This window comes from Polypterus senegalus, chromosome 12, assembly GCF_016835505.1.
Source record: "Polypterus senegalus isolate Bchr_013 chromosome 12, ASM1683550v1, whole genome shotgun sequence".
NCBI lineage: Eukaryota > Metazoa > Chordata > Cladistia > Polypteriformes > Polypteridae > Polypterus > Polypterus senegalus.
The window spans coordinates 2,627,655-3,204,370 of NC_053165.1; the positions used below are offsets into that span (position 1 = coordinate 2,627,655).

At 48.4% G+C, this 576,716-nt stretch overlaps 3 protein-coding genes across 9 annotated transcripts; 2 read left to right on the top strand and 1 right to left on the bottom strand.

Moving 5' to 3' along the window:
* The first annotated feature begins 9,801 nt into the window (after positions 1 to 9,801).
* On the top strand, positions 9,802 to 22,814 carry thumpd3 (THUMP domain containing 3). Of its 2 annotated transcripts, none has more exons than XM_039772944.1 (10): positions 9,802 to 9,908; positions 10,690 to 10,962; positions 12,200 to 12,277; positions 13,407 to 13,913; positions 15,018 to 15,148; positions 17,643 to 17,712; positions 19,444 to 19,559; positions 20,935 to 21,042; positions 21,253 to 21,376; positions 22,189 to 22,814. In XM_039772944.1, the coding sequence occupies exons 2-10, from the start codon at positions 10,741 to 10,743 to the stop codon at positions 22,399 to 22,401; spliced, it is 1,569 nt and encodes a 522-aa protein (XP_039628878.1). In that variant the 5' UTR covers positions 9,802 to 9,908; positions 10,690 to 10,740; the 3' UTR covers positions 22,402 to 22,814. The 2 variants fall into 2 exon arrangements, with proteins under 2 accessions (XP_039628878.1, XP_039628877.1); XM_039772943.1 differs by lacking the exon at positions 9,802 to 9,908 and adding an exon at positions 10,375 to 10,539.
* Positions 22,815 to 23,297: 483 nt separating this feature from the next.
* On the top strand, positions 23,298 to 46,162 carry LOC120541379 (interleukin-5 receptor subunit alpha-like). 4 transcript variants are annotated; one of them, XM_039772946.1, is made up of 10 exons: positions 23,298 to 28,154; positions 31,110 to 31,224; positions 37,159 to 37,239; positions 38,192 to 38,312; positions 41,289 to 41,461; positions 42,343 to 42,482; positions 44,162 to 44,315; positions 44,577 to 44,673; positions 45,172 to 45,262; positions 45,400 to 46,162. In XM_039772946.1, exons 3-10 carry the CDS (start codon positions 37,167 to 37,169, stop codon positions 45,454 to 45,456), a joined length of 906 nt encoding a protein of 301 aa, XP_039628880.1. In that variant the 5' UTR covers positions 23,298 to 28,154; positions 31,110 to 31,224; positions 37,159 to 37,166; the 3' UTR covers positions 45,457 to 46,162. The 4 variants fall into 4 exon arrangements, with proteins under 4 accessions (XP_039628880.1, XP_039628879.1, XP_039628881.1 ...); XM_039772947.1 differs by lacking the exons at positions 23,298 to 28,154; positions 31,110 to 31,224 and adding exons at positions 32,624 to 33,337; positions 35,537 to 35,541; XM_039772945.1 differs by lacking the exon at positions 31,110 to 31,224.
* A 2,038-nt stretch (positions 46,163 to 48,200) lies between these two features.
* On the bottom strand, positions 48,201 to 477,937 carry LOC120541719 (contactin-4-like). Of its 3 annotated transcripts, none has more exons than XM_039773606.1 (23): positions 477,191 to 477,661; positions 349,036 to 349,162; positions 245,982 to 246,105; positions 220,239 to 220,414; positions 171,490 to 171,585; positions 141,093 to 141,296; positions 135,455 to 135,557; positions 127,127 to 127,311; positions 117,502 to 117,641; positions 112,547 to 112,676; positions 110,876 to 111,026; positions 86,559 to 86,686; positions 73,294 to 73,469; positions 69,456 to 69,576; positions 67,795 to 67,953; positions 67,501 to 67,650; positions 64,084 to 64,154; positions 61,725 to 61,959; positions 60,536 to 60,651; positions 57,857 to 58,043; positions 53,195 to 53,307; positions 49,968 to 50,136; positions 48,201 to 48,468 (listed from the first exon to the last, which is right to left on the bottom strand). In XM_039773606.1, exons 2-23 carry the CDS (start codon positions 349,088 to 349,090, stop codon positions 48,377 to 48,379), a joined length of 3,081 nt encoding a protein of 1,026 aa, XP_039629540.1. In that variant the 5' UTR covers positions 349,091 to 349,162; positions 477,191 to 477,661; the 3' UTR covers positions 48,201 to 48,376. The 3 variants fall into 3 exon arrangements, with proteins under 3 accessions (XP_039629540.1, XP_039629541.1, XP_039629539.1); XM_039773607.1 differs by having other exon boundaries at positions 69,456 to 69,573; positions 477,191 to 477,660; XM_039773605.1 differs by lacking the exon at positions 477,191 to 477,661 and adding an exon at positions 477,681 to 477,937 and having other exon boundaries at positions 48,377 to 48,468.
* Positions 477,938 to 576,716: the final 98,779 nt, after the last annotated feature.

A 576,716-nucleotide genomic window follows, 5' to 3' on the forward strand; every position in this document is an offset into this window, starting at 1 on the left:
TTTGAGACGGGGCCCCCAGAGAACATGCAGACCCCCCACCTCAGCTGCACTTTGTATTTTGCTCTTCATTTGACCCGATTAAAACTTCAAATCAGCAGCCAATGACCGCCTCACTCAAGGAAAAGCACTAAAGAGACGTACAGGAAGTGCCCAGTTAGATGCCCGGTAACAAGAATCAATTAAAAGATTTACTTGTGTGCCCCTAAAGCCCCCACCAATCAATTAATAGGCACTTAATGTGCAGCATTTCTCAGTGTGGACCACCAGAAAGTGCAGAAGTGAATGTCTGCGCTCAGCTGCTGGCGTGGCATCTACAAGACCTGGCCGTCCATCCCATCTGTTGTATAAGTGGTGACAGTTATGGAGATGCCATTGTGAACAACAGACAGGGGTTACTGTCCATAAAATGCTGCCAGCGGGCACACCTGTGCGTCAACGTCATGTTGTATGTCCATGAAGGGCTCATAATAACCTTGACCACTTATGCGGGAAGATACCATCTGGGCACGGTACCTGGAGCCAGCGATCTACTTACTCCTCAGGCATAAAAAAAAGGAAGGAGAATGGAGGCTGCGGGAGCCCATCGGGGGTCATCCGGCCCACCACTAACTCTGCCTTAGACATTTGTTCTGAGGACTGTCCTGCGATGACACAGACACATGTCCACCTCGGCGGACCCTTCACTGGCCAGTCCAGTGTGCAGAGCCGGTTAGTCCATCAGGCCACCTAGGGCGTCGTCGTCTGAGGGGCACGTGCTCCTTAAAGTCCGTGGCATAAACAAAAAGGGAAGGGCCACCATTTTGTGCTACCGAGGGGGACACCACTGGTCGGTAAGTCTAATAATACCGACTACCCACTATGGACGAGAGGCGACGTCTGTCCACCCGCCTAGGGCTCCAAATGGGCTTCGACTGGCACTGCCAGCTTAACAGCCAAGTAAAATGAAAGGGGCAGCAGCGTTCCAGACGTGGTGATGAGTGCAGTGGCATAGGCTGCTCTCGGGCTCTCCCTGTACTCCTCCTCACTGCACCTCCCAGGATTCTTTAGCTGGTGGAAAAAAAACACCTGCGGGTGCAGTCCTGACCCTAGGATTAAATGGTAAGGGGGCCGTCTGAAATACCATGGGGGGCCTTGGCGGGATGGGCCTGCCTGGAGGTGACTAGAAGGTCAGGGGATTGGGATGGCCGGCCACAAAAATCTGAATTTTGGTCTTCGTTTTAGGCTCGGGGGTGCTCTGCTCTGTGGGTTCAAGGGACTGTGTGAGCAGTAGGCACGGCGGGGTCATAGCGGTGGTCCGAGCTGCGTGTGCTCGCTGTTCAGCCGACGGTGACTTGCTGTTATTGTGGATTGCGTTCACCATGGTGACGGACTCGTGACGCACTGCACTCGCACCGGTCCCACCAAACCGTAGGTGACGTGTGCAGCGGGGGGCAGAATGTAATTGGCACGACTGTGTGCCCCCCCCACCACTATACAATGCCGGTCACCTTACACAAAGAAGGCATAGGGTCAGTGCTAATAAGCTCACGACTTGATGAAGACCCCCAGACGTTAGTGCAGCTTGTGGGCAAAGCCAAGCCCCTCAGACTTTTTAGGATGAACTCCGTGTGTGTGGTGGCAGCTGCGTCTTTATGTCGAGTGACTCATTAGGACAATGTGGCATGAAGAGGGACAGCAGCAGCACCAGGGGCCGCAGCAAACGACACAGACGAGGGGCTAAATAAGTAAAGAAAAGAAATGAAAGTAAAGAAATGTCCCTGCCGGGCCGGTAAGTTCTCATGTCCGCAATCAAAGCAACCCTTGTAGGAATCTCATCGAGACGCGTGACGCGAGGCAATGAAAGGAGGTGCTGAAGAGGAACGGATTGATAGACAAAGCCGGCCAGCCACGGCCTTCATTCCGACAGCTGTTTATGACTCGCGGGCTTTTAATGACAAGCGTTTGGGACAACAAAAACACAACACGCGGCATGGCCAGAAGCTGGGGGGCCGTCACACCTACAGCAGCTCGCTGGACGTCCATCTTCTTAAGCTGTTTATGTGGGGCAGCTGGAGCCTATCCCAGCAATCAAAGGGTGCAAGGTGGGAATGGACCTGTGCGTCCCATTCCAAAATCAGGGGCATCAATAGGGAGTTGGACCCCCACAGCAACCTCCACACCTCGTTCCACAAGATTTCAGAGTGGATCTTTGGGAACGTGTGCCCACTTGTGAAGTCGGGCTCTGGTGGTGGATGAGAAGACCTGGCCCACGATTGGCATTCCGACTCATCGCTTCATCTCAAAGGCGTCAGTGGGGTTGAGCTCCGTGCTCCGTGCAGCCCCCTCGGGTTCCTCCACGTCGTTATGGGGCACAGGGGCCCAGTCAGGCTGGAACTCAAAAGGACCCTCCACAAAACGGAAGATTGTAATTGTGTAAAATGTCGTGGTCTTGTGTAGCATTAACAGGACCCCTCCCTGGCACCAAGGGCTGAGCCCAAACCCTGCCATCATCCATCCTCCACCACACTTTACAGTAGGTGCTGTGCAGTTTAGAGGGCAGTGCCGCCTGCCAGCTAGTAAAGCCTGATTCATCACTCCATGGCCTAATGGTGCCCTGCGTTATGCCACTCTAGCTGATACTTGGCATTGGAAATCCATTTTATGGCGATCCTGCTGCCCAGGTCTTGTACTGATGTGGCCACCAGAGGCAGTTTGGAACTCGATAGTGAGTGACAGTGCAGAGGACAGGCCACTTGTGAGTGTGAGTGTGTGTGTGTGTGTGGCCGGGCTGCTGTTGATCCTCAGCGTTTGCACTTCACCATTACAGCACTTCCAGGTGACCGGGGCACACATGTGGCGGAGGGGACATCCTGTGACCGTGCCACCTGTAAAGTCACTGAGCTCTTGTGGATGGCCCAATGTCTGTCACTGGAGGCCACGTGGCTGTGTGTTTGATTTGATGGACCTCCGTCATTTGGACTTAGTCAAATAGAGCATCGTGAATGATGAGGTAAGTACGTATTAAAAGATCTCTCGGTCATATAGTGCCTTTCATGGCCGTCCATGTGTCTGCTAACTGGTGGTCCTTTCACAGCACGCACCCGTTGGGCTCTTGGGATGTCGGCTCAGGTTTGCACCTCATGCACAGTATTGAGATTAGCCAAAGGAAGCCCCTCACTCGGACCCTGACTGGGGTGGGGTTTCTTCCTGACAGGCTTCTTCCATTTTGAAGCCCTGCTTCATGCCTATTATATAGTGCCTTTCACATCCATATATCTGTTAGAGTGCCCTGCTCTCCACCTGAGGTTGAGCCGTGATGGCCATGTGAGGACATGAAGGAGGAGTCTGAAGGCGCTGGTACAGCTGACCCTCCAACTCGTCTCGTACCCCATTGCTGACGGACCCCACGAGGCTGTGCTTTGTGCCAGTCTCTCCGAGAGCTTCAAGCTGACATCTTTGTGGTCCAGATGAGCTCCTCTCTTCTTACTTTTGGGCTTTCTGATTGCACTGCAGCCCACCTTTAGCCGCTGCCAGGTTGCCAGCCTGAGTCCAGATGCCATCAAAGACACTTTGGGACGCTTTTTTTTTTCTTTTCCCTCTCTCTTTGTAGACGACAAAGAGACACGGCGGCCCTCCTCCCGCTTCCTTCATTGCCAGGCATCTCAGGCAAAGAAAAGCCTGGGAAACGATGACTTCACTCTCGTGGAGACACAAAGCTCCATTGTGCGGACCCTCGGTAACTCATTCTTAAAGTCTCAGTGTGCGGCATTGCTGACTTCTCCCAAAGAGACGCCCCGTGTGAAGAATGGCAAAGCCCGCCGCCAGGGCAACCGAGCCGAGCAGAAAGGAGGACCATCGAGAACAGCCAGGCTGAAATACTGGCTTGGGGGCAATGTGGGAGGGCAGTGCTGTCGGCGCTTCAAGAACCTGATATAGAAGAAGGAGAGAAAAGAAAAAGACCCCGGACAGTGCCGGACCCCCAGGACTGAGTCAAGCGGGTCTGGACACTTGAAGGAAGGGTGAAAAAATATGAAAAGAAAGAAACAAATGAATAAGAAGAAAGTGAATCAGAGCAGCAGAATGGGGCCAAGCTGTCAGTTTTATTAAGAAATAGGAAATTAATAATAATAATAATAATAATAATAGAACAGAAGCCATCACAGTTAAAAATGAAATCATGAGACTTCAACAGAAAGAGTGCAACAAAAATACCAAATAACGAGAACTGCTGAGACAGGAAAACGGGATCTGTCCGGCTGGGATATAGCGCCTTGCACAGGTCTCGCTCTATTATTGACTGCCGCTTCTAATGAGTATATTGGGAACTTTGTATTAAATACTTTTAGGTCCATAAAGTTTGGTTCTGTCCATCACCACAATGAATTTGAAATGAAACAACTCAGATGACGTTGAAGTGCGGACTTTCAGCTTTAATTCAGTGGTTGAACAAAACGATTACATAAAAATGTGAGGCCACTAAAGTATTTCTTGAACACAATCCCTTCATTTCAGGGCTCAAAAGTAATTGGACAAATTAAAGAACTGGAAATCAAATGTTCATTTCTAATACTTGGTTGAAAACCAATGCCAGCCTGAAGTCTTGAACTCGTGGACATCACCAGACGCTGCGTCTCCTCCTTTTAATGCTCTGCCAGGCCTTAACTTTGAGTTGCTGTTTGTTTGTCGGCCTTTCTGTTCCACGTTTAGTCTTCAACAAGTGAAATGGACGCTCAGTTGGGTGAAGATCAGCTGACTGACTTGGCCGTTTCTTTGCTTTAATAAACTCCTGGGTTCCTTTGGCTGTATGTTTTGGGTCATTGTCCATCTGTATCATGAAACGCCCGCCGCCCAATCAATTTGAGCAGACGGGACGTCTCTGAACACCTCAGAATTCATTCGGCTGCTTCTGTCCTGTGTCACATCACCAGTAAACACTCGTGTCCCAGTGCCACTGGCAGCCATCACACTGCCTGTCTCCACCGTGTTTTACAGATGATGTGCTGTGCTTTGGATGATCAGCTGCTCCACGCCTTCCTTCTCCATCCTTTTTTCTTGCCTTTGTCATTCTGGTGGAGGTTCATCTTGGTCTCATCTGTCCACAGAATGTTTTTCCAGAACTCTGCTGGCTTTTCTAGATGTTCTTTAGCAAAGTCCAATCCAGCCTTTCTATTCTTGAGGCTTCTGAGTGGCTGGCACCTTGCAGTGCACCCTCTGTGTTTCCGGTCATGCAGTCTTCTCTTTATGGTAGACGTGGATATCGATACGCCTGCCAAGCCCGGAGAGTGTTCTTCACTTGGGGTTTCTCTTCACCATGGAAATGATTCTGCGATCGTCCACCGCTGTTGTCTTCCGTGGACGTCCAGGTCTTTTGGCGTTGCTGAGTTCACCAGTGCTTGCTTTCTTTCTCACGATGTACCACACTGGAGATTTTGCCACTCGTAATATTGTAGCCATTTCTCAGATGTTTTTTTCTGTGTTCGCAGCTTAAGGATGGCTTCTGTCACCTGCATGGAGATCTCCTCTGACCGCATGTTGTCTGTTCACAGCAGAATCTTCAACGTGTAAGCACCACACCTCAGATCAACTCCAGGCCTTTTATCTGCTTAACTGATAAGACATCACGACGGACTTGAACACACCTGCCATGAAGTAGCCTTTGAGTCAATTGGCCAATTACTTTTGAGCCCTGAAATGAAGGGATTGTGTTCAAAAAATACTTTAGTGGCCTCACATTTTTATGTAATCGTTTTGTTCAACCACTGAATTAAAGCTGAAAGTCCGCACTTCAACGTCATCTGAGTTGTTTCATTTCAAATTCATTGTGGTGATTAATGTACAGAACCAGAATGAGATAAAAGGTGTCTCTGTCCAAACATTTATGGGCCGCACTGTAACTGGCAGACCGATGTGAAAGGCGCTGTATAACTGGCAGGCAGGCAGGCCGGTCATTGTGTTTTATTTGTCCTAAGATGGACATGTAGCTTTTTGTTTTTTGCAGACGCTCAAGATATGATATTAACAAACAAAACATGCGCTTTGGCCAAGAGAGAGAGCAGTCACCGTGAGGCGCTATAAAGACGTGTTGCTGTAGGTGTGGAGGAGCCCCACCGGCGTTTCGGTCCTCCATGCTGTTGTGTCACACAGAGGATGTGCCCCTTTGTGCTCGATGGCCGTCAGTCAGCTTTGTCTCCATTCTCTCCTCCACTGCTGTGCCCGCCTGAGTCAGACAGCCTTCTTAATTGTCTTGTTGATCCGGTGGGCCTCTCTTCATGTTGCTGGCCCAGCACACCACCCTGGCCACCCCCGAGTTCTGGGACATGTAAAGTGACATCATTGCTGCCCACATTGAAGGAGTACAGTCTCCTCAGATAAAAGGGTCCGCTCTCCAGCCCAACCTAGCCTGTCACCAAGGTGGACCCCCCTGTAGCAGTGGCCTGTTCCTCGGTCCCTTGTCACTCGTATCGGACACGTTTTTCTTTTTTTCCTTTTCATGACAATTCTTAGGCTGTTGTCTGTGCTTTTGATTTTTTACAAAGTTTTATGTAACAACCCAGGATGCAGTGGGGCAGGTGCGATAGGGCGCCAGCAGCAGTGAATGGTCCGTGGAGGGGTCCTGTTGGCGCTATGGGCACCCATCAGTTCAACCTATCAAGGCTCCTCTTCTGAGGCTCCGCCTCCTGTTGGCGCTCACCTGCCCGTCTCCTCCCAGGTCCATTGACTTGACGGCAGTGACAGTCCCGCGCTCAGTCCCCCTTTTAGTTGTGTTCATAATGTGTGTTTTATCTATTGTTCAGTGTGTCTACGAATAAATAAAATGTCTTATTATTACCATTGTGACCTTTTTTAAATGACCAAAGTGCTCCTCTGTCCAGCATTCCGGTCAGATGCCGAGTCCTCTTTGTCCCAGCTTTTAGAATATGGTGATGAAGGGGCTCGGGGGTCCGTGCTAACACGAGGTTCACCGCACATACCGAACAGCTGATGCATTAAATGCAAATTGGGGTCACGTTTGTTTACCGGTGCTTAACGTACAGGAGTTCAAGTTGGTCCTTCGCGATATCAAAACCCGCCATCGGAGAATAAACGCGCTTGGTACACGGGAATAAAGGACCACCAATGGGGGCAGCGTAAGAAGTTAACGTGGCGTCCACCACCACTTGAAACGCCGTATGTGCGGCACACATCCACAGGACCCTCGCATCAAGTCCCCTCTGAGGTCGGCCCTGCCACACTCGTGCCCCGTGAACACTGCCAGTCCTTGATGGAGACATCGGTGGCGCTGCTACACACTCGTCCTGTCACTTAGGCGGGTCTCTGACACGATGCAAGTTGTTTGACGAGGATTTACGATCATCATGTCGGTCATATTGGATTAGCGCTCTGCTCTGAAACTCGACTCCCCACTTAATGGTTCTGGGAAAGGAGAACGAAAATCGATAAAGACGCAGATGGCGGCGGAGGAAAGAGCACGGAGAGCTGAGTGCCATCTATTTTAAGATCGCTGTAGCCTGGTAAGACTACGAGAAATGGAGCCTCCTACCCTGACAGGATTGGGGGGGGAGGGGGTCCAAATAAGAGAAGTGAGCAGCAGGTCAAACAACGGGGGTCCCTCAACTGTCCAAACGCAGGCTTCCCAAATCAGCCAGCTCGAGTTTAAAGTGCCAGTCCATCACAGGGCACACTCTCCCGTGCCAGGCTGGTATGGAGCTGCCAGCTAATTAGCCAAATGAAGCACTGACATTGGGCAGAGCACTGCTTGAATCCGGGACACTAAGCCCGAGTCTCACCACTGCCTCAGCAGGCGGCCTCAGGTTCAAGGTAGTTTATATAGCGCCTCTCACAGGGTGTACCATAACAAGGGCAAACTTGTAAGATGGCAAGAAAACGTCAAAGCGACTCTCCACCATTAGTTATGGATCTGGAAGTCACTTTGGATGACTGTATGCTCCGTCAACTAATGGACATGCCCAGCTATTATTAATGTCCACCTGCAGAACCTCGGCCCACCTCACCAGTAAAGCCCACCTCACACTTGATGACTTTTCCATTGTAGTCTTCATCTGACTGAGGACTGAGACTAACTAGTCTGTGATTGGCTGGGACAGAATGACATGGGTGCGGTTTTCTGGTTAGTCAGAGGGGTGGGCTGTTTGTGTGAGGGAGCTGAGAGCCAATGAGCAGTCAGCCGGCAGTACAAGGACCTCACATACAGCAGAGACTCTCCTCTGTCTGTCTGTCTGTCTGTCTGACTGACTGATATCTCTTGCTTTATGTACTAAAGAAAGAAAATGGCGACTGAACACCCCACATCCGTTAACCCTTCACGTACCACCAGCTCCGTCAGGCAGCACCCTATTGGCTGTCAGAGAAAGGGGAGGGTGGTAAATGTGACATGGGCTACGAGTTTCAGTCATGTCATTTGATATGCAAATCTGACATACCCCATGACAAAAAGTCACCTAATGTGACATTGGTTTAACCAGGCCAGGACTGGCACTCAGCACCACACTAACCACAGGGCCACCCTGGCATTGTTATGATGATGATGTTGGGTGATGACATTAAATGATGAGTTATATATGTGAAGGAATATTTCAGACAAAATAAACAACTTAAAACACATATGTATTGTGAAATGTGACAGTTATCTATAAAGAGAAAATTGTCTGTCTTCCAAAGAACTCTTTATCACGCCCCTTCATTGACAATTCACCAATCAAAACACAGACCTCACTTGAGCCCGCCCTCTCAGCTGTGACGGGTGGTAATGACAGGCGGAGTTCATCTTGTGTGCGAAAGAAACGAGTCAAGAAATAATGCAAGAAAGCAAAAGGCCCCTAATGTGGGCGCTTAATGGAAATGTCGTGATATGTGTTTATTGTCACCCATCACAATGTCTTTATAGTATTTATTTATTCCACATTGTAGGGCACATAGTGCTGCCCCCTACTGGTTCAGGCGTTGGATTGCAGGCACAGGGCCAACCGTTCCATCCTCCCCTGAAGGAGTCGCTTCAGCCGCTGGTGCTCCATTTATAAAACCATTTGAGCCCCGCACTTGAAAGGCGCTTCATGAAAGGCCATGAGGCAGACACAGTGACCGAACAAGTAAACCCTCTGCTTTAATATGGTGCCTGATAGGTGAATGCCACCAGATCAGACTTTCAAGTGTAAAGTTCTGGCAGTGCTGCGACTCTCTCAGGGTGGCACATGGAGCCAATCCCGGGCACTGAAGCCACTGGCTTCAGGCTATAAGATGAGTAGCAGTGCCCCCTGCAGGTGAGTAAAGTGTATGGGCAGACACCTCGGACTGGAGCCTGTTAGGCTTTGGTTGATATTCTAGAGAGACGACGAATGCTACAACGCCAATTCATCGAAATGCTCAGCAGCCATGAAGTGACCATTGTGACCGATCTGAGAAGCAGCGCCAAATCGGTAAGGGAAGGGGCAGGGGCATTGAAATGGCACATCTCTTGAAACGCTGCCTTCCTGTTGGCACCCAGATGGCTGTATGAGGTTACGCGTTGACTTCATCAGAGGGGATGGCACGTCTGTCACTTTTGTCCCTTTTTGTTTTTGTCAGCTGTACTTTCATTAAAACCATAAATGACTTTTTGATCGAGGGCGCCCTCCGGTGCCCATTTGTAGTAATAACGCCAAAATGATTCACGTCCTTTTCGGTGGGATTCACGGCGGGGCTTTGGTCCGCTTTGATCACCTGGTGCTCACCTGGTCGCTGTTGAGCGGGTTTTTATCTTCAGGGAGTTCGGTTCGCTTAAGACACCAACAGAATTTCATGTCGTTCCGCGTTTTATGACCACCCGCCCCGCCTTATGTTTGTGCGCCTTTTAAAGACGAAATCTTAACAAACACCCCCAGAGGCTTCTGCCGTCGCCACGACTCTACAATCTTGTTCGGACCAGAAACGAAGTGAGTGTTTTATTGTCCTCATGTCGACCTCTAACGATACCTTTCTGTCCAGACACAACTGCGTGCACAATGATAACCGTAAGGCGCCCCGCTATGATTAGCGAGTGTGTGTGCGTGCATGTCGCGGTGACCGGGGGTCCACTTTGGTGTTGGTTGAACTTCACTGGAACCGACATGCTAGAAAAGAAATGGATGGACAGCTGTGTGGACGACCCCATAACTGACCAATCGGATTTAGCCTAAAGAGCCGTGCTTGGATAGATGTACTGTACGTTACACTGCGCCTTTCACATCGCACTCTCTCACTAAACCAGTGCAGTCCCGCTCGGTTTCCGAGTCCCACTGGCTTTGGCGTCTCACTGACTCACAGAGTAGCCCCTTCGTTCGGTTTCAGTGAGCGAGTAAGCGCGCATGTGCCCCACTCCGGAAGTACTCCCATCGTCAAGGAAACGGCGTCATGGCGAGGTCAGAGCACGTGCTTCACTTTCGCTTTGAGCACACAGCAAGCCCGCCTTGGCATTCGCGCTCACCGCTGTGACCTTTGGTTGCTCGAAAGGCGCTTTAGCTGCGGTTTTCTAACGAAGGGCCTACGCGTAAAACCCCGAGGACTGGCCTTGCGTGCAGGACACAGGTATGTCATCGCGGGGGCGGCCGGTGTTCTAACGAAACTTCCTACCCACATAACACCGGGGCTAATAAAGCAGAAGGGAGGCACCGGCACGGCACGGCACCCCGCCCCGCCTCTGTCGTGTCTTTACGGTATGTTGTTGTCATCCTGCAGGGTACGCCGCCGTCTCTCTCCAGACTGAATGCTCGCTTGCCCGCCCGGACGATGTCAGAAGGTCGCCACGAGGCTCCCGTGAAGAGGGACGGCGCCCTTGCTGACGAGACGCCGTCCCCCGACTCCTTCAGCGTGGTGATTGGGGCTACGGTGCCCACGGGCTTCGAGTACACGGCGGCGGACGAAGTTCGAGAGAAGCTGGGCGCCGAAAGCAGGATCAGCAAGGACCGGGGGCGGATCTACTTCGAGGTCCGGGCCGACAGCCTCCCTCAGGTACGGCCGCCGCGACGAGGGGGCTTGGGTCTGGTGGCGTCCTCTGCATAGTTGATAGGCCCCGTTATTATCAGAGTAAAAGCCGTGGGCTGCTCTTCAGCTGGTGGCGTGTCATTTTTGGATATGCTGCAGCAGGCTCCATGTCCCGAAGTGCGAGTGTGGGCCTAATGGTCGCCCGTGAGGCGGCTTTTAAATTGGAATGCGGGAAGGAGTGGAGTGGCGTGGCCCAGGTGTTGCCGCCCGTCAGCCACCTCAAGTATATTGTAGTGGCCACCCGCTCTCCCGCTTATGTCAAAAGTAATGGAAACCACAGATGAGCACATGAGGATTTCAGTGGACTTTAAAAGCATACTTCTGACCGATGGGCCCACAGTGGGCTTGAGGCCACTAAAACTGACCATACAAAACAAAGTGCACAGCAGCCATTGGGCACCACACTGGCCCTCCCCGAGGTCTGAGAGCAACTGCAGGTGACCAAACGTGAAAGGAGAAAGAAGGCCAGAGGAAAGTACCAATGTGTGCCAACGGCAATTCAAATGCCACATTACAAGTGCGAATTGAAAAACAAAGGGTCAGGAAGCAGAAGAAATAAAGGTAACGTGTGCCACCCAGAGCAGTAGGGTACCATGACACAGCAGGGACATCCACAAATGGCACCACACAGTGACAGACAAAATGGCATCAGTGTAACCTTAAAAGAATAAAAGACACCAAAGGGTGAGGGTTAACTTGAATCCTACATCGTTAGTAATCCGGGTAGAAAATGAGCAGGACTTCAAACAGAAAGTTCAGAAAGAATGAACGAAGCAGGCTGCGTGTTTAATATCCTGAAAATGAAAGCCTCTGCCGTCTTACTACTTTAACATGTTTTTGTTTAATGCTTGTTTTCCACGGGTTGTTGTATGTATTGTACTGCACTGATATTTTGTATGTATATAATAATAATAATTTTCTTACATTTAAACTGGTGGGCCGCTCAGGGTGGCACTGTGACCTTTGACTAGTCGTCTGATGTACCGGTGAGAGTGGCCTTGTGCTGGGTGACAGTACTTGAACCTCCTGAGCCAGAGGGGGCGCCGCTAGTTGTCCTGCTGACCGCACTGCTGTGATGAAGTGGTCCTTTGAACCCTGTTTTGTCATCCCGTGCGCTGCTGACCTGTGCTGGCACCCACTGGCCTCCTTGATTGCCATTTTATTTTAGGAGGTAACCCTGACTTGTTTTGCTCTTTTCTGGCAGGTTCATCAGCTGAAGTCGGTGGACAACTTATTTGTTGTGGTTAAGGAATTTCCTGACTACCACTTTAAAGACACAAAGGTAGGCCCTTCCACGTTCTTGTGTGTCTCCTTTGGTGGTGATGTGGTCCGACCTTTTGGCCTCAATAAAAACAGTCGGCTGCCCAGTTATTGTTTGGAATTGTCACATAACTGGAGGGGAGACCCCCAGCTGCTGTGCCCAAGTCCTCTGAGGGTACGTCGGACGAAAGTCACGTTGATGAGTGGGCCGACTAATCTGCAGCTCTGGGGCCCTGCAGATGAACCCTTGACCCCGCGCCGTCGTTTAGCCCCCTACAAGCAGAGTCCAGTTTGTGAGTATCGGTCAGTTGAGATGAGCAAGTCTGAATTCAGCCATTTAAAGCTCTGCTTGTAGGCTGGGGCTTTTGAATTCGGCCTCTGTAAGGACTCCAGGGCAGGCGGTCTTGTCCTAGTGAGGGGCTTGCCAGCCGCGTTTTGAATGATCTGAACAGCCAGTGAAGGGCACATTGCAGCAGTCAGTCTCGGTAGAAATACAGTACATGCAGGAGTTCATTCGTTCATTCACTGATCTCTTTAGAAACCAGCTTCACTTTTCTGTGTTTTTAAGGTTTGAAAATGGCTGTTAATAGGTTTGGTGTTCGAGCCGCTGGTTGCACGCGTGTTTGGCTCGATGCTCCACGTGCTGTACGGCCCCCTTCGGCTGGCATTGTCTTCCTTTTTATTTGATAGTCAGCTGTATGGACGAACCCAGAGAGAGCGTCAGGGTGATGGGGCGCCAAGTTGACACACAGTTACAGTAAGAGAGGCTGTGTGGTGGTCTTTAAACGACCCAGTCTGTCCTGTGTGGCATCGGGGTCCAGAGGGAACGCCGACTTCCAGCAGCTTTGAGGGTTAGAAGTGACGTCCTTGTTCACCCAAAAAGGCTTCTTCTACTCTAGGGGAAATGACACAGAGGCAGGTAGTGCGTCTTCATCGGCTCAAAGCCGGAGAGCCGCTCCCGTGACGTGTGTGTATGTGTGTGACACGCAGGGTACGGCGACTCGCAGCACAGTCACTTTTAGGTTTGGGTCCACCAGCTTCCATCTGCTCACACGAGTTATCCTGACGTTGTCTTTGGGATGAAGCCTGAGCCCCGGTCCATATCTCGACAGTATCGTCGCTATCTCTGACACGCTTACTTTTTATTGCAGGAGGAAACCTTAGAAGAGTTTGAGGAGCTCGCTTCCAAACTTCCTTGGCTTTTACCCCTTGAGGTGTGGAAACTGAACAACACGTTAAAGAAAAGACGGTCCAGGAGGAAAGGGGTCCTGCGAGCTGCGTGTCCAGGAGAAATTTCAAGCGATGGTCGTAAAGGGGGGGCTAAGCCAGAGCCGCAGCGAGACCCGGAGTCAGCGGACAGTGTCATTGAGTCAAACACCGCATCGGAACGTGGGGCGGCCAGCGGGACTGGGAAAGGAAGCAGCGCTGCTGCTAAGGAGGAGAGCCAACATGGAGACGTGGACTCGGAAGAGGAAACCGGTGACAGCTGCGAATCTCAAGATGAAGGCAAGAAATCGGAGCTTCTCAAATTTCGTGTGACGTGCAGCCGGGCAGGCGAGAAGCACAACTTCACCTCCAACGAGGCAGCGCGTGATTTTGGGGGAGCCGTTCAAGATTTCTTCCTGTGGAAGCCAGACATGACAAAGTTTGATATTGAGGTACGTCCGTCTCTTTCAGAAGGGCTGTTTGCAGACGTGCAGAGGGTGGTGCGGGATTATTGGGGGGTTCAGACGTTGGCTGGGCTTGGTGGAGATGTGAGAGGCAACCAAAGTGCCCAGTTGGACATCCATGGGGAGAGTCTGCTGACTGCCACACCAGCCCAGCCATCCATTTGTCCATCATCCGGAGTCATTAGTCTGCTTTTAGGGTGGTCGTCCCAGCAGGACGGCCTCGGAGGGCACACTCGCTTTAGGCCTTCTCATGTTCTGACCTCTTGCTGTGTTACTGACATCTCAATTGATTTCTCTCAAAGTGACTGATTGCAATGAGCTGAAGGATTTGCTAAAAAGTCAAAACCCCATGACTTCTGAATATGAAATCATGAGTTCAAGATGATGATGATGATGTAAACTGATTGTGGTCAGAAGTGAGCCAATCAAAGGCAGACATTCGATTGTCAAGTTTCTATACGATACAATACAGTTTATTTTTGTGTAGCCCAAAATCGCACAGGAAGTGCCGCAATGGGCTTTAACAGGCCCTGCCTCTTGACAGGACTCTCTAAGAAGACAAGAAAAAACTCCCAAAAAAAACCTTGTAGGGAAAAATGGAAGAAACCTCAGGAAAGTCAGGTCGGAGAGAGACCCCTTTCCAGGTAGGTTGGGTGTCACAGTTTCTATGTGTGGTCAGAAACGGGGGTGGCGTGTGTCCGTTAAGAGTCAGGTCACCAAGGGTCTCTCAAGTGTTTGCACCTTCCACCCACCGTATGAAGGGAATTGAAATCCAGGGAAAGAAGAGCAGCCCTAGCCCCGCCCCTAGCCCCACCTCTAAAGGGCTTAGCTCCTGCGAAGTGACATCATCAGCTGCCACTTGAAGTCTGGACAGCAATGTGGACCCTTTGACTGGCGGTAGGCTGCTGACCAGGGTGGCCGCCTGGTGCCTCAGCCCTTTAGGTGGTTGGTCTCGCGTTGATAAGACTGTGTAGTCGGGACCCTCTGGGCAGCCTGCCTGTCCCGCGTGACTTGACGTCCACTTTTAGACTACAGAAGTTTGTTTCGACTCTCCTTTCCAGATCCTTCACTTTTTTCCCCATCCATATGCAGGTTTTGCTGAACATCCACAACGAAGAGGTGGTGGTGGGGATTTCCCTGACAGAGGAGAGTCTGCATCGAAGAAATATCACCCACTTTGGGCCTACCACCCTGCGCTCCACCCTGGCTTATGGGATGCTGAGGTGAGTGTCCTCGTAGCCAACTTTGATTTCTTCTGGTTAACTGACCAGACCCATTTTATTTTTCCCAGTAGCCCATGTTAATACTCACATACTTGTTGTAAGGTTCATGGGGCTCTCCTGTGCCACTCCAGTCAGATGTTTTATCTCATCCATGCACATGGTCATCTGTGGCTGACTTGCCATCTTTATTGTTGGCACGGCTCATGCCATGGAGGTAGCCCTTCAGACTGCCCAGCATTTGGTAGCCCCCCCCCGGGTCACATGTTGAGAACAGGAGGGCTGGTGACCTCCTCACCATCACAAACGGTACACACGATCTTGCTGGCTCTGGCTTGGACCTTGAGTCACGTTGATCTCCATGCTTGTGTTGCTTTGATTGTTGTCTGGACTTGTGGTCAAGTGACGCTTCAGTTCTGAATGTAATGTCTTTGTTTTTGAGGGTCACCACTGCTGACCCTACTGGGGGTATTTCAGCAGCACACTGCCCATTCCTGTCCTCGGTCCCCATTTCATCTCACCTGTTTATTCAGAAACATCCCACAGAACTCTTCCCAAACCCCCCACCAATCCTCTTGTCACTCCAACGTCTCTCCTCTGCCAGTGGCACCCAGAACTGCTCCACAGGTTGGGCATCAGTGCCAATGGGGCAGAGGGTCCAGGCAAAAAAAGAAAACGCCTGGGGATGAGCTTAGGGTTTGCACCATCAGTCTATGAAGTGAAGAGGAAGCCTGTCACTTGACTTGTCTTTGAAGCGGACCTGTTCTGCTGTTCTGCTACGTGTGGACTGGGCCTGAACGCACCTCTGAAGGAAATTCAGGGATGGCAGGTGGGCCAAGAAATGCACACAGTAAGCCACAAGTGCTGGACCCTCAGAACATTGGAGCTGATCTTGGGTGGCACTGTAGTGTAGGCCTTTAGGGTCTGACTCAAATCTGGTAATTGAGCCCCCTCAGTTAAACGAGGCCTCCATCTTGTCTTCCTTCCTGCCGAGGTCATTTATATACTATATATTTATATATATTTATATATATCTATCCAACGTCTGTCTTGTTTGCCTTCCACGAGAGGACTACAGTAGATGGGGGTTTGTTTCTGTAATTTGCTAGAACATTCCGGTTGATTTGCTGGTTTTCTCTCATCACAGTAAGTATCGCAGCTCACTTGAGGTACCCATTCATTTGTGTGAAGGGGCCGAGGGGATGGGGAGGCGGGGCCTCAGGAGTAGGGAGGTGGGTGGGGCCATCCTCATTTTGAATCGCTCTGCCTGTCGCCATGTGTTGGAGCGCATCTTGCCTCTCTGCTTAGCTAGCGATGTCTGTCTGTTTGTTCAGCAGATGTTAAGGAGTAACGTTTGACCTTTTTGAGAGAGATTAGGGCTATGTGTATTTCAGAGTAGGGGTCGCCAGCTCCAGTCCTGGAGGACCACCGTGGCTGCAGGTTTTCATTCTGACCCTTTACTTAATGACTGACCCGTTTCTGCTGCTAATGAACTTCTTGTGAATTCATTTTAATTGGATTGCTTGTTTAAGATTTGCTCTCCTGAATTTCTTCACCGGTCCTCTGAATTTGCTTCATTTCTTTCCTTAAATGGAACCCAAACAGAAATGAAATGTGAAGTGAGTGAGCCAGCAGAAGACCACCGAAGTCAGGCCCTCCAACTCCAACCAGCTGCTTAATGAGGTGCCGAGTCTTGTCGTTAATTAAACCCGCTCTTTCTAAAAGCACCGTTAACATTTTTTGGGACGTGAGCAGATTGACATTCCTGAGACCTTCGTCTTTCTTTATTTTTAGATGTTGTATGATGGACAGCAGTTATTTTAGTTCATTTTGTATCTCATTATCGTTTGGCTGCTAATTAAGGAGAAAAAAAAAAAAAAAACAATTCCAGGGTCTGAGTCTTCAAGAGTAAGTCAGTTAAAATGAATTCACAAGAAGTTCATTAGCAGCAGAAACGGGTCAGTCCTTAAGTAAAGGGTCAGAATGAAAACCTGCAGCCACGGTGGTCCTCCAGGACCGGACTTGGTGACCCCTGGTTTAGTGGGTAGCTGCTCATTGGCAGAGAGTTCACGGCCACGCGAGGACGCTCTCCCGTCAGAGCTGAACATGATCAGATACAGTGCCAGCCTTTGACTGTGGAGTGTGCCCACCTTTTACTTGGCCAGAATTACGTTTTCGTTTTTAAGTTTGTCCTGTTTCACTGCCACGTGGGCGGAGCCGCAGGGGTCAGCGAGTGTAGGAAATGAAGAGGTAAAAAAGGTGGATCCATCCCGACATGGACCTTCTTTAAAGTTGTAGTGCCTCTGTAGGTTATTAAAGGCTGTGTGTGTGTGTGTGTGTGTGAGAGAGAGAGAGGCCTGATGGGTAATCTCTTCACATCCTGTCTGTGGAGTCCTTCAGTGCTCAAGACTGCCGGGTCTGAGCCCAGTTCCTGTTCCCACCACCACGTTCAGAATCGGCTCGGCCGCTTACGCTTTTGTCTTCTTTTCTGCCTCAGGTTATGCGACCCTCTGCCATCTGATGTTATAATTGACCCGATGTGTGGAAGTGGAGCCATACCCTTGGAGGTAAGCCTCCCGCCTGCTCATATGTTTTCAAGGTCAGTCCTGCAGGACCCCCAAGGCGGCAGGTTTTTACTCCCATTCACTCATCTCGACTCCCAACATTGCTGAGAAATTTCTGAATATGTCAGTTGGTTTTTTAGTGGACCCCACCCCCGTGTGCAGTTGGTGTTGCCATGCTGTGCCATGGGGCCCTCTGAAATGGGCATGGGCGCCCATCTGTCCCTGGCTGTGTCTTTTGACCATTGCCACCTCAAAGTACCGCCAAAGCCCTCGACCATCAATTGTTTCCGATGCCACTGTGCTTGTGTATTAATTAATATCACTCACTGGCAGCATTAAAGGGCACTACCACAGATTGGCACACCCAGCCAGTCAAACATATTTTGATTACAGTTTAAACACAGTAGGTGGCACACACAAGTCAAAAGAATGACAGTGTAATAAGAAATGGTCAAAATGACAGACTTAGAGAGTGGGCCTGACAAGCCGCCCAGAAAGGTCACTCCAGCACTGCTGTTGGTGTGCCCCCAAAGGAGCTGCCCTCGCTTGACCGCCTTTTAATCTATTTGACCACAAATCCGCCCCTGGGTTTAGCTCAGGTGATTGTGTAGGCCACGCCGTCCTCCTCCTCCAAGCTTGGGTGTATGCTGGGGGTCATTCTGCTCTGGCACAAAGGGCTGCCCAGTATGGCTTACGTGACAGGGTGCCGTGTGCCACTGGAGGATACCGTACTGATGCTGTCACTTCTGTGCAGGTCATCCTCTCTACTGTCATCCAAAGCCGGAATGTGGCCTCCATCGTGCCAATCGCTCTCACCTGATGGATGTAGACTCAGACTTGGGTTCATGTGCCCACAATGCCATTTGGTAGCAGTCCAGTGAACGCTGCTTTAATAAAGGCCCTTCAGTTCTGGACTGTTGAAGTGGGCACTTCGTTCTGGCTGGCCTTCTGACTAAGGGTTAGTGTTAGTCTTCAGTCTTCTGGCTGTTTCTCTTCTCTGTAGCACAGCCTTTAATTCTTTCGAGTGACGGCAGCTTCTGTAATTTGAGTTTATAAATTTCTGATGGGCACACTGATTGAAGTTTACCAAATGTGCTGAAATAACACGTCACTGTGTGTGTGTGTGTTTATAAGAATATGTAGAGTAAGTGCTGCGTATACACACACACACACACACACACACACACACACACACCGAATAATGGACCAATATCTCTTACATCAATGAAGCAGAGAAAAATAATCTGACTGACACTCAGAGCACCTGGCTGGCTGCGGGTTATCCACCACCTCGCTGACCTCATATCAGCTCTCCTCACCTTCATTCTTCCTCCCTGTCTTTCCAACTCCTACTTGTCATATACAGGTGCTGGTCATAAAAAAAGTTGTCAGTTATAATCCTCAAAATTAAAAGAAATAAACATTTGAAATCCATCAGTCTGTGTGTAATGAATGAATCTGATATACAAGTTTCATTTTTTGAATGGAATTACTGAAATAAATCAAGTTTGTATGTCATGATATTCTAATTTTATGACCGTTATGACCTGTATTTCTAAGTGCTTGGTCACAGCTAAGCATCAGGGCGCTGGATTTGCCATCCCTGACTTGGTGGTATGTGATGACGCTCAGCTCTGGACAGGTGAGCCGTCATCTCAGTGCGGCCCCCCACTTGAGTTACGAGATGCCTGGCCTTCGGTGGAGTTTAAGGGGCTGTCAATTTTATATTTGCAGGGCTCCATTGAATGGCCGCATTCCTTCTTTATTTCTGGGGACAACAACACCTTGGCTACCAACCGGACCGTCAATAACATCAATTACATCCACAAAAAGCGACAGAATAAAGGAAGGTAACTCACGAAATGTCTGACGTGTGCGTACAAGTTTGCTGCTTAGGCGGATTGCCTTATTTAAACACTAAGTCACTTGGTGACACTCTTGATGATTGCCTTATTTAAACACTAAGTCACTTGGTGACACTCTTGATGATTGCCTTATTTAAACACTAAGTCACTTGGTGACACTCTTGTTCTTGCCCAGAATGGTGCTAGGTTCTCTGTGACCACTCTGTTAATTCAACACTAAAACACACAATGCGTCTCTGAGTGGACACATGATGCTAGAACAGTATGACCACATCAGAAAGCGGTACCCGATGTCCCAGCCTCATGTCCGCCTGGCAGTGTGTCCTCCCGTTTCACTGCACCCCTCTTTCTCTGACCACTCACACGGGCTTCTCTTCAGTCTCCTCTTGTGGTCATTCTGCAGCCTTGTTGGCTATAAGGACCACAGGACGGGTCTAGTGGCCACTGCTGTCACTTTAAGTTGACAAGCCCTTTGACTGTTGGATGACCCCAGCAGTGTATGGGTGACTTGCTTTACAACACCACTATACCATTAAACGCCTATAATTGACTCTTCTGGGAGGAGCTCCTGAGATCCTGCTCTGCTGCCCCCTGGTGGTTCTTGGCTTCCTAAGCAGAAGTGCTGTCGCTGCCTCTATGCTTCTGTACCCCACTCTCAGATGGCAGCTGGCATCTCTCTGTGCCACTATGTCCTCCATACTGAGAGTGGCGTGAATTCTAAGAGACAGGTTGGTTGGGTGACATTCCACATCCCAAGTGTCAGTTTGTCGGTCTGGGTTCCAGTCAGTCCACTATACTGATCTGTAGGGGCTCTCGATTTACCGGTCGATGTACGTCCCACCCCTCGCCCACGGTCACATGACTGCATGGGGTGGCTGGGCTGTCCCTAGAGAGGGCGAGTAGCACCGACCATCCTGGAGAGGCTTGGAGCAGAACTGCTGACCCTCTGTATTAAGGGGGCTTGGGCCTCTGAGGGGGACGCCCCCCTGCGGAGCTTTTATAATAATGCATTACATTTATATAGCGCTTTTCTCCGTACTCGAAGCGCGATCCACACGGGGAGTCTCCTTACTGCAAAGCTGCAGCACTACCACTGCGCCACCTGTGAGGATACTATGGGCCTGACCAGCTGGGAGGAGGCCCCTGGCAAGACTCCAAGATGGCCTGAGGAGAGGGATGTGTGGGCATGTTGCCCCCCCCATGAGGTGGTCTTGGAGAGTGAATGAGTTTGGCTGAGTTTTTGCTCTTCTTTCTTTGATTTGTTTTGTCCCACCGTTTGTATTTTTAAGGCGGCTGATTTCTGTCTGCTGTTGTCCCTGCCGTGTGTAGTAATTGTGGTCTCCTCCCTCCCACCTTTTAGCAGTCATTGGGGTCTCCGTATCGACACCCTCCAGTGGGACATCTGTCGTCTTCCCATCAGGACGGGTTCTGTGGACACCATTGTGACGGACATGCCATTTGGAAAAAGGTAAAGTTGGAGATTCGCCAATGGCCCGAGTCGCCCAGTTGTGCTGCGCCGCTCGGCCCCTCCAGTGTTTCTGTTTTAATGAGGGGTGACGGTCGCCAAACGTAACCCCTGCGGATAACGAGAATGGACCAAACAAACTAAAAGGGATATGTTGGCGTGGCCGACATTCTCGCTTGCTCTTCAAAAAGTTTGTTTTTTTGCCACCTTTAGGATGGGCTCTCGAAAGAAGAACTGGGACCTGTACCCGTCCTGCCTGAAGGAAATGGGGCGCATTTGTAGGCCGGAAACGGGAAAGGCCGTCCTGCTGACTCAAGACAAGAAATGCTTTGCTAAGGTAGGCCGTGGTCTTGCTGTAATTGGGGCAAATGTACAAAGGCCGTCTGTGCCCCCTCAGCCCCTCTTTGTCTTGCCGTTTGTGTAATTTGTACATTGGTCACCCCAGCACTCGGTGAATGGCGCTATACAAAGGTAGGTTGTCATCGGCAGAGTCCCTGGGGGGTCCGTAGGTCAGTGATTCCCACGTTGAGTCCAGCGCCTCACAGGTCCAAGCGAGGTGCTCCAGTGTGTTTTGTACCCATGTCTGCACTGCTGGTCAGGGCCGGTCAGAATAAGATGGAAGTAAGGGAGCAAACTCCATTTTAAAAAGGGAATAGAGAGAGAATGCGAGAAAAGGTACGGCAACAGCACCCACGTCGGAGTCACCCACACTGGCGCGTGAATGCCATGCTGGCACATTTTCTGAATGTAAAAGCCACTGGGACGCTGGTCTATAGTGGGGCTCCTCAAGTTCTCGCCAGTTTCCTCTTTAATTAGGTGGTCTTTGAAGTGCCGTCATGTCAGACTTCCATTCATTTTGGGATTTTGCTGTAGTTTTAAGTTCTTTGCCTTCTTTTGCCATTTTCCAGAAATGATGGCCCTGAGTTGGTGTTTGCTGGCATTGCCAGCCTCTTCTCTACTCGATCATTCAGAATTGAGAGTTTGAACCCGGGAGCCGCTTGTGACAGTCGAGTCCTCCATAACCACCGGAGCTGTGTGTTCAATGCCACTGAAGGATCTGAGCCCCCCATGTAGCGGACATCGCCGTAAGACAACGAGGACGTCGACATGACGAGGAAAGGCTAAAACCTGATTTCTCTCTCGTTGCAGGCTGTGTCCAGAATGGGCCACCTATGGCGCAGGTCTCACACGGTGTGGGTGAACGTGGGGGGGCTCCACGCCGCCGTCTACCTGCTGAAGCGGACAGCGCTTGCCTTCGAGAAGGCTGAAGCCAGAGCCAACCTGAAAACGAAGAGCACAGAGGAGGATGAGGAGGAGCGCAGGGGGCCCGAGGTGTCAGACGCTGCACCAGGGGACACTTGACCTTCATCTGAGCGCACAGTTGTTGCCTTTCGCTTAGCTACGTTGTTTGTGACGTTCTGCTCAGGGCGGCGTGTTGAGTGGTCACTCCTGCTGATTTCTTTAGCTTTTTGTTGATGATGTTCTGAGATTTTGTTTGAATGGGGGTCCGGGTCTGGGGCGGGACCTCGGATGGGTGCCGCTCTCATGTGTGACCGGGGCCCGCTCCTCACACACCCGCCTGCTGTGCTGCGCTTTGGTGGTGGCAGCCTGCTGACCTGTCAGTCGTTTCTGAAACTTTTATTTATTTCTGCATTAGGTGGGGGTTGGTTGGTTGGTTTGTTTTTGTTTGTTTGTTTGTTTTCTCTCCTGTCATTGGCTGATTGGCCACAAGTTGGGCCAATAACGTGTAATAAAAATGGACATATTGAAGGGCCGCTCATCTTTGTTTACTTCGATAATAAGGCAACTCTTTATCTTCAGGTGTGTCACTCGGGGATTGCCTGCCAGGTGGGCTACTTGTTGAAGGTAAGATGATCTTTTTATTTATTTATTTAATGTTCACTCCCATTGATGTCCCCACTTGGTCAATAAATAAAGCAGATACTGCTGAGGTAGGTCACTTGAGTGGCACATGAATGCTTTACTGGGTGGCACAAGGGGTCGCATTACAGCATTGGCAGCCCCAAACCCCCCAAAGACGTTCAAGTGAGCCTACCCGTGTGCGTGTGCGAGATTGGGCCTTGTGTGCAGTGGCACCCCATCCACAGTTGGTTCTTGCCATGCTGCCAGGGTGGGGCTTAAGGTTTCTTTATTTAGTCACCTTTACACAAGAAAACATGAAATTTGCCTTCTCAGTTGCATCCAATAACAGACAGAATGAAATAAAGCAGACAAATAGAAACAAGAAAGGTTAGGGTAAGGCAGTTAGATAATTTATATTTACACGGGGGAAAAAAAAAAAGAAAAGGTACAGGCTATCAAAACCATCTGCGATATTTCTTATTGAAAAGTCGTACGGCACTGGGAAGAAAGGAGTTTGTGGAGCGATTTGTGTGGGTTTTCAAAGCGACTCTCCTTCCTAGGGTCCAGGCCCCTCACAGCCCCGGTGGGCTAAACGCAGAGTGAGACTGTCGGCTATGGCACACCTCAGGGCAGCTCTTCATGTAGGCCGTGTCCAGGGGCATTGCCAATGTGTGGTCTGGAGACGTCACTTGAAGATCACCGAAGGAGATTTTCACAGTACACAGCATGGGCTCGTGTCAGTACCCCTCCTGTGCCACTAGAGGGCAGCAGTGACCCACCACTGGAGCTTCTTCCCTGCAGCTGGCAGCCGCGTGCCCTCCTTGCAGCTGTGCCAATCAGTCCTTTCTTTAAATTAGAATCTGGTTGATGGCGACTCAGTGTCTGCTGGAGAGAATCGCGTTATTGGGGGCTTCAATCAGTAACATTGATAGCAGGTGCTCTGGAGTGAGATGGACCCTGGGGGTTTATATGCATAGCGTGACTCGGACCGGCTGAGGCTCGGCCCCTTTCGAAGACCAGGTGCCCCCCAACACAGGACTTAAAGTTAAGGAACACAGAGGGGAGATCGGAGCACCAAAACACAAGTGGTCTGGCACACCAGCTTCTAGCAGTGTCTTATATAGCGCCTTGCTGGGCGGTGGTCCGGGCTGCTCCTCTGTTTCAGAGACCCTTGGAATGCTGCATTGTGTACGGTGACCTTGGCTGTCATGATTTTCTGTTCCAGCATGGCCTCGGGGGTTGCGCAGTGCGCCAGCCAAGTGTCCAGGAGGCCATTTTCTCGGCAGATTGATGGCGGGTGTAATTGAGGCACCCAACTGTGAGCATCAAGGTGAGCTGAGGGGAGAACGGCTTTATGGGGGGAGGTCGGTAAAGCGCCTTGAGCTGCACTTGCAGGGGCCGACGGTCCACGTCGTTAGCGTTGGTCTCTCTGGTCCGACCTGAAGATGGACCCTGAAAGACTGATGCCATGGAGTGAAGTGTGGCGTCCGACCCGGCCGGGTGGCACTGTTGATGCCGCCTTTCTGAAGTTGGGGTGCCTTCTCCACTGCTGCATTGACCTGCTTGATTTGAGGTTGGTGTCTTGCTGTGTGGGCCTGCCAGCTGCCCATGTCTTGTGCCTACTTGCCTGCCCTCAGGTGTCCTTGGATAGCATTATGTGTTTCTGCCACTCACTCTTCACTCCCACTGGCACTCCTTATTTGTCTCCTGGGGCACCCTGCCCCGTAGTGGCCTGTGAGCAAGACCTGCTGAGCTGGCAACTTGCTGTGTAGCTCTCGAAGCTGGTTTGTGGCATCTTGTCTGACTCTTCATCCGCCTGGTAGTGCCCATGTCTATCGGGCATCGCTTCCCAGCACCTATGATTGTTAGGAAAAGGAGCTGATTGAGAACGTGGAGGATTTGAATTGTGATGAGGTGTGGAGGGCGAAGATAAAATCACCAACAATGGTGCTGGCACAGTAGCGACTGGTGTTTATCATCACGTTAACCTTCGAATTGCCGCTGTGTAATATAGTGCCTTTCAGACGCGAGTCCTGTAACATTTCAAAGCTATTGCTCTCTTTTATAGTGCCTTTCATCTCTGTTTATCTTTGAGCCCACAAGGACTTAAGTGGCATTGAAAAGGTGGCCAGAAACATCCCTTGGTAGTGATGCCAATCCATCAGTGGGCACACTCACTTGTCCATCTGGGCAGGGGGCTCAAGCCCAGAACAGTACCCAGTCTTACTAAATTATTTATAAAATATGCGCCACGCTAATTAAAATGTTCTTCATGAAGCCCCCTTTGCCTAACGGGCTCTGCTCTGTGCCCCCACTCTTACAGCCTCTACTGACGTTTGCCCCCTTGGGTTCACCTCCACCACTTCCATTGTTTTTGGGGGTCTTCAGACAGGGCAGCTGGTGCCACCTCTGGTCACCTTGGTCCTTTTAGGGGGTCACCGGAGCTTGCTTTAAAAGGCCGAGTGTGTGTTGATACACAGTGGTGACTGGCATGGTGGCACAGTGAGGGGCGGGTTCTGCGTGTTTGACGTTTTTCAGGCCCCAAAGTCCAGCGGGCGTAAATCTCAAAGCCCCTGCCATTGACGTGTGTGCTGCTGTGCTTCCTCATATTGTCAGGCCCCCACATCACCTCTCCTCCAAAGTGTCTGCATATACGGAGCCCCCCAATCCTTCACCCATTCACTAAATGTGTTAATCTGACTGGCCAGCGGCGACCCTGCTCGACATCGACAGCAGGAATGAAGACCTCTGCGGTGAGGAGGAGGAAAGCCGAAGTCGGACGGCGTGCTGCACATAATTAAAACGTCCAGAAATTGAGCGGTGGGCTCGGCCAACGGCGCCCGCTTCACCTGGACTGGCCAGGCCTTCCTCATTCACGCAGGCCCTAAACGTGCCAACGCGCCGTTAAGGCTGAAGCCCTAATCCATCTTAATCCTGCAGTGTTTAGCGCTTGATGAGTTGGCATTGATTTCCTCGAGCGCCGAGAAGATCGATGCGTCCTCTGCTTGATTTTCCTTGGTCACATTTTACTAAGCGTGTGAGGAGGCTACGCTAATGGATGAGGGGACAACGGGCGGCACTGATGCTGGCGCTGAGGGGCTCCTGGTGGCCACAGAAACCAGTGAATTGGCATTTTACATGCCGATGGTAAAGTTCGAGTTGGACGAGGGGCTCTGACGGCTACAGGGTCTGCATTTTGGAACAAACGGGGTGGCGGGCCAGGGGTCTTCAGATCACAACACCACAGTCTGTCTTCACCTATCACAGGTGACGTCTGCGTTGGCACCTTGAAGGGAAGGACTGAGGTGGCACGCGGTGATGTGATGGGTGAGGAGTTGGTAAGAGAAGAACGGCCGCCATGGAGACGTCCGATGTCACAGCTGGATAGTCGCTGGCTGGGGGGGGTTGGCATGGTCCTCCTTTGTCTGCTCACTGCCACCTTAGAAGAGCACAGGAGGAGGTGTGGGTCCGTAGCGGGGACCCTTGCGTTAGAGCAGATAAGTCAGAGCGGCGTGGTGGTGCAGATGCACTGCGGACCCCTAAAAGGCCCACTGGCAAGGTCATGCCCCCTTGTAAACCTGCATGTGGCGTCCTTCCTTATCAGGGCGTATCCCCTTAGGCTTGGCTGTGTATTTCAGGTGCAGTGACGTGGTCGTCTTACCTCTGGGGGGCTCCACATGGACCCTCACTGCCGATCCTTGTGCCTCTCTGTGATTCTGCCTGGAATGTCCTGGCCACGGGTTCAAGTCCATCCTGTGGCTGCTGTTTACAAGGAGCTCGGCACCCACATCTGCCAGTGGTCTGTGGTTCCTAACAAAATTGAAAGCTCCAGAGTGACATCGTCCATCATCGAGATGAAACGCAGAAGGCCGGGCACCGTGGCCAGAAAGGCGCCGGTCAAAGAATCGTCATGTGGGTCAATCTGTGAGTCGGAGCCAACAGCGGGCACTCTGCATCACGCCAGTTACTTCAGGTTGGCTCATCCTGCCTTCCTCAGTAATAGCATTAGGCACTAATTAAAAAGCTGTTCAGCAAATTAGATTTAAATGAACTTTTGAAATTAACATGCAAATGTATTCATGTATATTTAGGTGGATGATTTCTCCTAATAAACCCACTCTGTGAAGTAATCCCCCCGGAATCAATGGCTGTGACTGGGTCTCGAGCTCCAGCCTGGTCGGACTGGTGGCTGAGAAGTGTGTGTGTGTGTGTGTGTTGCGTCCCCAACTGGAGTGGTTATCGTGAGCTTGAGGGGCCCTTCCGTGTGGGCACAGCTGAGCAGAAGAGTGACATGAGACTGGCCGGTAACTGAGGTGACCACACCAGCTGCTGAAGTGCTGGGAATGGTGGGATCTGCTGCTGTCTTCCTCTTTTGATTTCGATTTCTTTTTTTCCGTTTCTGTATTTCTTTGTTTTGGCTTCAGGGCTCCAAGTCGCTGACACGCCTGCTTTTCCAAAGTCTGTGAGTTTGACAGGCGATGTCCACTCCGCCCGGTGGTCTCCTCTTCTTTTGTGGCTGCCACGTGCCAAGGTTTTTGTGCAGCATTGACGTCACATGGCAGGTGTTTCGGTGGTCCTGGTGGGGGGCTTTTCTAGGTGTACTGACCGGTGCCCCCCATCTGCTGTGATGAATTTCTATGTTGATTTCATTTTATTTTTCACCCCTCATCTTCTGTTCCTTTTGACGGGCGCTGCCATGTTTGCGGTGCCAGGCTGAGTGCGATCATGTCACTTGTCGGGCTAGGCATGACGTCACTAGAGTTTCAGATGTCATCACGTTGTCCTAGTTTTGGGGTATTCATTCAAACACAACTGTCCTTGTATTTTTAAATGTCGGAAGCCATTTCCTGGCGCTGGCGTCTGTTTCGGGTTGTTGGGGTCTCCTGCCTGCCAGCCTCCGTCGTCTGTGTTCTCATTTCCTTTCAAGTCTCATTTTGTTGTTGTGTCCTCCTTAGTTGTGTGTGCTTTGTGGGTGGAGCTCCGAGAGGCGGGGTCACCCTGATGTCACGGGTGAAGCCACGCCCCTCGGCCTCTTGTGTGGACTGAGCTCTCGGTTTGTGTTTGCTGGACCACCAGTGAGAGTGGGGGGGTGTGTGTCTTGACATTTTGGGTGTGTTTATTTTATTTATTTATTTTTGTATTCATTTCAGGGTCCTGGATGGACTGAAGACCCCTAATGGTGAGGTCGGCCCCCCGTCAGCTCCTGTATGAGATGCCAGCGGTCCCAGAGTGACGAGGCCCGGCCTTAGCAGGTCAGCTGTTGCTCGTTTCCGCCTGTGTGTTTGCCACCTTGTGACAGACTGGGGGGACGAGGCCGTTGCTTGGAGGGTTTCGCCGAGTGGCGTCTCGATTGTTTCTCGCCTCATTTATCTGTTTGTTTGTCTCGTTTTTATGGCCGTGTTTTGACTGGCCTCTCCCGTAATAAGCCGCTGTTTGTCTGGCGTGCTGCTCCTTTCTCGTTTATCGTCCAGGGCCGGCCCACCACCTTTGTAATGCAGATGGGCAGACGAGGGTCACCATATAATAGAGAGACGTTCAGTAAATAAAGACACACGCAGACCTCAGAATGAGTCCGGAGTTGTGTGGCAGACGTCACCAGGGGGGTTGATTCCTTTTCCTTACTCCTGTTTTTCGATTGGCATGCACTGGGCGCAGGTTGGCGTTGACCCGCCTTACGTTGCCTTTTTGAGGCGCTCCCTTTGGCCTCGCTTTTTGTCTTTTGAATATTTGAATCAATTCTTTGTACCGCTTAGCTTGGTCTTCTCAAGCCAGAGGTTTTATGGCTGCCGCTCCCTTGAGTGGTAACTTGCCATTTGGGGACTTTTAAATGCCCTTTTCAAGCCAGTGCCCCATTTTGAGCCTGAAAGCCTGCCTTGTGATTGCGGGGTCCGGCTGCCTGTGGTGGGGTCTCTTTCTGAGGCTCAGACCCTGAATTAAAGAATTTGGGAGTTTGTCCCGACACCTGGGTGCAGACTATACCGCACATGATGCCACATGTGATGCCAGGTTGACCACGCTCCATAGGGACTGTCACAGCAACTATGTGTGTCTAGAAACAATCGCAGTAAGGGGACAAGGTGAGGGACACCAAGAGTCTCGCCAGGGACACGTGAATTGAAAGCGAATGAGTGGCTGAGGGAACGTGGATTCTGCCAGCCCAGGGTACAATGGCACATTGCGGCCCCTCAGGGCACCTCCCAGTATGTCTGTATCTACACAGCAGGGGCGTCGAGGCAGGAGGACATGGAGTGATGTGGGGCGAGCCTCAGTAGTGCCACTTCGGCCTGAAGATGGGAGTCGCTTTGCATGTACGCCAGTGTGTGTGTGGCACATTGGCAGGCAGGGCACCATGTAGGGAAGATGAAATATGTATCACGCCAGGCTCTCGGGTGACTTTCCATCAACACGTCGTGACATTCAGGCAGACACACTGCAGGACAGGACGTTAGATGACCTCGCCGGCCTCAAGGCCACCCGACTGAACTGCGCAGGGCCAGCCGGGTGTCACAAATTTTTAAATACGGGAGAAGGTGGGTGAAAGGACGCCTTTTATTGGCTAACTAAATGGACTGCAAATGCAAGGCATCGAGGCAGCTCGGCCCCCTTCGTCAGGCGAGGTGTAACAAAGAAATGGATCGCTCTGGTAATCTGTTCAGTTAGCCGTCCTCTCGGCCTACGTTCTCCTCTACCAATCTACGGCTAACGTGGCACAACACCCCACTGCACAGTTTAAAGTGGCAGCCACGAGCCCCAGAGAGACTCCATCTGCACTTCAGTCAAGAGCTCCGGGGCCATATTGTGCTGCTGGCCAGTCTTCTGTCCCCTCACAGTGTGAAGGTGCCAGGCCTGTGGTGGCTAAGTGGGCATCAGTGACACAAGTCTTAGAAGGCCTTGCAGTGGAGTCTGTAAATATCGAGCATTGTCACATGAGGGGACGCGCCCATCCCAGCCTTGCTGGGTAAAGTGGTTTTTGGTCGACTTTCCATTTAGCTGTCATTCACGATGCCCGTCCACATGACTCGCCTTGGAGCTCCAGATTGCAAACCACCTGGCAGTTGAGAGGGTTTTAATAAAAGTGGCGTCCCTGTGCTGCCTGTGGACGTGCGTCAATTCAGAAGTCTACACGTCCAGCCGAGGGCGCGTGGAACTCTTACAGTGACGACCGGGCACAAGTCCCAGAGTCCCCAAACGGTGTGCACGCTGCCTGTGGGCCTGGACAATGAAAGTCTCACTTGGCGGGGGGCACACGGTCTTACCTTACCTGCCAAGCGCTGTCTGTTCCTCACATTCCGGCAGGTGGCTCTGTTAATACACTGCACACGGGCTATGAAAGAATGGCGGGTGCCAAGGCGCTTACAGTGGTGGAGCTGCTGAGGAGTCACCAGCCCAGCTTACCTCCCAGCCATTCATCTGTCCATCTCAGAGTTGGCATTGGCACACAGATGTATGGTGCCAGGCCATTCACCTGAGGAAGTGGGGCAGGTCCGCAAAAACCCAAGTAGGTCGTCACACCTGCCTCTCAGAACAATTTATGGTCCCCTGGATTAAGAGAAGAAACGCATGTGAGCTGCGATTAACGGGACAGGAAGCCAGCAATCGGCCTGCTGCTCAGCACTGGCATTCTCATCTCTTGTGACTTGAACCTGAGGCCACCCAGAGAGTGCCAACCCTAGTGACCCTGACCTGGTCTGATCGAAAGGGGCCAAAGCCCCCATGATGTCACTGAGTGTCTAGTAAGAAGTTAAGAACACAAATGAACGCCGTCTAATGGGACCCTCGGGTGGGCTCGTCTGGCGATGGCTGCTGGCCGCCTCTCCTCATGTGGCTTTGTGTTTGCTTTGGCGTTTTTTTTTTTTTTCCTCTCTCTCTCTGTCTCTCATCTGAAGCGGTAAATGACGCAGTTACTCGCTGGTGGGCACCCCCTGCCCCGCCCCTCGCTTTCCAAAGTACCGACTCCCCATAGGGGGGGGCAGATCCGCAGGTCCTAACAGGGTGGTAGGTGGGCGCCTCTCCGCTCTGACAAGTTGCCGCAGGGCCCGATGTAACGTGAAGCGAAGCTCATTTTACTGCGATTTATGCAAATGTCTGCCGAGGTCTGAATCATCGTGAGCTCCTTGGCGTTGAGACCTGCTGGGGGGCACCACCGCCGCTGGGGATTTACGTGACTTCAAGTCCCTCAGAAACTTCACATCTTTCATTTGTCATAGGCACACAAGTGACCTGACGGCAGAGCGAAGCACAGGTCTTAGGACAAGGTGACAAACACAGGGGGCTCTGGCAGCATCAGAAATGTGCCAAGGAGGCAGGAAACGAAGTAAAAAGGTACAAATAATGACCGGGAGGGAGGAGCACAGGGATGAACTCAAAGTTCAAATAGATAAAGCCACAGGGCTGGAGGGGTCCTGAACAAGGCAAACCCATTGGGCACAGTGACGTCACATTTGTGCTCACTGCATTCTGTTGTATCGTCTGTGGGGGGCTTTGGTGGCCAAACTGGATGTATCGCCGCACCCCTTAAGAAAACACAGAAGAGCTGAACAAACGGGCCACCCGAGGCCAGCAGCACTGGATGGGCATCTGCCTGTCCTTCCTCTGGTGCATCGCAGACATTCACAAAGGGTCAGAAGAGCACCACCAGGCCCAAGCGATCCTCCATGACACATGTGCCTGGCACCAGTTGGGCTCTGCACTGAACGTAACCTCCACGCTGGTCTCAAGCACCAGCCTTACTGACCTTTGAGTAAATCGCCGTTGTCGTCAACAGTGTTGGACCCCCTGAACGAAGTGCCAGCAGACTCGACTGACAGCAAATGACCCAAAGTGACCCAACCCAAAGTGACCCAGCCTGCGGCCACCTACGGCACTCCAGGTGAGCAAATAACGGAGGTGCTGACGTCTGCCCTGAACTGGACCAGGCAGACTGGACATCTCCACCAAATGTGAGTATGGAGGACGGCTCCTCGGGGACACCTGTGACGCTCTACACTGGCCGGTGGGCAGACATCATGGTACAATACGTGGCTCTGGTGCTGTTTGAACTGCTCCACTCTTGCATTGCTGGTGCCCTCCGTCTTTGTTCCTTTGTCATTCTCAGATATGACGCCTTCCACACGAGACCCCCCTGTCAAAAATACAACAGGAGGCTTCAAAAGTGTTAAAGGTGCCCACCCCAAGGTTAGCTTCCCAGGGCATCCACACTGGCCCACCAGGCGGCCCCTTCACTGGGTCACGTGTTGGGGACGTTGCAGTCTTGTGCTCCAATCGTTTCTGTTCATTTTGTTTTCTCGTCAAGCATCATGTCACAGATATCGGGGACATTGGGGACTGGGAGATGCGTCCACTCCAAGGGAAAGCCAAATGGAGTAAAGCTTCATGAAGAGCTGGTCCAATCGAACCTCCAGGAGACCTGAACATGGCCGTCCACGAGAACATCAGTCAAGCTTTGGTGTGCCAAGTCTGTCGCAGCGGACACACGACGACTTCGACCTCGCAGGGTTTACATGTGCCCACATTTCTAAACGGCTGGCAAAGTGAGTGCTGCTTGATGAGGGGACCTCGCATTCAGAAGTGAGCCCCCCATAACCTAGGGATCAGAATTTGAAAAGCCCCTTCACAGAAGGAGGCGAGTAGGACACGCACGGGTGCAAAGGGGGCATTTCTGGGGGCGTCACCCAGGACGTTTATCTGGCTGTTCACATTCACAAGGGCTCTGTGTGCCCAGAGCAAACATGGAAGCGGCGGCACTGATAACCGTGAGGGGGCCTCGAAGTGGGCGACGCCGCTCATGCCGACATAACGCGAAGTGCACGCCGAGCGCCGCCGCCGCGCTAAGTGACAACACGGCCGGGCTAATGGGCCGACAAATGCCGTGTGGCACATTAAGCCAATCATCGGCCACCGCCTGGCACCTGCGACTTTGACCAGCCGTTTGCGTAGGCAAATCAAGTGTCGGGCCGGCAGGTAAACGCGGCCAAAGGTCAAAGACGAGTAAACGGCGGCGGCGCCGCCTCCGTCCGGGAAACGAGCCACACCTGGGGGTCCAAGGCCCACTCATCCGCGGGAATTAAAGAGAGAGAGAGAGAGACCCCATTCAACCGTTCTTGGCGTCTGCAAAAGTGAAACAATCGGCGCTGCTCGGAAGGCGACAGAAAAGAAGAAGAAGTAAAAATAAAAAAGGTGTCAGCCGAGGCGGGCGGGCACATCGTAGCCGAGGAGACCCGCCTGGTGAATCACCCGAGCAGCGAGCAGCGAGCTGTCCTGACACACGAAAAACAAGAAGAAGCAACGAGAAAAAGGAAATCGGAGCGCAGAGGTCCACCCCCTCGACCCCCTAACCCGGGCCCCAAAAGCATCGCGCAAACGCAATTGGGCACAGAGTCCTGCTGCTCCTCTCCGCACCTCCGAACGAAGACAACAAAAGAAAAGAAAAGAAAAGGTAAGTGCGGCACCGGGACATCGCGGTGGGTCGCCGTCCACGAACCTGATGAAAACGGCTCGGGGCAGCGCTCGGGCACTTGGCAGGTGAGGTGGCACAGATTGGGCACACGAGCCTGAAGAAGACGTGTCATTTATTATCTGAGAGCATCTCTGCTCGCCTGCCCCCGTTCTGTTATATAGCGCCTTTCCCAGCTACCGCTGTATCATCCGGTGTGTTTCCGGTCTGGCTCTCTCTTTTCTCTGATATCTTTCTATAATATAGTGCCTTTCACATCCGTTTGCCTGTTATATAGCGCCTGTCTTGAGGCGATGATCATTTGACTTGTCTTTGCCCGCTGGTGTCTTTCTGGTCTGTCAGTCTCTTATATAGCGCCTTTCACAGCTACCTATTAGGTCGGGCGTCAGAGCGGAGCACACCCCTGGTGACCCTGAGGAGTCCTATACAGGTAGTGCCCGCGCACCACCTCCAGGTGATTTAGTCGTTTATTTCCATGATGCTGACATCTTGTGCTTTTTGGTTTTTTGTTTTATTTGTTGTGCCTAAAGTCCACCTTGAGGGACTTGCCAGCCCGCGGGTCAATTGTTTGCTTATTTTCTACAAAGAGGAGCCTGGTAGCTGGAGTGACTCATCCGTGCCAGCAGTTTGAGTTTCTTCTGATACCAACTGTTAAAGGTGTGTTTTTGTTTATATAATGTGAAGTCCGGGCAGTGCCACGCAGTCACATGGACTGGACTGGTGATGCTCTGCTATTGTATTCCAGTACCTAGTGTGCATACTGGCATGGGGGGCACAAGGAGTCAGTGGTGCAGCTGGAACTGGCAAAAGAGCCATTTTTAGGATGTCTACCTGAGGTGGGCATTTGGATGTTGTAGCCATCCAGTGCTGCCGGGCACAGGGTGAGGGCTGACTGGGGGCCTCAGCATGTCTTTGTAACCCAAATGCCACAGGTTGGCGACTGGCAGTTCCACAGGTGACTGTCGGACTGTGCCAGTTATGGGGACTCTGCAGCTGTGAGGCAGCATCACAGACTGCTGTGCTAATCCCTGTTTTGTATTCAAGACAAGTGCCAATCACCACCCACTTTCTGGGGTCCCTTCTGTGCCACTGTACTTTTTATTTGCTCCGAGGACCTCGGTGACCACCAGCGGTTAGCACAACAGCACTGTTCAGTTTCCTTCACTTCGTTTGGCATGCAATGCCCTCATTGCTGGGAGGGGGCAGTTGGTCTCTAAGGGTCATTCCCATCCAAAACCGCCATCTCTTCCCCGGCCTCCTCTGCCCATTTATTCTGGCAGTGATCCCTCCAAGCCATTGCCAGCTGCTACACACATGGGGCTATGGGGTTTAGAAGAGAAGAGGCGGCGCTGTGGTGTCTGCAGGTCCAGTGGTACCTGAATCCATGGTGCCAGGCTTTGGCCTGTGGAGAGCAAAGTGGCAGAGGAGCTGAAAACGCGCATGCCAATGGTGTGAACGTGGCTTGTGGCGGAGCTCCTCTTGTGGTGTTTTGCTTTGTCCGCCAGCGCCAGTTGCTTGGCTGACCACACGCCAACACCTGATGTTGGGTGCCACCTGCTGTCTGCTACAAAGCCCGGCTTTCCTTTTCTTTATTGTCTTTGTGTGTTTGGGGTGTGTGGGCTGAGGCTCGTCTGGTGAACGGGTGGCACTCGAGGACCTTAAGGGGTGACAGTGGCTTGTGCTTGTCTGTTTGTCGTCGTTGTCGTCTTTTCCTGTTGATTCTGAACTTTGACTTTCACGTATCAAGTGCCGCGCAGGCTTTGGTGTTTAACATTTCAGTTCGTATCCCGAGTTTTTATTGCCATCTCTGCTTTAATTCCTGTTGTGCTCCTTTGAATTGAGTGAAGTGGGGCAAGGCGCTATATAAAGAGAGTGCGTTGTTATTATCATTTGAATGCCATCTGGTTGTCACTGTGCCCTCAGATGTGACGTCCTCGCTGTTTGTAGCCTTGAACTGAACATTGTGGTGCCTTTCGGGGGGCTTGTACTTTTTCACAGCCCTGCGGCTCCTTTGCTTGCGCGGCTCTTCCTCTTCCTCCTCCTCCTCCTCCTCCCCCACGCCCGGCCAGCGGAGCTGATCTGTAACCGCAGAGGGGCCGGCTGGGTGGGCTGACAACTCCCTGGCCTGCCGCTGGATGTTGCAACATTGTCTTAGTCACCTGTGCAGGCGTCAAGAACAAGAAACGGTGAACGGCCATCTCGTCATTACGGCGGGCAGAAGTCGTGAGGTCCGGTTAGAAAGCCAAGAAAGAAAACCAAACTTTGAACCCACGACTCTCCATACTGGCCGACTGCTCTCCTTGTAGACGGTGCTTTGGCCCGCTGGATTGGCATGTGGTGCCAGTGTGCCTGCCTCCTTTGTCTTTTAGTGCCCGCACCGCCAGTCACATGAGCAGAGCCACTGGGACCGTCCTGAAATGGCTGACTTGGGGTGGCCTTGCTGTTGCATGCTTCCTGGGTTCTTTGCCCGTGTCTTGGTGCCCCCCAGCCCATTCACCCCGTGTGTGGAGTGTGCAGATGGTTCTTTTTTTTTTTGGGGGTGCTCCAGTTTCTTTCCAGTATGAGTACCAACAGACGAGGTGGGCTTGTGATGTCAATGGGGGGATTTAAATGGGACCTTATGATTTTATGTGGTGCCCTTCATATGCTCATCATGCAACAGCTGTTTACGTACCTCCACAGCGGGAGTGGGCATGAAGGACTGGGGCCTCACTCGGGGTCACATGTGTCACCATGTGGTCACAGTGTCCTCCAGCGCCACAGGACGCTGATGAAGGTTTGAGCTTCCAGGAGTAGTGCATGGGTGACACTAAACTGGCACAAGGGCCATGAGGAGGCAGAGAATGTGTCAGCATGCCCTGCACTGGCCTGGCAGCCCATGCCCACCCACTGTCTTGCTGATGTAGTGATAGACTCTGTGAAAGAAAGAGTAGGGATGAGCACAGGGAGCGCATAAAGGGTGACCTCGTTGTTAAAGCAGTGCGCCGGGCGGAGGGTCTGGTCTGGTGGGAACTCCTGGGCGGCCACCCTGGATGTGCTGGTTTGTCGGGGCCTTTCCCAGTCCCACTTGGACTGCACCCGTTGGTCGGGGTTTTGGTTTTCTTTATTGGTGGATTTGGACTTTTGTGCTTCTTGCCCTGCCATCTGGTGGTCTAAGCCCCTTGTGGTGACCCTCTATACAGCACTGGGTGAAGTTATGTGGCCGTGTGCCAGTTTGGGTAGCCTGGTGAAGTCATCAGTGCCCCTGTTGTTTGTGTTTGTGACCACCGCTGTGCTCTCTGAGTGGGCTCCCCTCGTCGAGGTTGGCAGGCACTCTCTTAGGGTGTGCTAGAAGTCCCCGGAGCCCACTGCACTGTCACCATGAGACTCCCGGTGCTTCAGGCAGGTGACTGGCCCCCGGACCACCTGCTCTTCCTCCATCCGCTTGTCGCACGTATCCTGGTGACGCCGTGGCACCGTTACAGGTGGCCGGTCCTGCCATGGCCTTCCTCAGACTTGGCTGCATGTTGGTGACCTTGGACCCCCAGCCAGACCCCCTCCAGTGACTGGGGCATCGTCCTGTGCTGCTGATTTGTTTTACCAAAGAGCTCTGACCTCCGTGGTCTCCTCCATCATACCCTCTGACCCCCACGTTGCTCCAAATCCTTTCTCACCTGACTTTCTGCGGATTTTTCTTCACCTGTCCACATTGGCACATCAGTGGTGCCCCGTGAGCCTCTGCCCGGGTGTTAATCAGTCAGTAAATATGGAGGATAGAATTCTGAGCCCTCAATTTCTTCTTCTTTGTATTCTTCTGTTTGCAGGGACCCCCATGATGGCCAGGATTGTTCTCCTTGTGGCTGTTTTGTGGCTGTCGACGCTCCGGGCTTGCAGTGCCCACCAAGGTAAGCCTGCCCGCCCATGTGACACCAGTCCCGTCCTTATGGGTCGCATAGAGCCGAAGAGCCAAGCATGGCTACCGTGCTGCTGGAATTCAACCCAATCATGACGGTAAACTGGGGGGCTTTCAGCAGTTCCAGGGGGGCTTATTGTGTCTGTCTTGAAAGTGATTTACCAGTGGAAGTTCACCCTTTAACCTGAGCAGTGCCCTTATCAGACCACCCATGATGGCAACTGGGTGGCTGGCACTCGGGCGGGGGAACACCTGCTGCCAGCCTGCCATTCAGTCTTTTTTGTCCGCTCTGCCCATGTCACAATAAATGCAAATGGAAGCCTTTGTTTCCTCGGCAACATGTGAGATGCCACCTGATTGAATAAGTCGAGTGTCTGGAAGTGTAAATTCACAGTGCCATCCTGGCACCTACGGCCCTTGGTGGACACGAACGTTGAGGGCAGCCCTTCAGGACTCCGACAAGGTAAGCAGGTCCAGTGCACACCAAGAGGGGGCGCCGTTGAAAACTCCTTCCTTTTGCTCTGCTGTCTTCATCAGGAATGCGACTGATGTCACTTCCTCCACCCCTCGTGAAGCTCCGCCCCTCCCACGTTGTCTGCTCCACCACACGGCCAGAGATCAGAAGCGGCCGTTCACTTTTTGAGGGGTGCGGACCTCGTGCTCGTTCACTCTTTAAGGGGGCTTCGCCGAGGAGGAGCCGCCCCAACTCTTTATTCTTCCACCGATTAGGTCGCCATATTGTGTTCACGTATAGAATTTCACTGGATCTGAACCTGGGACGCGTCTCCCAAAGGACCCTCTGGACCCTTAAAGCTGTGGGGAGACGCCAGGCATGTGGGTGCTGAATGCCAGTGTCGCCCTCTGCTGCCAGCTTGTGCCTCCTGGTGTTTGGTGCCAGCGCCGTGCCCTGCTCTTCCATTCTCTTTGTTTGTCTTCTCTTCCAGGACGCGACCAGATTACAATCCGGAACCTCGGGTGCCTCGTCTACGCTTTGACGTCTATGAACTGCTCCTGGACGACGGACAGAAATGTATCTGGAGCCACCAACTTCACGGTGCAGCTAAGGTGGGCCGAGTCTTTGTATGTGCTAGGCGGGCCATGAAGGGAGGGAACAGAGTGGTCCGGGCCTGGAGATGAAGTCAAGTCAGGGGGCAGGAAACGACGAGATAAACGAGGAAGGAAGGAGTGCAGAAAATGACCCGGGAAAGGCTTTGGAAATGTCGGCAAACTTGGGCCAGCGAGGGACGCGGTGTGAAGAGTGTCACTGACGTCACAGGCCATGCCAACGGAGGTCTGACAAGAGTCAGTAAGAAAGGGGGTCCCTGTCTGGAGGGCTGCAGTGCGTGTGTGTGACACGTGGGCTCCATCAGGCCTCCACACGCAGCTCTGTGTCTGTTCGTTGACTGGGTTAGTCTGATCTGCCAGCGGACCACCTGGTGCCCCCTGGTGTCGGGCCTTTTCAGATCCACAGCATTTGTATTGGCACAGATTTTTTTGTTTTCTCTCCATACGTATGATGTGTGGCCTGTGGGGTGGCAACCTTGCAGTCCCCAAACCCAAAATATGCCCAAGAAACTGAAAATAGAAGGAGGTGCCAATGTTTATTATAACTAAAGGTGGCAGAGGCACAGACGCCACACAGAGGTACTAAATAAAAAGACCCCTTGTGCCCCCCGCCTAAACCCTCAATGTCTTCTCGTCATACTCCTCTCACCTTCATCTTCATCCTCCTGCCAGCTGAGCTCTCAGTTCACTGGGTCAGTGGCCACCGGACCCCTGGAGTACTGCTGGGGTCTCGGCCATTCTCCTCTGAGGGTCGTCTGCCCAGAGCACACTCTGGTGGTCTCAGCTACTGTTAGCCTCTCCGGCTGCAGTGGTCTTGTGCCAGCCCTGCTGTCCTTCCATTAAAGGGGGGCGCTGGCACAGGTCCCGGCCCCTCTCGGTGTTAAGCAGGGGATTCTTTCTTTTTCAGGACGCCATTTTGAATTTGGCTTTTAATCGCAGTTGCCGCCACTTTGGGGGTTTGTCTGCAGCCATGTTGTTGGCAGGGGTGGTCGCCACACACTCTCCAGGGGTCTTGGCGGTGCCCGCTGTTTCTTGTCAGCTTGGCTGTTGCCTTTCCTTGACCTTCTCTTGCAGGTTTTGCTCCTCTGGTTGTTCAGCTTCAGGTGCTTTTGACCTTCTCTTTCTTGCTCGTTCCTCGTTTCTCTCTTCTTTTACCTGAACGTTACGTTTTATTACACGGCTTTCAAGACGGTGACCGGGGTCCTAGGCGCTCCGTGATGTCACTGTGTCCCTGGTGTCCACTTTAGACCACTGAATGATCTCTTTGCCCCTAAACGCCCGGGCACAGACCCCCGCTAGTCTCGTCTGCCATGTCTGCTGCTCACTCCTCGGCCTCCCACCTTCCTTCTGACCTTCACGTCAGCTTGTTGGGCTTTGGTGGTCTCCCCAGCTTTTGACCCCTAAGCCGTCTCTCATCACCTGGTCCAAGCTGAGTGTGTGCTGGCGGCACACGAGGGGTTTGTGTTTGGGTGGCTCTTCGCTGGAGAGGCTGCTGGCCGATTTTTGGTTTTCATCTCCTGTTTTGTCAAATGGCCACATGTCAACGAGGCACGCAGAGCTGTGCAATTCTAGACAGCAACAGGGCAATCGCTGCCACGCCACGTGTTTCCAGTGGCATCTCTGCAGTACAGGATGGTGGGGCGCTGCCTGCTTCTCCCAGCAGATGGCACTCTTCAGCAAAGGTGAACATCAGTCTTGTTTAGAGCACTTAGCCACCGTAGTCCCGTTTGTCCCTCTGCCCCTAATGTTTCAGATAACATTCAAGTATTTCTTTTGGAGTCTGCGAGCTTTCCTGCTGGGCTGGCACTGCTGGCCTGTTTAATGTTCTCTCCGTACCTTTGCTTGTCAGTCCTGCCTTGGGACGTGCAGCCCGAGTCCTCCAAGTCACTCATTGCTTGAGGGTAAATGAGCGTGGATGTCATCACTGTGATCATGTGGCACTAACCGTCTTTATTCTTTTGAGTTTCTCCTTCTGCCATATTCATGCCAGCGGCTACGCTGCACACACAGTGCCAAGTCCATCAGCTCCGCCCCTACTCAGTGTCTGTCTCTCAGGCCCCGCCCCATTGACTGAGTGTCTGTCTCTCAGGCCCCGCCCCATTGACTGAGTGTGTGTCTATTTGTCTCAGAGGCTCCGCCCTTACTCACAGTGGCTGTCTCTCAGGCTCCGCCCTTATTTAGTGTCTCTTTCTCTCAGACTCCGCCCCTTTAAGTGTGTGTCTCGCTCTTTCTCTTAGGCTCCGCCCCTTTACAGTGTGTCTCGCTCTTTCTCTCAGGCTCCGCCCCATTTACAGTGTGTGTCTCGCTCTTTCTCTTAGGCTCCACCCCTTTACAGTGTGTGTCTCGCTCTTTCTCTCAGACTCCGCCCCCATTTACAGTGTGTCTCGCTCTTTCTCTCAGACTCCACCCCTACTCCGTGTCTCTCTCTCTCTTTCTCTCTCTTGTTGCACCATCTCAAATTTTCTTTCCATAAATGTCACTTGATGTCACTTGATGTCACTTTCTTCAACAAACAGGAGTATTTCCGTGTCACATTTCATTTCTTCTGTGCTGGGTTGGCGCCCTGCCCGGCGTTTGTTTCCTGCCTTTCGCCCTGTGTTGGCTCCGGCAGACCCCTGTGACCCTGTAGTTAGGATATAGCGGGCAGGTGGATGGATTTCATTTCTTTGGAGGGCTGACATTTGCTGTTGTGAAGCAGAAGACCAATAACAAGGCCTTGCTGTTGAGTCTAAGCCCCCTTGCCCAGGACTGCATGCCCTCCGGACCCTTACGCGCCATGCAGTTTGAAGTCCTCGGCCTCAGTGGGGGTTTCACCAAGTCTGACCCTCAAGTAAGGTGCTATGTAAGAGTAAAGTGACTTGAGCTGAATTGAATGTAAGCAGTGAGACCCCAAACACGTGTGCAGCCCACCAGGCTCTGGGCCCCCCCGAGCGTCTTATTTGCTCACGTGGTGTGTTTTTATTTGTTTTTTTGTAGGACGGGCAACTCCGATTTTTGCTGCGTACAAGTCAAGAGAGCTGAAGATTCGTTTTTCTGCCACTTTCCTCGGGTGACATTTCAGGGGCGCGACGTACAAGTGAACGTCGGCGGCTCGAGTGACTCGTTCACCATTAAAGAAGAGAGAACCGCTTACGAGGTGCTGGCTATCTGTAAGGACCACCTCAGGCTAACGGGGCTTGGAGAAAAGGAGGGCATCTGACCTTTGAGGGGGCAAAGGGTTTAGCATTTCATGTTTGTGGGTGGTCTGACAGTTTGGGTAGCGTGATTTGGCCTGGCACCACCGCCATGGCACACAGTCACAGACCCTAACTGGAAATAGATTTTGTGGTTTCATTTTAGTTTCCATGTGCTCACAACCCAGTCAGGTGGGCAAACACCCCCCAAACACGCGGAAGTCTGCACCCCTCACGATCCCCTCTGAGCAGCTGGCAGTTTGTATGCTGAAGGGTGGGCTAGCGGCCGTCACCTGCCATGTAGTGAGCCCCCTGAGCAGAGCAGGGACGCGGCCCAAGGGGGTCCAGCTCATGAGTCACAATGGTCTTCGCTGAAAGGACTGAATGGCGGCGGCGGCTGCTGCTGCCACACACACACACTTGGCAGTCGGCTTCTTCTAGTTGTGGCTCTTAATGTCCATGCCATGCCTGGCAGGCCATAGTCTGCAGTAGCCTGGCACCTCATCCAGCCCTGGTGCCTGCCTTGTGCCCACTGCTGCTGGGATAGATGGAGGTGGCCTTTGGTGTGTGGCATTAGGATGAGCACACCATCCCACCACCTTTATGACGCAGCGCCAGTCAACCCTGCTGAGCATTTCAGGGTTGGCACAAGAAGGCTGGTGAGCATCAGGACAAAGCTGCAACCCCATTAGCCTGACCACTGAGCCCGTGTTGTGCCCAGCTCACTGGCGTCCTTCACGGCTGCTCTTGGTTACCATCTTGAAGTGCGCTGAGCTGCCGTTGCTCTCGGTGACTCTTGTCAGTTGGCATCCACCCGAGTGTGTGGTGCACTTCACAGTTCTTCTTTGCTTTTCTAGTGAAGCCAAGTCCTCCATGCCACGTCCAAGCAGTGAAACGCAAGAAGAACATCGAGATAACGTGGCAGGAACCCCTGGTTGAATACGGCATCCAGCAGTTCATGGATTATGAAATCTGGAGCTCGTACGGCTACTTGACGGTAAGGGGGCACTAGCCATCGTCCTTGGCACCGGGCACTGCACTCATTTCATTTCCATTTTACGGTCTGTGTGTTGAAAGTGGCACATTTGTGAAGTTTTGGGGGTTCATTTGTTTAACGCGCCCGTCAGAAGTTGTAGCGGTTGCCATGGCCCCACGTGCCATTGGGTGGCCTTACATGTGCCGAGCTTTGAGTGTCGGTGACAACTTTGCTCAGTTTGTGACCGTCAATTACAAAGAAACCCGCCTGTCTTTCTCTGAAGGCAGTTACAATGCTGCATGTGCCCAGTGATAGACGGGCATCTCCTCTGAAGTTGACTCCTGCTGGAGGGGTCTTTGCCCCCGGTGACACAGCAAGTGCATATTGTGATGCCCTGCTCCAAACCTTTGACCTTCAGATTCTTGTGGCACACCCTGGCACTCTTCTTGCTTGGCTGCCGTTACATTTTTCTGCATATGGACCCCCCCAGTTCAAATAAGGGTACACCCGTGCCGCTCTGTGGTTGAAGCCTGGCATGCAGTCCCAGTTGCAGATCATCTGCCTTGTCGGTGTTGGATGGCCACCCAGGTGCCCCTTGGGCAGGCGCCGTGGCAGAAGGGCACGGGTTCATCCGGATGGCTGACTGACGTTTGCAGATGCCACCGTCGGTGTGATTGCCTCAGAGTGTGGCCTGGCGCCATGGGAGGTTGCACAGTGGCTTATGAGTGTCATTATCTGCGTATTTTGCTGGCGGCTTGCGTAAGTGGTGCCCTATCGACGCCATGTGCTGGGAGGTTTAACAGATAAGAGGATGACATCTGCAAAAGTAGAGAAAGGGCAGAAAAAGAGAGAAGGGCCAGAGCCTCCATCTTGTTGTTTACTGCGAGTCGCCCATGTCGGTGGCACTCACGTCTGCCCATCTCAGGTGTCTTGTGTGGCGCTCACTGGCCTCTGAAGACGTTTGACTGGCAAAGCCTGAATGGCTTATTAATATTTTGGGTATTCACCATACCCCCCCCATATCACAATCTGTGCAAAAAACCAAAAGACAATGAGGGGGGGGCATCCAGTCGAGGACACGAGAAACGGGCAGCAGACCTCGGCGACCCACCTGGTCTAATGGGGCTGTTGTTGTCAGTAGGGGGCACACCAGAGCTGCTGCCAAGGAGGGGACCACGCGATACCAGGGATGAGCACAGGACGAGTCAACGTGCAAACACCCGAGGTGGTCCCCAGATGGGACATAGGCAAGTGCCATCAAAGACCCTCCATGGACCTCCTCGTGTAAAGGTGCTGGCTTATTTAGGGGGCCTCGCACCCCACCACCTTGTCTGGTCAAAATGGTGATGTGCCCCTCAAGCAAAGGTGGCATCATGGCACAAACAAAACTGACACCAAATCAAAAACCAAAGTAGCAAACGGGATAAAACCAAACGAGGAGCCCAGGGAAAGGACGACGGCCACAGTGGGGGTCCGAACGGGATGAGCCTGGCCTGGTGAGGGTCCAGCAGTAGGTGGACAAGTGACCAGCGAGGGGACGGGACTCGCGCACCTGGGTGGCCTTCGCCGTTTCCTTTTCTTCCCCTTGGTCTGTGGCCACCTTGCTGTGTTTTTGGGGACTCTGGGTGGGATGGCCCGAGGGTCCTGTGCTCTCTGTTTGCTGACGCTGCCCGCCCGCCTGTCATCTTTTTTCTTTGCAGACAGTTTCTTCTCCCAAAAATTTGAGTCTCGTCATTCCAGTGGAGGACCTCAAACTGCCAGTGGCATTTCGGCTGCTCACTCGAGGAAATGAGGAGTACCCATCCAGCGGGCACCCCAGTGAGTGGAGCCAATGGACTGCGATGATTTACTCGGGTAAAGAAAGCTTTGTCACCTTTGGGGTCACACATAGTGTCACAGGGCCACCCTCTTACCTGGTTGGCAGTTTTGCTGTCATCTCTGCATGGCACAGGAGCACAAGGGGACAACTGCCCGTATTCGGTGACCCAGTACAAGAGGCCCATTTGTTGATTGGTCTGCCCGCGCCAGTCACGTCACGTGGCAGGGGGTGCTGTATGAGCTACTTGGGTGAGGGCAGGAGACCCCTAACCGCATTTCTGTGTTCTTTTATTCCAGAGGAGGCCGAATCAGAGAAGTGGAAGCTGTGGGGCATCGGCGTGGGCCTGACGCTGGCTCTGGTGGTCTGCCTGACTGTCATCGTGTTGTGCGTCAGGTAAGCTGCTGGCCTTTAGCTTCTTGTTTGTGGTTGGCCATCTTCTGGAGTCCCACGCCGCGTCACTCGAGACCCCTATGGCAGCTCCGCCCGTGCCCACCAATGCTGCCCCTTGTAAACCTGCACCATTCTGGCTTTGTGCCACCCACAGGCTCTCGGTTTCCTCCTTTTGTGACACTTTGGGGGCTCCATGGCTGCTTTGCTACGGTGGCTGTGAAAGGACATTCATTATAGAGGAGCTCCTTGGCAGGCACGACGAGGGTCCAGAGGCTTGGTGCCCAGGGGTTTGATTTTAATAACAGGGTGCATTTGTGAACTGGCGGTCGAGGGTGACACCAAGGATATTGTGGGTGGGCACACGTAGCACCCTGCGCCCCCTCCACATGAGGGTCCCCCAAGGATTTACGACACACTTAGCGGTGGGCAGCACGTTCTGCACGAGGGTTTGTTTGATTCTTTTGTTCTTTTCTTTTGTTCTTTTCTCCCCCCCCTTAATAGATTTGCAGTGATGGACAAAATGTTTCCCCCCATCCCCGATCCCAAAGACAAGCTGAAGGCTTTGCTGGAGACCCCCAATGACCCATCCAGCGTAAGTCTGTCACCTGTGTCTGTCTCACTGTGTGGGCACTGCCCGGGGGTCCACGATGTTTGCAGTTAGATGCTTGTGCGGTGGGCCGGCCGGCCGGTCGAGACGTGACATCTTCTAACGCGTCTTGTTTTCGGCAGGCTTGGCTTATGAGCGTCGCCAATGAAGCGGAGGCCAAAGTCGTGGTGGTCCAGTAAGTGTGCAAAGCGTCGACCAGGGGGTCCTCAGAGAGGCAGCACGGGATTGAGCCCCCCCTGTTTGGGCAGCTATGTGCTTGGCTTTGCACCGCAGGTTCATCGGCGCCCCCTACTTGGTACCTTCGCCCCCTCCATGTCACTGGCTAATGGATGGAATGACGGCCCTGAAGAACAGACAGGAAAGGTGCCACGCTACACCATGCCAGAGGGCAGAAAGCGCCCGGTGAGGCTGCACATCCCCATCTCGGCAGGGTGGTCCCACACCTGGCTACTGAGGGGCCGTCGTCTTCAGGTCCATTTACCTGCGACTGATTGCGGCCACTGGGAGCGCTTTAGGTGGCACACCGGTGACATTCTCAAAGTGCACCAGCTGAAGAGTCCAACATGCCCATGGCTTTCACATTCAGGGGGTCTTGCCAGTGTCTCGGTGGGCCTTCAACGCTTTGCTGTGGCGCCTTTCTTGTCTTTTTATGGCTTGGCTGCTCTCCTGACTTTGTTAGCCCGATGCTGGTGTGTGGCATTTCAGCCCGCTGCATGCCCAGACTGCCGCTGACTTGGCCCTTCATTGTGTTTGTGTGTTCACTGGGGCAGCGCCCAATGTTGCACATGGCATGACTTCTCTCTGTGACTTTTTTTTTTGTATAAATGTGAACGCTGCAGCTCAATAAATGGATGGCACAGCCTGAATTGCTGTCGTCCGCAGTTATGCCAGGGTCGGCCAGCTCTCCTAATTGATCTTGTTGCAGCGATGCCCAGCGGACGGCCGTGGCAGGGGGACTAAAGCAGTTGTGACATCTGAGTGTGGCTTTGACACATCCAGTCTTGGGAGGGGGTGCTCATCTTGTAATTAAAAGCCAACGAAGGATGCCAACTGCTGGATGCCTCTGGGCACTTTGTCATGCCACCTGTCCCACTCTGCCCATTTCTCTGATGCCCATTTTTGAACTGATCTGATTCTTGTTTGGTTGCCTCCAGGGCCGGGCAGCAGAACACCAGTGAAGTCCTAACGGGTCCTCTTGTGGACTACAGGAGAGTCAGGGTGCCCATGTCCCCCGCTGGCACTGCCCACCTTGCCTGCCTTGTCCTACTTCTTTTCAGATCAATTTTTTTTATTCCTCCACTGGGACAGTGTGACCGCAGTGTGACCTTGTATGAGCGACTCTGTCATCGTCATCGACAGCGGCCACCCGGGGAGCCACGCCACTTCTGGGGGGCTCCAGCACAACTCAACAAGCTCGGCTTTTTCACCTTGACGTCGCTCGAGGGTCTCTGCTGGCGGCCTCTCTTATGGGGCTCGGTGCCATCTCTGGCTCCCGCGACGGCGTTTTGAAATAAGGAGGGCGCAGCCAGGTGTTGGGCACCAATAAAACGAGCATGACCAAGTAGCCAATGAGCTGAAGCGAGCGAGCGAGCAAGCGAGCGAGGGTTTCTAGAACACTCCCAGTGCCCTGATCCCCTTGGTGCCAGGCTCAGCCGTTTGTCACGTTGTGCTGCTGCGGGTTGGTCGTGACGAGTGACATCCCACCTAAGGACTCCTCTCCAGTTCTCGTCCCCGTTGTGCTCCTTGCGGGTGAAGATCTGATGTCTGAGTGGTGGTCCGCCAGGGTGGGCTCCGTTGCTAGCGGAGACAGCCAGTTGAGGGGTCTTGTGGCCGGTGCCAGGCCATGTGCCCAGGAAGGTACGGCTCAGGTCCTCGTCCCCCTTCCCCGTCCCTTTGGCCCCTTCGGTGCCGTCGCCTTACAAGAAACGAGACGCTGAAGTACAAAGTCCTCCTATTTATTCAGTTCTCGATCATAAAAAGGCTTTACATTAAGAAGACGTCTCGTTATCAGAAAAAGTCAAAGTCACTCGCTACAGAGTGGCGACTGCTGCTGAACCCGAGGCCGGCCCTCGCCACCGTCACCCAAGGCAAAGGCCTGGCGAAGGACCAAGTCGAGTTCCATGCGCAGAAAGCTTCAGCTACAGAATGCGCCTCTCTTGAGACGTTTATGGGACCCCCAAAACCAGGGGGAGGGGAGGATCCAAAGAAACCTACGGGACCACCAGGAGCCTCGGCCGAACTCTCGGAATCTCTGCATAGGTAGGGGCGGCAAAGCCAGCGTTCTCGAGGGGGGCACGAGAGGACAAGCTGGCACTCCGCCGTCACGTCGCCAGGCCACACCAGTTCAGGCTCCCGAGGGTCTCGCAGAAGCACATCGAATGCAAAATGCCAGCGGCGAACTCCGAAGCTCGACGCCAACACCGGGAGGGCGGCCATCTTTGAGAACGTCAAGCGCGCCATTGGGGCACGGGGGGAGGGTTACACAATTTCTGAATGCCACCCCTGCCTAGAGCTGCTCTGCCCGGCCCCCCGTGTTTCTGTTATTCGAGTCTCTTCTTTTTACGTTTTAATAAGGCATTCCCTGTCTTGAGCGGACCGCCATTGAAACGTTACACAAAACGAGAGCACTGGTGGCACCGCGCGAGTCTAAAACGAGCCCTGGACTGCAGCTCGGCCGCCCCTCTCGTTTGTACCACGGGGGGCCGCGTGCTGCCGTCAGTCACACAAACCCAAACAGATGAAAAGTGCCAACGCGCCTCGGGGGCAGACGTGGAGGAATCTATAAAAAGCTAAACATGTCGTACAAAATCTGCATATAAGAACATTTAGGAAAGCCGCTTTGGTAACAACAGCCGGAGACGCGGCGGGGCATCTCGGGGGTCCGCCAGGAAACTGGAGACGAGCCTCTGCAGGGTTTGGGTTTCGCTTTTCTTCTTGGAGAGGATTGGTTGGTTGGTTGGTTGGTTGTGTTGTGTTTCGTTTCTCTTTATGTCTTCTAAATCCTAAACATCATATCTATGAATAACTGGCACCGGCCGGCGTCCCACTCAGTGCTGGCATCCCGAGGAGTCCAGCGGAAAGTCCGAGCCGCGCTCTTCGTCATAACGTCGACCTGGCTGTGAAGGACAGCACGATTGTACTGAGGGCCGACAGGGTGGACACCTTAGACGCTGAGGCGACGGCATCTGAGCCTGGGGGGGAGAGGAAGACAAAGAGAGAAGAAGAAGAAGAAGGTCAGACGGTGGGCCAATGACGACGATGACAAGGACGGTGGGCCCTCTGCTATGACAAACACACCCAGAATGACCTAAAAGAGAGACCCCCGCTGTGCCCCGACCCACTTCTGCTGGCTCAAAGGAATTAATAACAAGAAGATGAAGACGAGATGCCACCCAAGTGTGTTGTCATCACCTTCTCCTCCACCAGCAGGACCAGTTGGCGTCCCCTAACCCTCTTGTTTGGTGAAGCTAAGACCCCCCGTACAGCAATTCTGGGGCACCTAAAGGACGTGTCACTTTGTGTCACTGACCTCGTTGTGCTCGTCATCCTTCCATGTGAGCTGCCCAGCCATTTCAGCTCATGCCCAGTCACGTGACATCTACTGGGTGGTGACGACTGGCAGTCCCAAATAGGGGACAATCGTAAAGCCAGCCTGATTCTTTACTTGGTTGATATTCAACTAACTAACAAGAAAAATGGCGGAGAGGGAGGGGCCTAAAGAGCTGGCCACTAATATGGGAGGACCACCCAGCTGAGCCCCACTGCGCTCCGTCACCAGCCTGGTGTCCTGTCATGTGATCCACGGTGGGTCACCCTGCTGCTGTGGACCCTCAGAGCTCTCTCTCCCACGACGGTGCCAATCCTGCCGACTACGCCACAAGGTGATTTGTCGTGGAATCGGCTCACTGGACCCGCTGCAATGAGATGAAGCTCCGCTCAGGTGAGACCCCCGCTGCTGTGAATGTGTCGGCCACAGGGCTCTGGTGGTCTCAGTGTGTGCCCCCTGCCACCGCACCCGCGCTGTTATTCAGCAGTTTTAATTATACCCACCATTAGGACGGTTCCCTCACCATCCCACTTGTGTCCTTGGTGGCTTCACAAACATGTGGCTGACACTCAGCAGATGTCTCCTCCACATTTCAGCAGCTGCCGTGGCCGTTCTCAGCTTCATCAACTGACCTCTCCAACTGTATGGGGGCTGCTGAGACTTCCCACTTAGGGGGGTCATTAGGCCCCCTCAACTGGACTGTTGGCACAGTGGGAGTGCCCATCCTGCCCTGGCACAGAACCCTTTGACCCTAGTGTGGTCACTGAAGGACACAGTGTGGCTGTCTGAAGTGTCTGCCCCCTGGCGCCATCTTGTGCCTTGACCCTTTCATTTAACCCCCCCTTCTTTATCTGTGTGAATGAATCCCCCCTTCACCCTCATGCTTCTGTGGCCCGGTGGTCTCGATGATTTGTGAACCCCAAGTAACGACTCACATCTCACCTCACAAACCCCTCTTCAATTTCAGAACCTGCTCGATCTACCTGGGGGGCACCGTGCCAGCCCCTAGTCTCGGTGGGAGACCACCTTGTGGTATATGGCCCGACGTCTACACAAAGACCACTGGGTGGTGACCTTTCACCGCTAACCCCTCAAGCCCACCGTCCTGTCCTGGGTGGACCTTCAAAGAAGATGGCAGGGTACCTGAAGAGCCCGGGATTGTGATCTGCTTACTGCTGCTGCCATCGCCGCCGTCGCTCAGGGGTTTGATCTGAATGACGTACTCATCGTCACTGGGCAGGGACAACTCCACCGATGTCGTGTTGGTCTCGATGACGCTGGTGCTGCTCTGCTTGTTTCTTTTATATAAAACCTGAAACCGAAAGGAAAACGTTTACAACACGCAACCCAATGGGCACTGGGGGCCCGACTTAAAATCGGGGCTCCGCCCGCGTCTACCGTTTCCCGGCCTGATGTGCCCGGTGCCAAAGAAGAACAAACAAGGTGGGCACGTTTACTTAGGGGTCAGCTGGTGTGATTTTAGATTTGTTACGAGGGGACTTAAAAACAGTACCCAGAATGCTGAACTCGGGGGGGCCGCAGGAAACGTCCAGAAGACAAAATACCGCAGGTTTAGGCCAACCCCAGCTGTCTGTGGCAGCAGTCACTGTTACACTCTTCTTCTTCTTCATCATCATCATCATCATCATCACCGACATGGTGCCCCCCACAGTGAACTGTTTCCTAACAAAGTCTCTGCCCACCCACTCGAACCCGTTGGGGTTAAACGATGGGACCCTGCCACAAAGGCGCCACAACCAGCCCATGCCCAGGGGGGCTGCCCCTCAACCACCTGGCCCCGCCCAGTTTGCACCACTTAAAGAACCAGCGGTGGGGGAGGGACCAGCAGCAGGGTGGCCCCGCCCACAAAAATGGCAGAACGTTTTTAGAGATGGCACACAACAACCAAAGCTGACAGAATAATAAGCGTAATAACAAAGCAAAAGCGGCTCTGCAAGACAACGGCGGCAGGTGCCCTTTAAGGTGCCCAGCGTGGTCCCCGTGACCTCCCGGTGACTGCGACGTTCTGTCCAAACGCTTTCCATGTTCCTTAGCCCTGGATGTGCCGCCTCACACTCTTAATGAGTGAAAACGGAGCCCACCTGGCGAGCCCGCTTGCCACCAGCGCCTTGGCACTCACTGATCCACTTGATGAACAACACAACTAATAACAAGGACGCCACTTCACAAGATGTGACCTTTGGTTCGGGGAGCCGCTGCCACCGCGCCACGCCGACATGACAGCTTTGGCTTTTTTGTCCCTTAATGATGTCCTGCGTGGGCTGCCTGCCTGGCACATTAATTAAGGGCTCCGCGGTAATCAGGCCTCCAGATAATTAATCAGCGCCGGGGCTCCTGGCGGACACTTTTTGTTTTTCTACTTTTTAAATTGCCTTTGAAAGTGCGGCATACGCGCCATTAGCAGACGGTGGGCTTGAATGTCACAGCAGGAACCTGCTGCCCTCCGAAAGGTGAAGCAGACGACCACTGGAATCCTCACAGCATGAGTGATGAATGGCAAAAACAAAATCACAAATAGTCTGGGGTGGTCCATGGCACACCACACTCTCCTTGGCACCTGGCAGCACCCGCAGGTGACTAGGGGATCAGCAGGACGAGGTGGGGGTGCAAACAGCAGGAGGTCAGAGGGCACAGGCAAGCGCATCACAGTATGTGGCCACCAGAGGGCAAAACAGTGAGGGGGGCACAGGAAAGCCAGAAGCAGAATGGCACCCCATACCCCAAACGGGTATTGAACCCCGTGTTTTACAAACTGAAGAGCCGCAGCAGTTTGTCACCTCCTGTCACCATCAGCAGTGTGACAAACATGCGTGAAAGCTGGCACCCGTCTCCATCTTGATGTCTGCTCCTCTTGGCATGCCGGCTCTCCGACTTTGTGCCCCCGGTGGATTCTTTCCATTTCCTTCCCTCCTGACCAAAGCGGCCATTTTTAATGCGTCTCGGCTTCAGTGCCCGTGTCACCCAGATAAAGGGCACAGGTCTCGTGTGACTGGCATGAAGCATTTCCGAGAGGCCAACAAACAGGAGTGCCAGGGCTCTGCGAGGTGGGCAAGTCTGGCTTCTTAAGGACGTCAAGTACGATTTTCGCTCTTTGATTGTTAAACTGATTCTCCTGAATGACTTATGTCCTTGTTAAGTTTGGTCATTTCATGAAAGCCCCCCGCTACTTTAACATGAGGGTATGTGTTGATAAGGGCAGCAGACTAATGGAGCGTGGGGGTCCGTCTGCCAGTAGCTCGCAAACACGGACGGGGTACTTGAGTTGCCTTCATGGCACCGCGGTGACCGCCATCCCCCTCATCCTTAAAGGGCTCCATGAGTTCACCACGACAAAGTTCATCAGGGGCAGGAGGGCACCACCGACTCCACAGTTCAAAATATGTGAGGAGAGTGGGCAAAGTGAGTTCACGAAGGCAGAGGTGCCATCAAACAAAGGGGCATTTCAGTGTCCTTCTAAACTCAGCCGCTTGCCATGCGCCGTTACACCTGAAGGGGGCAGCAGCCGCCCAGCTTTCGGGATTTGCGCGATCGCGTCGCGAGTACGCGCTGGTTTATCCCGTGGACGCGCAAAACGGGCCCTACGACTGGAAGGGCAGTTGGCATCGCGAAGAGGTGCCCTGAATCTGGCGGTGTGTCAGTGCGGGGGCGCCTTAGGGACTCATGGAGGCACATCGTGGAGAGGGGCAACGGCTCGAGCACCGCCGTGAACACCACAGAATGTCCTGCGTCTTACAGTTGGGTGGGCTTGAAGGGGCGCATGCGCAGAAGCTCAGTGAGGTCTGTCGCTGTAGTGGCTCGAGCCCCCACTTGAGAGCAGCACCTGAGCCCCCACAGGACAAAGCACAACGCTAAAAACAATTGAGAACAAAACGTTAAATGGTATCATCCATCCATCCCACTATATCCTAACTACAGGGTCACGGGGGTCTGCTGGTGCCAACTGAAATACGAAGTCGCGCAATGTCGCCGTAGCAGAAATGAAAAAAAAAATCATTAATGACGTCAGGAACGATAGCAGGTGCAACGTCACAAAAACGAGTGCCATTTTTGCCGTTTGGTGGCTTTGGAGGGGCTCTGCCAGGCACATGCGCAGACAGTCAGCTCGGGAGAAGGCGCTATTGTGCTGGAGGTCCCTTTTGCCCCCCGCCCACGTTCTACCCCCCCATCTACCGGGTATGTGCGGTGGCTTTGCTGCTTCTTCAATCGCAACTCGGAACGGGGTTAGGGTGGGCTGTTGCGATGTGGGGCGAGCCAGCATCTGACCTCGTGATCTCCGCCGCCGGGTCAGCGTGGCACCCATGTCGCCCATCCCTGAATCGGCCCACGAGAGGAAGCGTGAAGTGTCGTACCTTGTAGCCGGTCACCTCCGATTCGTTCTCCAGGGCCTTCACCTGGTCCCAGTTCAGGATGATCTTGGAGTCCGACGTGTTCCACACGATCTTCAAGGGGGGCTGACTTGGGGCTGCAAAAGAACACACAACGTGCTGCATGAGCGCCTCGTATCTAAAAGTCCAGCATGATGACAGTCACCTGGGCAGGTGCACCTGTGCGACCCCCGACACCCCCGTTTCTATGCCTTGACATTTTCTGCGCCGATACTGATCACCGCCACATGGGGGCGCTGTGCCACCTGCAATAGCACCCGATCAATGCCGTGGAAGATCGAAAGGTTTTATCGGAGGACTTCGAGCTGCCCTTTAAATTTAAGAAACATCCGTCCGCAGCACCCGCGACTCCCACCTCATCAAAAAGACATCTGGCCGGGCAGCCGAAAAACCTGCGGCTGGTGCAGCGAAGTGTGCTGGGAATGGCGCTATACAAATCCGCTGACTAGTGCGACGTGGCGCAGGGCTCAAGGCGCCGCACCCCGAGGGTACCAGTTCAGGGGGTCTGTCTGCGGCCTTGTGTGACTACCCGGGTTTGGATTGCCTGTGTGTGTCCTCCCTGAAAACAGTGGGGTGGACCCTTAGACTGCGTTAAAGTGCACGACTGCGATGGCCGCACGGTGGCGCAGTGCTTGCCTCGCAGTCAGGCGTCCCGGGTGCTCGCTGTGTGGACTTTGCAAGTTCTCCCCGTGTCCTCCTACAGTCCAAAGTCCTGCACATTAGGTGGACTGGCCCGTGTGTGTGTATGTTGGCATCCTCTCCAGCTGTTGAAGCTGCCAAGTGCCTGATGTTGCCTGGCAAGGCTCCAGCTGCCCCCTAAGCCTGCTCAGGAATAAGCAGGGTTAAAAATGGTGGGACGCGCTCGCCGGGCATCCTGAATTGGCTTAGCAGTTGGGGACGCACCGCTAACACAGCAGCTGGTCTTCAGACTGGAATGGCGGGGCCGCCGAGGAAATCCTTCAGGGGTACGCGAGGTGTGCAGCGCTGGAGCCCCCCGGGCCCTGGACTGGACTTTCCTCCGGCCGTACTTTGATGGCTGGGCCACAATGCGCTGACATTTGTGACGCGGTGACTCATAAAAGGCCACGTGTAAAAATCGATCGATCGATCAATCGCCACGCAGCACACCCTCATATCTCAAATGCTTTCAGTGCGAATCCTCTCTTTCATATCTGAGTAGTTTTCATTTCAAAAATGTCATCAACACAAAACGAAACTAAAAAAAACAGCAGCAGCAGCCCCTCCTGCCAACCTCACCGACCACTGGAGACGCGAAGCCCAAAACTCGTGATCGGCGGGCCAGTCCGCATTCCAGCACAGGCGACGGGTTTAGTAAGAGAAAAAAAAGACCAACATTCGGCAAAGTGGTGATGACAAGCTGCCCCGTTACGACACGAGTGCCCGGCCACCCCCAGAGCCTCCATCACCAGGGTGCCAGTGACGTCAGTGGTCCTCGGGGCCCACTCAGTCTCGTCCGGTGGAAAGGCGAAGTCCAGCGAGCAGATGGCGTGGCGTGCCGTGCCGTGCCAGTTGGCGCTTCTCCTTCACGAGTCTGCCACTTACCGTATCTGGGCTCCTGTAGAGCGCGACGCGTGGCGCAGCAGTTCGCTTTTCCTCGTTTCCCTCCCAAGCGCAGGCTTAGCAGCTGCCGTGTTGTGCTGAGAAACGCACGCGACCACCAAAGCCCCAAACCGCACGTGCCGATCTGGGCACTCAGGCGGGGAACAAATCCGCACGTTAATGTCGGGGGTCACCGGCCGGCGACTCGTTTCAATGTTTACTGCACGGGGCGACTTTCACAAAACGTCTCAATCAAAGTTCCTTATCTTCACCTCTCCATCTAGCCGTCCATTTACTTAACCTGCTCGCCCACCTAATTAAGACCCCCATGGAGTGATGCTACGGTCAGCACTGACTGATAATGGTGGTGATGATAAGGAGGGCACTGTCGCACCTCACTGAAGTTCCAGCTGTTCCCCTCCTGCCCGCCCGCCCCAGCTCTTTAGACTCACTTAGGGTGGGGGGCCATCTGTGACCGCAGACCCCTCCCTTCAAAGGCACGCCGTGTCCTGGCCCGGTTTTCCTGCTCCCCCACTTTCCGCAGGCGCCTTTATCCTTCGCTCCGTCCTTGACTTGACTTTGCTGCCTGGACTCCCTTCTGTTCTCGTTCTGCTTCGGTGGTCTCGAGGGCTGCCTGCCTGTCCGCCTGCTCTTGTTTCTCTTCTTCTCTCCTCGGTGACCTGATCTTTGGCTTTACTGCTTCACTGAGTCCGCAGGATCACTGACTGGCAATCAAGAAGTGCCCATATGGGTGAGGTGCGCCATGGCACCAGCAGGAGGCGCTGTGCACAGCTCGTGGCAGGAGTCTGGGGTATCGCTGTTAATGGAGGGGTAAACACAGAGACCCCCCCCTGTCCGTTGACGGCTGTGATTTGTGGCGCCTTTACTTTTATAATCTCTCTTCACCCATTTTGACTAATTTTGTATTTTCATTTTTTCTAATAAACGTCATCCATTTCTTACTGCTTAAGAATGTACGTGCCCACGTTTACCACCAAGGTGTGTCATGGCGCCACCTTAGGTGACAACACACAGAACACCAAAAGACACTGAGAGTAGGAAGTGACCAATGGAGCAGGCAACCAAAGACGCATCCGCTCCGCCACAGCCAGCAGCCCCGTGACTCCGCCCACAGCCCTTCCTTCAAGGTTTACGTTCGCTGTGGCCCCGCCTAAAGCACCCCCTTTAAGGTTTCATTCTGGTTGTTGCCCCACCCCTGGACATTCAGCGCCTCCTCCAGCAGCTTAGCCACTCCCCTCTCATCAATTCCGCCCGCCCTCAGACAGTGTAGTTTTAACTGAGGCTCCACCTTCAGATTTGAATTGTGGCTCCGCCTCCAGCCCCGCCAGTCACAGTCCTATGTGAATATATAATTTGTGAAAGAGGGTCTTTGTTGTTGTTTGGGTGGTCCTTCCATTAGGGGGGCATTTAATGAAAGAGTCTGGAGCTGAGATGGCGCCTGTCTGTGCCCTTTGGCCCCAATGTGGCCCTGCCCACCTGCTCACCACTCTGTAGACTGACAAGAAGGTGACATCGCTCTGTCACAGCACCATTTCTTAAGCGTCACCGCTGACACCCTGAATACCCACGTCCTCAGGTGCTCTTCTGGCTGCCCATTTGTTTTAATGTCACCATCACGTGGTCTAAAAATGTCACAGAACAAGGGGGCAGCGGGCCGGAGTTCCATCCCGGTGGCCATCTGTCCTTTGTATAAGCCACTTTGACATGTCAGGGTCACCGTGCGCTGGTAACAGGAGGAAGCCCTGACCTCATCACAGTGGGTGACGTGGGCAGTGCCCGGTCCGGCTTTCGGGGTGCCCTACTAAGCGCTCTGCCAGCCTGCTTTGACAACGGAACGTTCAAACGCTTCTTCAGCGTGACCTCCACGAGCCGCCACGCCAGAAGCCCGCTCTCCTACAGTTCGATGCTCAGTCCCAAAGGGTTCAAGCTTCCCAGCATGCACTTGGGCCCGGCGAGCGAGCCAGGGAGCCAGCGAGCAATTCCGCAGATAGAGATCTGTGCAGCTGTGCCATGGCGGCTAATAAACGCCCCCTTTATTAATTCCGCCGGCCCGTCTGCAGCTGTGTCGCGGTTTATTATTTTAGCAAATGGCGCAATTATCTGCTCGGGTAAATATGCGCTGGCGAGATAAGGGCGAGGGCAGCGGATTTGACTCCTCTGATTTCGGTCACAGGCGCGATATCATCAGCCACTAAACAACCCTGCGCTCCTCTGATAGCGGAAATCAATGGCGTCTGAAGGGCGCTATATGACGTGGAGAGGGAACGGCGGAGCGACACGGGGGTCCTTACATGTCACGGCGACGCAGCACATTTAAGAAAGATGACGGGGTCTGGACACGAAAGGCGCTATATGGGGGCGTTTGTCTCATAGTTGGGCCAGGCCTTGCGTTTTGAGGGTGGAGCCCCATGACATCACTGCTGAAGGACCGCCCACAGCCTTAACATGGGGGCCGCTGGAGTTTCCTTTAAACCTCGCAGGTGCTTTGAGTTTTCTGGCTCACTTTTTGAGTAAAGCGCCCCCACGCCCCCCAACCCACTGTGTTCCCCGTTGTGCACACGCCATTAGTTGTTCTGGCCGTTTCAAGGAGATGAAGACGATGAAAAGCAACATGAAGACCCAACAAGTGGTCTCTGTGTGACTGGCACCATCCAATGAAACAAAGCCAAGCCAGTGCCAACGCTTCCAGACTGGCCCCCAAACACAGACATGGGGGGTTGGCTTGTTACTTTGACCCCATCGCAGATCAATCAAACAGCGGCCCCCGACACGCCCTGTCCTTCCATCTCGCTGGTGGCATTGGGTATGATGCCCAAGTGATTATGTCTGCACTGCGTCACCTTGCTGAGCTTGGCACATTGCCCACGTTTGCCCTTTTTATTCGCTCCCCTACATGTAACAGATATTCTGGAGATGCAGACCACCATTTTATTCCATTCATGCCACACTTGCTCCCTTTGCCCGTATTAACATAACAACAGCGAGGGTCTCTGCTCATGAAGCTCCCCTCTGCCGTGCCCTGCCACCCAAGCTCGGACCACTTACGGGGCTTCTTGGTGGTGGCGTTGACCGTCACGCTGGGTGGCCCCACGCCGGCGCTGTTGTATGCCCGCACCGTGATGTGGTACAGCATGCTGCCCTTCAGCCCCTTGATGACGGCCAGCGTTTTGTTTCCCACGGTTCTTCCGATGCTTGCCATCTCTTCTTTTCCATCCTGACTCCAGTATCTCAGCTGGGAAAGAAGAAGAAGAAGAAGAAAGAAAATCAGGAAAAGGGGTGAAGTTGGCAAAATCTCCTGGAAAAACACAAGGCTCACCTCCGGCGTCTTATCGAAGACCTCTGGGACCCCAGATATCAGGACGCCGAGTTACTCCTTGAGGGCCAGCATTGGAGCTTCACTTGGATTGTATGAAGTGACCTGTTGAAGTGTAGGACAAGTGGGCACTGCCCAATCTGCCAGGCACTTAGTGGCACACAAGGCCCATTAAGACAGCAGATTTAACAGGAACGTCCCAACCTGCAGCTGATCGGGGGCTCCACCGATGGCGGCTCAGACAAAGGGGCATCCAGAGGGGCATTCACTGCAGGCTGGTAGGCTCAAACTGAACGGCGTCTGCATGCTCAGGGGCTGGGGGGGGCAGCAATGTGGTGCCAACCGGGGGCCTGGCAGCTGGGCTCAGGCAACAGTGAAAGGTAATCGTCGTCAGGGCCCATGCCAGCTGTCTTGATCTGCATCTGCTCAGTGGCCATAAGGGGGACAGAGACCAGGGGGCCTGCCAGGGCACTGCCCACCCTGATGGGTTGTCTGGTCCTTTAGGGCCCGCCCACCATGACTTCACTCCTGCCTGGTGAGCTCAAGATGAGCCAATGGCCTTTGGGCCAGAAGCCCTTTACAGGAGACTGGAGGGGGCGTCAGGTGGACTCCTGGGATTGTCGGACCACCACAGCCCCGTGGGCACCGGGTGAGTTGGGAGGAGTGGAGATGGAGGCAAGATCAAAGGACCAAGCAGCAGGTATGGAAAAGGAGGCCAGCGGGCCAAAAAACAGGCGGGCAGGCAGAGAGGGCGACTCCCTTCAGGGCGGGCACAGAGGGCAGCGGCTTTGCCGTTTTCCCCTCATGGTCTGTGCTTTGCTGCCCCTCTGTTTTCCATCATTTTGGGCCAGGGGTCTGCACAGGAGGGTCCCCGATTATGGCGGCCGTAACAGAAGTTTGTCAAAAGAGGGCACTTCTGGCATCACAGGCCAAGTGTGCCCCCTGTTGGCCCACCCAAACACAGAGGTACCAGCTGTCTCTGTCGACCCCCTGGGTCAGATAGGTGACCCCAGAAGAGCCACACAGGCGTTCAGTCAGAGTCGAGTAAATGCACACAACAATTTGCCCTCCATTCTTACCACACAATGAGTGGGCACTTAATAGAAGCTTCTGGAAGTTGGCAGCAGCCTCCAAAGGTCACTCTCACTACCTCCTGGTATAAAAGGTGGTCGGGCACAGAAGCAGCCCATTAGTAACATTTCACCCTGCCTAGAAATTGAGGGCACTGACCTTGGCGCGGCGAGTTAAACTTAATGAGATTCACATCATTAAAAAATTTAAGACCACCGGACGGGCACACAAGTAACACGGGGAGGAAGTGCCAGCCAAGACACAAGCCCACCAGCAAACTACAGGGGGCGAGGACGAGGGGGGGCTGCGCGCTGTCTGTCAGCAGGTGGGGTCAGGAAGTCACTTCGTGCCATTTTGCAGTGCCCCCACCCGACAAGTTCAATGCCAGTGTGCCCATGTGTGTGCGTGTAGGGAGCCTTCATGTCCACAAGCTTCTCAACAAACATAACACCATGGGGGGCCAGAGCCCATCACGGCAGGGGCGGTGGTCCCATAAACGCACACACAGGGCCTCTGAGGACTTTCAGGCACCCGATGGTCTTGGGGGTAAAACTGGCACATGTCTGGACCCCGGGAGAACAAGCAGGCATGGAATGTGAGCAGCCAACTGGAGGTCTGCATGCCACCCTGCACCCGAGCACCTCAGCTGAGCCTCAGTCGACCCACAAGCCAGGTACCCGTTCTGCCACCACTGGCATGGCCGTGAAATGACTAAAGGACCAGGACATGGCACAGTGCTGGTGAAGCCAGAAGGGCACACAGTTGGGCACTGAAACCAAATGAGAATCGAAAACCAAACTGGCAAAGCAGAAGCCGTATTTGTCCAAGGCGCACCTTACCGCTCGCAGATGTCGAGTTCCCAGCAATGGCGCCTGGCATGTTGTGCCACCGTAGGAGGTTGAGCAGAGACAGCAATGGATCAGAGGACCAAGGCCAAGTGGCGGGTCCAAGTAGGCATGTCAAACAAGTCAGCAGATGGTGGGCATGGCACAGCAACTGGGGGCATTTGGGTTTGAGAAAGTAATTTATGGATGATGGGGGCACCCGTGTTGTTTACTGTGCTATGGGGTGGCTGGCAGTGAACGTCTCCCCCCCCCACGCAGTTTTACTGTCACTCGTCCGCAGTGAGGGTCACATTCTGGGGGGGTGGGGGAGGAGAGATTGAAGTTTCATCACAATCGTCACAAGCCACGCCCCCTCTGGCCTCAACGTGCCCCTCGACTGAAAGTCGCATCACTTGTTGGACCCACGGAGCCCTCAAGCATCACGACTTACACGTTAATACGAACGTCACCAAAGTTATCAACTCAGGCCATCAAAGGGGGTGTCCTGCCGCTCACCTCATAGCCTAAGACCCTCCTCTTGCTGGTGTTCCCGGAGACCGGACGCCAGGAGACTTCGATTTCTGAGGCAGAAAGACTCCGAGCTCGGATTTTAGTTGGCGCTCTGGTGGGTTCTGGAAAAGAAGAATAAAAAACCAACACCCAAAGTTTGACGAGAAGCCCCTCATTTACATTCATAACCTAAATCAGAACTGGGAATACGAGGGGCACATTAAAAGCAGACCCTCCACTCGGGGCTTCTCACCATCTTGGGCTCCGCCATTAAACACGCAGGGTGGCACTGGGCACGCCACAGACTTGGCCACTGACAGGACCAGCAGAGCACCAGGGGCACATGCCAGCCTCGCACAGCGCAGCTGGGCACAGAATCTGAACTCGAGTTCCTCAAGTGCTAAGCAGTGGGTTGCCATGCCAGCCTAATTCAAAGGCACTGCACACCGTTTAATGCCCGATAATTTAACAGCTCAGCCCCATTCTGGGGGTTTTGACACCAAACTCCATACGTCACCTTGTATGAGGGACACTACCCTCACTCCAGGCCCGTGTCACAGAGTAAAGAGGGCATCGCAGTGGCACAGTGGTTGGTGTTGCCAACTCCAGGGTTCCAGGCTTCAGCCCTTCATCGAGATGTTGTCTGCAGGTCTTCATGGTTTCCAGCCATTCCAACCCACCCCTGACTCTGGCACAGAATGCCACACCAGCCTGCAGCACAGAGCTCATATAACACCAAGTGTAGTATGCAGGTGTCTTGGGCACACGGCCCCCTTGTGTAGGAGAAAGTGGCACAGAGACTCAGGAGGCTGCCTGCTTGGCGACCTGTTTAGTCCCACATAGGGGGGCAGCATGGGGTGGTCTCCAGGAGGCACCTGAAAGGGAGCAAGTCTTCATTTGGAGTTTCCATGGCATGTTGGTCACCGATGTCCTGACGTGGCCCACCTGCTCCTCATGCTACATCTCCCTAATGGTCTGGCCAATCAAGCCGGACCCTCAGAAGGTCTCTTACTGCCTAGAGCCCTGACCAATAAGCTGGTGTCCACCCCAGAGGGTTAGGCAGACACACTAGCAGGAACTTCACTGGCCCGTGTGACGACACGATGACACAATGAGGTGCAGGACGGACCATTCCAGAGACCACCTCGGCCCCCGCCAAGTGTGCCCACTACAAGAGCTCTTAAGAAGCACTCACCCTCCTCCGCCGAGTAGATGGTGACCGAGGGGCCGAAGTGGCCTTCGCCCTTATTGTTGTACACCCCGACCTTCACCTCGTACGGGGAGAACGGCGGGATGCTCTCGTTCTTGTAGACGTATCTGGAGGCGTCCGCCGACGTCACCGCGGCCTGCATCCAGCTGGTGGAGCCCAGGGGGCGAAAGGCCACCACGTAGCCGAATCCCGGCCCGGCCTGCAGCTCTTCGGGAACAGGCTGCCAAAAAAAAAAACAAAGAAACCAAGCGTGACCCAGAGTCCCACACCAGGCGGGCACGACCTCCATTACGGCCGAGCACTCAGCGCCCTAAATATTTATAAAGCTAACGATGGCTTTCATTACACCTGAGCGGCATAAAAGGGTCATTCGCCCCTTGACAGGAGGACAACAAGTAGGTCTGCAATGGCCACTACAGAACACAACTCAACAGCCCCGGGTGACCCGCAGAGTCCAACGCAGGGTCACCCATCCTGGCAGCATCAAGGAAAGGCAGGAAAGAACTCTGGGTGGGGTGCCAGTCCAGCACCTGTGCACAGAGCCACTCGCTGCCAGGCAAGTGAAGATCCAGGGAGTACATGCCAGCTTCACCCAGACAACGACAGAATGGTGGCACTGGGGGATCCGAGGGACTCCACTAAGATCAAAGTGCACCACAGTTATGGAAAAGAAGGAGAAGAGCAGTCAGCACTAATATGGTGGAATCCCAGGAGGAAACAACAAAGGCGGACCACCAGGGAGGTGAACTTTCAGACAGATTTCCATAAGGTCCCACATGAGGGAGAACAAGAGGGCACAGTGTGTAGAGGGGCACACAACGCCAACAGAAAGGGGGCACAGAGAGGGGAGGGGCTTCAGAATGAGGTGAAGCATCAAGTGGCGTCCATCAGCTCCAGTGGTGGGCCATTGCTCTTTTTAAAACACAAGGAATGTCAGGGTCCTCAAGCGGGTCAAGTCTGAGCAGCCCACTACACCAGGAGGGAGGGCAGACAATTGTCAGAGGGGCACCTGGAGAACACACCGGCTTGGGCAAACCGACGCCTAGAAAGCACAAATGGGCAGTGAGAGAACTTCATCTCCCAGCAAGCTTTACAGGGCTGGGGGGTGGGCCCTTAACAGTGATGGACAGGTGGCTCCGCCTCTTGGGATCCACCCACAAAACATGAGGAAGAGGGCAGGAACACAATCACTGGCATGGAAAGTGGGGAAAAAAAGCAAAAATCAAACAAAATGAAACAAAATGAAAATACCACCAGGACACAGGCAGCCTCCTGTGGTGTAACATGGGCACATGTCCGAGGGGCTGAGGGATCGTGTGCTCACATTGTGACACGTATTTAAAATGGCCGCCTTGTCTGTCCGTGCGTTGGGTCGCCTGTCAGGTCTGAAGGCTTTTGTGTCGTCTGTGCGGGATGGCACCGGTGATGGAGACAACAATGGGCACAATGTCCATTCTCCATGAGTGGACGACTTGCACAGCTGATTTGTGTGTCACTTATCTGCTCTGTTACGGTGCCAGTGTCAGTGACGGGTGACACTGTGCAGGTTCTTCTAATCTGATGTGTGTGTGTGTGCGCCTCCCAGTGCCAGTTCTTCGCGACTGCTATCTATGGTGCCAGTGCATGGCAGCCATCTGGTCAGGAGCTCAGCCTGTTGTGATGCATTGGGTGGTGTCTTGTCCCTTGTGGCCGTATGCGGATGTCCTGTCCAGATTTTCGTGTTCATCGCTTAATGCCCTTCTGTCTCAACGCCCATCGCCAGGGCTTACATATACAGTCCTCGATGGGCCACCTAAGGGTCCCAAGGACCCTAACCCTAACCCCTTAGTGCCTCCAGAGTGGCATCCCAATTTCAGGGCTATTCAAGCGCCTGGCAGACTGACCAGCCTCTGAATGCCCCCTTGACATGTCAGCAGGTGGGCCCCCTACCCAGGTAATTTGAGTCAAACTATTAATGGAGGAGGCTCTTTGCCATCATGCTGGAGGTCACATGCCATTGTCACCACCTCGCCAGCTCTGAGGCGGTGCCCACAAGTCTTATCCCAGGGTTCAGATGAGGCCTGTGCTGAGTTGGGGAGGGGGGCCGCAGGTTTAATCGAACCCTCCAATTAGCTGACGGCGTTCTGCTGATTCACAAGGGACTTCACTGAAATTAAAACTTGAGGTGCCACTCTGAAGGCTCTTCATCTCTGGGCCAACGGGACTCAACTAATGAAGCGGAGGCGAGAACAAGAACTGAACGAAATGGCCAGCGGGAGTGACTGGGAAAAAGAGGAGGAGGACAGCAAGAAGAAGAGGAAGAAGACTAGTGGCACTGGTGGCAGCGCCAGCGTGGTCAGCCTACCTCCCAGGTGATTACCAGCTCAGACCGGCTCCCTCCGCCTCCGCTCACGTTGGATGGCGTCACCTTTGGAACTGGAAGAAGAAAACAAAAGGCATTTTTAGTGATTGAGGCGGCCAGTCAAATGGGCATGCAGGATGGCACAAGGATGGGCATGACGACTAGCGAGTGGCCTTACAATGTGCCCATCATCACACTTATTTGGGGACTGGGAGGCACGCTGTGAATGTTAGGATGGGGGGGGGAATTGCACTTTGAAAAGAGATCTGCTCCGGGGCAACATACTAATGCAACAGCAGGGGGCGCCCTCCTGGCATCTCGCCACATCGTGTGCCACTGCTACAGCACTGGGAGTTCAAATCAGGGACATCATCCAGCTGCTTCTTTGGGCAGGCATTTAAACCCCCGTCTGTCTGGTAGGGTGGCTCTCCCTTTGTCTTTCGCCCACCAGTGAGCCCCCCGACCCCCGGGGCCAAACCCCAAAATTACCCCCAGGTTCAGCTGGGGCCTTCCTTTTGGCTACAGACACCTGCCCCCTAGTGGCACCAGGAGTCACTGCTCCTTCAGTACCCATAAGAGGGGCACAATGCAATGCGAGCCCCCTACTCCCTGCCTCAATAAAAAGGGTACCCAGCCTGGCACTGTGGGATGTCTTATTGTTATTATTATTGTGTGCCCACTCTTGGATGCCAGATGGCATTCTGCCGCTTCTCATGCCATTTGTGGCCCCACTCATCCGTCCAGGATTAGACAGGCTTAGCTGCCCCCTAGTGTTCCTACAGAATATCAGCATCTTCAGCTCTGCATGCCTACCCTCCTGTCACCTTGGGGACATGTGACACTGCCCCCCTGCTGGTGCACTTCTTCTCACAGTGGCATACAGGCTGGCAAAGTGGGCTTTTCTCTTTTTCCCCACTCCATCCCATCCCTAACTATTATCTCCCCGGTGCCAGCTTTGCAGTCCTGGATGAAAGGTGTTGGCCCACCACAGTAAGCTGCTTTTGTCCACCTCATTTACAGGACACCCAGGATGGTGGGCATTCCACTCCCTTAAAGGGTCCAATCTGCTTGGGCTAAAAGCGGGCAGCAGTTTGTCAACAGGGGACACAAATTCAAATTCTACAAAAGGAAACAGGGCAAGGGGATGTAGAGTAGGCCACAACAACGGGCAACCCTTGGCGCAAGACTTCAAGGATTTCAATGACAGACGTGAGGACAGTGGTGCAAATGAGCTGCATAAGGCTGGCATCAGGTCCGCCGTGGCGTCGACATAATTAAACTGAAGTCAGGATGCCACACAAATGACCTGCATTGGCAGGGGCTGAGAGCACAGCGATGCCCCGTGGGCCCTTAACAATCACCAAGACTGGATTAAGTGGATTTGAGGGTGGCATCTTAGTGATGTGCAGGCCATGCTGGTTATTCTTAATCAAACGCTCGTTCTTACCCACATTATATTCAAATTAACAATTTAAGGCCACAAGTGAGACGCCCGCCCTGCACAAGGTGCCAGTCCATCTGCCCGCTCCTCTTCTGGTGCTCTGCATGGTGCTGACACAGCCAGTTCAAATGTAAGCCAAGTCATCTGAGACCCTTTAGACAGCCACACGGGCCCAGGGGGTGGCAGAGCCAGTCAGCCAGTCACCCGTTCAGGTCACCCTGGACACAGGGGGGTTGCCACCAGTGGATGGAACATTCAGCCATGAAGGCCACGGAGGTCCGAGGGGGAATGAATGCCATCAAGTGTGCCAATGTCAGGAAAGGTGAGCTCTGATCAAAAAGTCATTGACCACCTGAGGGGCCGTCACCTGTGATATAGCGCCTTTCATGTGTGTCTGTCAATCTGGGGGTACAGCAGATGTGCTTGGAGGTGTCATCACAGAGGGGCCCAGGACTGTGGAGAGCTGAGGGAAAAGACTGGGGGGCAAGCAGCTAGCCTGGGTCACCATGATGACGATGACGATGAAGACGAGTGCCTGTCTGTTTGTAGTGTCTTTACTATGTGGCCATCTCTCATATAGCGCCTTTCATGGCTGTCTGTCGGTGACATGTTGTTGTTTGTGTCATATAGCACCTTTCATGGCTGTCTGTCGGTGACATGTTGTTGTTTGTGTCATATAGCGCCTTTCATGGCTGTCTGTCGGTGACATGTTGTTGTTTGTGTCATATAGCGCCTGCCTTTCTATTTATTTTTTAGTCACATACTTTCCTGTATTATTTCAGTGCGGATTGACGCCTTCATTCCAAATCGGACGCTCATTTTAATTTACTGTCTTTGGAAGTTTATGCTTTGTATAAATAGATGTTGCTGATGGCGCCTTTCAGCTGGCAGACAAACTGGTGACCAACTGGAACTCATGTGTTGGAGTGACCACTGGCCCACCTTCACTGGGAGAGCAAAAATCCAGGGCCCCTCAGGGGGCTTAAAGTTGTCAATCAGAGGAAATGAGGTGACAACACAAATGAAGGAAACCAAAACGACCAAAGTGACAGCGAGGAGGACTGGAGGAACACGAAAGGACAACAGCGACTGGAAAACTCAACACAGTAAAGTGTCCAGAGACTGTCAAAAAAAAAAAAGGTACGAAAACACGAGGGTGGTTAGGATGATGGAGGTGACATGTGACGTGTGACAGAGTGAGCCGGGGACAGCAGGAACATCTGGAGAGACACAGGAAGGGGGGGAAGAAAGGAAAGGCAAGGCACCATATACTACAAAGAGAGACAGCTGGCAGACAGGACAGGAGATAGGGGACGAGGGACAGGCACTATATAATAGGGACATAGGGAAGGCATAGCTTGATACTCAGACAGAGAGAAAGAAAAGGGTTAAATAGCAGAGGGACAGCAATGAAAGGCGCTATATAATAAAGAGGGAGAGTGAAAGGCACTATATGACAGCAGAGAGTAAGAGGCACTATATAATAGAGAATGAAGGGCACTATATAATAGAGAGTGAAAGGTGCTATATAATAGAGAGAGCAGTGAAAGGCACTATATGACAGATTGACAGAGTGAAAGGCACTATATAATAGAGAATGAAAGGCACTATATGACAGAGAGGGAGAGTGAAAGGCGCTGTATAATAGAGAGAGAGCAGCAAAAGGCACTATATAACAGAGAGGGAGAGTGAAAGGCACTATATGACAGACTGACAGAGTGAAAGGCACTATATAATAGAGAATGAAAGGCGCTATATAATAGAGAATGAGAGTGAAAGGCACTATATAACAGAGAGGCAGAGTGAAAGGCACTATATGACAGACTGACAGAGTGAATATCCCACATGCAGACTGCCTCCTCCTTCTCCTCCCTTGCCCCCCGCCCTTGTGCCCCTCTGTCGCCCCTCTGTCACCCCCCTTTCGAGGACTCACTGTCACGCCAGGCCCCCCACAGGACACGGCGCTGGCCGATACTCACTGGCTTCCTCGGTCCTTGCTTGTTTGGACGGCACGCTCGACTCCCCGATGCCAATGGCGTTGTTCGCCACGACCCGGAACTCGTACTCCACCCAGGGGCTGAGCTCGACCACCGTGGCTGTCAGCTGTCGGCCGTCAATGAGCTCTGGAACTAGGGAGCCATTTTGGGAGAAGAATAAAAACACAAAAGACAAGAAGAAGAAGAAGAAGCGCAGGGTGAGTAGGCCGTCGTGGTGCCCCCACCCCACGATTCACAGCCGCAGTGCCACTCGTTGCCTGCTGTCCCCGCGCCTACCTGTGGTCACGGCCTGCCAGCCCACAGAGAAGGGGGTCCTGGCCTGAATGGTGTAGGAGGTGATGGGGCTGTGGTTATCGGGGGCCGGCCTCCAGGACAGCAGCGCCGTGGTGTCGCTTATTTCCTCTACTTCTACGTGCTCAGGTGGGCCCGGCGGACCTTGAAACACAAAACGAGAGCCGTGAGAAGACAGCTGGACGACGGGGGGCGCGAGCCGCTGTGTCGCCATGAAAGACAAGTGGAGGAGCGCTGAGCATGATGCCAGAGCCCATCGTGGCACAGGCAGACCACCCATTCTGCACTTGAGTTGACTTTCTCGCAGAGTTCCACTTCTGGAGATGCTGCTGTAAGAGGACCCCCATTGTGGCCGCCCCGATCTCAAGTAAACTGATGGCACTGGACCACTAAAGCCAAGGTGGGTGCTCTGTCTGCTTGCCAACCCTCCTTCCTAAATAGCCCAAACCCCACCCCCCCCTCACCCCCCAAGTGGCACAGTGGGCTTTTCTTCTCTGCCCGTCCAGCACAACATCAGCTCGAGTTTCACAGCCCCCCAGTCCACCAAGTGTGTGTGAAATGACCGGCACTAAACGTTACTAATTACCCTCATGACTTTAAACCCCCTGGTCAGGTCACCTCTTCCCCCTCCTTCAGGCGGCCCCCCACTGCTCTCCTCTGGACTTTCTCCAGCAGTGCAGTGGAGACCCAAACTGCGGCCGGGGCCTCACAGAACTCGAGCACATTGGCGCCAGGCGCTCGCTCTGGTTGTGGATGTTGACCAGACCACTGCGACTCCCTCGCCATTCTAGGTGGCAGTGAAGACCACCGGCATTGCTTGGAACTCCTAAATGGCTGCCCTTAAGTAACGCCCTTGTTATATTGCTACATATTCTCATCATCATCATCATCATCATCGTTGCATTGTGTACAGTTTCAACACCCGAGGCAGGATGACAGCCACATGGGCAGCACTGTGCGTCGCGCTGTGCGTCACACTGTGGCCAGCGGGGGGCGCCCTGGAGGTGTCACAGAAGAAGAGACACCAAAACTATTAAAGAAAGTCCAAAAGGGATTAATAGTGAAGACAGAAAGCAAACCCCCCCGGTAGCCCCCTGGCCTCCCCGACACATCAGCCCTGAAGCTCCTCCTGCCGTTGCTCTTTCTGGATTCATTAGAGATTTCTCGTTGGCAGCGGTCAGTCGTTATCACCTGGCCAGGGGTTTTTGTGGTTTTCCTCTCTTTCTGACCTTTGCGACTTTAAAAGCCTTTAATTACGTTTTGTGGCCTCTTGACTTTGGAGTCGGGCTGACTGTGCAGGTGAGGACCTGTGGAGCTCACGGGGGGCCTGGCTTTGGACTTCTGGCCGTCGCGTGACGGGACCCCAACTCTGCATATTATGAACTCTAAGACTTTGGTGTCTGCTTCCTAAAACAATTCTTTGCTGCTTTGACAATCAACTTACAGCCCCTCATGGTCATCTAGTGGTCCTTTCACGTGGACCACTGACCTTCCCATCTGCTGGAGTTCTGCACGGCCCCTTCCTTGTCTCCCTTCCCAACTGTGCCCACCCTGACGGACTCAAGCCAAGCAAATGGCTGCCTGAACATCTGCTAAAATTCTAAAGCACATCACACCACGCGGCCCCCCAAATAAAGGCAGCGTACCTCTGACAACGAGGTCCGCTTCGGCAGACACGGCGTCCACGCTGGTCTCCACCACGCAGGAGTAGCGCCCGGCATGTTTGAGCTGCACACTTCGGATCATCATGTCCCCTGCGGAATGCTGCTGGTGGGACAAGACAAAGAGCGAGAGACAAGTGAGGAAGGAATCATATAGCGCCTTTCACACCAATTATCTGTCAGTCCATCTCCCCTTATATGGCGCCTTTCACACCCGCCTGCCGCCGGCATGATACTGTCGTGCCCGTCGCCTCACATTTCCATTATTTTAGATGCCGTGCCCAGTCTTTGAAGCCCCAGACAGACGGCCCTTCTTTCTCATTTTAGTTCACAGCTTCCCAAAGCCAGAGATCCAAGGACAGGACACTGGGAGACATCTGAAATGACAGTGGCCCTCTGGTGACATGGCAGCGCTGCTGCTAACAACAAGAACACCACACTAAAATGGCATAAGTACAACTAATGGCACTTTTAATAAAGAAAAGTGACATTCGGGGTCCCGGAATCACCTATTTAACTCTGGACCCCCGTGAAGCCTGAAAATCAAAATTGTGGAGGATACTTGAAAATGAATTTTAAACCCATCACACGCTCTGCGGCCATCGCTGTCCCCACCCACAGACAAATGCTACACTGGTGGGACGGGGCTAGAGGACTGAGTGACCGCAGCATGGGAGGGGCTAGATGACTGGGCAGGAGCAGGCGGGGCAGGGTGAGACACTGGCACATTAACGGCCCTCCCCCCCCAGTTACCAGTGGGTATTTCGTCAGAAGTCATGTGGTGTGACATCATGCGTGTGACATTTTAAAGGCTGAAGGCACTTTCTTGACAAGACTTCTGGACAACATGGCATGTCCAGGAGAAAACACTGGAAGAACACGGTGTGCGCGTGCACACTCACACACACACACACACTCTCACACACACACACTCACACACACACACACACACACACACACTCACACACACACACACACACACACACACACACACTCACACACACACACACTCTTACACCACACACTCTCACTCACACACACACACCACTCTCACTCACACACACACACACTCTCACTCACACACACTCACACACACACACTCACTCACACACACTCTCTTACACACACACTCACACACACACACACACACTCACACACACACCTCACACACACACTCACACACACACTCTCTACACACACACACTCACACTCACACACACACACACTCTCTCACACACTCTCACCAGAGTGTTACAGAAGACAAACAGCCACGCGTGCAGAACGACTCAGAAGACCCCTTGGAGTTGTCACCCTGCAGACCGGTGACCCAGGACGGCACAACTCGGAGAAGCCGAACGTGGAATTCCAAGCTGGCCACAGCGCGTCTCCGGGGTTTAGGGGACGCGATAAGAGACAATCGATGGCTGGAGGGGCGGCAGGCGGGTGGGCGGATGCCCTCCGGGGGCTGCAGCTCAATCATGACTTTACATTCAGCCCCAACAGAAATTGTTAGACTCTCAATTCAATTTTTCCAATCCATAAATAATCAAGAAAAGACAAATGGCTCAAATTAGTTGGCTGAGGAAGGCCCATTGATTTTTGGAAATGCTTATTAGATTGAGGCCTGGTGAGGCTGCCAAGGCGTCTGTCCGGTCGGGAACAGGCAGAGTGGCGCCAAGCATCTGGAAACGGGCATCAGGGTAGCTAAACACCAGCGACACCAAGGAACAGACCACCTGCACAGTGGGACACACGAGAGATGTGACCGTCTCACCACTTCATTGGAAGGAGGAGTCACTGTATGGGGGTCTTCCTGGGCATTTTTCAGGGTCTGAATATCAGGGGGCGGTTCAGTGTCCTCCTTTGGCCTTTTCCACGTCTCCAAGTTCTTCTGATGTTCTCCTCTTCTCATGCTTGTAGATTCTGGTTTATCGCGACGCCATTTTGAGGTTCCGGTTGCTAGAGGGTGCGGTCCCAGAAGTCACGTGACACGACGTCACCAGCCTGACGCCAAGGGTCCAATGACGTGCCAATCAATCGTGGGTTCCCTTCAGACTGGGAGGCTGATCGTGATTCGCACATTTAGACCTCACGCTTAACTTCACCTTCCACATTTCTAGCCGCTCGGCCAGCAGTACGGTGACGATGGAGTTACCACAGAAAACCGCTCAGCTGGTCCACTGATGTCGACGACAAACACCTCGTGACTCAAACGAGTGCTCAAGTGACGCGCTCCTTGGGCCTCCTCCACATTCTGAAAGGGACACTGCGACCGTCACTCAGCGCTGGCCTTGCTGGGCTCTGCGCCTTCCGTTACGCCCCCATCCCTTCATTCATGTGGTATGCCATCAGACAATGGTGCCCGTGACAGTAAAGACCCATTTAGGCCGGGCCCTCCTGTTGTGATTTGAGCCTCTTTGATGTTCTCCACTGGCGCCCCCCGCCCCCCCGTCTTCGGAGGTGACATCTCGCCGTTGCTCCTCCTTTCTTTTTTGTTCTTTTTCATAATAAACTTCCCAAATAGACTTGAGAAACAAAAGAGACACAAGTGGGGGCTGCCGGCCTTCATGTTTGATTGTGTCTTCTGGTGGATTTGAAGACGTTTACATATGGGTGGAGCCCCAGGAGGAGGGGCCACAGTGACCGCCCTGCTGCTGGCCCCGCCCCCGACGGCTCAGTGGAGTTTACGGCGCTCGTCGCCAACTCGGACTTTTCCTGTTCGACTTGCTGGCTCCTTCGTGCTTTTGGTGAAATGCCAGAGTTGTAACAGTTTCTCTCCCTTGAGAGGCGTCTAAGATATTTTAGGACTTTTTGAACCCTTTTTAGGCCGCAGCCAGCTAGGGGGCTTTGGGGTCTGGCTGCCTGGTGTGAGGTCTGTTCTGGCTTTTTGAGGCCATTGAAGGCCACGTCGGGGACACAAAGCCATCCACTTCTTCTGTGCAGTGTGGCGTTGTGACCTGCGAAACACACAACGGCTCACCGGGTGCACCTTCAGCCAGGTAGATCAGCGTCTGGTCAGGCCATTCCACCTCGTCCTGATGCCACAAGAGGCAATGAGGAGGACCACCGACACGCTGCAGGCTGGCATTGCCAAACAGTATGGATTACACTGCTCTACAAAGCCACGACTGTGTCAGACCACCAGGGCAGATGGTTGCCCCAGAGTTGGACTGCCACGTCAGTCTGGTTATTTCAGATGGTGGCCTGTCGAAGGTCCTGACCATAACCCTCTAAAGCCCCTTTGGGATGCCCAGTTGGAGATGTGCCCCTCCGCTTTGCTCAGGTCCTGCTGCAGGACTCAAATGTCGAGGCTCATCAGCTCGGAGACGGCCACTCGAGACACGACTGCTGCTCTCCAGTTTGTTTTATTGTCACTTGTTCCTCGTTACTGCAGGTCACCAACAGGCGGCGGGTGGCTTGCTCGATTTCCTGTTGTACGTTTGTGTAAAAATGCTGCTAAGCACAATTTACACACAAACCGTGTGACGCGCCGGTGACAAATGAGGCCCATGCAATCAATCGATTTTCATTTCTTAGGGGCTTTAATGATTTAATGAATCCGACGGACGAGGGCCGTTCAGCGGAAGGTGACTTGGGGTGAGAGACGTGCGGATGTCGACAGACTCGCGTGATGGGCGCTCCGACGTTTTATTAAAGTCTGCCCAGGCGCCTTTCAGTGCCAGTCTCTGGCATCTCGAGGAGACAAGCAAAGCCAAACAAAGAAACAGTCAGGGCCTTCAAGAGCAACACCAGAGAGAGGAAGCACAGACTCAGCGGAGATGCCACGAGGGCACTGCCATCTCCGACAATTCGCACCACTTACCCCTCCGACCTTCTCAAAGTAGTCGCCATCCCTTCTGAAGTCGATGGGCTCTCCGTTGTAGGACCAGGTGAACGTTGGGTCCAGGGAGATGTCATGTGACACCTGGCACGGCAGGACTATGCTTTCACCCACAGTCACGTCCATGTCGGACGGGGGGCCCGTGATGACAGTTGCATCTGCAAAGAGAAATGCAGTTCAGAAAGCAGACCCCCGTGAAGAAGCCAAATGCTTCCCTAGACCCCCTCACATCACCTGCCTGACTGTCTTTTAACTGGGAGGAAACCCACACAAACATGGGGGGGGGTAGGGGGGGTGTGGGGTATGCCAACTCAACCCAGGGAAGGCATTCCAAGCCAGCAGTGCCATCATGGTGCCAGCATTGCGCCCACCTCTTAATCCCCCTTCGCTCTCCATGGTGCTGAAGTTGGCCTGCGCCGCTCTTACCAAACCTGCACTCCGGACCCCCAGGTGACTTTCACATCAGGGGGCCACAATGACCACCAGCCTGTCAGTGGCTCCCACCACACGAGGCGCTAATTCATGTCTGAAAACGCTCGCTCGGGAGAGTCACACTCTGCGTCTGGGGGGCCCGAGTCTGCTCACCTCTTAATCCCCCCAATTTCCGTCGGCCTCTCCTCCTCCTCCGTTGCACCTGGTGGTCCCGAGGTGGTCGCCGTTCTGCTTGGGACTTTCCCAGACGAGGCCTCGCTACGGCAGGGCACAGCTTAAGGATAATCTGTCAGAGACGTTGAGGGCGCTGTATCAGCCAGCACGCTTTCCTCCACTCTCTGGGTGGGTGTAGGCACCGCCCGGTCCACGGCGACTCGCAGGGCGCGCCATCAGGTGTGACACCTTCCCACCGCTCGCTCAAGTGACATGTAACCCCCTTATCTGCCACTCCTCCTAGTCGGGGGTCCTCATCAGACCTGACCGGCTCGCTTCTTACGTTCTTATCAGAGCATTTCAGAATGCGAGGAGGACCCCCGATGGACTCCACATGTGACATCACTCCGGTCTGAGGAGGTTCACAGCCAGCTTTGCTCCTTCTACTCCCTCCATTAGAAACCTTCAGAAATGGCAGATCAGTAATTATGGGCCTCCCTCCCTCCCTCGCGCTCAATGTGCCCTGCCATTGTAGGCATCTTGTGGCTTAGCAGGTGGCACAGAGTTAGGGGGCAGTGAAGAGTGTGTGGCCGCTGTGTTTAATGCTGGTTATTGACACCATATGCCATGCTGGGTGTGACCTCTCAGAGACGCCAGTTCCGTCCCACACCACGACACTCACCAACACAGCACCCGGCAGACCCACTTAACCCCACGGCGCCCGCTGAGCTGAAGTCTCTTGTCAGTCGGTGAGATTCCAGCCGCCCCCTCCTGTCTCCCACTCCGGCGTCTCGAGTCAGGAGGGCCGCTCACCTCCAAGCAGCAATTGGATAAACAGATTTAAATTATGCATAAGCCGCGCATTCCTAAAATTCAATAAATGTCAGCGCGGGCCGCGCTTATAAAAAATTCATTGTGAAGTGCAGTAAACGCTGCGGAGAAACATTCGGCTTACAGGTTCACAACAATCATCAGGCTGAGCCGAGGGGTCCGACTGGAGCTTTGCACTCTTTCTGATATTGCGCAGCCCGATTTGGGGATATCCTTTAGTCTGATGCCAACCTGGCAGTGCCCTTCATCTGCGTGCACCTCCAGCTAGCCCTCGACATATCCCATGAATTCATGCTCTGCCTCAGCCCTCCTCAAATCCCCACCCTGAACTCACTGAGCAGCGGGCACCGTGAAGGGGCCGTGTGTTGTGAACTTCTCCGTTGGTGTCTCATGGCACCATTTCTAGGATGATAAGGACAACACTCAGGTGCCCCCGAGTGAAGCCCAGGACTACCATTTGCCATCACTGAGGTGCCCACCAGCGCAGCTCGCTCACAAGACCAGCCTTGTCCACAAACAGTTAAGTCTTCACCAGCCTGCCCGCTTATTGCTGCCATTTCCTCCACTCTGCCCTCCTTGGCATGCCTGAATTCTCCTTTCTGGGCTCATCTGACAGATGTTCTCTGTTCACCCTTGGAAATCTCATGCCAGCTCTCAACTGGCATTGAAATGGCACAAACAAATAGCAAAAAAAAAAAACATGGAGGAAAGTGCTAAGGACTGGGAGCCAGCAGGTCCAATTATATAAAATGGAGGAACTAGTGGCCACTGAGCTTAGTGTGCATCTCGGGGAAACAAAGAGAAGGGAAGACTCGGCACTCGGATAAGAAGAGGCGAGCAGGGGGTCTGCACAGGGAGGTGGGCTGTTTAACCGCCTGCAGGAAGCGTAAGAGCAGCCAGAGCGGTGACGGTGACGTCACTGGCCTGGACATTCACAAGGCTGCGGCGATGAGAGCAGACCGAGTGAGACGTGGCGGAACAGATGGCTATGGAGAGGGGGGCTCGAGCACAATCGGGGAGACCACTGCCTCCTTACCTTCTGTGAAATAAGAGAAGATGGGCAGAGAAGGGCAGAATGGGCTCAGTCAGCACCACGGAGAGCGGCAGAGGCACAAAGAGTCGGGAGGTGAACCTCAGCGGTTAGGAAGGAGGGTCCGACGTGTGACTACTTATTAATGGCTGTGCTGGAGCGGCACGTCTCACTGGTGAGGCCTCCTCTGGAGATCTGTCTGCCATTTGGGTTTACCAGCAGCTGACGGAGCGCGGACTGGCGACAGCAACCGAGGGTTCAGCACCACGGAGAGCAACCGAGGAGGAGGAGGAGCGGCTGAAGAAGAGGACCAAACAGAAATGAAGATGCGACAAGACAGGAAATTAGGACGGGCCACTAAAATGAGTTCATGAAGAACACGTGGATGAGACGGGCACAACTTCAGAACCATGGGCAGTCACCGACGCGGGCCACAACTAGACTGATGAAGGACCACGGAGAGCAGCTGAGAGAGCTGTTAAAATAATGACGGACATTAAAATGACTCCCGCAAGCACTTGGGGACATGAGGGACACCACTCAAGAGGAAACTCTGCACTAACATGAGAAAGTGAAGTGGCATGGTGGGCAGCTGGACTTTAAGGTCCTCCAAAAGTTGACTTGATGTTACTTTGGAGGTGCCATCGTTTCGCATGTTTGACGACTCACATGGCAGCCATGCCAGGCGCTTGAGGTGGGCGACAGCCTCGACTCATTCTGCGTGAGATGCACTGAGTGGACTGTGTGGTGCCCTCTAGTGGGCCACACTGCCACATGAATGTTCCTGGGTGACCCGTCCCCTGTGTTTTTTTTAAGTGACAGGCTGCCCTTTCACAAGTTTTGTTCTTTTGTTTTTCATTGTTACCTTCATTATGCCAGACCGTCACCGACTGAAGCAGGAGAGAAATTAATTGAAATAAAAATCTAGAATTGCGCAAAAGCGGAAAAGCTGCAAACATCTTTGGAAAAATGGCAGACGAAAAATCAAACAGAGGACGGGCCCAGCAGACAAGAGGCGTCATTACTGTAACGCACTCCTCTCAGGACCACCCAAAAAAAGACATAAATCACTTGCAACGAGTGCAGAATGCAGCTGCTAGAATCCTGACTAGGAAAAGAAAATCCGAACACATTTCTCCAGTTTTGATGTCACTACACTGGTCACCTGTGTCATTCAGGATTGACTTTAAAATTCTGCTTATGGTTTATAAAGCCTTAAATAATCTGCGCCATCTTATATATCAGAGTGTCTGACACGTTATATTCCAAATCGTAACCTCAGATCTTCAAATGAGTGTCTCCTTAGAATTTCAAGAACAAAACTTAAAAGAAGTGGTGAGGCGGGCAGGCGGCCTTCTGCTGTTATGCACCTAAAATCTGGAATAGCCTGCCGATAGGAATTCACCAGGCTGATACAGTGGAGCAGTTTAAAACACTGCTGAGAACACATTACTGTAACATGGCCTTTTTATAACTTCACTTTAACTTAATCCTGATACTCTGTATGTTCAATTCTTCACAATAACTATTCATGGTGGCTCTAAAATCCATACTGACCCCAACTCTCTCTTCTGTTTCTTTTGCCTGCGCCACCACCACCTACTGAAAGCATCCTGATGCACCAACATTGATGGACTGAAAGCCAGAAGTCTACGTGACCATCATCATCATCAAGTCCTTCTGTGAGAACCCTAACTACAAAGAGGACTGTTTGACTTATGTGAGGTAGAATGTCCAGAGGGGACTGGTCAGGTGGTCTCGTCGTCTGGAACCCCCGCAGATTTTATTTTTTTCTCCAGCCTTTGGAGTTTTTTTTTGTTTTTTCTGTCCACCCTGGCCATCGGACCACCTTACTCTTATTCTATGTTAATTAATGTTGACTTGTGTTTATTTTTTATTGTGTCTTCTATTTTTCTATTCATTTTGTAAAGCACTTTGAGCGACATTTTTTTTGTATGAATATGTGCTATATAAATAAATGTTGATTGATTGATTGATTGATTGATTGATCAGTGAGGTCACTCGTGGTAAGCTGGCATCACATCCACATTCCTTTTCCCTGGTGACCTTCAATGATGTTTTACTTTTACTCCACGCTGGACCCCCTGGACTGATGAGGTTCCAAAGAAGTGCCCTGACCTGCCCCCATGTCACCCAGAATGCCCAACAACTGCATGGCATGTGCTGCTGAGTGGACAGAGGGTACAATGGAGCAGTGCTTTATGTGGTTGGGGGGCTCAACAGCACCAGAGACACACAATGCCACCTGGGAAGTTACAGGGCAGACAGTCCAGCAGAAGTGGCAGAGTGTTTGGCACTGTAAATCTACACGGTACACTGGGTGGCACTGGGTATCAAACAAATACTATTTATGAAAATGCCAGCCAAGACAGCTGGACAAAACCATGCAATAAAATGTAAGGGTACAGCTGCCTGGCATGTCTCTTTGGGGGTCAGTGGGCACGTCATGTTATATAGCGCCTTTCCTTAATGGCACAGGTCCTGTGCAGATGTCCCCTACTTCTTCATTGTGAGTCGTCTGCGATCACGTGGGTTACACTTATATAGCGCCTTTCCATATTGGCTCTCGGCAGGGCATTGCTGTCCTGTGCACGCGCTCAGTCCAGTCTACGACAACGGAGGGTCACTCAGCTCTCAGGCGCCTCTCCATGGCCCACACGGACACCGTCACTATTGGGGTGTTGGCACAGGCTGCCCAGTTCCCATGGTAACCCCAGGTTGGGGCAGCGCCCACAGTGGCTCACTGTCTCCTTGGTGTACTCGCTCGCTCGGTGCCCAAGAGTATCATTTGTGATATCACACTTCATCATCGCTCGTGTCAGATGGCACAGATAAGTCGAGTGCGCCGAAGTTGTAAGTCGCTCGTAGCTCCGAGGAAGCCTGGCTGATAGCCATCTTGTCAGATCTCCTGTTATCAACTGTCTTGAGACGCAGAAAAAATGACGAGACCCTCGTCGGGGGGTCAATCAGATACAAGGAGGGCACGGCGGCTGGCCAGTGAGTGACACGATGCCAGTCTGCAAGGAGCCCTCTTGGATGGGAACGGCGTGCTGATCTGGTGCCGGCTTTGACTGCTGACCGATGGACACACACACACACTCTCACACACAGACACAGACAGACACACACACACAGATGGACACACACGAACACACACACACTTTTACACACACACACACTCACACACAGATGGACACACACGGACACACAGACACACACACACACTTTTACACACACAAACTCTCTCACACTTTCTCACACACACGCCAGTCACTCCGCTGGTGTCGCTCAGCTGCCCTTCACCTTCCTGTCTACCTTAAAACAGAAGTCAGCAGTTTAAACGAATTCAAGAATAACGAGTGGGCACTGAGAAGTCAGTGGGCACACGTGAGAGGGCATGAGGGTGTGTGCATTAGTTAGCGCACCCCAAACCAAACTGACTGTTGTGAGGGATGCCCTCGATTGGATTCCGTGGGTGCCACCATGGGGTCCTGTGGGGACTGGGGACTCCAACTTCATGGGCCTCAGCCTCACCCGGTGGGGCTCCTGGGCCGAGCCTTGGCAACATCTGAAGAGCTTCTGAGCTGCCTGCCTCAACTCCAGGGGGCACAGAGTCGGGGGAGGAGCAGAGGGAGCACAGAGAGAGACAAGAAGATGACGATGACGATGACAAAGCACTGCTGCCTGCCATCCGTACTGCACTTGCTCGTGGTGTGGAAGACGGTGACTTCCCACAATAAAAAGCCTTTGTGTGCTTTGTGTTGGGTGTTTGGGGAGGCAGAGACCCCCGGTGGCCACAGCATGCTCAGGTAACAGTAGGTGCCCCTTTGTGGGTCTGCTCCTCGCGGCCCTGTATACAGCAGACTGGCAGCTTTGACTTGATCATGCCATGACAGACTGGCACCTGGTCCTGGTTTGGCTCCAGCACCGTCCGTCATGTTCTTTGTGTGCTGCCCTGGCAGGACTTTGTAGCTCCTGGGAGTGACGCGTCCGTCCCTCAGCTATGCCCTGTACTGAGTCTCTGGCCAGCAGGGAGGCCGCGTTGCCCATCCGTGTCTCCGGATCATTTTAGCTCCTCAGTGCTCATAATTCCCCTGACTTCGGGATGGAAAGAACTCAGGCGAGGTGCCCAAAGTGCATTTGCCTCCAATGAGGAAGGGTCTCAAGGGCACACGGGGGGAGTGACGCCATTGTGAAGACCACAGGTAGGCAGAGTGGATGAAGACCTTCAGGGCCATCAGACTCGTGTGTTCAGCTAAGATGCCCCCCGCCAGATGACCTCCCGACTGTCTAACTTGATGTCCATTGCCATCTTTCAGCCCCCCTTGTGTTTTACTCGATGGTATTAGCCGAGTTAATGGAGGAGAACATGAGGGATGCCAGCCAGGTCTTTCACTGCCCCACCTTTGCCTTTTCTTCATTCAAATGCAGCGCTTTCGAGTCTGGACCCTCGCGGCAGCAGGCCTGAAACATTCGGATAAGGAACGTCCACCCAGCTCGACTGCCTTTGTTCCGCTTCATTTGTACTTCTTACACACAGCGACGGCGGCCCCCTTTGACAAAGCCGCTTCTCGTCCTTTTTAGCACATAACCAGCACGCCGAATCCAATTAATCAGCCTTTGTAATTCAAAGTAAGATAAAGTCGTCTGTGAATTTGTGATGGAAGTCAGTCAGTGAGGCCCTCGCCCGCCGTGTGCGCCACAAACGGACAAAAACCAAACCGAGATGGAAAAAAGACCAAACGTGAATTGGGTCTGAAGAGAAAGGAGACGAAAACAAAAATCGGGGGACGGACGTCACTCGTCTGATTAAAAGGAGGACAAAAAAAGGCGTAACACATCATGGGAGATGGGCATGGCGCTATACACGACTAAGAAACGAAAACCAACACAACAGGACTTCATCATCAGCCAAGGCAAGAAGCAAACTCGCCAATCCCGTCCTCCTCACTTCTCCAAAAAGACTTCGCGTTTTCAACGTCCCTCCTGCCCATCACGCTGCTTGGTCTCTCATTCTCTGCCCTAACAGATGGTCCTCGGTGTCCCTGTGGTCTCGCTCCTCCTCAAGTGTGGACCAGCCCCTCACTGCCCTCTGGACTTTCACCAGCATCGCTTTGTAAGAAGGGCAGGCGGGAGGAGTCGGCACACTCCCCTCATGACCACTGGGCACACACTCTTCACGATCACTGGGCTCACTGGGCACACGGTCTTCACGATTACTGGGCACACTCCCCTCATGATCACTGGGCACACTGTGTTCATGATTACTGGGCACACTCCCCTCATGATCACTGGGCTCACTGGGCACACGGTCTTCACGATTACTGGGCACACTCCCCTCATGATCACTGGGCACACTCCCGTCATGATCACTGGGCACACTCTCTTCACGATTACTGGGCACACTCCCCTCATGACCACTGAGCTCACTGGGCACACTCCCCTCATGACCACTGGGCTCACTGGGCTCACTCCCCCCTCATGACCACCTGCCCTGCCCCCTGTGAACTGCTGTCCAAGTCTCCGCTCCTGCACGTTCTCCTCCGTCGCTGTCCGTGGTGCTGAATCCGCCCAGCTGCTGTCCTTCGGCTGCTCTCCGTGGTCCTGAACCCGCGGCTCTTCTCTGGACCTCCTCCTGTGCTGCTCTCTGTCTTTGCTCAGGTGAGTCCACACCTGTCGTATGTATGCCCTCTCACCAAGTGCAGCTTATCTTATTATTTATTGTGGCCCGTCTTTGCCCAGACTTTTCTAATAATACAAAAGCAACACCTGGCATTTCCATGTTCTCTCGGGCTCTAAGTGGGTTTCTCTTGGTGCTCTTCAGCTGCTGATCGCATCCCCAAGATGGGCAAATTCAAATTGTGCCAGTGTGTGCAGGCAGGTGAACTGCAGTCTCCTGCCTTGTGCCCAGCAGTGCCAGGGCGGGCTCATAAAGGTGTGCTGGAGAGACAGTAGGTGGGCAGTGGATGGATTAACAGGACGATGCGTCTCAAATTTATGTTAAGAATATTTAAGGTGCTCACTTTGATCCGCTGCCCGTACGACCAGCTGATGATTTTGTGTGGTCCATGAGGCTCAGCCACGGGCACTGACCTGCCATTTATCGTTTTACTTGCATCAGGCCCAGTGCATTTGCAGGAATGTCTGTCTCGACTGGGTGATCCCAAGGGGCGGCTGCAATGATGGCGTCACACTGGGCACCTGGATGTCTTCGACCACAGAGAGTTTTCTACCAGGGGATTTCCTCTTCTCCTCTCTTCCTTGCCAGATGGGCTCAATTCACCATCTGCTATCCGGCTGATGTCCCTTTTGGTGCTCAGCTGATCCCGAAGTGCTCACGTCTCCTCTGGGCTTTATGCCGAGTGGCAATCAGGGATGCTGGGGATGTCCAGCATGTGAAACTCAAATGGGGGTCCTGGGAGTGATCATCCTGTGTACCCCTCTGGGCTTCAATAAGACAGATGAGGGTCCTGGATGTGTCCATCTTGTGTATCCACACAAGTTTCAAAATGACAGACAGGAGTCCCAGGACGCGTCCTTTTGATATCCCCTTTAGTGTGGGACCATCCACTGTACCCCTCAAGACAACTGGGACTTATGTAACCTTGTGGAAGTCAACAAGTCTCAATGAGACACATGGGGGTCCCGGGACACATCCATCCTATGCATTCCTCCGGCCTTTGAAAAGACAGATGGGGTGCTGGGAGGAGACAGGGTGCCAGGAGTGTCTGTCCCAAAAGGTGCCTGTTAGAAAGAGCAGTGGTGCCCCTTCGAGTGGGAGTCTCCAAGCTGCTAACAAACGTTCAATGCTCTCCTGCCACACTTGTCTCACTCCAAGTTAAAAAGGTGCTTCATAACGCGCAGACCGTCACTGGCCGCTCGCTCCTGCCAGCCCCACTGTATGCCACCTCTCCCAGTGCCAGTCTGATATGAAGACTCAAAGCCCATTCCTGCTGATCAGCCACCTTCCTTCTTGGGGTTCAAGTGCCAGGCCCAGTAGCTGTGTGGAGTTTGCATTTTCTCGACATGCGGGTAAGTGTGTCCTCGGATGGGCCGGTGCCCGGTTTTCACCCAATGCCTGAACTGGATCGATCTAATGGATGGCTGAGCTTTTCAAGTCAGTTCATTTCATTTATTTGGACACACAGCATTAATTCAGAGATGCTGGCACTGCCACCTTTGTGTACTTCAAGCACCGTCACAGATCAAAAAGGTGGCCTTTAGAGGACTCAGGGCCCTGGACTGGCATGCAAGTGGCACCCCAAATTGTTGGGTGGACAAGGTGCCACCCACTGGTGAACTAAGGGGCACACATAAGGCTATGCCCTCATCTCTTGCCTGATGACCGGTCTCAAAGGCTCCATGTCTGTCCTCAGGTCAAGCCATGGTGCCTACACTCAACCAAGCTGGCATTGCACTGGCATCTCTATAATGATGTAAAGAGACACATGAAAAATAAAGATTAGAGCAAAGCTATTAGTTCATGCCCTGTGGCAGGCTGGCATTCCACCCAATGCAGGCACCATCCCCACAGAGCTTTTAAAAATGAGCTCTTTAAAATAAGAACTCAATCTGCTGGGCACTTAAAAGGACATCGGAAAATGAAAACGTTTTAATGATCAAGTGCACCGAAATCAATAGGAAAGTCAATTCAAGTAACAACGAGCTCCGAAACGCATGGTGACCCACGGGAGACGGGTGCCAGGCGTGTGATCTCGACTGGCGCAGCAAACGTTAACACAAGAATATCGTCACCAGCCAGCGGAGTAATTAGATTTGTTACAATCCGAGACGAGTTATGGCCAAAAACAGCCATGCATCAACATTAGGGCAAAAATCAGCGCGCTAAACGGCTCGAGACACACGGGCACCGCGCCGCCGCTTAATGGCCCATGAAATCGGCCAAATGTCAGCGGCGGCCGCACACCCTTCTGTCACTCGCTTAACGGGGGATTAAAAAGGGAGGGCGACATTTACACAAGGGCATCAACCGGGACGACGGGCACCTCCACGCATCTGTCACGAGACCCGGGCACTGCCTGAAGTGCAAAGCCCAAACCCAGCAAAGGTGACCCGCACCTCGAAACTGCCACTTGCTGGCCTGGCGCTGGCCTTCTGGTCGCCCCTGTGACCGGCCACATGGTACTGTCACCTGTAAGCCAGGTGAGCCCGTCACCCCCTGGTGCCAGCTGTCTCCTTCAGCAGTGAGCCACCCACGGTGTGTTATCACAGGGCGTCCTGTTCATGTCTGTGTATCTATGCACGATACAATATAGCGCCTTTCACATCACACGCCATCACGTCTGCCATATAGTGCCCTTCATGTGCGTCTGTCATGTACCCGTACCTCTCTGTCATCTCAAGCTCTCCATCGCACACCTCGTCATCTCTATGGATCCATTAACGCACCTGTCTGTCACATAACACCCTTAAACAGGCATCGTCTATTATATAGTGCCTTTCACATCCAGCTCTCTACCCATCCTGTGATGCCAGTCTGTTAAAGGCATGCCCCCCCCCCACCTCGTCATATCTGCATGTGTACTAATCTACCTGTCTGTCACATAGCGCTGCCTTCTGATGTGTATAGCGCCTTACCGGCCTGTCTGTCTATCAATCGATCGATCATATAGCGCCTTACAGGCCCACAGTGGCTCATGGGCGCGTTTAAGAAAGGAAAGGCGCACAGCGATTAGTCGGAATCTTCAAACTGGCATAATGAGGGTCCAGCTATTGCCAGGAGGTGGCCCCACTGGCTTGGCCACGTATCTGAGGTGGCACCAGCGTGATGTCATCGCAAGCCAGCGCCGCACACTCGGTGACGTCTCCCATTGCCGCGAGTCCCTTTACAAATTCTTGAATGGCTGCCACTTTTCACTTCCTGGTCTTCTGCTTTTCTTGGGGCTTCCTTTCACAGCCAGGAAGTTGGGGCCTAAAACTCTGCCCACTCTTTGGTCCGGGTACGCGTGGGCGCAGGGCTGGTTATGGATACCAACAATGGAGGAGCCCCTGATGCGGGTGGTGGAACCCATGATGTGCCGCGGTGGGCTGTGGAGTGGCACTGAGAGGGCAGTCATAACCCGTCACATATTTGTGAGAAGTGACAGTCGAGGGACACATGGCCACTGGTCCTATCAAGCCGAGGTGACCGCGGGGTTAGAATGCCACTTGTGTCCCTCGGGGCCAAAAACACGGCAGGAAATAAAGGGGGTGAAGGCGGGGAGCTCAGAGGGGGCCCACCACACCTCAAACCCGGCACTTCCATCGGAATCGAATCCGACATGAATGTCACAGCTCACTTTCACCAGGGGACCTGGGGGGGGGCCTTACTACCCCTGGCTCGAAGACTGGCACAGCATTTTACACTCACAGTGCGCCACAGGCCTTTCCTCCTGCCCTCACATCTCATTTCTCTGCGGGTTTAAGCCTTTAATGTGCCACCAGCTGCCATCAGGTTGGGGGCTCCTTTGGTTCATCTTTAAAATTCTCTCTCCGATGGGAGGTGGGCTCCCCAAAATTGTCCATTTCAAGGTCGGCTGGCCGGGGCGACAAACCCATTGTGACCGCAGCCTTGGGGACACGACACGCAGTGGCCAGGGGCTTGTGATGCCACCAGACAGCCTCCCCACACCACAAGTGAGGACGGAGACCCCTCAGACGGGCCCACCATGCAGCACACGAAACACCAGGACAAGACTGAAGGAAACAATCGAAAACGACAAAACACGCGGAGTCGGAGCGGAGCCTTCACTGGCCGGCTCTCACTGCTGCTCGTCTTCCTCACGTGACCTCCTCGCTGTTCACGTCCTCGTCTGGTTTTCAATTCTCACCCTGATTCTTGTCCCCCAGGCTGTCCTTTATTTCTGTCATTTGCTTCTCTTCACCTTCTGCTTTGTTTCTGACGGCCACACAGCGACAGGCCGGGGGTTCAGAATCGCGGGCACGCCGTCGTGAAGGTGACATCGTCTGCCCGCCCGTCCTGTGTTACGCTGCGGACGTCTCGCCTTCCCACCTCACGTGGACACGCAGATGTCCTAAAATGAACCAAACAAGGAGGCAGGCGAGCTCATTCAAGGCAAGTCGCCCCCAAAACAGCGAAAGGTCACAACCCGGAGAGTTTGGGGAGCCCCCAAGTGGAACTTCCGAATGCGGCAGACCACCGTCAATCCAATCCAAGTGCCAAGACCCCAAACGATAAGCGAATCGAGTGCACCGCCGCGGCTCACCACTTCACCTCTACGGGGGGAGACAAAGACCCCACAGGACTCCGACAGATGGCACGTAAACGAGATTGGAAATCCAAGTGACGCTAGAAGACCCCTGTTAGCCATCAAAGTCACTCAACTGAAGAAGGAAACCAAAAGCAAATGAAAACAGTCAAATGGAGAGGCTGAGCGGTGGTCCGCGGGGTCCCCATAAAGACACTAAAACAAACCAAGAGCTGAAAGATTCACACAGCGGAGTGGCTCATGCCCGCCAATACCAGAGGAACGGGCCGAGGTCCGCGAGGGTCTTAAATGGTCCCCCTCAGGTGACTGCGGTGCCGTACAGTGGCACTGAGACTTCAGGTGACACATGGCGTTAATCACCTGACCAGGCAAGCTGGCACCCTCGGGTCACTCTGGTGGGCCCAGCTGGCACCCTCGGGTCACGTCCTCCTCCCTGGACGGCCCCCACATTCTGTGCATAGCACCAAAGGCTGGAGCCTCCTCAGCCAGCCTGCAGAGCGCTGCGGGCGGTGCCAACCTTTGACTTGCTCTGCCATTTGTCACTCGCTTACCCTTCACCACGAGGATGCCACTGCTGCTCGCTTCCCCAAACTGGTTTCTTGCCACACACGTGTAGCTCCCATCATCGGCCTTGGTGACATTGGCGATTCGAAGGCTTCCATCTTCCAGAACGCTTATCCTACAGGAGACACAAATAAGACCACCGCTTAGTCAAACCCAGATAGACCGTAAATGAACGCTGTGCCCCACACTGGCACCAGTCAAAGCCTTCACTGGACTCGCACCCGAATGGCGGCCACCGCAGTGACGATGCCCTTTTCTATATGAATGTCGTCATTGTCGTGGCCTCAGGGGAGATTCCTGGGATTCAATAAGCAGGAGCACAGCAGACACACAACAGAGAGATGGCAGACTTGAACCCGAGACAAGCAGCCAGCTTGCAGGATTACCAAGTGGAGCCTGGCATGGCTACCCAGCACAGTGTAAGGGCAGCCATCATTCTTGGGGGGGCGCACCACCAATGACATTTGGTCATCCATGCCCATCTGTCAGTAACTGATGGCACTGCCCTCTTGGGCATCTTCACGTGTGGCGCACTCATTACACATCTGCAGTAGCGGTTGCCACTCGTTTCTTTGCTAATCCGTCATAAAGCACCACTGGCGCTGGACGAGGCGGCCTGAAGTGGGCAGCAGGGTGGTTTGAGAAGTAAAAGGCGACTCACAGAGAAACAGCAAGAGAAGAAAACGAGGCATGGCACGGCGGGCAGCGGGCACCTGCTTAAAGTGCCAAAGATGCCACGTTTGCCGAAACTGCCAGCTGCTAAATATTTCAGAGTAATGACAAATGCCCTCATGTGCTGACCGACCCCACATCCACATGCAGCAGAATGAGCGGGTACACTGGGCACAGTCCCCCAGCTGGGCAGGCCAGCACCTCATTCGCTGCTGCTCCTTCTGCTCGACTCTGTGTTAAGAGATGAGGGCCAAGGAAAGGCGAGGAAGAGTGAGAGCATCTGCTATATAGCGCCTTTCACACCTCCATCCCTGCCACATAGCGCCTTTCACACCTCCATCCCTGCCATATAGCGCCTGTCCTGGTCAGACTGTTACCAGCTCCAGTTGCCCCTGACTGGTGGGCTCTCATTAGAGCAGCAGGCAGCGAGGCCTCCGACACATGGAGGTGACACGTCTACTTTAAATGAGCAGCAAATGACAAAGTCGGCTGGGGGACACCTCTGGGGTGAGTGGAAAGGAGAAGCCAAAATGAGTGCAACGTGAATGACCCGTGTGTGTGTGTGTGTGCCCATGTGCCAGCCTGTGCCACTATAGAGACGTCCCTGTGCTCAGAGACACCAGTCAGGGTTAGGCATGAATGTGACCACCTGTCACCTTGAAATGTCACCAGGTAAGCCACGTTCAAGCAGCATATCTGGAAATGGTGACAGAGGGGCATTGGCCCTGTGACCCTGGGGTGACCAGTGGCTGAAGAGGGGCTCCGTGAGACGCCGCAATGCGTCCAGTGATTTACAGTACCCGCTGATTACAATGAGTCATTGTTCTGCTGACGCCATCTGCAAGGTGCTCTTTGTCACCACCCGGGCCACCCTGACATGTCACCATAGGGTTTGTTTTTCATCAAATTTCGCTGCTACGGGTGTCGACATAAGTGACGCGTCCCGTGACAATTGAAATCGAAGTCCAGGAGAGACGAGCACAAGGGTGCCGTGCCAATCGTAGATGCCGAGGGCTTCCTCCAAAAGGCACCTGCGAGGAGCTCGTGACTGCACTACGACGTCCGGATCTCCAAACACTGGACGAGAGACCCGGCGACAGTCACTTCAATGCCGACGGTGAAACACGCAAGGCAGGATCAGGTACCCGCTGCTGGGATGCCAGAGGAGGCGCAGCAAAGCCCAAGCGTCTGAACGAAATGACAACCGACGGCAGGTAACAGGTATCGAATGCTGGGCTGAGAAGATGCCACCGACTCATACCAGTCTGTCACAAAGAGTGCGCACAGAGTGTTAAAAGAGCCCTTTGAAAATGTGCCATCTTGAAATACCCTTCGACGTAACAGAAGTACGGAACTGAAATGAAATCAAACAAAGACGCTGCACTTGGAAAGAACTGCGTTGGCACAATTCAAGGGCAGTCCACCGGAGCTCTGAAGCCCGAGTGTGAACTGCTGAGCCGCTGTGTAGCCGATGGGATGTGCAGTTTAAACAGCTGACCTGCAGTCAGCAGTGCCAATCCCAAAGATTCATCTCGAGTTGTGCCATGCCGGCTTGGCATTGCCTCACTCAACGCTGTGATTGCTGGGCAGGCTGAAGGTGGCACGTCTTTGTAGCCAGAATGCTTTTCAATATCGCACTTCCTGCATAACGACTGCACTGCTCAGGATCGTCGGCCCAAAGTTTCATTTCCTTGGCTGCGCCCAATGCCAGCAGAAGGACAGGAAATGAAGTGGCAGAGTCAGAAGGTAATGAAAGGCCCTGAAGTCCAAGTGACAGGAGGAGGAGGACACGAGTGTCACTTTCAATGGAGTGCGGACACGGACGGGCAGCAGGAGCAGCAGCTTTATAATTATGACAGGACATCGTCCATCCCTCCAACCCCCTCATCCTATGCCAGCGGCACCGGGCCCACTCAAGGCCATCACAAACCCTCAGACCCTGGCGCGGCTGCATTCTCTGTTGTTAGCCAATTACGACTGCTAACGGAGCAGATTATAGCGCCTTGACTGAACCGACTTCACTGTCCTTCAAGCAGCAGAAGATGCAAAGCGAGCCAATCAGGGAGCCCCCTGACTCCATCGCAGGATGAGGGCACCACTGTGCCAGTCAGCGCATTAAATACAAATGGTGAACGGCGTGCCTGGCCTGAACACGGGGGCCTTTGGTGAAGCCTTTTGAGAGACGCACTGGTTAATTGTTACTGTGAGACAACTGTAAATGGTGTGCTATTTAGTCGTCATCGTCATCATCATCATCATCATCGTCATCGTGAAGGACAACACGATTCTAGAAATGTCTGACTCGGTGCGAGTATTTGGGGTTGAGGCCTCTCAGGGGGTCCAGCTGCAGGTCTTCCTCTCTTGTCACTTTCTTCATCAGTGACCCGCTGCTGCTGCCAATTAACTTCCTCACCCTTCATTCTACCTGCCATATTTGTAAGACTCAGTCCAGGGTCGCCAGGTCCTTAAAAAAAAGGGCAGCCCGACCAAGACAAAGCGACACACTTGAGTGCGGGGGGTGGCATCGAGAGTGATGGCCCACGGAGATGTGAACAAAGGTGCAAAGGGTGGGGGAGAGGGGGTCCCACTGCTTGAAAAAGACAGAGAAGGGAGCCAAAAAAAATCGGTTATTGCTTTAAAAATCAGCCCACCCATGAAAGCCCATTTCTCCTAACCCCCAGATGCTGGTGGCACCGACTGCAAACCAAAAGGCTGGGCAGCCCAGTCGAGGACTCCAACTCTTAGTAGTTTCACTCCAACCAGTTTCTTAATTAGAATTTGATTCTTCTTCTTAATTAAACCCATTATTGAATTCCACAGCTCGTTGGTGCTCTCATTGTGGCACAGCAGGCATTTCATTTTCCTTTCTTCTCAGGGCACCGTTAAAATGTAGAACAACCTTATTTTCAGTTCTTCTATGATAGACACCGCTTAGCTGGTCATTTATTGGCTCCTTTTCTAACCCTGTATTGTTGGACCGCTAATTAAGGAAAAAGAAATAATGAAGGGGTCTGAGTCTTAAATAGCATGTCAATTACAATGATGGCAAATGAGGTTAATTAGCAGCAGAAATTGGACTAGTTAAGCAATTTAGAAAATGGTTTGAGTGAAAACCTGCAGCCACTGCCGCCCACCAGGATGAGAACTGGAGACCCCCCGAGTATGCCCTGCCGTGTCTACGGTCCGACTGTCTGGTGGCTCAACACCTGATGACTTTCGATCTCTGGTTGTGCTCCTCGTCTCCGACTCTGCAGTGCTGATATCGTGAGACATGCTGCGGTAGCCAATGAGGGAGCTGACACTGGGCGGGACTGACCAATGAGTGAGGAGGGAGGCGGGTCTTCATGTGAAAAGCGCCAGCTCACTTGTGCCCACGTCCTTGACGTTTGTGGAAACTCTTCACTTGACAAGAGTTTACCAACAATGCGCATACTTGGGACGCTGCGGGCGTGGGAGGGGCCAGCTGACGCGACTCCGGTGGTCTGACCTTTTTCAGTGGGGGTCTCAAGTCTCCATTCAGGCTCTTTATATCACGGACTTTGACATCTCGGCCATCACTATAAACTCGAGGGTGTAAAGCTATTTGGACAGACGATTCCCACAAAGTTAAAGCCACACGACAGCATTTTCATTTTTAACCCTAACCCTGGCATTTCCACGTCATTTAAAGAAGCATCTCAAGCCGCACTAAAACGGGCAAAAACACAAACGGCATAGACTTTTGGCTACACTGGGCATGGACGGAAACAGGAAGAGGGTGCGTCCTCCATGCCAGCTCATGTATACACACAGAGAACAGCAGCAGCGAATATGAGAAACAAAAGGACGGGCGAGGAGGCGGGACAGTTGGTGATTTTAACGGGCACAGCTGGCGGTAAACAAAGCTGCCCTTCCATCATGCGTGCTGCTGCCCCTCAGACTGGTCAAATCGGCATTTAGTGCAACAGAGAGCAGCGTCAGTGCGTCCCATTTGGTGACTCGCTTCACAAACTTTGGACCGTCCATCTGTGCCATCCGCTGCCCCCTGATCTGTTCTGAGAAACGGAAGGAAACGATTTACTAACACAGAAGAAAGCAAGAGAGGAGACAGAAGCCGCTCTTCATAAGGCGTATTCAAAAGAGGCTGAGGGCACAAAGACCCGCGATTTCTGGGCTCAATGGGCGACGCCTGGCACAGCGGGTGACTCACGTGGCTCTGACTGAACTCATCGCAGTATCTCCAAGGTCGAAGGAGCAGCACATTGAAATTAGGAATAAGAGACCAACAGAGAGCCGCGGACAGAAAACGAAATCAGAAGACTCTGCCCTCGCTGGCAGCGTGGTGCCCAAAACAAAGGCAACCACAGCCACGCTTCCTGCCACTGCCACCCCTCCGGTCATTTGTGTTTGTGTCACGCGCTCCTCTGGCATTTGTTTACTCCGCTGCCCTCTGAAAGTCCGGCTCCTCTTTGGGGCCTCGTCCGGTGCCAGGCTACCCGCTGGAGGTCCCGTCATGTCAAGTCTTCACTTCACATTGCTGGTTTGGTTCTTCTTCGTCTTCTTTGTTCCCCGCTGATTTCTCGAGTGCCCGATTAATACTGACCACGACTGAGGTGCCCTCGGTCTTCTCACTTCTCCTGCCTGTAATTAGTAAGACGCACTTAACAGACGAGAAACAGAGGCCCGACTAAATGCGGCAGAGGGGGCACCACAGCAAAGTGGGCAGACGAGCCGCACAAGTTAAGAAAATGTCCAGTTAGGATCCAGTAGAGTGGCGATGCCCCCCCCCCTTGTGCCAACCCTGGAGGTCACTTCAACACGGCCACTTCCGAGCACAGCAGCCTTCATCCGATGAGACAATGAAATGCCAAGCAACGGCAGACGAGTGCCAAAGCTGCAGACGGCACCGTGCCCGGCGTGCATGCCAGCTCTTTTCAAAGCCCGTCACCGTGGAGCGGATCAGCGCTAAGCCGCATCATTTCGTTCAGAATTGAAACCGGTGGGCTTGGATTTGCAGTTGTGGCACTTAATCTGCGCAGAGAGTTTTGTCACCTGGGCTCAGCACAACGAGCGCGACGCGCCACACAGAGGCTCGAAATGAAGAAACAGAAGGAGGAAGTCATCTGTGTGCCAAGCTGTGCGTCTTATCGCCGAGTTAGGAGCCATTCTGGGCCAAGCTGTGCCACCACGCCAAGGAGGGTGTCCAGTGCCCACCGCCCTTGACTTAGAATCCAGTTAGCTGCCCTCCTCATTGCTCCTGGCAGGGTGGGCAGAGTGGATGGGCATTTGAACTGGGGGGCCAGCCAGAGATGCCTGAAGCTGAAGAGTGCCCCCTGCTGTTGTGCTACCTACCAAACCCGACTTGGGGTCCTGGGGCCTGCTGGCAAAGGCAGCAAAAGACATCCTGGCAGGGGCATCAGTGCATGCCAAGGCCCACATAAAAACCCTGGGGTGGAGGCCATGCAGGCGAACGATGGACACGATGAGAACCCATGTGGACAGCTGGAGTGTCGTCTTCATGTCATGCCACGTCAGCGGTCAACTGTTAGTCGGCTCTGTGGCCGGTCTGTCAAACGAGGCCATCGAGTCCCCGTGCTGCTCGCGTTCCTACGAAGTTCTGCTTGAACTTCAGGACTCTCTTGGATTCCCAGCACTCTTTGCCTAAACGCTGTCCCTCTAGTCACCTCCATGACTGGCCGCGCTTCATCAGATCCTTTGAGATTTCGAAGACCACCATGAGGTCTGGGGAGGCCCTTTAGTCCCCAAGCACAGGGTCATCGCTGTCACATGCAGAGTCACGTGTCGCTCTGTCATTGTCGCAGTGCGGTGACCTGAACTCTATCCCGTCTCACCAGCGCCACCTACAGTCTGAGCGGAGCATCCCTTCACTTTTATTCCACAGCGTGTTCTAGAAGTTTCTTGGCATTTTCATGGCTTCAGCCGATTGGCCGGACCGGGGGGTTTCAAGTTCAGCTCTGGGGACCCCAGTGGCCGAGATTTGTCGTTTTAAGCGAGTGAGTCCTTTATTTAAGTACTTTTACCTTCTTCTGCATTCTAACAAGTGCCTTCGAGTGCGACTTCCATTTATTACAAATGCCCTTTTCGTGCCACACCTCGAGTGCCTGACCTCTGCTGCGTCACCTGCTTGTACCTGGAATCGGGTGACGTGGACACGGGTGCAAATGACTGCTAAAGGGTCTTCAGCGCAAACCCCCGGGCATCAAAGAGCAGATGACGGCTTTGGACCTCAACCTCCGAGGCTGCGGCTGGTGACACCACAGCGGGACCCTCCGAGCAGCCCACTGGACCTCAGATGTTGTCATGCAGGCAGACACAGGGGGCTTTAGTGAGGTCGGGGTCACATACATCGACTGACAGACAGAAATCTGACCTCGCTCAGGCCGAGACCCCCGATCCTTCGTCCGTCCTCCACTCCCACCCCGTGCAGGTGGGCTCTCGACCTGGCTGTGCAGTGCAGGCAGAGGTTTGTTTAAAGGGGGTCTCACCCAGAGCGCCGCCCAATTTGACCACCAAAGGAGGCACGTGGCGGTCCCCTCAAAGGGCGCTTGTGTGCGCCGAGTGGCCAGGAGGACTAACTGCCGGGCTCTCAGATTTCTTCCCGTTTCAAGGCCAATTTCTGGGGTCTCCGCGGCCTCCCATCTGCCCGTCACTTAATGCGCCGCATTCTGCTGAGCCAATGGAGATGGCGAGTTGCTATTCGGCCTCCCCGGGTGACCAAATGTGACACAGGCAGATAAGGCGAGCCGAGTGTTTCCTGCTCACTCCTTCGCCTTGTTAAGGTGGGCTCAGCTGACCTACCTGTGGGTGGGCTTCTTAATCACTGATGCTATCGGGATGTCGAAGGAAAATAAAACAGCCATGATGAAAAATATGAAATGGCCGAGATGCTTTATCTTCCTAAGTAAGCCTGGGTTATCTCGTCCTCAAAGGCGGCGCGGGGCTGTGACAAACGGGAGCCGCCGGTGTCGCCTGCCAGCTGGAGATTTCAAACCCCGCCGAGACAGAAGGAAATGTCTGCAGCCGCGAGATAAATTGAATCCCCCTTTTAAAATGTATCCCACCGATCTCATTGCAGGAAGTTAGTGACCTTGTCCTTCTCATGAATCACAAATCGAGAGAATTCTGACATGCCAGGCGACGGGCGACACATCCTGGAGGCGGAGCTTAAGGTGCCCGGGTCGCCGTTAACCTGCACGACACCAAACACGGCGAAGACGAGTTTCAAGATGTCAGATTAGCTAAGGCTCTTCATACGTGCGTAAGGCGTGGCAGGCCGAGGGGACACGGGCACCGCAGAACAGGCCGGCAAGACCCCGAGAAAGCGGTGCTGGCATGGCAGTGCAGGGAGGCCACCACCAGGGGGCAATACAATGTCTAAATATGCCAAAGCAAGAATAGCCACCAGCAGGACCAAAGTGCTACACCGTGTGCCAGCGGCGCTTCTGGAGCCCCTTGAAGTCCCTGCCCGAGATGACACTAGGGGTCTGCGCCATCAGGTGCTAAAAGCGGAGGTGGCAGGGCAGAAACAGATCAAAGAGCGGCGGTCTGCCAGGCCAGCAGAAGACCAGCACCCACAGCAGCCTGCGCTGGCACTTTATTTACTGTTTTAATTCTCCGTCTGGTCCAGTTTGGCCCCCACCTGTGGAGCTCCAGTGTGGCGCCGCATACCCCCAAGCCCCCCACACACACACACACTTGATCAAAGCGTGGAGGTCTTGTGAGAAGTGTGTGCCCTGCGTGACACTGGCCAGACCTTTGAGGGGCACAGACTGTAGCTCTCGGGCTGGGATGGGTGCTCACTGCTGGCACAGATGTCCATGTTCAGGGAGCACTAAGCGGACCCCCGATTGGAGCAGTGCCGGTGTCACCCCCTGAATTCCAACATTACAGCAGACCGTGGGATGAGCGCCTGGCACTCGAAATACAAGTGTGAGTGAGCAAGAATGGCAGGAGGCCGATGGCAGCACGGTGACAGGCCGAGCGGCGGTGACATCTCCGGCTGACAGGGGTCCACGCCCTCTGCGGTTATTAAAACGTCAAATGGGAGCGTCATGCGAGCCCCCCCGATGACAGCCAACCTGTCACCCGGGCGTCAGGCCGATGCGTATCCGGTCAGCACGGCGAGTTTATCAGCTGCCGGCACAGAAGGCCGCCGGGTGGATCGCCGCGGGTTTCCTTTAATCACAAATTGCGCTCTCACTTTATTTCTTCAGCTGATATTCATCTTCGAGTCCCGCGCTGAGGTATCCTTCAAGGAACAAAGAGCAGACACGTGTTCAAGAGACACCGGCGCAGCGAGCAAGATGGATTACCCGCGCCGCGCTGGCGGACCCTTACTTTGAAAAATGATATCGGCCGCCGTCTCGCAGATAAAAATAATCCCAACGAGCGGAACACATGGAGTCCTAATCTTAACAGACATCGGCAAATTCACTTTCGTTTAGGGTTAAGATTTATTCTCGTTAAGGCGCAGCCTCCTCCTTTACCCTCTCGGCTTGGCATTCTGGGGATTCGCAGGGACACCAAACTCTGCCGTGCGCAGGACGGGCACGCCAGACTCGACTGCACTCGGTAATTCAGTTGGCACAGGCCCGGCATTTCACCCATCAGACGCGGGCAGCGTGCACTTGCCAGGCCCGTCTACCAGTCCTAATAAAGGGTGGGCAGAGGGCAACTTTGGGTGGTCCCTCTGCTCACATTGTAAGAAGCGATCAGGAGATGAGCGGGCAGCAGAGAGCTGGGCACACCCTCATCCCAAAACGAGCCCAGCCAAAGTGCTGCAGCGCCACCTTCTGTCTGCTGTGGTTAGGAGGTCACCCATAACAAGGTCCGAGTCACAGAATCACAGACAGCCAATCACGCCACCACCAAGATGGCCGCCAAAGTGCAAAGTGACCTCACCAAAATGGCGGCCGAAACTGGAAAACAAACACAAATAAAATAAAAGCCAAATGTTAAGATTCCAATGACAGACACCAACATGACGCTTGACCACCATGGCAGCACCATGGCAGCCCACACTCAGCCCCTGCTCTCGTCATAACTGCCCTTTGGCAGGCTCTGGGTACGTGGCGAGGGTCCCGTTACTGATCTTACTCTGGGCTTCACATCATGCTGAGGGACTCGGGACCCTGCCTGTTATTTTGACTCCCACTTTGGGTAACATGTTTGTCTTGCCTTTGTGTTTCTTGGTATGTTTTTGGTTTTCTGGCTTGGACTCCATGATAGTTTTGGACCAGAATTTCTTCTGTCATTCCTACTAATTCGGCCCGAACACCTACTGCCATGCAGCCCTGCCCACCCCGCTGCCCCTCAAGTGCCTTATTCACATAACTCCAACCACCCTACTGCCAATCAGACAGAGAGCTCCCCCCTCCCTTTTGTCCCTCAAGGGTCACGATGGGAGGAGTTGTGTGTGTGAGTGGCACTCCTACATGCCCTACTAAGGCTTATAATGCCCCGCCCTTTATTCTGCCAGTCAAACACATAGCCCCACTCACTCATGCAGCTAGCCTTATTCCTCAAGTGCCAGGCCCTGTCTGTGTTGCTGCCACTCGGGCACATATGCCCACCCACCACTTTGTCACTCAGTGATGTGGCTCCTCCCACACGGCCACCATATGTTCTACCTGGACAGGGAGGATCACGAGATGTGACGTCATCAACAGAAGTGCGAAACTAAAAAGTCAATCCGATCGTCAGAGATGTCAGAAAGCTGAGGGAGATGAAAAGGCACAGAGCAAGTCCTCCACTCGTCCTTCCCGGACATCTAAACGGCACATCCGGTAAGGAATATGGCCATTTATGGGGTCTCTCTGAAGACCTCACGTGATTCGCAGGAATTCTCAAGATGCCGTCACTTGATGAATTTTTATTACAAAGCTCTTCACTTGTTCAAACACAATCCCTAAACTGATGGTACTCGATTAGGCTGGAAGTCGCTTTGGATAAAAGCATCTGCTGCAACAAATGTCCAGATCGTGACTTCACTGCCAAGAAGTTCCAGAAACTCCCTAGAAAAGCCACAAACACACAATACAGTTCACCAATCACCACGCCACACAGGTATACAGCCCCGCCCATGATGCTGCCAGTCAAGCACATAGTCCCGCCCAGCCTGTTGTCACTCATGCATCCAGACCACACCCACGCTGCCGCACTGTGTCTTTGTCTGCCCCTCCCCTGTTCTACAGCCACTCAGGAGTATAGCTCCGCCCATCACACGGCTACACGAACACAGAGCCCCACCCACTCCAGCATGTGGCTCCGCCCAGTCTGCGGTCTCCTACAATCCTTCCAAATGGCCGCTGACTGGTGGGCTTAGGCTGCGCCTTTTTATTTCAGGGGCTGCTTTATTGTGCAGAAAGCGGCACTTGAGGTGGTCTGCTTTGTCACAAAGTGCCGATGTCTTCCGAACACGTCAGGGACCCCTCACAATTGTGATTTTCAGGGGGTGGGTCCAACCCCATCTCCCCCCGTTTCTGGCTTATTGGGGTCTTGCAGTGGATGCCTGCTGCCCCCCCGGTCACTGCTTGCCTTTTTTTTGGGTCTTTTTGTAGTTTTTCTATTTTTTTTTTCCCCCATCCGTGTAAATTAAAGTGCGGAAACTCAGAAAGCAAATGAGACGGAGTGCGATGTGCGATGTGCTAAGCGCTCATCAGGAGAGCCCCAAGTGAAGGCATCTCCCGTTTTATTAATTACGTCCCGTTTCATTTCTGCCGTGCAGAGTGCGATGGCTGCCCCGGGAGCCGTCGGCACGTCTCGAGTGATGAATCTGGAATCCGAGTCGTGATCCTGACTCCAGGGAGGCCATTTTTAATTCGCTCGCACGCTTACATATTGCATGCAAATCTGACGCTCAGCCCTTCACTCACCCGTTTCCCCAAATGCCATCCAGAGCGCGACATGTCTGATGGGCCAGCCGGCACCGACAGGACCCGTTCACGTGACATTGGCATGCCGGACTCGTTCAGCTGCCCGCTCAGCAGCACGTGAAGCCCACCGCGCGAAGATCTGACTCAAGCTCCGGGATCCTTTGAGGGGAGTCCACAGTTGAGCCCGAGGTGTCACGGGGACCACCAGGACAGCCAAGATGGCCGTTAAAGGGAGTGGACAGTGGAAGTGGCTGAAGATGAAACGGCAGGAGGAGACGAGCCAAAGCAGGCGTCCCACCCGCACCACCACCTCTGTAAACGGGAGCCGCCATCTGACATAGGTGGAGTGTGCCATGTCATCTCCATGTCACATGGCTGGCAATGGGCACAGCGCCTTTATGTGGTCCCATTTGACTCTCCTGGCGCTGCAGTCGCTCTGAACGGCCAAACAAAGACCCACAGAAATAAAAAAAAAAAAAAAAGGAAAACTACAAAGAGACGAGTCGAGAATGAGAGCCCACCAACCAAAAAGAGGAGGCAGAGGAGCGGCCCCCGGGCGTGGTCACAGCGACACACGGCCATGGTGACACACACCTACAGTGACACACGGTGACACACACCTACAGCGACACACGGTGACACAAACTTACAGCGACACACGGCGACACACGGTGACACACACCTACAGTGACACGCGGTGACACACATCTACAGCGACACGTGGCCATGGTGACACACGGTGACACACACCTACAGCGACACACGGTGACACACACTTACAGCGACACACGGCCACAGTGACACTTGGTGACACACACCTACAGCGACACACTCGTCACCCTCTCCCCCAAAGGCCTGATTTCAGGGACCCCCAAACTTGTGACAGACGGCTTCATCGCAACTTGTGCTCTTCTAACTGTGGGAATAAAAGAACTCTGGGAGATAATTAGATTTGGAGTTTTAAATTACATATTAAAAAGAAAAGTTCAATTAACATAAAATGTAATAATCCCGTGTAGAGAATTAAAAGTGACATTTCGAGGCGAGCCGCTGATGGCAGCTTAATGAGCACAACAGCGCGGCGCCCGCTCACGCAGATTAAACTCCGCTGCATGTCACGTGTCCGACGTTCCCCATAAATCAGTCGACTCGCGGCGAGAAGGCTGCCATCTTATCGAAGGCCACTTCTATTACTGTCCCCAACCCTAATAATAGTATCACGTGTATATAGCGCCTTTCTCACGCTCAGAGCACCATAACAGGAAGACACAAAGAAAGGACCCACATGACGGGGTTACAAATAAAGAAGAAGAGAAACAAACACCACAGCCCATCGGGAACAAAGCACACGGCTTGTAGCCCCCCAAGGCCGGCGGGGTGCCCAGCACAATTCCCACTCCTCTAAATCTCCAAAGCCCCTCCAGCTCGAGTGCCACCGCCACACACAGGGGGATAAAGAGGACTGTATTGAATGGGGGTCCATAAGAGCCTCTCTCATCATGCGGTGCCCGCTGACATGGCAGACTAAAGTAAAGTGGTCCGTCTTCACTTGCAATCCCACTTCACATCCCCTGGGCACACGTCCATTTGAGCCTTTGTCACCCAGCCATCTGTTTAGTGACCAGACGGAGCAGCACCTTTGAGGTCCATAGCTCAGTGGGGGGATTCCAGTGAGTATGCCCCTGGGTGTTCATAATTGCCACCCCTCAGATGATGGTGCCCACCATGTCACCCAACAGATTGAGCGACTCTGCCTTACGTACTTTTGATCGCTCGACATGAAGTTTCCAGGTGATGCCAGCTTTCAGGTTTCTGCACACAGTCGTCCCTTTACTTCTCCTTCTTCAAGCTGAAGTCTGAAGACAGCAGCAGGACACGCCACTGTGCCAATGGGTTGAGAACGCCAGGACCCTTCACGTGCCACAGCCTACGACCACACCCACATGTGCGCCAACACCAGCAGGAGGTGCCACCGTGGGCAGCTCAGGATGACAATGCCAGGATGTGAAGTGACAGGCAGCCGAGGACGGTGACACATCTGGCTGTCAGCAGCACACTCGCTCGTGTCACACATTGATCAGCCGTTGACACCAAGCGCTTTCCTGGCCATCAATGAGATTTGTCCTCAAATATTAAATTGCGTCCTCGGCTTATTTGTTCCAGCCGATGCCCCATAACGTGGCGCCCCAGGGCTCGTTCCCTGTAAGACAAGACGTCTCAGGCTGGTGTCTGCAAACGTCCCGGCGATGAAGATGGATGACACGTGGGCTGACATGACCGGGCCCCCCGGCTCCAGATTTAACACAAGCGAGATTTATCGGACCGCGCCCAGCGCTTTCTTCATTTCCGTCGCTCTGCCGCGTCCCCAGTGAGAAGCTTTAATGGAGATCCTTCTGACACTGGGAGCGAATCCGTTAAAAACCCTGAGCTGCCTTTAAATCAGTCACCTTCGGAAGTGTTGATTATATCGAGAAATTAAAGAGTAATTCGGGGCGGACGCCGCCGAGAGCTTCATTTTGATTAATGACCCGAGGATCCGCCGCGTCCGCCCGCGACTTAAGTTTGCTTTTCTCCTCCTCCCTACTAATGGCTACCGAGATGAGAGGAGGCAGGATGGCGACGCGATGGAAGGAGCCGCTGCCGGGCGATGATGATGAGGAGGAGGAGGAGGAGGAGGAAGCAGCACCCTGTCAGGCACCGGGAGTAGAGATCAAACAGCTCCTCGTCACACGCAGTCGTCTGTCACCAGTCTGAAGCCCTCCGGCCCCTTAGAGGGAGACCACCTGAGAAAGGGCACAGCAGGCTGGTGACGTCCTCGACACGTCTGACATCATCAAGGGAGGGCCACCAAATCGACAAGGGGCCTGAGGTAGGGGACGCCCCCCGGTGGAGCAGAGAATGAAGAACAAGATGAGCAGACCACCATGAGCATCACCTCGGTAACACATCACCAATGAGAGCTGGGGGGGCTTCTCCACCCAGTGACAATCTGCTTTTATAGTGCCTCACTGGGACCGCTCTGCTGGCATTAGCCAAGTCACAAGGGTCTCTAGAGCAGGCGGTGTTGCTGTTGTTTGCTACATCAATCGGTCATATAGCGCCTTTCACTCTGTCTGTCTGTCTAATGTGCTTCAGATACTTGAGGGTCCCTATCAGTGACAGGCCGGGCACGTCTTGTAACAGAGAAGAATGACAGAAGACAGGACAGAGCAGACTGCGCTCCTTCAGCGAGGGTAGCGACGTCCTTTACATGTCCCAGAACTCTGCGATGGCCAATGGCATCAAGAGAGGGCCACCAAATCAACAAGCGGATCAAGATGGCAGACTTGGGCGCATCAAGCATCCCTCTCTTTGGGATGAATTATTTCAAGTAATAACCTACTTGTGAAAAGCGTGGCCCACTTGGCATAACTCATGGTGGGTGTACGTACAGCACATACTGGTTTAATTCAGCAATCCCAGTGGTTCAAGGCAGGGGTCTGCAAAGGTAGTCCAGTCCAGGGTAGCCAGGGCCACAGAAGACGCTTACGTGTAAAGCCGATGACCTGCCAGGCGTCACTCGGGTTCAAACTGTGGACACACCAGAGCTCAGCACTCGCTGCCGCTTTACATATTCATGAAGCAGCAGCCAATCAAGAGAGGGACATTACTATTCATGAGCCGGGCGACAGATGGCTTTAGGATTTTCAGCAATTATCTCTGAATATTTTACATATCACTGTACATCTCTGATTTAGAGAAAACACTCGTTTATTTGATTGGATTGCAAATTGCTGCCCACTGCTAGATAAGAGGAATGCGAGGTGACCTGCCAGTAGTCCAAGCCGAGCTTATTTATTGGCTTTTTAACCTATCTAGGCTATATAGCGCCTTTCACACACTCTCTCTATCTAGGCTATATAGCGCCTTTCACACACACACTCTATCTAGGCTATACAGTATAGCGCCTTTCACACCAGCTAAGCTATATAGCGCCTTTCACATCTGCCTGTGTATGTGAATTGGCACATCACGTTAGAGCGATGCAAGGCGCTATACAGATAATAAGACGCCCCCCCTCCATGTTCTCAGCTCCTTGTCCATTTCTTTTACGGCCCCCACAAACACCACAGTGCTTGCTGGGACCACCGCAGTCACTAAGATGTCATCCCGGTCACTAAAGGTGTGAGCTGCTGTGGCTGACGTGCCATTTTTTGCGCCCGTCCCCATTTTTCCTTTAAGATGCCCGCCCGCCCGCCCGCCTGCCTGCTTTGGCGCTGCAGCTGTCAGCTGCTTTTTATAGCCAAGCAACTATTTAGCTGAACAGAAAAGCAATTTTTTTTTCCTGCCTCTTTTCGAAAGGTCGACGTGAACTTTTAATTAGTTGTCTTCACCAAACTATGCAAATGTTAAGTCAATATGTTCGAGGGAAAATTAACATAAAAGAGCAAATAAATAAATAAGATGGAAATGAAAGGCTGCCATCGTCAGGCGCCCGATCACGCGGCTCCGCACTCGACGCTCCCCCCTGGTGAAAGCTGCAGCTGTCACTTGTGCCTTTGTCATTTGAACCCGTGCTCGATGCCATGTCCACTCACCCACAGACTGCGATGCCCAGACTGGGGGATGAAGGGTCAGCTCGGGGGCCAAAACGGCTGAAGTGGGGGGTCCCAAGTCCTCATTCACTTCAGACCTTAAAACGTGTGTCACCTCAGATCTCTTAAACTTCATCAGGGTGACGACTTGGTGACATCACAGGAGAGCAACGGGAAAACCACAAGAGAAAACGAAATGCAGAAAACGAGAAAACACGTAAGAAAAGGCGTCCCGCCCCGTCATGGGGGCTCCTGTCACGTCTGCCGATAATAGGGGGTCAACGGCAGAGTAGTGTGGTGGGCTGAATGGCCCTTTCTTACCAAATGTTTTTTCCACGGCACTGGTCAGGGGTCACCCATGGGTGTCTGAGATAAGAGGGGGTGCCAACGCTAACAATGGCATCTCTTTTCTCCTCTGGAGGCACCTAAGCCATGTCCACGGTCACTGAAACCCCACCTCCACCGGGTGGGACAATGACACCTCCCAGAAGATGGCATATCAGTCCGGTGTGACTGACAAACTCGGATCTGCGCGAGAGCGGAATTATCAGAGAAGCTGCAGAGGGTACCCGTTACGCCCGATTTCCGCTGCTCGGACTACAGCAGTAAATGAGGTGGCCCGGTTGGCGCCCCAACATTTGTCTGGGTCTCCTTGGTCTCACACATCTCAACATTGGAAATTAAAGACCTCCTAAAGCTATAAGGGAGGCTGGCACCAGGAATGGCATCCAGCCTGGGCAGACCCAGAAGTTGCCTGTTGAAGGCACAGAGGCAGAAGGAGAGAAGGTCCACGTTGGCACTCGTCTGATTGGCAGCTGAGCACTCGCATTACTGTATTATGGCGCCACACAACCCGTTGGCTCCTTGAGGGCAGAGGGTGGCACAGCAGATCAGAACGGTCTGTCCATCACGGCAGACGCTCTTCCTTGACAGATAATTGCCAGCTAATCAATGCCCACTCACTCCTCTCATTTGTCTCTTCATTCGTTTTGTTCCCGGGTGTGTGGAGACTCGACGGAGGTGTCGTCCCGAGGCACGCGCTGTGTCCTGTCACTGATGTGACTGTCACTGACGTGACCGTCACAGTTGAGGCTGACGGGTGACAGCGCTCGTGAAGTTTGTGCAGTTTGGAGCCTCAAAGAGGAGACTGGCACAAGCTGGCGGCAAAGGGACACAACGACGAGGCGTCCTACAGGCTTAACCCGGGTGGTCTCTTAATAGGGTCCTTACTGTCCGGTGTGCAGAGCCCAGTGAACTTCTTACCCGCATGTGCGGCTCTCTGGTGTCACCATTAGCAAGTGATGAAAATCGTCCAAACTTAAACAAGCGTCCAGTTATTACGAGGAGAAGAGCGACGAGTCAGCAATGCAATGCGTCATCTGTTAAAATAAAAACCGCAATGCATTTCATTACTGCCTGCACTATAAGAACATTCCAACAGGTGGCACATCACTGAAATCGCCCACCAGAGTGAGACGCCGAGACAGAAGGCAGTTGGCTGATGTTAAGCAGGCAGCAATAAACCGTGAGGCCTGCAGGTGGCAGCTGGAGACTGGTGGCCTTGGGGTGAGGCAAATTCTGGGGTGTTCTGAGGGTCTTTTGGAGACCCCGTAACCCTTTTCTTCTTGCTTGACGACACCGTGGGAGTTTTGGACTCGGGTGCATGCAGGGTTACAGGACCCTCTTATTTATTTGCGCTGAATGTTCTGGGGACTCCGGTGACGACATTTCTTATTCTAGTTCAGGTTTTCTTTGTGAGGTCAGCTGTGCACTGCGTGCTACTGGATGCTCAACAGCAGTACTCTGGTTTGTGATGCACCATCTGTTGGAATGAAAAATAAACTGCATCTTGTTATGACATGCATTACGGAATACTTTTCAACAGGTGGCACTTGACAAATGGCATTGCTGAATACTCCCAATGGAGTGAAACTCAGCTTGGATGACAAAGATGCTGATGGCATCAATAAGCTGAAAATTAAAAAGAATATCCAAAAGCAAAGAGAAGAACGTCTTAGGCCCCTGACTGGCATCAGCCCTTCACCAAACCCACACAAGCAGCTTGTCATCGTCACCGTATGGCATGGAAATAAAAAGGGAAATGAAGAAATGGCAGCAGGGTTAAGTGACTGCCCTGGAGTGTGGCAGCCTATCCATTAGCACAGGCAAGGAATACTTTATACCTAACAATAAGGCAGCTTGGGATATAGCGCCTTTCACACCCCAGTCTACCTGTAATATAGCGCCTTTCCCACCTCCCTGTCTACCTGTAATATAGCGCCTTTCACACCTCCCTGTCTACCTGTAATATAGCGCCTTTCACACCTCCCAGTTTCTACCTGTAATATAGTGCCTTTCACACCTCCCTGTCTACCTGTAATATAGCGCCTTTCACATCTGTCTGTAATATAGTGCCTTTCCCACCTTCCTGTCTACCTGTAATTTAGCGCCCCTTCACATCTATCTTTCACCAGTGCTGATGTCCTGCCCCCGATGCCACCCATCTGCACTGACTTTTTTATATGACAGAATGCCCAGCGGGTCTCCCCCCCTTGGTATAATCATGCCATTGATTGTTGTTTTTTATTTGTTTCCACCCACTGCCATTTGTAAAAGATCTTGAATTAACTTTGCACTGCAAGGCGCTATATAAGTAAGTGTTGTTATAACGTTTGCAGCAGAGAGTGACGAGGTGGTGATTATCACACACAATTAGGACTGTGCACGTGACAATAAGAACCTTATAAATGCATTATATAGTGCCTTTCACACTTCCCTAGCTATCGATCATATAGCGCCTTTCAAGTGCCGCATGTTGCTCACAGGACACTAAGGCCTGAGGCAGGAGGCCACTACAACATGGTGACATGAAGAGGACCCCCGAGGACGAGCTCACCACGTCCATTCATCTGCTGTGGGAAGACCCCTCAAGTCCAACTCTCTGCCAGTTAAAACAAGGCAGCCACAAGGGGGCACCAGTGCTGAACTCTAGAGCCACCGAGTAGAACACGGCGCATACCCAGCATGTGGCAGTAGTGCCACACACACACACACACACTGTGCCACTGAGTGCATTTGTTAAAATTGTGTGAAATTGTCGGCCCCCTGCTTGAAATTTGCCCGATTTGGTGAAATAAGAACGAACGTGAAGCCCACTTTACCGATTGAGCTCGACGAGCCTCCCGCAGAAACTGGGAAAGTAGGTCACGGCGCATGGAGAAGCGGCGCGCCTCGGAATGTGTGACACGCGTTACTTGAATGCTGCAGCAGCGCGAGTGACACGAAAGCTAGCCGGTGTGCGTTTAATATTGAAATGACGGAGACAAACATAGCGAATACGCTGTCAGCCATCTGCAGGACTGATTGAACGCGGTTTGAAATGGGATGAAAACTCATCCATTAAAGCTAATTGAGGGGAACACAGAAGCCATTATTGTTTAAACAAAGCGTAATCGGTAGCTGACAAATGAGTCAATTCCTCCTTTTACACGCGCCGTAATGACAAAAGATATTAAAGGGGCCACTGGACGACACTGGAGAGGCGAGCCGAGGGTCCCTCGCTCCTGGGCCGAGACGTCTGTGGCAGGAGGTGGTCAGCTCCGACCCTGTGGGCGCTATACATTGCCAGCAGCTGGCCACTCATGCCTGGGGGAAGAGATGCCAGTCTGCCAGCCCTCAAGCCCACATCCACACCCAGCCAGCCAATTAGAAAGCAGCGCAGAGCCTGTGGTGTGCCAGCGGCACGTGGCATCACCAGGGGCCTGTTCTGGAGTTCTCCTTTTGGACAAGTCCTGCTAGTGACGAGGGGGGCGACACCCTGAGTGAATACCCACACAAAGGGGAAGTGACAGTGAGGGGATCGGCCATAGGGCCAGGAAACTCAGTGCCACCTAACCTGAGTTCTGCCATCCCGTTACTGGGTGCCCTCAAATCACGGTAAATAAATAATCGTGAAAGAGGACAATAAAGGACTCATGACAAAGGACAACGAATCAGACGGGTGACAAAACCTTCAGAGGTTGACTTGACTCTTCTTCATTTGCGGATTTCAAATGTGCCCGCATGCAACATGAGGTACGCCACTAAAGTTGTTGCCATCTGTTGGAATGAAAAGAAAAAAAAAAAACCAAACAGTGCAGTTTATGAGGACACATGACAGGTGCCTCGTCACTAGTGAAGTTGTGGGTCCAACTACACCTCGCTCTGGGACATGAGATAAAAGGGGTGGGACTGATCGGCCCATGATGGGGTCTTCTAGACCATGCAAATGATGACAGTGCCTCGTGGGCGGGGTCTGTCATCCCAACCCCTCCTCCTCGATGTCTTTCCACGTCCCACAGCAGGTACATTTTGTGTGGCTATGGTGGACTGCAGTTACAATCTGATGAACTGCACGGTGATGACCACTAAACAACGGTCCACGATCCTCCTCACCACCTTCTCTGACCTTGGCACTAATGGCACTGCCCTCAGCTGGTTTGAGTCCCAGCATGCAGAGATGCCAAGGGTGCACCAGGTAAACATGGTGGGAATCCCAAGGACTGGTGAAGGTCCACTGCTCTTCTCTCCACGCACCTCCTCACAGGGACAAATCAACGTAAATGGCGGCGATTAATCGGGGATCAGGCCATCCGTCTGGAGAGCGCAGTCTGATTTCTGTCCTTCTGGCTGTCTGACATATTCAAGTTTGCAATGGTGCCATGAAATAATAATAATAATAATAATGGCACACTGCAGTTTTCATTCCAACAGATGGCGCTTCACAAACATTAGCACTACTGCTAAAAAGCCACCAGCAAACGTAGCACAACTGAGGCAAGAAGCTGGAAAATGACATTTGAGGACCTCCGACTGCGTGGACTCTCCTGCCTTTGGTGGTGGGTGTTGGACTGCGATTAAGGCAGACTGAGACCCCCACGGGCGCTGACCTGCTAACAATTCACTGAGCGCCCGGGTCATTTCATGCAGCGTGGTTTTGATATCAGCATGAGACTCGACTGGTTCATCGAGCCGGGGGTCCCACAGATACTCGATCATCTCATCAAGCCATCACGAGTATCGGGGGGCACACCGACACCAGCCCCTACTTGCAGTGATTACCTTGAAAAATGAATGCCACTGATTTGAAAGGGCACGTCAGGCAGCTGGCATTCCCACCTTTTTATTTTCCCTTCTCACTTCCTGAGCTGCTCCTCTGGTGAACATCAAAGAAGACCATCGAGAGCACAAAAAGGGCCCGTCGGGCCCCCCGAAGAGCTCCCACTTGTCACAGAGTGGTAAGTAGTGATGGCAGCGGGCACACCAGGCCGAGGGCGCATGCGCCACGGGGGCTGTCGTCGATCTGTCTGCTCTGCTCGCCACGCAGCTGCTTCTTCTCAGCCCACCCTGCACTCAGTGGGCTCGGCTATTTTTGTCCCCCCTCATCCATAATTCATACCGCGTGCCAAATGGAGGTCATGTGCTCTTTTCTTTTATATTTATAAATAGAAGGCGTTCACTAAAATAGACATCTGCCCGTTCTAGTGCCCACTGTACCCATTAGAGGCGACAGAACAGGATGCACGGGCACCTCGAGAAGTGGCATTTGGGCACCTGTGTGTTGGTAACATCTGTGTGGAGGTCCACCTGGGTGTGGTGCAGACAGAATGTGAGAAACAAGACCAGGAGAATCAGATGGCACCATGCCCTTCTTGTGCCACTCCTCAGAGGATCGCCACCTCCGCTCTGCAGCACGCGAGGTGGCCATCTGTCCGTCCCACCCTTTTGTGTCACCAGCTCCCCAAATCCTCCCACCTGATTTCTTCAGAATAACCTCAAGTCAAGTCCTGATGGTCCCCCCAAGTCCATCTGCCCACCACACAACTTTCTCCATGTGCCCCTTACATGAGAAGGTAAGCCCTCCTCATCCTCGCTGACGCCCCTCTTTAAACCCGGGTGGCAGACATATGTGTTGACAAGTCAAAGCGCCCTAAACAGAGTGACTAACTGAAGAGTCCCGATGACACCACCGATGACAGTGACACCACCGTGACTCAGCACGAGTTCCACTAGTCACTCCCATCGAGGACTTTGTCTGCTGAGGAATGACGAGGTGGGCCTGAAGGTCTCTGCCTGGCCATCACGATGATGAGAAGGGAGGAAGGCCACGAGCTTGGCGTTGGTGCCCGGCTACACGCCCGTGTGGCATGCAGAGTGTCACAGCCAAACGGTTTAAATGACACACCATGGGCTCACCACTAGTGGGCGCTGGAATTCAAGGAGTCCAAGAATCTGCCAGCTGTGGTCGGCACCCAGTGACAGGCTGGCACAGTACGGTAAGGTGTACAGAGCTTGAAGGCGGCACTACAATTACATGCAAACCCCCCACCCCCCCATGACACCCGCCATGAAGATTTTGTCAAAGGGGCACGTAAAGAAAACGGACAAACAGAGAGGACGAAAAGGGGTGCGGGGGGTGAGACAAAGACCCCAAGATGGCACTGAAGCTATCTGATGATTATATAGTGCCTTTCACGTATAGTTACCTACCTGTCTCTCTAATATATAGCGCCTTTCACATCTATCCATCACATGGCATTCATTTTTGTGAAATTCTTTTAGCAGTAAACAGTTCAGAGGAGAAACACACCAAAGCCCAGCCCTTACACTGGCACTGCCAGGGGGCGACATGCATTATCACTCAGAACAGCAACAAACAGGCCAATGGGGCACCAGAGATGAGAAGGCCGGAGGGGTCCATGCTGCTCATGCCACACATATACGAGGGTCCTCAAAGCATCCCAACAGTTGGCACACTATGTAGATGCCATCAAGGGCACTTAGGGCAACAGGGAGTGGGCCACACCCGACTTAATGAAGTGGCACCAATGGGTGGTGGCTGAACTATTGTAGCTAATTCAGTGCAGCAGAGGACACCATGTGACATGACGTGACAAGTGGCAGCCCTCGGTGGGACTCGTGTTTATTGGAGGACTGCGGTACCTTCGTCATCATCATCATCACCACTGTTTCATAGGTTCAGCTATGGTGGCAAGTTGACCCCCACTGTCTGTGGACCCTTCACACATACACCCTCTGAGACCACCTGCAGGCCTCCCTCATGAAAGGCGCTATATAACAGAAGGAAACTGCACTGCCCAGGCAGCTAAAAGTGGCACTGTGTGCCAAACTGGAGTGCTGTGCCAGGTTTGGTTTCCTTCAGTAGACTCGGGTGATGCCATGGTGTCACTGGGCACAGGTAGGTGTTACAAACACACACACACTCCTTCCAAGTCAGGTGACTTTCTTGTGGTGCTGTGGCACTGCAGAGACACAGAGCAGATGGAGTGAAGTGACAGTACGATGGCACGCTGAGGTGACAGATGACTGGCCCGGCTGGGTCTTTGCTCCTGAGCCTGCAGATGGCCCCCTGATGTGCAGTTCTGCTCTGGCTCCCTGGCTTAGGGGGTCCGTTGCTTGTTCCTCTTAGACCCCCAATGGTGCTTGACAGCCTCTCGGGGTCCCCACAGCCCCCCGTGACCACGCCCCGCATGTGGAGCTTCTCTTTCATTTTCCAAGTCAGTTTTTATCCCAACCCCATATATGATAGAGAGAGAGAGTGTGATGGATGTGAAAGGCGCTATATAATAGACAGATAGAGAGAGCTGGATGTGAAAGGCGCTATATAATAGACAGATAGAGAGAGAGAGATGGATGTGAAAGGCGCTATATAATAGACAGATAGAGAGAGAGCTGGATGTGAAAGGCGCTATATAATGGAGAGCTCAATACATTCCATGCTGTCCTGACAGCAGCACACATTTCCCAGGCAGGTCCCTTTCATGTCCTCCGTACCCAGTTGGCCTTTTCTGTTCTTTTTCGTCTGTCAGGTCAGTTTTTATCTCAACCCCATCCCACCCTGGACGTGCCGAAGTGTGTGTGTGTGATTGTCCCGCTTTTTGCTGAGTGACAAAGCCCTCCGGAGCGAGGGTCCCAATGATCTGCGACCAAATCCGATCCACCAGCTCAAGTCTATGATCAGACGTCTGACAAGAACGACAAAAGAAAAACGGATTTTCTGCTCTGCGGCTTTATGCCACCTTGGCTGACGGAATGAAGTCCCCATAATTAGGACACTCCTGTCACACGCCTAAGCCTTTGGTGACTTTGACCATCAGGCTAGGGGCGGCACTGGCGCTCAATTACCTCTCGTTTTCTCGCAGGGCTTCATTCCCTTTGCTCCAGGAGAAGATTCCTCTGGGAGACATCCGGGGCTTGCAGTGAATGACAACTTCACCGCCCACCTTCACCATCGAGAGCCTCTTCAAGCGATTCTCCGAGAAGTCGGGGGCCACAGCTGCAAAACAGTCATGGAGAAGAAGTGAAATGAAACAACATTCACTACTCAGAGCCCGCATCCTGGGCTTCAGGGTCACCGGCATAAACTCAAAAGGGTTAACAGGGGGCGCCAAGCTCGAAAATCACAAACGAACCGACTTTACAGCACACCCCCCAAAGGGGCAGCTGGGACACGAGGGGGGGAACCTCTGCCCTGGGCAGCTGTCACACCTGAGCACAAAGTGAAGAAGAGCGTTGCCTCGTTCGGCTTGTGACGCCTTGGGCATATGGGTGGCACCTGGGCCGAGGGGCACCAAAGGTCAGCCTCTGGCATTAAGATGGCTGGAGTGAAAATCTCAATAAGCAAAAGCCAGTTGTGAACCTGGAACAGAAAAGCAGAGTGAGATGTGGACAGCTAGGAAAGGCGCTATATAATAGACAGAGAGAGAGAGAAAGAGAAACAGAGTGATGGATGTGAAAGGCACTATATGATAGAGAGAGATAAATAGATGGATGTGAAAGGCGCTATATGATAGAGAGAGATAAATAGATGGATGTGAAAGGCGCTATATGATAGATAAAGAGAGAGAGAGAGAGAGAGAGAGAGAGAGTGAGAGATGTGAAAGGCGCTATATGATAGAAAGGCGCTATATGATAAATAGATGGATGTGAAAGGCGCTATATGATAGAGAGAGAGAGAGAGAGAGAGTGATGGATGTGAAAGGCGCTATATGATAGAGAGATAAATAGATGGATGTGAAAGGCGCTATATGATAGATAGAGAGAGAGAGAGAGAGTGATGGATGTGAAAGGCGCTATATAATGGAGAGCTCAATACAGTCCATGCTGTCCTGACAGCAGCACACATTTCCCAGGCAGGTCCCTTTCATGTCCCCCGTCCCCAGTTGGCCTTTTCTGTTCTTTTCCTTCCATCCCGTCTGAGCCCCCGTGTTCTTAATCAGTGTTTCTCCCTTGATGCCCACCCTGGCCTGTCACGCCCTTTTCCATTTCCCCCCCCCAACACTGATGTTCTTCTCCGAGCGAGGTTTGCTGTACCCCACTTTTGAGTACCACCACGTAAGTGACAGTTAGGTGACTGACACGCCCGCCTGATCGTCTTTTGACCCCCATGCCGACTGTGTATCACAAGGGGCCGAGGAGCCCCTCAGCCACAGTCCCCACTCCATCTCCACCCCTGGCGTTTTTATGGCGGCCCCAATGAAAGTAAAAGTTGAGCTGTCTGCGCGATGGTGACGAATGTCCTGCGGCGGCGGCGCTAATAAACTCGGCGCGGGCGAAATGAAATGAAGGCGATAAGCGCTCTGGCGATGACGCCAAGTGATGGATCTCATCATGTCGTCACATTGTTGTTTAATCCGGTGACACGACAATAAAATGCGAAGCTCCGAAAACGGAGAGTAATGGAGGACATTAGAGTCTGACAGGCTGCAAAACAGAGCGACACGGAGGGGGAGGCGCGGGGCTCGAGTGGGGACTTCGGCACCACAGGAACGACAGCGAGACGGCGACGAGACCCACCTATGACTCGCAGCTCGGCCGTGGAGTAGATCTCGCCGTACTTGTTTTCAGCCACACACTGGTACATCCCTGAGTCCATGAGGTTCAAGGCGGAGATGGTGAGGACGCCGTTGGTCACCTGAATTCTTTCCTTGGGGAAAAGAAAAACGAAAAGTCACTTCTGTGAGCAGATCAACAGGGGGAGCCACTGAGAGGGGGCTCATGAAGAAACACACACCCCCCCTGAAGGGCTCCATCTGAGGTGACAGCAGAGACCAGAGGGACTGCCCAATGAGGGCAGCTGACTCCGCCCCTTCTGCCCACCACCGGCCGCAGCTCCTACCCACCGAGCCTTGAAGCCACCCACTGCCCCACCTGGCGCCACCGCTTTCGTTTTAGCGCCTCTTTATTTGCAGGACTCATCGCTTATTAAAAGATGGCGACCCGGCTGGCACCACCCCATTTCTTTGGTGGACTTCGGCCAAGGACGCACACACCTGCACACATACACTCACACACTCGCGCCCACGGCTGGCCTGCCCGTTTGTCACACGGCGGGTTTCCTGTCACTTCTCCCGTGCCAGGCCGCTCCTCAGCCACACTCCTCCTCCTCTCCTCTCCTCCTTTTCTTCTCCTCTGCCGGCTGCTCGGCAGAAGTGGGCGTGCTGCCAAGTGCCTGGTACTGCCAATTTGCTGATCTATTTTATTCCTGTCCTGGGGGAACAGCTTCTGCTTGGGGAACAGACACCATTACAGCCTCCATGCATTTTCACGTCCTATCATTTATAATAAATTCTGTAATTTCTGTCAGCTGGCGCGCTGCACTTGTTAGAAAGAACAGCACAGCGCAGCTCTGAGGCCCTACAATCAATTAAAGCGCCCGCCGCCGTTCTCAAACGAACACTTTGTACAGCAGTGGGCAGCGCGCCTCACCAGCTGGCTGGCTAATACAAGATGTGTATATAGCGCCTTACAGCATGAGCCCAGGGGGCGCACATTACAGGACTCCCTCGGGGAGGCACTGCTGACACGTCACCTGGCAGCGCAGGGACTGGAGGGGGCGCTCTCCTTAAAGAAAGGCAAAGTGGCGTTAAACATGGACAGCGTCCATAGGCCCTCAGTCAGCAGAGGGTGCCACCTACCGGACATACGTCCTTGAAACCCCAAGACAACTGACCTTCTGAGTTGGCACCAGCTGGCATTTGTGGTCCCAAGCGGCCCTGCACCCTTAAGCACGTTTGGGCCAAAGGCGGCTCCCCAACGTCCTGCATGGTCTGCCCGGTGGCACAGTACTCAAATCCCACCACTGGGTGACGCCGATCACGTCACTACCCCGCCTGTGATCCACTGGGGGAAGAATCACAAAAGAAATGGACTCAGCGGTACCCTTCAATTGAATAAAGGCATCAGCCACATGCCCTACCAATCAAATGGTGCCAGTTCCTCCAAGATCGGTCCACCATACCATCATGGCACTGCCACAAACTTACATTAATGCCACTACAGAGACAGCCCCTGTAACTGTAAGGGTTAAGCGGGTGACACACTGGCATGGGCTACTGCCTCACTGACCTCAGGATCTCCCTGAATGTCCCCAAAGACCTGCAGATCAGGATATCCTCAAGCTGTGCCCAGTGCCAGTGAGGGTCCACCTGATGCCGCGTTCATGATAGGCTCGGGGCTAAGCACATCGATGAGCTGGACTTAGCCGGTTTGAGGACGTAGAAACCGTATGAATGTATGATGTCCACGGAGGGGCTGATGCCATCCTATCACTGGGCTCCCTGGTGGAGCTGCCACCTATCACCACTGGCATCACTTTGGGCACTGAGAGAAAGCCAACCCAACAAGACAGAGGCCCAGGACGGCAGTGGCCCTAAGCACCATAAGGGCACGCCACCCAGCGCTCCAGGACATCCATCGAGCACACTTCTTTGACGTGGCAGACACGTGAGCGCCAGCGGCGCAGGGCAGTTTCCGGAGCCCCATTTGTCTTCATTGCTGCCGGTGCCGCCATACGTACGCTTAACTGATCAGGCGGAATCCGTCAAGACGACGCGTCGCTTTTCGTTCTCCCATAGCGTGACATCTGTAATTCACTGCCACGACGGGGGACGCCTGAACGGCTGTGGCTTCGCCGAGACGGATGGGAAGTCGGACGAAGACGGCGTCTTAATGAAATTAAAATCCCCCCGACACGAGTCAAAGCTCCGACCCAACGGGAAGCATGGATGAGCGGCGGGGTTCGCCAGGAGGTCGTGGGTCCGTCCAGGGTACGTTTACCTGGCGCCGAGCGGGGCACACATCTCCGTGGCGGGCACACAATGCCTCGCGTCATTCAGAAGTCGTTTTCTCACGCCGTCCCTAAAATGTGTCCCACAAAGGCTTCACAGAGCGTGTAGTTACGGCTGTCGGGCGCCGCCGTGGGTTCACGAGGGGCGCGTCAGTCCTCGCGGTTGGGCGTTCTACGTGGACGATTTATTACAATGAAGAAGATGGCATGCCCGCTTGGCACCGTTTTCGTGACCTTTTCTTATCTAATTGATTAAAAGCCGCGGTGCTTCTGCGTGACATTTGGGAAGTTTGATGAATTCGTCGACAGGTCTGTAAGGGGGTCCGCTCTTAACAGCTGCAGCCTGAATGTATCTCCATTAACATAAAATGCGGATTCACACGCCACTCGCTAATTCAGAGGTAGATCAAACGAATCGGAGAAACGAAGGACAAGTCGGGGGCACAGTTACGTGGGTCCGCCGGCAGATGGCGCCAATTAGGTCATCAGTTTTAACTCAAGCCTCCCACCGTGATTAGACAGCCACTGGTCACACGTCCGTGGGCGCCGCCAGTGACACCACCGGCTACCGCACCTTGGAGTCCACTCGGTCATCCAGGACCAGCCTTGGGCCCCATGGCAGCAGACTGGCACTGAAGGGCCCATAAGTAGTGACGCAGAAGAGTCCCCTCAGCGGGTGACGAATGCTCTGACCGTCTTATTCAGCCTCTGGTAACTTACTGAGGACCCTTGTCCTGCTGTTGGGGGGCATAAGATGCCAGGCCACCACACTTAGCTATTTTCTCTTGTGGTGCCAGGGAGTGGGGTGGCATGGTGAATGTTGTCAACTTCTACCACTACTCTCACGCCCACTTTTATTGGCACATGTGCACTTCTGTATGTCTTTGTCATTAGCTTACTTGCCTCCTTGGCACCACAACGAGGGGGTCCACAATGCTATCATCTCCACAGCCCCTTAAAGCTTCACTAGGACTGCTGACCTTTGATGTAGCGCCCATCCAGTCCTCGAAATGCCACTTCTTCCTGCCCTCCACTCTCCACTGGTCTTGTCTCACAGAAGCATCAGTTGAGCGATTACCAAATGGACTTTGATGACTTCAAGTGATGCCCCCTTGCCAGCTCTCTACACTCGGCTGGGCTTCACTGCATTGCCATCTTTGGGGCCTTTCACGTGTTTGTTCTGATTCAGCGTCTTTCTTAATCACGGACACACCAGCTAAGATGGCAGAAGTGCCAGAACCGTGAAGGGAAACAAGGGAGCCAAGTCCAGTCTCCCAGGAAAGAGAGAAAGACCTGCAACTGGCAACAAAAGGACAAGTCAGCATGCCAGTCGATGAGCGTCACAGCCTCTGGAGGGCACCAAGACCTGCTCCTGGTGCTCTGCAAAGGCCAGGGGTGAGGGTGCCAGTATAGGGGAGAGAGAGAGAGAGAGAGATAGAGTGTAATGGCAAACAGAGTGTGCCACCCAGTCTACCCACACAGAGTGTGAGACTGGCACAAGGCCTCCTGGCTGCTGGTGCCAGATGGTAAGCTTAAGGGACAACTGTCAGAATGGGGTGCTGGCCCCGCCCCTAGCCCCACCCACACACCAGGGATGGGCTGGGGCTCCTCCCATCTTTCTAAGGATGGCGGTGTGGGGACGGCGCTTGGCTTGACAATTGTGCCTTACTAAGACCTCAGCTGCGGACCCCCTTTGCTGGGGGACCTTTGGCTCTCTTCTCATTTGGATTCCTGTTAACGGCGAGAAGCTAAGAGAGGGGCAGGCAGGACCGAAGCCGTCCACCAGGGCGCAGCGTTGAGGTTCGTCTCTGCTGCCGGAGTACCCCAGAGGTGCAGGGTCCCCCCGGAGTAAGCAGCGCTTTAGTTAAGAGGCTGTGCGTCCTCGTTCTGGCCCGAAGGGACCCCCCGCTCAAACACTCTTTGAAAAGCGAGCTGTGAGCACCGAGAAGGCGGACTTGGAGACGGGCGGCAGCTGGCATCTCTCAGAGGCACGTCGCGACAAAGGAACGCAGCAAGGGCCGCTGTGCCAGTGCTGCCTTGGGTGAAACTGGCAGCACTGGCACAGAGTCAATACGCAATGGGTTCTCCCGCTGGTTCTCCATCCGGTGTCGTTTCCAGGATTGATTCGGTTCCGTTAGACGAGTGACACTGAAATGTCCCCAAATCTGACAATCAATGCACGGCCTACACACAACAGGTAAACACAAATAATCAATAAGAAAGAAGAAAGGGAGCGACCCACTGCCACCCACACACTGGCACAGGCCTCCATGTGACCCACCCCCCATGTCTTTAGGCTGTGACAGGGAAACTGCAGGAGAGCCCACAAGCACACGGGGAGAACACAGCAGTGAGTGGACCAGGGGTCCGACTCAGGACCGGTGTGGCAGCTAAGGCCCTGGACCCCTGTCTCGAGCTGTCACCTGTGTCACACACAGACACCAAATGTGTCACGATAGTCAAACAGGAGTGCCATCGCCAGGCGTCCTTCACTGTGTTTGTTGGCAACCTCCTATTATTAAGTCCACGGCGGGGACTGAACCGTCAATGCCACCCTGCAGTGGCACCGTAAAGCTGCCCAAAGACCCTCTACGCGGCGATAAGAATGAAAACGGCACAAATAGCGGCAGGACCCCGACGGCAGCACTGGCCCCCAGTACCCGAGTGGGCGCGGCTCTCTTACCTCGACCGTCTCGAGGGGCTCCCCGTTCTTTAACCACTTGTAGGATGGCTTTGGCTTCCCGCTGGCCCTGCACTCCCAGGACAGGCCGTCATCGATGGACATGTGGGCATCACTTATTCTCTGGACCCAGTGAGGCTGAGCTGCAAAGAGAAAGAGTAACACAACAAATAAGAGCCGTGGCGAGGGAGATGGGCAAGGACAGCCATCTCCTCTGCCCGCTTTCTAATCCGGCCGTGCTCTTCAAATGCCTCTACACGGCGAGGGCTGGCACCTCGGCTGGCAGCTGTTTAATGCAAGGCTCTTCTCCGGGGGGTCGAGCTGTGCTTCAATAAGTGACGGGCCATCTTTGATTAACCTTGGCGATTTAACCATGTTAATGTCTAATCATAAAATGTCCGACATATTGTACTTCAAAGAAGCTGCGGAGGCTTTGAGTGCTCGTGCCAGGCTGCCAGGAATCAATCCTCAGGGTGGGTGGCCATAGAGATGAAACCCTTCATTTTTCCTCTAATCTTTTTACATCCATAAAGCTGTCAGAGTTCGGAAGTGAAGCTCCTGCCTCTTCACAGAGGGTCACGTCAAACCCAAAGGAGCGCGTGGCACAGCCGATCAGGCTGCCCATTCGACGCCTCAGCTTACCGTTTTATTACTCAGGCATGAAATGTGGCCTTGTGGTTAAAGAAGTGCACTTTAAAACCATCTTGGGCACTGCGATGCCAGGAGACCCCTTCACCTGCCTGGGGAACACCAAGGTTACACAAACGGGCACAGAAAGGCACTCTAGAAAATAGAGGCTGAATGGGCACTTCACTGCTACAGGAGCATTAAGGGTGGCACAGCGGCCTGGAAACACAAGGCTGCCCGTTGGCTCCTCACCCCTGTGTGGCTCAGTCCACCATTACGGCGCTAAACTAAAATAAGTGACAATGTGATGTAAAGTAATAGGACATTATTAAGGCTGCCCGTCACCCCGGTGTGCCCCTTCAACAGCCTGTGCGCCACTTACAGAAGGGCTGAGAGTCAGCTTTACTGCACACACACACTCTTGAAATGAGCCAGCTGGCGAGTATCTGATTGAGGTCAGAGACTGCCTGTATTGTAGGCCTGGGCTTATATAGCGCCTTGACATGATGACCGCTATTTTGGAGGTCACACATAATTGGGCCCGATTTGCAGATCGCAGTGAAGTGCCAGTTCCATATTTGGACTTCTCGGTGTGATGGCACTGTCCTCCATGTTGACAGATCGCTGCCTGCAGTGCGCCACCTAGTGGGCTCCTCCTGAAAGTGCCTACCTGGCAGAGTCCTGGCGCTCCCACCCACCCCACTCGCTAACTTCACATCTCTTTTAGATCTTCTGGGTGCATTCAGGATGGCACCTCCGACCCCAAGCTCGCAGCGCCTGTCTCTTCTTCATCAGACCTCCTTTACTTTGGGGGCCGAGAGGAGCAACGCATAAAGAATCAAAAATTCAAGAAATCAAAACGAAAGGTGCCGACTGGCACAGACTCATCAGTGATGCCCGCCCGTGTGAACCGGCACAAACCGCCTCGGCCCTCCGCGTCACGGGCAGCTTCTAACAGAGACATGCAGGTTCAGAATGAAACGCTGATTAAAGAAGTAATTCCCCTGCAATTTTATGGATTTTATTTTCTCCTAAATTGTCCTTGGAAGATGATGCAGAAAAAATAAATAAATAAATAAATAAATAAAATAAGTCAGACGTTTACAGGTTTCAAGACAATAAATCCTGGCGAACGTGCGCCGCTTTCCTTATTTGCTTTTATTATCTTGGAAATCGTGCCAATAAGAATACAGCATTGCCCCTCTTTATATTGGCAGACCACGGTGATGGCCACTCGGGTGGTACTGCATTGACCTGTGAGCCACGGCTACCAGGCACTCAACACTTGGGGGGCTTGAATGACCTCGACTTCAAGGCTGAGGGTCCAATGACGTGTTGGGCATACTGCCCAGAGTGCCAGAATGCCAAGGATGATAGAAAAGTTAACTGTCGACTTAAAACTCACAAGTCGTCATTAAAGGATGGGCCTGTCAGTGTGGCGGGGTGGGCATGGACCCCTGAGGCTCCCCTGCATTAATGGCTTCACTACTATATAGTGCCTTACACATCTAGGTAACCAGCTTCTCCCCTCGCCCCTCTCTCTGTGCCCACTCTCACTGTCTGACATTTGGGAATTGTCATTTTGTGAGGGACAGAGGGTGGCTTTGAGTGTCCCCTCTACTGCACTGGTATCTACCCCAACCCCACGGCTGCAGGGGCACACTTTGCCACCCAGAGACCCCCTTAGCAGACAGCTGAACAGAGTCTGAGAACAGATACCCTCAAGCACAGACAAGGTGTCATGGCAGCAGTGCCACTCCGGTACACTCGCCCATGTGTGCCAGCAGTGCCACCCATAAACATCATCAACGTGCTTCACATAAGCGCGCCAACATGACAAGCAAAATCTGAGGATGACGAGTGAAGTGAGAGGCCAAAGCGACGAGTCGAGGGTCCGTCACGCCAACCTCAAAACAAGCCGCAGACGGCCAATAAAAACGGAGGGAAGTGCGCCTTTGAGGGGAAGAAACGCTAAATGAGCCTGGGGGCCTCGTCAGCAGGGGCGGGCGGGCGGACAGGCAGGCAGACACGGGTGTGTGGGTGGGTGTGCGTGTGCCCCCTTTGGGTCGCTGCTCCTCTCCTGAGGAGACACACAAGTCGGCCGCTCCGATGCGATTACGATGAGGCCATGAAGCCAGCGCTCGGCCCACCACGAGCTCCTAGTTAGGAGGAGGAGGTCCGCACTTCAAGCAGCAAACTCTCCTGCCGTTCCACATTTAGCAGGAGCCGGTGGTCTCGGAGTGGAGCCCCCCAAACGACAAGCTCGGCTTGAGGCGCAGCTCATCAAATGAATTTACGGTTTAATTATCGGGGGCCCGAGGTGCTGAGGACTGCAGGATTCAAATGAGTGCCCCTCTTAAATGCTGATTGAGCTGGCCGCCCGAGTCATCTGGTGGGCTCTGGGTTGAGGACCCTCCACGTGATGCTGGGCAAATTGCTTTTTGCTTCTTGTGCCCACCCAGGGCCAGTGAATGTGGGAGCCCAAATGGGGTTTCGGGTTGCATGCCCCTTTAGCTACCAAAATGGTGCCCCTCGGTGTCGACAATGTGCCCTTTCAGTATTATTAGACTCTGAGGACCACCAGACTGTCCTTAGTGTGTACCCCATAGTATGTCACATCAGGTCCCTGCCACTCTTCCACAAAAGCCCTGTGCCATGGAGACTGCTGAGCCCTGGATGCCCGCTCCAGTTGGCACCTTTACTTTAAGGGGCTTGACGCATCTTGATGTTTGATTTCATTTTTTCCCCCCAGCTGTGTTACTTTAAAGCAAATCATTCTTATGAAATTCCGTCCATCTCCCCTTTTATACTCACAACGGAGTAACAAATGGCAGTGCCAACCGGCTGGCGACACCACGTGTAAGTACAGCTCCCAGCGTTGAGTGGTCTCATGTGGGCGCATGCTCACACGACAATGGCAGCCGGACCGAGTCGCAGGGACCAAACTGGAGGGGGTGATGCCCGGGAGCGACTCGATTTCTGTGCCACCCTTAATGCAAACTGACAGAACAGAATAGCAAATCCCAGGAGCCAAATTGAACCTGTGACTGCGGAGCAGAAAGTCGAATGTGAAATCCGCACCTCCAGCTGTTTGAGAAATGTGCTGGTCCTTTATCAGTCAGAAGATCAGCAGCTCGTCACCTTGGAGTCGACTTCCTATAGCGGGCACCCTCCAAGCAGAGAAACGGCGGGCAGAGTGGCACAGGCCCAGGCCCACTTAACGAAACAAACGTGGAAACGAGACGCACATTACAAGGGCGTGGAAAGCCCCCAACGCGGTTTCATTCCTTACCTTTTTAAATGAGTATTAAGAGTAGCGGCGTGGCGCTGGAGTGGCACGGCGCGGCGCGGCGCTGAGAAACCCGCCAGGTTGCAGGTAACAATTCCATTTATCTTTTTTCCTCTACTTACAAAATGAATGGCTAAGCTAAATACACAGCCAGCAATAGCCAAATAAAATATGGCCGCAATCCACTTTTCATTAGGGGGACTTTTTCCATCTATTCCCCCTTTTATATGATCATAAATTTCTTCCCAGAATTTCTGTTTCCACACAAGCCAAAAGCAAATTGAATTTCAAGTAAAAGCCGTCTCTGCAAGAGTAGCCAAGTGCGAGCGTGAAGGGAACAAAACTATTAATATTTTCAATAATATTAGCACTAAATCCTGTTCAATATCGGAGAAAAACGAGCCGATTGGAGGAGTCGCCCGCCGCCGGCCTACCAGGCGAGGGGAGGTGCCAGCGCGGCCCGGCTAGACTGGCACAGGCCCGTCAACCTAACTTGTGATGGGGGATAAGAAGCAGAGGAGTGAGAAGACGCAGGGAGAACACGAAGACGGCACACACGCGGAGCGAGGAACGCGACTTTCAGGCTCTGACACGGGGGGCACAGCGTCACTTCCAGGGTCCACCATCCCTGCTCGCTCCACTCAGTCCAGTCAAAAGCGGCCACATTGGTGACGCCAGGCACAAAGCAGGCAGCCAGCACTCCTGGGCGGGTCGCTAAACTGCAGGGACAGCACCAAGCGCCACCCCACCCGCCTCTCACCGCTTAGCCCCCCGTATCCCCTCATTCCAACTATGAAAACACGGTAGGAATGGGAGGCAAAGCCTGAAAGAACCAATCAGGAAAGGCGTTTCGTTTTGAACACGGAGACGGGCGTGGAAGTGGTGGGAAACCAAACGGCTCTCCTCAGAGGACGAGTGTGGACTCCAACGACTGGAATGTGCTGAAAGTTAAAGATGAGCGGAGCAGACTTGGGGGTAAAGGACACGAAGGGACAGGTGACGTCCAACGAGGACGCGAAGGGACAGGTGACTCTTGGCCTCCGCGTCTCTACGCCACTTCAGAAATCAGGAGGTGAACTGAAACCAACTGCGGGGACAGCAACGCGAAAAAAGCCAAAGAACACGCGAGTGCCCAGAGCCAACCCCAAAACTCGCCAACTGGAAATAAGGAATTGATCTCCAGTCTGGGACCCTCCCATGAACCCCCCGCCCTCTTTGAAGAACGAGTGAGCGGTGTCGCAACAGGTACTGAGATGGGACTTCGCTGTGCCAACCTATCTGTTGGCTGGGTGGCACAGCGTTTCACTTCTTCATTCCTAGGCTTTGTACCACAACTGGTCCAACTGCTGCCACCTGCTCCAGACTTCAGTGGTTTCCACCATTTCAGATCTGCGTCTTTCTACCAGGACTGTCCAGGACTCCAGCTGTGAGATGTGGAAGGACCGGAGGGCTCCGGGCACCGCAGGGCGGTAAACTGTGTGTGTGTGAGAGAGAGAGAGAGAGACCACCATGCCCAGCTCAACATCTCAGCATAGCGACGTTTAAGGCATAAGAGATATGAACAGTCGGAGGCGCGAGCAATTCATCTCCCGACGTTCACATTTGTGTGGATTTAATTCCAAATCAAGCAAATTTATCAAGAACTTTTAAAGGGGAAAAATATTGAGATTAATTACGGCAAGCGATCATTAATATCAGGTCAAGGATTATAAACGAGCAAATTAGAGCCCAAAATGTGACCTCACGCTCGCCAAAACGCATAAATGTCTAGCTGGGGGATATCATTTAATGGGCCACACATCTCCGAGTCGGGAAGAAGAAATAAATAAGCGGATGGAATCGTGACGCGCAGAGTGAGTTATGGCATCCCGTGCCCCGCAGACGATAAGTTAGAGCAGGGAGACGGGAGACGGAGATTTAGGACGCCACAGTAGCGGAGGAGAGAAAGATGGAAGGGGGGCTTCAGGTCAAGTCAGCCAGACTTCACAGTGGCCTCCGTGGGCCCTTCAGGTCCGTCATGTCGCTAATCCTGTCCTCCCACATCCGGAGCTGGGGGTCTGCCGCAGTAGTCCCTGGGGGCTCATCTGCCCCGTGTGTACCAGTTCTCTGGCTAAGCTGGGTCGCCCCCGGACAGTCAGCTGGTTTCCGCGGTGGGCCCGTCTGGAGGTGGTCTTGGGACTAACAAACACAGACGTCTCGTTCTTTGACTCTCTGGTGGCTGTAGAAGACGGACAATTCGGATCTCCGGCTCCACCACTTTGTGTCCTTGGCCTTCAACCTGCTGACACGAATGACGCTGCAGAGGTGACGGCAAGTGCTGTACGGGTCAAAGGTCGCCACTCGATAAGCGCAAAGGACGCCGAATGGAGAATAGAAAGCCACAATATTGGCAGAAAGGAAATCTGCGCCCCACAGGCGACATCAATGTGGCCGAACACGAGATTACGAGATCAATAAAGTGTTAGAGCCTCGCAAGATTTCATTACCGCCGAGTAACGAAACGCACAGCAAAGACGGAAACAGAAAACACGCCAGCGACGCACATCCTCAGTGAGGGCATCTGAGATGCTGCAGGGCAACCCAGGGGGCTGTCATCCATCGCTGCGCGGGACCACCTGCACCGGGACACGCCACCCTCGAGAGGATCTGCTGGTGGGACGGGACCCGCGGTCGGTCATTGGCCTTTGTGTCTTTCCTGTTGCTCGTCTGCCACCATTTGGGGACCCCAGACGTCAGGGCAGCGATCTGTGTTGTTAGAGGCGTGTCCTCAGAGGTCGTGACCCTAAAGTGATGATGTCACCCGTCCCGTTGCGAGACGCTCAATTTAAAAAGCTCTGTCGCTTTCGACTTGTTAGGGTTAGAGTCCTCCATTTTGGGCTCCTGCTCTCGACCCTTTCCCTGTCCAACATGTCCGCCTCTCCGGTGTTTCCTTTACTTAAAACGCATCTTCGAGTGTGACGAAGGTCCGTGACTTCTGTCCTTTGGCCTTTCATCTGATAGCAATGAGTCCGACGGTGGTCAGATGAAGGAGCAGAACCACAATGAGGGGCAGCGAAAGTCGAGTTAATCCGCAGTGCGTGGCGAGGACATTGAGCAGCATGCCACCTCCGATACGGGAAGACACGACGCCAACGGCTCAAAGCGTGGACAAAAGCTGAGAACCGAGACGACGTCACGCCGCCCTGTCAGTTCATCACCCCCTGATGAAGAGCAGGCAGAATGGATACAACCACCATGACGTGTGGCAACGGCGGGTACATCGGGCCACTCATGTGTGGCACAGTGCAGACGCCCTCTCCTTCCGCTCCCACCCAGGCAGGCGTACCTGAAAGGCCAAGAAGCCCCCAAACAGCTCGTTTACTTCTGTATAGCGCCCTGCACCGAGCACAGCCCCAAAGATACGTGACCGGGGTCGTGTCCCCTTGACTCGCACACACACACACACCAGCTAACCCAACCTACGTGGGCGGAGGACCCAGAGGGGCACCGGGAGGACCCTCTTGACCCACACAAACGCACAGCAAAACGGAGTCAACGTCTGACTGATCAGCGCACGGCCGTCACCGCGGGCCACTCTGAGTGACGAGGCCCGTGACAGAGCGCTATATAAGAGCAAAGCGAAGTCGGCTCCCGCGGCGCTTTACAGCGTGCTGCGCAGCCAGGCCAGGTGGCACTCGGCGTCGCTTAGCAACAGCCGCCACTATGACCATCACGCCAGGCTCACCTGACAATGGCTGTCAAGATCAAGAGACGCAGGCGAGGAGAAGATGAAACTCAACGGAGGCTCCCAAGGCCTCCTTCAAGTGAAGAACTCGCTGCACTCGGGTGATGAATGCGATGCAAATTATCGGCCCCTCGCAGACGAGCCCTTTGAAGACGACACATTGTGCTCAGGAGTGGGGGGGGGCGCGGGACGGGCAGCGATAAGGCGCGCCATTCATTAATCTTGGAGGACGCCGTCACCCGGGGAGAGCACAGCGAGGCGAGGAAGTGAATTTCAGAGCATCGTACGGGCTCGGGACTGTCCGGCATGTGCCAGCGGCATGTGCCAGCGGCGTGTGCTGCGGAAGAAATGGCAGGGGTGGCACGTGGCATGCTTTAAGCAGAACCTGCCACCTCATTGGACGTCTGCACAAGGCCACTGCTCATTGGCTGTCTAGTCGGCCCTCGGTCTGGTGGCACACGCAGACATTTAGGACAGAGGTGACACAGAGCTAAGCACCGTCAGGGTGGGACACACGTACTCGGACACGTCTTGGGACCACTTCACACTCGGCTCAGGCCTCCAGAAATACTCCCTGCAGCGAGGTGGCCCCCTGCTGGTTCATCTTCTCGGAACGGAGAACGGAAACCGCCCATAGGGGGTGCGACGATAGCGAGGGGCTTCCCGAGTAGGGAGTAACGGGAGTGCCAGGGCACATCCCATAATAACACTGAGTGGAGAAGGGGAGGAGATGGAAACGTGCGGACCACCACTCCGAGCACTCATCATGCAGGCACCACCAGCAGACACAAAACAACCGAGGACAGCGAGAGGACAGGCGGCCATTCCTGGGAATGCCCTGTTTGAGCCCACCTGACCCTGGCATGTTGTCACATGAGAAGACCCCCTGAAGTCTGGCTTGGGCCACCTCTGTAGTGTGTCCCCATTGTACAAACGTCACTCCACACATACGGGGCCATGTGAAGAGAGAAGCCAAAACCAGGCAGAAGTGAAGACGACACCAAGAAAGTGGAATCAGCCGGACAGACGAGAGGCGCGGGGCCCACGAGAGCAATGGCCGCCATTTGTAATTAGGTGGGCTCATTGACAGGGGACCCCTTAACGTGTCTTTCCATGGGAGGCCTTTGCTAATCGTGTATTCTGATTGGTTTGACAGAACAATCAAGGTGCTATAAGACCCAGACCGATGTAAAAGGCGCTATATAACCGCAGACAGACGTACAGCTGTGAAAGGCACTAGAAACTCGATAAGACAGATCAACAGATAAAGAGTGAAGACCCCGTGTGAGAGACGGACCCTCGCCTTCGTGTGCTCAGTCGGTCTCTGGTGTACTGCGGACACTGCGTTGGAAAGGCGCCATATAAGTAGACATGTGAGGCACGCATGCCCCCATTAGTCAGACAGACAGACCCTCACCTCGGCCCCCCGTCTCGCCTTCGATGCGCCCATTAAGCTGGTGAGCCTCATCTGCCCTCCAATTCGTTGAACAGCTGAATTCTGGTTTTCATGACATACAAGACAACAAAAAACCGGAAGCCAAAGTCCAAACGTGCAGGCAGGTCGGCCCACCCGGTAAGTAGGAAGTCCGCACTGACGAGCGCTAATTAACTGGTAACGGGGCTTAATTGAGTGTTAAAGTAGCGCTGATTGCCCGCTAAGCAGGGCGCCTGTAGTGAGGAGCTGGCCGCGCTCTCCTGCCGAGTCTCTTCCTGGCACTCACGGCGTGTTAAAGTTTTCTGGTGCCCACATTCCTCACATCAGACATCGTCTTTGGTCTCTCGGTCATTGCAGGTCCTGACAGGAGATTTGAGGAGTCCACGAGGGCACAGGGCAGGAGTGACCCCTGGACGTGATGCCAGTCTGGCACCCTCACTCAGAGGACTCGGATGGGGTGCGATTTGAAGTGGGATGCCAGGCTGAGTGCCAGCCTGGTGAAAGATGACGTCAGGAGACCCTTTCTTTTGAATTATTAAAATCAGGGACTTACCATAAAAAGTCAACTTCCCTCTCGCGACGTTCTTTCCTTTGGAATTTTCTGCGATGCACTCATATAAACCCGCGTCATCCTGCTGGAAAAACGGGATCTCCAACACCCCGCTCTTCTTGGCCGAGTCCACCTTTCTAGGAAAAGGAATTCCGTCGGCTCTCCTCCAGGTGATGGCGGGCACTGGGCTGTGGGGGGCAACAGAGAAGAGGAGAGAGAGCGCGTCATTCTGGGAAAACAGCCATGGAGTTTGTGAAAGTGCGAGACGCGCCACCACTCAACAGTGGATATATAGCGCCTTACACATCATCCACAAAAAAATTCAAAACAGGAGATAAAGGAACACGAGCCACCGCCAACGGGACAGGGCAGAACTGGCACACCTGGGCCGGAAAATTAGGATGAGGAGACCCCCCCCCAAGTGGAGTATGTGGGATCAGGAAATGCGGAGGGATGGACAGACAGATAAACAGAAGGAGAGACTGAAGAGATGAGCAAACGGACAGATGGACGAAGGGAAAGATGGGCAGCAGGACAGATGGGGCGGTCACTAGAGAGAGATATGGTCAGGTGGGCACACAAATATGGAAGGACATGAAAGGACGGACGGATAGGCAGACAGATACACGGATGAACAGGGCACAAATAAGAGGAAGGACAGAAAGAGGGATGAACGGGCAGACAGGTGGGCGATACGGCACCCAATAAAGGGACGCACACCCCACACTCTCAGTATTTCCCGCCGTGTCTGTCCGTCCCTTTCATTTTCCGAGCGTTACAGGGGGCCGCCGTCACCTTTAGGCCCGCGGCACTGCAGAAGCCTTCATTAAAATTCCATTGCACTTTTAATAATTCGAGTTTGGGGAGGGCGAGTGAATGCAGAAAAATAAATAAATCAGGGAAGAATTTACGGCGTCCAGATTGTCTGACTGCAGTCGGGATACATAAAAATCATTAGGCGGCAGGCCAAACAGGGCGCTGATTGAGGATGATTAAATGGCTGTAACCTTGGAGAAAAAGATGTGAAGATGGAGATCCTGGGCCGAGAGCGGAATACGAGAGTGAGTGCGGCGCCGGCGGCGGGGGCACATTTGCATCTGAGCGGCCACATAATGGCCTACGTGGGCACAAACTCCTCGGCTCGGCGCTGGCCGCGCATTCGGTGTCAATCAGGGAGGGCCTCTCAGATTTACACAGCGTGTCGCGGCTGTGACCCCTCGGCTCGCCGTCCTTTGGATTAATGGCCTCGTGTGGGGACTTTAGTGCTCTGAGGCGGGGGTCCCCACCTCTCTCAAGCCATCCGAGATGGACAGGCAGAGCGGCAGGCGGGCACCCAAGCAAGAAAATTAGTTGTAAGGTAAAGCCACAGCAGGGGCACAGAGAACTGAAGTGGCCATAAAACCCCAGGGCAGCAGCACGGGCAGGTGGCGCACAACAAACCACCTGCAGAGGCCCCTGGGAGTCTCCTGGGTTAGGCAGGAGTTGGGGTGTCCAGAAAGGATGCCCAATGGGCTGCAGGGGGCCCCAGAATGAGCCTCCCGGCCTCCTTGGCATGAAGCTTTAACCCTCAGGAAAACAAAAACTTTATTACGTGTCAGGCAGAGAAACACGAAGGCAAACACGGCTAGGGTGGTCCGTCGAGTGTCTACCGCTGTACTGATGGAGAGCCCCACCTCACAAGCGCAACGGCAGCGCCTGACCCCCCCATCGACGTGCCCCTCATGCTCTTGTGGGCTCCCACAGTGCCAATCGTTGCCACTTGCACATTTGCCCCCTCGCTGAATTCTGAACAGAGCTTAGGGGGCAGACGTCTTCCTTGTCCTTCCACTTGATCGTTGTGCCACGCTGAAGTGCCATGTGACGGAGCTGGCCAGGCACATCTCGGCGGTCCGGGCGTCCACTGCCGTATCTGTCAGTTTCGTGGTCCGATGCCCAATCCGCGCTGTCATCGCGCTCGCCTCATTCAGTCGATGGTCCTGGCGCAGTTTGTTCTAAAATGAGGTCCCGCCCCGCTTATGAATATTCACGACTGTGGAGCTTGGAGGCGGAGGCTGTGTTGGAGCTGAGCAGGGAGTGACTCGTTGGGGATGTCACACTACGTGACCTGACCGGGCGTGACAGGCCACGACTCGCTAGACTGGAGCGGATGAAGGCTATGGGGGCTCCGGTCGTCATCCTCGTTCCTCTTCAAGCTCCGCACCCGGCCCTGTGCATCAGTGTTGAAGCCGACTGAAGGCGCCAGCCTGTGCCAGGCCCACGCGGACAGGATGCCAGCCTGGGGTGTGCGATCACAGGAAGCGTGTGCCCCTCAGAGTCGCTTGCTATTTTCAAAGTGGCACAAATGCGCTTCCTGTTTTGCGCCCGCCCTCTAAACAGATTATCTTAATTGCAAGGCTGCTCATTTAATCGGCCCCCCGCTCAAATTAGACGCGAAGCTGAGTGTTACATAACGGGAAGGCGCCAGCGAGAAGGAGTTGTCAGAAGATCCAACTGCAAATATCAACGGGCCTATTTATATCATTAGCAGGGGTGGACGCTGCCAGCGTATTTTTAGCGCCTCTCCTGCTGGCACCTCGCCGTTTCTTGGAAGACGTAAGCGGGAGTCACTTAGGATCTGCCAAGTGCCCGAGGGGCTGCAGGGACAGCTGGGGTCACTCGGTGGACTCCGCACTGGGAGGTCCCGGCATTCCCAAAGAAGTTGTGCCAGGATGATGAAGTCGTGATAACAAGGGGGTCTCTCCCGACAGTAAAGTGAGACGATTCCCTCATTATTCTGTGACAGCACAGTGCCCCCGTTTTGGGTCACGGTCACTTCCATCGTGCTATCATGTGATCTGGCTTGTCACCACGGTGCTGCTTCTTAAGAGGGTCCGAGTTTCAAAAGGCCGCTTAGCTCATCCCAGCCTCACCTGGGAGGTTCACGTGTTTTTCGGCCCCCCTACTTGTGTTAAGGTTCCACCAGGCCGCTGTCCCGTGACGCGATGTCTTCTCTTCTGATGTATTAATGTCACTGCACTGCACTGCCTATGTATTTCATATTCATTATTTCATATTCATTCACTGGCTGAGACGAATTCTTCTGTTCGTTGTGTTCTTTATGTGGAGCCTAGGGGGGGCGGGGCCACCGGGCACTGCAGCTGCAGGCTCCGCCCCCAGGGCCATTTAATGCCCACTTCAGCCCAGATGTTTCTGTTCTTTGCCTTTGATTTCGCTCTCATGTTTTGGATTCCTGGGTTTGTGGACTCGTAGCTTCCGTTTAAAGCTCTGGATCTGGGATTGGATTGGTTCACGTTCACCCGTTTAGTTCTCCTTCTGCCTTTACTTTCTTTCGGACTAACCCTTTAAATATCAGTGGAGTTTCTTCTTCTTCTTCTCCCCCACTATTGGGCCTGGCAGGCCGTAAGCCTGCCTCTTGAGTTTGGCCTCAGGTGGCACTTTGGCAAAAACACCAAAAAACTTCCCTTAACATTCAAAGATCTGCTCAGAATTTTAAAAAATCACACAAAGGAAAACACGGGCAGGACAAAAGGGAAGAGGAAGCAAACAAATCCAATCCAGAAGTCCACAAATGGCACTGAAAGCCAAAGCTTCAGGTCCGGTGGCCCGACCCCCCGGGGTGCCACACTAAGGGTACAAGGAGCAGACTGTAAAGAATGAGCAGGCATATGAGAACCGCAGCAAAAGGATGGCAAATAAATGAGCAAAACAATATTCAAAAGAGCAAAGAAATAAAAAAGAGAGGCCTGCCAAGTGGCGGGGGCACACCAAAAGTGCCCAGCAGGAAACGGCACGTCAAGCGAGCACCACAGCGGCCCCACATACGCCGTTAATAAATGTCAGCAAAAAGAGCCAGGACAGCAGCCACAGAAAGGCAAACTAAGCAAACTGTCCTGAGAGGTTCGCCCATTTCAAGTGGCAGCGGTCCAAAAGAGCTGGCGCCAGGGTCACTACATGTGCCCGCTCAGGCTCTGCTTTTGTTTTAAACAGACGGGTTCAATCACCTCGGCCCATCCAGTGGGGTTGGCCCAATTAACCTCCAGCGCCCTCAAGTGGCCTACCTGCTGCCACGCGGCCCTCGCCTTCTAACAGCCCCATTAAGTAGGCGGGCATCCCTCTTTGATGATGGCCACCTCAGCAGGCGAGCCACTCTCGGCATTCTTTGCGTCTTCTTACTTCCTTTTCCAAATGTCACAGTGGTCATTTGAGGAAGCCCACCCCAGCTTCTGAGCTCGTTTGCTGAGCAGCCCTAATGGCCACATGCCCACGTGGTGCCAGCTCCTGCCATTCCCTAATAGCTTTGTTATGCTGCCCTGTCACATAATTATGATTTCTTGCCTTTCTTAGACAGCAATAATAAAACTGCATTGAGATGCGCTTTGGGGGTCTGCCGCAAGGAGGGGCTTACTTTGCCACACTCAATTCAGTTAAATTTCCAGGGCTGAAATCCTAAAGATGCCCGCCAGAGTTAGCGCCAGGTACTGAAAAGGGCAGCGGCTCACCGGGCTCCTTCATTTTCAGCAGCGGCGTCCTGACATCTCGTTTTAATGAACGCCAAGTCGCCGCTCCATCAGTCGACGGCCATTTCAGTCGTCTAATAACAACGACGTGGCGGGCTTGACGACTAAAAGACCACAAGTGAGCCATCATGAGACACTCCTGCTCTCTGCCAGCTGTAGTCTGTAGTGGGCACTCCTGTGCCATAGCAGTAAGATGACTACTAATGAGTACAAAACAGAAATGGAGGTTATTATAAGGAGAATACGACAGGGAAGGGAAAACGTCACAGACGTCACTGTAGCGATACACAAAGACCCCCGCCCAATATGTGCCCACTTCATCGTGTTGTAGATTTCATTTGAAATTCATCCATTTACCATTATTGCCCATCAGTCTACACTCAATAACCTGTACTGATAAAGTGAATACCCGTTTTCAAATTTATTAAAAGTCATAAACTGAACATTTAGACCAGACCCTTAAATGACTACTTTGTCAAAGTCCCTTTGGCAGCAATTCCAGCTTTGAGTGGTCTTGGCTCAGGCTCTACGAGGTCTGCACTCCTGAAATTGGGTAGTTGTGTGCCCTCAGACGCCTGTCCCAAAGCCACTCCGGGTGACTGACTCATCGCCCCCGGCCTGAGGTGGCCTCCTCATTCAGCTGTCACTCAACTCTGACCCCCATAGCATGACACTGCCACCACCGTGCTTCACCACAGGGATGCATGTCACTTAGCAGGCGACGAGCAGTGCCCGCTCTCCATTGGACGTACATGGTGACTGCAGTTCTGTGCCCTCCTGCTCTCAGGGTCCAAGCAGGCCACTCTGCTACAAAGGCCGTCCTTCAGACAGGATCTCCCCTCTCAGCAGAGGACTTCTGACCCCTTCTAAGGTACAGAGGTGGCCCTGTCAAAGGTGACGACTGTGGGAGCACAGTGCCAACCTCGGAGCGTTTTGTAAAGGAGGGCAGCTCACGATTGGAGGGGCTTGCGGCCCCTGCTAAGGTACTGAAGCTGCCAGTCAGCCTGGTGTGTGCGATGAGGATGAGTGACGAGTGAAGGGGGCGCAGGTAAGTCTGACGGGGTCCGCGTGTCTGTAAATCGCCGTTACTGCAAGGGGCTTTTGTGAACAGACCATCCTTAATGGATGCCTTCATCCCCGTGGAATACGAGGTGGGTGTGAATCTTCACCCCCGAGCCCCCCAGGCCCAGCTCTTTCATAATGTGTAAATGCTCACCTCAGCTCATTAGGCACAGCTTGTGCCATCCAAGGGTCCGGCTTTAAATCACAAAGTGTGAGATGGAGAGCAAACAAACACGCCATAATAGGAACAAATAGAAAAAGCGGCCCCCCGGCGTCACTGGGTGGTCAAGCATATCCGTCACGTTTAAAAGGAGATTACGATTTTCACTTGCGATTAGGCCCGATATCGGGAGTGCACGGAGCAGAATATGAATAGGCATGAAGCCTCACACCGGCCCACCAGCGGGGAGAGCAGCACGGACCACCGTGAAGTTAAGACATCCAGCCTCACCCTTAAACCACTAAATGGGCCAACCTCTGAGGTGGCAGTCCTGTGTGTGGGTGTCCTCAGGAGATCCAGTCACCTGTGACGATCACTGCCTGGCACGGCCTCTTCTGCCCCGCTCTCACCCGCCAGCCCCTGGTGATAGGACCCATTCTTCAAGGCCTTCACGTAACCCATTTTAATGGACTGACCCTGGCAGCAGGGGGCACAAGGCCATCACAGGGCATCGATTTTAATGCACAGAATCTTCAGAATTTGAAAAGTGCTGGCACTTGGGGGCTGATGTTCCACTGAGGTCCATCTCATCCACCTGGGAATATTAAAAATCTCCGCCGTCTCCACACCACTTGCGCCCCCCGCCCGCCTGCCCGCCGTATCTTTGTCTCGCTTCCAGCTGTTTTACACAGCATGTCCTCCTACAGATAGAACAAGTGCGCCAAAGCGATTATTTCCATAAAGAGATCGGATGAATCGCCGGCTAATGAACTGCTCCACGCCGAAAGGGTGAAATGGAAATGGCGTTCCTCCTCCTCCTCCTCCTCTTTCTTCTTCATTTTGTCCTTAAATTACCACATTCAGTGACAGGTGTCAGTTAGTACGGGCGATAATTCAGAGGGCTGCTCGGACAGATTAGCCTTTGATTAATCCCTGGATGAAAGGCTGGGCACCAGCACTGGCGCTGCTGGTCAACTCTAACTGCCACGTGACTCCGGCTCTTTCCTTCAATCACTTTAAAGGTTTCAGGTGACACTACATGCCAACTGGCACAGACAGTCTGTGTGGTGAGGGCACTGAGCTTGAGGGCAAACCGCACATACGGGGGGCCGCTGTCACTGGTGGTCTGCAAAACAGAGAAATTAGAATAAAATCTGCCAGAACCACCGCCAAGGGCTGAACAAGTCCAGCGGCAAAACCATGATGGCCAGGGTCCAAATGGTGGTGTCACCCGCATGTTATCCTAAGTGTGGCAATGGATATGCGGGGAGGGCAACACATGCCAGTGTCAGCTACTTCTTCACCTTTACTGAGTTTTCAATGGGTGACCACTACCCGCACCACGCTGTCCTAAAGTGAAGCCCCTGTCCCTGCCGTCACGTCACACAGGTGACATGTCTGGATTCCAAGGAGAAGATGACACAAGGACACCAAGGCCAGGGTTAGGGTTAGACGAGACCTTACTGGCATGTGCTCATCCAAATGCCACTGCTAGTGACCGACAGGGCAGGCAGGCACACGGGTACGGCCAGCGCTTCACAGGGTCCTGCTGGAATACTACAGGGACGGCAACAAGTGTGACACCGCCACTAACCTCACTTCCGTCTCTTCCCATAGAATGGAGGAGTGGAAGCCACCGTAAGACCAATGAGGTCACTTCCTGCTCTGCCAAAGCCACACCCCCCTCTGACCTCAAGCGTATTTAACCTTCAGGGTCAGCCTCTGAGGAGCACCGAGCTCCACACCTTCTTGTGACTCCAAAAATGACCACTAGAGGGGGAAACCCTGGCAAAAACCCCGGCGAGTCACAACGGGCTACGCAGAATCTTTAGAAATAAAGAGATAAAAATCCAAAAAGCGAAGTCCATGGAGCACAAAACAAGGCAAAGAGGAGCCGCCGAAACTCAAAGCAATCCACGCAAATGAACTCACCAGGAACTGCCAGGAACTATGGGAAACGCTCGGCTTTATGGGGCTGACGGGCAGACAGGGGTCTCAAACAAAGCGCAATGCAAACAGCAAAGCCAAGCGAAGGCAACACAAACAAAAGAATCCGAAATGAAGACAAAAGACGGCGGCACAAGGGCCCTGGCAGAAACGTGACCCCTTATTCTTCTGTGCCACCGCGCCAGTGCTTGTTGAAGCACCACACAGGTGTCGTCCTTTTAACCCTACAGACATCAAATGAAAAGGGGCTCAGTCTGGGACCCCAACCCTCAGTCCTGCTTCAGTTTTCTCATTTCACGATGTGAAAGGCGCTATATAAGAGAGGAGACAGGCTTCCTGGCCCCTTGTGCTACACGCCGACTGGGGATCGGCTGATATGAAAGGCGCTATACAATACGAGAGGCAGGTGTTTTCTAGCAGACCGTACCGTACAGGTTTAGGGGGTCCTATGCCCTTCTTCCCTTTCTGAGGGTCTCAAAAGTCCTCCTCCTGATGGCACAGCCAGCAAGTCTGAAAGTTTGAGCAGACATTCCCCCCCCGCCCCCATGTCATGGCTGCTCGCTGACAGAGTAGTGACATTAAATTAACATCAGGGTCTAAAACCCGCATGTGCCACTCATGCCAACGACTACGCCCGCTACTTACTTTCCCAGTGCAAAGCATTCCATCTTGACGGTGGACCCTTTGGCCACAGGCACGGACTCCGGAAACTGCACTTCGATCTTGGGCTCGTATTCCCCCATCACTCCTGCAAAGAAAGAAAGGAGGCGAGGTGAAGACAGCAAGAGGGGTCTGCTGTGAGGGCACGACAGGACCACCTTCAAATCCACAGAGCCCCGCCCCCGGCCACACCCCTTACAGCACAGCAAGATTAAAGGGTCAAAGTGGCTGTCATTTGTAGGAGCCCCCTTAAGTGACTTGGGACCCCAACACCTTGTCCCTTTTGTGACTGCAGCTCCGCCTTGAGGGGCATCTTTAAGGACTTGCCATCATGAGAGGGTGCCAGTCATGCACAGCTGCTTACAGCTACAAGGTCTCGACATGCGGGCGGCGCTACGAGGTCAGTCTGAGCCCCTGCGGACTTTTTGTCAATGGTGGCGTCAAAGTCTCATCCTTGTCGGGACGCTTTCTGACATATCCACAGCCCGACAGTCCAAATCAGGGTCTTGGGGGGCTCTTTTACTTATGGCACCTCCCACAGAGCTCACATCACCAAAGCTTTGTAAAGCAAACAAGAGCTGAATGCCAGGGGTGCCAGTCCACCACATGGCAGAGGCAAATTAGAGACTCTGGGGTATGACGGGCACAGAAGGGTCCTGGAGCAGAAGACATGCCCAAAGCCTAGACCCGGGCGCCCTTCAAAACGCCCCAGACTTCTTTGTCAGATTTCACTCGGCCGGCCCCCCGTGCCCCGGTGAAACGTGTCATCTATCAAACTCCACAGTTCACCTTCCTTCATAAATAAATGCAAAGATAAAACACAAGCCCTGCGCTGGCACAGCCAGTCCGTCCAAGACCCCATCTTCTACGATTTACAATGCAATTTTTCTTTTATGCTAATTCTCAATAAAATATGAAAATTTAATTATCTTCAATTGCATTTCCTGCCTCTGTTTGTTTGCTCCAGTAAGTGCGTCTATGAATCTTTAATGGCCGCTGAAGCTGCCCGAGTTGGCACGTGCGCCTGGCTCTGCTATGGCTCACCGCCAATATGCAGGTTCAACTTTTCTTCTTTGGTAGTAAATGGCTGCCCACCCCTGTGCCCACCTTACATGAAGCAACTGAAGTGGCAGCCACTAGTGGGCTCCACTGACCAGATCTCATCTCACTGTGGGCAGGCAGGTTGGCGCAGCGGCTGAGGTGCTGGGCTTCCTGGGGCCCCCACAGGAGCCATTAAGGGTCCCGGGGCTTTTATCCCAAACTAACACAGTGGCAAGGGCGCGTGTTAAAACTGGCTGACTGGCGCAATGGCCTCCTGAGATATGCCCACCCATGCGGCCCCCCTTCGTCATGCTTTTCATCGTCAAGGTAACGTCCACATCAAGGTTTCCCATCAGGGTGTTGTCCAGAGCGTCACACTGCCTCTGCCAGCTTACCTTCTTCCCCTGCTGCCATCTCCTACCCTGGTAAAGGACACACACCCACCCAGCCGTCCACAAGCGCTAAAAGAGCAGGCCACCTTCTCCCGTTGCTCCACGGTCCAGTTCTGGCTCATTGTGGGCACCCTCGATGGTGGACGGGGGGTCTGCGGCTACGTGGCCAGCTGAGATGCACTGTGTGTCCCGACGCCTTCCTCTCATTGCCAGCCTCAGCAGTTTGTGCTCCAGCAGCTCTTCTGTGGGACTGGACAAGATGGGCACCAGTGAGCCTTAGGTGCCCATGGCCCTGTCGCTGGCTCACCGGTTGCGTATCCATCGATGACTTTCGGTGGTCCTGCCGTTTTGGAGACCTGGTCATTCTGCCATCACAATCGGCCCGTTGTCAAGTCGCTCAGATCACCCAACACGTCACCTCCAAGCACAGTTTGTTTACCTGCTGCCCAATTAGTGTCACCCCTTGATTGTGACGAGCTGTCTGTCTTCATCACAGCGGCGGTACAGAAGTGACGGAAGCGTCAGATCTTCCGTCCCATTTCTGACTTCTGCTCTTGGCAGTTTGATCGTCTCCCACTCCTGCACCCGCCAAGTGAGCCCCCCTTCCAGTTCCACGTTTTGACCTTCTTTGCAGGACTCGCCCATCTACTGTATGTCGGTGTCTTCCTCTTCTCCTCATTGAGAGGGAACATCGGCCTTCACTGGGTCACCGTCTCCATTTCTGGCCACTCATCTCACCCTTTCATAAAAACAGCGGTGGTCCGCTCACCCTACATGAGGACATAAACCGCGTTTGCTGCGGCGCGACAGAAGGGTCCTCCATGCTTGGTAAATTTAAAGCCGGTCTGTTTCATTAACTTAGCAGCAGTCGCAGTGAGTTTGTACAAAGCTGACAATTCAACAGATGGAGACAGCCTGAAATTCTCAGGGTCTTCAGTCGAGGGGATCTCCGGCTCTTTAAAATGCCTGCTTGGGGGCGCCGATAATCAGGGAGCAGCAGCAGACGCCAAAGCCCCCACAACAAGGAGGAGACATTAGGAGGTAACGGCCGTGGCCGACGAGATGAGGCGACTCGTTCCAGTTCTCGACTTCGCTTTTCACGGCTGTGCGTCGTTTTCTTCTGCCTTCCTGTTGTGAATCTGAGTCTTCTTTTCTTTATGACTTCTCTTATTTCCTTCCATCTATCGCTTCATTTTGGGCAGCCCGGGGAGGCGGGGCCTCCTAATCCTGCAGGCCTGTCAGTCACCCGTCTCCAGGCTCCGCCCCCCAGTTTCCAGTTGGTTTGTTGTCCGTGTTCTTTGATGGGCGGAGCTGACCTGTGAGCCACCTGCCTGGGGGTCCTCTGAGAAATTTCTGGAGTTTTCTATTTTTACTTTCACTTTTTGGGTTACAAAGCCATGTTTGTTGTGTTTTTATTTAATTTCTTGTGTTTTGCCTTTTGAATTCCTCCGACAATACCCCTAAACTTGGGATGCCCATCGGAGCTCAGCCTGAAGGACAAGATGTTCTCCTAAACTCACCACGGTGGCATGGAGACTCCTGCTTGGTGCCCATCTCCAGTTCCGGATTTTTACACCAGCATCTCACAGGTGTGGGTGGCACAGTAACCAACGTGACAGGTAATGTGTTGAGATGTAAGTGATGGCCCTGCAGAGTGGTGACGTGTGGCATGTTGATTGGCAGGACGGGGCACTGAACATGTGACTTTATAAGCCAATGCAGCCTCCTCAATCCCAGCCGACGCCCACACAGGCTTCAAGTCCCACCCAAGCCACCGCCACTCAGGTGTCTAGCCAAACGCTGCCAGCTGCCACTCAAACCCCTTGCCCTGCCCAGGCAGATGCCATTCAAGCCTACAGCTCTGAGGCAGGTGGACGCTGGAGCTGGTGGAGTATGCCGTCAGACCTATAGGGGGGTGTCCATGGCGCTCCTCTGCCTCGCCCTTCCTCTCCTTCATTATTCGTGGGCTAAAAGCGATGGATGGATTAACGTAATTACTGGCGGCTATTATTGAATGCTAAATTACTGCTGTGATTGCTTGATTATTATCATCTTCATGACTATTGACCTGCTGCTGCTTTCCAAATTAACACGCCAATCAATAAGGCAAAATGAAATCAGCAGATCGAAGGAGCACAATCTCTACATTTGATCCCAGGCTCGAGCTGGCGGGCAGCGGGGGCCGAACCAGCTGAAGGAGGTCAGTGCCATGGCTCCGGCGCTCGCCAGTTAGATCTTTAGTATTTAAACAGGTTCACCACGAGAACACACAAAGAGGGGCTGCCCGCTCGCCAGAGAACAGCAATGGCACTGCCCCCCATGGTCTGCTGGCTGTCTCTGGCTACCCACGATCCTCTGGGAACAGAAGACGTGTACCACGTGGTGTGGCGTGGTGCCACATTGAGCTTCGGATTGCGGTTCTCGTATTTTCCTCCCCACGTCGGACTAACAGTAGAAATTTGATTAAGAAGGGCCAGGAGAAGAAGAGTCGTGACATTCAAGTCGGGTTCGGGTTGTCACCACCACTCACAGTGACCAGTCGACACGCAGATACGTCACAGACCTTCACACCACAAATCAGGTGCACAAGTCCCGTTGTTGAGGTCGCTGGCCACGCACTGCCAGGTGCTCATGGGTGGCAACCAGTGACTCCAAACAAAGAGAGAAACCCTAAAAAACAAACACGATGGCCTCCACACAACCATCTCGCTAGCCGAGTGGCACCCTGAACGTCCCACGAGATGGGTGGCACCTCCACAAGCCCACCTCCTGACAGAGCCCTGGAGCGTGGGCCATCAGGTGGGCAGCTGTCTCATCAGCACCCCCCACAAAAGACACAGAAAGATAAACACCAATCGTCACAAACAGGACGGGCACAGCAGGGCCAAACTGGGCACACAGGACCCTTTGGTCTGCAGCATGTCCATTCAGCCTGCGTCTGTGTGCATATCCCTTGGGCCGACTGGCATCCCACCCAGGGCTCGCTCCTTCCTTGTGCCCAATGCTAAGCCCCTGAAGTTAGTCTAAGGGGGTCTGAGGATGTTTATACGGTATGGCCACTAGGTGGCGTAGCAGACCCCAGACCCGGTGGGTGTATTTACAGAGACAGCAGGTCGTGATTCTCTCCTTCGTTCCTTTCTTTCTTTCCAGCCCACCACGGTGACCTTCGTCCTTCCTCCCCAGTTGATGTCAGGTGAAAGCCCCCTAAAGTAGAGATGCCTGTTCTCAGCATCGCCCTCTGGTGGCACACCCTGCAGGGCTCGTCCAACGAGTTGCTCCATAGGTGTGCATGTGGATGATGGCGGGGTACACAGCCTAGATAGGTGGTCTCCCCCCATCCCTAATTTACACGGGCCTTCGGGCCAGGCGGGGGTCCAGTCCACCCTGTCCTCTTGCACTTACCGGATATAGCGCCTTTCCGACAAACACTTAAACGGACACCAATGGAAGGAAAGAGCAAAAGATGAAACAATCAAAAGAAACAGAAACGCCCATCAGAGGCCAATAAACGAAAAACGAAACAGGAGACCACCTGGGGTACAAGAAATCCAAAGTGCCAGGGTGGCCAGCTGAATACAAATGACATCTAAAGGTTAATAAGCCTGTGGGCCCTCAGAAATTCCAAGTGTTGGTGGGGCGTCCAATCAATCGCCGTTCAAAACAAAGGTCAGCGGTGGTCTAATTACACGCGGCCCACTGACACACATTAAGGTGCGGCCATGTCACACGTGTCACCTGCCACCAGAGCTGAAAAACGCCGCCTGCTGTAACGGCTCCAAAAATAAGAGAGTTGTGCCGTCACAATCAAATGCTAACATTGGCGCAATTCTCACGGAAACAACTGACCCCAAGCCCCCTGCCTCAGAGACTCCCCCCAAACCCGCTGCCTTGTCTTGCCCGAGGACCCATGCAGTGAATGGGCATCCCCCCCAGAATGGACTGCACCATGAAATGTAAGGTCGGGGACCGTCTATTAGGGCTGTACGGCACCAGGCCATCAAAATGCCCACACCCACAGTCATTGGCAGTTTAGGGCTACCAGTTAATGTCTGTGGGGGTCACAGGAGCCCTTGGAGAACACACCACGTCTGTACAGACCACCAGCAGCATGAGGAGTTGTCACGGTGGGGCTGCTGTGCCAGAGCAGTGGCCATTAACTGGACCCTCTTCCAAGGCGGCCACATACGTACCGTCAGTGCGCAGGACCAGCGGCGTCGGGGGGCCCTGCACTCGGCTCTGGGTCACCGTATTGGTCACCACGCAGGTGTAGTTCCCCACATCTGAAGGCTCCACTTTGGCGATGTACAAGTTTCCCGTTTCCTGGGACACAAAGCGCCGGTTGTCCTGCTGCACGAATGACGGGTACTCGTTGAAGATCCAGGAGTACGTGAGCTCTGTGGGGAGAAGAAACGAAAGAAAACAACATCAGCAGATCAGAGGGGTCTCTGCGGCACTGCCACCTGACCACCTCTGCTGTATAGTGCCTTTCACACTCAGATTGGCGCTCCCTGCAGGTGCCATGCTGCATGTGTTGCCCGCGTGCGCGCTCAGGAGGGGGCGGCATTCCACTAAACGAAGTGCTGTGACGGAGCTAATTAAGTCACACTTGTAAAACTGGGCTCATTAAAGAACTTTATTAAATGGCCACGTGAGGATTTCAGATCTGTAAATAGGCCGACGGTGCGCTGCGCAGAGCGAATCAGCAAACTACACATCTCAGCGTTTATGGAGAAGAAAAGGAAAGGAAAGGCAAGGAGAGCAAAGCACAAGGCCGACTCCCCTCAACCCTGGTGGGCCACCTGTGAGCCCCTGCACCTGCTCATCTGTCACCTACCTGTGTGTGTGGAGTCTGAGTCACGGGTTCAACTCACCCACCCGGCCAGTCAGGGTACAGATGTGGAGTTTGCACGTCTCCGAAACGTGCAGATGACGTGGTGAGGAGAAGGCCCGGCCACAGGGAGGTGGTCACCCAAGAGGCTCATCTGCTCAAAAACAAGTCCTCCGGGTCCTCTCCCTCCGTTCTCAGACGGCCACTTCAGCCTGGCACCTCAGAAATGCCACTGCTAAGAGGAGCTCCTAAAGGGTGTGACCCCCTCTATTCCCGTGTGAGTGCATACAGTATAGACAGACAGAGCCTGGGCATATTATCCATTGTTTATAGTGTCTTTACTGCCTATCTGCAGATAATATAGCGCCTTTCTTATCTATCTTTCAGGTGCTCTCTTGCTTTCTATTGCCGCTACCATCTGTTTGTCCAGGCCCAGGAGAGTGGCGGCTCTGAGGCTAGGGATCTGCACTGGCACTTGGAAGGTTGGCGGTTCGAATCCTGTAAATGCCAATAGGGACTCGGCTCTGTTGGGCCTTTAACCTTCAATTGCTGAGCGCTTTGAGTAGTGAGTAAGGCGCTATAGAAATGCAAAGAATTATTATTATTATTGTTTGGTTCAGCTCAGATAAACTTGATCATTTTGGTCTGGAGAGTTGGCAGAAACCTGAAATATACTGCTTTTCATATCTATCTATCTAATCCTGCCTACGACACTACATATTATTAAGTATCTAATCCTGCCTACTACACTACATATTATTATCTATCTAATCCTGCCTACTACACTACATATAATTATCTATCTACCTATCTCAGTTATATAGTGCCTTTGACATTATCTAAGTATCTAATCCTGCCTACTACACTACATATTATTAAGTATCTAATCCTGCCTACGACACTACGTATTATTATCTATCTAATCCTGCCTACTACACTACATATAATTATCTATCTACCTATCTCAATTATATAGTGCCTTTGACGTTATCTATCTATCATATAGCGCTTTTCATTTCTGTCCATCTATCATTCACTGTTTGGGATAACGACACACGTCAGTCAGGCACACAGATGTCCTCCTCCTCCTCCTCCTCCTCATGTACTGTACTACAATAGCTGAACCTTTTAGTCGGCCATCATTGCCCTGAAGTGTTCGCTGCCATCCCACCTCCATCTCACTCCCCACCTTTCGTGCCTGAACACGAGTCCCCCCTGCAGGTCAGATGCCACATGCCGACTATGGTGGAGTATCTTCTCTAAGAATACTCCACGTGTCACCTGTCACATGAGATGGAGGTGTCCTTTGCATTCAAATGGCAAACAAGTGCACTGGCTGCTGGTGGGCACCATGTGTGAAATGCCCAAGTGTGCCATGGCAGCCTGCCAGGCATTGTTAAGCCACGCCCCGGTGCCCATGAATAAATGACGTCACTTGTCCAGCATGTCCTCCATAGCCCCCAGCTTTGTGCTCTATGGTGACACGCAGGCGTCCCTTGCCCGTCTCCCTCCTGGCGCTGCCACGTTTCATTTTGCATGGCACCGTTCCTTTTGACGATCCCACCAAAGAGCTCCTGCTATGTAACAACTTGAGAAGAAAATAAGGCCAGTCTCATTTATACATCATCCGTATTTATCCGAGGCTGCAGTGTAAAATCCCACAATTCCCTCAAATTACGTTATAAATTGCAGCTGTCAAATAAAACGACGCGATTATCGAGATGCGCCCAACGCAGAGAGAGAACACGGAGATGCCATGTGGAAGGTGATGAGAGGAAGAGTGCTAAGTGATGCTGGCATGTGAAAGGTTGCTGAGAAGGAGGCTTGAGCCGGGTGTGAGCGCAGCCTGGCATCAGTGGCAGAGGAGCCCACAGGACTCTAAACTGGGACGGGGGCACCAGGTCTGCAGAAAGACAGCAGGAGATGTCACCGCCCCGACAGGCCCTCGGGGTCACACCGGGTGCAACACGTGCTGAAAGATGGCTCACCGTGTGGAAGTCAGGATTGGGGGCCATCAGGGTCCTAAAGGGTCAACGTCATGTCGGACCTTTTATGTGGTGAAAGATTTGAGCTTCAATGTGTAGGTCTGGAAGGAGAAATCTCAACAGCAAGGGTGCCACGCAAGAAATGGCCATGGATGGGGTGCTAGTTGGCAGCAGGGCCCACTTGTGCCCACATCTGGTGCCTAGCGTGATGCCCACCTAGAAGCAAGCTGTGCCCTCCTGACCAGTCATCCCCATGCAGGGAGCACCTCAATCTCTGAGAGCCAGAAGATGCTGGTCAGCCTGGTGGTCTTTGGAGCGCCACGCAATGTGGCCCCTCCATTACTGAATAATCAGTGCTGGCAGACGGTGGGGGGTCCGCATCAGGACAACTCGGCCATGCAGTCAGCTCTCACATTCTGCTCAGATGACTCTGCTGCCACATTGCCACCTCGCTGTGCCAGTTGGCGCTATCAGTTAAAGTGCTAATTAAACGGAGCACAACGGGATCAACGGGCAGGACCGACTTTATCAGCACAGTGCCATGACGCCTCAGTGAGCCCGTGCCAGCGGGAGGGCATTTATAATTCAGAGTTTGCACCAATTTACAGGGTCTGCCGCAACTAGGTCACCCAGCGCAGAAGAGACGATGGCAGTTTAGAATGACGATGACAACGACGAACGTCAGGGCGATGGCTGCGGAGGGGACGGCTGGGGGTCGCCAAGGTCAGGGGCTCAGTTTGATAGGCAAACAACTCAGGGGCTTGGCGACGTTACATTCTGGAGGGTGCCAACGCCTCTGATGTTCCCCGACCCTCATTGTTTTGTGCTCGTGATGAAGACCCCCGTGTCACTGTCTGTCCTTTGTGTCACCGCTCAGCCTCAGCCCTCCTGTTGCGAGGCCCCTTTGTATCCCACTTACTGGGAAGGTGGCCGTCCTCTCCTTTGGTCCCAGTTCCAGATCTGGGTTATCCTGCAGCATTTCTCACTGGTGGGCAGCTGAGATGCTGCCAATCAAACTGTCAGTAGACGGGTAACTCAGCAAAGACCAAGTAAAAAAATTCAATTCGGTGAAGCAAGCCCCCATCGATCAGATCCAGACGTGCAGCCCACGGACACCAGGGTGCGCTCTCCATGCCTCCCGGCAAAGCGGCACATGCCAGCGTCGGGTCAGTTTTAAGTTCACTGAAATTTGGACCAACATGTGCTAATTCACATGCAGTGCCCGACTGCTAAACTGGGTGTCTGGTGGTGACGAACATCGCCCTCTAGTGACTGAACTGTCACCGATGAAGACTAACATCGCCCTCTAGTGTCTGAACTCTGTCACTGATGAAGACTAACATCGCCCTCTAGTGTCTGAACTCTGTCACCAATAGTGACTAACATCGCCCTCTAGTGACTGAACTCTGTCACCAATAGTGACTAACATCGCCCTCTAGTGACTGAACTCTGTCACCAATAGTGACTAACATCGCCCTCTAGTGACTGAACTCTCTCACTGATGACTGAACTCTCTCACTAACATCGCCTCTAGTGACTGAACTCTGTCACTGATGAAGACTAACATCGCCCTCTAGTGACTGAACTCTGTCACCAATAGTGACTAACATCGCCCTCTAGTGACTGAACTCTGTCACCAATAGTGACTAACATCGCCCTCTAGTGTCTGAACTCTGTCACAAATAGTGACTAACATCGCCCTCTAGTGACTGAACTCTGTCACTGATGAAGACTAACATCGCCCTCTAGTGTCTGAACTCTGTCACTGATGAAGACTAACATCGCCTCTAGTGACTGAACTCTGTCACCAATAGTGACTAACATGTCACCAATAGCCCTCTAGTGACTGAACTCTGTCACCAATAGTGACTAACATCGCCCTCTAGTGACTGAACTCTGTCACTGATGAAGACTAACATCGCCCTCTAGTGACTGAACTCTGTCACTGATGAAGACTAACATCGCCCTCTAGTGACTGAACTCTGTCACTGATGAAGACTAACATCGCCCTCTAGTGACTGAACTCTGTCACCAATAGTGACTAACATCGCCCTCTAGTGACTGAACTCTCTCACTGATGAAGACTAACATCGCCCTCTAGTGACTGAACTCTGTCACCAATAGTGACTAACATCGCCCTCTAGTGTCTGAACTCTGTCACTGATGAAGACTAACATCGCCCTCTAGTGTCTGAACTCTGTCACCAATAGTGACTAACATCGCCCTCTAGTGACTGAACTCTGTCACCAATAGTGACTAACATCGCCCTCTAGTGACTGAACTCTCTCACTGATGAAGACTAACATCGCCCTCTAGTGTCTGAACTCTGTCACTGATGAAGACTAACATCGCCCTCTAGTGACTGAACTCTGTCACCAATAGTGACTAACATCGCCCTCTAGTGTCTGAACTCTGTCACTGAAGGTTTCTGTCACTGAAGGTTTACGCGCTCAGAAGGCCTGGACTGTCCAAAGTACAGAGTCGAGTCCAAAGTCAGTCAACATGCCACACGTCAGTGACCTCCAATCTCATGTGGTGCTGCTGCAGATCCATCAGTAAATGGCAGCGCCCGCGTCATGAAGCATCTTCAACACAACATAGAATGGTACAAAACGGCCGACTGGTAGGTGAAGCCGGTTTACGGTTCAGTGACAGATGACAAAGGCCCGCTGCCCCCCCTCGAGTCACAGATGGACCCACCCTGATGATGTGAGAAATCCACTCAAGTCAAGACGAGGCCACGTGGGCCGAGATGGAGGAGCCACCGCAGCAGCGTCTGGTGAAGTGACAGTGTGAGGACACAAAGCTGAAGGTGGCTCAGGATTTAGTGCCAGCAGCCATCATATTTAAGGTCTGAGCACACATGTAGGTGGCACTCCTGAAGAAGTCAACATGAATAAAAAACCCAAAGGCCCTGCTAACAAGACGAGTGCTGCCTGCCCCGTGATGCTGATGGCCTTCCACGCCCACAGCCCGAAGGAGCAAACGTCCTCGACTGACCATTAACATCTTTACAAGTGTGCCACCGACATGCACATTCAGGGTCTTCCATAAATCTGCTGAAACGTCTCAACTCTGGATTTCACATTGTTAATTTTAGCACAAAGCTGAAAAATAAAATGTCTGAAAGGTGAAGGGTCTCAAGATTGTGTAAAGGCGGCCCCCCAAAAGCCCACCTGTGTGTCGCCTTACATCCAGTATGGCTTTGATTTTTATATTCAGATTGAAAGCGTCTCCCACTTGCTGAGTGGATGTGGACATGGGCAGCAGGCAGACATTGGCAGTCAGCTGAAGACCCCCAGTGCGTTCAGGTGGGCATTCAAGATTTGAGTTTAATGCCTGTAGTGACGGAACTCAGCCAGTGATGTACTTGAAGACGGACCACCGAGCTTCAGTCCGCCATGACCAAGGGGGGTGTTGGATGACTGATGGGTGAAGAAGGCGTACCCCCTTGTTGTGTGGGCCCCCGAATATAATGCATTCTGTTAAATTTGTGACACGCTGTCAGCTTTTTTTCCAGCTCAGGCACAAAATCCAAAGGCAACCTGGGAATTCTGTAAGGAAAAAAAAAACAAAGTTCCCCTCAAATGACAATAAAAGGCGAAGTGGCAAATTCTCCAGAAGAAGCAGAAAGTGGCGGGCGGTGGCTGTGGTGGCAGTGGTGGCTCGTCCTGCTGTCCTGTCAGTCACGCTCCGGGCCTCGCTACCACATGATGGATTCTTGTCGTGTTTGACACGAGAGCAGATTGCGGTGGGCGGCCGTCCCCCTGTCCCATAAGTAATTTGCACCAGTTGGAAAAATAAACGTGTAAAAGATGATGGCGCACTGCCGGGGAAAACCGAGTCTGTGCATTACTCGGACCACCTGAGCGTGTGAGCCTGCGAGTCACACGTTTAAAGACGGCGACCTTGGGAGAGCCGCGCCATTCGCCAGGGACTCGGCAAAAATAACACACAAGAGCAACGATAAGGGGGCCGCCATTTACACCTCCTGCTGTTGACACACGTGATGTCCCATCAGAGTCCCACCTCACGCCAGCCGCGTTTAACGAGCGACGACACTCACCGATAGGCTAGTGCTCAACTGGGGCGGGGCCACAAGTGGGCACCACATCCGCCCATCCAATGAAAAATCAGTTCAACTCAAGTTACAGCTACAAACCCAAATGCCCACCTCTCAGTTAGTTGATAAGACCCCCAGCTCGATGGCCTGAAATAAAGTGCAGCATGGATTCAGACGTGTGGGTGGGCCGCACTAATGTCACTGGGGGGGCGGGCTGCACTCTGATTGGCTGGTTCTTTCCTTGTGCCCAGTGTGCTGGCATCCTGTGACCCTTAATTGGGCTGGGCGGGCTTGAGAATACCAGGCTACATTGAAGCACCATAAAAGTGGCTTTGTGGCTTTAATTGGAAGGGCTGATGCTGTGGAGTTTGGTGCTGGAGCGGGCTGACAAGTGGCACGACCACGGGGCAATACGACAACTGCTACTATTGGTTGTAGAGCACCTCAGCTTCTATTATATAGCGCCTTTCACGTCTGTCTTTGAAAAAGCAAAGATAAGTTCATCGGGGCATCAGAGGGTGGGGACACGTTTAGTATGCAAAGCAAAAGGAGCAGAATGGCTGCAACTTCAACTACGACTACCTACCTAGCAAGCTATCTACCTCATTATATAGCACATTTTAAACCAATCAATTATATAGCGCCTTTCAGGTCCATCTGTCTATTATGTAGCGCCTTTCAGGTCTTTGTATCTTAATTATATAGCATCTTTCAGGTCTATCTCTCTCATTATATAGCGCCTTTCAGGTATGTCTATCCATTATATAGCGCCTTCATATACTTTTCTAGACCAATATAATAACTGGACTATTAAGAAGTAACCAAACGCCAGCTTCTGGAGGATTTTCTGCCCGAGTGCCCGCTGTGCTCCTCCTTCTGCTCCCTTCCTGCCTTTCAGTTTCCACGTCCTTTCTGCTGAGGCAGCCAAGATGGCCGAGGCCTGGTACGACCACAGCTGAGACGTGAGTGGGGTGGTCCGGCTTGTCCAGGGTGGGTGAAAGGGTGCTGGGCCACCACCGAAGGCCTTTACACGACTCTTCACTCTGCAGATGCCCGCCGATTTATTTCATTGCGGACGCACGCGGCCCCCAACAATAAAAGTGAGGCTCGCCAATAAATGTGGTCAGAATGCTAATAAACGCCGCCCTTTAACAGTTTAATGTGCCTGCAAAAGCTGACTATTTGTCTGGCATCACAACAACGCAGTTTACAGCCTCGGCGGACATCAGGACTTTGCGTTTCGTGCTGCATTTCCAGCATCACATAAAGAGAACGTTGTGCCATCTTGAGGACTGGTAACGATAAACGCTGTCATGAGGCGGCCCCCTGAACACCAAAGGGTGAGTGACTGGGGAACAAAAGAAAGGAGTGCCAGTCCTGCCTGCTGGCACATCTACGTGGAATGAGGCACTTCCCAGTACAACGGGAGCAGAGGCACAAGTCACCCCCATTGATGCCCTTCCTCTTGGTGGCATGTGTCTTATTCACGGTTGTGCCCCTTCCAGAGTCGCGCAGACTGGCACAGGGCACATCACAGTGGGCCTGTGATTCATAAGCGATCTCCAGTCATAAGGGCCGCTCCTGCCTGCCCACATCTTGTCACACTGATGACATCACAAGACCCCTGAATGCCCCCATTCGAGTAACAACACCACAAGACAACGAAATGGAAGTCGCAACCAAGACCCTCCGACAAAGTCAAACAGGCTCGGTGACGGCACATCGAGAGCGCCCTCTGTTGGGCGCTGTTCTGAACTGCCCAGATGGCCTTCACAGTGAAGTCACCGCCCCCTGCCCACTGTGTAGATGCCAGGAGAACTATGCCTGGCATGTTGCTGTCGACGATTCTCTTTGATATTCTTCAGGCCTGCCCAGGGGCCACAGTGAGCCCGTCTGTCTGACCAGCCGCAAGTGGACTCTGAAAGCTCAGTTCTGAGGGACCCCTGGGGCTGCAGCTTTTTGTCTCAGTCAATTTCTTTTTAAATCGGACCCCTGCCTTCATGAGCCAACTGGTCGTTTGACAGTAGGACATCTGTGTTTGGTGCCAACACTGAAATACCAAAGCTGGCAGGCCGTTGCCCGTTTCTATGAAGTCACAGGGACTGGGACAGGACGGAGCTGGAGAAGATAAGGGACTGAGCCTTCTGGGTAATTTGTGCACTGTGTTAAATGGATGTGTTTGGACATCGTGTGTCTGTAGCCGGGGTGGTCTTCTACGACGCTTAAAGACAGACAAGAATTTGTGAAATGTCACCTGTCAGAATACAACAAGAAAGAAAAGCGAGTGCTGTGAAAGGGAGCAGTGGCAGTGGCGGGCACCGAGAGTGCAGTTAGGCGTGCCCACCAGAGGGAGGCGCTGTCACTTCGCTGGTCCTGCAGCGGTGGATTATTGCTGCCTTGTCTAACAGAAGTGCGTCTCACCTCCCTTCATTTTTAATAAGCCCTCGCTTATCTGGCACTCCTCACCCTGATAACTGCGCAAAATGAGAAGTCGGCCCGTTCTGACAGAAGGACAGAAACCTGGAGACGTTACTCAAGCTGGACGGGGGATAGCAAAGTGTGGATTAAATAAAAATAGCAACTGCCACAGTGCGGCAGGATTCATAATCCTGATCCGCAAGCGGGCTCGTGCCTACTGATCGCGGCTTGGGCACCTGCACTCCGTCAAGTGGAAGGAGGAACAGAAAGAAGAAAAGCAGAATGGAGGGGGCACTGATGAAGGCTCTGACTCACGGCCATTACGGCATCACTAAGAGGAAGGAGGGCAGAGGGGCTCTGAAGGGATAAGCAATTGGCACCCACATTTAGAAACGACATTCCAGATCATCATCTAGCGCTGCGGTGTTGTTACCAGCGCTTGAGAAAGTCCGGAGGAGAAGAGCGACTGGGCCGATTCAGCACCACGGACAGCAGGCGAGGAGGCCCACTTGAAGGATGGCAGCAGCACCCGAAATATAATAAAAGTATGTCTGACGCCAACAGAGCTGCCCTGTGTGATTTATAGGGGCGCGGACCCCTACAGTAAATAAGGGGAGTCGACTTTCAGAGAGTTCTGTCCTACTCTGATGCTGATGAACTCCGGGGCACAAATTACCCCCCCACCTCTACCATGTTCTGTACAGATTCTGTTAGCGGATTTTCAAACCCATCACTGGCCATTGCCTGAATCGACGCTGCAAATCAAAAATGTTCTTCACGCAGGGCACCTGCTGATTTTAAGCAATTTAAGGAGCCCCTTGGAATATCGGGGTGTCCTAAGCACTAAAGAAGTCCAAGGCATGCAGTCCCAAAGCCTCCCAATAAACGAGGGGGATCTCCACATCAGACCCTGGCACCAACGCTTTCTGTTTTATTAAGTTTATCCTCCTCCATCACACCGAGGCTCTGCCCCTCAACACAAAGGCGATCCAAAGCAATCAGGGTCCCACTACAGCAATGCAGTCGGGCAGAGAGCATGAAGGTCAACATTCCCAAAATATCCCAAAGACGCACACACAGCAAAAACACTCCAAAGCACCCTCACCGCGGAAGACCCTCCGGATTGACAGGATGGGGGGCGGTTCCAGGAGGCGATTGGCAGAAGTTTGGCTGGGCAAGGGGTTGCCACTCTGACGGTTAGACACGGGTGCCAGACAGGCCTCAGGAGGAAGGGGGCTTAGCGTTTCTCCTTTTGTGTGTTCTCCCACCCTCGCTCATTGGATTTCGGATCATTTTGTCACCTCTTTTGGTTTGATGACAGCTCAAGAGCACCTCCTAGTGTTGAATTGATGAGGCCCGAGCTCATCCCTGCAGCACTGAGAGTGGCAGGACATTCCTGGATGGCATCCAGTTCTTTTTTTTTGGGGCCCTTGGGATTGGACTGGGATTTGAATCCTGTCACACATTCTTGGGGGCTGAAGCCTGCCCTGGCAGCACTGGGCACAACACAGGAGCCAACCCTGGACAGGACAGCAGCCTGCCACAGACACAACATTTTGTCTGAGGTTCATTGGACCTGCATCTGAATTCAGACCTCAGAATGCTCTGGAAGTTTACCCTCGGCCGCCGCTCATATGTGCCCTTCAGCGTATCTCAGGTGGGCGACAGGAGCGACACGGCGTGCCAATGCAATGAAAGCGAGATGGTGGACTGTCACCGGCCAGTGCTGCCCAGTGGCCGTGTGGCACCCGTCGACAACCCTCAGAGTCCCTTCTCGGGTCATCAGCCGTCCTGTGATGCCCGTTGCTCATGTGGGCTCCCCCCATTTGCTGTCGCCTCCCCTGCATCTCTGGGCTATGCCTGTTGGGTACAAATGTCACAAATGAAGCCCCCTTGTCAAGCACATCTCAGCTCTCAGTATCTGAAGCCAACTGTGCATATAGGACCAGAGTGGACCAGGCTGGCACAGGGTTAGCATGGCAGCCTCACCCTTGCAGAGAGCCGGGTTCAAACCCCAGTTAGCATCTGTGTGCAGTTTCCATGTTCTCCCTATGCCAGCTCCACCTTGGGTGACACACCAAAAGCGAATGTGTGCCCAGCTGCCACCCCACTACAGTGCTGGGATTGGCTACAACACCTGGCACTCCTGACTTGGGTTAAGTGGCACAGTGCGGCAGTCTTGCGCCTCCTGAGACCCAGGTTCAAATTCTAGCTGTCACCCTGACTGAGGAGCCACAGCGCCCACCGCCAGTGTATTCTGGGCATTTCACAGTGACAGACCAATCAGCACTCACTGCCAACCTACAGCTGTCCCAGTCTGATCATCAAGAGCGAGGCGTGAAGCAGAGGGGTGACACGGGTGTCACACTCGTGTGGCAAATGAGAGACACACAAAATGAACGACAAAAGGGCACACTGCTTCCTGGCACACATCACCACACGACACGTGCGATGGGGTGTAAAGACTGGCAACTCGTGGGTGATGCCCTGTCCAGGCCTTCTTCCTGCCTTTATCGCCCTATGCCGGCATGTTGGCACCGATTTGGTGTTGTCCATGTCCTGCTGTGACACTTTGACGTTTTCATCACCTTGAGCTTGTCATTGTCATCTTTAAAGTTTCAAAGCCAATTCCAGGCTCAGGCCAATCGCAACTAAGGGCGGGTCTTTGGGGGTCTGGTGGCCTCCATGACCTCAAAGCGGACCCTCGCGCTGTCGTTTTGAGTTCACTTCCACGGTGGTCTCCTGGTATTTGGTGACCTGCGTTTGTCCCCAGCTGTGACTTTCTTAAGATGTTTCCTTCTCTGCTCTGTGATTTCCCCTCCGCTGGCGCGTCGCCTCACTGCTTTGATTTGATTTTTACGTTGGCAGACATTTCACTTAACAAAGAAGCAGGGCATGGCGGGCACACGCTGACCCAACTGTGAACTATCTCAAAAGGCACACTGGGGGTCTCGCGTTGGGAACAACACACTAAAAGCCCCCCCGAGAGGTGGCCTGAGGACGTCATCAGACATTTTGTGACGCTGTGGCCTTCTGCTAAAGCCCCCAAATGTTTTGTGTTAAACATCCATCGGCCCTCCACACCTGTGAATGTGCCAATGTACTCCAATCGAGGGGGTCCTCGGGTGGTCAGCACTTGTCCCCCAGGTGCTCACTTCAGGAAGACTGGAGAATCACGGCGGTCGTCTCTGAACTCTGCGGACCACCCTGGGACGTCCTGGCCTGGTTTCTGCTCAGCTGCGGACCCCCTCTGGACTGGCGTGTGCCTCTCTTGGGCTGACCGCAGGTGGACTCCAAAGATCTTCTCCAGGAGCAGCAGAATGGGAGGAGCCTGAGCCAAAGTGAAGGGTCCGCAAATCCTCTTTTGGGTGGTCACTCGGGCTGTTTGGTGAGGCAGAGACCACTCTGAATGGTCCGAGTAGAGGGCTGAAACACAGCAACATGGGAGCAACGTGAAGGGGTCGGCCATATTGGCAGCAGCGAAACGGGGGGCGCTGACGGACCGATGGCAGACCCCCTCAATCTGTAGAGAGTGTCTCGCCCACGTCATCTGTCCCAAGACGCACACTTTGGCAGGCGGAAGGTAAAGGAGGAGCAGCGAGCGCGGGGGGCTTCAACGCCGCAGTCCGCCAGTAACACTCACCAATGAACACACAGATGGTACAACTCGGAATTATGGGCTACCACCCCGAGGCGCTCCCTCAACTGGGGTCATCCATGCTCACAGGGGCTCACCAGCTGTGCCACTCGTCTGCCAACCCTGCACGACTGACTGCGAGGCACCCCAAGGTAGGGGGCACAAACCCACAGACACTCATCTAGCACACATTAATGCCTCCCACTCGCCCGTCACAGACTGGCACCTCATCAGCTTCATCGCGGCAGACTTCTCCACAGGATGAAGACCCTACCCCTGGCCCCAACGAGGACAGCACACCAGACCCTAAACTACGATGGCTCAGGCATCACAAAAACCCACTCTGGGGACCCGCTTGGCGGTCCTAACTCTGCTGGGTTCAGGTGCCCCAAACTTCTTGGTTTTGTGATACCACAGATGAGGTGGGCCGTCACCTCCCGGCCCCCGTGGGGTTTGCTCCAGACTGGCCGTGTGTGTGTGAGAGTGAGTGGGCTCTGCTATGTGCTGGGGTCCTGATGCTGCACCAAAGCGCCACGCTATGTCGTGCCATCTCAATGTTTCAAGGTTATGGCATCGGACAGTGCCAAGGGGCTGACTGGCACAAGTGCCCCGACTGCTGCTGCTCACAGATGGGCCTGCCATCTGCCCACTGCACAGGCCTCTACCCAGGAAGCTGACCCCAAAGCCACAAGGTGGGCTTCTACCCCGTACAGGCCCGGTATGTGGCTGTGGTCCTCTTTGTGTAACCAGTGTGCGACGGGGTCCGCTGCCTTGTCGGCCAGGGTCCGCCACCGCTAATCTCTGTTTGCCCAAACTCCTTCAGCTCCCCCAATCTAACCGTCGCCCCCACTTTAGTAAACCGGAGACCTGAAGTGTGTGCCAGCCTGTAGGGGAGGCCCGACCAGAGCACCAGTACAACCGCCACACGTAGGGGGCGCTAGATGGCCATGTGGACCCCCTCTGATCTGTGGTCCTCTAGCAGCCACTCGGGATGATCGCGAATGGGGGGCCATTTTTGATCCTTTACAAGCCCCCATGGACCTCCACCAGTTTCTGTGACACTCGAGAATAGTCAGACCCGTGACATTTAATCAAAGCTCCCATGTTAATATTGTGACCTCGTGAAGTAAAGGGTGACATTTCTGGTGAGCCCCCCCAAGTTGGGGTGGCTTACGCTAAGGCGGACCTTTGACTTTCTTCTCCACCCGAAATCCTCGGGGTCTTCACTTCAGACAGGAAGAACAAGCAATGCCCAGAGAGAGGCCCAGGGTTTAAAACTGCCTCAGCAGTGTGCCACCCTGGTAAGCTCAGTCAGAGAAACGGGCACTGGCGGTGGGGAGTGTCCCCTGAGGCTGCCGTTCATCGCCGTCCGGGCACAATGGCGGCGCTGCCAAGCCAGTGAGGTGTCGACCACAGTGAGGACTTCTCTCCACGCTGGCACCGAGGCACTCGTCGGGTACGCGTACACGTGTGCCACGTCCTTAGACTGTGGGGGGGCTGAGTGCACTTCCTTCCTTTCAAATGATGAGTTTATTAATGAATCACCATATTGATATTTAATTATTAAATGAGCGCACTCGCTAAACGCCCTTCATTAATTACGCGGGGCTCTTCACTAAAGCTGCCAGTGATTACAGAGGGTTAATTAGTGGCACACGCGGTGCGCTGGGGACCCTCACAACAGAATCTTCAGCACCGCTGGCCTTCATCTTTGCTGTCACCCTACGGGTCCTTTTCAGGCTCCCTGTGAACAGAATGGACAAGGACAGTCGGGGGCTCTGATCACAGCCACCTGCCTTAAACCTTGTCACCTCTCCAGCCTACGGGTGGCACCTCACGTCCACGGCATGAATGTACCTGCAAAGGTGGGACGTACCTGGGTGAGTCCTGGGTTTGTCCGTGTGGCTCTAGACGAAAATGGTAAATGGGGGGCACATGGGGTGAAAACTTCCCAAGAGCCCATCTAGTACCAGTATAGCCAGCAGGGCAGGTGGGCTTGGCCTGCTGTGTGGAGTCGGCACGTCCTCCCTGTGCCAGCCAGTGATGTGCAGCTTGGCTGTAAACTGGCAGAAGAGGTGTGGTGGGCACCCAGGTCCGTTTCGGGCTGTGTGCTTGTCCCTCATCTCACGGAGAGGCTGGCAATGAATGTGGGGTCTCTAAGTCAGTAGGTGGGGGCTCACCTAGTTGAGGTGAAGGAGAAGACGACGACGACCCTTCTGTGATCCAGCTGTCAGTGATGACGTCCTGCCGCTAGTGCCAAGAGCAGAGGCTGATGCCACCGTGAGTGGGCTCATCTAACCCGATTGTCGCCACTGGCATCGTCGGCAAATCAATTTTTACAAGACTGTGGCTTTCTGTGAAACTCTAAGTGGACCCCCAACTTCGCTCATTGATCTAAGGTCCAGGTATGGCTGGCATGGACCCCCTTCCTCTCCAACTGCATGTGTGATTAGTGTAAACCTTCAAGGGACCCCCACTGCACTAACCGCTCGTCTGCACCGGACCCCCATTCTTACGGTTTGTGTGATTCTGCCACCTCAATTCATAAATACAGACGGCGACTGAGAGCCCCCTGGTGGCCTCGGCGGTGCCCCCCTCTGACACGCGCAGGCTAATCCCCCTAAATCCTCGCAGTCTGTAATTCGCGTCTCTTCTCCTGTCTTACAATCCGCCGTTCTGCACTTTCTTCTTGCCGTGTGATTAAAGGATCTGAAAAGCACACATCAGGAGCAAAGTGGACGGATTTGCTGGCGCAGAGTCGACGGAGAGGCGCGACACGGAGAGCCCGGCACTGCGTTTGGATCAATCGGCGCTTGGACCGCGAGAAGCCAGTGGGTGAGCGCGGGGCGGCCAGTCTATGACTTGATCGTCGTCCTCCGGCTGCGCTGCGCTCTCATTTGGTGTCATTTAGGAATGAGAAAGAAAAAAAAAAAAAAAACATACAGAGCGGCGAACAACTAACGGCGGGCATCGGAATCGCCGGCTGCTGCTCGGCCTCACGTTCTGTCACGTCCTGTCCTCGTTCGAACGGACCGCGGCGAGGGGAGAAAGTGGGGATTCAAAAGACACAGAGAGAGACACAGAGAGAGACACACAGAGTGAGACAGAGAGAGAGACACAGAGAGCTCTACCGTGAAATTCTAAATTATTCCGCTTAGGGGATGAATTATCGGCTCACACATTCGAAAACCTGCAAAAGCAGAAACATCCCAGCATAATAATTAAACCTCGAAAATAACAGTCGGCCAAATCTCCAGGCAGGCTGCGCTAATTCGGGACCCGCAGGACTCGCCGCGCCATCAATCTGGAGTGGCCCAAAAGTGTCAGCGCGCCGTCATCTTCTCGGGCCTGCGCTCGGCGCGCTCGCCGCCCATTGTTTCCTCCTAATCGGGATGTTCATTCTCACGCCGCCTTTATTCTCTCCAAGTCACAGCCGCCAGAATTTCAGCTTAACTCGTTTTAAGCCCCTAAATCTGACAGCAGGTTTTAAGCTTTCGTTTTGGACGAGGACCCCGTGCAGCCACCCGGCACCTCCACCGCTCTCCTCGTGAGCGCTCGCTCGAGCGTGCCGTGCGGTGCGCTGCGGTGCGGCTGACCCAGAAAGCCGCCTGTCAGGACGCGGCCATCCGCATTTGTGCTGACAGCGCATCGGCAAACCTGCTTAGCGATCAGTCAGTCAGAGGACATGCAAATCGCTGACATCCAAATGCCACGCTCGTTACGGAGTCCTCGGGCAAGGCGCCAGTCAAACTAATTCAGCCTAATAGGTCCGTTTAAAGGGGCTTCTGGCCTTGTTCGTCTGCACGGAAGGCGCACTTGAGCTCGGCCAGTGCAAACAGCGGAGGGGTCCGGTCCTGTCCGGTGGGCCGCTGCTTGCGGTAATTGAAGAAAGTCTGTGGTTGTGCAAGGGTTAAATCAGCCGTATCTATTAGATGCATGTGAAAACGCTCTGTCTCTGTGTCTATCGATCTCTTACTGTATATAGCGCCTTTCACCAATCTATCTATCAATCATAGCACCTTCTCTGCCCACCCGTCCAGTTTATCAGAAGCAGGTAGAAAGTCAAAAAGCCAAACCGTCAGCTCAAAGCCCACTCTGCCACTCTGCCCACAATTAGCAAAACACAAAACGAGAGGAGCTTGGGCATCAATCAGTCTGACGTCATGATGGCAGCTGACACAAATCACATGTGGAGTAAAAACACCAGTCATCCCAGTTGGGGCGTCCATCCATGTAAAGCCTCCACTCGGAAGGTGGACCTTCAGGCTTGGCAGGGGTCCATCCATCCCATTCTGGGCATCCGTGTACATCACTGCCTTCTATTTAAATCTATCTATCTAATATATAGTGCCTTCGAATGGACTGGTGGCCCTGTGGCTAAAGGATCTGTGCTGGTAACTGGAAGCATGCCAGTATGAATCTTGGCAGTGCCAGAAGGAATGCTACTCCGCTGGACCCTTGAATGAGGACCTTAACCTGCATTTGCTCCAGGGCTGCTGTACACATAGCTGACTCCAACCTTCTCCTCCGGACAGCAAGCTGAGGCAGATGTGAAAAATGACAAATTCCTACTGCAAGAAATTCCAGATGTCAAATTAAGCCACTTATTCTAGCTAGCTATCTATCTATCTCTCTTACCCATCTAAGCCTTTGCCATTCCAACAGATGGTGCAACACAAACATTTGTTCTTATAAAACGCAGGAGTACAACTGCCTGTGATGACAGACAGACAGACAGACAGACGCGTGTCCCTTTATTAACGGCATTCCGATTTTCTTTCTCTCCTCTTTATGTAAGTACATCGGGCTTCATTTAATTTAAGAAATGATCTGCACAAACAGAATTCTTCGTCTCCTTGTCGGTATGCTTGCTGTCTTGTTAATCTTAATGAGCGAGAGTCAGACGAGTGGGCTACTTGGTCAGCTCTGTCGCGTCTGCACGGGCTCAGCGAGTCGGGCGGCCAGCTTTTCTTCTTCGCGCAGTAAATGGATGCGTAAACATCCTAAGAAACGCCAAGTCAAATGGAAACGATCATTGAAACATGGGGGCCGAGCCTCAAGCGGGGGGCTTCATAATCGGCTGTATTATGATTTTCTTCGCCTTCTCTTTCTCAGTCAGCGCGGCTCCCAATTAGCGCGCATGGCGGCCTCTCCGGCCCGGATGCTCCAGTTGCAAATCTCAGGGTTCGGCTGAGCGGCTCTTTGATTTCCGTGGACTAAACGGATGTGGAGATTTGAGAGGACGGCCGTCTCCTGCTGATTGTGCGTTCGTTCCCATAAATAACTCGTCTAATGATGCCTTTTCTTTCTTTCTTAACCTCCGTTGCTATTTAGGTGATCGGTCTGACCAGAGCAGCGGCGAACGCGGCAGGGAGCTGTCAGTAAATATTTGTGTGTCTTGCGCGTTCCCATCGACGTGGCTCTTTTTGATGCGAGACCCTCCTGTTTTGTACGTTTTCCATTCCTGACCCGCTGAGGTTGGCGTTCATTTAGTGCGTCATATTGAAATTTTAGCGCCTGCCTGCCGAATTCTACTTTTCTAGAACGGAATTCACGCAAGTTCTCGGACTCTGCAGCCAACTGCCAACTTCTGTGATGGTCGGTTTAACAGCAATGACAACCGTGGCACTCGGGCAGTTCGGACACGCTTGATTCTCTTGTTTGGTACACTAGGGGACATCACTGAAAAACGGGATACGTGGAGTCAAAGTGCCAGAGTGCCACAAACCTCGGCTGTTGTCCTGCACTCTCGGCACCGTTTGGGTGATGAAGACTAGCAGAGGGCACCTGCTGGACTGCCAAATAGCTCTGCGGCTGCGATTAGGACAAGAGACCAGCAGATAAAGACCGGGCCATCCTGAGGAGTTCAACTCTTCAACACTAAACAAAGAGTGAAAAATGTTAAAGTCGGAGCATCTGATCTGAAATCTGCAATCTTGGAGAAGCAGGATCCTCTAGTCAACTTTCAACATTTAAAGCCTGAGCTCCATTTTGAGGCCTAGGCAGGCATAAAGCCTCCCATTTGCTTACACAGGCAGGCAGCCTGAAAGTGAGCCTTATTTGGGCAGCCCAGCAGGGAGTGTGGCCTGCTTTTTGGAGGCCTTGTACCTTTTAGCTAATGTTGTGCGTGCGAAAAGCCAAACAAATGAGACATTTATGCTTTTCTTGAACTTTTGAAACACTTTAATGTTCACTTGATGGACAAAAAAAAGTCTATGTGTTCTATAGCGCCTATCCCCATCTATCTATTATACAGTGCCTCTATCTGTCTATCTATTATATAGCACCTCTATCTATCTATCTATCTATCTATTATATAGCACATCTATCTGTCTATTATATAGTGCCTTTATCTGTCTATTATATAGCGCCTTTATCTATCTGTCTATTATATAGCGCCTCTGTCTATCTATTATATAGTGCCTCTATCTATTTATCTATTATATAGCGCCTCTGTCTATTATATAGCGCCTCTGTCTATTATATAGCGCCTCTGTCTATCTATTATATAGCGCCTCTATCTATTATATAGTGCCTCTATCTATCTATCTATCTATTATATAGCGCCTTTATCTGTCTATTATATAGTGCCTCTATCTATCTATCTATCTATTATATAGCGCCTTTATCTATCTATCTATCGGTGGCCTTGCTCATATCCCCTGTCATTTGGGCCTTTCCAACAGCCCCCTGAACGCACACTTTATCAGTAATGGCAGAGAACTCAGTGGTCACATTGTGGCTGACAAGACAAGAGCTCACTGTGAAAAACTGGGAATCCTGAGAAGAAACTAAGCAGGACATGACTCCACAGAGACGCCACCGAAGAGTGGTCCAGAACAGACCAAGGAGCCCCCTTTGTCAGTACTGAGTGGAGACTTCGATTCGTTGCTTTAATTCAAAGACCCCGATACCCGCCCCCCCCATGATGCCATCCTGTTGGTAATCACCACAGCACTCGTCATTTTGGGAAAGTGTCACCACATGGGGGTGAGGTGGCAGTGCTTGGGACAGAATATCTGTCTGTGAGATTAGTGCGTGAGCCCCCCGATATTAGGTACTGTAGGTGATTCTTCACAGCAGGCCGCCTCTTTGTTTGAAAGCCCCCCTTTGTCTTCAGAGGGGCGGCGTGTTAGAAGGACCACCGAAGAGCGAGAGCGAGTGGACCCTGAGCTAATGGGGCGGCTAACTGAGACGATTCAGCGGCCCTCCCTTACTTGAGCTCGCCGCTGGAATGCTGATGAGGTCTCCATTGTCCTGCTCAAGTCCTGGCTGCAGACGGGCGGTGTAACAAGTGTGATGGTCTGTGTGCCCATGTTCTTGGCACATTTTGGTTTCAGTCATGTAGGTGTTTGGTGAACGTCCACAAAGGCAGCCCTTCTTTACGGTCCTCCCCTTGTTGGTGGGTCTCGTTCCTGAATGCTGAGGATTAAGTGGGCCGAGAAACCAGAGTGACATGCTATAGACACACAGGTAGATAATATTCATTTTAGTATAGTCGGCAGGATCACAGACAGACAGAGAGAGAGAGAGAGATATGAAAGGCACTATATAATAGACAGAGTCAGTTTTATTTGTACGATTCATTCACCTGCCAAGACAAATGTTAGATTAGGACACACAAACAGAGGAATACGTGGCGCAGACCCCTCAGTCTCTCCTCGCTGAGCAAATCTCAAGAGCTAAGCACCCGTTGGTTTGGGATTTGCTCTGATGTTTGTAAGGCACCTGGTGTGTGCGCTTTACCTACACGTCCATGCCGGTGACACCACAGCGCCCTGCTGAGCCCACCTTGTGGGGGACCACCCGCAAGACACGTGGAGCAGAACAAAGGCAGCTGATATACACGGAGGAAATCAGAAATAAAGAATGACACGCGTGATCAAAATGAACGAGCAACAGGGACATAAAACCTGAGTGGGACATACAAGTCAGCACCTCCCAGCACTTCAGCAGCGCATCGGGCTTGTGGTGTCACAAAAGTCCCACATGTCCATCAGTGGCTTGATGCAGCAATCTCTGTGACAAAATGAAGCGGAGACACAAGGGACGGCATGGCCTTTACATGACAGGCGTCCGCCGATAATAAAACAGCCGCAGCTGACATTTCTCTCCTCACGCAAAAAAATGGCCTGACTGGCAGTGGGCCGTGGTGACTGCATGGGGGTCTGTGGGATACGTGTGCGTGTCAAGGGTGACAGGAAGACGGACTTATTCCAATTTATTTTTTTTATATTTCTTATTTTATTTTCTCGGCTCGGTTTCTCTGTCACAGGAGGCTCTACAGTCTTACATGGCCAGTTGCTCCTCTCGGAATGTTTCTTGTCGTCTTTAGGATTAGTCTGGGAGGGCGGGGCCTCGATGCCAGTCTTTTATAGCCCCGCCCCCAGTGTCACACAGTTTTATTGTTCATTTTGAAGGATCACTCCCTTTTTTTTTTTTTTTATGTATTCTGCACTAACGGTGTCCTGATGCTTTAAACATGCAGCCATTCACTGTACTTGTGGGTGGAGCCACAGGAGGTGGGGCCCTAGTGACATCACTGCCGCTGGCTCCTCCCCCTGGCCTTGTCTTCACAGCAGCATTCTGTGTGTTTGGAGCTTATTTGCCATTTTTAGCTTCTTGGCTTGCGTTTGCCTTTCGCCAGCTCTCTCTCTTTCACTCTCTCCCTCTCACTCACTTTCTCTTTTTCTCTCACTCTCTCTCTTTCACTCTCCCTCTCTCTCTCTCTTTCACTCTCACTCACTCTCTTTCTCTCACTCTTTCACTCTCTTTTACTCTCCCTCTCACTCTCCCTCTTTCACTGTCTCACTCTCTCTCACTCACTCACTCTCTCTTTCACTCTCTCTCTCTTTCACTCTCTCTCTCACTCTCTTTCACTCTCTCACTCACTCACTCTCTCCCTCTCTCTCTTTCACTCTCACACTCTCTCCCTCTCTCTCTTTCTCTCTCACTCTCTCTCTTTCTCTCTCTCTCTCTCTCTCTCTTTCCCTCTCCCTCTCACTCTCTCCCTCTCTCTCACTCTTTCACTCTCTCTCACTCTTTCTCACTCTCTCTCTCACTCTCTCACTTTCACTCACTCTCTCTCTCTCTCACTCTTTCTCTTTCAACCTCTCTTTCACTCTCTTTTTCTGATTCTCACTCTCTCACCCTTTTGACTCTTTGGTGTTGCGACGCTGAGCTTCTGCACTTCTGCGATTCTCTTTGTCGGGTTTGTTTCATTCCTCACGTCTGAATCTTAATTAATGTGTTCCTGTATCTGACGCCACTGTCCCGATGCGAGTCCCTGTCACCGGGGAGTGGCTTCTGAGGTCACCATTTCAGGGGTCAATTAGGCCGAGGTGTTAAAAGGTCGTCTCGGCAGCCATTTTGTAGCCGTGCTGGCGTGCCACGCTCCCGGAGATCCTCCCTTTCCGGCTTAATGAAAGTGCAGCTTGACTTGCCAGTGTTTACCTTTTGCCCGCTTTGTTAATCTCGTCTTATTGTGTGGTGCCCAAATGGGGCCGATCCGATTGTATTTTATTTGATCCAAACCAGGAGACAAGAAGGAGGGAGAGTCAGCAGTGCCAGGCCCCAGTCTGTTAACTGAAGTGAAATGGGACTGGCACTGCCGACTGGATGGTGAAACCTCAACAGGTGCAGGACACTGATGGGCACTGCCATCCAGACACGACACACAGCAGCTTCACCAACAACAACATGGCTGTTGGGCTCCACAAACCTTGCAGAACAGCAGCCACCGTTACTGTGACCACCTGCCAGCTCAGGTCAGTCTCGGGGACCCCCAGAACTTCACACCCACTTGCTTTGCGTCTCCTTCTCTTCTGAGCTGACCTTTCCTGACAGTTTGCTTGCTTCCTATTGGTCCTGCCTCCAGCAAGTTTGTTCTGATTGGCCAGGGCACAACTGGGCACAATGGAAGTTGGTGCAAGTGCAGCCTGGGGACTGGCATTCGCCTTTGACGGCTTCTTGCCAGGACAGACAGTGTTGCCACGGTGACTGGCATGCCCGCCTTGTGCGATTCACGACAGTACTTGGGGGCGCTGCTGAGCACAGTTTAGGGGGCCGGGTGACCGCCATGGAGGCCGACACGCGCACACACACACACGAGTGACCGGGGAGGTCAGGTAACGTTTCACTGAAGCCATTTATTAGCGGCACGTGGCTTTACCTTCTGTATTAATGCAGCCTTCTCTTCTACGTGCCACCCGTTATTCCACAGTGGCACTCGTCTACCTGGAGGAGGACAATAACACATCAATATGATGACAGGACGAGTCTGAGGGTCTCGTTCAAAGTTCACAGCCCCCACAGCTGCAGTTTCTGCCATGTTGTGCCGTGCCAGCCCTGCCAGGCCCACAGACGCCTTGCTAGCAGCGATGTGACACTTGCACATATTTTTAGTACAGAGAGTGCGAGTTTTATCACCGGTCTGGAGGAACAATGGGAGTGTGGCAGTGGGGGGTTTGTGGAGGTCTGTGATAGTCGGACCCTCTTAGCAGGAAGTGACGCCCGCCTGTCCTCCACTAAGCAGAGCCTGGCATTTACTTATTTAATGCAGCGCCGTGTACACGAGGCACACTGCTGTAAGCCCTCTAGATGACTGGGTGCCGCCTTTTGTTCTTCTTCTAAAGTTCTAAAGGGCCGCGGACCCCCAGGGGTCTCCTTTTCCAGGACAGCACAGGCCTCCGGCTATTAAGGTCCAGAGTCTAGCAAGTCCTGCCAGTCTCCTGGTGGGCTTTCCCACCTCATATTCAGGTTTGACCCCCACATGCCAAAGACGTGTGTGTGCCATGCTGACCTGGCGGTGGGCACATCTGTCTGCGAGGGGTTTGTAGCGCCGGGTGGTGCCGCCACAATCGGCTCAGGCAGTAGCTGACTTACAGGACGGCCCGGTGGTGCAGCGCTTAGCGCAGACGTCTCGCAGTTCAGCACCCTGGGCCCGAGCCCTGCTGTGCGTGTCAGGTGTGGACGTTCTCAGCCTCCGCGTGTGCCCAGTGCGGCTCCAGAAGTGTGTCTGATGGGTTTAGTGTTGGGGAGGAGCGTCCGCTCCGCTGGCCTGAGCACTCCTGCCAATCAGGTTTCAGCTCTTGGCCGTGGCACTCAGTGGGCAGAGTTGGCGTGTTCTCCTTGGATAGGACCGATAAGCAGGCCGCGTGGCACAGCGGGTAGGGCTTTGGTGTCTGGGCCTCTGTCGCACTGTTGACACCACAAGGCCATCAGCACATGTGTGCCCTGGGTACAGGTGCCAGCTGAATCAACAGACAGACAGCAAAGCGCTGTCGACACAAGCACAACGGGTGAAGAACTTCGAAAGGCCAATTCCAAAGACTTTGGACTAAAGTCTTCTAAATGAAGCATGCCACCGTACCACAGATCGAGTGGCATCACATGCTAGGCAGTGCCAGGGCGCCTCCTGGTAAAGTCAAGAGACTCCCTTTGAGTTGGGCGCTGCTGCCCACCAGAGGGGTGGCGCTCATTTCAGAAACATTAGGAAGCGCTAAAGACACTTGTTGGGATCTTGGCATGACTCTCGGCCGGCCCCCCAAGCGAAGTGAGGCCAACGCACAGCAGACGCCTCGTCATCTGCAGCTTAGAGGAGCTCTGCGTGGCATGCGATCCTCGAGGAGCGGCCAGGCCATCTGACAGGCAAAAGAGGACAAAGCTAAAAGAAATCGTGAGCCCCGACCCCGTGACTCGTCCGGTCCAGAGGGTGACGCGAGATTACCGCACTGTCATGACTTATCTGGGCGTGTCAGTGGCACTCTGGTGGTCTGCAGCTGGACCCTTCTGGAGTAATCAAGACAATCGAGTGACCCGAGGAAGCAAACTTTACACCCCATGGCCCCGTAACGTGACCTCCAGCACAGTCGCGAGCACACAAAACAAAATGGAGTCCTGAAAGAACGCAAATAAACGAGAATTACTTCAAATATCTGTGAACTAAAAAAAGTAACGGGGAGGACCAGCACTTGAGTGACACCTGATGACAGCCAAGGACGGGCATTGTGAGGGCCAGGAGCAGCAGGACGGCGAGCCGCGTCCACACACACACACACACACACACACGTCACGAGGTCCACATGGCAACAGGAGGGCACAGGCGGGCGGTCAGAAAGTGCCACCGCCTCGAGATGATGACCGGAATAAGGAATGGCCCGGTGTGCCACCGCCATCGTCTGCTGCTCAGTGGACAGCACGAGTGACGCGGCACTGCCAGAGATGCCACCGTGACAGTTGGCCACACAAAGCAGAACGCGGCCTCCATGTTTGGATTACTCAGCTGCCTAAAATAATAAACAGGAATCCAAATGATGCCAAGCGGCCACTGAGCGTGGCAATCGAGGGTCCGCCACGACATCGCGCATCTCGAGATCACAACAGAAACAGAAGACCACTCTTTAAAAATCAACAGTTGGCACCTCGATGGCCCCTCACATAACACACGGACTTGACACACCACAAGTGTGACTTCTAAAAGGCCCCGGGCACAAGCGGGCTGCGTGCCCACCGGCTTGGCGAGTGACCAGAGAGGCGGGCGTGGAGTTGGTGGAAGCCCCTCTCTCCCTCCGTACGCTCCACAAGCCCAAAGTTCATTTCCGATTCATTCATCTGGCGAGTGGGCAGCGCCTGATCTTCATCTTCATCTTCATCATCCATGCCTTGTGTTGTGCAGTGAAGAGGAGCCTCGTCGTCTAGCAGATTCATTACAGAAGTGACTTCCACTCCAACAACTGTAGCATCGGGTGCTGCCCACGAAGGGGTGGCAGGCTCACTCGTACTCGTCGTCCTCTACGTGGCTCGCCCATCCACAACTGGGGTCTGTCCAGGCCCCTCGGTGCCCAGTTTGGTGTCGTCTTCTTCACAGTCACTTGGGCACATTAAGACAACCACTGCTGGATGCCACCTCTGACTCGCCTCGAGTGGCCCACTGACAGTCCTGTGGCATTTTCAGCAAAGCTGCGCCTTTTGCTTCTATGCCCTCATCTTGATGCCCACCGCGGCCTGCTGGCACTTCACTTGGGTGATGGCCGCACAGAACAGCACTGGCGCCACCCCCGGGCTCAAACCCTCAGTGACACATCAAGTGTTTGGTCTTGTAAAAGTGGGATGCCCGCTCTGACTGTGCCAGCTGACCAGGCCCCCCAATTTTCTTTCAAATGTTTACATGCTGGTCTGACTGGACATGTGGGTAAGGGGTTGGCACGTGTGTCCAGTTAGCACATTGACCCGCAGGGCCCACCACTGTGTCACGAGTCGTCAGGCACTTGTCACCCCAGTCAGGCTCTGGCACGTTGTCATGCCACTGTAAATGCTGGCAAAGCTCTGCCAGTTTTTCTGGGTGCGAGCTAAATTGGCGCACACTGGCTTGTGACAGCCCGGGGACTCGGAGCGGATCTTTAAAGGCAGAGCGGGAAGCGAGCAAATGAGGACGAAAGGGACGGCGCCGGTGGCCAAGTTGCCCGGTCACCTCATGCAACTTCATGTCTGCCGTTTATGTCGCCCAGAAGAGAAAAGGAGAAGCGGAATCAATAAAACACGGACGGCACGGGGCAGGGGGACGACGCGAGAAAGAATCAAATCATTCTGAGTGAGTAATGAAAGTGTGGCGGAGAAGACCTCGAATTAATTATCTCGTGAATATCGCCGGCTTCCGAGCCAAGAGGGGATCGTCTGATTAAATGAAACGCGAACGTCTAAGCAGAATCACGGCGGATATTTGAACGTGAATTATGTTAAACAATCGGAGCAAATTGAATACCAAATCAAGAGGGAGGCGGTGGCGCCCCAAAGAAACTCGACCCCTGGCAGCGAGGGGTCTTCATCAGGCTCAGCGGGCAGAAGACGAGGGTCTGCCATTGACCAAGGTTGGGGGGGCGCACAGTACAATGGTGACCCTGCACCAAAAGACCACGAACCCCTCAGGAGGACGCTTAAGGGGAGCTCCTCCCTGAGGGCACGTAATGGGCAGTGAGTGCCCAGGCAGGCATGGCGTCCATTAAAGGAGGACAGAAAGCCACAGGCAACACTGGGGACGGGGAGGACAGTGACAATGACAAGGACTCTGTGAGATGTGGCCTCCTACTATATGGTGGGGTGGGCAGTGCCACCCTGCGCCGAGCCATCTTAACGGTGGCACCGGCCCTGGGTGTCTGTCTATTCAGTTCGCGGGCGACTCCCCAATCATCAACGCTTCACAACTTTCCAGAGCTTTAGTTTCTAAAGAGCCGCTGTGCCAGGCTGCACACACACACAGACGCCCTCACGTCGGTACCCCGGATGGCAAAGCGGACGCCTGCACTCGCATTAAGATTCCCAAAGACACAAAGCGCCTTTCCTGCGCGTGACGGGACGGTTCAGGAGGGGCCGCAGAGCTCCTTAGGGCCTTCACAGGTCTGGGTCCACCAATGGTCACGGAAGGACTCCCCCGAGCAGGGCATCACGGCAGGGTGGACGCTCATCGGGCGCTTGTGACAAAGGCGCCTGAAGGACCCGCTGACTGTGATAAACCCCAATTCTCAGCGTCTGTCTGGGGGATGCCAAGCGCCGCTCGTCACCAGTGCAAGACCACTCTAACGGTGAAGCATGGCGCTGGACTGGCAGACTACAGGCAGAGCCTGCGGCCAGTCGGGGGCTGTCATCGGCTCCAAGCCCCCCGTCAGTGAGCCGCGCTTCATCACGTTCTAGTTTGTGAAGTCGAGCTGCCGACCGTCGTCTTCTTTTCACGTCCCTTTCGACTCGTTCAGTTGCTCGAACATCTTAAAGCGCCCAGATGGCTGGAGGGGCTCACCAGTCAAAGGGACCCCCTTATCACAGCCCAGCGCAGGTAGCCGGCTGGCCGCCGGTAGTGCAGACGCATCACAAAGCTCAGAGCCGCCTTTGAATCTCATGCCACTCGAGGATGTGAGGCTCGTTCTTCATCCTGGCCATCTCTTGTCACCATTAGATACTGTAAGCCCCTGTGCAGAGCTGGCCGGGCACCTCTTGGGTTTGGTGCTCCGCTGAACTGGTGGCTCCGTGGTGACAGCTCTGCTCCTCCACAGTCATCATCGCCACCTTCTGGGAAGACCAATCCGTGGACCTCACTAAACCATCCAACTGGTGGTAGCAGCGAGCAGAGCGTGCTTAAGCAGTGCCAGCCTGTGGCAAACACTTACTGGGAATTCCTCGTCTGCGGGGACCAACTGCAGGCCCTGCTGCCCCCCATCAATGGCCTCCTGGCACCAGGCAGACACACACGTTCGTCCACTTAGTGTGTATGTGTGTGTGCCACTGCGGTCATCTAAGGGCGTCACAGATCTGTCACGGCTCAGACTCGCCTGTCACTCACGTACGATGGGCCCCTCCATCACTGCACCATCCATTGGAGGACCTCACCCAGCAACAGGACACAAACCCACCGAGTGCCCATCGGGCAGGATGCCAACCTCCACCAATAAGATGAAGGGCTAAGACACAGGCAGCCTTCAAAGTGTCACGTGTGCCAGCCAGCGGTCACATCGAGCTCCTCATGAGGTGGGCCGATTTAATTGGGCCTCACTTGAGCCGCCTGACCTTCTCAGATAAATGATCGTCGTCTCTTAGAAACGACGGCTGATGGCATGCGATGCCTACCAGGTGCTGGGCTCCTGAACCGTTAACCTTTATAATTGGCCTGGCGCCCCATTCGTCACACGGTCCGGGGTCCCGGTGATGGAGCGGCGCCATTTGGCCGGCTGATTATTTTAAGGCTGCAGCTTCAAGGTGGCACTGCGTTTTTTTTAATTGACACCCCTAGGATTTCAGTTGCGTTATTGCTATAAAAAGCTTTGCCAGCACCATTCTCATTGTTAATTAATCTGTAGAGTATTGAAATTAATTTTCTATGTCAGATTATTATGCATAATTGCTTGTAGTGAAACCTGAAGGCCTTCAAAATATATCATCAGCTCTCGGAAATTCCCTGCAATTGAACTGCTCGCCGTGCGCTGGAGACGTTTAGAGAGCGTAATTGAATAATTGAGCCGGGGGGTCTTTGGTGGGATTGCCCGCTTTAAACGAGGGGCAGTGACGGCCTCACCCGGAAACTCCGCCACAGGCCAGAAGCCCCGCCCCTTCCTGGTTTAGCAGGACTGGCATTCCAGTAGAAATTCCCATTTGGGTAAACGGCACCTGCCTGTCCGGCCTCGGAACTGACAGGAAGAGCAAAATCAAAAGAAGAAAACGAGCAGACAGCGGCACCGAAACGCAGACGAGCAGCAGAAATCGCAGACAAAGCCAAGAGAAGCAAAGAAAAGGTCGGAGGAAGACGCTCGGCACGCTCGTCACACTCATCACAGTCACGACCCGCGAGACGCGACAGCCCCATAAATTAAAGGCGATCACGACACGTCCTCTAAATGGGGCGCCACTGCGGGCACAGTTTGATATAATGTGACCCGACTGCACTGCACTGTACCCACCGCCATAGCCCTCGTTACACATCACACGGAGCGCACAGCCGAACTCCCAAACGTCATTTGGAAAGTTTGGGATGGCACTGTACAAAAATGGAAGTGAATTCAGTGGGGGGCAGACCCCTGCAGCATTGGCACAGACCGACGCCACCAGCCAAGAAGTCGTGAGTGGGCTGAAACACGCACCCCAAGCCCACCCTTTTTGATCGGCGAGTATCTGCACGCCTCTCGCGTGGCCTTGAACTTCAAATCCCCTTTACGTGAAGTAAGGCCCACCACAGGTGACGACGCCCAGCGTTTGCTCCCCCCCTCCTCCTCTGTAGCCCAGGGGCCAGCGTTGTCCGGTGTCATCTCACGTGTGTGTCATGAGGAGCAGAGGACTCATGGAGGAATTCCTAAAGGCCTGGCTGGGCTTCGACTTGCAGTTTTAACGTCCACACGCAGCCATTTCAGCCGGGACCCCCGCAGTCGTGTGGCTCTATATTTTCAGGTGAATCCGAGTGCCAAGTTTCATGGATTGTCACCTGGATACCACTCTGTGACAAGAGGGGTCTCTGCTCCTGACGGCAGTACAGAGCAACGTAAAACAGAAGACGTGTCAGCACATTTCTTCTTGAGTGCAGAATGGGGGCAACTCAGGCGTGTGGACCCCCCGAATGCCTACAGCCTCTGATCTTCAAGGTGAGCCCCATTTACTGTTCTGATTAACGGTCAGAGACAGCATGAAAGCCCCAAGCGGACCACCAGGACCCTCCCATGGCTGTGCTAATGGCTAGTGACCTCCATCCATAACAAGAGAGCCCCCAGTGACCGGAGAAGTCCCTTTTGGTGTCACGGCAGATGGCGTCATTCTAACTCTCTTGGCTTCACGAGGGTGGCCCCCTACTCACCACGCCGGTAGTCGCCGTCATGCAGGCACCCCAAAGCCCACACCGAAGGCCAGGCTCACCCCAGGCAGACCCTGAAGAGGGAAGACGTAAAGCCACAAAACAACAATTTATACAAAATATCAAAAGGGCAGCGTCGAGTTCTGCGCCAACGCGCCATTTCTAAATAACAGCAGCAAGCAAAGCAAATGCCAGGCTCAAATGCCAGGGCTGCCACCAGAAATGTGACGTCTCGCGGAACGGCACTATTTTGTTCATTTGAATGGAGGGCAGCAGCAAGGCACCCAGCCAGGCGGCGTGGAGTCAACTCTCGGTCAATAAACGGCGTCTTACCTCCAGAGTGCGGCGGGGGGCCGCAGAGCAGAACGACGCCTTGTCCTTCACGGACAGAAACCGCGCTGCGCGTCTGCGCCTTGAAGCTTTCCAGATCTGTGGAGAGAGAAAGAGAGAGAAATGGCCGTCAGTCTGCGGGTTTTCATTCGTACGAGTTCAGTGCCGTCGACCCCACCGCGATTATCCTCGCGCGCGCGTGCGTGAGTCGCCAGCATCCGCAGGGGTGTGTACCCTCGTAGGGCAGCCATACTGTCAGGTGGCCAGAGCCCAGCCGTTCTGCCACGTTTAAGGAAGAAAATGGGCAAAGGCCACAAAGAAAAGTCTGAAAACGAGCTCAGGAACATCCAGAATCTCGGATGGTGGTCTTCACACCACAGTGCAGCACAATGACGCTGGCACCCAATTCAAACATCAAAATGACAAACACAAAGTGCAACCTAAAATGTCAGACTGCAGGCGATTCGAGGAGAAATGCAAAATAAAACCCAAGTGAATAAAAAACCAAAACGCCACTCGACGTCAACTCCAACACCACACGACGGTGCCCAGGGACCTGGCTGTGGGCGACACGTCACGCCCCCTCACCGACATTTCTCATTTCGGCCAACGCCTTGTTTTTACTGTTTATGCGCCAGCATCATGAGCATCACGTGACCTCGCCTGGCGCGTGAGCGGCTCAAAGTCAGGTGACTGGCACGCCCACTTTTAGCTTTGATGCCCATTTGGCTAATTTGGTTACGTTAATCGATTATTTGGCAGAGCTCTCTCTCTCTCGAAGTTGTTTTCTGTGGGTGGACCCCATGAGGTGGGCGGGGCCACCATGACATCACTGCCGAAGACCCGCCCTCCACCTAGCGAGGCGCTCAGAAGCTCCTTCAGCTCACGGTGCCATCTGTCGTCTTGCAGCTCCTCTGGGAATCGGACTGGCAGACTGGACTTGTTGGCCTTGGGCAGTTCGGGATGACTTTGGACTTTCATCTTCTCGTCTCTCTGGTTTGCCCTCCCCTTCAAGGTTATTTTTATTTTGAGCCTGGGCAGGCTGAACCCTGTTGGTGGGGTTTGGGGTCTCAATCTAGGCAGGCTGGTCAGGTCTGTGGGTGTTCTTGGTGGCCTTTTTGTCAGAGTTGTGCTTTGAGACGACAGTGCCAGGGCATTCAAGGGTACCCTCCATCTCTCTGTCTAGCTATGGTCTCTATACTGGAGTGCCTTTCTGTTATCTATCCATTGGTTATATAGTGCCTTCCCTATCTAGTCATGCCCAGGGTATGCTCGGGGGTCCCCGAGAGTTCAATGTATTTTTAAACAAATCACTGATTGAGTTAAACTGTGCCCCACGGGAGTGGTTCTGGGGGCCCTGACCTGTGGCCTGCCCAGTTCACACAAATTTCTTAGCGTCACCAGCCGGTGAGGAGGCGTCTGAGGTGACTGGCAGAGGCCCCTTGGGAGACGAGGCCCAGCCATGGAGATTAGGCTGTTAAGTTCTGCTCAGATCTTCTATGAATGCGCATTTGGGGGGCCGAACGGCTGGAGCGGCCTGGAGGCTAAGACAGTGGGCTTGGAACTGAAGGATGCAAATTCAAGTGCCAACTGCCGGCTTAACGTGTAATCCTGGATAAGGCGAGCGGCCGGCTGGGCTCTTCATCCAGAAATAACGGGCACGCGGCACACAGTCGGCGTGGTGTACAGCGCGAGTGCGGATTTGAGCTTCGCAATTCATTTATTTTTTATATTCTTCTGCTCGGTCGTCTTCACTGGTGTCAGCAGCAGGAATGGGGCACATGTGGCACATGTGGCAGTGAAACACGAAATGAGGCCGAGGGTCACCCCCTCCACCTCACATCCACCAAAGGGGAATCAGGTGATCCAGATGAGAACCTCTTTAGATGGACCCGACGGTCTAACTCAATTCATCGGCGCTCTCTTTGCTATTGGCGTGCCAAGTTTGCCCAGATTGAACATCAGAGTACGACTACAGCTTGCCATGGACCACCTAAAGAGAGACCAGGCCTTCTGGAACAAGTCGACCCGGCGGTCGAATCAAAGATCGAGGAGTTTGGCCAAGTAACGGAAGACGGGAGAAGAATCGCACAGCAGCGGTGAACGAGGGCGTTGGCAACGGCCTGGTGGGGGGTGGTCTTGCTGCCACAGAGCCTGGGCAGTGCGGAGGGCTCAAGTCACCGATGAACTCTGCAACATCTCAACAGGAGACCTACTTTTGAAGCAGACCCACCATGAGTGGCCCAAGAAGAAGACATGGGGGGCTGTGGACTGAGCGACTTAAAGCTCTGACTGGAATCTCACGCCAAGGCTGAGGTGGGCAGGAAATGGCAGAAGGGATTCTGTATGGTGGAGTATTCAGCAATGTCACTGAGCTGATGACAGATAAGTCACTTCTGCTAAAGGGGGCAATGGCAGCTTCTAGGGCCAAGGGTGGGCTTACTTTCCCCCATTACATCAATTGGTATTTCTGTTGAATAAATGATTGACTTGGCACCTCTGCTGGCACCATCTGCATGAAGATCTGCTCTTCACCATAGCAATGACAAATCTACTGTGGCCAGCCACGACTGAAGACATTGAGGGGCTCAGTGCTCTCACCGCCACGTAAAGCACATGTGGCACCACTGCTTTGAGCCAAACACGGTCCAACTGTGACCAGTGGCACGGACAGGCTGGGTGGCACATGGACTCCGGGTCTAACATGGCCCAAAGGCAGCCAGCCATGTGTAAAGTCAGCCTGGCATTGCAGTTCCAACCCATTCAAGGTGGTTCATGCCGACTGTATAGCAGGCCAAACGTGGCCCACATGCCACCAAAGCACATGTCATACGTGTGTGACGATTTCATATGCCCAGCCATTTGTAAACACGATGAGCGCCACGTCCAGCGTGTCTGGCAGGGCTGTGAGGTTTGGGCCTCCCAGTGAGCCATAAAGTAAAGTGTGTGCCTGTGTCACTTCCATTTTGGGACACACATGTCCCCGCTACAACTGGCAGGGATGGGCGTTGGCTCCATCTTAAGTGCCACCTTCACTTCTGTGACGTCGCTACGTTTCTGTACAAAGCGAACTTCCATGTTGGGACAGGAACCTCCAGCCGAACGCAGTTGGTCTGAGCGGGCACAGTGAGAGGGTGAGGAGATGCCAACAGTGTGGCGTAGCAGCCGAGGCGCCGGACTTCAAATCCCACCGCTGACACCTGACATGTGACCCTGAGCCAAAGAACAAAAGAAATGGTGGTGATGGCATCTCGTAAACCGCGTAAAAGGCCTCAATGTGGCATCGGTTACAGCTTGCCCGTTTTAAAGAAGTCAACCTGTGACCTTGCCGGGCACATCTCCATAGCAACCATAAAGCCAGGGGATGCACAGCCGCCGTTCACGCTTGTCTCTCTTCTCTCCGAGTTTATCGGTTTAATTTTTATTGTTTTAGCTGACACAGCACGAAGATGAACAACCCGTTTGCTCGTCTGAATGGGAATTCACGCCATCATGTGCCATTAATCACACATTAAAGTTGACAGAAATATTGATTATATAATTAAGATTGCCACGGAGCAGTGAAACAAAAAAGTCATTAAACAAGAGTTCCAGCTTAGCAGGCCATCTTCTCGCTACCACACAACAAAAACATTTATTTAATTACAACAAATCAATCAATTCACTACAATGGCAAACAAAGCAGTCAGCTGGCACCCACTGGGCACGGCGGTGCCAGCCTCGTGTCGCTCCCACCGGGCACACTTTACAGTAGAAGCTCTAAATGGCCTTCATAACTTCAAACACGTCAGAAGGCTCCGCTCCTCTCGGTGGTCTCACTTGCTCTTCTTCGTGATTCCAGACGTCCTCTCTGGTCGCTCTCCATGGTCCATCGCTGTGGTCCTGCTCTGACTGGAGGTGGGGACCCCCAGGACGTGTCGCTCTTTAACAAGCCCCCCCGCCGCTTCCCTCTTTGTACGGCTTGTCGTCTTCTGTCTCCACGAGACTCCACGTCGCTTACAGAAGAAGTGAAAATCAGCGGCGTGGCATGGCGTCTGCTTCACTCGGCGCTAAAGTGGCGCCATTTCAAAGCGGTGCATTAATCTCGACGAGTGACGCTGACAACAGAGGGCCTGGTGCCGCTGGGCCCACTGAAGTCCAGTCCGTGGCGGGCCCACACATCCCGGGATTTGGAAACAAGACAGCTGATTAGTTCTGCTTGAACGGCGGACTTAAACGGAAAATTACCGGGCTCACTGATTTATGAAGGAGTAGCGAGGGGTCAGCCACCAAATGTCACGCCGCCCGGCGCTGGGACGACTCAATTAGGTGAGCGACCTTAATTATTTTCTGAAAATGTAAATCTCGCTCTAACCCTGATGGCCCACTTTTTAGTGTAATTGGAGATGAAGGGACATCCGCCCTGCTGAGCACCAATTTTTTGCTTTCCTTCATAATTCATAAGTAATCAAACGGAAAACACAGATCTGCACATAAGGTACAATTTAATTTCAAGGAGAAATTAAAAATAGACGGCTCTATAAAAAATAAAAGGTCACCCCGGCTCTCTGCTGCCATCCACGCTGCCGACTGCTCAAGTTGGGCCGTTTCCTTTAATAAATGGGGGGGTGGGGGGGGCGGTCGTCAAACATTACGGGGTAAAGGACTGGAATGTCGACCTGCCAGTTGGGTTCAACTTCAGAGAGTGGCACCAAGTCGGGCGCAGCAAACGCCCTCGAAATCGCTTCATCCGTTTGGTCTTTTATGGGAGCAACACAACTGCAGTGGGCACAACCCATGGAGGGCATCGGGTCGTTCTCTCACCTTATATGGCGCCTTTCGCATCTCGCTGTGGTATCCATACAACTAATAGTTAATAAAAATACTCAGAATAAATACTAGTAGAGCGACACAACTACATGCATGTGATGATCAACACGTAACACACCGGTGCCATCATCGTCATCATCATCACCACCACCACATTATATGGCGTCTTGCACGTCTCTCTCTTACACGGCCCACCTTGTCCGTCTATTCTATCACATCTAACTCTTATATGGTGCCTGTTGAGACTCGTGTTCAGTCTGCTTCTCTTACGCTATATAGTGCCTTTCAGAAGCATCTACAGTAATGTCCTTCACATACTGAATTTCTGTTTTATCTGTCTATTGTATACACACACAGCAGGGACACTCTGTTGTCATCAGCCCCCAGTGTCATGACTAGTAACAGATCAATAAAAAGGGGCAGATGAGAAAGGCGCTATATAACCAAAAAGATGGGGTCCCGGGCTGCATGCCATGTGACACATCAGCACTCTCCAGCTGCAGGACCACCGAGACGCGCTGCCTGCCCTCGCCACTTGTGCCTCCTTTACTCAAAACCAAAAGCTCGTCTTGACACAAAGGCATCGCCGACTACACCGCCCTCTAGTGCCCCAATTCCACGACCGATGCCACCCTCACTGCTGGTCACACCGCCCTCTAGTGTCCAAACCCTCCTACAGGCTCACAGGTGAGTTCAGTGAAATCCTTCCTTGTATGTGTCAGGGGACCCCCAGCATGGCTGTCATTACTAAAGCAAGTTAAAGGCAACAGGAAGCCCACTTAGAACTGATCTGTGAAATTCACCTCGTTCTTCCAGACCCGCCAGAGTTGGCACACTTCTGTTACGGCTGTGTAGCGCTCTTCACGGGGCGCTGCCCCAGCCCATTAAAGTCAGCTGGCAGCCCACACCTAATTTAGGGTGCAGGAGAGTAGACGGTGACAGCAGAAGAGCCACAAGGAGCAGGAAGCAAACAAGTCACCGAGATAAAGGACAACCGTTAAGAAAAATCAGCATGAGGCCAAACCTGGACGAGCAAACAGCAACAAGCAGTGGAACTCAAAAAGACCACCGAATAGGAAAAAAACAAACAAGCAAAATGGCCCAAAAGACACACCACCACCGGCAGGGACTTCAAAAGGACCAAGGCCACCCAACTCCTGTCATCATGTCACCACACAGCACAGACAGGAGGGGGCTGGGGGTGGAGCATCAGGCACACATGGGAGGAGCCAGTGGTAAATAGCCAATAAAGGTAGTGAACTGGGTGGAGCCTCAGGCACACATGGGAGGAGCCAGCGTTCCAAGTGCCACTGGGGCTGGCACTGCGGGTGAGCTTGGTGCCCCAAACACATTCCTCTGATCACCAGCCTGGGATAGGAGGGGACACCTGAGAGCCTGGGCCCCCCACACCGGCAGTAATTGTGCTCCTGATGTCACAAAAGGCCTCATGATGGCAGTTTTCTCTATGAACCCTGGGTGGTCTCCAAACAAGGTGTTGGGTCCGCCTAAAGGCTGCGACCCTGACCCTCGTGTCACACGAATTTCACTTTTGTATTAAACTTGGAGTGTTGAGGCTCTGGTGACAGAAACGCTGAGCTCAATGACTTCGGCACAAGGCCACAACACAAGAGAACCGGAGAGGTTGGCGGGCCTGAGGACTCCGTGAAGACCCCATAAGCCGTAACGACATCAGTTCAAATTCAAAGGCGGCTAGAAGGGCAAATGTCACGGGGCGAAATGCCAATATGCAGCTTTACAAGGGCACACGATGTGAAGAATAAATAAATAAAAGTACACAGAATTTAATTAAAATGAATAATTTATGACCAGCAACTCCTGCCTCTGCCGTCCACGCGCTGGGGGTCTCTTATCAATTTTAATGGACTCTGTTGACCGTCCCATTTGTTTGCAATGGTGATTAATCTCCAAGGGCAAGTCCTCCACCGCGAGCCCACCCGCTCCATCCGCGCCGCCGCACACCTCTATGAATCATTCATGCGTCCAGCCAGAGCTCCGGACCACCAATGCCTTCCCTCCACCTGCACTTCTCGTTTGCCTTTGGGGTCTAAATTACAAACAGCCACCCGCACGGTGCTAAAGCAGGGCCTGGTATTAGTTTGGGGCGCGGGAGGTGGAGATGTGGGCAACGCTTGGACCCCATTTCAGAAAGGTATGCAGATGTATCACAAAAATCAAAGGCTCAAATCTCGCACTCCCACCGGTGCTCATGAAGCCTCCACACTCCTGCCCATCGAGATCGCCGAGGCCCAAAGACACTCGGACAGCGGTGGGCGCGACAAATCGTAAAGCTTGTAAGGGACGGCCAGCCGGCAAGTAGGGGGGGGCACTGCCTCCCCCAAGACACTAGGTGGCAGCTCCCTTGGACTGCAGCAGTGCTCCGGATTCCCGCAGGGCACTATGGGACATGGAGTTCAGCAACACAGCCCTGCTGGGTACCAGGGGGTGCTGCCAGGGGACGCTGTGGGAAGACGGTGGGAGAATAAATTGTCACCTAGCCGGGATCACGAGGACGGAAACCCAAAGTACTTCCGGGCGGATTGAAAACTTGAATTCTGTGTCTGACCCGGAAGTGTTGGCAGGTGACATGGTTGGAAGAGCAGAAGCACTTCCGGGTCAAGGACTATTTAAAGGACTTCGGAATACCCGGCAGGCGAGCTGGCAGGCGGGAGGATGTGGCGGAGAGAGAGTTGTGATCGTTGCTGTCGACTTACTTGTGTTTATTGTGGCGGAGGTGCTTGGAGGTGCCCTAAGGTGTGGTTTGAAGGGGCAGCAGTGCCACCTAGCGTTCACGGCTGGAACACTCGTGTGGTAACGACACGACAGCAGAGCCACTCCCTCGAGGGCCGTAAAAGGAGGAGATGCCACATTCTCGAGACCACCGGCAGGTTGCTAGCCTGCAGACGGCGGTGACTCTGGGTCACTTGGTGCCCGGGCGAGATCACATCGGCAAAGACCCCACACCTTCCATGGATACAACCGGCAGTTGCCATTGCTGGGCTAACGTGGCAGCAGGATGCTTGACCTTCTCTGCAGAGACCTCTGTGCTCAGACTGGAGGTGAGCGACTGAGAGCCGAAGGCACAGACATGGCAGAGCAGATCATCAGACAGACCCCTAAAGCCCAGCCCTCTGTGCCCCCTCAAACCCACAACGACAGTGGAATCCATCAAGAGTGGCAGCGACATTTACAAATTAAAAATAAAAAAGGGCAAAAGAATAAACGAGAAGAACTGGGGGTCCAGCAGGACTGGGCAGAGGGGCAAACACCAAACCACCCAGCTACCCCCAAAGCATCTGGCAAAGCCCTTTAAGGGGCTGCTGGTGTTATTAGAGAACTGTGGGCACATTGTGGACATAAGGTGGGCACCATGGGTACTCCCTCTGCGGCCGCTCAGATGGATGGGCATCGTGCTGTTCATTGGCGAGGGTGGACGAGGGCAAGCGAGGAGACACACAGCAGGTTTGAAGACTCACAAGGCTGTCATTGTGCCATCAGAGAAACGCGTCACAAAGAGTTCAAAATGTAAATACGCCCTTAAAAACAAAAGGGCCACCATAACGTCACATTCGCAGAGCGGTAACCTGGCCAGCATCTCCCTGCCACTCCCACGCCAGCCTCCTGACCATGCCAACCTCATGCCTTCCCTGCTTTGCACTGGCTGCCTAGACACGGTGCCCGCATTCCTCAGCGGTCCCACTCGACCGCCATCATTAGACCACCGGTGCCCCTGCTCCGTCCATCTGTTCGCTCATCTTGTGTCTCTCTGGGATCCTCGACTGACCGACTCAGAACCCCCCGAGCCCCCCGCATACTCAGCCACCGCCACCTCATCCTAGACACTGGCAGAGCCACAGCACAGGTTGCCCCTGCAGGTTGAGGCCGCCACTTTCTGGACAGAAGTTTGGACGTCTTGGACAGTCGCCTGCTGGTTAGCGTTGTGGTGCCAGTACAACACGAATGGTTCCACATTTCATTGGACACAAGGTGGCACCACACGCTCCATGGTGGCTCCTCGCGTTCTGCCACTAGAAACTGTGCAGGGCTCTGCGGGTTTTATCTCCACGCGTTTGTCGCTGGTGCCCACCTGCTTTGCCACGTGGTGCTGTGTACCTTTATCTTTAGCTCTCACATTGCATTGCCCTTTTCATAATCGACTATGAAGACTCCGACTTTGGACACGTCACCGGGGCCTCATTGGCTAAACATCTCGACGTGTCACAAACGTCACTGACATTACTGAACGTTCTGACGCGTCACCTCTGGCTTTGCACCGTCTGTCTGTCCTTCGCCACTCCACAGGCTGGCTGCTGTCATTTCAGCGACCTGTCCAGTCTGACAAAGGGACTTCAAGATGGCCGTCTTGGGCTCTACTCTGGTGCAATCACAAAAATCTGGGGGCATACGGGCACGTCGGGTACCAGCTGCATCCAGCAACTCAAACATTAATGCCGTGAATAATTGATGTGGAGAATCGTTTAGCGCCACAGCCACAGGCGGGCACTTGTCGGCGTGCCCCTGAGCCGTCTGCAGCCGCACTGCGCCCAAGATGAAAGGGTGCTGTGAATTACGGCCTCGCCAGCGAGTTTATGACCCAAGTCCTATCAACAAGCAGCCACACGCATGCAGACCTTAGTCATAAAAAGATGGAGAGCCCGGAATGTGAGGAAAACACAACGTAATCTGCTGGCCTGGCAAAGGACGGAGAGGAGACATGGCGAGTGACGCCTGGCAAACTCACCCTTCATATCAGGCACTCTAGAGATGGCAGCCGGGCACTTCTTTACTTTAAGAAATGAAAGAGTTGAAGGGGGCATTGCGGCCTCCACTCTGGTAACTGGGGGGGACAAGCAAACTGCGCCAAGCACAGAAGACCCTGAGGTCTTTGGGGGTCACTTGAGGGGGCACAGCCTAGAGCAGCCCACTTATACAGAGAGAGCGTGAATAACCCCACAGGCTGTGACCCCCGGTGCCCGCACTCACTGAAGAGCGCTACAGAAATTGAAGTCGGTGCCATGTTGTGGGTACTCATGTGTGTGCCAGTCTGCCAGACAGAAAGGCCCAAACTGCTGCTGTGGTTCAAGATGTCTGTAGGAGGCTCCACATGATGTGAGAGTTGGCAGACTACCTGGACGAGACGATGGCCACTACTGAGGGACTCTGCGTGGCCATCCACATGAAGGGAACAGCTGACAGAGACCACCTGCCACCCTCTCCGCCCGTCGTTAAATGGACAAATCAAACACAGTTCTGTCATGGCAGGGTCCTAAGGTGTCCCCATGTCACCCCTTGGTACCATAAGAGAATGACCCACTAAATCAACAGGGGGCGGTCCTTCAGCCGTGATGTCAGATTGGCCACGCCCCTTGAGCACCACCCGCTAAACACCGGGACACACAGGAAACAAACACGGAGAAGGGGCACACCCTGGGGGGCACATGACACCATGGGCCTTCTCTGTGTACTGGGGTGGTCCAGCACAACCCGATCTTCAGCTTCACCAGGGGTGCTGAAGCCCAAGGCAGTGCGATTGCCATAATTACTTTGGGGGTCTCGAGCTGTCCACCTCTTAAACAGGACGCCCCCATCAGTTTGAGGGCCTGTCCTCCATCATTAACGGGTCCCACTGCTGCCACCTAATGGTCCAGAGGCCTCCTCTCCTTGTTTGCTGCCTGCAGTGCCCATACCTGCCACCTCTCACAGTGCCCATCCATCTTTCTTCAGACATGCTTATGCATCCCAGGGCCACACTGCACACAAGAGGGGTCATGCAAGGGGACAGAGAGTCCACCATTTGTGTTTCTCTAGAGAAGCCTCCAGAAGGTTCCAGAAGGAATCGTGCTGTGGGTCCCTAGACGAGAACAGACTTGTGAGCTCCCACTGGGGTTGAGGTGGTCTTCCGCTCTCAGTACCCTTGCTTGGGGTCACCCACAAGACACCCAAGAGTCCCGTTACCTGCCTACACTGGGCACTCTGGAGCTGGGAGTTGGCTGTAGGCTTTGTGCCACTAGAAAGGCCGTGCCCTGCTGTCTCAATGCCCCTTTACCCCCTTCAACTACAATGAGAATCAGGATGACGTCTGCCGAGCACAGAGTGAATGAAGTGGCACTAAACCTCTCCAAACCAACCTGGCACCACTGAACCCAAGGAAAGTGGGCACAATGCCAGTCACTCGCTTTTTTGTTATGCCACCAGAGGGTCGACGGCGTGATTTAGATCTCTCTTTGCACGGCAAACCTCCATTTTCCCAGCGGAGCCATCCACTCTGTTAAAGCACCGGAATGGGGCGTTCGACACTCAAGGATTTTGTTTTCTCCAAATAAAACGTCAATTCTCGAGCTCGGAGTCAGCGGACTTGCTGTGCAGCGGGAGCCCCTGGCGACGGCCGCGCCAACGGTGTTGTAATCCCGACCTTTAGGAGGCGGCTTTACGGCTCGCTGTTTTGTAAGGTGAAGGCGAGGAAGTCCACGGGTGAAAACCTACGATGGGATCGGTCTGAAGCGGCTGTGCGTGGTGCTTGGGGGCGCCGGTTAATTACTTGGCAAAGGTGGCAAATGTGCCATCTGTTGGAATGACAGACAGGGGGTCACAGAGGGACAGGAAAGCGGGTTGTCACATTTCAGTCCCTTTATGTATTTAGGCACGTGTTTCATTTGGTCCAGGATATTCAGCCGTCAGCATGGAGAGGGCGGGCCTTAGCCAGGCCTGGCATTTGATTGGCGAATACTCTCAGCTGAGGGCACTACAGGGTGCCCACCTGATGAGCACCTAGAAACAGCACAGCAACGGTGCCCTCAAATAAACAAAACAATACATCAATTAGGAGAAAACGCAATCGGAAACCACAAGTTTAAAAATCTGAAGACGTCCACCCAAGTGCCACCAGAAAGATCACAAAGGAAGCCAAATCACAGCCTTGGCAGACACGAGCGCAAGAGAACTTTGCCCAGATTTTCTGCCCGAGACGGTGGTCTTGTGTGCAGTCCAGAGGTTCTCATGGTTCCGCTCCCTTCTTTGCACATTCCTGCCAGGCGAGTGCGAGGTCAGGCTGCCCAGTGAGAGGCCTATTTCTAGACAGGCATGGAAGGCCCTGGTCGGGTTCTCTGGTCCCTCTGACCCCTTTGGTATTTTTTGAGAGCTCATATCATAACATGGGGCCACTTTTGCTTTTGTGAGTTTTTGACACTTTCTGTCACATCCACACGAGTGGTGCCCGGGCACTGTGAAGGCATGAGACAAACGATGGGCACCTCAAGCTCATTTAAGCCATCAGCGTGGACTGGACAACTGGCCATCACAGAGGGTCCCAAAGCATCTCATGCCCAAAAAGCACTTCCAAAAATGCCCACTAGAGGGGGAAATCCTGTCAAAAACCCTGGCTGGAGCAGCCAATCCAGAATTTAACAAAAGCACAAAGCACAGAAAGAGACACACGCCAGCTCCCCAGTGAACTACCAGGAGCTGTGGGAGACCCCCAGGGCCATTCCTGGCGGTGACCCCACCCATTAAATAAAAGGAACACAATCAACAGCAAACAAACATAAATGAATACAAAAGAATTACAAAATGAACAAAGGCGACGTAAAACAGGAATCTGAATCCCAGCCAAAGACGGGTGACACAGGGAGAAGCGGCAGACTCCACATGGGCATTAAGTGGGCACAGGACCCCTGGCACCACCACCTGGCCAGACAAGGTGACCAAAAATGAAACAGGAGAACAAAGTCCAACAAAGCCCCCCATGCTGAGCCTGGTCAAAGGGAAGATAAGCCAAGGAAACACAACGGTGGACGCGTGACTTGGGGGCAGACGTGCGCACCGTTGGGTGACTGTTGGCTTTGGGCGGATGGCACGACGAGACCAGATGTGTGACGCTGAATTTCTTACAGGCTGCCATCTTCACTCACAATGTGCCGGTCGGGGGGCCACGCTGAATCGCTGAGATGGGCACAATTTCACGATCGATAAAGCAGATGTTTATTCACCAGCTTAGCTCTTATTGGGTTTAAGACGGAGTTTGTTTAAAACGTGTCACACGTCCAGCAGCTGGCGTCAGCACTTTTAGGACTTTAGATGAATTTCATTTACACTGCAGAACTCTTGAGGGCCTGCGGCCACACGGCTGCCCACCTGGGGACCACTTTACAGGCCTCAACTAAACCGTCACTTCACATCAGCCAGCAGCACCAACGCACGTGACGCATGTGACGCATGTGACGCACGGCTGAAGTCGAAAGAGGAGCTCGAACCCCAGACGGACCTCCACTTCCATCATTCTGCTAGGGCTGCCACCAGAAACCCCCTCGCCCACCGTGGGCAAAGCAGGGAACACACCTGTCTGTTGGCTGGTCGTACAGTGCCATCCACATCACTCCATTATGTAGCGCCTTTCATGCCCACCTATCTGCTGTGAAATGCCCCTCATGCTGTCTGCTATATAGCGCCTTTCATACCCGTGTGTCTCATATGCATCTCTCCTGTATTGTGCCTTTCATATCCACTTATTACAGTCTGTCTATTATGTGAGACCCCCGTCCCCTCAGGCTATTAATGGCAGCTCAGAAGACGCACTTGTCACCCTGTCCTCCGCCATCAAGCCAAAGTGAGGGTCTTGAGGGAGAGAGTCAGCGCGCCCGCCTACCTGTGCACCCGCTCCCGAGGAGCCGCCTGCTGTGCCACGTCCTGCACTCTCACACTCACTAACCGCTGGCGCCCTCCTCAGGGACGTACCTGCGAGCCTCACTCTACAGTTCATCTCTGAACTTTACCAAGCTGTGCCCCTCAAACTGCCCACCATCTGCGAGAGGGGAGTCGAGCGCCTTGGAAGTGCAGGTGTCCCGTGTGGTCCCAAGTATTGCCCACCTGACTTCTTTGGCACTCGACTGATTCCAGGCGGACTCGTCTGCAGCTTGGCATTTGTCCATTTGGGTCACCTCTCTGCCAGAGTGGGCAGACGGCACCTCCAGGACCCCAGGAAGAGCTCAGCCGCCAAACTCTGAAGGGGGGGGGGCAAAAGGGGCTGCCCAGGTGCCCAAATACCTGCCCGCCAGCCTCCTCAAAGTGACAGCGCCAGCTCTTGTGAATTTCGCTCATTACAGTAAAACAAACGTCAGCCTCTGCAACGAGAGCGGAGCGGCGTCAGAATCCAAAGAGCGAAGGAGGAAAAGAAAATGATTAGAGGTGAGGCTGGTCAGCAGTGGGGGTCTGACAGCGGCCCCCCCACTCCCCCCCTCCAGCGGCAAGTTCTAAATAAACACCAAAGCACAATGGGGTGCAATGGAAGGCCTGTCTTACTGCACGCCTGGGTGCCCTGTGAGTTATGAAGCCCCCCAGCGCGTGCGCCTGCAACATAAAAAGGCAATTTTCATAGCGGAAAGCCGAGGAAAACGGCAACTTTTCAAACAACTTTCACAAGCGTCAGCCGGCAGAAGAGCAACTTTTTAGTTTTGGACGGATAACCTGCACGCTTAGGTGTATGTGGTGGGAGGGCGGCAATAGCGGGCAAGTCCTGGGACCACCTGGCAGCCGCAGCGACACAAAGGACCACCTGAGGGGGGCTGCCTTAAATCTTAAGTGTCTCGCTGTACTGGCGTGACTCCATAGTCACCAGTCTAGCCTGACCCCCCCCCACCTCCGATTGTGTAGTGGGGCGAATCGCAGCCAATCACGAGGAAGAGTGACACAAGAGTGACAGGCGCGTAACAAGCAGACAGAGCCCCTCGAGGACGCCCCCTAGCGTTCACTGCACAGGCACATAAACAGTATCTTAGGTCTCAAGTCGGGACCCTCGGCCAGCCCTACCTGTTGAGGCTTTGGCCCCCAAGACTGCATAAAGGGGCCATGAGCCCGAGGCACACACAAGCCTGGGGACATTTCAACGGGTCCCACTGCACGACGTCAACATCGGCCTTCATCCGTGCGAAGGAAGCCCCTCATCGTCTGGCCAGCAAATACGAGTTTGCCGTTTGCTTTCGCCCGATGACTGGCCGCTTCGCTTCACACGTTTCGATCAGAGCAGACTTCGTGTTCTCCATGCGGCCCGCTGCGTCACAGACACCCGTTGGTCAACTCTGGGGGACGTGACAAGCTAAACACACAGCCTGATGGCCCACCCATGCAAACTCCAGCCATGGGGGGGCCACAGCCTATCCTGGTAGAGACCTACAACATTTGTGTCCCAAGCTGGGCGTTGTCTCCGGCTCTCCCTCTGTGAGTGTGTGTGAGTGTGTGAGAGTGAGTGAAAGTGTGTGTGAGAGAGTGTGTGTGTGTGTGTGTGTGTGTGTGTGTGTGTAAGAGAGTGTTTGTGTGTGAGAGTGTGTGTGAGTGTGTGAGAGAGAGAGAGTGTGAGTGTGAGAGTGTGTGTGTGTGAGTGTGAGAGTGTGTGTGAGTGTGAGTGTGTGAGAGAGAGAGAGAGAGAGAGAGTGAGAGTGTGTGTGTGTGAGTGTGAGAGTGTGTGAGAGTGTGTGTGTGAGTGAGTGTAAGAGAGTGTGTGTGTGTGTGTGAGAGTGTGAGTGTGAGAGTGTGTGTGTGTTTGCTCCCCCCCAACCCCCCCGCACTTCCTCCTAGCCTTTCACTCGGCGCTGCTCTGATGACCAGTGGCGTCCCTCTGTCCAGACTGAATGTCCCCTCAGCACTGTGACTTGTCACTCGACTGTGTGTACGCACCCCCAGGCAGCGCCCACAACCAAAGACAAAAAGACCACTTTGGGATGGTGGGTGACGTTTCCTAATTGTCTTCCGGGTACTGCAGTGCGGTGGACCAGAGGACCCCGAGGGCCTTGGTGCGACCGGACCGGCGAGCTCACTGGGCAGAGTGGTCCGTTCCTGGCAGCGCCGCACCAAGTGATTTACACATCAAGTGCTGCCAAGAAGAGCAGCGGGCGCTTTAATATTACAGGCCATTATATGTCATTAGGCAGCTGGCGCTCGAGGATGAGGAGCGCACGTCAGAGCTCCTACCAAAGCTCACGTTTACAGGCTGCCAACGCAGAATGTGCCTTCTTCAGAATGAGCCGTGACGCCACTGTGGGGACGAGGGGAGGACACGGGGGATCCTGAACAGGACACACGCACTTTCACATAATGACAAATGGCTGCCGTAGCCTGCTGAGTGCCTTGAAACAAAGAGACACGGACATCTTTAACTGGGTGGTTCAAGGATATGGGGCCCAGACTGGCAGCATCGGGCACAAAGCAGGAACCAGCCCTGGACGGGACGCCAACTACAGACTCCCACTCACCAATGAAAACCCCACATGGAGAACAAACACACTGGGAAGAGGATTTGAACACAGGACTGAACGGGCAACACCTCAGAGACAGCCAGTCCTCCGTGTGGTGGGCACAAGTGCCCCTTTATCTTAGAGGCCACATGTGCTCAAAAACAGGGAGCGCAGTCCATTCATCTCTGCCCCCGAACTCTGAGGTGCTGCCAGAGGCTTTGAGCGGAGCGCAAAGAACACTGAGGGGGAGGGCAAGAACAGAAGGGGCCTTCACAGATCGCCATGGAGACACAACAGCCCCCCCGATGGACCTCATTGAGACCCGCGCTCCTGAGTTCACCTGCTGCGGGCATCCGGTGGGCGGCCCTGAATGGAGAGCAAGGCAGAGGTGGGAGGAGAGCAGGCGGCGGCCCACCCAGAAAAGGGACGTCAAGGAGAAGACAGCTGAGAGAGATGAGAGGGGGAGTCACGTGGGCCACTAAGGGACAGAATCGGATCAGACTTACTGATTGGGCAGGCAGATGAGCCTTGTGCCCACGTGCCACATGCCTGTTTATGACTGCCCCTCGGTTAGTGGCACAAGACATCAACTCATTATAAAAAAATCAAACGAGAAGAGGATTGAGAGCTTACTTCAGAAAATGGCGGAGAGATAAAGAGCTAACTGTGAAAGGCGCTATATAACAGACAGGACTGAAAAGGAGATAAATGTGTAAGGCACTATAGAATGGATGGATGGACAGACAGAAGGGACACTCCTTGACAGGTATGACAGAGTGCCATACAAGGGACGGACGGACGGACGGACGGACAGACGTGAAAGGCATCCAGTCAGTTAGCTCCACCCACCTCAAACAACTGAAGCCCCGCCCAGCCTGTGGCACTCCCTCCACTAGCCCCGCCCAGCCTGTGGCACACCCTCCACTAGCCCCACCCAGACAGCGAAGCGCCACCTGCTGGCTGCCACAATATTCTCTCAGAAATGCCATTTACAACAGCAAAGCTCATTTTTAGGCTTTCATCAGAAGTCCTCACCCAGACACCCCCCAGCTACTCTGCACCTTCTCTAAACTGAACAGCAGAAGAGAACAGAGAGGGAACAGACCCTGGGATGCACTGAAGGACGGTGGGCCAGCGGGGGGGCACTGGCTGCCAGACTGCGTTTATTCAGCCAGTGTGCCACGAAGGCCCGCCTGGCCGATTCGGTTTCTCTCATCGCTTGTCCCCTCAGCAGTAATCGATGGACGGTGGTGAATCATCAGGCCCAGCTGGCTGTGCTGCTCGGCTCCCCTCGGTATGCCCCCCCCCATCGCCCCCTCTGTGTGTATTTCATTGTCCTCCATACATGCCCCGTGTATTTTCAGCAGAGTCGTTTGCTGATGACAGATGCCAGGAAGCTGCTAGCAGGCAGGGAGACGGCACAAAGCCATCCTGATCTCGCGGCTTCATTAATGGGAAGCGTTCGTGTCGCAGGTAGAAGACGGCGGAGCTCACAGCACCGGTAATTGGGACCTACGGCTTCGGCCCAAAAGATGACATTTCTAAAGCGAGCGGCGCGGTGACACTCGCTGGCAAGCACAGGCTGACGATCCGGAGACGTAAATCTAAAAAGTGACGAGAGGGAGAGAACGGGAACAGAAAAAGAAGAAAGGCGCAGCGCCATTAGTGACAGCGGCCGAGCTCGCTCATGTCGAGGACAGGGTCACCGCTCCTTCGGTTTTGTCTCTTTATTGCCATTGCTGCTTTAATTACGTCATTTCTGTCACTTTTGACTACTGTTTCATTCCTACGTCAAGTCCTCCCAAGAGGCGGGGCCACCTGTCAGTCTGCACTGACGGACTGCTCCAGCACCTGCAAAGGCTCATGGGAACTGCGGTGTCCTGTATGCGCTCCCAGACAATCCATTGGCCCGAGTTTGAATATTTTTGGAGCGTTTTGCTGTATTTTTTCTCGCTTTGTCCTAGCCAGGGGTTGACTGTGATCCCCTCCCTAGTGGGGCTTTTTGAATGCACTTTGGGACATTCCAGCGTATTCTACTGAACTTTAGAGCGGAGTGCAGTTTGGGCAGCCGTAGGTCAAAGCCAGCCAATTTAGTGGAAGCTGGGCTGCTCGTCTGGCGGTTTCTCAAGGCAGCACAGTGGCACTTCCAGGTCACTAGGGGACCTTAGAGGAGTGGCACTGCATTGCCCGCTTACGAGAACGAGTGGCTGGGTGGGGGTTAGAGGGCACTCAGGATGTACAAAGCCCACTCACACAGGGCCTGTGCTGGCATTCTCGGCTGGAGCACTACCCGCTGTGCCATCAGGGTACCCAAACGGTCAAGGGGCGGATGCAGGGCTCATCTCAGAGACTCGGCAGTGTGGCGGAGCAGATGAGGCCGTGGGTTCAAATCCCACCACTGACACCATGTGACAAAACAAAAGAGAGAGACATGTGGGCAAGTGACGCTCAAAACGTGGAGAGTCACCTCGTAAAATGAAGTAGAGCCGCGCAGGATGTCAGCTAAGGAGGATCATTCGAGGCCGAAGTGGCGGCTTTCAATTGTGGGATTTCAGTTGTGATTGCAGAAAATGAGAAGCCGAGCCGGCCCGCCGAACGCCTCCCTCCCGGAGACTGTGATTGCTCGGATTTTCCACTCGGAGAAGCTAACACATGTCAAGCTACAAATTGTAACAGCGCCGAGGTACAGAACCCGCTTCAAATGCGTGATTTCCTCCCAGACAAGCTTTCTTTTTCTCCTCAGGCATGTCCTGATTAAGACGGCACCGGCTGTCATCGGATCCCTCCTTCAAGAGGGCTGAAGGCCCACCAATATGATATTGAAATGGAGGAGATGACGGCAGCAGCACAATGAAGCTTTGCGAGATCTCAATTAGCTCTCCATCTCCCGGAATATACGGTGTGACGGATGAGCAACGCCGGAGGGCCTCGGCACTCGACGCTTTCATGTCTCCCGACGAGGCGCTGCACATATTGGCGTATAGCGCCCTTAATTAACCGTGTGAGCCAATTAAAGAGGCGGAGGACGAGGACAATGACAAAGTGTCCAAAACCCACTGGGGGACCGCGGCGATATAATGGACAGCATATGTTGGGCTTTTGATTAACCAGGAGAAACGCCAAGGTCCAAAAACGGGAGATCAGCGGCACAGCAACCAAAACACAAACGCCAGAGAGGGGCTGCGAGTTGGACCCGTGACTTTTACACTGCCGTCTAAACCGTAACGTCACCCCCCAAAGCCAGGAGGTGTAAAGCCCCCAATTCGACTGGCACCTCACACGAAAAGCAAAGAAAATGGAAGAGAGCAAAACCACCAGCACTCCATTCCAGCTTAAGACGGAGATGGCATCCGAATATGAAAATGAGTCAACGTTTACTTCTCGAAGGACAAGACCACCTCAACGCGTCGCCCACAGGAGCTGGAAGAGGCCCATCCCATAACCCCGGTCCCTTCAAAATCCTCCGACTGCGACTGAGAAAAGACCAGGAAGGGCGACACCAGGGGGACAAGAGCCATCTGGAAAGGGGGCTGAACCTGCAGCTCAGAGGAGGGACTTCAAACTGCTGTGACGTGTCACGACCTCACAGGACACGCCCCCCGACAACAAGCAAATCTGCCGCAAGGATGCGAGTTCTGAAAAACAAAATGGCCGACAAAACGGTCCAAAACATGACCACCCTTCAAGAATCAGACTCAAAGACCACCCAAAAAAACAAACCAAGCCAAACAAGAGGGAATTCAGAAAATGGGAGCTACAAAGCCGTAAACGGCCAAAGCCCACCTGACGTCTCTGAACTGATCTACTGAGAGAGGAGGCGGCCCCCCCATAGGCTCCGGCCGATTGGCTGTTCACATCGGACCTCTGCTTAGTCCTTATCTGTGTAATTCAGACTCGCTGCCACTGAAAGCCCCCCGGTCTGGTGAGCCTGTAGAGGGTCTGTCGTCTTTGTGTTATTATTGGATGTCCCTTCACTAATGCGGTGTTAGCTTCTGCTCTGGGTGGGTCGTATTGTTACTTATTACAACTCCACGCTACGCTTCAATGTGGTCATTTTCTTGGTGGTCTTCCCACCCCCTGGGGGTGGAGCCCTGCCTCCCGATAACTCAGAGAAGGGGAGGGGCCTGCTCCGACTGCATACAACGAGAAGCCGGAGGTCGTGCTGACGGCTGGGCTTTGGGTTTCTGTTCCTCCTTCTGACGTCTTATGATTTTTGGCTCCCATTTCTGTTTCCCGACTTGTCATTTCTGGAGTTTTGTTTTTCTGTTGCTCCGGTTTATTAATATCAAAGGAAAGTTGATTTGTTTATTTGGGATGAGCGGTTTCACACTGTTTCCTGTCCTCCTTACTTTTAACATTTAGAGGGTCCCATTTTGGGCCTGTGTAGGCAGGAGGCCTGCTGTTGGAGTTGGGGTTGGACTGCAAAGGGTGAGGCCTATCCCGGCTTGTGTGGTCTTTTGAGGCCTACAGCGCCGTCTGGGCTTTGTTGCTGTGTTTTGACGACCACCAGGAGTTCAGTCTTTCTTCATTGCTTTTTAGGGGGTCTACTTTGTGTTTCCTTGGGTTTTGTGGGAGGTTCCCTAAGAGGCGGGGTCACCTATCCATCCCCATCTAGGACCCGCCCCCAGTGTGCTCTCTGCTAACGTCTGCAGTTTCTTTGGTTTGCAACCACTGGAGACTTTGAGGTTTCTGCTGTCTTTGGATTTTGTCCTGGGCCTTTGGTCCCTGCAGCACTTCCGTGTCACAGAGCTTTTGTTCATAAATCCTTTTGAAGATTCTCTGGTCATGGTGACCCTCTTCTTGTGGACCTTTCTGTTTGATCTGCCAGCTCCTCTTTTGGGCCTCCTCCAGTTGAAGCCAGCCACTTGCCTTGGGGTCTGCCTGAAGTTTTGGTGTTCTCTGCTGGGCAGACCAGGTAGGGCCACAGCCTGCTTCTTTTGGAGACCCCTCTCCAGGGGTCTGAGGCGAGACTTTGGAGACAAATGAGCAGATCACAACCCCTTTAGGTTTGCCTTTTGTCCTCGTTATTCTCACTGCTTTAGTTTCTTTTGTTTTTTTCCCCGCCGAAGCCCAGGCAGGTGACGTGACTTGCTGAGGGTCACGTTGTGTCAGTAGTGGGATTTGAGCCCACAGCCTTCGCCTTTTCTTAATGATCAAGGCGTGCGTGTGGTCTTTGTTCTCGTCGAGGCCAGGGGTCCCTTCCCTTTTTCCCCCCCTTGTTCTCATTTTGGAGTGTGCAGGTCATCGGCCTCCCTGGAGGCCTCATTTGCAGTTTTGGAGGTGAAGTTGCATTTTGTGTCAGGTGAGCTTTGGTATTTTGGGGTCCTTGATTATTTGCACTTGTCACCTGTCACGTCCGTGTCCCCGTCCCAAGAGCATGTCAGCCTCTGGCCGGAGGTCCCATCACTCACCTCTCCAAACACTTCTGCCGCTGGTTGATGTCATCTGAGGAGTTGTGAACCTTTGGCAGGCCCGCTGGAGCCACCGGTCACAGAGACAGCGTGACTGAGGAGGGTCTCGCGAGGGTCCGGCTGACAGTTCTGCTGCGCCCGTGCACGGTGAGTATTGTGTGCCGTCGGCATCTGATCAAGTTAAGTGGAAGGTAAAGTTTCACGTCAAACGGTGAAGGATGTGCTGCCAAGGCAGGCTGGACGGACGGACGGACGGCCGTATTAACGCTTCACAGGCCCTCGCCGATTTGGGTTTGACTTAAAGCGCTCATGTTTGTCGAGGAGAATTAAAAGTCTGCACGTCAAACATCACATTCACGATGATGGCGCATGAATATTTATGAGGGGCCGGCCCCTCCTCCGCCTAATAAATAATGAGAAACGAATCCAAACGCAGCAGAGATGGCTTTTCTACTTTTTTTTTTTTTTTTTCCCTCTTCCTCTGCGTTTTTGTGGTGAAGGCGAGATTGTGAACAAATAGAATTTGCCAAAATGTAATATGAAAAGGACAGATGGGATGTGCGCTCTTCAAGAACCTTCAGCCCTGGAATATGGCAGGCAGCTAATGAATATTGATAAGGCATCGGCGGAGATGAAACGCCAGCCGCTCCTCAGTATTTACATGAAATTAAGTTTCCTGTGAAATAACTTGACTGGATAACAAGTCAATGATCCTCCACTTTAATCTTCCCACCGGATCCCTGTGCGCACGTCGCGCGTCCAAATCAGCCGTCTCACTCCATTAGGTGAGCAACAAAGAAGTGCAAGGCGGCCCCCCACTGGAGGAGGGCAGCGAGAGGCGGCACCTCTGTGCCACTTCCACAGGTTAGCCCTCCGTGGAGAACAAGCGGACCACATACTGGGTGTATCAGGACGTCCTTTCTAAGGACTCGGTGGCCTTCTGCGCCAGTATGCTCATCACACATCAGCTGTTAGGTGGTGAAGGAGATGACGAGGGTCCGGCTGCTCACGGATCTTTTAGGGCCTCTCCCTTTCTGCCATACGTCTCTCGTCCGATTATCTCCACCACGGTTACTGACATTTCTAACAAAGACGACATTCACAGGGAGAACGTGCCCCCTGCTGGACACACCCAGTCACCGCACTGGGACCCACACACAGATCAAAGGCTGAAAGGCTAAGCGCATGGCCTCACCAGCAGTAAGTACTGTCTGGACCTAAACACGCTCATCTTCGGGGGGACTCACCGTACCGACGTGCCGGTGTGCATGGGGTGCGCACTACGGGTACAGAAGTTTGATAGGAAACCGGAGCCACCAGGGGGAGCTCTGACAGTACACTCAGGGGGTCTTCATGAGCGGAACATGGAGCCTGAGGTGAACCGAATGATGTGGGACAGAACTGGGAGGTAAAGTACGACTACTGGACATGAACGTAAGAACACAGCACGCACCTGAATGTGCCCCTCGTGAGAAGGGTGGTCCTGGCGGTGTGACAGGAGCCACAGAGAGGGCGTAGTGGGATGGCAGTTCAATATAGCGCCCTTGTACTCCGAGTGCACGGCTGATAGCTCGGCAGCTTTCATTATCACAAACAGACACCGCAGCACCAGAGGAAGTCCAGAGAAGAACAAGGAGGCTGATTCAGCACCACAGACAGCAACCTCCAACAAGCCTGCACGGGACGGCTGACGAAGCTGAAGGAGCCCAGGAGACTATCGAAGGGTCTAACCTTCTAAAAGGGAATGAGCCCAGTGGATCCCGGCCGTGACTTATTAACACCGAAGCAATCGTGGAGCTCCGTGACACACTCGAGAGACCACGGACAGCTCCGGTCTCCATATCACAAAATGAAAAGACACGGCGGGCGCTGCAGAAGGTCCGGAGGAGAGGAGGGAGCAAACCGTCACTTTACAGAAGAGGAGTTTGGGGGGTCTGGCACAATGAAAAAATGTTAAAGGGGACGAGTCCAGGGCTGAGACTAAGAATGACACTCCCATCAAGGAGGGACACACGGAAGACGTTTTGAAAGTTGAAGTCAGCAGGAGTGCCAAGCTCGATGTGCTCAGCCGTCCTGAAGTAACTTGAGGGGCTCTCCACCCCGACGGGCTGAGGAGCAAAGCCTTGGGAGCCGATGACATTTTATGGACTTTCTGGATAATTTGAATTTCTCCTTGGGGACAAGTAAAGAATGACGTGCCCACCTCTCAGAGCCACCAAGAGTCTAACTACCAAAAAACACGACACCAGTCCTGTGGGCGCACAGCAGCCCCCCGCTCCGCTCTTCTGTGCTTCACTTCTCTTTATACTCCTGCCAGGTGGAGCTGGCTTTTTTATTCAAATTTATAGGATGGCACACTCTTGTGGGTCCAACATCTTACTTTCAAATCCTGTGCCCGTGTGGCACCCCCACAACATCCACGTTAGGACAATCGGCCCCCTGGATTCAGCAAGCCTTACGTCCTCGGAGTGATGAATTTACACTGAAATGGGGTCTGCTTCTTCAGCTTTTACTGGGCACATGTGCCACTTGGCACACTGCATGGTGCTGCCCCAGCCTCACAGCTGTGTTTGCACTCGCTGACAGTGGGCACTTTGAACGTTCTCCCTGTGCCCACATGCCGTTCTCCCTTCTCCCTCCACAGCCACACAACTGGGCACTCCGTGGCAATGAGCCCAAAATGGAACAGGTCAGAACACAGATGAATGGTTGAGTCACGGTGCCCTGTGATGCCCACAGCTGGTTTCTGTCAGGACTGGTGATGAGTGAATCTTGCTGCCCCCAGTGTGTGCCCAGCAGATTGGCCACATTGCCCTCTGCCATGCCCTTTCCTGTCTTTTGAGTCTTGGCCTTCTGATTTCCTGCTGACAGGCCACTGAGATGCCAGCAGGTACCAGTTTAGCCAGTCAGACATGTAGTTCTGTGGTGATTGATGCCACCTGCAGCGCGTCCTTCAGAAGGTTTGGTTCTCTGTGCCATTCTCTCATTCTCCCAGTCTAAAAGGGCAGTGGCCCGTATCTCCTTGTGTCTTCGTTGTCGAGGTTGGCATCCCCTTTGGCAGGCTGCGGCCCCTCCTGGCTCAGGCACAGCTGCTAATTAGGTGCTAAGCAATTAAACAAAGCGGCAGCGTGGGCCGTGGAGCCCAGGTGATGCCAGGACTTAATGGGCTACCAGGGGAGCGCAGCAGTGCTGCGCAGGGCTGCTATGCTTCCCACAGGATTGGCATTGCGTAACAACAGTGAAGGGCGATGCCCGCCGAGCCAAACACTTATTTGCTGCTTACTTTGGTACCCATAAGCCATTGCACCTACCATATGACGGGGATGGCAAAACCTCGAGTGGTTGCCTGCCTTCTGCTGGCTGTCAAATGATGATGGACTTTCACTTCTAATGAATCAGACAACCCAAGACTGAAAAGATGTGGGCATCCAAACAGCAGACGGGGAGCAGCGGGTATCCCACTCTGCCTTAGATCCTCTTTGGGTGCCCACTCTGTCTGCATAACGCATGAGCGAGGCTGCCCGTCAGCCGGGTACCCACAAGCAGACGCGCGTCCAATTAGCCTGGCAGCTCGTCTTTGGAGGAGTCCTGAGAGAGCAAATGATGCAAGCATGTCGACGAGATGCCAGCTCTGCCCAGAAGGCACATCAGCCGCTACTCAAACTTGTGGGGCAGCAAGAAGACACACAAAGGGAACAGAAATCACCTTTTGGTATTCTGGGGCTTTCATGGGGGTGGCGAAGAAAGAAATTCCAGGGTCCCCCTTGTCAGGCACAAAAAGTGGCAGCGGCATTGAGAGGCAGTAGTGCTGCCCACTGAGCCACCCTGACCCCTCAACTCCACGCCCAGCAGCTCACGTAGACTCAGGTCGGGCACACATTAGGCACTGAGCCACCCTGAGCACTGCAGATGTGGGAGGCGGTAGGGCTAAGCACTCGGGCACCATGCCACCCATCAATCAGCGACTGAACCTCCTCATAGGCAGCTGCTGCAGGGACACACGAGGGGACCACATGAGGGACAGGCACCCAAAAAGTCCCACTGCTCAGGGTTTGCGCTTGGCATGAGGCGACTTCACTGAGTGAACTCCAGACAGACCCCAGATTCATGGCACATCTGCCCTGCGCTGCCCGCCTTTGGGATGTCAGGGCACAACACCCACAAGGACACCCGCTGAAGCCGGGCATCACCTCTGGGCACCGTGTAGGCTCAGGCTGCCATTTTGCTTTTCTCTCACAACAAATCATCCAAAGGAAAGCGAAAAGGCAGCGGGAGGTGTGGCCAGCCGGGCATTCGTCACCGCAGAACAGCAAACGCTTTTAAAACTTCGTGAGAACGGCCAGCAAACGACTTTCTGCCACATCGACATTTTAAAGCCAGTCATCTGAAATTAAGTGACATTGTCATTCCTCTGGGCCAACCAGCCAGCAGGCCGTGACCTACTTGTGTCAAAGATGGCGCATGTCCAGGGCAAAAAAAAAAAAATCACCGCTATGATGGCATCAAAACGTCACTCAAGATAATAAGGGACACTTGATGGCATCGGGGTGGGTGGGGCTTCATGCCTGAAGGAGCTCTGTCATTGGCCAGCCCATCTGTCCATCTATTTACTAAACTTTCTTATTATACATTGCATACATTTTTTGGGGAGATGTGGGCACACCTGGCAACACTGGGGTACCAGCCCGGGAGGGGGTGCTGCCATACTGGGAATACGTCAAAGAATAAAACTGCAGACTAGCAGATTAAAGATGGAGGGTCAAACATCACAAAGAATGCGGTGGGCGACCGCCGATGAACCTCTGTGATGTCACACAGGGGACACGCCCCTAGCGACAGGCCTCCATGACGATGCCACGAAATGGCGCAGACCCCGGAAGTCCAAGTGAGGCCGACAGAGCGCACTGACATTCAGTAACTACTAACAGCTTCAGAGCCACAGCCATCCCCAGCTCAAGTGGGCCACAGCGCCACCTGGTGCCAAGGAAGGCACACTGCAGAAAGACTAAAGAACAACAAGCACCCTCGTCTCATCTCTTTTGCAGCCCTGAAATAGGGCACAACGGGCTAAACACTGTACGACTGTATGAGCGCAGGAAAGTGGCTATATAAATAACAGGCTCACATCTGCCATCCTCGTCTTTCTTTCTTTCTGTCTGTCTGTCTGTCTGTGATCTGCTCAGACCTTTTCCTCCTTCCTCTGCCTTTTTTATTCCCGACTTACAATTTCCTTTGCTAGGTTGTATGCACCATCTGTTGGAATGAAAACTGACATGCGATAAACACCTTGGAGCGTCCGTGTTGTGAGTGACGTTGAGGGTTGAATTTGTTTCTATCAGCTGAGCCTTCGCCAGGCCAACAGAGCGGGCCGAAGCACAAATGAACCAACACAACATAAAAACAGCACACTGGCATCACTACCAGCACGAGACAAATGACACACCACGAGCCAACAAAGCCTGACTTGTCCTCTCTTGGCTGCCCTTCTTCGTCTGTTGATAGGAACACCAAGCAGGCCCACAATATGCTTTGCTATTACTATCATCATCATCATCATCGTCGTTATTGTTATTGCTGCCACTACAGCCGATTGTTGCCATCACTTTGTGTGACTCCAGGGTGCCCCCACTTCCTCTTTGTTGGTGTTTGCTCATCGAGGCGCTGGCTGTTTTCATTTCATTTCCGTTTATTGACTCCTCTGTGTGCCCTTCTGGCATTTCGCCTGGCACTCATTCATATTGTCTGAGGTCCTGGAGAAGCAGCGGTGGGCCTAAATGGGCCCCAGGCCGGATATCGCTGAGGCGGCAGGCAAGTCTGTCTTGATGAGGGCACGGTGCCCACTCCTGCACATGCCAGCTCCCACATGGGCTCAAACCTGAACGGCTTCAAGGGTGGAGAAGGAGACCCCCGCAGACTCCACTTGCACAGTGACTGGCTGGGGAGTTTGAAGGCCGGCCACTGGATCCACCATGTAGTGGTGCCACCCCACAGATGGGCAGGACACTTAAACTGACGTTCCGAAACCGGCCCGCTAGAGGGGTGTGTGAGTGGGTGGGTGCTTTCTGTCTTGTACCCGGTACTGCGGGGTACACTGTGGTGCTCCAGTATCCTGAACTGGGAGGAGTGGGCTTCATACCCCAAAGTTACTTTGGTCATCACGGACTTCAATTTGTCTTCTCAAGCAAACCTCACAAACGAAGCTGGCAAAGCCTTTGTGCTGGCGTTCAAAATGCCAAGTGTGGGGATGGCGGGTCTGCAGGCTTGTCGTTTTCAGGCCAGGCGTGCATTTTGCTGTTTTTGCCCCCTCTAGGACTAAACACCTAGGTGTGGTTGGGGGGTCCCCATGTCACCCTTAGGCCCCAGATGTCTGGACGCGTTGCTGTGGTCTGCGGCTTTGCCAAGCCCTCGTCAGTCGTGTGAGCGAATCACCAATGGCAGAAGCCTCAGCCCAAACTCAAGCAGCAGCCAGCAGGCCTGCGTGGGCCCAACAGTCTTAACATCCAACACTCCGAGTGGGGAAGAAGGGCTGAGGGCAAAGTCAGCCACGAGAGAGCACACCCCCCTCAGGGCGGACCCTCGGGGGGCCACCCGGCAAATCTAAATGTAAAATGAGCAGACGAGACAGTAAAAACAGCAAAGTGACAGGCGCCATCTATGGGGGGCACTGCCCTGTCAAAGTGACACTCAATGCCAGGCACACTTTGACAAAACACGTGACACGGGTGCAGCTGGCAACAAAAGAGCAAAACCAACGGAAATCAAAGGAAGAATGTGAAGGAGGAAGACTGGCGTGGACGTGACCCTGCTGGAGGAGACCAGTCCGGACCTCCGGGGGGCTCCATCCTCACAATGAGCAGGTGCCCGCTTGATGAGAGCGGCTCACACTGCAGAGGAACAAACGGCAGCCGTGCGCTAAATTGTTGGGAGTCTGCGGATGTTAACGGCAACACATTTCATCTTCCTCATTCAGACTGCAATAAGCGCTCATTTTGTGCAGCGATTAAGTTAATCAAAAAACTAAACGACGATTACAGCAATCAACGACAGTTAACCTCACAATGCCAATCAGCGAAGGAGGACCACTCAAGGGAAAGCGCGCCAGCTCCTCCAGTGCCCGCCAGATGGAAGTATCCGTTCCGCGGCCCAGGAACTTTACTTGAAACCATTGGGCCCAAACCTCTGCCGATTATTGGTGGTCCTGAACGCTAATGGCACTTGCTCACAAAATCCACAATCTTGGACGCCAGGAGCGCCTGATTTTACATGATTATTGTCTCCGATTCTTCTCGGATGCCGTTTTGTTAAGGAGTTTTAATTCAAGTATCAGGAGATACGTGGCGGGGAGACGCCGAGCTGTCGACGTTGAGCGCAAATTGAAAACCGCAAGCCAGAAAAGGAGAATTCCAAACACGGAGAAACTAGGAGCACACGTGGAGACCGTAACCCGTGCGGATGACGTCACACATTCACAGAGAATTCCGGGTAGCGACCGACTCGGAGACGAGCTGAGCAGCCGCACCCACCACATGACAAACCAGATCAGGACCCGAGTGCAGCCGTGTAACGGGCGACACAAACGGACTGGTGGCATGATGCCACGGCTCGATACGCTTCTCAGGAAGGACGACGGAGAAAAATGAAAATCAACACGGAATCCCACGAATGAAAAAACCAAAAGCGGTGCAGCGGTAACGGCGTCCAAAAACGGCACCGCGCACGACTACAATGCCCCAGTCGCACCGGCTTACCAGGGGCCCACGTGGCACCTTCTCATTTCCGATTGGCTCCTGAATTCTCGACTACGGCCACTGAGCTCCCATTTTAACTTTGCTCAAAGGCAGGACGGACCTTCAGGGAGCCATCACGCCATGGCTTGGGTGCAATGGGAGAGGCCCCATCTTCTCTGGCGTTGGCACGCATGGGCATGGCTGTCCTCAGGCCCGTGCTGAGAGATGCAGTGCCAGCCTAGCCCGTCTCGTTTAGGAAGAGCTGACCTTTTAAGAGAGCAGCTTCTCTAAACTCCCAGAAGCTTCCGGCACTTCCTTCCTAGACGTGTTAATGGCTTTGACGGTGACAACTTGGTTATGATTTTGTCAAAAAGGACCTTTAAGTATTAAAAGTTAAACGGCGGCGTGTCTGCTGTCTCGCTCAGCCTGTGGCGACTAATTAAGGCCCAGCGAGTGGAGAGCCGAGGGGTAAATATTTTAACGTGTGAATGCCAACCTCCCTCTGTATAGGCCAGGATGGCATGAGAGTGAAGCCAGTGGGCACCTTAACCATATGACACAGACAACACAGACTCCTCGTCACACTTTTCTTCATCTTCTTTTTGACATTTCAGCTGCTTGTGGGGAGCCCGAACTTATCCCATCAGCCTCTGGGCACAGGGCACCAGTCTGTAACTCAGTGCCAGCTTAAAACGACCAACTGGCACATCACTGCACGGCGCAAGATGGCTTTCATGTTGAGCTCACAAGTCGGTCACAGGAAGACCCACCATAAATAAAATGACACGGCCAAACCAGTCTAATCCAGTTCAGGTGTGTGGGGCGGAGCCTAGCCAGGCAACATATGCTGCAGGACACTGAATTTGTGGGGGCGCAGAGTGTGACATCACATGATGACATCAACAGCAAGGACACACAAAAGAAGTCAAACAGCACCTGGAGAGGACGCCAGTGCCACCTCCTATGCCAGGCTTTAGGACACCCTTTAGGCTTGGGACTCTTCAATGGGGACACTGAAGGACAAGCGTAACAGGTCCCAGAATGCACTGCATGTCCATCAACAGGGAAACGAAACATGAGCAGCATGAAGAGAGACCCCATCCCGCAGGACCACCACCTTGGTATGGATTGACAGGGCACAGAGACAGCGGGGGGAGAAGACAAAGCTCATCATAACACGAGACGCGACGGTGACTCAAATCAGGCAGAGCAGCACCGAGGGGAGGAGGACACAAGTCTGGGGGTCTGGGACACCTGCTCAGTAACTGTGACTACTGGCATAGAGGACACTGATGGGACAATGAGGCATGTGTTATATAGCGCCTTTCACTTCTACCTGTCGTCATGAACTGCGTTAGAGAGTGGCAGCATCTTGCATGTGTGACCTTCACTGGGCTCTGAGGGGGGACAATAAGGACACCATGAGCCCATCGCACAGGACCTTTCACATCGATCTATGAACTGGCAGCATGCTAAGCGCCTGCCACGTATTATATAGCGCCTTTCACTGCCACCTACCTCTCCCTGTTCACGTGTGTGTGTGTGCGCGTGTGTGCCACAGACTAAACAAATCACTAAAATCTGTGAGAGTGGCAACATGGGGTGCCCACAGCGAGACGTGCCAACTCCACACAAAGCAGCACTGGGCACAGGCTTTGGACCCTGGAGACGTGACATGGTAACTCCGGCGGGCGTCCTGAGCCCCTCGATTCCTTATTCCTGCCGTCATCCTGCTCTTTTTATCTCCTCCTAATCGGATTTGTAGAAAAACAAGAGCAGCAAACTCTGACTTCTTCATCTCACACCACTGGGGAATTACTGGGGAATTGTGCCATCTGCGCTCGGAGCCCAAATGACAAAACACGGCGGCTTTAAACGCGCCATCCAGCAGATCGAGAGACACAGCCGAGCGAGTTAATTGCGAGGCATCATGCGGGAAAGCCGTGACAAAGGCGCCATTGTTTCTGTTCTTAAAAATAGGACCGCAGGATCTTGTGTGCCACAATGAAGACCTGGGCGTCATTTATCATTGTGCCCCACATACGGCACGCCGAACCTCCCGAGGAGCCACAAGGTAAGAACATGACAGGACACGGAAGAGAACGAGGCGCCTGCAGAGAAACTCACTGATGAAGGTGCGGGGTGGCATTGGCCGGGTATGGGCACCGCATAAATAAGAAGTCAAAGGGCAGGGACAGTCACTGGCATCACAGGATCAACAGCAGCGAAAAGCCCTACAGGTCTGTGTGACACGCTGCTCATGGAGGTGCAATGCCAAGGTGGGGTCCTTTTAATGGGGTCCTTACTGGCCCGAGTATGAAAACGCGTCACTGCGACGCCTCTGGGTTCAGGGACAGTGATGCTGTGGCAAACCCCAGTTTCTGAGCTACCTTAACTGTGCCAACCTTTCAGCTCAGCCAAAAGGATAAAATAAAAAACACAAACAGAGGCTGCTCAGCCAGAAACGTCACTGGCGTGGTCAAACTGCACCTGAAGTGGCACGATGCGCCTTTAATACTGCATAGTGCCAAGATGGCACCGAGTGCCAATGGACTCTCGCTCCTCACATCACTCCTTTAGGGGGCAGGACTGCTCACTGACCTCAAATGCCATGGGGCTGGCTTGCCCTTTTTAAAGGCTCCTCTGAAGCTGGCACTCAAGCTGCTCTCCTGCATGGTGGGGTGCCAACTTATTGTGTTGGTGACGCCCTGCTGCTGTCCTCCCCAGGCTGATGCAGTTTGTCATCGTCATTAAAAAACGTCAAGTTTGATTATTATTTTTACCAACCACTTCACTTTAAATGTGCTTTTAGTAGACCAAGTAACAAATCAACCAACGGCCTTAGGGTCCCCAACAGGAGAAACGTCACCAGTGGGAGCGTCAAAGCACAACCTGACCTGTCCTTGACCTTGAAGTGATGGCATCTCTGACCACAGAGTCCTCTAGTGTCTGAACTCTGTCACCGCCAGCCCTGACTTTGTCACCGATGCCAGCCCTGACTTTGTCACTTCCTACTGTCTGAACTCCATCACCGACGCCAGCCTTGACTTTGTCTCCTTCTACTGTCTGAACTCTGTCACTGACGCCAGCCTTGACCACTTTGCCCTCTGGTGGTTGAGCGTGGTCTCCTTTCTGTCACGTGGACAGTCCTTGCAAGTGCTAATCATTGTGTAGCGGGTGGAGGCACCGTAATTAAAGAGAAGAACTCTTTCTGCCATTATGAGACCTGCTGGTACAGAAGGCGTATAAATATCGCTATACAGTCACACCTGTGTGAGTAAAGGGGGCACTGCCAGGGCTTGTGCACCGCATGCAGTTGCACAGCGAGCCATGGGAGGGCGCCACCATTGACAGTTTCTCCTCAGTTATCTGCACACCGGAGGACACGCCCACATACACAACAGGCACCTCCCCTTCCAGCAATGAACCCCTATAAAGGCCTCCGCCACCCAAACAAGCCAGTCCAGCTTAGGCAGTGCGCATTTTTGCCATAATCTACGGGCATCACGAGCTGCTGCTGCCAACACTTCATCTGTGTCTCTCTCTACATGCTGTACATCATCACACGTGTGTGCCAGGGGCTCACCTAAGGCGTGCAGTACCACCCCGGGACGAGAGGGGGCGCTGTCGCTAACAGTCTTGTCTCATACTGGTGGGATATCATGCTGATCAGAGTAAAACTTGGGCTTCTATTTATTGACTAAATAATAATAACGCTAATAATAATACTCATAATGGTGCTATGCATCTCCACCTGCTGTGGTTCTCGTATTTTTTTGTCCCGATTTTCTTACTTTTCTGTTGATGTCTTTATCACTGTTCTCTGTGGCCTGTAGGGGGCACCCCACACCCCAGCATGCTCATCTTCCTCTTCTTCAAGTCTGATTTTTCGGACACATCCAAGGTGTGGCACAGAAGCACGTGCCCGTCAGGCAGAGCTCCTCCCATCATGGCTGCCTGCTTAGACTACATATCCCATGATGCCATGTGAATTTCCAGTCAGGAGCAGCAGCCATGAGAGATGCCACCATTCTGCATGAGACCCTGGAAGGCAGCCCCCTACTGTGCTTCCATTGCCCTGTAGAAGGTCCCAGCAGTAGCCTGCCGGTCATGCCAACCCATCTAAGGCCTCCCGTCCCGTATTATCATGCCCTCAATCAAGCATCTGCTATGAAAGCCTCTTTATAAAACAGAAGTGAAGTGATGGGCAGTGCAGGACGGGGCACAGAGTAGCAGACCCAGTGAGCAGCTCTCTGCTGCACTGGCACTGGCATTTATCTCATACCCAAGGGGGACTCATTGCCAATTTACAGAAGAGCGGCAGAGTCCCGAGTTTGGCGTCTTTGTCGCTTGTGGAGCCTTCAGTGGTCCCTGCACAGCGGCGAGTCTCCTCTTCCTCCTCTCGTTTCTCGTCGTTTATTTCGCCCGTTTCGATGTCTCAGGATGTCTTTTGTGAACTCCGAGGCAGAGGAGGAGAAGCCTGAAGAACAGCTTGGGCAAGGCCGGGCCACAAGAAAGGTGAAGGGGTCCTCCGAGTCGGTCCGCATGTCGAGGTCACACACACACGAATACGAGGAAGACCCTGGAAGACCGAAGGGTTTGTAGACCACCTAGCTGACATGCTGGGCAGTGTGCATGAGTGGGTCTCGACACACAGAGAGTCGCTACTACATAACGGAGGTGACACGAGCACCAGGGGCACACTGCGACCCCTAAATAGGACGTGATGAGCTACGAGTGGTGGGGTCCTAACACTGTGAAGCAGCAATGGCCACCTTGGCAGAGCCGAGACCGAGGAGCGGCACAAGAAACGATTCTCCTGACCACCGAGATGAGCGTGTGGCGTGAGTGTCACCTGCTGTCGCCCTCCGTCTCGTTTTATTAAGCATCCAGGATCAACGGCAGTGCGGCTTGTCACGCAACAAAACAGTCCAGAAAATCTCAAATATCACGATGTGCCGCTCTGGCATTTTCACCAGTCAGCAGAAAACAAGCGGGGGGGTGCCAGTGCCACATTCAGCAGAGCCTTCCAAATGCCTCAGCATCACCGTCTGCCCTTGGCGTCCATCGTTTTGACACGCCATCGGCAAGTGATGAGACGCAGCGAGGCTCTGGACTTAATGTCACATCATCAGAAACACTTGGGCCCCTTTGTGGCGCCGCCAATTAACACGCGCCGCTCCCTGCCAAAAACCCGCATTTCTGCTGATGCGGCAGGACTGGCACGACGGGGGGCCATCAGTGACAAACAACATAAATGCTTGTTAGGCTTTTCTGGGTTTGTTTGAAGAAGGCGGACGATTGAGAAGGAAGGAGCTGAGCGAGAGCGGGCAGGATGATGGCGAGGAGTGGCAGATACGGAAAAGAAAGAGAGGAGAACCCGTCTTAACATTGTATAGTGCCTTTCTCTACACCAGCAGCATGAGGTTCAAGCCCAGTCCATCCCAGGGCTCGTCTTTATGCACTCCCTTTACTCCTCCCTCCCATTGGCCAGGTCAGCGCCCCTCGTTAACTTAAGCTGCACGTCTGCAATTCCGGACACTGGCAGTGTGGCACTTGAACCCAGGTCTTTGGGGCAGGGAAGTTGCTGTTCTGAGGGCCATTTTATAGATCAGCGTCCTCAGATGGCACGACAAACACAAGACGGGCATTTCAGGGGGCATTCTCTGATGTGCCCCCCAATTCAAACCCACTGAGGCAGGTGAAGAATGGAAGCGATGCACCCCGGCTGGCCCTGCCCTCATGGGTATTCTCGGACCCCCACCGTGGCAACTCCCCTATCGGCTCACCTTTAATCACAACCTTTGCTCTGCCATATGTTTGCCCTGCCAGGTGTTCTTGAGGGACGTTAAAGAAGGCAGCAGCTTGCTCTAATGGGGTCTCTAGCAGAACGAAATGAAGGAGTTGGGAACATCTGGAGAGCCACAAGGCAGTGAAGACCCCTGGCAGGCGAGGCCCCCTGATGTTCACGCTGTGCTCGGTCCTTTCACTGAATGGCACTGACCTTGAGCGTCTGCAGCAAGAAGCAACTTCTACAGCAAGCAGAACCGTCGGCCAGACAGACAGTCCAGGAGCAAATCAGAGACCCCCACGGTCGCCTGTCCCTGGTGGTCCCTACAGTCTGCATGGTCTCCAAGTGAAGTCCCAGATGTGATCAGCTGGAGGTCACAGTGGGTAGGCTGGCGGGTGGGCAGCCAGACTCAGTTTGTCTGCCAGTTGAGGACACCAAGCTGAAAAAAAGACTAAACAAGGACCCCCAAGAGCCACCGCATGGAGCGTGGAAACAGAAAGATGGCAAAGCGAATGAGCCCCCTGGACTCTCGTTGGCAAACACTTTTGATACGCCATTAACCAATCATTTTCAAAGAAGCGCGACGGACACACCCACCCCAGCCGGACCTGGAATACGGGGGGGACGGGGGCACACAGGGGTGGACGAAAGGAAAGGCCTCAGTGTCGAGTCAAATCAGCTTCATGGAGGAGGAAGTGCAATCCGCTTCTGACTTACATGTCACTTCAGAACAGTAAAGACAATAAAGAAGGACAGAAAATAAAAAGCATGCAATTTGTACGCTCGGTGTGTGTTTACAATGGAGACCGTGCCAAGGTCAGCTATTATGTAAGATGGCCTACTGGCTCCAGCGGGCACTGCAACCCTCGAGTTCCAATCAACGACTCTGGAAATAGCATGGTTGGCACATATGCTCACTTTCAATTAGTATTCTACTACCACCCTCAATGTGGCGTCATACGAGCTTTTGGTGAGATAAGCCTGGTCATCCCTTCACTTGAACCCTCTTTCCTCAAATCGTCATCAACCACTGAGACCCCCTACCACCGCCACTTTGAACTTTAACTGTATAACAAAGACGGTGCCAAAGTCAGCTATTATGTAAGATGACATCTGGTGCTGCTGCCACCTACTGGCCCCAGCTCACACTGCACCACCCGAGTGCCATTTCTGTCCACTGCTCAAGTTTGAGTCCTCTACAGCCTGCTGAATTTTCACTTTGGTTACTTTGCTCTTTAGAATTTCCAGACTTCCAGAGTCATTTGTTTGAGATTGGCAACAGAAGAAAGAAAAACCTTCGTCGTGCAACATAAACAGACGGGCATTTCGTGGAAAACGTGCCCAGTTCCCACAAGTTGCACTCGCTGATTACATTCAAGGCAGGCGTCAGCTTGGATATACAGTGTCCACGGAAATGATTCAGGTGAAAGCTCGTGATCGTGATATAGCGAAAGACCGTGGAATACCAATCACTCAGTTCAAAGCTAGCCGCGGATGGGTTACGCGCTTCATGGGCCGAAACAGCGGTACACGAAACAACGCCAACTGGCAAAATGAAAGGCCCAACATTGGCACAGGTGTGTGCCTGGATCATCGCTGCTTGGAAGCTTCTTCCAGAGGACTTGGTTGTGAAAAGCTTCAAAAAGTGCAGCATATCCAACAGCATCGATGGAAGCAAAGACGACACTGTATGGGACGTCAGTAGCGTTGGCGAATCCAGCAGCGAATCAGAAGATGATGATTAAACTGGAATATTCTGGTGAGCACAATAATTTTCCACTTGCCGTTACAGTCCTTTACCGATTGTCTCTATACGGTTCTTTTGTTTCTTATTTCACAAGGTTATTTGTCATTCCCACCCTTCGCAGCATGGTGTGAAAAACACTGAACGTTCTGCAGTAGGGGTACTGCTTACAGTTAGTACAATAAACGGCATCATGTGCAGAAAGAATTAAATGAGACATAATTACTCTCCATTACAGTTATTCACATCCGTGTCTTACTCCAACCTCACTCGCTTCCTATACAATCACAATGCGTGTCATACACGGGGCAAAAGATTTTTCCCCCCGATTTTCTTTGTAAAAATTAGGGTGCGCGTTTTACACGAGGGCGTGTGGTACAGGAGTACATACGGTAATAAATCATTTAATTTAATAAAGTAGATCAAACATATTATGTAAGATTCTTTTATTTTCTGCCAGGGGTTTGGCAGTTACCCTCTCCCTATTGGTGATTTCCAATACAACTCAGGCCTTTTCAAGTGTGTAGGCCTTGGGGCATTTTATACTGTTTATGCCTTTAGGCGTTTTTCAAGTGCGTAGGCCTCAGGCTTTACTCAATTGTGTAGGCCTCAAGGCTTTTTTCAAGTATATACTCCTTGGGTCTTTTTGAAATACGTAGGCCTTTGGGCTGTTTAAAGTGTGCAGGCCTCGGGCCTTTTTCAAGAGTGGATGCCTTTAGGCCTTTCAAAGTGTGTAGGCTTCAGGCTTTACTCAATCGTGTAGGCCTCAGGCTTTACTCAATCGTGTAGGCCTTTAGGTATTTTTCCATTGTGCAGGCCTCGGGCCTTTTTCAAGTGTGCAGGCCTCGGGCCTATTTCAAGTGTGCAGGCCTCAGGCCTTTTTCAAGTGTGGATGCCTTTAGGCCTTTTAAAGTGTGCAGGCCTCAAGGATTTCTGGCAGTGTCACATTTCTTTGTAAGTTGTATGGTCCTGAAATCACAACAGGTCCACCATAATCCTTCATTGCAAACAGCCTTGACGTGGCCATCACTGCCTCTGGAGGAGTTGCCGGACTGGCCCACTGGGGGGCACTGTGGGCTCCTTCTTGGACTGAGACACTGCAGCTCGTCAGTTCACATTTTCTCCTAAGTCCCCTCCAATATGTCTTTATGGAAGACGGCTGAACAAGTCGCAGCCCCTCAGGCTTTTACCAGATTTTCTTTCATCTTGAAAGCAAACTCTTCCCTTGAGGCGCACGGCACAGTACAGCTGGTCGTGAAATCAGAGCAGCTCATCATTTTCTTATAAAGGGCGACTTTTCATTTGAAAAATTGTATTGGACTTCATTTCGCCCGTAAATTAAGCGAATCTCAGTCTGTTGCTCTCAGAGCTCTCGTTCTTATTGCTGGCTGGTATACGGAATGAAGAAGAAAAGAAGGAAAGGAAGACTTTATCATCAGGAGCGGCCGGCAGTGGAGTTCCCATCTGGTGCTCCAGAGCAGGACTGGGTGGCGATGGAGGGGCACCTGTAGCTGGGACCTCATCACTAATCACTCCGTGGTCGTCATTTCTAATGACAACTCGCTACGTGGTTTTAGCTGATGAAGGTCACCTAAGGGTGGCATGGCGGCCTGACAGCAGTTCAGTTCTCAGCCTCTGAGCGGAGTCTCCATGTTCACCCCACGCAAGCTTTGGATGTTCTCTCCTGTTTCCACCCACATGCAGAAAATGGCTAACTGGTGCCCCATGAAGGCCTAACCAGTATGAAAGTCAGCTGAGGACATTACAATGTATCTGAAATTATAGAAACCATTTTCCAAAAATGTGCACATTATAAATATTGTCACACGCCTGAGCCTGGGGAGGCTACGAGCCGAATGGAGTAAAAGACACGCCCCCCGGGAGAGCAGTGATGTCACTCCAGCCCCGCCCTTCAGAAGCAGCTCAGTGCCCAGCATGGAGGAGGAGGACACAGCGGTGACCTTTCCTTTTTAGGGACCCCAGCACCAAACAAGACCCTTAAGTGCTCCGTCTGTCTGTCTGTCGGTCACCCGATTACTCGCAGACCAGTGTGACCTGATTGAGAACGTTCTGGAAATTGTCAGGCAATGCCAACCTTGGCAAAGGGACTGGAGGTCGCGTGTTTGGCCAAAGTGACTGACGAGTGAACAAGCGAAGCCCCTCCAGAGCTCACAACCAGACAGATGGACAGGGGGGACGTGACAGGGACCTGACTGGGACTGAGGACTGCACTGCGGTCCCTGGAGTGGACTGGCAGCACTGGACTTCATATAGCGCCTTTCTGCAGTGATCCTGACCTGATGCCCGAAGGCCTCAGTAGAGTGTGAGTGAGACAGCCGAGCGGTGCCCCCCTATTGTATCCTTCAATACGACAAACAGCCTTAGTATCGGATTTCCTTCCATGCAATTTTTGTTGAAAATGTGACAACGTAACCAATTTAGTGGGACGCTGATTACATTTGGACTTTTAACAGGAGCCACAAATGAAAGCCGCCAAGAGCTCCTCAGCGCTAAAGCAATCAGGCCGGCCGTTAGCGAGGATTTCCGTGAATTTATGGAACGTGCGAGTGGCCAGGCAGCTTGGAAAGTCACCCCACTGCGGTGCCCAGCCACCCCGAGGTGATTCTCAGACCAGGGGGCACCACAGCTATGAAGACGGCCACCCATCACACAGGTAACACCATCAGAGCCACTTCATTCAGGAAGGGGGGGGCCGCGGTGGGCCAGAACCAATCCCAGCAGGAGACAACTCCGGACGGGGCACTAGGAGTGCCAAGTGACCAATGGGCCCTGAAACTTGCAAAAGCAAGGTGGCTGCGTGTGAAGCCTGGTAGACCCACACCACAACAACGGTCTGGGCCTGCTGTGCCCTGCTGAGGGTGGGTACTTTGGTCAGATATGGCAGAGGCCCCAATGGCCTTCATATGGCATTTCATGTAAAGTGACGAGTGCCTGCCAATCTTTTCTCAGACTGTGAGTGTCTTGGCACACTATAAATGGGCATCACCCACCATGAACAGTAAGGAAGGCATCAAGACAAGAAGTCTCATCAAGTTCTTCTGCACCATTGGAGGGCAAACTCAGACAGTCCCACGGGTGGGAGTCACACAGATGGCGTTCTCGGGCACCGATAAACTGGTTATACCACTTTCCTACCATCTTCCATTATATGGCGCCTTTCCTTTCACCTCTCGTAGAGCGTCTTTCTCATCTTATCTCTCTGGACGCTATACAGCGCCTTTCATACCCGCCTGTCACTCCGTATGTCCGTTTCTCCTCAGAACACAGGCACAATGTCCAGGCGGTCCTCCGCTGGCATCTGCTCAGACCATTCTTGCCCAGGATTGCTCGTTCTTATATAGCGCCTTTGACTGCATTTCTAGAGACCCTTTCAGAGGATGACCTCTCAAGTTTTCTTGATGAGATATCTAAGCGTTTGGGAGGTGATGGCCCAATACGGGGCGCTGCCAGCAGCCTGACTGGCACCAGAATCTCAGAATCAAACCCCCCCCCTCCCATTTCTGTCCAGTCCATGAACTCTCCAGAATAGGACCAACGTAGTCACATGACTACCGAGTGAGAACAGCCAGGGCTTGCGATGCCAGGGACGACGCCCCCCCCAGCCACTTCACCCTGGCCAAGTCGCTCTGCCACCTGCGCTGCTGAGCTGATGGCAGCTAATTGTGCGGCAGTGCCCTCCAGCTAGACAGGAGCTCCATAGCTGTGCCCCCCCCCCACTCCCCTCCCTCCCGCTCTGCATGACCGCCTGCTTGAGTCGAGGAGCACGAGTGACGCCGACAGCGAGACGAGTCACCTGGGATGGGACAGCAATCTGTCACAATGAGAGCAACGCGAGATGGTAACGAGCACATCAGCAAAGAAGGAAGTGGGCAGCCATCTGACCTTCCAGCGCAGGATGGTGGGCAGGGTGGGGCATCTCCCAGCAGCACTGGGAAAGGAAGCGGCAGCCAAGAGAAGGGGGGCACAGAAAGGACATGCAGAAGAGCTCCGTGAACCAACATTTGCAGAGCACTGCCACCCACTGTGCCATCTCTCCACCCAGGTTAAGTGCCCCCCTTGGAGTGCAACATCTCCGGAGAGCTGAAACTGCGGATGATGACCTCGGCTTCTCGCCCACTTCACACACACTGGCAGGGCACCGTATGGACATTTTGGGATTTAACGCCATTTGTGAGGTGTCTGGGACGCCAGGAGAGGAAGTGCAGGGGGCGCCTTCTTTGCCCCGCACCTTCGACTGCGCTTTGAGTTTTGTGTGCAGCGTTTTTCGGATGCAGAACTCACCAAGACGCCCGCGTCATTTGCATTGACTTCACATTTGTAGCTCATCATTGTCATTTGCAGAAGACTGGTGGGGCATTAGGGGGCTGGAAACTTCCAGAACACTCTAGAGGTGGGCTCGCCAGGGCACGTCCCTGCCTAGCACTCTGTGCCACCAGGTATCAGCAGGTTTGTCACCGTCACCTTCCATCACTCACATGCCCATCAGGAGACACGTGACAGGCCCTGTGCAGCCCCTCCCCGGGGTGACCGAAGGACAGCGTGCCAGGCTTCAACACCTTTCATCATAGCAGGGCTGGCGCCCGCTCCACAGACTGCTGGGAAATGCCCCAGACCATAGGGCGGGGACGTGAATAGGTGGCACTGCTTTACGATGTCCGCCATTATACGCTCGTCATCACTGACCGCGTCTGGACTGCCATGGAGCTGTGAATGGGGGGCCTGGCATCAGCAGATTCACTTATGGAGACCACGCGGGTGGAAAACGGACAGCGGCTGCGGAGTGGAGGGACACTGTGAGCCGTTTGAGCTGAGCTGCCCATCGCAGGGTCTGACAGGACGTGATGAGGTCTGCAGGCCCCTGCATGAGGCGCCATGACTGGTGAGGCACTATATAACACACACACGTCACTGTGCAATCAGCAGCAGAGCGAGAGAGACTCAAGTGAGGGGAAGGGGGCACTCAAGGGAGCCCCGGGGGGATACGCAACCTTTTCCGATGTTTCTGTCTCAACGTTCTTAGGAATAAATAACCATGAAAGGCACTATATAAGGTCAGACAGACGGCTACAAAAGGCACCACATCACAGACAGACCTGCTCCCGCTTTCGTCTGTGGCACATGCCCAGTAGGCACTGATGCTTTCTATTTTTACGTATCGTTGATCCAGTTTATCAAAGTTATTCCCAAGTTCTCTCATAAAATGTCTGCAGTTTCAGGACTGTCACAAACTAGATGGAACCAAAGGTCTGCCCCTTCAAGTGACCATGGCAGCGTCATGAGGATGCGTCTCAGCCAGTCCCGTGCCCGCGCGTCTTCTCTTGCCCCGGCTCCATACAGCGAATCTGCACCTATTTGGAGTGTGTACCCTCGTTGGCAGGTGCCCACCTTGCTACATCGTCGTAACAGCAGTCACCCCCAGCATTGCCATCTTCACATTTAGACTCCAAGTCCATTCTGGCCACAGACTTCTCAGTTATGGAGCTGGGAATGAGAGCGTCGTGCGCCCGAGGCCGTGGAGGAAGGGAGGAAAAGACGCAGAGGCCGGGATTCGAACCCGAGGCGGCACCTCAGCACTGATGGCTCAAGGGGCACTGGAGCCCATCAGACACAAGGCAGGAAGGAGGACACCTTCAAGGGGATGCTGGAAGATCACCGGGTCCACACACACACACACACAATCTATTAATATGCCGATTAGCGGGCCTCCTCAAGGCTCTGAAACGTAATGCAATTCACCTCCAGGCCAGGTGCCGGCGCTGTCATGGACTCCTTCACCCCTTGTACCTTAACAGCGGATGATGGACAGCTGGCTGTTCTCGTGTCACCTCCTCTAACATCGTGAAGCTCCCGCCTCTTCCACCTTGGCCTCCTTATAAAAAGAGCGCGGAATGCGGGGAGAGGAGGTCCTTCCCATGATGCTTCAGTGTCCTGCGTTTCACTTCGGGTTCCTCGTGCTGTAAGTACGACCACCTCTCACCACAGCTCACGATTTTCAGGTCAGATTGGCATGCGTTACAAAAGCGTGTTGCACTTTCATTCATGTCCACAAGTCGCGCGTCACGGCTAAGAGCGGAGCAAACGTATTGCCATTGGAAAGTCAAAGGGCCAATCAGAAGCCACAGCTGGAGTGACAGTACGGCGGGGGGCGATCCTCGTACGACTTGCGTCTGCTCAACGCGGAGCCCCCAGTGAGATTTGCGTTTTGTTTCTTTTAAACTTGTCTGAGGCCTACCTGGGGCTGAAGCCTCCCATTTTCCTGAGTCTGGCTTGCCTTGGGTGACATCTGTTTTGTGGGGTTTTGAGCTCATTTGATTCATCAACAGGACCCATTTTGGGGGGTACACTTGGCCCCCTTTAATGAGTCGCATCACTAAGGTGTGGTCAATTAATTCACACGCAGTTCACATCGTACGGCACAAAGTGAAAATGTGGAATTAAACACACACGACACGTCTGAGAATCCTAACTGAACGAGAAGTTGTGGGCCTCGTTCTCGGGTAATGACTTGCTTCAAATTCGAAAGACTGCCAGGGCACTCAATGACGCGTAAAAAATGTGAAATTAGAAAGCAAAGCGTAATCTCATGTTTATGGACTTTCAGCTCTGCTAAATATAGAAAGGGACACAAAGGTGTTAGTCGAGGATTAAGTCGATTTATTGTTTAAAACAATTCATTTGCAGTAAAATAAACGTGTCTGAGTGAAGAACAAGAGAGCCGCCAGTCCAAACTGAAAAGAATCGCATGAGAGTCGAGAATCAGACGGGTGGCTCCTGCACACGCCCTTCAGACATGGCACAGGAGGCGCGCTGGCGCCACAGCACTACTGCGTTAGCCGACTTGTGTGACGCACTACAAGGAGCCCCTCGCAGAGCACCAGGGACAAGGCAGGCGCCTCAGTTCACTCGCCAAACGAAAGTCGAATCACGCCGAGAAACGGCTGCCAAAGCCGGTGCCCAATCAACCAGGGCTGCTGCTTTTAGCCCTCCCTGACATACAAAATGGAGTTGGAGAGAACTCGCATGGCGCTAGCTGGGCAAGCACACGGGTTTCAAAATCCTTTCGTCCCAAACTGACGGTTCACCCCTCATTGTGCCCACCCTTCGGCACCCCAGCAGACCCCGGTGCAGATTCGACCTCTGGATGCTGCCTCGTCTCTTCCTGGGTATCTGGGTGGGTCACACGACATGGCAGACCCCTCGAACACTTCGGTTTATCATCTTTGTAAATGAAGCCACGCAGACGTCATGAGAGCAGCAGGCCTGGAGACCCCCAAACTTAATCAGCTTTCACGGTTAATCATGTGGGCTGGCCAAACACCGTGGCACAGACGTCCAGCCTGGCGCAGCGGCCACCGGACGCAGACACTGCGGCATTTGATGGCTCCTCTCGGCTTTGTGCTTATTAGATTTCCCTGAAGAAAACTGTTCATTACAGTCAAGGATAAGAGCGGAAATGGCGAGCAGACAAACAAAAAAGAAAGAAAGAAAGAAAGGAAGGAAGGGGGAAAGCAGAGAGAGCTAATGAGAAATGGCGCGGGGACGGCCATCACAGGGCACATTTGAGATGTCATTTGTCATAAATTGTCAATAGTGCAATTTGCCAGGCACTGTCAGGGAAGAGCCAGGCCTGAGCTCATCTAGCATTTCGACATGACCATGTGTTAGACTCATAAAAAGGTGAAATGAAACCTATAAAATGTCAGCGGGATTGTGAAACTACCCTGCTCCTGAAAATCATTTTTATTTTACAATTTTTCACGCTCATCTCTAGAAAATAAATCACAATTATTGAATTCTCTTTTACCCGGCGCTGGCCTGAAAAAAGCTGCCAGTGTAAGCAAACTGATGGGCCCTAAAGTAGAGACGTGCGGAAAGAGCACACTGGCGCGCTCCGAGAGCTCTGGAACCAGCTGGCCTGGCAGCATCGGGCACAAGGCAGGAAGCACCACACACAGGGCACCAGTCCAACCCGGGCACACGCCTCTGCGTAACGGGGCTCATGTGGACTCGTGTGACCAGTCAAGCATCGGGCACAAGGCAGGGACCAACCCTGGTGGAGTGCCACTCCAACGATACGTGTGGGCAAGGAGCGAGCATGGGCTATGAACCCTGGGCACCAGGCCAGCGAGGGAGCGGTGCCAACATCATTAGCAGCCACATGACTAAACGCAGTTCATTCAGAAACTGACAGATGAACGTCTATAACACGTGGAAGGAAACAAACTAACTGTGTGTGGGGCTCAGCTTCAAGGCAGGAACCCACGCTGGACGGGGTGCCAGTCCAGTCCAAGTCTGGCACACAGTCACGTCGTCCAGCGGGGGAGTACCCACCACAGCAGTTCATATTCTCATTGATAGAGATTTGCCAGAGGTTTCATGGTTCCTTTCCCTTTGCATGGAGCTTTGATGTATTTTGGGCCTCCCTGTGGAGTTGGGATGGACCACCTGGGGTGAGACTCTAGGCATGCTGGGAAGGCGTGGCCAGGCTTGGCCTGTGGAGCCTCTAGGCGGCCTCACTCCCTCCTTGAATCACAACGGAGCGGGGGCACCAGTCCAAATCTGGGGTTCCTCAGGCCCGCTGGACTTTCTTCAGAGAAGACAAAAAGCTGGGTAATGCCAAGTACGGGTGGTGAGTGAGGTGCAGCAAAGATTATTGGAGTCGTAGGCCAGAAGCCGTAGAAAAGCAGAGCAGCAAGGGCGGCCGAGGAAGGAGATGGCCTGCAGTAAAGCCCACGTGATGGAGAGACACGGCGTCTGAGAGTGTCTTGCGTCTCCAGCAACACGTCTGCCAAGTAACGGGAGATCTGTCACCATACTGCCATAGGGGAGCGCCAGCCAACAAGACGTCTAAAAAACACCAAGGAGTGTCCAGCAGATTCCAGCTTGGCTCCATAGACGTGGCTCACGACGATCACGACGACTACTGCAAATCACCGAGGTGTTCAGGCTGACAACGTCACAAAAGTCAATCCCTGGCTCGGCCTTCAAACCCCAAGGTGGGCCTGACGCACCTGAGCAAAGCTGTGCACGAGGCCGACATTAAGACCCCACAGAGAGCCCGAGATCGTCGCCATTCCTCACTCTTGATTTCACTACGAGAATCGATGGCTTCATTGAGCCCCCCTTAGTTATTTCGACTCACAGATATTGTCAAATCGTCTCAGTGGGTGAGGAGAGGCTATTGGTGAACAAGCCCCTTGCTGTCACGGGCTCCTGGACGCACACCCAGAATGCCCTCTGAGGGTCCAAGGAGACAAAGTCACAGACTCCCAGAAGAAAAATGCATGGAGCAAATCATGGAAAACTGGAAAAAACGGGATTGGGATGACAGAGTGGAGTCGACCATAGATAACACGTGGTGTTAATATCTGCAGGACCCACCTACGTTTAACGCACAGACGCCTCTGCCCATGAGGATTGCCACTTTCAGTGTCCTGCCGCCTTGCACCCGGGTCCAAACCGGTGCCCCAAGTTTGAGTCCAGCGAGGCAAACCAATCAGGGGCCTCACGGAAAGGCGGATTTCCAGACAGGTGAAACTCCACCGTATCCTGGACTGCAGCTCCCGACTGGAAGATAAACCCACCGATCACAGTACGAACCTAATGGAGCGGCACATCGTCTTCTTCCCAAGTTAGAAAGTAAAAATAAAATCCAGCTTTTCCACACACATTCTTGTCACCTTCTCTCTGCTTTTAAAAAGTGGAAACGGCAGCCATCTTGCTCTGACTTGGCTGTACGATTTGCAACATGAAGAGAGCTTCGGCACCTGGGAAAGATGACAATACGCAGCCCACTGCAGGCAGTTTATAACAGCTGCTTTATTCTGGGCATACTGGGCACCACCACACACAGGCCAAGAATGGCTGCTGGCGCGAGGCCACCAAATCCAAAGCAGGCAGAACAAACCCCACAGAGGGAGACCTGCACTGGCACCCACCATGAACTGAGGAACAGTCCCAGTAGCCCCCAGTCTCTGAGCATCACAAAATGAAACAGCCAGCTAGGCTGCTAGGGATCTGATGTGCCACCAGCACAAGAGGGGACGTGACTGGGGCACGTCCTCCAAAGAAATCCAAACTCTTCAGAAAACGGCTTTAGACGACAACAGAAGCCCACCGAGCTTCTCTCCGCAAACCTGCGGCTCCAAACTCAGTGCTAGGAGTCAGAAGATTCAAGGCGAGTGTCAAAGACCACCTAAGGCAGACGGCAAGGGCGGCCCCTACTGGACATGTGCAGCAGTGGGGCCGTCACGAGAGTGGAAACCCCTGGCTTGGGTGACGTCTCTCACCCGTATGTCGCACAGATGTCACCTGTTTAGAGATGCGAGAACAGCAAATGGGGCGCACGATGGCGCAGTGGGTAGCGCTGCTGCCTCGCAGTAAGGAGACCCTTAAGGGTTCTCTGCCCGTGTCTGCGTGGGTTTCCTCCCACAGTCCAAAGACATGCAGGTCAGCTGCATTGGCGATCCTAATTTGTTCCTAGCGTGTGTGCCCTGTGGTTGGCTGGCGCCCTGCCCAGGGTTTGTTCCCTGCCTTGTGCCCTGTGTTGGCTGGGATTGGCTCCAGCAGACCCCCTGTAGTTAGGATATAGCGGGTTGGGTAACGGATGGAGAACAGCAAATGCCAGAGGCAATGGGAGTCGGGCTGCTCGCGATTTGAACGTGACCTGCACACGAAGTGAACGCCTGAAGCGGATGGACACAAAGCAAGATGGCGGACTCAACGGGCACTTGGGGCTGCTGCACGTCTCTCTTATGACGGAGAACGCCAACGTGAATTCCACAGACGTTCTTCCTGCTGGCGGCTTTGAACACACACAGAGGCTCATTTTAAATACCTCAATATAATTCACATCCTGGCACACTGCCGTTTATCTTAATGACGTCTGACACCATCTTGGGGGACGCTGATATTCCAGCCACCACGTGACAGCCATGATTTGTGGCACGTCGCTGGTTTCACGAGTTCATGTTTGGGTTTTGTCGTGCCCGCTTACTTTTACTGTTGACGTCATGCTGCCAGCGCCATTGTTGGTCATGTAACCCTGACCGTGTGATCTCTCTGCTCATCCCAGCTTTGGAGTTTTCAAGACCAATCTCTGGTGCACGAGCTCGGCACTTCTTAGGATTAGTTTAGCGGCTCCTAAGCTTGTCGACTCCGTTAGCCTCTGCTGGTCCTCGGCCCTTCTTCACAAAGTGGACCAAAGAGTCGTGATGGTGGAAAGGCGAGTGCTCGACAGCAAACAAGGACGTCTTGGTGCTGACAGCGTCTGTCTGTCTGTCTGTCTGTCTGTCTGTGTGGCTAAGACATGGCTGTGGCGTGTAATTTCTACTTTGACGCCGGTTTGTGTCTTAGGCTCTGCTGTTGTTTTGGCTTTTTTCATTTTGGACGCAACGCCTGCTTGAAATGCCACCTTTCATTTCTGTCTTGTCCATCACTTGGTCCTGTCATTTCGATTTTCCCTGAGAGAAATGGCGCGCCTCAGGTCTGGAGGGCAGCTGCTGACTCAAGTAATCGAACGTCCCCCTGGACATGTCCAAATTGTCCACCAGGCCAGTCCACATCCTCCTCTTACCAGTCCCGTCCCAGATGTCGCACCAAAGCGTCAGCTGTGACTTCCCACTTCTCTGATGCTCTTCCTTGCCATCTTGAGCTGATGAATTTGCAGACGTCCTGCACTAAAATCAGCGTGAAGCTGCTTAGCAGCCAGCGCGCTGTTTGTGTTCACGGTGGTCTATCAGGTGACATCTGTCTGATCAGTTTGTGTTTTATTGAGTTTGTGAATAGAGGTCTGCACTCGCTCACGTCAGCTCTGGATTGCTTACAAAATTAACTGCAACAAACAAACAAATCAAATCTGAGCTGCAGTCTGAATGGAGCCCCAAGAAAGCTTCTGGAACATCTACAGAGTTCACAAGCAAACGTCCCATAAGAAAACGTGGACTACGTGTCCAAATCAGGCGGAAAAACCTCCGGAACGCCATCCCACATCACGCCAAAAAGACTTACATGCAAACTGAAGGCTGGCCTCCTTGCTGACGATGGTCCCAAACGGATTGGACGCCACGCACTGGTATGAGCCCACATCTCGGTCCTTGTTCAGCCTGCTGATTACCAAGTTCCCTCGGACTAGAGTATAATGATAATCCACTCTGGGGTCGAGAAATGTCCCGTTAGCCTTCCACCTGTGGACGACAAGAACATCGACTCAGACAGCATCGCTACAATTTACACAAACAAGAGTACAGTGGGGTCACTCGATATCTCGAGAAAACGAGTGGAAGACGGCCGCGCACAGAACACGCATGAGCTCCACATGTGCCAACGAGACAGAGAGAGAGACAGAGAGAAGTGAAAGGCACTATATAATAGAGAGAGATAGAGATAGATAGACAGAAGTGAAAGGCACTATATAATTGATAGAGCGAGAGAGAAGTGAAAGGCACTATATAATGGATAGACAGAGAGAGAGAGAGAGAGAGAGATAGAAGTGAAAGGCACTATATAATAGAGAGAGAGAGAGAGAGAGAGAGAGAGATAGACAGAAGTGAAAGGCACTGTATAATTGATAGAGCGAGAGAGAAGTGAAAGGCACTATATAATAGATAGATAGATAGAAGTGAAAGGCACTATATAATGGATAGATAGATAGAAGTGAAAGGCACTATATAATGGATTGAATACATTATAAAATAAAGACACTAGGCCACAGACAGACTGACAGCCAGTACATAAGCGCTAGACAGACAGATATCCAGGTATGAAAGGCACTATAAAATAGAACGAGAAGTAGACAGAAATATGGAAAGCTAATCTAAAATACAGAAAACAGCCGCTAAAGGCACCATACAATATCTAGGCAGATCTGAGAGGCAGCATATGACAGACAGACAGACATGTGCCGTATCAAACACAGAGGACGTGTAAGGCACTATATAACGACAGATAAACAGACAGAAAGGCGCCATATAACAGAAAAGCGATGTTAACGGCACGTGTAATATTTAGCGAGAGGGACAGATGAAAGACACTATATAAAATGTCGACAGACCGGCTATCGGGGGGCCGTCGTCCAGGCAGGAGGGCTTTGTGGTCCACAGATGCTGTAAAGTTTGTGTTTTTTTCATTTTTTGATAGCAGCGATTAAAATTGATGGCTGCCTGGACGAGCTCTCGTCGAGCCCGAACTTCCCAGGAAGGCAGCCAAGTTGAGTGCCATCATTCTTGCCCCTCGCCTCGTCATTGTGCATAACAATTTCATTTAATCATTATAAAGTAGTAATTAAAACAAATTGCTCTTTCTTTTGTTCTCCAGTTATGTATTCCACAGCAGACGGCTGCTCCTTATCGATGTTAGATGTAATCAGCGCCGCGTATTTTTCATTTATGATGGCTGCGTATTCTTTAGCGGGTTGCTGTTATTTTGGAGAGCAGCACAATCAATGACTAGTAAATGCAAGAATGGCTTTTTAAAGTTGTGAACCTATAATTATGGCAATTTACATCTCACCCACACATCGGACATTTACATTTTTAATCAATAGAGCCCAGAGCCGTTAAAACGCTTTAGCGCTAACTAAGCGGGACCCGGGCCTTAATCACTTTTTTCGGAAGGCCCTTACCAATCATTATTAAAACCTGTCGATCGGCCGCCTATCATTTGTTTCTCTAGGTGAGCAGAATAATGGATGACTCTTACATGATCCCACTCAATAAGACATTCAGACGGAATCACGGAGACGAGTCGCCGCCTGTCCTGTGTGGCCTCCTCCCCACCGCGGCCACTGAACAGATTCCCTCGAGCCCGTCGGCGTCCTTTAATTTTCAATATGCCAGGCTGGAGGTCGAGGATGACGGCACCAGCCGTTCAACAACCCCCAAGATAGAATGCAACTCCCATTCTGCCCTGCAGGAGTCCAAAAGGGAGTTTGACCAGAAGGATGGCACCACCCAGTGTACCCGGGAAGTGAGTCTGCCACACCCCACACATTATGCTGGCATCCCGGCTGTTCAAGGAAAGACCATTCATCCTGGCCAGGATACCAGTCCATCTATGCCCTCTGTGCCAGTCAGCTTGTTGTGCCCAAGGGTGCGGAGACTCCTAACAGCACAATGTGGGCAACTTATGGGGCTGCCAGCTGAGGCCTGCTGTATGCCAAGCAAAAACTCGGTTCTTTCTAAGTATTTAAAATGACGTAGCCAGTCCTAGCGTTTAATAATGGAAGCCAAGGGGCGCGACTGGAAAACAAACGCCAAAGAACTTCACAAATGTGTCAAATGTTTCAATATTGGAAAACATGCCTTGTGTGTTTCCATTATCTGGAATTAATCATCTGATCGCATATTCCTGGCGTGAGGTGTTTATTCTCACATAAATATGGAAGCAAATCAATACGATTCCAAGCACATGGAACGAATGGGTTTTTGTGATTTTCACGGCCCCCGGGGGTGAAAGTGCTGATGTAGTGCGTTTAAAATGGCCGAATCTCATAACATTGGGCTCAGACTCAGGGTTCACGTCTCGTTTTGTTCATTTTTGATACCTTGACTTGTGTCGCTTTGTGTGCGTCAGCCTTTGATTGTGGATAAGCTTCCTTTGTTAGGTTCTGTGTACTTTGTGGGTGGAGCCACATGCCAATCAGTCCCAGGCACTGCCCATCACCCCATCAATCCAGACTGGCGAGTCTACTTGTGCTTTACTGGATTTCCGAACCCTCGCTGCTCCATTTCTGGACTGTGTGTTTGTGTCGGAATGCCTTGGTGGTTCCGGGCGAGTCCTTTGTTTCTTAAGCTCCACGGAGCTTCATTGTTATTGAAGAGCATTTTGAGAATAAGCTTTAAACTTATTAGTATTATTAGTGGCAGGGGTTTGACGCGGATATCCCCCTCTGGTGGCGTGTGTTTGAAAAAATGGAGGCATCTGGTGAGTTGTGAGGCTTTGTTTGCCTTAAATAACAGTAGGACTGGCTTTGCAGGTTTTACAATTTATAAAAAACTCAAAGTTCTTGAAGTGAGCGGCTCTGGTGGTCCGGATGGTGCCCAGCCCGTTTCGCTCGAGTGGCCTTCCCCTTTACGCTGCATTGCTTCGGCAGGTCTGCGTTATGCGTGTGTTGCTTTTTTATTTCCTTTTCTGTCTCTTTATCGATTGTAGAATGAAGAACTGCTTCAAAGCCCCTGCCTGCCAATTTCTCCTCATAAGATCCCCCACTGGACACGCCTGGCTGAGAGGTGCGGCCCGACTTGTGCCTTTGACCCTTTTGTTTCTCCGGCCTTTTCTCTATTTTTCCAGGCCCAGTGTGCCGCTGGTTGAGTTCCATTTTTCCAGGGCGGTCCTCGGCCCTCACTCAAGGTCTCTGGGGGTCCCCGTGCAGAAGGGTCTCGGCCCACTCTCAGCACTCATTAAAATTACATTGGAGAACAAAAGCGACTGCACGCGGTGACAGTGCAGCTTTAATGCAGTGCAAGCAGTTTGGCCGCTTCTATTTATCTTCAAAGTAAAGAGAAACATTAAATATTTATCTGGAGAGTGAACAATATTACTTAAGGTATCATGCAAGCAGTTATTGATAGCTTGTGAACAGCCATGTAGCAGGCCTGCGTATTAAATATCAGAAATGAAAAGCAGGCAATTGTGCCTGCCGACAACGGCACTAGTGCCCGAGCTTAAATAATTCAGTCGGCTGATATTGATATCCACGCCAGGCGCATCCCGCTTAACTGGGGGTCCAACACGCCAACGAACAAAACAAGGAGGGAAGGCTGAAGGCTCTCACTGCATCTTTAACTAGGACGCCGCATCACGAGCCATTTATACTCAGCCTGGACGCGGCCTCGCTAAGCTCACGTGACAAGCACGTGTCGCCGACGCTCAGAGAAGGCCGAATCAAAACAGCGGCCATTAATGAGCCCGCGGCACCGAGGACGTCTGCAAACACGAGGACGTCCGGGCACTCGGCTCCAGGGATTTGGAAGGAGGGGGCGTGAGGATGGTCTTCAACTGGCCTGCTCGGTCGTAGGCTCGTCACGAGGAGTCCGCCGGCGCTGACCACTTCACCAAAACCAGCTTGAGGCGCAGTCCGACCCACCCACGTGCTGCTGATTGTGTAGGACCCGAGGATGACTACAGTGAGCGGGGCGGGGGGCCACAGACGCAGAACACGGCGGACGGCTTCTCAGACGTCACCCATGGCTTCTGGGTGCCACCTGTGTCCCCCCCGCTGGCTGCCTTTTCAAGTGGCGTGTGGACTGGAGTCTCATTCCTGAATGGAGATTTAAGTTTGGTTTACTGGTTTACTATGGTTATTACTGAACTCTGTCTGTCTGTCTGTCTGTCTGTCTGATCTCCGATTTGTCAGGTAAGGAAGGCACAAGTGATGACGTCAGGCAGATCTGCTCACTCGTCACGGTGCTGGAGGTCAGGTGTTTGCACTGAGAATTGCACCCATCTCTGTACACAGGTCAGGAAGGAGCTTCTTAAGGACCAGTAACAGCGTTCATACACTAGAGGACCATCTAGCCATGGATGACCTCATACGTTACCTTAGGTTTCAGGTATGAAGACAAGACGTTTCAAGGTCGGGTAATTCTGCACACTCGCCATGGTGCTGCACGTTGGTAACCTCCAGCAACTGACAGTTTGACCTTACAAAGCAGTGAGAGGGTTTGAAGTGTCCGTACACTAGAGGGCGCTGTAGTCAGGGGTACCCTCAGTGACGGGGCTAAGTCACTAGAGGGCGCTGTAGTCAGGGGTACCCTCCGTGGCGGGGCTAAGTCACTAGAGGGCTGTAGTCAGGGTACCCTGACGGGCAGGGTACCCTCAGTGACGGGCTACTAGAGGGCTGTAGTCAGGGTACCCTCAGTGACGGGGCTAAGTCACTAGAGGGCACTGTAGTCAGGGGTACCCTCAGAGACGGGGCTAAGTCACTAGAGGGCAGTGTGCTCAGGGGTACCCTCAGTGACGGGGCTAAGTCACTAGAGGGCGCTGTAGTCGTGGGTACCCTCAGTGACGGTAGTAATGGCTCAGCTCATATTCCACTTTATGTATTTATGACCAATATGTCAGGTAAGGAAGGCACACGTTTTGAGGTCAGGCAGTTCTGCTCACTCATTGTGGTGGCACTGAGGACTGCTGAGGTCTTGTGTGCACAGGACCTTGCAAACCAATAACAGAGTTCAGACACTAGAGGGCAATGCTGTCCCGGACGACCTCACCACTGTCATCTCTGACCTGCTCCTCCCCTGACTTGCACTTCAGTTCCTTTTGTTAATTGTCAGGCATTTTTATTCTTCTTCTTATTATTATTATTATTACTTATCAATATCATTTGGTGATTATTTAGTTTCCATGTATGTTTTTGTACTGCCATATACCTTGAATTTTGTGGGTGGGTCCCCAAGAGGCGGGGCCATCCTGACCTCCTCAATTAGGCACTGCCCCCAGGCTTTATATTCAGACTGGACCAGCAGGTCCCCTGCGGTTCATTTGTCCCACTCTGGTGTTTGGCTGGGGGTGTAAGTTTTGTCCAGTTTTTAGATTTTCTTCATTGTTACTTCTGTTTATAGGTTGCTTATTTCTGCTATTTTGTTAATAAAAATCCTCTGTTATAAAGATTATTACTGGACTTATCCAGTTTATAAGGAACAAAGAATAACAAAAAACAATAATTTAAAGCAAAGACTCAGCAAGACAATAAATAAAGGAAAGCAATGACACTCCCAACATAAGGGCTAAAATAAAAAGAGAAGCCGCGCCTACACCACAGGAGCCTGGTCACATGGGCATGGCGCTCACATAAGGTCATGTGGACATGCTGAGTGACATCATCCGAGCGCCGCTAGAAAAACTTGGGGGGTCTGGTGTTGTCCAACAAGGGGGCTTTGCTCAGCACAACACGGTGAGGCTGTAAGAGGGAGGTTTCTGGCTTAGCGATTCCCGACTCTCACAACTGCCCGCTACTCTTATAGTTCTCTACAAATCGTTGTCAATGTCTGCAGGGTCCCAAGAGATGGAGCCACCATGACATCACCTTTATATTTCAGTCTCTCCGAGCTTCACGGATTGGCTGAGCGCCTTCTGTGTAGCGAGTTTGGGTTTGCTTTGGTTCTTAATTTTGCTTTTGGTTTCTTCATTTCGTCATTGGTCAGGGTCAGCATTACGGTTAGACTCGTTTGCCCCGGATTGCCTGTTGAAGTAAACCGTTTTGCCTGAATTTTTTGTCATTTTTTGACAGTTACAACATCCATTTATAAGGATTCTTGGCTCACCTTTGTCTTATCAGCCAGAGGTTTACAGTCATCCTCTACCTTGAGGGCATGTTCTTCTGTTTCTGGACATTTAAAACCAGCGCCTCATTTCAGGCTTGGGTGGGAGTTTGGGGGCCTATTTTGGGGTAGACTAGTGGGCTCCTGGTCTGGCTCTTTAGTGCATTTTGTGGCATGTGCCCCCTGTCACCGTCTTGTCATCACATTTATATTATTCCTAAAAGACAGACAGACTGCCTTTCCGGTTTTCTAGCAGACGAGCCTGCACTGACCACACTGACCAAAATGGCAATTCAGTGGTCCTTTTATTAAAAGATGTCCTGAGTGAAGCAGATGCAGGAGCGTCACACCTGGTGCCGAGGCCCTGATAAATCTGCTAAGGGTGCGAGTCGGAGCTCTCTAGCGCTCTCTCTCTCACTCTCTCTCATATGCTCCCTCTCTCTCTCACTCACTCACTCACTCTCTCTCTAGCGCTCTCTCTCTCTCTCACTCGCTCTCTCTCTCTCTCTTGCTCACTCACTCACTCTCTCTCTTGCGCTCTCTCGCTCACTCACTCTCTCCTCACTCTCCCTCTTGCTCTCTCGCTCGCTCTCTCACTCACTCACTCACTCACTCTCTCTCTCTCTCACTCTCACTCACTTTCTCTCTCTTGCTCACTCACTCTGACTCTCTCGCTCTCTTGCGCTCTCTCTCTTGCTCACTCGCTCTCTCTCTCTCTCGCTCACTCTCTCTCTCTGGCCTCATCTGTCACTGGTCGCTCTCTCTGTCCCTCGAAATGGTGTGAAGTTTGCCATTTTTCTCCCCCGATACTATCTGGCCGCTCTGTTACACGCCGTCTTTAATGTAATGGCAGCGCCTTTACTGATAACACCCACAACTTCACAGGACAGAAACACCAAGCTGGTTTGTTTTTTTTTTTTCTCTTCATCCCAAGTGTTTTGCTGCTGATAAAGAAAAGCAGATTTGACTGCGCAGGAGATCAACTCCTCGTCGAGGAAACACAAAGTGGCAGTCGATTTCTCAGACCCTGTGCAGACCCCCTTTTCACTTCTGTCACAGAACTTTTTTTTCCCAGGACTTTGGACATTTCTGCAAATGTATTGGAAACACAACTAAGCGATCCCATGGACCAGACTGCACCAGGTGGGATGGAGACCACAGATGATGCCCGACTGGGCCACTCTTCATTAAGGACATCTCTGGACCTGGCTCTGCTAAGCTCCTCCATCCCATGATGCTTCACCAAGCGGAGACCCCTGCAGAGTTCTCTGGAAGTTTCTTGCCATCTCCACGCAGGTTCCTGGTCACCCCTTCTACCAAAGCCCTTGCCCTGCGACTGCTCCATTTGGCCTGGTGGGCATCTCCAGGCTTGTTCCATTTAAGAATGATGGAGGCCCCTGCGCTCCTTGAGTGCCCACAGCACCATGCCATCTCTAAGCTCGGACCCTCAGGGTTTGCTGATCTGACCACAGAAACATCTCCGTGATGACCGAGGGTCTGACACGTCCGTCAACGTCTCGTTTTAATAAATTCCTAAAATGCAGCCTTTGGGTTCGTCATTCTGGGTCCGCGTGACTTGTGGATATGCAGCTCCTGTCGACGCTCGCTTCCGATTCCTGACTCCAGTTTCTGGGTGGCGGACTCGACTCGGTCTGCTTTTCTAAATAACGGCGCATGTGAGCCGGGAAGGAGCGCCGATGTCACGAGGAGATCTCGGCCGACCCTAACAGGCCACGGGGTTTACGCCCACCTGGAGTTTTGAGGGACGCGGGCACGAATGTCACACCAGCACTTCCCACCGGTCCCACACGACGCTGGAAAAGACTGGAGAGGAAACGCTCGCTTCCTTAGCCGTGAACTTGTTTTACTTCGTGTCAGCGAGTTTTAAATAAAGAACTGGAGGGGGATACGAGAATAAAGCCCTCCATTCACACTCTCAGTGGGGAAATTTGAAGAAGGCAAGAGGCTCTTCATTTTAATTGTTCTCCAACTGTTCAGAAGATCCTACAAATTAGATAGAAAATGAAATCAGACTTTAATCAAATTAGAATTTTCTACCAACGTGATGGGAATTGAAGTGAGATGAGCCCGTATGGAGGGAATGTCACTTGGCAGGACTGGTCACGCTGCCCTCTGGCATAACCCAAATACCGGGCCTTGTTACTTTCCTCAGCTCATCACGTGGCCAGGATCTGGCTGGGTGCTGCCAATCTGCTGTGGCCATGCTGTGCATGGGCACTGTGCCCTTTGCTCGGCATGGCAGTCACGTGTGGTGCTGTGCCACTGCTCCTTGGCGATATACGGTGGTGGCAGATTTGGGGAGGCTGTGGACTTTCCTGAATGTCAGAAATGTTCCCGTCAGGTCTGTCAATTGTGTGTCATCTCATAGGAAGTGCTGTGGTGCTGCCAGCTCAGAAACTCAAAGTCGCGGAAAGCAAAGCGAGGGTGGCACTCCACCACACGGAGCAAGAGCCAGAACAACCGCAAAGGTAACCTGGGGTCCCTGGAGTGGGCGCTCAAAACACGCTCGTCTGAAAGGCAGGGGGGCCATCTTCACGGCTGGTCGTTTCACTTGGTGACGTCGCGAGGGCTGAATGGCCCGTTCTCTTGATGCTCAGGCCGAGTTACGCGTCTTTCGCTGCCCGATTCAAACTCACTTTAGCCAACTGTTTTTTTTAGGTCTGGCATTTCGATCTTTGATTTCCGCTTTGCGTTCTCAACTTGATTTGTCGTTTCGGCCTCAGCTCCTCTACTGACCTTCACAAAACATCCTTAATGTCGGAACAGAAACCAGCCAGCCGAGCAAAGTCCCAATCAGGGACCAGAGAGCCCCTTAAACAGCAGTAGAAGACGTCAACCCGGCACAGAAGGTGGCGTAAGTGGGCATGGCGGTGATGGATGTCACTTACCGCTGCGTGTGTTTATTTCTGCCTCTTCCGGTGAACGTTTTCCGAGACCCGTTTGTCGCTCTCCTTTCGGCTGCGTTGCTATGTGGTGGTGTAAATGAGCACAATGTATTCTGGGAAACGCAACGTCAAAAAATCCGGTTGTGACACGACTCACCCTACAAGGCCACCGACGTGACACAAATTGTGCTGATCAGCCCTCTCCTAGCGTTCTGAGGTGGGCCAGTCAGACTTACGACTGTGCCAGCTCGGTCAGAGGGCTGCCTCAGCATAGACCCACAGTGTCCAACGGGCAGTAGGGGGCGCCCAGGTCTCCAATGCTGCTATGGCCCCTCACAGGTGGACTCCATTAATGAGTTTGGGGTTTTCCTCCCCTGCGTTGCCGTCTGGCCGCAGTTCAACGCTGACATTCGAGGACCCCTCTTTAGGTGGGTCCGTTTAGAACTGCTTGGCCTTCGTTTCTGATGTCATCTGGAAAGTGACCAGTAAACTGCCCGAGCCCACCTTACAACCGACAGCCTGACGGCTCAGCGTCACTTCAATGTGGAACAAAACTCGGGCAACTTTTGCAGGTGCTACTCAGGAAATCTCCAGAGTGAATGTCAGAGGCTTGACGTAAGCACTTTTTATAGCTCTGCACGCAGGCGGGCCGCAGTGGGCCGTTATCTGCAGCGGAGCTCTGGGGAGGGAGAACGGCGAGCAAAACGGCACATCAGCAGAATAACAAAAGTCGCCCCCATGCCAGGCACAAGCAGGAGGCCGAGCGGCGTCTCTCTCCTCCACGCCCCCGAAGCGCAGGCCGGGGAGATCTGAGAGAGGGGCTGGCGTCACTTTCTCTCCAAAGGTCGACATTCTGCATTTCTTCAACTAGCACACCACACAATTTCAAAAAAGAGGTCAACACACACAATCAGGGGGCTGCTTTGGAACAAGTGAGCTGTAAGCCAATCAGAACCCCACAGGACTGCCCTCTCGCAGGTCCGGTGTCACGGGTTCAAATCCACTGCCCGGCTGCTGTCCGTCTCAAGTCTGTATTGGTTGGAGTGAAAAATACTGAATTCCGCCATTTCTTAACCCAGGAAGGGGTGCCAGTCTGAGACACCAATTAGCTTGACCAGCGGGACTGCAGGATGAGGGAGCCGACCCAGACAGACATGAGAGTCGAGTTCTGTGCCTCTGCCAGTTTCAGTCTGTCGGCCTTCATGCTTGTGATGCGCCACCTGTTGGAATGCCATAATCAAATGCAGCGCATTATCCATTCTAACAGATGGTGCTTTGCAAACATTCACACTGCTGTTAGGAACCCGAATGCCGTATAACTGAGTCAACAGACAACTCGAAATTCAAACGCAAGTGAAAAAGTACAGGAAATGAAAAAAAGAAAATAAAGACGTGCAAATCTCCATTAAACATTCTGGTGATCTCAGGAATGTAACAAAATAAGAAATCACAAATTTCATAAGGCCCCCCAGGTCCTGACATTGAGACCCCCCGGCCAGACTGAATTTGCCTTCCTCTAGCAGCCTTGTTATTTTTTTTATCTATTTTAAATTTCCTTTACTAGTTTATCGTGTTGGTTTTATACGCCATCCGTTGGAATTTGATTATAAACTGGACAGGTTGAGAATGACGCCCTTGAGCCATCGTGTTGTACCACCTTAAAGACGGAGGGCCCAAACCACACAGCGCCACACAGTGCCACACAGCTGACGTCTTATACCAGCAACGGGCGTACCCTCCACACTGACCAGCCGGCGCCAACCCTCAGCACACACGCCCGGGTCATGCAGTGCAGCCATGCAATGGTAAACTATAAACCAAACGGTGGTGCCAAAATAATTCAACTACGGGGCAAACCGTCAAGGAGGTCAAAATCCTCACATTTGAAAACGTAACGACGGAAACCTAATGTGAGACCCTGACGAAGCACGAGACACACGGGAGGAATGGAGTCCCAGTCTGATCATATCAGTTAATACTGTGGTACAGGGTCCTGATGGGGGGGGTTAGGTTTGTGCCCCGTGTGGGCGATGGACTGGCACCCCCTGCTTGCAGTACCCCTGGCCTATAATAAGAATAACAACCACCTGCAGATGGAGGCCGAGTGTTTGCTTGTTTTCTTTCTTCTCAAATCTGTGCACAGTGGGCTCATTCATAAATCTAAGCTGGCACTGCCCGGTCCACTGGCGGCTCCTGCTTTGCCCCCGATGCCACACAGCATCAGACTCCTCGTCCCGACTTTCTATTTGGCATTAGAGACCTCAGACACCCAAATATCACACAGTGAAGAGCAGGCAGGCCCGGCTGCGGTCTGTCGAGTCGTCCCCTTCCCTCATCTGTTTCTGTGCCCAGTTCACTGTGCCACTCAGTGGATGGATGACACCGTACCCACTCGTCACTGCACACGGCACTCATCCAGAACTACAGACTGCATGGCTTTTGAATACTCGGGGTTGCAGAGCGAGCTGCTCCACTAGGTGGCAGCACCGAGTTGTGGCAGACACACCGATGGTTGGCACTCTTTGCCAGCAGCAGGGCCTCACAGATCCAGCATGGTGGGCTCCTCATCGTCTGCCTGCATTTTCCCGTGACGTCCTAAAGACTGGAGTTGTGTATTTCATTCTCGTGGCACCAGAGACGAGCTGCCTGTTGGTCAGACCCGCCACTACGAGCCTGACTGGCCTCTGTGACAGTAAGGATTATTTATTTATGTACTGGAGGGCTTGATGTTGCCCACCATGATTTCTGGTCACTTTTCTGACCAATCAGCACACTTCTTTAGATTCACATTAACCGCCGGTTTTCCCGCTTCAAACTGGTGTGATATAAAGATATTTTTTAAACATGGGGGTGCTAAGAAGTCCATGTATGCATTCCTTTCTAGCAGGGCAGAGCGCTGCCATAAGAGGCCTCACGACAAGCACATGACCCCGGCCCCTGCCACTTCAGCTTAGCGCGGGTTTCAAACTCGTCCTCTTTACACCTAAAGACCGCCTGAGCGGGAGCGGGCACAGTAAAGGTGAAGAGCGCGACCGGCCTGCTGTGGCCTCACGACACTGGACATGGCGACTGTCGGCTATTAGCATACAAGCCACCGCAGAAGGGTTCTGCTCAAATAAATGCAACTGATCGCTAGGCAGATCCCCTCATGGAATTGGCACGATAATGAACAGGGCAAGCACCGTGGGCAGGGACACCGGAGACGTCAAGTCACCTGATCTCTGCCCAGTGTGGACTCTCGGTCCTCTGTCAAACTCGAACTGTCAGGAGGCATAAAGTGGCAGGGCACGGCCGCCCATTTGCTTTTAGGAGACTCCTCAACCAGCCAACGTCAAATTCCTGACAAGCGGACACATTTGGGTTCATCTTCACTGGGATCGTCTACCTGCCTTTGGCAAAGTACAAACCAGCTGGCAGCTCCGACATGGCAGACCGCTGCTTCACAGTCCCGCGGAGAGGGCGACCGCCATTACAGCACTCAGCAGCACCAGGGGACCACCAAGCCACACCACAAACTCCTCTGGTGTACACCGTGCCCACCTGCCTAATAACAGAAACGAGCTTCAAGCAGAGGGGGGCAAAAAACGGGCTGACAAGCTGGCAATGACTCACGTGGGCACAAGAACGTCACAACTCCACCCGAGAAGAAGGCCTGATGGACTGGCGAGTGAACGGCCATCTCTGTTAGGGGCAGGGGAGCAGATCAGAAAGGGAAAAGCTCTGAATGGCACAACGTGTTAGCACCACCATCATCATCATCATCATCAAGTGGCGTTTGCTGATTAAAGGGAATCTGCATGAGAATGTGAGGAAAGATCAAAGTGTGTTGAAATTATTAGTGCAGCGCCTTACAAATAAGCCCCCCGATTCACAACACTGCAGGAGGGAGTCCAAAAATCCAGTCCATCTGTAACGGTCGATACGTTAAATTTAATCAAATCCTGCGTATTGAACATCCTCACAAAAAAAAAAAATGAGCTTTTTAAAAACCACAGAGAAGAACGTGACAGCCACTCAAAATGGTACACCACAGGGAAATAAAGACTCCGTTTACAAAGGGAATGAAGACGTTAATTTGTTCATAAAAAAGGAGCCACGGCTATCAACAAGGGGACGATGACGGCCGAGATAAATCTGTCTGGTCACTGAGCTCTTATCGAGCACGCCAGCGAGCTGTCTGTTGTGTAGCTTCTCATATCTGTCCATCTACCCAGCCTCCAATAAACACACACACACACACACACACACACACACATAAGCTACAGTGAGAGGCCTTCATATCCGGGTGTCTATCTAAAGTGCCAAGATCAGGCACAGCAGACCGACTTGCCAAGGGTGGTGCCACAGACTGCTGGCATGTTGTACGGTGACCTCGTCAAATGAAAGAAAGTTAGCAACTGACACTCAATGTGCAGAGCTAAACCTGACTGGCCCCACCCACCCAGCTGCCACTCATGCATCTGGCCACACCCACCTAGGGGTCATCTAGCTCTAGCAAGCCTACTGGCACTCAAGTGAAGGAAGATATTGTATGAGAAAGGCGCTATATGATAGGTAGACAGACAGACAGACAGACAGACAGATGTGAAAGGCGCTATGATAGATAGATAGATAGATAGATGTGAAAGGCGCTATATGATAGGTAGACAGACAGACAGATAGATAGATGTGAAAGGCGCTATATGATAGATAGATAGATAGATAGATAGATAGATAGATGTGAAAGGCGCTATATGATAGATAGATAGATAGATAGATGTGGAAGGCGCTATATGATAGATAGATAGATGTGAAAGGCGCTATATGATAGACAGATAGATGTGAAAGGCGCTATATGATAGACAGATAGATGTGAAAGGCGCTATATGATAGATAGGCAGGCTCGTCATGATGTAGACAGATTTGAAAGGCACTATATAAGAGAGAGAGAACTGAGTGCCCGGTCTGTGCCCCCATGTGTACAGAGTTGTGTTTGCTATTACGACAGCGGGGGGTGCTGCCCCATGCAGGACGAGCTCTTGGACTCTTGGTGACATGCAGCAGGCTCCGCGTCACACAAAAGCCTGATTTTAAAAGTGAAGTCACTTCAACTTCAAATAGTGTAAGGAGGACCCTTAAATGAAGGTCTTTAAAAATGTTGGAGTTGTAAATTTGCAAATGCAGCTGCTGATTTCTTTTTTTAATCTTTTGAAGATCGGGCCTGTACGGCGCCTGGACACTTCAATCAGTAAGACATCAAGTGAGTGATTTGATTGATTTTAGTGGCTCTGCGGTGGTCTGAGTGGGATGGCAGGCACTAAAAGGGGCAGCAAAGTGCAAAAGCAGCAGCTCACCTACGCCACTCGGGAAAGGCAGATTCTTATTAAATATCTCAAGTCTGCGGTGTCTTATTATTAGGTTCTTTTTTATTTTTCTAATCTATGTACTAAGTTTAAAGTACTAAATCGATCGTAAGCTTGAGGCACTGAGGACGGACTTATCAAGAGGGCTGATTAACAAAATGATGACGAGGCCAACTAAAGGGACAACAGACAAGAAACCCTCAGTGTGGCGCCTGTGAAATCTGCTTGGCGAGGCGCTGTTACAGCCTGAATACCTTCACGTGTGTTCTAATAATGGTGACATATAATAACAGAAATCAATCAATCAAGGCTCAAGACGATCTTGGCAACTAAACTAAACTCCCCAAATCCACATGCAGTCCCCATCCTGCCCTACAGCCTTGCAGGATTCAATCGGAAGTCACCCGACATTCAGTCACTTGACAAGATCCCGCAGACGGGTCACTCTCGGTCCAAGAGAGAAGGGCGCGAGACGACATCAAGTCTAAATATCCGACTCGCTCACAATTAACTGTGAAGAAATCTCCATAACCAACCACAAGGTAATCAAAGCACGGACAGCTGTGAAATGATGTTAAGAAGCAGGGCACTCGAATGGATGAAATGGCAAGCCATGGCACCGTCACTTGACGCCAAGACTTCTGCCATCTAAGATCAGGCAGTGAAAACTAAACACTACATAAGACAAACCCTCTAACAACCCCAAGAGGATGGCCTGTGTGACAAATGAGGTGAGACCATCCGTCACATCGCCAGCCAGTGCCTGTCACACACTGGCCAGCACGGCCTATCGATGGCATCATGAGCTCCACTGGACTCAAGCTAAGGACAACGATGTCCAAGTGCCAAGGCAATGGTGGACATGGAGACTGGAGGAGTAGAAGGTTCTAGAAAATAGATTTTCTGGAAGCTCCCTGTTCAAACCAATGCCAACCAGCCAGGCACCATTTATACGCATCTATCCACCAAGAAAACGTCCATAATAGATGAGTCTGTGCTGTCAGACTGTCCAAAAGGAGAGAGAGCTCTGCCATCAGCTCTGAAACAAAATGAAGACACAGAGGTAGTCACAGGTGCTACTGGGGTTATCACTAAATCCATCAAGCGATGTCCTCACCCAACACCAGCGTCAAGCGCTGATACACACGGTGTCCATCGTCAGCAGAGTCCTCGGCACAGTCAGCAGGGGTCAATTGGGCCTTGAGCATGGGAAGGGCGCTATATAAATACAATGTACTATCGTTGTTATTATTATTAATGCCAGACATTTTCATTTGAGATGACCCTGACTGGGCACCTCTGCCTTGAATTTAACCACTGCCCCCTAGGCCCCCTTTCAAGAGGTTTTCATACCAGCTGAAAGGCTGTGAGATCCAAAGAACTGAAATATAATAATAATAATAATAGTGGTTATTAGTATGCGTATGTAATTTATTGAACTGATACGAGCATTTAGAGAGGGCGTGTCCCACTCCTACTATCAGACTGTCCACACACACACATAGCCTCTGCCCTCTGACCTTTAGTAGGAGAATTCAAAAGAGGTGGAGCCACAGGGGAAAGAGACAGAGAGAGGGCGAGGCACTGTCAGAATGGGCGGAGTCAGGCAGGGAGAGAAAGAGAGAGAGGAGCACGGTTAGAATGGGCGGAGTCAGGCAGGGAGAGAGAGATGCATTGGTGAGGGGCCGTCGCCATGGAAGAAAGATTCTGTTAGAAGAGGCGGAGCCATCCTGAGAAGCTGACCATTAAACAAGCGCACGCAGAGAGTGAGTGAGAGTGAGAGATGAAGTAGCTTGATTGACAGGCTACCAATGATGGGAATAATAACATGAAAGAATCCTAAAAAATGAAGATCTGTCAACCAATTGTCATACAGGACAACCACCAAATGACATCTCAGTATCAAACACTTGACACCAGAGGCAGAGACTTATTAAATACTCAAATACGTCCCGACAGCAGTAAATCGTGATAAAGAGGACGACTACTCCAAAATAACGAGAGGCACGACTTCAGGCACCATTTTAGAGGCCGCTCAGTCACCTTAAAGGGCTCAGCCTGTAGGCCGCAAGGCACACACCGGAGGAAAGGCACAGTGAGAACCTGACGGGTGGGCAGCCTGCAAACCTTCGAGCACCACCAGGCCCAAAGAAAACTTCTTATACTTCAAAAAAGGTTTTTTCTAGATAATAAACGAGTTGGACTATGACGACCAAGCGGAGTTTGCTGTAAAGATCTTCAATTCCCAAGGAGTGGTGACTGCTTAGTTAATTTTTAATTTTTGCACAACAGCGCCATCTGCTGGGGACGGAGGAAGAACCCACCAAAGATGCCACAGTTCTTAAGTGGGCTTTAATCATCAAGCACGCGTCGTCCTCCGATCTGAACCAAAGTGTGTCAACTACAAAGTGCCAGGCAGACGTAGGGAAACACAAACAACAGGCCAGGCCCGTTCATCTCCTTCACTCTTAACATCACGCAGCAGATTTGGAAGGCGCCAAGCGTGTTGTTGGTAGCCGGCAAGCAGCCTGTTGATGGATGTGAAAGAACGACAAAGAGTGAAGCCGTCATTACAACGAGGTGTTCATTTCAAATTGAAAAAGGTGGCCAAGAAATGAATTAGTCCCATTGCGCCATCAGAGGCTGCACAAGTGCCACATCAGACTGGCATGGACATTTCACACGCCTTGGAATGCGTCTGTGAGCGCTCACTTCACTTTCTGTACAGCACTCGTCACTATGAGGGGCGAGTTCTGCCCGCTTGCTCTCGACGCCCAGCGTCCTTTATCAAGCCACAGACTTGCATTTCAGCACACGCCCGCTTCGCCCGCATTACTCCTCCTCGTCTTTTGAAGACTCGGCTGATAGCGTGACACAGTGATGCCATCTGTGTGGCTCGACCCCCGAGTGTCACCGAGAGGACTGTGGCTGCTGGAGGCACATGAGAACGGCGACATGCCTGGTACGCGGCTGTAACGTACGACGAGCTGCTCGGCACAAAAAGGCTCTTAAAATTGTTTCTGAACGCCCCTCGTCTATTTGCTCCGTTACCATAAAAAATGATTTTAATTGTTGATTTTTTTTTTTTGTTAAAGGGCTCCACTTCGTTGATTTTGCTGACCTTTTAAATTTCAGTGCCTCAGGCGGTTGCCCAGCTCGCCTACGCTTGGGCAGACCCTGCATGACACCTGGCCGTGATGGCGAGGATGTGAGTGAAGTTTCTGCCATCAAACATTAAAGGAATACTCATCCTCAAAAGACCACCCTTGTACTCGGCTGCTTGCCCCCTTGTTTCGGGAGTGATGGCAGAGCAAACCTTCGCATTTCATGTCAGATCACAAAATCCCTGACCCAATGGGCTTGAAGAGACGCAGCTTGACAAACAGCAAACAACATTAAAGGCAGAGAGTGAAGGCACACGGCTGGACCAAGGCTACCGAGGGTCTCGGGAGGGGACGGCCCATGTTCTGACATTTCATCCTACTTGATCAGGTTGTCGTACCCTTTGAAAATGTGACATTTACTCTTCCCAGGCGGCTTTTTGCTCATTCGCACTGCTGCGGCAGCCGATCTGCTCACATAACCCCAGTCATGGAGTCGTGGCACTGGCTTCCAGTCACGTTTAAGGCAGATTTCTAAATCCAGCGTCTTGCATATGAAGCTGCTTCCCCATCTGAACTTACCGCGACATGCAAACCCGAGATGAGACCTTACGAGATGCCCGCCTACTAAAGACTTACTTGTAAGACGACAGCTCCAGTGCCCCAAAGCTTCGGATGGACCAGGCTGCTTGTACAAGAGACGGCCCTTTGGTCTCCCCTTTGAAATGCGTTGTGATTTTGTATCTTTGTGACGTTTTTTCTTTCTTTTTCTAAATGTCCTAATTTTGCTTTCCTACCTTAAGTGAGCTGGACGAGGTCTCCCAGACTGTGATGGCACCTGACGTTTTCTGTGCTAACTGCTCAAATGCCAAGCTGTGGGGCTGCCTGTGATAAAGAAGTCAGGGCCACTGGCAGCTTTGGAAAGGGCCGAGTCGTCTTACTAGATGGCCCAGTACAGACTGGTCAGGGGACCCACGTGTGGCACATTCACTGGCTATGGTGACGTGATACCGCACTGCTTGTGACTGCGCGCCGATAGCGCCAAGGCACAGCTGCAGTACTGTGGCGTTACTCACCGCTAGCTGGCGACGCCTCCACCTTCTGAGCCCCGGTCAGGTGTGCATTTGCTTTCTGTAACTCTCAGTGTCTACTCGTCCTCTTTACTCTGCGATGTAGGTATCATGTGACACGCTGTGGTAGCCAATGAATGAGGCGGACCCCGTTAGAATGCAGCAGGAGCTTCACTTGATAACATCTGAACCAGAACGCGCGTGTTTGGGGCTCAGTGAGCACACGACCGGGCCACGGACAGAATGCCACATTTATTCAGGGCTGTGAAAACACAAAGGTTTACCTCGGTGATCTTTACCAACGATGACAGGTATGTGACAGACAAGAGAAGACGCCATTTATGGATGGAGGATGACCTGAACTTCCTCCATCCCTTTTGATGTTAGCTGCTCAGAGGTGTCGCCAGCCTGGCAGAGGGACCGGCCACCCCACTGAGCAGACTCCGAAGAGCAGACGCGTTCTGCTTCTTAACTTTGATTGTCCCTCCTTTGCTGTTCATAAGTAACAGATTATTGGCGAGTGTTTTAGCACCTTTGCGCCAGATTTGGGAGATGCCCCCACCACACTATGCAAACGTGGCACAGCTTTAAAAAGGCGCTGATTTACGTCATGCTGGGTGTGTGACTGCAGAGCTAAACCAGCGCTCCGGGCTCTGCGTGTCCTCTGTAATCATCGTAAAGCCATTTTCTGACATGCATCACCGAGAGGAAGCCATAAATGCTGGAAGCAGGGATTTGCTCCTTCACTGTCACTTACTGGCACTGATGGGCAAGACGGCAGAGCTGAACTGACGGACGCGAGCGGAGGCCCGACACGGCGCGCTCAGGCGGCAGGTGCTTTTGTGTAAAACGCGGCACAAATTAACTCTGTTTTCAGAAGGAACACACAAAAAGAGGACAGGCTGGCAGACAAGCTGAGAAACGATGTCAGCTGAGCATCACCGAGCGATGGCCATCTCAGTGACTGTCAGAAGCAGCAGCACGCGATCCGATCACTGGCACAGCGTCCCACCTCAAAGTGTCAGAAGAACCATCTGCAAATGAAAATGTGAAGGACAGATTGAGTGGACAAGAGTGAGAGCACATGGCTGGACGATGGGCACCTTGAGGGCCAAGTCTGGGCAGCGTGAGGTGTGAGACACTGCAGAGAGCCTTCTGTCTCCTACTGTATCGGCCAGTCGTACGCTCATTCAAAATGCTGCTGCAGAGTCCTCCCTAGAACAGGCTACCTGAGCGCTGGAGTCTCTACACTGGCTTCCAGTCACGCTTCGGCCAACACACAGACCGGAGTGTGCCAGCCTACCGACGATGAACAGGACGACGTCGGGAGGTCGAGCTGCGGACGGACCAGGCTGCTGGTACAAGAGATGGCCCTCCAGCCTCTCCTTTGAAATATGTTCCCATTTGGTACCCTTGTCATTTTTTTCTTGGATTTTTGACTGTCACTATCCATTTATTTGATTTATGAGTTATTGTGATCTTGTCTTGGTTTGGTTTGTTTTTATCATTTTGAGCTTCAGGTTGCTATGATGCCGGTACCGTTGCTAGGGGGTGTGTCCCAGACCCGTGACATCATCGCTTTAGCGTCGTGTCTCCCTTCACGTCCAAGTGTGTGTGTGGATGGCCTCTCTGAACGTGGTGGCTCTTGCCTTCTAGTTAGTTTGGACCTCAGGTACTTGTTGTCCTTGCTTTGTTCCTTCAACAATGAACTTTGGTGCTTTGATTCTATAAAAAGCCTTCCGCCATTGACCTCCCCTACAGTAGCTGTCTGGTTTGAGTTTAGCCTTTTATCTCCTCGTCCTGCACTTAAACTGCCCTCGGGGTCTGCCAGCTTTCTGCCAGGATGAGGACTCGCAAGTTGAGTCAGCACACCAAGATGAAGGCTGCTGATTGGCTGTATGACAAGAACTATGAACTGTCACTGACCTGGCCGGCTCTGTCCAGTTTCTCTTACTGTGCCACTTGGTGCCACTGCTCAAATGCCAACCTGGTCTCCTGTCCGTGGTAAAGAAGTCAACAGCACTGGCAGCTTTGGGATGAAAGGGTGAAGTGGTCTTGCTAGACGGTGCAGCACTGAGGAATCACCAGCAGGGGGCAGACGGCGAGGTTTTCTGTTCTTGACCCCTCCGTTGGTCCTGGAACTGCGTTGTCCTCCCGTGGCCGTGTCTGGAATTTGTAAAGTTTGTCATTGTTGCCTTATTTTCATGTTTTTATTACTTAATTTCTGGATTATATACGATTATACGTATTGTTCTTTTTTATGACTGAATATTTCTGTGCTGGATGTTTAAGTGTTCCTACTATCCTTGTCCTCTGTGGGTGGGACACCCGAGACCACCTTGACATGTCAGGCCTCTCACAGTTGACCTTTGTGAATTTTCACTCTTGTTCTTGGATTTCATTTGTTCGCCTTGCATTGCCTTTTTAGGGAAATCCCTTTTGTTTTTTTACTCTTTCTTCTCGTTTTCTGTTTTTGTTCTTCATTGGTTGCTTTCTGATTATACCGGTGGTCTCGTTTGAAGTGGTCTCATCAAGCCTCTCCCTTGTGAGGCTCCATTTTAGGTCTGTGTAGACTGGCGCCGGCATGCGGTGGTTGGGAGTTGGCTGCCTGGGGTGAGGCCAGCGAGGGTCCTGCCGTTGTATTTTACCTGTGGACTTCTTACTGAGCCCGCACTCCGGGTGCCACGTCACTCTTTTCCATTGCTGTGTCTTTCTTTTTGTTTTTTGTGTTTATTGTTACCGTTGAGTTTCCTTGCTTTCCGCACAGTCCTCCTGCAATATGGCCCTTGTTCTTTGTGGGGGGACCACTCGGGTGCCACTGCTGAAGGAGCGCCCCCTGTATTTAAATCTTCTGTTTTTCACTTTCCGTTGTGGATTCCGATTGTCGCATTGCGTATTGGGAACTCTTTTTAGGCAAATCCCTTTATCACCTTCTTGGCCTTGTTTGGGCCTTTCAGACAAACAATCTTACTTAGAAAGCGCTGCGTAGGCCTTAAACCGGCAGGTCCGTAAACCAGGAGGTTTTGATGGTCGACCGTAAACCCTGAGGAGCATTTCTGTGTATTTTTGAACTTTCTCATGGAGTGGGAGATCAGGATGACTGGGGTGAGGCCTGTCAAGTGAGGCTGGCTGCAAAGGCCAGGGCTGGCTTGTGGAGTCTCTCTGCCATTAGGAGTGTGGTCAGAAGGTGGCACACAAAAATGAACTGAACTGACCAGCATGACGGAAAGAGGCGAATACTTGTGGGCAAATGCCAGGACGGCCGCGTGCGGCTGACTCACCAGTGCAGATCTTCAGACTGCCAAGTACTCAACAGATGCCGTCATTATTCATCCTTGCCTTGTTCCCATACTTGCAGACTGGTTTAGGATTTTGTGTGATTAGACGCTGGCAGAGTCTGGCAGCAGGTGGCACACTGCTGTACCGATGCCACCTCACTAGGCCGGGTGGCTGTCCGTGTGGACTGTCAGGTCTGGTGACTCCTGTCACCACTTGGCACAAAGTCAGGTGGATGAGCTGGGTTCAAGTGGCAACCCTTCGACAGCGGGCATCTGCCTTGTAAGGTTGGCTCGCACCTCAGAGTGCAGACCTGGAAAGCTCACATAAGCAAGCAAACTGTCAGCTCCATGAGGCAGGTGGGAGGAAGACACAGCACAGCAAACAGGCCTAAAATTAGGTAGAGGACGTGCGAGCACGGAGCAGCGCGCCCGCGTGTGCCACAGAAGGAAAGCCTCAGCTTTGAGACACGTCCAGATGACAAACAAAGGGCCGAGGTCTTATGCTGCCAGGCGCTAATGGTGTGCTGCGATTTCAGATGGATCAGACTTAATTTAAGAACAGCCATGTGGGCAGGAATTATTTATCATTACGCTAAGTCGAAAATCAATGAGAAGAACGCATCACTAACGGCTTCACATTTAACGGCTGACTTTTTAATCAGCCCCTCGCCATCCATCACCGTGCCCCCGTGTCTCGCGCTGGGCCTCCTGGCACGCACACAACTCTGCCATATTTCGCTTTGAGTCAGAGGTCTGCTGCTATCCTGTCACCTTCTGTTCGCGGCTCTCACTTGCGAGGCTACAAAGTATGACTGTGTACATTTAAGGAGATTTTGTGTCCAAGTCGCTGGCCCACTCCCAGCGCCAAATGTGCATCTGTGCCCCACATAAGGCGAGTGGAAAGCAAATTAAGGAAAACAACTGAAAGAAGGACATGGTGGCGCGTTCAGGCCAATAAATGACGTTACCATCCGCCGTGAGCCAAGTCTTTAAAGAGGCAGTCGCCACCGGAGCACTGGAAACTGCAAGACACCCGAGAAATAACGAGCAGGTCTGGGCACAGAAGGGCAAACAGAAAATACAGCAAAAGAGGGCCTGCCTAGAGGGCAACAAACCCCAGGAAACACAAGAGTGGGAAAGAAAAGGCGATCCTTACAAAGTACAACTCAGCAGCAATCCGCTACTGGATCAGTTCTGTTCTCAGCCCTTTACGGAGGGAGGGAGGGGCCAGTGGCCGTGATGTCACACATAAACGACACAGGAAATAATTACAAAACGGTACGCAAAGTCAAACTTCACAACGGACAACACAACATACACGGAGATACTAAACCAAACAGGACGTCAGCACTGCCGTCATACCGGTATCGGGCCGTTTTCCGCATTATTTCCCGGTTTTATGTTTTTGTCGCTCGGAGGATCAGTGGTGTGTAGTGGAGCCACGTTGGTTGGCGAGGAGGAATGCTGGGACGGCAACACACAAAAGGGTGGAAAAGGAATCCTGTCATCGGATTGGCTGGCCCCGTGCTGACTCAGCTGTGGAATGGCCAATAGGGGGAGGCGGCTTGATGGCCTATTATGGGATGTCATCTCCTGTTGAATTCTGCTCTGTTCGACCACCACTGCACGCCCAACCTACCTGAAAGGGGTCTCCCTTTGAACTGACTTTCCCAAGCTGTCTTCCATTTTTCCCTACTAGGGTTTTTTTTTTTTTGGGAGTCTTTCCTTGTCTTCTTAGAGAGTCAACAGGGCCCACTAAAGCCCATTGCGGCACTTCTTGGGTGACTTTGGGCTACACAAAAATAAATGGTATTGGATTGTATAAGATAAGAGTGTCAGGCCTCCCCACAAAGCAGGCCAGGACCTTCACTAACCAAACCCACCCAGGTAAAGCCTCAACCCGGGCAGCCAGCTCCAAAATCCCAAAAGCAGGCTTCGGCCTGCACAGGCCCAAAATAGGACCCTGGCTTTAAACGTTTAAGAAATATGAAGGGAAAAAACAAAACCAACCCACAAGAGAGAGAACTCAAAGAATCTGGCTTGAGAGACGCACTTAAAATAAAATCTTATAAAGAGAGAAATGTTTCATAGCAATTCAAGAAGAAGCAGAAATGGGAAAAGGTGAAATAAAAATAAGACCTAAAAAGGCCTCAACAGCAAACAAATCTGAGAGCCAAACAATCAAAGGGCAGAAACAGAAGCCATGAGGACAAGGGTCCGAGGAGGAGGAGGAGGGCGGTCCTTCAGCAGTGATGTCACGGTGGCCCCGCCTCCTACAGTTCCACCCACTCAATTCACAAGGCATCATTACATAGAAACAAGGAACACATGACAAATAATAATTACAAAAAAAAAAATGAAATAAGCTGCCACCTCGAGGTCAGCACCATGCCAAGCGGTGTTCTGGCCTACAGTGTGGCCGTCACCAGAGTGACACAAACACGCAAAGTGACATCTCAGTGAGAGGAAAGGAATAAACAAGAGACCACCAGGGGCTGCAAAATGTGGCCCATCGCTGTGAGGCTAACGGCCACAGCACTGGGGGCTCATGAGGCAAATTCACCGAGGTGAAGACCCCCGTTCTGGCCACTGCACGGTCTCGTCCCTCGCAGAGCGGCTGGCTTATTGTGCTTATTGCGGTTCTCGCCAACGAGCCCACCCGTATTCCTTGGCATCAGGACGTTTGCTGTTTCTCTGGCGCACTTACTTTACTCGCTGACCTTGCAGATTCACGAAACCCGAAGAGAGCAGCACGACTCTCAGTTGAGATCATTTTACAGGCCGAAAAAAGACAACGGAAAAGAAAATAAGAGCACGTGGCAGGCCTTTGAACAGCCGCTGGTTAATTATGAGAACAAGGAGGATAAAAAACACTTGGGAAGAAAGGTGCTCCTTAACATTTACAAGCCAAGACTCGGATAAGAAGCAGGAATATTATGGGCACCGGGCAGAGCCCTGCTGCTGGAGCTGGTTGGGTGCCACACCCTCAGCGGGTCCACTTAGGACCACCAGTTGACATAACACGAGGGGGGCACTGACACGTTCACAAAGTGAGGGAGCCTCTTAACTGGATCACGTCAGAGTCACTGATAAAGAGGTCCTCCTCCTCCTCCTCTTCCTCTTCCTCCAATGCCTGACTCCGCTTGCTGTTTGTTGTGTTAAGCACCGCCCCAGAGGTCACATGACGCCGTTGTCTGTTCCTGATGGTCGGCAGTGTTTGTAACGTTTGAAATAAGGCACCAGAAGAAGAGACGCCAGCCTGAATACCAACTCAAATGCTCGTTTTGTGCGGCTGTGCCTCAGTTAGCCGGAGGTTACGCGGCTCCGCTCCTCCAAGGATATTATGGAACAAGGCCTCTGTAGGCTGGGGTCTGGCTGTCTGGGGTGAGGCCATATCTGGGCAGGGTGACGAAGGTCCTGACTTGTTCTGTGGAGCTTTTATCAAGCTTCAGCCGGAGTATCCCTGGCCGCTCGGAGCTTTTAGCAGGTCGACATCTCGAGACCATCGGTTTGGGTGGGGACACGGCACACAGAAGGAGGAGGAGGAGGAGGAGGAGGATTAATAACTTGACTTCTTGTGATGTTTTGGACCCAAGTCTCAAAATAAAGTCTTCCCAGTTTGGGCCTTTGCTTTGTTGCTCTGAGTGGGCTTCATGTCCCCGTCCCTTATATTTACACCATTATTGCCAACCTTGGGCAGAGAGACATATAACAAAGAGCAGCAAGGAACAGGAGGAGAAACTTGTGAAAGCTGAACCCGGGCAGTGCCCACGGCGTGCCAGAGCAGGCTGGTACCTGTAGTTTGGAGGGGGGCTCCCTTTGGCTTCGCAGTTCAACACCACCTTGTTCTCTTTATCCCCTGAAAGCACCACGCTGCTCGGCTCCTGTGTGAAGACGGGTCCATGAAGAGCGCTGTTATCTGTGAGGAGAGAGGGAAAGGGGATTCGATTACAAATGCAGACAGACTGCAAATTAAGCAATTAGTCCAAAGAAAGCAGGCGGCACAGAGTGGTAAACCATTAGATGGGCAAACCACAGGCAGGCAACACACGTCAATTCACTTAATGCACGACAATCACAACAGCGGCCGCAATGTTACAGGGGGATTGGGAGGCCTTCGGTTCTTCACTCGTTTCTGTACGAGAAGTCAAGCAATGCGGCTCTCGTGTGTTTCTCTCTCGCCTGTTCCTTCATTAAAATGAAGAAAAAAAAAAAAAGAAAACGACGGAAAAATCTTTGAAAAGAGCTTCTGTTTTGCCAGATATGAAAGCAATTAGAGGGCCTCTTAGCATATTTCCTATTTCCTGCCTGCATTTGTGCATCTTATCTTAAGAGGCTTCATAAGTACGTCAAAAAGCCTGCATTAATCCGGCAGAATCTTGTGTTCAGCCACTGCCACCCTCGCCCGCTCCGAAGGATGGAAGAAAGGAAGGAAAGAAGGAAGGAAAGGAGGAAGGAAGGAAGGAAGGGGTCTCCCTGCATGAGTTAGCAAAGCACTCGGAGCCATGAAGGCTAAATGACAGCTTTGGTACCCATTGGGCTTGTGGCCGCCCATGTGACCTAACGTGATTTATGCTTTACACACCCCATTACCCCAGCCAAACGGGCACCGCTTCCACCTCCGTGCCAACCGCCAGCCCCAGATGTTTCCAAGGGTCCTGTGTGCGTACTCGCTGCCTTTGAGGTGGGCTTCCCTCTCAGTAAAGGAGGAACTCTGGGACTTTGTCACTGTGCGTAGATTTAAAAGAGAGAGAGTGGAAGAAATCGGAAGAAATCAGGAGAGTCCGGGACGGGAAGTGCAGAGAACAGCAGGGGGTCTCGAGTAAGCCTTTAAAAGCTCCAGGAACCTGAAAACAAAGACCACCCCAGTTAGGATTATTATTACTATTGTCACTGTTGTAGAAGAACAATCCAGTGCCTTTGGATGGATGGATGGATGGATGGATGGACGGATTAAAAGGCAAAAGTCTACGTGACCATCATCATCAAGCCCTTCCATGAGAACCCTAAATCCAAAGAGGACTGTTTCATTTATGTTAGGCAGAATACCAGAGGGGACTGGGGGGTCTCTTGGTCTGGAATCCCTACAGATTTTATTTTTTCTCCAGTCGTCTGGAGTTTTTTTGTTTTTTCTGTCCCCCCTGGCCATTGAACCTTACTCTTATTCGATGTTAATTAATGTTGACTTATTTTATTTTCTTATTGTGTCTTTTATTTTTCTATTCTTTATTATGTAAAGCACTTTGAGCTACTGTTTGTATGAAAATGTGCGACAGAAATAAATGTTGTTGTTGTTTCACAGATCTCTTTACCATATAGTGCCTTTCACAGATCTACTTTACCATATAGTGCCTTTCACAGATCTACTTCATCATATAGTGCCTTTCACAGATGTCTATCTTTCTATGATATAGTGCCTTTCACAGATCTACTTTACCATATAGTGCCTTTCACAGATCTCTCTCTTTCCATTATATAGCGCCTTACACAGATCTACTTTATGTCATTATGCAGTTAAATGACCACCTCAATAAACCTGCTATTCTTGATACTTTTCAGTCAGGCTTCAGAACAAATCACAGCACAGAAACTGCACTCGTTAAAGTAGTAAATGACTTGGGTGAATGCAGACAGAGGCCATTTATCTGTTCTCATCCTCTTAGATCTGAGTGCTGCATTTGACACCATTGATCACAATATTCTTAGAAATCGCCTTAGTCGATGGGTGGGCCTCTCTGGCAGGGTCTTAAATTGGTTTGAATCCTACCTGGCAGGGAGAAAATTCTTTGTGAGTTGTGGTAATCAAATCTCAAAGACACATGATATCCGATATGGTGTTCCACAAGGCTCTATCCTGGGTCCGCTGTTCTTCTCAATCTACATGCTTCCGTTAGGTCAGATTATCTCAGGGCACAACGTGAGCTACCACAGCTATGCTGATGACACACAGCTGTACTTATCAATAGCACCTGATGACCCGACTCTTTCGATACACTAACACAATGTCTTACTGGTATTTCTGAATGGATGAATAGTAATTTTCTCAAACTAAATAAAGAGAAAACTGAAATTTTGGTAATTGGCAATAATGGATTCAGCGAGGTTATCAGAAATAAACTTAATGCACTAGGATTAAAAGTTAAGACGGAAGTAAAAAAATTAGGGGTAACCGTTGACTGTAATCTGAATTTTAAATCACATATTCATCAGACCACTAGGACAGCATTTTTTCACTTAAGAAACATAAGTAAAGTTAGACCTCTTATATCATTGAAAGATGCTGAGAAATTAATTCACGCTTTTGTTTTCAGTCGACTAGATTACTGTAACGCACTCCTCTCAGGACTACCCAAAAAAGACATAAATCACTTGCAACGAGTGCAGAATGCAGCTGCTAGAATCCTAACTAGGAAAAGAAAATCCGAACACATTTCTCCAGTTTTGATGTCACTACACTGGTCACCTGTGTCATTCAGGATTGACTTTAAAATTCAGCTTATGGTTTATAAAGCCTTAAATAATCTGCGCCATCTTATATATCGGAATGCCTGACACGTTATATTCCAAATCGTAACCTCAGATCTTCAAATGAGGGTCTCCTTAGAATTCCAAGAGCTAAACTTAAAAGAAGTGGTGAGGCGGCCTTCTGCTGTTATGCACCTAAAATCTGGAATAGCCTGCCAATAGGAATTCACCAGGCTGATACAGTAGAGCACTTTAAAACACTGCTGAAAACACATTACTTTAACATGGCCTTTTATAACTTCACTTTAACTTAATCCTGATACTCTGTATGTTCAATTCTTCATAATAACTATTCATGGTGGCTCTAAAATCCATACTGACCCCAACTCTCTCTTCTGTTTCTTTTTCCGGTTTCTTTGTGGTGGCGCACCACCACCTACTCAAAGCATCATGATGCACCAACATTGATGGACTGAAAGCCAGAAGTCTACGTGACCATCATCATCAGGTCCTTCCATGAAAACCCTAAATACAAAGAGGACTGTTTGACTTATGTTAGGTAGAATGCCCAGAGGGGACTGGTCAGGTGGTCTCCTGGTCTGGAACCCTACAGATTTTATTTTTTCTCCAGCCTTTGGAGTTTTTTGTTTTTCTGTCCACCCTGGCCATCGGACCTTACTCTTATTCTATGTTAATTAATGTTGACTTATGTTTATTTTTTATTATGTCTTCTATTTTTCTATTCATTTTGTAAAGCACTTTGAGTTACATTTTTTTGTATGAATATGTGCTATATAAATAAATGTTGATTGATTGATTGACTGATACTTTATTATATAGTGCCTTTCACAGATCTCTCTCTTTCCATTATATAGCGCCTTACACAGATCTACTTTATCATATAGTGCCTTCCTTTCCTGTGTGTCGATGTATCTAACGATCACACAGCGTCCACCACCCCTGCCCGTCTCATTAAGTTCAAACGCACGGCCCTTCCTTACCCTTCAGATTTGTCTTACGGAGTCCGCAGTGAGCTGATGAGTCGCCTCAACTGACTCGGCTATTAAAGAATCAGACTGTCAATCAAACTCATTACACTTTAAACAAAAAGCTGAGCAAATTGGGAGGGGACGGCAGGACGACCCCCAGAGATGCCCTCCTCTCCCCTCTTTTTAGGCTCCCATAAGCAACAAGAGTGAAGCCAAAGGAAAATAAAGTGAAGGGGCCTACCTTGAGAAAGTGAGGAGGACGATTCAAAGAACCACAAAGTCCAAGAAATCAGCCTGAACATCACTTGACACTTTTCATTCTTGGAAGTATTTGACAGGCGACTGGCGATGTTAGAATGGATTTATTCAAATTAGCAGCCGATCCAAGAAGAGACTTGCTGCTCAGTTAAAATAATCAAGCCAGTCTGTAAAATGACACTTTGTGAGAAGATTTGCTATGGATTTATTCAAATGAACATCACAACTCACCGCTTGGATCAAATAATCAAGGAGGACCACCACTGTGGATTTAGCTGCAAAAACCACAAGGTCACACTGAACCCCCTTAATTATTCTATATATCAATTATATAGTGCCAGTCTGTCTGCCAGTTTTATAGAGCCTTTCATGTCCACTCTGCCTTTCTATCTATCAATCAATCTGTTGAAGGTGGCAAATAAAGAAACAAAGAACTGATAGAAAACTTGGGGTGTCAGCTGCGTCAGTCACCCCGTTTAGTGCAAGCGTCCAGAAAACAGAAGAAACACGGGCGTGTGGGGGCGCGACGGAAAACAAGCGTAAAAGACGGCACTGCCACCTAAGCCTCAACAGCTTCTCTAGATGCTCAGCTCCATCAGGCAGGTCCTCCTCCTCCAGCTGAGACGCCAACTTCTGGGAGCCTCCGAGTGCAAAGGGCATGGCTTCATCGAGTGGTGTGGGGGGTGACCCTCACTGGGCAGTTTCTACGAGCTAAGGGATGATATGGTTAGCGCCGGTGCCCGCCCTTGTCCTGGAGGGTTACTGCATGCCCTCATCAGAGCCTGGAAGGTGATCCTCAGACGGCCATTATATAGCGTCTTTCATTGTAAACTCTATCATATAGCGCCTCCCTTATCTACTCTGCAATGCCCATCTGAAGATTACAGCCTGGTTAACGACAAACATCTCGTCGTCTGGTCGTCTTCCCTCCTCTCCCTCTGCGCATGGCCTGATCCTCGGGCAGTTCACAAGTCAGCCTGGTCCCAAACTCAAGAAGCAGGCCAAAAGCAGCTCAGCCCGTAACATTTAAAGGAGAATCCATAAACCAAGAACAAGGTTCTAAACAATGACATCTCTGGTGGACTGACACACGTGTGGCCCGTCTAGTAGGAAGAGCAGCGCACCAGGACGCTCCACAGACACAACCCCGACTCGGCGAGTCAGTCAAAGGACAAACTTCAAGCCCGTCACAAAGAGCGATGCGGCTTTACTGTATTGCAGGGCAGCCAAGAGTGCGGCTTTCGCTGATAACGAGAACTTCGAATTGAAGTTGGAACTTCTGACAGTAAAGTGGTCTTCTGAAGGTTGGCGTTTAAACTGAAAGCAGCCCCCAACCCCGGCCCGGCCTCGCTGGTTTTCTCTTTCTGTCCTCCACGTCCTCATCCCAATTCCCATTCGCTTTCTTCTTGAGCGCCTTTCAGGTTTGATCCTTCATTTGCTTTTCTGCACAGGTGTTCAAATAAAAATAAAAATAGAAAAATAAAACAAACCCGCCGCACTGCTGATTACATTTCCTCTCCTCTCCTCTCCACATCCCATAATGACAACGGCATCTCGCTGGCGTAGAATCAAAGATGGCTGTGCACGTTAACTGCATCAGGATGGGCAAACTGGGATTGAGTGGGTCCAGGAAACGGAGGCTGCAGCTCCAAAACCACAAACTGGGAACAAAGCGAGTCTCGCCAGAGGCTCGAGTGACAAGAAAGGGACGACTCGCTGACGCGCCACTCTCTGCCCAGTACGCTCCTCCTTTAACTGAACTGGAAGGGAGTCACGTCGTCATTCTAGAGTCTCTGCATCTCCTAGTATGTGGCGCTAGAGAACGTCACCCACAAAGGCTCCGCTATTGAAGTCTTCAGCTCGCTGTCCGAGATTACGGATTTAAACCTTGAGAAGCATCAGAGGTGGGCGCGTGGGGTCCGGTATTCCGGTTAGCTTCACAGTTGTTGTGTCAGCAGCCCGACGAGAGTCTGAGAGAAGATCAGGAGGAGAGGGACGTGCAGCAGCAGACACGACGTGGACAGAACAACGGAAATAGTGAAGCAAAGCAGAGAGAGCAGATCATCACTTGGGGGCTTTCTATCTGCACCTTCAGCGGCCCCTCCACATGTCACATGTCACACCGACAGAGGACAACAAGGGACTCAAAAGAGAGCAGCTACTGCCATGAAGACAAAACGGCGATCAAAGTATGAAGAGAAATGAAAATTAAAAAGCAGAATCAGGCGTCAGAAGAGAAGACGACACTCCGCCTCACCCAGAGACCACCCTCTCTGCGGGTATTCTGGTGAACGAGCACAGCTAGTCTGTGTGAGAGGGTCCAGGGTCTGGGCCTGGGATGCCCCCTAGTGTACACACACACACAAATTGCTGGTTGATGCCAATGAAAGTGAAATGGAGCGGACGGGGGTCCGGGGGTAGGGCTACGTTTTCATTCCTACTGTAATCCCCTGCACATTAGAGATGCCACTCAAGCCTTTTTGTTATCGACAAACCTGAGGATTTTTATTCGATTTCAAAAGGCCTGTGCTTCACTTCACAAGCACAAAGAGACGGGGAACAAAAGAAGGAACAAAAGGCGCCGCGGCTCCACTAGGCCCCGCCACGCGATGCTTTGTCCCTTTCCACTCTCTTCCATTTGGCCGCCACAAAGCACTCCGAATCGACGCCTCTGCCCCTTCGGCACACGGCCGCTCCGACGTCGCTTTTATTTCAGATGGGGCTGATGTTATTCATTCAGTGCAGCACAATACGAAACAACAGAAATCCTGAAGATACGTTACAACTGACCTGAGGGGGGCTTCATTCTGAGACGCGTCCGACTGCTCACTGCAGAGTGCCCCCTGCAGGTCCGCTGCGCTCACATCCATACGCACGTCTTGTCACGGCTCACTCCTGATCCTTGCCCATTTGAATGGCTCTTCCCAAAAGAGCAGGTCACGCTTCTCTCTCTCAAAGGACCCTGGCAAGTGAAGGGGCAAGATGGCAGCTTACGCCAGTCCAGACTTTGGGCGCTTTGTATGTCAAATTATTTACTATTTCGGTGTCCTTCTCGTGTAGCGCTCTCAGTTTCAGTGCTTTGTGGGTGGAACCTCGGGGGGTGTGGTCAGAGCGTGTCTGTCTGCTGGAGCTCCGCCCCCCGTTTCTACGGCCTTGGCAGAGCGCCGGGCGCTTCATCGACGTTGAGCGCTCATCTTTCTGTTGGGTTTTTTTGCCTTCTTTCCGACCGAGTTTGTTTGCCGGGGTTTCACTATTATTATTATTATTATTATTTTGTTTTTATATATGTGATTAATATTAAGACACGTCTTTGTTAGAATGTGTCTGAGCCCGATGTTTTCATGCTTTCCTCTCCTTCCTTTGGAATGTTTAGCAATGACAATTAAGGGCTGAAATGCCAGAATAGGCCTTAGACAAGCCGGGGGCTAGATTTGCATTTGGGACCTGAGGCTCCAGCATTTCAAAGACACTTCAGGCCTCATTTTTATTTTGATTTTTTAATCTCGTTACCTTCTGAAGCCTAGAAAGCGCAACGCTACCCTCAGAAGGACGGCCTGCTTCACCAAACTAGAAATGGAGAGGGTGTGACTGTGACGGGCAATTCTGAATATCGTGCCAGGCCGGCAAATGCAGCAGTTGGCGCCATTACAACCTGATCCATGACCTCAAACGCCTCCATTCAATCTTTTAGTCAGCTTAAGGTACACCAGGCTGACACACCCAAAAGGCACAACAGGGGCTGGCTGCCAGTCTCTTATGTCACTTCAGGCTTGAGGCAAAGCCACCAGGCCACTCAGCTTTGTTTGTTCTCGCTGCTCTACGAGGATGCAACACTTGTGACTTGGAAGTTACTTTGGAAGACAAAAACAGCCGTCTATCCATCCACCCATTCAGCACATCTCTGGGACGTGGAACATCACAGACCTGGGCCAAACTGGCATGAGCTGCCACCAAGTTCACCGCTCGGCGGGCTCTCTAGGGCACCAACCTGAATGACCACGTGAATGACCAAGTACTGGACGCGGGGGAGTGAGGAAACTATTATGGGGGCACCGCCTCGGACTCTGCCCCTCCACCCAGGACGAATAACCTGCTCGCCCCTTCAATAAAATGGCTGTGATATCAGCAATGCACTACAGTGGCACCATTGTCACCAACTTTTGGCCAGTCAAGCTGCCATTAAACGGGGGTCTCTCAGCTGGATCAGCGCCCCTTTCTCATGCATCACCTCATTCCTCGTAGAACAGGTGTGCCCGCTCCTCGCCTACTGACCTCGGCCTGACCTGCTGAGGTGGCCTTCTGCTCCACTCCACTCGGACCTCCTCCTCTTCCTCTTCCTCCACTCTCTAATGACTTTTCCCTTTGCGTTCCAAGTTCATTTTAAGGAGCCCCACGGCATTTCCAAACCGATGTATTTATTTTTCATTCTCACCTGCTCTGTGGTGTTTTATTTACTTGTGCTGAGAGTCACCTGGGATTCAATGACGCTGGCACGGACTGATGCAACTTCTGAAGGAGTCGCTGAAATTCCTGCTCTGGCAGTCAGACAAACAAAACGGCGACTGTGGGAGCGAGCGGAGCGGAGCGGAGAGCACCGGAGTGCTGAGCTGCTCATTAAAGCAGTGGCGGCGGCGTCTGAGCATTTAGTGACGACCGCGAGCCGCGACCGACAGAGACGCTCAGAGGTCATCGGGCCGCTGCTTTGGGCCCGTCCGGCTAACAGCAACACAACGGGACTTCATTCTCAGTGTGCCACCTGCCAAGCACAATTTCATTTTACCTTTAACATATTCACGCTGCCTCTGACAAAACGTCAAGGCTGACAAATTGTGATTTTTCTCAGGATGTGAGGCTGAAATGAGCCTGAGGTGAGCCTATTAAAAGCTAACAGAAAGGAAAGGCGACAGATGGATGTGCTCAGCGGAGATAAGGAAAGGCGCTATAGACAAGAGACCGGCAGGAAAGGGACCTTTCCTCATTTCACCCACATAGGAACAGCAGCTTAACATTTCGAGGAGTACGACGACGCTTGTCCAGGACCAAACGCTACATCTGACGTTTCACAGCTCTCCTGCCGACTACGCTACTGTCTTTTAGCTCCTAGAAGGGCCCCCCCCTTGAGTGCTTTCACAGTCCAAATGCCATCCGCCTTCAGCCTCATCTCCGCTTACGCACCGGCACATTTCAGAGGTCACTCCAAAGGGTGTGCTAAAAGTCACAGAGACGCGGGCCCCAGCATGAGCCCCCCGCCCCGCTCACCTTCTCACACGCATGACCTCAGCAGGGCGACCCTGTTCACTGTCCCCAGGCTGTGGCTCCACCTAGTGGCACTTGATATGTCGGCTCAGACGTCTACAGGCTGGCTCGGGTGAGGCTGCAGCACACTGCCCTCCGGTGGCCTGGAGAAGCACAACATCCTCCACGATCTGCTAACCCTGTTCTGCACTAGTGGAGCCCCCTGCTGGTTCTAAACGCCTCTCAATCATCCAAACATCCTTTAATGCTTCATCATGACAGCTGAACTAAGTCTGGCCTGTTTGTCATCGTCTTTGTTGCTTGTTGTGGCCACAACAGGGTGGCACAGTATTGTGACACAATAGTTTGGGCTGCTGCCATCCTGTCTGGTCCCCTTCTTTCTTCAAGCTGCACGGCACATTTGTCGACCAGCTGCCGGGCAAAGACGTGAGGCCAAGACAAGAGGTCAGGTGTGGACGAGACGGTGAAGTGGGACTCGCAAACGGCGGTCAAGGCAGCAGATGAGGTGACAGTGGGAGTCTGCAGCTGAAACTGGGGCCACCCCGACGAACCATTCTGAGCCCTCCATGTTGGCAGTGGAGATGGTGGAGTGTGAAGGACTGGCATGGCACCCTTTGTATGCCGATTGGCTTGCATTGACGGCAGATGTGATGGGTGGCTGGCCAGGAGACCAGTGTGGTAAAAGTGTGGGCACAAACTCAAGCCGAAGCAACAGATGTGGGATGCGAGTGAAGAAAAGGTGTCACGCTGTGGAGGGCAGTCTGCCAGGACGAGCGTGGAAAACGAGGGAGATCAGCGCAGGACGCTCACTGTGTGGCGGCACTGGGCATCGAGGACCCGGGATCCTGGTAGTTGTTGGCGTGCCACCTGCCTGTTCTCCCCGCTCACCCATCCCCTCTACAGGGTTAAGCTGGTTTAATTACAGACATCGAGATGTGACAGTGACCGCGTGCTGCTGGACCCTGATCTGGAGAGGGTGCGCTGATTTAAGGCCAGCTGGACAGGTTTTCGTGTCCGGGTTTGTAAATTCATTTGATCCCCGCCATACTGCTGCCGTCACGTCCGCTCCTCGTTTGACCTCACAGCCCCACCGAAGGAGACGACTTGTTTTTGACTTCTTTATTTTTGCACACGACACCAGCATCATCAGCCAACAGCGGTACGTCCGAGTCTCCGCCGAGGGAGCAATGACTCCGTCACTCGGCCCCGCGCTCCGAGACGCTCCTCGTCTAATTGCATCTCAAGAGAAACACTGCAGGTAAATGCCACCTAGAGCAACTCATAACTTGTAATTATTAAACTGTATCAACCCGAGTTATCATTTTAATGAGGCTAATGGGGAGGACTGGAGGAATCGGAAGAAAGGGAAAACAACAAAGCAAAATAATAAACATCTCTCCGAAAACGTACAAGAAGGCAAAGAGGTAGCAGCAAATACGGCGACTCCTGAACAGCAGCAAAGCAACGCTCAAAAATCAGAGCTCCTCTTCACATCGGCACTCCAGCAAGAAACGGCATCCAAAAAAGAGAGAGGATGGTCACAAACCCCAGAGCTCAGGGTGAGCGAAACAAGACCCTCCTTTGACACAGCGCCAGGCAGGGCTGTTCTGTAACGCCAAGGTCCCAGGGACCCAGGGTCAAGTCCTGCCATTGTCGTTGAGGCCGAGAGGCGGCTGTCCACCTCAGCAGAGACAGACCCCACACGTTCAGCAGTCAAGGAAACATTCATGGCTAACTATTATATATGTCTGGATATTTAGTGGTGGTGCCTATGCAGTAAGGGCAGATGGGGCACAGCATGTGGCACAGCACATGGCATCATTGGGTCAAAGTTATTAAAGGACGGATCCATCCCTTCGGAGTCTCTCTCGCCTTCTCCCAGGCTCCGCCCCTGACAGCATATCTCTCTCCCCAAGCCCCACCCCTCTAACAATCTCTCACCTTCTCCAAGGCTCCGCCCCCGACAGCACATCTCTCCCCAAGCTCCGCCCCTCTAACAACCTCTCTTGCTCTACCAGGCTCCTCCCCTTCTGACAGCACATCTCACTCTTGCTGCCCTTTTGCGTCACCCCTTTTCAAAGCACCTCCCCCTCTCTCTCTCACTCAATCCACGCCTTGTGATAGCACATCTCTCTCTCTCTCTCTTCTCTCTCTCTCTCTTTCTCTGTCCCCCAAGCTCCGCCCCCTCTAACATAACCTCTCTCTTGCTCTACCAGGCCCCTCCCCTTCTGTCAGCTGGTTTCCACTGCAGCCCACCGTGTCAGGAATTTGGTGATTCTCCATGAAACCATGACATGAAGAATTTTCTCTCAATGAAGAAGACAATGAGAGGAAAGCTGCTGTGCCCGGAGATGGTCTGGCATACCGAGGTTGGGTCCATTTTTGGGACTTGGATGGAAGGATGGCTGCCCTGTACTGCTAATGAACTCTGGTGTTGATGCAGACGTACAGAAGCACGATGGACAAGTTTAAATGGGGTGGAATGGTAGCCTGTGTTGGACTGACAGCAATCACCCTTTGTCCTCACTGCTCCAGTTAAAGGGTGAATGAAGTGTTTTGGCAGACGCGTGCCCGTTTCTCTTTCCGATCCCCGCCTCGCCACCCAATCAGCACCTCCTTGCCCTCAATCGCCTCACTTTACCGTATGGTGTTCCTGTGAAGGGCGCTATACAAACATAGAGTAATGACAAGCCAGCCAAGATTGACTCCATTAGCAGCTGAACGCCAGGCGTGCCCCCCGATCAATGGGCACGCTTAACTTCGGCCAGAACGCCTCTTTACAAAGCGCTAGATGAGCTCAGGCAACAAACTGTCTGCTGTTATTAATGAAGAAAAATCACATTTGAACAGAAGGCTAATGAATGAACGCGGCCTCCTCAAGGGGCTGTCTGGAGGGTCAATTAAGTACAAAGCAGCCGCTACAAAGCCTCCGCTCCACGTTGCTGCAGGCGTTTGACTCTCGGGCGAGCTGCGGCACACTTTGAAAGCGTCCACTAGAATGGAGCCTTCCTCTAAAACTGTCCAGGCACCAAAGGGCTTTGCTCCGAGAATACGTGAAACGGCCGAGTCAAGTCATCTCTAAAAGGGAACGGCGGGCCACGGAGCAAAGAGCACCCAGGAAAGGCCAGCGCTGGCACTTAATAATTCATGGCGTCGTCTCCAATTAGGCCTGCAGGCGCCCGCACACTGGGCCTCTCCAAAAGTGAATGTGGAGAGAGTGGTCCCTGAGGAGGGCAGCAGAACCCGCAGGGGTTAGACACGCAAGAGCAAACTGAAGGAGTAAATGGAAGAGGACGGTCAACCCACTGCTCTTCATCCATGTGCTCTCCGTGCTCAGGTGTTTGGCCCTCAGTGGCCCCTTTGGTGGACAGGCGCCTGAAATGAATCTGACAACGACAAGTGGGTCAGGACTCGGGCGGGCCTTCTGATGGACTGGCATCCTGCCTTGCCTTGGGCCCACCCGGGGTATTGCTGGCGCAGGCCCCCCTGCCCCTTGTGATCCCAAGTGATTAAGCGGACGACCCCACCGCCCCCCCTCGGTATTTGTAAGCACAGACGGTCTTTCTGTGTGCTGTAATGGCGGAGGGCCTGGGCCTCAGAGCTCATGGCTGCTGGTTCACTGTCCCCGAAGCTATGCTGTGTGACCCGGTGAAGGTCTCGTAGCCTTCTGTGGGCCCTCACTTGTAGGGACGTGGCCCCCGCGGGTGCGTGTTGCCGAGTCTGCCTGCCTGTCCAGGACCTCCTGCACCACGCGAGCCCCCCCGAGTCACAATGAGAGCAGCAATCATACGGAGCGCGGCGCGGCGCGGCCCGGCGAGCGCAGGCTGACTCATCGGCGTATTCCCCTGATCTGCTCAAAATAGAACTCAGGTGGTGCGGCTTCACACACCGCACACCAAATCAGCCTTCTATTGTTCCGCCGACGCCTGCTGTGATTAATTAAATGGACCGACTCTGCCTGGCACTGCAAAGTTTTTGTCTTCTGCTTCTCTCCTTAATTGTGTTTCAGAAAACAAAGAATGGGGCTTTAGTGCAGCAGAAAATCCAAGGGCAATAAATGATAAGGATAAATAAAAATAATAAAAGGGAACAACAAGAAACGCGACTCCCTGAAGGTGAAAGTGACCCGCCGGGCGCCTGATGTCACAGCCCACGGACCAATCACAGCTTCATGATGTTGGTGAGGTCATCATGGCGTCGTGTCGTGTCGTGTTCTTCTTGTGAGCGGTCACTTTGTGACTTCTTTAGTTACTGTATTAGTGAAGGTGGTCCTTTGGTGCCCCTCGCCCATCTTCTCAGCCATCTCATCTTCTGGTGACACGCGCTCAGGAGGTCACTTTAAAGGGACTGGGAGGCAGGACAGGTCGCTGCCTCGGATGTGCCTCCTGTTCCGACTCGTGGCTCTTGCTGTATTTATTGATTATTTATTGATTATTTCTTGATTACCGCCCGGTTATGAGTGTAGTCCATGACATCAGCGCCTCAGGACTCAAGTTTCATGTCGACGACCCCATTTGGGTTTCCCACATGCAGTAATTGACGAGCGAGCGTCCCTGGTGAAACGAGAAATAAAACCAAAGAGCCGAGGAGGAGATCCCCCCAGGTGAGCCAATTCAATAAAATCAAAAAGCTCCCCCTTGGTGAATAAAAGTCACACCGCCGCGCCGCCGGGCTTTCATTGTGGTGGTGTGTGTTACAGCGTGAGCAGCTCGGTGATCTCGAGCCCAGTCTCGACCCGGCCAGGGGCACTTCTGCCATCGGTGGTCATCTTCAGCAATGGGGGGCTTTTAGACAGACAGACAGGGAAGGCGCTACAGACGAAAGGCACTATATGACAGACAGACAGACAGCCATCGCCATATCATAAAGCGCCGACCACAGCCATGGGCGCCTCAGGTGACGGTGACATGCACGGCCAGAGGCTCACACATTTCTTTTTGGGCGCCCTCTCCTGGCAGTGCCCACCCTCGTTGGTTTTGTTCCATTCGCATGCCCACACGAACACATCCCTGAGCTCCTCCAGCCTCTCGACGAGGAACACAAAGCTTGAGCTTGGAGTCGCTGCACTTCAGCTTCAATGCGGTTAAAATCAATTTGCAATCAAAGTGACAATTATTACCACACACACTTGAGCAAATTCCATTTCCAGCAAAAAGACAAGCAAACAGAAGAGGAAAGGCGCCCGTGGCGGGCAGAGTGGCGCTGATGTCGCCGCAGTGTCTATGATGATCTGACTGGATCAAGACGTTTGGCCAAAATGAACATTTGGTAAACGGCGATGAAGACCCTTCTGGGGCCGCCAATGAACTCCACAGCCTGCCAATGCCCGCTTGTCTGAAGTACAACTACAGGCCGATCCACGCCAAGGCCAGTGGCATTCAGGTTTGTGAAGTGCCTTCCGGGGAGCACGACTGTAAAATCTCCTAACAGCGCAGGGGACTCCTGCATCGGCAGTGCCACTCAGGCGTAGGCCTGCCACCGCCACGGGTCACTCGCCAGCGTGGCATACGCAAGCTGCCCTTCTGAGACTAGCAATGAAGAGACAGAAAAGTGACTGGCTGTGGGATGGTGGCAGCTGTGACCCGAGTGACACAACAACCAGAGAAATGGACTTGCTGACGGAGTCTCTCGACACGGAGATCCGGACCACCCGCCACTCGGCCCCCCCGTGAGGACGTGGACATGGCGGCTGGGAAGTGCCCCCCGGTTTACATTTTGAACTGACGGGCTGTGCCTCTCCTTACGCTCGCTCAGCTCTGTGGGCGGGGCCACCCTTTACCCTTCAGGCCCCTCATTGGTCCACTCCTTGGGGTTTTGTGGGTTTCGATCATTTTTGCTTTGTCTTTGGATTCTGATGTCAGCTTGGCGTCGTTAGCTTTGGGCGGCCGCTTCAGAGACAAAAGCAAGAAAGCCGACCGTCTAAAAACCGTCTGAACGAGTGACTTGGACGAGGACGTGACCTTTTAAGTGACCTCTGAGGACACACCCCTAACAACAAGCGCGCTCACCGTAGCGACGGGAGCTCGAAATGTGGCGAGTGTGAAAAAGCCAAGGGGGTGGACGGCTGGACCTCCCTCCATCAGAGCTACGAGAGGTTTGGACACGGGTTCAAGACAGACGACGGGGGGCACGTGTGGGAGTTAGGCCTTCTTCCATCCCGGATCAGTTGGTAGCATCATCAGCTCCTTTAATCGCACTAGACGGTCTGAAAACGGCGAGCGTGAGGTGCCAGAAACGTCTGCCTGCAGTAAGACAACGCTGCGAATCCTCACACCTCCGGGGTGACAACAGCAACACTGCAAGAGGAAAAAAATCACTTTGGGAATTGGTGCCACAGAGCGCCTGGCATGCTGATCTCACGCCAAGCAATTTTCACCTGTCTGGTCCTCTCCGAGAAGAAGAAGAAGATGATGTGGGACTCTCGAGGAAGTTCAGCCTTGACTGTCATGAGTGACATCAGTCTTTTGTAAAACGAAAACGGGAAGAGAACGTTTAATGAAGCTACCAGAAGAAGGGCACAGGTGGAGGGGGAAGAAGTGGAAAATAAAAGGACGCCTGCCACAAAAACGTGGATGAGCCCCTTTAGACGCTACACGGCCGACAGTATGGGGGCACCGCTTCAAATGTGCCAGTTCTGCTGTTTTGGACCCGCCATAGGAAGGGGCTCACTGACTTTCCCTGTGGCACTGGCAGAGGGTGCCACCTTTGGCACAATGTCAAATGTAAAGTGGAGCAACAAACTGGTGGGCTGCATGAACTCACAGAAAGGGAAGGGCGTGACACGGAAAAATCGCCAGTCATCACCACTAGCAGGTGGTGCAAGGAAAGGCGCAATTAAAGGGACGGAGGTGACCAGGAGGAGAAACCTGACCAACACCACAGACAATATGGAAAGAGCAGCAGACCAGGAGATGGAAACGACGGCAGAAGAGACAGAAAAAGGAGAAACGTCAAAAAACGGCTCAGAACCACAAAACGAATGTGGAGAGGGGTCCTCAGTCCACAAGTCGGGTAAGAAAGGGACTTTCAGCTGACGATTAGCTGCAGGTGACCACAGGCAGTGACAGGAGACCGTGTGACGGGCAAAACCCACCAAGAGATTCAACTAAACGATAGGATGAGCATCTGAAATGACTACAGCCCAAGACACGGAATGTCTGAAGCAAAACACAAAAGATGGCACCTCAGCCTGGAATATCACGAAAGAAAACACACAGGGGGGGGCGCTTGGGCAAAGGAGACGGCACCAGGTCAAACAGGACCTACAGCCACTACCCAGAAGGCCGAGCGTCATGCTGGGACCGAGGCAGGCAGTCTTGGAGGGGCTTCAGGAATGGCTTCTTCGTGATTGCCAAGGACTGGCATGACATACGTCAAGTCGATGCCCTCCGTGTTGCCCACCACTCGCCACACCTCAGCTGCCTATAGGAGTATTTACACTTCACCGACGACAGGTGGTGTTCAGAGCTGCACATTCAGGACTCGCCGACGGTCCGAGCGAATCTCTGTGGTCTTCTTAGGTAGTTAGTTAGTCAGGCAGTGTGGAGCGCGGCAGGAGTAACGCGCCGAACGTGTGATTTGGACGTCAACAGCACGCGAGAACGATAACTGAGCGCCAGCGTCACTGCTGAGCCAAGGAGCCGATTCCCTCATTTGACGTCGCTGCCATCTTATTTTCTATACCACACTGCTATGACATTTCTAAACTTGACCCGAGGTAATCAAGTAAGCCAAGCAGGGCGCCTTCGCTGTTCTCCTCCCACAGGTTATCAGGTTGAAGGGGCGTCCCAGTAGAAGAACAGCGTGGTAGAAATAAGACTTGTTGGTAAGTGGCATGTCGGCCATCGTCTGTCTAGGATATCCTCGGGGACCAAAGCAGCATTCGGGTCGACGTGATGTCAGGGGACACTCACATGACTGGCGTTCGTACCCAAGTGGAGTGACTGGCATCTCCCTTACATAAGTGTGTCTGTCAGCAGACCAATCCAAAAACAAACTGGGTGAGCCCCACTGATCCTGCAGTAATGAACTGGCAGTCGGAGCCAACAGCCCAGTGCCCACTCACATGGTGGAAGGAACACCCAGACAGACAGACAGACAGACGGGGGCAGAACATGAAACTCCAGAGAGACAGGGTCAGATGGCAGATGGCTGTCATGACCCGGACTGGATTAAGCCATACATTGGCCGATTTCAGGGTGACACTGGGGACCTCTGCCCTGAGTGTCACTGACCACTGATGTCTCTCAGCTCGCTTCTGCTGCCGCAGAATAAGAGGATCAGTGCGTTTTAATACCATCTGGACAGAAATATTAATAACAAGAGTTGGTCAAGTTCAAAAGTGGACACCCAAACTAGAGATGTGGCAGATAATGGGCAATCAGCTGAACTGGTACTGAGGGACCTCGACAGCGCCCAGGCCAGGCTTAGGCAGATGAGATTTAATGGAAGTAAATACAAGGAAGTGCATGGAGGAAGTCGAGATGGTAGATCTAACAAACCTGAAGCTCCAGGGGCCTGGTCAGTGTCTACATCCAGAAAGTGGACAAGGCTGATGATGGGATGTCAGCTTACAGAGCAGCCTCACGTGGAGAGTGCAAACCAAAGGAGGGCAGGTTTTAGTTACACAACACCAACTTAAAGGACTCCATTTCCCAGCTGCCCCGAGGGTATGGCCATGATTGGCCCTTTGAGGAGAACACTGGGGCTGCTGGGGACAAGAGGGAATCTTAAAAGGGAGCTGGCTAAGCAGTCCCACCGTTGAATATCGTTTCTATCCTGGACCGCCTGTCATGTGAGTAGTGCTGGATTGGTCATCGCGCGCCCCAAATCTCATCACCGCTCACCGCTGTTTAATACATTACTCACAGAAAGCTGTTCCCTGGACCGCCACCTTTACTTTCACTGCACTTCACCCGCTGCGTTTGGGCCGTTTCTGGACTTGGCTCTTAGTGTTTACTGTTAGGCGTTCATCGTGTTATTGATGAAGAGGAGGATTTATCTGTTTATTTGGTGTTAGTGTTTTGGTTTCAGTTTCATTTAATACACCGCACAGTTATTTATTTGATTTGCTATTACTTCATGTCTCTGTGTGGGAGTGATGAGAGTCGGGCCAAGGCTGGGTGCGTTACTGGGATGCCAACCAAAAAACAAAAAAAAAAAAAATCATGTCTCTACAGCGGAGTGAATCTGAGCAGCACTGGACCGTATAACACAGGCCCTCATGAAGCTCTGGCCTCCATAATATTAGAAAGACAGAGAGCACAAAGTCCAGAGGAGAGGACTTCAGCACCACGGAGAGCGAGCCACAAGGAGCACAGCCTGCCTGCCTGCCTGCCTGCCTGCCTGACTGCTTCAGGACCACGGAGAGCAGCTGAAGGAGACGAGTCCTGCCATTTGAGCCAAACAGGTCTGAAGGGTTTAAAATTACAAAGGGATTTAGGACAGTGGATCCCTGCTGATGCTTTAAAATAAATTCTTCATCACGGACAACTTGTTGGGGGCAAACGTGAGAACACTTTCCTTCTCACAAAGAGCCACAGACACGATGGGTAAGTGATGATCGAGTGGCGTGACGGACAGCAGGACTCAGGTGGACAGGATTGACGAGCTCGTTGGGCTGAATGGCCTGCCGTTCTAAGGAGACACGGCTCTACTGACCGCTCATGGTGTTGCATGTTGATTTCATGTGACAACAAAGACCCTCTAAAGCTGTGGGCCCTTATATTGTTTTGGTCAAATGAACCAATCGGTGTCTGACTAGAAGCTTCACCCCACCCTTTCCACTACAAGTCCCTGGGAGCAAAGATCTTTGCTGGCATTTCACCTGGCAGAGCCCAGGTGCCACTTCTCTCACCGACTGATAAAGCACGATAGTGAAATCGAAAAATGAGGAAAAAGGTGTCATGAACTCCAGAGTTCCAAAGCATAAGTCCCAAAACCATCAACCCAAAGGACAGCAGGAAATCCTTACAAAGACTTGATTAAAGAAAGTGCATAAAAAAACACTAAAGAGCACAAAGCAAAAAGCCTGCAAAACACAAAAGTACGAAATCCAAGAGGCAAAGTCAAATCAGGAAGAGCGCAAAAGGTCGCGAAAAAGCCCAACCCAAACCCCACTTAACTCGGCACACTCGCAATGAACCGCAAGGCTCTGTGGGCGGTCCCTTGGCGGTGACGGGCAGATGGACCCCGCCTCTTGGGGGGCCACCCAACAGAATTCCCATTGTGATAAAGAAACCAAACAATCAGCAGTGCCGCCTTAGTGTAACACCAGCACTTGAACCCTGGCTGGAACAGAACAAGCAGCAAGCAGATAAATACGAGAGATGAGCGAGTCCGACTTCAGGTGCGTGCAAAGCTGACTGAATACGCAGAGCAGAGCGGCGCGGCGCCGCACGGCGCGTCAAATCTAAACGGGGCTTCTGGGCTGCCGGCAGATGGACACGAGCAGGACGCCATCACGACTGACAGAAGGTGGCAGGTGGTCCCTCGGCGGGCCGTCACCTGTCACAGGCCTTTTCCACTCAATGGAGCAGCGCTTCACAGTCTGTGTTTGAACCCTGAACCTTCCTTTCCATTTTGCTGCTGTGGTGCGGCTCCTTCAAGTCTGTTTTCAAAGGTTTGTTGTTCTACTCAAACTTAAAAAAGACGAGTTGGCGTTTTATCTCCGTGCCTCGGGCTCGGTTCTGTCGGAGGAACTTTGAGGCTCTGGTTTGCCTCACGTCGTTCAAAGCGGCGCCTCTCCGCTTTTGCCGCAGTCTTCCTAGACTGCTGATCGTCGGGTGAACTCAAATGTTTGACCTTGATCGCACACCAGTGCCAGCAGGGCAGCACGACTCACAAGAACTGCGATTCGCTCCCACTGGACTGCAGGACCAGATCGTGGCCGAGACCCCAGCAAAACCCTGCAGGTGGAGGAGTCATGTGGAGAGGCCGGGGTACTGAATGGTGACGAGGACGTGTCTGGGGCCAACAGGGATGACAAAATCAAGCGGCGGCCAGTCAGGAGGTGGGCTCCACAACTCTGTGCTTTCTCAAGCTCGTCTCACAGAGGGACCCCATCTCACGTGTAATGTCCCCTATTTAGCTGCTTATCTATTGGTCAGGACACGCAGGCTGTGGCATCTTTCACTGACAGACCAGGAAGGGCTGCAGACTGCAAACAAAGTGCCCAGAAATGGGGCGGGCAGAGGAGCGCGGGTACACCACTTTATTAACAAAGCGCCTGCATATGGGTGTGACAGTCACCAATCTGGACGGACAGCAGCACTTCTTGGGCAACGCTAGACCCCCCATGTGTGCCTCGTGCCCAGGTGGAAGGCCCCTCTTGCTTTACGCACTCAGCTGGCAGGACCTCCGGATGCAATGGCCGGGGTGGACTGGCAACTTGTATGGGGCATTAAGAAGCAGGGGCTCAGGTCCTATCCAGCTTCTCGATGTGTGTGTGACGCCTCGTCTTCTTTGCTTACACGGTGCCATTGGGGGGCGTCCCAGGGGTCAGAGCTGGCATTGACCCTCGGGTGTCACCCTTAGCGTAGGTGCCAGCGCTACAGGAGTGTGTGCGTTGTTTTGTCTTTTGATTTTTGTTCTGACACAATAGGTTTCTGTCTGGGATATTAAAGCCCTCATTAGCTTTTCTACCGGAGAGTCGCTCAGTAAACTTTAATCAACCGTAGGGAGCCCCCCGTTCGTCTTTTACTGCGATGCCATTGTGTAGCACGGTTGCTATGCACAGCCTGAGCATTGCTAGGGGGCGTCTTCCCCGGCATGTCGTCAGCATGGCGGTCTAAATTGTGTGGATACGGGAATTCTTTTTGGTTTCGACTTTGCCGCGGGTTGTTCTGGTTTGGACTGGATTTCCAGCTTTGCTCTGTGCTCGGTACGGTTTGGCTCCCGTTTCTGTGTTTGGTGCCTCGTCTGAGCACACGTGAGCAGTAGGTGTCACTGCCGTCACTTGGACTCAACTCCTCAGGACAAGCCCTCTTGTTACTGACTGGCATGATGCCAGCCGACGCGCACACAAAGCCGTCTGACGCAAACGCCGCCCAGGCCGAGGTCAGCACGGGTACCAAAGCACGGAGGGCTGCCTTTGCTTTCTGGCACCCGGGGCTCTTGGCGTCAGTCGCGCCCTTAATGAAAGCTGCCACTTCACCCCTTGTGCGTCTTCGGCCGTATTCCCCCTATACGGGGTCGGGGTCGGAGTCGGCCGCCATCTTTGTTATTTTAGCTCCTCCATTTCCCTTGCAAGTCACTGAAGCTTCTGTCGGCCAACTGCTCTTGTAACACTGCAGATTGCGCCTCATTCCAAAACGCTTTAGACATCCGGTGCAGATGTCCGGCTCTGTCCCTGGCCATACGACTGTGGACGTGTCCCGCGTTAAAACTGCGTAGATGGGCTTCAGCTGTTCAACGGGGTCTCCCCCCGCGCTCAGCCTAATCCTCTGCAAATCATAAAAGCCATTTTTGCCTTAAATATCATCCACTTTATTGGCCTTGAGACAACGATTAAACGGACTCGGGCCATTTGGATCGCTCCATCTCTTTGAGATTTAATCATTTCATTGCTACCTGGAGGACGCCCTTTCATTTGTCTCCGGCACAGGCTGACAAGGAAGGGAATTGAGCGTCTCGTGGACATGTGTGCCTCTGCCAGCCTCGCTGCATTCCAAGATGGCAGGCGGTTAACTGAAGCCTCCCGAGGCTGCAGGCCGGCGCTGGCCCTTTTATTGTCCCCGACTTCTGTCTTCCAGCTGCTTCAAGGCCCGACTCGCTCATTATTATTTCAGCATTAAGGTGACCAGATGGCATCGTAAAAACAGGGCCGCAGTTTCAACGAGCTTCAACTCGGACAAGCAAGTCTCCGTCAAGTCAAGTTCAAGGTGAGCCGGCCCGTGCTGGGACCACCCAACAGACAGGAGACCCCAAAGGCCTGCCCGTCCGCCCGCCAGTCAAAACCAGTGCAGACAGAAGCACGTACAGTAGAGCGGACCATCCGCATGACACGGCGGCTTGCGATGCCACCAAAGCGGGCAGAATGGCACACTGTGAAGACTCCAAAGAACGAACGAACAAACAAAGGTCTCCTGAGGAGGTCATCGTGTATGCAGCGGCCTAAACCACAATCATCTGCTATACGATATTGGGTGGAGGATGATGATGATGATGATGATGATGATGATGAGGAGGAGGCGGCGGCGGCTACATTGCTTACTCTCCTTTTGTTCTGAGCAGAGTTTGAGGTGACGCAGTTCAAGCTGTGGGTTAACAGAATCAAATAAAGTCGTGTAACGAGTCGCTTGAAATTCTCGTAATCGCACTACAGCCGCCAGTTTATCTCGAATTCAGTAACCCGCATGACGCCTGTGCTTCAAAGAACAGAAACCGCAAAAGTCATGGAGGTCTCGAAGGGCCGCCGGTCCGTCCTCAGCCCGAGTGGCTCCTCCGGGGCACTGATGTGTAGGACTCTGCCAGCTCGGCACCAGACCCGCGTGTTGTGTGTGTTACGCTACGAGGCCTCGACGGAGGTGGTCTTGGATCTTTGAGAGGTGACGACTTCTCAGCTTTACGACACCTTCAAAGAACTCCATTAATAGAGAGAATTCACCTCCAGTGTGTGTTGAAACGTCTGGTGGCTGCGTTTGTTCCTCGTGGTGACAAAGGGACTCTTGACGCTACAAGCATCGTGTGGCACAGAATGCGGGGAGGGACCCCGGCGTGCATTTCGATTTTCCTGCCGTCCAGGTAAGGCGTTGCCCAAACTGTTCGTGAGACACACAGCCAGCCCACTGCTCAGCGATGGTGGGATTGGTTTTCATTTTGATTTGATCTTTCAGGTTTCTTTTAAACATTTGGACTTGTCGGAGGTTTGGTGAGGTAGGAAATCCACTAATGTCATTGATTTTTGTGAAGGCGTCTTCCCAGGGCTCCCGCCACCTTGGATTCTGATGGCACAGCCATTATGTGGTGACGTTTGTTAGCGGTGGCATCAGACACTCGTGGATCACCGGAGAATGTGGCTTGGGCGCCTAGCCAGTGTCACACACGTGCGATTCGGAGGCAGCTAAAGGGTCTCAATAGTGGGAGTCCACGCCAGACCAGGGGGTGACACGGTGCACAGACTGTCTCTCTCAATCGTCATCCAAGGGAAGCTCCACACTGTTCTGGGGCCCACAGTGACGTCACTTTCCGGCGCCACGATGACGTCACTTTCCGGCGGCCCACGATGACGTCACTTCCTGTCTCAGCCTTTAAAGCCGCCATCCCGTTTTGCAGCAGGGTCATAGCACACAGGTGGCTGCCCCCAAACCTTTTTGATGTCTTCTGTCTATTCCTGTGACACGGGCCTTGGTGGTCCGGGCCGACTTTGGCAGCTTTTCCGATTCTCCGCTCTGGACCCGCTGTTTTCCAGGCTTTGGCTGAGCAGGAGTTCTACTGTTAGCAGGCAGAGGAGATTTAATGAGGCTCGGGAGAATCGATGTGGTCAGGAGGAGTGAAAGGTCAGAGAGCAGCAGAGCGTTATTACGGGCAACAAAACCAAGACATTCAGCAAAAATCAAAGCCAAAAGAATCGGAGCTCCGAGCCAAAAAAGGATTTGGTTGAAGCACAATACACAGGTAGGTTTATCTGTGAACTCGGAGAAAAGGGGGCTGCGACGGGAGACCTTCAAACCGGGCACCAGCGTGGCGTCGCCCATCAACTGCAACAGAGTCCCCAGCGACAGCCGGCGTTTACAAACCGGCAGGGTAAACAGATCACAATAAAATGACAAAATCCAAAAAGAAACCGATTGTTGAGTTAAAAAGGCGTAAACAGGAGGCTCACCGAGACTCCATTTGATGAATTAAAGGAGCGAACAAAACAAAACAAAAAAAATGAAAAAGGCGAATCTGCCAATGCCCAGTAAGAGCTGTGCTGCCCACCGACCTCCAGTTAGTGACTGTCTGAGTGGTCAAGTGCAGCTCGTCTTCTACCAATGGCAGTGATGTCAAGACACTACAGGGGCATGTGGCCGCCACCCTGGGACTTTACACATTGGTGTTTCGGGAGGAATGCCAAGGTTGGCTCGTTGGTGTTGGCTGCTTTACCCTGGCAGTAAGGAGTGATGTGATCGACCCTGTGACAGTCCTCGAGCTGTCACTACTCCTTTGTAATGGTGGAATGCCTTTCAGCCACTTTCTCTATCATGGGGTATTGGGTTGGGTGGGTTCTGCCATGCCAAATGCCAAGAAAGACCTTTTGTTTACAGAGATTTCTCAAAAGCGGGTGAAGCTCTGAGCACCTCCAGCTTTCCTCCTTTCAGCCCTCAGCTGGCATTTTGACTTTGAGTGGCGGGTCTCCTCCTGGTCCATCTCTAAGTATTCTTTGGTACCCGCCTGCCTCTTCACAGCCTGGCAGAACACCAGAGTAGGAGAAAAGAAAGCAAATCCAACAGAAAACCCTCCTCGCTGGACACAAAATGCAAGCCAAAGAAAAAAAAAAAAAAAGAATTATCACGATGTGGGCAGCCGTGCCACCTTTGTGCCCAAAGCCCTGTCTGTAAGGGATGATGCTGCAATCAGGTTTTCGACATTTATTCTTTCCCCTTTCATGCCCCCCCTTTTTTATTTTGCCCCTTTTGTGAATTGCTCCCCAAAGAGGACCCTGCACTCACCTGAGAGAAGACAAACACCTTAAAACCAACGCAGCCTCTCCGGTGGGCCACCCGACCTGCCCAGGCAAAGGCGAGTCAAGTCACTGGGAGTGACAAGGCCACCTGGTGGGCACACACACATCACCAGCTTGCAGAACTCGACTACAGCCATCTCCGAGGACTACACGGGGTAAGAAAATGGCTGGCAGGAAAACAAGCGGGCAATTACGACACTCTGATTAAAAATTAGGGCTTCTAACAAAGTAAAGACAGTAAATGCAACCCTAAAGTCCACATGGTGGGAGTCACTGTCACGTGGCCTGTGAGATGGCACAGCAGTGCCCTCTTAACTGAGCCTTCCACTCATCATCATTTAGCTTCATCAAACACACTTTAATGGAGGACTGCTCATTCATCAACCTCATCCTAAGGCCATTAGTCCTCAAGAGTTGGCACTTGGAGAGCCTCATCAAGTGCTTGAATGACACATTCCAGTGATGGCAAGTGCCCAGCTGGTATGTGCGTAGAAAGGAAGATCAGGCATTGTCTGGGAACACCGTGCCCACCGGACCCTTCCTGGCTTGACGACGACTCCACCGAATGGCATCATGTGGAGAGGTGGCACTCAGACATTGGAGGTGGCCGGGGAATGAAGCTGGACAGGCTGCAAGTGGTGCCCGCTGAGGGGTTGGCACTGGTCAGGACAAGGAGGCAATTGGGTAAAAGAAAAGACGTTTTACTGAGGCCTACAATACTTAAAGACAAAAGTAAAATGTATACATACATACACACACACATTTATACATACAGTGGTGTGAAAAACTATTTGCCCCCTTCCTGATTTCTTATTCTTTTGCATGTTTGTCACACAAAATGTTTCTGATCATCAAACACATTTAACCATTAGTCAAATATAACACAAGTAAACACAAAATGCAGTTTTTAAATGATGGTTTTATTATTTAGGGAGAAAAAATCCAAACCTACATGGCCCTGTGTGAAAAAGTAATTGCCCCCTTGTTCAAAAATCACCTAACTGTGGTGTATCACACCTGAGTTCAATTTCCTGATTACTGCCACACCTGTTTCAATCAAGAAATCACTTAAATAGGAGCTGCCTGACACAGAGAAGTAGACCAAAAGCACCTCAAAAGCTAGACATCATGCCAAGATCCAAAGAAATTCAGGAACAAATGAGAACAGAAGTAATTGAGATCTATCAGTCTGGTAAAGGTTATAAAGCCATTTCTAAAGCTTTGGGACTCCAGCGAACCACAGTGAGAGCCATTATCCACAAATGGCAAAACATGGAACAGTGGTGAACCTTCCCAGGAGTGGCCGGCCGACCAAAATTACCCCAAGAGCGCAGAGACGACTCATCTGAGAGGTCACAAAAGACCCCAGGACAACGTCTAAATAACTGCAGGCCTCACTTGCCTCAATTAAGGTCAGTGTTCACGACTCCACCATAAGAAAGAGACTGGGCAAAACGGCCTGCATGGCAGATTTCCAAGACGCAAACCACTGTTAAGCAAAAAGAACATTAGGGCTCGTCTCAATTTTGCTAAGAAACATCTCAATGATTGCCAAGACTTTTGGGAAAATACCTTGTGGACTGATGAGACAAAAGTTGAACTTTTGAAAGGCAAATGTCCCGTTACATCTGGCGTAAAAGGAACACAGCATTTCAGAAAAGAACATCATACCAACAGTAAAATATGGTGGTGGTAGTGTGATGGTCTGGGCTTGTTTTGCTGCTTCAGGACCTGGAAGGCTTGCTGTGATAGATGGAACCATGAATTCTACTGTCTACCAAAAATCCTGAAGGAGAATGTCCGCCATCTGTTCTTCAACTCAAGCTGAAGCGATCTTGGGTGCTGCAACAGGACAATGACCCAAAACACACCAGCAAATCCACCTCTGAATGGCTGAAGAAAAACAAAATGAAGACTTTGGAGTGGCCTAGTCAAAGTCCTGACCTGAATCCAATTGAGATGCTATGGCATGACCTTAAAAAGGCGGTTCATGCTAGAAAACCCTCAAATAAAGCTGAATTACAACAATTCTGCAAAGATGAGTGGGCCAAAATTCCTCCAGAGCGCTGTAAAAGACTCATTGCAAGTTATCGCAAACGCTTGATTGCAGTTATTGCTGCTAAGGGTGGCCCAACCAGTTATTAGGTTCAGGGGGCAATTACTTTTTCACACAGGGCCATGTAGGTTTGGATTTTTTTTTCTCCCTAAATAATAAAAACCATCATTTAAAAACTGCATTTTGTGTTTACTTGTGTTATATTTGACTAATGGTTAAATGTGTTTGATGATCAGAAACATTTTGTGTGACAAACATGCAAAAGAATAAGAAATTAGGAAGGGGGCAAATAGTTTTTCACACCACTGTATATATATATATAAAAAAACAGAAATCTAAATATTAGAATTGAAAACACACAAACCAAAGGCAGAATTCAAAAAAGACGACAACAGCAAACCAAAAACTCCAAACGGCAGGTCAGCGTCTGAAAGAAAGACGGCGACACTCAGTGAACGGACGAGACCGGGACGGGAGCCATGAAGAAGGCCGGAAGTCAAAACCAGGAATCAGGTACCGGAGCCAAAAGTCAGGGGACAGGGAGTGGGAGTCGGAGCAGCTGGCCTTTTACTTAGTAATTCCACAAAACGCGAACATTCCGGCATCTGACGCACTGATTTCTGTAGCAACTGTCATCGGCACCCCAGGAGAAACAGCATGGCAACGAAAACGATACAAAATAATCGTCCCACTCCAGGAGGCGCTACTGAAAGATCACAATGCTAATCAGGAACTGATGTCTGAAAAACACAGAAGGAACGGCAGAAGCGACAGAAACACACCGACAGGACACGAACCTTCACGCACGAGATCCGAGGCGTTGGGTTTCCGTGTCTACTTTTATATACATTTGTTTCTATGGATTCTTGAGGTTTTACTTTTCTCCGATCACCTCTGGGTTTGGACGGACGGACAGACAGACAGACAGACAGCTGTGAAAGGCACCATATGAGAGACGGTATTATCTGTTCTCAGTGGCGTCCCTCGTCCTCGCTATAATCAGATCACTAGGACAGCACGTACAGTCTGACCCCTAAAAACACTGAGAGATGCTGAGAAATGAGTTGACGTTTGTGTTTTCAGCCGACTAGACTACTGCAACGCTCTCCTCTCAGGACCACCAAACAAAAGACTTCAGTCAGTTGATTACAACGAGTGCAGAATGGAGCGGCCAGAATCTGAGCACATCACGCCAGTCTGAGCGTCACTGCACTGGTCACCCGTGTCATTTAGAGTTTAGGACTTTGAAATCCTGCTGATGGTTTACGAAGCCTTCAATCATCTGCTCCATCATCTCTATCTCAGAATGGCTGTCACCTTACACTCCAAATCGTAACCTCAGATCTTCAAATGAGGGTCTGCTTGGAATTCCAAGAGCTAAACTTAACAGAAGTGGTGAGGCAGGCGGGCAGGTGGGCACTTTCTGCTGTTATGCACCTCAAATCTGGAATGCGAGTTCACTAAATGAAATTCACCAGGCTGATACAGTCGGCTGCTAAAAACTCGTTGGTTTAACTTGGCTTTCTCAGAGCTTCATCTTCGTTTAATCCTGATGCTCTGTATATTCATTAATTATCATCATTATCATTCATGGTGGCTCCGTAATCCGTATTAACCCCTACTTTCTCTGCTGTGACCTGCGCCCCAGATGGCCTCATGACCATCATCATCAAGTTCTTCCATGTGAACCCTGAACACACGGAGGACTGACTGAGCTCATTTATGTTGGGTAGAATGCCTAGAGGGGGCTGGGCGGGTGGTCTCGTGGCCCCCTAGGCTGGAGTTTTTTGGTTTTTCTGTCCTCCCTGGCCTTCGGACCTTACTTTTATTCTTTGTTAATTAGTGTTTCCTAATTTGAATTCCTATTTATTTGGTCTTTTTTCTCTTTGCGCTCCATTGTTTGTATGAGATGTTGATGTTCTAATGTAATAATTGTGCCTCGTGTTTCTTATGCAGATGTTCTTATAGTGACATTGGCCCCGTTAGTACCTGGCGATGTCTTTTTTTTTTTTTTATAATGCCAGCTCCACTTTATTGATGGCGCTGCGGAGGTTATTGGTCTTCAGAGTATTTCCTTTTATAAATTACTAAACTGCAAATGTGCCAGTTGGTAAAGCTGCGACTCTTATTGTATGCAGGGAAACGGCGTTTCTGAATCCCAAGCTTCCTCATTTTATGATTCCTCTTGGCATGGGTGTGACAATAAATTTTACAAATGAGGGGAGGCCACACTCTCCTCCATCAAGTGTGTTTTATAAACCAATAGCTAGGCTGTGCCAGTGTGCCATCCAACCGCTCTGTAGAAGCCACGTGAGTTTGGATCTATCCAAAGAAGAGCAAACGCTCAAGCGTTGTGTCGAGGCCCAGCGCTAGCAACAGAACCCTAAATCTCAGCAAGTCTAGTCGGGCACGACGTCAGGCTTTTTGGGGCGCCCACCTGTTTCAGCCCCTCTAGACCCCCGAGCGCTCATTCACATCAAGTACACAGCAATGCAGCAGGTGCCTTCAGTACGAGTGGTCAGAAGGCCCTCATTTCAAGGTACGTGACGCACACCTTGGCACAGATTATCACGCACGTCTGCCTCACTTCTTATGAACACCCCGAATGAGGGCGGCTGACGTTACTTTACATTTAATTATCTTTATGTACGGGGGTCTTTACAGCTTGGTCTTCTGCCGCCGTCGACCTCTAGGCAGGCCTTGGACTCCTCCTGTTATTTTATGTGTGCGTCTTCATGACGCCGGCCTGAGCTCTGAGGTGGGTCAGGCTGGGCTGTTTGTGGACCCCTTTATTTAAACCCCACTTGACAGGCAGCCGGCTCACTTTGCAGAAGTTTCCGCGTATCTGCTGCCCCTGGACTCTGTAAAGATGCCCGCGCTTTTTAATAAAAATCGACAAGTTTTCATCAGCAGTGAGGAATGCGATGCCTCATGCTGTGGCCGGGGTGGAATATTGAGCAAACAAGTGGAGAAGCACAGCCGCAAAAGGTCATCTTAATGTCCTATTGATTTAGCGCCGCCTTTTTATTAAACTGAATTATTCAGGGGAGTGTGGCACCGCTCACTTGAAGGACAGGCCTGCCTCATTAAACCAAAGGCCACCTGTTGTGGAGGGAGGTCTGTGTCAGGCTGGGCTCGGTATTCTCCCCGATACTGTCGCCTGAGCACCCCGAGGGGCCTTTGATGTGGGGGGTCTTTAACAAAAAGGAGGAGGGGACGCGATTATTACAAGTAACCACCACCAAAAATAGAAGGAAGGTCTCAGTGGTCCGGGCCATCAGCGCCCTCCTTTGAACCTCACGCTCATCCTCACTGTGTGGAGCCTGCTTGCTCTCCCCTGTGTCCGGAGGAGCGTCTCTCCTGGTTCTCCTCCTACTTGCCCGCTTGTTTAATTGGCAGTTCTGGAAAGCTGTTGTGAGCATTTCCTGGATCACAGCTACCAACTCAAGGTTACACAGCTCATTAGGCGTTATCTCCACTTGATTAATGTCCAAAACGGCAGACTGAAGGGGCTGAGCGAATGAGTGGGGCACTCGGGCTTCAGCATGCCAACAACAACTGGCACCTCCAGGGGTGGACACAGGACAGTGCCAGCTACACAGAAGGAGACGTCGTTTTGTCAGCACCCCTCTGGTTTAGAGATGGGAGTCTGGAGGTCAGGCAGCTCTGCTCTCTAGCGATGGCGCCGGAGATGGGAGACGTGCAGCGTGTTGATTGGCACATTTAAGAAAGAATTTCAGTGGACGCTGTACTGTACACGGGGCAGGGAGGACCCTAGAAAGCGTTACCATCTTTGACACTAGGGGGCGATGCAGTCAGGATTTACTATCATCGTCACTAGGGGGCGATGCAGTCAGGATTTACCATCTTTGACACTAGAGGGCGATGCAGTCAGGGTTACCATCTTTGACACTAGAGGGCGATGCAGTCAGGGTTACCATCTTTGACACTAGGGGGCGATGCAGTCAGGGTTACCATCTTTGACACTAGAGGGCGATGCAGTCAGGGTTACCATCATTGACACTAGGGGGCGATGCAGTCAGGGTTACCATCTTTGACATTAGGGGGCGATGCAGTCAGGGTTACCATCATCAACACTAGGGGGCGATGCAGTCAGGGTTACCATCATCAACACTAGGGGGCGATGCAGTCAGGGTTACCATCTTTGACAGTAGGGTGCGATGCACTAAAGTTCAGTTCAGTTTATTTTTGCATGGCGCAGGCGCAGAGTGCTCTGTTAAGTTTTCAGATACTAAATCCAGCATTACTGCAGGACACATCAAAACACAGGAAGATAAAGTAATCGGAAACTGATTGGTACAAACAGAAATCAGTAATACCTGCTCATGAATTAGTTCTTGAACTGTGGTCAGATGACGACCAGAGATACCGTCAGTAACACAGCCGAGACACTAGGGGGTGACAGAGTCAGGGTTACAGAGGGTGGCAGAGCTCAGACACTAGAGGGCGATATAGTGAAGGACTCCATCATTACAAGGCGAGTTGTTATTTCAGGTAGAAGAGACAAAAATGTGGCGGTCACGTAATGCGTGTCACTGAGGAATCTCAAGGGGTGACATGTTCATTTGCAAATGTGACAATAAAGATGCCATAAACCTTAGGCAGACTTGCGACATCAGTGGGTGACGTAGTCAGGGATATCATCAGCAACAGAAGAGAAGGGGCAGAGGTAACCGAATGCGTCACCAAACTTGGTATCAAATGAGTTGCTACTGGGTTGTGACAGATGACACTTTTCACAAAAGAAAGAAACCCATTTTGAGGTAAAGCGGTTCAAATGTAAAGCTGTAAATGTGACAATATGGTCCTTATTAATCTAGAACAGGGTCAGGCACCAGAGGGCACTGGGGTGAAGGACTCCATCATTTCAAGGTGTGCCAGTTGTCTCAGGTAAGGAAGATGGACATTTGGGGGTCGGTTAGCGCCATTCTCTCATCGTGGCACCGGAGAGTGGCCATACACCAGTGCACACGGGACAATACGGACCACCCTACAAACCCATCAATTGGCCCCTTGTGGGCTTCACAGTGGGCCTGGTGCCCTAGCAGAGGGGCCTCAGATGCCAGCGGTGACCACAAAGTCTAAGGTAGGTCTGCCCATGGCACATGTCCATTGGATTTCAGCTTATGCGCGAGGAGCCACCATTTCATTGAACGGTAATCACGACTAACACGCCTGGCCCACGATGCCATCTGGATTAAGTTACCGAGGAATATTAAGAAGTGGCAGAGCGTGAAGAACTTTTTGAATGAATCTAAATGTTTAAAGGCTGGCATCTCAGCAGAAGACGACGACGACTTCTTTTTTTTTTTTAAAAGTTGCAGCTTTAATAACTTGTTTGTGTTTTAATGTTTATGGGAGCCCACTGAGAGAGAAAATACAATATAAATATAACAGCAATCATGAGCCATTGATTTTTCGCTGTCAGTGAATGTAACAAAGGGAAATTGTTCTTGAGATCTGTTTGCAGCGTACGCCTTGGCAGCCAGAAGGTCCGCCTGAGAGCTGAACCTCACGGATGGAGGGAGCGGCACACGCTGACAAATGGCTGATGCTGGCTGGCCGGCAGGCCGGCCGCGGACGTCAAGGGGTCCTCAGGTGTCATTTCTCTTATTACTCAAACATTGGGAAAAATTCATCCAAAGATGTTGCTTGAAAGGCATCAATGGTCTGACAATCTAAATTTAGAAGGCAGCCAGGGAGCTTCTAGAGGATACAAGTGGGCGCTCTGAAGGGCATCCACACTGGCAACCCTGCAGGCTGAATTACGGTACGCTGGCTGGCATCATGGAGACCCCCACATATGCAGAAGAGGGCCTGCAGCACAAAGAAGTGTGTGGGGGGGCCTGAGGGTTCAAGTTACAAGCCCCCTGGCACTGAGCCCCGCAATGTGCTGCTCAGAAGGGGGACCACTCTGCATCAGTTGGTGGGGTGTGATGGGAATCGTTCTCTACGCCTGTCTGAGCCCACCGTGTCAGCCAGCGACTCGGACTGACTCACCGACTTAAGGAACAACGAACGCAACAGTCCAACGTAAAAGCCAACTCCTATCTGTCGTCGTGTTACTCTCGGTCAGCCGTCTTCAGGGCTAGTGCTTGTGAAATGCCAACTGCTTTTCATTCCAACAGACGGCGCCTCACAAACACTACCACTGCTCTTGAGAACCCTAAAGCAAGGGCTGAATAACTGAGGCAGCAAACTGAAAGTGCAACTTAATAAAATAGGAAATACAAAGAATAACCGAGGGGGCACGAAGACCACACAAGTCCAGTAAAGATCCTGGTGATGTGCCCTCATTAATGGAGCCAAACTCATACAAGTAAAGAACAAAGTCCATGAACAGCTACAAGGAGGGCTCACTGACCACCTAGGACACCAATTTGAGACCCCCATGCTGAGACCATCAGTGTGATAGTCAATGGGCTCCAAGGCCATCGTCACTTCCTTGATCATTCTTTTGGATTTCCTATCATTTTACGTAATGTCACATTTCCTTTACTAGGCTATCGTGCTGGATGTTGGCACCACATGTTGGAATGCATTTTATTAATACTCTACAGAGAATGGGCATGTTGTGAAACTGGTGAGCGTGTCGTGGCTGGCACTGTTGGTATGGCAGACTGCGGCTCCGACTATGAAACCATTTCAATGAGAGGAGTCAAGCGGCCATGATTTCTAGCGGACTGGGCCAGCGCCTTTGTCTGAGGTAACGTACAAGATCCCCGGCTGAGGTTCACATTCTCGTTCTTGATTGTAAACTGCTGGCCACGTGCTGATGTTCTTGGCGTTACGTTTCACGTTCTCTAGGAGGCGGGGCCACGCGGAGGTCTCTGCTGCCGAGTCCCGCCCACTGGCTGTATAGTCGGCCACAGACGAGGCCCCAGTGGCAGCTCATTGGCGTCTTCTTCAGTTGGGTTTACTGGACCGCCGATCATTTTGTGCTCTTTTCATTGGCGTACCTTTCAGTCAACTCCTTTTTCTTTGTTGTATTTTTAAATAAATAGATTTTCTTTTATGTAAGACTAGCTGATTACCCGGTGGCTTCACTCACTGAGTGCAAGGGAAAAAAATCAAATGTAGTATATCAATTATTAAACAGTGAAACATTACCATGTAAGAAATAAAGACACACTGAGCCGTACTGGAGTGCATTTTAAAGGCAGCAGGTAAGCAGCACTAACAGCAGCTTGAATGTATTTGGATCATCTCTCCTAGCAGATCTCTTGTGAAAGGCGCTACACGACCGCTGTGGTGTAGAAGTTACATTTTCTATGCGATCCTCCAAATGTCTGCCTGACAACCCTGCACTACGTGCCTGTGATTTAAGAGAACAATTATTCTGAGAAACGTGGAGGCTGCCCTTCCGTGCTTAATGGGCAGAAGGTCCAAACAATTCCCAAGTCCAATACTTCACATGAAGAGGTCGGTAAACCCTCCATCATCTTAAAAGAATTCATCACAAGAGCACCCTTGAATGTTGTGGGGTTTTAGTGACCCCAACTCACCTTAAGGGACAGCAAGTAGTCGTGCAGCTCAATTCACAGAGAGAGTCTTACTTCGAAGGCGCTGATCACACTCATTCACAATGATTTCCAGCCTCCCAGGAGCCGACGGGGCACTCAAAGTGTCACAAACAGTGCGAGAAGAGAGGACGCCGCCTGAAACTGTGACGCTCTCGACCCGCCGGAGCAGCCCGACATCCCACGCCTTTCAGCATCCACTTTGTTCTCACGACCCGTCGCCGCTGAAGGCCTGCGTCTGGGAGTCTGTTTTGTGGCCCAACTCAGAAGCCGAGCCCCCAGCCTGAGCCCACCCTGGGTCCATCTCTGCCTCCGTCACCTGATGTGCATTTTGTGCGTGTAATTGGATCGCTTCATGTTGTTACTGGTCCAGGATCACGTTTTTGTAGGCCTCTCGTGACCGTGTCTGCTGCCTTTCCTTTGCCACACGATATGACGCTATATGACGGCAGGAGTCACAGCACGCGCTGCCCCCTGGTGGCCACACATTCTATGCTTATCCAATTTTAGTGACGGCTCGGTTCTGAACAAGTGGGCCCTAGCGTTGTCCCCAGGGTCCACTTTACTAAGTTGTCACAGACGAGCGGCAGCCTCGTCACAACAAGCCCTTAATGTCACCGTCGTCACTGGTCCCGTCAGCCACTGTCCTCAGTTGTATTCTGGGTAGTTTGTTAAAGCACATTTACTAAGCGATTCATTTGTTCTCTTTTGCCCGTACATCAATGGTGTCAAAGAGAATGAACGGGATGAATCCGGTGTCGCCTCGGCTTGTTCAATTCCATTTCTATCCAAATCCCAAAGTGCCCTCAAGCAACAGGAGACCCCATGCAGGACAGAGAGAGAAAAAGAAAAGGCTGCCCACCGGCAGCACCGCCTGCTTGAACCTGCTCTGAATTGAAGTGAAAAGGGGCTAAGAGGCACGCGAGGCTGGTGTCACATCTCATTATCAATCTTTGTGGGGAACGCGACAAAAGCCGGTGGTGGAGAACACAACACTTTAATCCATTATAGAAAATATGGCCCAGAGCTGAAATTGTGAAGCGTAGCGCACAGATAATCCCATTGAACACGGTCAGATGCCTTCTCTGTGTCAAAAGACACCCCGACCGCTGGGAAATACGTGTAAATAACACTGAAGGGCCTACGGCGACCGGCGAAAAAACGACAAAAAAAACAAAACACCAACCGGGGGTCCGTCTACTGTGCACTGTGCTGGCCTCATGACTGGCCGAGGGCAAGGCACACCAGACATGGTTCAAGGGCAACGAAGGAGCCTTCTTACGCGTTCACCACTCATGAAATAAGAGACGGACACACACAGAGGACAACACCGTCAGGGGACCTCGTCTAACAGGCAATAATGAAACCAAAGCCCCCTGAGGAGCCGATATGAAAGGCGCTATAGCAAAAATAAGGACACCATTAAATCACAGGTAGGAGGAAATAAAGACGCAAAACAGACAGACAGACAGGCTCGCTGGGGTAGGCAGATAAAAAGATGGCACCATAGAGAGAGAGAGAGAGAGACATGAAAGGCGCTATATACAACAGACAGAGAGAAGGAAGGCAGCTCTGGGCGGGTCACTGGACCATCACCAGCCACATGTCGACGTGATCTGCTCATCCCTGCTAGGTGGCGGACATGTGGAGTGCGCAGAGATCAGACGCTGCTGGTCACGGTGGCTCTCGGGGGCCCCAGGCGAGTGGCTTGACGTCATTCTGGTCACCGTCTCCATGGAGTTTGAATGTTCTCCCCTAGTGCTGGTTGTGTTAACCGATGACTTCAAGCTGGACCAGAGTGTGTGTGTGTGTGTGTCCTGCAGTGGACAGCCTCGTGCCCCCCATAGAGTTGGACTGATGATAGGTAGGGATGTGTAGATTTATATTTATTTCTATATTTAGTGTCACTGGGGTGGTCTTGACTGTCTAGAAATACAACAGCAGGCCATGAGATTCTCTTTCGAGTCAGTGCTGAGGGTGCTCCTCCATTACAAGCCCACTCCCCTGTGAGTTCTGAAGCAGCTCGTGCCCACCTGCACAGGTGTCTGGCCCTGCTCCTTGCAGCCCCTCCTCGATGCCCCCAGCACCCCTCAGTGTTTCCCGTCCCACAACTGCTCAGTGTTTGAGAAGCTCCAGCCACCTCGTTTATTCTAGAAAGAGCCCAAAAGAGTTTGGCAGCAGGGGCACACAAGACTGGACGAGTCGTGGGCCACCTTGGCATCAGAAGAGGCTTACCAGGGGCTCACAGGAGGAGCAATTAAAGGCACCGGTGAGATGTGAGAAGTGAATGCAGGTGACGCCAGGTGGGCTTAGTGAAGGGACTCTCGACAAGCTCAAATCAGCCCCTCGGCTCCGCCATCACTAGAGAAGCAATTAAAAGAATCGATTTACCTGCACCTTCAATTTGAGCAAACGGGCAGGGAACAAACACGAGAGCTCATCCACTTTGACTCTTTGATCAGGTCATTAAATGCGCCCGTCCACATGACGCCGCCCCGAGCTGGCATGTTTGTTGATAAAGTGTCCCCGAGGCGCGTTAGGACTTAAGATGGTCCTTCCTTCGGTGACACAGAGGAGTGAGGGGAGCGTTTCAGTCCATCCAGACTGTACTGGGCACAAAGCTGGACTCTCCCTGGATGGTACACGCTTACAGTGGGCAGAGAAACTGGTAAACTGCAAAGGAGGCTAAAATGCTGGGCTTTGACTCGACGAATACGAATCGAGACATCAAAAAGGTTACAGAAAAGACATGAAAAAGCAATCCTGCCCTGGAGTTGGTGAAGCTGGCACGTTTGGGCGCCTCTGGCTTTGACTTTTGAGGCCTTTCAATTTGAGATTTGGCATTGGCAAATACGAGAGCGGGCGCCTCAGCTTATCTGCCCTCCTTGCATTTTGCACTTTCCTGGGTTCATGCCTCCTGTCTGAGCTGTAGCCATGTTGTGGTGTTATTTGGATTGGAGGGGGCTTCAGGAGCCCCCCTCTCGTCCACAGTAGATACTGCCGAGCTGCCATTCTCATTTTTCACATCAAGCACACAAGCAGCCAGACCCCAGTTACGGCCACTGGCCCCCATAGTGACAGGCAAGAAGGAATACAAGCAGTAGGAGAGCAACATGTCAGCTGGCCCCGTGACCACTTCATTACCGCAGAGGGTCCTGGGATCTCACGGCGCCACACAAGAAGTCAGCGTATTGGATTTATGGGCACGTCGCTCAGCGTGAAAGGGGACTGAGGACTCTGTGTGTGTGTGTGTGTGTGTGTGTGTGTGTGTGTGTGTGTGTGTGTGTGTGTGTGTGTGTGTGTGTGTGTGTGTGTGTGTGTGTGTGTGTGTGTGTGAGAGAGAGAGAGAGGTGGCACAGGAGCGCAAAAGGGGGCTGAGGCTGCCAATCAGCTCCAGAGACGTGGGTTCAAATCCCAGTCCAGGCTCTCGTGACTGTGACGTGGCCTGCTTTTCTTCTTGACGTTCCTCTTTAGTACCGGGTGTCCCCACGTCGTCCCCACGTCGTCCCCAGTGTCTCTTGGATGAGGTTGGCTCCTTTATCTCTGAGACTGCCTGACATCAGGGTGTTCAGTTTTGCTTGTCCTTTGCTGTGTTGATGATCTGTTTGAATCGGGACCTGCGATCGATGAGTGAGCCCCGCTGAACACACTTTGTCTTAAATTTGGTGAAATCACAGAAATGACTCCATGAAAAGCACTCGAGACAATGGGAAGGGAGGAACTGAACTAGTTTGGCAAGGATTATAAATGAGGACAATAGTGTCCCTAAATACCAGGGACACGTCTGCCAGCCACGATGACCGATTACTGTGCACAAAAATGAGCTATAAGGCAGCAGTGCTGACCACTGAGCCACCAGGCCTCAAACAACAGACGACACACACGGGACTGCAGACAAAATACAAGAGCGAGCCCAAGTAAAGACTCCCAGAGCTCCAGTCGTGTGGGCATGGACTGGCAGTGTGTGTCACAGAGCGGCTGTCACTGCCCGAGCTGTGTGACACGGAGGACACTGAACCAATAAAGAACGACGACGCACAAATGAAAATACTGCGGTGTTTTCGTTTGTTTTAAACACACGTGGCATACAAATCCAGCTGGCCTTCTGATCACATAGTGACATGACGTGACGTGACACACGCGTGTGCACACCGCAGGCACAAAGCAGTGGCGTCACCTGTGCAGAACGCATGCGTAACCGGGCCTCAATGAAGCCTGTTTGAAGGGGGTCATCCTCGGGGTATTGGAAGGGTCCGGAGGCGGCGCTCCTCACCGTCCACACCACACATGCAGCATTGTTGTGTCTCGAGGACCAAGGAGGGACACCAAGGGGGTCCAGAGCACACACTTCCCAGTACAGCAGCCCCCCCTTGCTGTCCACAGCACAGCTTGCCATTGCAGAGGGTGTGCTGCTTGACATTCATAAATGGCACCCTAGGTGGCCGCCGTTGTCACCTAATGGATGGAGCGGCTCTGGCACGCTGTCACACATCTGTGACGTCACGCTGGCCTCACAAACAAAGTCATCAGCCAACCCAGGACCCTTCCAGCGTTCCTTTCCTGCCTTTAATTTGTTATTTAGGTGTCACGTTCAGTCACCGTATGTGTCTGATGACACCAGTGGCCTCTGTGAGGACCCCGTGTCCACCTGTAAAGACTCGCATGTTTGGGAGACGGGATGGCGCCCACCATAGAGCTGCTGGGCGGGACGGCCTGTTCTAACGCCCTGTGCGCCGGCGTGGAGTGGATTAGGCGGGTGCGAGGTGCCCATGCGTGTAACTAACACACGCGCTTATCAGAGCCGCCGACAGCAGAGGACTACAGCACAGCAAATCCAAGGCTGGCACGGAGGGAGGAGGTTCAAGGATTATCAGCGCTGCCCAGGCGAGTCCAGCAGAATTCATCAGCGACCGCCGCGCTCTGAAAGGGGACTCATTTTCAAGAGACTTTCCAATAAATGTGCTTTGTGGTCTCACCTGAATCCCCTGCAGTCTGCTCTTCTATTCTTTCGTGAGCAAAGGCCTTAAGGCAGGTTAGCAAAACCTCTTTAAAGCCAAAATAAATACTAATCTTAAATTCAATACAAGCTGACAGCAAATGAATTTGCCGAGCTTACTTCAGCATGAATAAAAAGGCCCAGAAGGAGCCGAGTCCATGGCAGTGTGTGTTTGCCAGCCGCGGTCCCCACCGGAGAGGCTCGCATTGGAAGCCCCCAATAATAAAGCCCAGCAATGGAGTTTTTTTTATTTATTTATTTCTTTTTTTTTTTTTAATGTCTCTTATCTGACTGCCCGCACTTCCTTTGGGCTGATATTTACTAAACAAAGTGGAGCCTGAGACGAGAGCAGCTGCACTCATGTTTCAAGTCATTAGGATTTGGCTTTGAAAAGATCGCTTCCAGACAGGAAGAAAAAAAAAAGAGAGAGCGAGAGAAGGAGAGAGAGAGTGAGGGAGAGTGAGAGTGGGGGAGTGAGGGAGAGAGAGAGTGAGGGAGAGTGAAGAAGAGAGAGTGAGAGAGGGAGAGAGAGCGAGTGGGGGAGAGAGAGAAGAGTGAGAGGGGGAGGAGAGAGAGAGTGGGGGAGTGAGGGAGAGATGAGTGAGGGAGACAGGGAGAGATGAGTGAGAGAGAGAGTGAGGGAGAGGAGAGAGAGAGAGAGAGAGAGAGGGTGAGTGAGGGAGAGTGAAGGAGAGAGAGAGTGAGGGAGGAGGGAGAGCGAAGGAGAGAGAGAGTGAGTGATAGAGTGAGAGGGAGAGCGAAGGAGAGAGAGAGAGTGAGGGAGAGTGAAGGTAGAGAAAGAGTGAGAGAGAGAGAGTGACAGACAGAGTGAGAGGGAGAGGCACGCGGTTCTGCTGCAGCGGGTGTCTCCATACAACAAACAGCAGGGCAGTCAATGAAATGAAAGCGGTGAGGGTTCAGATCCTGACCTGGTCCTCCAGGAGTGGTGCCGAATTTACACGTTCTCCCTGTCTGCACGCTGCCCATACATACTGACTGCTTTACCAAAGACCCTCATCGTCCAAGGCACTATAGCGCATTGCTTGAAGGTGTCACACGTGCGCTTTGGATCACGTCTTGATACTGAGGAGAAGGTGATGGTCAGGGTCATTACTGTCATAAAAAGGACTCGCAAATGAGGGCATGAGGCCTTCAAAAAGAGTCAAGCAGCAGGCCGGGACCTTCACCAGCCTGCCCAGAGAGCCTACACCCCATAGAGCCAGACCCCCAACTACCACCTGCAGGCTTTGATCTACACAGGCCTAAAAATGAGGAGCGCTTTTAACTGGAATCGCACGATAATGGCGCCTTGGAGGATAGAGAGGTGTGAGCTGACGCCATCTCAGCGCTCCCATGCTCGGGTTCAAATGCTTGTTTTGTTGTAGATGTTGCATTCCTTCTGTTTCTTTTGTTTAGGATCTCACTCTTCTTTATTCTCTAAGTGCCTGTATCTAATTTATCTGTGTCTTATGTTCCATGCGTTTCTTCTGGTTGTTAGCCCCAAAAAGCAGGGCCACCTGACAATCAGCAACAGGATCTGCCCTATAAATGTGGAGGGTCTTCTGCAGTTCCTGGAGGTTCATTTTCAGAGAGCTCACGAGTGGCGAGTTGCTGTGCTTTTGCGTACTTAAGGTGCTTTGTGATTTTGTGGCTCTTTGGCATTTCATTCTGTTTTCTGACTGTTCTTGGCACTTTTGGTTGTGTTGGACTGCAATTCCTGCTACCTTTGTACTCCATGGAGCTTCACTGCAATTGAAGAGCATTTGTTGTGAAGAATAAAGTTTTATTTTCTAAACATCCCACAAGGCCCTTTTGGTCTCTAGCAAGGGTTTTTGATGGGATTCCCCCTCTAGTGGGCATTTTTAGAAGTGTTTTGGTGACTCCTAGTCATAAGAGCAAATTGGTGATGGTAAGCTGGAGAAAGACAGAAGATCAAACTTCTCCAGCAACCATCTGAAAGTAAATCCAAAGAAAGATAACTACATGTCAGCTGGAAAAATAGCTGGAGACTCTTCTGATCGCAACAAAGAAAATAACTTTCAAAGCTGAGATTTCCAAGGTGTCATATTCTCTTCAGAAGGTCTTTCTGAAAGATGTGAGAGACCAAAAGCTAACCCAGTGGTTGAGGATGTTTTTGATGAAGAGTGTCCACAGATTGAAACGGCAAAGGGAACATAAAAGACGCTCTTCACAAACAAACCCCTTCCAGACTTGAAGGATCACTTTCTACTCCAAGCCAGCACACGGTAAGGCGGTTTTGGCTAAGCCTCGTTGTAAACCCACATCTCTGGCAGACGAGAAGGGGGCAGCCGTTACCCACATCTGCAACTTTACTAAGAGAGAAGAGCAGCTGCAGTACTAGAGGAGGCTCTCCATCTGCAACTTGTAACGGGCGGCCTCAACAACTCTGACCTCCTAGATGATGACAATAAGGCGTCACAGCACACGCTGGGCTTAATGAGCAGGACGGGGCATCTGTGCGGTCAGCCAGCCCCTATGGAATAATACACTTCTTTAAAAAAGTCCAAATAAAGTAAAAGACCCAAAATACACAGAAAGACCCTTTAAGGGAGCGGATAACCATAAACCTTTGGCCTGTCAAAAAACGCAAACAAAATATCTTTATAAATGAAGACGAAGAGCAAAAATAGAAGAGAAGCAACATCTCTGAAAAGTTCACCCAAAGCAAATAAGTCCGGCATGCATTTCAAAATCAGAACGTGAATTACAGAAGCAAAAGAACATAAAACCTCAATTTAAAAACTTCAAGAGACGCCAGTGACCTGGTATAAAGACAGAGGGCGGTCCCAGCAATGGTGATGTCATGCTGGCCCCGCCTCTTTGTGTTGTTAATAATAATAATATGGGGGAACCCATTTGGTGGGATTTAAGCTGCTTCTTATTTATTAACTCAGTTGGATTTTGAGTTTCTCTTTTGTTGATTCAACATGCAGTCATGTGACGTGGCACTTGGATGGCACATGCTGCACTGTAGCTTCATCCCTAGGTGGGTACCTTCTGCCTCAAGCCCTGCAGAACAGTCAGCTGCCCTTATCAAGCAGGCCGAGTGCGAGGTCCGCCTGTTCCTGACTTCGCCTTCGACTTGTCCTCGTGTTTGCTTTGCTGCTCATTATGCCCAATTCGCCCGCCTGACGTGACATCTCCTGGACTCTTTGCTCCTCACAGTAATTTCCAGAGACTCTGACTCTGACTCTACAGGAGGAATATTTAAAGATACACGACGTAAATACTAAACAGAAAATCAACAGAACTGAAATGATAGAAAAAAACGCACCACCAGACGTAACGTCTCAGTAGGACCGCAGATTCATTTGACTTCACTGCTCGGTGGATAATTCAGCAGGACTTTAACACAGCGAGGGATCGGGCAGTCGAGGTTATTGTGAGCTCTGAAGTATCAGAAAGATCCAGAAATGAAGACCAGGGCACGGTCCGACACAGGCAAGGGCACACGGAGACCGGGCCAAGACGATACTCGAGAGTCGAGAGCACAGCAGAAACAACAACATCTACTTCTAAAGTCCCTGAGCCCACCAAGGAGATGAATCTGAAACGTCACCCGAGACGTGGATGACATTCTCTGCACTCGTTATTTAACTCGACAATTTCCGCCAATAACTTTGATTTGGTTTCCAGGTTTTGCTTTTGTTTTGGTGACAGCGAGAAGTCACGCTTACAAACTCATCTCGTTATTCGACGCATGTCCATTCTTCTGACCTCATAACCTTCTACCTTCCCTGCTGATTTAAAACAGACACTGAAGCCCAAGCACACGGCTGACCACGTCACACGATGACAGAGCGCTCCCCCAAACGGCTTTGACAAAGTGAACTGTTAGGACACGGAGGACGGAGCACACATGGGACCGCCTCGCAGCAGACCTTAAGACGACGTCGGTTGTTGGCCGTCAATCCGCAGAGCACGCCGCACCGCGGAGCGGAGAGACCCCGTCTAACGTCCACATTACACCGTAATTACTTGCACATATAAACAGCTGTGGTGGTGTAGAGGAATTACGAGCTGCACAGCCTCCATAGAAATGACACAAAACATACAGCAGAAACGACGACATGGCTCCGCTCGCCCTAGAAAATCCACACGCCGGATGCACGATTCAACGGCGAGGCAGGCTGTGGCTGAAAGGCGCTTGAGCACTTGGCCGTCACGTTCCTTTTCAGTTCACTGCCTTGACTTTACACGAGAAACGCTTAAAGCGCTCGCTGCCTTTGTTCACCCAGTGCCACTGCTGTAAAAAACAAAGAGACTCGATGATGCTTGGCCGAACGACGAGGCACCCGGAAACGGGGCAGCCAAACCTCTCAGTGCAAGGCACACGTGACACGCCACACGCCGCACTCCTCCTTGAACGATGGCGGCACTCTGTCTGTCCGTCCATCCATCTTCATCGACACTCGCTTAGCGACCCACAGGCAGCTTAGGTGGGACTCGGGATGAGATAATGGAACATTAAATTGAGAAAGAGAAGACACCAGAGGGGACAGCCTGGGGGACCTGCAACTTTGTGGGAGTCAAACGGGGAGAAAGAGGGACATGGAATATGACAAAGTGACGGCAACAGACGTGGTGGAGCCACCATACAGGACAGGGAGGAAAAGACAAAGAGCTGGCACTGAAACCCGCCCGGTGGTCTGCACAGGTGCTCTGAAGTGTGTCCCCCCCCCTCGGTCCCACATCTACGCAGCACACACACAGCACATCAGGCCATGGAGAGGCGGAACCCGAGGACATCTGAAGAGCCGATATGAGCGACTCAGCTTTAATATTCACATTTTACAAGATTAACTTACAGATTTATTAAAAGTGATTTAAAAATCAAAGGAAATGAGATGGCGAATGAATAGCTAATACAAGGGATCCGTGGTTTAGACTCCATGATAAGGGGACAGAAGTGTGTCACATGCGAGTAATGAATCTCAACCTAATATCAATAACAGATGGCAGTGGGAATTAAAAATAATGTTCATCATCTGCTCCATTTTTCATTAGCGCCATACAAATGAACAGCCTTAAATGAAAATGTATTACTCCACACTGTCACCTCCGCGGGCTACGAGGGACATTCTCCAGGCGGTGTAAAAGTTCATTTAACATTATTCAATAAATACAAATGATGATTAACTAAGCACACTAAGCCACCGGCTGAACCGACTGGTGAAATTCGCTCTTCCGGTGCCCGCGTGTTCCATTTGTGTTCTCGTCGAGGCCACTCCCTTCACTAACATGAGCAATATAGCGCCTTACCCCAAAGCCCGGGTCAATAATAAATCGAGGAGCGATATGCCTGGCAACAGCTGGGCTCAAAAACAAACACACGGGTGGATCTTTGACCCGCCGGCCATGAAGTACAGCGGCTTCTCCTTAAAAGGCACAGAGGGTGGGGCCTGGGCTGCAGCATCACGAGGCCACACCCCCTAGGTGCAACACAAGGCTACAAAGAGCAAAATTCAACGGGCAAAGACCCACAAAAATCACATTCAGCACACAAAACACCAATGACATGGAACAGCAGTGCCAATCAGTCATTGGTACAAAATAACAGAAAAGGCACACGGGCCCTTAGGGGGGCATAAACCTCAGACAGTCGGAGCCTCGTCTCATTGGTGCTGGGACCCCCAACTGGCTGTGTGGAGAACCCTGCGAGTTGTCAGAGGGTGCCATGAGTTGGGGGTAACTCAGTACAAAGTCACGCATGTCTCTAATCGAATGGCATTTTCCAATAATGAAGTGGCGTCATGCGTCACAGTTAAAATTCTCATAATCACATCACCACTGCTGGCACAATTTGAATTTCACGACTCATATTGGTTTTACACAAATTAAACGTAAATGTCGAGAATGTCCTGAAGGGCAGGCAGCTCATCTCACGTAAGGAGGCGCCCATGGCGTCGATGCGCACCGGACTGCTGACAGACACGACATCACACGAGAGCCCCTTACACTTCACGACTGGACTTGGACTTGCAGGATAGCCGTGTCAGGTGTAGCACAACAATCTGAGTAAAGGCGAGGATTTAAAGACGACGCTGTGTGTCTGTAATTCAATGTCTGATAGCTGCGTTAATAATGCGGTGACACTGAAGTCACTCAGAAGGAGAGACGGCCACCGACATCCAACCGACGTGAAACAGCAGCACCCGCGCCGTGTGTCCCAGCGCCGTACTCTGCAGAACCCACTTTTATATCAAATCTTTCTAATGTTTCTGTGACAGTGCAGCGGGTGAAAGCCGATGTTGTCCTTAACTGTGTGTGAATGTATGATAGCCGATTATAAAATGTCATCACGCATGGGTGGCACCTGCCGGACCACCGCTGCGTTCTGCTGCCTTCTCTGTTCCTCTCTCACTCTGCAGATTGGATGATTGACAGCCGTCCATCAGCCTTGGCCCGCCCACTCCTCTCGCTATGATGTCACTGGTACTGTACATTTCACTATGGTCACACACGCCCACTGGGGCCAGTTGAGCCTCAGCACTCCACTCAACCTGCACGTCTTTAGAATGGAGGAGGAGACCCCCACAAACATGCACACTGCACACTGAGAGGGACCGAGACACAAATAACCCGGTTCATTGACAAGAGTGGTCCGACAAAGCAGCCCCCTCGCCTGTCCAATTGTCATTTTTGTGCGCATTCCCACCTCACAGTTTCCCAATAAAAATTCACGCCCCCTATGGACCACACATCATTTATCCAAATTGGCCTACAGATCAGAAGTGCAGTGGTGGTGGCGGCTCGGAGGCTAGGGATCTACACTGGCACTTGGAAGGTTGGCAGTTCGAATCCCGTACATGCCAATAGGGACTCGGCTCTGTTGGGCCCTTAGCCTGCAATTGCTGAGCGCTTTGAGTAGTGAGAAAGGCGCTATAGAAATGCAAAGAATTATTATTATTATTATGAATCACTCCGTCAATTACAGGTGAAGTTTCAACTGGCGTATTGGGGGTTTACGTTTGCCTTCACTTTCTTTAGCTGAGCAGATGCTTTTATCCAAAGCAACTTACAAATGAGGTCTGGGGGACTGCTTGGGAAGAAATGTCACAGGACAAGGTGACAAAATGGATCATGACAAGTGAGGAGCTCAGAACAACATGCCAGCTTGTTACACTTCCTTAGGTACAACAGCCTAACAAGGCCATCATCAGTTAGCCAGAAACAGGAGGGTCCACCCAAACACATCCAAGGGGTCAGAAGCTTGAGGGAAGGTGGGCAGCTCGTTCCACATGAACTTCAAACGTGCTGCTACAGGAAGCCAATGGAGTGCCCTGAAAAGAAGCGTCATGTGCCCGCCTCGGCAGGTGGCACGTCAGACATGCCACTGCATTTTGAATCATCTTCAGCGGTCTGGTGGCACAGGCTGGTAACTCCCAGCCAGCAGGGGACGTGCTGCATACTCATTTTGTGGATCTGTAAGACCCAGAGACCATAGCAACATGGCCCCTGTAGGGCAGCTGGTCATCAATTACCACCCAAAGGTGTTAGTGGAGATGAGCCGAGCTGAACAGACATGCTGAGCTGGAGATGGTGTCCAAGTTGGGACCTCGTGGTCCTCTGAAGGGAAGTATGAGGGGGCCCAGAAGAGGAGCAGCCTGACCCGATCGACCCGTGGGGCACCCCGGACATCTCCACTACGGCAGTACACACGGTAGGCTCTGCCCAAGAGGTAGGACTCGACTCACCTGAGAGCAGTCACAGAGGGTGGCAGGCGGTGTCTGGTGGCGGAGGAGAGAATGTCACACAGTCTCGCACCTTTCCAGTGTAAGGCTCACCCACAAAGTCAAGCCGAACAGAACTCATCCACGCTATTTGAAAGTCAAACGATGGCTTCCCAGCTCAAGAAATGTTCAAGCCTGAGGAGACACTGAAGTGCCACTTTGCCGCGCCTGTTTTATAACCAAACGTCACACAATAAGGCCAAGGCGCAGTATCGACAGACAATTACAATCAGCTTCAGTGTCTTCCTTCGTCTTGTAATTTCTCCTGCCAGGCCTTTCCTGGTGTCATTTGCCTTCAAATTACAGTCATTTTGTAGGCCCACACAACAGCCCATCATGTTTGCTGGACACTTGAACTCCATGATTAAAATGTTACCACTGCCAGGGCCGTGAGCCTCTTCTCTTGTAGCACCTTCAGGTACTGGTCGAGGAGAGGAAGACTAAAGGATGGGCACACAGATTGGCACTGAACACACAGCGCCCTGCAGGAGGCATCTCGCAGAGCCGTGTTGGACAGCGGGGAGTACAGCAAAGGCTGCTGTTTCCAGGGATTCATCTCGGCGTTCTTTGGTGCTTAGCATGTGGATGACGCCAAAGCGCCAGCCTAAAACACTACAAGTGCAGACGTGAAGCTGGCAGCCCGTCTTAAAACTGACCCCAGAAACACACTTCAGCCAGGCATCTTCATATAGCGCCTTTATCAGTGGAGTCACTTAGGCCAAGCCAAGAGGAATACAACGGGCGACATCGGGCCGCAGCCCACAGCTCCATCATGGCACACTTGGACAACACACATCACACATCACGCACGTGGGGCAGGTGAGCTGGTGGGCCTCCTGTTCTTAACGTCTCCATCTCAATGTAACGTGAATACGGCAAACGGCTTCAACCTGAACATCCCGACTGAAGGCTGGAGGAACTGCCTTGAAGACTGGGGACAGAAAGCTGCTATTTACTCAGTTCAAAAATGAGTATTTAGTGCTGCCTTCTGCCTACTGATAAGACACGTCCTGTAAGGACATTTGTATGGTCTGCTGACATCCCACTATTGCTGTAGAAATAGCGCCCCCTATCTGTCAGGATAAATAGTGCAGCTTTAAACGAGTGGTTGGTGACGGCCAGCTAACACGACATCAGGAAGTCCACATTGTCTACGGTCATCCAACCACAGCGATAAACAAAAACACACATAGCAATAGCGCCCCCTACCTGCCAGTCAGGATAATCGGCTATGGCCACCAAACATAATGGAGGGAAGTGTGTGTTGTCTTGCTTACATCCAACCAAACAGTAGCTGACTCAGCAATAGCACCCTCTCTCTACCTGTCAGGGTACACACAGCAGCACTACAGCCCAGAGGTGACGGCTGCCAGGCTGTAACAGATGATATGACAATGGCTGCCATTTGCCAGGCCTCAGGTCCATTAGTTGTCCGCTTTACATCTTGTGAATCTCAGCCCACCGCTTTGACTTGGGTGTGTGACGACTCACATCCACCACCACCACACTGGCAGGCATCAAGGGCCGCGCCTCCGCTCCTCCTCTCCTCTCCTCTCCTCTCCTCTCCTCCAAGGTGAAGTGAAGCGGGTAGCGAGGCACCTCCTCTTCGCTCACACATCTCTTATTTTCCAGTTTGTCTCAAGCCCTGCCGCCCTCCGAGGTCACGACGAGAGTGAGCCGCACAGCTGCTCTTCACCGCGTCCAATTTCAGTCATCTCTCTGATCACCAAATGATACGTCTGACCACACAGCCTTCTGACATTTCCAGGCCAGATGCTGAGGGCCCTCGTGTTTCATTCAGCTTGCGTTTCGCTTTTTCCCTTTCATCCCCCACAGTGCCCAAAACACACATGGCGGGCATTGTCTCTTACTGCCCAACGGCCCCAAATAAACCCGTGCAGCAGGCCCTCATTGTGTGGACGGCGCAGTCAGACATGACGCAGATCAGAGCAGCAGCCATTTCCGTGGATCTGATGCACCTGAACCTCTCCGTATGGAGGCTGTTGGCATGGGGACTAGAAGAGATGAACTGGAACTGGAGAGCCATCACTGTCAAAGGCGCGGCTCTGGACTGCCGTTAATCTGCTCCGCTCACTTCCTTTACCTGCTGCTGCTGCTGCTGCTGCTTTGCCTCCTCAAATGGGAGCATCAAGAGCTCAAAGCACCCAAACAGCGCCACCTAGTGGCCACTGCACCCTTACTAACACCGGCGGAGAGGGATGAGCACAGGGAGACACACCAAGTAGAGAGACAAATAAAGCAAAGCAGACCCTCAAGTTCCGCTAAGGCAGCCTCGCCACGTCGCCCACTTCTTCTTTCAGTGTTCACAGGCTCAGAGCCGCAGTCACAAGTGTTACTAATGACATGACGAGCACCTTGAGCACGGGAAAGTCGCTATATTAATAAAATGTACTGCTGTTATTATTATGACTTAACTGACCGAGGGCTGCAGCTGAAGCCTCTGTGCTGGCTGAAAGGCGCTATATAACGCGCCTCCGGGGCATTTCCTTTAAAAAGCACTCCACGCAGTGACTGGGCACACGGATTCCACAAGCCAGTAAGCCCACCCTCTTCTTATCAGAACGTCATTGTCACCATTGTTGTTTTGTGCGACACCCTGTGCTTTACAAATTGGGACAAAGCAACTGTCCTGCTAATTGACATTCATCTGCAATTTATTGTGGAGATGGAAATTATTTTTGAGCAGAACAGCACATTTTAATTGCTTAAAAATTGCAGTTTAATTATTATTTAGATGAAAGAGCCGTTTGTTTATGTGATGTGGGGTACACGGCGCCCTGTCCTGTAATTGTCCGGTGCTCAAATTGGATTTAATCATACGACAGACTCACAGCTGCTCTGCCAGGAGACGAACACCATGATGGCTGCTGTTATGATCCATTTTTATTATTATTATTATTATTATCTTCATTTCTGAATTGCAGAATAGTAACGCTGGCAGGAGCCCAGCACTGGACTGATGTGGGGGGACGCCAGACCAGCGCCTTGGGGTGTCACAACAGCGAGGCTCTAATCGGACCATCTCGCGTGAGGCTCTGAAGGCGCATTACAGCGCACGGCTACAGACAAGTCGGCCATTTGTCAGTCGAGAGGAGCTCCAAAGATGGACTTCCTGGCCTGCTGGAGCGGAGCTACAAGAAGAGACGCAAGAATCAACGCTCAGCTTTAAGATGTCAGGAGGCCCGAGTGAAACGTCACAGCGTGTCAAGGGTGCAAGTGAGGCCGCCGATACTGGAGATCCCAACTTCAGCTCAGTCGTGGGTACAACCACTGACCGTGGCGCTGGAGTGCCATCAATGCCAGGCTTCAAACACTAGAAGCTGATGTGGTGGGGACACCATCAGTTCATGGTAGGAAGACCGACGTTGTGAGATCAGGCACCTCTACTCGCTAATCAGGGCACACGGCGGTACCCACAACACAACCAAGAATGTCACTGGACACCGCACAGAAGGGGCAGTAGAGCATATGTGACAGACACTAGAGGGGCAGGTCCTGAGGGTACCATCAGTGACAGAGCTCGGACACCAGAGGGCGATGTCATCAAGGTAAGGCTGCTATGTCAGGTAAGACAGACGATTGGAGGTCAGCTGCTTCTACTCGCTAATGAGGGTCGCTGATAATCCTATGACGGCAGTGTGAGTGTCACGTGGCTGCCATCCTGGTGTGCCATCGAGTGCAAGACAATGCGACATGAACACACACGCTCAGGCCTGCTTTAAGGACTTGTCTCCAATCTCAGATACAGCGGACCTTCAATCCCATTGCACAGCCGACGTCACACACCACACATCCCCAGTCCGGAACGCTCAGACAGAAGCTGCAGAATGGCAATGCCCAATTCAAAGAAACACGGTGTCATAATCAGTTTGATAATATTAAATACATTTCAAAAATACAAACTGCTGCAAAACTCGAATTCTGGAAAACTCAAAACCCCCATAGAAATGGAAAATCTGGTGAAAAAAAGGGAAATTCAGGTAACACAAAATGGGAGGAAAAAACCAGTAAGAGAGAGAGAGAGGGAGGAAGAGACCACTGGGCCCCGGGGTGTCACATATAACAGGCTGGGGGGCAGCATCCCAGTGAGCGCCCACCTCCAGGGTCTCCTACATGACTGAGGAACGCAGCATGGCATACTGGAGACTGCCCAGTGGCACTGCCACCTCTCACATGAACCACATTTGCCAGGGCACCTTAGGAAGCGCTCTAGTCCTGTAGGGATTCTTCTCCACAAATGTCAATTGAAGAACAAACGTCAAGAGCGCCTCTCAGACAAGTGACTTCACCTAACATCTAAATGGCCGCTTGCCTTTTCTACTCGTCTCTCTAGTCCATCATATCTAGAAGATTCCAAGAGCCCCTCACTCCACTCTCTTCTCTTCTCAGAGTCCTGGTCGTCATTTCCACCTTCACTCAGGTGATCCCTCCTCGCCTTGAGCCACAGCAGATGGCACAAACGGCGGCAGCTCAGAGGGCCTCCAGAGTCGGCCCAACTAACGGATGGCAGTCCTTCAAAGGGCACCAGCAGATTTCTTGGAAAGCGTCCGGCTGCTCATTTCAAACTGCCCACGGGGTCATTTGTCATCCAGCTGGCCGAGATTCACTGGACTTTGAGCTCTCTAAAAGGCCAACGGCCCCCGTGGATTTCATTTCCCCGATTTCCCACCTCTCTGCAGGTTCCACTTTTCCTCTGCTCCTCTGCCATCTGACTGCCAGCCTAGCGGGCACGTGACGTGCGCCAGTATAAAGTAGTCATTTGCTTTATTACTTGTAGGAAGGTTAAGAAAATCTACTTGTTTTCTTCAGAAGGGTGCTACATAACAATGCATGGACCTGAAGAGACCCACACAAGAGAGTCCAACAAGAAATGCTGAGGACACTCTGTGGCCATAAAGTGGAGTACATCCTGTGAGGCACAAAACGGGCAGCAGGCCTCACAAAGCCGATACATACCCACACCCTGACCTGCCAGCTTACAGGAGAAGCCTCACCCAGGACAGCCTGGCCCCACACTCAAAAGTGTGAAAAAGGTCCCAAAATGGAGAAGGTAAACCACAAATCTAAGCTCTTTTAAACTTAAATGTTCATTCCAAAAAGAATTCAAAAGAGGAATACAGAATAGGCAGGAACAAAATGGAGGCTCTGCCCAAAAAAGGCAAACTCACACCACATAAACAGAATTCAAGAACAGAAAGCCAGAGCTCAGAATGAAGGGAAAGAATCTAAATAGAAAAGAATCACAAGTCAAAATCAAGAGCGACAAACCGACGACTTCAGGGCCTCTGTTAGTGGTTAGTGGGCCCGCCTCCTTAGGCTCCAAGGCAGATAACTCAGGGAACTAACACAGAGAATCAAAGAAATAAGAGACAAACAAAGTCATGTTAACAAATACACGGCCAATACAAGAAGGAGCATCCAGATATAAACGACAACACCAACAGTCCACAAAAAACACAAAGCTATATGTTGCCATCTCTGAACAGCACCTAAAAGGTGACTGGTAGCAACTGGGCGAGTTTGGTCTTCCAGTAAACCACTCCGACTTCACTTAGCTGCTGTTCAATTACTTTGGAAGTCTTTTGAAATCCCACCTTATAGGAGCGACATCATTGACTGTCAAAAGAAAGAACGCAGAGCTCCCTGCCAACTCCTGCCCACATGGATGACTAAAGTGGCAGGAAAAAGGGAAGTATTTATTGTCACATTCAGTCATTTCAACTTGGCCCAAATACTCCTCTACACTATCACACACACTTATGGAGAGTCTACCAGGACCGGTAAGCTAACACCTTCATCACAAGCACCGGAGGACACCAACGCCTCCTTCTTTATCATTTGCAGACTGGAGGCCGAGTCCCACGATGAGCTTTGATGTCACTGCTGATTTATCTCAAAGCCTGTCCTCCCTGGCCATCAGACCCTACTTTTATTTTATATATGTTGATTAGTGTTCCCTAATTCTATTTTCTCTTTCTTCATCATGTAAAGCAGCACTTTGAGCTCCATTATTTGTATGAAAATGTGCTCTAGAAATAAATGTTGTTGTTGTCCCCTCGGCTGTCACCCTGGGAGCCAGTGACAAACTCTCACTCCAACCCCAACCCGATTACGTTCTTTGGATTCCGAGTTCACTCTTTTCATTTTTCTGAGTATTAAACAGGCTGTAGCCAGCATAGCCTATTGAAACACACGGAAGGCGACGATGACAATGATGACGGTGATGTGTCACCCGGACTGGCCGCTCCTGTGTGTTGCATCTGACGAACACGAGCGATGCCCACGGTGTCTTGTTGGTACTGTAGCTCGACGCGTGTATCAAACGGCGGCGCGTTGCCTCCATTGTGTATTCAGTGCATTGTTGTGTTCTTTGTTTTGTACATTTTCTTCTCCTTCTTTTCCTGAGTATAATTGAATTTGCATGTTAATGTTTACCTTTGTGCACATATTAGGCGTTCATTTCAATGAGACTCAATCCGTACCGAACACATTCTCAGCCCGGAACGCGCTCATTTGCAATTGAAAGCCGGCCTAATCGTACAAATTTGGAATTTCATTTGCTGCTATTTTGCGCTCGCACGTTCCTACTCTTTGCATACATGAATATGCATATTAGCCAACTCTGGGAAGGTCTCTCATTAGAGAATTCTATTTACTAATTATTTTTCCATATCATATCTCAGACTGGGGATTTGCCTCCTGATTAACTGTACATGAATGCCTTATTGTTATAGACTGCTAATTGCAGTGGGCTTGTTGTTCGTCTTGTATGGAGGGTCTCGTCACACACATGGAGACCGGAAGAATATAAAGTAGGAAATGTCCCCAATTAATGACTTGAGTGGACCGATGAATCACTGGCGGTTACTGGGACACCCCATCATCTCGCTGCCGTTCAGCACTTAATGTTTTAAATAATGACACAGATACACAATATCAAGCTCATTAAAACATCATTAGGGTCTTAAAATACTTCCATCTTTATTCATGGGGTGCGTTTCACGACACCCACTTGTCCTTTCACAATGTATTACAGGCCAATTACATCCAACGTGTCTGCTAAATCAAAAAGCACAAATACAATCTGAGCAGCCATTCTTCTGTGCGACTGTCTTCCTGACCTTGATCTGCCTGCGCTCGAAGATGGAGTCCCGCCGTGCTTTTGTGTTTTTAAGGCTCGGAGTAAATAAGGAGACGTGGGAAAAAAAATAAATAAAAAGATGATAATCATTATTAAGGAGAAGAAGGAGACGACGACATCACCCGAGGCTCGGCTCCCTTATGCTTCAGTTAAATCATCTTAGCTCTTTAAATTCCTGGTAACGCACAATCCCTTCAGCACACGGCGGCTCAACACTTAACGCCTGAAATCCCGTCGACGCCAGCCTCAGACCACTTCCAGCCGCAGTGAAGACCCCTGAAATGGGGTGAAATTAGGCCTGGCGCTTCTCCAGCCTGCGTGAAGACCAACTGGTCTTGTCCACATCAGTCCGACACGACTGCAGACGACACAGATGCTCGAAGCTGCCTTGAGATGACACGTCGCATGTCCAGAGAGCCATCGGTGTCCTCACTCAGCAAGACACAGCAAAAACGATCTGAATTAAAAACCAGGTGGGAAAAACACAAGCACGGGGTCCACACACGAAAAGACCAAAACGTACAACAAGAATCGGAAACCATCGAACGGAAGGAGGGAGAGTCCGAATACCGACATAAGAGAGACGCAGAAAATCACGCGGAACGTATTGTTCTTCAAAACACGGATAATCACACGAGCCCAAACTTATGGAATGTATTGATGACGTCATGCATTGTTCACTCCCATGGAACTCTGGAAGTGTTGTCTCGGCAACAGCGGACGCTCCTATCACAATACAGCGGCGCCTCTGAGTGATCCAAACTGGCGCAGTGGCAAGACGCTAAAAATTATGAGGTCTTAAAGGAAGTCAGACAGTGAAAACTGAAGATCAAAATTGGATTCTCCGAGTGCAGCTTAAGCAGCTCTTTAGGTGGTGGGTTACCTCGACGTCCCACTAATATTTAGAGCCATAAATTCATAAACACAAAAGAGGGAGAAGCCCAGGGGGCGAGGCGGTCGAGCTCAGCTCCAGCTCTCTGACTTTGACAAATGGATGGTTCTTGGGCACGGGTGGCACGGCTCCAGCAGGTCAGGTCTTGGCTGGCTTGCCCACGGTGGCTGCGACTTGGCCCAATGCATTCGACCGTCTAAAAATAAGCGGCCCTTTGAAGTGTGTGTGTGTCTCGTCATCATCCAGTCTGGTTTGGAGAGCTGCCCTGGTGTTTAGGGTTTCACTTTCTGATGCTTTTACTTGGTCAGACCTAAAGCAGGTCATGTGGTTTGCATCCACTGAGACAAATATTTCATAAAATCAAACTCAAGAACACTGATGAGCACGGTTGCTCCTCTGGACCCTCCTAACCATGATGGGGCTAATCATCCATCCATCGTCAGCTCTACTCTGGCAGGATCAGGTGCCAACTGGGATGATGCATCCAGCCAATCGGCCCACCTTTATTGCTGTTTTGTCCCTTTAACAATGAGCAGGATGGCGACATGATGGTTCACACTGTCTGGTCCAGTGGCCAAGGTAATAAAACAGATCCTGGGCTGGGAATGGTAGACCACCAGAAGAGTTTCTGTACCTGGGCAAACGGCGACTGTGAACCAGAAATTATAAACAAAATTAGCACAACAAATCAAGACTTGGGTGTGCTGAAGAACATCTGGAGATCCAACAACCGGAGTCTTCACACTAAACTCAGAACATTGAAGTGTGACCTTCTCAGCATTCTTCCTTATGGCTCAGAGTGTCAGAAGACCACCACCTCTCCACTAAAAGGACTAAGTGCCTGTGCTGAATACGGAGGATATTCTGGGCCAACGGCATCTCAATCAAGGGCTGGCAACCATCTCCGAGGTCGCACAGTGACATTGATGGAGATGGCCGAGTCATTTCTGCCAAATCCCATCCACGTTTCTCTTAAGGACAGCCCTCCAATGGAAACCACAAAGAAAAAGAAACCTGATGCAGAACAGTGGAGGCCTGACTGTCCAGACTTCGTGGTGGCCGATAGGCATAAGTGGCACTCCCTTGTCAACGTGTCGAGCAGCAGTTGGTGCAGACCGGACTGAACGAATGAACAAACGAACTGGCTGGGGATGTGCCATAAAAGTGCTGTAAGCCCCCAGCGATCCAGGCCCCTGCAAACAGTAGTTTCATGTGTGACCAAACAGTACTTCCTGTCATAGTGGAATGGCACTAGAATAATGGGGCATTGTGACCACTGGGAGGGGCGTCTCAGACCACCAGACAAGGCTTCCTTACCAACCAAATCTCCACAACTTCAAATGTTATGTCCTCCTCCACCAACTTCTTTCATGCTGGAGATGGGAGAACGTCAGGGGCCACAATTCCACACCCGGGAATCAGCCCAGCAGAGCTGCCCATCGGGACTCCAACTCCCATACAGCACATGAGGGTCCATCCAGAGGAATGCTGCCATCCAGATTACTGGGGGAGCACTTGGCCCCAGGAGGTGTTCTCCTTCTAACCTTCTTCCTTATAACAGCAGAACACCCACCATAGCAGCCAGGACTCTCATCCATCCATTATGGGGGATGTCTGGTCCCTTATCCGGGCAGGATGGCAGCCACCCCATTGTCCTCTTTGACAGCCTCCACCTCCCTCATGCAGATGGAGTGTAGAGATGGGAGAGGAGCCGAGGCCAGGGCCCACCCGGAGAGGTGGAGGAGGAAGAAGATGAAGTCAGGAAAGAAGGAAGGTGCCGCTTTGTGTCGAGACTGGTCTTCACACTGTACAGCCTGTGATTGGTCTTACTGGACTGGTAAGGACTCTTTCAGAGTTTGGGCCGCCTCTGGTCAGACACCCTGCCCGGGGTTTTGTTTCCTGCCTTGCGCCCTTTGTTGGCTGGGATTGGCACCAGCAGACCCCCGTGACCCTGTAGCGGGTTGGATAATGGATGGATGGTCAGACACCGTGATCAGCAAACAGAATTCCAAGATGGAGTACAAATCACATAAAGCAACTGATGACAATGAGGGAGAGTCAAGTCAAGGAGAAATGAGGACAAATGAAACAGAAGGAAAAGGAAGGAGAAGAGCAGAGGCTCAAGGGAGGTCTGCACCATACTGAGGAACGAGCACAGGAACCACCAGGTGCACAGCACGAAGAGGAATCAAGTCCAGGACCTCAAGTGTGAAAGCAGAAGGGGGACAGGGCTGTGGCCGCAGGACTGACGGGACCCCTCAGAGAGATCTGCCACACAGCATCTAAATTCACCAACTCCAGAGGCTTTGAGAGTTGAGCGAAGAGCGCGGAGACGGAGAGGACAGACAAACTCCACACCCCGGACACGTGCGACAGCAGCAGCGCTAACTACCCACTGTGCCAATTCCAATTGTAATGCCATCACTGAATAACCAAGGACGAGGCTCGTCTTTCTCGGCTCACTTCTTCTTTGTCTCAGTAATGAGATGTGCTGCTCGGTGGGAGCTGCGGCTTTAGGGGACGCACTCATTAATAGACACTAATGGCAGAACACCCGGCTGTGTCATACGCAACACAGAACTCTCATGTAAACCGTGAGGATTTGTTATGAAAATGTCCAAGTTTTCTTCAGCCCAGCTATCGACGTGCCACAAGAGCACCTGATGTTGACCAATGTCATGGACACCAAGCACGGGCTGGCGTCTCATCCAGGATGGTTCAATGTTCAGCGTAACGTAGGAAGACTATTTGCTCCCTCAACACACTAGGTGGCAGCCTCCCTGGGCTACGATACCTGCATGGATACCCACAGAGCATGCTGGGAATGGTCAGGGTCCTTGGGTGCTGCCAGGGACAGCTGCAGAAGAATGCTACCCCTACTTCAAGGGACTTCCATTTGACCCTGAGGTTCTTCCAGCAGGCAATGCTCTGAACTCCAGAAGCGCCTGCTTCAGCCAAAGTCATCAGGTAGCATTTGGGGCCTGGCTGGGTTATGAAGAGACCCTTCTGGGAAGACCACTGAAGATTCCTGGCCTGCTGAAGCAGCAGCTTGTGGAGGCCTCTCACCATTATAACAACGGGTACAGAACTGCACAGGCAGATTCCAACCCCGGGCCCAAGTGCCGTCTTTCACTGTCTTGCCCGAGACTGAACATTTCAAGGCGTCTTTCTGTGGACCTTTTAATGTTAGCAGGAGAGCAGAAGCCTTCAACATCAATTCGAGGTTCTGCAGGATTGTCAATATAGGAGCGCAGGCTGCAAGGCCTGGGAGGAATAGTAAATGAGTTTAATAAAATCAGACTGAGGAAACAAAGAGGCGGCAGGGGATGGGAGTACAAAAGTACATTCTATAATGAAGTCCAGAGGAACACAGGGGAGCGGATACACGAGCAAGATATTAAAAGTCGAAAAAGACAACGCGCGTGAACCAAGAAAAGCAGAGAGAGCCATTCGGCGCCCTTCATCACGGCTGCTCAGTGCCCCATGGGTCCTCCTTAATCGCACAGAGTGGGGCGACTAAGGGGGCCACGAAACCTGCCTCAGAAGAACCCACCCTGTCAAAGCTCCGTATCTTCTGTACAAGAAACCCCACACCGCCTGGAAGTCAGCGTTCATTGTGGACCCCAGACAGCAGACCACCGGAGACGGGAATGGCCTTTGAACACTTGTTTGGTGTGTCGGCTGCGTTGCTGTTGATGCCAAGGAGACGCCTGATGGGTAAGAGTTGAGATGAGAAGAACTCGCTTGGCAGCGGGTCAGAGGTTGAGGACGGCGTGTTGATGGCCACGAGGTTCCAGAGGCTCAAGAGCAGAGTGCAGGAAGGGAGTTGGCTCATAATCTGTGACGCCCGTTCCAATATGGAGTCTTCTAATGTGTTTATCTCCATCATTTTTCATATTGTGATTTTTCCATGTACTTTAACGGTCGTTTCATTTTTTGCGTTGCTTTGATTGTCATTTTGTTTTCTTAGCTGTTGTCGTCGTCGTCGTCATTGTGGACATCCCATCATTAGGACAGCTGCCTGACTTTCTAGGGGCGTGTCCTCAGAGGTCACAAGCGGGTTTAAAGGTCGTCTGAAAGTTCATTTCCTCTTCTGTTTCTCTTTGGCTTGTCATTTGGGTTCTGACCTTTTTTACCAATGAATTTTTGACTGTGACTTCTGCCCTTTGATCTTCTGGTTTGACCCCATCTCTGTCCTTTTGTTCTTCGATCCTTGTCAGCTCCGTTAGTCCACAGGGGTTCAGCAAGGATGGACCAGGCCGGCACGCATTAATATCCACCCAGAGACCACCCTGGTTCAAAGACCTGCCAGCTCAGATGTGAATCACAAGACCTCCAGAGCCACCTGGTCTCTCAGCACACTGAAGAGCTCTTGTTGTACTGTTAGGACGTCCGTTTGCTTGGTCTCTACGAAGGTGGGAAGTGTTTGAGCACCAGACGAGGTCAGTGCCAGCACGGCGAGCTGGTAACCGAGATCACTCAGGCCTACAGCACTACTTTACAGAGGACTCCGGGCCTGGGCTGCGGTTGGAGGCTCTTCATACGAGACGTGTCAGCGCCATTTTGAACTTTGAGTTAACTGTTGGCGTTCCCTCTGTATGCGACGTATCAAAGGTGAAAACCTAGAAGAGCGTCATGTCTTGTGAACAATGCATTCCTGGTACTGCTGGCACTTTTTGTAAAATGGATATCTCTGAGGGAGCAAATAGTCCTCGACTCTTCATACGTCTTTGGTGGTGGGTGCCTGGTGGCGAGAGTCTCAAACTGGAAGTGTTTACAACAACAGGGGGTCTTCATTATAAAACAGGTGGCCTATCACTCAACTGGAAAGTTCAAACTGCAAACACCAAGAGCACAGAGGACACCGCAGTGCCAACTGGACACAGGCTGGCAGCACCCGGCAAGAAGTCAATTTCACAGACTACAGGAAGCTAAAAGTAACGACAATGGTGGACAAGAGCAAACCAACAGCTGACGGAGACAAACCCATCATTTTAACAGGAAGACCACGACTGACTTGGCACTGCATACGGTGGGCCTGTGGCCCTTAACGCCCAAACGGCGCCGCTTCTTAATAGGACTGCACATGGCAGAGTGGTCCGGCCTGTACAGATTAAGCAACTTGTAGTTTATGTAGCGGTATATTACGGCCCTTTTTTTTCTCTGCTGTATATTTTACATGAACAGATGTCCTCCGGTTTGAGAAGTAGGGGTGTGAAATAATTCATGACGGCTTTTCAGATTTCGAGGAGCAGGTCATCGTTTTAAGCACGTCGAAGAATTGCTGGAAGATTCTGGCACGCCATGAAAGGTGGGTGCACACAAAAAAAACGTGACGGCAGGCGGCTCCTTTCAGAAATACACGGCTAGGCTTTTAGGCACTGAACAGTTATTAAAGATTCATCGAGGACTTAAAAAAGAGAACGCGACACAAACAGCTGGCCAGGAGCTGCCCGCTTGCTCTTTATTTATTTCTTTCTCTCATCAAACTGATAATTCCAGTCATTGTTTTAATTTCAAACCGCTTTTCGGTTGCTGACACCGTTTTTTTTTGTCTTCCTATTAACCATTCAGAAATCAATTCCTCGAGAACGGCACAGGCATCGGTCACGTCGTGATGCGACTGACGGTCCACGCGTCACATTCAGATGCATAGCTTATTATCTCAAATGACATCTGTCAAGGAAAATTAAAACATCATTTTTTCTGTGATAGTAAATTATAGATGTCAGTAACAGCTGGCAAATATAATTCATGATTCGTTTTAAAAATGTAAATGGAATTATCTTGTTAATCTTTGGAAGTTCAACTCTTCTCAGCAATCTCTAAACAATTTCCTGGCTCAGCGATGTGATGAAGATTTAGGCACACAAAAGAATTCTCTCCCCGCTCGCCGGCAAGCATCAGCTGATAAAGGTGGGCTCCTCAAACACGACCGATTCAGGGGCACAGGGCACCAAGTGGCACATGGGGCAGATGTGGAGTGGCGCCTTCACCTGACCCACACTTGTTGGGAGGTTCAGGAGGACAAGCGCAGCGATGGGCCCTTCAAACCTGACCGCTTTGGACATCAGACTGAGCTGAAGCACAGCAACATTTATTTGTACATTCAAACCAAAGGTGGTGCTTAGCAAGAAGTGGAAGGAGGAGCCACCATTACAAAGACAACACAATAAATAAACAAACAAACAAACACAAAAATACAATAAAATAGAAACGGCCGAGTGCCTCAAAGAAATAAGAAATACCATTAGACCACCGATAAGGGGGAGCAGCAGATCCACCAAAGGGCTTTGGAGCAACTTGACTGGCACCACAGGCCCGCGTCCTCCCTGGCATGCCCTGATACAGGCCTGACCGCAGGCCACTGGGAACTCACAAACAAGCCAAGGAAAGTCTCCATAAATATAACAGAAACCGCAAGACTGTCCGTGAGACGAGGGTTAGTGTAAGACGTTAAACGAGAAAGCACAAATACCACAAAGAGCAAAATCATCAAACAAGAAAACCCGACGCGCACTCGAGATCGAAAAGCAAACCCGGAAAGCAGAACCGTCGCAACTTAGAGCTAACTCAAAGAATCAAACAAACAGTGAGGGGCTGCACTTGAGAGAACACGTCTTACGTGGATAATAAGACAGACAGTCATGAAGCAAACCTCCATGCACTTCTAGAATGTTCCGCCTTAGTCCGAGAATGTTCTCGGGTTCATTGTCATTTATTTAATTGGTGTATCATTCATTTCCTAAGAACAGAGTATGAGTGTAGTAACACTACAAAGAAAAGGTTAAGGACGTTTGACAAACGGGCCTGCGGACCACCGAGGCTGCATATCTTGAAGACCATTTCACTTCTAGAAAGTGTGCGTCTCCCAGCTCATGAATGCACCTGTTAATATTCTGAATGGTCACCACATGGACATTTGGGCAGCGGTGGCGGCAGCAGCAGCTTACGTGGACTTGGATGCCAGGGGTCCCTAATTTTTCTATCAACAGCCCTGCACAACTGTCACTGCAACGGCCCACAATGTGCTTCTTTCTGTCTTTGCTGAAGAATTAGCCACCTTAACACAAATCTGCCGCCTGCTCTTATGTGCGCAGAGAAAACGAAATAAATCAAAAGTCACATCAGCATTTTGCCCGTGCCATGGCCGCCGCCGCTGCGCCAAAGAGCCGGTGACCTTCCTCATAAGCCGTGCGGCGCGCTCCCTCTAGGACGGCAGACCTCTCATCACAGGCAGTGTTTAACAGGTGACATTTTGCCCTCGGAGTGGCTGACATTTGACGAGGCCTGCTCCAAACTGACGCCTGGAATTTGTTTTTAGCCATCTGTTGCCGGGCTTTATGCAGATTTCCAAATTCTGCCTGTTGACAAACGCGGCCCTTGCCAAGAGAATCTATTAAACGTGCCGCTGATGTATTCCGGGAGAGTTGTCGCCTGTCCCTGCGGAAGTGGATGTGTGCGGCCCGACTCTGCTGTCTCGGTCGAGGGGGTCGCTGACACAGCCTTGTTAAAATGCTAAAGGGCCGCTTTGCCCGACCCCGATGGTCTTCTTCCATATTTAACAGGCGAGTCCCAGTCCTCTAAGGCCATTCATAATGCACGATCACCGGCGCGCTCTCCTCCATACCGTTCACGTGCCGTGTGCTCATAATCAATGGGCCCACAAAATGTTCAGCGGCCATTTGGACAGGTTGAGGTTGAGCTCCATCCCCTCTAATCGGAGGACAAGCGGCCCTCCACCACACCTCATTTACCCCCCCAGCGATCCCCCAAACGCAGCACTGCAGTCCACGAATGCACAAACGACACTGGAGGGCTGAAGCCAATCGTGAACCCGGAGATCTCGGGCCGGCGCGCCGCTTCATTTCAATTCTTTGCGTAACGGCAGAAGCAATTGAGAAATCAGCAGGCAGAGCAGACGACATGCAAATTGAATATGCAAGGCACTCGGCGGGGGGTAAAAGTTTCTTTTGATCACTTCAAAGAGCTGTCTTGCCAGACCAGGAAACTCTTAATTCGAACATGGAATACAGCCAAGCAACAGGTCTCATTTGAAAATTACGAGCCAGGATTAGGTGTGCGCCTGCGATGTGATGGACGGAGGGCCTGCTGTTACAAGAAAGAAACGCACACTCGTTAACTATATTAAGTAGCTCATAATGAACAAGCACTAACAAATTACCGGCTATTATATGAGGGGCCAAAAATAACAAGCAGCCGCCAACTGAACGGGCAAATTGTAGGGTTGGTTCAGACAGGTAAGACATTTCTGATTTTAACGCTTTAAACGTCGCAGACCGCTGACGTGAAGTGGAAGGTCAGCGTTTTTCTCACAGAATTGTCAGCAGGGACTCTTTTCATCCCATAATTAACTTCTGTATCACAACTGACGTATACCGTGTAGAATGTTGAGGCCTGTAGGGGGGCGCCTCGCACCCCAAACCCAACTGAAGGACACGACGAGAACAGCAGCAGAAGCAGCAGAAGCAGCAGCACAAGCCAGAGGAGGACCGCTTTTCTGTTTAAATGTCCTCACAGGGTTTTACCCAGAAATCTTTAGTGTACTGGAAAAATGCTTTAGGAAAATCCACAGTGGAAGTAGAATTTCATCGGGCATATGAGCCACAATCCTAGTGAATGACCACAGCATGGGCCAATGCCAAGTAGGCACACATGTTAATGTTAAAGCTATGTAGCCGCTGTGAGCCCCCCAGCCCCACAAGCCCTGGTACAACTCAAACGGTTTGTGTTCAAGTCCTTCTTTTTATGTCCGTGTCCAATCATTTTGTAACTGAATTCCCTTGTATGCTGAGCACAAAGTCAGCAGCCCCCCAGTCCGCCCCCCGAAGCCTGCACTGGACTGAGCAGATGTGACCAGTCAGTCAATGGTCAGATAGTACACTGCAGGGCTGACATGGGCCTGGCACCGGAGGAGCTCCACAACTGGGCTACAAAGTGGCACTGACACCCAAGGTAGACACAAAGGAGGGGATGAATGTGGTCAACCTGGGTTAAGTAATGCCATAAACCTGAGGCTGCCAGGACTGCCGTGTCGCTCCGGCATGCTGTGTCCTCCAACTGGATCAAGAGGACCTGACCATGAAGGAGTCAATGAGTGCAAAGAAGCATGAAAGGAACCAACAATGCACTTAAACTCCACCAGAGGTAATGAATGCCTTGCACTTGATCCTGCTGGAGTCGACCCCTAAGCTGGACTAAGTGGGCTTGACACTGAAGGAATGAATGTGGTCTGCGATGGACTGGCACCCCATCCAGGGAGTCTTCATGCCATACACCTGAGGCTGCCAGGATGGACTCCGGCATGCTGTGTCCTCCAACTGGATCAAGAGGACCTGACCATGAAGGACTGAATCAATCAATCAGTCAATGTGAGTACGTGAGTATGTCCACCAGGCTGTGCTGGAATGAGCTTCAAAACTGGTTTACATGGGCTTGCCAGTCAATGAATGAAATTCTCCTTTGCACTCGATGCTGATGAACAAGCATGAAAACGTTCATAAGGTGAATGAAGACATGAATGTGGCTACCCTGGCCTTGCACCCAGTGCTCCACCCGGGTTAAGTGTGTTAGGTGCTCCCCTGGAGGACTGCAGACTCCATAGTAAGAGCTGACGGAGCTGCCCGCTTATGAACGTGGCGCCGTGTGCTCTGCCATTTCCTTTGTCACCGACGGCCTCCTTCTCTGTGCAGAGCAGAGTGATCGGCAGCCCACATGTGCCATGTCCTTGTATAATAGAAGCTGACGGTGGGGTATTGTAAGGAATAGCGGTATTAAATTGTCATAATGGGATGGCCCTCTTAGGAATTGTCCAGCAAAGGCTCAGAATGCAAATCTGTGTGCGGAAACGACTCTCCATACACCCACGGAGATCAAACGTAACGAAATGAGAAGCCAGACTAAGGATGGATTTCAATTAGAGGGCACGTTTAGACTTCGAAGAAAAGCTCAGCAGCAACAAAAACCGGCGGCCCTCCCTGCGGCCCCCCAGGAGCACCTCAGAAAACTGCCTGCTCATTAAGGACTGGCCAGGCAGCAGCCCAACTCAAATGAGGCACCTGTGCTTCTTACGCCTCTCAGAACTCCAGCTAATAAAATAATTGATCCCAGAGTTGCAGCGCCATCGGACGGTACATACGTAATGAGAAAGGCACCCGCAGTGCCCACGCGGGAGGTCAGATGATGGAAGACGTCGGGGCATTGCAGGGCAGACAGAATCGTACGCTGCTTCCTCAGTTACAACATGAATCCTGAGTCCCGGATAATCAAGTTACTGTACGCGCCCTACATGCCCTTCTGGCCAAGTGAAGTAAACCTGCAGCCTTTTTAAAGTTACAATGAATTCATTTTAGTATCGCATACGGCTTGAGCAATAACTGTGATTTACTTTGGAGACATTCACTGGGCGAGGCCCAGTGCCACCCTATTCACTCGTCCAGGCTCTGGTGTCTTCTCACACAGCGTTTACGGTGCGGATGGCCTGACATCCCAGCTGAATGGCACACTGCTGATTTATTTTTCATTTTTTTATATTTTGGATTGTGGACACTTCTGAATTCATTTAATAATTCAAATTACAATGGTTCATTCAAGGCATTTTTTTGGGTTGGGGTTTTACGGTTCCCCTCTCCCCTTTAATGAGGCCTATTTGCAGTGTGTGAGTCTCGGGCCTTCCTCAGCGTATTTTGAGTCTTGGGTGTTAGAGAAACCTGCACCAACACTGTGATAGGACCACCAGCCTCTTCCCACATTGCCCCCGTTCAACTCAACCCCTTCAGCCTCACATTATGGTCTTTAAATGTTAAGAAATGATCAAAACAGCAATATAAGGCACAGCACAAATATCGACAATCCAATGAAAAGTGGCATTCACAACAAGCTGCAATGCTCTTAATGAGTCCGCATGGCGTAACCCGCTACTGCGTCGAGCGAGACTTAAACAACAGAAATTACACTCATTTGGAAAACCAGTAGGTTTGATTTACCAATGCCAATGGCACTAAAAGCAACTATCATTTTATTCAAGAGTGACTGCGTCATATTCAAGCACAAATGACACACAGACACTCCCACAGCTGGCCCATGAACCTCTGGGATGTAGGAGGACCCTGCGAAGAAACTGGAGAGAAACCCACTCAAACACAGAGGGTGCCATGACACACGAGGTGACACGAGTCCGGCGTCTACATGGGGCGAAAAGCAGAAGCCTTTAAAAGTGTGGCGGCTTGGCAGGGCTTCCTTCTGTCCATTTGCTGTATCTTTTATGGCACATCACCTGGCCCTGCCTTCTCTCTCTTTGTGTAGTTTATTTCTGACTGGCACTACCCGTTGAAGACATGTAACACAATACATCTCAACATATCTGCTGCCCCCCCCGTGTACCCGCCGTGTTCATCCGACGCCTTTCTCCTTCGCCCTCATGCATCTGAAGCTCTCTTGTCCTGCACTTTGAGGCGTCTCGCTCAGCTCCTTTCTGAATGCCACCAATGGCAGACGGGCTCTCGCTGCACGCTGTGAAGACATCATTCGTATTCTCACCATTACTTGACATCTCCAAGGACGGCCCCCAGCGCTGCTCCTTTTCTCGGTATACTCGCGTGTCTCAACATGCCTTGGCCGGCACTTCCGCTCTTAATCGTTTTTAACTGACCAATCAGAACGCTCAGACAGACCTTAGCATTGTATTTCTTGGCGGGTTATGCCTTGAAATAATAAACAGATTTTTAATCGCGGTAGTGCTGATAAGTAAGTGTGAGGCATAGGATATACTGTAGGTTATTAGAAATGAGTCAATATTAATTATGTAAAGAAATGTCTATTTTAATGATATGTTTTATGGCTTGTTAGACTTCATTTCTCACAAGGGAAGTCCAGTGTGGAACAAGAACCTAAGCCAGAAGGCGGTAAAGACTCAGCAATGACTCCAATGAACAGGTCGGTGACAACGTGCAGCCCTGGCAGAGTGCCACACACGCAGGGAACGAGGCTGACTTTACCAAACTGCCGCGCTCGCCAGCACAGCCTCGCCTCCTGCCATCATGAAGGTTTGGGAGCCCCGCTCAGCTGCGCCCCCTGGAGTCCACAATTGTTAACGCAGCCTTCCTGAGGTTTGTAGTTCCAGCTATTAAAACACCCGACTGAACAGAAGAAGAAATGAAATACAAGAGGAAATAAAGTCAGCACTGCACCAGGAGATACTACGTGAAAAAGGGCAACTTCTAATGTATTGCCTATTAAGTCAGAATGATCTGATTTGCTTGGCAATCGCAACACGTTTCTTCATCTTCAGAACAATCCAACGTGTTTCTCTCTGTGCTCCGGGGAGTGTGTCATTATCGGGTATAATTAAATATTCAGAGTGAAAAGCATCCCTCAAATGCACAAAACAACTGGGGACGAGCCGTGTCACTCCAGTCCGACAACCCGCAGTATGTGAAGCACCTAGACAAAGATAAACTAAATGAAAAGGAGCTCAGAGGCCATCCATGCCAGCCTTACCCCGGCCTCATAAATGAAACGGATGCCAATGAGATTTCAGATAAGCAGATAAGAAAATGAAGAGCGCATGGCAAAGAGAAGGAGTTCATCATCATGCCAGTGAGCAGAGCCACCACGATCCTCCTGCCTCCGTCAACGTCCACTACAGGACCACAGAGAGCTGGAGCCTCCTCTGGCCACTCAGATGGCACCTCAGGGCATTACTCATCGTCACCCTGTGTCCTAAAGCACGCAAACTGTGGCAAGGGAAGAGCTGGCAAAGTCCACAAAGCATGGCACAAGAAGGCCAGGTCCTGTGCTAAACTGCAACCTGTGCCTACACAAAAGTAAAACCTATGAGCAGCTTGCAGGTTCAGAATCTCCACTTTCCTAGTTTGAGGCCACCTGACTCCATCATGGCTGGGAAGGGCACATTAGAAGACAAGAAGAGCCATTCAGCCCAGCAAGGCTCACCAGTCCAATCTGCTTAACACAACGGGTACACTCACAGGCTGCCATTTGTCTCTGGACTGACAAGGAAATCCAATGTGATCCCATGAAGAACGGACCAGCCTGATGTCTAGGTGCCAATGTAGTGCCAGTGGTCCAGTGCCCACCTTTTAAATCCTGTGCTCAGACGCTATCTGGACTTCCATGTGGGTTTCCTACCAGTTATTCCACTTTTCCTCCTATATCTTTGAAGATGGGCAGGTTAGGGGAATTAGGGAGGACAATTCAGTCGTGTGTGGGTGCGTTTGCACCATCGGAGAGTGGTGCCCTGTCTAGAGTTGTCAGCTGACGAGATTTGCTCTGCCTCCAGAAATTAGATCAGGCGGGCTTGAGAACGTCGTGACGTGTTACCGTCACTGTCAGCGCAAAGCTCTTCAAGTGTCAGTTTAGATGATCTGGGGTTGAGGGAGCAGGAGATGAAGTGAAGGCTGGGTGGGCCGCTCAGCCCAGGAGATGAGGGGAAAGCCCACCTTAGTGCAGATGTACACATTTCAAAGCTCGTCACATTCACCTTCACGTTAATTCACTTAGCAGATGCTTTCATCCAAGAGGTCAGTCAGTCGGTCGGTCGGTCAAGGTGGCCTGCGGAAACCACGGGTGTCTGTGTTACGACTGTGGCTTTGCTTTGGTATATTTGGTGAATGCTGTCATTTGTCTCGCTACCTTTTTTGTCCCATTTTTTTTTCCTCACCATGGAGATGTTACCCAAAGAGACCTACTGCTTGCCTCAGCTCAGCATTTGCTGTTCATCAGACCAGGGTGTGTGCTCCTCACCCCACTACTGCTGCACCCTCTGCTTTTCATTTGTGTGACATTCAGCTGCTCCCCACACACAACTTGGTCACTTATTATGTGTTATCTGTGCCGAATGTCCTAGTGCTGTCGTTTCATTTTGATAATGTGAACGCCCAGACCTGCACACGGCACACGAGACGAGGCCTCACAAGTGTGTGATACAGCAGGGACTCGCTGCTTTAATATCCTCCGTAATTCTAAACACGTCACCTTTTAAACTGCAGAGACGCAGCTCCATCAGCGGCTCTCCGTGTAGGTCGCTCCCCAAGGTGCACTTCTCTGGACTTCTCACAATTGTGTTACTGTATACGGCATATTCACATGTCACTCCACACGTCAAGGGCACTATATGCCACCCTCCTCTTATTGTTCTCTCTTTTTTTTTATTCTTTATTTTACCTTATACAATTTCTTGTATTAGTAATTTGTTAGTTTTCGCATACCCCTTGGGTCCGAGCACAGGGTCAGCCATTGTGCAGCACCCCTGGAGCAATTACAGGTTAAGGGTCCTGCTCAAGGGCCCAGCAGAGTAGCATCTCTTTTGGCAGTGGCGGGGATTTGAACTGGCAACCTTCAGGATACCAGCGCAGATTCTTAGCCTCAGAGCCACCTCTTTGTGCGGTTTGAGGACTTTCACTTTTGTTTGGATTTCCTGGTTTAGATATTTTGGCTCTTGCTCTTTGATTTAATAGACTGATTTTAGTAATTATTTAGATTATCTTTTGTTTTGTTTATTTAATATTTAGCAAAACTTGAAAACTTTTCATCCTGTACTTTGGAGTTATTACTGTTCTCGTATATGGCTGACACCTTTCTCCATGGTGCCTTACAACATTCCTGATACAAACTGGCTGCATTTCTTTTTTGCTTTTCTGATTGGAGCACCGGCAGGTGAAGAGACTCGCTCAGGGTCGGTCACACAGTGTCAGTAGCGGGGTCTGAACCCACCGCCTCAGGGTTTGACGTCCAAATCCTTAACCACTATGCCACACGGCCTACACAACTATTTGGAAGTTTTTCATTTATGTTGCTTTGTTGGGTTTCATTTAATAAAGAGACCAAGTTACAAATATTAAGCTTATTTGGGCCAGGGGTGTGGCGATTTCCCCTCCCTTTTTAGGCCTTGTTTTCTGATGGCAGTTTGAGGCCTGAATCACAGCAGCCTTATAATGACATTGCTACAGTGTGTGTGTGTGTGTGTGTGTGTGCCTCCTTGGGTCTCGTGTTTCAGATTTAACATCTTAAACATGAACGTGTCGTGTCCATTGCGTCCACCGAGGTCAGGCTCCATATGCACACACAACAGATGAGAACGTTTCACTCAGACACTTTCAGAAGATGAGACGGCAGCCTGCCATTGACTCCTCTCGCCATGATGATGTTGACTATTGTGCCTGATGCTGACAGGACCAGTTCGAGACCCCTGGGACTTCCAACAGGACTAATCGAGTCTTATGTTGTGTTGTGTTACTGGGAGGTCAGGGTCATGGGGGTCTTTCCATTGCCCATTCATCATAGGGCACATGTCAATGGAACAGCGGACCGCTAGGTGACAGCCTTACCCACTTTGGTGCCAACCTGGCCTAAATGTAACAGTGTGTTGTATACAGAATGTCAATGTAGTGATGGCCGGCTGGCTCTGTGGTTGGCACTTCTGCCCTGTCTATCTGTGTCTATATGTTCTTCCAGTGTGTCTGTGGGGCATTTTCACCCCAAACTTTGTGGTAGGCTGACAGGTGACTCTAAAGGCTCACAAGTGTATGAATGAATGTACATTGTGACAGACTAGTAGCTCACCCAGGACTGGTTCCTGCCCTGTGCCAACAGCACATCTCTTTGTGAATGGATGGATGAAGGTCTTCGCCTTTAACAGATATTTCTTAGCCGCCCATTAATAAAGAAGACACTTAAAGTGGCATAGCGGAGAGGCAGGCTGACGGACAGATAAAAATGATAAGACAATAAAATCAAAACTGACCTTTGCTACCAATACAAAGTGACCTGAGAAGATGAGCACCACTCTAGTGCCATGGTGCCCAGTGTGGTAGATCACGGCCCTGAACTGGCGTCCTGACACTCCAATAAGTCGATATCCTAATGCCTTCCTTGTGCCCCCCCTACCCGGGGTCTGTCCCTTCTGCCTCACGAGTACGGCCATACCAAATGGGTGCCCGGGGCCGAGGATGCCAAAGCGTTAAAAGCCATCCATGTAACTCGAGCGCGCTTTGTTACCGTGTTGCGTATTGTGCTTGACTAACCCTCGTCCCTCATTAAGGCTCATGCCGCCGGGCTTTGTAGGCCGATTGAATTTCACTCCATGTTCGGCTCCCAATTTGATGCTGCCTCTTTTTTTCTTTCCCGCTGCTCTTTCTATTCCTGCCAGCGTCATTAGGCTTGAGTTACACTCCGATCTTATGTAGGCCAGATTACCTTTTTTTTTTTTTTTTGCATTCATAAACACTTCGGAAATGAAGAAATCAGTGATACCTAATCTCCAACAGTTGGCACATTTGTCTTTTATGGATTTTGTGACCTTCATGTACGTCTTCTGCTCCACCTCCGGCCTTCCATACTTCTCTGGACAGCAAAAACAGCAGAGCTTGTCAAAAGTCTCACGTGGGCGCATTCCCCAGACTTCCAACCTAACCAGAAAAGCACACAGGAGCAGGTATGGGGGGGTCCCCGAGTCTGGACCCTCCACTATCCCAGTGTAAATGAAGGTGGGACGGTCCTATATAGCGCCTCACACCACAAGACACCCCGAGGTGCTCGACAGGTAGGTAGAGGACACCTGTGTCAATCAATGTGGAGCGTCACATGAATTAACTCACCAAAGCAGCAGCGTTGCACTGTTGTGCGGGTTAACCACTACACTAGGGGGTAACGGCGCCTTCACTTTTATTTAATGCAAAATCAAGGCACTTTACAGTGTGTCCAAAAACGTACTTTGTACGCATGACATTAATGACGTCATAAATCTGCATAAGCCACACTGCACATTTGGAATGTCACCAGGGGGCCACACTGCCCACACAAGGCGCTTTACAGGTAGAGGACACCTGTCTCTACAAACCTGCAACGTTAACAGCAGCAGATGGACAATCTTACAGAGGGAGACAGGACCAGCCACCTTGTACTCCACAGCTTAGCCACTAGGGGGCCACACTTACTACATCTGAAACACACACACACACGCACACGCACACACACACGCACACACACACCACACGCACACACACACGCACGCACACGCGCTTTACAAGTAGAGTGTGAGTGTGTCCATGCATGTACTCCACACATGGGACAATAATCCACTTGCTGTGTCTCTGTTACATGCCATTTGGTATGGCAGTGCTAATGTTTGTGGTGTGCCATCTGTTGGAATGACAATTGTAATGCATATATCTGTTATATGCCATTTGGTATGGGATTCATCAAAGCAGTGTTAATGGGCATACTGCTTGATCTATTGGAATTAAACATGCTCTGTATTTTATAAAAACAGATGTCTGTGATGCACCACCTGTTGGAATGAAAACTACAAAACGACTTTATCATCACATGTATTACAAAATACACTCCAATAGATGATGCAATGCAGATGTTAATACTGAAAAGGGTGAGGTCTACATTTATTACTTGGATTTCAACCTGGCATAGCCGGGTAGCTCAACTAGTAACCCTACAAACCTATACGCCTATAATTTGGAATGTCAGCCCTCACAAGTAACTCACTTGGGAAACTGGACCAGCCCCACTGTACTCTGTGCATCCATAAACTTGGAACATCAGAAGAAGCAGCAGGTGAACTAACCCACTTAGACAGACTGAGCCAGCCAGTAGCTGTATACTAATCCACTTAGCCACTAGGGGGCCACACTGCCTACATTTTAAAAACCTCTCACAAGGCGCTTTACAAATGGAGTTTAATTTGAATCCTTCCTTCATTTACTTCTTGAACCTGCTACATGGTGCATGGAGGGCAAGGTCTGCAGACTGTGAGGATGCCCAGATCGGCCACGGGTCATACATCGTTGTGACAGAGGGATATGAAGAAAAGGCCACAGGGAGAAGGTGCTGGCAGCACACGGGCCGCGGCCTAACCAGATCTTGAACCCGGGGCCACTCACTGCTGCCCTCTTTTGGATGGCAACCTGCACTTTTATTTTATGCAACACATCAAAGGAACAAAATGGCGTGATCTTTGACGAGAAAATCCAAGTCTCAGTTGTGCGAGGAGCTTACCCTGTGCCAGCGCAAACCTGCAAACTGCAAATTCTATTTGGGCAGAGGGAGATAAATAATTGAGATGATCACATATTTCTTTAGAAAAATAACTGTCACCTGCAACCACCAGCGAATGGATGATGTGTGTCAGTGTGGATATCGGATGGTGACTAAAAGTCTGCGTGCGCACCGAGCACATTAGGGCGATCATCGCTGAAGAGGCACGTCGGCTGCACGCCCGCCACTCGCTCGTGCAGGTGCAAGTTAAATGGATAATCGCATTAATCAGGAGAGCCGCGGCGGCACACGGGGGGCACTCCGAGTGCGCCACAGGCATCTGTATGTGAAAATAGTGGCTGGTAAATAAAGATCAGTCCAATGAGAGGGCAAGAGGACAAAGGGAGGGACAAAGGCTGAACCGCCGGCACCGGGTCACCGGAGGCGCCCACTATAAGCCTTATCTGTGGCCCCCAACTCCATGGCACCCTGAAATGTACCGTCTGAAGCCGTCCATTCATTTATTCGCCTTGCTGACTTAATCAGAGGGATGGAACGAGACTGAACTGTGACTAGAAGAAGCGCTGCAGGGCTACAAAATGACACACCCGGCTGCCCCCAAACTGCCCTTCCAGTGACCCTCGTTACACATAAGCCTCGCATTATTTGATCTCACGCATACAAGCTGCTACATGACAATCATTTATTCAGGGCTGTAGCCCCCTTAACTAGTGAGAAAGTCACAGGAGCAGGCAGCAGTGTTTGTGAGGGGCTTCAGTGGGATATGAGCTCCAACTCCCCTCTTACCTGTGACCCAAATGGCCAAAAAGGAACGTCACTGTACTCGGCACATGTGACAATCCTGCTACTATCACAACTACTCTGACTGAATTATTTAAGACATGCAGGCTAATTCGCCACATTACATATTCATTCATTCATTCACTCACTCATTCACTCACTCACTCATTCACTCCACTCAGGGCCAATCCTGTACCACCTCAATCAGACTGACAGAATGAGGCCGAGGTCAGGGGGGCGGCTGGCACTGCTCCGAGCTCTGACTGCAATTCACCCTTTCATTAAGTGCCCAGCGCTAAACTGGACTGTCATTCGTTCATTCATTTCATAGCCACCTTAATTTGGGTGACAGAATGACCTCAAACCAGCAGCAATCGTCGGTGGCAGCAAATATGAGGGCTTCGTCCACTAAGAGCTCGGCCTACAGCCTCCTGACCCCCCATCCTTACTGGTGGTCCCGACTACATCAACTCATTAAAATGAACATGCTAGTGAGCACAACGACCCTGTCATTCATCCATCCACTCACTTGTCTGGCACACTTGGGGCCAGGAGTGTTTCTGAACCACTCACCCCCATAGCCAGCGACAAGATTGGGGGTCACCAAAGGAGGTGTATTAATTAGGGCCCCCTACAGGCTGGAAACCACCCGAGACAGAATGAGGTAGAGCTCATGGGGGCAGGAAGCAGCAAATACGAGGGGCTTCAGCTGCCGGCAGACTCTGCTCTCCCGTCCTTACCTGCAAATAGCGTAATTAACTCATTAACTCGCACTCGCTAATGTGCTTAGTGACTTATTCATCCTTTCTCAGCACGTGAATCAGGGCCACGGAATGAGGTCGGCCTAACAGAGGCAGGGACCATGAGGGGCTTTGGGCTGCAGCCCCTTAAATTGTTAATCATGTCATTAAAATACACACGCCAGGTGACAAATTCAGTTCTCACACTGGGGGCCACAGCACTGGCTCATCTGATAACTTTGATCTCACAGCAGCCGCCAGCCATGACCATACAGGGGGTCTTGGGGGGCTAGAAGCCCTTTGCCCATTCCTGTGACCCCTAAATAAATACCCAAGCCTGATGCTGTCATCCATTCATTAGACATTGGATCAAAGTGATCTGAATGGGCAGCCAGGCAGTGACCATGGGGAAGGTGGTCAGTAGTGAGCCCCCACTTTGCCCTGCCCTAACCTTCAACCCCAGTTAGGTTACTCACAACTGACGCAGTCATTCATCCATTCACTGCACAGTGGCTGTGGCTCTGAAGGGCTCTGGCTGGCACACCAGGCTCTGCTGTCCCGCTGTCACCCATGACCCTGAGGAGAGCAGACCCTTTAAAATGCATACATCGCTCGCTCTTAATTACAGAGTCGTTCCCTCCCAATCTCGTCTCCCATATCTGGTAACCCTGAGCCCGACCTTAACCCTAATTCCTCGGCTGGCCGTGTTGTTCCTGCAGGGCCTCAGCTTGACGGAGTGGACCCTAAAAGCACATCCAGACCGGAGGACCACCCCTCTACACGGGCAGGCCAAGCTGTCTGCTCCTTTTCAGCAGTCATCCCCACCTTGTTATCCAAATCTAATCGGTTTCTGAAAACCAAAAAAACAGACAATGGAACAATTTGGAGTTATTTTAAATGACAGACATGATAATGGGCTCCCAGGTATTCAGAATTCCCAAATATCAATGAAGCCCTCTTAATATGAGCGGAGCAATCATGGAGCCGACTACCGTTCAGTCATCAGTGACCTCCTTCAGAAGTCATTACTGAGCTCCGTCTCCATGAAATATGGCGCCTTTGTCTTAATCTTTAAACTAGGGGGCTTCTCTCTCTGAAAATGTCACCTCTCGTCCCAGGATTCTTTTATTCTGATAGAGAGATGTGATTGTTTTCTACGTTGACAATTGTCTTAGTTAGTAGTCAGCTATTAATCTCACACTGTAGCGGAGTTGTGTGTCTTTCCGTCTTCATGTGTTTAGTGAGCCCCCTCTGTGGACGTGTCAAGTGGACCCCCGCCCACCACCTTTACACTCCAGCCTGGGGGCTTCACGCTGTTGGTATCGTCTGCACTTTCTGATATTTCTTGCTGGATTTCCTTCAGTGGGGTTATGTACAGTTATGCTGCTTTTTGATTCATTTATTACAGTCCTGTCATTTTCTAGCCCGCTTCACCCAGAATGGAGTCCTTGGGGGGGGAATGGGGGGGTTTGGCACCTGTCCCTGATAGCATGGGGTCCATCGCACGCAGAGTATTTATTACAGTTACTTATGGTTATATATATATATATATATATATATATATATATATACAGTATATATATGTTTTTTATCAGTATGCTGCTGCTGGATTAGTAAAGTATCTATCTATCTATCTATCTATCTATTATATAGTGCCTTTCCTATCTATCTATCTATCTATCGATTTATTTACTTGGTTTTCTTGTCTAACGCCATTTCTTATTTTGTTTCTATGTGTTTGATTTGTTCTCTGATGTTCCTTATGCTTTGTGGATGGTCCCCTAAGAGGTGGGGTCACCTGTCCGTCAGCGTCGAGGGACCGCCCCCAGCCCTCTAAGGCTCCTGGGTAATGCAGTCCCTCGCTGTTCATGGGATGTGCCTGCTGCTGCTTTGGCGATTTGCTTTTTGGGTTTTTTGGGTTCTGAGTTTTGGTTAAGTGTATTTGGACTTGTCGACCTTTCAGGCACTTTAATCTTATTGAGTATTTTGTTACATTTTCTTTTTCTTGTTAGTAACTCTTTCTTGTGAACTCTTTTTATGGATTTTAGTTTGACGCCGCTCTCCTTCCACAGTAGTGGGTCCTTTGTAAACTCATGGAAGTTCAAAATTAATAAACTAAATATGAAAATATAAAATAAAATAAAAAAGACTCCGGTTACTGCTTTCCAGAGGGAACCGGACACAAAAATAAATCCCAGCTGCAGAGAACACCACCAAAATGACCCCAAAAAAACCCAAAGACTGAGGCTGGGAACAACCCTTGCATTGCTGCAATTCACTCCTTCCAGGCGAAATGAGAGTCGCGGGGCTGTGGTGGGATTTCTACAGAGCAGCTGCTGAGGGGCTCCAGACAACTCGGGAAGGCCCGCTACAGGCTGCCCACTCATTTTAAGTCGCCTGTGTCCCATTTCTGCAGCTGGAATGTATTTTTAGAAAAAGAAATAAATGTAAGTGTGCATTTCCTCGGGCGGCGCACACCCCTGCTTTAATTAAACCCCCTGAGCTGTGCCTTCATGCTTTATGCATCAGCCCCACCTCGGTCGGTCGGTCGGTCGGGTGTGTATGAAGTTGTCGTAACCCTCGTTGCTGGCGCACACGCTCACTCACCAGGCCCATCTATTATTCACCTTTAAATGGATTATCTGGTGCTCCACATTAGCCTGAACAAGTCAGCTCAAGTGTGAAAGAGGAAACAAAAAAAAAAAAAAAGAGATCCGAGATAAGTGGGCGGGGACACTGGCATCTTCTGTCAAGGACCACCTCTCAGAAGACCACCGGGCACCATGCAGTTCACAGGCAGGTAAGCACATGCAGTCACACTGCTGCCACATACACACGTCAAACTGAGAAGACGCACCTGGGCACCCACCGGGCTGTGCTGCACCTCTGAGCTGAAATAAATTCATTTACACACGGCCTGACATAGCGTGTGCCACGGTGGTCAGCACTCCTGCGCCGTGCATCTGCCATTGGGCTCGAATGGCAAGTCTGGTCATTTTCTGTGTCGAGTCTGCCTCTTCTGCCCACATCTCCACGGCCATCTGATGGACATGCTTGACCAGGAGGCACAAAGTTAGAGACAAGCACAGGGCGTAATTACCAACGGCTTACTCTGGCCTACTGCACCTCTACGCCAACATGTTAGCAGAACATCAGAACCTGCCATCTTGGTACGGACAGCAAAGGAGACACGGTATGCGTCGCACTCGGCACCTGCAGATTCTAAATGGTCGATGCCTGGGCACTGCCATGGACTGGCACCCCATCCAGGGTTCATCCCTGCCTCATGCCCTTGTGACACTGAACTGGAGTAGGTGGCTTTGAGAAGGTTCTGATATGTCACACCTGAAAGGTGCAAGTGCATGTCATCCAAATCGTCATGTGATTGCATTTTGTGAAGAAAACAAACTATCATATAGCGCCTTTCACTTCAATCTATTTACAATATGGAGTAGAGTGCCTTTCACTTCTGTCTGTCTATTATGTCAGTCAGTCAGTCAGGGCCTTTCGTGTCTATCTGTCCATATGCATCTCAATACAGAGTTACAGAGTCTGTCTGTCTGTCGTGGCCCCACCGGGACAGAGGCAATACCTTCACGGGACACAAAAGGGCAGCCCCCGTGGTTGGCATCGGGGCCACGAGACTGGAACTTGGAAGCTCAAACCTGTGGAAGTGCTGCAGGGAGAGATTCAGGGAGCCCACCCGGGGAGCGGGAGTCGGGAGGCAGAGGACAGAACTTGTGAGCGAGGAGTGGAGGTGGCAAAGGCAAAGAGAAAGGAGGGAAAGGAGCGAGTATTGAGGGGTTTGTGCCCCGTGTGCACGGTGTGTTTTGGACTTGGGAGTCCCGCGTCTGTCTGTGATTCGGGCTGAAAGCTTCCACACTTGTCTGTCTGTCTGTTACACTCTACAGAGAGTCCACCCAGTACTGAAGCAGCAATGGTGAGCACAGGTCGCCGACCGTCTCTGTGTCGTTCGCTTGTTCCCCCATGTGTCCATGTTGGCCTTCGCCACACAAATGTGTGTGCCCTGCTTTAATAGGCCCCTCTAAACTACCAGGGCACGAGTGGTACACGAGTTGTCTCCGTCGCCGATGCCTTTCTGAGGTGCTATGGCTTTGCACTGCCCTCCAGTTGAGATCTGGAGGCCTCTCATGTCACTCAGCCACAGACCCCATGGACGGGTGGGTCTCCGTGTGTGTGTGCCCAGCGTTCCCCCTCCGCTCCCTGCTCCTGGACTGTGTATGATGGGCCAGCGCCCCGTCCAGGACTGGCTGATACTCCGTGCCCGCCCAGGTCTATTTAGACGCTGAAGCAGAGTAAGCAGGTTGAGTAAATGGGCAGATGGTGGTCCGGATACAAAGCCATAGGCTTAAGGCAGTTGAAGAAGGGCTCTGTCAGTGTGCATTGGCACAGAGCAGACATAAGGAAAGGTGATTGTCAAACTCAGGAAAAATAAGACAAGCTTCGAGAGCGTGGACGTGTCACACTGTGTCTGTCACATTCTTCTGACGTTATTGTGAGTGGTAATGATCTTCACCCATTTTGTCCTGTCAGACCTTTTTTTCTGTTTATGCCAGCACTGCACTGCCAGCCTGCCACGTGAAGCACATCTCTAGGGTGTGTGTGTGTTTCACTTTGTCACTCTTACATTCAGCCTTTGGTACTTTTGTTTTCTACGTGGCTGACGTTATACTTGTGGATTAAGATGGTTTAGGGTGGGAGCTGTGCACCTGAAGGTCACTATAAACGAGTGCATGATGCCAATGAACTTTCCAGCGTGCCAGAGTGACTCCCTGTACGTTGCGCGCCACAGAAGGTGCCGCTGTTTTCGTGTTTGAAGCCCCGCGATGGCTCGGCTCACCTCTTCAGAGACGACAGATGTTTACTGTGCACAAAAACCCCACAGAATAGCAGATTGCATCAGACAATCAAAGCAGTGAACTTCAAATCCTTATCTGCGCTTGTCAGCCGTATTGTTCACTGCCCCTAATCAACGCCATCAGGATTCTTGTCTGGCCTTGGACTGATTGGATCTGCTGATTAAATCTAAGAGAATTTCAACTTGTTCTTCTCCGCTTTCCTCCTCTTTTAAAAGCCCCATCAATAAAATGAGGACTTCGAGTGTGTTTATTTAAAAGCTTACAGTGCCACACAGAAACACGTCCGTTAGTGGATCCATCCCTACCTTCTGTCTAATTAAATGCATTCTAAGGCCTTTTCACAGAATTAAATAACCTGCCAGGCTGCCTAAGAATAAGAATAGAAAGACATTGAGTGTGGCATTTGGGTGTCGCCGGCACACCTCGCCGTGCCCACCTGGGCCTCCTAACTAAATCCCTTTCTGTGATGGGCAGAACTTCTTGAGGACGCGTGGAGTAAATGATGACAAAGGGCCAGCCAGCCAGCCTATGGCCCCCTTGACCGAAGCAGGGGGCTGCACCTAACATGACAGTCAATTTAGTGACGGCATGTAAAAGTCACATCCACAACAGACAAGTCACCACTGTTATGTTAGGGGGAATTAAATCCCACCTTCAAAGATCTCCTGCCATACCCCAAAGAGCAGGGCATCCTGCTACATGGTGATTGAGTGAGCGGGCATGTTGGCATGTGTGTGTGTGGGCGCTGCAATGGGACTGGCATCCTGTCCAGTGCCGATCACTGTCTGGTACCCAAAGCTGTGTCCTCATTGCCATAAAACTGATTAAGCCAGGTGGGAAATGGGTGGATGGATATTTACTTATATTAGCAATTTCAGTTTATAATAATAATAATAATAATAATAATAAAAATACACGTTTAGGTCTATATGGTCATAAACATCACATGTACAGTGACACTCGGACTTGAACATGCCAATCAACATGCAGTACATTGCCGCTGTTGGGCACCATCATTGGTGAGTACACCTGAAAATCTCACAACATACTTGTCATAAATGTGTAAAAACATGAACACGATTAAATTAATAAAATGTAAATTATGAGGGCTGTTGGAAATGCATCTGGCTGGGCGGGGCAAGAGGTTTAAGTGTCAGGTGGACTGGGTGGGGCTAAATGTCTTAAGGCAGCTAGATGGGTGGGGTTTGGTGTTTGAGTGGCAGGTGGATGGGTGGGGCTAGAATCTGGAGTGGCAGTCAGTGTCCATGTTGAGTCTGCAGCTTCTGCCCTTGTCCAGGTGGATTTCCGCTTACGTCGGTCCCACAGACATTTTAATTGCTGGCCATGTGTTTGACTGGCACCCCACGCAAAGTTGATGCCAGCCATTTCCAGGTAGGCCCCAGCCCCCTTTGCAATCCCTGAATTGGATTTAGGTGGGAAGGAGGATATTTGTGTTTGGCATTCATTCATAACTCATGGACTTTGAACCTCCGTATCGCACCATGTGGGCACACAGCCTCAGTCAGGACTCCATTCCTTCACAGGGTCTCATCTGCCTCTTGGGTGGTGCCAAATGCGCAGTTTGTCACATATGAGACTATGGCCGGCCACTGATCTGCGGTGTATTTTTGTAAACTGTGACCCTCTTAGATGCCATAATGGAGTGCATTCTGACACTTGAAATGGCATTTGTTGAAGACCCCAGTGAGGAAAGCGCACTACAACACTTCTGGAGGCGCCAGGCGAATACACGGCATCAGCAAATCTCCCCCTGGCTCAGGGGTCACGGCCAAGGCCTTCTTTGTGTTTAAGTTAAAAAAAAAAAAAAAGCTTTTGGATTTGACCGCCAGGACCCTTATTTATCTGTTTGGGCTCTCCTCTCGCTCCTGCTCATTCCCAAGTTATGGCTTCTGTAATTACGGCTGCACAGCGCCGTTCTTCACTCAAGGCCCTCCAGAGGCTGCCTCATTTTTCTTTGCTCTCACTCCATTGTGGTTCCCTAGAGTGGAAACTCGGAGGTGTAGACCATTAAAAAAGGAAAAGATGAAAAGGAGCCACGGAGTCCTAATAGAGTAAAAGAAAGAAAGAAAGAGAGAAAGAAAGAAAGAAAGAAAGAAAGAAAGAAAGAGAGAGCGTAGGAAATTCTTACAAGAAAAAACAAAAACACATCAAGAAGAGAAGGACAAGGCCAGGCCAGGCCAGGACAGAAACACGCCACTCAGAGAACTCAGATGGGGCAGAAACCAATGCATCTAAAATGGGCCGAAGCAAAAACTGGAGGGCTGTGACTGGGAACCTCCCATCGGGGTGAGCGGGCATGGCGTATGGTCAGGTGGGCAGGTAAATGCCCCATCAGCTGGCCTGAGCCGAGTGGAACACGGTGGGATGTGCCGGAGTCGGAGTGAACAGAAGGCCCTGCGTTTGAGTGCCTTCAGCCAGGAAGTGAAGCCAGTTGGCAGCCTCACGTTTTTTGGGGGTGGATTGCCAAAAAACCTGCTTTGAACATCATATGTTCCATCTTGGCCTGGGAATTGAGCACACTTCAAACTGCATGGATATCTCAATTAAAAGTATTAATAATAATAATATATATATAATATATGCTATAATAATCAATAAATAGCTGTCAAGGAGCAAGTCTGAGCTGTTATTGGGCTGCTGGAAAATCACTAAGTGTACTGGCAGATGCGGGTATGACGCCAGCCACTAGTGCAGAGGCGATGGGCACAGTCAACACCAAGAGCCAACAATGAAGTCCGAATACGTGCAATAAGAAGTCATCAACACAGAACGGCACACTAGCTGGCGTTAAGGGATGCCACCTGTATGTGTGCTAGGGTTTAGCCGCAGCCCTGGGCGTCGTTTCTTTTGATTTCTTCTTTCAATGTATTTAGTTATGAATCGTGTGATTACTACTTCTCTATGACTTAGTAAAAATGAGCGTAGTGTTTTCTGTACTCCTCTAAGTTAAGTGACGCTGTGCTCTTTACGCTGAGCCATGTGGCACTTGACCTTAAATAGGCAGAGTGGCGTAGTGATCGACTCTTTGAGTTCAGATGCCACTGCTGACACTGGGTGACCAAGAAATGGAACCAACTTGGAGGATAAAAGAATCAGCCAGGTAACGAGTAACTGGCACTGGCGGCAGGGCCTACAGCTGCAGTGTCCGGGGCGAGGCCCCCAGTGCCACTAAAGAGCCAGCCGCCCACGGAATGAATGCCAGCTTAGACTTTGCCTTTTTTGACTTGTGGCGTCCTTTATAAGTTACCGTTTTGGATTTGTCTGCTCTCAGGTACGACTCTTGTGTGTTTTGTTTTTCTTTTCTCCTGCCCGTCTTCTCCTTTGCAATATTCTTTAAATATTAAAATTATTATTTGTTCCATGTTTGCAGGCTGGAGGATATACCAAATCTTTTTTTTCTCTCTGTTTCTTTAGAGATAATTTGGACTTTAAAGCCGTTGCAGACTTTTGTATCCTGAGTTCAGGCCAAGGCTGCTTTAGAGGGGTGAGGCCTTTTGGACACTTTTGGATCACATTGGCGAGGGAGTGCCAGTCCAACGTTTTGGGATTTGTGAGCAGGCAGAATGCTAAAGGCTCGGTTATCAGGATGCTAGGAGTTCCAAAAGGGATCTAAAAATGCCCACTAGAGGGAGACATCCCTGTCAAACCTGGGCTAGTAACATCCTTATTCATTCTCACAAAATGCCTTTCAATAACAATGAAGCTCAGTGGAGCCATCCAAAGCAAACAAACAAAGTCCCAATGCTGTAACACAAGAGCGTAGTCAAGCACAAAGCATGAAGATCAACATTTCAAAATATCCCAAAGGCACAGCAAAACTCACCGACTCCAAATGAGCCCCCAGAAACTGTGGAAGTTAAAGGGCAGCGATGGGCAGGTGGGCCCACCCACAACACACATGGGACAAAACAAAAAGGACAAAGCCAAAAATCAAGAGCGATGCACATGAGCAACATGCAGGCGGGCACTGCCCACGGAGAGCAGACCAACAGACCATCCTGGACAAAGCGGCTGGCGTAACACTTAGCAGACCCCTCACTGGTGCCCAAAACCAGGTGGTGGTCACCTCAGGACTCAGGAGTCCATCATGGGCTCCCTCGGGAGACCCCACTGACTTTTAAATAAGAGCTGCAGAGGGACTGGGGAGGAGGGGTAGGTGCCACCATAAACAGCAATCCGGACGCAATGACCTCCTCACTGGTGTACACGAGGACAATCTGAGGGGCTGAATTAGCAGAGCTGGAGGACATTCATCCCAATTTATTAAATATCAGGAGGTAAAAGACGCGCGGCGGCTCCAGGGAGCTGTACAAATGTTTAAAAAGCCGGCCGCGCTCTCCGTTCACCACACTGACCTATTTTACACTTTGAGCAGACATCGTCGTCTTCTTCTTCTCCTCCTTTTACTTTTTTCCACTATTTATAATGCGGCTCCCAATCACGGCTCTCAGACATTTCTTGCCATCTGTATCCTTATTTAATATTCTTGTTTTACAAAGAGAATACATGAAGTAGGCTATGCATGATTTAGTCACTCTGAGAAACGGCAGCTCCGTCATTTCATTTCGCCTCAATCACTGCCAATGCAGTGCAGAACTCTGCCAGGACGCTATACAAGATGGAGCTGCAGTGGGCCTGCTAATTATTACTGAAGACAGGAATGTGCCCATTTAGAACAGTCAGAAAAAAACAAGGAACTGTGTACGGTGCCAGGCGGAGGAAGAAACGGCAAGGGCAACAGGACTGGGCGTCAGACGCAGTCAAAACACAGCAAACCGTATGCAGGCCCGTGACAAGAGTGACACTTTTAAGGGTATCTGGAGACTCGGATAATGCACAGGCAACGCTGTGACGTCACATGCCATGCAGCCCCAGACACATGGCAACTCGTATACGTCCAGGAGGATCATTAATACAGCTGAACCCATAAAAACAAAGGGCCGTACAGATTTAGTGACCTTGGTAATGGGCACAGGGGCTCTTGGCTGGCTCTCGAGGTAAATTCAGCCGGGCTCGGCATACCCTCCACACGCCCCGTTATCATGCTGGATCCAAACTGCTGGGTATACTGTTGCTTGTTGGAGTTTTGGGACTTTATCATGCCATCCCCATCTCCTAGTATTTCAGAGACACCCCTTACCAAATCGGTCTGTGCCAATCACAGCACACTTTTTGGAGACAAATTCTCACCCAGCTGCATTTGGTAGCACAGAAACTAGTCGTGGGCAAGATGCCAGTCTACAAACAGCCACTGTCTGAATTATGCAACCCACTTTCAAGATCTCACCAAGTTGTTGTGACCGGGTGCAAATGAGGAGCCCATCAACCTTGGACAGTGCCATTACGCTGCCTGGCATGTCTAAAAGCACCAACACTGAGCCAGCTTAGAGTTATGAGAATACCAGGAAGATGCCCACTGTGAAAAAGGGAGAACAAGCAGTCAGAATCTCAGCCCTGACTCTAAGAGTGGGCACAAGGCAGGGCATGGGCTTGGATTGGCTTGACCTTGGTTGGCACGAGACTGAAGCACTTCATCAGTTTGGCCTGTGGCAAGATGGGGTGCTTGGAAAAAGGCCTCTTGCCATCATGGGCACCTGGGCATGCATCAGTTTATCTTTTATATTGTGCCAATCAATCATACAGTGTCTTTCACACCATGTATCTATCTGTCTGTCTATCTGTCTGTCTGTCTGTTCCTCCATTTTCAAAAGCTGCTTATCCTGAGCACGTTCATGGAGAAGCTGGAGCCTAACCCAGCAAGCACTGGGCATGAGTCAGAACGCAGGCCTTGACAGGATGCCAGTCTAATAGTACAATATAATACAATATAATACAGAAGCCACAGTCCTGGTACTAATGCTCACCACTTTCTAGTTTTGAACTCCCTGGCGTATTTGGTCTTTAGTTTTATTGCTGGAAATATTTTTAATGACTTTCCCCTCGGTGACTGTCTTAATTTAAATGCTCTCCTTCTTCTTTAACGCTAAGCATTCTCTGACATTTCTGTGAAATATAAATGTGAATTAATTGAAGAACAGATTTTAATTCATGCATAATTCTTCACAGGATAAATACACGATCGTTTGTTTGAGGGAATGTGATAATAATAACTGAACTAAATGAATGTGACATTTCATTAAAACCCGTGGCGCTCGGCACTCAGCCCTGCTAGGACACTCGGCTGCCAGGCCATGTCTGTGTTCAGGTGGCATGTTACCCACAGTTCAGCGGATTATCCTGCCCTCATCCCAAACAGCACCTCTAAGTGTGCCCAAGGATCATCCAGTAGATCAAACCGAATGTCAAAGCTGCCCATGGGTGTGTAACTGTGCCATGCAATGGGTGGGCACCTGCTACTAACGAGCTCACCTCCTGTGCCTAGTCAGCCTCACCAGCATAAACGAATAAAATGTGAGAGACGCCCATGACAGAGCAGACGGTGAAGAGGAAGCTAAAAGGCATTTGACTCCTCACGTGAACCCGGATCATTTCAAACAGAAAATGTCCAAGAGTGGCAAACAGTCAATGAATAATGAAATAAATACAACTTAGTTCCGGGAAAGTCAAATACATTGAAATCTGCATGTGCCGTCCTTAAATGTGAGCTCCAATTTCTCTGGGCACAAATTCCGAAGGGAGCCGTGTTGCCCTGCTGTACATTCATTACACCTCCAGACCAAAAGCGGCACTTTGGTGGGCTGTGAGACGAGCTTCGGCGGTCCTCGGGGACTCTGTCCTAATGATAAGAAGGCTCGAGATATGCAGCTCAATTGATATAAATCAATCTCTCCGAGCGGTGAGAAGCATTTGAACCCCCAAGTTCACCTTTTTCAAAAAGCTCAAACGCTTGAAACCATTTTCATGAGGTTTGAGATTAAATTACATGTGATATGAGCAAAGATGTCACAGGCTGCCTGCCAACCAAACCCGCCCGCCCGCCTGCAGTCCGTGAAGCTGCACTCATGGAAGTGGCTGCCACGTGGCTTGGGCCGAGGCAGCCCAGCCACCTCTCTGGAGGCTTTTGTGTGTATTTCCCCCCATTTTCAGAATGTCCAGTTCCAGTCCTCAATGCCCACTCGCTCAGTCTAGATGTCAGACTGGGTATTGCTGGCAGCCACTGACCACAGCAGAGCAGAGGTTCAAGCTCCCCGATGGGACGCGAGGTGCTTCATGTACTGCGCGTGACAGGCTGGGGCCGTGACCCTGAACACTTTAAAGGACAGGACAGGACAGGCCAGCCTCACGTTTGTGTGTCACAGACGCAGGACTTCATGTGTCATGTTGCAGCCGGGCTCTCAACCCTGGCTTAAATGTAGTGTCATCATTTTGTGATCTTCGTTACGTCCTATGGTGCTGTACCCGATGTATTCTCTTTGTTTAACAGATTCATTATTTCTCATACAGTATTTGGATTCTCTTTACTTTTGTGCTTACGTGTTTAGTTCTGTACCCCGTTCCCAGAATAATGCGTTTCAGAGACGCCTCTTCAGACTCTTCAGACTGTGACAGCATTTTGGTGAACGTCCTTATTTGTTATGTTACACTCAGGGCTTGTTCTCTGGCTTAGGGCCATCGTTTTTTTTTATTGATCGTTTTGAAATAGTCTCTTCATGTTTTTATGTAATTTCTGTCATGTATAAATACTGTTTCATTGTTATGTATTGTGTACAGTATACAGTACATGCTTCACGGCTAAACTGGGGCGGAGCCCCAAGAGGCAGGGTCACTGTGATGTCACCAGTATAGGCCCGCCCCCAACCTTTCTATTGACATCGCTGACATTGTGAAGTGCCCATCATCTGTGTACGCAAGTCCTCTTCTGGGGTCTTCTGGCTTTGTCTTTGGTTTCTGATTACATTTGGGTTGCCTTTGCCGTATTTTTTTTTTAAACCTTTCCATGCCATTTTTTACTCTCCGTTTGTGTATTATTTGCTAGCAAAAGTACCCAGCATTGCCTAAGAAAAATTAACAGGGAAAAAAAAAAAAAGTGTCTTTTGGAAATCCAACAAGTCCATAAAAAGATAAACACTTCGACAAAAGCTGTAAAGCAGTCAGACAATTAGTTGAGAAGAAAACACTGTGCCTGTGGTCTTAGGCGAGGTCCCACTTTGGCTGGGATAACACTGTGTATGGCGAAGGTATCCCAACTCCGGCCCTGGCACACTTCGGCTGCGTGACGGAAAGTGTCGCCCCCTCCCGTGTCCACCTCATAGCCCATATTTTACCCTGGACCAACGACGTCACACATGCTAAATCATTTGAGCTGTGGCAGCACTGTGGCTCAGAGGGCAGCCCTGCTGTGTCACACAAAGGGGTTACACCTCCTGTCCCTCCAACGTCCAAAGACATGCAACACTAAACTGGCCCTAGCGTGTGTGTGTGTGTGTGTATTATATATATTCTGGACTAGGGGGTCAGAAAGTGACATTTTAGATGGATGGCAAACAAACAAACAGACCTGTAAACTGCGTATAGTTTTATTTACACTCACCGGCCACTCTGATAGGTTCACCTGTTCAAGTGCTTGTTAACGTAAACATCCAATCAGCCAATCACATAGCAGAAACTCAATACATTTACGTATGCCGACGTCGTCAAGACGACCTGCTGAAGTTCAAACTCAACATCAGAATGGAGAAGAAAGGGGACTGAAGTGACTTTGAACACAGCATGACATGACTGTTGGTGCCATGTGGGCTGCTCGGAGTATTTCACAAACCGATGATCTGCTGGGATTTTCACACACAACCATCTCTAGGGTTTACAGAGAATGGATGGTCTGAAAAAAGGGAAAATATCCAGGGAGCGGCAGTTCTATGGGTTAAAATGCCTTGTTGGTGCCAGAGGTCAGAGGAGAATGGCCAGACTGGTCTGAGCTGACAGAAGGTAACAGGAACTCAAATAAGCACCCGTTACAACCGAGGTATGCACAAGAGCTTCTCGTTGAACCTTGAAGCAGGTGGGGGGCTAAAGAAGCAGGAGACCACACAAGGTGCCACTCCTATCAGCTAAGAACAGGCAACCGAGTCTACACTTCACACGGGCTCAACAAAAATGGACAACAGAAGATGGGAAAAACGTTGGCTGGTCAGCGGAGTCTCGATTCCTGCTGCGACATTCGGAGGGGAGGGTCAAGAACATGAAAGCAGGGATCCATCCTGCGTTGTTTTCAGTGCTTCAGGCTGCTGATGGTGGTTGTGTGATAGTGTGGGGGTATCTTCTTGGCACACTTTGGGCCAACTGAGCATCGTTTAAATGCCACAGCCTAGCTGAGTATTGTTGCTGACCATGTCCATCCCTTTATGACCGCAGTGTCCCCATCTTCTGATGGCAACTTCCAGCAGGGTACCACGCCACGCCACGTCACAAGGCTCAGATCATCTCCAACTGCTTTGATGAAATGACACCGAGTTCACTGGACTCCAATGGCCTCCTCAGTCACCAGATCTCAATCCAATGCAGCACCTTTGGGATGTGCTGGAACGGGAGAGTCGCATCATTGATGTACAGCCAGTAACTGCGCGATGCTATCATGCCAGTATGGACCCTGAGGACAGTTTCCTGCACCTTGTTGAATCTATGCCACGAAAAATTATGGCAATTCTGAAGGCAAAAGAAGGTCCAACCCGGCACTAGCAAGGTGTAGCTGACAAAGTGGCCAGCGAGTGTACCCTGATACTTTGTTCTGTTCATTTTCAGCCAGAGGTTTATGGTCATCCACACCTTTGATGGGTGTGTCTGGAACATTAAAAGGTATTTTGAACTTGTCAGGCCTATGCCCCATTTTGAGCCTGCCTTGTGAGTTTAACACCGATTTTGGGGTCAGACTTAGTCAAGTCCTGTTCTGTCCTGTCCTGGCTGGTGGTACTGTATGTGCTCAGCCTTGGTGCCATTTTGTGCTGCAGCTTCACAACAATCTTTTTGGATTTTCTGGCTTTGTTGCTGGATTTGGATTATTGCATTTTGAACGGACTTTGCCAGTCCTTCAGGCACACCCACTTCTTTGTAAATAAATATGTCTTGGTTGTGATTGGTATGGTGTCTCACCCTTTCTTTACTAAAGATTTCAAGACAGTTTTGGTCCTGGGCTCGTCCCCATTTTGAGCCCACACAGTACAAAGCCTACTTGTAGTTTTGGGAGAAGCCTCAGTCTGGCCTGGCACTGGATTTGGTATTTGTTTCTATTTGTTTTCTTTCTGTCTGTCTGTCTATCATTAGATGCAACTGAGAAGGCAAATCCCATGTTTTCGGGTGTAAACGTGACAAAATAAAGAAACCTTGAACCTTAGTCCCAGGTGGAATAGCGAGAACACAAGCAAATCAAGTCCTTGAAGCTTAGGGTGGCCAAGGGTCTCTCATTCAGAAAAAAACGACATCACGCTGGGCTCAGTGAACTTCAGGGTCACAGGGGATCGTGACCACCCCAGTTTCAAGTCTGTATTTACAGGGAATGACAGCCGTGGCAGAGCTGCCTGCTGCACAAACACGGCACCTTCACCCACTTGACTGTGAAAAGACCCCGACAGGCGACTGATGTGGGCTACACAGAGGTCACGGCACTTCACTGCACCTGTAATACAAAGGAGTGCAAGCGCCGGCCGAGCTGATGTGTGACTTTGGGATTACATCTGGATATCCTCTGCCATGTTCTAAATACTGAAGGACATCCCGGCGTCACTCCTGAACCACTGAAAACCAGTCCACACTGTGCCAGCAGGGGCTCAAGTCCACTGTGGTGGCAGACCATTGGGGTTTGTTCAAGTTCCCTTTCCTTTGCTATTGTTATCACTTATGACATAATCCATTGTCCTTTATGCTATAGAACATTCTGGAGGCAGCACCCGCCTTCATAAAGTAGTCCCTCACTTTCCTGACGTTTGGTTAAGTTGGTTCAGTTCATTCAGATTGTGAAGCAACACTCAATACCAGCGGATGGCAAAGCAAACAGCAGCTGAGGAACTGGTTCAAATTTGATCAAAATAAAAAACTGAAACTGACCTAAGAATTGAGGCCTTCGCTCAGGACTTAGCTGGAGCTCCTTGGGTCTGACGTGACGGGCTTCACACACCTGGATTTGGGCATCTCTGCCAGGCTGATGGGCACCACTGGTGCGCAGCTCTTCTCAGGTCTCTCCAGGGATGTTCAATTGGGCTCAAGTGCAGGCTCTGGCTGGGCCACTCAAGGACACTGTCAGAGGTGTCCCTAAGCCACTCCTGCATCATCTTTGCTTTGTCCTGTTAAGAGAGTGGACCTTCAGCCCATTCCGAGGTCCACAGAGCTTTAAGTACTTTGCCGTCTTCTGCTTCCCCTCAATTCTGTCCAGTCTCCCAGTCCCTGATGCTGCCACCACCACAGGGGAGGAGTGGTGCCAGGTTTCCACCGGACTTTCAACAGACCACAGTTCTCACAGTCTGAAAGTACTTCAGGTGCCATACTGCAAACTTCAGATGGGCTTTCCATGTGCCTTTCACTGACGAGAGGCTTCTGCCTGGCCGCTCTGTCATAAAGGCCAGATCAGCAGAGTCATGTGCTGACGGTGGTCTTTATAAACATTTCTCCCATCTTCACACACATTCTCAGGAACTCAGCCAGAGTGACCACTTCTATCAAGGCCCATCTCCCATGATTGCTCAGTTTGCTGGTTGGGCAGCTCTAGGAGGAGTTGTCGTTGTTCCAAACTTCTTCCATTTATGAGTTACGGAGGTCACTGAGCTCTTGAGAACCTTCAGACCTACAGCCTTCTGCAGACGTTCCTGTCTCAGAGCTCTGCCGGCAGTTCCTTCAAGACCATGGCTTGGTCTTTGCTCACCTGTGGACCTTCTATAGACAGTGGTGTGTGTGTCTTTCCTAATTAGTCCAATCAACTGAATTGTCCACAGGTGGACTCCAAACATCTCTACCATGATCAATAGAATGGGTTGCACAACAGCCAAACTAAAAGGTCTGAGCTCTTGTGGGACAGTTCCATTATTTATTTATTACAAATTTGTACAAATGTCTTAAATCCTGTTTTCATTTTGTCACTCAGGGGTATTAAGTGTTGCTTGATGAGGGGAAAAAATGAATTATAAAGATTTCAGCAGAAGACGGCAGCACCCCAAAAATGTGGAAAACGTGAAGGCCTGAAGGCGCAGCGTTTCCGTTTCCTTTGTGTTTTGTACAATCCTTTAACTCATTTTGTCTTTTGTATTAATTCTTCTGCATGTTCAGCCCGAGCGGGTGGGACCACCCTGAGCCTTTACACACACCAGACAGGCCTCAGAGCAGGTTTTCTACTCTTGCCCCTTGGCTCATTTTGTAAGTGACTGCTGCACCAGGGAACACTGAGCAGGCCTGAAATGTTCAAGGCACCACAAGATGAACTGGAAGTCCTACCAGCCTGAAGAGACCAGGAGGCCAAGGCAAGACTTGTCAAACCCAACTGCTAGCCAAACTACCATTAACTGACACGCCAGCAGTCGTAGCAAGAATCACAGACCTCGGATGATGTCACCTTTACGTGATGTAATCGCTCTGAAGCCATGCCCCAGCGACGCACTGCTGAATCTTGATGCCAGCTCCACAAAACGGCAGCAGGGTATATTGTTGATGAACAGACATCGACAAAAGAAAATAATACAGAGACAAAATCACCATCATCAGAGCCCCCCAAAAACCACCTCCATGAGCTGACATAGAAATACACGTCACACACCAGAAGGATGAGGAGGAGTGGAGGCTTCTCCTCCCAGTGCATCACCCGTGCTGCCCAGAAGCTGATGAAGAATCTGGGTGGGCAGACACTGGACTTCCACCAATCCCCTCTTTAAGCGTTAAGTAGCTTGGGCTATCTGTGCCATCAGTACTCTGGCACCATGCAGCGTTTAGAAGCTTGGACTACCTATGGCACCAGTATACTGCATTCTTGACATTATGTACTGTATATAGTGCCATGCTCTGCTTAGTGGCTTAGGTTAGGTATGGCACCCTTCTTTACATTCTCTATAGTGACTTGAGTAGTGCAGGGTATCTATGGCACCAATATTTGTTAATTTTTAAATGATATACTCTGTGTGTGTGTAATAATATACTGCATATACCTGTATTGTTACACACTCGCAATTAAGGGCCAGGCGGAGCACAAAACCATACTGGAGCGGGTTTCAGACAGCAGATTGATGCTTTTCTCTTTTCCTCATTAGAAGATAAACATCACGCACCTTGATTTCTACGCCCAAACACACCACTCCGGGGTTTCATCTGTCCAACCCTGACGACCTCACTTCCGGCCGGCCTCTGATGACGACGACATCACCTCCATCAACCCCTTCCTTCCGCCTACTTCTGACTCGGATTACATAAATTGCTCCGTTTGTCCTTACTCATTTGTCAAACTGTTTTTTCATGAACTTGACTGTAATTTCAGTATTTTGATTTATTTTTACTACGAAAGTAAATGGGGAAGGTTCCCCAACCCTTTATCTGTTTCTCTCTCGCGTTTATTTCTTCACTATATATATATATATATATATATATATATATATATATATATACACACACACACATATATACAGTATATATATATAGCGCCCTGCTGCGATTGGAGGCACCGGCTATGTAAGGGGCACCTGTCTTGACATTACTGTACGCATATAGCGCCATGCTGCACCGAGCACTCAGGGTCTCTATGGATCGCGTCACGTCACGTCACGTCACTGAATCTGTCCGCCCAATCGTCCGTGTCAGGGCTGACCTTCACTGCTCAGCTATTTACTAAATCGCAGCTCTCTGCCCTCTCGCCAGCTCCAGTAACACCTCTGTGTATTTACCGAGATCTTTCTCTGATGCCATGCAGTTCATCACTTCATTGCGGCTGAGTGATACATTTGTAATCCTGTGGAAAGTGTTAGCGGGCCCATTATTCACCGAGTTCACACAAGACTTATGAGCCGGCCGTGGAGGTAACAGATACAGACGCAACTCTGCAAACGCTAAATCCCTGTGTGAGCGAGCAAGAAAATGAGTCGACGGAGCCGCGGCCAGCTCACAGGAAGGTAAGTGCAGCTGGCACACAGCCTCTCCTTGGTGCCTTTGTATAGATGGCCCACCAAAGTTGGGGGCTCCAGCCAGCGTCTTTTCAGAGCGGTGACCACCTACAGGAGCTCCTTCAGTCCCCCGTCCACTCGGTGGTGTGGCTTGAGGCTCACAGTGACCAGCCACGGCTTCACAGGTGCTCGCAAACTGAGCCTGACGTCAGCCTCCATGAGAACCCAAGTGTGGTGTCACCAGACCATAATATTCTCCAATCCTCTCCATCCATTACAGGGTCACAGAGGACACTGTTTAATGTTGGCATTGCAAGACTGTCCCTATTCCGAGGAGAATTTCACTTAAGAGGGATACCAGGTGGTGGTGCCCCGTGTTTGCTTGGCCCTCTGCACATTTCCATCAAATCTTGAGGAATGCCAGCAATGGACTCGCACACTCAGCAAAACGCAGGGGCATTCACTGGCATAAAGCGTCTGCTGTGCGATGCGCCTGAGACTGAACAGTTAAACGCATTTCAAAAATGAATAAAAAAGCCGCTTTAGAGCATTTTCTTGAAAAAGACAATGAGCAGGGGGCATTTCGAGCAGCTCCATTTATCATTTAGTTCAATGCATTTCAAATGAAATCTATAAAACACCTCCTTTATCTGTGGGGAGCGCGTAATGTTTATTTACTATACTGTCTACACATCCTGCTTGCTCTGATCATTTTTTATTAATACGCCTGTGAGCTGCATAACAAAAAACAAAAAGAAATAAATAAAAAGAAGGTTTGGGCCAAGAAGCCCTGGAATCCACGGTGCCCGTCTCCGAGGGAGGGCGCAATGATTTATCCTACTGCTCATACTAGACTTAATTCTTTGAGGGGTGTACTGATGTGTGTGTGTGTGTGTGCGTGCGCACCAGTTAGTGCCTCCCAGTTCCAGGGTCCTGGGTTCAGGTCACTTCTGTTTCGGATATCTTCCTTTCGTCTGTGTCTGGAATTTTCTGCCAAATGCCAAAGATGTCCTTTAGCTTAACTGGCAGCAATATGATCGAGTGTGCAGAAGTGTGCCATATAGACACACACACACACACACACACACACACTTGGGATGGCGACTTCTCTAGTATCCCCAATCCACTTAAACTGCCCGTCTTTACAATGCGGTAAAAACGCGCCAACTCCACACAGACAGCGATTTGAACCTCAGCTCTTTACAACTGTCGAGCCTTCCAGTTCCTGAAGAAGTGTATTATAACGTACAAGTCGTCTCAGTCCTGCCGAGTTCTGTTCATGTTCAGACGGTGCCAGAGCTCATGCTTGGAGTAACCAACCCTGGAGGGACATGAGACACAACTCACTCACACAGACAGACATGTAAAAGAAGGACAGCAAAACAAAGTGAAGGTATGGAGTCAAACGTCAGCCCCACTTACTGACATTTATAAGTGAAACAGAAATGAGCGCCAGGGCCGACGTGGTCCCCCTACAGCTTGTCTTCATGTTCTTTTGAGCTGTGAGGTCCATCGCCACCAACCACCGCTTCAGTAATGAATGCCCACTTCCCTGCTCTCTGTTGATTATAAAGCTGCCATGCCCAAGGGGCACATCTGAGAGTCAGGTGCCCTCCCTGGATCCTGGCGATTGCCAACTTCTCCATTGGTTCTCTGTGTCACCCTATTTAGGGCCTTGAAGGCACTCCAGTAACGTGCATTCCCAACACTCCTAACCTGCATATTTTTACAAGATGGCAGGGCAATTTTTGAAGGTTGGGTGGCAGTAGCTGCATTTCTTCTTGAACGTGTCACGGAGCGGACAGCTCCCTGTCCAAGCATGAAGAGTCGAACAGGAAGGCCACACAAATGTTAACAATGAGCGGCGACACCTGATGAGAGACTCTGCTCCAGCTTTGAAAAATTTGTATTATTTTTTAGTGTTAGGCCCATAAGGTTAAGAACAACTGATGCTGTGTCAGAGAGGGCAGTGCCGCCAATGGGTGGGCACAGACCTGGCATCCCTAAAGGCCACATGGTGCTGGCGTGCATTCACTCAGGACCGCAGACAGGCCCGTGTTAAGGCCATAATGTTGAGCCCCGTAGGTACGGAGACACTGCAGGCTTATCCTTTTATTCCTCCACACGCCTCATAAAGAGAAAGCAATCAAGTAAAGGACAAGTCAATGTGATTAAAAGGTGGGAAAGCCTGGAAGTCCAAGGGCACAACACCTCAGTAGAGCACCTGCAAGATAATGCTGGGAAAAGTGGGCGCCTTGGTGAACAGAACATTCAAAAACAACAGTAGGATGGGAGTTTGTTTTGGGGAACACAATATGGTGGTGGTGACCTCAGGTGTGCACTGGGATGAGGATCAGCACCTCCAAGTCAAGGTCATGCCCCCTCCAGGTCGGGGATGAGCTGCTGCCTCAGGCAGAGGACTGTAGGCGTCTCATTCATGAGTGAGAGGAGGAGGAGGAGGGAACAGGAGATGGACAAGCGGATCAGAGAGGCATCGGCAGTAATGAAAATGTCGTACTAGTCAGTTGTGGTGAAGAGGCAGCTGAGATGAAAGGCAAAGCTCTCGATTTACCAGCCGACCTACATTTCTGTTCTCGGCGATGATCACAAGCTTTGGGCGGTGACCAACACAACGAGATTACAGATACAAGTGACAGTAATGAGCTTCCTTGACAGGTCGTCTGGGCTCAGCCAAAGAGATACAGCAATGAGCTCAGACATTCATGAGGAGCTCAAGAGACGCCAGTTGGGTGCTTCTGGCATCTGACTAGGAAGATTCCTGGACGCCAGGCATGTCTAACTGGGAGAAGACCTTGGGGCAGACCCAGGACCCTCTAGAGAGATTATACTGAATGTCTGGGCTGAGCCGGGTGCACCTCAGCATACCCTCGACAGAACTGGAGGAGGTGAAGACGGACGTCAGGGCATCTTTGCTTAAACTAGACAGGATAAGTGTTAGAAAATGGACCAGGTAAGAGGTAACACAAGGTAAGAGAAAAGGCTGGAACTGAATTAGAGAAAACACACAAGTCAGCCTCACCTGCACCTGCACCTTGTGAACCTGTAATGGGCGGCGCATTTCAGAAAATGGATGGTCAGAGTCTTGTGCAGCAGACAGAAGTGTCCCACAAAGCAACCACTAACATGAAGTCTATAGTTGACTCTTGAGCCCCAAGACCCTGGTGGAGAAAGTCAACAAAGTGGGCAGTATGTGTGGTGACCCTCAGGACTTTGTCTCCCATCTGAGTTGCGCCCTGTAACTTGGGTTTGCATTTCAATTGTTTACACGCCGCATTATTCCAGAGTGCTTCAGAGAGCCATTTGGTGTGAATTAAATGACAAAACCTGAATTCATCAACCATCTATGACAACTGCATCGGAAAAATTGAAACCACAACTGCACAAGAGCAGCAATGGCGATAAGCCATTAAGACAGAAATTTGAGCCCAGCAGTGGCCACTCCACGGTCCATCAGCTTCCTACCTTTCAACTCCCTGAAGATTCAGGGCTCACAGATTTAGTTTTATTAAAGATAACCACACAGTCGGACAAATAAGTGCTTTGAAATCTTGAAATGCAAGGAGGGTTTTGTGTGTCTCAATATCATACAAAATGAATATCTGTTAGGAGGATTGGTGGCCAGTACGGCTCCTGGAGACTGGCTTGGAGTGGTGGCCCGGTCACAGTATGTATGGAGCTCACGTGTTCTCCCCATGGTTTTGCGTGTCCTTCCCTAATTTTCCTCCCACTTTCCAAAGTTGTGTATATTAAGTTAGCCAGTCGTTGGTCATTTGGATGAAAACAGGCCATTCAGCTCAACTGTGTTGACAATCCCATTCACCGGATTTCTTCACAATAACATCAAGCTGAGTTCTGGAGGTCCCTGAAGTCCTACTTGGTCACTTGTGTCTGTGGCTCTCAGTATGAATGTTGGTGTCAAGTCTACCCTTTACCCGTTTCCATCTGTGTCCCAGTGTTCTTGCTGAGCTCATTGCAAATTAATAACTGGGATCCACTTTGCTAACTCTCTTCATAATTTGAAACACTTCACAATCATGTCGCCCCTTCATGCCTTTCCTTTCCATTGGCCTCAATCAGCCGAGCTGCTCCCCTCTGGATTTCCTTTAGTGTTGCGGTTTCTTTTCTGTAATGTGGATGCTCAAACTGCACACACAGCACTCCAGACGATTCCTCCCAAGCAAGTTACACAACTTAAGCATGACCTCCGTTATAGCTGGTCTCATTAAAAAGTAACATTCAGAGTCCAGCATACTAACTGAGGAGGTTCACCTCCTCCAGGCTTTCTCCCTTGGTTGCTATCCATGGTCCTCAGTCAGCATAGCTGCTCTTCACTCTACTAGTCCTCCTCATAATGTTAAACATGTCAGTCAAGTCGCCACTTAACGCTCCCTTCTCTGGTCCTGAATCAGCCGCGCTGCTGGACTTTTCTCTACTGTCGCTGTTGGTAGTTTTCCCAAACCTTCACACGGTACTCGGGACGAGGCCTCACAGGTGAGCTACGTAAGCTGAACTTTACACTACACCATTACAGCTTTGCACCTCCTCCAGTCGTTTCTATTTGGTTGCTCTCCATGGTGCTGAATCAGCCTGACCTTACCTGGGCACTGCCACTGTATGTCAAGACTGCACACACACTCCAGATGAGACTTCAGCAGTGACTTACACAGCTTAAACCATTAAGAAGTGACAGCAATGGACACAATGGCTCACCTTCTCCAGTCTTCCTTGGTTGGTTGTTCTCCATGGTGCTCTCCTTGTAGGGTGCACTCCATGGGACTGAACTCAGCCTGTCTAACCTCTTTGGTCCTGAATCAGCCCAGTCACACTGCTTGTACATGGCTGTCCAGAGAACTGAACCCATCCTAGTTGCTCTCTCCCTCTAGCCGTGCTCTGTCACTGTTTGTAATATGAAGGACAAAACCATACACAGTAATCCAGAGGAGCCCTCACTAAACATCTCGAGTAGACCCTCCTCTGACTTGTACTGATGCATTAGGGGTGCTATATATGCGAACATCCCATTCACTATCTTCACGGCTTCTGTACACTGTCTGCCCGTAGAAAGTGAAGTGAAGTGTGTGTGTGTGTGTGTGTGTGTGTGTGTGAGCACATGCACGCTGCATTGGACCAACACCTCCTACAGGGCAGGTTTGTGCCCTTTGCTTGATGATGTCTGCCAGGCACGCACTGACCAGACTTGCCCATGTAAGTGGGAGTGTGTGTGTGGGACTGCAGCATGGCACACTTCCCTGTAAAGTGTTGCAGGCTGTGCCAACCTTGGTTGCTGTGCATATTGTGACAAACTGATTTGAAAATTGACTACGTATTGACAAAGTCCATCATCTGAAAGAGTATTTAACACAAACAAAAAAACGTGATACAAAATCAGGTACCCAAAACTCTGTAAATCAAACTCAGTACTCCAGCTGTACTACCCGTATAAGTAATCAACACAAACTTCAGCATTAATGTTCACGGTTCGGCCATCTATTGAAATGGATACTTGAGTGCATGTAGTAATAAAATGCATTGCATTTGTCAACCCAACGGATGGTGCATCATAAACATTTGGAGTAGTAAAATGCATTGCCAAAAATGTCTGTGGTGTGTCATCTGTTGGAATGTAAAATGCAAAGCATGTCTCTGTTATCTGCCGATTAATGTGGGATTCGTACAAGCAGAGTTAAGTGTTTGTAATGTGCCATCTGTTGGAATGACAAACGTAATGCAAATATCTGTGTAATATACCATCTGAAATGGGATTTGTAAGAGTTCTGGACATGCAGATACACACTTAACCTTTTATTAAAACAAAAACAAATTCTGCCACGGGTCATAAACCAAATAACAAGGTCAAGAGCACAACAACTAAAGGCAGGTCAAAATGCACAAGAATGAAACGCTTGAAACACCAACAGCAACAAGAGCTCCGATGACGACTCATGGCAGCCATGGATAGGCTGCACCTCCTCGGGACCCTGAACGGGCTCGGCCAGCAGACGGAGGTTTCAGACCACGGCCGTCCTTTGCCTGACGCCCTTATCAAGCTGAGCTTGGGGTGCTGCGTGCGTTTCTTAGCGGTATGACAGCATTTAGCGTACACTTTGGTGAATCACGCGGCTTTTTGTCGTTTCCTTGATAATAAGAGACGAGGAAGTGCTCTCTTGTTGCGTTGCTCTCTTTTCATTTCTTCTAAGCTGCCCATTCTTTATTCCATGCTAAATAAGGAAATTATAATTACAGTGAAATTTGACAACCAGCTGTTCCCTCAGCTTCAACAGTCCCTCCATAATGGTAATAATTCAGACCTCCTGGCAATCTCATTAGGATTTGGAGCACAAATTCCACATCACCTTTACCTCCCAGGTATGAATAAACTGTGTATTTACCAGCTGGGTAAATAATAAGCATAGCCTTTTAGCGCAAACCTCTCAAATCTGGCATGTTCATAATCTGAATATTTCTATAATTCACGCAATTATGCTGCAATCAGCTGCTCAGTGTGCACGCAGCCCTGGACTTTCATGTTGAGAAGGCCTCGCCGGCACGTGGAGCCTGTGTGGGAGACTCTGAAGGCTTCGGCTTATTCCTGGGCAAAGCCAAATCACCCCACAGGCATTCATTTATCTGCTGTTTTAAAGGCAATTTCATGTGTTCACCCCTCAGCCAGCAGACGTGGCAGGTTTCATATGGCGAGCCTCAATTAACCCTAAACGCGCAGCACAGTAAAGAAGACACCAGGCCAGCAAAACTTGACGTTCTCAAACCGGCTGAAACCAGTCCACGGCCAATGTGTTACGATTAGGAGTCCCAAACACAGCAAGACGGGTGCGAGCCCTCCAGAAATGCAGGGCCTTAACTTAACCAGCCTGTCCAAGGAGCTTCACCCCAAATCCAGCCAGCCTCCAAACTGCACACTGCAGGCTTCCGGCCTGGCAGACTCCAAAAATGAGAAGCTGGCAAAATAATCAGACATGTCCCAAAATATAACAAAACCCCACCAGGAAAAAGGATCACTGAGAACAAGGCAAACAAGGAATCTTTAGATATAGAGGATGTCTTAGAAAAATATATACAGCAATACAAGCAAAATGCTCAAAAGAGTGAAACAGGAAAAAGGAAATGCTAAAAAAAAAAAAAAATGACAATCCAAGGCAAACAAGTCTCAATCCACGAGTCCAGAAAACAGACCCCACAAACCAGGGCAAAAAAGTCAAAGAACCGTCAAAAACAAAGAAACAGCAACACTCCCAGAATCTCCTGAACACCGAAATGTCCTCCTGATCTCAGCATTTCTATAACCAGAGGGTGGCCCAAAAGGAGCAAAGTCACTGTGACCCTGGCACAACGAGAGGGACAACACACAGTGATGAGCACACCAAATAAACACAGACCCTTACATGACACACAGGCAATGCTGGCACTACTGGGGACAAAGCAGGTACCTACCCTGGACAATTGCCCTGCCCATCACACACAGGTACAACTGGCAGGGAGGAATATAGGAGGACCTGGGAGAGGACCTGCCTGGACAACAACACGACTGGGGGACCTGAGGCCAAGGGGCTGAATTTGTGAGGTTTACAAACAAAGCCACAAGTAAAACATTTTAGGACAGCACAGTAGTGCCACAGTTAGACTGAGGGAGACGTTTATGAAAGCCGTGTGAGGAGGAGGACGAGGAGGAAGGCTGATGAAGGCACAACTGGAACTGATCAGAATGAGGAGGTGAGAATGTTCAAGTGGAGTGTCACAGAGTGAGAGGAGAGAATTAATGGGGAGGTGAGAGGAGAAGCCAGGGAAGGATTTAACCTGAGGGGCCCTTTCATCAACACGCTGAACTCTCGATGAAATGATTGAGTATCCACAAGATGAAGTGATCACGGGGGCCAACGTACTGATCGGGGTTTCACACAGAAATCAAAAGTGATAAATACCGCGCTGCATTAAACGACCAGGGGTCCACACGCTGCGCTGTTTCAAGTACGAGCAACACTACGTGAAGAAACGGAGTGACTCGGGGCCTTCTTACTTTGGGGACAGAGTCTGGCTGTGTGGAGCGAAATGCAGAGGATGAAGTGGGTGAAGAGGGCCACCAAGATGACATGTCTAATAAACGTATGACGTTAATACAGCAGCCAGAACAGCAGCTTTGAATGCTACCTGTGGTGAAATGACACTGAGCCGCCAAGCAGCAATGGAAGGTAAATGACGTGCAATACAGGACAACGTAACCTAACCTAACCTAACACTTTATCTTGCATCAATGTCCACCTGCTTTAATTGGCTCAAAGTTTACAGATGTCAGCAAAGTAAAAAAAGATCAATCACCACAAACCTAAACGTGTCGTCAGTGAAAGGCTTCGACGCCAAAGAATAAGACAGACTGACAATGAAACAAAAATCAGAGCGGCTCAAGCCAGGGGTTTCTCCAGAATTGAGACATCAGGGCAAAAGCAAACCAATTTATGACCTGTGCATGAGGAGGGCACCTTCGTGATACACAACAAGGTCTACGGTCTGATAGAGGCCCCCTTCTTCTTCATCACACTGGCATACAAAGGGCTCCCTGACCCTGCAAACTCGTCAGCCATGTCTATAGTTACACATCCACTCAATTTGCATTTCAATTTAATTCTGTCTGTTAAGAGAAGAAATGCAGCATGCAGGACATCATGGCAGTCAGAAGCACAGCATCAGGTCAAGGAGCCTGGCATCATCAGCGCTATAGTAAAGGCTATCCTGGTTACCAGTCACCATTTTGAAGACCCACATCTGAATCAAAGCAGCAGGAGAACCTTGTCGCCAGCTGGCTCACCAGAGATGGCACTGATAGTAGAGAAGTTTTCACCAACTTCAAGAACTTTTGAAAGAAAAGCCAGATGTCTGCCTGGCGACCAACTCAAAGAACCAACAAATAAACTGACACGTCAGTAAAAGTAAAGAGCAGCAATGAGAAACGAGCAGCAAGCTACACAGGCAATAAGCCCCCTGACACGACGCATGTGCCCCACGCGCCGTCTCTCTTCACTCCAAGTGACAAGCGGCAGTAAACGATTGCTTCAAACCTGGAAAAAGAAATCCGCACTCAGTCAAACCCTTGCATTTCCATCTCCTCTCGCATTTCGAAGCCCACGAGTAGGCTATTAAACCCCTTTTTCCACAGCTTTGGCTTTCCTGCATCTTAAATAATGACATTTAGACTGGAATTTGTCCTCAATACATATGAATAAGAAGATAAACTTCAAAAAGAATGTTCTGGTATGTTTGCATCAAAAGTTGTTAATGAGCCACTCTACCTGCAAGGCAGCCCATGAATGATTGCAGCACCAGCAGTTTCCATAGCAACATCATTTTCGGTTTCTAAGGTCAAAATCGGCTCCCATCCAATCACAAGGAACGGCAATCCTGTTTTCTGCCTTTAATCTGTTAAAAGAGAAAAAATAAAAACTGTCAGAATCAGGGGGACAAACACTCTGCCTATCATAAAATCTTAGCCCAGTCATTTGTGACGCCTGAAAAGGTTAAACATCCTGCATTAAAAGGCGCCCGCTCCGATAATGAATCGAGCCCCCTAGCAAAGAGTCGGCAAAAGGCACAAGTTGCATTTGGCCTGCGTTCTTAATGTAGCAGGAGCTGCAGATTTGACAGTCCGTTGAGCACAGCGACCATGTTGTGGGAAAACTGGCAGGATGAGAGTATTAAAAAAAAAAAGGGGGAAAGGAAATACACAAGACAAGTAGCAGAAGACAAAGGATTAAAATCAACCTCAAGGTTACCATCCTCAGGACGATGAAGTCCTCTCCTGTGTGTCTCCTTAGCCATGATATGATACTGGAAAAGGACCCCATACCCCTCCCCTAACCCATATGGACAACATGGAGAGCGTACATTAGCAAATATCTCCGCACCCCCAGTGACCTATGAGGAGACATCGGAATGGCAATACCACTCCGAGCCAAGAGGGGTGCTCTCGCTAACACACTGCTCCTTTCCACCGGCAATGCTGGATGATCTCTGACATCACTCTGAGCAAGAGGCTCCGCCCCTACTGGACGGGCACTGTAAAAACCCCCAAGACTTCCAAAAGCAGACATTCAGTTTGAACCCACGAATTTGAGAAGGATTAGCATGCATTTCTGCTAATTTCTCCATTTTTCTTTTTACTCATTAAATGGGGAAGACCAGGCTGGTGCCAAACCCAAGTACCCTGCTTTTCTTCTTATTATTACTACTCCTACATATAGCAGGCATACACTAGATATACTGCAGGCTATCATCTATACTAGCCGGACCTGTCCGCTGTCACTCTTCTATTTAAAAGGTATCAGTCAGCGTTGTTCTTTATTTAAATATCGAAAAAGTCCTTTATCACGCGGGAGCTTTGAACAAATCATGGCCTGAAACAATGCTGCCATTATCATATAAATCACCAGAAAAGAGGAGACCAGTGAAGCTCCTACTCTCAGATCCCAAGAATCAAATGGCAGTGAGGACTAAGCCGTGTAGAGCCCACTGTCCTCTGACCGCCATCTGGATTCTTGGGTTTTGGAGTTCTTTCCTACTAGAAAATGGCTGCATCACTGCATTTGTGTCAAGGATCCAACGTGCTATTATGAAGAAAAAAAGAAAACTCAACTGTCCCCTTTAAATCACGTGCAGAAACGTCACATAATTGAAAATAAATTTAACCGAGCAGAACTGCAGCCTGCCACGTCCCCAAGGCCGTCCCTCTCAACATGCCCATTCAAGGGCGACTGCTGCATGTACTAATAAAATGCATTCCAACGGATGGCGCCACTATAAACTAATAAAAGTAATGTGACATAAAAAAAACACAGGAACTGAAAAAAGAGGAAGTGCAAATCCCACTGGAGTCCACCAATTGTGGGGGTCCCAAAGTGTGTCCTCTTTAGCTGTTAATGAAATGTACTTTTTATTTATTTATGAAATGTATTCCTCTTTTCTACATTAATGAGGGATCACCAGAATGCTTAGAGACTTTGAATACCATTAGCACTCCTTCTGTTACTCTCTTTTATTTCCGAGGTTTTTTTTTCTATTTAAATCCTACAGTGTCAGTTTGCCTGTTGCCTCATTTGGTGGAGCTAACATTTGTGATGCACCGTCTGTTGGAATGAAAACATGCAATGTATGCATTATGACACAGCACCCTCCACAGTAGGTGGGCTCACAGGACCACACAGAGGTTTAACACCAGTGAAGCATAACAACATTTGTCAGTGACCACCGAAATGAACAAGTCAAAATAATAAGACACTGGTGGACCACAGCATCAGACAGCCAGGCTCAAATCAGTGTGTCCTACAGTATGTGGGATTTGACATGAAACTTCTAAACTGGCATTGTGTGCCAGCAAGTGACTTCTGGGAGCCATGCAGAGGGAGTTCCCACCTTGTGCCCAGTGCTGTTGGGCCTGGAATGGCTTCCTACATCCCTGTTGAGTTTCCACCTTAACCGATTGAGTGTCACAAGGGGCATTACTGGACCAAAGGAGGGAGCCAACCCATCACCCTAACACAGGACAGGTTTAGAGTTGCCACTTAACTTCTCTTGCATGATCTTGAGGACCCCAGAACTCCATGAAGGCAGCAGCATGGCAGGGCTCTGGTCCATACCAATCCTCAAAGCTCTTAAGTGGCGAGTACGTGTGCCCCGAGGTCGGCGCGCCTGCGCCCCCTGCAGGGTGGGTCCTTTCCAGCGGGAGCGTCTTTCCATGTCCAACAACAACATTGATTTATACAGCAGAATAAGATCACCGTGCTCAGGTGCACTTAATTGTGTCTGGTAATTGGATCTTTGTGGACAGAGCAGTTAAAAACGCAACCCGCACCCCAACTTGACGCTGAACCTCCAGGACTGGCACATTATCAGCAAGCGGACGGCAGAGCAGAGCAGAGCAGAGCAGGCATGAAATTGCTTAAAATGGACACTTCACACTGAGGGCTACCCTGGCTATTAATTTACCTGTCATCTTTTTGAAGACCTGCCATACCATAATAAGGCACTTTAGACAACAATTTGAAAAATCAGGCAATTGGCAGTAAAGAGTGCACAGCGAGGCAAGGTCAGTGAGCGGCTTTGAAAAAAAATCACAGCAAAAGGACAAAGGAAGGTGCGCAAAATTAAAAATAGTCCTCCAAGATTAATGGAGCTTAAGAGCCCTTTAAGAAAGTGAAGTTCAGCAGAGAAGGACGACGACGCGGAGTCGGCATCTCCGTCTTAGCCACCCCGAGCTGCCCCCAAGCGCCAAGGCTCCATGTCACCTTTGCGCTTTCCCCTTCATCACACGCTGCTCTTCTAGCCTAGGACACAGGGACAGACGGAGGCGGACTGCGACCCACAAGGCTGCCAGTTCTGACCCACTGTGTGCCACTGGTCAGCGCAGACAAGACGGACATGTTGGGGGATGTATCTGCACATGTGCAGTGAACGGGGGGTGATGTTCTGTAGAGAAAGGCGCTATATAAAATGAAACCGGAGGACCATCCCAAAACAAAAATAGCACTATTGATAGGGAACTTTAATAGACATTAATTTGAAAGTGCGGCCAACCCCTCAAGCATCACACCGTGTCCATCCCTGACCCTAATAATTTTATTACACACCATCACTCGATTATGAGGTCATTATAGCTCTGTGGGGTCACTAATGTCACATGCTGTATATGTATACAAAGTGAGCGGCACTTAAATGAGGAGGAGGAAGAGTAGGGATGTACAGTAAGACACTCGGCTGGGTGGGGCAGAGATGCTTGAGTGACAGCTGACTGGGCGGAGCTAGGAATTTGAGTGCCAGCTGTGGTAGTTGGCATGGTAGGGGTAGACAGGGTCATGGGTTTGGTGGGTAGATTAACTACAAATCGATAACGTTATTTCATTTCCACATATCAGTATCGTAGCATTAGATTGTCACATGTAGAGAATGGCTGGTGAAATTCCTACTTGCATGTGCCCGTCTCTGATGTCATGATTAGTAATCAGAAGAGCCTTAACACAAAATGTCCGTCTTCCAAACCTGAACATTATCATGAGGAGGAGGAGGAGGAGGAGGGCCATCAGCCAGGCAGCTGGCTGGGTGGGGCGAGACATTTGACTGGCAGGTGGCAGGGCCAGGCTTGATGCTTGACTGGCAGCCCCCTGGGTGGAGGAATGATGTTGAAGGGACTGATGGCTGGCTGGGGCCAGACAGGTTAGAGGTTTTTGGAGAGAAGATGTCATGAAGTTTGAGGTTCCTAAAGCACAGAGAGTCCCAAAGATAACTCAAAATGCCCATTGGGTTGGGGTTTACTGCCAAACCTTTACTAGGCATGAAAGGGCAAACACAGGATCTTTATAAATCTTATTTACAACAAAGACAACTCCAGGAGCACAAAAGGAAAAGGGTGTTGCCTGAAAACGACAAGGCAATCAAGTCGCAAAAACACAAATCTAGAAGGTGAAATCAAACCCACGGCAGAAGGTCAGCAATCCAAGTAGTCAATTTACAAGAAAACATTCGATGAACCGCAAGGGACCACTTGTATTCTCAGGCATTAAAGGGCCGAGAGCAGCGACTGTGGAAGACGAATGTTCTCTTCGTTCCCTTGTACTAATTCATGTCTGAGAAGGGAGCTTTACGAAACCAAGTAACAGCATGCTATTTGTGCAAAGGACTCAGGGTCTGACATCCCACACACGAGTCTGCCTTATCTCGTTGTCCCTTAGCTTACATCTGAACGCCATAACAAAGGGGCCAAGAAATCAAGGGGCTCAAGGATTGTGTATAATAAAGTGCTGACTGTTACATTTCATAATGATATTAAATCACGCATTCTAGGGGTATAAAAACTGGACCCACCCAACAGACGGGGTTCAGAAGAGCCCTGACGCCGTCATGTATATTTGATTGTCTGAAACTCTTCTCACCGTGACACTGAAAATAAAGCTGCTTTATAACCACACCTGCTGTCTGGTCTGAAGTCTTCGTCCACCAACAAGGCACACGGACACAGCAGAAAACACACCGACACTAAACAGTGCAGAGAAATATGGAAAAATAAAACGCATAATAGTTCAGAACCAACGATAAAATACATAAAGCCCTTATTAGCCCTAAGCCGACGACTTGACGCAAGTCTGTAAGGTTAGCACAGGTCAGCACCAAAGGTTTCTAGGGTTTTGCTGTCCCACGGAAATCTTACTTGTATGTGCCGACCAACATGCAGTCCGTGGCGAGCCGTCGATGTCAGCGTTGGACACGAGCTGGAGTGCCAAGGACGATGATGGAGAGGAGAATGTTCTTAGTATTAAATATATGGTTGACACCCATGTGGCGGCGGGTCATTCAAGTGGCATCCAGCTCCTCAGCCCCTACACGCCCGCACACACCCCTGATCCTCAGCGTGCACAGCCCGCGCCCGCCGTAGCTGCTAAGCCCCTCCACACCTCACTCACTCACAAGCTGGGCTCCTATCTGCCATGACTAATCAGTCGGACTCGAGTGTAACGGCTTCATGTTTGCTTCACTTTGTTCTGTTCATTTTCTTCACAGGAGAGAGGTCTGATAGGCCTGATTAACTAAACATTTCCTCGAGGATCACAAACAAAAGGAGCTCCCTTGTGTTACAATCTGAACAAAGTGTTGGCGTGTATGAGCGCGGCCCTTTGCCTTTTCCTGCGAGTCGTCTTCACGCGGCGGTGCAGGAGGTGAAGCGTACCGACCCACAACAAAATGAGCAAAAACAAGAACTTAATGAAGGAAGGCAACAACCAAACTAAAGAGCTAAATGCGCAGATGATTAACACCGAGGCAGTAGGCATTGGCGCTGGGCTGGGCTGGGCTGGGCTGGTCAGCTGGCCAAAGGGTGCCAATCTTCTAACTAATTAAGGCTTGTGCCATGCTGCCATCCATCCCTTGCTTCAGTACGAGCTGAAGACCTCATGTTTGGTGTTCAGATTGGCGCCTGGGCACAATACATAAGGAAATGTGCTTGCTGTTAACTCGATTATCATAATAATATTAATCTGATCCTATGACATTCTCAAAAATCCCTATAGCGGTGGGTACAGCCCTGGACAGGGTGCCACTCCGCCACAAGGCCCACGCCCTCACATTTTGGGGCTGCCTACAACACGAATGGCAGGTCAGACGTGGGAAGGACACGTAGGCTCCACACAGACAATGCCCAGGTGTGCAATGCAAACCCAGCATGCTTTAAAGCCATTACTACCGGTATACCTACGTCAATGGAACAGTGCCCCTTGGGTGGCACTGACAGAGAGGGTGCACGGAGCCACAAGAGGGGCGCGCTGGCCATAGTGTTGCTGGATGCTCAGTACTGTCACCTAAGCAAGTCACACATTGGCACAATCAGACAGCTGCTGACCTGCTCTGCTCGATGCCTCCGGAGCTTAGCCTGCAAGTACCTGGCCGCTGGTGTAATTGCCAGCCTGCAAATGTCATTGAGACTGCGAACATCACTGCCATGTTGGGCAAAGCTACAAACAGTAATCACCCCATTAGAGCAAGTCTACCACACAACACAGTCGGAGGAGGAGAGGACGACCACTCATTGGCGTAGCTGAAGCAAACGCCCCTCTCAGGAGAAGCAAATCCAAAGACACTGAAATATGTGGAACACAACGGCTCGTTGGAGTCAGAGCACCCAGAAGACGGGCAACCAAAAATACCTGACGAGCTGCCATCTCAAGAGCAGGACACCCCACATACCATAAGACAGCAGTGAGCATTACAGTCGTCATGAGAAAAGATTCAGAGCAGCCATTAAAGGCGAAGGGCAGCAAACGGCCGTTCAGGAGGAGAACAGAGGAGCCCTGTGACCAGAGCTCGGCGTGGCACTCGTTCATCTTCTCTGTCAGCTCTCTCCTCGCCTTGCCTGTTATCCGTCACTTGCCTGTGGGTAATGTCGCCCCCGGGCAGTTCCTGCCCCTTCACAGTTTCAGAATTCCCAGGCAAATCCCCAAACTCTGACGTTGCTTACAAGGAGAAATCTGTCTCTTCACTCCATGCCACCATAGCGACACGTGCCCAGCTGCCAGAGCGGCCAGCCAGCTTCACAATGCCTGCACGCTGTGATTCTGCTTATCCAAGGCTAAATGAATTCACTCCATGGTTCCGGTTTGCACATTTAATCCCCACCGGACTACGGTGAAGCTCAAATTCTCTTAAACCGCCTGTGTAGGTCTGAAACAGGCAGGCACAGACAGCCTGGCATTCTGCTATAATGAAAGAACCCCCTTCATCAGAGGGCTTAAAACGTACCAATAATGAACGACGGTGGCGGGGAGCGGTAAGTGTCCACTATGGCACTGCTTTCATACCGCCATCACCCCAAAGCCCACTTTGATTATCACCTGACACGGCAGGGATTGCCTTCGTCTCTGTCTGCCGGAGACGTTCACAAGGATTTTAATTAAAGGATCTCTGTGCACGACAAATGAGTTAAAGGCCTGTAGTCAGTCAGGCATCTCAGTTTAGCTGAAGGCCACAGATTACACTGTACGGTACACACCCAATGCAGGCAGAACAGATCAACGGTGCCCTCGCGCCACCTTCACTTTACAAATAAGACACATGGGCTCCTCGGTGCTTGTCGCAAACCTCTCGTCAAACTGCCTTCTTCGCCCCTCTTTATTAACTTTGTTTGTCTCGGATGCTGCAATGGCTGAAATTCGCATGGTCTGCGGGACAACCTCTCAAAAATACGATTCACTGCAAGTAACAGCAACTTGAACAGTCAATTTTATTAAACTGTCGTATGATTTTATTTTAATGAATGTATCTACCAAGTGTGAACCCACCCGTTCAAGTGGCACACACCGATGGACTCACTCGCTTTATCAGGAAATGCTGTCAAGTCAATTTAAACAAAAGGCAGACTTACAAGAGAGTGCTGGGTGGCGCATCTCGATAACTGAGACTTGATGCTGAAAACAACCCTAACCCTAATTGTGCCAGGCAGCATATCTCGATAAAAAGGTACAACCCCTAATCACCGATTGGCTGACGTCCTTATCCGTACAGCGTTCGAGATACGATTGCTTACGTTCCTTTCGGTTTTCAGATTAAAGCACAGGGAGGTCAAGTGCACTCAGTGAACCCACCACCTCAGGGTCTAAAGTCCCAGGTCCAAACCACTATGCCACACAAAAAGAGCAGATGGGCGAGGCCTTCAAGATCACCAAACAAAACAAATGTCACCCTGAGGCGAGCCTGGTCTCCAGAAAGGCCTCAGAAGGGAGGGAAGGGCTTTACATTTAAAACAGCAGCAAAAACCGTAAAACGTGTCCGCCTAGAGCAAGGAGCCTGAAGAGACAACTCCAAGAAATCTTACTAAAAAAGGAAAGAGCACAATACACCAGTAAGCAATCCAGGCGTACAGACTCTCCAAACACCCAACTCCAAAGAGCATCCGTAACCCAGAGCCGCAAGACACTGAACATCACAAGGAGCTCAACGCCTGCAACTCCACCAGCCACCAGGGTGCTTCACGCACTTCAGGTCCCAGCAGCCTTTATAGGTATGGGAGGGTGGTACCACAAAGAACAAGGACCACACAGAAACAAAAAAAAACTGACATAAAATATCTAAGGAGACAAAAAATACCTGAGAGTGCTGAACGATAATGAAATGAGCACAGAGACGACGACAGGGCCATAGTGCCCCTTAGTCTTCATCACCACTGTACGTGTGCTCGCGCTACACTTTCATTTACGGTAAATTAAAAAGAACAAATGCAATTTCAAATATTCTTCTAAATGCGACAATCTACTGTTGGTGGTGAAAATGAAAAGCGGCAGCCATGGTGGCCCCCCAGACGTGAACTCGAGAGCCCTTACAGTTACTGAGATGTTTGTCTGGTAAGCAGGCAACACTGCAGCCCACTGATTCCCATTCAAAGGAAGTCAGCGAGCGTTTGGCAGTGTGAACCGTCAATGAACAGACTCGACAGACATTTGATCGAAAGACGCAACTTGCATGAGAACGACGAGTAACGCGAGACGGGCAAAACTCCAAGGAACAGCAGGATTTGAGGTCTGCACCTTAAAGGCCAAAGCGTGCACGCTATGGGGTCGAGACCCATTCTGGGTCACAGAGTCCTGACTCGCCACTGTAGTCAACGGGAATGTGAAATGTCTTGTGAGGGGTCACTGTGGGCATCCTTGGCGATCAGGATGAGTCTCCTCAAGGAATCTCCACCATCACACCCAGATGACCATCGTGGTGACTCGAGGACACTAAGCAGGGCATGAGAGGACTGGGCCGAAGCATTTAAGAAACACTGTTCATGATCCAGCATGGTGAAGCTTATGGAAGAATATCTCAGTAAAACAAACAAACAAACAAGTCCATAAATATGTGAAATAATTAATAAAAAAAAGCAAAGGATACCACACCACTGAGCAGGGCTGGGCACTGGGCACAAGGCAGGCACAACCTCCAGGGTAGGGGGCCAGTCAGTCGCAGGGTGAACACACACACAGACACACACACAGACAGTCCACCTAACCTGCATCTCTCCCTGGACTGTGAACAAGACGACAATGTGCTTATATAGCGCATTTCAAGACACTTCACGTGCCTAATGTAGCGGGGTCACTGAAAACCATGTGTAGCATCCAACTGCATGGGAGGGGAGGGGAGTGTAAGGAAGCCCACAGGGACGTGAACCCTCCTTACTGTGCCACTCACTGCCACTGTGCCACCTCAAAACACAATGATGCGAGTAAAAACAACTCAATGTGTCAGGACTGATCTTCTTTTTGTATTTAGTGAATTCTTTCTTCATTTACTTAGTTCAGCGACACCACAGGCAACATGAAAACTGTCACTTTCACCTGTCCCAGCTGAGAGGGCGGGGTCTAGCGAGTACTGTGCTCGGATTGGTGGCTCATCCTTACACTGGGCGTATGCACTTTGCTTGACACGCTCATCCATCCTTGTCAGATACGAGTGTCCAGACATCCCGTGTGAAGCAGTGACTTTAATTCAAGGTGTCCACATGTGAAGTGTCCGCTGTGAACGCGAAATCCTAAAGGAGGTCCAGTGCCTCCATCCATTTATAAGCCCACCTAATGCATGCTGCATTCATCACAACCTGAGCCCACCCCAGCAGCCTCAAATGCAGAGCAGGAAGCCCACCCTGGCCGCCTCTAATCTTTGGACTTGATCTAAGAGTCTCCGCTAATCTCCATCTCCTCAGTAGGGGAGGCTAAGCTCCTTATACCCTGAGCTGTAGGTAAAAAACTTGCTGGCCTCACAAATAAACGGCAAAGCAAATGTGCTAAGAAGGCAGTAAGACGTGTGTGTGAGGCGGGGGGTGCTTAATCTGTGATGTCTGTACCTCAAGGGATAAAGGTATTAGGCGACATCCAAACTCAGCAGTACGCCCACCGCTCATCCTCAGTGCTCGGCAAAACAAAATGGCCATTTCAGATAGGGGGCTCTGGCTGCTTTTAATAAGACCCTAATCGGTGGGAAGAGGCGAGGCAAACAACTGTTTATGACACAGCAGGCACCTCGGGCAATTACTGTTAGAAATGAGGCCTGCGCTCACCCTGCATGCACCTCAAATTTTAATAATTGTGGCAAGTGTGACTGGACTGCGAAGACCTGAGAAGAACCTGAACTTCTCACGTCGAGCCCCTCTTAAATGAGGTCTTGGGACACAAATGACCTTGGAGAACAACTGGAAGGCCTGAGAGGAAGGGGCAAGAAGTAGAGTTAGGGTCGGACCACAAGGACTGGCAAGCATCTCTGGACTACCTGCTCGTACGGCTGGCGAAGCATCTCCTGCTCTTCATCCCCTCAATAAGTTAAGTGGCCTGTAAGTGCGAGTGGCGCTGTGGGCAGACATGAACTTCAATTCAGAGTCAACGTGCACCGGTGGCCCTGGCCATGTGCACTCGCAGGACTTGTTCATCTTCCACTCATGCTTATTATTATTATTATTAGGATATATTGCTCACTTTTCTATTTTTATGATCTTACATTCTTATGCTCTGCCAGGCCCAGGAGGAGTGCTGATAAGGCCCTGCACATCAAGACTGTAATGGAGGCTGAGAAAGCAGACAACTTCAAATGCCAAGGTATGGTTAGGGTACCACTTTGGTATCCCCATTAATTTCAACATAAAAGACAAATGGCTCAAAAAAAAAAAAATCAAAACAAAGGCCCGTGTCCTTCACGAGTGTCAAGTGGGTATCTGACGCCACCGCCTGCCTTTATAGGGCAGAGACCAGAAGGAGAAGATAATGTTAGCATCAGCACCCCCTCTCGCCCCAGGATGGAACTGCTTGCTTCACTAGAGCCAAGAAGGTGGTCTCCAGGCACGCATGTGTGTCAACATGCGCCTCTTTATTATACCAAAACCAGATGATCAGGGTGACTATGCGATTTGATAAACAAAGTGGCAGCTCACCATAGTGTGTGTGTGGCACACATGGCACATGATGTGCATATCGACATATTGAGTCAGCCTCAGCCACACAAGGTTCACAACACGCCTGCCCAACAGACTGGCATCTTGACCCACAGGACTGCCTCTCTGCATTTAAAATGGCATCACCTTGTACTGCCTATGCTGTTGACGACGACAGCTTTATACCAGTGTGGCAAATTCAATGGGGCATTTCAATCTTACCTAATGAAAATGGGGGCACTTGGAAGTAATTCTGACAAAGAAGTTGGCCAAATGGACTTGAAATTAGTAAAGCAGCTAAGCTGGCACAGGGCGAGGACAGCCATTAAGTAACATTTAGCACAAAGCGGCCGGCCACACAGCACACGTAGCACCTCGCGCTCCCGTCAACAGCGCCTCGAGCGGCCATAGTGCTGCCTGCTGGAATTCGTCCATCTTCACTTTTGTTGCAGTTAAACTCCCCCGTCCACCCTTAGAAGGTGCCTGCTATTGAAAGATCGATGATTCATGCAGGCTTAAATAGCAACACTCCTGAATGGACCCACTGTGGCACCTCTGACAAGTGCAGGGAGACGAAAGCAAACTCCTGCTTTGGAACAGAATGCTGACTGCACAGTTTTGTTGACCACTTTAAAGATCTGGAAAGGAAAAGAATGCAATAAAACAAACAAACCGCAGAAAGACAAAGGGGGGCTACAAATATCACACCTCTGTATGTATCGAACTATCACACACAGTGTGTCTTTCACATACACTCATATCTATCAACCTATGCTTATGCCATCAAGGGGGCACCCAGAAGGAAGTGCCCATCATAAAGCAGGGTGAACCAGCTCATCAGAGGGCACACTTTCACACAGACAGACAAGAGAGTATGTGGGAGGACATGCAAACCCTATTGGGCGGGGACTCGAACCCGGGGTCACAGGAATATCAGCAGTGCTGAACGAACTCTTCAAGTGTTAACACAACCCTTATCAGTGTACGTTTGAAAAAGGGCACAGGGTAAGAACTTCAACTACCCATCCTGGCAGCAGCTGGCATAGGCAGGAATCAAACAAAGCTGGAAAGCAACGAATGACGAGAACTATAACTAACAATCACAAATTATAATGAACTGATGATTCTCCTAAGGACTACCTCAACTATCGATTATATGGCGCCTTTCTTTCACCTCTACCAATCTGTCTGCTCGAGACAGCACAGACGTGATTGTGGCCGTGTTACCCGGGAAATCTTGGTTACCAAGTCAAGTGAAGGGGAGCAGAGCGCCAAGAGGCTCTCGTTAAATCTCTCGAGGCCATCCTTCATCATCCCTCCGTCGTTCACACTTGTTAACGGCTCTTCTCTGAAAGAGACGCTTCGGCATTCAACAGGAAGATTTCCGTCTTGGCCGACTCAAGAGGACGATTCTGTATTCATGGACTTGGATGAGTGGGCACCTCTTAGCTCAAGAGGAACAATTTAGGCGTCTTTGAAAGTCGCCGACGTGAAACAAACAGCAATGCTGGCTTTGTAGTAGCAGGCTGTTGAAAAATGGCCACTTGAACCATGGGCCTACAGAGAGTTTGTTCTTCACTGTCAATGGCACCCTCTTCAACTTTTTATTTTCTCCAAAGCACAGCAAAGTGGTGTACTGGTTAACCCTGATGATGATGATCCATATTATTTAATTAGTGCCTGAAGCCGCACAGCACGAAGGACCAGGGTTCAAGTTCCTCTGTGTGCAGTCTGCGTGCTCTCCTTGGGTCTTCTTTAATCTTCCCAAAGATGTACAGGTTGTGTTGATTGGGGGCCCTAAATGGCTCTGGTGGGCAAGTGCCAGCTGACTGGCTGGCATTCTGTGCAGGGCTGGTTTTCCTCGTGTACCCTGGTAGGCTCCAGCTCCTCAAAGTTTCAAAAGAACAAGTCAAGCAGGTTAAATAAATTCAGGAGTTGGTTTGCCTTAAGGCTGGAAGTCCAAGCTACTCTGGCCTCCCTCCCACACTCTGGCACTGGACTGGTGTCAAACTTCACTTTGCTCCTCTTGAAGGGTGCAGCAGTCAACATGCGACATCGGTGGTGCTTCAAGACAATTCCTTTGCCCACCTGCATGTTAAGTTAAACTTGAGGCCCTAAACTGGCCTGTGTGTGACGTGTGGCAGGCTCTGGCTCCTCATCCAGCTTCACTTCTTTTGCTAACAGACCACAAGAAAGTGAGGCCAGAAGACCATCGTGTTACAAACTGTGCACATAACATAATGACAGTGTGAGCACAAGGAGATGTTTCACCAAGAGCGAGGTGTGCTCAGGCAGAGCAAGGGGGCAAAAGGGTAAAGTCAGAAATAACAGAAAACCAAAAGAGAAGTTGAAAGCAGAAGCGCAGACCTGGCACTGCTGCCTCCTTGAATTCAGAAAAGCTACACAAAAACTGTGCCCACCAAGAGGTAAGGTGCATTTATAGAAATTCTCACTTCCTGAAAAGTCAGGCGGATATGGAAAACATGGCCACTGAAGCATTGGTCCTATGGGAAACTGGGGTTAGCTCAAGTTGGGCGGACATGTCAGCCCTCTGCTCTCGCCCCTCGAGACTCGGTGATGATCCACCTAGGAAACCTTATTATGACTGTTACTTCCTCCAGAATCAAGTTCAACTGTCTTCTAGGTGCTCCAGCAGAGGCCATTGGCCGCCATAGCCGTGCCCATTCTGAGGACCTCATTAAACCATCCAATCGGCAGCAGTGATTGGCAGCTTGAGTTCAGTGAGAGTTGTGAGCAGCACTTCCTGGGAGTACCTCATTTGTGGGCTACAATGGCGAGCCCCGGTCCCCATCACGAACAGCTTACCCACACCTCACGGCGCCGAGTGGACACACGCTGATCCATTCAGTGGAGCAGGCACGCGCATGCAGCTGTGGGCATCACAGACCTGTTATCGCCCCAAGTCACCTGTCGCTCACGCACAATAAGCCCCTTGGGATTTTGTTTTTTGCTGCGCATGGTCCCTGATGCCCGTTCCTGCTCGTTACCCACAGATAGGTACAATTAGACTACAGGGGGTGTGAAATTTATAATAGCGAATCCACAGGAACGGAATGTGCGGAGAGCACGGCCCTACTGTATCATCACTTGAGGGACTTCACCAGCGTGGCGATCCTGGTCAAACAGAGGAAACGAGACGCAAAGTAAAATAAATGTTATGTTCAAATAAAAAATGAACCACAGAAACGTAATCGTCATGCACAACAAAACATCAAATGCACAAAAATACACAAATAACAAGGTGCCAATACAGCAAAGAGAGACGATCCTCGTCTTGGGGTTCAGTTAATTAAATCTCTGCCGTTTCCTTCGTCCGGGGTCAAACAAACAAACAAACAAACGTTTTAGGGATCCCCCCTAGTTTTAGTCTTCTAGATCTACACTTCACTGTGTAACACAGCTGGCACAAGAAATACCACCCTTATGATAGAGCAAACCAGAAAGTGTCTGTGGCATTAAAATGATCAGAAAGACGGTCGTGCCACATCGACCAACACTAATGGGGTACGAGGGCTCACACAACATCCACAACGGTACAGTAATAGAGGCATGTGGAGTGTCATTGATGCGATTTTGAGATTTGGTTCTTTACCGGTGGTCCTCACCCTCTAAGAGCCACTGCCAGAAGCTTCAAAATGACAAATTTCAAACATAAGCTTGTGGGGTATCGTTTTATACCACTTTAAGGTCAGCGATTTTATGGTTTTACTAGCCCTCTATGAACTTCTACCAGACGGGGACAAATTTCTACTACAATCGAGAATATTTAGACTTTAAACATATAAACTGAAACACGAGTTTTAATATTTCAAACGGCTGACACAACTCTTCTGATTCTACCTTATGAAGTAAATCATGGCAGTTCTTACCAACACCCCGAGTTAGGGCAGCTTACACTAACGGTCACATCTTTGGGATGCGTTGGCTCTTAGGGACTCTTTCTCATCCGAGGTGATGGATTCCAAACACCCTCGAGCTTTTCTGTACGAAATATTTTCTTTAACGCTCCACTTTTGGACCTTACTTGACTTGTGTCCTCTTCACAGCACATTTCAATTTCATTGTATTTTTCCCATCATAACACCACCTGCCTGCATGAAGCTGGAGAGCTGAAGCCTCCATTTTGGGTCTGCAGACATTTTGCTCGGAGGGCCACAGTGGACTTCTTTTTGCTTTTGCTCAGGTGAGCTGCACTTGAACTCACAGATGTTTCACTCTGAGGAGAGCCCTGAGACGACACTTCCATGTATTTATCCACACAAGCACCTCTTCGTTCACTTTAAGGTGGCTGTCCCGAGTGATCAGATATTTATTCATTTATTTCTCAGTTTAAGTATTTTTCCCTTGGCTGGCTTATTTTTTGTGTGTTATTTCACTTTCACTTTGTGGTCATATCAGGCCTATTAATAGTTGTTTGTTGTTTATTATTTCTATTGTGATGCCATGGGGTTGTTGGGGTCTCAGACCAGAGGCCGGACCACCATGACATCATCACTCGTGACGGTATTTACACTCTCTCTTCGGTAGGTAAGATCATCTGTCTTTTGATAGATTTCTCCATCTTTATACGCCTCTTTGGTTTTCAGTCTCGCATGTTTGTGGATTCTGCCTTTCGGTGTGCGTATTGGGCTTAGACGCTTCTTTCGGTTACGGCCCCTCGCTTTGTTGCCCTCTCGTTGTTTTCCTGATCTTTGCCTCCTTTCTGTCCCTGTCTGCACTACAAGCGGTACACTGGGAACTGCACAGCGCCCAGGTAAGCAGGAGAAGAGAAACGAGTAGCAGGGTCACAACCACAAGAGCAAACATTTCTGTTGTTAAAAACAAAAGCAAGAACCACAAATCCGAGTCGAGAGATCAAAGCCTCGAGCTACAAACCAAAGACACCAGGTAAACCAAAGTACTCAGCAAACGCTGCTTTGTTATCCGTGACCTCAGATGATGAAACGTGACCACGGAGGACAGGCTTTCTAGTAGCTTATGGAGGTCTGCTGACACAGTGTGATGATGATGATGATGATGATGATGGAGACCTGTGCAAAGGGCACACAACACTTTGCTCCTGAAGGATGACCCAACAGGCCTGGAACAATTCAAGACAGCCTGGGTCTCAGGACAGCTACAGGACCCCCAGTGCAGTGGGGTCCTCCCATTTGCAAGACCAGGACGTCATGGGATTGAAATGCCACCAGAATACGGTGCCATCTCCCGTAGGCTGGCTAAACCGTGCTCTGCTTGGCATGGAGGTGGGAGTCCAGATTTTGCTACCCCGAGACTTGAAGTGGTGTTCTGTCAGAAGCAGACCAGGCAACGCATCCAAGCAACACGTGGCAAGAAACGGCGGTGATCACAGCAACCAAAAAACACACATTCACTTTACAAGGAGGTCAACCAGGAACTAACTGGTTCTAACTGGCTGGCTGTGACTCATCTTTACAAACAAAAACGTGACGACTGTCTCTACGCTGAAATAAACAAACAGAATTACAAACACTCCAAAAGTAAGTCCCTGAACGCAGCCAAATGTCACACCCTGCGGCCACCTTTGGCCGTCCATCTGCTAACTCATGGTGACCGAGTGACACAGGAGGTGACACAGCCACACTCGCTCACAGAGTGCTGTGAAGAGTTAAACAGCATTCCGTTATGCACGAGTATCCCACATGCGTTCCGACTGTCCTCAGGTCTGTCTGGAAGCAACGACTCGCTTTAACATTGAACATGGCGCTAGCAGTTGTTGTTACGAGCCGCACTCTGCGAGGGTGAACAGCATGCGGCACTTTAGGCGGCGGGCATGCTGCTCAGTGCGAAAACGCCTCAGACAAACTTAACATGCAGCCGGGTGGGCTCATTCGGTTCGGCTGACAGCCACAATGTCCCACTGCTAGCTGCCTAATAAAAGTTGTCAGGGTCTCCGTTCCAGCTACGCAAGGCTCTCGTTTGATGGAGGCCAACTAGGTGAGGCAAGAAGAAGGGCGGCTGCCTAATTTCATTCTTGAGTGCACTTGCTGTTATTCTCCACTAGGGATGTGAATAAAAACCATTGGAACGTTTAGGCGACTTGACGCTAAAAAACATTTAAGAAAAAACAAAACAAGCAAAAGACAGCACAGCACTCTGGGTAATATTCTTACATGGTCAGCTCATGTCTTACACACAGTTCACGTACGTACAAGTCCACGCACAAAGACACAAACACGTAATTCTGGTTTCCCTCTGCTAGTGTGATGTCTGCTGTACGTCTAAATGTGTTCACTGACCAGTCAAACGTTTTATGAAATCCAAACCAGAAGATGAACTTCATCAGGGATACCTGACTGGGGGGCAGCTACAGGTCTATGAGAACAGTAAATCAGCCTTCACCTCCAGGACCCATCCATCCCAAGAACGTTCACATTTATTTATTGGCGGACACCTTCATCCAAGGTGACTTGAAACATCCTCAGATACAATTGGTTCATTTGCTTTGTTCTTCCAGTTGAAGCACAGACAGAAGAACGGACTCACTCACAGTTACACGGTGTCAGTGGCGGAATTGGAGTTTAAAACAAAGGCTCAACTACGACACCACACTGCCTGACTTGACGTCACCTCACTGGAGGTCCTGCCGCCTCCTCCTCCCCAGACGTGATATAAAGAGCCTCATCAGCAGAACTCAACTCGGCGTGAACCTCTTCTCAGACGTGATGACCTATACGGTCCAGTGTGCTTGTGCATCAACGTTACTTCTTTATGTCATTATGTCACGTGCCACAAACCCTTCATTCTGTGTTCTTTCTACTTCTTTACAGCCCCAGTGGTGTCACTTGTAGTTCGGCTGCTTTTTCTGCTCACATGCACATCGCCGCGCGATGTGTTGTTCACCTTTTTAGTTTTTGTAAAAGTAAAATTCTGTGAGAGTGCATTTACACGTGTACTGTCGTGTCTCTCTCTTTATTGCAGCCGAGTCGGTGATGAGATCTCGGCTTTCCAACTGTGGGTGCCTTTCATAGATATGTGGCCTGTAGGGTTAAGACTGTCACCTGTACATGTCACCACTCTCTGGAGAGAGGACCAGTGAGCAGAGCTATTGGAACTTCGGTCTTCGTTACCTAAAATAACAACCCTACCCTGAAATGACGGCTTTTAACTAACAATTGTGCCAGTGAAGTTTTGTATGCCGATTGGCACATACAGGATAACAATGACCTGGTAAACCTCCTGAGCAGCTGTCATCGTCACCAATATGGAGGACTTCTGGGTGGCGGGGCCTTGGCAGCCTTTATAAACACACCAGGATGTGAACACAGGAGGCACATCGGAGTGAAAGCCCCTGACCCCTCAGCGTCCACCACCTGGCCATCCAGTAATGGCCGCATTATTATGTTATGCCTTGCAGCAGTGTGCTCAAGATGAATTGGTTTTCAAATGTTAGCTGGAGGGTGATAAATCTTGACAGCGCCTCAGCCGAACTGTAGAGACAAGCCAGCAGGCTAATCTCGAGTCACAAGAAGGATGAAGAATATCAAGAATTTCACTCAGGAAGACGTCCCAAAAACGACAAGATGGGGCAATTCAGCCCCACTCGGAACGTTTGCAGCGCTAGTGTGACAAGAAAAACAGTGCAGCAGGACCCCATTGTTCAGCTGGACCCCTCTTGAAGACCAAAAGACGATTCTCATACAGTGTCCTTCATTAATTATGTCAGTGAGTTAAGAGAGTGGATGGATGCCATTGACTTGACTTTGATCACAGAAACAGAGAGATGTTCCTTACTGGGGGCGACGGTGCAAACGTTTCAACTCCGAGAGTGGATGAGTTGCCACACACCTGTAGTGACTTCAGCAGATCTCTTCAACGGGAGGATGTCAGATTACATGACTAGGGGATAACGGGGACATTCAATTACACACCTCCATGATGGCTGTTCAGCACAGTTTCCTCATTTCCAAACAAGCTCGGCCAACTGACGCACTGCCCTCTGTGAAGGCGCCTGCACATCCTCAGCCCTTTGGTGCCACAGACATGAGACCCCAGACAGACGAGCCTCTCTTCTGTTTGAACCATTCCCTGGGCTGCCCAGCATGCACTGGACCTCTGGGTGGGCACTCACTGGCTGTCACCTCCAGCACATAAATCAAATCAAACCTGTCTGACCGAGAGGCTGGGGATGTCAAACCACACGGGAGTCCATCACGACTGCACCCAAGTACAAGGATAATGTCAGAGAGGACTACAACTGACAAATCACTGGAAAAGTCGTGTAGTGCGAGGGGAACTTTTAAAGTACACTTTACAGCAACTCAGAAATGTTGGGCAATCAAGATGAGTTTCAAAATACAAAGGATACTGATAACTTAAGTCATTCATGTATTATTTATTTCAAGTAGCATTAACTGCTGCAATGTATCATTCGCTGTTCTTGGTGCGCTCCGGGTTCATTTGGAATGCCTGGTCCTGGAGTTGTTACGCTGGCTGGCAGTGAAGGTTAGTGCCGATTTTAAAACCCTCCTTCTTCTAAATAAAGCCTGAAACACTCGAGGCCCAGCTTACTGACACGCCAGAGTGCGCATTAAGATCTCACGATGCTGACCTAGTAAATATGAACACAACGAGAGTAGGAGTAGGAGGTCGAGCTGCCTGCCAGTCTCCAGCTGAGGACTCGGCACACCCCGACTCGAGCTGCTAACCAGACGTGCATTTGTTAGTCGTTTGTGTAAAGGTATTACGATAACTGAACTGTTGCTGACCCCCTTCTGTTCTGATCGTCTTCTCAGTATCCTGATGTGCCACATGGCTTTCCTGGCCATGGCAATGACATCTGTGATACTGTGAGCCTTGGATTAAAGGATGAAAGGATTCAAATGTCTTATTAGATGGCCCAGTATAAACTAACACAGTAGATGAGCGTCTCTCAACCTTGTTGATATCGTGACCCACTTTTTACCACCCAAGTGTTCCACACCTCAATCATGTCGCGGCTCAGTCTCCATTTGCTTAACCAAGGAAGGTTCAACAACTTCAGTCTTTCCTCCTCAGTCGCTCTCCAAGGACCTGATTCAGCCATGTTGCTCTTCTATGGACTTTCTCTAGCGTTGCGGCAGAGGACTACAGACAAGGCCACCCAGCTGCATTACACAGCTTAGCTGGATGAATCCCCTTCATCGTTTTCAGTCCTGTCACCTCTTCATCTCGGTTTGCTTAAACTGAAAAGGTTCAACTGCAGGTGTCCAGCTAATTAGGTGTGTGACTGGGCCACGCGATTGGCCGATTGGCCGAGGTCCTTTGTCCGGTGGCACTCTTAGTCTCTGCCCGGAATTGTGTTAACAACATTTGAGATTGAGGAACAGATGAAGCTCAGCCATTGATCTCTTTATATAAAGAAATCAAGATGGTAAATCACAATGGTGTGTGGATCCTCTGACTTTGTGAAATGTCAAAGTGCTTAGCAATCCATAAGCCGCATCATTAGTCAGAGCACATAATCTCGAATATTCCGATAAATCCACAGATTTCAAGCTAACCATTCCAGATAATAAGAAGGCTAATGCCCTTTCAGCATATGGCACGCCAGGTCACCGCTCTGAGGCTCACAGTCCTGAAGGGCCCCTCAGTGGTATTCCTGAAGACCACCGAGTCTGACAGCCTGGTGACACTGGTGGGCCTCATTCGATGGCAAGCCACATGTATTTGTTCCCCACTTTAGCGCGGACGAATCAGGCAGAAGAGAACACGGTGAGGAAAAATACGACCGATTCGGATTTAAAAGCCACCACTTCTCGTCTTAACTGATGTCAGCAATTACTCTGAAATTTTCTTGCAGCCTCCTTATTCAACAGACACTTAACCTTTAGGAGATGAACGTAACAATGTAATCAGACAGACAGACAGACAGACGGCCAGCCAGCGACCAGGGCAGGAGCACAGGGGGCGCTGTAGGATGGGGACAGGGACATTCAAGGTGGCTTGTCAGGGACATCATGCAGTATGTCTCATGTGCTGGCATTGGGCTTCAAATCTCTACTTGGAGGGGCTTCAGAATAGTTTAGTGAAGGACCACCCTGAACAGAAACAGGGACACTGCTTTGAGAAATGACAAGGACACCAAAAAGAGTTCACTGCAACATTGGGGAATCAAAGGCACGAGCATCAAGACCAAAATGAGAGACGAGCACTGTGGCCAAAAAAGGGAACGCAAAAGTCAGAAACAGGAAACGGTTAGAAGGAGCGACTTGAAGAAGGGTTTGGAAAAAGAAGTGAACCCCTGGATGACCTTAACCTGTCACACTGTACCCAAAGGTCACAACTTCCGAGGACACACACCTAGCAAAGCATAAAGTGGTCCTAAGTACAGGAATTAAATACGGTGATGATCAATAAAAAAATCTAAACTAGAAGATGAGATCACCCAAAAGAATGTGGTAACTCTGTAGATGAGTGGAGCTTCCAGAAACAAGCCAGCAGCTCCTACTCACGGGAGTGTCTGATCTCAGAGAAATGGATGTGTTCACATCAGAATCTGATTTGTGTCAGACACGAGGAGAACACGTCATCTGCTCACATCAGCATGCTGCTGGTGGTGGTGGTGGTGGTGTTGTTGTGAATGTGGCCCGAGTCCTCCATTAACCTTGGTTGTGACCTGCCTGGCACTTGTCTGCACACATCAGCATTAAACAACTTGGCCACCATGTGTGTCCCCTGGAGGCCTGGCACTTCAGCATGGCCTCCTGGAGAGGTGAGGCCACTGTTCAGTCTGTCACGTTTTACTCCACATTCACTCCTCAGCATGCCTGGCCTATCGTCACCTAATAATCACATGAAAATGGCTCTTCTGAACGTACTGTCGATGGAGAGGCCAGTCTCGCTCGACAGCAACACGTCCCTCCTGTACTGTTAAATATTTGACCAGACAGGAAACAGTTTACCAATTTTTTCTAAGTGGCTCTGTACAACTCAACTCCGGCCTGCGACAGCCAAAGCAGCCTGATTTAATCCAAGTGTCAAAGTCAAATGCCTTTAATTCCTTTTCCAAGGACCCCAGGGAATCTTTTCAAATCGGTGCACAAGCTCAAAGGACTTTGGTGCATTAAAAGGGACACAGTAATCTGCTATCCTAAATCCACCAAAAAAAGAAATCGATGGCGTCGCCAGGCGCTACGTCCTGAAGCTGTGCTTTTACGGCCTCAGCTCAATAGGCCGGCGTGGCTTATTAATATCAATAAGGCCTAAAGGGTGCCGTCGGACAATCGGCGCATCAGAAGGGGCGGGTGCCTCGCTAGGCCGGACACTGTTGATTGCCTGCCGCGAGACTTGAAGGAAGCAGCGGCCTTTAAATCCACGCTAAATGGGCCTTAATGTGCTCACGGCTGCTCTGCCACCTTTCAACAAAACATGAAATATACCACAAAAAAAATGGAAAAAAGAAATCGAGCTAGCTAATGCACAAAATAAAATGAATTTAGGACACCTGCTGTCAATACTGATCTGACTTGTGCCACATATTAGTAATTCACACTGTAAAGATGAAAGAATGCAAATAAAATGTGAAAGTTTTTCATTTCCATACATAATAAGGACAAGTAGGCCGTCTCGTCGAAGTTAAGCTGCATAATGTCCCATATTGTGTGAGAAAGATTAGAAACTTTAAAATGAGAAAAGACGATAAACTCAAATGGCTAGAAACGCACCACCGAGGCCTCAACTCCTTCTGTGCCTCACTGGGCCTGAGCTCGGGTTCAAACGGCAAACTCAAACAAGGCCACTCATCTGCTCAGTCTGCATTGGGGTCACAGTCTAGCTGAGCAGCACGACGACGCTCAAGACCGGCCCACCGGGAGGCAGGTGTGATCATACGACACCTTGTCATATCATGTCGTCATACAGCATATCTTGACACCTGACATGGCGTCATATTATATAACTTCATATATTCATAATAATTAATTACATGTATGGAGTGCTTTTCTAACCATTCGTTATATCTTTAGATGTGACTTCATATCATATGCATATCATTACATCATCTCATATCACATTATGTGACACAACCTCATGTCATTTCATATTATACAGCAACATATCACATGGCTTCATATCATACCACATACCGATATGATCATGTGATCACAGGGGGATGTACGGACAGCCTTTACTTAGGAGGTCAACCAGCCCACCACCAGGCACACAACAAAGAAGAGGTTTAAGGAAGAAAACCACAAAGATAGGAGGGGGACAGGGAATTGAACCCTGGCTTCTGGAGGTGCAGGGTAATAACTTCAACTACTGTGCCAATTTAAAAAACGTATCAAACATACGATGTAACATGATTGAGGGCCACCTGGCAACATCCTGGAATCAGCTGGCATGAGGCAAGAATCGAACAAAGCTGGAAAAAAGCGAATGACAATAATGATCAGAAACAATAAGCAGCAGCTATCAGGCCTTTGACTGACAATTTTAAAGGCTCCTTACTTTCCACGTCTGTTCATCCATCTACATGTGTTACGCGGTGCTTTTCAGTTCTGTCTTCTGTATGGTGCCTTTCAAATCTATTTATCTGTCTGTCTAATGAAGTGGAGCAGAAAAAGCTCTTTCCTTGTCTCAATGTATCACACATTCATTCCTCGTTTCTCCCAAAGCTACATATTTCAATCGGGGGGCTCATAACAACATCAAGTGCATGGCAGGCACCAACGCATCTCAAAGGTCGACCTCCAATAATGGGCGGGCCAGTTCAGAGGTGTCAATCATCCAAACACCTGCACACCTCTGCTTGCTGAAATAAACAAAACAAATCCTCAATAAAGTGAGAACACATTTCAAATCTACGATATAGCGTCTCTCCAATCGATCGGTCGTGCCACCTCTCTATCAGATCTCGTGATCTGTGGCGCAGAAACGTAACATTGTGTGACCGATTGTCAAGTTGGCAGCAGACCCCTGTGCCCCTGTTAATGAGAGCTGTGTTCTGATCTGGAGTCTGCTCACTGCTGATGGTGCTGGAGGGGTGACAAGCACAGCCACCAAGACTGTCACTGTCCTCTGTCCCCGAGCCGCTGAAGGTGCAGTGGAGTGCTGCCGACTCAGTGACACATTCGAATGTGTGTTTCATTCTCTCTCAGGTCTGATATCTCAGTTTCTTTAGCTTTGTATTTTTTTATTGCGCTCTTCTCTCAGGTGCGATTCATCAACAGCCGGCCGGCAGCTCACGCAACTGAAGTCACTTGGGGGTCTCATTTGAGCTATTAAAGCCCTTCAGGTTGGAAATGACCCGAGCTTTGCTTCTGAAACAAAATGCAAAGGGCAAAATGCCAGCAGCTCCCATTTCTTTTCATTTGTGTATTTGTCTTTAAAGACGAAGCCCGGGGCTTGAGCGCTTTTTCTCTCAACTGCCACACGTTTCACTAGTCCAGTGTTTCCAATAAATCTTAACGTCTTCACGTCGATACATAATTCTGCTACAAGGCAGTGCAGTCTGCCGTTGAGGCCGTAGAGCTGCCTTTCCCATCACAGAGTACATTCTGGAAGCAGTGGGCACGAGGCGAGGAAGAAACCCGCCACGCTGTCACATGACACCAGTGTGGCTCTGTGCATTTCATTTCTTATTTTTGTCACTCTCCCCCTAACCCTACTCTGAGGTAGGACAAATTCTCCTTCTAGTCAGACTAACAGTGCAACTCCTTGGAGTAACCCGGAGACACCCGAGAATTACGGCACAGGTGCCGCTTATAAAACGTAGAATTTAGCACATGAATTTGTGTTTCAGTTGGCAGTCACACTGTCAGAGGCCATTGTGGACCTGGCTGAGGAGAAACAATGGCACCAGACCAGAGGAGGCCTGGGCCTAATAAGGAGGAGCGTGCCCCAGAGGACATTACGTTTTGCATTGATGATACCTGTAGGCAGTTTATTAAAAGGAACACAGATTTAGCAGCCACTGTGCCCTCTAAGGAGTGGCACATTCATTACAGCAGATGAGTCAAAGTAAGAGAGCTGGCATCAAGATGTCCACTCACTGGCCCGTGGCATTAGTTCGGAAATGATCCCGCAAAATTCAAGCCCCTCAGTTAAGGGAGTGTATGGCAGATGCCGGGTGGGAGTTAAAAATTCATAATCCTCCATTCAGCGTTAGGAGCGGCACCCGGCAGAAGAAGGAGCCGAGGTCTCAGGCGCTCAGATCTAATCCTGTGATATGCATCCCTGGATTTGGACAATGACCCATATGGGCCAGCTTTGACTCCCCGTCTCTCCCGACTGAGCGTGCAGAGCTGCATGGACGGCTCAGCGTTTGATGGCGCGGACGTGAGCTTGGCAAATAATAAACACATAATTAAAAGAGAGCCGGCATTCGTGGCCGCGGGGGAATCTGCTGAAAGATGAATCTCTCGGGCTGCCTTTCCGGTCTGCGGCCAGACGGACTCGGACGCAATCGACAAGCATCAGACAGCCATCAATCAGGGCCTGCAATGAGGGGCACCAAATGCCAAGACACCTGCCGCATTCCGAGGTTTGCTCCTAAAGGTTGCTGAAAGGCAGTTAAAAGTAATTAGTTTACCTTTGAGTGAGAATGAAGAAACAAAATTAACTGAATTCCCCACTGATGCAAAAAAAAAAAATGCATTTAAGCCCACCTGACTGTGAATTAGAAAATGGACAATCTATCTATAATAGCTGTGTCCACCATGTTCTGTATCAGTGCCCGGCCAGATGGCGCTCTCCTTTACCGATCTGCATCGGCCTGATAAGACTGAAGCGTGGCCGGTTCTATTTAGGATTTCATACGTTTAATTAACTGTGCAGGAAGTGCGCCACATGTGGAAAGCAGATACGCAAAACAGGCCTTCAACCACTCAATCTCTACACCTACAGCTTCACGCAGAAGACAGGAGCCATCCCTGGATGGGACGCCATTCCATCTCAAACACACACACACACCACTCGGGCAAGGAGGACTTAAAGGTGAACCTCACTGGCCTACCAGTGGAAGAGAAACCCCACAAGGACACCAGGAGTGTTATGCTGGCAGTGATGAGGTCATACGTCACCGTGGGATGGTCACATGACCAAAAAAGAGGCGCAGCAAAGATGGACACTGAAATGAAATATGACCTCGGCCACTTATGTTCACAGCAGTAAGACACCACTGCTGACCGCCCGCCTTGATGAAGCCCCTCAGATACACTTCAATGTGAGGCCTCCTGCCCACCCGGTGCTGTTTTTTACTTGCTTCTTTCACTGCTAGTCTAACGGTTCTCCTCATGCTCTCCGACCCTGCTCTGCAATGCTGGTACCGTGTGAAGCGCCCCAGTAATCCATTTCTACTGCCAGAGAGAGGAACATGGCAAACCACACGGGATGGAAAAAACACCAGGAGATGAGCATGACAAATAGTGACAATATCGCAGTCCACACCAGAAAAAATGATTAGCAATAAACAAACTCATCAATAAGCCTAATCACTGGCCACCGCGTCAGGCTGCACTGATCGGGCACACGCTATCAAGTTTCCCTGCTTTTGGCTCATTTTTCTAGATCTGAATTAATGGCTTACAGTTGAGTAGGAACATCAGGAAACCCTCCAGGATGATTGTTTGTGGTTTAACTCAGTTCTTAGAAGAAGTCGCTTTCATTTCAGGTCATGTTTTCGGAGTTTGTACGTTGCCATTGCTTTTTCTGGTAGAAGATGCTCTTTTGCAGGTTTGTTACCATAACGTTATGGACTGTCCCTCAGGGACGCGGCCCACAGAGAGTCGGAGATTGCACATTAACAGAACACTTTAGCGCCGTTTCTAGGTGTGGTTAGGGGGGGAAAGGGTTAAAGAGTTTAGCATTTCACTTGCCACTCTGATGCTGGCGACAACCCCAGTGTGTTGTGTCATGTTCACCTTCTCTCATCCGCCTGTTCTTGCGCAACTTCAAAAAACCGCATATCTGGAAACAATGCATTATGTTGTGTAAAACGAGGCCAAACATGTGAGGGAAGGAGCAGCGTCAGAACAGACATAGCAAGGAGGTCAAGAGCTGGAAGAGATCCATTAAAGCAAAGACGAGATGCGAATCGAGGCCCGCATACTCCTAAAAACCCTGAAAAGTTTCAAATCCACTCCCACAAATGCACCACCAGAGGGGATTTACCATCAAACCCCAGCTAGAAACTGACATGGTGGGAAAGTTTCTACAGTATATAGGTTCATAAATATGTTGATTTGTAAGTCAGACAAAGCAAATGTAATATTAGTGTTTAATTAGGGTTAGGGTTAGTATTTAGGGTTATTTCCACCCGGGGGAGTAAATGCTAACATTACTCAGTTATTGTCTGCTTTTTTTATTTTTATTACTCTTTGATTTAATATTGTTTCTTTGTATCAGTATACTGCTGCTGGATTATGTGAATTTCCCCTTGGGATTAATAAAGTATCTATCTATCTATCTGTCTGTCTTCACTGATACACTTTCATGTCTAATCCAAGAGACGTCAGGACCGAGTCAGGGTTGGGAGAAACGGCGCAAACCGGTTTGGCAAGCGATTCTCTGCAGGACTCTGGCTGGCAAGCTTCACTCAATAAATGGTTTTTGAGGGCAGGTTTGAAAACAAGCCAGTAACTGGGGGACGTCTCGCACCAGAATTCTACTGGTCTAAAGTTGGCTTTGAATCAGAAGCCAGTCTCTTCCACGACGCACGATTTGAACAGTGAGTGTATAAATGTGCTCGCTTTACCCTCTCTCACACACCATGGACTGAAAAAAGAAGACCACACTGAGAAGCACAACTCAGCAGCCATATTGAGTCAGGCATGCGGCCTGTCCTGAAGAAAGCAGACTACAAATGACACCTAGAGACCTTTTAAGTAACTGAAACTTCACATCAACATTTATCAGGGTGTATGGTTGCCAATATTCAAATGTACTTTGCTTATCATTATTATTCTGCAAACATTATCAATAACACTGCATTTCAAGTTGTAACTTAACTCCTGCTTGTCTTGTACTCTATTAATTGCCTGAGGTTATAGATGTAGAAGAGAAGGTGGGGAGAAGTTAAAGTACAACACCTTACAAACGGTGAGGCCTTCTGACAAAGGCTCCACAGTACAAAAGGGGAAAGCAGAGGAATAGAGACCACCACCAAGACCAGGCTGATAGATACAAAGGCAAACACGGGCTCTGGAAACTCAGATTTACTCCACAAAAAGGCTCCGTTACACTGCAAGGCAACACAGAATTCAAAAGGGAACTCAAACAAGCGGAGCAAAATGGTTAAAAATCCAGAAAATCACAACAATCCACTAAAAACTCCCAAGAGCCTTCAGGAACTGTGGGAGCCTTTATAGAGCTGGGGCCAGGGCCTGGAAGCGAGGGCCAGGGGGTCCTGCCTCTTGAAGGCCCACCCACAAGACACAAGGTCTAGAGAAACCAAAGCAGATCATTACCAAAAGTAACACTGGCATAAATAAACGTCATTTCTCTGTGTTACTTATCATATTCTCTACCAGAATACTTAAAATAAATCTGACCTCAAAAACGATATCCTGACAATATTTGAGGCCAAAACAGAAATACAAACACTTAAAATGGAGTGAACAGCTAGAAAGAAAATTAAAATCGAAAGCCTGATTGTGACAAAAATTATCAATAAGATCAGATTCTCTTATATTCGAAACCTCCAAAAAAAGTCATACCTGTAGCAAAGAAAAAAAATAATAATGTCAAGCAGAAAAGAAAAAAAAAGACCTGTCAAAGTTTCCAAATTGGCGGGACTGATCAAGTCAGTGGGCGTTTTTGGGTGGAGATTTATTGCCAGGGTGCCGTGTCCAACTGCTAATGCATTATAGTTGTGAATTTGTGTGAGCATCCTGACCCTGAGCATGGTGGGTAGAGGGGCCCAAAAATGGCCTGAAGTGATTACGCATAAGAATACGGGCAGATCTGCTTGCCATTTAATTGTGTCAAACTCCCCACTTGCCACCTTATCGATCATCCCGGTTTGTTTGCTGTCACAATTGCAGTTAAGTCCTCATGCGGAGGACCCCGTGCACCCTCACGGCAAATCTCAACGCTTTGGGTCTCATCCTCCATAGGATGCGGTATGTCTCTTAAGCTTTATTTGTTGTCTGTTTAGCTGCATTATCTTTTTTTCAGTTCCCAGAATCCTGAACAAAAGAGAAAAGAAATTATCAATCGCCGACAGTTGCATTTAAATGGGACACCCTGCCGAAGCGTCTTACTTTCCAACACCGCAGGACTAAATGCGATTTACGCTGTAATTTAGGAAGCAGCTGCTTAGAAGGCTATAAGGGAAGAGGATCGTGTGCTTCAAGTAGAAAGCTCCCCATAAACACATCAGACTAAGCCTGACAACAAACAAAACGCACGCTGGTCAAGTTCAGGAAACCGCCCTGAGCACTTGAGCAAACCTGCAGCAGTTATTTCGCACAAGTTTACCAAGTTCTACTCTCTTAGTTTGCTCAGTAAGCACTCGAGACACACGGCTGGCTGACTACTGCACACACAAAATATTACTGAGGAATACGCAGAGGAGCTGAAGAAGAGCGAGCAGAGAGGACTGTGGGTGGTCTCATCATTTACATGTCCCATTACTCTGTGATGGCTGCTGTGCCGTGCTGGGCCAGTAACTTCACTTCAGGAGCGGCCCACCAAATCAACAAGCGGACATAAAAGGCAGCCTCGCCTAGGGGACACCCTCTGGACCTGCTGGAGGCCAAAGTGACAGTGCAATGTGGCTAGTGACATCCTTTACCCCACGGTGGTCAGTGCGATATCCTACTCTGTAGTATGCTGGGCCCACTGCCGTCGCTTCAGGAGGTGCCCACTGGATCAACAAGCCAATTAAGAAGGCATCTTCAGTGATGGTGGGGCAGAGAATGAAGACCATTATGAACAATGCTGCTCATCTTGTCCATGACGCACTGACATTGAGGACTTTAAGCCACGCCTAAAGAATGACAAACACAGGGTCAAGTGACCTGGGGTACTTAGAAAAGGGGGACTGCAGTGAAGAAGGACTAAGCCTACATGTGGCCCAAGGTAGAACCTGAAGCCTGCAGAGAGGGTCCCACCACTGCAAACAAGGGGACAGGCGATGGCAGAGTCTGGACAGTGACAGTCCCAATGGTGCCACTGAAGAGAGTCCAGCTGTGATAACTGGATGTACTACAACCCTGAGGCTTTAGGTTGCCATCTTTAGTTAAGGGGTTTGTGTTCCGAGTGCCCCCCAGCGGTCACTATACTGCATATTACACACACACACTTGAGTCGTCAATCCACCAAAATGTAATCAACACTCAACGAGGCTTGAAGGCATGCCAACTCACACAAACAGAGAGGCGCCGAGACGGAGCTGCGAGAGGCCCGAGCACTACACGCTGTGTCGCCATGCTGCTCTCCACACAGACAGCTGTAGCAGCACAAAAGCAGACCACCATGTTGAGTTTTTTTCTTTTAATTACTGCTGATAAGCGAGCTCTCCTCCACAGCGTGAGCCCTTTAAGCTGCTTAGCCACCCCAGTCACAGAGGATCACAGGGTGGGCTTTACTTTTTATTTCAGATTCCTGTTTCATGTATTGCTCATAGTGGTGGTCCCGCTGTGTTTGCCATGTCTCGGATGCTTTAACCCCAGTGGCCTGATGTCACACAGCTATGTAAGAGCCAAGTTGTGCCTTTTATCTACGCCTACCAGCAAGTCTCATGGTGGTCTCTGGAAAATGAAGCCAATCAGGCAGCTTTGTTCCTGCGCCCAATCCTGCTTTATCTCGTCTTGTTATTTGTTTCCGTGTACAGAGCCCCTCACCGAGTCCGGTCCAGGAGACGTGTGCATATTCACAAGTGTAAACCGCTAACAGCAAAGTATTAAACCAAACAAGCGTCACAGAAACACACACTTTCTATTAAAAACAAATGAAGACCCCACCCCAAACCAGAACGACGCTATCAAGTCCACTGCAAACGACGGAAGGACGTGACATCAAGGACAATGCAGTGTGGGGACAGCAGAGGCCGACGCAAGCAGGAGAAGACTAAACAGAAAGCCCCCGCAGCTTGTAATGTACTGTGTGCAGGGAGCTCAGGCGCTCCTGTGACGGGACAAGCTGCTCGTGGTGCAGCACACAGAAGAACGAGGCACTAGTGAGGAACATGAAGGCCAAACTGTCAGTGATGGGACAATCAGGGTACAGCGCTAAAGAGATGAACCACCAACTTTTACTTTAATTAAAGGGAAGTCTTGGACAAAACTCAAATGTGGCACTAGATGGAATAAAGAGCCACTGATGGATTTGATTAAGGGGGGCCACAGGAGTGCTGGATGAAGCTGTTGGTGGGGGATATGCCCTCCATGGCGCTATATACTTGAGTAATCACAGGAGTGCTGGACACAATTCCCAGTGATAAAGAACTCGATAAAGTGAGCTGGCCCAATACAGCATCAACACTGATCTTTAATTTAAATGAAGGTACATCAAAGATGTCCAGGGCAAAGCTGTCAGTGATGTGACAAAATCAAGTGTCATGCCTATTATGTCATCACACATGTCTCTGTGCGAGAGAAAATCAAAAAGAAAGAGGAGACCAAGAGACAGAGAGAGCGTAATGAAGAGCAATGGAGTGTGAGAGACAGAGCTGGGGCGACTCACAGTGCGAAGGAAAGAGACGTGAAGCTTGACAGAGACACAGTTTGTGTTAACTTGAAAGGCGCTATATAACATACAGAGAAGGATGAAAGTGACAGACAGTGCCAGAGACTAAAAGTGCAACAGGGAAAGAAAAGGAGACAGAGGAGATGAGAGCTGAAGAGCTAATGGGTGAAAGGAGAGAAGGAGCAGCCCTACAGATGCAGCGTGACGCTGTCGGCCATTTGGGTGTGCGACAAAGTGGGCTGCGTGGACGGCGGCGGCAGCATGTGACTGCTGAGAGCTGATCTACTAAGTGTCGTCAGCTGCCCATCCGCTCTCCTCTTGTCACTTTGCGAGCCAAAAGCCAGCCCAGCGTTTCTCCTGTACTTGCACCAAACACACATCCATTTATTCATGACCAGACTTGCTGTTCATCACGCTGCCAATTCACCGACTCCATGTGTGTAAAAAGTCCACGTTTTAAAAAATCTTGTGTGCACAAAGTTCTGAGGTCTCGAAAGGCAACACTCATGTTCAGCTTGAAACGTGAGCGACATGTTCATATAGTGCCTTTCACGTGAACCCACGCAATGTTATATGTATATCCATTACCTATGAGGGAGAAAGCAACAGAGCCTGGGAGGCATGGTCCAAACCCCAGACCCCCAATGTGCAAGGGGCAAGGTACTCATGCCCTGGATGTAGAATGTTCCACCCGCCCCAGGACATATCAGGGGTGCCTACAGGTCTATATGATGAGGAGCAAATACTACAGGGGGCTGGCAGGGGGAGCACTAGCTGGGATCAGGTGGTCCATTCAGGGGAACTGCCAAGAGGCACTATGGAGCACTGGGTACACCACAGATCAGGTGGTTATGCCACACTGCTAACAAGGACACCAGATAAGGGGACGGATTTCCTGCAAAACGTCTAAGGGTGTCTACCTAATTCTTGGCGTGAAATATCTTTATGTGGGAGAAACTGGCCAAACACTGCGCCAAAGTATGAATTCACACAGGCCTCACATTTAGCATGGCAAGAGAGCTCACTTCAGCAGCAATGGACACTGCGAGACTGATGTTAAAGTCACCGCAACACAACAGGAATAGGAAGTTAAAGGGACACTAAAATCGACCACACTGCCACATCTTCTGAATAGAGATAAGAGGTTAATGGCCAGACACGAGGACGATTTACATCACTCTGACTGACCCAGGAGACCCGATTACAGATTCACGTTGTAAGGAAAACTCCAAAAGACTTTGTTGGAAAGTTCTCTTATCAGAAGATCTCGATCGTCCATTGTTGTCCTCTCTTGCTGAATGAATGTTTGGTTGAAGAGGTCAGTTAATATTTGACACTAAACATCTCTCATGTAAGTGCTTTAGGCTCTTGATTCACCCTTCAGTTGTTAACACTCCACTAGAACTGCTTTACTGATGCCTGTGCAGAATTTGAAAACTTGGATGAGGTCCCCATGCCGTCTCCTCTGCTTGAGACTCAACAGCTGTCACAGCAGGACTTGTCCTTATGTCCTGGGACTCACCTGGCTGCGCTCAGCTCCTCAGCCTCAAGTGCTGCTCTGCCTTTCCTGCAGCGTGGTGACCAGAACTGCATGCAATACTCCAGATGTGGTCTCACCAGTGTGTTATATGGCCTGAGCAGCCTGTCCCTAGATTTATATTGAACAGTTTTTACAATGCAATTTATACTTTATTGGCCTTTTTAATCACTTCTACACATTGCACAGAAGACAGTGACATTGTGTCAACATAAACTCCAAAATCCTTTGCAGAGGTCACTTCCTGTAGCTCAGTGTCTCCCACCTTGGATTTACTTATAACTGACGTTCCTTTTGCCCTCACGTAGCACTTTGCACTTTTCATACAGATTTGAATTATGTTTAGAAAGTGACGTTCGTCCTGACAGTCCTTCTAAGGACTTCGTTAATCTCCACACAAAGTCTATACTAGAAGTGAGACAATAAGCCCACTCAAAGGGTAACACTAAATGACACAGTAAGGCCCACGCTGAGCACCATTCTAAGGCAAGTGTGAAGAGCCATGCTGAGGTCCAACCATAAAGCACACAGAAAGGCCCAAACTGTTTCCCACCCTAAGGTCCAGGCCCATGTTAAGCTTCCTGCAAAATGTCCTGATCGAAGGCCCCCAATCTAAACTCTATTCCAAGACGTACGTGAAGCTCCGTGTTAAACCACAACCTAACCCATGTCCTTTATTGAGCCCGACACTACACTTCACTCCGAGGATCTCGTTAATCTCCACTCCAAATCCACCCCATGTTTCACGTAAAGCACTGGATTAAGCCCGCTCTGAATTTAACATCAAGCTACACGGGAAGGCCCACACCAAGAGCCATTCACAGGCCACGCTGAAGCCCACCTGAAGGCCTCACAGTAAGGCCCACACTGATCTTCTCAACGACCTCTACTCCAAAGTCCAGGCAGGAGACAGGAACAGCAGATGAATCGCAGACAAAACCAAACGACGGGGAGTTGAAGCCAAAAACTCAAAGATCAACATCAGAAGCCAAACGAGCTTTGAGCAGCACACCCGACAAGCCGAGCAGGGAGTGAGTATCCCATCTTAGACCCGCTGCCAACTTGAGATGCTGTTCTTTGTAGTCTCATGTCTATGCCCCTTACAATGAGTAGCGCCCACATAAAAAAACAAGACGGCATCATGGGACAAATCCAACACAAACCAAAAGGAAATAACCGTTAAACACAAATAATATTAAATATGAATATTTAACTCTTCCAAGCATTAGGAAAAAAAATGACAAATACTGTAAGAAAAAAATGTTTAAAGGTCAAAATAAATTTAAATGAGAAATGGACTCGGTGCCATACTGAAGAGGAATGCGGTTTGATGACCTTTTAGTTCCCATTCTTTAAACTGTTAAGAAGGACCGGAGACCATTTTTGATGTTTAAAACTGCAAGTGCACTTGTGAGTGACGCAAGCTGACCTTCTGGTCTGAGGAAAGCAGTGGAGCTCACCTCATAAAAGGAGGAAGTGCGAGTGCAGACAGGAGGCAGTTTTACAGACGGGGGATTTTCTGCAGTCAGAAGAGCAGACAAGACACCTTTAGCAGAGAGAAGAAGAAAAAAAAAAAAAGGTCAAAACTTTAAAGAGCAAAATTATATTTTAAGAAAGGTCAGGGTCTAGCGGACATTTAGTGGACTTTCTGCTTGTGTAAAAAGCAAAGCTCTTAAACCATTGGATATGTCTTTACCTCGTGAACATGTGCTGAGAGATGGTCCGTCAAAGTGACAATGGGCAGAGAGGGGCTAGAGGGCACCCAACACCGGCCCTGACAAGCTTAAAGTGAAAAGACTGAAGAAGGAGAAGCACAAAGGAGGACAACAAGAAGAAAGAACACAGCCACAGCCATGGAGCAATGTAATCTTTGACAGCTGCTTAAATAGCCAGGTTGAACCACTGATTTGTCACCATCCACCCATTTTCTGCCACTATACAAAGATGCCCAGACGTCCCTTTTCCCTGCCATCTACTTCAACTCCTCCAAGGGTGGATATGAAGGTGTTCCTAGTCCAGGTGAGAGATACAAAACTATTCTGGCTTATCCTGGGTCTGTCACCCCAAGGTCACATCCTGGTTGGACATACTGGAAACATCTCCCCAGGCAGGCCATCCAGGAGGCGACCCAATCAGACGCCTGAACCACCTTGACTGGCCCCTCTTGATGACTTTTTGTTTCTCACCCCCATCTCTAAGGCTGAGCCTGGGCGCCCCATAAAGGAAGCTCATTTCTGCCACTTGTACCTGTGATCTCGATCTTCCGGTCACTACCCACAGTTCGTGACCATAGGCGAGGACAGGGACGAAGATCAAATGAGCAACATGGAGCTGTCAGCTGCTAGAGGAGTCTTAAGGGTCACACCGGCTTACATTTTCATTTGCTTTCACGTCTTGGCACATTAAGGATATTTAAGAATGTTAAAGACTTGGACGTTCTGCTCCCCCTGCCTGCACTTAATATTTGTTTAATTCATTGACACCCCGGGCAGCAGAATGAAGAGAAGACGTCCACGAATAGGGAAAGCTCGGAGTGCAGAACACAGCGGCGGAGGTGCGGTGTCTCCTTCGAGGCCAGGTGAGGGCAGAGAACAAGAGTTAGGATGGAGGACAGATCTGGGGGTCTGCAAAACAGACTTAGGGTAGGTTCACCTGAAGACCTTTCCACAACGCAAAACGCATCCTGCAGCAATTCCAAGGCCCATGGTAACCTCTGCACTAAGCCCTACACTAGAGCCCATTAGAAGTCCCTTGCAAAGGCCAACACTGTCTCCAACCTAAGGAACATGCTTACCATCTGCACTGAGCTCTACTCCAGACCCCATTCTATGGCCACTTTAAGACCCAAGTTACTCCGACTCGGCTCCTCACCAAACCTCAAATTGAGGCACACAATAATCTCCATTCTAAAGCCACACATGTCACCTCAAAGCCTAATCCTCTCACTAAGTCCAACAAGCAAGTCTTTTGCTGAAGCCCACCGAAGCACCCGTCTAACCCCTCCACTGCCTACATGAACCTCAGAACCAAAGCATGTAAAGGGTCCCAGTCCAGAGTGAAATATAACATCAGATGTCTTTTACCGGATTTCACGAGAGATCTGCGTAAGAACACACACACACACACACACACACACACACACACACACACTGCGTGTCTCTCAATCCCCAGTTGAGGACAATAAGCAAAGCCACCAAAAAAAGGAGGTTCTCCTTCCAAATGCCTTGTAAACGGCACGGTTTTAATTGGAAGCCGAGTTCTGCTCCAATGGCTTACACAACAAGTTGACACTCGTTTGTGGGACTCAAAACAACGGCTTGAAGTGCGTCTCATCACTGGCACACTGGCACGTACGACTTGGGGGGGGACCACCTCAGCGGCATCACCAGTCATCAAATGAACACAGACTCGCATCACTGTAGTCGGTGACATCAGTCGACGCTCGAGGTAATGAACTCTGTTTACATGGAGACGGCGCTCCGGCTGTTGAACAAATCTGATTCCTGGTTTCCTCAGGTTCTCATTAATCACTTATTGGCAAAGCTTGAACTGAACGTGAGAGGCAGGGCTCCGGAGATTTGCCGCTAATGAAGAGCCTTCACATTGTCTAATTGTGGCGCTTTTGCATATGACGGGTGCGACTTCATAGTGTAGGCCACGTTCGCCTTGTCGATATGCAGTGGTGGCGGCTACACATCGCCTGAAGTAACGGACACTTTCATCATTGATCCGACTTGATTTATGATTTTGCTGGGCACGGCCACTTGGGGATTAAGAAGAAAAGACAATTATGGCTCCCACGTCTTCTGCAACGTGTGCAAAAAAACAAAGTTCCATCTTCATCACACAAGAGTTAGGCAAAGAAGAGGCTGCCGGACACAAGCGCCAGAGTCCTCGAAAGAAGGCCTGAATTTGAAAAACCTGCTGCCGCAATTTCATTTTTTATTGTATAAGGCAGCCATTCCAGCAGCTCTGTGTATGACTTTATCTTTCTTCCTGGAGACTTTTTACTACTTTTTAATTTAATATTGTTTTTTATCAGTATGCTGCTGCTGGAGTATGTGAATTTTCCCTTGGGATTAATAAAGTATCTATCTAAAGAAAGTGGCTTTAAGGAAAAGATGAATCTTTAAGGTAGCAGCATGGCGTTGGTCCGTCTGTCGACATATGAACAGCATCACATGTGTGTGTAAAATAGCAATAAAAAAAGAAGAAAATGCAAAGCACCTGTAAATGAACATAGCTGACATTCAAAGCTCTGAGCGGCCCTCTGTGCTTCACTTTAACTTCAAGCAATGTAGTGGTCAGCATGAAAGGCGCTACAAGACATCAAAAGTCTGGTGCTTCAGTCCCTGACACTGATGGAGTTCCTCTGGTGCAATAAGTGAGCCACCTGAACCTCAGGTACCCTCACCCTCGCCAAAATCTCCAGAGTGCTGCACTGCTCTGCTGTGCCCTCAGATAAACTTGACAAAGAGTCAAACGGCTGGGGACTCGAGTCTCAGCTTCCCAGTTATCAAACTGGAACAAAGTACTTGTGGTTTAACTCTCAGGGATCTTTGGACACTGCTCAGTATTAAAGGCACCATATAAAGTGTCCAGCGCTAACTTTCTGTGTGACACTGTGCCAGGACTTCAATAATAAAATATTAAAACTACACACCATTTACCCATAAAGTGCCTTCAGAATGTCATGGTCACTTTTCTTGTGACCAGAGAGGTAGACGGAGGCCCACATCTTCTCATCTCATCTCTTAACCCTCCTTCTCATAATTCATCATAAATATCCGATGCACAGAACTCATGGATTTCTTCCCAGCATACTTTGGCAGTGTTAATGGGCTCTGGCGCTGGAGGACAGTAACTGAACATTTTGCCTCCAAACTCGTTGGCCGTTGCTCAATCCTGCCATCGAGTAAATGATATTTTTGGCCCATTTGGGGTTTCTTTTTCTAAAATACTAAAATCGCTCCTAGACCAACACAGTGGGCACAGGTATTCCATTCACAGCCCACTCTGAGGTTAACACCAAATGACACAACAAGGACTTCCCGTCTCTCGCTGCATTTTGATTACTTCCACATCCCAACGAGAAGGCCTGGTGTCTCAAAATGGCAAAGGGCTGGCATTCTATTCCTAGGTTGCCACCTGCTTTTTCACTGGATGCTGCTCAGCAAGGCTCCTGCTCCACTGGTCACTTGTCACATTAAGCAGTTCTTCTCTGGTAAGAAGCCGTCAGAGCACAGTGCACATGGATTAATGGACAGATTAATTTCAGTCACCAAGAAGTGTAAGGCTGTTGGGCTAAGTTCCAACTGCTGGGATGAAGGAAGTCTCTCACACTGAGAAGGACATGGTCTCCAGCATGGCATCTGCCTTGGTCAACAGTGCCCTCAAAGTGCTTAACTTGACGAGCCTGCAAGGAGCAAGGTAGCAGCTGCAACAGCAGGCAGGCCAAGTGTTTGGCATCGGGGACGCTGTGGCCGGGTGACATGTAAACCCGTGACCTTGCAGTTTCAAGTCGGCCTCCTTAGCGGTTTGGTCATCCTTGCCAAAGACGCATCTGTACAAATGACAGGAGGGCTGAATTTGATTAAGCTAAAATAAAAAGAACAAACTGAGGACCATCACCAGGCATGTGCTGCCCACACCAAGGCTTGTTAACTAGTGGAGCTTATTCATTATTTAGCAGAACACCTTCTTCCAAGGTGACTTACAAGGCAAGTTATAATCCATACAAGAATGATTAGAAGCTGCAAGCCTCAAAAGAAACAGAGAACAATTTTTAAAAAAGTCACCCGACGGGTTGTATAAAACTGACCAGAAAAAGAGACGCTAAGCAAATGTAAACTATTTAATGAAAAGATACCTCAACACGAGGAAACTGGGCTCAAATGGAGATCATCCCACAGCGAAGACTCAAGAATAGAGAAGCACTGTCCAGTCCTGGCACATCTGGCAGTGGGATAGAGAGTCAGCATGACAGGCAGAGGCAGAACGGAGACATCCTGAAGGCACACATGACACTGGAGATACGGTGGAGCAGAACCAGGAGGAGAGGACCAGAGGTCAAGACAAGAGTTCTGAGGCCATTGGGGAGACTGAAGCAGAGGAGGAGTGTTAATGAAACGAGGAACTGACAACTCCAGGTGAGCAGCTGCATTAGGGTTAGGGTTAGACAGAGACAGCCAAAGGAAGTCCTGCCAGTTGAGAGAGTCCAGCCGAAAGGGAACCAGTGCCGAAACAAGGAGCTGAGTGGCACAATTAGGGAGGAAGGATTGAACCCTATGATTCAGTGTTTGTTAAACTTAAATTTCTCACAAAACCGAATCTTGCCCTTCTTAGTGTCTTCAAGGCCGTCAGACTGGGAGTAGGGAGTTGCCACCGGCAGTCACAGCGGAGAAACGTCCACCCACCGAGAGACGTCTTGCAGGCCGTACGCAAGCCTTTCCCATTGAATACAATGGCCCTGCATGACCCAAAGAGCAGCAAACCCACGACCCAAAAGAAACTAACCTCTATATATTATTTATAAAGAAAGGACAGGATTAGGTCACTGCCCAAATATATTAAATGATGAAAGTGAGGAGTCCAGAGTCATGACAAGATGCCGGATGATGAAAGGGTGATTCTTCAAAGAGCAATGCTTTGAGACAAATCTGAGGAAGAAAAATCAGAAGACAAGTACGGGACCTCTGACTTTGAAAGGTTAAAGTGAAGGTGATGAGCATGGCAGCGGGAGATCTTTTACTGATCGCAGGTAACTTCTAGGCAGGGTCAGCATGTGAGCTTCAGAGATTTGATTTTACAAACATCACGCTGGAGGAGTTTATCTCCACTCAGCACTTGGGATGGCAGGAAGTTGCCGACAGCTCAGAGCAAAACAAACAAAAAAACACATTTCAGAATTGAACCCGAGCCAGATAATCGGCAGGCCTCCTCCAAAGCCTGGAGTCCAGCATGATGCCACAGGCGCATTCTCCGATAAAGAAAAGAAGCAGGCCAGACCAGCATGTGTGACGGCTTAGCACGATGGAGGTGTATTTTGCACACCTACAGTAACTGGTAGACGGCATGAGGAGGATGCAGGACGTTTCAACTCTGTTCTGGCTCACATAAAAGTCTGTCAAGATTATGGCAGAAGTGCAATTACCCGATCTGCCCACAGTTATTTTACACAATCACCTGAATTCACAATTTTACATCCAAATGATTTGCAACAAGTCCTTCACAGCAGCCGGGGTCCAACTAATGCAACTGTTCACTTGAGTTTCCAAATGTCAAATGTGAACACTAAAGAGAATTACAAAGATGTTCCAGCACACAGCCAACACAACTGCACTCACTACACACTCCGTCAGACACTTCAGCATGGCGACGGTTTAACGGCTTTTTTTGATATCGCCATTAACTATTCTTCCAGTGGAGCAGAAAACACCAGAAGGCCGATGAGGTCACTTGCCTTGTGTACTAAGCCACGCCCCTTCCAGTATCTGCTCTCACCAACGAACCAGTTTCTGAGCTGCCTTTTATCAAAGCCTCCGCTCAGCACATTGGTGCTATCCTTTATTCATTCTTCAGACAACCAAACTAAAACGGGGCATCCTCTGGGACCCCTGCCTCATTTATCATCATTTCACACCGTATAAAAAACACTGACTGAAAAAAGCAACCTTTACGCGAGGAAACAGGAAGACTTGGTGAAATGCTCAGCAGTACACATCATGGCAGCGAGGCCTTTACTAGGCCAGGTTGCCTTGCCGACTATCTAATTCAAATTGAGCGATATTCCCGCGCCATTAGTAGGCAACAGACTTTCAAAGCTATGCCTCCAAGTTCTGCAGAGGCTGCTGGGAAATGTAGTGTTTGCAAACAAAGGTGAACCAAACATTCTTCCAGCCAGAATTGAGCGGTGCCGGCAGCCACTTTAGGGTCTTTTAAGGGTCCTTCAACGCTTCAGTCAGGCGATCTTGAAGTTGGGAGAGGAGCCAAAGCAAAGGAGAAGAGGAGGCACAAGAGGAAGGAGCCTTCCCACTGATACTCAAGCACATAACCAAGATGGAAGGCTTAGGCACAGTTACTTTCTTCTTGGTTTAATGCAGTGTGTACACCTTACTTTCAACCTCTCTTTTGTATATTTTGTGTTATTTAATGAAATGAACTCTAATTTGGTCTGCGCTGGTGTCTTCTCCAGAGCACCCCCATCTGGTCACACGTCACATCACCTTAAGTGACAAGCAATTGGAGTCTCCATAAAGACTAAAGCAAGGCCGTCTTTAAAGTTGCTAGAGGGTTGGGAGTAACATCAAAGGGTAATAAAAAGACTGTGTTTAACGGTAATGGGCCGGCAACCAGAGTCACTATATACCCCATTAGAGAAACACGAAATGGAACTCCAAGGCAGGCAGGAACTGCTCATAACTAACAATTTAAGTCACTATACGGACTTAAGAAAGCATTATAGGGAATTAAAAAGAATAACAGCACACGGCCTTAATCAAGTATCAATTAAAGTCACTGTGCAGACGGAAGCGAGAACTAAAGAGGCCGCTACATGTAACTAACAAGTCAAGTTTCTAAATGGGATTTGAAACGAACAACTCTAAAGCCCATTAAAGTCGCTACGTACATTTAAGAAAGGAGCAAATCATAAGCAAACATTCTCTCTCACTCACTCAATCACTTAAGAGGCTTGTAGGGGGCCTGTGTCTCACTTTGCTACGTTAATGAGGGCCGATCACCAGAATGTTTAATGGGCTCTGCTTTCATTCTTTTCCATTTAAACTTTTCTAGATCACGCTAGACTGTCAGTTAGTTTGTTCCCTCTTACAGAGTATACAGCAGAGGTTCTAAGATTCTAAACAGGTTTGCAGTGTGCCAGCTGTTGGAGTACAAAATGCCGTGTATTTGATTGGTACATGCACTACAAGATACACTCCAACAGGCAGTACCTCATAAACTTTAATGTGGACTGCTGGAGAGTACGACGATATACGTATACTGGCAGACATCAGCGCTTAGAGGATATCTGCAGGGTTTTCAAAAAGGTGAGCGGTGCCACTCCACACCTAGAGAAGTCTCAACGGCTTATACCTTCTTCCCTTTCCTCTGCAGATCTGTAGAGCACTCGGAAGCTGACTGGAGGTCACTTCACACGAGTTGATCCTCAAAAGTCCCACTTCTTACAGGACCTCCACTATATAAACCGACTCACCACCAGAAGAGGTCCTTCATTCTTGAACCACAGAGGACGGGAGAAGGAGCTGCTATTCTGTGATATTGTGTGCCTAGCAGCTGAGCTTTGTGGCGCTGAGCCGTAAAATAACACCGAATGGCGGCGTTAGAGCTGTATGCAGCCGTACAGTGGTGAGTCAGCAAAGTGAGAGGTGGGCCGAGTACGCACCCCTGGGGAGCGCCAGTGCTCAGTGATGGTACCGGAGATGGTGTTTCTGACGCGGACTGTCTGGGGTCTCTCTGTCAGGAAGTCCAGGATCCAGCTGCCTAGGTAAGTAACTTCCCAGTGAGCTTGTGAGGGATGATGGGATTGAATGCTGAAGCCTATGAATGAAATTCTACCATAAGAGAGTCTCCTGTGTGCAGATGGGACAGATGAAGAATAAATGACACGGCATTCTCAATGGAATGGATCAGGCGACTGACGGGCAAACTGGAGAGGGCAGTGTGATGTGTGAAGTCGGGTTTTTAGGTGGCCCATGATGCACTGCGCTTAAATGATGCCATACAGAATGGAAGTGGACAGGGGGCTTGAGGAGTGCCAGGCAGGATGCCCTTCTGAGGTTATTCATCAGAGGACAGTGGGGCACAGACAGTTAATGGACTGGCGTGACGTACACATGGACATGTGCAGGATAAGAGATTTAATCCAAGGCCCGTATTAACAATGCCAAAGCAGATGGTGCAGACTTTGGAGCAGCAATGCCATCTTTGCTATTGAGAAGAGAGCCGTATAGTATAATATCATTTACTGAGCAAAATACTGGATGAATACAGTAGGACAAATAAATAAATCAATAGAGGAAAGAAACGTACGTCGACTGCTGCTTACCCGCTACGTTTGTTAAGCTGAAATAACACATTTCCAAATCTGTTTATGTATTTTTAGATACACATTTCTTGAATGCCCAAATTACATACTAGGTTGTGAAAGACTGAAAAAAATAGTAGGTTGTGACTTTTAGCAGCCATTCTGTAAATTACAAAATATCTGCTTGCTGCACAAAAAGCAATTTACAAATTCATTTCAATTTGCTTATTAAGAGCATTAACTGAAGGCCAAAGCTTGAGAAATGGGAATAAACGGCGTGTCTGCTCGGCGGCACTTTCTTCACACATTTGGCAAACTGCGGTTGCCTCCTCATTTTCTTTTCCTTCGTTTGCTTTAGCTGTAGTAAGAGGACCTCAGACGTTTCATCCACCATTAGAACAAGACTGGAGTGAAGACGTGATGTCAAGAAGCGTCAGACACCGAAAGGCCAAACAGCCCATTGGTCTTCTGATCTGGTCACATCATATGAGACCCTGGTGCAGTCTCCGCTCCCCTCGATAAAGCCTCTGGGCTGGCAGCTCATCTTCCTCATCGTCTTCTACATTAAGTAGCTGCCCGGTCTCTCCATGGTGGTTCTTTGTGGAAGTTTGGTGCAGAGCAGGATGAAGCCCTAGCAGCTGCACCAAGTCCTCCTCACATTTATAGGGCAGGCCCCTCTTTGTTCTCACGGCCGCTGCCTCGACACGGGCCACTTGGGCATTTACTGCAGTTCTTCTTATGTATTTAACAGGTCATCTGTCGTCGTCTACGTATTTTCTTTTGCATACAATGTTCATCTTTGATCTTACTTTCTCGAATCATCCATCCATTTTCCACACCCAAGCAGGAATGCAGGGAAGCTGGAGTCCATCCTAGGAAGCATAGGGGGCAAGGCAGGAACATCCCCTGAGAAGGGTGCCAGCCCATTACAGGGTTTCTTACAGATTTGAGTTTTCTATGTCCCTTGTATTTTGTGGGTGGGCCACCCCAACATCACCACTCCAATTATTGAGACCTGACAGTAAACCTGACCTGACCTTACTGGAGCCACCCATTAGAGCCTCTGCTTGGCCAGTATAATCCCAGTGCTGTTCACTAGGGTCCCAAAGCGTTCCGCTGCCATATGTCTGATCCCATTCGTTCATCCCGCTTATCTAACCCTGTAGGACAGAAGGGCTCTGTTAACAAACATGTCGCACGGCAGAATCACAAATGGAAAAAGTCAGTCAGCACGAGAAGAGAAACGGAAAACAACGTCAAGACAGCTGTGAGAGGCGACGAGAAAAGAATGAAATGCAATGATGGATGCAGGGAACACTCCCTCCATTTCTCAGGTTGTGCATTACAGCCATAGAGGACAGGTGCAGAAAAAGAGAAGAGAAGCACCTTCAAGTAAAATGCAGCTGCAGCTCCGCTGTACCTTATAAATGGATTATCATGACAGCAGGATCAACATCTGTCTTCTCAAAAGATGTGCCTGTGCATGAAAGAGCAGGCCGTGCGACTCCCGATTACCTCTGGCATTACTGGGTTTATTTTTGAGATGCTCAATGAGCTGTGGCGCTTGACGCTCCTGACGGGGATGGACAGGTAAAACCTTAAGCACTTCCACGTTCAGGAGCCTATTTAGTCTCCCATTACAATACGGTGACAAACAAGGAGATGGCAGAACGTCAGGAAGAAACACGCTGGCTTCCTCAAGGACCGGGCAGGCATCAGCAGCCTGGGCTGTAAAGGAATCCTCTGCCCAAAATCCACCTTCCAAATATGTCACTTGCCCCGAGTCATTTGTAGTGACAGCCAAGAAGAAAATGGTGACATTTTGTCATGTAGAACCGAGATCACCACCTTTATGATATGATGGACCTCAATTACGGCCAGCAAGGGGCTGATGCTGAACAGCAGCAATCAACACGTCCAGGAAGAAAATGAAAAAAATAGATATGTGGCCACATGGAGATGGCACACTTACAATTGTATGATCACAACGTTGAAAATCAACCAACACAAAATCAAGGAGGTGCACAGGGTCAAGACAGGGCTCTGGACCAATGAATGAGGGGGTAGGCGGAGCTTCAGTTCAAAAGCTCCACTCTGAACAGAACACAAGATACCGAGAGGAGTCTCGAAGAAGTTCAGAATTTCATCACGGGACCTCCAGGTAGTTTTTGCCACTGTTAATGTCAAAGTGAAGGGAGTCTACCATTAGAACAAAGCTGCTCAAACTTGACTAACATGGGACATGTGCCAGGAGGAAACCTTTGCGGTCCAAAGAGAATATGAGGGCCAGACTAAAGTTTGCCCACAACCACCTAGACAAAGACCAGGACCTCAGTATAAAACAAGGAAAAGATGGACTGATTTGGTCACAGGACCAGAAGACCTGTTTGACAAAAACCAAAGACAGCATTTGACCAGATGACCATGATAGCAACTGTAAAGCATGGTGGTGGAAATGTTCTGGTTTGGGGATGCTTTGCTGCATCAGGACCTGTGAAGCTCACCAAGGAATGGCTGAAAAAAGAAATGGAAGGTTCTGGAATGGCCAAGTCAAAGACGACATTTGAATGCCACCGAGATTCTCGGGGTTAGTTTTGGGGAAGCCCTCAAAAATGGCATGGCTGAAAGTATTCTGCATGGAGGAGGAGTTAATATCAGAGACTGGCAGACAGTTAGATAAGAAATGCCAACTTGAGGAGGGAGCACCAGCTACTGTGCACTCCTTGCCCTGATTTTCCCAAATCATTTCCTCCACAGTGCAGTGGGACCTGTCCTGAACCAACACCAGAGGGACCTGAACTAAAGATTACACGATACGAGTGATTTAGGTTTCTATCATGGCATCTCCATTCTGATTTTCTTGGCCATCCCTACAAGCTACATGGGGTAAGTAACAGATTAAAAAAGCACAACCTCTGCTGGAGGATTCCTTTGAAAGTGTAACCCTGCTGTCCGCTCAGTAATTCAATTCGGGTCCGCTATGTTCATTTTTGCCCGACTGCTGATTGCTTCCATTATCTCAGGTGTTGACCATTATGACTTTTCATTCATTCTTGTTAAGCTCTTGTGAATTTTCACAAACTGCTAAGTTAAATAACAAACTAAAGAAAGAAAGAAAAAAAAAAAGATCAATGTCTGCAAAAAGCAGTTAAGTCATTTAAAAAAGAAAACAGGAAATTAATGGAGACGTCTGAAAATAATACGTGTACACATCGAATATCTCACTGTCAGTCACAGACATCTTAATTGGCGATTCCTTTTCATGCTGTCACAGCAAGTAGGTATAAAAGCAATCCGACAAAAAGTGCAAATTAGTAAAAATCAAAGTTAAACACAACACTCAAATTAAAACTAATTGAACACTTCCATTTAGGACCCTCATCTACTGTAAACACAAAGGCAACAGTCCTCAAATTGGCGGCTTTAACGAAGAAAATATTAAATAATCAACGCGTGAGAAGAGAGTAGCATCTCAATATCTGTGCACATTCATTTCAACAAACTCCGATTACTGAATCTCGTCTTCACGGGAAGAGAAACTCGTAAAGAGGAGCACACGATCAGACCCTGCGTAAGACCACTCCGTTATAGACACGGAGCCCCCCGCCTGCCAACACTCCTCATAAGCAAATTCAAAAATACCTCCGAGAACGCCAGAAAGAGGCATTAAGAGGATGAGCTACAAGCTGGGAAAGGACAGCAAGGAAATACCACTTTAAACATTCTAGGGAAATGGCTGCCTTCACGGACAATATGGCGTCTTACAGGTGGATGGCAGGGGCTCGACCTTCATCATTTCAAGAGGCTTTAATGATGCCAACAACCTGACAATCCAGTGCCAGTTTTCACAATCAGTCTAACAGTAAAAAAAAGGACAAGGGACCAGAAGATGAGACAAAAAAACAGCAAGTCTGAGAAATTCTAAACATAAAGTTAAAAGTAATGTCAAGAAACATGGCCTGAAGTTCTAACACCAAAAAAGGCTTTTAACAAAGAAAATGCAGACGTTTATCGGTAATCTCAGACAGAGGCGAGATGTCAGCACCAACCATTTATCCCAGCGCCCTAAGACATTACGCACCACGCCTGAGCTTCCCTTTCCACAGTACAGTATACCACAACAAAACACTAACGAACGCTCGCGAGAAACTACAATGATGCCAGAAACAATGCCAAACTATTTTAACAACACTAAGTACCTTACTAAGGCAGACATCATTACAAAAGCTGGATTTTCCAAGCTTCAGATTCCAAATTAGAAGAAATATGAAACTCCGAAAAAAATGAAAACAACTTCCTAACAAGAAATGGGTTTAAGTAGAACGTGTCACGATGTATTCAGTCCTGAGGTGTTCTGGTTTAGGAGTGTCACTTGGTCACAGATAAGAGACTGGCAAGAACACTAGATTGACTGCAAAGTTACACAAGCACAAAAGCAGGAAACGGTATTGCTTCTGACGTCAGAAATGAGTTTAATGAGCTCTGAAAGGCAAAACCGACCACCTCAGAAACAGGAAAGTTCATTGTAAGAGTTCAGGTACTGGGACAGGAGCACACCACACCTTAGAGCACCGTTAAGGTCAGCCAATCACAATGAAGAGGACAGGGAAGTCAGACCCAAAAGGCTTCATGCAGCGGCTATACAATGGCTGCCGGGACATCGACACACATTTTGCAGAAGTTGCCGATCTTCATCTGCTTTACAGAACTACAGGATGATGCAGGTTGTATGGTGTGAAGTGTCACACTCTATTTATGATCCTTTATGTCACTATCAATTGAGACAATGGTCAGTTTGAATTTGCACTATTCTACTGCTGGGGGCCGATAACAGAGGGAATAACACATTGTTGGATGGTAAATGGTATTAACGAAGGTGTATCAGGAGATCGGTCAATTACTGAGGAGCTTGTAAGTATTGGGTTTCATTTGGATTTGCTGTTTTTTTTTTATTATTATTTTATGTTCTATCCTTGGATTCTTCTTCTGGATTGAGTCTGGGGCCTTGTTGGCTATGGATGGCCTTTTAATTGAATCCTTTTGACTATTTCTGACCTTTTCTTTGTATTTTTTTTTATTTGTGGGCATTTTCAATTTATAAAGGTTTTTTGTTTGCCCTTTTTATATAAGTCAAGGATTTGTGGTCTTCCTTCCTCTTGGGGGACTTCTGGTGATATTTTTGGGACATTCAAGTGTATTTTGAGCCTAAACCCCCTTTTCTGCAATGCAAAGTCTGAGAAGGGCCAAACACAGGAGACAAGGCTTGGCCAGTGAAGTCTTTTGAAGGCCCCACAACCTTCTGAGGAAGAGTCCACTTCATAACACTTAAGATGAAGTAAATGAAGAACCCCAAATGATGCAATGAAGGTCCATAATGCTAGAGAAGGATGTCCGTCTTTTTCACCTGCTCAACTGATCAAAAATGTTGTATTGTAATTTGGCAGCTGGTGTGGTGCACGTGGGAGTCACTATGGGAGTGTGTGCTTCACATGCAAGGACCTAAAAGACTACCTGGGCCTGCTAGATCATTCCTGTTCACTTCATCAGCTAAAACATGGAGGACTTTAATGGAAGCTGGGAAGCTAAACGACAAACTTGAAGTCTGTTGTGTCGAACCTCAGCCTCGTTTCACAGCATAACCACAAATGTTTCTGTAATTTGTACACATGAGGTGCTCTGAAAGGCACTGAAGTCTGCTTGTTTTCAGAGATGGCTCAGTCCTAACAGCACACTCAGATACCACCCAGCACGTTTCCTGATATTTACAATATTATATGCTCTCGGGGGGCTGACCACACTCAGCTACTTAATTGCTCAGAACGCCTCCAATGCGTGACATCCCGTTTAATTAACCGATGTATCATTAAGGTCTTGGAGCTTTCATCATAAAACTGCTGGGTGTGACCATTAAAATAACCGTCAGTGATATCAGCAGAAGCATCTGCTTTAATTGATCTCCGCTCGTTTCGACTTTATCAGCATCGTCACTTTTGTTTTTCTTTTTGTTACCATTTACAAGAGAGCTGTATGTTTGCCCCATAAACTTTAGGCGGTCTGTTTTATTTGAATTATTCAATCCTGCTAACGTGTAAGACACTGGTTTGAATTGTAGCATATAATTAAAGGTGCGATGTTGGGGGTGAGGTTGCACACAGTAATTTTTTGATAATGGGTTTTACATCAGGGCTAAATAAAAATGTTCACTCATCCGTGCCTTTTCAGTTAATCCTGCAATAATAAATCAAATCAAATTTTGCATTATGCTTCAGGTGACACATTTTAGTATACGGTTAATGAATAGAAATTAAGCTTAAAAAGTAATCTAAAAGAAAATCATTTTGGCCACTCAGGAGATTGGGTGTTAATATTTCAGCACAGAGGATGGCATCTGTTAGAGACCCCTGGCTGACCTCAGGACATTCGTGGGCTTGCCGACACATCAGCTCATTCTCGATGATGGCAATAAAGTGTGACTGCAGCAGCGGCGGAGGTTCATTCACTACTCGAATCAAAAGTGCGACTTTGATTACTCCGAACTCAACAGGGTGTCTTACCCTGGGACACACAGCGAGAGAAATCTTCAAGACTCTCTTCTGAGTCCACCACGACGTCACTGCTGAAGGACCACCCTTAGCCTATTGGAGGTCCCACAGAGAGTCGTTGAGTGCTGTGGAATTGGGCTCATTTGAGTAAGTAACATTTGGATTACTGGGTTCTGGTCTGGCTTCTGCTTTGGGTTTCCATATTGCTTCTGGTGGCTCTGGATTGCCTATTTGGGCTGTCATTTTTTGATTGTTATCTGCTGTTCTTTTTATGTATTACCTGCTTTCTTCATTTTTTCCATGGTGATGGGATGGCGCTTTGTTCATTTTTTTGGTGGGGATCCCAGCACTGTGCCTTGTCAGAGGGAGTGCTCCCCTGCAACTCTCCCAGCTTCAGAAATGACAGGACAAACGTTATATTCACCTCTACAAGTAGCGCCACTCTCCCAGCTCTCCCAGCTTGCGTCTGACAAATGGGATTGATTGGTTTATGGAGGTCGTTGTCGTGAGTGTTTAAGGTGTTAGCTGTTTATTGTTGTGTCGTGTATTTATCATCGCCGTTAAGGAAGGGGAGGGTTTTCTGCTTACAGGTTGCTTATATTTCCTTTTCATTTAATATACCGCACACTTATTTATTTATTTATTTATTTCATTTGCTGTATTTCGTGTCTCTGTGTGTGACTGATGCAAGTCAGGCAAAGGCTGGGCGCATTCCATCACAACACCGCTACAATATTACATTATGACCAACGTAACACATCAGAAAGGCTAAAAAGATCCCAGTCACAGTGAAGCACTGCATTTGTGGCTGCTAAACTTTCAAAAGCCTTTCGATCCTGGGGTCCGGTTTCCTGGTGTGAGGCCTTCTTGTGAGGCTCAGACCAAGTGGCTTTTATTCATTGTGGTGCGGTTTTTGGTGTTGCTAAATCTCAAAATTCTAAACTCAAGGTCAAAACAACAGAATTTATTTGTGTCCAAAGAATTTTTACTTCACATGTGATTTGTCTTTTAGATTGTATTTACAAATTCAACCAATCAGGAGGTAACAGGTGCTGACCTTTATACCCAATGCCTCATGATGTCACAACATCAGATGTCATTCCATATTAGTGTTGTAAGAACGGCTAACACACAAAATGCCGATGGAATCCAAAATGGCATTGCAGAAGGATGCCATTTTGTAGATGTTGCCACATTGCTGCTAGGAGACATTGTCAAGAAGTGTGGGGTATGCGACTTCTCCAGCATGATGGTTTAAAGCTCAGCTCTCTGACATTATGGATAACCCAAAGGTTTGTTTTTCCTTAAGAAATTCTATTCGTGACTTTAGGGCTCTACAGTCGTAGCTTTTGGCTTCTTTGATGAACTTAATTGACTTTCTGCTTATAAACTTTGGCTTGCTATTACAACTATGGTTTTGTCTTCTGGTCTCCTTTAAAACTGAAGCTGCTTCTCTGAATTCAAAGCAGAACACAGATAACAGATGACTGAAATTCCTGACTCCTATGCAATGTGCCATCTACTGCGTCACCAAACGGACTCGTGTCCACGTTCACCGGTGTGATACTGTTATGGATATGCAGAGTGCCCGAGGATTACTGCGAGTTAAGAATGGACTGGGAGATGATGAGATGGTGATGAATCTTGAGAATGCGGAGCAAATGTCAAATCAACACGAGATTGAGCAGCAAAAATCAGACAGCAAAATAAAATCGTAAATGAAGTGTTGAAGAGTTCAAAACCTAACGCTAGGGTCTCCGTGACTTAAAGTTAAATAGCGATGAAGGGGAGATTTTGCATCTTCTCAGGGTCAACTGACCATGTGAACACAGCCATAGTTATACATCATGTCCCATGACCTCACCACAAGCACGACAACCGTGGTCATGTGATTAATACCAAACACTTTGTGCAAATGAAGAAAACTGAGACCGTAAACAATAATGACCGTAAAAATCTCAAACCAAAGGTCAGTAATAAATTCCACACACATATTTTAGATAGATAGATAGATAGATAGATAGATAGATAGATAGATAGACCCCAAATAACTTTAAACTACAGTACATGCATACAACTGACTGAAAGTACAGACAGAGGGAATTAGAAACATGGAAACGGGGAAACAGTCACAAAATAGTAAAGCGGTCAAGAAGAAGGGAAAACCAGCAGATCAAAAAAGTTTTGTGCATCTAAATCTAAAATATTAAAGAAGAGCCTGCAGTGATCAGCTAGAAGAGTGCGACTTGGAGAAACGGGCAATATTCAAAATTGGGAGATCAAGCCGTACTCACGTCAATGCAAAAATCAAGGTAAAAAAAAATAGAGGCAGAGGTTAGTACCTAAAGGATTTGTTTTAAGAAAAAGCGCATGGGGCAAAAGAAAAGTAAGAATCCACAAACTCGGACAAGGAAGTGAACTTGAGATGAACTCTGCATTCTGTCTCGTCATTCCCAAAAGGTCACGACCTCCGATGCTTCACCCATAGTAACACAAGGCACTATCCTAATGACAGGGTGACAAAATGGGAAATTCTGTATAATACAAGACAATCAAACCTAACATTGAATACCAGGACTAGAAAAGTACCCAAAGTGAGTGGCAAATTAACAAACTTTACAATAAATAAATAAAAACGAATCAAAAACCCACCCCTCTTTCACACCGGGTCCTTCCTGTAGAAGCTCGACTATTACTGGCAGTAACACCCCGGTGATATGTCGTTGCCTACAGTGATGTCAGGCAGGCCACTTACAACCAAAAACAAAACGGTGCTGCAGCAGAACGTTAAATAACAGAAATAATCAAATAATTCAAAAGTAACAAATAAAAATCTAGAAAATGATAGCAGCATAAAAACTCCATAATAACAAGATTACAAAAAAAAAGCCTGTGACCGTTACCGTGGCTACTGAAGACAAGAAAAACTAAACAATACAAAACCTCAAATTCATGACAGGGTGTACAGTCCAGACACCATCACCAGATAACTGAACAACAAGTAGAAAGCGGGAATGGAGACTAAAAGCAAAGCCACAAACACTCCAAAGACTGACTGACTGACTGACACAAGAGCGGAGGCTCACAGCACACAAACGGACCACTTGCCCTGCCCTGCGTTTCCTAATGTGGTCTTAGGCCCAATGTCAGAGTGCTCTGTAATAACAGCACGGCACACCCAGAACGAGTGGCCCTGTCGGACTGAGGATTCGTCTGCACAGGGAGCCGACAGAGCCCCCTAATAGATTTCGTATGTTTTGATTTTTTAGATTTAGTATAAACAACAATAAGTAAATGGCTGCTTGTTTTCTCATAAGATGTAATAGGGTCAAGTGCCTATCAGCTGTCAAAACTGAAGAATGAGCAATAGCCGAGGCACAGTTAGATTTGAAAACGAAGGATTCTGTCTATTGTGCGACTTGATTTGCTATAAATTGACTGCAATACAACAGCGCAGAGCTTTTTCCTTCAGGCCAATTTTGTTCAAAAAATGAACAGCAAACTGAAGGGGGGGGAAAAAAATCTGATGGCAGCCTAGTTGGAGTCACAGAAGCAGCGCACAGAGAGTTTGGGCCCATTGTAATGACGGGAACCCCTCAATAATAAGCCACTTGAATCGTCACGTCTCCTTACTGTTATCTTGCGATTGCTTTGATGATCCTTTGATTTTGCTCTAAAAGGTGACTGAGAAGATGAGAAACCTCGAGTGGAGGCGCAAACAAACCAACAGGTGAAGTCTGATGAACTCCCTTCTCATTTTTCAAGGTGATTCTTTGCTGATGGGAACATTACTATGCAGTAGGTGTGCATATAAAATGAAACAACAGTAACAGATTAACACATGATATGCGTGAAAGGCGCTATACAAGTACACATGTACACTATACCAATGCTGCTGAAGTATTTGCATTAACTGAAACTTTAACGTTTCCCTTCTGTTTGGGTTTGTGGCCATCCTACCTCGACAATATGGAGTACAATGAAGAAACCGGCATGCACCAGGCACCAGTAAAATGCAAGGGCACTCTCATGCCATGTGTGTACCAGTTTGAGAATGAGCTCCTGCTTACTGGGGCATGGGAAGGAAAGCAGAGCAGCCAGAAAATAAAAAGCCCCTAAAGACTCCAAACACACACACACACACACACTGGGCCTGACAGTTATACAGGGTCGGTCCCCTAGAGCTGACAGCCAGTAACAATGACCATTATGCCACCCGATTTGTCAGTTGGGCTTGCAGAATCAGTCTTACATTGTGACAAAGTGAAATTGCTGCTTGTTCCTGGCTGAGGACAATATGGGCAGAGGACATTGGCAGGGGCACTTGAGCCAAGAACTGACCTGCAGCACTCACACAAAACTCAGCCACATTGAAGATGTCATGTTGTTAATGAAATGTCCCTGACTGGGAGCTGCACATAGCAGGGCAACTCTCCTGAATCCTGCCCTTTGGCATGGGTACGTGTGCTAGGATGCGAGGATAAACGCCACAGTGGACCTGTAGATGTTTGTGAGGACAGAACGAGGAATCAAATCATTGGTCAGACATCTCAGAAAGTAAAGTCACTGGCAAGTCACCTTGATGAGAGCCCAGATGTGTGATGCTCAATCCCTACACAGCATCAACTCCAATGAAGCAGTGTGGTCTGCCTTCTGCTTCCTCAAGTGCCCCCCATCTTTAGACTTGTTAAAAGAGTACCCCCTAACTGGGAAATCCATTAAAGGTGGCAAAAGGGTGCCCTTTGGCCTGGGGGGTGGATTGTGGAGTACAAAAGCAACTGGCCCGCAGCACAGGAAGCGGTCACAAGATATGTTGAGTGCCATCAGTTCCATCTTTAGAATTGTTAGTGAGGTGCCCCCACTTTGTGTACATAGTATGGCAAAATTCGTACTTGCACATCTCCTCAAAATAGTTGACAAAAATACAAAACCAAAAAAGAAAACCACACACACAAGTGGACACAAAGTGTGCCACACATGGTATATACACTGCACCCTGCCTTTCATCAGCTCTACTGGTATCATGCCAGTCTCTACCCTGGTGCCCAGAACCCCTTGCTCTGGCACCACAAATCTATGTAATGTCTCTAGAAAAACATTTGATTTAAGACATCTGCAGGCCTGGTACTAACGTGGTATTGAGAAGGCATTCTCTGGCAAAGCAGCGTCTGGCCAATCAGAACGCGCGGCATGGGAACTGGAAATGGAGTGGAGCACACGTTTCAGTGGCATTTTAATATTCGTCTCCACATGTTCACATGCCGCCTGCTATCAGCATACAAGAATGAAATTAGCAAAACTGCGGTAAAATGTGGGGAGCCCTGTCACAGCTGTCACAGTTTATTAGTCACGCCAGCTGTTATGTGTGCAAAGGGAATGGCACAGGGCGTGCATGCGAGAGGCAGGACATGAACTGTCAGCAATGTGGGGAGAGCTGGAGAGAGACATCCCAATGGATTAGACGGAGGTCTGCAGCCTAAGCACATTTTAAAGCGCCTTTCACTTTGGCTTTAAGTGACATTCAAAGTGACTTACTGATCACTGGAGACAAGAGTCACTCGGACACACGGTGGACTGCAATTCAATTCAGGTCACTTTAAAAGCTCAGGGCACTGTAAATGTTTACCAACCACAGGTGGGGCAGCAGGATAGGATGGTATTTTTGAGGTACAGTTCTGCGAGTGGGTGGGTGGGTGACACATTGTAAAGGCAGTTATACTGACACCCAAGATGTTGAACAGCGTCTACGGAACACAACAAGGAAATGGCTAAGGTGTTCATTAGCAATGATGGACTGTGACAGTGACAGAAATCACGGCACATTTAGGAACAGGACAGCATGCAGTTCAGGAGAGGGTCAAAAGCTTGGGATGCTGGCACATGTGGACCCCCGTGTTTACAGACTGAAGACCACAAATGTCAGCAGAAGAACTTCTCATCTCAGCCTGAGGGATATCAACATGAAGACGACGACACCGTGATGGTTTCACCATTTTGAACCCGAGGCTAAACATCACAGCATGGAATGGCGTCATCTGAATTGACCAAATAAAAGAAGAAGTCCAAGTGGGCATTGTCAGCTGTCAGTATCGTCTGTTTGGGCTGCAGAGCGGTGCGTTCTGATCACATTTCCACAGCCTGGAGAAACTATGAATGCTGCTTGCTGTGTCCAAACACTGAAGAAACTCCACCGTGCTGTGCGTGATAAACACCCGGGAAAGAAGACCTTCCTGCATCACGACTGCTAGAGCTGGCACCTCTCTAATTTCTTTCAAGTGGCCTTGTTTTTCGGCAAGTCGCTTCTTGTACCTTTCTTGCTACATTTAACACAATTTTTTTTGTGTCACTTGTCACTTTCTGTGCTCCTATACTGCAGTATGACTTTTCCGTTAAGGTTGTCAGCACCTCCAATCAGCCGAAGATTACACGACTTTTACTGTCCAGTGATGGATTGAGGATTTTTCAGCTGAGTCCTTCTGTGTGTTTTATTGCAATTCCTGTTTGTCAGCCATTAGGCCTCAGGAGGAGTGAGCATTTGATGGAGTGAGGAATGACGTGCACGTTCAAACCAGGCTCAAGCTGGCCGAGTGGGCACCATTCTTATTCTTTCATGTAGATTATGACAATTCTTCCATTTAAGAGTAACAGCAAGTGAATATACACAGCGCCTCCAAAGTATCTTCACCCCCTTGGACGATTCCCCATATCTTGTTCTACAACACCGAAGTCCAAAGGAATTCATTGGGCTTTCTTTTTTTTTATTTTTTTAAAACACTGATCGACAAAAAAAGATCTTTAACATCAAAGTGAAAACGGGTCTCTGCCAAGTGGTCTCAGTTAATGGCAAAAACAAAACCCACAATCACTGATCTCGCACGTATTTATCCTCCCTAGTATGGCACGTCTGGGACAGGACATTGACTTTAGAAGTTCCTGTCATTAATTTAATGGAGATCACCTGTCTGGGGATTCCATTGGTTTTATCTGGAAGGACCAACATGTAGCGAGTCAGAATGGTGGCATCACCTACACAATGAAGACAAAAAAACACAATGGGCAACACCAGAGAAAACCCAAGTCAGGGGACAGAGACAAAGAAAACCTCCAAGTCACTGAATATCCTGTTAAATGAATCATGAAGAACTAGAAAAAAATCATGGCAGAGCTGGGAATCTGATAGGACTGGCCATCCCCAAAAACTGAAGACAAAGAGTGAGGGAGACCACCAAAAGACCTCTGTGAACTCAGAAGGAGTGACAAGCTACAGTGGAATACACTGGACAGACAGTGAAGTCAACAATTAGGTCTTCAGACTGGGAGAGGAAACCCACACGGACACGGGGAGACCACGTAAACCCCACCGAGTGAATACCTGGGACACAAACCCTGATCTACCTACTGCAAAGCAGAAGTGTTTCAGGTGTGCCACCGTGTCACCCACTTAAAGAAATCAGTAGAGCCAAAGTCTCTGTGAAAGTGTATTATCCTGTAGCATTGTCCACCGGAGTGTGTAGGTGGCACGGCACGCATGAGTGACTGAGCCTTGGGGGACCAGCAGTTCCAAGCATTGGTAATCTGCCTAACCCCCCCCAGCGGACACCTGGAGGCGACATGGGGAGAACATGCAGACTCTGAACGCCATTCTTTTTGTTGGGAGGCAGCAGTCCTACCACTGCGTCACCACGCCACCCTTGGAATAAGAAACTTGTGATAGCTAAGTGGCAGGCCAATGTACCAATGGTGTGTTAGAAAAGGGGCAATAAAAAGTTAGCCCGAGGACTGGAATTCACAGTTTCAAACAAACCCTGAAGCTGAGCCACATGGGACATTTTATACAGCAAAAGCAGGCCATAAAGCACATCATCTCTCAGTCTGATGCTTTTCAGTTTCTTCTCAGGTACTCCGTGAATTTGCCTCTGTGCATTATGGGCTCAGACATATAAATCACAAATTTAAATCATTACTGGACGTGGACTATACGAGTCCTGTTCTGGTAGACCACCTGGACACACGGCAGGTTTCCTACTGGACAAAGGCTGGAGTGGAGGATGCAATTATCTGTCTGCTCTACAAGGCTTATTCTCATCTGGACAAAGCTGGCTGCACGATGACGATGACGGGTTCTGATTTCTTCAGTGCCTTCAATACCAAACTCAGTTATGCAGGTGGATGAGCCTGTGGTGTCCTGGATGATGGACTCTCTGTGGGGCAGACGGCAGGACTGCGTTACTGATACCGATGTGAGCACCACAAGGAACAGACTCCTCTCCTTTTCTCTTCACTTTGTACCCCTCCGACTCTTAATATGACAGCAGGCCAGGTCACAGAAATTCTCAGACGATTCTGCACTTATGGGGTGTACTGAAAAGTGGAAGGAGAGGGGGTCCACATTAACAAGTTGGACCGGTCCTGTCACACACAGGAACTACAGAAGAGTGGAGACTCTTTATACTTTGGAGGCCGCATTCCTTTAACGTGGCTAATGTTGTCCTTCACATTATCTACAACTCCACGATGGCCAGTGTGGTGTGCTGGGTTGGTGATGATACTTTAAGAGACTCAACAAACTGATTAAGTTGGCAGGCTCAGTTATGGGGACACCCTCTAGAAGCACTACCCCAACTCCCCCCCACCCCCTGGGTAGCAGACAAGTAGAGAATGAAGACAAAACTGAGTACCATTATGAACAATGCTGCAACTCCTCTCTGTGACGCACCAACACTGAGGACTTTCAGCCAACCAATAAATCAGCAGAAGTATGTCAAGAAACACGACGGGGGGGCTCCTTAATACCAACAGCAATAAGCCTGCATGGCGCCTCACTGGGACTGGGACTGGGACTGCCAAGGCAGAAGTTTTCTTTTTTAAAATGTTCTCTTTTCGGTCATTCTGCATATTTACTCATCGCTCTATTTATTCATTTTCAAAGCTTCTGAGAAAAGCCCCCCCGGGACAAACACGCCCAACCTACCTGGAAAGGGTCTCTCTTTGAACTGCCTTTCCCAACTTTTCTTCCATTTTTCCCTACAAGGTTTTTTTTGGAGTTTTTCCTCGTCTTAGAGAGTCAAGGCTGGGGGGCTGTCAAGAGGCAGGGCCTGTTAAAGCCCATTGCGGCACTTCCTGTGTGATTTTGGGCTATACAACAATAAACTGTATTGTATTGTAAACACATTTCTATCTAACCATTCTGTGAGCAGCCTGACAAATACACACAAGGCCATTGTTACAGTACATGGCTGGGGATGACAGAGCGTCCTCTTTATTCTGTGACTGTTATTATGTTGGCCACTTTGCCTCCATCATGTCGGATGTTGAGCAGCCCTGAAACCTCCAACATCTGGTATACAAATCCACACTTTTGAACCCTAATTTGACACAAATTCTGTATTTGTACAGGTGAAGACCACGGGCTGGCATTTCCTTTGAAATGTTTCACCTTTATGGAGATTTATTTAGTGACCCCATCTGTGCTTCACCATGGAAAGGACCCCTAGGAGCCATTTTTAGGACTGGCATAGGTAGGCAGAGTTGCTGCTCGTGGTGGGTTCAGTCATTGAAATTTGGGGCCCCCTAAAGAATGTATGCAGTGACCACACCTGTGGTTTAGGCAGTAAGTCAACAATATGAAATAAAGACAGAATTCTTGCAGTGTTCCGGTCGAGTGTGAAGCGGGCCTTTGTGTCATTTAAATGAAGCGAGTCACGGCTTTGCGCAAACACGCATTGTGCATTTAAAACGGCAGATATGGAGGGCGCGTCTGCAGAGGCTCTGCTCATGGTATCCACAGCAATTCACTTGATTGGCTGCATGAAATACTTTATGAGAGTGTACCATTTCCATCAAGCGGCTTCCACACAGACTTTCTGTATTTAAGCTCCATCAGAACTGAAAACAAAAAAAATCCTGTCCGGTGCCACTCAGGGGACCACTTGTCTTGAGCTGCCATCTTTCTTTTGCTTTTTTGGAAAAAACTCAGAGGCTCTGACAATTTTCAGTTTGAACCAAAGAAGTCAAAGGTGACCTAAAAGACATTATCAGATGACACAGGCAAGAGAGAGGACCACTGGAAAAGAAATTCTTTAGCATGGCACCAGGGACCCACCGGGAACATGTACTTCATTAACCATGAAACCAGACTGAATCATTTCAAGGGGCTGCCATCGAATTATATATACGTTGTATGTTCCTATGGTCACATGCTGGACCTTTACATGGTTTCCAGCTGGAGAGATGCGTATTCATAGTCGGCATGTACCACAACTCCTCCACCTTATTCTTTAGAGCAGAGGGAGAAAACGGGCCTCAAAATGGGTCATTCAGACAGGCTGGTGCATCCCAGACCAAACACCACTGGGGTTCAAGTCTCACCGATCTCACAATCTCTGACAACTTAATTACTGTTTGGGTGTGGACTGCGAGACACAGGAGGGAGGAAAAGGCACTATATTAAAAAAAAAAAAGACCTACATAGATACACATGAAAGACAAAATGTGACAGACAGACAGAGGAGTAATTTGGCCTTTGACAGATACTCAATAAATAAATAAATACATATTATTAGACTACTAGATTCACTCGCCAACACCCAAGGGTGGGTACTCAGCACCCGCTCTCTCACAGATGAGCCGCTCGAAGGACGTCCAGGCGCTCCTGTGTTACAGAAAGTGATTGTATTTAAAGAGGTGGTGTATAGATGAGTATGCAGGGCACGTGAGGAAGACTGTTTGGTCCTTAGTTATTGTAGATAGAAAATCAGCTACTTCAATATTTCACTACAACTGTCAATTTTAAATACCAATGAATAATAAAACATAATAAAAAGCAAATAAAAGATTAAAAATAGCGCCTTGTTAAAAACCGTATGAATTATTTTATCCTCTAGCTTACATTCTATAAACATTGCTTTTTTGCATTTCTGTTGGCATATTGTTCAGGATATTTTTTGCTTTTTCGTTTATTGCACGGTTCCTTTTGTTCTTGATTTTTATTACATGCAGCCAGTTTTTGTTCTTTTTCTTTTCTCCGCCGTTCATTATCAGATCTTGTCACTCTTTTTCTATCACAATCTAAAATTCAAAGGTTCTTCAATAGATAATTTGGCTTTTCTGCCTTGTCATTATAACTGACTGCGTTGCAGGGCGAGTTAGCACTGAGGGTGTCGCAAGGCGGTATGAAGAGAGCATGTGCACAGCAGGGGTAATGATTGGGCAAGCAGTGCAGAGGGGAGTGGTCAGGGCTGAATAACGCGGACATGACATAAAACCTTTTTAATAAGGAGATTATGACAACCAACCACCCACCTCTGACTTGGCTAAAGATAAAAAGCAGTCCCAGTCACAGTGAAGCACTACATTTTTGGGTATTTTAAGTTGCTGAACTTTAAAAAGCTTGAGCTCCAATTTTGAGCCTGTGCAGGTCAAAAACCTGGTTTTTACATTTGGGGCCAGGCCTGCTGGTGTGAGGCCCACATTTGAGGCTTTCATTTATTTTGAGGCCTGCTGTGGTGCAATTTTTGGTGTTGCTGAAACTCAACACCTAACGCCAAAAGTAAAAGCAAAAATCCTAAGCTCAAAGTCAAATTAACAAAACTTAATTGAGCCTACAGAACTATTAGTCCACATGCGACAACACGGACTGGCTATGTCAACTCCCCAGAAGGATCCCATGCAGTTTCCATGATGAGGATCCTTTTCTTTTTTTCCCAAAGCAGCTAAAGGTAAGCAGCCTTCTTCCTCTGGCAATGTGCTGCACAATTTAACAAGCTCTATGATTAAACGAGCTGACCTTGCAGAAGCCCCCTTGCTTCCTCCCCTCAGTCTCCACAGATGATGTCATTTTTGTAAGAATTCTGGTGTTTGGACTGGCGGGCTTTATTGGGCTGAAAGGCCTGTTTGTGTCAAAAGTTTTGTTCTTCTTATATAACAGAGATGCCATCTCTGGTTCCAGAGGCCTCTTTCCACTTGTCCTACTGTACATGAGGATCATCTGCCGACACCTCTTGGTCTGGCTGAGTTCCCTCATGTCGGTGGTCCTTAGAGCTGCCCCCCATGAATGGCATTTAAACAAGTGGGCTGTGGTGCCCCCTGTTGATCCCCCACTTCCCCGCACTAGAGCTTTCTAAGCACTGATAAGGACCCTGCGCTTCTAAATCATGGACCACCTGTACTTCATACAATGCACTCAGTATACACGCTATATGTGCAGCGCAGTGTTCTGGGTTTTGCATCTTTAAATGCATACAGTGATCTGAGCGCCCCTAATGGGAGATGTCCTGTGTATGAATAAATCAAATTCATTTGAATTATCTGGGAAACCGGCCAGCAATTTTTGGCAGTGGCTTTAAACTGAGAACTAAAGGCAACTTTCCTACATGATAATGGGATACAGCGAGAGCTCTGGCCTCTCCATATAAGAAAGTGGGTAAAGATACCCATCCTGCCTTTACTGAACCAGTTTAAGTCCAGTTCTGGAGCAGAGTGAGACTGGATTTTAAGGACCTAAAGGAGGCCAACAATCTTGAATGTGCATCGCCTGCGTTCAGATCATTCTGAGATTTTACATTTTATATAAATGTGCTCATCGGGTGAGGGGGCAATAACTGGCACTGATGCTTCATGCATTCAGTGTCCTGCGCCCAGACATTGTCTGTGGAGGGTCTGCATGTTCTCCTCGGGTCTCAGGGTTTTCCCCACACATCCCCTACAACACTCATGTTAGGCAGTCTCAAGTAGGCCCATGTTGGAGTGTGCAAACGAGCAGGCTCTGTGAGGGCCTGGCACCTTGCACCCGATGCTGCTGGGACGGGCTCAGTCAAACCTGACCTGGACACAGAATTGGCAGCTCAAGCTATTTTTCCCATAGTTTAATTTTTACACTTGGCAATTGTCACCTTTTTTATTTTATTGTTATTGAAAGCTTTAGAGAGGAATGTGTTTTGTCTTAGTGGGCTGAGAAAGTCCAAGGCTGTGTCTGTCAAGGCCTGCAGAGAACAACAAAAGATAATCAGAGCCACAACACTGAACAAAGGCCACTAGGAAGGATTACAGTAACAGGGAGGATCCTATTTTTAAACAGACATCTCCACACGTCTTTCTTACTTGTTATTCACGGACACACGCTGTGCACGGTGACTTTTTATAAATTCATTCAATGGTTTGATTGTGAGGTTCGCCATTTATTCCTTTTCTAAACCAAGAATCAACTTGCTTGAGCCGACTGTAGTGCAGGTCACTGATGACGCCCATGAGCTCAGGAGGACCTCAAAGCTGCAGTGTGGATGGACACGGCCTAAACGTGAATCACTTGACAAAGGTGTCCCCCAGAGACAATCTGAGAACTTTGGTGTTTTGTTTTTATTAATCATTATTTTGACATTTACGATTTGTCATAATTTATCTGTTTTACTGGAGAAATCACTCTTCTTCTTATTATGATTGTGTGTTTGTTTGACATCTTCAATTCAGGTGGCTCTCAAGGTCAGGATAACAACCGATATGTTTACATCTGGAGCACAGCCAAGTTAACCGACTTGCCCGAGCACTAAACTATCTGCCAATGACATGCAATGAAAAAACTTTCGGCAATGATATTAATTTGACATTTCCAAAATATACAGAGAAATGAAAAGACAATGAGCGAATATCTAAGAGATGAGTGGACAGAAGCAATCAAGCAATGTTAGTTTATGTAACACCTGCGACGTGCTGAGTTCAGGGTTGTACTGATAATGGAGACGAGTCGGAGTACAGGAGGCTGCAGCAGGACTTGGTACAAGAACAGCCACCTGCAGATCAACATCATCATCAAGACAAAAGAGTTGGTGGGGGCTTGTTAAGGAGCCCCTTAGACCAGTCACCATCCAGGGGAAGGAGGTGGAGGTGGTAGAGGGCTACAAGTGCTTGGGGGGTCTGTCTGTACGAACAGTAAACTGGGGTGGTCTGACAAGACAGAGGCGCTGGACAAGAAAGGCCAGAGCAGACTGGATTTCCGGAGGAGACTCGGGTCTTTTGATGTGAGCAGTAAGACGCTGCAAAATGTTCAACCACTCTTCTGTTCTGGGGAATCAACTTGATGCCACATGTGCTCATTGCCATATAAAGCGCCTTTCATTCATGTTATAACCCTTCATTCCAGCCCTTTAACATTTCTCAGAATACAATTTTTTTTTCCCCTGACGAGTTTGGCCGGGCAGGATCAGCACAGTGAGGATGCCAATAAAATATCAAACCAAAAACCTCTCCCCATGAATAATGTATCAGAGAGCTTCGTTCTTCTTCCAAGTTATTTCAGCACCACCACCTACGCCAGTCAGATCCTCAATTTGTATCGTGTGCACACACACACACACACACACATATGTCCCTGCTCAGCTAAAATGAAAAGTGCTAACACACATTGTTTATTTAGCAACCAAAATGTGGCAGATCAAATAGAAAAATGAGAAGAGAGGGCAAGCTTGGCCTCTTTTACACCATGCATGCGATGCATGGCGCCCGGCAGGCATGGAAATCCTCCAAGTCGGAATTAGCCTGTGGTCCACATTTTAGCACGATCGTGGGAGTCTGACCTCTCCTCATTTACATTGACAGGAGGCGGCAGTGTTTTCTCAAATTGTCTACTTAAGCGCGCCCAGACATTAGTGCCTCGGCTCCGACTTAATTGTGTCTTGCAGGTACTGGTGATTGGAGATCGGCGAACCTGGCATCAACATTTCAAAGCTTGTGTGAAGTAAACTGCAAAGGCCTCCAGGAAAACAATGACAGAAGACAGTTGTGAAAGATGTAAAGTAATTACTGTCGCTCCCCGTCTGTGTGGTGCGCTGCTTCGGCAGGCCGTACCTGCTGTGATCAGGCTCAGCCTAGTAAATGCACAGAGCTGGAGGAGGCTTCAAGTGAGTGCCAAGGCTCAGAAGCGCCAGGGTAGCTCATGGATGACATTCTTTGACCCTGGCCTCGGGCCAGAGGGCCAACAAGAAAACCACGGGGGCTGCTATTAGCGTTTTAGAGGCGACTTCCGAAGATGATCTTACAGTAGCCAGAAGGCCAATGCAGGCCATCCTGTCCTGCTCACTCCACCATGACATCCCGTGAGTTTGTGTAGACAGCGGTGTACGAGTGACTCAACACGCAAACAAGTGTTCTGCGACTGATTCACGCTTCTGCTGGTCATCAATTCTGTCCCAAAATGGATCACCAAGTACAGTAGGTTTAAAGGTCAGAGAGGACCCCCTCATCAAAAACTAAACCAACTGGGTCTCAGAAACCCAGGTGTTAGTGGTGAGAACTTTGGACAGCCTGAAAAGGTAACTGTTGTGTAAAATGGCCATTCCAAGGTTCTTTCAGGGTCCTTGTGAAATCTGAACACCCTGAACATTGATAATGTTGATGGCTGTGACGTTAATCACGAACGTCATGTCCGTTTTCCATGCTTGGGCAGGTTTAGCGATCACACTGTTCCCGAATGCTTCTGAACCAGGCTCGGGCCCAAGTCTTATAATCGGACCAGGGTATTGTACAGTTGGCCCAGCACAAAGCGATCACACTAGTCAAATTAACTAGACCTTGCAGGGTTACATGCAGACAAACGTGCACCCTTAATGAACAAGAATCGTGCCCCTTGTTCTCGAAAAATGATTTGTTTGTGACTGGAATGAGAATTGGGGACTCATTCTCAGGTAATGATATGAATCAGGAATCAAATGAAAAGAAAATCACATGCCTTGTTCTTGGGTAGTGAATGGTTAACAACTCAAATGAGTGAAAATCGGGTAATGATTCACTTCATGAGTCAAATGAACAAGAACTGTGTGACTCATTCTCAGGTAATGATTCCATTCACAAATCAAATACAGAAAACTCATGCACCTCTTTTTTGGGTAATGATTCAGTTTGTGAATGAATCTAATGAACGAGAATCATGTGACCCATTCATAGGTAATGATTCAGTTTGAATGACAAAAAAGTGTGTGCTAAAGTACATTGAAAAGCAAATGTTTAGAAATTAGAATAATAATTTTTATATGGTTTAATTTTGCATGAGTAATTTGTTGAATGCATTATTGGTCATAAAAGTATTAGTTTAGTAACTTGTATTTATATATTCAATTCTAATAATTTGTACAAACCAAACAATTCATAAATCTTAATATAAATGTGCTGCTAACATGTTGTACTTGCATAATGAATGAAAGAATCATCAGTGAGAGTTCTCATCCTCGGGTAAGGATTCAGTTCAAATGTAAAAGAACTGAAAGTCAAGTGGCACATGTGACCAAGAATGACGAGTCAGACGGGCACTACCTGCTCATCAACCCGCAAAACAAAACGCACACTGACAACAATCAGAGCCTCACTTGAGCACTCCTGTTGAGCTCCACCGACTCAACTCATCGAACAGAGTACTGTAGTTCAACAACAATGAATCGGCCCTCACTCCTCCGGCACCCACCTTTTGGCTTGATTTTTTACATCCTGTGGGCAGCACCAGCCACAATTCGGCACACCACCTGCCTCCAAAGACCTTCCACGATATCTGTAGACATGCAGAGGACAGTGTGTCACGTGCAACGCAGCACATGTGTAACTCGCCTTGGGTTAAGGCGTCTGCGTCATACGTACATCGTAATAACCGACTCAACGCAGGAGTTAAATGGAAGAATGAAAAAAAGGCCTTGAAATGAGCTGAACGTCAAGGCCTCCAAAGGAGCACCGCCATACTGAAAGCTCTTCAGGCCTGCAGTCTTCATCCATTGTCCCCTGAGCAGTTTTCAAATTAAAACTTAATTGCACTCGCCAAGTTTTGACATTTTTTTAGGTGATAACGAATGTACGGATTATGTCAACGATACACAAGTGACTCTGGAAGTAAATTTGACTTTTCTGCCTTTTTGTCAGACAGTAGTTAGCAATCAATGTGGCACACACACCGAGCAGAGCAGCCATATTATGCATGATGAGAAACTCATTAAATGAAAAATTGGCAAGTGAGCTCTAATCAATTAAAAACAACAAAGCTCATGATGGCTGCCTCTAAGCTCAAGGGATCAGCCCAAAAAATGCTGTTCTTTTTAAAACTTGTCCATAGCTTTGAAGACAAAGATAACGGAGAAAGGGAGTGCAGCTCTGGGCTCAACTTCAACAGTCTTGACACAAATTCGACTCCACAAAGTCAAATCTACTCCTCTATTGTGAAAGGCCCACTTAGTGAATACGCCGTCCCCGTCACCAGAGCCGTTTGTAGCTTTCTTGGGGTCCTCTGAGCACCCTTCTTGCTCAGTCTGAGTTGGGGGGACAGACAAACTTGGTTGTGTCCAAACAGAACGAATGGCAGGTTCTATCAAAGAAGTTTGTTAAACAAAGGGCAGGCATCAAGAAAGCTTCTCTTCTAAAGAACGTTACACGGTTTGGGATTTGAAAATTTGAGTTACCTCTCTCTTCAAAGTTCGGTGTATTTTACGTTTGATTGTTGTTTTCATTGACTTCCGATTTATGATTCTGTAATTGTCTTCTGTCCCTCCAAATGTAGTTGTGTTGAGCCCCGAGACGCACTGACATCACTACTCCTCAGCACTCCCTCTATTTAAATTACCAGAGAAGGCTCAGGAGTCTTATGGGAGTTTCTCTGTTGGATTTTCTGGTTGTGCTCTGCTTTAAGGCCTCAGGTTTCTGGATTATGTTTTGGGACTCAATTGTTTAAGTTTGTTTGGTTTTTTGTTTTTTTTTCAGCAACTCCATTGTGCCTCTTTTTGCTCTTATATAAAAGATTCTTCATTTGCCCATTAATAAAAGCTGATGGTTTACGGTTATCCCTTCTCTTTCAGGGAGCTTGTATACCTTTGGCCATTTCTACCTCTTTAGCCAGTTCCTCATTTCTGGGCCTATTCCAGTTGAAACCAGCAGATAGCCGTTGAGAACTGGACACATTTAGAAGAGCCTCTGCTGGGCAGATCAGGTGGGCTGCTAACCTCATTCCTGGCTCATTTCTGAAGACTCAAACATATTTTGTCTTGGAGGAAACTCCATTTCACAACAGTTATGGCATTTGAAAAGTCATGGGTATGTTTTTAAAAGTAAGAGTCAGAATTACTGGGAAGTTAAAATTAAACCAAAAAAATAAACCGCCAACAAAGCTCAAAGTCCAAAAGAAATTGCAGAAAGTCTTTAAGCCCTGAACATTCCTGACAAAGCCACTCTGACCATCAAGAATAACCAAAACCTTGATTTTGCACCAGGGCGGCATCTGCACACACCAAACTGGCAATCGAAGAATAATAAAGTTGTTGCTGTACACATCTCGTTACCGGTCTTGTTTTTTTGTTCCTAAAATTAAAATTGAGATCAAAAGGAATACACCATGCTACCATGGAAGAAATCCAGGGAAAAAAAAAAAAACAAAAAACACAGGGAACTCTAGACTCGGAAAACAAAAGACGAGGACAGGAAACGTTAACAGAATGGAAGAAGCTCTGGGAGAAGGGCCTTGCATCTCCAGGGAAGCATTTGGATGGTAGCTAAAATGAAATTGTTGTAAGTTGTATAGTGCTTTATTTTTACATTTTATACCTTTCTCTGTTATGCATACCGTATTTATTACTGGAATTATTGCACCCCCTTTTGTATACAGTCATGTGATGCGACTTCCATGTGTCCCTAACAACCATGGTGGCACTTTTTTCATTTATTTTCTTTATTTTCAACATGATTTTGTTGTCATGTGCATTGCCATCTCCAGGACGCAGGTGGGTGTGATTAGGCGGCCTTGCCTTGGAAGTCATGTCTGGTGATGTCATCAGCACGATGGTTTAATAAGCCGACTCCACGGTAACAGTTTGTGGATATTTGTGATTTTCTGGCAAAGGACCCAATGTGGTCTGCTTTGATTTTTTTTTTTTACCCTGCCATCTTTGGCACGATAACATTTGGTTTCTTTTCTTGTTTTTGTCTTTGACTTTCTACTTGTTTTCTGGTGTCAGAACAATTGAGGTGTGAGACAATGCAGAAAAGAGCAGACTGGTGATGTCACTGGTCTAGTACCGAGTTGGGGGAAGAACTCAAATTCCCAAGAGTCAATGCAGCGACCTGGCCATGCAATACAATACAATACAATACAGTTTATTTTTGTATAGCCCAAAATCACACAGGAAGTGCCGCAATGGGCTTTAACAGGCCCTGCCTTTTGACAGCCCCCCAGCCTTGACTCTCTGAGAAGACAAGGAAAAACTCCCAATAAAAACCTTGTAGGGAAAAATGGAAGAAACCTCGGGAAAGGCAGTTCAAAGAGAGACCCCTTTCCAGGTAGGTTGGGCGTGCAGTAGGTGTCAAAAGTAGGGGGTCAATACAATACAATATACACAACAGAACAATTCCTTAAGACAGCATAATAAAAATTTTAGAATTACGGTTTAACAGTAGATGATATGACATAATTAGGTTTGGATATTTTTAGAGTCCTGGAGACCTCATCCATCTAGCTGCATCTCCATTTGGCCATGCCACGGCTGAAACATTGCTCCGATGAAAGGACCCCTCTTTCCCATGATTCCTGTGATCCTCCATCAGGGATGACTTTACCTTTGGCAGGCAAACAACTTGGCAGGTGGGCCGTGGCACCAATGGCCACATTTGGGTACCGAGAAAAAACAGCTTAGTGCTGCAGTGACTCTTGGGAGTGGAGTTCTTCCCCCAGCTTATGGACTTTGCACATCATCCATTTCCACTGGCATCACCAAAGATGTGCAGTTTTGAGTTAAGTGGTGATTAGGGATTCTGCGCGAGTGACCTGCCATCATATCCAGGGTGGGTCTGAAAAGCAGAATCAGAAAATAAAATGATCAAAGAGATAAACCCAATTGATTGTCCTGTGCAGTGTTTCTGACATGAACATTAAGGCCCTAAATTCAGCAAGCTGTTGATCAATTTCCACATCTGGCTACACAAACAGGAGAGAAAGTGTGGGGCTCAGCCATCGGTGCCCTTGTCGCACCCCCTGATCCAAGCTCATTACTTACAGACGCCGCACCAATGTGAACCACACGACATCATCTGTCTGAAAGTCCGACTCCAGCAGCAGCTCTGTGCGTTATTACAGGAATAATGGCGTTACCTTGACATCACAAAAGCCAGGTGAAGCCGGCCAATTTGCAAAGGGCGAGAATGGCAGTGTTTCACCCGCTCTTATGATGCTGGCCATGCAGGACAGAAATGAAAAATTTAGAAGCACTGCATCCGCCGGCCACTTCCTTCTCGGGGGTTCAGGCTCCCAATTAAATTCACTTTGCATTTCCCAGAGTGACAGTGGAAAGCCAACGTGAGGAAACAGAAAATATATTCTGAGAAATGAGCTCCACAGAATGCGTCTACCCACAGAACGTTAATCACAAGGATCAGCGCACCGCAGTACAGCGGGCAGCCATTGAGAATCAGCATCCGTGAAAGAGCCATCAGCCTTCAGATGCGGGTGTCACTCACTGACACTGGAGCTCCAGCACCAGGAAAAGATAAAAGGCGGCGCACAAGTGCAGTCTTGCTATTTAAAGTTAGGCTGAGATTGAGCAGATGCTCCCGCTTATTCATCCTTCTAATTGATTTAAAAAGCATACGTGAAGATGGAATTCATTTGGTGTCTGGATAGCCTTTCAAAAAGAAGTACATTTAAGAGTGGAGCCGAGAAAAGGTGATAGACAAAGAAAGACTGCAATAAAAAGAGTGCGTACTGCAAAGGGGGACAGCGGTGGGTCCTAAGTTGACGGCCCCTGCGTGTCATTTGTACTGTATGTTGGTGTTCCTTTCCTGGCTTATGTTTTAACTCCTTTCTTGATGTTGTCATTCTGTTTATGTTAATATTGTTATTTATTTCTCTGTCAATGTCATTATATTTGTTATTTCTATATGTGTAATCTTTTACTTCTCCGCTACTTGTATCTTACAGGTGGATCCCCCAATACATTAGTGCTAGGGCCCACCCCAGAACCCTAAAGGGAGGCTGGGAAGTGGGGTTCCTTGAGATTCACTGGCGGAGTGTTGGTGTTTCTCTCACCTTTACTACTGATCATTGGATTTTCTGTTTTATGTGTGATCTTTGTTTCAGTCGAAGCATTCGGACCTATTATTTTGTATAAAGATGTCTTCGTTTTTGGATTGTTTCTTGGCAGCTCCTTTGTTTTCTTATTTGCTCTTTTGAGCTTTTTTTATTTTCTTTTTCTTCCTCTTCATCCCTTCTCACTTCTATGTTCTGATTTTTGCCAATAAATCTCTCTACAAGCCAGGGGTTTACGGTAACCTTTGTGAGAGCATTTTGATTACATATTGTAACTTTGTAAATGCAGTAAAACCTGCTAATGTGACCACCCGCGTAAGGTGACCCCCTAACTCCCCACCCCTCTTCTTACTTACATTTCCTCATGGAATTCTTGTCAACACATGACTCTATGTTGCTTCTGTGGATTACACATTTCTTTGCGCAACTGAATTTTGTAAGCACCTCCTCAGTTCTAACCGTGATTTAAAACAAAACAGTTCTGTGCTTCACCTCAAAATGTCTAAGAAGGAGTATAAAAAGCTTTGTCTGTGCCAGAAGTGCGACCTGTTACATTTTTTGGAGTGCCACAGTGGGAAAAAAAAAAAAAAAAAACTGCGGAGGAGTTCGGCGTCAGTAAAACTACTGTCAACAATATAAGGAAGCGGAAGTCCGAGTATTTTTTTCCCGAGCATGTTTTCATGCTTCCCTTTGAATTTTTATTTCATATGCCCTTCTTTGGTTAAGGTGACCATTTTAAGTTGGCCCCTTGAGTGGTCACTATAAGCAGGTTTTACTGTACATATTTTAAAACTCCTGAAGGTTAGCCACCACCAGAGAGGCAGAAATCAGGGAAATAAATATGGGATCTGGGGCAATCAGGGGCTGCCAGGTTCCAGCCTATAATAATCACTGCAGGCATAGCTCCACAGACGATTGAAAAGGAGAGTTCTCCAAGATGCCAGGCGATGCCAAGAGCCTCAGCTTTTTGTTTCAACATCTGTGAATAGAACTGACTCGATCGTGTGTCATCCGAGATGAAGGACGATGTGTGTGTTTGTGTCTTGATGGTGTATTTGCTCATTTGCATTGCCATAATGAGTACTAATGTTGAGTCCACGCAGTCGCACACAATTTGACTTTATGCTCTAGCAGTCTGACACTGCACTCCCTAAATCTTTGCTATTTCATTTCATGAACACCCAGAAAAAGAAAAAAAATCCATAAACAGGAATTGGATTAAGCCTGTGTAAGAAATGGGAAGATGGATTTTTTTAGCCTTATTATAATTATATTAATGTTACGAATATCCCAATAAGTTACAAAACATTTCTTTATTTTCTGACACATTCCCTGTTCAAGCAGAGTACCTCTTGGTAACTTCTGATACCAAAGGAATGCCAACTGGTGCAGGTAGGGGAGGTCCCACTGACTGTCAGTGGGCGGAGTTTTCCATATAATACCCATCCTATAAAAGTAGGTGGGGTTTTCCCCATTTAAAAGAAAACCTTTGTCACAGGTTGGTAATGCACTTGTTAGGTCAGCTTTTGTTTCTTTAATTTATTTTGATTAAATCCGCAGATGACAGCAAACTAGTGGCAAATGCAGATATTAAAGAAACAGCAAAACTGCTACAGAGACAACTGGGCAAAATAGACAGTTGGGCAAATTTGTGGTGGGTGAAGATTAATATAAATAAATGTAAAATATTACATGTAGGAAGTAAAAATGTCAGATATGAATACACAATGGGAGGACTGAAACTTGAAAGTACACCTTATAAAAAGGACTGGACACTATCTACATCCTTCAGTGGACCTCCTAAAAGAATGTTTATCATATAGCCCCCCATCACCGCATGTGGAGTGCTAGAGAAAGTCCAGGGAACGGTGATTAGGCAAATGCAGGACCTTGGAAAGAAACCAAAGAGGAACAATTGAATCAGCTTAAGCAGGCAGAGACTAAGAGGTGACAGGACTGAAGTGTTTAAAATTATGAAGGATGTTACTACAGTGGACCTGGCAGTTCTTTGTAGTTAAACGCTCTTATATAATGGACCTGTGAGTCCTAGGAAAAGTCCAAAGGAGGGCCAGTACGCTGATTCAGGACCATGGAGAGAGCACGGAGGATAGGCTGAAGGAGGTGAACCTTATCATTTAGTAAGGCTGTTACTTATTAATGTTGCAGGTTATAATTAATTATAATTGAAAGGTTATAATGCAGGATATGTTCAGGCTACTGTATATAAACACTCTTGTGATATCATATCTGGAGGTCTGTGCACTGTATATTTGAGATAGATAGATAGATAGATAGATAGATAGATAGATAGATAGATAGATAGATAGATAGATAGATAGATAGATAGATAGATAGATAGATAGATAGAACACAGCAGAGATCAAAAAAGTCCAGAAAATAGCAAAAAAAGGCTCAGCACCTTCACGTGTTCCTGCTTGGTTCTCTCCATGGCCCTGATTCAGCCTAAGCACATGGACATTCAGAGGTGTTTAAAATGATGAAGGGAGTTTTGATGGTGGATCCAAGCTGTTATTTTAAAATACATTTTTCAGCGAGAATGCAAGGACATGGATAGCAATGTCCACAGATGTTATAAAGTTTTACTTCACACAAACAACCACAGACACATGAAATAACACATGGCCAAGCAGTGTGGTGGACAGTAGAACTTGGGGACCTTCAAGTCTCAACTAGTGAGGTGACAAGGATGGACAGTCTTATGGACTGAATGGTCTGTTATGTCACCGCTGTCCTAAAATGAGTCCTCTATGTCTAATGCCATAAGCTGGTTCTACATTGGGATGATATTTTTTACCAGGGACATGCACCACCCCCCCACCGACCACATTTGCTCCCCTGGTGCAGGGAGACCCTGTCACTTCTTCTTTCCTCTTACTCAGTCACACTCACACGTTCTAACATATATTGTCCCAGAAGACACAATATAGATGGCCTCTGGTCCTCTCCAGGTGTGACATTGTGATCCAGAATAAAATGAGCCAGGGAGTTGGGAGGAGTCGGACAAGACATGCGGAGAGGTGTGGAAGGAGGAGGGAATCACACAGGGAAGAGGAACAGTGGAGTGTGCTGATGTGTGATTTGTGCAATGAAGCCTGGTGGTGAGAGGTGTTCCCTTACACATAAATTACTGTTTGTACCCGGGACTTAGTGTTGTGCAACTGTGCCTGTGCTGCCCCCTACAGGTCACAAGATATTAAAGGATTGTGGCCCTCGTGCTGCGCCTCAGATAAGGCTCAACACTCACTTGTAAGTTATTGTACTTTCCACGTCTGGCCTTTGGTAACAGGCAGTGTAATGGAAGGATTTTTCTAAAGAGAAGGGGGGGGGGATCAAGAGAGCAGATGGGCGTTGGTCGCTCAGCGCAAAAACCAGCTTCAAGAAGGAAAAGTACTGGGAATATGGCCAGAGGGTTATGCTGACTTGTTTTTCACTTCGAGGGGCTTCACTATTTTTGTGTGCCTTTTGGTACCAGACGCCGTCTCCGTCAGAATAAAGGGGCATGCTGACTTGTTTTTCACTTCAAGGGGCTTCACTACGCAATTCTTATTTTTGTGTGCCTCCTGGTACCAGGTGTCGTCATCATCAGGACCAAGTGCAAAACAACACCGCGTCCTGTGGAAAGGTGTGTGTGCTGAAACTAATCACTTCTGTATACACTGCTTACACGTAAGCCGCTTTGGGCAAGGACGCTCAATTAGTATATAAGGGAAGGTTTCGCCCTCAGTTTCTTTGGAGGCTCAACCGTGGGGACAGCGCGCACCGCCCGGTATTTGAAAGGCAAAATGAGTTGGTCCTTTGACAAGGCTGACAAGCGGGCCCCCTCAGTCTACTGGTCTGGGATGATGGCTCTGTGTCTTTTTATATGTCTGTAAGTATTGTTTTGTTTTGTATGTCTGCATTATATGTGTTTGATTATTATAGTTGATTAAGTAAATAAAATAGAAGTATTGGACCTCTTCTCTCTGATTCTTTGCCTACTTATGTTCATATCCCTGGAACCATTTTCCCTCAACAAAACAGGCAGCCTCCTCATTCATCACTAAACAAATCATTCTGCACTTTGCTTTGCTCAACACACCACTTGACTCTTTGAAAATGTCTAGCAGGTTTAACATCTTCTAACATGACATGACCAAACCAGCATCTCACAAGTCGAGAGATAGCCTAGACAGCGAAGACACAGGGGGTAAAGCTCACATTCAGTCCAGTGACCAAACCAGGGTGCCCGAGGGAGGACAAACTCCACCCAAACAGCAGCTTTGGATATAAACCCAGGACGGTGGATCTCGGGGGCACTGTGCCATAGGGCCAATTTTAGAATGAGTTGTCTGTTGTAATCTGAACCTGTAGCTGTGACTTACGAGAGGAGACGTCTCCCATTCTCTCATCCTCCCTTCCTTCCGATCACACCAAATGTTTCTCAGTGTCCATCAGACAGCTTGTAGAGCTCAAAGGACAGCAGATCTTCACCCCCAACTTTAATGGCTGCATCTAATTAGCCTTAATAAGCTCCAAGCATGGACTAACGTGGAGCCCAGTTGTTTTTGCATAACTAAATTGTGAAACTATCAACGACAAACTAAAAATTAAATAACCCAATTAGCGAAACCAATAAATCAATACTGAAATCAATAATGCAATTAAACACTAATTCAGCAACTAAATCAACCTGCCGGCACAGCAAGCAGACAAATGACATTTGGACACACCCTGGCATTAAGGATTACCAGCAGGGATGGCATAAGAATGGGATGTCCCCAAATAACCAGGTAGGGGTGACATGGTGGCATAGTGATGCTGGTTTTGGGACTCAGATCCCAGCCTGGTCACTTCCTGGGTGGGCTTCATTTTCAGCCTCACATTTACATTGGGAAGCAGTGCCCAGTGGATGGTAAAGTCACCCCAATTCTGCCGATTCTCCTTTATTGCACCCTTAACTTGATAACTAAGGATAACCAAGCCAGCAGCTGCCACCCATCAACCAAGAGAGACTGTCACCTGTCCCTGTCCTTTGTCATTCTCTCTAAAGAGAGGGTCTGATGCCCTGTTGGGTTAAAAACCACCAAGTGTTTAGGAGCTTCCCATCCTAACAGGGTGTAGCATCCCCTAGGGATTTCCACAATAGCACGGCTCTACTCAAGGATCTTCAGAGCCCCCAGCACAATAACTGACATGTTTTATAGTCCAGAACAACAGGGAGGGATGACGATGGCATGAAATAAACACGAGCTCTTCTCCATATTGTTAGGTAAAGACGACTTACAGTCTCAAGTAAAAGCAGATGTTGTTTTCCCCTGGCCTTGTAAAAATGCAAATTAAAAAAATAATAAGAGAAAAATTCAAAGCGGTGTCCAAATAACCAAATGAAATGTTCGTGTGGCTTAGCCCTATGCTTTTCAAGGCCTGGGTAATTTGAAAAAAAAAAAGTTTCCTTTCAACGTATTTTTGACTGATATTCAATACACCAAAATAATGTCGACAACCTCCTGTCGACAGCTGATAAGCGCCTTCACCTGTACGGCGAGCCCCGACGACAATATTAGCGCTATTCTTATTCAAACAGGTCTGCTAATACAGTAATCAAATCCTGCATAAACATTGCATAATTTATTGAAATTAATTTTCTTGCTGGTGGTTTATTAAACAGCATGGTTTGGTTTATCGATGGGTGTAAAGCTGCTAACATTTGGAGGAGGCATGTCGCTTCATTGAAACGTCCTCCAGAATGCTGGCTCAGTGTTCACAGGGCAGGTGGTGGGCACTTCACCACTTACGCCGACGCCTGGCATTGTGCATAGTGATCCTGGGCTCAAGTCATGGAAACCCTTTTCATGAAGCTCCCGATGCCCAGTTCTTGCACTGATGTTTGTTTAGGTGGCTTGTCCCTCAAACATATGAAATTAGCTTTAAGATCCCCAACCAAGGCGCTGTCATTTGTGACGCGCCATCTGCTGGAATAAGAAATGCATTGCACGTTATTACTATGCATATTTGAAGGGTAAGGCTGAATGGCCTGTTATAGTCACAGTTGATCAAAATACATTTCAACACTGAGACCGAATACACCTAACTGAGCGTAAATGCTGGACAGACGGAAACATGCCAGAGGCCTGAGCCTGGCGCGGCCTGGCATCGAGTCTGTTTAAGTCTTCATTGACGCAGCCTGCTGAAATCCTGACCAAAGGTGATAATATTACGATAATAACAATAATCATCATTAGTTACTTTTCTAGCTACTCAAAGCGCTGTACATAGTGAATTGTGAATTTTCCCTTGGGATTAATAAAGTATCTATCTAGACAGCCACCACCAATCTGAAGCATCCACCTGGAAGATGCGATGGCAGCCATTTTTGCACCAGGATGATTACCACATGCGAGTTGTTAGGTGGTAAAGTGTGGAGAGAGACAGTTAGCCAGTAAGGTGGGGACAGAATGCACAAAGCTATGATGGACACTTTAGCCAGGACATCACAGTACACCCGACATTTATTTATTTTTTAAAGGCTGCCCAGGGTGCTATTGTGAGGGCAGAGAGTAAGGACCTTGGGTTTATGTCTCATTCAAAGCATGGCACCAAATGTTTACAGCTCAGTGCCTCCATCACTGCACTGGGACACTGGCATCCACAGACGATTGCAGGATAAGTGCCTCCTGTTGGCCTCCTCCAGCAACAAGTGCAGCCCAAACGTTCGTAGATGGTCTCTCATTCAATTACAGGCTAGGTCCAAACATGCTCTGAAGGGGACGTAACATGACATCATCGAGTGTCCAGAGCCCATCCTGGCGGCACTGGTGCAAGGCAAGAAATGGCCTCAGACCATCAAAGGCTCCCCTGCTACTTATTCCAAAAGATTCCTTCTGAATTAGAACTTCAATTCACATTACGTGATGCTAAGAGACCACCAAGAGCAAAGAGTGCCAGATGGGGTGCCTCCATTCTCTCTCTTGGCCCTGTTCTATAAAACACTTCTGAGAGTACAACCGTAAGGTGAGCCAATGAGATACTGCAGAATGCTGCACCTCAAGAGATGATGAGGCTTCTTTCCAATTACATAAGGCGGCTGTCGTTAGGCTCGAGTCAAGTCAGACGGAGCACAAATCCTGTGCGGGGTGAGGATGCCTCATTATCTGACTCCGATAGCCGCATACATAACCGAGCGGGGCTCCAGCCTCGAGCCATCTCATCACAATTTCATCTCGCCCTCCCTAGTTAGACACAACTCTTAAATACAAGCTTGCCTTTGGGTTTTGGCCAGATTACTGACTTGTGAGGCAGCAATGTGTGGGGAAAAAAATAAAAATCAAGAAATGGAGAAGAAATAAACAACAAATAAAAGGTACAGGGTGCTTTCATTTCAAAAAAGCCATACTCTGCTTGTTGGGATTGGGACAAACTGGCACAATGTGCCAGTGCTGATCAAATTTCAGTGGCAATTAATCATTTAAACAAGAGAAACTTTGTAGAAGTGCCAGACATTTAGACACATCCTATCGGGGCACAGCGGCAACAAACGCTGCCACTGCTGTAAAGATGAGCAAAATGTCAAAGGGGAAAGTATGAAAGGCACTACAAGAAATCATCTGACTGGCATTACATGAAACAAACATGAAAGACACACAAGTCTGAGGATTCCTTCTTTTTGCAGATTTGAGGGGTGTGGAGATGTTTGTTTCCTGTAACATTTCCATATTTCTAGAGAACACATGCATACATACTCTCTAGACAAATGACGTTCATTGTATTCATCTGTCTAGAATAGAAGACATGCCAATCAAACAGTGCCCTATAGAGCAGACAGGCATTTACAGGGCATCACACAATGGGGGTCACCTTATGAGAAGGACCTGGGAGTTGCAGTGGACTGATTAGTGTCTGCATGCAGTCAGGAACCTTCAAGGAAGGGTGCTGCATTATATAGCGCCCTGACGTGTGGACTTGGCACACTAGTGAGGTTTCATCTGGTCTCCGGAGTGCAGTTTGGGTCTCCATATTACAAAAAAGGAAAGTTCAGAGGAGAGCAGTGTGAGTGACTGGGGGACTGTGAGGACTGAGCCATGAGGGGAAACTGAATGAGGTGAGGTGAGCCTTTTCAGAGATTGAAAGTGTTAAAACAATCAAAGGAAATAATACAGTGGATCCCTGTTGTTATTTTAAAATCAACTCTGCAACAAGCAAACGGCAGGATGGCTGGAAACCTGTTTAGACAGAATTTGCACAAAGTGTCAAAGTTTTTTTCTTCGCTAAGAACCAAAAACACTTGGAATAAGTGAACAAGTAGTGTGGACTTTAGGGACCATCAAATCTCGACTTGCAGTTATTTTGGACAATCTCAGTGAATACGATGGACGTGCTTGTTGGGCTGAGCAGCCTGTTCTCATCACATCTCGTCTCCTGGTCTAAAGTGAAAGAGGTGAAAGGTAACAGGGCCGTAATAATAAGCTATTAGTCAGACATGTAAAGTTAGGAGATGCAAGGCACTACACAAGAGACAAACGATGTGGCTGGCACTATATAAGAGACAGAGAGATGGCCTTGAAAGGCACTATGTGATAGGCAGACCAAGTTTTAACTGAAGGTAGGGCCAATCAGAAGCACGTGGAGGAGCGGAGCTCGTGACGCATGCCTACTGTACAATCGTTGCTAATGTAAAAGCTATCGCTCCCTTCCTGAATGTGTAAGGTGATCTTCCAGCATGGACATCAATATAAGGTTAAGAGAGGTTTTGAATCAATTGATATTAAAACGAGATCATTTGTTCCCGTCTCAGTGGAAATGCTAACAGCCTTGTTAACAGTTGTGCTCGGCTCTTCCGTCTCTAATAGTTTAATCTAACCTAATACACTTCAACTATGCCTTACAGTGTTTGCAGCCCCATCAGAATAAGACAGACACAATTAATATCTAAACCACTGCTCGGCCTGCAAATGCATCGTATGCACAGAGCAGGCTGTTATCAGGCAATTTTCTAATTGATACGACTGTGGCTGCATACAAGAGTAAGCCTCAATTAGAAATGATACTCTGAGACGGCCACAAGAAAGGAGTTGCTTCGCCCTGGAATATTGACAATATCATCAGAGCAACTTTAACTAGAGGCTTTAATCTCCCTGCCTGCTGATGCTGAAGGGCTCATGCTTGAAAGGAATTATCATTATGGTTACCCAGTAATGTAGAGAAATGCATTTTCATCATAAAAAAAAGAGCATTACAAAAATATGTTAGCATTCATCACTCCGGGCTGATGTGTCTGCAGCTTCCCAGCTGTTCATTTTCAAGAGAACAAAAGATCAACAACAAATTTATTTGTATGCAGCGTGGATCACATGAATAGAGTACAGGGCTTAAAGACAAAATTATCACTTAGTGTAAAAAGTCACTCACACACACACCATGATGATTACATGGCACATTCATCAAAGTCACAAGTGTGCTGTATGAACTCACATTTTATTGTCAACAGAAAACACAAACTCCAGCGGAGACAAACCAAGTGGAAGAACAAACCCCTGGGGGGTCCCACAGTCACACCCGCAGTAAGCCCGTCTGGTGCAAACAAACATTCAAACAAGATGCCACAGGATGAGAAACACCAGAGAGAGAGAAGGTCCAGACAGATGATGTGACACCTCAGACGCACTGACCCAGGATGAGGAAGAGCCATTTGGTCAAAAGATCGAGCGAGACATCAGGGACAGCATATTGAAAACAAAACACACACGGCAGGCATTAACTACGATAATACAGAAGTAAATGATTGTGAACAACCACACCCGGAGCGTTCCTCAGTACTTTACACATACAGAGCATTTCTACAATAAGTAAGGTTCACTTAGGACTACTGAACGGCTGACCTTGTGGATTAAACTTCAAAACTTCAGCCATCAGGCTGCACTCCCTGCAGAATCCGTCTTCTATAAAAAACAAAAAAAATGAAAAACAAAGGGAAAAATCCCATGTGGTGCTAGAGCATTACCACCGCCCTATCACACATACAGCAGCATGCTGTACCGAAATCCAAACAGGCCATAAATGAAGATGAAACTTGACCAAAGTATTGTCGACACTTTTAAAAATCTGACGGGACTCAATAATCAGCACATCACTGTGACGTCCAGACAGAAGATGGCTCAGGCTAAAGGCCTTCAAACCCCACTGAGCAAAAACACCAAAGGTTAAGATGCAAGTCCGTTTTGCGTAACTTACTGGCCTGAGGTGATGAGGCTTCAGGTAGGTGGAGCAGGAAGGACAGCATCAGGTGAGCAGATTTCAGCTTTCTATTCGCTCTTTTTAAATACGTTCCTGATGTCATGGCATTGCCAAGTGGCCACGTGTTGCATGCAAGTCACTCCACTCTGTCAACATCCCAGCAGATAAAGTCGCACACTCATGGATGGCGGAGGGGCTTATGGGGCTACGTGTTTAAGAGTGAAGGACTGGTGGGCACATGGAGCTGAGGCCAAAGGCCAAAACCTCCCTCACAAAAACAAAACACATGAGAAAAAAAAAAAACAAACAGATTTGAAAATAAATATTTACGGATAAATGTTACAGTATCTTACAGTAGGCTGAAAATGTATTGTAAAAAATGTAAACTGTTGCCATACTTCAATACTGCAGTATACTTTCCCTAATATTCTTGTGTTATTTGTATTTACCTTCAGTTTTATTGAGGTATTTGAATTATTATATTATTGATGTTTTATTCAGTTTCTGTTCTGGAGGTTTTTTATTTCATATTACTTAATAGTCATGAATGGTGCTTGTAAATGTCACTTCATTCCATGCACTTTGTGACGCGGGGTCCCTGCTGTTGGCTCCTCCCACTACCTTTATATTCCAACAGAGAAGGGAAGCCAGCAGTGGGTCATTGAGTTGTGCAGAACTTTGTGTTGTGGGACTTATTACTTCTCTTTTGGGATTCTGACTTGCTGGATTACGTATTGAGACTTGTGGCCTTGGATTGCCTTTTCTTGCACAACCTTTTTCCTCTTCTTTTCATTTATATTACAAGTATCCTTATTTACAAAGATTTCTTTGTTGACTTGTCTCATAGAGCCACAGGTTTTATGGCTGCTCTCACTCATAAGCCATGTTTGTGTATTTTAAACATTTACTGTAAAATCAGCTGCCCAGGCCTGTGTAGGCTGCAGCCTACTGGTAGGAGGTACGGCCTAGCTGGCTAGCTTGGGGTGAGTTCGATGTCAACTTGGGTTTATGTTTTCTTGTTGTTTTTCTTAAATCTGAGTTATCTTTTCCATGTGTGACCACGAGTGAGTCACCTAACTTGCCTGTGCTCAAACTGGAACAACAGAAAGAACAAAACCAATTAAACCTCACATGCTGTAAGTTACCTTGGATAAGGGAGACAGCCAAATAAGTAAAAAATCATAATAATAAAGGATATGCTAATCACAGGGATTTACAATTATTTGAGGTAGGCACACTAATAAATAAGTAACACCTGACCTGCTATAAATGAAAGTTATATTTTACAAATTCATAATTTAGTTTATGAATTCCGCACATAAGACATCAGTGACTTGGCTCATATAAGTCTTCATGTTCATCCTGTCATTTGTGGCTCAAGAGTGGCTTAATAGAATGAATCTGACATGGCTGCACAGCTACCTTGGAGCCTCACTGGACAGTCAAGGAGACACACAGGGACAAACTGATGTCACATAAACCACGCATCCGAGGTAAGCAGGAACATGTCACTCAACAGAAATGCGAGGATTATTTTAAAAGCTTCGACTGATATGTGACCAAGATGGTGAACTGTGTGTCAATCACCTCTGGCAGTAGATTGTAATTTGCACTTCCATGGCAGGTGCTATCAATCTACACTCGTGAAACCATGAAGTTAAAACAATAGGAGCACAGAGACCTTGTCACTACAGTGCAGGGATGAGATCTTTCAAACTATCTAGCAATAATTAGATAATGTTTTTATTCCCCTCCATCTAATTTCAGGAATACACAGGCGGTATGAGAGAATTATTCCATTAGGATCTTTTTTGTGATAGGGAGAAAAAAAAAAAGTAATTCTTAAAGAAGGCATATATTTTAATATATATATATATATATATAGTGGCAGACGGCTGGGGTGCCTCTTCTTTATATGGTCCGGAAGAGCAAGCATGGGCTGAACAGTACCTCCCCCAGGATGCTGGGTGGCAGTGGTGCCTTAGATTCCCGCAGGGCTCCATGGGAGATGGGATCTGGGGATGCTGCCCGGGGGCGCTGCAGTGGTTTCTGAGCCCATGTGGCCGTTTCTTCCACCTCACCCGGAATTGCAGCCAGAAATGGGCCATCACACACCTGGAGCACTTCCAGGTGGGCTATAAAAGGAACCAGCAGCCACCTCTCCGGGAGCCAGAGTTGGGCGGTAGTGGATGAAGGTTGCCGAAAGACAAAGAAAGAAAGAAGAAGAAGAATTGTGTGGGCTTGTGCTTATTTGGGACTGTGTTGTGCCTGTGGGAACAGGAAGACGTTACTCACAGGTGAAGGAAAGAAAAATAAAACATTTGTTTTATCAGTGTGCCTCCTGTGTCTGTCTGTGCCAGGTTGTGTGCTGGTATCGTGGCTTTTGTCACTTTTGTGTATTACATATACACACACACTACATATACATTATATATATTTGTATTTTGTCAGACATGCATGCACAGCATATCTTCAGGGTTTCTGTACTGACTGTTACCCCACCACCATATGTGGGTCAGTACGGTCACTTGTACTGTAGATGCACAGACCATAGACCAGAGGAGCTCTGACATCACTTCAGCTCATCAACAGGAGGCTTTGCCTTTTCTGCCCCAGAACTTATTTAAGACTCCCAGTCACCAGAATTAGGCAGCCATTTTGGACTTGTGTCTGAACAAGACGTCTCAACCACTGCTTGATATACTTAATTTGTTTTGTTCTTTTCTTTGACAAAATAACCTGCCATTAAGCAGGGTTCACCCTGTGGTGCCAAGACTTGTTCTGCTTGTTTCTTATTCTTGTTAAAATACACACACACATAAATATGTACATTGTCACATTCAAGGGTCCTGTAAGGTAAACAATTCCCCCACAGATACAGGGAGGATGCTGTTGCTATCTCCTTCTTATTTTCTGTTGACAGATTCAAAGGGCAAGTCCAAGAAGGCACCTGACCCCATTTCCCCTTGAGTCCTGGAAGTCTCCCCTTCTGGGACGACCGCCATATTTACTGGCCACTCACAAGAAGAAGCCGTGCATGACCTGCACCAGTGAGAGCTGGAGCTCCTGCTCAGTAACTAACTGATACAAGCACACTCTGAACCACGGCTATGGCCATTCACTTCTCTCTATAAGCTTTTACTTTGTTGAACCATTAAATGGTGTTTACTCAGGTGGTACCCCAACTCTGTTGACACGGTCATTCTGTCACCCTAACATACACCCAGTGCTTAAAGTGGGCCGGTGGGCACTGCTAAGGAGTACTGGCAGTCTTTTCACGCGTCCTGGCTCATGTCACAAGGATTCCAAGACCAAAGCCCACTAAGCCCACCCTAGTCTCACACTTCTTGATTGAATGTAACAATATTGCACTGTTTGAAACACTAAGGGGAACAAACCACTTGTCTATCCAATGTTAAAGTATTGAGTCTCTCAAAATCCCAAGGAGACTGAACAGACCCCATCTTAAACGATGTATCCACTTCAGGCGCTGCATATTCATATACTGTACATACTGTAGACATCACAGACCGACAGACCGACAGACAGACCAACAGACAGACAGACCGACAGACGGTCCTTATTGTTTCGTGTATAGCGTTTGGTTAAATTCTTACTGGCATGTGCTGCATACTCCGTCTCCATTGCCACCATTGCTGTTTATACCCTGTATACATTTTCACACAATGACAAACTACATAAATCAAACACCCGTTTTTGAGCCCCCCATTTGAATGGTAAGTGAACATTTACCACTAGCTGTCACAATAACTTACTGAAGACAGCAAGTCTTGATGTGAACAGGAGCCGTTGATCATTTGAGGAAAGCTGAGCACTGGAATTTAATGCAGATATAGCACATTAATGCAGCAATGTCCTGGAATGCACAAGTGGGCAAACTTGAAGGAAATGCAAGATGGAATCAAACGGCTTTGCCGTTCTCTTCAAATTTCTTAACTCACTTGCTTGTAATGGGCGTCTGTAGGCAGCAGTGAAGAGAACTAATATTCTTTACTTGTTATTTGACAGGCAACTTAAAACACTTAAGATACAATGGAGTCCAATTTTTGGGCAGGTAAAGTGACCCGCTCAGGGTCACAGAGTGGGGTTTAAACTCATAACCTCAAGGTTTGAAGTCCAAAGTCTTAACCACTGCACCACACTGCCTGCCAATGTACAGTATAGTCAGTGTTTGACTCATTTGTCATTGTATTTAATACACTTTGAAATCGTAACTAGCCTCCTTGTAAACAAGTATTCTTTCATGTGCAATATTTGTTTTATTTTTATTTACAGTCATTATGTTACACTGGTTGCTTTTCCTTTTAATTATGCAATGCTTGCTTTCTGGGGTCATTATCGTGCAGTATTCTTCTGTGAGAAAGTATTCTGTGAGCTCTGCCAGGAGAAATGCCAAGAACATTCTTTGTTTGCAGGATTTTGTAGAAAAAGGGAAGGCTGAGCTTCTAGTTAGAAATAACAAATAAAACACAAAGAAAACCAGGAGTCAGGGAGCAAATGACAGCCCAGTTCGGACCGCCGCAGGACCATTCAAATGGCGCTCTACCAGCAGTGCCTGACCTGCATAGTATGTGCAACTATAAAAGCACTCACAATATTTGAGTCATTATTTGGGGTGTACTGTTGAAAATCATTTAAAAAAAAAAAAAAACAAACAACTATTTGTGGTCTTAAAAATATTTTCAATTTCGCTCTGAGGTTTTTGGAAATTAAGGAATTTACTGGTGACATGTTTTCCAATATGAGGATGTTTAATGTCATTAAAAATAAATCACGTTATCCGGTGATGCCTTTTTGTTTTTCTGGTGGGGTGGTTGCTGGGGGTTCCTGGAGGTCACATGATGCAGTGATGTCACAGGTCTGTCAAACTAAGTTGCTGTCCATGTTTGTTGTGTCTGTGATTATTTCGACAAGGTTGGCATTCTGGGTTTTGTTGGTGGTCTTCATGTCCCTTTAGTATGACCTTCATCTGCCCTAAAAATGACTTTTACTCAGCGCATCTGTGGCAGTTTTCTTGCTATTGTTTCACTGTAAGCAGAAAAATCTTCAAGCAGTGCGACTGGCAGCACCAACCGTGATCAATTCATGAAGCGAACGCGCCCTGCTGGACACAGCACCACCTTCAGTGTAAGTGGAAGTGATGAATTAGTTAGGTGGGGTACAACGAGAACTAAACCAGGATTTCTCAAGCACTGGGTTGCATGGTAGTGGGTCACGGTGGGTGGCCGCTTGACAGATCATGCTCACTTCCCCATTGGAAATGGTGGGTCACGACAACAGAAAGGTTGAGAAACCTGTGCCAATGCAGCTGACGCCCGCTTATACAGTAATGAAATCAGTTACGAGTATTAGCTGGGAGGGAGCAATGACAATTAAAAAATGGCATGTATGCGTACCACCAGAATTTATACAAAATACGCAAATAAAATTACTTAATGATGCTTGGACATATAATGACATTCAAGAGAATGTCATTATACAATTTACTGAGTCCGACAGATGCATTGTTGTTAAAATAGTTAGCAAAGCGCAAAACCGATTTAATGGAGTTCTTCAATTCCTAAGCAGCAGGCACTTGCTTATGTTCTTCATAAATTGCCGAGCCCAAAGACCTCTGCCATTTGTATTCCCTGGCAATAATTCTAATTAAAAGCGAATCAGCTCCTGGCCCAGCCTGCCTAGAGATTGGATTTTCACCCCCCCCGATTATGTTAATTCACATAGAGGCATCCTCCTGCAAAGACAGCAAAATGGACAAAATAAAGGCCATGTGAAGGATTTAGATCTTGAAGGATTAGAGCTGCTGGACAACTGGGGAGTCGTCTTCAAAACCCACCATTCTTAGGCTTGGAGAGAGCTGCAGAAGACACGGTTGATGTTGATGGGCACACCATTATGGTATATGTGATTTGCCAGGCCATTAAAAGATTGAGGATGTAAAAGCAATGCCCAGCTCCCTGCAGGTCATGGATCACGACAATAACCTCACATTTACAAACAGCATCATGGAATGAAGACAACATTCAAAATTAAATCGTGTCGGCCTCGTGTTTATGAATTTACATCCATCCAGCTGTTGTGTGCATGTTACCATTCATGAATTCATTCGCCTGTTTGTTTATTTATCAATCATTATCCTGACCGTAATGACCCCATTCCTTGGAATACATTAATCTCGGTGATAAGGTACACATGACTGAATAAAGTATTGATCAATGTCTAAGTGACATCTCTTAAGACTATTGTAAACTTCACAAACCGGCTATAAATAAGCTTGTTTGATCTCAGCAAAATCATTATGTGTTTGATTTAGTAATTAAATGCCCTGTCAGTCACAAGGAGAGCCAGTATTCTTCTGGGAAGTTTCACTTTCTCCAAGCATCTCAATATTTAATGGTGGAATGTTAGCCTCGATATTGTGGGAAATAACACAAACAAACAAATAGGCAAATGTAGACTAAGAAAGTAAACGAGCGTGTGAAAAAATGATAATTATCATCAAAAGCAAACCCTGACATTGAAAATCAACTGACTGAAGTCTTAAGAGGGGACGCCTCCTGTTCTTTCATGTTCGCCAACACAAATGCACTCAATTTTCTATCAAAATAAAAAACTTGAGTGTTACACGGCTGCACTGAGTGCTAAAGTAAAGATGGCCGTGTTGCATCCATGCTGGTGCATTTCATGGCCGATGTTCTACTAACATCTTCACAGGCAGATTCTAAGAAGCCTAATGACTTCGAATCCCAAAAGGCCTGGCCCAAGTCTCCATTGTTCTGAACTCCCATCGCCTCCATATTGTTGTTGAAAGGTCCCGATATTCAGTCATAAACCCAAACAGAATAAGCCACAATTGACGTGAGAAGCACTGTCAGGTTTGTGAGACAATAAGTTCTACACAGACCACAACAAGGGGGTCTCACAGGCCAACCACTCCAACAACAACTCCAAACAATGCGGATCATGTAAACAAAATGAAATAAACAAACTCCATTGACGCACAATACAAACTGCTGAATCCCACCAATGCCAGCTTTTGAAATATCAGAAGACCACCTATACAGAATAATCAGAAACAATGTTCAAATGTGACGTCCAAAGACAGAAAAATTCCCATGAAAAAGAAATGAGCGAATGATGTTGTCAAAGCAGACGAGCGGTCCTGTAGGCAGGAATAGAAATACATCATAAAAAACGTTCAGCTCACCAACCATCCTGTCCTGCAAACAGCTAATGCTAATTTGTGGTGAGATTAATAAACCAAATTCAGTTAACGGACTTCATACACATGCTCTGTGGTCAGGATTGTGATACACATTGTTCGGAGTGACTGAGAGGTTGGGGATTTCTACGAGACCTGTGGTCGTGGTATGTGTAGAAGTTAGCAGCTGTGCTAACACGGGCTGGAGTCTCAGCAATCAGCGCACACTTTCATGCAAACATTTGCAGTGCACCTTCTACAGTATCAGAATGCATTTTGAAATGCGCTTAGTAATAAAATGCATTGTATTTTTCATTCCAGCAGATCGCAATTCACAAATGTTTGTAATAAAATGCACTACTACAGATTTTTGTGATGTGCCATCTGTTGGAATGACAATACATATGTCTGTTATATGGAATTCATTAAAGCAGTGTTAACACCTATGATGCACCATCTGTTAGAGTAACAAATGCAATTATGGAATTTTATTATACTCCTCAATATGTATCTTGTATATTAGTTTTCGTTTACTCATTTTAATTCTGTTTATTAATTTAAATTCTTTGTTTCACTGTTAATTTGAACAGAGCCGATTGTTGCAAGTTTCATTCTGGCTGTCTGCTCAAAACTGATTATATGGTAGACGTGCCATTTGACAAATGTTGGCTCTGTCTTAAACTTTGCAATAATGCAAGCCATTGCTTGGCATCAGATGGACAGAAATCTGCTTCCCTCTAACTCTGACTTTTCTAGAGGTTAAAGGTTAAAACCAGGCATATTTTAAAGTAACGGGCTAGGTTTTTGGTTAATTGTATAGGTGAGCAGTGCACGAAAGTAATTAAATCGGGGTCACAGATCATCCATTGTCTCATACTATACAAAATATGTCCAGGTGTGGAACTAGGAAAATAGAACAAATTAACAAATACTTGCATGTTAAACTGTAAAGGGCGCTGATGTGCCCTGCTTTTGTTTCAAATATGCTTCAATTGGCCAGTAAGCCATGTATGACAAACATGTGGTTTGTATGGGGGAACACAACCTTCTTTTTATTGACAACTTGAAACTCATAAGATTTATTCAAGGCTGTCTAATGTGATCCTCTGTCTCTTCCACACAATGCACTTGATTGCTATAAATATTTGCGATGTACCATCTGTTGGAATGACAAATGCATTGCATTTTACTATTATATATGCTTGTGAAGCACCATCTGTTGGAATGACAGACATAGCAACTGAGTGGACACAAGGATACACAAATGTCTGAAGCTGTACAGATCATGCAATATTAATTTTCAAGAAAAAGTTTCTTTTTTTTTTTTTAACTATAAAACAAGTAGCTGAATTTGTTTTTGGTTGCATGTCAAACAATAATCAATGAAAACTTTTCAAAATGAAAAGAGACATAAGAAAAACCAAACCCTGCATACAAAGACATAGCAGCATCCCGGAGGAAACTCTTTTACCATGCCCAGTCACCGGCGAGGGTGGGACCGTTAGGTCACTCCAACAGTGAGCCAGCGGCCAGCGCGAGGGGGCCATTCACCTCACCAAACAACAAAGACACGGATCTCCGTCTCTCCCACTCTCCTTCTGGACGTGTTTTGTTGAGCAGACATTCAGAGGCAGGCGTTTGATGCCTTTTGTTGTTTTCGGCTGCAGCGCGACGCACTGAGCTCCGCAACGGCGGTGATAAAAAGGGGCTGGCAGTAGAAGTGGGGAGATGAATAACACCTGAGGAGGCCTGCCATGTCACTGTTTGAAGATATTATGACATGCATCCATCGTGCAGATGTTCGTAGAGTTTATTACGCCAACTGTATTTCAATGGGCCTGGCAAGCCATCCAGTAATTTAGTGCGACTTGTCTTAACATGAAAAATCAGGAGATTTATAGGCCTGCGAGCAGCGAAAATTGGAATATTGTGGAAACACAGAAATTTATTGCTTAACAAGATACCTGTCATATATCTCGGGCTTCAAATATTGTTTTTTTAACATGCACAGAAAAAAGCAGATGCAATATAAAAATTGTTGTGTATTCATTAAACTCCATGAAGAAATGATGGAGAGCCAGGCCCAGGCGGAGGTACTTTCAAAATGGAATCAGGTATTTCATTTTGGCCGGCACAGCGGTTAGTTGGTAAAGGTGCCATGCATGTGGTGTTCTAGCCATCCCTGGTATGGTTTATGTTTATTTAATAGGTTTTGATTATTGTTTTTGATATTTCATAATTAATTCTGATTCTGGTTTATCTTGTCGTTTTTGTATTTCTGCCATTGTTTTTGGTTTTGTTTTTTTTAATTAAGATTGCGTTTATTTCAATTTTTTTCCCCATTTGCAGTGATGCTAATAATGGATGTTTAAGTTTCAGTATCCTTAAACTGGAGCCCGAGGAGGCAGGGCCGCCAGGAGAGGTAGCTGGAGGACTGGTCTGTACAAAAGGAGAAGCTTCATTTGTTCAAATGCTTTGTTGCACTGACCACAAACATCCAACTGCCCAGTGGTCAGCCCTGCTGCTGGACGTGCAGTGAGCTGTTCAACTTGTGCCTTGTGTGTCGTCTGCATGTTCTGCCTGTGTGATGTGGACTTCTCCTTTTTGACCTCACAACTTGAGGTGTTACTGTTTTAGTTTGGACAATTCATAACCAACAGACACTCCCGAGCAGCAGCTTACTTTTCATTTAAATCTACAGTACGTGGCTCTTACGTTGTCAGAAGATGACAGTGTTATTAAGTGGATAAGACTGGGAGGCTCTGTTGGGTTGAATGGCCTTGTTCTCATGTAGAATGTCCTAATGCTGTCATGTCAGAGGGTATCCCTACGATCTGACGCCAGTCAAGGTTGACCAGGCACCAGCATCCCATCGCTCGATTAATTTTTGTGACACGAATGTCTCACTAATCATTAGTGAAAAAAGGACTGCCATGATTAGAGAGGCGAGTTCAGGTCAACGCTAGAGAAGTCTGCATGCAGAAAGGAAAATTTGGGGACAAAAGGTGGTCCTACTGCGAGAGGTCCCTTGTAGGTGGAAGTGGAAGTGTGCTGCACATATCAAAAGACCAGGGTCTCTTCAGGAAGTCCAGCACCACTGTGTTGTCAGAGAAGTCTGGTTTTACTGGAATTTCTCTGAGAATTTAAAGACATGTCAGTTCAAATCCTCTAGTGGGGTTGTTTAGGGACTCTGTCTTTTTACTGTGTCATTTTATACTGTATTTTGATATCGGATTTTTACATTATTATTGTTTTTACCTCTTTTTGTTCTTAAATGATGTGAAACATCATGCAATGACTTTGTTATTTTGTGTGCTCTATAAATAAAACCCACTGTTAGATTCTTATTGTCTTTATTCCATCCCTGCTCTCCACTACCTGAGATGCTTTCAATTGGAGTCGCTCCTGCGCTGCTTACCGACACATCATGGTCTTGCAGTCGTTCTTCTCCTGTGGGTCAGGCATCTTTGGTATCGCTGCCATATAAACGAATTGTGACAGCATGAAGTCTATTAACAGCATAACTGAGATCTGGCCATTTGACAACAGCGGAAGACAAGAAAACAAAACTAGCTGATGGAGTACCAGCAGGAGACAAACCTCTGGGGGTCTACAGTTGGACATAACAGACAGTCAGGGTCAAAGTTAAAAAAAGGTACAATGACGGTGACCTCAGCCAGCTGGCCGCCCACCATATCATCGGTACGTGCTGGGCAGTCGAATTAGACAGAGAAGGAATCTTTTCCACAACTGAGATTTGGATTGCCATTCAATTTGTTGGTTCGGATGGGGGATGGAGGGCAGTGCATGGTGTGCTGAAACATCCCATCTTACTGCACACGCTTTAGAGCGACGCTCACACCCGCTAAACACAAGCGGCTCAGGTGATGGGACGTAATGTAAAACATTTAGGTTTCAACTGGCAATCAGATTGACATTAATACTTTCAGAATGTTTTTAGCTTACCTTTTAAAAAATTGAAAAATGAACACATGAACGTTTGGTCAACAGCGTTTTCTTTTAAGGGTAGAAAAGAAATATGTCAAAAGGTGGCTGTAAACATTTTACTTTACAACTTTATTTTAATAAAAGATTGCACTTCTCCTTAAATTTCATATTAGGTATTGCCATGTCATTCCAGATTTGGCCTGCCCACTCATCTGCACTCCGACATATCCCACTGACACCATTACATTCCTTCCCTTAAACCCACTGACTCCAAAGCACAGTCAAAGGTGGAGGACGCCCACCCGGGCAGCATCAGGTGCAAGATCAAACCCCCTTGACAGGATGCCAGCTGCACACACCCACACTCATAAGGGGTACAATTTGAATTCACCTGTAGGGGGATGTGGGTGGAAAACCAGAAAAAAAAATGGAAAGAACATGTAAACATCAGACAGGCGTGAATTTGTGAGGCAGCCGTGCCTGGACTGTGTTATTGATAGGATCCCCGACTACAACGCCCTCTTGCACCTGAACTCTGTCATTTAGTTTATCCCTACATGACCCTCTGGTGTCCGAACTGTGTTGTTGATGACAATACAGACCATACTGCCCTCTAATGTCTGGACTCTGCTACTGATGCTATCCCAGACTACGTCACCCTCTGGTGACTGAACTCTGTTACTGAAGGTGTTCCAGACCATATCACCCTCTAATGTCGGAGCTCTGTCACTGACTATGTTGCCCGCTAGTGTCTGTTAATCTGTTACAGGTCTGGCACTTGGCATTCTTGGCTGGTTTTATACTTTTTCCTATCGCATCCCATAACTCTTCAGTGGAATGATAAGGTTCACCAACTGGACTGACAGATAGTACCCTGTAATGCATCATCACGTGTGTCAGGTCTCGTTAAGCCGCCACTGCTCACCATTGTTTGTTTTGTGCTTTATGTAAAGTGCTGATGTCGGATTTCTCCTTGTTAATCACTTGCTTGATTATTGATGTGTCTTATGGTGCTAAATGGAAGCCACATATGAATTTCAGATATTTGCTTCAGTGCCTACATGATTAATTAAACAAGAAAAGCAAATTGCACAAGTGCTCAAAACTGTGATCTCAGAGTTTACAATGACACCAATTTACAAATCTGAAAGGGTGAGTAAGAGGCCTGCGCCTGCCCTGACTCTCACAAAGCACTCCCCACATGGTGCATAGCTTGACATTCTCAGAGATGTTTAATCCAATTCAGCGTCAATCCAAGCAGCATCAGTGGCAAGGCACGAACGACCCAAGTCCATCACCTCTGGGCCAGCACGCACTCACAGTTGCTTTGGCTGGGGCTACTTGCTTCCTGCTTTGCCATTTCTTGTATATTATAACAGAATATTAAATGAACTTTGTGTTGTGTCTGGACCACGGTGTCATGAATTACGCGGTTTACAATACTTTATGGGTGTTTGGGTATGTAAAAAGCACTTTCCTTACACATATATTGGTTTCAAGGCGATGAATCAAATTCTAAAGTCAGTCTATTCAATTATCACCTATTTTTTGCACTCGGTATATTTTATATCTTTGTCGCCACCATTTTGGTCATTATTTTAAGCACTTCCTCATCCAGGTTTGCAGATACAAAAACCTTTACTTTTAACAAAGTCGTTCCTTACACTGACTTCTCAATCATCTTTTTGGTGCTGACTGACTGCTCACTTTCTTTCTACTTGCTCCTCATTTCTGTTCTGCGCACTGCACTTCATGATCTTTCAGTTTAGGCCCTTAGTCTTTTGACTACAGGTTATCTCCCGGTTCTACTCCAAAAGAAAAATATTCTTGACATTTCCACTAGCATAACACAGAGGTCTTAGTGGTTTTCCACTCCTGTCTTGGTGGGCTTTTTGACATATGAACTTTAAAAGCCTTTGCCCCATTTTGTTTTTGTCTTTTTCAGGCCATCACATCACAAGTGTGACTCCCAGGAACCACGTGCCCTAGCAACAGAACCATAAAATGACCACCGTAAATACGCATTAAACATAACGTTGATAAAAATATACACAAAAAAAGTGTTGATTGTTTGTGTTCCAAAATCAACAGAAAGATATACCTGACTGAAAGAAAAGCTCATTATGGACAGAAAATAATTCCTAAAGTTAGTAAGTAAGTGTGTGTGTGTGTGTGTGTGTTCACCTTCCAAGGACTGGCACCTGCCCTGTGGCCGATCCCTGGGATCCGCTTCGGCTGTCCCGTGACCCTGTCCTGGATAAGCAGGTTAGGACATGGACTGATGGATAACAATATGGAGGTGCAACAAATAAAGAGACTTATAACGAGAGGCCCACCGAATCAACAAGACGGTTGAGAAGGCAGGCTTGGTTAGAGGACCCCCTGGAGAAGAGAATGAGGAGCAAACTGACAGCCATGGTGAAGACACTAACACTGAGGACTTTCAGATGACAGGCACTGCCTTTATAGCGCCTCACTGTGAGTGTGACTGCTTTTTTATCTTTAGCCGAGTCAGATTTCCTTCTTTTTCGCCATTGTGGTGTGTATTTGAGAGGGGCTGTTTTTTGTAAAATGTATTTATTAATTCAATTGTATATTGAGCTTCTGTAAAAAGACAAAGTGTTAAAAATCTGCTGTCCTGGTGCCTTATCTATCATGCCTTTTTAAGGGCTGTCAGCCACCACTCCACCCACTTATTTACATGAAAAAGGCGCTATATAAATAAAATGTATTATTATTATTATTATTACCTGCAATGTCACAGGTTACCTTGGAGAAAACGAACACAGGCAAGACAAGAACATGCAAGTCCCCCACAAGAAAAGAGCAGAAACATAACCTTGATCTTGAATCTGCACCGCGCCGCAGGCTCGCTCGCTGTGATATCGCCTTTCTCCGCACCACTATTAAACAGCGCGCTTCTTTCCTGTCTGTTATTACAAAGGACCACTTAGAGGCTTTGACTACAAAAGAAGTAAACAAGTACACTCTTTGGTGCCCCCAACTTCACTCACTGGCTTTTTACATGTTTTTAACAGCAGACCGTCTTATCCACCAAACAGTGTTTTCATTCAGTGCGAGAACTTAATTGAATGTCAGTAAAAAGAGAAGGAAGGGAGTGCACAAATCAAATGGACCGCCACCATCCTGAGGGTCTAGAGATGCTATTGAACCAGCTGTAAATAAGCAGGGCCGCTGGGGGACTGGGATTGGTGTGAATATCACAATATTCATTTGAGTTTAAAGAGCCAACAGTGGCTCTGGACCCCAAAGGCTTAAACAGTTGACTAAACAGAAGGTACCTGAAGACAGATGCCAGCTCAGCTCGGACAACATGTCGTTTTTTTTCTCTTTAATTTCAGTGTGTTGCATTGTTGTAAATAAATGAAAACCAAAGAGGGCCGAGGCCCACGCTAGAATATCAGCCGACTGTGGGAGGATCAAAAACACCACTGCACTCAAAGCCTTCATGTACAAGTAGCTTCAACCAAAACAAATGAGAAGGAGTCACTGCGGTCACAAGGAGGCCAGTGCTCACAGGACAATCAAGAGGAGACCAAGCTGTCTGCAAAGCTCACCTGGCAAGATAGCAGCTCAGCTATGCCGATATCTTTCTAAAAACCTGCAGGCCTCAAAGACATGTGTTTCAAAGACATGACCCGACGGTTGATGGTGGATTCAAATGTTTAAAGACATTTGTTTATAATGTGATGTCTCATCACAACACCAATTTGTTTCTTGTGGGCACCGCCATTTTGAACTTGGCTTGATGCTACGTTCTTGTGCTCCTTGGCACTTCTGTGATTTCACGTGGGTTTCACCGTTGATTTATTACTTGATCTGGAATAAAAACTGGAATTAAAGATAAAGTATTTTTCATGGGATTAAAGAGAAAAATAAAATGTATTAAACGTGCATCGCTTCACTCCAAATGCAATTCTGGCTGTGCAAGTCTTATTTTACGCAACGGACCAAGATGAATGATCTGCATTACGTCACAACTCAGAGGAGTTTGGTGTCTTTGTAGTGCAATCACGTGAACGGAGCAGGAGTACAGGTGATACCCATGATGCTAAGAAGGAGAACCAGCGGCTAGAGGGTATAAAGGTCGATATTGGACACGTGTGCTGTACTTTACGTTGTGCTCACTTCGACTTTCTGAAATATGGACGTCTCGTGTGAGTTTTCTCAACTGTGCAGTTTGGTTTCAGACTGGTAAAACATAAAGTAGGACCGATACTTGGTCATAAACTTTTTCTTTGTTTAAACTTGTGTTTCCTTTTCTAATCCCTATTGAAAAATATTTCTGCCTTTTACCGTTGTGATTAAGTCATTTTTCCTTAAGCTTAAAAAATGATCTTTATGTCTATTCTGGGCTTTTTTTGATATTAGTTTTTGCTTTGGAGCCTTTATGTAATAGATGTTAATGTAATAACATTATTTTCGATGTGTTCTCGTCTTGGTAATTAGATGCTGTCATTTTGACAGCTTTGCACCCCCCCCGTTGCCTCTGTTATATTCTCATCATGCACCAGGACTACACATTGATGACATCATTCAGTGCAACATATTAAATGTCATTTCACACAAGCCCCAAACTATCAGAGATTGCATAAACTTACTGGCAGCTCTGTGCAGTTCTCTCTTTGTGATCTCTGCTAAAAAGACGACTTTGGGTTTTCAGGTTTGCATTACAGCTTATTCATGACTGATTCTTGATTTTTTGTTTCTTGGCCACGTTATTTTCCTGGTCCCTCAAACTCACATTTTCTGCTTTCTCCTTGGAGACCGTACGTCTCTTATGTATAAAGCGAGAAGACGTCTGTCTGTTCATCCAGGGACTGTGCCCTTACCAAGGCATAATGTAATCCGTCATTGACAAGAGGGCGAGAACGTCCAATGAACAATGTGAGGTGACTGGCGTTAAGACAGGACAGGATAAGGCAGGGAACGGTGCAACATACGTCTCAGTGTCACGTTGTCTAGCTAGAACGTCTGAAGCCAACAAGACAGACATACAAAGACAGGGGGATGTAAGGCATGTGTGGCGAGGTTCAGAAATGCACAACACAATCAAAACAGATGGAACTGCCACTGTGCCATCAAGGCCACTTTAACAAACGGGTGTCCACTATGCTAGCTTAATACTAAAGGTGTACTACTATAGGCCCCACTCCCAGCATTCCCGGCTCTGTCATTTTGAACAGTCTTTGCTCCCTGCACACTTTTTAGATGGATTTTCTGGTTTATAGGATTTCTGGATTCTTTTTGTATGTACTCTTTATGCTGAAACCTAGGTACTTGTGTAGTAAAACGTCTTGTAATGGCACATGCTAAATCAAGCACGCATGGATTCATTTATGGTTGTCATGTCATAGTGTGTCAGCACTCTGAGGTCACCCTCAGTGAAGTGTGCTATATAAGAGCAAACTGAACTGAACCTTCACAACAGCCCGCTTTGCATGTTCGTTTTCCAGTTTAATAAAACGAGTTTTATTGTGCCACTAAATACGACATGCAAGTGACACTGATTTTTGTTTAAAAGCCAATTTCATTCTGTTAAGTGTGAGGCAACATTAATTATTCAACAATGTGGAAAGTAAAAAGTAAGGTTAACAAACAATGTGTTCAGCTGACAATGGATCTAATTAATGTTGACAAGGCCCCTGAAAACATTTAGCGCTATCAGATTTGACAGGCCTCGGGTATCAGTGTGATCTAACATTTTAGGCCTTGTTTTTTTTCATTTTTCACGTGTGCTTTCTACTGAACCCGCCCACTTAATGTATGGTATGGTGCCATTAGCCGCTTCAAGGTAAAAACTACCACATTTAGCACTTTAGGCGCCAAGACTAATTTAAATATGGTTTCTAAGGCGGAGGGTCTGAGCAGCTCTCACTTCATCAATTGGAAGACCCGGGACCTGGACGACTTTGTTATCCACTAATTTAGGCAAACATGCACCTCAGCACACTTGAAATGCCGTTTCTCCTTCAGCATTGTCTGACCTTCACTGAATCTTCACTGAATGTCAAAGAGAATCTAAGAAGAATGGAGGCAATAATATGTTTATCCTGTCAAAAAGTCAACTGAAACCACAGGATGGAATAAAAAGAAAGAATCCGTAAATTATCAAAATTGCATTTCCACCTCGCAGCAAGCTTTTTATGTGTCAAAGATCAGAGAAAGCATTCGGCGGCATTCATATATTAGCAACACAATGCGCTGTTTGCAAAAATAACGGGGTGTTAGCACCGAATGTGCAATCGAGAAACAAGTTTAGCCTGACAGGTTAAGGAATATGGAGACGTTCAGCTCCTTGAAATGAAAATTAATATTTGATCTGTCTAAGTCTGATGTTAATTTATGGGGCTTTCATCGAAGATACAGAAAGGAAAAGAGAAAATTATAAATGGGCTTGAAAAAAACAAACCCTTTTTTAAAACTGTCAGATCTCTTCTGTTGTAACAGTCGATCGACTGACAGCTAATGTGCCTGACGTGCAAGCTTTACCTGATCTCTGGGTGGCATGCGTGCCCTGCAGTGACCTGGCATTTCCACCTGGGTCAATTCTCATCTCAGTTCTATACTGGAAAACTTGGGAAGGATGGAGAAAATTCTGGTGAGGCCACACATAGTTGGGGGCAACACCGGGGGGATACCGGGATTGGGGAAGGACAGAGAGAAAGATGCAGGCTATCACAAGGGGCGGAGCCTGAAGGGACACAGAGAGAGGTTTTCAGAAGGGGTAAAGCCTACAGAAGTCAGCATTAAAAGGGGCAGAGGCTTGATTGATGGGAAGAGAGAGAGAGAGAAAGAAAGATGGGGGGGGGCAGATGCTATCAGGAGGGACAGAACCTGAGATAGAGAGAAGGGGTGGGGCTTACAGGGAGATAGAGACTGATATTTTTAGAAGGGGTAGAACCTGGGAGACACAGGCAGTATCAAAAGAGGCAGAGCTGGAGGGAGAAAGAGATACAAAGAGGATATCAGAAGGGTTTGAACCTGAGAGAGAGATATGCTATTGGAAGAGGCAGAGCCTGTGGGGAGAGTGGGGGGGCATACTCTATCATGAGGGGTGGAGCCAGCAGGGAGACCGAGGCAATGTCAAAAGGGGCGGAGCTGGGAGAGAGAGACGAAACCACACTGCTGTCAGAAAGGGTGGAACCTGAGGGAGACAGACAGTCAGACGGACAGACAGGTTTTCAAAAGGGTTGCAGCCCAGGAGAGAGAGAGACTGATGTTATCAAAAGTGTCTGAGCCATTCTAAGAAGCCAGAGAGTGGGCATATGTCTGAAAGAAACAGCAAAGCACTTAAAGAGCAGCACTTCTCACAGCCACTCTGCTGTTTGAATCCAGTAGGTCTGTGGCCACCACTGATCTCAGAAAGACAGAAGATCACCAGAGCCACATGCAAGGAATCATGAAAGTTTGAACTGATGGAGGAAAGCCAATGTGTGAGGTAACAAGGGAGAGATGCAGCGTTTCACAATCTCTATTAGGCTCCCATAATCAGCGATTTAAAATAGTTAGCTGAATAATGCCATAAAAAAAAAAAAATTAAACAAAGATCTATGATAGACTACAACCACCAAAAGGCAGGATTCAAAGATATCTCAACAGCAAATATTCAACATCAACTCAAAATTGCAAATGAATGTTATTTAATTTCCAATTTTTGTTTAGTGAGCAAAGCACTAAATAAACTTGTACTAACCTAATTGTCGTGATTTGTGATAAAAATGATGGCTGCTCCAATTCCACAAGATATACTCGTGTGAAAGGGGCTAACAGCCTTCAAGACCCAAGAAAAAAGGGAGACAAATACACTGCGCAAGTGCACCTTGGGCAAAGCTATACTGCCCAAGCAACCTGGAAACAGCACAAAGTACCAAGAAAATGTCACATACTCCAAAGAGAAAAAATGAGAAATTGCATTGAGCATATCATGGAGAACTGGGAAGAACTCATTATAAAGACCTTTAAACTATGAAAAACTATTGAGGCAAGTTTGCCACTTAACTGTATGTCGTTGTTGTGGGACAGTGCCATCTGTTGGTAGATGGGGGGCAGTGCCACACTTCACCCTTAATCTAAAAGCACCATTGGATGGATGAACTTATTAGAACTTAACATTTATCATTAAACAAATATTCCCCCAAGACCTTCTCTAAAAGAGCGCTTACGAGTTGAATAATTTTATAAGTTTACGTGAAAAAAGTAATTCCATGATGAAAAAAATAAATAAAATGACAATTTGATTGATGTGATTCAACAGATCTTAAGATGGCAGCACAGCACAGCGGTTGAGTCTTTGAACCACAGATCAGGAGGATGCCGGTTCAATTCACAGCACTGATGCTCTGTGTGATCCTGAGTGCGACCCCCTGGGGCTCACATGGCAGAAACATGGAAACAAGTCGTCCAGATCTGCAAGTCACGAAGATAAGACGCTGCATAAAACAACATTTCACATGTTTTGATGGAACAGCGAAGATGCTGGCGTGAAAAGTGCACCTGTACTGCAACAGCATTCATCATCATCACCTGAGGACCCCTGAGATAACCAGAACAGAGTGAAACTAGAAAGGCAGATAATGTGGAATCACCACAAAGGGGTCTGCAAAGAACACAGACTCGAGCAGACTTGTAGCAGAAGAAACTGAATGAAAACAAATACAAAATACAACAAAAGTGTCCGATTTGGGAAGGCATCATGGCACAGTGGTAGCACTGCTACCTCACTGTAGAGAGGCCTGGCGTCCCAGATCCTCCCTGTGCCTGCATGGGCTTCCTCCCACAGTCCACAGATGTGAAGGTCAGGTGAACTGGTGATGCCCAATTGGCCGTGTATGTGTTTGAGTTCACCCTTTGATGTTTGTTCACAGTGATAGACTCCAGACCACCACCCCAACCCAAAGGCAACCAGAATCTGCATTAAAGCAGGTTAGAAAATGACATGAGGTGTCAGATCTGAACACACAATGGTTAGTCTGAAACAAACATGAAGGGACACCTTATGAGAAGGATCCAGGAGTTGTGGAGAACTGGTCAGTGTTGCAGTTCCACGTTCTTAACCTTACTTGTTAAGTGTGAGAGACCCCAACTCTGCCCCTAGATCAACAACTAATGCCACTGGCTAATCTGTTGATTTGTTGATTTGTTTATTTATTTGGATAAAAGTTTTTCAGCTTTTTTTTTTTTTTATGACTGCTAATTTTGGAGACAGCGAATGTTCCAATGAGAGCATCTCTGGTTTGCCTGATACGCGTTATTCAGCTAATTAGCTGCTAATAATACCGCCATCCCCAAAATGCACCACCACCACCACATTTAATAGCATTAAATGAAGAATCAGAATGCAACCGAACGTCCGTTAATGGTAAGCGGGCAGACCTCCTTATTTTTGGGCTGTTTTGTTTATTAAAGCAGCCTTCACCTTTGAAGTCGAGCGTCGCACACAAATGTAGCGCCTGGTGCCTTGTTGGCAGGGTAACTGCCTCTTGATTGAGTCAACAGCGCATTATTCATGCTCAAGTGATTGTGATTCTCATTACGGCACTAAGCTGCTGAACAGATTTTGAAATTATGGGAGATGTCAACCTCAGATGCAAGCACTCGCCGTGTACCAAGCGGTCTCCAGGTATTTATGCCTGTAATTAACGGGGGAGATCATGCTGAGCCAGCCTTGTGCTCAAGTGGCGGGGGCAAGCAGGACTCTACGTACCCAGGTGGGAGGGGCACACAGCATCTGACGTTGCAGTCTGCCAATGAGCACAATCTCTGGGCTTTTTACTACTTCTTGTTAGAACTTCAGGAACGGATCAAATATTTATGAGGTTCTTAAGAACATACTGTATGTATTGTCACTGAGTGCTTGTCTGACAGAGGCTTCTGATGGGCACAGTGAACATTGAAGTGGCACAAGGCAGCACAATGGGGGCTGGTAGAACGAAGTCAGTATGACAGAGGGCACCACTAGGAGGCAGTAACCACACATCCTGCTGTGTGCCACTGGTGCCCCGGGCAGCAGAGATCTTCAGTGAACTGTAAGCGCTGACAGCCCAGAAAGGCGGGTGGCAATTCTCACTCTCAGTCCAGGGGACCCCCTGTGGTGGCAGGTGTTTTTGTTCTCTTCTTTTTAATTGGATTCCTAGTGTAATGAAGCCAGCTCTTACTTCCCAGTATCAATGTTTTGGGGACAAAGCAGAAATGACAATAAATGAATGCACCAAGCACTTGTGAAGGTTTAATAGGGGGAAAGGGAAAGAGGGGGCTTTCTGAACTTGCCTTTTTTGGTTTGTTTGCGTTTTACAAGTCAAGTTTATCATCAAGTATACTCCACACAAGGAAGCCCTTACTTGCAAGTCTTCTCAGAACAGCGGGCATGTACACTATTTGCTTAGCAGGTTATTTTATCCAAAGCGACTTAAAGGAGGTCAACATAATCAAGTAAACATCAGTCTGGGGACTGTTTGGGAACAAGTGTGACAGGACAAGGTGACACAATTGATCATAAGGGTGAGCGCTATACAGGTACTCAAACAGTACAGAAAAAAACCCACATTTTACCAATTCAGAATGGGAAGTTGATGTCAGCTTTCTTCTCAATACCCTGACCCCACCCTGCTATTGCAGTTTGGAAAAAACATCCACTCTGTAGACTTCACTAAACAAAAGAAAGTGCTTCAACACAATCCGATTGGCTGTTTAGTGGGGCTCCCGAATTGCAGCACTGCAGACGTCTGCAGCTGACACACTATATGACCGGACCCCACCATTGCTTCGACGTGATCAGGACTAGACAGGAAAGAACTATGCAGCGCGGTGAGATGGCGTGGGGAGGATGGAATGAGCTGGGGAGTTTCGGAGTTATCTGAAAGCTGGGATTGATACTGAAGGACCTCATAAGTGTTTGTTATAATATATGAATGCTTATGACTGGCTGTTCAGTGTGCTCTTATAGGACTGGTGTGACTGCCAATTGGCAGAAGGGAGACTAAGAAGAGTGGTTGTGCAGGGCAGCTGAGATCCTGGACCAAAGGCAGGTGGGTGCCAACTGCAGACCTCCAGAGCTCTGTGACACAGGAGTGACGCTGAACAGCCAATCAGATTGCATGTTTATGTTTCAACAGGGAAAGCTACAGATTTAGGGAGATGTGTGTTTTAGGTCATGTCATTGCAACTTACTAAAAGCACATGGATGGACAGCAGATAAACTAAGAGACGTGCAGCTTGATGCCTTTGCATGTCACACTTATAACTTTAGCACCCACAAAACCTTTCCAGATGACTACTTCTGTAGGTGTTAGCATAACGCAAATGTGTCTCACCCTTACTGCAAAATAACAGAGCAGAGCCTGGCATCAGAGGCGAGTGAGGGCAAGAGGCATACAATCAGAGAATCTGCACTGTAATGGGTTGAAGAGAGAGGTGAACACCTGCCATGGAATCAGTCTGAGGATCAGAGTGCTTGGAAACATCACACCCAAGTTTAATGCGCTAATCTTTATATTAAGTACAGTACGACTCGTCAGAAAGGCATGTTTTATGTGTTAAAATAACAAAAGTCTGGCAGAGCTTAGCAATCACCTGAGGAGACAAACTTGATGGACTGAATGGTCTCCTCTCATTTGTCAAACTTGTGGTTATATTCGTAACTGAAGTCAATGTACTGTTATTAAACACATTATAGTGGTATCTACAAAATACTCAATGTTTTAGTTTTCATGAGTTTTTGGCCCAATGCTAACCTTGTGTTTTTCTATTAAAAGCATTCATTAAGATATCTCGTGATGGATTCTTTCATCTATCTATTTAAAAATCTGGGGTTGTGGGGAGCGTTAGACACAAGCCAGGAAGGAAGTCAGGGTGGGGATGCCAGCCCATAACGGTGGGTAAGATGGGAGACACTCGGCCGATAAATGGAGCTTTATGTCAACGTCACTTTCTCCTCCTGCTGAAGCACTTTGAGGGCCTAATAAATGTTAGGCCAGGTTGTAAAAACCGTGCGTGATAAATCACAGGGAGAAGAGCTCAGGTTTCACAAGGCCACAGTAACTGTGCCGTGTGGAAAGGATATCAGCACTTGGGCAGCACCGACGGGTAAAATCAATTCACCTTTGAGAAGAGGAAACCTCAGTCACCTGCATGGAGACCTGGAGCTCAAAATCCTCAAAGTGGATGAGTCAACTTCAGCCCAGTACACCATACCAGGCGAGGCAGGCATCACGAAGGACCGAGGCATTTCATGCTTTGGATAATACGACTCAGGAGACTCAGTCAGGTTTTCAGACACACTTAGAAGTACATATCTCTGCTTTATATTGTGCCTTTTACACAAAACAACATAAAAAGATGGCAACACGTATGATCGGATTTGTGACGCTTTATTTTCTCCTTCCTTTCTGGGGAGTTTAAGTGTGAGAAATTCATTTGAATGGGTGGGTGGGTCCTTGGATGACTGGGTGTCTTGCCCGAGGGTGGACTTTGCCTTACACGTGTAGTGGCCTACAATCAAGTAATGGAAAAAAGAGAATTTTAAACTGAGTGAAAACAGGGCAAAAATTAGAGGAGGTTCAGTTCGATGGCATTCATTGAAGGCACTGGCGTGGAGGTAAGCAGTGCTGCTTTACAGCTCCAAAGTCCAGGCTCAAATATTGAACCCTCTCACTGCCTCAATGGAGTCGGTTCCTACTTACAAGTTGGTTTTCCAACTGGGGCTCCAGTCAGGACTCTAAATTGACCTGATGCCACTGAGTGTGGGTGTACGCCATGTCAGGCCCATGAGCTTAGGGAGTATTTCAGGTTCCAGGCATGGGAACAACAAGGGGAAATGTAAGGGTGCGATACCCCAGATCCATTTCCACCTTTAAAATGGAGGAGAACCAGCAGGAACAATTATGATGTCACTTCCTGGAGGACAGTCTGGACACCACCTCATCCAGCACACAGACCACTAAACCATGAAAAGGGCGAGAACTCAATATTTCAGGGTGATTTTAGCTACCAAAGGCATCGGACCTTAAAGCGGCATTTGCTTTACCGTCTGTTATTTTCCGACTTTCAAACCTGAACGTTAATGGGGCATCCTTTCAGATCTCTGACCTATCTGTTCACAGCCAGTAGGTGTGCCCTGCAATAGACTGGCATGCTCATGTTACTGGGATAGGTTCCAGCTCCCTGTGATCCTAAACTGGATGAGCAGCAGATTAGGAAATGTCAGGACAGACCCTGCGACACCCACAGTGGTCGCTGGTTTCATTCATTGTTTAATTAGCAGCAAATTTCTTGTGGTGAATGTTATTTTATTGTTCTCCCAGCTTCCTGCCTCGCTACATTTTAATCATTTGATAAAAAACAAGAAAGCACATATCAGGCTGGAATGATTCACAATTGTTCAAGGTTTTGTTTATCTCTCATGAAGAACACACAGGTGCAGACTATCCCAAGCTTCAGGTGGTGACCTTGTTATCTGCATCTTGTAGTTAATTAGCTGCCGGTGACGAAGAAACAAAACAAAGCACCAAGAAACTTAGAAACAGGTACAAAACAAGCAGGCAAAAATAAACGAAATAACTAATTAAATATAAAGCGATGGAGGACTCTCCTGGGCTGTAAGTGCTACACGTATTCTTCTGCATTTAGACAGAAATAAACGTCAGTGATTTCTCAGATGGCAAATGTAACCTAATAAAAAATGACATTCATTTAAAACCCGTGATTGGCTCCAATTCAAGAAATAAAACCCAGCAGGTGAATGGAGTAGCCGGTATAGGTGCCCAAGTTGGCCTCTGAGGCTCACCTTTCTCAGAAAAGTCTGGTGCTGCAGTAATGGAGGTCGATTCGTAAAAACTGTGTTCTTATTAAACGACACTTTAAAGTGAACATTCAACTTGCTGGCGCAAGCACTAAGTCAGGGCATCACAGCACTAGAGCCTTGGCATGGGCGTGATGTCAGCAGCAGCAGTCTACAGGTAGATGATGTTTAAAGCACACATATGGCTCATATTCAAGATTCTCTGAGCATGATGGTAACTGATGTGTCACAATACATATGATTGTGTTATGTCTCTGTGCGATCAACAAAACTGAAGCTCATCACAAAATTAATATCGATTACTTGGTGGATACTGTTCAGATCACTTAGAATTCAAAGTGAATCAATAGCCACAAACAAGTCACGTGATTCTCAAACGAGTCTCAAGATTCTCATTCATCTCATTCTTGAGCTCTGAATTTATCGCACGCTTCATGTTCACTTGACTCGAGCAGACTGCATGCTGCTCACATTCCCTGATTCGTTAGAATACAAATAAGATTGTTACCAAAGAATTAATCACACAATTCTCATTTACTTGATTCTCGGGCAGAATCTTATTCTTTTGAATTGCAACTGAATTATTTACCAGTCAATGAGTTTCATGATTCTCAAACTGAAACCTTACTCATGAACATTACATTATCAGCAAAAGGATAAGAACTCCTGGTTTAGTGTACCTTAAGGGACAGGCCATTATGATCTGTGTACATTCAAGAGCAAACTATTGAAGACCCCTGCACCGGGCCAAAAGCTTCCCTAGCCCACCTAGAAGAGGCCTCACCCTATGCAGCCTGACTTCAGACTCCATAGGCAGACTTTGGCTTACAAAGCCCCAAAAAGGAAATATGACTCTGACAAAGCCAACAGAGAATATTTTATCAAATAAAGATGTTTATTTGAAAAGCTAAAAAAAAAGAATACAAATGGAACAGGACAAAAATAGGGCAGAGGGGTTTGTCTAAAAATGTAACCTGCAGCTAACAAAACTAATCCAAGATCCTAATGATCAAAAGTCAAAAACAGAAGGCAAATACAAAAAGCAGAATGACAAATACTCGGGAAACAGCACACCAGTCAATGAACCACTGCTGGGACTCAATAGAAAGGCTGAAGGCGGTCCCAGAAGCAGCCCCGCCTCTTGAGGCCCAACCCACAAAACACAAGAAAAACAACATACCTAAATAGCAAATCATTAATAAAAAAAATAAAAAAAAAAAAAATCAGGAGTGTCTCCCCTGGACTTTCTCGTATACTCAGACATGGGGACAGATATTTAAGGAGTAAACCTCAAGACAACGGTTATATTTTTATATTATGTACATTAAAGAACCATCAACAACAAATCAAATTAATAATATACTGAACAATTATTATAAAAGTAAAGTTGAATACATTGGACTCTGCTGCTGCATGAACAACAGGTGAAGTACTGGTTCTGGTGAGCGGAAGTAGCTCAAAGGTTGATAGAAATCTACGTTTTGTACCTAATACTGGCATGCTAAATTTGGTTGACCCAAGTGAAAGTGTACTCAAGTTATTATGTTTACACACACACACACACACACACACACACACACACACAATGCAGAATATGGTATGTTCAGACTCAGGGAGTTATAAAATGTTGAGATTCAGAAGATCGACATCGAATTTTTGGACGATTACAACACTTTCCCTATACTTCATATACAAGACAGGAAAAGGCAATACTACAAAGAAAATATAGAAAAGGAAAACCAGAGAAGCCACAGGAGGCACCCTGGCTGAAAGGGGACACAGGGAAGGGTCATTTGTCTGCTTGTTCTTTGAAGCAGGTCTGTCAAACTGAGATCCTGCAGGCTCTCATTCTGGCCAGTTTTACTGCTGCTCACTGCACAAACATCTTCTGCCTCCATTTTAATTGATGTGCTTTTGAAGACTTGGTCCTCTCCATTGCTTCTTTTTATTTTATTAACTAGAAGCCAAGCTAAAATGAAATGTGTCATGAGACACAAGATGACCAGCTAAATCAGAGGCCTTCAACACCAACCAGTTTTGCTGTAAACAGAGTCTTAATTAAAAGCCAATTTGTGTTGTTAATGAAGCCCATTATTTAATTCCATGGCTTGTTGGCGCTCTGGCTCTACTACACCAGGCATTTCTGTAACTGTTTTGTTTTTTCATTTATTGTTTGAGGCCTCCATTCAAATGTTTTATGGACCTGAGCAGATCGACATTTTGCAGACGTCCACCTTTATTTCATTTTATTGAAAGAGATGATGTACAATGGACACAAATGTGCAAATCAGATTAGGTTAGTTTGTTTAACTGCTAATTCAAATCAAAAACTATGTCATCTTGTAAAATGGAGGCAAACGAAGGCTGCTCCATTAGTGGTAGTAATGGCGTACCAATGAATAAAGCAACTGGAGCAAAAACCAGCAGCCACCCTCCTGATTCTGAGCTCGACATCCTCTACTGAATTCCGATGATGGTAGTGCCCTCTTCTGGATATGCCTAAGAGCTGCAAGTCTTACCTTACCAAGGGATAAGACTTGGGCAGTAAAGCCAAACATCCATATCACAATATTAATGGCAGACAACCAGCGGAATGCATTTCTATGCACAGAAACGCAGGTTTTAACAAATGGACTACTGGCTGATTACACACACTGGCATTGCCCGAACAGATTCAAAAGCAGCTGTACAAAAGTGCAGGTTTTCTTTGTAATCTGTCACTCGTCCATTCACTCACATACTGTAATCACTGCTGCTGCCGCTGCCAAACACACGCACTATGGCACTACAAGACACGAGTTCTTCATGTCCTACTTTCTTGTTTGCATTGACAGCACAGCACTCTGGGTAATACTATTAAAGGGGCTGGGACACACAGGCCACATATAAACCCCACACATCCTTCTGGAAGCAACTTCACTGTTCAAATGTGTTTGCAAGTCCTCTGCTAACTTATAATATACTAGTAAAATCATGGGGGGTCATGAGGTTGCTGGACTGGGTTGTGTGGCTCTCCCAATATCTTTGTAAAAGGACGAAGGTCCTCATCTTTAAAGTCCTGGTGCTTCCAGTTTTGCTATATGGTTGTGAGAAAAGGACGCTATTAAGTGACTCAAGATGAAGACTGGACTCCTTTGGTACTGTGTCTCTTCGGAGAATCCTTGGATACCATTAGTTTGACTTTGTGTCCCGAATGACGCATATTACCTGCATTGTGAGGGAGCGTCACTTACGGCACTACAGTCATGTGGCACAATTCCCCGAGGGTGATCTGGCTCACAGGATCCTCATTGTTGAGGACCTGAGTGCCTGGACCGGGCCAAGGGGACGCCCATGTAACACCTGGCTGTGGCAGACATAGATGGTCATATCTGGAGGGTGGGAGTGGACCGTGTGTCTGCCTGGGGGTTTGCCAACGCGCTGTACCAGTGCATGTTCCCCAAACTGACCTGAGCTAGTAAAAGGTTTTTTATGAAATCCATTCCAGAAGAAGAATCTCACGCGGTACAGTAAATCGCCAACTCCTACTTACAAGTATATGAAGTTTGGTCAAGTATGAGCAAGCGTCTGCTGCAATGCCCAACGCTGCCAGGCTTTGGCTCCAAATAGTTTGATGGATGAAGCAGATGTGGCACTTATCACTGATGAACATGAATGTCTGACGTGCCATCGGAGTGTTATGGTACTAAAAGAAAATGTCATGGTCCGCCTTATTTTAGAAATGCATTTCTCTCTAAAATAAACTTTTCCTCAGACTTTTATAGATGGCCACTGGGGTTGAACCCTTCAGACAATAGTTCTAATACCCAAATCTCTCCTGTTTACCGTAGTTTAAATTGATTTAATACTTTACCACAATGCCACCTTGCTTCGGCGCAGGCGCTGTCATGTTGTGCTACCGTTGTCATGATAGTGGCTAGTGGCATGGCTTGATAAGTGGCATCACTGCCAGGAATCACATTGCTTAGACTGCCCCAAAACCTTTGTGAATGCTTTCTGCTATTTATTCATGGCTCTTTGATATCTTTGCCGAGCCGTTTTTCAACGTCATGTTTGCCTAACATTTTGGTTACCTTCATAATTGTTTTCTCGGTTTCAACTCCCTGCAGACTTATTAACATTCTCTCTCCTGGTCCACCCTTTACCATCTGCCTTGTAACAGAATGACAATGACCATAAGTCAACAAAATAAAGCCAGGACCACAAAACAAAACCAAAAAGAACTGACTTGTCAGACCAGTGTTTTCAGCAAGAATCATAAAAAAAAAAATTAAAAAAAACTTAAAGTTGAAAGTACAAAACAAAGGATCAAATCCAGGAAGAAACTTAAAAAATAAATGACATAGCATTGTTGCAATCCATAATCTCAGATGAGGAAACAGCTTTAGTTGATGATCTTTTAACATATGAATGTCACGACCCCTGAAGAAAACCAGAAACGGTATCCTAACAACAAGCTCACCAAATGGTGGAGCCCAACACAAAATGTCATCAAAAGCAAAACAAAATAAAATTTCAAAACTCTAAATATTTGATTTCCAGAAAAATAAATGCCATAACTGAAATTTTTGATCTAAATAACCCTACTTGGAAATAAAAAGAAATCAATGAAAGATAAACTAACAAGCCTCCAAAAAATGAACGTTAGAATGAACACTCAACACTGAGACCTTTCACTGTCCGACTGCGATTTAAGAAAGGCAGGGTGCATCACAACCCCTCCTCCTAACATAAAGCTAACCCCAAAGTCTGAAGGAGCCCCGCCCCTGAAACATTTGCATTAGACCACACCCTCTCCTGATGGGCAACAATAAAAGAAGATCCCCATCTTAGAGATGTAACAATCTGCACACCTCTGTGCTGCCTATGCATCCTTCTGCCATTGACAACAAGCACAGGATGAAGAACAAAGGGATCAGGACAACTAGAACAGGGGGTCAAAACCAGCAAACAATCAAATCAAAGCGACTAAACAAAAAGTCTTAACGCCTGACCAAATGTATATCCACTGAATCTGATGTGCTGGCTTAAACATCGACATGTTGGTGATGTCACGTGACGTGGCTTCCATGGATACACCGCTAACAACAGACCAGACCATTTACTGTAGGAGACTAGAACACATGATGAAGAGCAAAAAAAAAAATCAGAACAACAAAATATAACAACATATCGAAGTACAACTCAAAAACGCAAAATGAAAGTAAAACTGAGTTCTGCAGAGTTTTACACCTAATAAAAAATGTATGGAGAAAAAAAAAAAAAAGTGTTCAGACTCTCAACATCCCTTTAAACAGTCTCAGCTGGGTGGTGTGGATGTCACTGCAGTCTCTTCCAGGTGAATTTGGGGTTCCCCACAGACGTGACCTCCAAAAGGCGAGTGATCACTTTCAATCGCTGTACTAAATAAATTCATTTGGTTCGGAGTTGCTCAACCACTCTAGTCAGAGCTAATGTTAATAATTTGAGACAGTGAATCAGAATCCAATATACGAAAATCACCGAGCCAACCCAACAGTCAATGAACGGCGACTGAGCTGAAAGAACGCGGAGGGTCTCGCTCGTCTAAAACAAATTAGAATGCCGAGCAGTAATCACGTCTCATTTGAATGTTGCACTTGCTTCTAAAACAAGAAACGCTAAAACGTCTGAAAAACAACGTGACGCTTCGGGAAGTGAACAGCAGCGCATGCCCGTGCTCTCGTGCACTGCAAGGTTGTTTTTTAATAAAGAAGTTATTAAATATTGCCAAAACCAAACACAACTGAAATTTGTTTATAACAATCTCATTATAAGAAGTCAATAATGGAAATGAAAAAATGCAAAATTCAAAAGGAAAGGGTCATTAACTTTATAATGTTTTATTCATAAACACCAAATAATGAAGTGTAAAACGTATGATTTTGATAACGTGCTTCACAGCTGAAGACATAATAAGGATAATAAAAAGGATAACTAATTACACTTCAACAAAGTGACTAAAGTTATTAGGAAGCAACATGAAGAGACACCAGTTAGAAACAAAAAAATGAGTTTTAAATGTAATCACAGAAAGGAAATAATTCACATGCTGGGCCCTGGGATGGACTGTCAGCTGTTGGCTCCTGCCTCGTACTTCATGCTGTCAGGACAGGATCCAGACGCCCTGGTGACACCCAATAAATTACATCACAATACGCAAAGCATCATTTAGCCCCGACATTGTCAGGTGCTGCTGCAGGACAACACGCCGGCTTTCAGCATAACGAGTGCGCACAGCAGGACTTCCAGGTACAGGAAAGCGGCCGTTTCAAGTTAGTGGAAGAGAAGTTTCTAGGGCGGGTAAGACTTGCTTTTGCTGTAACAATGAACTTTATACAAAGAACATAGGGTTACTAGAATGTAATTAGGCGTTTCAGTACAGAAAAGGAGAAGGGACGTCATTAATGATGGCACCAGAGTGTGTTGAGGAGTGGCATGTTGATTAGCACATGTAACCAGGACCCTATAAACCAATCTAGCCCTGCCCTGAAGATTCCCATTGAAGCATATTGCCCACTAAGCACACCGACACGCAGGTGTCTAGCCTCGCCCATCCCGCTGCCACTCAAGCCTAGTAAATCTATACTACTGATAGCCCTTCTCCACCTAGTAATTTACCTCTTTGTAGGCATCTATGACAAACATGGCCGTGAAAATGTTCAATTTGAAAAGAAAGATGTTTCGAGGTCAAGTAGTTCTGCTCCCTAATGATGGTGCCAGAGAATGACAACGTGTTACGTGCACATCAGTACATGCAGGTAAGATTTTCTTTGAACTGATTATACGTGACAAGAAACTTGAATTTGAACATTTGTGTTTCAACCTAAATTAGCCTGATTTAGATGCTTCGGGTTTTGAAATGTAATGATATCGTAAGTTGTCCTCATGTATGGTATATATGTATACGTGTACTGTAGATATACTGTGGATGTAGCCAGTCAAAGTCACTGTATGGAATACCGCAGAGTGGGCAGAACAGTGCCGCAGTACTCCTGACAGCTCATGGCATGTAAACCTCCCACAGACAAGGACTGGACGGAAGGCTGAACTCAAGTCGCCATAAACACTGCCACGAGCTTACAACACAACTGCAGACTGACACGCACATGATTAGGAATGAGAGAGGCGAGCGTCGCACTACAGATTAGGAGGAGCATGAGAAGCAGCGGACATCAGTACCCTGAAAAGCACACGCAGCCTGCCTTCCTGGGTGTGCCGCTCGCCTTTAATCCACCCGAGGATTGTGGCAGGCTGAGCTCCTTCACAGCTGCACTGGGCACAAAGCAGGAACCAAAAAAGATAGCACAGCAGGCACAATCACTCATGGCTGACAATTTGGCCTTACCAGTAAAACATCAGGAAGTGGATGTGAAACCGGAGTACCTGGAGAAGACCACCACTCAGAGGACCCCGGGGAAATTCAAGCTCCACACAGGCAGTGAGCAAGACAGGATTTGAATCCAGTACCCTACACTAGTGCTAATCTCTGTACCACAAAGCTCCTGTTGACAAATAAAATGAAGGTTTCCTCAAATAAAAAGCAATAATTACAGAGCAGGCAAAGGCAATGAGCAGCCCAGTGGCCTGGTAGTTAGCACAGCCACTTCAGGGGTCCAGAAGTATAAACGGGAAAACGAGCAGTCAGCCCAGAAGTTAAACAATGACGAACAGCAGAAAGAACAAAGTCAAAGGGCAAAGTGAGGGTCAAAACCAAAAGTCAGAAACGGAGAGACGTCACAGCCGAGTAGTAAACCAGACAACAGAGCCAAAAGTCCAAGCTTAAATTCAAAGTGAGGCAGACCTGAGGTCCATTATATCCAGCGTTCCACAGCTCTAACCTTAACCATATTGTAAACAAGTATTTGGTGGGCTTTTCATGGCTGGCACTGTGGGTGCTACGTGATGTTAGGATGTTACATGATTGACATTGTGGGCTGCAATTTAAAACACCAGTAATGAAACGTTCACAACGTGTAATGTGCTAACTTTGGTTCAATCTTCGATAGTTGGGACTATTTAAAGGTGACCTTAATATTGGCACACCAATGACATCACAAGTGACTCTGGTGCATCATGGGAAACTCCTCTTGGACACTAAAACTAAAACATGTAGCGCTCATGGCCAAAATAAAATGGCTTCAGAAAAGATGCAAAAAATAATGAATGAACTTCCAGCCTGAAGCTCTAAACAATTGTGAGAGCAGAATGGAATTTCCTGGGCGGTAAATCACCCCAAAGTGACACCAAGATGAATTCTCTAGTTTCAGGGGAATACTGAGACAAATTAAAATGGAACTCAAGAAAATTACAGCAGGGTTCAAATGCAAAGGTTCTCAAAATATGGACATGGATCTTCTCCAGATACAGCAGTTTTATCTGATATATGAAAGTTAGGATGTTCCAAAGCTTTATTAGACTTGTGTGTGTGTGTGTGTGTGTGTGTGTGTGTGTGTGTCGCCCATGCCCATGTTCCCCAATAACTTGCTGTTCCCTCTAGGCTTCTATTTTGATTTTTTGGCAGCAGACTCAGCACCCTGAGGCCCTGTAATGGAATAAGACAATTGGAAAATGGATGGAGCACATCTTTAGAACGGAATACCCTGAAAAAGGTCAGGCTGAAAAGCCAGTGAAAAGTCTCCCAGCATCCTATAAGAACGTGACAAGTGACAGCATCAAGAGTGGCAGCTTAAATGCTGCCCTGACTGAAACCCAACGGCTTTCGTTTTGTTACAAGAAAATGCCTATGTAAGTGTTTCAGAATAAAAAAAAAAAATCTCATTTTGCATTGCTGCTGTGCCCCCTGACAGCACGTCCTAACGGTGTACCTTGGGTAAGAAGGGGGCACAGGGGGAGAAACGCTTTAGTCTGATGGAGGAAAGTTATCAGATGTAAGACATTGGCTCAAAGGCAATTTGAAGAAATCAGAATTTCAAAAATCCCAAAGCAATTACAATCTGACAGAGGGGGGCCAGGGGTGACTATGTATATTTTATAAGCCCTGCCATTTTTTAATGGGAAAAAAAAAAAAACAGAACCCAAAACAGAGGCCTGAAACAGGAATCACACTTTATTTTCAGAAGGCGTCCCTCACCTACAAGGGGCTCCAATGCATGATTAGCCAGGCCGATGAGCGGGCCCCCTCTGCACATGTGCAGATGTGATGTGCATCAAAATGCTCCTCGCTTTAGCATGGATTTCTAAAATTGTTGCATTTTCAGCAGGCTGACTCTCGCATTGTAGGCATAACAATGTCATCGATCCATTGTCTGCCTATCTGGATCGTTTCAGTGCCCTCCTTTTTTTTTTTTATTTTTTAGTTTCAAATACTGTAAATGAAAATCAATATAAACCCAACCCAGCAGTAAAATAATCAGTATGTCGCACATTTCCTGATAACACTCTTTTATCTTTTCGACCCTCCAGCTGTCCTTGTGTGGCACATCAAGGAGAGCTCAGTCTACTACTTTGCACTCCACACAAACTGGGGGCCATCACATGAGATTGCTATCTCAACACTGGGAGCAGCGTTTGATAAGCGGAACTTAGCAAAGCCCAGACAGGGCCAAGGAAGCTCAAGGCAAGCTGATGGCCTCACACCTGCACTGCTGGAGATGGCTGCTGCAAGGTCTGGACCTCCAAATAAATACACGGAGATTGTGTGTGGGCACCCAAAGACTTCATTAATATATAAAAGCTGAGCTGTAGTTAAGTGGGACGTGCCAGTCAGGGTAACAACCCGGGTCCTTAATTATTCAAAAGAAAACCAAAATGTATTTCAGTGGGGAGGATGACTGAAAACCTCTGTCTTAAGAGGACAAAACAAAATAGCTTTTTAAAGAAATCCGAGCAGGCAGATCACAACTCTGTTATGAATGTATAGGTTGTTAAACTGTACTTCAGGCTCAAATTTGCATTCATTTGTTAACTTTTTAGAACGTGCGGAATTCAGTTGTATTCTGTTGATGTGCTTTTGGTTTCATCTTCACGTGATTGTTATTTGTCCATGTTATATTTTTTTCCTTACATGACACCATTTTGTTTTTTATAGGCATCTCCATTTTGAGAGTTTTGCTGTTGCTACCACATGTCCTCTGGAAGCGGCATCATTGTGACATCATTCTCTGCAGGGAATTTAAGATGGCGGTGCTCTGCGTTCAGCATCCAAGATTCTGGATTGAAAGATAAATCTGCTTTGCATTATGATTTTAACTAAATAGATCAAAGGACTTTTAAGCAGTCAGGTTCTGGCTTGGGTTTATTTTGCTGTTTTATGTTTTTTGACGTTCTGGTATTGACCATGGCCCATTCAAGACAGTGCTTTTGCATGGCCCCTTTCACTCTCATCTACCAGATCTCAATCCTAAAACATGTCCTTTGGGGTGTCATATTTTAAAATTAAAAATAAATCCTTTGCATTTATATAGCGCTTTCTCACTACCCATTTAATATCAGATCACAACAGCTGGTCAGTGTTTTAATTTGGGAAAATGGTTCAAGGGGTTAAAGAGTAAGTAGGCAAGAATCAGAGAGAAAAGGTCCGATACTTCTGTAAAATTTACTTATTCAATTATAACATTTAAATACATATAATGCAGTAGCAATAGATTATAGAAACAAACTTATGCTTACAGTAATATCAAAAGACCCAGAGCCATCATCCTAGACCAGTAGACTGAGGGAGCCCGCGTGTCAGTCTCGTCAGAGGATCAACTCGTGAGCCTGGTATCAAAAGACCGGCCGGTGTGCACTTTCCCTTCGGTTGAGCTTCCAAAGAAACCTTCCCTTATATACTAATTGAGTGTCCTTGCCCCAAAAGCGGCTTACGTACAAGCAGTGTATACAGAAGTGATCAGTTTCAGTACATACCCTTCCACGGGACACGGTGTTGTTTTTCCTCTACTTGGCCTTGACCGATACGGTGCCTAGTACCAGAAGACACAATGAAGCCCCTCGAAGTGAAAAACAACTCCTTACATAGCCTTGGCTGTATCTTTAGAACATTCCCGGCTGTTTTTCCCAAAACATTAGTCTTTGCAGCTGGCTTTGCACTGAAGCGACCAACGCCCATCTGCTCTCCTGATTCCCTTCTTCTCTTTATTTTACCTTTGCTTTTTACAGAGAAAAATCCTTCCATTACAGTCAGTGAAAATGGTTAATATACAGTAGGAAGTGTTTGTTACAAATCAAGTGTCTGTAGGACATCAAGCATCCATCTGATAAACTGCACTGGGACTCCAGCAATTCAAGGATCTGTGATACAGTCTGTACCTATAAAAGCAGATCCTATTGGAAACATATAATAAATCTGTATCTGCAGGACATCCAGCCACATCACCACTACGATAAGAATCTGTGGTAAGCCAGCATGTATCAACAGTACGCCTATATGTAAAAACCATTAAGCTGTACCTGCACTATAGTTAGGACCACATCACCAACCTATAAATACACTTTACATTTATATTTGATACACAAGAGCTCTGTAGCTCAGGCAAGCACAGGATCTCTGACATGTTAATATTTATCAGATAGTACCTACTGTCTAATTGAACCTATAATTAATTTTACAAGAATATCTGCATGCACATCAGAAGTTCACCTTCTGGGCTCAGCCAAGGTATGTAATAGCCCTCCAAAATGAGAGGAGGCGCTCCTGCTAACCTTGTCACCTATTTCTACCTCCACAGCTCTAAGACGACGCTCAGCGAGGGCAACTGACTCCGCTTCAAGTCCTATAAAGACAGGTATCCACGGAAGGAAGTGTCTCACCTTTGAGTCAAGCCAGACCGAAGGACGGAGCTCCACAAGAAGCCAAGACTCGTTCAACCAAGCAGCACCACGGAGACAAGAAAAGGCTACAAACTGTGTTTCAGCTCTGCAACCCCCTTCTGCATTTGCTTTGTTTGGTTTTGTTGAAAGAATTGAACCAGATGACCCTTCTCTGCCGGAGCCTTTTTTGGAGCCAGGCTTAATTACTGGTTTGACCAAAAGAGTATCTTTAGTCAACTTTCATATACTGCATCCAATTAATTTATGACTTCTGTATGAATGTGTGGAGTGAAAATCCATGTGTATTTAGTGTTGTAACTGGGTGTCATAAATCTGTAATTATCACATACTATATGACTTAATTTATGTTTGATACTAAATGTAGAGCAAAACTACAGTACTCTATTGGCATCTCCTGTGAATCGATCATACGTGATACGTCTACATTAGTCATCTGCATATCTCCATCTTGTCTACATGTAGCTACAGTGTACATCCAGCTAATATTGCATGTATATCCATCCATCCACTGTTTAACCCCACTTATCCCGAGCCCAGCTCATGAAGCATCAGGAACGACGGGGCACCAGTCCACCATAGGGTGAACACACACGGACACACAAATACATCAGAGGTCAATATTCTACACCTACATTCGTAGGACATACAACATTAGCCAGCCATTTGTATACAGTCAACCTACAACTTCTGTCACTTCCTCTGCTAGCTAAAAGTACCTGTGATAATCTGTGCTTAGCAACAGTAAAATGACATACAGTTCTCTAAATGAGATCGTCTAATAGCATCTATACAATAAATCTGATTCTGAATTACACATCTGTGACAGAGTATATTGATATTTGGTCCTGTACAAAGGGCAAGTCGTCTTCACCCATTTGTATCATCTGGGACATCCACAATATGTTACAGGTCTGTAGAAATCGACACATTTCACATCTGTACAGTCCCTACAGTCAGCCTCAATTTAAGAGGCACTCTATAATATCTCTCAATATCAGTGATGCGACTGCATTTTTCAAAAGCTATGCCAGAATTGGATTATGCAGGTTCAATGATGGACAGATGGCACATAACGCAATAGTGTCTATCTACACCCGGGTCTCCACATCTCAAATCCACACCTAACTGATGCCTCAATTTATCTTTGAATCAGTATATTGAGTAAAATGACAGAGGCAGTTACAATATCTGCAGCATTGTCTTTTTCTATAGTATACTGTGTGTTATCATCTCTGGTATACATCTGTCCATTATCTACATCTGCTTTGTCTGGCTCAGGGTCAAACAGCTACAGCCTGTCTCATAAGTGTCAGACACCACCAGCTGTATATGGACTAGCAGTTCATCAGAATCTCTACTCTCTCACACACACACACACACACACACACACACACACAAACAGGGTATGCCCAGACCTCACATGCAGGCCTTCAGGAGTATGAAAAGAAAACTACAGAACATGAGAGAACAACCCTGAAGATAACCTGCTATGGCACAGGGCACCACAGCCACTTTGTCTGTTAAGTTAGTCAAATACCAAGAATTTTCAGAAAGAACCAGAAATTAAGGCGTTATCCAAAATGAATGCAAAAATGAGAGACTAAAAAGGAGTTCAAAACTTGAGCAAAAAAGTCTAAAATGAGAAAGATATTCAAAAACAGATTTAGTAAAGGACCATTTAGCAAAAGGCTTTGGATACCCACAAGCTCAGACGTCGATCCTTAGGTAGCCTTTAAACCCTTCATGTTGCTATCCAAAAGTCACAACATCTGAGGACACATTCCTGACAAAAATGGAAAATATCACAAGAAAACAAAATGGCAGCTAAAACAGCCCATAATACTTGGCGACAACTGAAGTAAATGGAGAATTCAAAAACAAACATCAGAATTAAAATCATGACCAAAACAAATACAGTCTATTCTATTTATTTCATGTGCTTCTCTAAAGTTTTAAATTTTCCCTTAAGGACAAATAAACTATCTATCTTTCATATAATGCCTCTCACATCTATCTATCTTCAGTATGTATTATATAGTGCCTTTCTATCTACCTGTCTGTCATATAGTGCCCTTTATGTATTATATAGTGCCTTTTAACTATAAGCTTCTTCAGTCTCCTCACCCTCCTCGTCGTCACCTATCTAAAAAGTCTTCTTAGTAAAACACTGCGGGATATCCACCAATCTTCTTTCCATGTTGTTGTCCGTTTTAACAGGCTGTCTGCATTAATTAATTTATTGTGTAAAAACCTCACATTCAATGCCTGGCACAATTCACTATTAATACATAATATTTTACTTTCTTGTCATTTAACGTCTTTTTAATCTTTTGATTGAATATGATTTTTTTTTTTTTTTTATTAGAGCTAGCATCAGAGCTCGAGTCAACTTTTTAAAAAGTGGATGAGGGCCAACTAATTTTTCAGACTAAACATCAATGATGCTTAACGTCTCTAGGCTACAAGCTGCCTTCTAAAAACATGAGCATTGCAAAGTATTGGAGCTGAAAAACTAAAAGCCTAATGTGTCAGTCTGAGTCGGATACTAAAAGACTTTGACTTCCATGTTTTTATTTGGTGTTTAATGTTTGATATTAGTTTGTATACTGTGTTATGTCATCTTTGCTTTTATTCTTCTTGTCGGTCAGTCAGTCCTGTTGTATTCTTTTGAATATTTGTGAGCACAGGAAAGGTGCTCTACTACTACTTATGATTCAGCTGACCCCTTCATCCAAGGCGACTTACATCTGACAGCCACAATTGGTTCCATTTTGTTTGTTTTCCCACAGGCAGGTGAAGTGACTTGCTCAGGGTCACACATCATCAGTGGTGACATTTGAACCCACAGCCAAGGGTTTGAAGTCCAAAGCTGTAACTACCATGTTGCATTGCCTGCCTAAATAAATAGAATGCATTCTTATTAACTATGGTAAGAAGAGCTAGCTAAGTTGCGGTAACAACCAGAGATTGCAAGAGATGGCAAAATGGGCTGTGCAAAGCTGGTAGCAGCTGCCCTTATTGGGGTCATTGGTTTCTTCATCGGCCGCACCCGCAGCCTCCTTCAGCAGCAGCAGCTCCTATACGCCGCATGGGTCACCACATCTGCTTCGCCCCTTTGGAATGCGCATAAACGCAGCTGGCATCTCCTCACTCCGCTCACCAGGGGTCAGGGTCTCCCCACGTGCCCCACAGTCTACAACTTGGGATCCGTGCACCGAACCATGGCCAGGGTTCAAAGCGGCCACGTCCCCAAAACAATGGACTTTATTTGCGGCAGGGTGAAGCGTACTACTGTGCTCTGTCTTCGCCCCACCTTCCCATCCTTCAAGTAGCCCCGGCCCGCCCCTCCTCACTGCCCTCACGTGTCACTGCCAGGTCCGGAAAATTGCTTTCAAAAAAGATTATTTTTTATTACATTCTTACAGGGAACAAAATTTCCCGAGATGGGAAATGGATCTCTAAAAACAAATCCTCAACGACCAAACCAGAACAGACACAACTTTCCGGAGCGCCTGACACCCGTCTCCTAAACATTTGGCAATGCTAGAACGTACATCGTAGACGTTTCGGGAATGACGCGCATTTATACTTCCACGAGCAGCTCCGTGTCAGAGGAAAAATAAAGTTTGGCTGTTTGTGGTTGACCACTGTTGTGGGTTTTTTTGTCCGTCCACTAAAGCGAACCTTGTTAGCGCCACAGCTCTGCCGACATTTAGAACTGGCAGGTCTCGGTAGAACTCTGGCGTGATGCAAATCTTTTATGTTTTCATTACTATTCATAAGCCCCCTCAAACCAGACCACCCCTACCCCCGACTCCCTTTTGCGCTGAAGAAGTCACTGCCTGCCCGTTAGTCCGCGTCTCTGCTTTAAATCGCCGCCGAGTACGATCCGGACAAGACACCATCCTGCAGCTGCTGCCGCCAGCTCGGAAAGTCGCGCACATCGCACCGAGCGGCTCACCGATGTCGTGTGTTCAGCGCCCTCTGCTGACAGCCAAGGTGAAGCGTTACAAGCGAACAGTCGCATTCGTGAAAAAGCCTGCGGCGGCTCTCGTCTGGGTCGTAGGCTCTGGTTACACAAGCAGGACAACGACGCCGACTTATTGCGGGAATGTTAATATTTCCTTGAGCTCCAAGCCGTTAACGGAATGACTTAAAATGATTAATTGTAATATACGAGTATCCTTTTTTTTGTCATGTAATTTATAAATGAAATGAGCACTCATCTCTGTGGACGGATAAGGTTCTGAAGACAACGAGGTCACACATCGTGCTAACACGGGCTGTGTCCAGATCAAAGAACGGCGTCTATTTCTATTTATTATTATTTTACAAATTTCAATGAGCTCAATAAAGTTGAACGTGAATGAAGACTGTACTTCAAACGGCCACAAACTATATTGCCACTCCCCACGGTGTCATTTCTGCGCGTCCCCTACACGAAGTGGGCTGCGTGGACTCGAACCGTCAGGAACACGAGGGGGACAACGCAAGCGACTCTTGGCATCGTGCGGCACGGAGAAGACAAGACGGCGTTCTCCCAGAGGTCCGCGCATTATCTGCTCCTGAATATTCACCTGCGACTGACAGCAGCTGGCTTTGTTCAGGGTAAAAATAAAGTTTGTGTACCTGCGTGCTGATGAGGAACTTCTGCCTGCAGCCCGCGTGGCACATGCTGTGAAGAAATCCTGCGCATGCAGCTTTTTACGGCTTGGAGCAATTCATCACAGCGAGCAATAAATTAAACCGAAAAGCCGGCACACACCTAACAATACGCCATCAACCAGGCCGCGTCTAATTTGAATGAAATAAACCCAGCATTACGAACGCATGGGGGTCTTTTAAATATGTGGTGCTTACTTATCCTCCTAATTAGCTTGGGATAGATTGTTCTCCCAGGCTTTACGATCGCTGCGGGGTCAAAAGTGTCTCCTCATTGAGGTAATGCATAACAAATCGGCCTCCGGAGAGGTCCGCAGTTCGCAAATGAAAAAAACAAAATTTTCCATCTTTTAAAAAGGGTTCGATAGTATGCTGTGTGTTACCTGTAGGTGGCGCTGCATGCACAGGTTTGGGGTGTCCTCCTTCTAAGTGCCAGCCCACCAGGTGTACCTAACATGCCCTCAATGCCTGCGTTTCAGTGGCCTCCCTGCCTAGTCTCACTGGTGGCCCCATGCCCCTGAAATGAATGAGCTGTTAAAGAGACCATCCACTATCTTCCAAACCCACCATATCCTGAAGAGGGTCACAGGGAAAGCTAGAGTTACTCAGTAAGTCCCGGGAACAATCCCTAGAAATTGTCCCAGCTCACCACAGGACAAACATCTCACATACTGGGGACAATTTAACATCACCAGTCCACCTAACCTGCATGACTTTAGAAAGAAATCCACAGGGTAAACATGCAAAGTCCACAAAGAGACCACCTTCACATGACCCCCGCCCCGCCTTCTTGTTACCAGTGCACCACTGTACCAATGAAACCAGTGGGACCAAAGTCTTTTAGAAAGTGCTTCATGCCGTAGCAGTATCCACGCAAGTCTGTAGGTGGCACTACACACATGGCTCTGGGGTGACCAGCATACCAAGTGTGTCTAACCTGCCCTCCATGACCCTGTAGTGAATGAGGTGTAAAATAAGCCAGTGGATGTAACATTTTTCTGAGGCTACCTCCACACTACCACTATACATTTGACACCGTTTTCGCCTTTTTCTCCACACTACCCCAGCGTTTTCAGCCCCTCATAAACAGAGACCTCTGAAAATCTGTACCCTTGTGGAGCTCGGCGTTTTGGTGTAGATTTTTGGAAACGCAGACTCTAATTGCACTCCGATTGGTTTGTGCTGATCATGTGGCCCTTCCCTGGTTGGATCCTGCTCATTACGTCACCTCATGTCCTGTGTGAACCCCCTCCTTGGAAGAACACCCTATTGCAGTATGTCGGACAGAGAGGAGCTAACATTCCATGGTGCTTGTTGTGTTGCTTAGCTGTATGCAGTCTGAAGTGCACATTGTAGTTTGAATGCTGTACATACTGAATGCACAAACGGCAAATCATGTTGGCAATCGCTAGTGTGTACTGAGATAATGCTCTGGCCAGTGGCATTACCATTAGTGTTGGCTCAACACTAAAATTCTAACTTTGGCACCAGTACCAGAACAATATCAAAGCAATTCCACCAAACTCTAAATGGGACTGCTACAATATCCCCTGGTAATGCCAAGGTACATCTGAGGCTTGTCACTTTGTAAATGAGCTTTGCCCCTTTGAGTTTTGAGTGTACACATATTATAACAACGAGAGGTGGGTGGGGAGCCACCTCATGGTTTTGAGTGCACGGATATACACATTTTATAACAAAAGGGCACACCAAGTGCATGGATATATGCAGATCATAATGTGGAGTGGGTTTAGAACGCAAGGTGCTGGTACTCGACTATTAACTTCTACTACCTGATTTACCGTTACACTGGTATAGCAAGCAATGCTTTAAAAAATCTGGAAGTTTGGTACTTTTTTAGTACCAGTATACAGCCTAACACTAGTTACCCAAAGCCATCGGTGCTTGAAGGGATGGTAAGACCTGCAAAGAGCAATGCTTGGTGGGACAATGCTACAAAGGAAGTTGTGCTTCCTGAAGAACATCTAAGACATCTACAAATGCTCACTGTCAGCAAAATACAATGGCCTTAAATCGAAGGAAACAAAACATGAGTGAGATTGTTTGTAGATGTTGTACCCTGTAAGACTTGAGCGATCTCTTCAAGGAATTTACCATCGATGCGCACACCCATCTACGTTATGAGCATTTTCAGTCACCTTCGAGATACTTGTGTGTGTGAACAGAGATCCCTTTTGTTTTAAAAACTCCATTTTTAAATGAGCATACAATAGTGTGGATGTAGGTGGTAAAGTGCCCAGTCCTCCACTGTAATCCACTCAAACACGATGTAAACAGTCAATACTGGAGTGACACCTAAAGGGTGAGGGCGCCCACCTTTCAAGTTCATTTTTCTCCTCACGTGATTCTAATTGAATTTTCCTCCATCCACTTTCCTGTGAAGGCTACTGAAATAAAAGCCTCCAAAGCTGGTCCTTCATCAGGATAATGGCTCTCGGTTAGCAAAAGACGAGGATAATGATGAGCTTATTTGTGTAATATACGACATAAAGAGCAAATAAGAAACGCGGCAGATGCCAGACCACAGACAAGTTATGACTTTATTTGCTGGGCTCCTTTAGAATCTACAAATTAATGGCTTAAAAAAAATGATAGATAGCAGCAATTGGTTTTATATTGCATAACAGCACAGCCTCGCCTCCTGTCGCTGCCTCTTGAGATGCAGGCTGAGGTATAAATGTGTTTTTAGCACTCACTTGATAAACAGCAAATTAACTGAAGGTTTTGCAAGAATCTGATGCTCTGTAACATAATGGCTACTTCATCAAGATCTTTATTAACCAGTGAAAGATATATGAATCCATATTTAGCAGATATGAATAATTACAGGAGACTAGTGAAGAAAGCAAGGTGTTTTTCATCACAGCCTAACGTCTTCTGTTGTCTGTGTTAATATATTGTCATCTTTCAGACTTCTTCACACACCCAGAGTTTGTTCAAAAGTTCCTTGATGCTTCCTTTACCACATATCTACTAGAAATAACAATCTGATGAAATTGTGAAGGCCCCGGCTCAGGCCATTCATGGCAGGCTTCTGTTTTAATGTCACTTGTGAAGCACATCAGGCCCGACAGGCACTGGAATTACAGTTCTCGGCTCGACTCGCGCTTTCATTTCTTTTTGTTTTGTTGTTCCTATATTTGCCAGAGAATAGTGTCAATCTGACGTCTCTGAAGAAAAGTTTTTCTGTTTCTTATTTTACTTCCAGCATGCTTGAATTTCGTGGTTCTGTGATGGCACTTTACTGGATTGTGTGGTTCCTCGTAGCTCTGTTGCTTCACAAAGAACCCTTGTCATTCTGGGGAGGCTTCTTTGCATTTGAAGTTGGTGCTTTGGGGCTTAAGAAGGGTCCTAATATGTGGATAAAATGGAAAGCTTTAATGTCCAGTGGGCCACCTAGCAGGACACCAAGAGATCAAGGACCCCTGAACTGAGCCTGTGTGATTGTATGTGTCGGAGGGTCCTTTTAAAATCAGAAACCCATTTTGAGATTTCACAAATCCATAACCATCTTGTTTGGACATTTCCTTCTGGAGCCTTCATGTGGCTTACTTTACAGTTATTTAATGGGCTGACGCCTTTAACCAAGTAGACATATAACATTTGAAATCACTTCAATTTCTTTAGTTTTTCCAACAGTAGCACAAATGGGTGAAATGGCATGCTCAGGGTCACACTTTGTCAGCAGACGGATTTGACGTCCTATGTTCAAAGCCTTAACCGCTACCTACACTACCAGCCATGCCACCTCCTCACCACGATCAAAGTCCCCAATGGTGTCAATTGGAAGAACTGCTTTGGCACATTTACTTTTAAAGAGTGGGCGCCAGACCTCAGAGTGGACCAACAGCAAGCCGACTATGGGATGGGACTTTATAGTGCCTCTCCTAACGAACAAGATTTAATTATTTGAGTAGGCCCACTGACTCCAGTCTCCTCAAAAGACAAATAAAATAAAAGGACAAGCAGCATACGGTAGAGGTGATTCAGCTTTCCATTACTGAGAGATGGAAAACAGGTGGGTTAATAAAGAAGTCATTTGGCAATAATCTACAAGCCACTTTCAATGAGGACACACGTAATTATTGTCATTGGTGCATGCAGTGGTTCAATTAAGGTCTTCAAGGCAGATTGTTCATTATCCTGGTGTATTTCAATAAACACCGTGCATTTTAATACGGCATTATTAGCACTGCTCCTCTGCCACAGGACGCCCCGGTGAAAGCGAGGAGCGCCCTGCAGTGCCAGCCCATTAGGGGGGAATGGTTTAAATATCTACATTACTGTTTAATATTCATAGGGTCACCTAAAATCTCTGCTCATTCATTTAAGACATCACCAGAGACGTCTTCATTTGGAAATAAAAAGACAAAGTTGAGGAGGCTGACAGCGCATTTGAATAATGAAGCCAAGGTATTTATCAAAGGCTTTATTAGCAGCTTTAAATGACCTTTCCTTTAAAGAGCAGCCTGCAGAAAAAGGGCAGAGATTTCCCCACCCGCTTGGAGCTGCGTTATTAGCAGGTCCTTCATCTCCACAACCAGCAAAAGACAGAAGGAAAAAAAATACAGCACAAGCGACCCTGATCTGGGCAAAGGCATACTCTTCTGACCTTTGGGTGTCTCCTCAACCAGATGATACGCTCTGTGGGTTTAACTCTCCACAAGGCACATTAGCTTCTCTAAATGATGTCTCCATCACTGCACTTGACAGATAACCCTAATAACATCTCACACCTGCACTTTGTCAAGGATAAGTCAGACCCAACAACAAATATTCACAAACTTTAAAAAGTTACAATCGGCTGCAAACCCATTCTGCCAGAAATGAAACTGCGTTACGGCGATGGTGCCAGTTAAAGTGGGGATTACCCAACACCTGCATCTGCTTGGATCCACAGCTGTGTGTTCACATCGACCAGGTGAGCACCCATCACACGGCGCCACACACGTACAGTAAACGCCACCCCTGGGGATCACGAGATTGTCAGCCATCCCGCCGGGTCACAGAGCGAAACCTTTCACAGAAAAAGTCGATAGCGCGCCCCCATATACACGAGCTCACTCGCGCTCGCTCGCTCTCTCTCATACACACGCACACGCGATATCCAATTTTGCTGTGACATCGCAGGCGCTGTCACATGGACCCAGTTGTGCAGTGTAACACGCTCACGGCTTAACTGATATTTCCTACATCAACATTTTGCAAAAAAGAAATCGCCAGCGTTAGCGTGAAGAGGAAAGCCCGGAATTAAGCGTTTATTGTAGGCGACGGCGGCAACGATGTTCGCGTAACTTACCTTTGCGGAAGCTTCCAACGGCAGCGCCGTTCAAAAAAATAAAAAGGAGCAAACAACCACAACCATCACAAACCCCACACACGCACCCGTGCTGGTGGAGCGGAATGAAAAAAGTGCCGAAGAGCGCTAACCCGAATCACGGCTTGAAACACACGCGCGGCTCGGCGACGCAAAACACACATGCAGTCTTACCTGCTGCGTGTCCACACGACTCCTTGCCTCCCCTCGTAACCAAATAACCAAGTTTGCAGTTTACAGTTTAACCAAAATCAAATAGAGAAAAAAAAAACACAATATGAGGAGGTCTCGTCTTATGCCAGACAGCAGGCTGCTTCACGGACTCGAGAGAAACGCGATCGCGATCCGGGCGCACATTCTTCGGAGGTCGAGTACATCTTGCTGGCGAGTAACTTGCTGGTGCGGGAGGAACACCCCTTCTATTTGACGATTTTTGTTTTCCTCTCAGGCGTGTCTGGCGACAGGGATAGCGTGATCGGGCTTCCTTACTTCTAATGAATCATTATGCCGACGAGGCAGGAGCGCTACGTTCACCGCGCGAACCTCATTGGCTCGAGGTGCACCTTGAAGCGACTGATCCCCTCCAAGATGCGGTGGAAAAGAAAATCACAGGCAGTTTTGCGAAACGGTGCTCACATGGCAGCGGGGAGGACGGCGTACTTACACAGAGGCATCAGTTGGGTCTGTTGTTGAGGTCTTTTTTTTAATATTATTATTCCGGCTTCACTTCAGAGCAAAACAGGCACGCGATCAGTCAGTCTGTCGGTGTGTGCGACTCAGTGGCTTCACTGCACTGATCAGCCAGGCAGAACAGGCCCTTATGGGCTGTCTATGCAGCTGGGAGATAATGGAACTATTTTCTCAGCTGGGACTAGATGCTTAACTGCTATCCACTGAGCAGCACCGTGTCTCCGAGCTGACATTAATCAGGAAGTGCGGCAGCATCTCTCCGCTCTATTCCCAGTCGCGTACTCACAATTAGCACATGAATCGCGGGTTTGGGCGGACTGGAGCGCACGAGAAAGGGCGATCGTGGCTATGAAATGGGCACTTCACAAACAAGTCTGAATTCACACAAATCTGCTCCTTCACCGCCTTCTCGGAGCCCGAGATAAGCAAAGGAATTCTTATTTAACCTCACCTGAATGTAACACATGACCCCCAGTATCCACATCGTGTACTTTATTTTACTCTTTATAAACAGAGACAACTTCGGAGGATATTTTCAAAATTACAAAGCCTGGTCATATTATTCTGTAATAATAAACGTGCCTGTCCTGATGCATAACTGGAACACTTCTGCCATGGGCTGGGCTGGGCAGGGCAGGGTGGGGCATCCCACTCAGATCAGTGACACCCAGCTAGGACATAAACATTAACTTCTTGGTGTCATGTCCTTTAATTGGGACATCCACTAACAGCTAACACATATCCCAACTTGTTAGGAGGCTATAAATATATCTCACTTGTCATAAAATTGCTTCAGGCCTTGGATATTGTCTGTTGGATAAAAGTATTTGGACAGAAGGGTTTTCACCGACTATCCACTAATCCATTTTAATCCAAATTTTGTGTAACTGGTTATGCAAAGTAACCATCTAAGTGGTCAAGCACAGTCCAGTCTTTGCTTCATCAAAACCTGCATGACACAAACTAATACCGAGGGCTTTCTGCCAGCAGATTATCCAGCAGAAGTGTTTCAAGAAATGCTATGGGGGCTCCTTTATAACAACGACAATACACTTGTATAGCACCTCAGTGCAACTGGCACTGTAGTTAACTCAGAAGCTTTCTTTCTTTATAGTCATTCTGGGGTGTGTTCAGACCATAGTGTGTGTATGTATATCACGTATATTATAAATACATATATATGACCACAAATGCACATCTGAGGTTTGCTTTCTGCACACAAGGGGGCGCTGTCAGTGTCAGTAACATCTCCCTTCTCACCCACTGCCCTAAGAAACTACTCAAGGAAGGAAACTGACTCCACCCCTTGAAGAGCCCCTCCCAGCATGGCACATCTCAATCTCATTCTGCAGAGAGCAGACTGATGATGAATGTGGCACATCTGAGAGAAGACTAAAAAATCCTCGTGTTTATTTCTTTAGCTAATCTGCTTCTCATTTTGCCTTATTTGACCGGCCACTGAGTGTCTGTTTCAGTTCATGGACTTTGTAAATATTAAAAAATGTGACCCAGTTGGTGGCCCAACACTTCCTCCATGACCAGTGTATTCCCTCAGTCAACGATTATATATTCATTTAAAGAGCTTCTGTAAAAAGCCAGATTTCTCTTGGGATCAAATAAAGTAAAATCTATCTATCTATCTATCCTTAAAGGTTAACAGAAATCATGTTTTGATGTGGGGGTCTTCAAGGAATAGGAGGTGGGCACAACATCTCTACCTTTTTTAAATATGGGTAAATCATTAAAAGTAAGTGTGCCCCCCTGTGGCATCCCTATCTATGGAGTTAGTGTAGGGGTCTCCAGCTCCCGTCCTGGAGGGGTGTAGGTTTTCCTTTCTGCCACTTTCTTCATCAGTGACAAGTTTCTGCCATTAATTAACTTTTGCTTCCTTCATTTTAATTGTTTTTAAGACTCCAGTCTACTAAATTGCTTCTTAAATGGCTGCCCAACAGAAATGAGATGTAAAGTGAGACAGCCAGCTAAGTCGAGGACTCAAACTCTTAGTAGTTTCACTCCAACCAGTTTCTTAATTAGAATTTGATTCTTCTTCTTAATTAAACCCATTATTGAATTCCACAGCTCGTTGGTGCTCTCATTGTGGCACAGCAGGCATTTCATTTTCCTTTCTTCTCAGGGCACCGTTAAAATGTAGAACAACCTTATTTTCAGTTCTTATATGATAGACACCGCTTAGCTGGTCATTTATTGGCTCCTTTTCTAACCCTGTATTGTTGGACCGCTAATTAAGGAAAAAGAAATAATGAAGGGGTCTGAGTCTTAAATAGCATGTCAATTACAATGATGGCAAATGAGGTTAATTAGCAGCAGAAATTGGACTAGTTAAGCAATTTAGAAAATGGTTTGAGTGAAAACCTGCAGCCACTGCTGCCCACCAGGATGTGAACTGGACACCCCTGATCTAAGTGGTCATAATCTGGCCACACTTTGCTTCCTCATAGCCTGCATGTTCAAGGTTAACAGAGGTTAGCCTTGGCATGGGGGTCCATGCAGAATAGGAGGTCTGTTTTGAAATATGGCTCTTCTGGTAAGCTCTGAGTGAATAAATGCGCCCCCTCTCTGTGTATTTGGTGCAGGGGTGTCCAATTCCAACCCTGGTGGAGTGCAGTGGCTGCAGGTCTTTGTTAATTACTAGCCTATTGTTTTCACCTGGATTACAATGTTCTGACTTGCTTTTTGTTTTCCTTAAGGGTGATTTATACCTTTGTGTCGATGCTGCAGAGCCTACGGCGTAGCTACAGCATAGCCTGATGCACACCTCCTCAAAAATGCAACTTCACATCACATCGATGCAGATCCCTAGGATTCTGATTGACCAGTTACGTCCTGATTACCATTTCTCTTCTGCTATTCTGAAGTAAACATGGAGCAGATCGAGGAAAGACTTGTCAAAGAAGTTAAAATATAAAGCCAAGCCCACCTTATCTGCAGGTTGGGCATCTATGACTTTGACTCATCCCAAAAAAAAAAAACCTCAGAATATTCTCAAAAAAGAACATTTGAAATTCTTACCAAATACACACGAGAAACAAAACGAGCAGGCTAATGCTGCCAAGGCACGGTGCCTTGTACTGGGAAGGTGTGGAGCGGTGGGCCCACAATCCACTTCTGTTCTTTATAAGATCACTTTGGAGCCATTCAGATTACAGTCTACACACTGTACTGTAGAATTGTAGAATGTTGTTTTTTTAAAAGTTGTATTGTAATTTACAGAAACGTCATGCATTGATGCTTCACATTATTCAAATTACACAAGAACAGTACCAAACAAAGTAAACTGTTGTTGTCTCATCAGAAGTTCATCTCTAAAAGGCTGATGATGATAGCTTAACCAAAGCACATCTGTCATGATGGGTGGTTTTTTTTTTATTTTTGATTATGTTTGCTTGTTTCAACTCAAATATTTTCAATTAATGCTGTATTTCCAGCATATGTATACCCTAAATGTAAAATCAAAAAACAACCAGAACCTTACTTTAATATTTCATGATTTTTTTTAAATATTTAAAAGAGCAAGCAACTTCAAAAGAAAGCCAAGATTGGCTGCAGCTGTTTACTAGGAAGTGTCGGCAAATGTAGACGGCATCCATTTGAGCGTCCTCGGGGTAATCTCCTTTAAACATAATTAAAGCGCTACTTCCATACTCTCGTACTTTGTTGTATTCCTTGTTAAACGGTGAATGAATGAATAATAAAGTGTTTAACTAAGATACTGTGTCACAAATCCTGCTTGATCACACTGTTGTCTGAAGTATTATTAATTCATGACGATAGTGGTGAAAAAAGTATTAAAAATAAACATTAAAAGTGTCTAATTACAGAACTGGATCACTAAATGGTATCCATGAAGTATTCATTTTGCTGATTTAAAATGTTTTTGATGTCTTCCATTCATTTTCTGTGTGGCTGCAGTTTCTTCAGTGCAGTCCTCTGATCGACATCAGCAGATCTTCACTTGCCGCTTTTAAATTCACAAATTTGATATTCAAAGTGCTCTTTTCAGCTCATTTTAGTCTTGAATTGAGCAAATTATCTTTGCTGTTGAAACAAGCATCCTGAATGGATGTTTTTAGTGCCCCCTGCAGGTAGCTCAGTAATGTTATTATTGTGTTTTCCTTTTTTAGGCCTCTCTACTTATAAAACAGGCAAAGCTCCCAGAAGCAGGGTGGTGAGCATCTTCAGTACTTTAATAAAGCAACTGCAGTGCCCGTCTGTGCCATCTGCACTAGCACCCTCTTGCATAATAACTGCTAATAATTTGAATATTTCCTCTTTCACTGAAAACCATTTCCCCCTGCAATAGCTGTAGTTAACTTTCAATGGTGGTGCTGTTGCTGGGACTCACAAACACCAAGTCAGATCAGCCAGTGTCTACGGTTTGAGGTGCAAAGCACCCCATCCATAACGGGTACCTACCTTTGTTTCTCTGCGACCACCAAACTCAATTCAAAGGGCTCACTGACAGCTGGGAGACTGGCAGGACATTCTAGAGGAGAAGGCCGCCCAAGAGTAAAAGGAGTACCATGATGGTGCAAGAAGCAATTCACTAAAGTCCTTTTTCAGGTATGAATGACAGATGTTTGGAGGTCAGATAGTTCTGCTCACTAATGATGGCACTGGAGAGTGACCCTGTGTGGCGTGTTGATTAGCAAATGTGCATAAGAAGTTCACTGGTATCTGGACACATGTCAATAAGGACCAAACAAACATATTATATAGTACCCTTCACATCATCTATCTATCACATAGTGTCTTTCATATCAATTTAAAGTGTCACTTCTATTTATTTATCTACCTACCTATTATACAGTGCCTTTCATATGCATTTATCTATGGCACCTTTTACATTTAACTATAAATTGTAAAGCACCTTTCATATTTATCTACCTGTCACTAATCATGACACTGGAGAGTGACCCTGTGTGGCATGCTGATCAGCACCTGTGAGTAAGAATTTCACTGGACTCCGTGTACATGCGAGAGGAATGACCGTGTTAATCTATAAAGAGTTAAGGCTGTTGACGACTTTATTAATATAATTATTTTCTGGGTTTTTTTCCCCCTAGTCATCTCTGCCTATAAAGAGAGTCAGCTTCTGAGCACAGGGTGAGTGGACATCTTTAATAAAGTGAGTGCCGCGCCACCTGCCATGGCCCTCTCTTATGCAATGACTCTTAAAAACAATTTTTGTTTACTCTTCCACTGAATACCATTTTTGTCACAGCTTTAATAAAGTGTTTCAGTTGTTCACAACATTTTGGATAACTCTGGTTGTTTGCTTGCGTTAACAACATAATGTATGACATAACATTTTCAGACCTGCCAAATCCAACTCTGCGTTTCAGAGAACTGCAGCCATTCCCAGCATCACTGGCACGATGCAATACCCAGCCCTGAACAGTCCTCCACTCCAGGGCCCAAGCGGACACGGAGACCATCGAGAATCTCCAGCTATTCCAACGCACAACTCTGTAAGGATGTGGCAGAAAACGCAGAATACTGGGAGGAAAGCCCACAGTGGCACAGGCAGAACAGGCAAATGGCAACACATGAATCCCGCAACAGCCTGGTGTGGAATCTGAACCCAGGATGTTGAAGTGCTAAGCCCCACTATACCATAACTTATATTTTAAATAAGGATTACATTTCCTGTGAGGGGAACCAGCGGGTGTGAAAATCTGATCAATCTTTAACGCCACAAGCAGCATTTACTTTCCAACAAAACCTATTATTAGGGGAGTGCTCCGGGTGTTCGAACGCACTTTTTTTTTTCTAACATGACTATGAAGTTGTTTGTTGTATGCAATGTCATTTTCTCCACATAAAACACACAAAAATAATAAAATAAAAAAAAAAAAAAAAAAAAAGGTAATCACAAGTGTTCTTTCTGGCTTTGGTTCATATGGTGTTATAGGATATCAGTGTTAAATTATATATATATATATATATATATATATATATATATATATATATATATATAAATGTTTTGGTTTTTTTTGCCCTGCCTCCTGTATGCGATGCCCAAGGTGGCAGGTCCACCTAATTCTGTAGCTGGGGTTCTGGCCCCACCCAGCAGTATTTAAGATGAAAGAGCTGATGACATAGTCATTACGGCACTCTTGATTAGGATTCCTATTATTTTGTGGTTCACTTTGGATGTACAGTGGTCGATCCCTGCTCCATTAATTAGGTACTGTTCTTTGGTTTTATTTGATCCTTTTTCTTGCCTTTTGGTATTTGCATCTGCTATTTTTAGTATTTTTTTTTTTTCTAAGAAATATTTTAAGATGAAAGAAATTTTGTATAGTTTCCAGAGTCGGGGTTTTGTTTTTATTTCAGTTATTCACTCTCTCCCTTTGATACTGGAGACTTAAAAGCCTGCCTTTTGTGTTTGGAGCCAGGCTGCCAAAGGTGATGAGGCCTACTAGTTTGGTACCCTGACGGGGTGGCTTTTGAGGTCTGCACTTATTGCGGAGTTTCTGGTAGCAGGAATCACAATATTAATGGCCCTGTAGGAGTGTGAGAGTGAGCAAGTGCCCGAGTAGGCTCTGTGATTCACTGGCACTGTATTCAAGGTGGGTTTGTGCCTTGCCCAAAATGATCTTCAGATCAGCTTTGGCCCCACTGTGTCCCTGATTTCATTGGGTGATGTTATGTATTCTTTCTTAGGACCTTTCATTCGGTGCAAGCAAAAAACTCTTTCGTGTATTTGCAGATATAAAAAGGTGACAACAGATTACAAAATTCTACAATGTGTACAAACTGTAGTGAAGAGGAGTCACAAACATGACGAAAAAGAGGTTGAGGCCTCCATAATGGTAGGTGAGTACCTTCAGTAGACAGCCCAGAGGAGCCACACCCAGTCCAACTTGCCCCAGACAACTACCAGCTGGCTTCAGCCTGACTAGGCTCAAAGTGTGGAAAACCTGGCTAAATGATTCAAAACATAAAGAAATGTCCGAAAATAAATCAAAATGTCCTACGAGGGAGGGGATAACCACAAACCCCTGGTTATTACACAGAAGGTCAACAAAGAATCTTTATAAAGGAAGAATTTAACAAAATTGCGCAGAATGCTCAAAAGAACATAAAAAGGATTTGCCAAAAAGGCAGTCCAAAGCATTGAAATCCCAAAGGCAAATCCAAACAAACAGGCAAGAAAATCCAGTAACATGCAAAACAAGAAACAATAATTATAACTGTTGTATTTTGTGGTTATTTTTTGATTTTATTTACCTTTTCTTTGCACTGATACGTCACATGACCATTGGTGGATTGTCTCATAATCCATTTTTCTAAAATTAATTTCATCAGTTCTTTAGGGCATTATGCAGTTATTGGTTAAGACTCTCGTGACTGTGGGTCACGCCAATTACCTCCTGCTTTGAGATGGCCACGTCACCAGTGTTCATCATCTCTCAGTGGATAAATTCTAAAAATAAATTCTTTTGTGAAACAGCGAACAGTGAAGTGGGTTGAAAATTGGGCAGTTAGAGTGCCCTTTGGTGCTATATGATTTGTCTGTTTTGTTTTCGGTTTTTGCTCGTCCACATCATATTTGCATCTCCTGGTATTTCTAGCTCACAATAATCCTGTGTGACTTTTATCAATTCAACAACAATGGTTACAAAAAGACTCCTAATACAAACCAATGAACCACTGGCTGGATCTCTCATTCTGCCCACCAGATAAAGGCAGAGGGAGGGGCCACCAGTAGTGATGTCAGAGTGACCCTGCCTCAGGAGCTCCACCCACAAAACAAATGGAATGAAGACCTAATTAAAAAAAAAAAGTAAATTATAACAAAAATAACAGAAAATATGAAAAAAATTAAAAGATAACAGTAAAATACAAACTCAGGTTGACAAATAACATAACAGGGCTTGGGTTAATTCAATCAATCAATCATTCATTTATCTTTGAACCCAGGTTTTCTATTATACGCTTGCAGGGTTATCATAATAGCATCAGGTACAAGGCTGGCAGCAAACCTAGAAAGGATGCCAAATCAGAGCCAACATGTTTATAGCCATTGATACAGAACTTGGACCCTGACATGTGCAGCTGCACATCATTTCCACAATAATAAAACAGGACACAAAGGCTAATTTTCATCAATATATTCAAATGGGTCCAACATTTTTAAGCACAGAATCTATTTTAGAAAATCTTCAGATAATGGATGTCTTAGTTAAAAGTGCATATATTTAACAGATTATAAAATAAGAATTCAAATCAGTGGCTAACGCTTACTGTATATTCTTTACAGTTAGGGGCACTTAGGCAGTCACTTCTCTCAATGTCAGGCCTGAGCACACTTAGGTGCACGTCAAAAATGAATTTTTACCAACTCCTTATTCCTGTTATCATTTCTTATATATCCTCAGGGACCTACAGTACTCGGCAAATTTCAGGAAAGGCACTGCCACCTGGCTCAGATGAAGAGCCTCAACAGTAAATGCACTGCTCATGCTCAAGCGCACTGTCAGCAAGCGACGAGACATTCCTGCAAGTGTCACAACTCAACAGGGTGTGTATGTTGGGCTCCTCAGGGAATTCCACCTTGCAGAGGTTCAAAAGTTAAACACTCCGAGTAACAAGAATGTTTGCTTGTGACAATGAGATCAGAGAAGATCTATGAACTCGCTGACCCTCAGCAAAGTATATGAGATGATGGATGAAATAATGGGAGAAGCTGAAGAGATAAAAGAAGGCACATCACACATAATGAAACTCAGCCCTGTCGATATGAGCCTGGAGTGTCAGAATGTCGGAGTATTAAATGGCGCTTCTATTTGGGTTAGCATTTCAGGGTCCACAAGCAGCACAGAATTAGACTCGGCCTAACAAATGGATGGTTAAAGAGCTGACTGCAACAGAAACGTATGTTATTATTCAAAGTGTCTCTAATTGGCGATACAAAAAGTGAATAATGTGCTGGACAGCGTTTTCAGGGTGGGACCCTGTGACAATGAAGGACATACAGTAAATCCTTACTATATGCGCATTTTATTCACAAGGATTCGCTAATCTGCTCCGAGTACTTTTCTGTGGAATGGGGTGGGATGGACATCAGGGGGTTGTATTCATGGCCCTGGGCAACAGAAATGAATTAAGTCACTACTACCGATTAAATGGTTGAGTTAGGTCCTCTGTTTTTTGAGGAACAAGCCTCCGCAGATAATGAGAATTGACTGTATAAGTATTAAACTAAACAAGTGTGCTATAGAAGACAACAAATGAAACAGTCTGGAGAAGAATGGCAAAGAAAGTCATGCAGGCAGCATAGCTGAACGCGTCAGAAAATATCTCATCTTGTATCTCAAGTCTGTAGGTGGCCCTGTTCACGTGGCTCTGGGGTGCTCAGCAGTCCCAAGATCACACACACCAACTGCATCGAACCTGCCCTCCTTGACCCTGAAGTGAATGAGTCATAAAATAAACCAGTGGATTCAAAGCCTGTCTGAGGCTACATATCCACACCACTACATTTGACATCACTCTCCATTTTCACCTTTTGTTCACACTGTTCTGATAAGCTCCAGACAGGGAGTGCCCAGGACAAGAACGCTGGTCTCCTTACTGCAAGGAAACAGAGCTACCACTGCACCACCATGCTGCCCCTCAAAGACTTTTCAATTCAATTTAGTTCATTTTATTTTTTTATTGTGCTCTCCACTGATTGCAGACTTCAGCTACAGACACGTTTAAGCACGAACAGTGCACAACGATCAAAACCACAAATGCCACAGGGGGACTTCATCTTCTGACCGGACATCTGCTCATTTGGGAAGTGTGCATCTGGCACAAATTCTTCAGGCCAATGTGTGTGTTGGAGTCTATGATGTGAGCCACTACCACTTTAGAAGTAGGGACAGCCAGAGATGAACATGGACACGGGTTAAAGGCATGAGGGTTACAAAACAGGCTGGAGAAAGAGCAGGTATGAAATGTGCTTTGTGAGGAGCCCCCCACTGGCCAAACGTACAGATGGGTCCACTGGCAGGAAAGTAGTACAGCCAGTCGTACAGAGGAGCTGTGCAAGAAAGCCATCTGATTGCTTATGCACCTTGTTGGTTGGATTATTTTTATATTTTGTGCTTTTGTATATTAAAATCACACCTTTACTTTAGTAAAAATCTTTCTTTTGGGCCTTTGTTCCAGTTGTGGGTGGCACCCTGTAGTTTTCAGTTACAATATGTATGTGACAGTCTCATGTATTGATTTCTATTGTGCATGTAAATTACAGCACACAGCTGCTTTGTATAAATAATAAAAAGTTATGCATTTAAATAAATTCCTGTTAATCAAAGCAACGTTGAGTGGCAACACATTTAGAGGTTTACAGGTTCCCGATTGTCCTCTGTGTGGATGCTAGACCAGAAGGCACCCTGGGCAGCCATTCATTTCTCATGCGTGTACAGTGCATTTATAAACAATGGCCTGTAGGGGGCGTCTCTCACCCCAAACATGACAAAACAGACCGACAGACAAGCTTTGGTCCAAAAACATTACATTATATCAGGCACAGTCTCTCTGTAATAGACACTACCCAAATGGTGCCTTTCACATAAACCAAGAAATGGGTTTATCCATGCCATCCATCCATATAGTCTCCTGGCCAGGTAAGGAAACACCATCTAGCCCAGTCAGGACACCAGTCCATCCATCATCACAATATATACTGTCAGTGATGTGACAAGTGGGAGTGTCTCACCGATTAATGGTTCAGGTTGAAAGCGAAGCACCAGAATTAATGCAGTTTCTGTTTCCTGATAAATGAAAGAGGATGACTGTCATCACTTCTGATACAACTGCTGCAAGCCTAAGTCTTCTACTCATTACCCGACGTACATACTGAATCTCCTGGAAGTGAGCCATCACCACGGACTTGTGTTTAGAAGGAGAAGGCGCATCGCAGCAAAAGCACCAAGGAAAGACGAGCCTTCAACACAATGCTGTCGTCATTACCAAGTGAAACAGGGTCTATGGTTAGAGCCCAACTATTTCCCTTGTTATCTTTTTACAATATAACCATAAATACAATATCTCATTCTTACCCATGCTTGGGTGGTCTGTTTTTTGTTGTTATGTTTTCTTCCATAGTTTCTGGTCCTCTACCAGAGGCCGCGAGTTAAAGGATTTTGCTCAGTTTCTTAGCTGATCTTAATCTTCCGTACAGAGATGTGTTCCTGGTATCTGCTGTAGCCATTCTGCTGATTGCCCTCACAGCCCCAAGTGCTCCAATGACCACTGGAGACACTTTAGCTGCCACCATCTCCCCTCTCAGCCCTTGGCATTTCTCCAGCTTTTCATATCCCTTTTCCTTGATGTTGCTGTTATTTGAAACAGCTATGTCTATTACCACTGCCACTCTTTGTTCTCCATCCATCATCACAATGTCCAGTTGGTTTGCCAGTTTACCTATTTATCTGTTTGGCTGCTGAACTTTCAGAGGATTTTCTCTCTCTCGTTCTCCATGACCCATTGTGGTATCTCCCATTTTGATTCATGTACCTTCCAGTCTGTATTCGGCATGGATAGCCCTGTGCACAGGCACTGCTCTTTGGTTGTGTCCTTGGGTGTCTGCTGCTCCTTCCTGCATCTTACAGCCAGCTACCATGTGCCAGACAGTCTAAGGGGCCTCTTTGGAAACTTGGGTTCTGTCTGCTGTGACAGGCCCCCTGCTTCTAGTAAGCTGGTATTTTGTGCCTATTCTTCCTTCTGTACATATATTTAAGATTATTTTTAAAGGCAAGAGTGTACTTTTCACAAAAAAAAAAAAAGAAAAGAAGATTAATGGACAGGCTACGCACTCAATTGGCCCTCCTAAGGCCCACCCAGAATGACAGGCTACACTTACTAGGTACAATTCAGAAATATCACACCAGCAGCCCCAGACTGATTCCCAAACATAAGAGCCCATTGCATGTAATTTGTGGCACTGTGCTGCTGCCAGTGTGTCACACTCTATCTCCTTCTCTCTGTCTTGTCTCTTTCAGGGGGTCTGTACTTTGTCCTCTACCTCCTTTCACAAACAACAACCCCCCTTCCCCTAAACCTAACAGCCCCCACCACCACCTGGGTGCTGCTCTTGACCCCAAAGGGGCTTACTTAAGTCTAATTGCACAGCACACTAATTCTTTTCCTGTTCTATTGAGTTTACGGTTCACTAGCATCTGCTCGGATTTTTAACAACCCTGTGTCAGGTGTTCATAAGAATGCAATTTAAGAGAAAAAATACCCAGGTACCGTGTCTATGTTCACTTTTAAATGAGGCTTAGTATCTTCACATGTAGCCGTTTCAATAAGAATCATTACAATTTTACTTTATTCATAATACACTTCAGAGATGCTATTAGATTTTTAAGGAAAATAAGAAGAAAAGGCAATAAACAGGTGTGAAATATCTCATAAGGAGCCAAGTTCCTTGCATTACAGCACTTTAATTTAATTAGATAGCAAGACGTCATGTTCGGCATTATATCTCAGTAGGGTAACCTTAACAATCTTTCTTCAGTTCTTCAATTCTTAAAGCAGACAAGCCACATAAAACGGCATTCTGCCATATGTCCACACAGACAGCTAATAAAGCAAAGGTCACATTGAATATTCTTTGTGGTTCATTTGTCCTGGTTTAGCAGAAACCTTTTAGAGCTCAGAGTGTAACCTTTAGAGAAACTACAATTGTGAGAAATGTGGCAGTCCTTATTTAGTCATTGTCATTAGGGTGCCCGAGACTGCAGAGCAGTGCATTGGAGTGCAACACCCGCTTTGTCAATGAAGGGTTAAAGTCATCAAGGACAGGAAAGAGAAACTAATGAGGACAAAAACTTGTGTAATCGACTTACTTCTTTTCTATTCGAGTGAGCCAGCATTAGTCCAAGAGCGCTTTGATCTCTTGGCTTATAACGCCTTTCTATCAGACAGTACACGTCTGATGTCAAAATTGAAGGAAAAGAGTGAGAGCAGAGGGAGCAGTGTAACTGTGTAAAGGCCAAAAGAAACACAAGAAAGAGCTGACCTGTAAGACTGCTTAAAATGAAAGGCACTAAGAATAAACAAGAGAGAGACAAAGTACTGATCTCTCAGGTCATGCACTGGTACAGCACGTTGCCACACCCACTACACAAAGAAACAACTCGCGATCCCAGTTGGCGACCCCCCAGACAGATGCACGGTCCAGTTCCACCCTCCGGAAATGACCCTCTATCTGCTGCAGCCAGATGTCACGTGGGCGACCCCCTGGCCTGGTCCAGCCACTTGGGTTCCCAACAATGAGGATCTTACAAGCCGGATCAGCCTCGGGGAAACACGCCACATAGCCGTAGTGCTGTAATTGACACTCCCTCACAATGCAGGTAATGTGCCTCATTCGGGACTCCATGAGCATACGCTCATTCGACACAAAGTCAAACCAACGGTACCCAAGGATTTTCCGGAGAGACACAGTACCAAAGGAGTCCAGTCTTTGTCCCAGGTCACTGGATAGCATCCATGTCTTGCAACCATATAGCAAGACAGGAGGCACCAGGACTCTGAAGACTTGGACCTTCATCCTTTTACATAAATATCAGGAGCACCTCACACTCCTTTCCAGTGACCGCATGACCTCACATGACTGATCTATAACCAATTTTAATAATAAAAGCCACAATATTATGAAAGAAAGAAAGAGTTAATTGATTAATTAATTAATCAATCAAACAATCAATTCTGGTTTTGGTGCCGAGCACTGAGGTCCTGATTTAGTTTCTGATTATTTCAAGGCCTGTTCACCCTTTGTGGCCATTTTGTGTTGCAGGATTCAAAACATACAGTCACCATCGGTGGCTCTAATGTGTGTTCAGATTTCACACATGCATGCACAGGGGTCACCCTCAAGGCTCTGTCGATCTAAGCACTTCCACTCTGGGCCAAGAGGGTATGTTGTTGCTAGCAACCTTCTTGTTTCACCCACAGCTCTGAGCAGCCATCTCCACCTGCGTCACAAGACCCACACCTTTATAAATGGCATTTACACTGGAACAGACCGTCTTTTGGACCCTAACTACAGGTGGAGGAACAGTGAAGGGCTACGATTGTCCTCTAAACAGCTTTCTATTTTGTTTAGCTACAGTGATTGTCCATTTGCTTTGAGTTGGCTGAACTCATTTTGCCTTCATCACAACTAAACGGGGCTACTCCACTAGTACCCCAATATTTAAACCTCTGGTCGTCTGGTTTTTATGTGACATACCAATAAAAGGTGGAAAAAAATGCTAAAGACAGCCTTATGGATACTTGCAAGAAAATTGTTTAATTTGAAGGCCTGAAATTTGCACTTTTTGACTAATATTTCAAATCACGCCCACACCCACTACTAGTGCTCTAAAGAAATTGCAAAATTTAAGAATAAACAATGTATTCTGTTTTTTATTTTTTTTATTAAGTATTGCATTGTCATAGAAAGAACAGAAAGAAAAAAAAGTATGAGGGGTTTAAAGATGCACATTGGAAAATGACACCAATTCTGATGAGAACAAGCCCAACAAGCTCGCCAACTCTCTACCACATTACTTAAATCATCTATTCCACAAATAGATGGTTCATTTTATGAAACAAAAAACCCCATTTGCTCTTAAAAAGTATCCAAGTGTGTCTCACGTTAGAACCTTATTTTAAATTATCTGTATGGGTCCACTCGCCTAGTTCCCTTCATACTTTTTTAAACACTTCAGTCCCATCAACTCTTAATCTCACAAGACCAGACAGGATTCTCAGAATCCAACAAACATCTGCGGACAACTCATTAATGCACTGCAGTCTGCCACTAAAGTGGCTCCAACCACTGAGGGGGGGTTCTTTCTGAAAACCTCCGGTCCAAGCACTGTAAACATTTGGGATACAACCGAAAACGTAAGCGAGGTGACAGTCTGATGGCTAGAACAATGTACTGAAGTCAATAAGGCAACATTGACAGTAATGCTTACAAATGGATGTCTTAATGACTCTTGCTGTTGCCAGTTAGATTATTATTCAAGTGAGTCCGAGCTCAAGGTCTGTTTTCTGGTTTCTGACATCTTTTAGACTTTGACTCCTTTGAATTACTGGTTGTCTCTGTGTTTTTGCACCTTTCTATTCCTAGCTCTGACTTTGCCTAAAGAAGCACCTCCTGGTTTTCAGATTCTCAGTGTTTTTCTCTTAGCACATACAGTACGTGAGTGAGGGTGTCCTCCCTTTCCTGCCTTGTATCCAGTGCCACTGCTGGGAGACTCTTTGGTGTTTCAGAACACAGCATCTTCGACAGATCTGTAAGACACATATAAGTGACACAAAGAATAAGGAGGAGGAGGAGGAGGACGACGACAAGAAATGGGAGGACAGTGCTCTAAGAAATGAAAAGAGAATAAAACAGAACTATCCAACCTGAGCCCAAACAACTGTAGTACAGATAACACTGGCACATCCTCGATTCCACTGTAATAAAGTGAACACTAACTGACATATGCGCACACACACCCACACACACAGCATTCCCATGGATAATAACCAACGCTGGGATTCTTCTTCTTAATGGCAAGTAGCAATGCCTGCATTTTATCTTAATTATAAGAAAGTTTTTTTTATTTAGTTTGTCAATTGTGAATACCCAACAGGACTGGAAATCAAAAATTAATTTTACATCATGACACCTGTAGACAGTGATGCCTCCATTTACTCCCTAGATGGAGAGACACTACCTGAATGCTGGCTCATTTATGCACTTTGCAGCATCTACTGATTAGTTTGCTGGTGCTGCTGTCATCTTTAAATTATCAGCGTTTGGTAATGATATTAATAATATGTGTGCTCAGAGGCCGCAGCCTAAAAGGGAAAATGCATAGAACGGTAGATCAGAAAATAAAGACAAGGGACTAACAAGATTCTGCAAAGGCCTTATCAGCTTTTGAATCGGACTTGTGTGCAGATTGGTAACATAAGTGAAGATAAAGACAGGATCCTGATGGCCATCCTCTCATCACCAGGAGATAGATAAGAGCCCAACAGAACAACGTTTTCGAGATAAACACCACCTGCTTACTAGATAATGCGCTCATTTGTTAGCCAATGTGTGCAAAGCACCATTGTTATGTTACCCACAATTTGCTCCCAGAATCAGGATTACGGTTTATCCGTTCTTTGCTTTGGTATCATTTCAGTACCGGTACTGAGGTGAAAAAGACGGTGCTGATACAGATGTCAACATTTTAGTTATTGGCCCCACGAGTGCACAGAGACTTCAGATATGAAGTAGTGTTGACACAACAGAACTTTTCCAAGGTCAGCAATTTTCTTAAATATTGAGAATCACTTTATGTGAAGAATACTTTCCTTTATAATAAGCAAAGTGCACACAAACTTCTACTGTGAAGATCAAAATTAAGGAAGAAGGCAACCGGTTATGAATGGCTACCTTTAAAAAATTCTTACGCCTTTCCCTGTGCCTCTAGAAAAAGCTCTTTTTTCCCTCTGAGGTATTTATATTGCATTTATCAATTTATTGGACATTGTATGTCTCCAATGTAACAGAGCTTGAGAGGATCTGTCAGGAAGAATGGGATCAGCCATCCAAATCTAGGTTTGCAAAGCTTGTAGAGATTTACCCAAGAAGGCATCAAAAGGGAATTCTACAAAGTATTGAATTAAATGACTGAGCACTTCAGGGAAGAAGGCTGAGATTTAAATTTTTAATAAATTTGCTCGCCTTTCTGAAAACATGTTTTCACTTCATCAATATGTGTAATTGAGTGTATTAAGATGGCGAAAATGGTAAATTCATCCATTTTAAATTAAATCCACAAAACAGTAAACCATGAAGAAAAAAAGCTGTATATTTGCATAAAAGGAAGAGCAAAATTTTTTTTTAGTTTTTCTGAACTTAACAATGAAGACCAGTAATAAGAGCTGGATGTGGAGTACTATGAAGGAGCTTTGTTGACACTTATTGTTAATTCATACAGCACGTTGGACATCTGCTTACAAAATTCAGGTTGTTCCTCCTGATGGCCACAGAGACAACCGTGTGCCAACGTGTGAAATGGAGAAGGTGATGCTTTTCAAGCCATTTGGATAAACAGAAGAAGAGCGGTCCTTCACATGTCCTCCCACCAAGCAATCACAGCCATGCCGCCCCACAGTACATCACCAAGTAGCAAATTTTAAAGGTTACACTTCTCACTCAAGACAAGCACAAAGGTTCCCCCCACTGTTTTCATTTCTTTTTTCCTCTGACTCAGAGCTGCTGAAGCATTTGCCTCTGGCTGCCATATTTTTTTTTTTTTGCCTAGAGAAATCGCTTAGGAGTTATTTAATAAATCCCGAATTTCATCAACAGAGAAGAAAAAAATGACAGTCCTTTCATGTCAGGGGTATTTGAATCTGACAAAGTGAATCTAAAATCAAAGGTCATCTTTACTTGGCCATGTACAGTACAGTTCAAATGTCGAAGGCCACCCAAGAACACGCTCTTTAACAGGGCAGTAAGTGTTTCTTTGCACAAGAAATCATCAAGTAAAATAACAATCCACAAAAGCGGACAATAATTCAACAAAAAACAAGAAGGTTATTTGTTGTCGAAAAGCTTACAGATACCTTGTGAAATAGTCAGGCCTGGAGGGTCGTGGTGGTGGCGAGTCAGTTTCTTAATGACTACTCTATTCCTCCTGTTGAAGCACTGATTGATCAAGTGACACTTTGGAAGCTTCCTTTTCAGTCATCTCACCATCCTGAATGGCTTCTTTAAGTCTTAAGCAGCTGTCGTTAGAAGTACGACACAAATGACAAAGCAACCAGGAGTCCTTCATCTAACTGGTTCCCATTTCCATCCATATGTATTCATCTGGCTTAATCAAGTACTTGGAAAAGTAAAAAGACTGACACTTTTTATTGTGCTCATGTTTCTTTTTGTTTATCCCAATTTTTTTAGGGTTTTTCACAGACATATAGACATTTGTCCTGGAGTATAAAATAGTCATTTTGAAAATGCAGTACTTATTATATATTAACTTTAATTTTGTTCAGATGAATTCAGATGAACTAAATTCACATTGAAAGCATCCTTCCTTAGACCGTCTTCCCATTTTGCACAAGTAATTTATAACTTTAATGCAAATCCTTCAGTCAGTTTATAACTTCACAGCAGAGGGAATGGAACACAAGTATGGGTGCCACAGGATTAAAAGTTGCTTTACTTAGTTTCTAGCTTGGGAGAGGAGGGCAGCAGGCCAGTGTGTAAAAAAAAGGTCAAAGACTTTGAGCAGAGTCTTTCATTATAAGGACAGCCAGCCAATCAAATGTGTGCAATGTCACATGTCCCAGAGCCCCAATGTGAAATTTTAACATACACAATGGCCCATCTGAAGAACGGCAGAGCGATGACATAGAAACTGACGTTTGAGACCAAGACACATCAGAATGGAAGAGAGAGTGAGATCACTTTTTTTGGACGTTGAGTATTGCCAGCAGATGAATTAAAAAGCCGCCCAGGACAGCACCTATCCTTGACATTGCTGATTTTTCAGTAAGATTTTGAAAGACTTTTGCTATTTATTTTCTATTACATTCTCTTTTGTTTGATATTATTATACTTTAATAAAAATACCATGTTGTTTTTATATTTCTAAGCTTTGTCTTTGTATCTAAAGTGATTGAAGTAATAAAGTAAACACTAGGGCACCAGATGCAAGGCGAGTTTTTGCAGAAAAGACAGACTTCTACCACACCTAATCTTCCAGTTGAAGGAAGACCCCATTGGCTGGTAAGCAGCACATGACCAAAATGGTTTAAAAAAAAAATCATTTGTGTGTTGTGAAGACATCCAAATGTTTGTTAGTGCTGTCAACAGTGAGTCCCTATGTGGAGCGTTGAAAATGACATCATTCTTAAACATACCTGCATGTGAAGGGGGTCCAATGGAAACATTACACAGAATCTGTGCTACTGTATGGCTAGGATACGAGAGTGTGTGTGTGTTAATCCTAAGTAGAAAACCTAGTAATGAACCTAATAAGTCACACAAATGTCACCATAATACAGACACTAACTGCCCAGCTACCCACTTTTGCAAATCAATTTTTTTTGGCCAACTTAAAACTTTTGCACTGTACTAACTGTACACCTGGAAGAAAGCAGCTTTTGAAATTGTGCGCCTTTATATACATATATTCTGAGCCCTTGCCAGATGACTGGGTTTCTAATCCCTTTCTTTAAGGGAAAGCCCAGACACCCTGCGGAGGAAACTCATTTCAGCCGCTTGTATTCGCGATCTCGTTCTTTCGGTCACTACCCATAGCTCATGATCATAGGTGAGGGTAGGAGCGTAGATCGACTGGTAAATTGAGAGCTTTGCCTTACGGCTCAGCTCCTTTTTCACCACAACAGACCGATGCAGAGCCTGCATCACTGTGGACGCCACACCGATCCACCTGTCGATCTCACGCTCCATTCTTCCCTCACTCGTGAACAAGACCCCGAGATACTTGAACTCCTCCACTTGGGACAGGATCTCTCCCCCAACCCTGAGAGGGCACTCCACCCTTTTCCGGCTGAGGACCATGCTCTCGGATTTGGAGGTGCTGATTCTCATCCCAGCCGCTTCACACTCAGCTGCGAACCGTTCCAGAGAGAGCTGAAGATCTCGGCCAAATGAAGCAAACAGGACAACCTCATCTGCAAAAAGCAGTGACCCAATCCTGAGTCCACCAAACCGGACCCCTTCAACACCCTGGCTGTGCCTAGAAATTCTGTCCATAAGTTATGAACAGAATCGGTGACAAAGGACAGCCCTGGCGAGTCCAACTCTCACTGGAAACGGGCTCGACTTACTGCCGGCAATGCGGACCAAGCTGTGACACCGGTTGTACAGGGACCGAACAGCTCTCATCAGGGGGTCCGGTACCCCATACACCCGGAGCACCCCCCACAGGATTCCCCGAGGGACACAGTTGAACGCCTTTTCCAAGTCCACAAAACACATGTAGACTGGTTGAGCAAACTCCCTTAGCGCCCTCAAAGATGTGCATTACTGGTAATTGATTAAAGAAATGAATGGCAAATGCTATCGACAAGCGACACAATCCCACCAAACAACTCAAATGCTGACTTAGTGTTCTGTGATTTTCTTTTAAGGCAAGCAAACAGACATCTTGTAAAAGTTCAGGCAAATCCTCACCGTGTCCTCACCTGACATCCGTCAAAGGTGCCTTTAGTCGATTCCAAGTCAAAACTCTGACTGTTCATACAGAAACTATGTATACGGGGTACCAGACCACTCCAGCAGGAGGAATGTAAGAGCCTGCATCTACCTATCAGTCACTCTTTGATATATAACACCAATAAAGCCTTGTTACGTGGCACTAAGTGACAAATTGATACACTGTAGGCAGCCCCAAATCTCATTTGTCAATGTTGCATTGTGGGTCTTATTAACACCAAACACAGCGCCAGTAAAGGTCTGCTGATATATCAGTAATCCAGCACTCCAGGCCACCCCTACTCTCCTTTGGTGCTTTGTAAGTCTTGTTAAGATTTACAAATTCTTTGTTAAGGCCTTGTCAGGCCACTGCGGGTGATTAATAGTTGGACTGTGGGCAGCCTTTACTCGAAAGTATCGCTGGTGCTTTATCAGTCTTATTACGAAGAAGCAAAGCCTTTATTAAGGTATTGTTGTATATGGGTAACAGACTAATAGTCATACTATAGGTAAAGCAGACATACCACTGCCACTTCATACCAGGCACATCATACCAGGAAATACAAACTGTCACACTGACAGTTTAGAGAGGTCAGCGTTTAACACTGTTGGACCACCAAACTCCGCAAATTAGGACTGCCTAAATGTTGGGTCGCGAGTTGCTATTGTTTATAACATTAGTGGGTCACAGTGAGTTGTGAAATGGGCCATGGAGGGTCACTAGTGGTCTAATGTTTGTGCTCAGTTCACCAAGGAGGAACTGGTGGGTCACGACACCAGAAAGGCCGAGAATCACTGATATAAATGATGGATTCCAGGGTGGAGATGGGACACACGGACGCAGGATTTTCACACTCATGGTTTGACATTGGGGAGTTTTATCCTCCATGAACATCTCTTGATTCCACTTCTCCTTTTGAACTGCTGCTTCCCAGTGAAGCCAGTGCAGCCAAAATAGCAGAAAGGGGTGAAAATCCTGGAATAGCAGGGAGTCTGGGTTTGGTTTTGTGTTCATCTCTTCCTTACTTTGCTTATATTAACAGATGCACCAGTTCTGAATTAATGTTAGGATGGCTTTCTTGGGTTTTTAATTTTTATTTTTCTAGGACACCCACAATATCATTCTATAGTCGGCATGTAGTGGCACAACAGAAAGAAAGTGGAATCTGTCAGGGGTACACATGCGCTCTCAAGATGGATGAACAGCACCGCCATCTTGAACCCAGGTCCAGGTGCTATAAGTTGGCACCCTAGCCCACTATGCCACCAGTTCAGCCACATAATCATACAACCAGTGAGCAGTGACTAATAACTGAGGAGCCTTCTTTAAATGGAAATATTCCTTAATATTGATTTTTTACAGCACAGCAGATAGATTGTAAATTCTATTCTGATAATACATTTTCTCATAAAATAAGAAATATATAAAGGAGAGCCGCACAGTGCTGTATATGGCAGTACCATAAGCACAGTATCCATGAGAAAGGAAACTGGCAGAGCATTCTTAAATAATCCATTTGAAAGTCAAAATGCCACTTCACACGACCCAATTTTTAGAATTAAGCCACTTCATAAATGACTCCACATAAACTTTTAATTGAGATTTTATCAACCCTGGACACTTAATGAAAATCTGACTTCTGTTCCCTGTCACAGATTTAAGTTGTCCCTAAAGTAAATTCATTAATGAGCATTTGCAAACTAAACTTGGACTGCGACCACTGATTGTTCTGTTAATCTGTACACTCTGTGGCCAAGAGGGGCAATTGAGTTACTGTATGTTCAAACCCAGAATGAAAGCCAAGGAGGCCATAATTCTACAAAGGACTCCATTTAAATTTCAAATAAAAGCACACCAGGAAGGAAAGAAGCAAATGTCGAGAAAGTACAAAGTAAATAACCAAAAGTAGCAAACCTGATGTACCAAAAGATCTCCAAAGCAGTCCTGTCTGTTAGATTTTTCTTTCCACTTCCAAACCACACCAAACACTTCTCTGCCTGCCTGTCTGATCGACCCAAAGCCTCTTTTACTTCAACTTTCCAGCCTTACTCGGTACTTGACTGCCATTACAACTCCAAGTTTACCAACAGTCTGACCTGAGGAGGAGTCCTTAAGTCACACGTAGGGACCACCTCAGGGGTTAGCCTTGTAATCACTACCTGGATTAGGAAGGCCCAGAGGTCATTCTAATACAACCAAAACTGGGGGACCCCAGCTCACATTTAAAGGACCAGGCAATCCTTTGGTAGGATGTTACTTTACAGCACCCCAAGATGTCTTGAGTATAAGTGGTACAAGGAAGCTCACCGTGTAACCTGAAGGAGTGTGTGAGGTGTGGTAATTTCTGGAAGTTCAAGCTGTGGTATTACATGTATGTAAGGAGTTTAAATAAAGTTTAGAAAGAAAAAACTGAGACGAGCATAAAGGTGGGAAGAAGAATAAAAAAAAAAGCACACGGCAGGTGAAATGTGAATGCCACGAAATCAGGAGAACTGATATATACTGAGGTGAGAAACCGGGAAGGAGAAAACCAAAAAAAAAAAAAAAGACAGGACAGAAAGCCAAAGCTGAAGATGCTGACTTGAAGTGGCAGGAGGAGGGCAGGCTGAAGGCTGGCGTCGCGTGGGCTGCCCGGTTACAAATGAAAAGGGTCTTTCTGCAGTTAAGGTTTGCTTGAAACAAATGACTGGGAGAGGGAAAAAAAAAAAAAGGGATTTTCCCATTGTGTTACCTAGCAGCAGGTAATACAATGTGTGTTAACAGTGGGGCTCCAAAATTGACAACAAGGGTGCATCAAGTGGGTTTATTCTCCTTAAGAATTATGTACAGTGGATTCAGACCCCTACACTTTCCGCATTGGACTCGGGCATCTCTTGTTTGCTTCAGTTCACTTTGAGAGGTTTCTTGACTGGAGTCCACCTGGGGCACACTGAATTGACTGGACGTGGTTTAAAAAGGTACACGTCCACCTAAGTACAGAAGGTCTCACAATTCACTCTGCATATCAGGACAAAAACCAAGCCATGATGTCCATGGAATTTTCAGTAGATCTCCTCAATCAAACTGCGTTGAGGCACAGATAAAGGAAAGGGGATAACAGCTAACACAGGACGTTCCAACACTGCTTTTACATAAGCAGAGGGTTTGTAAGTAATCAACAAAAGGTGGGACACCTGTATGAATTGCGTGTAGTGACAATGCGTGACACATGGTGGCAGTCCCTATCCATGAGCACCGTTCTTTGACTGCAATTCTGGCAACAACTGGTGGTTGACTGCAATGTACACCACTGCTGGAAGACCTGTGGAACACTATGTATGCTTTGACACCACTTCAACTCCACGGGACTGACAAGCTTTGCAGAGCTTAATGGCCTTTTCTCGGCAAAATTTGACTAATGTCCTAACACTAATCCCTCTGGTACACCCAAACACATTTACCCCTTTTGGCCAATCATTCACTACTGTTGTGCCACCCATTTTTTTGTGTGGAGAACCAAACAGACAGACAGTGCTCCTAGTCACTCTACAAACTCCACAGTGTATGCCATAGCTCTTTATAAGATGGCATTCACACTGGGGTACCCTCTGTTGCTGTCTGAAATAGGGACCACACATTACACGGGCAGTGACTCATTATTGGTCTGGCAAGATTATTTTATGACCCTTGTATGCTTGTAAACAACAGAAATAAAGAAAAAAGTTAAAATAACTGAAATACCTCATTCAAACACAAACACTGCTCTGAAATTCAATTACCAAAAACAGCTGTAATCACCGAAAGCAGCAGGGCTTGTGTAGAAAAAGGGATTACACAGGATCTCTCAAAGGGGAGAGAAGGCCAATGAGTGTCTTTAGCTCCTTAAAATGTATCTGCTTATACAAACAACAACCAATATAAAAATAATCTTTGAACATCGACACCTGCCCTGCTGAATCCTGCAATGTCAAAAAGGCCACGTGGCTCCTTTAACACGGCCACCAACACTGCTCTGATTACTCTTTATGGTGTCCCAGCTTCCATTTCCATTAACATAAAAGTTCATTTGGAAAATGTTTTATGCCCAAAAGAAGGCACAGATCACCTCATAAATAGGAGACCCCGGCAATTCTTACATTGCATATTTAGAAGGCATTAAATGATAACGCTGAAATCTGTAATGAAAGGTAAAAAAAGAGTCTGCTGTAGAACATTTCATAAGAATAAAGAGAAATGAGGCTGAAGAAACAGAGGAGAAAGGCAAGATACTAAAGGTCAAAATGAGACATGAAAAGGATTAAAAGCCTGCTAAGTGACAGACAAAAAAGGTAAAGTGAAAAAAAGGAAAGGTAGGATTAAAAGACCAATCAGTTGTGGGTGCAGGCTGAATGTGTGAAGCCAGCCTGAGAATGAGGGCATCTGCTGGAGACCATGCAGTGAACTGCTGTAAGATGTAAAGAAATGAAAAATGGCAGCAGGCAGGCACACGGAGAACAATATGCTGGGACAGCAGCAGGCGGATTAAGCCAAATAAAAACACAGGACTAAGTACATTAGATAGAGCTTTTAAAATGGCTGTGGAGTCCCATGACCAGGGCACTGCCATTTCGTCTCATCATTACAGACTCCAAAATGACCCCAGTGTTTAGGAGTGCAACTGTCTGTCTGATGACTCCCATTTAATGATTATTATAACAGCCAATGCATCAAATAGTGCTGGCTTTGAATCTGGCACCCAGTTATGGTCTGGGTGGAGTCTGCATGTTCTCCACACTTCTGTGTTGGGTTTCCTCCAAGCTCTGAGACCCGCCCAAATCCCTAAAGATGTGCACTTGAGCTTAATTGTCAATTCCAAAATGGCTTTGGGTGAGTGGGAGTGTGAAGAGAAGAACCTGCAAACTCCAGACAGACAAAGACCCGATGTGGGGTGTGAACCTGGCAAGCAGCAGGGCTAATCAATCATTCTACTGCACCCTTTTGGGACCCCTGTATTAGAATAAAAAGGTCCAGAAAAGTGCAATATTATTATTTTTACTACTAACAAATGAATAACATAAGTAATAAGTAGCAGTAGCTACCTTTTTCATCATTTAGATGAAGACGAAGAATAATGTTTAGGTCCTTACATCACAGTGCTGTCTATATGAACAAATGACAGAACAGCTTATGGACCTGAATGAATGAAATTCAAATATTATTACCACCAGTGGTAGTAGTAATTCATTCTTTCGTTCATTCCTTCATGATCCATACATACCAAATTCATTAATTGGTCACATTAATAATAACAATAATAACAACAATGATAAAGTTCATTCACTCATTTTCAAAAGTAAAAATGGAGAATCACTCTCTAGCACTTATGTTAGTTGTTATGCTAAGAATGAATGAATGAATAAATGAACAAGCACACAAACAAACAAATGAATGGTATTATGAGCAGTATTATTAGTAGTTGTAGTGGTTCATTCATGCACTTCTAAGATGATAATGAGTGAATAAGTGCCATGGTGACTGCCACTCAGTGCTAAGAATAAATGAATGAATGAATGAATGAATGAATGAATGAATGACAGGACACATTATATGATTATTATAATTATTCTCCCATATCTTGTGAGCATGTATGAAGTGGTATCTTATAGTGACTGAATGAAATGCAGCTATTGTTGTTAATATTATCATTATTATTACCAGTGGTTGTAGTACTTCATTCCTTAATTTTCTAAACCCACTTATTCTGATACAAGCCCACATTGTTATTATTATTGGTTTAGCTGTAAATGTTTTTATTTTCCAATCATATTTTTCTCTGCTTTATTTCCATATGTGTTACTACATTTTAAGCACTTCACCTTGTAATAAAATGACATTGCATTTCTATAATGTATGTAATTATGTAAAGCATACCTGCCATTCATGGGTGCCCCCTTCAGTTGCGGGCAGCAAGCCACAGCTGTCAAAACAAAAGATGCCACCATTGATGAATAGATTATTAGATGGTGTGTCACGTGATGTGGTACCAGCAGTCACCAACAAGGGGCAGTGTAGAAAACTTATAGCAAAGTGCATGAAGGTGGGGAGACTGTTCCCTGCGTACCCAGAAGGCTGCTGCGGTGGGCCTCCACTGTCAGCTGTATGGCGTCTGATCTTTTATTTTCTTGTAACTTTGTCAGCAGTCAGTTCATCAATCCTCACATTTTAAGCAGGAATGTAAACTTTTTGTTTCTGTCCACCGACTTGTCAGAGAAGTGTCGTGAAATGAGCGTTATTTAATTCCTGCTTTTTTATTACCTGTTTTACTGTTGACTAACGCCGCTTGAGCATAAGACATTTCAAAGACGCTCGTCTAAGAGCGCCCTGCTCGATGAACAGCACAGTGGTGACTGACAAGGCCAGCTCCGAGACCCTCCATGATTGATGGCCACTGATCACACAATATTTATTTTTCTAACAGCTATTATGAGATATCAGTCAAACAACAACAGGCAATAACTACAGAGTGAAAATGAGACAACAGCCATCCGAAAACGAGTTTTGCCTTTTCCTTCAGAGCTTTGGGGACATGCCGAAGGAGAAAGATTTACACTAATAATTTTATCAAATATTCATGTAATATCCCTCTAAATATTCCCCAAATGCTAAAAGCTGTTAGGATGCAATCTAGTCTTTACACTCTGAAGAGACACAATGCCTTCAGATTTTTAAAATGACTTCCATCTGCAGTCTACCAGCAGGATCAATTTGTTTATTTGGAATTTGCAAGGCGATTTTTACTTATTCTGCTTATTTGTCATTTCCACATTATCAACTTGTATTGGCTCTTTAATTTCAAGGTTGGGGTTGGCAGCACGGGCACTTGCTTCTTTTCCGTTCCGATAATTCTGGTGACTGGGCGCTGAGTGCTATTATGGCTGCAATCAAGTTGAATGAATTACAGTTATTACAGCAATATCCAGGCAGAAGAGCTTCATGGAACCCCAAAACCGCCTATTATGTCTATGAGCGCACACAATTCAGCAGACATTTTTCCGCTCAGGAGCAGGATTTCTCACTCGCCCCACTCAGCTAAATTGCCATATTTCCTTCATACCTCCACCACTAAGGTTGCTACTGACATCCAGCGGTCTTTCATACCAGCCTGGCATCCATTTTTGTTTTCTGTTGAGTCATTAGCTTTTCACTTTTGCTTAGCAGGCCTTTTCAAGTTGATGGAATCTTAGATTTAAGGTCAATATAATTTTTACAGCTTGTAACTGTGTGTGTCATAAGGCAGCAAACCGATGCTGAAAACAGCCCTGAAGTTCAATTAACATTCAACATGTCCACCATGGTCCACCACCGCCATATGAAACTGGAGTCTTTCGTTTTATTTCTCCTTATTATCATCATGTTACCCTCTTTCTTTCAATTCTCTTGCTTTTAGTTTTCACTTTTATGCCATTTCTGGCTTTCACACAGCAATGTGTAGGGCACTGAAATGTTCAGAAAGTTCTTTGCTTCCAAAGATTTCTATTGAGGTTTGTTTGAAACTCTCTGTTAGACTTACTGGTTTCATGTACGAAACAATACGGGCCACCCTGTGTGACAAACGGCAAGCGCTTCTTTTATTTGGCAGTTGAGTACTTGGTGAAGGGAGGCGCAGTTAGTAGGGAGGTTGGCTAATTGAGCACGTGCACGTGCAACTTAGATCAGCACAGCCATCCCTCATTAACAGCTACCAGAGGCAGGTATGGCATATTTAGATACAGTCACGGAGGGGGAGAGATGGTGGGATAAGAAACAGAAGGGAGGGTTGTGTGTGTGTGTGTGTGTGTGTGCTTGTGTGTAATTAGAAAAGTCAGGAGGAGATGAAGTGTCATCGGGAAGGAGCATGGAGAGACAGAACTTTGTCAGATGGAGATCCGCAGAAGAAGGAAACTTCACTGTGTGTTGAGTGCCACCCTGCAGTGTCGAGCCTGCTGAGCAGTGCACAGGAGCAGGGGAGACTGTGGGCTAGGCTGACTTACTGCAGGTACAGATGGAAGGGGCACTGAGTGAGGCACTGAGACTGGCTTCCATCCAGCATAATTGTCAAGGCTGTTGATGGTGGCTTTAAAGGACATTAGGATCGAGGATGGGAACGACGGTCTCGAGGATTACAACAGCGATCTAGCGTAAGGCTGGAGGAAATGTCACAATTTTTAACACCACTTGTTCTCTTTGTCAAAGTGCAGCAATAGAGGCAACTTGGTCACATTTACGGAATGAGTACCGCGATTCTTGTTGCTCTGGAGGGAGGATTCACAATTAGATGAGATTAGTTTAAATAGAAGTTTGTTTGTACCCAGGGGAAAATTTAGCTTTTTACAGAAACACATCAAGTAGACAGATAGATTGGTACGACAGACTCACAGACAGACAGAAAGATATATATGAAAGGCACTATATCGTAGATAGATAAATAGACAGCTATGAAAGGCACTATATAATATATATGTAGACAGAAGGCTAGTTAAGAATGCATAGACAGAATGAAAGAACAGGCACTATACAATATACTGTATTATATAGATAGACAGACAGACAGACAGACACCCGCCGACACACTATGGTCTGAACACACTCCTACTGTAAATCATTACAAAGGAAGAAAACTTCTAACTTGGCAGTCCCAATCACAGTAAGACGTCATACAGGTATATTGTCATCGATATTCTGGACATTTGTGGTAGTAACAGTGTTTTAATTATATATTACAACCCTCACAATACTAGTAATTTTGTTTTTAAAGACATTATTGATTTATAAATCCTCATTTCTGACTACAATTGTCACTTTGTGGTTGAAAATAAATCATGCCATTCTGTACCAAGAAACAGTTGTTCTCCTTGCTTGTCCTGCTCCATGCTCTGTTCACACACTGCTAGATGCCCTCAGCTGAGTGTTGTTTCAGGTACCAGGTACAATCTGCTTTACAAAGCTAATCCTTTCGATGTAAATCCCTTCATAAAGGGAACACCCAATTACCATTCATTTAAAATTGGGTCTCTAGCCCCAGAAATGACCCTCATCAAACAACATCAATATATATGAACATTGACAGAATTAGCTTAATAATAACATTCATCATCCAAACAAACCCCAGCATGACATTCAACCTGCACTAAGTACTGTTTAATAAAGCTGCTTAACTAGGCTTTAGCCCTGCAGTCTACGGCAGGACAATACCAAACCACATAGTCCAGATTATGTATTCATGGCTGTGTACACAGAGACTATGGGTAAAGGATTGGCCTGCCCGCAGTCCTGATCCGTCTGACGCATTATGAAGCACAAAATACAGCAAAATATGAACACTGACAATTGGGCATAATGGAGAAAAATTCTGCTTGCTTAACTTAACTAGAATGTGTCTTTACTGCCCAAACTGGGATTGTATCCAACATACACAATAGTGCAAGTATTCCACATGCATTGTTTGTTTTGCTACAACATTAGAATTCTGATTGGCTGTTCAGTAACCCTGTGACCTCGGGATGCAAACTTTTGCTCAGTTTGTGAGTGCCAAAGCCAAAAGAAGCTCTGCCCCCAATGATGGACGCATCAAATTGCTTGAAAAGATCCCTTGTAAAATATTAAAAATAAAAAACATAGCAGGGAGAGACCTTCTACCTGATCTCAGTAATTGATCATGTATGCTACACTTATTTTGCTGGCTTAATACCAAAAGGGGTGCTAACCCACCTTTCCATTGCATCAGTGGTTACATTTTCAGATAAATTGAGAAAGACAGCAGAACATTCATCCAATATCATAAGAGTAAAACTTTCAAACAAGATGTTCCTAAAATAAGCCACCTTTTCACTCAAGATGATCTTCCTGCCCGCTATCTATGACCACTCCTTACATTTAAGTCTGTTCCCCTCAAGTACAACACATTACAAGGAAATGAAAATCTGCTTGGAGGCTTTCAGTGCGTGGAGGTCTGAGGAGCGAGAAAGGAGCTATATGGTCCTTGTGGGTCCTGTCAGTATGCCAGTTTATAAATCTGTCTCATTGTCGTCTTCTTCACATTCATCTTGATTCCTGTAATTAGGAAACATTTTCTAGAGGGTGACGGCGATTATTACTGTTTCAACAGCACAGAGAGGACCCTAGAGGTTATCGACTCCACCGCTGTTTAAATGAACAAGTCATGAATAATGCACAGCTCAGGCCCATCCAGGACTGCTGCAGTCACATCCTCAACATTTTGCAACGACTTTGTTATCCATAGCTCATGTTTGCTTTCATTTAAGTTCACCCTTTTATTGTTATTTATGTATCTTTTGTGGATTATGTTTGCCTTTTTCTTTTCTTGTTCAAGTATTTTGTAAGCTTATGTTCATGTCTTTACTTCACACTTCCATTTAATTCTTGTTTGTTGCGCCCCTTAAGGGCAGTTCCTCCCAGTACCAACAGCTATGCAATCAAACCCAGATGTTATAAACACATTTCTAGGGCTGGAATTCAGGACCATTTTTTGCTCCTTTAAAGTCTATGACCCATTTTGGAAAAGTGCAGGCCTGAAAGCCTGCCTCTTGAGTTTGGGGTGAGGCCTATTTCTGAGGCAGAGTAGTGAGGTCCTGGTCTAGCCTTTTGTGTCTTTTTGAGGACCTTTTCACTTTGTGTTTTTTGCCATTTTGTCTTACTTTGCCTGAACTTATTATAAAGTAAGGGTTGAGAGGATTAATCTGATGATGCCATTTTAGCTTGAAACTTCAATATAGTAGATGATGATAATGGACCTTTATGTTAGGCGTGGTCCGCCAGAATTCAAGATGTTCTAGGCCTGGAGCATTACACATTATTTCCCCTTCAGTCTGAATTTTAGTTTTAGGAAGAAAAAGAAGTCACAGGGAGCAAGACTTGGAGAATACAAAGGACGCAAAGCAGCATACACTTTGCTTTTCATCCAAAACTGTTTGATGGTGTGTTCAGGTGACCATTCTTGTGTGATTTTGGACTATACAAGAAACAACTTGTTGCTGTGTATTCTTCTCATGGCGTAAAATGCCGTTTTGCATGTGACACTGCTCTGGACATTTTTTCCCCTGATGCTTTCTCACAGACACCTCAGCAGTTCAGTGTAGTGTTGCAGATTAACAGTCTGCTCACAGGGAAACTCTTTATACACAAGTCTATCGCAAAATGAGACCATCGTTGTTTTGATGTTTGATATGACCCAACATGATTGTTTTTTCAGCTTGGAACAACATATCCAAAGTCATGGAATCAATGGTAGAACAAATGTCAGAAATAAGCATTTTGATCAGCTCAGCACAATGCCACTTCGCAGACTGGTTAACAACACTCTAGGCATACATCACCCAGCAGTATCACTGTACTTACTCTTCTCTTATGAAATTGACTGATTCTGGGAATTTTTGGGTCCCCCCAGTATGTAAGTGAAGTGGTCCAAAGACTGAGACAGCAGTTTTCCTAAGGTACCTTTTTGACACCCACAGACAAATTGGAAGCCTTAAATTTAGTGGAATGATCAGCTGTCTGGATCTGACATTTAAGAGATGTTTATAGTAGAAATCACACAGGTAAATTGTAAGGCACCCTGAGTTATTTCCCTCCAGCCATGCCTGTTAATGACCACCCGGCAGATAACATAACCAGGCACAGAGCCATCTCAAGGAACTAGCTGAGAGTTTGAAGACCGACTATCTCTTGCTGATAACAGAGCTTTCAATTTTCCTTTGAGATTAGAGCTACACGGGAAGAGTGCTCTGGAAATCTCCCATGCAAGCCTGGCCTTGTTTGACTTCAGAGACTGGACGAGATGTGACTTGAATGTGGTACGCTGAAGGAACAGAAGCTCGACCTCTCAAAGCGCTAAGTAAATCTTTGTTAAATCTGCACTTCAGGGATCATGGTTTTATGTGGAAGGATAATTATAGGGACTCATAAAATAAAATACATTCAGAACTACCAGCTGCTTAAATTTGACATTCACGTGAAGTATGTCACAGAAACAACAGTCTGGTGCCTGAGCATTTTCCCTCAATGGGTCTTTGCTCGCTTGCCTTGACCCGGCTCCTCTGTTCAACATGGCTGACCACAACAACTGCTAGTCATGCCAGATGAGTTGCTACTTATAGGATGAATGTTGTTAAGTTTCAGCCAGGTTTTGTTTTCCAGCTTATGTTTATTTGTTATTTTAGGATTCTTTTTTCATGTGTTTTTTGTTATGATGACATTTTTGTCAATATTGTTTTATGTAAATACAATTTATTAATTATGGATTTTGTACTTTTGTCTCCTCGCTTTGTTCCTTGTGTTTTGGGGGTCCCCCAAAGTGCATTCAATCAGACTTTAGTTCTAAGGTAAGGGTGGTGTCGTCTGCTAGGGGCCCACCAATAAAATATGAGGAATATAGCAGAGCACATTCACACACGCAGAAACTATTAAGGAATAAATGATCACTAATTCACGAAAAACACAAAAACAGTAATGTATTATACATATCTGCTAAATTAAAAATGGACAAAACAATATTAAAAGAAATTAAACTGAATGAAAAATCAAGAAAGAAACTTAGCCAGGAGAGAAAGCCTGACTAAAATATAACAGTAACTTAGCCCTAAGGTTTTTCTTTCTAATTATTCATAACGTGCACACAATTGTGCCTTTCCTTAAAAAAAAAAAAAAAAAAAGGAATAGTTGTGAACTCCAAATGTTGTAGACACTGTCAAATAAATTCAAGCTAACATCGCTTCTCTCCAACTTTATAATTGGTTCTCCGGTGTAGGCCGTTGGAGGCGCATGTAGAGAAATGCATTAAACAGGCTGCGCCGAGCCACTGCAACAAGAGAGCAGCCGAGCATTGAATCGGTTAGCTAATCTTCTTCTAGTAATTGCTTTTAGAGTCTGTGACAGTGTAGGCTGAACTCTAAATTAAGACGTTTTAGATTTTGATTGGAAAAAGTAAAAATACATCAAAAGAGCACACTGGGATTTGCATAAAAGGAGTCAGTTACTTACACGTTTCACTGCAACAGTTAGACGCCACAGAGGCCGATGTTCATTTTTATTCAGATTCTAATGATTGAGGGCTACCTTTTAGGAGCAAATCACGTTGGGCTTATTTCCGCATAACACTGTGACAGAGGAGCAAGATGAAGAGGCATTTCTGCTATTAGGGCCACCATATCTAGGCTTTCATGTATCATTATGTGAATTGGTGAGTCCATTTCTAGTGCAGCTGAAGGGGTCATTCTGAAATGTAAAAGAAGGAGCAGGTCACATATCAGCCATTGTTCGGTCCTCACTGTTTGTGATCTCTTGGAAATGTTAAAACAAGCTTCTTTTATATATATTAAAAAAAAAAAAGGAGTAGGCTGCTGGGAAAAAAGGCTGTTCTTATTCCTTTCAGGGAAAATGTATGAATTTCATTTCTTGACCCCTGGGAGTTAACAAAGGGAAGAAATCAGCCACTCGATCACATCTTCCAGTAGGGGGAGCCCTGCTTTCAAACAGAAGGACACCCAGAACACCCAGATGGCAGATTGGTCTGTTACATTATGTGACAGCAATGACCCAAAAAACCTACAACAGAGTTCAGGCATATATAGGATGGTGTTGTCAGGGACACCATCAGTGACAGAGTTCAGACACTAGAGGGCAGTGTATTCAGGGATACTGTATATATATTGTTTCAAGGTAAGGAAGGTAGCTCTATTTGCTAATCATGGCACTGGAGAGTGGCGAGGTGCTGCATGTTGATTAGCACGTGTATACTTTGAACACATGACAGCAATGACCCTACTAACCTGTCTAATTCCATTCAACCTACTGCCCACTCAGGCATCTAGCCCTACCCAGATGGCTGCCACTCAAACATCTAGCCCTACATGACTTCTACTTTACTAATAGTCCTTGTTTTCCTCCTCCTCCTTATAATTTATGTTGTATGTATTTATTTATGACAAATATGAGTTTTGTAGGTATGGAAAACAGAAGTTTGGAGGTCAGGCAATTCATCAATAAGGATTCACTATGTGGCACATCTTTCCATTATATTGCACCTTTAACATTTACCTATGTATTATAGCACATTGTGGACTATGCCCGGCTGTTTATCCCGGTCAAGACCCCCAAGCCGCTAGATGGATCCCTCCCTACAATGTGGAGATGCCCCGAATTCCAGCAGGGCATCATGGACTTTGGAGTTGTAGTGCACAGCCCTGCTGGATAATGTCGGAGCCACCAGGGGTCACTCCAGGGACTGCTATTTGCCCTATGCCTCGGGAGTACTTCCAAGTCACATGAGCGGAAGGGATGATGTACTTCCGGAGTGAAAAAAAAAAGGAATTTTATCTGACCCGGAAGTGATAAGGAATTATGGACTGAAGGATGAGAAACACTTCCGGGTCAGGAACTATAAAAGGACTATGGGAGTTCCCAGACGGCGAGCTGAGTGGTACGAGGGCAACACGTCTGGGAGTGGAGGATTGATTATTGTTATTGTATTGTGGTTATTTATGAATAGTGTGGAGTGGAGGGTACTTAGTGCACATTATTATAATAAAAAGAACAATTGTAGCACTTTTACCGGGTGTTTGGCATGGTACCCGAGGGTTCAAGGGAGCGATAGCACCCCCTACTGCTACAGCATTTTTCACAGCAATCTATTACTAACCATGGTGTCCCCAAGTGGCGATGATGTGTTGCATGTTGATCAGCACATGCAAGTTAGAATTCCACTGGAATCTGCTCATGGCCCAATAAGGACCTATACACCCATCATAAAGTACACAATATCCATGTTTCTGACTGACATTCCATTAAATTGTGTAATTCAAAACTGAGTCCAAACAGAATATCAATATGGTATGATTTAAAATTTTCAACATCCTGGTAAAGATCTGAGTTCTGTATTTCTATATCTATATTTGTATCTGTCTCAGACAAGCCAGAGACGTGACAGCAAGTTCCCCTGCATGCGGTGAATCAAATTGAAAATTTGTATGTATGCCATTTTTGTGGATATGCTTTAATGTAATTCAATTACAAATCTGTATCCATTTCTTTTCATATCTCCTGTTTCTTCCCATTATTTAATAATTTACTGTCACCGTTATTTCATTATTTCCCTGTGACACCTTCCCAAGAAGGATTGCTCAGCAGCCAATGTCGTCCACTACTCCAAACACTGCCACACTTTCAACTGGAATAATACTATGACACCTTGGCCTGCATAACTACATATGACTGGGCTTCTGTCAAACACCTCTCTTTTAAGGGGCCAACATACACAAGCCACTGAGCCCACCAAACACACACATTACTTCTGAAATATATTTGTTTACGCCAGCCTAAACTGACACCATTGCTCAGAAATCACACTGTGTAAAAACAGACTTTCAGTCTAAAAGAGCTGGGGTTCCACTTGGGGATTCCCCATTTAAAAGGAACGATGATAGGTTTTCTAAAAAGACCGCAGACACATGACATCTCAGACTTTACAGTACAAGAGTCATGGCAGCTGTGTTTCCTGCTGGTTGAAGGAAGTCAACTTCTTATCACTGTTTCCTTTTATGAATAGAGTCCAATAGCAGACCTCCACAGCTCTGCTCCATTGATGAGTCAACTAAACTGCACATCTGCAATGATATTTAGCAGCCTTTGTATTACACGCTAGTCATATCAGAAGTCCCACCTAGTCACTCTCATCTTTGTCAACATGGCCACAGCAGGTCACACCTCACATACCACCCTCTAAAATTCGCATTAAAAACTGTGCTTATGGCTAAGGTTGTGGGAGGAATAATGAAGACTACCAAGTGGTTACGTCTTGAAGGAGACGTGTTATGTAGTGATGTACGCCACAGTCAGACCCTTCTCAGAGTCCCCACTCACGTGACATGAGCACGTAATCTGACCGAGTTAAATTCTTCTCCCTTAGATGCACCCAAACCGCAATAGAAGGAGTTTGTAAAGATATTAGGCGTCTTCAGGGGGAACAGAAGTTGTTATCATACAGAGTTAGCCCTCTGCCCAATCCCTTTGGTTCCTCTTTAAAATCGGTCACCGTAAGACACTCAGGATGCCACTTGCATGACAACAAGGAATCAGTGATGTCAATTAAAGCTTTGTTCATTTAAATACAACGAACACCATCTGAGTGTGTAAACTTGTATTTTAAAAAAGTGTCTTCACTGACTCAGAAGGAGAAGGACCAGGAGATTCGACATAGTTGAGAATTCAAGACAATGTCATTCCCAAAGTCAAAACTGATCTGCCATCAAATTCAAAACATTAATCAAAAATCAAAGTTCTTAACACCAACTACAAGTTCATTAACTAGGAGAAGTTTTATTCTGATGTTGCATACTGTGCCGTACCATGTCACGTGAGCCTCGGGCATCCCTTGTGGGTTTAGGTATGACTTTAAATACAGGAAACGATTTGTAGGTGACACTATCATTAACTCATTTTCTATTTGATTTAGAGTGGAGGTAGTCTTTCTGGGGGGACTGTGGATGTCACTTCCTCACTGAATAACCAAAGTCCTGTCTCTTCTGCTTCCTCCACTGCATACACTCCGAGATGATAACAACCAGCAATGTCACATAAGACCCAAGTTCTGACCGTGAAGAATGTATATTGGCCAACACAGAGCCTATTATTATGTCAGTGCTGACATGTTTAGCCTTGAAAACTTTTCTTTGACAATGTTTTCACCAGGACATTATTAGGGTCACCTGTGGTGGCCTAAAACATTTTGCTGTTCTGTTCTCTGTTGTGAGCCAATCTCAGACATGATCTTCAAAAGTCAGCTAGAGAATCAGGCCTAAAACTCACCCACCTGTTATGAATATAGTGTACTTTGAGAATATTTGCTTCCTCTATTAAAATATTTTTAAAAGAAGATATTATGTAGAAAATTGGTCTACTTTTTCTCTGCCACCTTCTGTGTGGGTCTTTTCAAAGTTATATGTATTGTGAATTTAACGATTAATTGTTCTGGGTGCTGCAACAAGTGGTTTACTTGGGTCGACACCAGACTAAAATGCACTTAACGCTAAAGTTCAAAAATGCACTCTGAAATGTCCCAACATACCTGCACAATGCCCCAATAGGGAGAGGAAAACCATCAACCCAACCTCTTAAGCTAGTACAGAGCAAGGTGACAAACGATTTTCAAAAAAGAACAATTTATTAATAAAAATCTTTACAACAAATCCAATAAAAATGCACAAAACATGAAAAAGCAAAAGGTGTTGCCAAAAGTGGCAATCCTAAATGAACAAGTCCCAAAACACTATCCAGAAATCAAAATCCCAGAAACAGAAGCAAACAGTCAAAAATATATAAATGGAGGAAATAGCAATAGCAAAACAGGAAAAACTCACCAACCACCAAGAGCATACATTATACCACGGAGGGACTGCATTTCCCAAGAGCCTTTATAGACTAGCATGGAAAGTGACAGCTGGCCCTGCCTCTTGGGGAACCACCCACAAAACACAAAGGACATGGTAGAACAAACTTAAGCATAGAAATTCTACATAGTAAACAAAACTATGATAATTAAAGTAACAAAAGTTGAACAAAAAAAGGAATTTAAGTGTAAGCCAGTGGAGAAACCTAGAAAAGAACGAGCCAAAATTTATACTGTTGGGACAAAGATTGTCACAGAGCATTCTGGGTAGATTGCCATAGTAACTAACAATCCTAACATCTCACAACTGATGCACCTGTAACTAAACAAAATGGCATCATAACATCATACAAAAATTATTCAAACTTATTCAGGTAACCATTCTTACTAAGACAAAGGCCAGAATTGAAGAAGTCAGATAATAAAACCCCAAAATAGAATTGTGCCTCACACAAAACACTTTAAAAACTTAACAAAAGACACCAATCATAACAAAGCCAATTGACTTGTATACAGGACTATTGTCTCCATGTTTTAAGTCACGCAGTCTCTGACCAAAAGCTGGAGATCATCAGGCAGCTGGGCTTCAGCAGCATTTTCCAGGCTTATAACGGACAAATATATGGGAAAGAAAGAGTGCAAGCACACCATCAATTTTTGTTCTTTCTGTTTCCCTAGACTAGAGGAAGGGAAACAATTGTTGGACCACTGAGGTCCTTTCGTATCCACTGGTCTCGGCCATATAGGAGTATAACCAAAGTCACCACCAGAAGTTGGCTGTCATATTTGGATTAACTTCAGAGGAATTCAGAGTTTTGTGTCTCTAAATGTTTTCTCTTTTTTCCTTTCATTTTTGCAGCAACTTGCCAGCCTATTTTTAATATTTGTATGCTTTGTTGCTTTATCTTGTCTTTCAGTCGATTCAATTAAAAGGGCATCCTTCAGGACCTCAGCACTCATTTCTCATGTTGTTTGCATCTTTTTTACAAAGAACTGAAAGAAAACTCAAAGCTTGCATTCATAAAAGACACCACCGTAGGTACAATGCATTTCTGAAACTAACAGCTGTTGGAGTGAATCACTCTGGGAAAGGACTGACCCTTAGACCTTATGCTTTGTACAACACCTACCATATACTGTATACAGAGATTACTACGCCATTGTGCTGTACAATATCTATTCTTTTACAACTGCAGTATAAGCAGGTTAAAAGACGCACCTAGGGTCAGACAGGAGAGTTAGTGGCAGGTCTCAATCCAGGGCCTTAACCACCTGGTCACACTACTCCTACCCATTAGCCTGTGTGTGCTCCAGTCTAAATTCATGGGAAGGCCTCCCTGCGACAATGCATGTCATTACTGCCATGCCTTCACAAGGAGTAACATAACGCATGTGGCCCAGGACGCTCATGTCCTCCACCTCAGACACGTTTGGTTAGCTGCTTCAGAAGCCTCAGACAGCAGCCTGTTAACTCACCCTGCCCACAAGACAAGTTCTAGTTTGCTTGTCAATGCAAGTCGACGTAAAGAATTGTAATTACCTGTCAAAACTTTCTAAGCAGATGCAACCTGTGTGATGAATATTAAAAAGCTTGCAGAGAAATAACACTGGTAAAGACCGAAGTGCCTTCACTTAGGTGACTTGCAACTGTACTACAAAGCAAAGCGGAAAATGGATGTCACTTGGAAAAATGACCTTTGTATCATATTGTTACTGCTTTGTGCTCTAATTGTCTTTGCCTGTTGAACACCATGTCAATATCACCAGTGACTGCTCTGCATGAAGGGCCACCATTTGCAGTGCAAAATAAGTAAAAAGCTTCCCTCAGTAAATGAATGTTGTATACAAATGCTTGGAAGGATCCTCACATTTTGTCTTCTTGAGCAATTTGTTTCCAATTTTCCACCATAAGCTCAATGTTAATTTCATTTTATATTCTGTGAAGTTGTCTTCATGGTGGGTGCTACCAGTCTGTTTCTTGGTTCAGGGTGCTGACACAATTGGCCCTGCAGTGTTCTTGGTTTACCCTCAAAAGTAACCTGAATGGTCCAGTATAGTGATGGGGCTTGAAAATGTTCAAAATGTGTATCATCTTTACAAAAACATGACATTGGAAAACTTTTCTTGGTTTGTGTAATGTTAGGGCACTTTTACTCAAGTCGGGTCAGGTTGGGAAGCATAGGCTGGTACAGTGCATTGCTGCATCGCCAACATGACAAAACAGCACAGGCCCCAGTTGACAACACCCTTTTCAGACACACAGTCTACTACCACCACCCAGGAAATGACCATCTATCTGCCGCAGTCAGGTGTTACGTGGGTGTGCCCCTGGCCTGGTCCAGCCACTTGGATCCTCAACAATGAGGATCTTGTGAGTCGGATCACCCTCTGGGTATCATGCCACACGGAAATAGTGCCTAATTGATGCTCCCTCACCCTCACAGTGCAAGTAACATGCCTCTTTTGGGACTCCGTGAGGAACAGCTCATTTGACACAAAGTCATTCCAATGGTATCCAAAGAGACACAGTACCAAAGGGAATCAAGTCTTTTGTCTCAGATAACTGGATAGCGTCCATGTCTCGCAATCATATAGCAAAACAGGAAGCACCAGGGATTCTGAAGACTTGGACCTTCATCCTTTTACAAAGATATAGGGAGCGTCACACAGACCCAATCCAGCAACCACATGACCCTCCCATACTCTCCCAATCTATCTACTCACTTCATAAGAAGACTTGCCAGACACATGAATGTTGCTGCCAAGGTAAATAAACCTCTCGACACTCTCTCCAGAGACAGTCACACTACTGATGGCTGTGCCCAAGAGGTCATTAAAGGCCAGGATCTTGATTTTTCTCCAGGACACTCACAAGCCCAGATGGCTCAGGCTCCTCGCTCAGTCTCTCGAGAGCCCCGAAGCCAAGATCAGTGAATCTTGCATCAACAAAAAGTGCCCCACAGGTGCTAAATCCCACGACCCTGACCAACACCCAATCCAAGCAAACACTGAACAAGGTTGGACCAATAGCACAACCTCACGAACCCCAGAGTCAACTGGAAAAAAAGACGGGAGGTTCTGCCTCCACTCTGCACAGCACTCACAGTACCAGTGTACAGGCCAGCCGCAACATACAGTAACTTCTGAGAGATCCTGCGAAGTCTCAGGGTATCCCAAAGGGGAGCTCGATCAGCTGAGTCGAACACTTTACAAGAATCAACAAAGGCTGCTCTGCTGATATTCATGTTTGTGCTCCCTGAGAACCCTCAGAAGGTAGACCTCTCTGCTACAGTCACCAGTAGGTGAGCAAGTGATCACGGATCCTATTAAGGACAACCCTAGCAAAGACCTTACCCGGCACCAAGAGCAGCGTTATCCACCGGTAGTGCCCGCAATCTAGGTGATCACCCTTCCCTTTCCAGATAGGGACGACAAGTCCCATTTGCCAGTCAGTTTAGACGACGGTGGTCTAATGAATGGAGGCAAAGATTGCTTGCAATGCCAAGAGGACACCCTTAACATGAGCCTGGGGGAAGTTCACCCCAGAAACCAGTCTTTACTATAGTCTTCATACTTCTGAGCTGAATAGATGACATTTATAAATTTTCTGGGTTGAGAACAAACCAACAACCCTCAATGCAGTGAAAAATCCATTAAAGTCAATAGTGGGTCAAAACGGACCTGAAAAACATGGCAAAGTCAACTTTTTTGAAGCTGTACAAGTTAGAGGATGTTTGTTTATTTTTACTGTTAGTTAATTGGGGGAAATAGAGATACACAGCATAAGACATGTATGACTAATGGAAAACTACAAAGCTCCAGCCAAAAGGGCAATACCGTCACCAATCATGGGCATGAGCTGTTGGTAAGACCTTCTTCTTGTTTGCCTCCAGGAGAAATAGTCTCACAGATACTGATGCCACATTCTCTATTACTGGACCAGAAGTCTCGCTTCTTCTGCCTTGAAGTCGAAATAAAGAAGTATGATGCCCGACTTCAGCAATTATTTGTAGAATGCATGTCTGAGTGTGCATCTCATCACACAAAAAGCATCTACTTGGATGAGCGATTGGTTTAAGCGGTCTGAATGGTCATTATTCAATTACTATATTTTTGGACTTGCTTTTTTACTGCATTACACAGGGCACTTGCCCTACCTTTTTTCTTGTGCTTGACACTTTATTACAATTGAAATAATGTGAAATGGTTAAACTGTCAGAATACACAAGAATTTCAAAGCACCAAAGAAAAAAGTACCCAAGCACAGAAAGAATGCACCGTGCCACCAGGACAGGACCTGAAACAAGGTGTTGAGAGACACAAGGCAGCAGCGTGACCCATGGCAGCCACAGTGATCTTTTCTGTTCCTTAATACTGTCTGAAGTCTTCCAAACCCTAAACCCATTTACATCATGTAACATGCAACTATTAACCTGCCTTCATTGCAAGGTTTTTCCTAGCCCTCCCAGCACGGCTCCTTGCATTCCTCACAACACTCTTTATGAATATTCTAAGCAGCAGAGGTGTTTCACTTATGATTCCTAATATTAGTTAGCGGACAACAAATTAATATTTCTTCAAAAAATATTGAGAAGGCATGCAGTTCCCCCATCTGGTATACCCTCATAATGATAATTAAGAGTGAATGATTTCATGGGAAAAAAAGTAAAACAATTCAGTGTCAAAGCTCCTCCATTTCTAGCCATGTTAATTCCTTTAGTGTTATTAATACCCATCAATCAGCAGTGACTGCTGGAGAATTTTGCCTTAATGGATCATTTTTAAAGCCAGTATATGTTAATTTCTAACCATAACGCTTTTCTTGAAAATAAATATTTCAAGGCTTAGAAGAAATAAAGTTAGGATTAAAGTTTGTATTAATTGCGGAGTCTGCAAGTCCCCTTGTAATAAATATTCCCTGCTACCAGCCTGCTAATGGCCTGTGAATTTATTCCTCTTAATGTTCGTTGTATTTTGTGGTTCACAGATGTATAGGGCTGTGATTCAGTCAATGAAAATGATCCCACATTGCCGGAGGCTCTGACCCAGCAGGCTACAGCATCAACACTGTGGCCTGGCTGATGGTCTCCATACCCGCTCAGATGAATTTGAGCCCACGCATGCTGTACTGTAAATCATACACTACACTATTAACACAGGTGACTAAGTGAGTCGGGTTAAAGAGAGCTGTAAGAAACAGAGAAATGGTCTTCTGACCAGGTTGGGTCATAGAGGCTCAGAATTCAGCCAACTGTTGGCACACTTGCAGATCTGTGCCAGCATCTTGGTTTCACCAGAAGTCATCTAGGTCCATTCCGAGATTTTTTTTTGTCTGCCTCTTCACCTTTTTGTCTAGACCGCTCCTTGCAAGACTGCATTGAAGAAGCTCTCAGATCTTGTGGTATGCCCATACCATGTTAGCTTCCTCCTCTTTACTATTCATATCAATGATGAACTGGATCTCATTCTTTGTGATGTGGTTGAAATATCCAAAAGCTCCAGAGTGCACACCGCCTTAGATTGGGGGTTGCAAATCAATGAGTTAAAGCATACAGCCAAGACAATGCTTGAGTGGCTTTGGAACAAATGCCTGAGTGTTACTGGTTGGCCCAGCCAAAGCCCAAACTGTAGAGAGACCAGAAGTCCACTCTAACAGAGCTTGAGAAGAAGGGGATCAACTATCCAATTTCAGGTGTGCAGACCTAGTAGAGCCTGAGCCAAGACAACTCAAAGCTGGAATTGCTGCTAAAGGGACTTTGACAAAGTAGTCATTTAAGGGTCTGGTCTAAATGTTCAGTTTATTACTTTTAATAAATTTGAAAACAGGTATTCACTTTATCAGTATGGGTTATTTAGTGTAAACTGATGGGCAATAATGGTAAATGGATGCATTTCAAATTAAAACTACAACACAATGACGTGTGCAGAAAGTGAAGTGGTCTGAATATGCACTGAATCCCCTGTATACAGTACAACTATGTTCACAAATGAACAAACAGATCTTCTGATTTAAATATTCTTGTAAAACATTCTACAGCCTGGCAGAGCCAATCCTGGTAGGTTCAGGCAAAAGGCACCTGTGGAATGGGTGCTGGGCCATCGCAGGCTTCAAACACACAGCCACCCACAATCACAGAGGACCAGTTTGAGAATCTCATTTTGACATATTTGAAGAGCCATAAGAAAACCCGAGAACCGGGGGGGAAAAAAAAAAACAAAACAAAAGCACACAAATATGGGAACAACATGCAAACTCTACACAGTAGGCAGATAAACACATGTTGAATCTAAGAGGCGGCAGCACTAATTGCTGTGCCAACTAACATAATGAATACATAAAATAATGGTTAGTGTCAGCACGTACAATGGAATAAGTATTAAGGTCCGGCAGAGCTGCAGAAACTAAGGGCAAACTCCGCTAATCAAACGGAGATTTGGCAGATCGTGGTTTTGTTTGGTGATCTGCAGTGACATATTTATCCGATCAGTTGTTTCTTTAGTTTTGTTTGATGATTTAAAAAAAAAAAAAAATCACAAAATGCATTACCAGTACAGGATGCTTTTAAAAAGTAAGTCTGCACATATCCCTTTCAGACAAGTCGGCTTACATCACTCCTAACTTACTGATCGTGTGTAAGTAGAACTCGCATTACAGACACACACTACTGTTTGGGGTTGACAGCGACTGATAGGCACAGTGGCTCTTCTCGAACGTGATTGACACAGCAGGACGTTAATTGGCTGCAGCCAAAGCCGAAGACTAAACCTATTTTGTTTAATGCATGCTGGAACAAAGAGACTATTTTAATTGTTTTTTAAAGACACCCTGGGGGAATTTTGTGCTTTTCCTAGTGTGATTTCGTTCTCTTTTTTTTACAATTTTAAATGCAAGTTTTAACTTTCCAGTCAGCATCGTAGCTGTCTTCTTCTTTTGCTACTTGGGTTTCTTTGAGTATAAAGATGAAGAACTGGCCTCACCACAGTGCTTACCAAGACAACCAGGGTGGACGGTGAATGGACTTCACGAGATGACCTTTCCAAAGAGGAATGCAGATCACGCCAGTGCCGTGGTGGGTTCTGTTTAGGAAGGAGATTCTCTGCAGTGCCTCTTTATGACTCTTTGCAATGCTTCTGGTGATATTGTTAGTCTTATTTTTCAAGTTTGAATATTAGCTGTTTTTATTATCCAGATAAATAAAACTACATAAAATGATGAGAACCAGGGATCCATGTGGTCAGCTGTCATCCAAGTTCTTAACCGAAAACTGCCTCAATTCAATTCACTTCAATTTATTGTTATAATTTACAGTGCAATGAAAAATGTGGGCCTGCCACCTGGTGCAGAAACACAGACAGTCCTCAGGAAGATGATGATGATGATAAAACTGACATGATACAATGATAACAATCCGAGTACTAAAGTATAGTCCATCTGCCTACCTGCAGTATCTATTATGTGGTGCCCTCCCTCTCCATCTATCTATCTTGCTAGGATATACTAAAGTATCTTTTCAAAATATCTATTACAAACAACATTATCAATCTTTGTCTTTTATACAATGCCTTCCTTATCTGTCAATAATTGTGTTTTTCCAGTCTCTCTATCAATGATTTAATGCCTTATCTATAATATAGTGCCTTATTTTTTCCTTTATCTCCCTATGATATACCTATGATATAGTGTTGTTCCAATCTCTCTGTCAGTTATATAGTGTCTTTTGTATTTATCGATTGACCAGTGCCAGTGCCTTCCTATCTACACATCTGTAATACAATGCCTTTCTGATATGCCTATTTAGCTATGATATAGTGCCTTGTTTATTTGTCTATGTGAATCTCAACCTGGGGACAAATAAAGTCCTTTCTTTATATTGAATCTTCTACCTATCCATCTATCATATAGTGCCTTTCCCGTCTATCTAGGAATTAGTGTAATTCTAATCTATCAATTATGTCGTGCCTTTATAATATGTCTATCTTTGATATAGTGCCTTCTGATCTACCAATATAAATTATGACAGCTTCCTAATTTACCTTTTCATCTATCTATGATATAGTGCCTTGCTTATCTGGGGACAAAAAGTGCTAATATAGAATGCCTCTCCTTTCTATCAATCTTTCTAGGATTCAGAGCACCTTCTACCTATTAAAATATCCATCTATGATAGTGTCTTCCCAAGATACCTATCATAATACCCTGTCTGTTGATCTTCTCCCCCTCTCTCTCACACACACACACACTCACACTCACACTCACACTCACACTCACACTCACACTCACACACACTACCTTTCTTTGTCTAACAACGACAAGGTGTCTTTATTCTTTATCTATCGACTGGTTTACACCTCTTATTTCAGATGCTACCTTAAAACTGAACAGATCTCCTCAGAATGAGTGGAGAAAGCAGGAAGGGGACATGAGATTTTTGTGAATGTGCAATGGTGAAACAGGGAGCACAGGTCAATTAAAACTAAACATTTAAATGTGGACTGAATTTGTCCATGTCACTACCCAGGAAAGTGAGTTCTATCATCCAGGCTGATTCAGAGAAAAAATATTCTCTCTGTGCAGATTTCCTAATAATGGGGAATTCAAACAGGGAAGCACGTGTCTACTAAGTATGGTCCATTCATGGACGTTACAAGCAGGACCTGCTCTATCCAAATACTGGTGACTTTGAATATAAATGTGGTACAATCTGAGCAGCTCTGACCTCATCCGGCTGCCACCAACAAGCCTGTTATTGATAACAGCTGCTCTCTGTTGTCCAAGACAAGAGTCTTTGTGCATTTCAGGGGGGTTGTTGTTTGCTTTTATTCATTTTTTTTTGGAGCTTCTGTAAAACTTTAATTTCACCTTGGTGGACAAATAAAATATTATTTATCTATAGTGCCTTATCACTCATTCGTTTTCTGCCTTTCCAGCCTATCAATGATATAGTGCCTTTCCTATCCATCGTTCTTATAGTGTCTTTCCAATCTCTCTATTTATGATAACACCTTTCTTATCTATCTGTCTGTCTGTCTGTCTGTCTGTGATGCAGTGCCTTCTTGTCTACCAATCTATAATACAATGGCTTTCTAATGTACCTGTTTATTTAACTATCTATGATATACTTTACTACAGCAAAGACATTCATGTCTTTGGTGACTCTTCCTATGAAGTCAGTAGACAGATAGGGAGAGCATAGGGGGTCATGAGGGTGCTGTAAAGAGGTGTGTGGCACTCTCAAGATCTATGCAAAAAGACAAAAGTCTCTTTAGAGTCAGGTGTTTCCTGTCTTGCTATAAGGTTGTGAGACATGGACACTATCCAGTGACCCGAGACAAAGACTGGACCTTTCGGTACTATGTCTCTTTGGAGAATCCTTGGGTACGGCTGCTTTGACTTTGTGTCAAATGATCGATCACTTACAGAGTCCTGAATGAGGCACACTACCGCCATTGTGAGCAAGCATCAGTAATGGCACTACGGCCATGTGGTGCAATTCCCTTAGGGTGAACCGCCTCACAGGATCCTCACTGTTGGAAGACCCGAGTGGTTAAACCAGGCAAAGGGGACGCCCACATTAACACCTGGCTGCAGCAGATTGATGGTCATTTCTGGAGGGTGGGACTGGACCGCGTGTCTGCCTGGGGGGGGTTGCCAAACAAGATCCTAGGCGGTTTCGTGATGTGGTGGGTGGGGCAACCCACTATACCAGTGCATGTTGTCCAACCTGACCAGACCCGATAAACTGCCCTGCTCATCTATCTACAATTTAGATACCTAGGTGATACAAAGGTGAGCAAGGCACTACATTATAGATAGATAGACAGATGGAAGGCACTGTGCCTTTGAAAGAGAGATTGGAAAGACACTATACTGTATCATGGGTAAATAGATAGCTAGGAAAATACTGTGCTATAAACAAATAGGTACATTTTAAAAGCAGTGTGTTATAGATTTGGAGATATAGTGCCTTCCTATCATAGAAAGGTGGATAGATGGACAATGTACTGTATAACTGATATTTTGGAAAGGCGCTATATCATAGATATATGGAATGATAAGAGAGACTATATATCATAGATAGATTAATAGACTGGAAAGGCAGTATATAATAGACAGATAAATATCCCTGCCCAGAGTACTTACAAATAGCATTTTGGTCATTCCAGACTACATCAGGAAGTGACAAACCAGTAAAGTAAACTCAAAGTAGCACCACCGAGTCATCCTAGACTGTGTTCTTTCCCTCAGGTCTCCAATTCTCCACCTTGGCAGACATACCACTGGACTCGAGACTTGCCATTTTCTTGGAACATGGGCTACTCCATTGTTAAGGATGTCCTGCATACTGCCAGTTTCACTGCCAACTCTGAAACAACGTCCTTCCACTCTTATTTTGAAAAATGACATGAAGCAGGTACTGGTCAGCATTGGCATAGGCCCCAGCTCCTGGTTCAAGTCAGTATGTTGACAGAGTTTGTCTATCAACTGGATTTTTTAAAAATATTCCTATTTCTGCCTTGGTGAGTTGAATTAGTTCACTTAAATTGGCCCTGTGAGAGAAAGAGTGCGAGTGCGTGTGTCTATACACAGTATGCCAGTCCCTGCCCTGAAACTAAATCAGCCAAGACCAGCTGTGATGACCCAATGCCACGACATAATAAGTGAATCTTTAAAAAGAATGAATACTTTGAACATACAGATTCTGCATGTTTTCCCACAGCATGCATTACCACAATAATAGCATATTTAAAAGTGAAATTAGCAAACATCAACTGCTGACAGAATGTATCAACTGATATTAAAGGGTAATCAGATTTATTAAATAGTAATTAGGAGCCCCTTTGTGTCCCACAATTTGTTAATATAATCGTGGGCTGAAGAAGCAGACATGGCAGTGCTTTAAAGATGCATCAAAGTTCAAGCGTCATGAGACAACAGGAGTCACCCAGAGGGTGCTATGGTCTGGGTGGCCCCATCTGCTTTTAACAGCTGGAAGAGAGAAAAATTTCAAACCCAGAGGGTGGCTGTTATTGTCACCTCTACTAGTTTTAGTGCCTTTGTGAACAAGATGGTTCAAAGGATGATGGATGTCCCTGTTGTCTTAATTATTTTCTAGCCCAGCTGTGACTCAAAGGAATATAACTTTAACAATATTTTCTTGTTTCTTAACTTCAATTTTTTTAATTTCCAAAATAAAGAACAATGAAAATTAATTTATCTTTCAGGTAATTCTCTAATTAGTGTGTAAATGTGCCCTCCCGTGGTGCTCGTATCTTCTTACCCTTGCTACAAATAATTTTTTTGACAACTCCAAGTCGTTCCCTCAAGTGTTACACATTATGGAAATGCATTGCTGTTAATAAATTCCTTCTCAGCTCAGATGAAAGCTCATTCAGTCCATAGTCAAACTACACATGAAACCATGAAATTCAAGTAGAGGAAGGAAGACCAACGAATGTGGAATTACATATCAATCCAAGTGATGGAAAAAATGGACTACAAGTGATGCGATGCGAGACGAGACTGAAAAATACACCACACTGACACCAGCCTTCTGTAAATACAGAATGGGAAACTCTACCACAGGATTTAAGTCTTCATTAAGTTTATATATTTGAATAAAAATGAAATCACACTTGTAACCCTAACCATTTTAAAATGATCTACTTGCCCCAGGCTTTATTCAGAAATAAAATGCGTTAAGACAGTTTTTGATTTATTTAATTAAATCTATAAATCCTGGGAAAGTTTCTCCATCTATTAAATTCTTGAATGTCTATACTCCATGGAAGGACTGCACAGAACTGACTTAGCAAGGCCGGCAGGAATCCACCCAGAACATTAGAACACTCTAGAAAAGAACTGGCCATTCAGCCCAACAAAGCTCACCAGTCCTATCCACTTGTTTCCTCCAAGAAAACATCAAATCGAGTTTCAAAGTCCCTAACGTCTTACTGTCTACCACACTACTTGGTAACTTATTCCAAGTGTCCATCGTTCTTTGTGTAAAGAAAAACTTCCTAATGTTTGTGCGAAATTTCCCCTTAACAAGTTTCCAACTGTGTCCCTGTGTTCTTGATGAGCTCATTTTAAAATAACAGTCTCGATCCACTGTACTAATTCCCCTCATAATTTTAAACAATTCAATCAGGTCACCTCTTAATCCTCTTTTGTTTAAACTGTAAAGGCTCAGCTCTTTTAATCTTTACTCAAAATTCAACTCGTGTAGCCCTGAAATCATCCTAGTCGCTCTTCTCTGGACCTTTTCTAGCGCTGTTATGTCCTTTTTGTAGCCTGGAGACCCAAACTGCACACAGGACCTCCAGATGAGGCCTCACCAGTGTGTTATAAAGGTTGAGCAGAACCTCCTGTGACTTGTACTCCACACATCATGCTACTGTATATAACCTGACATTCTGTTAGCCTTCTTAACGGCTTCTGAACACTGATGGGAAGTCGATAGCTTAGAGTCCACTATGACTCCTAAATCCTTCTCATAAGGTCGACTCTCGATTTTCCGACCGCCCATTGTGTATTCAAACCTAACATTTTTACTTCCTATGTGTAATTCTTTACATTTACTGACATTAAATTTCATCTGCCACCAATCTGTAGAAGCCTGTATGCTAGCCAAGTCCTTCTGTAATGATATAACAGATTCCAAATTATCTGCTAATCCACCAATCTTGGTATCATCTGAAAACTTAACCACTATTAATATTAAAAATAGCAGCGGCCATAGCACTGACCCCTGTGGAACACCACTCTTAACATCGGCCAGTTCTGATGAGGTTCTTTGCATCTTCACCCTCTGTTTCCTGTGTCTGAGCCAATTCTGCACCCATCTAAAAACATCTCCCTGAACTGCCACTTCTTTTAACTTGATGCCCAACCTCTCATGTGGCACCTTATCAAATGCTTTCTGAAAGTCCAGATAAATAATATCATAAGCTCCACTTTGATCGTATGCTTTTGTTGCAACCTCATAGAATTCCAACATGTTAGTAAAACACGACCTCCCTCTTCTGAACCCATGCTGACTGTTCAGAATAACTCCTGTCCTTGCCATGTGTTGCTCAATCTTATCCTTAATAATTCCTTCCATTTATTTTCCTGTGATGTTTCATGTTAAGCTTACTGGCCTATAGTTGCTCTGATCTGCCCTGTCACCCTTTGCATATAATGGGATGATATTTGCCATTTTCCAGTCCTTTGGAATCCCTCCAGTGCTCAGTGACTTCCTAAAAATGTGTGTCCCAGGAGGGGATGCCAATTTGCTGTAAGATCCATTAAAAATAATTTATACATCGATGGAATCTGAAAGCCTAATATAGACAGACAGACATGAAAGGCAATATATGATTGATAAATAGACAGACGGAATTTTACTTGTCCCAAGGATAAATATAACTTCTACAAACGCTCAGCAAATGTACAAACATAACAAACAACAAGCCCTCTCAAACATGCAAAGGAATTACAAAAAGAATAAAACTTAAAGATGGGAAAGCAGTTACTCTGAGGCACAATGAAGCCACATCACCAAAGGTAAGAAGCATCCCTAGTGGCATTTCTTAACCTGCTTCTGCTGGGTGAAAGACCTAAATGCCAGTGTGTCATGGAGAGGATGTGCAGCACTGCTCATAATGGCCATCAGACTGGTCGGTGTGTACAGAGGGTGTTCCATACATGGCCTACCTTCTTAATTAGCTTGCTGGCTGGGGACCTCTCAAGACGTCATCTTACAGGCCCAGCACCCCACACTGGCTATCACACAGTCATAGAACTTGTAAAGGATGCCACTATCTACCCCAGAGCTCTGCCCTTAGTTCCTCTGTGTCACTAGACCAGTCCAGTTTGTTAGCATATTGTAAGGGTTAATCTGCCCTTCTTTGGAATACACAAGAATGTCAAAGTATCAAAGGAAAAACAACCCTGGCATAGAAAGAATGCACTGTGCCACCCAGATTGACAAAATAAATATGAAAGGCACGACATAACTGAAGAAGCAGGGCTTGCACTAGGATATCCCATTGATCTGAGACATCAAGGAAGCCAAACTAATAGGGGTAACAAATGAAACTCACTCTCTCTCTCTCTCTCTTTACTTCCTGAGGACACCCTCTCTCTCTCTCAGCAGCCATATTCAAACAGGCCATGTTATCTGTTTCTGCAACACAAAGACCATACAGGAGCAAAGACCACATCAGACCAGAAACCAATCAACATAAGATGGAGAGCCAACTGGTAGCCTATTACCATGGCATATTGTTGTACCAATACTGACTGTACTCTACTATTTTAAGCAAATAATGCCTGAATTAATGTGCAACTTTCACCCCTGGCCGTTCTGGTACTTGAACCAATTGCCCAGATGTATCGAATGTAAAAGAAAGGGGAATGAGCTGAAGTATAGTAGCAGTCAACCCTGATAGTGTGGTAAGTATATGTTCTACATAATACAGAGTATAAAGGGGAGAAAAGAGTCAACCCTAGGACCCTACTATGACAACATAGCATTTTATCTTCAGATGTTATACTGTTTGCACTGTCATTTCATGTAAAACAAAGCCATTTCCAAACAGCACAGTTAACACTATCGGTTGTGGACTCTTCTTTTAAACCCCCGTTCTATTTCGTTTCTCACACGATTTACCTCCACCAGACAACATGAGCAAAGCTGATGTAGTCACACTTACAAAGAGTGGTGGAGGCTGCACTTTTTATCGAGTCGTCCGAAGATATTGTTGAAAATCAAAATATTGAATATCATGATATTGGCTTTTGTATACTGATCATTTCTTAAACATCAAATTGAACTGAACATTCGGTACACTGCTTCGGCCTGGCAAAGGGAAAGTTGACTCCGAACTAGCAGCCAAGTATAGGCAAAATGCATGTCGATGAACTGCAACTAGCCAGCAAGGACGCATATCATGTACAATGGCTGTTGCCAAGCAACCAGAGACGCTGAACACTGCTGGCCTAACAGCCATGCTTTATGGTCTGCTGCCAAAGTTACTTAAATGGAGTTGAAGACTCCCTCATATTCTCTTTTATCTAGTACATTCATCTCGAAAGAGTCATTTCCGCTAAACGTGTATTTGTCTCCATCCCCTACCATTAGCCACATATATGATACGCTTTTATATTCCTCAAGAGAAACCAATGCCTCTTACTCATGAAATGCATTCTTAATACACCCAGCAATCATTTCAGGGGATTAATAAGGATTAGGTTGCTCTTTGGTTTGGTAATTGCGTTGTAGTTGTTCTTCATTAACTTCTGCAGCTGTGCCGGCTGATGTCTAATTTGCTTGTATTTACTCACTTTACAAGCTTATATTTCTGTTAAAGCAGCCTTCAAGCTTCTGGTTCCCACTGGATGGGGAATATAAGCATTTGAGCATCTTCAATACACATTATAATGCATATGCTAAAGTGTTAAAAGTGTTATAGCCGAGAGGTTATGCTGAGTCATAAGACTATTTTGTGGCGTTTGCAGCAGCAGCTCATCGACATCACACAGAAAGGGAATGCCTTGCAGGAGCTTTTTGATTCTTAGGGCACACAAGCAAAGGTCACTTTCTGGGCTTTGAGGGCTTGGTGCAGGATAATAAGATAAATAAAATAAAAAGTAAAAAAAAAAATCACATCACAGTTTAATTGAAAATGTTGAAATTTCAGAAGGTGTACTTTCAACAAATGTACTAATTTAATTTTTTGAATTTTAATGTAACTCATTCTGCACAATGACACAGCTCTTACCCATTGAAATACATGATGGCGCAGTGCTACTCACACAGACTCGATAGCAGGTGCAGTAGATTTAGCGCGTATTCACTTTGTTCACATTTTCTTATGCTGCTGCCTTGTGCTAAAATCGGTTCTCTGAAGTCTGGCTCTTGATCACCTCTCTTACCAAGGCCCTTTTCCCACGATTGTTCATTACAGCTCTAGGAAGAGTTGCGACTGGTCCAAACTTCTTCCATTTAAGAACTACATAGACCAGAGTGATCTTGGGAGCCTTCAATGCTGCAGCCTTCCCCAGATCTGCGCCTCGACACAATCCCTTCTCAGACTTTTGCAGGCAGTTCCTTCAACCCCATGACTTGGTTTTTTGATCAACTGGTGGACATTCTATAGACAGGTCTGTGTCTTTCCTAATCAGTTCAATCAACTGAATTGACCAAAGGTGGACTCCAAACAACATGTACAAACATCTCAACGATGAAAAATACGATGGGATGCACCTGAGCCAGATCTCAAGTTGTCATAGTTAAGGCTCTGAACACTTGTCTCAGTGGGAGATTCCAGTTATTTTATTTTTTAATAAATGAACATGAATTTCTAAAATCCTGTTTTCACATAATTTGTTATTCTGGGGTATTAAGCTTTGCTCGATGAGGGGAAAAAGGATTTTTAGCACAAGGCTGCAGCAGAAAACTGTTACAAAAGACTTTCCGAGGCCACTGTACTCACCACTCTCAATTAATGTATAGGTTTATTGGTCTCCCCTTTACACATACGTCACATACAACTCCATACAAAAAGACATTACCTTAAAGGCATGAACACAACGACAAAAATAACAGATCCTCTTTTTTTCTGCATGCACATGTTTGCAAGGTTTATGCCAACTTAAATATTGATAAAACAGTTTTAAATGGACAAAGAATTTCACTGTACACCAGATGTATACAGTATATCGTTGATTCCTACAGGACAGCAGACGTGCTCTAAAACAAGGTTCTCAAAGCAAAAGTGTGCATGCAAGCAACATGAATATTGACAGATTGTTAAGATGCACTGTCATGATCTACCAGAATGACGGCGCACAGAGAGTAAGGCAAGGGGTGTTCATCTTGTGCACCAAAAAATTTTAAAAAACAAACAAAGGAGGAACAGGGAAGGATCGGAAAGCCCATGACGTGAGTCAGGCACACCAACCAGACACATAAGGATAAAGAGCCACCAGAACTCCATCAAACATCAGGGGTGTCAGTCTGCACTGTCGAGGATAGCCGTCATCCATCCAGGTTGTATGGTGCGATTGTCACACTTGTTTGCTGTGCTTCTGCTTCAGACATATTAAGACTATTAAATCTAAAACTAAACTTTCTTTCCTGTTGCCATATTGTTGGGTCTTGCTGGGCAGGGTCTATAGATTACTGAGGAGAGATGCAGTCACAGTAGCAGTCAGCCCGGGGTGAAATCAGACCGCAGACCCAGGGACAAGGGCACTGTGGCTGCAAAAGGCGAATGCAGTGCAAAGACAATAGCGAAGGTGAAGACATGCAGTTTGATGTAAAAAGTTTGGACACCCCTGGCCAAACAACTTGTTTTGTTGACGTTTGAAGTAAATAGAACTAAAACAATAGCATTTTGATGAAATGTTAATGTACAGTTACAATTTACTTGGTGACTTGAAAAAGTGTAAGGAACAGAAGATTTTGTTTCAGAGTACAGTTACCCTAAACCCTTCCATGATAAAACAGCACCCACTGCTGTTCTTCCAGTGTACAGGCTTCTCTTTATTAGATCAAATTTTGTGTAGCCAGAGTCGGCTGCCCATTAGATCCCCCACAGACTGGACACTGCCATTCACTATGTAACTCCTGTAATCATCACCCTCATCACACAATCCAGTGGTTAGTACAGAGATTTCACATGTTGAAGCAGCAGGCCGACAGCAAGTGCAGAATGTGCACCAAGGCTGAGGAGACAATCAGCCATATCCTCGCTGGATTTGCAAGGCTGCCTTCTACTGAATGTGTTAATTGGAACAGCAAGGTTACCAGCTGCCAGTGTTACATTTCAACCAGGATTCCTCAACTGGCTGAGGTTCAAGTGCCATTTTTGTGTCTTTTTTGTGCATTTTTCAATTCCTTTGTTTATGTTAATAGTAAGGTCACTAATTTTCCATTTTTGTCTTCTCTTATGTTCCAGATGTTTTTTGGGTGCTCTCCTAAGAGGCAGGCACCTGCCCGGCACCATCAAGAGGTTGCCCTCAGCCCTGTAATGGCTGGGAAAAATAAGCAGTCCTTTGCGATTCATTCTGAATGCACTTATGGGGGTGGTGAATTCCTCTAGTGATTATTGTGCCTTTTGCGATTTACTAGATTTTTGTGAATCTGTGCAATGTTTTGGTGACTATGCTTCTTGGATTTCAGATTGGGGCTTTCTTCACTTTTGGGATTGCCTTTTGAGAGCACTGTCTACTTTGCATTTTGTTCTACCCGGAATATATTTTTTTTGCCATACAGCATTTTTCACTACTGGCTGGAATATGACAGTTATTTCTTCCTCCAGTGAGCATTTTGAATATTTCCACGACTTTGTGTACTTGCAAACTCTCAAATCATAATAATCTGTACTTGTCAATCTGCAGTGTGCCAGGTGAGAATGGTACCAACACATCAGAAGCGCTACCATCATACTGGACATGGCACTTCAAATCAATTGTACCATTTCAGATATCCACCCTGATGATGAAGAGGAAGCAGCAATGCCCGCAGATCAACATAGCAGTCCCAGATGACAATACCAATGTACTGAAATAAGCCAAAAAGCAGAACAAATGTAAAGATCTGGAGACTGAGATTAGCAGAATGTTGGACACCAAGACTACAACTGCCAACCAAAGGAACATGCATGTGTTTGGGATATGGAAGAGAAACTGAAGAACTTCCACAGCCCTACACTCCACTCTGCCACTTATACTAGAGTATATATACAATAGAGAACACAGTATATGATTATCATCTGTCCATCCATCCATTCCATTGTCCTCCATCAAATCAACTTAAATCTAATGTATAGGGTCAGAAACTCCACACAGAAAAACTGGGTATGAGATTTGAGATTGTCAAATCCCCAAGGCACTGGATCTGTGCAACAGTGGCACAAAACACTGAGCTACCATGCTGTTCTGTGATCATCATCATAATCACCTGTATTGACAACATCCTGCCCATAATACCAGTCAGGAAGTTCCCCAACCAGAAGCCCAGGATAAACAGTCATGTATGCCACATGCTGCATGCCTGCTCTCTTGCATTTTGATCAGGCACTGAGACAGAGTACAAAGCTGCGAAGTACGGACTAAGAAAAGCCATCACAGCAGCCAAGAGGCAGTACAGAGAGAAGGTGGAGGGCTTCTGTTCTACTGCCGACTCTGGACGTATGTGGCACATGACAATAAACTTGAAATTGAACTTACAGCCCTGTGGTATACTACGCAGTTTCAATAGAAGCTCTTGAATGTGTTAAATGCTGTAGGGAAGCTACTTTCTAATTTTCCAACATCTCAAGCACAAGTCTGTGTACCATGGATGCAGTCCCATGCACCTTTAGTGCAAGAGCAGCAAGATGCTGTACCACAAGAGACATCAATTCCCTGTGGCCTGGCAGGCCTGAGCATCTGCAATTCTAATGCCAAGTCCCCAGTCGCCTGGTTGAAGTCAGAGTGTAAACGCAAATCCTGTGTGTTACTAATTGAGCCAGTGGAGAGCAATAAAAATGTCACTTAAGAGGACTGTTTACCTGGAAAAAAGAAAAAGGAGAGACACACCGACTGAGGCTGCTATCAGCACTGCAAATGTTTTCTCATTATAAAGATCATCAGCACCATGCCCTTTATAAGGTCCTTTTTGTCTTCTCAGTGGATTTAAGAAGCAGCATGTTCATGTTATACTTTTTGAGAGTTTTATAATTAAGATGAAGCTGCATGTTTCAAACAACAACATTCTGCCTTCTGAAACCAATTCTAAGTGTAGAGAGTTGACGCTTACTGGCAGAAAGAACTGCAGCGAGCGTAGCGCAGTATTATCGATGATTACACATCTGAGCACTCCAGAGCTTACTACACACAATGCCACCAATAAAGCTCAAAGCGGCAGGAAAAAAAGTACCTACTTGATATTGATGGATTTTCACAACTATTTATGCAATTAAAGCAAAAGTGCAGCTCCAATGAAATGTTCGATTTCACTGAACTGTTATTTCTCACCAGAAATTCGAAACTGATCAAATACAAAAGAACAGAAGAGAGCTTTACAGGAAAATGGTGTTACTGTTGATGAGAAAGCAATTGGCATACAACCAAAAACTGATGCAGTCAGCTGGGTGTCTGCTCCTTAGCACCCTCCGCACTTGGAATAATTTACATTTCTAGAGCCAAAAACATTTTAATAACATGTCAAGCTTAAACTATGTCACCTTCCATGCTCATCTGCCAGTATTGCCACTTCTCTGATCCACAGTGCCTAGGGCAACTGACTCCACACCTTCCAGTCAGATCCCTATAAGACCTGGATGTCCCCAGAAAGAGGTGTCTCATTTGGATCTGATGTTCCCGCCTCGCGCCCTACACTTGCCGAGACAGACTCCAGCTTCTCTGGGACTTCAAGCAGGTGAATATTTTTTATAGGTGTTATACGTGTAACAGAATGGCAGGCTGTCCAAGGGCATAAGAACTGGTTCCACATGACTGCATGTAGGGCAAGAGATATTAAATATTGTGGCACATGGCTGGGGGTGGTACCCAGCCGTACGCCCAGGAGGACCAGAGGAAGGCTTGCGCCTCCCTCCAGGCCATGAGGGGGCGACCACCCTGGTTGCTTTGGGGGCCATGGGTGCAGAGCTTTGAAGCTCAACCATGTAGGGGCCCATGGTCACTGCCAGGGGCACCCCAATGCCTGGAGAGCCCTGGACCTCAGCACTTCCGCCACACCAGGAAGTGCTGGGGGAAGAGGAGCAGGGACACCCGGAGTGCTTCCAGGGATACAGCCGGCACTTTCGCCACACTGGGGCGTGTCGGTGGAAGATTGCCGGAGCACACCTGGAGCACATCCTCCCTTCATTCAGGGCTGGAGTCGGGTGGAAGAGGACGAGGTCTGGAAGGAGCGAGAAGGAGGCGGTCTGAAGAAAAGGCATACTGTGCTTTTGGCCTGGACTGTTGTGGTGATTGGTGCTGCAGCACTGGGTTGTGCACTTTATATTTGGTGTAAATAAACGTGTGTTCGACTTGAAATGATGTCCGTCTGTCTGTGTCCAGGCTGCTTCCCACAATATTTTAGTGTACGACAGGTAACATGGCTAGTAAAACATAAAATGCACATAAACTCGCACTGATAGAGTCTGACATGTTTTCTTTGGTGTTCTCAATGAATTCCAAAAGTCACCTTAAAAACTAAACAGGACATGACTAAAAGGACATCAGAAAAAAATGAGTCTAAATTGAAAAACAGACACCATGTCAAAAATATGAAGGAGATGTTTGATAAGGAGAGGACTGCCAGGGTCACACTCTGGATTAATCTTGTTAGCTCTGTAAAACACCTCAGCATAACATATGTCACAACATAGCATAAGGACCAATCAATCCATTCAGTGAGATTCCAGTCTGAATTGTGAAATATGAACAATATACACAAAGGATTAAGATGATCAACACACACACACACACACACACACAGGCCACAGTGGCCGTGACATTCAGCTTGAACATGCTTGGTAGGCCAGTGACACCGTCAAAAAATGTACCCATTAGTAAATTTGAAACCCGCTCAATCTATAATCCGGGACACGGGGAGCTGCAAACTACAGTACCTAGGTCACACAAGGCAGGACCCAGCCCTAGAAGGGGCACCAGTCTTCTCTGGGTATGCTCAAATTTCAACCAAATGGAGCCAAATTTTGACTTCAATTTTGAGATGAACACTCGAGTACTGTGAGCAAATCCATGCAGGCATGCAGTAATTTGACTCCATCGCGTGGAGTGTTGAGGCAGCAGTGCTAACCAGAATAGAACGGTCTTAATTTAATTACATTAAATGATTTTGATTAATTGCATAGTCTTAATTAATGACTCTGGTTTTAAACCAATTCATAAAGAGATTGTGAAAATACAAATCATCGCTACAGTAGGCCGATAGTCAAACCCAAGGCTCTGAAGCTGTGATGTTCAACTTTAAGCACCGAACCAACTGTTACTTCACAGTACCATATTATTGCTGTTTTTATTAATCTGTAATAATTCTCCACTTTAAAATACCAATTTTTTCTCATTTGAATGTGTGACACACAAGTGCTGTGTACAAAGTGAATGACGGGCTGCATATCTGACAATGTGCATGTTACAGGTCTCATGTTTCCCAGACAGAGTGCATTTTTTGTGAATAGTAAATACCCGACCTCACATGCTTTATTGATCACTGTTAACAAGCTAGCACTTTATCAGAATACAAATGAGATGTTTAAAAGGCCGACTGAGGCAGGAGGACAGTCCGCCTTACTAAAACTGCAGTCTCTCCTCGTGCCACATCGCCAGGATTGTCTGATAGCCTTGGCATGGAACCAGATTATCTCCCTCAGCCGAGTGGGATGCCAGCCAAAAAAACCAAATGTCAAGCACACCTTTAACATCCATCACCCCTTTAAGCAATTTTAAGGTTGTCAAAATATATTGAACGCCGAGATATGAGGGGCCAATGTGCATCACAAAGTTAAAAATAAATAAATAAATTGAGCATCGGAGTCACATTACCTTCACTTCAATAATTAGAGACATATATCCAGCAAACCTGACTGAGCTCTCCGTTGAAGAGTCTGTTATAATTAAAGTCATAAACCTAGCAGCTATAAGTATCTGAAAGAGAAAAATAAGAACAGAGACAAGAGCAGAGGATTTACAATGACCTGAAAGAAAGCACTGCCGAGACACACTGCAAATCAGCGGATTTTGTGTCAGCATTGGGAAACAGGGAAAAGCAGCTGAATCCCATCAGCACACGGAAGGGCATGGATGGAAAGCACCATAACAAGGAGTCGAATAATGAGGCTCACACATTGCAATCACCACCAGGAAAGGCCGAGTGGAAATGAATGAATCACAAAGAAGCAGTTGCAGTCGTACTGTCACATGGAGAGAGCACGTTAAAGGTCTTAAGTGCATATCCAAACAACATTCAACACATCACCAACCTCAAGTGCCATGAGAAACAAGAATGGATCAAATATAGAAAGACAGACAATTATAAAAGGACACTGAATAAAGCAGAGATAGACCTGAACAGGACATGAATGACAAACAAATCAATATTACAGCCAGCATTTGACTGACATTACAATTCCCTTTCTCATCCAAAGTCAACCTACAAGGTCCAGTGGTTTACAGGTACTGTTAAAGATCGAGGACAGGCTAGTCAAATTAAACTAGGTAAGAAGTGAACTGTCCAACTCATGGTTTAAAACCAACTGTCAGATAGATGGATAATAATGAAAGGCCCAGAGAGAGAGACAGACTGACAGACAAACATGTGAAAGCCACAATACAACAGACAGACAGACAGTACTTTATTTGTCCCTAAGGGACTATTTAGCAGTGATGGAACAGAAATTCGTGCTGCTACCTCATTGTTTAAGCATTCTCTTTTCAAACCTGGGACAATTTAGCTGATTCTACACTATCTGCCTTCCAACCTAGTTTGATATCATCTTAAAACCGGCCTGTTATTTATAGTCTTCTCCAGATGGTTTATGTATATTAACCTCCATGGCATTAACCACAAGAGTGACTCAAGCTTGGCATTCTATGTTATTACGGTTAAATCCAAATCAGACTCTGGGTGACATGTAATGATCCACTATATAGTATCAAGCCCCAGTAGCTCTCGGGACAGTATTATGCTGCCATCTTGAGGATTAAAGAACATCATGCTGCAATATTCTGATTTGTTCTGACACTTTATGGTAACTCATCAATATTCATGAGTGGGGTAGACCAGTCAATCAAAATCACAATGACAAATGAAAAGCTATAAAGCTGGTTTTAAAGCAAACTGAAAATTATCCATTGGTTGAATCAAGCGAAAGAGAGGAAAATGTGAATTGATCATCGGACATTGACACAGACAGTAAAATCGATGCACATGGCATCTGCTGTGCCCAACGTCCACATGAAGTTTCACTGAGGTGCAACAGTAGCTGCATGGCAAAACAACTGCAGCCAAGTAGAAGGACAAGAAAGATGTTCACCCCCTAATCACTGTTTACACTGCTGCAAATGCCAATGCAGCATTGGCATTTGTCAGGTGAAAGAAACATGGAAGCCACCAAGCCTCATGTGCAAGCAACAGAAAAAAAATATTACAAGAAAAGTGTGCAAGGAAAACGTCCCTCTGCTCTCCTGACTGTAACACAGAGTTGGGCATTGGTGACTGCCTCACAATATGTCGCATGAAGGATGTGCACTAAATCTGTGCCAGCACAGCAGTTGACACTGGGAATACCTTTCCTACTCAATTTATTTCTTCATGATTCTTTTTCTAGGGGTAAGCAGAACGCTAAGGAAGCTACAAGAAGCAGTGGCCCCAGCACTGACCCCTGCTGGACAGCAATTCTAACATCACCTAATTCTGAAATATTTCCCCTCGGCATAATCCTTTGATTTCTGTGTCTGAGCCTATTTTGTACCCACCTATACGGTACACCCTAAATTCTTACTTCATTTAGTTTGATCTCTCAAGTGGTAGCTTACCAAAAGACCAAAACCATCAAAGCTCTGACTGAAACAGTTATCACTTGAAAAGTTTATTCATGGCCCACAAGTGGGGTGGTGGGGGCCAGCATAAATGCAGATACAATCAGGGCTCGCTCACCCTCCGAATGACAGCAGCCCATGATCTGACCCCTGCTGTGTTGTGACCCAGTGGTTGAGAAGCGCTCTTCTAGCTAACCTTTACAATCCCTAATACACTTCAGCTCCTCCACTAACATTTTAAAAGAACCTCCTTGAGTCATCTTTCACTTTCTCTGCAGTATTTTTCTCCAGCTGTCTCTTAGCCTCCCCAATCCTCTTTTCAACCATTGCTCTCACTTGTCTTACGGTTAGTGCTGGAGTTACTAGTCTTCTACATATGTGTTTTCATTTCTAACTTCCTTTTAGCTCCTTATTCATCCACAGTTTCCTTTCACTTCTAACTGCTATTAATTTTGGGATGAACTTTAGCAGGCACAGAAATGCTTATCTGTCACCACTGGATATATGAGAACGTCAGGCTGCCCTTCTGTAAACGTGTAGATCATTCCCTTTCTTTTGCCTTATGTGTATGGCTTACTTGGCCTTTAATGTGGGCTTTGTGGAGCTTCTGCATGGTGCAGCCTCTTGTTCATCCTCCCACAATGTGCGGATACTTTTCCTGTAGAAGCTTTCTTTCACTTGCAGCTTTTACTCCACATTATCGATGGAAACAGCACAGCCCAGCTTCAAGCTGCAGCACAAGGAGCATTGCAAATGAAGCTAAGAACATCTGGATGCGGCACATTCTCCAGCAGACCCCTGGACGTCTGAGGTATCGACATTAAACAATGACATTACTGCGTTTGTCACCTAAGTGCCAGTGTAGCGCTGCAATTTGTACACTTTTCTCGAAAAGCCTCACCATAAGGAGTCACCTAAAAAGTGCCCTTTAAACGGCTTTTTAGGCAGTTACTTCATCATTTACACATCTTTGAGGCACATTTGTGTGATCGCTGAATGCAAGACGATTCGATGGGTGCTGTCATGGCGGGTCTCAAGTCTGTAATTTTTGAATCTCAGCACAAATTCTTGTATAAATGGAAGCAGTCTGGTGTCAGCAATGACTCGCATTGAGCGGCGACGACAATGACACATCTACCAGAGCTTTTAGGCTCCTTCCTTTCATGCGACTTGTGTTCGCCCTCATTATATCTCTAGGCTAGAAAGCCAAGAATGTGCGGTTATAATGAGACTCGTCTTAAACGAGTGTAATCTTCAAATAATTAAATGTGTTTGGTTGCCAGGACTGTGTGTTTGTGTATGACAAATGAGCAACAGGAAGATTTCTACATTAAAGGCTGCCATAAATTTACCTTTTTTATGCTTGCAATCGTAACCAAAAACGTCCCCAGACTTATTTATTTGCAAGTTTCTTCTTACTTTGCAAGGCTTTTCAGTTGCCCAAGAAACTGTCATTATTTGCAATATAAAGAGAATACTGGGTTATTATGCTATAAAAATCCAACTGTGAAATAATCTGTTTTTGATTATTTAAATAGACGCCTCCTGATCATAAAATATTATTTAAGGATTTTAATTAAAAAAAAATAGCAGAGAGACGTAAGTGAATGATACATGCCCCTCAAAATGGATTTCCTGTAAACAGAACAGCAGGGCACAATAAAAAAGGCAGTTAAATCTCTATTTATCCCTGGATGGAACGAATCATCTGTTTTATAGGCAGAATCTCACCAAAGGAAATTAGTTCACAAAAAAAAGTAATTAGCAACTTGCTTAGTTTACAATGTGAGTTATCCTCTAGCGAGCAATAGAAACCCGTACTGATGGCTCGCTATCAAATAAACCCGTGAAGGTTTCACTAATTGAGCCTCATCCTGCATTATTCAAGCCACTGCTCTTCCACCGCACTTCTGGTCACCATGCTGGTTTTTATTTTAGAGGACCGCTGTCACGATTTGCACAAAAAGATGAATTTCTCAGATCTGCCTCTAAAATGACATGGTAGATAAACAGGAGCTTTGGCAAACACCAGGTATGCAGCCCGACAACATGACAACCAAGGTGTTACATGCAAAGAGACTTCTTGGTCCTTTATGACAAGCAGGAAAGGCACGTTAAATCAAATATCACAATGGGACTGGCTGAAAAAAAAATGTAATAAAATTAAAACAAATGTCTAGATTATTTTCAAGAGTGTGAAACTCCTTTTAACTGAGGGCCAGACAGAACGCTTTATACACTCCACGCCCAACAAGTCATGTGGGCATCATCACGCTCACAAAATATTCCACATTTCCAGCTTACACTAAATTCAAAAACTAACATTATATTCTTAATCCTCCATTTACAAAAAAAATCTAAGCAGATGAAATCTTTAAGTAAAGAACCTAAGTGGTCAGTTGGTGCTGTTCATGTCACAGGTGATCTGACAGCATGATAAGGGTGTGCACAAGCATGCCCTGCAAAGGACTGCCAGTCCACCCAGCACTGGTTTCTGATTTTACCCAGATAAGCTCCTGCCCCAAACAATGGAACAGGCTTGTTATGCGAATCTGTACAGACATTTAACATTAGCCATCCCTGGTAATGTCAACACTGGGGGTAGGTGGAAACTGGCACCGTCACAGCCACAGCCTGCCGCACCAAAGCTGGCATTTGCAAAGTCAGGACATCTGGGGAGAACACAGCCATTTTTTTTTTTTTTTTAAATATTCTTAAGTACATACTTCAAGTATAATCTAAGCACATCATAACAGGAAGGTAAAGTCATGTTTTCAAAAAGTCACTCCTACAAGGCATTAGTTTACTGCTTATGATGGGTGACAATTAATTCTGAAAGTGTCAATTTAACACTATTTTAGCAGAAAAGCGTACATTTTGAGCATATGACTGGAACACAGACATGCGACACAAGAAATACTGTATGGGATTTTTTTTTTTGTTTGTACCTTTTTCTGTGGACGTTTTTGACATAATTTGTCATTGCACAGCATTGGTCACTATTGGCTTCTATTATATCTTTTTATTTTTTTCCATTCTGCATGAAAACATGATTAAATAAAAAAAAATTCTCAGCACCACTACACATTACATGGGCTAAGCAACACATAAAGCAAAAACTAGCTGTGCGACCCATCTAAGACAGGCTGAAATCTAAGTAATCAACATGGACCTCAGCGTTAACATTTGCAGGGCACCATGCAATATTTATGTCCCTGTTATATGGCAGTTGGTATGGGATTCTTAAAAGCAGAGTTAATGATTGTGGTGCACCATCCAATGGAATGAAAAATACAATGCATGTATCTCTGTTAAATGGCATTTGGCATGGGGTTTGAAAAAGCAGTGTTGACGTTTGTGCCATGCCATCTGTTGAAATGACAGAGACTGGATGGATAGTTATCCTTTTATTAAGGTGGATATCAGTTTTGGGTGGATTATTCCTGTAATGTAATGTATTCTTAAAATAAAGCTAAATATCAGAGGTCAAAAATGTTTAAAGAAAAAAATGATAACCTGTTGACCTTATTTAAGTCATCTATGCTTATTTAAACTAATCACTTTATATGGAGATGCAGTTGTAAATTCATCAAAATCAAAAGGCACAACACAGGAAATTTGGACTCTAGGCATTGTCGCATATTTTCCACTTTGGTGTACCCCAAGTTCCACACTTCAGAAAGGAAACCTCCTATGTAATAATATGTGCTTAAGCTGCTTCAGGTAGCGCCCCCTGTGTGCTTACACAAAACATAACACCTGGTAGCTTTAGCTTGTTTTTCACAAATACAAATGGATGTTTCTCTAGTATTCTGTGTCCACCCCAAAGATGTGTGTGTGTGTGTGTGTGAGTGCACAAGGTTAACTTACAGTGTCAATGTGCCAGACAATGGACTAGTGCCACATCCAGGGGATGGTTCCTGCTACATGCTTCATGTTGCTAAAATAGGCTCTGGCACCCCAAAATGCTGAATTGGATGGAAGGGGGCTAAAATGGATTGATAGATGGATGGATGGATGGATGGATGGAAGGATGGCCAGCACAGTTGGCAGAGATGTTCATGTTGCTATCTCCAGGTTCCAGAGAGGTAGTTCTCCCTCTATGTGGATTATGCATGTTACCCATTACTCCATGTCGATGCTCACAGTTACTGCAGCTAAATCTGCTGCACTGTGGGCGAGTGTGCTATGGGGAGGCCTGATGAGAGTCCAGCTCTCTGTAAGCCAGTAATGTGTTCAAAAATGTCTGCTTTAAATGTGTAGTACAGAATTGCCTACCTACAACAAGCACAAAGGAATAATCTGCAGAATCAGGGGATCGGTTGTTAACATTCTGTACGATTTAAAATTTCTTACAACATACAAAACCTTGAAAACAGAGACAATGAACTATTGTGTGAGACAACAGACCAACAGGTCACTCCTTACAAATGCAACGATGAAATCATCAGCTGCCAGTTTGTGTAATGGCGATCAGCGAGCTTGAGTGGCTGCTTACTAGCGACAGATGTACACATTCAGAGGATGAATGAAAAGATGACATTTAATTACTGGAAATTGGTCTAGGCCTGTGCTGGGATCCCTTTGTCATGATTCACGAAAATGAATCATTCATGAGTTACATGCAAAGAGTTATGAAACACAGCCAACGGACACGGATTCGAGAGGAACGCTGCATATCAAGCATAGCATTTCAGGAGGCGTATGTTGATACCCTGTGCCAACTGCACATTTCTGACTTTTCAAAAATTCAAACACTGCAGCATTATTGCTCTTTATACTGTAAGCCAGCCTAACCAGCCCTGGTCCTGAACTACTTGATGCAAGTAGTTCACTCCAGGAAAGCAAGTATGGGAGAATGGCAATGGTAGACAATAGATAATTAAATAATAATCAAGTTCATACTTCTTGTAAGTGTATTTTATGTATACCCTGACCCAATAAAGGAGAGGAAGACAAAAAGGAGAAAGTAACATGCCTGTTCTGTAAAATGGGGTAAACTGGCAAGCCACCAGGGCAAAAGGAAAACTACTGGACCAAGACAGAAAGTACAAGTCACTGGCACAAGCCGCGTCAAAAGCTGTAATCCCTACCAAGTAAGAAACCAAATTAAAATCATTATCCAAACTATATTGTCGTCAAAACCCTAAATAATCTGAACAAAAAGAATAGCACACCAAATGTTTACAGTGAAAATCTACAGTCTTAGACATTAGCACTGCCCACAAATGCTGACCTTTGTGGGCACTGACTGGTCACATTGATCAGTGTTTCTCCACCACTTTGTTGATGGGACATGCAAGTAAGAATTTCACGGTGTTCTGTACATGTGACGATGCTACGACGATTACTACTTCTTCATATCTACTATGGCTACCAGTTTCTATCCAGCCATCAAATCCAACCCACCATTTTCTAAACCCACGTATCCAGAGCAAGGCTGCCGGTAAGCTAGAGCCTATCCCAGCAAGTACTGGGCACAAGCCAGAAACAATCCCTGGAGAGCGTCAGGCCAACATGAGGTGAACAGCCAGACACACAAACACATGCCTCTGGGGCCGATTTAGTGTCACCAATCCATACGACTGGAAATTCACATGAACATGGGAGAGATCATGCAAATTCCACCTTGGTCTACTTGTTGAAGGGTAGCAGTGCTACCACTGTGCCACCATGCCATCCAGTGCATTTCCTATATAAATAAAGCATATCTAATATACCATTATTTACATATCCTTTCACATCTATCATTTTACATATGACACAGAGCTTTTCACATGTATGTTATGTAGCACTTTTCTCCCATTTGTCTTTTTACCTGTTATATGGTGCCTTTGTTATGTATCTCTATTAAACAGTGCCCTTAATTACAATCCATTTATCTATTATATTGTGTACTTCATATCCACATATTATACAGTATAATGCCCTTCATGTTTATCTATCTTTGCATAGTATGGTTTACTGTCTCTCCATCCATATAACCATTTTCTAAATCTGCTTATCCAAAAGTAAAGCTTGAGCTCATCACAGAAAGCACTGGGTAGAAGGAAAGAACAACATTTGGATTTCACCAGCCCATCATAGCATGAATACACACATGCAAACAGAGTGTCTCTGTTTAGGCCCCCCAATTTGACATCACTAATCCACCATGTCTTTGGACTGTGGGACAAAACCCATGAGGACACAGCAAGAGCATTAGGCAGGAGTAACTGTTGGGCACAAGGGAAAAACAATCCCTGGAGTGTGCCAGGCCATCACATGGTGAACAGACACACATACACCAGGGGCCACTTTAGTATCAACAATCTACATGACTGGCATGTCTTAGAAGTGTGGCAGGAAGCCCATGCAGACACAAGAATAACTTCCTTGTTGCGAGGCAGAAGCTCTACTGTGCTGCCCAGTGCCATTACTGTATATGCAGCGTACCTAAACTATTGTTGTTTACGTGTCTATTATGCAGTGACTTTCATATGCATGTGCATTATCTGTCTATTATAGAGTTCCTTTCTTGTCTATCATTCTGTCCATTTACCCATTGTTCTATTATAGTACATAGTATATTTCATATTCATCTATTATATAATGCCTTTCACTTGTATCTCTCTATTGTATCCTACCTTTCCTATATATCTAGATTATAAATCTCTATTATGTCCCGCATTTCCTTCCATCCGTCTATCTGGCTGGCTAGCTACTATATAGTGCCTTTCCCTTCTATATACTCCATATATCTAATCGGTGTTTCATGTGTGAAAAACCCGCTTCACTTTCAGCCCAATCCATATAATTGTCACTGCACCAGGGGAAGACGGATGATGAAAGGGTGCCTTCAGTTTTTATCTACTGACTGAACCATTTTCTGCTTTACTTCCCTGACAGCACTGAAGGTCCCAGGGAGACATTAACCAAAATAAAATCTATGTTGACTTACATGTGCCTCCCCAGCCGATTGCAGAGGCACACTGCTTTGTTATGCACAGCACTGATTCTTTGAGAAATGCTTTTCTGAAAACACAAGTCTTCTCTGAGCTCAAGTGATGGCAGGTGCTACAGGTATACTGGATGTAGATTTGTGCATGGTGTGCATTCTGCCCAAGAAAAACCCGTTGTGCTTAATAATGGAGAAGACAAAAACTGCTTAATATTTTAAACAGACAGAGCAGAGGGCTTCAGGATGATTCTGTTGATGTTCATTTCCACAGTCAGAAGATCCCTATAACATTTTAATTAATGATTCTACTTCAGCACCGTCCGTGCATGCCTACAATAATCCTGTACCCCTTACAGAATATTTCATTATGATCCCCGTATGTCCCAAAATGCTTATTTATAGTCGCACAAATCATTTTCTTTTGTATTCATTATCTAGTGGGTGGTTAGGGGTCATGGGCCACAGGCGAGAAAAAGCTTAATTGACACGGTTAATGACTCTTTAATCTTTCACCAAAATGTTTAATTTGGATTAAATCAAAGGATTGCCCCTAGATGATCTGCTCTTGGAATGCAATTATGAACAATGAATATTATATGAAAACTAACAAGCAACTTAATGAACAAACAAATAAGCGATTATCCCAGCTCATAATAAAAGATGTTAGCACGAGCAGGCGCCACATGTTAGTACATCCTGCCATGCCTGCTCCGGTTAACACTAACCCACTTCCACGGGACTCAGCAGATGCCTGAAGTGGCACTCAAGTGAGTGACAAAAATTACCATGGAGGTCACTTTTTAGTTAAATGGCCCAGAGAAAATATTTATATTCGTGAAAGATAACCTTGCTTCAAAAAAAACAGAAAAAAAGAAAAGCCACCAGCGCTTTTGCCATGGGAAGTACAAATATGTTTTAACCTTACTTAGAAGATTAACAATGACTTCAAGCAAAAGCAGCGCAGACAAGACAGAATAATTAAAGAATGTTTATTCAGCACCCCAGCCTTAAATGAGCATATGAATTATGTATCTTATGTATCTCATTGTCAACACAATTGATGTGTCGTGTTTGGAATGTGGGCGCACGCGCGTTCACAACAGTCAGCTCAGCACACCTGACAGCCAATGACACCTTTCTGCATCAGCGCTTGATTGGTATAGAAGACCTTTATTAATCTTTTACATCTTTTATGGAAATCTTTACATTTATTTCCCAGAATTAATTATTCGGCAGGTTGTTGCGTGTCTAATTTTATAAAACTATTTAAAAGTGGCAAAATTAAGGAAGACGACAAAAAGGATTGTTGTGTGAGACTGAAAAACAAACCATGGTGGCAAGAATTGTTAGACCCTTATTTCCTTGAGGGGTTATTGGGACTTTACTATGATACGCATGATCTTCTCCACACTTTGAATGTGCGAACAAACAAATATTTAATATCAAACCTTGAAGTGGGATTAACTTGGTTCAGCAAATTTAAAAAAAAAAAAAAAAAAGTCACTAATACGGAGCTTGATGAACTGTGTTTTTGAAATTTCAATGGGCACAGCATCTGTGTGGACAGCAATTCCATATGGATTGTCTTCCATTTCTGGCCACCGCCAGGAATATAGCAGATTAATGGATTAGCAACTTCATATGTGCCTTGTATGAAGAAATGTGAACGAGGAGTTGGCCATGCAAGGAACCGCCTTGAGTCTGATGACACTGGGATAGGCCCTATATTTGGATTAAGCGAGTTCAATAAATGGATGGATGGATGGATGGATTCAGACTGATAAGTTTGTTGGACAAAGAGCACATCAAAATTGCCCACTAACTTGAATTGTGTTAAAGTAACCCTTAAAAGTGCATACCTGGACAGACCATTTCTGTCACATATGCTTTAGAGCCAGCGTGACATGATGCAACATATCATTCTCAAATCAGTGTCACATGCGGCCAGCGCCTTGGCCAACAATATTAAATACAAGGCAGCCCAGGGTTCATGTACATGAACATCCACATGGGTCCAAGTTCACAAATGTCAATTACCCCTGACTGACTTTGAAATAAGGCAGAAACCCCATATACATACAGGGAGAACAAGCAAAATACATACAGAAAATGGCTCGACCATGGGAATGAAACTCAGCATGCCATGTGAGACAGCAGTGCAAGCCACTGCACAGACATGCCACCCAAATGTTTGTTGAATCAACCTCAACACTACCTGTGCAAAGGTGGCATGTTCTCTCTGTATCCACTTGAAGTTTTCTGGGTTTTCTCCTGCTTACCAAAAATGACCAAGTGGACTGAATCTTGATTTTCTCTTTTTCCTTTGCATTTTTGTATTGATTTTGAAGTAAATGGCAGCATGTCATTATTATTTATTTGACCGAGTAGCATACCATTGTAATGTTCTGCTTTTCAATAAAACCTTCTATAAAAATGGATGTGTGCATGTCATGGTCTGCCAATAAACCGACACTATCCCCTACCATGGCCAAGCACCAAACACCTGACTGGCTCAAACAGGATGCTCCCATTGCAAAGAAGAGACACCCTTGCACTCAGAAGTTCAATTAGCTTCTCCTTTGGCACGACTTGTTCAAATGATGGTCTTCCATCCTTTTCCTATGAAAATGTGTACCTGACATTGTTTTCCTACAGCCCAGCAAGAATAGTGTAAAGGGAAGGGGTGAGTCAGTTTGGTTTGAGGGATGCATCCTGCCTGTCTTCCCTTCATCCCCAAAACTCCTTGAAGTGGGTCCAGACAATAGATATTTGAACAATGGTGTGACTGCTGTTCTGTGGAGTTAGTTCCTTCTTAGCTGAACGGTTTATGGGTTCAGAGGTGACACCTAACACCTCCAGCCTCAGCTGGGTTTGTTTCCTGCGGTTTTATCATTTCATTGCTCTTCTGATGCAGCTTAAGCCTCGGCCCTCAGACACATCTACTTAGTTAATCCAGATAGTTGAGGAAGTTGCAGGATTGGGCAGCTTCATCATGATTCTTAGATCATATTTTTTCAGCCGAGAGCTGCGACAGATGATGAGGCCTGGTTCTTATTGATCTGGAGAAGGAGCGACTCTATCCTGATGCCTCCCCATACTCCTGCCATGGTGAGCGAGCTCCACAATTTTGCTAAACTTCATTCTTCAGTCACAAGTGATCGGTAAATCAAAATCTTGTAATGATTCATATGCATGACTAAGTTATTAATCTGTAGTTTCCAATTTGTTACTATAAAGCCAGTAGTGGGTCACTGTCCCATGTTAACACAAGACTGAAGCAGCCCAGGCACTGCACAGCCACTCAATTCACATCAACTATGTTGAGTATTTGACTTTCAGACAAAAAGAAAACACAAGGGTCTGTATGTAAATCAGTTCTTTGTCTGCTTTCTTACTTCAGCCAGATACCTCATAAGACTTTCACTGGGTGTTCTGCAAACAAATTATTCTTTTTAATTGACTCTTAAGGGAATCCTCAAGCAGCCATCACTGCAGAACCAAACATCTTGAGGTGGAGACGGATCTGTGCCAGCTCCTCTACTTTTAGCTATACAGTGGTGAAGCTGAATCAAAAATCAAATATCCTCAAAGGTTGCTTGTTTTTATCCCCTTTGGTTACACTCCTTTGTATAGAAGCTCTTAAAAGGAATAACTACCAGGTATGGTCTCAAACACAACTAATTAACTGTGTCATTCATGTACAGGACATGTTAAAAGTAAAGCTGTTTCTCTTGTTAACTGTAACTCCAAACAACCAGTGGTGGATTGGACGAGCAGCGAAGACCATCAGGGAACTGGATGAAGCACTTCCAAGCCACCAAGGGAGCAGCCATCAGAATACACAGTCAAGTAGGGACAGGATGTTTGACCCCAAGGTTTTGAAGCTCATATCACTTTAATGAAGCACACGGTGTCAAACCAGTGCACGAAAGCCTATATCAAAAAATCACATTATCACGTGACTGATGAAATCTGAAAACTGAAATTTTAGTAATTGGCAATAATGGATTCAATGAGGCCATCAGAAATAAACTGGATACATTAGGATTAAAAGTCAAGATGGAGGTAAAAAGCTGAATTTTAAATCGCACATTCATCAGATCACTAGGACAGCATTTTTTCACTTAAGAAACATAAGTAAAGTTAGACCTCTTATATCATTGAAAGATGCAGAGAAATTAATTCACGCTTTTGTTTTCAGTCGACTAGATTACTGTAACGCTCTCCTCTCAGGACCACCCAAAAAAGACATAAATCACTTGCAATGAGTGCAGAATGCAGCTGCTAGAATCCTAACTAGGAAAAGAAAATCCGAACACATTTCTCCAGTTTTGATGTCACTACACTGGTTGCCTTGACTTTAAAATTTTGCTTATGGTTTATAAAGCCTTAAATAATCTGCGCCATCTTATATATCGGAATGCCTGACACGTTATATTCCAAATCGTAACCTCAGATCTTCAAATGAGGGTCTCCTTAGAATTCCAAGAGCTAAACTTAAAAGAAGTGGTGAGGCGGGCAGGCGGCCTTCTGCTGTTATGCACCTAAAATCTGGAATAGCCTGCCAGTAGGAATTCACCAGGCTGATACGGTAGAGCTCTTTAAAACACTGCTGAGAACACATTACTGTAACATGGCCTTTTTATAACTTCACTTTAACTTAATCCTGATACTCTGTATGTTCAATTCATCATAATAACTATTCATAGTGTCTCCAAAATCCATACTGACCCCAACTCTCTCTTCTGTTTCTTTTGCCTGCGCCACCACCACCTACTGAAAGCATCCTGATGCACCAACATTGATGGACTGAAAGCCAGAAGTCTACGTGACCATCATCATCAGGTCCTTCCATGAAAACCCTAAATACAAAGAGGACTGTTTGACTTATGTTAGGTAGAATGTCCAGAGGGGACTGGTCAGGTGGTCTCTTGGTCTGGAACCCCTACAGATTTTATTTTTTTCTCCAGCCTTTGGAGTTTTTTTTTTGTTTGTTTTTTCTGTCCACCCTGGCCATCGGACCTTACTTATTCTATGTTAATTAATGTTGACTTATGTTTATTTTTTATTGTGTCTTCTATTTTTCTATTCATTTTGTAAAGCACTTTGAGCTACATTTTTTTGTATGAATATGTGCTATATAAATAAATGTTGATTGATTGATTGAAGATTCAAAAGCTTTAAACCATCCCACATGCCATTAACAAGGATTTGAAACTACCAGTCATATTTTATACAGGGACTATATTGAATTAAACAAGGAAAGCAGAAATGTGTAAACCTGTTACAAGAAGGTAAGCACCATACTATGTTGGCACAACTGCTACTCACAATCTGAACCACAAAGACAACAGAACTGGTCTCATCAAAAAGGCTCAGCGGTGAATGCTTTTTTCCTCCGTCAACTTAGGAAGTTTAATATGTCCCAGTCAGAGCTAGGGCAGTTTTACAGAGTCATTATTAAAATCATCCAAACTTTCTCCATAGCAGTCTGGTATGGCAAGGCATCTACTCACTCAAAACAAACTGTGGCATGTTAGTATGACAGGAGAAAAGACTGCAAAACTGAAACTGGAATCCACTGAGGTCCTGCATACATCAGGGTCAGCACAAACCCTGTTGATTCTCTTTTCCCCATAAGAACAATCATAGTATTTACACAAATAGGAATCAGTGGTGCCTTATGATGTTGAGGTATTGAAGTGCAAGCACCAGACTGCCGATGAATCCTTGGTCTTTACATCACCACTGTAACTGTACTGACAAGCTACATCAACCTGGGGAGGAATCACCATTAGCATGAGATGGTATTCCATAATGCAAATGAGAATGTTCAAAGCTACAGGGAAATCTAGAAAAACAACAAGCCCACCAATGTCACAATGGAATCTGGGCTGTGGGGTTGGAAGCATTTATTGGGTTACTTAAATCATAAATTGGAATTGGACTCGGACTACATATAAATTGTAATATAATAAGTTCAAATTTTCAATTTCACATAAACTGATTCAATTAAACATTTTCTTTGAGATTTTAGATAAAAATATTGATTCTTTTCAATTTTTGTTAGTTCAGTCTTTTGCTCAGAGTTACTCGTTGTTCATAAGTCACAGTGGCATCACCACAGCCTTTAAACCCAAACTTTAACAGGTTAGGGTGCTAAAAAGTAGCCTGACAATTCACACTGGCAGTTGTGTGCTTTCAATCAGCACAGCAAAAACATGAGTCTAATCACAAACAGAGGAGTCGGTGAGGCCAGAAACTGAGGAGTCAGAGCTGTGAATGGAGTTGAAGGTTTTGGGTACCAGCTCCACAAGTCAGATGGAATTACAGCTCAGTAAAGAGCCAGAATTCATCATCAGCCTGTATGATAGCATCCATGGTGGCTGCTCCAATGGCAACAAATTAAGTAAGATAGTAGGCAAGTAAAACTTATTTATAAAGCACATTTCAGGAATAAATGTAAAAAAAGCATTTTACAAATGGTCATCATAGACAATCACACAAAGGTGAGGAAAGAAATTAGAACCAGGAACAAAATGCAAAGACATACACAATAAAACTTGATAACCCACAAAAGCAAGCTTTAACAAATTAAGATCAGCAAAAAGATGCACAGAAATAGACAGCAAAATTGCACAAAGGTGAGCTTGAATAAATGGATTTTAAACTAGTTTAAAAATGACCGCTGACCCAATGTCTACAGAAAGTGAATTTCACTGCCTCAAAAGCACAATCTCCTTTACTCTTAAAGTGTGGTACATGAGACATCTAATAAACCCAATCAGAAATCCCCAAAGAAGTGCTATGATAAAAGGCAGCAGTAGGTCAGTAATACAAGTAGGAGTATGATCATGTAGGGCTGCAAAAGTGAGAACTAGGACTTAAAAACAACTCAAGTTTCATGGGAAGTCAGTGCAAATAAATCAAGAAGGGTGTGATGTGAAATATAATTGCATCTTTTGGACAACACATTTAAACATTCTTATTGGAGAACATGACTGCACGTACCAACATGAATATTTATTGCAGCATTTTAAACACCATGATTATCATAAGATCATAATGAACACAGAGCGTTCTTATGCTTTTAGTGCACCTGTCGGATTGCAATGAAAGCGCGCTTCCTCCGCTGGCTACTTCGAGCTCATGGCTGCTATACTTTTTTGTAATCCGTCTTCTAACCGATCGCCATGAAAATACAGTTACAGGTGTTTGTGTTACGCTTTCAGGAACACCTTGCGTCGGTCGTATTGGTTAATATACTCACAGGACAGCCCAGTCTAGGCGTTTCTGTTCGCCCGTCTCTTTCTTATTGGTTTATACACCCACAAGTCTGGGCTTTTATTTATTTTATTTTTTTTTGTTTAGCTGAGGCATCCCCAAACGTGGGTCATCTTAGCCTCGCCCACTTTTTCATAAACATCACACGAACATACCCTGAAACGGGAACTGCAAATCAGAAACCACGCTAAACAACAACGTTAAGTTGCTTTTCTACTGTAAAAACAGAAAATGGGCAAATGTACGTTATCATATTGCATAGTTTACTGTTTTTTTTTTTTAATAAAAGTCGGATATGACCTATAGAACCCATTCGGCACTGTTTCACCTGTAGCGTATTCTCTCACCCAACTTTAAATGAAATGCACATCGAAGTATTCTTCCTTAATGCCCATTCGATTGCCACTTCTAATGCACTCGATTGATTTTGCTGTGGTTCTGCGATGTACATGCAGGGCAGAGTGTTAACCAGATAACCTACTTAATTAACTTAACAACAGTTAACTCTCAATGTGCCTTTCCTCGAGCACAGAAGTGATTTACAATTTGACACATGGAAACGACAGACGAATTTCAACAACTACAAATGCTGGACATGAAAAAAGTGAAGGTTAAGGATTGATTTGCATGTAGAGTACCGAGACTCTGTCATCAAAACATCGACTATTTTGTTTTCTAATTACCAAGAAAAAACTTTGTACCAGCAGCAAGTTTAACTGCAGTAAAGTAATCAGCAACAACAAAAACAAACATATTTCATGACACGTTTATTTAAGCTCACACTTTAAACTCTTTTCATTATCTGTCGTCACATTTCATCATTCTTTTATTTGCGTATTTAATTTTGTCCGAAGTACTTCTCCGTAGCGCTCGGCTTGTTGACTCGACCAATGGAAACGATCGGACTGTGCTGGGATAAACTTTAAACTCCGCTCAGGCACAACCCGGCTGCACTCCCGAGTATGGAGGCGGCAACTGTTTGCAAGCACGAACGGCAGGAATTCTCGAAATGCACTTCGATCAACACGTGAAATAAATAAGGCCCTCACAATCTTCCATGTTTTGTTACTCGACCCTGTTGTAACTTACTGAGCAAAATGCTGCCTTATTTTGTCAGTAACACAGTACAAGACCCGACCCAAACAACGACACCAAAACAACACTGGACCACCTCGACCACAAACATTCAACATTAACATAAATATCTGTCAACGATAAAATAAAACTGCGTCGTGCAAAGCTGTGCTACCACGTACAAAAGTGAAACGAGCTCGGTATTCCTGGGCAGTGAAAACCCTCTCAGCTCGGACTTACAGTAAGTGGCGCTCCTGACCTCTAGATGGAGCGGTCGACTTGAGCCGCATCTTACCGGTGAATACACATCACACTTAAGAGTAAATGCACAAACCAATACGGTAATTCAACAGGCATTTCTCATAAACAGCAGGCGTTTCATATGATTTTTTACTTACTATGCATTCCATATTCGAGGGTTTCTTCTGCAATGGCTTGTTCTCCAATCTCTGCCAACTTGGCGTTGCTTCCACCTTGAGAATTTCTGTTACAATCAAGTTCTTCATCGTAAGCGGTCTTCCAATTCGCCTGATGCCGAGTGTCAATGAACACTCTTAATGTTGTCACTGTAACTTTGTAGTCTTTACGGTATCGTCGTTACCTTAACGCCTGTACTTCGTAAATGTGCGACCCAGTCCAATGTAAATATCCTCGACTTTTTCGTATCGCCTCTTCCATGGAGGCAGAATGGAATTCGTTATTTTAAAACGGCAAAAAGTTCAGGTTGTTTGGAAAATTCTTACATCATGAGCTGTAATGAAAGACGCTTTCAAACACTTCCCGTTTTAACTCATTCACAAGTTTTACCTTTAAAGTCATGGCTTATCTTATTTTGTTTTCTTCTCATATTGCTGCAATGTTAGACACTTCTAGAGTCTGGTCGAGTGGCTAACTGATTTTCAGGTGACGTTTAAGCCAAGGACGGCCATACAGTAAGAACACCACAATGGCGTCGCCGCTCGTCGGCCTCAGCGACAAACAGTGAACTTCGCGCGCGTATCGGCTAAGGAGTGACGTGATTGGCCACATCTGGTGTAAGTATTGGACAGAAGTGATGTGATTGGTCACGAAGGGAGGCAAGGAGAACGCGCGAAGGCGTGTGCCGCTGCTCCTTAACTTCGCTCGGATTGTTTTCAGTCGAGAGTTACGGTAATACGCAGATACGAACACTCAGAGAAGTGTGAACAGCAACATGCCAACAGCAGTCAGAACTCTTCAGACCGAAGTCCATTCCAATTCAGAAATATGCGACTTGAACTTGACCTCCGTTTCAACAAGTGGATGTACAGCCTAACTAATTTGGGGCCGGTGTTTGTGAAACCTTCGCCATCTTCCTGCGTGGTCGTCGTCGTGCCAATGGAAACAGGTGACCGACGGGGGTCTGTGGTTGAGTTGGTATTGCGTTACATTAATATTGAAAACTAAGCATAAAAGATTATTTAACTTTTGTTATGAAAGGCCCTTAACCTTCAATTGCTCCAGGGGCGCTGTACAATGGCTGACCCTGCACTCTGACTCCAAGGGGTATGCGAAAACCAAGTCCTTTCCTTTGGGATTATGTATTAAATTATACAGTATATATTATTTATTATTAAATATATATAATTATATTAAAGTATAATAATTTAATAGGCTATTTTTATTTCAAGCACTGCTTCTATTTTTCTTAGCCTCTTCATTTCATTTTAAACATTGATTGTTTTTTTTTTTGGTTTGTTTTTGTGTGTTGCTCTTCAGGGCCACCATGTGCTCCTTGTGTGCGTATGTGAGCCTTAACCTTGATATAATATTGTCAGTTTTTAACTGTGTTTTATTTTATGATCTGTGGTTGCTCTAAGGCTTAGTTCACACTGGTCGTAGTTCAAATGGTGCTTTCAATTTGTGCTAACTGGTTTCAGATTACTTTGTAATCCTGTGTGTTTAAACAAATCAGTGTCTTTAGTTTAGTAATTTGTAAAATCTATACTTGCATTTTACCTCCGAGCCTGTCACAGCAGTGAAGGGCACTAAACAAAACAAAACGGTGGTCCTGGCATTTAAGTGTGGAGAGCCAAGTGGTAAAGTCAAAAGATGGGACGCTTACTCCTCTCTTGGCTGGCACTGAAGTCCTTGGGAGGAGGTGGACACTTCACGCTGGAACTATGGAAGTGGTGTTTGTGTGCAAGTGAGGATTTATTAATTTCCGATCATTTTTCTCTTCCTGCGTTTTTCCCCAGTGCTGGGCCTCAGGAGGCCTGGCAACAATGAATGCAAGTCATGAATCAATGCAGGATGGAAGGCCGGTTCATCACAGGGCACATAGCCACACTCATTCACAGCGGGCCAATTTAGAGACGCTGGTCACCTCACAACATATTTTTGAGTGATGGAAGAAGCTGGGGTCCCAGGAGGAAGCCCAAGCGAAAGCAGGGAGAATAAGCAAGCAGAGGGTTGGCAATACCACAGCAAACCGGTTAGAGAGAGGAGACTGTGGGTGTCCTATTTGTCCTCTAATTTCCAGTAATTACTAAAATTATTTGAATGAATTGGTGCAATTAACATGACGTTTAGGGAGTAGGGACCATGACCTGTTCTCGCTGTTTTCCCATATTTATTTTTCATGTCCTTGTTTGTACTAATTTGTCTTACTAGATGTTCACTTTTAAAATCTGCCTTTATGAATGCTCATTCAAGACATTCTCCTGTGAAAATCTTGCCAAATACAAATCTGCCCACTCCCACATGTTTAACGTGTGAGCTGTGAAACATTTCCTTTCCTTTCTGTGTGAAGCCTTCTAAGAATAAAACGGGAAAAGCGTGAGGATATTTTTCAAGGGTGTGTTAATCAATCCATGCGATCCTCTACAAATGGGTGAAAATTTGCCATTCATGACGACAAGACGGCGTTGAAGATTACAGCAGCTAATAGAAGGTGTATGATTTCCGTAGAAAATGAAGTTTAGTTCACCGCAGAAATCTCCAATCATCAATCAAGCAGATTTGAAAGGAACGTGTGGGCTTGTTGCTGCTGCAGCGTTACGTCAGCCTCCGCTGCTGGACTGTGACAGACTTGAGCAACGTGTAATAAATTGTGACGGCTGGCACTGCTACACCGAGCCATCGCTCTCTTTGAACTGCAGGCCCCTGAACGGCACTTTACACCTCATCAGTGAGCTGGGCTTTTAGGAAGGCCTTGTACTAACTACTAAGGAGGGCTCAATGAGCTGCTTAATGGGTTATTACTTATAAATTATCAGAAAATATGATAAAAAATGATAATATACTGCATTGCCAACAAGAGACCCAGAACCCATCCACCCCTTTTAACTGTGGGCCCCAGAACAGCACTTTACATGTTTTGAGTGGTTCTATTAAACTAGCTGTGTTACCCAGCTTTGACAATGGGCACCAGTTAATCTGGTATGTCAGAAGTGTCATGTAACTAACTTTTGTACTTTTCTGTATACTGTGGGTTTTTTTAAAAAAAACCAGGGTCAATGTTATTGGCTGGCAGTGGGGTATAATTGTAAAGGCTTTGAGTGTAGGACTTCAGATCCCACTGCTGACACCACTGTGTGACCCTGAGCAAGTCACTTCCCCTGCCTGTGTTCCAACTGGAAAACAAAAGGAATGGAACCAAATGCATCTCAAACGTTGTAAGTCGCCTTGGATATGTAATAATAATATTAAGGAGGTCACCATACTCTTGAACATGCCATACATGATTGTCCAGGAGTAAAACATTCCTGCTGTAGATGAATTCCTATTTTTCCTAATGATTTGGATTTTGTTAATGGTCATTGCAAAACAATTTTACATTAAAGTGTATTCTCTTGAATGGGTAATCAGTAGGAATGCTGTGAAATGTATTTACTGTTGTTATAATTGGATGTTTATGATTTTCCTTTGTTCATGTCGTTCAGTCAAGTACAGTATTTGTTTGCATGTTTTTCATCGTTTGTATGTAGTCCACATCTGTGGACTTTACCTGGGGACTACATACAAATGATGAAAAATATGCAAACAAATACTGTACTTGACTGAACGACATGTTACACTGATGTATGGACATGAAGAGCGAGGCGCATGGAGCTGTAGCTTTGAAAGTCTCAACACAACTTCTGTGGCTTCCCCGTTAGAAATTCAAGAGTCCCATCTGCGATTGATGTTTCTCCCTTGGAGTTTGCAGCACCACAATCAAAGAGTTGTTTTGGTTCTCCCTTAATGTTTCAAGTGCCATGATCAAAAAGCTGGGGTTGGAGGTTCATGGACCATAACGGATAAGTAACATGAGAACTGATGTGCATCTAAGAGTGCTGGTGGTGAATGGTAAGAAACCGCTCTTGCTCACAATTGAGCCTTGTGTGTGTTTTTTTTTTTTTTTTTTTCTTTTGTGTTTTTTTGTTTTGAGCTTCGCTGAACTTTCTCATTCCATTTTACAATGTGATTATGTCTCCTCCTTCCTGTCCAGAACTCCACCCTGCCTGCAGTCACCCATCCACCCAATTGTTGTTTGTGTGGCCCTTCAATCACTTCTGCTGCATCCTTCATTTGCATAAAGGACGCTCTAAGCACAGCAAAAATAAAAAGATTTATCGACAAATAAAAGGAACATTTTGGCTGACTTTCTTTTTATAATAATAATAATAATAGTACATTTTATTTTATATATAATGTCACTAAGTTTCAATCAAATCTGTCAAGGCACTTTTACGATTGTGGGGTATTTAGTTTTTCTATTGGTGGTTGCCCATAAATACTGAAATATCGAAATGTCTTTTCTTTGAGGATAACTAACTCGCTTACTTGCACCATCCTGCCAAAGGTCATCTTCTTAAATAAATGAGAAATCTTGAATGAGCGAGTCGGTCACCTTTGCATTTTATATACAGATCAATAGAGAGATATGAAAGGCACTAAACAATAGATAAAGATATCCTAACAAAAGTCACAGAATTGCTCTATTTGAACTCAAGACCCCAAAATAGCACATTCTGCGATCTCGTCAATCGGCTGTCATTAGTAATGTCTCGTATTAATTACTAAAGCAGAGCAGGCGAGTAATAAATGACAGTGGCCTTAACAAAATGCATATTATTTATAAATTATAAGAAAGTATGCTGGGATGGGCTCCACATTCCCCAAGAAACTTCTCAGGTTAAGGAGGTTTGAAAATGGATAGTTGAAAGTATGATTAAAAAATGGTATAAAATTCTAAAATCTCATAAGTTGCCTCCCAGAATCACTCGCTTTACACTCCAAGCATTTTAACATCTCTTCGTTGAACTGCGTTTCCGTCCCCCTGTAATTTCCTTGTACTAAAAAGGAGATGTCAATAAGCAAGTTACTGAAAGGGGGTTTCCAAAAATGAATGTATTTTTAAAATAATCAGAAAATGTGACAAGTTAATGTAAAATGATAGCATATCATAACAAACAGAGCTGCTGTGTTTCTACTCTGAACCAATGATCTGGCCCTTTCGTGTCTAATTGTCAAAGAGAGGTTAGGGTCAGCGGCTGCAAGTTGGGAAACGACCCTGGACAGGACACCATGGTGTGTGGTATTACAAACGGTTTGTTTAATAACAAAGGTTCTAGTTTGGTCTTCTCAGTGATCTGCTTACATGCAACTTTATTAGCATCATCAATTAACATTTCTTTTTCTTCCTGAACGTCAACTAGAATCTCAAAATAAGGTTTAAGGTAACAGAAAATCTTTATTATCCGCTTGTCATGTCAACACTTCCCATTTCTCAGACTGCTCCCTCCCCAAAATGGAGATAATTTCATTCTTATACGATCTGTTCCAAATGAAACGGAATGGACTACTGGGAATACGTTACGAAATTAATCCAAGGATAGACATTAATGACAGTCTTGTAAAATTTAATTAAACTTGATGTCTGCATCACTACATCTGATAAGCTGTGGCCTACATTAATAAAAATACAAGGTCACCATTTGATTGGCTGTAGTTGTATTGTGATTAAAAAAAAAATCTTAAGTGCTTTTAGAATTTGGCTTCTTACTCCCCTCATATTTTTCATTATTGCATAAATTATTTTTCCACGTGCTTACAATGATACACCGTCTGTGAGTGGCAATAAATAAACGTGTCGCCTCAATTCTGGACGTCAAGCTGAGAAATCACATGGAGCCGTGTTTTTAAAGATGTCTCATAAACAGTGATCAGCATGTCATTTAGTAATGATTAAACGTGTCTTACAGGTTCTGGCTTCAATAAGTTCTGCTTTCTTGTATGAATTGCCGAATGTTTAACACAAATGCGGCCGTCCTTAATAAGAGAACTGTTTTACGCTCAAATTCCCTTTTTTCCAAAGTTTTTCCAGATTTACTTATGACCAAAGTGTCTGTCAATCTATTACATGGTGCCTCTCATTTCTGTCTGTTTGTTTGTCTATCATAATACTGTAGTACTGTGGCCCCTTCACTTTTCTCACACTTTGAAGTGGATACTTTTGCCACTTTTTTGCCCACCACTCTACCCTCGGTAACCCACAATGACAAAGTAACAACAAGTTTTCAAAAAAGGTTTGCAGATTTATGGAAATCGGACTGAAATCTCTCCTTCATTGAAGTACTCGAACCCATTGCTACGGCTCAGGTGCCTCCTGTTTGCTTGAATTCTCCTTTGAGATGTTTCTAGAAGTTGATTGGAGTCCACCTGAGGCAAACTGAATTGATTGGACATTGTTTAGAAAGGCCCACATGGACCTGTGTACAGATTAACATTTACTTAATTGGCTTATGTCTTTATCCAAGGCAGCTTACAACATTCATGATGGAATTGGTTCCATTTCTTGTGGTTATCCATTTAGAGCAGAGGCAGGTCAAGTGACTTGCTTAGGGTCACACGGTATCAGTAGCGAGATTTGAACCCACAAACCTCAGGGTTTGAAGTCCAAAGCCTTAAGCACTACACCACCCTGCATGGCAAGTATAGAAGGGACCACAATTCACACTGCACTTCAGGACAAACACTGAGCCATGAAGTCCAAGGAACTCTCTGACGACCTCCATGATGAAACTGGTGAGGCAGAGGAATAAACCCATTTTTAAAGCTTTAAGAGTTCCAAGGAGCACAGTGGCCTCAAGAATTGCGAAATGAAAGTGAAGTTTGGGATCACCAGAACACAGTTTTTACAGTTGGCAGTCGGTCCAAACTGTCAGGGAGATGACCATGAAGCCAATGGTCACTGGAACAGAGCTCCAGAAGTCCTCAGCTGAGACGCCTGTGAACAGGAAAACCATCTGAGCAGCACTCCATCAATCAGGTGTTCATGGGGGAGCGGCAGACAGAAGTCAATGACATTTAAGGGACTCTGAGAACAGGAAGAAAAAGATTCTCTGGTCTGACGAGACAAAAAGGGAACTCTACGGACAGAGCTCCAAGCGCGATGTCTGCTCATTGCCTGCCTAACGTAATTCCCATGGTGTCAGCATCATGCTTGTGGGGTCGAGGGGACAGGGGGACTGATCAGAATCGAGGGAAGGATGAATTCAGCCAAATCCAGAGAAGTCCTTGAAGAAAGCCTGTTGTGAAGATTGGAAAACCTTGGACTGGGGGGAGAGCCAAGACGATGCTGGAGGGGCTTCAGGACATGTCTCCGAGTATCCTTGAGTGGCCCAGACTTAAAGCCCATAGGATGTTTGGGGAGACCTGAAGGTGGCAGTTCACATGTGGAGCTGGAGAGGATCTGCCAGGAACAATGGGATCAACTGCCCAAATCAGGGTGCAAAGCTTGTAGAGACTTACCAAGAAGACTCAAAGCTTGGTGCTTCTGCTGAAAGAAGGGTCTCAATACTTTTTTGAAGGAGAGAGTTCAGTTTTTGATTTTTAGTAAATTTGCAGATCTTTCTGGTCATGTTGTCACCTTGTCATTATGGGTCATTCAGTGTAGATTGATGAGCAGAAATGTCAAATGTGTCCATTAAAAATGAAATCTAGTGTGCAGTAAAGTGTGTGTGGAAAATGACGAGGCCCCGAGTCCTTTCTAAATGCCCTGCATATGTTTTAATAATTGTGCAGATTACAATGAAATTACTGGCCTATTAAGGGCTGCACTATGGGTGGCATATAAGGTTAGAGATGGTGAAGACTGAGCTCAGTGCCATATCTGCCAGGCCCCACTGTCACTGCCCCTTTATTTAGTGCAGGTTGTGACAGAGAGCTGCTTACCAGGGCACTTTACAGGAGGAGGACTGACTGATTGATTAATTGAATGGCTAATCGATCGATTCATTGATCTTCGGTTCTTCACCACTGCTGGGGCCTGTGACCGCACGGCACACGTTCTACGTCTTCAGCAGCCCGATTGTGTTGTTTTTCACGAGATGGGATGGCAGCCTTAGTTATGGACGCCCACTTGCTTCTCCATCTAGCGTGCTAGTCATTAAGACTGAAGCATTTGCATTTGATCTATAAAATAAAGCTTTCAAAGCAGCCGTCAATAGGCATTCTCTTGACTTTTAAATGAGGAAAACAGCAAAAGCATAGTGAAAGACAATAAGCAAAGCATTAATATTAAATGTCAGTGAGAATCAAGCCTTTGCTAGTCATTAGCAGTCAGCTGTGGACAATAGCCGCAGCAGTAAAATGTTTAATCGGCAGACTGGCACTTCAGATGGGCCATTCAGATTGCTGTCCGTTACTGTTCTTTTTTTATATCAACAATCTTTTGTTTGTTTTTCTTCTTTGTCATCAAACCAGATCATGCTTTGATTCGTTGTTTGATTGCCACTTTGCCATTTTCAGGGAGCTCACCTGCTGCAGGTTGACTTTTTTTAAAGCCGCGTTGCCATCTGGCCTCATTTCTGCTAACAGTTTTTCCATTTCACAGGCTTGAGCTCCATTAGTGCGTCAAAGACATGCAGTGAATTGCCAACAGTAGCTGGATATGAAAGGAAAAACGACTTTGTAGAAACGCTAGTGATGGAAGGACTCCAACGCGGCACTGTATCCTGTGCTAGGAGCCACCGCCTGACTTCACAGGCCCAGGTTCAAGGTTTGTGTTGGTATGGAGGCCGCATGTTCTCCCTGTGCACAGGTGCGGTGTCTCTACAGCTACACTGCTGCTGGAAAGTAGAATTTCCTCAAGTTCTGCCCATATATGACCTGTGACGTGATCACATTTTTACGTTTATCCTAAAACTACGTCAAGAGAACCCAATTTAACAAATGACACCAAACTCCTAGGGTTTACTTTCAAGTTTCAAATGTTCCATTGTGTATTCAAATCTAACTTTTTAATCTCCAATGTGTAATTCTTTGCATTTACTTACAGCCCATTTCATCAGCCATAAGTGTTATTGTATTGTATGCTAAACGGAAAAGGATAACAAGACCCATACCACTGAGCATCTCCATTAGAAAGCTGACACGACCAACATGAGGTCTAGGGCTGAGGCTGGTCGTGCTTACAGGCCTCTTGTTCCCGAGTGAGAAAAGGTGGGTGGTCAGGAGATGGGACCACTGTTGGGAGAGACAACGCTCCTGATTCATCCACAGAGTCAGGTCTCTAATGTCACTTCTGATTCTAAAGTGACAGTTACTCAGCTGGGACACTGTGCTCTGTAACCAATGCCGATGCCAAATACAGCGCCAACGCCTTCATCTAAAGTGACTTGCTACATCTGAGATATGACAACTGGCTGTGTGTCTCTTGCTTTTTTCCCAAATTGGCATACAGGCAGGTGCCATGACTCGCAGTGTCAACAGTGACATTTGAGCCCACCCCCTCAGCGGTCTGGACCCTCAACCCACTGCCTGTCACCGTCTGTGACATTCCCCTCTTCAAGACCCTCAGCTTTCCCAAGAAGGTCTGAAATGCACCCCGATACTACGGTCGTTCTGAAGATGTACCTGTTGTAGAGTTTCAGTGACTGCGAGCATAAAACTGAAGTTAACACTCGATGTGAAGTCCTCACCTCAGCAGTAAGGTGTGAGTGAGCAGCTGAGCATCCCCAGCACGGCACGTCCTGAAAGGTCTCTTTTGATTCAAGTCAACGCAGCTTGTGTGAAGACCCCGACTTCGTGTCTTGGTGTCGCTCTTTGCAGCTTGCCTGCTTTGACGCGTCATGAGATGCATTCGCTCCCAGAATCAAAAATATGAATTTCTGTAAACGTTCACTCCCAGTATAATAGTAATTAGCACCCGTTGTAGGCCCATCCAAACAAGGCCTGATGGGACAGCACGTCCGTGACAATACATCTCCATTAGGGAAATTAAATTGTTTTCTCTTTGTTGTGGCCAGTCTGATAGTCAATCCACAAATTGAGGAGAAGCCTTTCAACTTAATTTAGTCTTCCCGTGATGAAAGCAAAGATCAGGTTGAAAAGTATTGTGCAAGCAGCATTGATCTGAGCAAACAGAAGCACAAAATGGAATTCAAAGCACAGCCGGTCAGAATGTCAGGCTCAAATAACAGATCTCTAATAATAATACTAATACAAAAGTCTGCCCTGACTCGAGGTCTGTAAAGGAAATGAACTTCATGAGGTAGAAGAACATCATAAACGAGAAGACTTGGGTCATAGATTTGAAATATTAAAATGTCTGCTTCATTGTCCATGTTTAAAGTCTTAATGAATTCTCAAATTGTAAAAGAAGCCTGTCATTTGTCCCCCTCTGATGGAGGTCCACAGAGGGCTGCTAAAGGATCAAAAGCTCATCTCAGAGTCGTAATCCCGGACTTTGAAATAGTCGAAAACTACTCCCCAATTGTTTAGGTCTGAGATTGGTTATTTTGAGCCTTCTGAGAATACGAGTGGCTCTTAAAGGATTAGGACCACCGGCAAAGAATCAAATATCAGAAATAATAATAATATGCTTGAACCTCAAAAGAGACTAAAACGACACTCCACGTGCCTAAATTGCTGTTCCTCTTGCGAGAAGGAGTAACTTGGGCCGGGGCTGAACCCCTGGGGTCAACTGGTGCACAATTTCAAGTCCTTTTGATTATTTTTGATGAAGACCCCTTACACCCTTTTAATCACATGGGTGTCATTTCCTGCACAAAATATGGTCCTAAAAGTGAGGGGGTTTTTAAGGTCTAATGGGCCAAAATTAAGGAGGGAACCCCAAGAAGCTTGATGTCTTGTGTAAGCAGACATCAAGACAAGCCACCATAGGTGGGGGTCCCAGCGAGTCTTATGAGCTCTGTGGTAGGACGGAGTCGCACCCCGGCATTTGGGATTGGCTCTGGACTTTGGTAAGCTGAGCGAGCTAACATTGTAGACTGCGGGACCTCCAAACACCTGTTAAGATAAAGCCTTGACGTGAATTACAGGTAGCAGGTGACTCTCCTACAGCAGGTGTTCCGTTTGATGTGTAAGCTACCAGTTGTAGTGCCGTTACTCCGAGGTAAGTGTAAAGCTGCTGACTTCCTGCACGTCTTCATTTCTCATAAATGACTCTTGTATGGCATTCACTGGAGAAAGGAGCTCTATAATAAAGGTCTTTTTTGGGTGAGCTCATAATCCAGCAAGCTGTATGAAAGGCGCTATATTAACTAATCAATGCCATTTTTGTTTCTGTTTATAGCAGAAAAAGCAGGGACCCTGACAGTGGATTTAAAAAAAAAAGAACCCCCACACACACACACACACACACACACACCTCTCCTGCTGGTCGGATTCATTTTCTTGTAGAATTTCTAGCTTTACAGCATAGCCCCCAGCAGATGATAATTATGCAATGTGTGACAAATGAGCCCATCAGCCCATTAAGCATTTACATGTGGTGTTTAATTCTGATTCTTGTAGTTCGGAGAAGTGCTTTGTTCACTCATTGCGTACACTGAGAGATTGCCTGGCATGTGTGGGGCACACGATAAGAGCTTCAGATGGCAGTGTGGTGTGGTGGCTCAGGCCCTGGGCTTGAAGCTGCCAGGCTGACACTTCAGCTCCAACTGGGAACTCACCATCTGACCACTGGCGTCAACAAAAAGAAAATATTCAGAATTAAAACGCATGATTTTTATAAAATGCAGAATGCAGTATAAGACCTCGGGCTGGTTTGGTTAGCGAGCAACAGCTCACGTGTCCCAGTGTCTCACTCGGGGCTTCTGTTTCAACTCCAAGACTTGCTGGTTTGTGCACAAATGCTTTCTGTGCTTCTCTTAGTCACCACTAGGGGTCCAGCAGTACATCATTGACTGTTTGCTGAAGAAGGAGCAGCAAAGAGCACAACAAGAAGGGTGCGACTCCTGCCGCCTGTAGGAGGATTGGGCCAAACAGAGGAGCACAGTCCTTAACAGACGGGCAACCACACGCTCATTTCTACACTGTGCCATCAGGCTCTAGAATGAGTTAGCCCTCGGCCAGGATGGTCTTGCCTCTTGGGGGACCACCACAAAACACAGAACATAAAAGAAGGTGTACAGAGACAATAGGGACGTAAACAAAGGAATCAAAAATGAACAAGAAAGATGACAAAACAGCACTTGTACTCCAGCAAACTGAGGAAACTTGAGTGACACACAGCAAGATGTTCCTTTTACGCTGGACAGGTGACATTCTGGGGGTCTTGCTCTTCATTTTGTTACTATTGGACCTGACCACTGGCTCACAGTCTGCCTCTAGAACCCGTGCATTCACAGCTCGGTGTCCTGTTTTTCACTCCTTTATGGCGTGTACGCTGTTCTGTTTGATGTGTTTCCTTTCACATTGACTTTATTGAACTCAATTAGAAGGTGATCAGAACGAACTTTTAATGATATTTTTGTTGATGATGGGTTTAGATTTACTTGCAGTATACATGTGTATATCATTTGCCGTCCAGGATCAGCTGAGGTATGCAATCCCACTCTGAGACAAGAGGGGGCGCTGTCACTAACGCTGCTGTCCCCTTCTTTACTCAAACACCCAGGAAGGGCAATTAAACGAGAGAAGCCCCTCCTCCTTCCTGTGCAGACGTCTCCATTTTTGGATCTCGTCCCAAGATCCACGCGGCCCAAGCGAGGTGTTAGCCGAGGCCCGTTCCGTTTGTTTTGCGATGTGCCAAAGGGTGCTTATTTCCTTTCTTTTTAGCATTAAACGGGGTGGCTCGACTGGCAGCCCAGCATTCTGTGGGACTCGACCACTGTGTAGGTTTATAGAGACAGACAGTTCTATCTGCACATGAATTATGCCAACATGCTGGCCATTTGTGTTTAAGCAGTTCTGCTACACAAGGCTTCACTTTTTTTGACCTCATCTCATTTTTCATAATTCTATTCCAAGTGCTTGCCTGCCTCATTGTTTTCTGTATGTCACAAGGCAAATGGGATATTATAATAAGGTAAGTGGCTTTAGTATATTCAATGACAAGTGAAACAAGAGAGCATCATGTGACCTGCTCAGACTTGCTTAATCCAGTTCAGGATTGTGGGTGGGCAGCAGTGTATCCTGGTGACAGGAACCAACCCTGGATGGAGCCCTGGAGATGTGATATGAACAACCAGGAGAAAAGTCCACCAAGACACCGGGGGGAGGAGGGGGGCACACTGGTTGATGGACACTGGAATGAGGTGCCACTCTGCTACCCGATTGAACTGGTCTATTTGGATCCGGAGGGGGCTGTTCTGAGCCACCATGCCACCACGTACACGTACAGAAAGAAGTATGGCACAAACAAACAAGTCAAATGTTACCCAACTTTTTAACGCACACCGCCTCTCCACAATCGATGCGCTCAACTCTCACACTTGTTATAATGGCCAGCTTAGTAAAACATAAACCCATGAAACCTACACCATGGAGGAGGCCAGCTGCTCTTCTCCTGATTCCTAGTAGAGGCCCCGGCAGATCTCTTGAGGCGTACCAGCAGCCATGCAAAGTGTCCAAGTCAGACGTGTTTGTTTAATGAGGCCGTTCCTGCCAGCTGGTCCTTCTGTGCCATTGGCAGGAGTCAGCACTTCTCTGGAGCTATGAAACTGGTGACCCACTGAAAGCATGGCCAACGTCCCAACTGCAGCTCAAGATGGCTGCACAGGTACTGAGGTGGACAGGGCTGGGTGATGGAAAGTGTGTTCAGCTATCAGGCTTCTGTTTTATAGTGCCTTTCACACTCTATTGCATCTCACATCCCAATGCTGCTGTCTGACTCTCTAGTGTATGGAGGTGCAGTTGTATGTCGGCTGGCGAGTCCTCCGAGAACAAAGAGCTGAAGCGGAGCATGGAATTGGGCCTTGGATAGGTGGCACCGACCTGGGTGTGTGGCCACCAGCAAGTCAGAGCAGCCGTCCACTTCACCAAGACTGTCTAAAATAACACGGAGTTGAGATGTGAAGGTCCCCAAAGTCCTCCTCCCCTCCCCACCACACTGCAGTATTTGTCCTCTGGGAGAAGAAAAACTTTCTAACAGTCTGCCCTTAACGTTAAGTTTCCAACAGTGTCCCCAAGTTCTTGTTGAAGATGTCAAGTAACAGCTGCGGTCCCCTGCACATTTAAAGAGCTTCAGGCGGGTCCCCTCTTTATGTGCCTCTGCTTGAAGTGCCTCCGTTTGGACGCCTCGGGTGCTCTCCGTGGTCCTGATCGGCCCCCTCGCTCTCTTTGCGGGTTGCTCTCCGTGGTGCTGAAATCAGCCTCGTTGCTCTCTTCTGGACTGTTGCCTAGTGATCCGGGTGGTGGGCCCACTCTGGTACCCAGCCACGCAGAGAACCAGCTAGAAGCCTAGCAGGCCTGTGAGTGGGGGAGTCGGAGGTGTCACATCATGGAGATCTTCATTATGCTGTCGAGTGATCACACAGCACGACCAAAATAACAGGAGACTTAATTTAGTAACAGTGACATCAGTGAAACACACCGAGGCGAGACTGACACGCGTACACCTCCACTGAGTCAGACCCCCACAGCAAGCACGGGGGCCTGTGACACACTGGGAGCTGTCGGTCTGTCTGGTATACAGTGCCTTTCACATCTCGCCATCTTTTATATCTCGCCTCTCATAACGTGTCCAGTTGGTGAAGTAGGCGTCATGTACTGTACAGGAAATTGTGCTTACCTTGGTGTGTGTGTGGATGGAACACCAAGAGAAAGTTCAAGCTACAATGTGCCTTTCACATCTGTCTATTATACAGTGCCTTTCAATTCTATTATAGAGTGTTTTTTCACGTCTATCAATCTATTATATAGTTCCTTTCATATCCATCTACCTTTATAGTGCCTTTCATATTTATCTGTCTATCATAGAGTGCATTTCATATCTACTTAATATGTAGTGCCTTTCCAATCTATCAATCATACGGTTTCTCTCCCGTCTGTAATGCACTGCCTTTCTATCTATCTATCTATCTATCTATCTGTCTACCAGTCATATAGTGCCTTTCATACCTACCTAGCTCGTCATTTAGTCACCTGCCACTCCAGACTGACAGTACACAAGCCCCACTTCAAGCCCTCCAAAACCCCAGCTTATCCCTTAAAGCCGTAGCCAGCAGGAGCCCCTCAATCACTGGGTGAAGGCACAAACCACACACACTGGTCCATCTGGCCAGGATCTGAACTCGAGTCCTCCCTCTCCGCACTGACGTACTGCTGTGCCATCACAGTGGAAAGCCGACTTCATATTCTTCTTTTTGCATTCGCTCCTTACATTTATAGCGCCTTTCATACTGCGCGCTCTCTGCCATCCCTTCACACCACACCAGATCACTGGCCTGCTCTTTTCTCCTCCCCAGTAATCTTGGCGCATTTTCTCCGAGTCTTCCACTGCGAGCTCTGAAGCCATCAAAACTAATCAGGTCATCTTGTGGCCAAATGTTAAGAGGCACTGGCACAGCGTCCCTGGCCTCAGGTGCCACCTCCCTCTCTTTGAGGTGGAGTGGAGGCCACAAGAGCGGCGCACCCAGGGTCAGACCACCAGCCGTGCTGACAAGTGACCCTGTGCCCTCGCGCTCAGTTGGCTGGGCACAGCAGCAGTCAAGCGGGAGGTGATGAAGGGAGACGTGGCTGAGTGAAGTGCAGGACCGACGCCAGCACGTGACAGTCAGGAGTGACGACACCACGCCCGGTGCTGCACAATTCAGAGGACACTTTTTATTCTACCAACTTTCCATCTGACCTTTGTGCCTGTGTTGCCCTGCTGAGTGGGTGCTTTGTGAATGTGACTCTTTGGAGTGGCATGCTGATGGTGTTTCCTGCCCTGTGCTCAGTACTGTTAGAAGAGGCTCCTGCCCCCCGTGACTCTGCTGTGGGTGAAACAGCACGTTACTGGCGGACCCCTTTGGTCCTCATCTCTCTTTTCTCCTTCCTGGTCCTAAAAGCTGCAACTACTCGGGATGTTTCAGTGAGCTCCTCTCCTTTTGAAAAGCCCCTCTTTAGTTCATCCCTTGCCACTACTTCCATGTCCTTTACTTATCTTATCACCTGCAACAAGCCCACCAGCAGTCCTGTGAGTGACAGACCCATAGCCGTGTCACTCGCTAAGGTGTCTCTTCGCGCTCAAGTCCCCTCTCAAACGGCCAGGCCGCCAGAGCCCAACAAAGGAGACTCGCTGCCATCTAGTGGTCATCGCGGGCACAACACACCCAATGCAGGCAGCCCTGCGATTCACTTCGTCACTTCGACGAGGAGGGGAGAGGAGCCTGCGCTGGAAAGAAAGTTTAACTACATAGGACAAAAAAAGACAAAAGTGTTATGGTACGAGCTGAGAACACGTCGGCATTTGACCCTGAGATGTTACCGTAGTTCATTAAAGGCGGCACTCAAACAACAAGACACTCGCCGACATTTACTTCTAAAAATTATAACATGGATGTCGTTTTCTAAAATTAAAATGCAAATGCATGCCACATTAAAACAGGTTCTTATTTAAAATATGGAGTGGGCTTCTGTAAAAAACCAAATACCCCACTGGGGAGCAATAAAGTTCTTAGATAGATTGAATTATTATTAATTGTTATGAATCCCATCTTCTATTTATTTATGTAACATCTTTCTATTTTATAGTGCCTTTCATCAATCTACTTATCATATAGTGCCCTTCACATCTATGTATCTATTATATAGTGCCTTTCACCAGTCTGTCTATCACAACATTGTAGCGACCCTCAGTCACAGATTCAGAAAAAGCAGATCAAAATTTCCTAAAAAAGATGAAATATTAAATGAAGAAAACACAAAGAACAGCCAAATAAAGAGAGAGAGAGAGAGAGAGAGAGCGCCAAGCTGCACATGGCAGGCCCCTCATCCACATTGTGCTGCCACACTCCACTCCACTCCCATCCGCCCCTTTCTGGCCAGTTGAACCTGCCTGCCAACTCTCTGCCAGCGCTACACTCAAGTCAGCCTGTGGGTTTAATCCCCATTCAGAGGGGTCTTTGGAGGCTTCAGTTGCCTTCAGAGTGCCAGGGTGTCAGTGGCAGCCCACTTGTTACTTGGGTCGAAGTTCTGCCCACTGTCAAAGAGGAGCTCTGTGCCCCACTTACCAGGAGGTCCAGGTGTGCTTGGCACCTGCTGGTGTTCCCCTCCCAAGTTGCCCTTCTTTCTCCTCTTCTTCTTTGATGCCCATGCCTCAAGTCGAGGTCAGGGCACCGTGCCCTGTTGACCTACCTCTGTGCCGTTTGCTGCTGCCACGCTCTGCTTTTCCTTCAGCACTGGCATGAGGACGTGCATCTTCTCCAGCATGGCTCCTCACCCACTCCCCCTTTATGGCTGTACTTGGCCCTGCCACATGCCACCCCTTCCAACTGGTAATGCCCCTCTCTGTTGAGCAGATCTCCTTGACTGTAGACTGCATACTGGAATGGTGTGGACTGTGCCAGGCATGACATCAGGATGGAGTGATCGGCCATGAAGGAGCTGGCATTTCACAATGGACTCCTTACCAGCTGAGGGTGACTGGCACTCCATTTTGAAATGAGCAGCTGCAGCGCCAGTCTGTAAAAAAAAAAAGGGTGAGTCTGCCACAGCCACGTGGCATCCATTTCAGTGCAGCTCAGCAAGCCACCCCTCTGCACTGGCACAAGGATGACACCTGCTGTCTGCCCACATTAAAGATGGAGAGTCTCAAAGTGGAGGTCCATACCTGGGGTTTCGTGTGTGCAAACAGGAAAACGTGTAGGCAAGAAATAAAACTCAAATTAAAATCTCAATCATCTTGGAAATGTGCCACCTGATTGGCACCCTGCAATAGACTAGGCTAATGAACTGCATGGCGCCTGACGCACCAAGACCCGAGCTATTGGGACAACTCAGCCATTGGCCAAAGGGACTGATTGGTCTCCTCTCGTCTCCAAGTGGAGTTTACCAGTTGGCATCTGCGTAACTTGAGTGGACAAATTGCATTTCGCACACAGCATCACATGGCACACATATGCACTTAAGACACCATTCCTGCTGAAGACCACCACAGCTCTGCTCTGACCATCCCAAAACCGCCCACAGCCATCTCTCGTTAAAGTGCACACCTCCCATCAGCCCCTGCAATCTGCTGCTGACTGCTGGGATTGGAAGTTCTCTCGACAGCACAGCCTCAGGTTTATGCCAACAACACACGTGAATATTGAACAACATGTGACGATGTGGGTTCTGGCTCCACACTCCCATTGCTATTGGAAGCACTTGAACCCAACACCGTCGATAATGTTGCCGAGTGAGCTAGTCAGTGGAGGCAAATTACTGAGCAAGGGGAAGGCAGAAAGTGTAACAGTGCTTTTATTAAAAACCAACAACAAATCAAAAACAGTGTTCCATAAATAGTGCAGTTCTTTCAAAGAGTCAATAAATAATCCATAAAAGAACGTGGGAGTAAAACTAATAAATAGAAAAAAACAATCCTTAAAATCGGAGGTTAAAATCTTCTCTTGGAAGCAGTTTTATAAAAACAACAAATCCGGTGCTCTTCTGTTAGCGTCTCACCTGCTTATCCCGTTTGGGCCAAGCAGCAGGCAAGACGCTCTCTGCAGCTGCCCTCCTACAACACACCCGAGACTGGAGACCTCCCGATCCCTGGCTTCGGTCTGGCACTCATCCCAGTCCCCGAGACTTGATTACCCCAATAGCCAGGACGCTCACATTGGGGACTCCACCACCAAGCCTCCCGACTTCCGCTGCCTTTCCACGGCCTTCTGCGGCTCGTCGCTTTCCTCTAGGCACTCCCGCTACCTACTCACTCAGCGGGAGCAACCTCAACTCAAACGTCTAGGTGTTGGCGTAACACCCAGCTTCCATACAGCTGCCCACGAGCGCTCGATCGCGGCCACCACATGCACGCACCGCGTGTCTGTCTCCTCCGGCACCGCCTGCTTCCACACTCGCTCCCTGTAACCTCCGTCCTCGCTTTCCTTTCCTTTTTCTCTCCGATCGTTTTTCCACCTCCCTAAAACCGACTCGCGCTTCTTTTTAAAATGACGAGGGCCACAGCAGCTGCAGCATTAGCCACGGGACAATCATGAATGTGGGCAGTTCCTCACCTGTGCACTAGGTGAGAAACGCCCACACCCTACGGATCGTCCGCGCCCACTATGGCCTAACATCCCTCGCTAAGCATGAGCACATTGATTATTTATTTAAAAATGGCCTTTACTCAACGAGCTGTGGACCCATAACACCACACAACACTGCACTCCGAGACCCTAACCATGCCGAAGATTTGACATTCCCGTCTCTACGGGTGACAGGAGACTGACATGACCCGGGAACAAGACGCGGCTGACTGACATTACACTCTTCATCTTCACACATACTAACGGGCACTGATGCCTGAGGGGCGCCCACTGGTTAGTTTCCTAAAGAATGCCCTTTAAGGCGCTATATACCCAAGCACCAGGCACACACACACTGGTTTAACTCAATGGCCTGCAGCTTGGACCAAAACCTCACCAGAAAATCTCATTAAACGGGTGTCACCCAGGACATTCAGTCTGAAGGACAGCTGAGTGGGTGCCAGGAGATGCGCATCCACACCCGCCAGTTGCCCCCAGTCTCGTCTTTTCTCAGCGGTCCGTGCTCGTCATTAGTTTGGCAATCCTTTTGTGACGGTGGCAGCTGTGAAAGAATCAACATTTACCAAACGTCCTTAGAGACCGGAAAGCCTCCAGGCAAATGGGGGGGTGGATTTGGGGGGCTATTTTAAGTGCAGGAATCCCAAATGTTCATAAAAAAAGAAGAAAGAAAGAGTGGCTGAGGCAGAAGTGGGCGACAGAATTGAAGAAACCTGCTTGACCCGATTCAAGGGGGCACAAGACCACCATGTGGGGCACAAGGCAGGACTTGAGCCCCTTGCCCTGACTCCATGGGGACCACTCGGGGTCCTATGATCTTCATCCTGATGCTTTTTAACATTATCACTAATTCAGTTCAAATGTGTCCAAGTTTGAGAGGTTATGGGGGTCCTAACTGTGGTCTCCAGCAGTGTCTGTCAGTGAGGATTTGGACTTCAAAAATTACTGAAACCCACTAAGAAAAAAAAACTTTTGGCAAAAGGAGTGGCAGAGACCCCTGAGGTGGCGCAGCCCGGGGGTCCTCCATACTCACACCAGCCAAGTAAAAATCACAAATCACCTTAAAATAAAAATCTTTGGGAACGAAAAAAAAAAAAACCTGAGCAAAGCCACAGCTCGAGATTTGAACCTGGGGGTCTCCGGGGGTGTGCGGCCACAGCGTTAACTACACTCCACCTGTGTTCAGTCATAACTGGTGAGGGGGGCTGGCAGCACTGGGTTGGGGTCTGCTGGTGGGCCAAATATCCCATGTGAGTAACTAAGAATAGGCAATGGCTACAGTGGCGCCACCTGGTGGAGGGGAGTCTGAGGGCAAGATTTAGGAATCGCAGAGAATCTGAGGAAGGCCGCAAATGCTAACGCAGATCAGCTCACGTGCGGCCGGCCGCTGATTTGAACGTCGCAGCGTTTGCTCCATCAGTCAGTCATCTCATTTTTCATAAATATTTTTAACAGTGACTTTCTCATGAACTGTGGGCTCTGACTCAAGATGGCATCGACAGATAGGCCGCCCTTAGCTGTCGGTTTTAGAGGGTCTGAGACTAAACCCGAGTTCACATTTCTCAAAGTTAACGGGCCTGACAGAGCATCGAGACCTGATGAAGCCTTCGACATAAATTTACTGGCTGCTTTGGTGCACTTCACGTCACGTGCGGGCGGGTACATAGGGGACAGCTGGAGGGCTCTAGTGACTGTAATTATACTGTCACACCAGGGATTGGCACTGTGTTTTAATGACAGGATGATTGGCAGCTGAGATATCGCTGACATCACTGCAGATGTCCGTCTACCTCCTCCCGCCTCTTCCTGCCAGGAGGACTGACGACTGGCAGCTCTGCCAACTTTGCCTGTGGCATTCTGATCTCTCATCTTTTTACTGTTACTTTGCCTTTTCATTGTGATGCAGGTACACGGGGTGCCAGGTTGGACCCCAAACCTTTTCGCTGTCTTGTCTTTCTCTACAACGTCTAATGGCCAGAAACCAAAGTGGGAGCCTCAGCAAAGTGTTTAAAGAATTCCGGCCCAGCCAAAGTGAACACTGATCACCAATCCATGGATTCGTCAACATCAGTCCACCAAGCTTCTTCTCCTCATGTCCTGCGCTTTTTATAACGTTGGGGT

What these genes read in the sequence shown, in the direction of transcription:
- thumpd3 (XM_039772944.1), top strand. Translation starts at nt 10,741, where the DNA reads ATGTCAGAAGGTCGCCACGAGGCTCCCGTGAAGAGGGACGGCGCCCTT. An exon ending in GGGCCGACAGCCTCCCTCAG is followed by an intron (nt 10,963 to 12,199) that starts GTACGGCCGCCG and finishes CTTTTCTGGCAG; the next exon opens with GTTCATCAGCTGAAGTCGGT. An exon ending in AAGCGACAGAATAAAGGAAG is followed by an intron (nt 19,560 to 20,934) that starts GTAACTCACGAA and finishes CCCACCTTTTAG; the next exon opens with CAGTCATTGGGGTCTCCGTA.
- LOC120541379 (XM_039772946.1), top strand. Translation starts at nt 37,167, where the DNA reads ATGATGGCCAGGATTGTTCTCCTTGTGGCTGTTTTGTGGCTGTCGACG. An exon ending in GGCTTGCAGTGCCCACCAAG is followed by an intron (nt 37,240 to 38,191) that starts GTAAGCCTGCCC and finishes CTTCTCTTCCAG; the next exon opens with GACGCGACCAGATTACAATC. An exon ending in GACTGCGATGATTTACTCGG is followed by an intron (nt 44,316 to 44,576) that starts GTAAAGAAAGCT and finishes CTTTTATTCCAG; the next exon opens with AGGAGGCCGAATCAGAGAAG.
- LOC120541719 (XM_039773606.1), bottom strand. Translation starts at nt 349,090, where the DNA reads ATGATGTTGCTATGGAAACTGCTGGTGCTGCAATCATTCATGGGCTGC. An exon ending in GAATGCTTTGCACTGGGAAA is followed by an intron (nt 127,312 to 135,454) that starts GTAAGTAGCGGG and finishes TGCCCCCCACAG; the next exon opens with CCCAGTGCCCGCCATCACCT. An exon ending in AGCTGGTAATCACCTGGGAG is followed by an intron (nt 61,960 to 64,083) that starts GTAGGCTGACCA and finishes TTTTTTTGGCAG; the next exon opens with CCTGTTCCCGAAGAGCTGCA.